Source organism: Diabrotica virgifera, chromosome 5, assembly GCF_917563875.1.
Source record: "Diabrotica virgifera virgifera chromosome 5, PGI_DIABVI_V3a".
In the NCBI taxonomy this organism is placed as follows: Eukaryota; Metazoa; Arthropoda; class Insecta; order Coleoptera; family Chrysomelidae; genus Diabrotica; species Diabrotica virgifera.
Genome location: NC_065447.1, coordinates 61,925,505 through 62,367,658, shown reverse-complemented (window position 1 = coordinate 62,367,658; position 442,154 = coordinate 61,925,505). Strand labels below are relative to the sequence as shown.

At 32.8% G+C, this 442,154-nt stretch overlaps 3 protein-coding genes across 3 annotated transcripts; 1 reads left to right on the top strand and 2 right to left on the bottom strand.

The window, feature by feature from the left end:
- Positions 1 to 35,115: 35,115 nt before the first annotated feature.
- On the bottom strand, positions 35,116 to 97,695 carry LOC126884187 (iduronate 2-sulfatase). Its single transcript, XM_050650045.1, has 5 exons — positions 97,330 to 97,695; positions 86,397 to 86,880; positions 52,972 to 53,244; positions 49,659 to 49,927; positions 35,116 to 35,464 (listed from the first exon to the last, which is right to left on the bottom strand). The coding sequence occupies exons 1-5, from the start codon at positions 97,519 to 97,521 to the stop codon at positions 35,144 to 35,146; spliced, it is 1,539 nt and encodes a 512-aa protein (XP_050506002.1). The 5' UTR covers positions 97,522 to 97,695; the 3' UTR covers positions 35,116 to 35,143.
- On the bottom strand, positions 74,473 to 79,697 carry LOC126884191 (protein NATD1-like). The gene is made up of 2 exons (XM_050650055.1): positions 79,357 to 79,697; positions 74,473 to 74,788 (listed from the first exon to the last, which is right to left on the bottom strand). Exons 1-2 carry the CDS (start codon positions 79,567 to 79,569, stop codon positions 74,672 to 74,674), a joined length of 330 nt encoding a protein of 109 aa, XP_050506012.1. The 5' UTR covers positions 79,570 to 79,697; the 3' UTR covers positions 74,473 to 74,671.
- Positions 97,696 to 97,888: 193 nt separating the features above from the next.
- On the top strand, positions 97,889 to 401,845 carry LOC114340598 (DNA topoisomerase 3-beta-1). The gene is made up of 11 exons (XM_050650036.1): positions 97,889 to 98,102; positions 100,073 to 100,480; positions 113,132 to 113,480; positions 114,507 to 114,707; positions 123,901 to 124,001; positions 353,204 to 353,427; positions 356,715 to 356,987; positions 360,804 to 361,021; positions 377,000 to 377,224; positions 384,452 to 384,607; positions 401,418 to 401,845. Exons 1-11 carry the CDS (start codon positions 98,012 to 98,014, stop codon positions 401,737 to 401,739), a joined length of 2,568 nt encoding a protein of 855 aa, XP_050505993.1. The 5' UTR covers positions 97,889 to 98,011; the 3' UTR covers positions 401,740 to 401,845.
- Positions 401,846 to 442,154: the final 40,309 nt, after the last annotated feature.

Below are 442,154 nucleotides of genomic sequence, written 5' to 3'. Positions count from 1 at the left end.
GAAACTACAAAGAACCATCAGCATTGATTAAAATATTAATATTAATAATAAATAACCCCCAATATATCAATCAACGCCATCAGTGAATTGAGACAAAAATAAATACCTATGCATGCACAGCTACAGTTGAGTCCGCGAGTCTTTACCCGTTATTACCTACTACGCGAGTAGTTAGCAAAGTCATGGAAGCCATTATTTCCGAGGAGATGACTAAATTCCTTCTCCAAGAAAATGTTATTCCAACACAACAACATGGATTTGTTTCTGGTCGCTCTACTCTAACCAATCTCCTACATTGTGTTAACGACTGGACGTCATCTATTAACAGTTCACAGCCGGTCGACGTTGTTTATCTAGATTTCTCTAAAGCCTTCGACCGTGTTCCTAAGCGCAGACTTCTACATAAGCTAGAACATTTCGGAGTTCGCGGTACTTTATTATGTTGGATTGATGATTTCCTGACAGATCGACATTACAAAGTTAGAGTTGGCGAATCTTTCTCACAGGACAGGTTAGTGGAAAGTGGAGTGCCGCAGGGTTCTGTCCTTGGACCTCTGCTTTTTACGGTTTATACCAGCGATGTTCCTTCCTATGTTTCAAGTAAAATATCGTTATATGCTGATGACACAAAAATATATGCCAATCCTATCACAAACCAGTTAGCCCTCCAAAGAGACTTGGACTCTATTTTTACTTGGTGTTCCCAGTGGTTACTACCCTTAAACACAGAAAAATGTGTAGTGCTTAGAATTGGTAAAAACAATCCACTTGTGCCGTACTTCGTTAACGGACAACCATTAGATTCAGTGTTCTCGTATAACGACCTCGGTGTTATTGTAAACAGCAGCCTAACGTGGTCCGACCATATTCAGTCTATTTGTAAACGTGCGAACTCCAGACTATATCTTATTCGGAGGTGTTTTTCGAGAGCTTCAATGCAGTCATTCTGTAAACTTTACACTATTTACATAAGACCGATTCTTGAATATGCTGGCCCAACGTGGTATCCTGATTTGGTTCGAGACAAAATTTTGTTGGAAAACGTCCAAAGAAAAGCCACTCGAATTCCATTGGGACTGAGAAGACCTTCCTATGAAGAAAGGCTCAGTATGGCCCACCTAACTTCTTTTGGACTTCGCCGACAACGCGGCGACTTAATAACCACATTTAAAATATTAAAATTTAATTTCGGAAATCTCGACGAAATTTTTACAATCAATCAAGATGAACGCCTTAGAGGTCACCAATTTAAACTGAAAAAAGAGAACTTTTGTACGAGACCAAGACAGAATTTTTTAACAAATAGAGTTTTCGATATTTGGAATAACCTGGATGATAACATTGTCTCAGCCCCCTCTACCAACACATTTAAAAACAGACTTGACAGTTTTCTATTATAGTTAAAATATTTTTTTATGTAAACCCAAATTGTATCTTTTTTTTTTGTTATTGTAGTTTTTTTTTATTGTATTTACTAGTAGGTTACTTATGTAATTTCTTTGTTTTTGGGCATAATAGGGACTTGTCCCTCTGCCCTTGTTTATGTATAATAATAATAATAATAATAATAACAACTGTAAATGTAATTAATAGAGCTTTGGACAATAAACAGTATTGCACAGCAGCCTTTCTGGACATCAGCCAAGCATTTGATAAGGTATGGCACCCAGGATTACTTTATAAAATCAAAAAATCCCTACCCAACAAATACTTTGACTTATTAAAATCATATCTAAATCACAGAGAATTTGAAACTAAAGTGGAAGATGAACTATCAAACCGTAACAAAATTCAATCAGGAGTCCCACAAGGTAGTATATTGGGTCCACTTCTTTATGTACTGTACACATCCGATTTACCAACCTCTCCACAAACCACCATTGGAACTTTCGCTGATGACACAGCAATATTTGCAACTGAAGAGGATCCAAGAGCTGCAGTATTAAAACTTCAAGAACACCTAGACCAAATTGGACAGTGGTTAAAGAAATGGAAGATAAAAGCTAACGAAACTAAGTCAACACATATAACTTTCACACTAAGGAAAGACCAATGCCCAAATATTAGCCTTAATCAAGTCAACATACCACAACAGAACATCGTCAAATACCTGGGGCTTCATCTTGATTCTAAATTAAACTGGAAACAACACATTTTAAAGAAGAAGAAACAAATTGAGTTGAGAGTGAAAGAAATTAATTGGCTTATAGGTAGAAAATCTCGACTCTCAATTGAGAACAAACTGCTGATTTATAAAACAGTCATCAAACCTATATGGACGTACGGTATAGAACTATGGAGTTGTGCCAGCAAATCAAACACAAAAATTATCCAAAGAACTCAATCAAAAATTCTACGCACCATCGCAAATGCCCCGTGGTACATTTCCAACCAAACCCTTCATACAGACCTAAACATCCCGTTAGTCAGCACAGTAATTCAAGAAAGAGCCAACAGACATCACGAGAAATTGGAAGACCACCCCAACCAATTAATATTACCATTACTACAGCCACTAAACAACAGAAGATTGCGAAGATTATGGCCCATAGATCTTCGCTGAAACTGAGGTGAAACCGCTGGGTGATGTACCTCATAACGCCATTTTAGTGTACAATAATACATTGATATATGTTATTGTACTTGTTATCAAATTAGCTTATAGAATATGTAATTCTGATTGTTTAAATGCTTACAAAAAAAAAACAACAACAACTGACAGAAAGTGGCTACTGTTCCGATTACGGGTTTTATTATAAAATTTGACGTTATCAAATATATAGAATGTCAAATGTAAAGTTTTGCTTCAAAGTTTTTGCGCAGAATTACAGCTACATTTGAAGTAGCTTAATAAATTCTTTTATTATTATTGATTAATAAATAAATAAACAATTTATAAAAAAATCCAATAACATATTTTATTTTTGTTATTTTATTCACTTTGACGGAAATCTAAACACAGTCATTTCTTTACTGTGTGAATGACGTTAGCTTTGTATGTTTTAAATATTAATTGCCTAAATATAATTATTTACCTTAAAATTTCAAAGCCCAATATAAAATTAGTTGTGAAAACAACTGTTTGTGTAATATAAAGAAACTTCAAAACGCAAAATTCGACAAAAACCGCAAAAAGTTCAACTGACTGACAGCCACAAAATTAAACAAATCAGAAACGTCAAACAAATTGTGTTTAAAATATGAAAACATACCGAATCGTATTTTTTTTGTACCTATCTCTTTTCAATGCACTGAGTCTAGATGGTTCATAAAAATAACATGTGTTGTTACTTAATAACAAACGGCAGCTGGTTTGTCATGAGTTTCATGCATGGAAGAGAATGATGCTAGATAAAAAGTATGTGTTTTATCTCGCCAGGTATTAATGACGCACGGGTAAAGACTCGCGGACTCAACTGTATACCTAGACATATTGGAACTCAGTTATGGTATAAAATTACTTCTGTCCTTATTTTAAAACATAAAATACACCGAGACCCGTCAATATAGTCGCCTCGTAAATCGGTTGGAAAATTTAAACCGAATAGAACCAAATTCAGTTTGGCAACATTGTGTGAGGACCAAGTTCAATAGAATCCTAATTTAGTCCAGACCAATTAATATATTTTTTTACCAACAAAACTGAGATATTTTACACAAATAGCGTTTCAAAAATGATGTGCAGAATAATTTTGAATTCGGTTACGTTAATGAAATTGCTTTTTTGTCCTTAAAAGTAGAAAAAGTCTAATTATTCCAGCTTAAGAGCACACAGTAGCGATCAACAGGTAGCAACAAACGCGGTCCAAGATTGCGAAAGTTCTGCGAACTTTCAAAAGTGAGTCGGTAATAGGGCTTTTCATCGATTGTCATTTGTTTCGAGCTTCTGTCGTATGTTGTATAATCTGTGTATAATATTAATATACACGGATTATACGACATCTGACAGAAGCTCGAAACAAATGACTGTGAATGAAAAGCCCTATTCGACACTGACAATGACGTTTATACTATCAAAAACCACGGTTATTAGACTTTATTACGGTTGCCTTGACCGACGCGACGGTGGTGGGGAGACTTATATTTTTGACTTTACGTTACAAGAGTACACATTCCCATATTTTTAAATGATTTTTGATCATTGAATATGTGTTATTGTGTATATATGTGTATTATTTGTGTTATTATGAAATAATAAGACAAATAGTACACATTTTATCTTACACCGGGTGGTGAATCGTAAAAAGGGCCATAGGAAACTCAATGTAAAATTCTAAATTGTTGAATTCCTGCTTCCCTAATTATTTTACATCAAAATAGACTGTGCTCACACCATTGACTGAATAAAAAATCTTTATTATTAATACTTTCTCCGCAACTGAGGGTATCTTATCAACTGTATTGTTTTTAAACAATAGATGATAAAATAAAAATATTGACAGTTTAAAAATGTGAACATTATTGCATTGTGTGTGGCCTAAGTTTGGGCTGAAAACTAAAATGTATTACATTTTTACAAAATCTTGGAATATGTTTAATTACGGAGACCAATTTTAACAGTTGTTTTCAATACAGATTTCAATCCTCTACAAATAGTTTCTAATGTCTTTTGATGTTTAGAATTTTACATTGAGTTAGTGCAAATTTTTGACGCATGTCAAAATTCTCAATGTGTTTTAATTGTATTCATTTTTTTCGAATCCTGAGAAAACTAATAAATATTTTTGAAAAATTTAAACTCAGAATGAAGGACTACATTATTACCGCGGGCCGAAAGTCCCTTTTTTACTTCTATAATGTTTATTTTAATAAGTTACAGGGCTGAAAATAAAAGAGAAGTGTGATATTTAATTTCAAATATTTCATTCAATAGGAACTGCTTGTTTATTCTAAGGGGCTTTCTGCCCTCGGTAATAATGTAATCTTTCATCCTGCGTTTAATTTTTTCTAAAATACTTGGTTTTCTCAGGATTCGAAAAAAATCATATTACGATTCAAATGACAGTACACTCTCGTGGCGTAATCGCACCCTTAATGTTCATTGGTTAGTCGATCTAGGCAACCGTAGTAATGTCTCACGGTAATGTCTACGAACCGTGATCAAAAACAATAATTTTTATACACATAAGCGCGAAATGTTGTCAAGTCAGTGACGTTCGATTTCTTCTTATAAAAAAATCGATTTTTAGTAGTAGTCTGGGCTGATTATCGGAGATTAGGACATTTTTGGGAAAAGTTATTTACCAGCAATTTTATTGCTGGAATCGAATCTTATGATTGTATATATTAATAACATAGATATGCAAAGTCCGCAGATAGTGTGCTACTTTTTTTATAAACAAAATGGCGCCCGAAAATCGTGTTTTTTTCAATTTTTGCTCTATAACTCCAAAGATTTTAACGTTAGACCAAAAACACCCAAATAAAAATTCACCGTAATTAAATTCTGCATAGAGACGTGTTTTTTCCGATTTACTTCGACAAAAACTTTCCCCGGAAAAAGCGAGTTTTTCCAACAAAATCTTTAATTTTCAACTAAACTTTTAGATAAGTAGTTGTTAATCAATAATTAAATAACTTGGTAACGTAAAAGCCCTTTCTGTATATATTAAAATTCCAGAAGCCGATGACAATTGAATGAACAGTTTAGCAACAATTGAAATGTTAATTAAAAATTTACGGTCGCTATAATAACGACAATAATTGTGATGTATAAGAATAACTATGATTTTTTCATAAAAAGATACTATACATATCTAATGTACTTTACAGAATTGAAATTTTACTATTTAAGCGGCCTCAGGAATATTTTAAAATTATAAACAATTTTTAGGCTTATAAACAAATAGAATATCTCGGGAAATATTAAACTAAATTAAATTATGAAAACGGTATTCGAAGGGCAGCGGCAGGACGCTTCTTTTAAAAGAAAAAACGTTTAATTATGACGATTGGTTCCTAAGATACAACCGGTCAAATTTGACCGAAATTTACAGCAAAGATATAAACAATAGGATCATAATTTTTAAACCATCACCTTTTTATTTTTGTCCTCTTTCTCCACACCAATTTTCATATCTTTAAAATCCTCATAACATATATTATTATAATAAAAACTATCGATAATACGTGTGAAAATTGCCAAAAATAGCAAAATTCCAATCAAAAATTAGGTTGGAGAAAATGTAACCCTTAAAGTTCAAAATCGGTATACGTTAAAAAAATGCATTTTCTCGGCTTTCCATGGAGCAATTTCCTTCATTCTTTTTTTGTTCCCAAGTAACTCGAGTAGAGCCATCGAACTAACGCATTATTAAATGTCAAACTTGCTTTTTTTTGTTATAATAAATTAATTGATTTATTATAACACAATATTTTAATTTGTTTAAATAAAAATTGTTTAAATAATTATACAGCTTTCAAATGAGAATATTTATGTTTTTAACTTTAAAAGGTACACTTGTAGTAAGTTTATCTAAAAAAAGCCTACAACTGGAAAAAATATGTAATTTTCTGTTCTTATAAATAAATTAATCTATTGTAGCAAAACAAAAGCAAGTTTGACATTTAATAATGCGTTAGTTCGATGGCTCTACTCGAGTTATTAGGGAACAAAAAAAGAATGAAGGAAATTGCTCCATGGAAAGCCGAGAAAATGCATTTTGTTAACGTATACCGATTTTGAACTTTGAGGGTTACATTTTCTCCAACCTAATTTTTGATTGGAATTTTGCTATTTTTGGCAATTTTCACACGTATTATCGATAGTTTTTATTATATTTTTAAGATATTTTTAAAAGCTCCTTAAACACCTGGTCACAACGAACTATATCATCTAGAATCTATTATAAATATTATAGGCTTAAATTTTGAAATTATACAGGGTGACAACGACAACTTGTGGAATAAAATTGTCTGCGGCCTTATTTTAGAAATTTACAAAATACACTAAATAAGACCTGCCGATTTATAAATTCAAATGTGCCTTTTATATAGGTAACATAAATTTATATATACCGGATGATTCACGCAGGTCCAGCATAGTCCATCATCTTTATTTTTAATGGAATACCCTGTACATGTTTTTGTTTTTACAAGTTACTTAACAACCTTGTCTCAAAAAAGATTGTAGGTGGCCCTATTATGTAGGGACTATTGTGAATAATACAATGTGAAACTTTAAGATTATATATGTAATTTTGATCCAGAAATTAAATACAAAATCCAAAAATCCATTATTTAAAATGTGATGAATAATTAATTTCAAAATTTTATGCATTTAATGTTTTGACGAAAATTATACGTAGTTTCAAATTTCACCTTGTATTATTCATAATAGACCCCACCTAATATACTTTTTTGGGATAAGGTTGTTTGGGTAAGGAAATACCTTCTAAAAACAGAAACATACAGGGTGTTCCATTAAAAATAAAGATGATGGACTATGCTAGACTTGCGTGAATCACCGTGTACCTTTAAATTTATGTTTAAAAAGCGAACGTTTGAATTTAAAAGTTGACATATCACAGCGTTTTTTATAATTCTCCAAAATAAGAACAAAAACCAAACAATTTTATTCCATAAGTGGTTTCCACAATGTAATTAAGAAATTTCACCGTGTATTATTTATAATACATGACATAGTTCGGTGAGATCCAGTTGTTAAGCAGGTTTTAAAAATATAAAAATATACTGAGTGTTTTATTAAAAATTAAGCTTATGGACTATGCTAGGCTTGCGATAATCACCATGCACATTCAAATTTATGTTTAAAAAGCGCACATTTATAATATAAAAATCAAAGGGTCTCGGCGTTTTTTATCATTTTTTAAAACAAAAACAGAATTAATTTAATTCCATAAGTGGAATTCCACCCTATATAATTCATGTACCAAAGTAAAAGGAAAACTACTTTAATAGATTTCAATTTTCGAAAGTACTGTAACTATTTCAAAACAAAATGTTTTTTAAGTGTTCGGTCAGTAAATACCTATTGGCACAAGGCGGTAAAACGTCGAACGCCGCGTATAGCGTTACGCCGTACGAGCGTTTGTATGCTTTCACCAACAGCAACTGCTGTACGCGGCTTCCGATGTTCGACGCGAGGTCTTTAGTAATTTTCTAGCATTTTATACCAGTTTTATACGTTTAACCTGGTGCAATGAGTCAATTCATTAATAAAAGAGAAAAAGACAAAATGAGTCTTAGACTAAAAAAAAAAAAGATAAAATGAGGTTTAGAAGTAAAAGGGTTTAAGTGCTCTTTTCTAAAAATATGATCGAAGTACATATTTGCATAATTAAATGGTATTATAACTTGGTGGTAAAAGGATTCAAGCATATTTCGCCCTACAGTCCCCATTACATTTACTTTCATAAAAACAATTGCATTTTGCATTGGTAGTAAATGGATTTCGCTGCGCTTGAACCGTTTTACCACAAAACTGTTTTTAGTATTCTGTAAAAACCTTATTTTAATACAGGATTAATTTCAAGTAAATAAATATTTTATTTATACCGAATTTTGAAGACTAATTCTACAAAAGTATTATGCAACGTGCCAGTTGTAGTTACACTCTGGATAACAGCTGGGATAAAAATGATTAGTAATAGTTAAAATCTGCACTTGAACCGTTTTATAAGTAACATTTATCAACTCCATGAACCGATTCAAATACATTTTTTTAATAATTAAAAAAATAAGGATATAGTAAGAGTATTAATATACCCTTATTCCTTATATTTTTATCATTTTATAGAACATTGTACACTAGACATATTTTAGTTTAATGACTCTTAGAATTTATAAAACTCAAACAACTTTGAAGCTGTTTATCTCAGCTGACCCCCTCAATTCATTAATAAAAGAAAAAAGACAAAAATTGAATTGGTCAAAAGCAATAGGTCAATATATGATGCCATTGACAAGAATTATAAAAACAATACTGAAAAACACAAACACCATATTTTTATCAATTAACTAAATAATAATACTCGTAATAATGAATACATAAATACCTATAGTCCAGGCTGTATGCTCGCCCCCGTTAGGTAAATTATTCCGATTCGTTCTTTTGCACAAACTTACTCAAAAAGAGGTCCTTATAACAAATCGACAGGGTGCCAGGCGGTACCGCGGTCGGAAAATTGTTTAAACAATTCTTTTAAACAAATTTTAAAAAAGCAATTTTTTTACTTAGAACAATTTTTTTAGATTCTTGGGGTCATTATGAGCAAAACACGTTTCTTGTGATTTTTCTCTAAAATTTATTGTTGTCGAGTTATACGCGATTTAAAATTTGAAAAACGCGGAAATGGCCATTTTCAAGGCTTAATAACTCGGTTAAAAATTATTGTAAAAGTCAGAAAACGACTAATCAAAATTTAAAGCCCCCTCCCCCTACAATATCCTGAAGAAATTTTTGTCATTATTTTATTACAAAGCTGTTATTTTTAATTATTAACAATGAGCCTTAAGCGCGTATTGATCCGGCCGGCCAATGGTGCATCTCTGTCGCACTCAGGCGTGTATCATAAATTACTTTAACTGATAAATTACTTTCTGAATGTTATTCATTTTTTCATCAACCATAGTCAGTCAACTAATATAATTAAGAATGTTTCCAGTTTTTTTATATGATATCAACATGTTACATATTATAACAAACACAGAAACATTAAGAAAGATGAAAAAAGAAAAATAAATACTTAAAACTATGAAGGAAAGAAAAATGAGCTTTGGTCAAGGAGTTATACAAGGGAAAGTGGAAGTAAAAAGAGGACCAGAAAGACGACGCACGTTCTGGTTGAAAAATTTAAAGTAGTGGAGTGGCAAAACAATAATACATAGTACTCTTCAGAACCGCTGCAGATAGAGAAACATGGGCCGTGATGATCGCCAATATCCTTAAAGAATGAGGCACAAGAAGAATAAGATCAACATATTGTGTTGACGACAGCAGGATGTCATAATAAGATTCTGTGTAGTATCGGGTTCCATATGCATAGGTGTATAAAAAATTCTAAATGCGTTTGCCAACTCCGAGCATTCTGCGGGCTCTGTTCAGACAATAATTAAATTACCTTTTCTCAACATCTTTCGAATTCCTAAATGAAAGAGAAAAATGATCTGCACAAAGTCCAGAGAGTGCTCAACTACTGTAAAAAATATAGATAATCTACATACATCAGGAGTATAAATGTTAGTGTACAAACCGTTAAAAAATAGTTCAATACTGCTAATCTGAGTTCTCTTATTGTTAATTTCGATGCAGGACCTGACATTTCCACGAAATATTGAGTAGTCAGATTTCAAAGGTGACTTAAAATTGGAATGCGGACTCTGCAGTTATGTGTTGCTTACAAATGAATCCAGATTTTGCCTATAATCCCCAGATGGTCTGAAGAAGAGAACTTCACATCGCCTAGGTATGCTTGATATTAGTAGGCTATTTTATTTTGGTCTGTGGAGTTTCATATAGCAGTTACAATAGTTTATATCCCTTGCAGGGAAACATGAAGGGGCTGATGAAGTCTTAATTGTCTACCGATAATATCCCATAAGTAATCAATATGATTGGGGTGTAGCGATGGATCGCCTCCACGTGGTGCACCCTGGGTAACGCCAAATGATCCATCCTCCCAATCCTAAGGTGTAACACCATCGTGCCGACGGGATGCATGGTACAGGGAGTAAAGTGTATCTAAAGCGATGCCCTAGAGAGATGGCGAACTCTGGGGGATTATAGCCTTAGCACGGTAAGGGCGCACTGCCGTGCCCGACAGCATTTCGTCCCAACTCGTGGGAACAAATATGGAGAACGAGATTGAAAAAACAAACACAAAAACGGGAACGGACACAGAGGCGACTTCAGTCGTGGATTCTGTATCTGTCCCAAATACTGAGCCAGAAGTTGTTCCAAGCGGAACAGACTCTGCACAAAGTAACAAAAAACGCCTTTCTGGAGCTCAAAAAAGAAAGATGACGAAAAAGGCAAAAATGGCTGCTGGAACATGGACCACAGCAAATCCCCATAAAAACAAAACGGGAGTACTGGTAAAACCCGAGGGTAAAAAGAGACCGCGGGAGAATACCATTACCCCCCCGCAACAAAGGGTTGCTAAGAGACCAAGGAGCTCTCATGAGCAGACTAGGTCATACAGCAATGTCACAAAAGTATTCAGGATAGCGGTGGCACACAGGCACCATCCGGATACTCAACTAGATCAGGCTCACGCAGACCTGATCATCAACAAACTAAAGCTAGCAGTGGATGAGGCTCCTGTTGGAAGTCAAAATCAACTGCTACAGTTCCATAAAACATCGTTTAGCGCAGGTACAGTGTGGGTAAACTGTGCTAACGAACATACCAAAAAATGGACTACTGAGGTGGTAAGGACTATGGAGGGCCTATGGGAAGGAGTCGACTTAAATGTGGTCGATCCCAGCCACATGCCCAAACGCCCTATGGTCCTCGCCCGCATCCCCGAGAAAGAGGCTGAAGAATCAACAGTCAGAACCCGTTTAGAGAGGCAAAATAAAGACCTTAAGACGGAAGACTGGTTGTTGAAAAATCGGAAGGTCGGAGAGGACATGCAAATCCTCGTATACACGATCGACGAGGTCTCCTATAAAACATTGAAGGCTGCTAATTTCAAGGCGTATTACAGACTTGAAAAGATATCCTTCAAAACTATCAGAGGCATTGATGGCTCCAATCAGAATCCTGCAAGCGAATCTCCAGCATAGTAAGTCAGCTTCGGCAGAACTTACTGTCGCCATGAGAAGGTTTGATGTAGCCTTGATACAAGAACCCTGGGTTTACAAGGGCAAAATAAGAGGTCTATCGGATATTGGTGAAGAGCTTATATATAGCCGATCTGCCGATGTCCCGAGAACTTGCATAATAGTCAAACGAAACATCAAAACACTGCCGTTGATAAATCACTGTTCCAGGGATTTAACCACGGTAAAGATGAAGATCATAGATGGAGGAGGGGTGAAGCAGATAGTTTTCGGATCAGCATACCTCCCATATGATGATCCCGAACAACCACCATCAAGGGAATTGGAGCAGCTAGTGAGAGATTGCAGGAAAAATGGATTGCAATTGATCATTGGCTGTGATGCGAATGCGCACCATCTGACTTGGGGCAGTACAAACACCAATGCAAGAGGTGAGTCAGTACTACAGTTTATAATGCAACAAAATTTAGACATATTAAACGTAGGAAACAAACCAACCTTCGTGACTTCACGACGGAAAGAGGTGATTGATATAACAGTTGCCACGACTAACGTGGCTAGAACTGTGAAAAACTGGCATGTGTCAGATGAGGTGTCCTTTTCAGACCATCGACACATTTGTTTTGAAATGACAGGCAATGAGCTTATCAAGGAAACTTATCGTAATCCTCGTAAAACAAACTGGGAAGCATATCAAGCAGACATAGAATATAGCTTAGGCAGGATTAACGGGAAGATAAGGCATACATTGGACCTAGACATGGCTGCCGAACAATTTCAAGAGATTGTCACGTCAGCGTTCGAAGACAACTGTCCGGAGATAGTGAGGAATTCCAACAGGAAAGTTCCCTGGTGGAATCATAATCTTGCAAATCAAAGGACAGAGGTTAGACGAAAATTTAATTTCGCCAAAAGGTCAGGCGAGTGGGGCGATTATCGCAAAGCTCTGACTGACTACAATAAGGAATTGAGAAGGGCAAAAAGAGAATCGTGGAGAAGGCATTGTGAAGAGATAGAAGGGACTTCAGAAATGGCAAGGCTCCATAAAGTTCTCTCAAAGGACCCTCAGATAAGTATTCCCTCGCTCCAAAAAGAGTCAGGTGAATACACTCAGAATGGTGAAGACACCCTGAAAGAGCTTTTCAGGGTGCACTTTCCTGAGTCTGAGACAAAACTGATACCACTAGACACATGGCAAACCGGACTGGATATCATGAATTATGGTTCTAGGAAAACTGGCATGTGGCAAAAGAAGTTATAAACCAGGACAAAATCAAATGGGCAATAAACTCATTCGAGCCATATAAATCACCGGGTCCGGACGGGATTTATCCAATACTTCTACAGAAGGGAAACGACCTTCTTTTCAAAAAATTGTGTAAGATACTGCAGGCTAGTTTAGGGCTGGGGTACATACCAAAAGCATGGAGGCTGATAAGGGTGGCTTTTATACCCAAACCTGGCAAAATCGGACAGGAAAGGGCCAAGTCTCTGCGGCCATTAAGTCTGATGTCATTCGTACTGAAGACCTTAGAAAAACTGCTCGATAGGCATATCAGGGATGGTGTATTGGTTGAAAGTCCGATACATCGGGGACAATATGCATATCGAGCGGGAGTCTCCACAGAAACGGCACTGCACCATCTTGTACAGAGAGTGGAGTACGTTCTAGAAAACCAAGAGGTGATGTTGGGTGCATTTCTCGATATTGAGGGAGCATTTGACAACACCTCCTACGAAGCGATCACAAGGGCGATCCGTCTAAAAGGAATAGACGAAACAAGCTGTAGATGGATAGACTGCATGCTGAGAAGCCGTGTGATATATGCTACGTTGCTAGGGGATACAGTGTCAGCTCAGGTAGCCAGAGGCTGCCCACAGGGGGGAGTCTTATCTCCTCTATTGTGGAATCTGGTCATGGATGGCCTGATAGCTAGACTCGACAACGATAGGCATCACGTCCTGGGCTATGCGGATGACCTAGTCATCTTAGCCCACGGAAAATTTAATGGTACAGTCAGAGATCGAATGCAACAGGCTCTGACCGTAGTTACAGAATGGACTTCAAATGTAGGGCTTAACATCAGTCCTCTAAAGTCCAAAATCATGAAATTTACTAAAAGAAGGAATTCAGAGGAATTGGGTCCTCTAAGTCTAAATGGTATACATTTAAATCTGGTGAGTGAAGTAAAGTATCTCGGGATAATATTAGACTCAAGACTTACTTGGAATCAGCAGATAGAAAGAATAACGAAGAGAGCGGTATCTACGTTAATGGTAGCCAGACGTACTCATGGAAAAATGTGGGGTTTGAGACCAGACATGGTATATTGGACTTATAACATGGTAGTAAAACCCACAATTACATATGCATCAGTGGTATGGTGGCCAAAAGTGCAGCAAAAAAGTGCCATCATCAAATTAAGCAAGGTGCAAAGACTTGCTTGTCTCGGGATCACGGGGGCTATGAGGGGCACACATACGGCAGCTATGGAGGCACTACTGGATCTCCCTCCTTTACATATAACAATAAGAGGTGAGGCGAGAATGGGCTATTATAGACTGCGAGAAAACCTGAGCAACGTACCAGTTAAATCAGGACATAGTAAAATAACGAATGAAATTAATGATGCCGAATGGATGATGATTTCTGACCATATGACATCAAGATATATGCCTGAATTACCTTTTCAAGTGGACATTTGCCCACGAGACGAATGGGACAGAGGAAACTCTCGACCCAGACTGCAGGGTTGCACCTGGTATACGGACGGGTCTAAAACTGCAGACGGTTCGGGCGCAGGAATATTCTATAGTGGTGGAAATTTTAACATTTCTATTCCACTGGGAGAATGTACCTCCGTATTTCAGACAGAGATTTTTGCAATCTTGCAGTGTGCAAGAGAAAACAACCTGAGGGCATTCGAACTGCAGCGGGTTAACATATGCACAGATAGCCAAGCAGCCATTGGGGCTCTTATAAGCCCTAAGGTGAACTCTAGGCTGGTGTGGGAATGTCGACAAGAACTTGATAGACTGGCACAACATAACAGTGTTATACTGGTATGGGTTCCAGGTCATCGGGGCATATACGGCAATGAAAGAGCTGATGCACTTGCCAAGAGAGCATCAGCTACAAAATACCTGGGTCCAGAGCCGGCCGTGGGAGTGCCAAAAAGCACCGTCCGCGAACGAAAAAAAGCCTGGATCCGAAGCCAACACAACTCACACTGGGAGAGTGTACCCGGTCAAACACATGGCAAGATGTATATCGGACGGACATGTGCTAGTAGAGCTGAGTTACTGCTGAAAACAAGCAGGAATCAGCTCAGAGTCATAACAGGTTTCCTCACTGGACATGCGCCAGTTAAGGGTCACCTGCATACAATGGGACTGTTTCATGGAGACTTGAGCTGCAGACTCTGTAACAGAGAACCTGAAACAGTCAACCATATTTTACATGACTGTGAGGCATTGGATCGGAGGCGGCAAACACTTTTCGGAGACATCGAAATGACTCCAAAATTATACGGCACCCACCCACTAGACCTGTACAAGCTGGTACAGGGTTCCAGAATTCTGGAATGGGTTTCATAAACAGTGGAAGATGTACAATAAGCCAAGTGGCTGCAGTACAACCGGTTCACAACAGACGGCTTCCAGGAAAAAAAAAAAAGAAAAGAATCAATATGATTCATGTCGGGACTATGAGAGGGCCAATTCTATTTACATTGACACGCGATACGTAAGGATTGCCGTATCATGCATTAAGATGAAATTATTTCCTATATAACGTGCGAAAGGAACACAGTGTTCAAAGAAAGAAAATCTCTGTAATATACCTTTTGCTATTTAAAGCGTGTCCACGTAATGACACCAAATCTGTCTCTCGTATGTTACGTGTGCAGTGTGCATACCGCTCACCTTGTCGACAAATAACTCTTATAAGTGTCGATCAGAACTCTTTACATTACGTGTCTTTCTGTTATTAAAGTTTTTTTAACTGTCATCTTTTTTTTTGTTAATTTAGTATTGTTTCAGTAAAAACACATGTTAAAGAATAAAACCCTCTATTTTCTTTGTTTTTAAAGATATCAGGGGAATTCACAAAACAAAATGTTAACAAAACATTAAGACATGATCACGATTTATACACTTTTGTAGCTTGTCCTCTTTACAGTGTAGTTCAAACTTAACATAAGAAAAACATTCCTTTTCTTCCACCCCGTATCAGATCAAAAATGAAAATGTTGGTGGTGCAAAACTTTTGCGGTTAAGTTTATATACAGTGAGGACGTTTAGGTTGGAATAAATTCATTTTCTCGAGAATGAGCGATTTTGGAGATAAATCCCAAAACAGGTCGATTTTAATTTTTAAATTAAGATTTTTGGCATATATATCATACTAGTCATCCATCTGAGCGTAATGACGTAGCCGATGATTTTTTAAATGAGAATAGGGGTCGTGTGATAGCTCATTTGAAAGGTTATTTAATTCTCTATTCAGTAATATAAACATTAACATAATTATATATACAGGGTATCCAAAAAAAATTGAATTTATTTTTTATACAAAAAGAAGAATGTATGTAATTTATTTAATTTAAAATACATTTTACTGCTGCCAGAAAACAGATAAAAATGTTTATTTGACAAATAAATATTGTCTTTGCTTAAACTCAAGTTAAAGCAGTCACTCAGCTGCCTCTTGGCAGTTTGAACATTTATTTTAAGCCAAAAGCAATGTTTATTTTTCAAATAAACATTTTTTCTGTTTTATGACAGCAGTAAAATATATTTCGAATTAAATAAATTACATACATTCTTCTTTTTGTATCAATTAATTTAATTCAAAAAAAAATTTTTTTGGACATCATATACATAATATAAAGAAATATGTTAATGTTTATATTACTGAATAGGGAATTGAATAACCTTTCAAATGAGCTATCACACGACCCCTATTCTTATTTTAAAAAAATCATCGAATACGTCATCACGCTCAGACGGATGACGTCACGAGTATTAATATATGCAAAAGAATCATAATTTAAAAATAAAAATCGACCTGTTTCGGGATTTATATCCAAAATCGCCCATTCTCTAGAAAATGAATTTATTCCAACCTAAACGTCCTCACTGTATAAATGTTCCTATAAGGAAACATATTTTACTATCAAATAAGGAAACTAGGTTTAATAACTAATATAATAATTATAATAATAATTACTGATCGTTATCTTAATGATTAACAGTTTGATAATAATAATTTCTCGCCGCCTCTCTGACTATTGAAGAGCAAGGACGCGAGGATACAATGAATTGGAGACAGCTGTTTTCTGTTTACTTTATTGCATGGTACGATACAATTACGAAGGCGCGTTTGAATTAATATAATAATAGATAATTTTACAGTGCTTTTAATTCACGTTTCAACGTTTATAAACGTCTTATTTAAACAAAATTCGACTCTTATAATTTAATGATAGGAATGTAGCATCTATTAAAACTTGAAACGACGTTTTGACCTGATTTCATGTTATTTGTAGTGACACCGTTTGTCGTTTGTGTTTTTGTTATCTTTCGTAAAATCGGTAAATATAGTAGTGCCATAAATATATTATAATTTATAATGTTAGAACTATCTTAAGTATCATTTAACATTTAACCAATTGTTAATTAAACAAGTGATTATAAGGAAAGCGAATATTTGAGGTTAATTACATCCCTAGTCTTTATAGAACCGGAACCTTAGTAGGCATAGCAAAAAGCACTGCACAGAGCACAGCCAATAGGACTGGGTGGAGCAGATGAAACTTAGCCACTGCCACTGGTACGAACATATGGATCTCAAACATTCAAAGGCTTTTTTACATGAAACTTGATGAATAGTGCCATTGCCTAAAAAAGGAGATGTAACAGAAATTGGAAACTATAGACCGATCAGCTTGTTACCTCATTTATATAAGCACTCAAAGAGAATAATTACTAACAGACTGGAACCTAAGCTGGATTTTCACCAACCATTACCTAGAGCAAGCCGGATTTAGTAGTGGCTTTTTTTTTCCTGGAAGCCGTCTGTTGTGAACCGGTTGTAATGCAGCCACTTGGCTTATTGTACATCTTCCATTCGTTTATGAAACCCATTCCAGAATTCTGGAACCCTATACCAGCTTGTACAGGTCTAGTGGGTGGGTGCCATATATATATTTGGAGTCACTTCGATGTCTCCGAAAAGTGTTTGCCGCCTCCGATCCAATGCCTCACAGTCATGCAAAATATGGTTGACTGTTTCAGGTTCACTATTGCAGAGTCGACAGCTCAAGTCTCCATGAAACAGCCCCATTGTATGCAAGTGACCCTTAACTGGCGCATGTCCAGTGAGGAAACCTGTTATGACTCTGAGCTGATTCCTGCTTGTTTTCAGCAGTAACTCAGCCTTACTAGCACATGTCCGTATGATATACATCTTGCCATGTATTTGACCGGGTACACTCTCCCAGTGTGAGTTGTGTTGGCTTCGGATCCAGGCTTTTTTTCGTTCGCGGACGGTGCTTTTTGGCACTACCACGGCCGGCTCTGGACCCAGGTATTTTGTAGCTGATGCTCTCTTGGCAAGTGTATCAGCTCTTTTATTGCCGTATATGTTCCGATGACCTGGAACCCATACCAGTATAACACTGTTATGTTGTGCCAGTCTGTCAAGTTCTTGTCGACATTCCCACACCATCCTAGAGTTCACCTTAGGGTTTATAAGAGCCCCAATGGCTGCTTGGCTATCTGTGCATATGTTAACCCGTTGCAGTTCGAATGACCTCAGGTTGTTTTCTCTTGCACATTGCAAGATTGCAAAAATCTCTGCCTGAAATACGGAGGTATATTCGGCCAGTGGAATAGAAATGTTGAAATTTCTACCACTACAGAATATTCCTGCGCCCGAACCGTGTGCAGTTTTAGACCCGTCCGTATACCAGGTGCAACCCTGCAGTCTGGGTCGAGAGTTTCCTCTGTCCCATTCGTCTCGTGGGCAAATGTCCACTTGAAAAGGTACTTCAGGCTTGTATCTTGATGTCATATGATCAGAAATCATCATCCATTCGGCATCATTAGTTTCATTCGTTATTCTACTATGTCCTGATTTAACTGGTACGTTGCTCAGGTTTTCTCGCAGTCTATAATATCCCATTCTCGCCCCACCTCTTATTGTTATATGTAAAGGAGGGATATCCAGTAGTGCCTCCATAGCTGCCGTAGGTGTGCCCCTCAGCCCCCGTGATCCCGAGACAAGCAAGTCTTTGCACCTTGCTTAATTTGATGATGGCACTTTTTTGTTGCACTTTTGGCCACCATACCACTGATGCATAATATGTAATTGTGGGTTTTAACACCATGTTATACCAATATACCATGTCTGGTCTCAAACCCCACATTTTTCCATGAGTACGTCTGGCTACCATTAACGTAGTTACCGCTCTCTTCGTTATTCTTTCTATCTGCTGATTCCCAGTAAGTCTTGAGTCTAATATTATCCAGAGATACTTTACTTCACTCACCAGATTTAAATGTAGACCATTTAGACTTAAAGGACCCAATTCCTCTGAATTCCTCCTTTTACTAAATATGATGTTAAGCCCTACATTTGAAGTCCATTCTGTAACTACGGTTAGAGCCTGTTGCATTCGATCTCTGACTGTACCATTAAATTTTCCGTGGGCTAAGATGACTAGGACATCCGCATATCACAGAACATGATGCCTATCGTTGTCGAGTCTAACTATCAGGCCATCCATGACCAGATTCCACAAAAGAGGAGATAAGACTCCCCCCTGTAGGCAGCCTCTGGCTACCTGAGCTGACACTGTATCCCCTAGCAACGTAGCGTATATCACACGGCTCCTCAGCATGCAGTCTATCCATCTGCAGCTTGTTTCGTCTAATCCTTTTAGACGGATCGCCCTTGTGATCGCTTCGTAGGGGGTGTTGTCAAATGCTCCCTCAATATCTAGAAATGCACCCAACATCACCTCTTGGTTTTCTAGAACGTACTCCACCCTCTGTACGAGATGGTGCAGTGCCGTTTCTGTGGAGACTCCCGCTCGATACGCATATTGTCCCTGATGTATCGGACTTTCAACCAATACACCATCTCTGATGTGCCTATCGAGCAGTTTTTCTAAGGTCTTCAGTACGAATGACATCAGACTTATTGGCCGCAGAGACTTTCCTGTCCGATTTTGCCAGGTTTGTAGTAGTGGCTTTGGAACGAATGATTACCTACAAGCAGAGCTGGGTAGTATCCGGATACTTCTGTATCCGGATACAATATCCGGGATACTTTTTAAATTTTGTATCCGGTATCCGTATCCGTGATCAAATTTTAAGTATCCGGCATCCGGATACTTTTTTTGATATTCGGATACTTTTAAATATTTATTGCCCGCCGATAATGCACCTAACGTAGGCACAACACTGCCATTCCTTCAATCCAGATGGAATTGGAAAGTTGCAATGAATCAGATGAAAGTGGAGATCAAAATTTGGATGACTTTTTTGATTTTAGCAATTTTCGAGACCAGCAAGTGGACAACAGCTGTACTATTAATTATACACAGAATGAACAGGGTTCCAGGGCATCAATAATAAAACTTTAAAAGTACAGTTGGAGTTGCTAAGATATTTGGAGGACAAAAGAACAAATTTGAACATCTTAAATGAATACCCAATCTTAAAAAGGGTGTCAACATGCTTACCTTCGTCAGCACCAGTTGAAAGACTTTTCTCTTTTGCAACTATGATTGATACGCCTACCTAAAAGAAACGCTTTAAGCGATGAACACTTTGAGGTATTGGTACTTACAAAGGCAAATTCAAAGCCACTTCACTTCTGACTTCGTCAGCAATTGGAATACTTTCTGTATTAGTACGTTTTTATTTTAATCTAATGTTTCCTCATAAGTTTATGTTCTAGTTTTATTATTCATAAGCAATAAACAATTTTTTGAGTACTTTCTGATTTCTTTCTCCATCATTTAATGTATTTTTATTATTATATATTACATTAAAAATACATGCACATCACATAATTCTAATACTAATAATTTATGTCCTTCTTAAAAAAAAGTATCCTTAAAAGTATCCTAGGAAGTATCCGAAAAAAATATCCGAATACATTTTTAAATGAAAGTATTCGTACTTTTTTAAAAAGTATCCGGATACATTTTGAGCCGTATCCGGTATCCGGATACTTTTTTTCAGTATCCGACCCAACTCTGCCTACAAGTAATAAAATCCTTAATAGAGAAAGTTATAGAATACAACAAGCCATTGATATTAATATTTGTAGACTTTGAGAAAGCGTTTGACTCAGTTCAGCATAACTTCATGTTAAGAGCTCTTACAGAGTGCAGTGTTGATCATAGGTACACAACTCTTCTTCAGAATATAGCTCAACAGCTGCAGTGAGAATGTATTATGGCAACACAAATACCTACATTTCCCTTGAAGAAGGATATTAGGCAAGGAGACACCATCTCCCAGTCTCGGAGCTAGGGTATAAGGTGCCCGCCTGCAATATTATAATAGGCGCCCTTCAGTTTTTTAAAATTAGTATTGTGTATACTATCAGCAGAAAAAAAGTTCATTTTGGCGCCCCCCAAACAAGGGCACCCGCCCGCACTGCATCCCTTGCAGGCCCGTTATCGCCGGCCCTGCCAGCTCCCCTAAACTATTCACCGCTTTATTACAGACTGCTATGAGAAGCAATAATTGGGGTAATATTGGAGTCAACGTAAATCGGGAGTTTCTGAACAACTAATATTTGCAGACGACATAGTCCTTATTGCAGACCAGGTAGATCATGCCTGCCAGCTTCTTCAAGACCTTCAGCGCTCTTATACACGAGTTGGACTTACGCAATACCTACATGACCAACCTTCTACTGGCGAAAAACATTTCAACTAATGGCAGGCAAATTGAACAGGTGTATAGCTATAAATATCTGGTCACGAGATTAAATTAGGAAGAGATAATCAAACCACAGAGCTAAACAGGAGAATAGGACTGGCATAGGCGGTTTACGGAAAACTGAGAGAAGTCTTTAGATCAGATATTCCCATGTGTTTGAAAAGAAAGGTCTTTGATCAATGTGTACTCACTGGCGTATCCGGTGTTCTCGAATTGAGGGCCGCTACCTGTGAACAGCCAAAATAAGTGCACCGAATTTCGGACCGTACGAGAGATAGGTAGGTAGGTAGATTAAGGTAGGTAATTAGGGTTAATGAGGGTCCGATTCTTTAAGGAGATTTTAATGAGTAAGGAAATATTTCATAATAAAATATTATTTTAGATTTAGTTTATTTGGAGCTGTCTTGAAAGGCAGTCAAAATGAGTGAAATTAAAATGATCTTAAGTGAAAAGGGAAACTCGTTACTTGTGTTGGATGATTATAAGTATCGTGAAAAAAAGTGCTTAAAAGTGGTGGTAAGACTAAAAGTGACCTTGTATCAGAGAAAAGTATTCACTATCACGATCAAGACATCCCCTCAAAAAATTTTTGGATCCGCCAGTGTGTATAGTCCCAGTTCTAACTTATGAAGCAGAAACATTACCCTTACCAGAAAAGTAATCAATAAAATACGCGTATCACAGAGAGCTATGGAGACGTCAATGCTGAATATATCTCTCAGACACAGAGTTTCAATTACAATAGTTAGGAGAAAAACTGGTGTTACGGACGCAGTTCAAAGGATTACAGCACTGAAATGGAACTGGACGGGACATGTTGCTAGTTTCAAAGATGGAAGATGGACAAAGAAAACTCTAGAACGGAGATCTAGACACGATGCTTATCGTAATCGAGGACGTCCTCAGACAAGGGGGTTGGACATCAAGCGCATCCAGCACAACTGGGTTCAGGGTGTTCAAGATAGGATGCAATGGAATTATTTCGTAAAACAGTATTGCTAGCAGGGAATGATTATAAATAAGCAGTGCAGCAATGCACCTACAGGAAATAAAGTGCCGCATAGGAAAGACAAAAAAGTTCTTTAACAAAATGAGCGCCATCTTCAAAAGCCACAACATATCCCTAGATACAAAAAGAGACATTTGAGATGTTATGTTTTCTCTACATTATTGTACGGAGCGGAGGCATGGACGCTTACAGACACCACTATTAAAAAACTTGAACTATTTGAGATGTGGCTTCATAGAAGAATGCTACGAATATCATGGACAGCAAGGATCACGAACAAGGAAGTTCTAGGAAGAATGAAGAAGGAACCGGAGCTTGTGTTTACCATCAAACGCATAAAACTGCAGTATCTGGGACACGTTATGAGAAATCAGCACCGTTACTCCCTGGTGCAGTCCATATTGCAAGGTAAAGTCAAAGGTAAGCGCAGACCCGGTAGAAGGAGAATATCATGGCTGCGGAATTTGAGAATATGGTTTAAGAAAACCTCAACAGAACTGTTTGGAGCCTCAGCGAGCAAGGTTTTGATTGCCAATATAATTTCTAACATCCGAAACAAATAGGAACCAGAAGAAGGAATTATTTACTGGGGGTCTATGTCCAGCGGTGGACTCAAAACTGCTGATGATGATGATGATGATACATGAAACTTCAAAGAAGAGATCCAAAGATCTACTAAATATGAATAGGAGCGATCTGCGTATTATCGTCGGTTTCATAACGGCACACTGTCGCCTCAAAGGGCATGTGAACAAAGTCGAACTGGCAGAAAGTGCGAATTGCAGATTCTGTCAGGCTGATGACGAGATGACGGAACACGTTATGTGCAACTGCCCAGAGCTGGTAGAATAAGGCTCAATACGTTTGAGCATTGTTAACTTACGCCCTACGGCTCCGTAGAAGTGTCATCTAAGGCCATAATAGAGTTTATTAAGAAGGCTGGGCTAAAGGGATGCGCCACAATAGACCTCTTAGCTCTAGTGGAAGGGAGGTTAAGCACCCACTCATATTGAACTAAGTGGATAATGCAAATGCTTCTTTCAGTGCAGAATCATATCTGCGAAAGCCAAGCCCACGAACCAGCTATCCAATCAAGAGAAAGAAGAATGTCCCCCAGGAGGGGTACTATCACAAATGCTACGGAATTATGGAAAATAGTTGTTGGTAATCTTATCTACGGGCTCAGCAACCCGTATGGACCATATGGACACAAGTTTTGGCAGGCGATTTCATGATACAACTGAAAATTGCGAGAAAAAGGAATACGATTTGAGGGTTGCGACATGGAATACTCGAACCTTGTATAGATTGGGAGCTCTCCAAAATCTCTTAAATGAACTAAATAGATACAAAATAGACATAACTGCCATACAAGAAATGAGGTGAATTGGAAACAATATAATGGAAAAAAGAAGCCATACGATTTTCTAAATCTGCGATCCTAAAGATCACGTCTTGGGCACTGGAATCATAGTAAACAAGAGAGTAAAACATACTATAAGAGATTTCAGAGCCATTAGTCCCAGAATGTGCATTTTAAGAGTTAAAGGACGTTTCTTTAACTACAGTCTAATTAATGCGCATGCCCCGACAGAAGAAAAAGAAGATAAAATTAAAGAAGAGTTTTATGATGAACTAGAGTCCGCATATCAGTCATGCCCAAAAAATGATATAAAAATAATCTATGGAGACCTAAACGCCAAAGTTGGAAGAGAACAGCAATTACAACCCACAATAGGTAGGCACAGTCTCCATGAGCAATCAAATGACAATGGCAATAGGTTAATAAACCTAGCAAGATCACTTAACATGGTGATTGCTAGCACATACTTCGCTCGCAAAGATACAGTCGAACCCGCTTATTGGAATAGCCTTCGTGCCAAGCAAAAGTATTCTTATAACAGGGATATTCTAATAACCCATCATTGGTGGCAAGTAGAAACGTTCCGGGACCGTAAATTTCTATTCCTTAAAGCGGGATATTCCTTTAACAGGTATTCTAATAAGCGGGTTTGACTGTATACACAAAGGTACCTGGAAATCCCCAGATGGACTGACAGTAAATATGATACGAGTAGATCATGTTATTGTAGACTCGAGACACCAATCGAATATAATAAACGTCCGCACCAGAAGAGGGGCAAATGCGGATTCTGATCACTACCTGGTCGAAAGTAAAGTAAGGGCTAGAATTTCAAACATCAAAAAGGAGAGAGGCTCTAAACATGAACGATACAAGGTAGAAAGACTCAAAGAAACAAACAAAAATAAAGAGTATAAATAAAAGATAAGCATCAAACTAGAAAACAGACTTAAACATGAAAACCCAAATAAGGAGTGGGAAGAGTGCAGAGAAATCATAAAAGAGACAGCTAAAGAAGTATTAGGCATAGAAGGTAAAGAAAGAAGAACAAGAACCAATGACTGGTTTGACGAAGAATGTCAGATTATAACAGACAGAAAAAACAGAGCATATTTACTGATGCAACAGGGGCACAGAACCCGACAAGCAGAGGAAGAATATAAACAATTACGCAAAGAAGAAAAGAAAACTCACCGAAGAAAAAAGAGAGAATATATGAACAAAGAACTTCAAGAATTGCAAGAACTAAGTAGATCAACAGAGACAAGAAAATTTTATCAGAAACTGAACAAAAGCAGAAAAGATTTCAAACCGAGAACAACGATGTGTAGAGATAAGGAAGGTAATATATTGACAGAACAGCAAGAGATACTAAGAAGATGGACAGAATATTTTACGGAAAAGCTTGAAGGAGTTGGGAGTGAGACGAACCCTGATATACCATTAGACCAAGCAGACAACAGAGAAAAGAGTCCACCAACAATAGCCGAGATTAGAATAGCAATAGACAAATTAAAGAACAATAAATCACCGGGATCGGATCAAGTAGCATCGGAATTACTGAAGGAAGGAGGAGACGCACTACAGAAAACAATACATGAATTGATAACAAAGATATGGTCAAATAAACAGCTACCAGCGGAGTGGAATAGCGGTATTATTGTACCATTACATAAAAAAGGAAATCAGTTAGAATGTGAAAACTACCGTGGAATCACGCTGCTGAATGCAGCATACAAAATAATGTCCAACGTCATGAAAGACTTAGACCACACGCTGAAAAAATAGTTGGCCAATACCAAAGTGGCTTCTGTAGACAGAAGTCAACAATAGACCAGATATTTGTTCTGCGACAGATCCTCGAAAAAACAAGTGAACATAACATCGACACACATCATCTCTTCATAGACTTCGAAAGCGCATATGACAATATAAACCAAGAATTCTTAATAAAAGCAATGAAAGAATTAAATATACCAACACAACTAATAGAACTGATTAAATAATCTCTAAAAGTAGAAAGTAAAATCCGGATACAAAACGAAATAACGGAAACAATAGATGTGAAAAAGGGACTACGCCAGGGAGACGCTCTATCATCCATCTTGTTCAATATCGTACTCGAGAAAATAATGAGGGACACAACAGTCAATACTCGAGGAACAATCATTAATAAAAGCGTGCAAATACTAGCATTTGCAGATGATGTTGACATAATCACAAGATCAAGAAGAGAAGTGATAGAGGCATTCAATCAGATAGAACGAGCTGCACAAAATAGTGGCCTTAAAATCAACCAGAACAAAACAAAATATATGCAGGTAAGTAAAAACGCAGAAATAAGGCAGCCACAAAATATAACAATAGGAGAATACAACATTGAGGGGGTAAAAAACTTTACATACTTGGGATCCCTAGTCACGTCTGATAATAACGTAGCGGAGGAAGTGAAGAGGCGAATATTTATTGCCAATAAAAGTTACCATGGCTTAATTCGGCAACTAAGATCAGATAACGTCGCAAGAAAAACAAAATGCCAAATATACAAAACCTTAATAAGACCGGTACTCACATACGGCTCAGAAACCTGGACACTCACTAAAAGAGAGGAAACATTGTTTGCCACCTTTGAAAGAAAAATCTTGCGACACATATATAAGGGCACAAAAGAAAACGGAATTTGGCGAAGAAGGTACAACTTTGAACTATACAAAATATACCAGGATCAGGATATCATAACATTCATTAAAATAGGACGGCTGCGTTGGATGGGACATGTAGAAAGAATGGAAGAAGGCGAAATACCAAACAAAATATTCAAACAGATGCCAGTAGGAAAAAGAACAAGAGGAAGACCGAAGCTGAGATATTTAGAACAAATAGAAAATGATATAATAACCTTAAAAATAAAAAAATGGAGAAGAATCCTGGAACAGGCCAAGACCCAGAAAGGGTTGTCGAGCCAGTGATGATGATGATATGATAACCAACTGAAAATTTTATACTGCCTTGAGTCAGATTCGCTTTGCACTAAACTATGTGGAAAATTGGTGTCTCACGGTTGAGCGCCCGAAGGTGTAGCCATCGAGCCCACGCTCACGTCTGTCGGTACATGACCTCGATCACCTCTGGAAACGTTGAGAACTAAGTTAGCGCGCGTGAGTTCCTCTCCTGGCAGTTGGTTTTCACCTCTGCATACGTTAACTAATTGAGTTTTCGTCACCAACAGCATTGATAATAATTCTTACTCTGGTTGTATATTATAAACCTACGTTTTCGTTTATTAAACGGAGTTTTACTTTGTTTGGAGTAGTAGTTCCTCCCTAATACAACCCAACTGAATTGTCTTCTTGTTGTAGTGCCTATCCATTTTGGATGTTGGCGACCATTATGGCAATCTTTACTTTACACACTGCTGCTCTTAAGAGATTTGTGGTTGTTGTGTTAAACCACGGACTGGTCCTTGTTTTCTTTTTTACTTTTCCCTGTAAAATTAGTTGCAGCAGTCCATATCTCTCGCTGTTCCTTATGATTATGATGTGACCGAGGTATTCGATTTTGGCTGTTTTTATTGTGGTTAATAGCTCTTCTTCTTTTTGTATTCTCAATAAAACATCCTAATTGTTAACGAGGTCGGTATAAAATATTTTCAGGATTCGACGATATTATAGCCACATTTCGAAAGCCTCAATTTTCTTGCAGGTGGCGTCTGTGAGAGTCCACGACTCAACTCCGTATAATAGTATAGGAAATATAACATCGTGTATCGTTGATTGATGAATATACTAAACTAAACCGGCGTTTATGTACGACATCACTGGTTTTAGAAATAGATGGCGCTACCAGTATTTTAGGTGAGAGATTGAATTTACCTGAACCGTATTCAGGTAGATTTGGTGTTGATCTTTATTCACTGATAGCCGGTGAGTTTGAGATTGAGATTGGAATTCGGATATGCGCACAGATCCAAGTGTATTTACAGACTTTATTATTACGTTCGTTTTTATGAACACATAGTAGGTAACGATATTATAATGTCCTTATTCTTTCAGTATAGATAATAATAAAACTTATCTAAGAACTATTTTTAAGTTCATATAATTATTATTTATAGATTTGATTCTATAAATAAATACAAATATTTATAAGTAGTAATTATAACAAAAAATATTTATTTCTGTTCATGCATTTAAAGGTCATGTTTCTCATAAATCAAATAGCCCGATCAGGGAACACAAAATTTTACGAAAACCTCCAAAAAAATAAAGGAAGGATGAAAATTTGGGAATGGGTAGTTTAATTGTCTATTATTATATAAGAGAAAGTTTACAATTCTACATCCCCTCCATTTTACAAAAATTGGGAAATACGACATGAAAAATATTTTCTCGGGGGTGAAAAAGTATAAGTTCAAAATAAGTCCGAAATGGGATAAAATGACTAATTCTAAGTACCTTTTCTTCTATAGAGTTTTTTCACTAAGTTGATACTTTTCGAGTTATTTGCGAGTGAATACGTTCATCTTTAACAAAAAAAAACCATGTTTTTGGACGGTTTTTGCAGATAAGTCAAAAAGTAAGTATTTTAGGGAAAAAATATTCTTAGCAAAAATATAGCTTATAAAAAATTGAAAAAAATGGTTTATGCATGAGGTTTGTAGACCCAGTAGAAGCAGAGTTGTAACTAATGAAAAGTAGGTTTTTCTTCGACAAATTCCAAATCGAATATTTCAATTTGAAATAACCCAAAAACGGAGCACTTTACGGGGAAAATACATTACTAACTTTTCTAAAGTGTTTAAAAAAAGGTTTATTTTAAACTCGCTCCGTTGTCGCTCGTGCTCTAAACATAGCGTGCGTTCTGACATGAATTTTCCCCGAAAAGTGCTCCGTTTTTGAGTTACCTATTTCACATTGAAATATTCGATTTGTAATTTGACGAAGAAGAACCTATTTTCATTAGCTACAACTCTGCTTCTACTGGGTCTACAGACCTCATGCATAACAATTTTTTTTCAATTTTTTATAAGCTATATTTTTGCTAAGAAAATTTTTTTCGATAAAATACTTAGATACTTTTTGAGTTATCTCTGAAAAACAGTCCAAAAAATAAAGTTTTTTTTTTGTTAAAAATGAACATATTCACTCGAAAATAATTTTTCTTATATAATAATAGACAATTTCAACTACCTATTCCCAAATTTTCATCCTTCCTTTATTTTTTTAGGGTCAGATTGTTCTTTGATCGGGCTAAAATACAGCAGTTATAATGAAATCTCCTTTTTTGATAATTTTTATTATTTAGAATTTACCCCCTATATTCGTCAATCGTAGTATAGTATCGTAGTAACCTGATTTTTCTGGGTATTGATAAATCATGACATTTGAATATCTTGGCCATTTTTTGAAATGCAGATCTTGCTTTTTCTATCCTACATTTGATTTCTAGGAAATGGTTCCAATTTTCATTGACGTTCGTACCAAGGCAGGTGTCCATTTTTACTCTTTCTATTTGTTGACCGTTCACACTGATTCGTCCAAATTGCTGTTCCTTCTTAGAGAGCATCATACATTTTGTTTTTAATATTTAATGAAAGTCAATATCTCCTTACTTCTGCGATTCTATTCATTAACTCCTGAAGGGCTTCAGAACTGTTAGCTAATACCACCGTGTCGTCGACATTACAGGGGCGTCATTTGAAATTTTGATTGGGGGAGGGCAAGCATTATATATACATTATATATGATGTAATGATGAAAATTGATGTATTTTTTGTAAATTTCAATTAGTCGGGGGGGGGGGGGGCGGGGGCAAATGCCCCCTGACCCTATCAAATGACGCCCCTGTCTACTTATCTTATGTTATTGATACATTCTCCTGTAATTCAAATTCCGGTGCTTCAATATCATCTACTGCTTCTTGAAAGATTTCGTCAGAGGATATGTTGAACAGCAGTGGTGATAGTATATATCCCTGTTTTATCCCACATTTGATTTTGATATCGCCGGATTCTGCTGCCTCTGTCCGGATAGACGATGTTTAATTCCAGTAAAGATTGCCAATAAATCTTAAATCACAGGTGTTTATTCTAATATTGGTTAATAACTCCATGAATTATATCTGTAGAAAATACTTTGTAGAAATAAGAATACATACTAGGTACAATATACAATACGTATATTTACGTATATCTTTAAAATCACCTACAAAAGACGTGTTTATACGACGCGTGACGTAATGTTCAAACACGTGTATATATTCAACCAAAAACTGACGTTTCCTCGACGTTATTGACGTCACTTGGTTGCCTGGGATACTAGGTACAATATACAATATATCACAATATATTATTTTATCTTAAAAATAACATTGTCAAATGAATTGTTGTCGAAACCTTGAAGTTATATAACTAAAAAGAGTATTATGGTAATTATACATGCTTTATGTTAATTAAGATAACAATAAAACCGAGGAGTAATCAGTATACGGTAAGTCGTAGTAATAACTATTATTTTCAATTATCACTCTAGTTGCCAAGCAGTGTAAAACAGTGTAAATTAAAATACCTACAATTTGTTATGTACTTACATATCTAGAGTATTATATTTAAAGGTTTTTTTTAAATCGTTCATTGTACATTAGACAGCCTTGTGTCTTATAATTATTGTTCATTGTTCATTAGCAAATCACATAAGAAAATAATTTCAACAAGGGGTACTTACTATAAGAGTAATATCTCTGGATATTCTTTCTCTCTTTAAACCTTGAGACATCTAATGTTAGATACAGGCCTCTCATTTCTTTCTTTCCATAGCCATACCTACGCATTAATATCGAATCCCCGTGGTTTTATAGGTTATCTATTCATCTCATCTGTGGTCTCTCTTTCGGGTTTATTTCCATCCATGTCTCTAATGTTGTAACGATGGCACCACGGCCAGCGCTTGTCACCAGGTTGCCATCTCTCTGCATGCCTGCACTCCCACCGATCACCTATCACTACTATCGATGCGCGCTGAAGATAGAACCTTGACAGAGGTATAAAACGACGACCATCACAACAGAGAACTAAGTTCAAACTGGAAAACTGATCTGGTAAGAACTCCTTCTTCTTCTTATAGTGTCGTACATTTTGGCGTAGGCGTCCACCGTACATTGCATTGTCTCGTGAGATGTTAGATCCTCCTTTATCTGTTCTCCTTCGTAAGGATGTAGTGGCGCCATGTAAGTCGTTTGTCCAAAATATCTCAGTATATTTTGGTTGATAGTTGTGCCGAGTCTAGTTTTTATGTTAAGTTCGGCTAATATTGAATTATTTGTGCGATGTGCGGTCCATGGTATGCGCCACATTCTCCAGTAGACCCACATTTCAAATGCCATTATACGTATAGAATCTGCTTTTTTGATGGTCCAAGTCTCTGAAGCGTAGGTGGCGATAGGAAATATTAACGCTCGAACAAGGCGTAATTTTGTGTTTTTTGTAATGTCAGTATTCTTCCATATTTTTGTGAGTTTGGCTGTTGCCGATATGGCCATTATGATGCGTCTACGGATCTCGTCTTCGCATCCTCCACTGTTAGTAATAACGGAGCCTAAGTAATTAAATTGTCTGGCCACTTCGTAACTTGCCAAGTCTCTTATCTCCGGTTGGTTGTTTCTGATTCTATCGATGATCATTACTTTGGTTTTCTGTATATTTATTTTCCATATTCAGTACTCACCATTTGTAGCCTATTCATAATTTGTTCCAGTTCTTCTGGTGAAGACGCCAATATAACAGTGTCATCAGCATAACGTAGGTTTTTTTATTTTTCTTCCTCGTATCGTTGCTCCACCTTGCCATTTTGCCATTCCTCAAAAACTTGACGCATAATGTGTTCACTATATATATATATATTGAATAGAATGGGGGATATTATACATCCCCATATATACATTTGAAGTTTTTCGAAACCACATTATTAACTCTTACATTAGCGGTGTTATTTACATAAAGTGCTTGTAATAGATTAGATGTTCTGGCGTACCCATTTCTCTAAGTATATGCCACATTTTATCCCATTTTACGTTATCGAAGGCCTTGGAGTAGTCAACAAAGCACAAATATGTTTCTATGTTAAACTCTCGAGATTTTTCGATAATTTGACGAATATTAAGAATGTGTTCTCTTGTTCCCCTACCTGGGACGAATCCGCATTGTTCTTGGGGAATTTGCGGTAAGAGAATGGATTTTAATCTTTTATTGATTATTGTTGTTAGAAGTACTTTGCTCGCGTGAGATATCAACGCTACTGTACGGTAATTACTGCAATCTGTCGGAGAACCTTTTTTGTATATGGGAATAAACGTGAGTTTACCCCAGTCATTTGGCCACTTTCCGGTATTCCAGATCTCATTGCAAATTCTAAGCATTACTTCCGTCCCTAATTCTCTAATTGATGATCTGTGTCTGTGGTTTGAATTCTCTCGCTAGATATTTGACTTTTGAGAAAAGGTCTCTAGATTCTTGGCGGTCAGCATGTTCCTCTAGTTGTTCACAAATGCTTTTTATACAATTATTTTTGTCCCTTCTGCACAAGTGTTTTATATTTGTATTTATGGTGCTTATCTCTATTTCCTTTTGTATTGAATTCGACGTGCCGTTTCTAAGTTTTCGTCTTTATTCTACAAGGTTGAGAGTTTCTTCAGTCATCCAATGTTTTTTCCTATCTATTTTTTCTTTGGAGTTTGTGTTGTTGATGGCTTCGGTGATCAACTTCTTTGTGTATTCCCACGTTTTGTCAGGGTCTCCGGTAGTCACTGGTAGGTCAGCTTTTGCTAGTGCCTCTCTAAACTTTTCCGGGTGTTTTGGAACCAATTTTTGTCTTTTGTTTGCGATTGTTTTACTGTGCAACTTAATGCGAAATTCTGCTTGTAGCATTTTATGGTCCGAATCACAGTCTGCAGCTGGTTAACATCTGCAGATGTTAGATATTCAGGATTAAATAATTCTGTTTTAGCAGCATTGCGAAGTATTTAATAGCTGTGGATATAGCCATGACATATTTTTACGTCCCAGACCCCTCTTACCCTCTATCAACCCTTCGAGTATCAGTTGCTGAAAAGTGTATCGTTCTTCACGTAATGTATGCCCCAAGTATGCAGTCTTCTTACTTTTAACATAATTAAAAAGCTCCCTATCCTGTAACCCCGCTCTCCTTAGTACTTCCTCATTTCTGACTCTGTCCGTCCATGATGTTCTAAGCATTCGACGCAGGCACCACATTAAAAACACTTCAAAGTTTGTTAATGGAACTGGCCTTTAACGTCCATGCTTCCATTCCGTACAAGAGCATAGGTCAGACGTAACACTTTAACATCTTATACCGGAGGTTGAAATCCAACTTGCGATCAGTCAGAAATTTACGAAGCCTCAAAAAAGCATTTCTGGCTTGTTCTAGCCTGTTATTTATTTCATTCTCAGGGTCCCAACCCTCGTTCATTGATCAAAGGCAGATATAGAAAAATGTAAGGCTAAGAGCGCGAGCGGGAGAGAGATAGATTCATAGGCCGTGGTCCGGATTTATTTCTTCCTGACGTTTCGCCCGCAACTGTAGTAGACATTATCAACCACTATGCGGCAACAATTGTAACTGTAATGATGATCAGTAGGTAAATGGAAGATAGTTATGACTATGGCCGTTATCGTATCACGTTACAGTTTCAAATGAAACGTCAGTAAAAAATAATTGTTGACTACGGTCACGGTCTATATGTTTACGTATCAGAATTATGGGTGGCGCCCAAAATCCCGACGGCCAAAACACCGACACGCCAGAATCCCGACAGGCAACAATCCTCGCATAAGTAAAAATTCCGACCACTACGTTTTGTATATGTATTGTTTCCTTTTCAAATGCAATACCAAATCATATTATAGAGTACCTACCCGTACTTACTAATAAGTACGGGTACTAATTATTATGTATTCTAAAAGAAAATTTTTTAAACACTTCATTTTATAATATAAAAGCTATATATATGCTTACTGAAAGGGAAGGTTGGAAATGACATGATAATATCTATTATATGAAAGTAAACTTGAATTCAGGATTTGATTATACATATATTATTGGACTATATATTGACAAAAAAATAATTATTAATTCATATACCCATGTTAGAAATTTTATTTAGAAAAGTAGTTCATATTAAATGGTAAATACTTTTGTTTAGTAACAAAAAATAAAAAACAGATGACCATAAACAAAAAACAAGAATTCGTCACAAAATAAGTAATGAAAAATTCCGTGCTCCTTTCAATCGTTCCGAATTGTAGTTGCGATAAAAATATAAAATGGTTCAAATATTTACAAAATCTTTTTATTATTTATTGTTACATTTTGCCGCCCCCGCAAAAGTGCCGCCCGCGGCGGGCCGCCCCCACTACGCTACGCCACTGCATGTTGTCAATACCATCCATTATTTCCAGTATTGTGGTGGCCAGTGGATGGGTATTAGGTACTGCAGGGGCTATGTTTGTTTGTGCTTGCTTTGTTAGCAGACCCTGGAAATAATTTTCCATCCTGCTTTTATTGCTGCATCGTCACTGATAATAATTTGTCATTCACACTTTCTAAAAAGATTAGTGCTTGGCTTATATAACTCTTGCGAGTTGTTTCAGGAATTTAAATACACCGCTAGTGACACCCTGATTGAAATCTTTCTCCATTCGCAGTATTTTGTCGTTTTCGCATCTCCTATTCATTCTTCTGCTTTTCTTAGTTTTCTTCAAATTTTTGCGCCTTTCTCGAGTTCTTCTTTGAGTATGCTGCACGTATAGTTCATTTCTTTTGTCTATTACTTTACATTCCTTATCAAATCAATACTCTTTTCTTTGATGTTTTTCTATTCCTATCATCCTTTGAGCCTTTGAGCACGTTGTCCTTTTAATTTTATAGTATTCTTCTCGTATTATTTCCTCTCTCTGTTCTAGGAGTTCTCTAAAAAATTTTTTATAGAAAATTCTGTAAGTGCATTAAAATGAAATAATAAAAACATCTAAAACTATATTTAACATAATATTATACATGTCTCCAACCTAATATTAACTTATCTCTTAGACACTTTGAAACATTTTTAAGTTCATCTCTATCTACCAGATTATTATTTTCAAAAGGGTCGATAGCATGATCATACAACTCACTACCATAGACAGTATTCCAGTCCGGCTTGAATGTGTCTTTGGAAAAATCTACCCATTCGGTATATCTATATTGCTCGGTCCTAAGCGAATATCCCATTATTTTGATATCTTTAAGTTTTGGTTGGTCACTATTTGGAACACTCGTTGGAAAAGGGCCTGGTCTAGGATACTGACTAAACGAAGATAACGATGACAGTTGCTAAAATAAAAAAAAAACTTTATTTTTAACGTATAAAAGTTTTATATCGCCATAAATCTAAATGAGCCATAAAATCTTGAAGAATTGGAGATAGAGGTAACGAAAGAGTTGAAGCTACAATTTTATCTTAGAAAAAAAGGCTAAAACGTTCGATATCTTTTGAGTTCAAGCTGGTATATATAGCTTCCGTCAGCCTCTTCATTTGATGCCATTATCTGCTTCTTGTTGTCTTGTTTATTTATGTAGTCCCATGCTAAATCGTTATTTTCCTAACTAGTGCGGAAAGACCCTTTCCGCATGAGCTGGAACAATATTTTTTCTAGGGCCGTACGTTTGGAAAAAGCCACAAAAAATAGAGTTAATTCAATTTTTTTAAGAGTGAAAATACACAAATTAATGTTTTGAAAAAGTTGTCAAAACCAAACTTTCAATATAATGGGTTACCACGACGACGATATTGGTTTCCATGGCGACAATTCAAAACCATTGTGATTGTCTACTGATCTGACTTTTAAATATTATGTCAAAATAATTTTATTTCATCGAATTATTGCGTTAATTTCATTAAAACATGAAAACAATAAGATACATTTGAAATAAATTAGTAAATAATGTCTTTTGCATATAATTGCGTAAAATGCGCTGGATCATACAACACAAAGGATTGCAAGAAACTAAAAAAACACGCGAGCAATTTGCACTCATTGCAACGGAGACCATCTTTCTAATGGATGTTCTGTTTATCGTGAACTACTACATGCCAGATACAATGACAATGACAAATCAAAACAAATCACCACTCAAAATCCTGTCAATACTACCAATGTAAATATACCTACAGTCGGAAAAATAAAAGAATACCCATGAACGAACATATAAAACACGCTGTATTTTCCTGTCACCGTGTCACACAAAAAATTGGCCAGCGCAAGTACATGTAATAATTATATTTACATGTACTTGCACTGGACAATTTTCTTTGTGACACGGTGACAGGGAAATACAGCGTGTTTTATATGTTCGTTCATGGGTATTCTTTTATTTTTCCGACTGTACCCAACATCATAGCAAGACAACAAAAATAACAATGAATTAGCAGATCAACTATCAAATTTCCTAAACGAATTCAGAAACATGTTCTCTCAACTCTTAAACCAAAATAGCGTGATTTTAACCATATTAACCACAGTCATTAACAAAGTAACAAAATAATGACAAAGTCGTTACGAATTGCGTCGTGGAATGCTAATGGCATTTCAAACCATATACTAGAAAAATCATTATTTTTAAAAATGGATAATATAGACATTCTCTTAATATCTGAAAGCCATGCCACAGAAAGAACGATTACTAAGATACTTTACTATACTGTGTACAATGCAAACCATCTAGACGGAGGAGCACATGCAGGTTCTGCCGTTATTATTAAATCAAAAATTAAACACTATGCAGTCCAACCTTACATCACGGAAAAAATCCAAGCAGCAATCATTAAACTTGAAACAAATATCTCTCTCAGTGTAGCATCTATCTACAGCCCACCTAGACATCCCATTTCAAGCGAAGAGTATCATGATTTTATACAAACTCTTGGATCCAAATTCATAGTAGCAGGAGACTGGAACGCCAAACACACCACATGGGGTTCCAGATTAATCACGCCTAAAGGTCGAGCATTAATGAATACTATTCAACAAAATAACTTAAGATATTTATCAACAGGAGAACCCACATACTGGCCTACGGACCCCAACAAAATCCCAGATTTGGTAGATTTTGTTGTAACAAAAGGGATATCTGACATCCATAGTGCAATAGAGTCAAACTTCGCTTTAACATCAGACCACAGCACAATAATAATAGGGAGTTTTTGTTGCTACGTAACGTACGCATCTCCGTGTACGTAAAGCAACTAACGTGTCGTAGAGGATGAATGTTAAAATAGGTAGTTTTTGTAACTGCCTTAACGTAACGTAAAGCAAATCGTAAAGTCATTTTTAAATTCCGTTGACATTCAAAAAAATAAAACAATGTTCACACAATATACAATTAATATACAAATGTAAAAAAAGATAAATGAATGATGAAATTGTATGGTTTTAATTGCTTCTATTTAAATATAAAAATATTATTTTTCTTTAGGTTAAATTTTTTTTATTTTTGTTTATACCTACTTTTTAGTTGTAAATTATTGTATACCTACATCAGAATTCCAGTAGGTATAATGTAACTAGTGTGGTAATATTTATTTGAAAATTTTACTGAAACTAGGTCATTTGTTTATCTAGTTATTAATTGTGGTGATCACTGTATTTCTTAAATTAATACAAGATTTGTTTGTTTTGCTTTATTAATAGACAACTTAAAAACAATAAAATTTTAAATCTATTATGAAGTTCCAATTTCCAATTACAAACACAGAATAATTTTACTCAAATAGAGTAAACCAATAACCAATATAACCTTAAAATGTTTATAAACGGGTAGTACGCTGATGACATGTTCATTTGGTAGGTAATCGGGCAAGATCCTCGTGTGCATTCGGTGACTTTCGGCTCGATAGGGATGCGTATGAACCTAACGTACCAGCCCGTAACCTTAGGTAATACGTATCGCGATACGGGAGTTCAACCATTAATGCGCAAGCGTGTATGTCAAAAAGATGCGTTACGTTTACGTATTTGTGTGTACAAAAACTCCCTAATAACTTTAGGCACACACATAATATGGAGAAGATTACCACCCAAACTGTCAACTACAAATTACACCTAACAGACCAACTATACTTTATTCTAAAATCATATCTTACTGACCGATATTTCCAAGTCAAAATAGGGAACTTGCACTAAAAAATTTTTTTGCATAAAATTGTTAATTTATGTTTTAAAATGTTATATTCAAAATATTACGTCTTAACAATGAATAGTGTACGTACAACATCTAATCAAAGTTTCGCGCCTAAAATTTCCGTTTTAAACAACTTCAAAAGCGAGACCTGGGGTCTGACGTCACAGGCCACTCGTATCGTTTGCCCGTTCGGGGTGGGCTATTGCATTTAATGCAGTTTGCCCATAGATAAATACTATAATTGAAATATCTTGTTTTGCTCTGTGGCAAAACTGATTTTTTCTGTGACAGGCAACATATTAACATTTTATCTCTGTTGACATTTATCAAAAAGTTCTTTTTTATGAAATTACTTTTGTCGTTTCTTGTGTTGAAGAACAAAGAAGAAACAAGTAACTTAAAAATAAACAAAACTTTTAGTAATAAAAGTAGAAGTAACTAAAAAGTATTGGTGCTACTATAGTAGGCGGTCTACAGTCGGGTTTCTACTATAGCTTGCGGTCTACCGAGGGATGCGGTGTAAGTATAAGCTGAGATGATAAAGATATTAACTTGTAAAATTACAATAATGATTCTTCTTATTTATGCGTATTATTAACTTTGTAAGGAAGGATTTTATTGGCTATGTACAGGTTCTATCGGTACGTCTGCTAATCACCATAATCTTTTCTCAGAAGGCTTTGAACACAATAATGAAAGGCTCCAGTAGGTACTAATAAACATTACAATAAAAAATAATCTTTATTATAATGCAAGTTACACCGTAATCTTTTCCAGGATATACGAAATCCTTCGATTAGAGGTAGGTAGATCAAACCCACGGGGTAAACCGTATACTATAATATAATGGTACCAAACTATTGTTATAAACGGTTTAAACATGCTTATTAATAACTCTTACTTATTTGCCTTGACACTTCGCATTTCTCCAATAGGATAGCTTTCACTACTTTTTATAAGTAGTTTTTTTACTACTTATAACTACTTTTTTTACTGTAGTGAAATTACTTTTTTTTCACTACTTTTTATAAGAGTATAAGTTGCCACGATGAAGACATCAACGGTAGGTAAGTTAGTCAGATTGACCTTTTGAAAAACCCTCGTCCGTCATATTATGCGTTTTAAACTTTTTACAAAGTAGCACTCAACTTTATCAATTTCAGTTTAAAACTAAGCTGATTGGGGAACTACTTATTACAATATATAAGATGAACATAAATAATACCTAGGAATTTTCCATTAAAGACGATTAAAATGTAATATACCCGTGATACCTACCCTAATCGCGTTGTTTCCGACTAGCTAGCCCGGTTGACCGACCGTGGCCCGTGACGTCGAACCAATAGAAGGACGTTCAAGAGCCTCCTAAGATATTTGAATTTTATAGCATTGTCAAAGCGTCGTAATTAGCGTACGGGTTAAAAATATTTGTTCTTTTCGCATGCAAGCGTTTTAAGATCATGTTACCTTATGTTTTTTAATATCATTTTAATATTTAAAAATTTATGCAAGTTCCCTATTGAAGACAACTTCTCAAATTACCACATCATCCAATCTGGCGTACCACAGGGTAGCGTTCTGGGCCCATTTCTATATCTGATATTTACAGACGACGTTCCAACCAGAAATAATACCTTCTTAGCTACTTTTGCCGATGATACGGGAATCTTAGCAGTGGATGTAGACCCTAATGTAGCATCACAAAAAGTTCAAAATCATTTAGACCAATTACAAAACTGGCTCAAGCGATGGAAAATTAATGTTAATGCCAGCAAATCAGTACAAATTACTTTTACAACCAGAAAATCTACATGTCCTCAAGTTTCTATAAATAATACTCCGATTCCAATCAAGCCAGTTGTCAAATACTTGGGATTGCATCTGGATGAAAAACTCATATGGAAAACACACATTAAAATTAAACGTAAACAATTAGATCTTAAACTAAAAAATATGAACTGGCTATTTAACAAGAAGTCTCAGTTATCTCTTGAAAATAAACATCTTCTGTAGAAAACTATACTTATACCAGTTTGGTCTTACGGAATAGAACTATGGGGCTGCAGTAAACCTTCAAATACGAAGATACTCCAAACATTTCAATCCAAAATTCTCCGTATGATAGTAAAGCTCCATGGTATGTATCCAACCAGACACTTCACAATGATCTGGACATCCCACTAATCAAGGACTTAATAAAAAATCGTTCAATAAAATATAAAAATCGCACCACTGACCACACCAACGAATTGATAAATAATTTATTCACCCAACCACTTGCTGACAGAAGACTAAAGAGAATATGGCCAGACCACCTACCACAATAAACAATAATACTTAGAGAACCGTCACTGGATGGTACCTAACTCACCTTAATTTACTTTCAGACTATTTACTTATTACTTTGTGTTTAGAGTAGATTGTAAAAATGCAGTGTATCAAAAAAAATAATGTCTAAATATTAGTTGAATGCATTATTATAGTATATTATAATGACATATAAAAAGGTATTCTACTTTCCCGCACGCCGTGCGGGAAAGTGCAACTTTCGGAAACGAAATGTGTGCGCGAAAGTGGTTGTTTTAGCACGGCCGCAGAAAAAGACCTTATCGACTTTCATCCAGTCTACAAACATGTCGTTTTTATTTTTACTGTAGATTCTGTTTGTTGAGAACACTCCACCATATTGAAATAGGAATAGTAGACGGTGAGTTCAAGTATTTTTATTTTATTTGAAGCACAAACACATTTACTTTACAATTTGTGTTACAACAAATTACTAACATTAATTTTGACCACTTTGCTGTATCGTAACACGATAATGCATGGTGAAAACGAGATAATTTTACGTGGCACAAATTGTCCCGACTTATGATAGGAGTGTGTAGATGCGTCGAGTTACTATTATCCGAACTTCGGACTTGGGAATGACTTGTTACAGCTCAGAAGCCGCAATTTAATAGAGGATTGTGTCTTTTCTAACGGTTTTCAACGTACTTTTTAGCTAACTTCATTTATTACATTCGAACAATAATAGTATATTGTACAACAAGAGAGAAAAAATACATATTTCTCACGAGCGCAGAAGTTTGTTGGCACGAGCCGAGGTACGAGGCGAGTGCCGCAAATCAAGCGAGGGAGAAATATGTCGTTTTCTCACGTGTTGTACACTGTATTTTTTCTATGGATGCGTTTTTGTCAAGAGTTCAATCTTCAAAATTAAATAATTGATGTGCTATTATGTAGGTATTTAATATTCTTAATATTTATATACTTTTATTTATTTAAAATTATAGTTACCAGTTATATTTGAACAGTTTTGAAAGATAATTCCTAGTAAGTTTTGACTTGACACATTTTATTTGACAAAAATATTTGTGTTTGTATTGTGCATGTTACCATGGAAACCGCGATTCTACGTATGGAACCCGTGAGAAAAAATATTTCTCACTGCAATGGCCGACTTTTCTCACACCCTGAGAAATTGTTCGTTTTGAATGTATGTAAGTAGTGAGAGAAGTTGCACATTGTATAGCATCCATAGAAAAAACATTTTTTATAATCGACTTTTAGTAAAAATATAACGATGAAAAGATACAGGTGTGTAATTTATGGCTTACGGTTATATATTCAAAAGAAATGAAGATATTTAAACACCGGATATTAAACCTATTACCGAGGAATAAAAACATGCAGCTGCCGGATCAGACATTGAAAGATAGTTAATTTGATTACATGAAATCAACTTTAATTTGGGAATACCTGTCAGAAAAATCACCACCGCTGATTTATTTGCAGTAAGGTCAAATCCTTGTTTAAAAAAATACTCTCTTGCATCACCCAGTACCATCTTAGTTGAATTAATACTTTGTTGGTACAACTTATTCACATTGTAAAAGCAGAAATCATCTGCATATTGTAATATACTGCATCTAATTCCTATACTGTGGAGATCTAGAGTGTATAAGCCCCAGAAATATCAAGAAAAATGGCAGATAGATAATTATTATTTGAATATGATAATTGAATATCAGTTGTTAATTGAGAAACACAATCAATAGTTCCCTTGTTCCTACGGAAGCCATACTGAGACACTGGAAATATATTTTTGTTCTCACACCACCATTCTAATCTGCTTTTCATAACTCGTTCAAATGTTTTAAGCAAACAGGACATGAGATCGGTACGCTGGTTTAGTTTGGGTATAGGAATAACCAGGCATTGTTTGAGGGCGTCACAATGATCTCCTTTAAGTAGAATATTGTTGTATATTTTGCACAAATAATATATAGCAATTGCAGGTAGGTTTAATAGCATACTATAGTTAATGCCGTCAATACCAGGGGCTGTATTTTTAGAACTCTTGATATTTGCTTTAAGTTCGTCAGCTGAAATGGGGGTTAGTAAAAAGTGGTCATTAGTAGAGATGCTCGGCATAAATAGTGGTAAATGGACATAATCCGGAGAGATTTTTGTAAAGAGCCTTTCTACCATACATTCATCATTAGCGGTGTACTATTTGTTACCTTGAATTTTGTTTACCCTTTTCCAAAGCTCTGAAGGTGAAGTTTGCCTAGTAAGTGAGGAACAAAACCGAGCCCAACTAGATTTAGCTTTTCAGCGGAAAGTTCGTTTACATATAGCTTCATTCTTCTTATATTCCATGAAGTTTGAAAGGGTAAGATTAGATTTATAAATTTTAAAGGAATTTTTTCTAGCGTTAGAAGCAGTGAGGCATTCATCATCCCACCATGGTGGCGATTTGAAAGATTTGACTGACGGTTTGATAATTTTGAAAGATTTGTTGGCTGCATCAGTAATAGAATCTAATAAAAAGAAAATCATTTCGTTTGTTTGGTTTTTATTTGGTTCGTGTCTGAAGGCACTTTCTACGTTGTTTCTAAAATTATCCCAGTTTGCATTAGACATCGACCATTTAGCCGAAGATATAAAAGTTCTCTTTTCAATTTTCATATTCTGCACAGAAAGTCTAATTGGAAAATGATCTGATCCATAGGTATCTGGAAGAACAGTCCAGTCAAAGGATGGACATAAACTAGAGGATATAATAGTAAGATCTACAACAGATTTCATATTCCCTGGAGGAGTAGCTCTAGTAGCCGACCCGTCATTAACAACAATTAAATTAGGAAAGAAATCTAATGCTTCTACTAGTATATTACCATCGACGCAACATGAATTTGATCCCCATAATCCATGATGTGCATTAAAATCTCCGGTAATAATACAATCATTGCTAATTTGAGAAAAAAGACTAACGTAATCTTGCACTGTTACTCTAACATTTGATGGACGGTACACACTCAGGATAGTATACATTTTTTGGTCAATTTTAATATCTACACCACAAACTTCTAAATTAGGATTGAAATTGTTAACAAATGAAATGGGATTATAAATAATGTTATTTGCTAAAATTATGGCAACTCCTCCATATCCTCTAATTCTACTTTTATTAACTACATTGAAATTATTGAAGCAAACAGTATCAGATGGTTTTGACCAAGTTTCTGATAAAAGACCTATGTCAAAACGTTCTTCAAACAGTAATTGCTGTAAAGAATATCGGTTCGCATTTAGCGAACGAATATTCCATTGAATAATTTTAATACTTTTGTCAGCCATTAAAATTATGTAAAAATATTACCTATAATATCTTTAATTTTATTTTCTAATTCAATTTCGTAATTTTTAAAATTAGTTTCTACATTTGATGAAGAATTACAATAGTCAAGGATACTCTGTTTGATTAAATTTTTGAGTGAAGCACTGAGCTGGCCTATAAATATATCAAATTCATTACGGGGCTCATGGTTTCCAAATTGAAATACAGATCCCGAACAGAAACTGGTCGGGTATTCCCTACGCACAGGAGGAAAATTAGGAGTTGTATCAGTAGTCTTCCTTTTTGGGGGGGGGGGGTTATCGTTAGGGGGGGCTATATTCAGATGATTATTATTTTTATAAGTAGTGGTGGAATTCGAGGGTTTAGGGGAGGAGCTTTTTAATGGAGGAAAGTCTGTGTCACAGGTCATTAAAGGTGCAAATTTATTTTTTTGGACTAAGGAATAACATGGATTTTCAAGAGCTTTTTCGGCTTCTTTAAATGAAATATTTAAGTTAGCCATAGCTTCTTTAGTCTTTTTTTGTTTTAAATATTCGGGACATTCTTTAAAAACTGACTCGTGGCTACTATTTTTACAATAAACGCAAAATGTAGTACATTTATCGGGACAATCAGTGTTACCTTCATTACCGCACTTCTTACATCTTTTTTTGACTTGCATTGAGTCGTTGAATGGCCATAACGACGACAGTTGAAACATTGCATAACAGGACTAACATATATTTCAACTGGACACCTAACTTTGTTGATGTAAATATATTGGGGAATTAATTTACCTTCAAAGCTAATAATAACCATTTGTCTAGGAACTCTTTCTGATACACCGTCACTTTGAACTATTCTAGTCATTCTATGAACTTTTTTTATTGGAATATTAGATTTAATAGTATTAAGTAGTGCACTCTCAGTTAGAGTAGTGTCCACTCCGCGAACGAGACCCTTTTTTTCCGTTAAATAATTTGGAATATATGCAATTAGGTTATTTTTTCCGAAAAAATCTTCAACTACTAATTTATTCGCAACAGCACCTGAATTGACTTGAATTTTAATGCGATTTTTACCTACACTAACAATTTCAATAATATGTTTATCATAACTAGATAGCGAAAGTAGTTTTCTCCAAGTTTCATTGGATGCAAACGACTGATACTCAAATTTATGTGTTGAACAAATATAAAAAACGGACCAGTATCATTTAAACTAAATCGATTACAGTCGAACCCGCTTATTGGAATAGCCGTTGTGCCAAGAAAAAGTATTCCTATAACAGGGATATTCTAATAACCGATCATATAAGCCTAGTGAAAACGTTTTGGGACCTCAAATTTCTATTCCTTAAACCGGGATATTCCTTTAACCGGTATTCTAATAAGCGGGTTCGACTGTAGATGAATTAAATTCCTGACTTTTTTGAATAGTATTTGTTTTATTTGAATCTGTTTATGGTATCATTAGTACTTTTACTAGTATCATTTAAACATTCACTATGAGAATTATTCTGATTTAAATCATTTGTCTGCATAATTATATCGCTCTCATCTGTGAACCCAATATTTTCTACACCAGGATCTGGTGGATCCTTTCCATTTTTGCCCACGGATTTCCCGGGGCACGAGCGACGTTCAAATATAAGTATATAAAAAAATTTCTACTTACAGTACAGTTGTCAAATAACAAAACTTAAAATATACGGAAAAACAAACAAAATCGGCTAAACACTCTGTAGAATCTCTTGAAACACACTTTAATGCTTCACAATCGATTTGAGTTGAATGAAAAAAGACTTTAGAACTAACTAAATCTACAAATTTTCCGGAGGAACTCTTAAATTTGTCTAAACACTTTGACAGTTTTTTTGACGTTGAAAGGAACAGTATATTATATTATATTATAATCATATCGATGGACAAAAAGAACACTATGACGTTTAATTGAAATAGAAGTAATATTTGTTTTTTGAGAAAGAGGATCCTGCCAAGATCGCCTCGATCCTGGCAGGATCGCCATATGGTAAATGTTGTGGTGGTATTTACCCTCGGTATGGGGTTGGTGAGCATAAATACACTTGGTTAGCTTAGAGTTGGAAACAATTATTGTAATCACTCAACTGACCTTTTGCAAGGTTAGTTATGTTTGTAAACGTCACGTTGGCGTTTTGTGTTAACAATCCGTCCAAACATGATCAGAGTGCGGTTATTCAATTTTTGTTAACATTTTTTTTTTCGATCGTATATTACCCTTGATCATATAGTTTTCACTACCTAGAGTGGACATCAACCCAAACCTGTATAATGAAACTTTGAACAAGCTCCATCAAGCAGTATGAAGAAAACGTCCAGGGAAGCTCTGACGTGGTGTCATATTCTGCTCGACAATGCTTGGCCTCCAATTGCCAAAGTAGTGAAAGAAAATGCATAACGAAAGAACTGGAGGAGATTAGAGCATCTATTTATAGTCCTGAATTATCTCCATGTAATTTTCACAATTTTGGGCTACGAAAAAAGACGTTATGGTAGGAGGTAATCGTTTTCAGTCGGACGAAGAAGTACAAAATGCAGTAACAGAATTCTTCGAGCAACAGTCATAAGAGTTTTTTAAGCAGCGTATACATCGGTAGTGAAACAACAGGATATGTGTCTTAAGGTCGGTTTTTCAGTGCTGGGTTAACCTATTTATTCTTCGGTCACCGAAATATTCATGGTTATTCAGTTTTTCAGTAATAGGTTAGAGTTTAAACTCGTTTAAGTTAACCAAGATTTTAACCGATCCTCGTTACATGGTTTAACTCAGAATTTTGCGGTTACGCTTGCGCATGGGTGAAGTGAATGTATCACGAATGCATCAGATGTTTATTTAGAGTACCTACCTGCCTGACAGAAGAGATTAGTTGGGTTATGTTATATTGTTTTTATCGCGGGAAGTATTCTGCCTCCATATTATTATAAGGAAATTATTATATATTATTATCGAAATTATAAAATATTATCGTTATTATATAGGAAGGAATTATAAGGACATATATTTAAATATATTATAATTATAACCTATGTTTACACATCTGTAACATGATTTAATGCATGATTCCTAGTAGTATTTTAAAAATGTCTATGTCATAATTGTTATGAAACCGAGGTAGATGTTATGAATGAACTAAATAAAGATTGTCAGAATTGACATTAGAAATGACGAGATAAAACGAAGAATCGCAGTAAAACAAGACATACATCAGCTACATCGAAGAAAAACGTTTAATTTGGTATGGACATGTGAGAAGAGCAGATCGAACAAGGTGGATATCAAAGATTTCGGATTGGAGCCCAATAGGAAAGAGAAGAAGAGGTAGACCCCAAAGATCATGGAGGTATAAAATGGACGAAGCCATGATATACGAACAAGCTTCGTATATCATCGTGTATATAAAAAACATAATTTTATAAATCCCAGTATCACGTAGGCCAGTCTTCGACCTGCCTAAATAGTGCCACCGAATCTTCGAGAGACGGACGGAACGAGCGGAGAAACAAGTTTCAATCCCTTTTTAGACACAAGAGGTCATATTGTCTAGTTCCATTTCTTGGGCATAATTCTTGTTGTTCCAGGCGCGGCCTAGAATGGTGGAGAACATAGGCTCTTAGTATATAAGTAGACAAATTTTAAATCAGCGGTCAGTCCTAATTATGTCGTGTCTTAAACTTGTTAAATATATTGTAAAAATTAGATTAAATATATTAGTCCAAGTAATGAAGCTTAAAATAGGACAAAACCTCGCAATTTTTACAGAATGGATCGATTTGCTTGAAAATTTGAGAATAAGTAGTGGATAGTCCAAGGATCAAAATCTATATGATGCCGAAAGGCGCTTTTACCATGGGGGTGGTTGCCACCCCATCTGAGGGGTGGAAATTTTTTATTATATTTTGACCACAAAAGTTGGTAAAAACATTCATTCTAAGCAAAAAACGTTCTATATATTTTTGTGATGAAATTAATAGTTTTCGATTTATTCGCTATCGAAAGTGTTAGTTTTATATCGAAAAAATCAATGTTTTAAATAAGTTTTCTGCTAATAACTCCAAAAGTTTTCGTTTTATCAAAATTACTTTACTTAACAAAAATGTAGCTTTTGAAAAAATAAACAAAATCGTTTTTTTAAATTTTCTTTAAAACCAATAGTAATCGAGCTATACTTTATTATATGTTAGCTCTTCTTCGTCAAATACTAAATATTGTAGTTTTAAAGTCAAAAGACGGGAAAACTATGCATTCTTCGAGGATAACTTGTTGAAACTAATTTAAAGTATTTAAAAAATCTATCTCCAGAAATAGAAAAAAGTCTCTAGCTCAAAAATTAAGTGACTTATAATGAAAAGAATGTCAGTCCCTATTTTTTGGAAGTGATCGGAAGCAACCGCCCTAATCCCCACACTAATTCAAATTAGTGATTGACCTTATTTGGTCTTCTTTATTTATGTATTATTAATAGGTTCTAGAAGTTTGACCGGCCTAGAATGATTGGTTTTAAAAAAATGGAGTTAAAAGCGAAAAACGAATTTTTATAGTTTGGAAAAAATGGATTTTTCTTCAGAATAGAAAGATTAGCATCAGAGATACGAAAAAATGTTTAATAATAAAATTGTAGCTTATTTCATTTCCGTGAGCCGAGTTTGCAAAAATTCAGTGAACTATTGAAAATTTATACTTGTAATAACATGCAAAAACCATCTTTACCAACCCTTTCAAAGTCACCTCTTTTTGCGACTGAGGACTTTTAAAAGATTTAATAATAATACCCTTATAGATCTTGTAAAAACCTACAAAATTCTTTTTTGCCAAACTTTCTAAGATAAAAAATAAAAAAGTTACGGTTAAAAAATCAATATATTTTTTTGAAAAAAAAAAAAAGGAAAAATCCAATTGGAAGCACAATAATGTAAGTTAGCGGTGTTTTTAGTCATTGGTCTTATTCATTCTTCTTTATTTATGTATTATTAATAGATTCTAGAAGTTTGAGTAGCTTAAGATTAGTTTTTAAAAAACTGGAGTTAAAAGCGAATAACGAATTTTTGTAGTTTGGTAAAAAATGCCAATTTCTTCAGAATAGAAAGATTAGCATCAGAGATACGAAAAAATGTTTAAATATGAAATTGTAGGTTATCTAATTCCCAAGAACTTGGTTTGAAAAAATTTTTCTACGGCAAAATTTGAGTGAATCGTAAATGAGTACACTTGGTAAAACATTGATTTTTTCGATATAAAACTAAAACTTTTGATAGCGAATAAATCGAAAACTATTAATTTTATAAAAAAAATGTATAGAACATTTTTTCTTAGAATGAACGTTTTTATCAAGTTTTCTACCTAGCCAAAATATAATAAAAAATTTCCACCCCCAAATGGGGTGGCAACCACCCCCATGGTAAAAGCGCCTTTTGGCATCATATTAGATTTTGATCCTTGGACTATCCACTACTTATTCTCAAATTTTCAAGCAAGCCGATTCATTCTGTAAAAATTGCGAGGTGAAAAGCTTCGGTTCCTGGGCTATATGTGTTAGTTTTTGTTTGTCTTATAAAAGAATATAAATTAAGTGGTTTTATTTAAATATAAGTGTCAAAATAATAATAAAAATATAAATCAGTAATAAACATTGCAATTGACTTACATTTAAAGCATAATAATATAAATTATTAAACGACGTACCTTATGTCCTTTTTTCTTGACCATGAAGGGTACTAAACTCTTGCCTTCCGTACATAACATTTCGGATGCTTTTTCTGGACATGTCTTTAGTGGACTAGATACTTGAGTTAGGTCCACAAGTGTAGGAAATAGATCTACTAACTCAACAGGCTTTTCAACTATTACCTTAGTTGTCGAGAGTCCGGGAACACGAATTAATAGAGGAACTCTGGTTGCTATATCGAAGTTGCTGTATTTAGCAAACTCTCCGTGTTCTCCAATTGACCAACCTAAAAGTGAAACTCAAATTGTAGAGAAGCTGACAGAACAAGTTTAGGCGTTATATGAAACTGTAAACGTATGGAAATAAACTTAAAGAAAACTGATTAAGTATCTAACAACGAAGAATACAAAAATAAAACAGCTTTTACTGGTTTACGAAGGTAAATAAATCAAAGGAACAGACAAGTTCAAGTATTTAGGTTTCGTAATATCAAACAAAGGAACAACTGAAGAAGATAAAAAATAGACTAGGACAAATAAAAGACACTGCCTAGAGACTGCATACGAAAATTGAACTGGGTACTGCGAGATAAAATCATAAAGAAGAATAAAAATATAACACCATGATAAGAAGTGTCCTCACTTATGGGTGTGAAAATTGGACAATAAATAAGAAAACCAAAGAGCAACCGAGATGGAATTCCTGCAACTAATTTTATAAGAAAAAGTAGAAGGCAAACGTTGACCAGAATGGCGAAGGATTTCCTGGCTGAAAAATTTACGTAGCTACGTGGTTCACCACAACAACCACTAGTCCAGGGTAATAAGGATTTTCTCGGGACACTCAAAGATTCAGGTAGCTGACTACTTTTTTAGTTATTGTAGACCTATAGGAAGAAAACCTACCTGTTTCCTGCCTAGAATTCGGGTCCGTTTTTTAGTTATTAACAATTTAGTGCAAAAATCGCGATTTTTTCAATTTTTTGCACTCCATTCAAAAGCTAAATAGTTGACATAAAATTACAAAATTCAGTTTTTTAGAACATTGAAAAACCTTCAAAATGCCGATTTTTGAAAGTTAAAAAGTTAATGTGTTGCTACGCAAACTGCAAAAAAGTGAAAATCGTTATTTGTTAATAACTTTTACTAAAACTACCTTAGAACTTTAGTGTTTCACCCAAAGTTGGGTATTGGCGTACTTAACAAACCTTCAAAATTTGAGACCGATCCATTAATTAGTTTAAGAGTTATTCTATTTGTTTATCCCAGATACCTTTATTTTGCAATAAGACAGAAAATAACGACGATAGGGCAATTCTTAGTATGCCAAATGAAAGTAGAAGAGTGATAGTATCAAAATGTATTAAAAAAAGATAAAAAATAATTAATATACATAGTCAAAAATCCTAAAGCCAAATTTTTGAAATTTTGTAGTTTATAAACATTTAGATAACTTTAAAAATGTTGTCCGTAGAAACAATCGTTTTATATATTCGAAAAGATAGTATTTTAACACGAATTTTCAAATAAAAAAATTTAGCCTGGGTTCATTTGGGACAAAGTTAGCCATATGATTTTTTTTAATTCACAGCTAATTTGTTTATAATAATTAAGGAATCTCATTAATGCCATTGTAACGAATGGGACTTATATTTTTTTCTTAAAAAATTTGCACAAGCATTGTAGCTGCACAGCACCCTCTACGATTTTTCAAAAATGTAGTTCAAACGATTACTAAGGGGAACCTACAAATCCACCGAGTTAAAATACCGAAAAAGCAATTTCAAACGAATATAATTTTCTGTATCTCCGGATCAACTCAATGGATTTTGATATTTATTTTTTAATTTATATGTAATTTCTACGTACATTACAAATATGCAATTTGTTTATAAATTTATTAATTAATAAACAGTCTAATTTGTTTAAACAATTCTTGAAAAACTATTAGTATCATTAATGATCATAGAAAAAGTTACAGTAAACTTAAATAAATGATTTTTATTAGATAATTATTTATTGAAGATAATTTATTTATTAAAGTATACCTCAACTTTTTCTATGATTAATAACGATAGTATGATTAAAATCATGGATTTTTGGGAAAAATTATTTTTCAAAAATTGTTTAAACAAATTAGACTGTTTATTAATTAATAAATATCTAGACAAATTGCATATTTGTAATGTACAGAAAAATTACATATCAATTAAAAAAGAACGATCAAAATATATTCAGTAGATCCCGAGATATAGAAAATTATAGTAGTTTTAAGTTGCCATTTTTAGTTTTTGAACTCGTGAATTTGTCGGCTCCCAGCTCCCCCTTCACTTACCACGACTAGTCACCTTAACTACATTTTTAAAAATTCGTGTAAAATACCAGATTTTCTAATATGTAAAATGATTTTTTCTACGGACAATATTTTTAAAGTTATTCTAAATGTTTATAAACTACAAAATTTCACAAATTTGTCATTAGGATTTTTGACTATATTAGATAATTTTTTTATCTTTTTTTAGTATAATATTTTGATAGCATAAATTTTCTACTTTTATTTGGCATACGCAGAATTGCCCTATCTTCATTATTTTCTGTCTTATGTTATTGCAAAATAAAGGTCTCTGGGATAAACAATTAGAATAACTCTTAAACTAATTAATGGATCGGTCTCAAATTTTGAGGGTGTGTTAAGTACCCCAATACCCAACTTTGGGTGAAACACTAAAGTTCTAAGGTAGTTTTAGTAAAAGTTATTAACAAATAACGATTTTCACTTATTTTGCAGTTTGCGTAGCCACAAATTAACTTTTTAACTTTCAAAAATCGGCATTTTGAAGGTTTTTTAATGTTACAAAAATTTAAATTTTGTAATTTTATGTCAACTATTTAGTTTTTGAAGTGCAAAAAGTTGCATTTTGGAGTGCAAAAAATCGAAAAAATCGCGATTTTTGCACTAAATTATTAATAATTAAAAACGGACGCGAACTCTAGGCAGGAAACAGGTAGGTTTTCTTCATATAGGTCTACAATAACTAAAAAAGTAGTCAGCTACCTGGATCTTTGAGTGTTCCGAACATGGTCTATTTCTAGCTTATTACCCTGGAGTACACAAATCTCTTCAGAACAGCAATGTGCAAAGTACAGGTTCACATGACGGTCGCCAACATCCGAAATGGATAGACATTACAAGAAGAAGTTTCAGGATTAATGATATGTTCTTGAAAATCTATTATTGTTGGAAATTAATTAGATGATACTCAACAATTCACACGAAAAACTACCCACTACAAAACTACTTAACATAAGAAAAATATAGATTTAAAAATACCATGGTCCGAAGTAAACACCACGATGGTGTCTTTATCTACATATGACACTAAGTTTCCAATTAAATCATCAATATATGTCACTGAAGCATAATAGGCTTGCTTAATTGCTTTTATAGTATCATCGGGCATGGGTCCAAAAGGGAATGATACGTTCAGTTGTATTATATCATCTCTTCTTCTTATATCTGTCCATGGGTTCCAAGCCACAGTAGGTAAAGATGTCGGTCGCCATCTGTTGGTCGGAAGTGATACATTCTCGATCGGATGGTATTCTGCAATAAATATTTTAGGTTACTTCTGGAAAAATGTTTGTGTTATTTCGGAACGCAAAAAAAAAGAAATTTTTGAATCAGATTTATCAAGAATATTGCTTTTCATTTCATCATCGCCAGTGGTGCTACAGCCCTAATTATTGAGATGCGACCTTCCCAAATCTATTTCACCAGTCGTTTCTGTCCATCGCCAACCGTTGACGGTTTGCTTCGTCCATCTTCCTCGCATCCTCGTTCACACCGTCCCTCCATCTCAGTCTTGGTCTACCTTTAATAGGCCAAGAAATGAAGAATTTTGGCTCGCAAGTTTTTCGTCCAGCATGGATTTACTTGAAATTTCCACAGAAGGTAGGGAATAGCTCAAGGATCATTTTCTATATCATGCCGCTGTACGCTAAAACCTTGGGGGGTGGTTGCCACCCCATCTCGGTGGTGGGAATTTTTCGTTACATTTTAACCATGGAAATCGATGAAAAAAGTGATTCTAAGAAAAAAATGTTTACGTTTTAGTGGGAATTTTTCGTTACATTTTAACCATGGAAATCGATGAAAAAAGTGATTCTAAGAAAAAAATGTTTACGTTGTCTTGGTAAAACTAATATTTTTCGAGTTATTCGCGCTTGAAAGTAACAGTCTTTCAACGAAAAAATCGACTTTTTTAGTGGGTTTTTTGAGAATAACTCGAAAAATATGCATTTAATAAAAAAACTGTATCTTTCAGATACATCAATCAGATACAAAAATTGTATATTTCAGAAACACAAGCAAAATCCTTTTTATATAATTTTTCTCCGAATAATACAAACCGAGATACGGCATGTTAAAGGTTCGCTTTTTTTGTCAAATGCATAATTTAAAATATTCAAAGCCAAATAACGGGAAAACTTTGCATTTCTCAAGGAAAGCTTACACAATCTTTTTTCAAGTATAAAATTAGACGTTTAAAAAAAAAAAGAATAGAAGTTTCTAGCATAAAAATTAGGCGACTTATGATCAAAATAACGTCGGTGCCTACTTTTTTCTACGAAAAAATCAGTGAAAACAAGTCCCTAACTATTCTCTTAATTAAAACTGATCTTTACCCTTCTGTAATTCTTTTTATATACATATTTTCAATACACCCAAGAAGTTTGACCCATTTAAAAGGCTTAATTTTAGAAAAATTGGAGTTTAAAGAAAAATTGAATTTTTGCCGTTTCGTATTTTTTACCCTTTTCTTCAAAATATCTTTGAGAATACTGGAGATACGAAAAAAATTATACAGTACTAAATTGTAGCTTTTTTAATAACTAAAATCTCCCTGTGCACAGATTTTCTCTACAGTGAATATTTAGCGAGGTATCGCTGTTTAAAATATCTATTTACGAGCAAACATGCCCTTATTCGAGCCCTTTAAACTCACCTCACTTAAAAACTAAGGGATCTTCGATTTTCAGCCTCACAAGACCTGAAACACCATCTGGACATACTCAGTGAATGGTACACTAAATGGCGAACAAAAGTAAATATCATCTCAAATAACGTTTACAAACCGCCACAACACATGCCCACCTGTAAGAATGGAAAATATACGAATACCAACAGTAACAGACGCTAAATACCTTGGCCTCCATCTTGACCAACGTCTTACTTGGAAAAAACATATACAAACCAAAAGAAGACAACTAGACTTGAAATTTCGGCAAATGTATTGGCTCCTTGGACGCAGATCAAAACTCAACATCCAAAACAAAATTCTTCTGTACAAAGCAATATTCAAACCTATTTGGTACTACGGACTACACCTCTGGGGCTGTGCAAAGTGAACATCACTGAATATCATCCAAAGATTTCAGTCTAAAGTTCTAAGATCAATAGTAGATGCACCAAGGTATGTAACTAATCAAACACTTCACGAAGACTTAAATATACCTTTCATCAGAGAAGAAATCCATCGAGCCTCGGAATCACAAAACGAGCGTACCATTCACCATGACAATGAGTTAGTAAGGGAATTATTCCATAATGGCCCTGCCACAAGGAGACTAAATACAACCTGGCCTCAGGACCTATTTTAAAACTTAAACATAAATAGTATAAGATGAGACATCATTGGAAGTCTCTTCTTCATGCCCAAAAACATGGAACAAATTTACTTAATACCCTTTTAATGATGTAGATTGTAAATAAACATAATTACATAAAAAAAAATTACACTGTTATTAAGGGTTGAAATATGATATTATTGTTCGTCCGCTATAACTTTTCCCATGCGTCACGATTAATTTTCAAACAAATTAAGTCAAAACATAAAGTAAAACGTACGACGTGTGTAGTATACAGGGTGAGGCAGATAACTGGCCTATTAGAAATATCTCGAGAACTAAAGGCAACAGAATCATGAAAATTGGAATACAGGGGTTTTGAAGGATGATCTATTAAATGAAAATATTTTCATCTCTTTGCAACTTCCGGTTATACCGGAAGTTGCTTATAACTTCGTTTTTTAATTGGGACACCCTGTATATTTTTACATTTTTGGATTCTCTTCGATGTCTTCTTTCTTAAAATATGAGGATTTGTAATGTTATACAGGGTATTTTAAAAGATAATTACGTTTTTTTATTAATTTCGTAGCAATATTCACACCCTGTAGAATTGTAACAGTTTGACAACTAAAACTCTACTTACGTTCAAATGATTTTTAATATAGTCTACTATTGTTAAGAATCATTAGTATAGCTAAATTTTTAATTTTAGTATACAGGGTTGGTCGAAACTCGGAATGAGTATTTTCTGAGTTTTCTTAAATGGAACACCCTGTATTTTAGTATTGTAATGAAATGATATTTTATGGTACTTTTTTATTTCTTAAGCATTCCCTATACCTAACTGCTTTAAATTGTGCTTAATTGTTAGTCGCACCAACAATCTTAACTACGTAGGTATTTTGATAGCTAAACCATTATTGGTAATTTTAAGGATCAGTCTGGATTAATATGTATTTATTTCTGAAAAATGATTTGTGATTGAATATTTTCAAGGCCAACCTAATAAAATTTTACGTATTTTTTTGTTGCAATTAATGTTTAGCTTGAATCACCAATAACTCACAAATTAAAGCAATTAGGTATAGGGAATACTTATAAAATAAAAAAGTACTATGAAATTATCATTTCATTACAATACTAAAATACAGGGTGTTCTATTTAAGAAAACTCAGAAAATATTCATTTTGAGTTTTGACCAACCCTGTATACTAAAATTTCAAAATTAGCTATACTAATGATTCTTAACAATAATAGACTATATTAAAAATCACTTGAACGTAAGTAGAGTTTTTAATGTCAAACTATTACAATTCTACAGGGTGTGAATGTTACTACGAAATTAATAAAAAACGTAAATATCTTTTAAAATACCCTGTATAATATTACAAAATCTCATATTTTAAGAAAGAAGATATTGAGGAGAATCCAAAAATGTAAAAATATACAGGGTGTCCCATTAAAAAAAACCAAGTTATAAGCAACTTCCGGTATAACCGGAAGTTGCAAAGAGATGAAAATATTTTCATTTAATAGATCATCCCTCAAAACCCCTTTATTCCCATTTTCATGATTCTGTTGCCTTTAGTTCTCGAGTTTAGTTCTCGTTTAGGTATACAGTCTACATATACACATCGACATTCGTTTCACTTTATGTTTTGACTTAATTTGTTTGAAAATGAATCGCGACGCATGGGAAAAGTTATACGCTGTGAGTTTGTACGTAGAGGGGATATTTATAAATTCGGGAGCGCCAGTAGTGACAAGTCTGTAAACGTTTACTGGAAATTTGACATAAATGTCAAAGTGATTAATTTAAAATTAAAATTAAAAACGTTAATTATAAAAAATATTAGTTGGTCAAAGCTGTGGTATATATTTTTACCTTAAATATACTTACGTTTTAAATACTCAATTTACGTTTTTTAATGTTCCGTAATATGTAATTATAAATTAATCTTAGCGCCATCTACACGATAATTGTGAAAGTATCCGAAGTAAGAAATTAATATTTCATCAATAGAACGTCAAAATGATTAGCAAAATCTTTAAAAAATCTTTTACAATTTAATTACTTTTTAGCGTTGTAAATATTAAGCGATATCAATTTAATAATAAATTTAAAAATTACCGGTAAAAGTTGAATTATAATCCACTAGGAGCGACACCAGCGAAGCTCAGAGCGTATAGCGGACGAACATATATCCTAAAGCATATAACAATCATTATTTAATAAATCAAAACCAAAATTAAGGTTTACAATTTTTATTTAATTTTTGACAATAAGGGGTAGCTGAAGGCCGCGTCTCACCATCAAATAATTTGATCAAACAGTTTGAGCAAACTCCGGAAGTACGTCAAAGTGACGTCACAATTGCAGTTTTTTTTAAATTCTAAAAATCTGTGTTCTCACTATCAGTCTAGTTTGATCAAATTTTTTGTATTGAGTTGTCTAACTTGTTTGTACTTTATTTAAAATTAAAATTTTTCATTATTATCCACAATGAACACTCAGGATGTGACGTCACTAACTATCACTTTCAGTTTGCTCAAACCAGTTTGATCAAATTATTTGATGGTGAGACGCGGCCTTTACACCCCTAAAAATAATCAACGCCCTTGAGCATGATATATAATATTATGAAGTACAGGGTGAGATGATCCTAATCCCAAATTTTTATGCAAATCTATGCAAGCCGAGATCATTCTTTTGGCCGCACATCAAAGGAACATGAAACGTAAATCACGTTTCATGGAAATAAAACACTGCTAAACAAATAGACGTCCGGCCATTTATGAAACTCTCCGAAAATAAAAATGTTTTATGAACATGAATCACACTCGTTTCATTGGTAGGCGGACTTCAATATGAAACGTGTTTCACGTTTCATGTTTTACGTTTCATGTTTCTTTGGTGTGCGGCTTGCCTTAGGATAAATAAATTCTTTATATATAGCTTCAACAAGGGTGGTTTTAAGGGTTGAAATATTATGATCTTCTTCTTCTTGTGCCACTCCTAACGGAGATTGGAAATCATCAAGGCTACCCTGACCTTGTTTACAGCTGACCTAAAAAGTTTATTAGTGGTGCAGCCAAACCACTCTCTCAAATTCCGCAACCATGACATTCTTCTACGGCCTGGATTTCGTTTTCCTTCTATTTTTTCTTGCATTATATTTTGAAGTAATGCGTATTTATGACCTCTCATCAGGTGACCCAAATGCTCGAGTTTTCTTCGTTTTATCGTTAACAAAATTTCTGGGTCTCTTCCTATCCTTCGTATTACTTCAAGGTTTTTAAGAATTCTTTCAACCCAACTTATCTTCAGCATTCGACGGTAGCACCACATCTCGAAACTTTCAATATTTTTTTATGTTGTTCTGTTTGAGAGTTCAGGCCTCTACACCGTACAATAGCGTGTTAAATACGTAGCCTCTTAGCATTCTTAATCGTAGAGAGATGCTTATATCTCTGTTGCAGAAGAATTTTCTCATCTTTATGAAGGTGGCCCTGGCAATTTCAATACTATGGTATTATATCCTAAAGAATAAAACAATCATGATTTAACTAATAAAAACCAAATGTTGAACATACTAAAGTTTAAAATGTTATTTTATAATTTTTTACAATTAGGGGTAGTTTTCACGCTTAAAAAACCAAAAACGTACAACGGCTCAATATAGAAAATGAACTAGACGGTGAAATGAGCCTAATCCCAAATTTTTGTACAAATAGATGCTGGACGAAAAAATTGCGAGGTATTGCCATTTTTTCAGCTTCATTTTCTGGCCTATAATCCTATTTCCTACTGGTATCGCTAGTAGGGTTCGTCTTGGTGGGTAATTTTCATTTGCTTTTCATTTAGTTTGATTAAACGTTATTTTGAAATTTAGTTTTTAACTTTCCAGAGGGCGCGCCCTTTAATATTACATTAGCGGGCGCATGTTGCAAATTTTACGTATTTTTTTAAATGTTTTTTAATAAGTGTTGGGAAATTGTTATAAGGATATAAAAAAAATTAAATTTTACGATATTTTAAAATGTTTTTTTATTTTTGTTTACAAAAAATCAAGTAACACTTTAAAAATATAATATTTTAAAAGGATCTGACTGTTGGCCACAATCAACATTCTCATCCTTACAATAATTGCAAACCACCTCAATGACATCCTGTTTCTTGTACGTAAATGACTGACAACAGCAACACTTCACTGAAGCTGAGGATCTTTTTTCTTCTCCAGCATACATTGCCGGCGCACACACCGCGCTTTAGAGTGTTTCTATTTTGTTCTTCTTCGGTAGCAGGCGCGGATCCAAGGGGGGTCAATGGAGTAAATTGCCCCCTCCTTGGGACTTCGCCTGGTGTCTACTTACACTGTTTTTAAGAAAGAGATTACGATTGAACATAAATAGTGAATTTTGTGTCCTGTTGACAACTGAGTAACTGAAACATAAATATGGCAAAAATGAAAAAGTCCCACATTAATCTATTTATTGCCATCTATTCAATTCAATGCCAGAGACCAAATGAAAATAGTAATTGCCGGTGCTATGTTATGGTAATTTGATCATTTAATAAAACCCCCTGAATAAGAGCCGCTTTTAGAAGGATGTAAAATTGGCATTAAGGATCCGACTACTTCGCTGCTACGTATTCTCGGTCTTACTGTATGTTGTCGAGTTTTGGACTGTGAATAAAATCGATCTAAATCGCCTTGAGGCTCTCGAAATGTGGTGCAATAGAAGAATTTTAAGAGTTCATTGGATGGAGAAGATTCGAAGCTCCACAAAACTAGAACGTCTCAGCAAGACTACTGCGATTATAAAAAGCATTAAGAAGAGATAGCTGTATTATTTCTGACATTTAATGGGAGGTCCCAAATATAGGTTGCTACAAAATATCATTCAAGTGAAAATAGCAGGCAAACGCAGTCCAGGACGAAGAAGAACTTCATGGTTGATTTAGGGTGGCAATAAATAAAATTAAGATACCTATGATGGTAACCAACGTTCTGAAAGGACATGGTACATGAAGAATAGGAAAATAACAGCCCATCTTGAAAAAGAATCCTGCGTACGCCAGTCACGAGAACATTTTTATTTCATTGCCCCCACCTTGCAAGGTTGCTGGATCCGCCGTTGTTCGGTAGGTTCAACCTACCGACCATAACTCTCCTTAAGGCAATCACTCATATCTTGAGTAAAATGTTGAGGGTTGATTTGTAGATAAGATGCTCTTTCATTAGATTCAACGTCAAATTTGTCAGGAAAACTCTTCGATATTTAGGAGCCACGGCCGAACAGGCCAATTTGTGTAAGATTTGAGCATTTCTGCCGCAAATATTTAGCAGGGTAGGAAACTACACACGGCCATCTCTTTGTTATCCTAGACCCCCTAGTAAGCGCCACATATCTTGTCTACAGTGTTCCCTCCACCTTTGATTTCATTGTAATCTAGTAGGTATAACCTGAGGCTTTTAGTGTCAGGATCCAGTTTCCCGTAGCCCAGTCGGGATAGCATTTGTAGTCCAGAAAAATAAGATTTTTCCCGTGATACATCCCCCTCCAGGCCGAAACCAAATTTTTAGAGTAGTATGAACATCTAAACTGCGCGTCATAGAAAACGGGCACCCTAAAAAATGGGTCATTTTTGATGTCGCGTATCTCCTAAACCTGTTGTCCGATTTAAGTGATTTTTTGATTATGTTATAGCCCTATTCTTTGTCAATATCCCTGTATTAATATTTTTGCAAAACAGGTAAATTTTCATTGTATACCGGGTGTACGAATCAAACTGTGTTTTTTTCTCAAAGTTCGCAACACCCTGTGGCGTATTCTAGCATTTATAAAATACTGAAATTAAAACCCAACTATAGCCTCAGGTTTTCTTAACATTCTGTTTTTTGATTCATTCGTTTATGATGGATAATACAAAAGTTATGTACTTTAACAACTAGGCATGCTCTTTATCAGTACAGGGTGTTTCTAAAGAAGTACGACAAACTTTAAGGGGTAATTCTGCATGAAAACATAATGACCGGTTGCTTTATAAACATATGTCCGCAAATACTTCGTTTCCGACATACAGGATGTTGAATTTTTTCTTAAAAACTGACGATTTATTTATTGCCCTAAAACCGGTTGAGATATGCAAATGAAATTTGGTGGGTTTTAAGACGTAATTTTTGAACATTTTTTGATATACAATTAAGAATTTTTTATTCACCATTGGCGTACATACGAATAATATGATCGGTCATATTACCCGTATGCGCTCCAATAGTGAATATAAAATTCTTAGTTGAATGTCAAAAAATGCGCAATAACCATCTCTTAAAACCTACCAAATTCCATTCGCATATCTCAACCGGTTTTAAAGCAATAAATAAATCATCAGTTTGTAAGAAAAAATTTAACATCCCGTATCTCGGAAACGAAGCTTTTGCGGATATATGATTATAAAGCAAACTGTCATTATTTTTAATGCAGAATTACCCTTTAAAGTTTGTAGAACTTATTTAGTCCCTAAAACACTTTAGACTTATAACACCCTGTACTGACAAAGAACATGGCTAGTTGTTAAAGTACATAACTTTTGTATTATGCAACATAAGCGAATGAATCAAAAAACAGAATGTTAAGAAAACCTGAGGCTATAGTTGAATTTTAATTTCAGTATTTTATAAATGCTAGAATAATCCACAGGGTGTTGCGAACTTTGAGAAAAAACACAGTTTGATTCGTACACCCGGTATACAATGAAAATTTACCTGTTTTGCAAAAATATTATTACAGAGATATTGACAAAGAATAGGGCTATAACATATTCAAAAAATCATTTAAATCGGACAACAGGTTTAGGAGATACGCGACATAAAAAATGACCCATTTTTTAGGGTGCCCGTTTTCTATGACGCGCAGTTTGTTTCCTGCAACCGATTTTGATGATATACGTACATAGTTATAAACAAATGAAAATCAAAAAACGGTAAATTTTCGCTTTTTTCGTCTATTATTAAAAAGTGAAGCAGTGCAAACATATTTCAGAATAAGAAACTCATGTCATAAATCATATAAAAAAACTTCAATATGGCGTTCGCTGAATATGTCTATCCTTATTTGTTGCTTAGAAAATTGCAAAATAGGTCATAAATTTTGAGATTTTATAAATGTTCATAATTTATGTAAAAATTAAGTTAAAACCTTCTTATTACACGGAATGCTGAGACTTCATGTGCTTAGATTATATTTTAAATTTCAAAGCTATTGGTCAAATAGTTTAAAAGTTATTTAATTTGTTTATTCCAAATTATTTTTTTGCAACACTGTAAGTCAGAAAATTATGAGGTTACAGTAATACTTCGGACAGTTTATGAAAGAAGAATATTTATACTATTAACTTATTTAAAAAAATGACAAAAAGTAATTTTAAACAGTGTAAAATTATTTTGCAAAAACATGTCGATTTTTTGCTTACTTATAAACAATTAGAATAACTTTTTAACCGTTACCCGTAGAAAAATTATTTTTTTATATTTAGAAAGACTGAATTTTTATACACATTTAGAAAGAAAAACAATTGTCCTAGGACAATTAGGGACGAATATAGCCCCCCTCCTTTTTTTAATTCACATGTTCTTGCAAAATAATTTTGCAATATTTAGAATTATTTTTTGTCATTTTTTTTAATTAAATTATTAGTGTAAATCTTCTTCTTTCATAAACTATCCAAAGTATTACTGCAACTTCATCATTTTCTGACTTATAGTGTTGCAAAAAAAAATTAATTTGGGAAAAACAAATTAAATAACTTTTAAAGTATTTGACCAATTGCTTTGAAATTTAGGGTATGATTTAAGCACCAGAAGTCTCAGCATTTCGTGTAATAAGAAGCTTCTAAGTTAATTTTTACATAAGTTATGAATATTTATAAAAACTCAAAATTTATTATTTATTTTGTAATTTTCTAAGCAAGCAATAAGGATAGACATATTCAGCGAACGCCATATTAGAGTTTTTTATACGGTTTATGAGTTTCTCACGCTCAAAGGCTATAGCGGGATAAGATGGTCAAAAATGCCCCCGCACCGATCAGCTCCGCTACTTATTTTTTTCGATAAAGGATATAAAATTATGCCCTCATGCAAATTTTTAGCTTCCCAGAGGTCCTAAAACGTCTTAAATCAAGAAAAGAAGAATTTTTAGGTTTTATTTTTTTGTGAGCGCAATTTTAATTTAAAAAATCTGAAAAAATTCAAGAAGTTGTCTCTTTCGAATACAAAACAACCTAATTTTTTTCAGATTTTTGTAATGAAAAATTAGCCCAGGAAAAATTTTTGAAATTTTCAAACAATTTTTAGGTTATGATAATATGATTTGGCCAACTTTTAAATGGCAGAGGCAGAATTTTTAATATCTGAGCGGAAAGAACGAAAAAATCGAAAAAACCGTTTTTGGCTGTCTCGAGATGCGTCTCGGGACAGCCAATTTTAGGATTTAGGATCCTGACCACAACACCTGAAATAAAACTAAAATTGTGAATTTTGTCATAAAATTTGGTATGTGGGGTTATAATAATATTTGGAACAACTTTTCCAAATAACTTTTATCGATATCTGTAACGCGAAGCAAATCGAATCGCATATCGAAAATTCACCCTGTTTGTAGTAGGTCGCGTTTAAAATTTAAAGTTCAGTTGACTATTTTAAAAATTGTGAACCATCACCCTGTATGACTGTGCAAAATTTCAAATCTGTATATATTTTTATAGCCGAAACATAGAGGTGTCTTCATCTTAAATGCGACACACTGTATCTTATCAATTTGATAATTTATTGCAACTAATATAGTCGTATTATTTATATATTCAAAATATACAATCAAAGTACTGACTAATTCACTAATTTTATCATAAAAAATTCAAATTGATTGCATTGAAGTATTGAACCAATTATTAATGTGTATTAATAAAAAATAATGTTTATATAATTGTGTGTAATAATATAATATAATATACTAAGTGAGTTTTATGTATGGAAACCCTCAATTATCTCGGAAATGGCTTGCACGATTTTTATGGATTTTGGTGGGTTGGGGTTTTCTAATGTGGCCGATATTATAGTAATACTTACATTGTTGTCAGATCTTCCGTTTTTCTGAAAATCTAATTAACTTTCTTATTTCAAATAGAACACCCTGTATATTTTTTGCGTTTTGAAGTCCTTAAGAAATACTGATTATTTTCCATGTTATATTCCCTATACCTAAAGGCCATAATTTCGGAGTTATTGCTACATTTATTTTAAAAAACTTTTTAAACAAATTATAAAAATCAATCTTTTCGGCCTGCGTAGACATTATTTACGTTCTTTGGACCATTGGGAACAAAAAAGTTCTCTTGTAATTTTTCTATAAAGTTTTCGTTTTCGAGTTATAAATAATTTAAAACTGAAAAGAAATCGAATAATTACGATTTTCAAGGTTAAATAACACAAATCAAAAATATTATTTTTGAAACTGCCAAGTATAGAAATTCAAGCTAAAGCCTTATTTTATCAGTTACCAATAAGTAATTATTTAAGCTAGTTTTATTCTAAAATATTGTTTTTTAGTTGTTAATGCATCCCGATCGCCCGTCCTCTCATATGCGCTTCATTAACATTTAAAAATCAATGTTTTAGAATAAAACGTGCCAAAAAATTTTATAGCGAATAAAATTTATAACCCTGGAAGAAGGGTTTTGGGTACTCCGCAGTTTCAAAAATAATGTTTTTTATTTTTGTTTTTAAAACTTGAAAATCGTCATTATTCGATTTTTTTCAGTTTTAAATTGTTTGTAACTCGAAAACGATTAACTTTAGAGAAAAATTACAAAAGACCTTTTTTTGTTCCCAATGATCCAAAGAACGTAAAATAATGTCTACACGGGCCAAAAAAAATTGATTTTTATAATTTCTTTAATTTTTTTTTTAATAAATGTAGCAATAACTCCGAAACTATGGCATTTAGGTATAGAGAATATAACATAAAAAATAATCAGTATATCTTAAGGACTTTGAAACGCAAAAAATATACAGGGTGCTCTATTTGAAATAAGAAATTTCATTAGATTTCCAGAAAAACCGAAAATCTGACAACAATGTAATTATCACTGTAATATCGGCTGCATTAAAAAACCCCTACCCACCAAAACCTACGAAAAACGTGCAAGTCGTTTCCGAGATACTTGAGGATTTTTATACATAAAACTCACTTTATTATAAATATTATAATAATTATTATAATAATATTATATTAATAAGTATTAATGGGTTCAATATTTCAATGCAATCAATTTGAACTTTTTATGATAAAATTAGTGAATTAGTCAGTATTCTCATTGTATATTTTGAATCTATAAAAAATACGACTATATTAGTTGCAATAAATTATCGAATTGATAAGATACAGTGTGTCGCATTTAAGATGAAGACACCCCTAAGTTTCGGCTATGAAAATATATACAGATTTGAAATTTTGCACAGTCATACAGGTTGATGGTTCACAATTTTTAAAATAGTCCACTGAACTCTAAATTTTAAACGCGGCCTACTGCGAATCCACAAACAGGGTGAATTTTCGATATGCGATTCGATTTGCTTCGCGTTACAGATATCGATAAAAGTTATTTGGAAAAGTTGTTCCAAATATTATTATAACCCCACATACCAAATTTTATGATAAAATTCACAATTTTAGTTTTTCTTTCAGTTGTTGTAGTCAGGATCCTAAAATTGGCTGTCCCGAGATGCATCGCGAGACAGCCAAAAACGGTTTTCTCGATTTTTTCGTTCTTTCCGCTCAGATATTAAAAATTTCGCCTCTGCTATTTAAAAGAACGGCAAAAAGTACATAAAAAAATACTATTTAAAAGTTGACCAAATCATATTATCATAACCTAAAAATTCTTTGAAAATTTCAATAATTTTTCCTGGGCTCATTTTTCATTACAAAAATCTGAAAAAAATTAGGTTGTTTTGTATTCAAAAGATACAACCTCTTGAATTTTTTCAGATTTTTTAAAGTAAAATTGAGCTCACAAAAAAATAAAACCTAAAAATTCTTCTTTTCTGGAATTGAGACGTTTTAGGACCTCTGGGAAGCTAAAAATTTGCATGAGGGCATAATTTTATATGCTTTATCGAAAACATAAGTAGCGGATCTGATCGGTGCGGGGGCATTTTTGACCATCTTATCCCGCTATAGCCTTTGTTTAAAATGCTTAACTTTTTGGTAATAGACGAAAAAAGCGAAAATTTACCGTTTTTTGATCTTCATTGGTTTATAACTATGTATATCATCAAAATCGGCTGCAGGAAACATATAGGTTATTATTATATTATATGCCCATACTACTCAAAAAATTTGGTTTCAGCCTGGAGGGGGTTGTGTCACCAACAGGATATATTTTTTTCTTATTTCTCTGAACTATTGACCTTGCATGCCGAGCTGCCCAAATTTTATTTTTCTAATCTTTAGGGATAATCAATAGTAGTGTAAATTTTCTCTTTTCAATATTTTCTTTAACTTATTGCTTTCCTGGTATAAATACAGTTAAAATTCACATTAAATAAAGTAACTAACCCACCACATGCAACAGTGAATACAAATATATAAGTACTATAAAGTTTTCAATTTTTCAAGTTTTGTCCTTGTTGTAACTTCCTGTGATCTGGTCAATCCATCTCGTATAAGATCTTCCATGTGGTCTTCGGCTTTCTACTTTCCCTTGAATGATGAGTCTCTCCATAGGCCTGGATCCCGCGTACTAAAAAAAGTTTATTAATAGCAAGCTGAAAATTTGTTAATAGCTTATAACGGTGTCTAGTCGGACAAACTTCGATGTACGGGAACACTGGAACAGGGAAAGTTTTAATTGTGGAACAGGTTACAGGTTTCGAACGTCAGACTACGAAACCGTCCCATGTATTTTGTCGGACAGAACTTCCAATTGATTTGTTACCCTTTCATTAAACTCTCATATATTTTTTCATATATTATAAAGTTATAAAGTTTGCTATTGAATTAACTTAAAAACAACCTGCTAGTTTTCACAATCACAAAGTTGTCAGGATGACAAGTTCCATAATTAAAATAACATTCCACAATTAAAACTTCCCCTGTTCCAGTGTTCCCATACATCAAAGTTTGTCCGACTAGAAACCGTTAAGCTATTAACAAATTTTTAGCTTGCTATTAATAAACTTTTTTTGGTACGCGGGATCCAGGTCTAATACAGTCTATGTCTGACACCAGACATGTCCAAAATATTGTTTTCACCAATTTTGAAAAAATGTGAAAACACTAAAGGTGAGAAACTTGACCTGTGGCTTCCAGTTTTAGAAATACACCCGGAAATAATATTTTAAAGTCACCGGAATAGTACAAGTGATATATTATTCGACGTGCCTTCGCAAGACGAGAACAAATATATAATTCCGATTTCATGACTGTCTGTCCGTCCGTTCGCGAATATAACTGCTCCGTCACTATACCAGGTAGAATGACAAATGAGGTCTCGAATGAAAGCTTATTATCCAAGGATTGTACTAAAGGTAAAGATGAGAAATTTCTAGAACTTCCGGTTTTAGAAATGCGACCAGAAATACTATTTTAAAGTCACCGGAATAGTACAAGTGATATATTATTCGACGCACCTTCGCAAGACGAGAACAAATATATACTTTCGGTTTCATGAATGTCTGTCTGTCCGTCCGCGAATACAACTCCTCCGTTATTAATACAGATAGAATGACAAATGAGGCGTCGAATGAAAGCTTATAACCCTAGGATAGTATTAAAGATGAGAACTATACTCTTTTAAAGTCACCGAAATAGTATAAGCGATATGTCATTCAACGTGCCTTAACAAGATGAGGACAAATGTATACTTTTGGTTTTTATATCATTTCCGGTTAAAACGTTATAACCGGAAGTGCCATATTATAGTCGCAGAAATAGTACAAGTAACACGTCAATCGAAGCGTATTGAAAAGTCGAGTTTGAATCGTTAGTTCCGGTTTTGAAATCATTTCTGTTTAAACAATTATTATTACCCAAAGTTTAGTAAAAATGAATCAAAATTAGTAAAATCGTATATCAATCGACGCAAAGTTACACGAAGAGTTCAAATATCGACTTCCAATTCTACATTCGATTGCTTTAGGTGAAAACCTAGGACTTACGAAGTCCAATTACTTGTTTTAATTGTTATAGTTGGATTTAGCCGGAGTCTCTTACAGATCTTTAATTCTTTTAGAATAGAATTATTTGTTCTACGGTTGGTCAATGAAATTCGCAACATTCTTCTCCAGTAGAACATTTCAGTGGCATCTACCTTTTTCATTTTTGATTGCCTTAATGTCCAAGATTGGCATCTCTATGTCAGTACTGGAAATATTAATGAGTTGACCAGAGGCGTAGCTACCGCCGCGCCCCGACATTCAGGGGCCCCAACGCGGCATGTAGAAACAAAATTCTATTTACAAAAATTAAACAAAGTATTCTACAATTATTTCACTATTAAAACGCTTTGAAACAGTGTATGTTGTTTGGATATCAAAATTTTGGTGTAGTGGATTCTTTATCTATAGGTTTGTTCCAACACGACTGAGAACCGTCATGTAACGATCACATTACTATATAATTAAGGTTCTATGGGTTCCATGGGAACGAAATAATACGTTCCTTGGTACTGCGCAGAACGGTGATCGTTACATGGACGTGTCAGTCGTGTTGAAACAAACCTTATATCTACCTATCATCATCATCATCTTGGTGCTACAGCCCTTAGAGGGCCTCGACCTTCTCAAGCTTTCTACGCCATTATGTTCTGTCCCTTGCTTGCATTTTCCAGTTGCCGACTCCGATCTTCTCGGCATCCTGTGTTACCCCGTCCATCCACCTCAGCTTTGGTCTACCCCGTCTTCTAATTCCCACGGGTTGCGCTGTTAGAATCTTTTTTATCATGTTCGATTCAGGGGCCCGGGCTACATGTCCTGCCCACTGCAGGTGGTTTCGCTTAATTATAGTGATGTCTTTTCCACCAAACGTATGCTTGTAGATATTCTGCAGTTCAAAGTTATTAATATAAAATAAATAAATAAAAATAATAATTCAATACATAATTCATGAAATTAAAAAAAAAAAACTACCAACTCTCTTCTGAAAATAGAGGGACTGTCTTTATAACTTAGAAGGGAGTTGATAGTACCAAAAATATTTTAAATTGTTTATTTAAATTTGTTTGTTAAACGTAATTAATAGATTATGGCAAATTGTTAATTGTAAAAATAGATTTAATAGTTGAGTAAAAAATGTAAAAATATAAAAAAAAATATCTGTAATCCCATCAGGAAAAAACGACCTGGATTAGTCACTAGAGGCCAGGTCATATGTATAAATAAATAAATAAAAAAAAAAAGTTCAAAGTTATATCTACGCCTCCATATTCTGTTCTCACAGACCGCTCCGAATATCTTACGTAGCACCTTTCTTTCAAAAATCGACAGAGCGGATTCATCTGTTTTAGTTAGCGTCCATGCCTCTGATCCATATGTGAGAACGGGGACTATCAATGTTCTATACAGCCTTATACGAGTTTTTTGAGACAGACGTTTGTTAGCTAAGTACTTTGATAGACTATGATAACACCTGTTTGCAATTATTATTCGTCTTTTTATTTCCTCTGATGTGTTATTATTGGGGTTAACCGATGTCCCTAGATATATGAACTCTTTGACCGCTTCGAAGTTTTGGTCATTGATGATTAGATCTGCGTCAACCTTTCCAGCTCTTGTGTTTGTGTTAGTCGCCATGAATTTTGTTTTATTTCGATTTATATGTAACCCCATTCGTTCTGCTGCTGCTACTAGCTCGGTTAGGATTTCCGCAGTTCTCGCTCTGGTTCTTGTTATAATGTCCACGTCGTCTGCATATGCTAGAATTTTGACAGATCTATTGAATATTGTTCCCCTGCTATCTATATTAGCGTCTCGTACGACTTTTTCTAATGCTACATTAAAAAGTTGACACGCCAGCGCATCTCCCTGCCTTAACCCCCTATGTATTTCAAATGGGGTTGACGAGTCGTTTTGAATTTTTACTGCTGATATCATCTTCGCCATTGTCACTTTTATCATACATATGAGTTTTTTTGGAATTCCTAACTCATTCATAGCGTTGTAGACACTTGGTCTTAATACACTGTCATAACCAGCTTTAAAATCGACAAAAATATGGTACATATCTATGTTACAACTCTTGCGCTTTTTCCAGGATCTGTCGTAGTGTAAAGATCTGGTTAATGGTTGAACGTCCACGCCTGAATCCTGCCTGATATTCTTCTAGAAACGTTTCGGTATAAGGCTTCAATCTCTCGTGCAAAATGTTTGACAATATCTTGTATGCTGTATTTAGGAGAGTTATTCCGCGGTAATTATTGCATTCCAGTTGGTTTCCCTTTTTGTGTAACGGGCATATTAAGCCTAAGCTCCATTCTTCAGACATTTGCTCTTCAGACCAAATTTTACAAACAATTTCTCGCATCACCTTGGTGAGCTGCTCTCCACCGTGCTTAAATAACTCTGCTGGGATGCCATCGCTGCCTGGGGATTCGTGGTTTCTTAGTTATTCTATAGATATTTTCACTTCTTCTACCGAGGGGGGTTCCACGAGTTCCTCATTTCGGTATTCCAGCTCTATATTGTTAGTAGGTTCCCCTTCCAGTAACTCTCGAAAGTGCTCTACCCATCGTAACAGGATATCCTCTTTGTTGGTAAGTAAGTTACTTTCCTTATCATTAGAGTAGTTGATTCTCGGTTTGAATTCTTTTCTAATAATATTTATTTGATGATAGAACTTTCTTGTTTCTCCGTCACTCATATGGCTTTCGAGCCGTTCTAATATGTCATTTTCCGACTCTCGTTTCTTTTTTCGGTGTATGCGTTTTTCCTCTCTCCTTAAGTTTTTGTATCTATCTATTGTTGTCCTAGTTTTCCGTTGTTGCATGGTCCTAAATGCCTCGTTCTTCTCATCTGTTATTTTTTTGCAGTCTTGGTCGAACCAGTCGTTTCTTTCTTGGGTTCCTTGGGATATTCCTAATGTGCTTTCGGCTGCTAATTTCAGAGCCTCCTTGCAGTTGTTCCACATTTCCGTGCTTGACTGGTCGACTGCCCAGGTGTGTTCTAGTGTTTCTTTTATATGTGACTGGAACTGTTTCTCTAGGTTTTCATTTTTTAGCATATGTAAATTATATTTTACTTGTCTAGTGCCCCTTTCTTTCTTGGCATTGGAAATTCTTTGTCGTAACTTGGCCCCTACCATGAAATGGTCTGAGTCAATATTTGCGCCTCTGTAACTTCTGACGTCCATTAGGTTTGTAAAATCTTCTTCTTTAAGTACCGTGCCCAAATTTTTAGGCGTGGGTAGCTTCCATAACAATTCGCCGATATCGTTCTCGATCTTGTGCGGCATGTAACAATTGATCTGCCGATAAGCCAGTCCATTGACGAAGGTTTCGGAGCCATAATATTTCTTTCGACCAATTCCTCTTTTTCCGTCGATCTTTCCATTGAGTATTAACTGCAGCATCCTGTATCTGCTACCTCTCATTATATGCCCCAGATATTCAAGTTTTCTCTTTTTTATCATCTTCATTAAGTCACCTTCGCCTTGACCTACTCTGTTTAAGACTTCTCTGTTAGAAATGCGTTGAACCCAAGATATTCTGAGCATTCTAAAATGCCTTCTGTCAATTATAACATGGTCAATTTGATTTGTGGTGTACCTATCTATTTACCATCTATCTACGACCAGGTCAGTTGGCCATTGAAATCCAATATGTGAGGTTTTCTCCAAAAAAATTCTAACCACGTGGGAAGAGTCCTGTGTTGCCCTGGGTAACATCCAGGCATATCTTTAACATCAGATGATCTTTATATAAATATGTAAAACAACCATATCATTTACATTTAAAGGGTTTTTACCCAATACATTTTGGTGACTCAGGCATGCAATTTTTTCTTTTTAAACACTGATGATGGATTCCTTACGAAAACGTTTTGTATTGTGACCCTTATTTAGGGTATTTTAATATATACCTTTTACAAAAAACTTGGTATTTTTTTTAAATTTATTTATTAAATGTTCTATACAGTAATCCCTCGTTATCCGCGGACTCATCAACCGCGGTTTCACTTATCCGCGGTTGCGATATCTGTTGAATCTTTAATGAGAATATTTTATTATTTTTATATATTTTTTATAATTTGACCAGTCGCGTTAAATTACTCATGATACGCCACTGGCGCTTGTTCTTAGTAGTAATACTACGGCAATTAGTTTATAGTTCGGAAGGTTTAAAATACCGGCGAATGTAGATGTTGATCTCAGCGTCTTTATTTTTGTTGATATGATCATACTATTTCACAGATATGCAATTTTATCATATTTCTTTCTATGTACATACTAATATACGTATCCAAATTGGGATTATATGTCATATTCTTCTTTGGATCGTGGATCCCTCGCCAACCACGGTTTCACCAACCGCACCTTTCTCTTCGGAACGTAACCCCCGTGGTTGAAGAGGGATTACTGTATTTTCAATTGCAAAAACGCGGTTGGTGCCAAAACAATATACACCTGTGTAAGATTTTTTTTTAAGTTTATGTATATTTCCCATAAATGTACCTATCGATAAATTCAAATTTGAACGAAACTCCCCTCTAAAATGGCATTTGAAAATTATTCTATTTTGTTTATAACTTGTTTTTTTTTAATAACATCGCCGGGATTAAATATTTTGAATTGCCGTTTCGATAATCGGGTTCCTGGGAATATTTCACTAATTAACAATTTTTTTGTCGTTTGTTCTTCTTATTTTTTTCCTTGGAGTTATATTATCACGAGCCCTTTAAGGCTCATTCGCCGAAACACCTTTTTACAATATATTTTCCTATACTTAATATTCCCTATCGTACTTATCCTACTTAATTTATTTACGGATTGTGTAACAACGAATGAGCCTTAAAGAGCCCCTCTAGTAATATAATTCCAAGAAAAAAAAAAGAAGAAAAAACGACAAAAAAATTAGTGAAAAATTCCCAGAAACCCGATTATCAACAAATTAGAACAATTTTCAAATGCCATTTTAGAGGGGTAATTAAAATTTGAATTTATGAATACATTTATTAAAAATATACATAATAAAAATAAAAATAATGAGACCTTATACAGGTGCATATTCTTTTGACAACAACCGCGTTTTTGCAATTGAAAATATGGTAACATTTAATAAACAAATTCAATATCTCATAAATTATTAAACATTTTTCAACCAATTTTTTTTCGCTTAATACTGGTAAAATAGCGCAAATTCTCCTATAAAACAAAATATTTTATAGTGCTTATTTAAATCGAATTACCCCTTAAAGTTTGTCGCACTTATTTAGAAACACCGTGTATTGATCAAGAACATGGCTAGTTGTTAAAGTACCTAACTTTTTTATTATCCAACATAAGCAAATGAATCAAAAAACAGAATGTTAAGAAAACCTGAGGCTATATTTGGATTTTAATTTCAGTATTTTATAAATGCTAGAATATTCGACAGGTTGTGGTGAACTTTAAGAAAAAAACACAATTTGATTGGTACGTCCAGTATACAATGACAATTTACCTGTCATTAGATATATTGTTATATTGTATGATATTGTTCAAGAATAAGGCTATAACATAATAAAAAAATTAATTAAATCGGACAACAGGTTTAGGAAATTCGAGACATCAAAAATGACCCCCATTTTGTGGCTGGCCCGTTTTCTCTGACGCGTAGTGTATCTGCCTGGGCCGAAAATTTCTTTTAATTTATAAAAAAGTCATTTTTTAATTATTTATTAATTATAATCAAAACAATATTAGATCGGGCACTCCTTGTTTATTATAATTGTCAACATACTAAATTAAATCTCCAATCATTTTTATCCATTAAACAGATCGGTGCAGATCGACCTATCGTATCCTATGTCCTAGACTATAATAATATATTCTGGAAAAACTGGGTCATTTTTTCCTTGGAGTGTTAATATATGAGATATTATAGGATTATTCCTTTCAAATTTTCACTTAAACACCATTGAAATATGAAATAAAATAAAAAATATTGAATGGAATATACAATTTTAATTGAGATTTAAATATAAAAAATATATAAATATTTTTATGAGTATTATAAATAAATATAAAAAGTGTTCAAACAATATTACATAAAATACCTAAAACGATAGCTAACTTTGATCTACGAAAATCTATTACACCTATTACTTGCTTTGTTTCATTTCTCTCGTGTACTATTAAAAATACTATTTAGGAATCAGGTAATCTTGATATTTTTTACCACTTTTATTGAACACATTTTCCAAAAATTCACATGTCAGCTTAAATTTGATATTTTTACTTGCCAAATGCTCAAAGATTTTCTAAAAACAATAATATGGTTATCCTTAAAGTTTGGTATAGATGATCCCAAACCCTTCTTTCAGTGCGTCATTAATTTTGATGACATATAGGATTTTAAGAATGTCGCAAATCATTACATGACTTTTTAGTTAAATCTGACATTTGTCAGTATATTTATATTTATACAAAAATATTTTAATGTAAAATTAAATAAAAATATAAAATCAAATTTCACTTTACAATGTCCGAATATATCAATGACATAAAATATTTATATTTACGTCCCTGAAAAATACTAACCTAGAAATTACAACTGTCGTTTTACCATAGGATCTTGTGATACTACTTTCACAATCGATTACTTTTGTGTCAAATTATTTTTATTAGTATCATTGATTGGTTAACTATTTAGAGTATTGTAATCGCCAAACAATTATACATCTATAAGTATGTCGTTTTAATATGCAAATACCCGTCAAGAAATACACAATTTTCCAAGTTCAGTGTATAATAATCAAAGAGGTATGTTTTTTTCTGTCACTTCCAATTGTAATGCATTAGAGAGAATTCGATAATCTGTGACGCACTGAAAAAAGGGTCTGGGATGCTCTATATAAGTATATAAGGATTCAAATACATACACAATATTGTTTCAATTTAATGATATATGTATTCAATTCTATTTGAATATAGATACAAATTAAAACATATCATTTATGTCTTAACCTAGGGAGCGTTCAAGTATTACGTAACGCAGTTTGGGGGGAGGGGAGTCTTGTAAAACGTTACGGCGCGTTAAATGGGGGGAGGGGGGTTCGAACAGCGCGTTACGTAAAAACTACATAATTTCTTTTATGTTTTACATAGACCCCTGAATTGTATTATGTTGCACCCTCACGCAGGGTGACCTAGGTCTACTGATTTTTCAGTAGACCTACTGATTTGAACTCCGATCTACTAAAAACTGTATAAAATGTACCGAAAAATATAAAAAAAGATCATTGCTCAAATATAAACCATTTTTCATTCATATTATACAACCCAAAGCCCAACATCCAACAGCGCATTCTTCTTTCGTTTCACTTCACCTAAATTATATTTGATGGTAAAGTTAGCGGCATAGGATTTTCAGGGTAAAAATGATGTCAAGTGACTCTTTAAGGGACTCTTTCGTTGAGAATTGTTTTGTTTTGAATAGACCATGTGTCACATTATGTTTCCAATATCCGGAACTGTTCCCTCGGAGTTATTTATGAGCTTAGGGTGTATCTGATGAATAGATAGGTAGGTACTTTATACTTTGGTAAAAATGAAATGGGTAATTTTTGTCTTTTCTTTAGTTTAGTACTTATTCTGTTTCCAATTTCCAATAACTGCAGAGCGTGTTTTGTTAAGTTGTAGTATTTAGACTTTGCGGTGCCGATTTTAATAATTAAATATCAGATAAGCAGTACTTTGTTTTTAATTTATTAATTAGAAATGAATAATAATTAATTTCTATAATTTATATTTTTGTTGGACATAAGCACTGAAGCACATAAGATGAGTTTATTTTGAAGTAAAATAAATAATAAAATGTCAAAATAAACTTATTTTATAGTAAAGTTGTAGCTTTTTTTGTAGTATTTTAGTATTTTATAACTAAAGCATTATGAAGGTTTTAAAAATATGAGATTATTTGGCCGCATGCGTAATATAAAGGTGGTAGGACATGTGACTGACAATATTGGTTTGGACAATTTTTAAACTGGCCGTTAGTTAGAAACTGGGCGTTAGTAAAGGTGGCCGATTTTAACAGGTGGCCGTTAACACAGGTTAACACAGGGTATTATACATGGTTTAAAAAAATCTACTGATTGCTACTGATATTTTGAAAGCAAAACTACTGAAGAAATCAAAACTGACCTGGTAACCCTGCCCTCACGCTCCGCTCATGTTTCGACAACAGGACAATGGTATTCAAGTGAAAAAATCTTAAAATTTGTGAAGCACTGTAACATGTGTTTGCAATAATTAGCTGGACCTTTCTCCACAACAAAAGATGAAAAGACACATATGGGATTAAGAGGTTGCAGAGGGAACTACATGCTCATAAATCATGTATGTTTTCTGAAGTCCATAACATACAGTATCGTTTTCAGCAGTAGGTATTCATTAATGTTTTAAATACGTAAATTTTCAAATTATTTAAAAATGTTTTTAAATAAAAAGCATTAAATACAAAACCCACTATATTGATACTTAGTTTAGAAAATTGGGAAAACAGGGTGTTTAATTAAAATTAAAGATAAAAGCACACATTTTTATGTATAAAAATCTACGGGTCTCAGCGTTTTTTAAAATTATTTAAAATAAGGACAGAAATAATTTTATTCCATAAGTGCCTTCTTATATATTATATATATACAGGGTGTTTCAGAAAAGGTAACACGATCTCTAGGATAGGTGAAAAATTAAAAAATAATTGGGGTTTGCTTACTAAATAATTTTTGTAACGGCATGCGTTTTCACGATACAGGGCGTCGAAGAACAACAAATTTTACACATATTTTTCACTATTTTTTCGAAACTACTGGTAAAAACACATCTTAACACACATTTTAACATCGTATATTATTCTTAATACAAAAATTTTTATTAAGCAAAATAAAATGTTGAAATAATAAATACATATGTTATTTTATTTTAAGCTTTTATTAAAAAAGATAAAATAGAAGAATGCATGAGAAGAACAATAAAGAATGAAGCCAAAAATGTATTTAAGGATGGGGCCAAGTAGGGAAAATGTAAATTTAAATGTAAAATTAATAATAAAAGAATATTTTTGTAAGTTTTGAACATATTTCATGTCATGGGACATGAAATTGGCAGGGATAACCAGACACATGAACTGAATCGAAGAATTGTTCTTGGGTGGGCAGCATTTGGAAAACTGAGAGAAACTTTTAAAAGTGAGTTGCCCACATGCCTTAAGAGAAAGGTATTTGATCAGTGCATCCTCCCAGTCTTGACGCACGGATCAGAAACACTTACCTTAACTAAAGCCTCGGCTACCAAACTAAGAGTAATGCAGAGAAGAATGGAGCGGTCAATGTTAGGAATAACTCTGCAAGACAAAATCAGAAACGAAGAAATCAGGAGAACAAAGGTGACTGACGTCATCGAAAGGCTAGCCAGGTTGAAGTGGAGATGGGCAGGACACATTGCCAGAATGACAGATGGGCGATGGACAAAAAGTTTATTGGAATGGAGGTCAAGAGAAGACAAGAGAAACGTCGGTCGACCACCTACAAGATGGACTGACAACTTAAGAAAGCTAAATAAAAACTGGATGAGAGCGGCCCAGGATAGACGTGGTTAGAAACGAGGGGAGGAGGCCTATGTTCAGCAGTGGAGATTTAAGGCTGAATGATGATTGTAAGTTTCTATTATTACCTCAAATGCGATTAAAATAATAACAAAGTTCTTTTACCGAGTTTCCGGTACTTTTCGCAATCTCATTTTCCATTTAGGTTCAAATGGCCACTTGGGTGTTACGTAACGTTTAGGTAGGGGGAGGGGGTACAGAAAAACGTTACGGTGCGTTACATGGGGGGAGGGGGGTCAAAATCTTCAAAAATTGCGTTACGTAATACTTGAACACTCCCCTACAGTGTAAAGTAGTCTAAAATTATTTTTTTTGCTAGATGCTAAATCTGGCAAATAGGGCGGGTACTCCTTGACTACGAACTGTTTTTGGACAAACAGTTCTTCAAGAAGTGTACATTGTTAGTCAGTGTTTTGTCGTAATAAAGGATTCAAAAGTTCTGTTTCTTTTTGTGTATTTTTTCTTGGTCTCTTCATAAAACCTTTAACACTTTCACCACTGCAGTGCAATATGGTGTCTTACTTATGAAGCTTCTCCATGGAGGTCATGTTTGACCACCCTTCATTACATATATTGACAGAGGAGGTGAATGAAGCAGGGCAGAAGGACACTGGGATTAAATGTGGATAGATAATTAAAAATCACCTAGAGTTGGAAATGGTTTCAAATCTAATTTAACCTAAATATAATTTCAAAAACCCGTTTACCACTCTTTTTGAACAAAGAGTCACATAAATCATAAGCCCATAAAGTCCAGAAGTCTCATAATGGCAGATCAATGCTGGTATACTGATGGCTCTAAAATCCGTGAAGGAGTTGCAGCTGGGATATACGGGGGAAACCCAAGATTAGGCAATATTTGTAGTATATTAGTGTATTATACTACAAAGGTTGTACTGACAGTGTACGGACAATAGGGCCACTGCAAACTAAATGAGAATTTTGTTGACAATGTTGCCGCTCTCAACGGCAGCGCTATGAAAGGTAGTATTAGGCAGGTACTTGTAGAGGATTATCGCTGTTAACTGCTGTGAAATATTAAAGGAGGATTTATTTATGATAATTCACAGAATGGCAATCCCGCTTGCGATATACAACCATACTAATTCTAAAGTTTGAAACTAAGAATAGGTAAGTATATTTTTATCATCAACAATATGTAAATAATTTGAAAAATATACATAAATATAAATAAACATATCTAAATCAGCTTATACTCACATGAGCAAAAACTGTTCCTAGTCCTTGTCCATGGTATTCTTCAGGTATGTTTGTGTGGATTAAATCATAAGAATTTGCGCCTATTTTTTCATATTCTAGTGTTGCAAAATCACCATTCAAAGATGTTTTCAATATTTTTTCTGATGTATTATCTTCAACAGGATTCGAGATCAATTTAGATCTAACAGCAGATAAATTTCTAATGCCTTTCATAATGTTTATTGAGCAAAAGTTATTTTAATCAATGTATTTTGTGTACAAAACTCAGGAAATCAGAAATAAATTAATATAATAATAGAAAACTGTAGAAAAAACAAAACATCATAACATAACCTATAAAATATATTTGAAATTGAAATGAAAGAAAATGCATAGCCGTAGGGAAAGGATGGGATTAATTTTTATTTTTTTTTTTCAAATGGACGTATTTTTTCAACGTACCTTTTTGTTTTTATCCATTCAGTCCCGGCGAAATTAAATAAAACTAAATAAAATTATACAAAACAAAATTAAATTAAATTTATTAAAATTATAAGTACCTACATAATACCATGTAAATACCTATAAAATTAAATAAAATCGAATGGAATCCAAAAAATAATAAAAAAAAAATGTGTGGGAAAAATAAAGGATGGTATTACGAGTATTATAAATCTATGGGTATTACTCGTAGAAAGGTGTAAATTAAAAGTTGTATGTGTTTTCTAATGCCACATCATAAAAAACAAAAATAAAAAACAATTTTGTTATAAACATAAAGAAAAAATATTTGGGGTAGACCACCCTTATAAATTAGGGGTATGAAAAGCCGAATAGCATTGACTCTGGTAGGGGAGCCCAAGCGGGAATTTTTACAGTTACTCGAGCGCGTCAGATTATTAGATGGGGAGAAACCTTGTACCCTGAAAATGTACCTCTACCATACATTGGCTCTTAATGCAGGGGAGTTCGTTAAGGGGGGTCCGAAAAAAATCTATCCTTAGAAAAACTCGAAATCGTCAGATTAAGATAAGGAAGTTAAGTACATGAAAAACAGTGTATATTTCAAAAATCTGACGATTTGAGCGGGGCGTAAGGAAATGGGTGAGTCCCAAAGTTTCAGAAGAAAAAAGCGAATATTTCACGAAATGAATGACAGATCGAAAAACTAAAAAATACGTACTCAATATTTTTCAAAAATCTGTCGAATGATACCAAACACGACTTCTCACGGAAAGGGGTGGGGGTTAAATTTAATATTTTAAATACGAATCCCGCGGTATTTTGCGAAATGAACATCAGATCGAAAAACTGAAAAATACACTTATTCACTATTTTTGAAAAATTTATCGAATGGCACCAAACACGACGCCCCACGGAGGTGGGGTGGGGGGTTAGTTTAAAATCTTAAATGGGAGCCCCATTTTTATTGCAGATTTGGATTCCTTGCGTAAAAATAAGTAACTTTTATTCGAAACATTTTTTCGAATTATGGATAGATGGCCCTATATCTAAAAAAACCGATTGTTGGAAATGGAAAATTAAATTAAAAATGGACAATTCCCCACTAAAATGGAAAATATACTTAACTTTTTTGGTTTTAGGACCTAATAATCACAACCCATTAGGTCCCCAAAGCGCTCGAGTGACTGCACATTTAGCATACTTTGCTCCCCTACCACTACTTTCCCAGCGCATATCTGATGGTTGCTTTAGAGTTAAAGTTGATATACATTTGTAATAAAATATTCCAACTGTGAAAAATATACTCTACACTTAAAACCAATCTCGGGAGCTATATTGAATAACTTAGAATAAATCTGTATTTAGCTTAGATATTGATATAATATACTAATATACAATATACATACATATATTTCTCAATATACTTAATTACTCGTTGTAGTAGATTTACTACACTTAACAAAAATAAAATAATATACTCAGTGACATTAGAAGTATTACACCCAAAAGGAATAATTTCTTGAACGTTTATTTTTTGACAACATCGTAGATTTACATCAAGAATGAAAGATATCGTTGGCAAGAATTTTTATTAACATGTAATCAAAAAAAAATAATGTGTTTGGCAACCCCACAGGTCCTGTACTCCTGTACACGTCTAGGCATTGACAAAATAAGATGATCGATGTCTGCTGGAGACACCTGGCTCCAAGCAACTTAAACTTCATGGATTGACTATGCTAGAGTCTGTGGAGTATAGTGCAAAATGGACAATCTCCTTACCATCATATCCCACACATATTCGATAGGATTTAAATCCGGTGAACCCACGGATCCCACGGCAAAACATTAACGTCAGCTTCTTGGAGAAACTCCATAGTTCGACAAGCAATATGGGGACGCGCATTGTCTTGCTGTAAAAGAACGTGTCTACGGCAGTCTCGATCAGGCAGTAAAGGGATTTGTAAGATGTCATCAACATAACGCGCAGCTGTCATAATGCCTCGAATAAAAACAAGTGCGATGATCTGCTACCATAGACAATAGCCCCCCAAACCATTACTCCAACTGTCCTGTGTATATGCCTCCCAACAGCAACGGTACTAGTTCGAACACGAACACATACCTATGGTCAAACTATCTAGCCCATTAATTTAAAAAGGTACTAAAATTTATAGGATGTATGTGTGTCTAATTAGACGTTTGCGAAGTTACCTCCTGCAGTTTTAAAGGATGGACTTTTCTCTAGTGCTTACCCTGCACGGAAAACATGTTTTCGTTTTTGACGAAAAAAAGATTTCAAAGCGACATGGGAAACTCAGTAGCGCCGTATGTTTAAGAATTACATTTTTATAAAAAAGTAAAAAAGAATTAGATAAATATTTTAGATAAACATGGAAATACTATGATAACGACTGACGAAAAGCTAAAACGATGGAAAGAATATATGGAAGAGCTCTTCGACGACGAACGAGGAAATTTACAAGACATATCTTTCGAAGTGTAGAAATTACAAAGGAAGAAATATTGTATACACTAAAGAACACCAGAAACGGAAAAATCCCAGGGCCAGATCAACTGCTTATTGATATCCTTAAAATAATGGTAAAAGAGTACATGGATGTCCAAAGCTCTTTATTGACATTTATTAGTCGGGTGACATATCCAATGAATGGTTGACCTCAACATTTATTTCTCCCAATAAAGAAAAATGCTAGAGAATGTACCGACCACCGCACCATAAGCCTGCTGTCTCACACTTAAAATGTTTTTAAAGATCATTCATAAACGCATTTACCAAACACTTGATATGGATATTGAAAAAACCCAATTTGGATTCCGTAGAGGCGTAGGTACCCGTGAAGCTCTCTTTGCATTCAACGTACTAATCCAGAGATGCTTGGATGTGAACCAAGATATGTACGTCTGTTTCAAAGATTACAACAAGGTTGTTCTGAAGCTATTTCCTTGTGGCATTTTTATGAATAACTATTTAGTGGGAAATAAGCCACAATTAAATTGAAAAAAAATTTTTTTTTAAATGATCTAACATACTATCAAAGAAAATTAATGACACCTCACTACAGTAAGACACCACATTTTTATGGAGTGCCCAAAATTCATAAAGCGAACATACCACTTAGACCCATTTGTAGTACCATCAATTCTCCTTGTAGTCAACTATCAAAATTTTTATTAAACATTATAAAACCATTTGCTAATAATGATGATACATTTATAAAAAATACAAAACATTTTTTAAACAAATTATCAACTATTGAATTTAATCCAAATAATATTTTAGTAAGTTTTAACATAAACAGTTTATTTACAAATGTGCCATTAGATAAAACTTTAAACATAATCAAAACGAAATTAGAGAATGATAATACATTGACAACTAGGACAAGACTAAATGTATCAGCTATAATGGAGTTATTGGCATTATGTACTAATAATACCTATTTTCAACTAAATAATGAATTCTATAAACAAAATTTTGGTCTAGCAATGGGCTCTTCTTTATCTCCATTATTGGCTAATATATTTATGGAGGATTTCGAAACTAATATCATTTCTAAACAAAATTTAAAACCCATAGTATGGTGGAGATCTGTAGATGATGTGTTTTCAATATGGCCTCATAGATCAGAATTGATGGATACATTCCTGAATATTATAAACGATCAAGAATAGACAATAAAATTTACAATATGGAAAAGGAATACAATAACACTTTGCCTTTCCTCGATGTTTTAGTCTCAAAGAAGGATACTGGATATGAGACTCAAGTGTATAGAAAACCAACACACACCAACAGATATCGCAATTACAAATCAAATCACAACATCAACGTTAAAAAGGGAATCATTAAATCCTTATATGATAGAGCCAAAATTACTTGTTCTAACGAAAATTCATTTTTAGAAGAAAAACAATTGTTAACATCTGTTTTATTAAAAAATGATTACCTATCCTTTATCGTTTATAAATAAGGAATTGTCAAGATTGGATCGAATGAAACAGAACAAATTAGAACGGGATCCTACAACATTCACAAGAAATAATACGAGGAAAATATCAATACCATATATAAAAGGACTATCCGAGAAACTTAAAACAATAGGAAATAAATTCAACATTTCAACAACATTCAAAACAACAAACACATTGAGATCTATTCTATCTAAAACTAAACCTAACAATGAACAAGAAAGAACAAAGAATTGCATTTATAAAATACCTTGTGAATGCGAACAATTTTATTTAGGTGAAACATCAAGACCATTAAACGTTAGAATAAGTGAACATCAGTCTTATATTAAAAATAGAGAATTTGATAGATCTCAAATATGTCAACACGCATGGGATAATGAACATAGAGTTCAGTGGAGAGATTCAAGTATAGTCCTGAAAGAATCAGATAGTAAAAAGAGAAAAATCAAAGAAGCGGCTCTAATTATGCTAAATGAAACCAATTGTGTCACAAATTCCTCGGTAGAATGCAGTAGGATGTAGTTACCCATACTGAAAAAGGAAGTCAGTAGAAAGAAAATACCACGATTAGTAAGTCAATAACATATCGAGTTAGTACAAATTTTATATTTTAGTATTACTTATTGTATATCTATGTATTATTAATATTATTTATAATTTAAACATATTAAAGTCAGAATTTGGTATTAGTTTTTTGAAAGTAAATTAAATGTAAGACCAAATACTTACGATGTCGGGATAGTATCACGAGGTTTTTTCCTGGTTTTCCCTCGTGATTTACTATGAAATCTCTAACGCGAGAATTTTACTGTCATCGTTGCATTTGTCTTTTTAAAGACAGATCACATGCTATGATTTTTTTGTGACGGATATTCTTGAGTTATGATTGATTTCATGTAATCGAATGAACTATCTGTTAGTAAATCTTCTACTTTAAAATGTATAATATACGTCTAAATTGCCAATATAAATGAGTCAGATTAAATAAATTATTAGAAGAATTTTTGTTACTTAGCAACAACATTTTTGTTTATTTTAGTAGTATTTTGTATTTTGACAACGAAACTCGATTTGGGCTTCGAAACGTTAATAACAATTTTTTCAATTTAATTGTGGCTTATTTCCCACTAAATAGTTAATTACAACAAGGCTTTCGATAAAGTCCGCCACAAAGAGCTAATGGACGTCCTCAAAGCAAAACAATTACAATACAATGACCTTCGAATTATAACAAATCTGTATTATAAACAGCAGGCACACATACGCATTAACGAACACACATCAGAAGAGTTCGAAATTAAAAGAGGAGTGCGACAGGGGTGTGTATTGTCACCACTATTATTCAGTGCATACTCTGAAGAAATTATGAAAAGAGCTCTTGAGGGAGAAACAGTAGGAATAAATGTCAATGGAACGCCAATTAACAACATTAGATATGCGGAAGATATACTATCATAATAGCCGACAACCTCCAAGATCTTCAAAAGCTAATAAACAAGATAGTTGAGTGTGGAGAAGAATATGGATTATCAATAAACATCAAGAAAACCAAATTTATGAGGGTATCAAAAACCCAAAATAACCGTACAACTTTAGAACAAGTTGAAAACTACAACTATCTTGGCACAATAATTAATCACACAAACGATTACTCCAAAGAAATCAAAGTTCGAATAAAGAAAGCACGAATAAACTTCAATAAAATGAGATAGGTACTTTGTGCAAGAGAACTGAAATTAGACTTGAGAGTTAAGCTGACAAGGTGTTATATTTTCTCGACTCTGCTTTACGGGATAGAAGCATGGACACTTAACGCGTCGACTACTAAAAAGTTGGAAGCATTTGAACTGTGGGTGTATAGAAGAATTCTGAGGATATCATGGACCGAGCATTTAACAAACAACGAAATCATGAGAAGAGTCAACAAAAGAATGGAAATATTGGAAACCATCAAGACACGAAAGCTGCAATACCTGGAGCATGTTATGCGTACTGAGAGATACAACATACTTCAATTAATTATACAAGGGAAAATCCAGGGCAAGAGAAGTGTAGGAAGGAGAAGAATCTCATGGTTGCGTAACTTGAGGGAATGGTACGGATGCACATCAACCGAACTATTCAGAGCAGCAGCATCTAAGATCAGAATAGCCATGATGATTGCCAACCTCCGTCGCGGAGATGGCACGTAAAGAAGAATTGTTTTTTTAAATGTTATAACAGGATAAAGAATAAGGTGTGAAAGTGGGATTAGTTCTGTAATGTTTGTAAAGTTTTTCTGGGTTATAAATTTAACTATAACGGATATATTTTTGCCGAACAATACGTTTTATTTGTGGGTTAAGTTCTTTTATTAAATTAAAATAATGAATAATTTTTATCAATAAATTATGTATATAATTAGGTAACTATGCTAAATGGGAAATAAGGCATAATTTACCAAAAAAAATTATTTTACTAACGTTTCGACGTCCACATCGGACGTCGTTGTCAAAATACAAAATATTAATGTATATAATCATTAATACTTTAACGAGTGCGTCATCTCAGTTAAAAAACAAAATTGAGTTTTGTAAGTTAGTGTAAATAAAAATACTTACTAAGATACCAACGTGGAAACTTTAATGGAATATGCGGCTTATGAAATCCAACAGCTAGAAAATAAGGTCTGTTGCCAGTAATCTGATCTTTATATTTTAGAAATCGAACGGCCTCCGCAAATGATTCCATGTCTGGTAGAGTCCCACCTGGTTGGTACATTGGTATTACTGGGCAAATTAGATTCATGTGACGCTGTCCATCTTTACCAATACATACTTTGGCGTTGATATAAGCCTCGGTTTTGGGATGGAATGTTTTTGTACTCCAGCTGTATGGAAAATCGTCCGTAAAGTTGGATGATTTGCCTGGATGAAAAATTTTTCCGACTGAATACGTATAATATCCATTTTCTTTAAAATGCTGAGGAAGTGTAGTAAAATTTCCAACTGTATGTCTCCAGTAACTATAGAAATCGTATAGATGAAGGCTGTCCGGCCTTCTACTGGTTAAAAAAGAATTTCTGCTTGGTGCACAGAGGGCTTGCTAAAATCATAATAAAACTCATTAAGAAAAAAAAACAACCACAGCACATCAAATAATATGCAAAGACGTCCTCAGGTAAAAAAACGTAGATAAGAAACAACATTCAGTATCTGATTGAAAAAAGACGCTTGGTAAAAACAAAAAACTGTTATGATATAAGGTGTTTAAGAGGAAAATTGGAAAATAAATAATATCTGCCGAGGAAGAATTGATGTAAGAAAAATGTAAAGAGGGGGAAGTTTTCAAATGAAACATAAAGACAGAGTAGGTATTACATGAAGTTGAACGTGGCTGGTCTATGGAAACTAACTCTTGACTATCTTTCACGTTCTCATTTATATATTAATTCCCAGATAAGCGAATTTTCCTACTTATACCGGGTATCCGCTTATATTTACCCCCATTTTAACTGCCTAGATAACTTCTAAACGGCTCAAGATAGAAATATGCGGTTTTCTCTGAAATGTTTTATTTTAGTAAAAGTTTTGTTTGAATGGATTAAATTTTTTATATGGCTTTTGAAAAAAAGCGTATTTTTGAAAAAAAACGTTGTTGACTTTTTTTTAATGAAACACCCAGTATATTTTTTTGTAAATTGAAAGAACGGTTACACCAATCTAGCGATATAAAGTTTTTGAAGTTATACTTCTTTTCGCGCGATATGAGGGTTAATTTTTATATGTTAAAACCTACGATCCGGGCGCATGCGCATTATAACTTTGTTCTGATTGGATGTTCAAATGACATGTCAAAAATTATTCAATATGTCGGCTGTGGCAAAGCTGTGGTTTGATTATTTATGGTTGTTGCGTTTTGAAATTTGTGTGAAAAGAAACAACAAACAAAAGTTAGTTAATAGTTATACTGCCTTTTTAAATAGTTTTCATATATATTTTTGGACTTTTGGACTATTTTGGACAAGGACTCATTCTAATTTGGTAAGTAGTTTTTATTATAATCATATTGTAATTATACATTTGGATTAGGTTGGAATAAATTTATTTTCTCAAGAATGGGGATTTTAGAGAGAAATCCGAAATTAGGTCCGATTTTTATTTTTAAGTTATGATTTTTTGGCGTAGATTTATTTATCTAGTAGGTATGTAATGCTTTGATTTACATGCTTAATTTGATTACCAACAAAAGTTCTACCAATCTTCATCTAATATATTGTTTTCTTACTGATTTGTTATATTTTAATATTTTCTTCCTCAAAAATCAAACTACATAATTTGATTTAAATTCAGAATAACTGTCAAACAGTAAAACGTTCAGTTGCCCTATTTTTCCACATGACAAATAATGAGTAATTGGATGAGTGAGTCTAGGCTTCGATTACGAATCAAAGCGTCCCCAAATTCGCGGGTTCGAATCCCGATGCAAGTTTTTATTTTTTTATTTTTTATGCATTTTATGATTGTAAGTATATTTATTATATAATTTTTTTTCAGAAAATGCGTATTTAAAATTTTTGCCAACAATTATTATCGTTCAGAAATCATTTTTCCTTTGTGGCATTTTTCAATGTGTTTGTGTGCGTTTTATTCTTTTATTTTTTAAAATTTTTGGTATTGTCTTAATAAAAATTTTTGGAAAGTAGTAAGTATTAAAATTAGTTTAATATTTAAATAAAATATAAATAAACTGTTTAAAGTACATTATATCAATTTCGTTAAAATCACATAATATATAATAGAAGTATAACTTCTTACGTGCGTACAAAGTACACACACATTCTTTTTTTAAATAGTCCAAGTAATGAAGCTTAAAATAGGACAAAACCTCGCAATTTTTACAGAATGGATCGATTTGCTTGAAAATTTGAAAATAAGTAGTGGATAGTCCAAGGATCAAAATCTATATCATACCAAAAGGCGCTTTTACCATGGGGGTGGTTGCCACCCCATCTCAGGGGTAGAAATTTTTATTATATTTTGACCGCAAAAGTTGGTAAAAACATTAATTATAAGCAAAAAACGTTCTATACATTTTTTGATAAAATTAATAATTTTCGATTTATTCGCTATCGAAAGTGTTAGTTTTATGTGGAAAAAATCAATGTTTTTAATCAGTTTTCTGCTAATAACTCAAGAAGTTTTCGTTTTATCAAAACAACTTTACTTAACAAAAATGTACCTTTTAAAAAAATAATCAAAACCGTTCTTTTAATTTTCTTTTAGACCAATAGTAATCGAGCTATACTTTATTATATGTTGGCTCTTCTTCGTCAAATGCTAAATATTGTAGTTTCAAAGTGAAAGGACGGGAAAGCTATGCATTTTTCGAGGATAGCATGTTGAAACTAATTTAAAGTATTTAAAAATATATATCTCCAGAAATAAAAAAATCTCTAGCTAAAAAAATTAAGTGACTTATAATGAAAAGAATGTCAGTCCCTATTTTTTTTCAGCAAAAAAGTGATGGTAAACAACCCCCTCCTAATCACCACTCTAATTAAAATTTGTCATTAACTTGATTTAGTTTTTTTGAATTATGTATTGTTAATAGGTTCTAGAAGTTTGATCGGCTTAGAATGATTAGTTTGGAAAAAAAATGGAGTTAAAAGCGAATAACGAGTTTTTGTAGTTTGGTAAAAAAGGCCCTTTTCTTCAGAATAGAAAGATTAGCATCAGAGATACGAAAAAATATTTAAATATGAAATTGTAGCTTATTTAATTCCCAAGAACTTGGTTTGCAAAAATTTTTTTAGGGCAAAAATTGAGTGAGCTATTAACAATTAAAACTTGTATTATCATGCAAAAACCACCTTTACCAACCCTTTCAATGCCACCTCTTTTTGTGACTGAGAACTTTAAAATGATTTAATATTACCCACATAACAATGATGTTCGCATCATGTTCTAAGCATATCCTACCAACATTCGTCGAAGTATATCCTTTTTAGTATATGCGTAGTACAACCATAGCATGTACTATAAAAAACATTCTAAATTTCATGTTCTTTGCATGTGCCTCAAAGAATATTCTTGCACCGAATATACTGAGCACATTCGGGTACGTAGTATCTCGGAACGTTCGTAAAAGTTTATTCTTAGAATATACCTTAATCGAATAGTCTTAGTATATGCGTAAGTATATGCAAAAGTATATACTTAACACATACCTACTTGTATATACTTTTAAAATATCTAAAAAATAATATACTGTATGTACCTACCTATAGGAAGAAGAATAATGTGAGCCTATAGATTATCAACTTCGAATAATTAATAAAATTTATGTATTTTAGTAGGTACTACTGAACTATCTAATTCATTTTTTTAAACCGTTTTAATTGTATGGTAAAAAGTTTAAAACTTAATTCTATTGTGAAAAAAAATGAGAAATTCTCGTTTCGTTTTCAGTTGAAATGAATATACCATTTTGATTTGAGTAGTTTATACCATAAGTAAAATAATTTTCGGGAATCCGGAAACGGCCATTCATTGTCATTCTCACCCTTGCATTGCATTTTATACCTGCACAAGGGAAGGGGGTAGGTAACAAAAGAGCAAAATATGAAAATAGTTTCCAGTCAGTTATGCATTTATGTCTACGCTGTTAGGTAGGACCAAGTATTTCTAGCTACAAGGACTAAAACATTTTTAAGAACATAAAAAGCAGTTTGAAAATAATAAATTTATATTGGTACTTCAATATTTCCTAAATACCTAGTAAGTAAAAGTATGTATAATGTATATAGATACCTATAAATTTTAGTAATTTACATACATATTATAATATATTTGGCTATTATATAATTATATAAGCAGCATTTTTATTTTGATGTGCACATAATAACTAAATATATTACTTATATTTTATATATAGGCTACTTACCCATATAATATTTATTATACATAGGTACCTATATAACTAACTAAAGTTTATATATTTTATACTTACTTTTTACGTAATATTGTAGAATGTAATATCTACATTCTCATATGCAATTAGAATATGTAAATATAATATATTAGTAGAACCAAAGAATACTAACACACCCTGTGGGTGTGTTAGTATTCTTTGGTAGAACCTATAGGATGAGATTGGGTGATGTTGAAAACATACTTCTGAGAAATACAGCACATCCTTGGAATATTCTTCCCATATACTAAAAATATGTGCGATAGTACATTCTAAGTATATACATAGAAGGTATATAGCACTTCCTTGGAATATTCTTCCCATATACTAAAAATATGTGCGATAGTACATTCTAAGTATATAACTAGAAGGTATATAGCACTTCCTTGGAATATTCTTCCCATATACTAAAATATGTGCGATAGTACATTCTAAGTATATAAATAGAAGGTTTATAGCACCTCCTTAGAATCTTCTAAAAAGTATGTTCTTGGTATATACTGAAAAGAAGTGCGGTAGTACATTCTAAGTATATACATAGAACGTTTAAGTACTGTAATGTAGTATATACTCAGTATATGCTCTGCACATTCGCAATGGTAATTACGCATATTCTAAGTATATACTTTTTCTGAAAAGTATGTTCTATGAATCTACTAAGAACATGAAATTGTTATGTGGGTAATAGCCTTATAATAGATCTTGTAAAAACCTACAAAATTCTTTTTTAACGAACTTTCTAAGATAAAAAATAAAAAAGTTACGGTTAAAAAATCAATATATTAAAAAAAAGGAAAAATTCAATAATTGGAAGCATAATAATGTAAGTTAGCGATGTTAGCGATGTTTTTAGTCATTGGCCTTATTTACTTACTTACATAGTCCTAAGCCTTTCTACCTTTAGGTGTAAGGCTTGGCCTTATTTATTCTTCTTTATTTATATATTATAAATAGATTCTAGAAGTTTGACTGACTTAGAATTATTAGTTTTTAAAAAACTGAAGTTTAAAGCGAATAACGAAAATTTGTTTTGCAATTTTTGCAATTTGATAAAAAATGCCATTTTCTTCAGAGTAGAAAGATTATTAGCATCAGAGATACGAAAAAATGTTTAAATATGAAATTGTAGGTAATTTAATTCCCAAGAGCTTGGCTTGATAAAATTTGTTCTACGGTAAAAATTGAGTGAATTGTAAATGAGTATACCATCGAAAAACATTGATTTTTTAGATATAAAACGAACACTTTCGATAGCGAATAAATCAAAAACTGTTAATTTTATCAAAAAAATGTATAGAACATTTTTTCTTAGAATGAATGTTTTATTAACTTTCCACCCCCGACATGGGGTGGCAACCACCCCCATGGTAAAAGCGCCTGTCGGAATCATATAGATTTTGAACCATGGACTGTTCACTACTTATTCTCAAATTTTCAAGCAAATTGATCCATTCTGTAAAAATTTCGAGGTGAAAAGCTTTGGTTCCTGGACTAAAAATCGGTTGTCAAATGACTGGGTAATTAATTTTTAAAATGGGAGATGCAATGTAAAAATCACAAAATAGAATATCAATTTACTTAGTTATTATAATCATGTTATTTAGTTATGTGATTTCCACGTTGCATCTCTCATTTTAAAAATTAATTACTCAGTCATTTGACAACCGATTTTAAAAACTTTATATCGCTGGATAGGTGAATGAGGTTCTTTCAAATTCAAATTACAAAAAATATACTGGGTGTTCCATTAAAAAAAGTCAACAACGTTTTTTAAAAAATCCGCCATTTTATTTTTCGTAATTGAAAGCGATATAAAAAAATCCAATCCATTCAAACAAAACTTTTACTAAAATAAAACATTTTAGCGAAAACCGCATATTTCTATCTTGAGCCGTTTAGAAGTTATAGGCAGTTAAAATGGGGGAACATATAAGTGGACACTCGTATTATATACAGTCGGAAAAATGAAAGAATACCCATGAACGAACATATAAAAACACGCTGTATTTTCCTGTCACCGTGTCACACAAAAAATTGGCCAGCGCAAGTACATGTAATAATTACTGTTACATGTACTTGCACTGGACAATTTTCTTTATGACACGGAGACAGGAAAATACAGCGTGTTTAATATGTTCGTTCATGGGTATTCTTTCATTTTTCCGACTGTAGTGTGTCAAAGCCAAATGGAATAAATTCATTGTTTCGTGAATGAGCGATTTTAGAAATAAATCCCAAAACAGGTCGATTTTTATTTTTAAAATTTTTTGGTATATTATAGTCATACTAGTAATGTCATCCGCCTGGGCGTGATAACGTAATCTATTATTTTTTAAATGAGAATAGGGGTCGTGTGCTAGCTGCAGGACGAAGAAAAATATCCTGGCTGCATAACCTGCGAAAATGGTTTAACTTAATCACTACCGGACTTTTCAGGGCAGCAGTCAACAAAGTCAGAATAGCCATGTTAGTGTCCAACATCCGTAACGGATAGGCACCATAAGAAGAAGAAGCTAGCTCATTAACATTAACATAATTATTTATACAGGTTGTTTAAACTACCAAGAGGCAGGTGGGTGGCAGCTTGAAGATTTAATTTAAGGAGGTAGGCGTAAAATTTCGGCTCCAATGCTTTTTAAAAGCATTCATTTTTTTCGAATCCTGAGGAAACTAATACCTAAGTTATTTTTGAACAATTTGAACGCAGAATGAAAGCTTACGTTATTACTGTGGGCAGAAAGTCCCTGAAAATTCTCTAATGTTTATTTTAATAAGTTACAGGAATGAAAAAACGAGAAAATTTAGTGTGATTTTTAATTTCAAATATCTCATTCAAATGAGATTTTTTATTAATTCTAAGGCACTTCGGCCCTCGGTAATAATGTAGTCTTTAATTCTGCGTTTAAATTTTTCAAAAATATTTATTAGTTTTTTCAGGATTCGAAAAAAATAATTAACACTATGTCCAAGGTGATATTTTCCAAATCGAACATTAGCTATCTTTGTCATACAACGCACTCAGTCGAATAGAATGCGGTGGCAATGTGGTGATAAGACAGTGACAAACAAAGCTACTAAATATTTGACACAGCTTCAGGAATATTTGGAATTGTTTATTAAATAATATTGATAGTGTATTTGATAAATAATTGATTTAAGACGTGAAATTAATAAAAAGTTATTATTTATTGTTTATTATTTATGGAAGATCCAAGCTTAGATTACACCAGGATATATGCTGCGATCCAAGTATTTTGTTGTTAAAGCGATGTTCAAAATTTATCTAATCGTTCCCTAGTAACATTATATTAAAAAATAATCACTTTATCACTTTTTCTCTTTTCTCGATTATTAGTCTTTATTGTATAGTATATAAATTATTGTAATCACTGAATACATAGTTACTGAAAAAATGATCATATTAATTAAGAATTAATAATTTAAGCGATTATACAAGTAACGGTTATCCTAGAACATTCAAAAGCCATCTCTAAGCAGTGGCGTGCTGGAACTTTTCAAGCGGCCCGGTGATCTTATAGAAAAGCGGCCTCCCATCCTCATTTTACCTTCTATTATCAGGATGTTTTATTTGGTATTAAAAAAACAAAAACAAACAACAAAAATTAAAATTTTTTTTAATCAAACATAAAACTTTGAATTCAATGATTTTTTTCTTAATTTGCTATATTTTTTCATTTAAGAATAATAAATCTCACAAATAATTATTGACATGTATGACAATATCGTACCTATGCAGTAAGGCAGAAACCATAATTGCCTAAATAAATATAATATGAATTTGATGTAATTAAGGTACCTACAAGTAAAATAAAATTGAGAATTTTTCAATTATGTATTAAGTTGCATTTTAGTAAATCAATTATACAAGAGAGTACAAATACAAGTACAGTGCAAATACTTTAATTTAACAATATTTAAAATGTTAATACAACGCAATAATCTAAATATTCTTTTGCAATTATTTTATAAAATAATTACTTAACTCTCGATCAATAATTTCCGCATTAAAATAGATTTTTGAACAAATTCGTTGATTATTTCATCATTTTTAAGCTCATACAAAGCTTCTTTTTCTATAGCCATTAGCATAACAGTGATCCTGCGTTAAAATACTTTTTAAACGATTTTTTATGTATTTTAATGTTGAAAAGCTTTTTTCGCAAGATACTTGGGTCACTGAAAGTGTTAATAAATGTTCTACATTATACTATTTAAATTTGGATAAGCACACTGATATAATAAGTTATACTTCTGCAAAACAGCGTAACAGCAAGCTTTACATTTTTTAGTACCACACGGAGGTGAGGTTTTCACGATATCAACATTGTCATTTGTTACGTCATGTTCATTATCACTTGGATTAATAATATCATCCTTCATATTTTCTGTAGGCTGAACATATTCATCATTAACTCCATCTTCTATAATCTCAGTATTTTGCAAAATCCTATTTTTAATACCATCCATTTATCAGCAAAATCCATGAGTTCTTCTCTAATTGCAGTCGCAGATATGGTAGGATAAAACTTAAATCTTAATTTTTCATAAATGATTTAAATGGCATCAAAGGTATACCATTTTTTATTGTATCAAAATTTCTAGGATGTAGAGTGCTTATATCATCATAAAACGATTTGATTTGTCTTGATCAAATCGTTTTTAGATACTTTCAATAATTCAGTCAAAAATGAGCAAGACTTTTTTCCATTTTTTAATTCTGCAGAGTACATATACATGTTTGAAGGAAATTGGAAAACTATAAATATACTTGTATGTATGAAAATAAATAATATTATCTGTAGCAATCTATTTATGTATATAGACTATAGAGTCTTACTCATTTACTTAAACTGAATTGCACAATTAAAAAAATTTTGATTTTTTAAAATGTTTTATTAATATTATTAGCAAAATAAACATCCGATTAGAAATTAAAAAAATATTTTTTTGTTACATCTAAAAATTTTTGGGAAAACCTATTTGACCGGCCTCAAGAGGCCGCGGCCTCTCGGTGATTGCACCGATTCATTTATATGGCCAGCACGCCACTGTTTCTAAGTTAATGATGACAATGTCATTGTCAACTAATGTTTACGTTTTTACGTCTCAATACCAGTGAGAACTTTACTACACGTAATTTGCCGTGTAGGTAAAGAAAGAAAAAGTAGGGATAGCCGTAAAATATTTGGGCCTACACTCTTAATATCAAAACAAACAACAAATAATATTTATTCGTTCATGTTTTATGTAAATTAAAAAATAACAGAATCCATAAAATAACATAATATTAAAAAAACGCTGTGTCTAGGTACAAGCTAACGTGTACGCAAATAAAAAAGTTAGGTACACGCTTAAACGTCATCAAGTCAGTGACGTCATTATTTAGCGTGTACTATGACTGGGTTTTTTGGTACACGCTAATTTGAGCAGCGTGTATGCTGTGGTATTAAGTATCTGTAAGTATCGCGAGTGTTAGAGGTTAGAGTGTGGTTAGAATTTGTCTAATCACTTTATGTTTACACTTTAGTATTGATTTGTAAAGAGTTTCCTTATTTTTTTCTTGTTTAGTGTTTTTTTTTTTAAATTAACTATGGAGCGTGGACAATTATTTAGTTCTTTTAATGAGTTTAACAACATTCTAAAACAGTATGAAAAAGATAAGAGACAAAAATTCGTGATTAGGTAGCAGAAGTAATAAGATAAAATATACGGGGCGATTGATTAGTGTGATAAAGCTCAGTAGATCCGCTATAGTAATAGATAGCAATAAAAGTTAGTAACAAACATTTTAGCAAACTTTGAGCTTCATATTACAAAATTACTAAAATTAGTTAGAATGTTACAGGGCGTTCGATAAGTGGCAGACCAAACTTATGTTTTTTAAATGGAACACCCTATATTTTATTTTATGTTCAAAATCTTCTTATCTTCCATATCACAAAAATATAAAGGTTTATATGTTATACAGGGTATTTACAAAGTTATAACCAATTTTCTATAAAAATCGTAACAAGTTCAACTCCCTGTATAAATAAAAATAAACACCACAGCAAAAATTAACACCAATATACACTGGTATAATTAAATTACGTATAAAAATTATTTTAGAAGTATTTTGTATATATCATGTTAACTAATATTTATTTTGCTAACCTGAATATATGTATACTTTTATATACATATTGTTTTATTACAATTAAGTTTGCTTCCCTTCCCCTTCCCTTAATAAAAATATGTTCTATCAAACAAACAACAAACACTAAACATATCAAAATAGCGTGTACAAAAATATAAAGTCACTGCGCACGCTAAATAATGACGTCACTGGCTTGATGAAGGTTAATTCGCGTGTACCTAACTTTTTTATTTGCGTACACGTTAGCGTGTACCTAGACACAACGTTAAAAAATGCACTTTTCATCATGAAGCATACAACATATACATTATAAGGACATGGCAACACTGCCAGCCAAACGTTTCGTTTAATTTATTGCTAACTTCACAGATCCTGAATCTAAATGTTGCATGTTGCTATAAATTAATATTTTTATAAAAACTTACCTGGGCAAATGCGTTTTTAAATATAAAACTATTGGACGCAAGCTTATCAATATGTGGCGTATAAGCTTCTTTATCCCCATAAGATTTCAAACTAGGTCTTAAATCGTCCGCAATAATAAATAATACACTGGGCCTCTTTGAAAATGCGATACTTAGAACAAAAGTAAAAAATAGGAGTGATTGTCTTAACATTTTGTTTTGAATTAAATATCGTAATAATAAATTTAGGCAATCAATTACCTGTTAATTTAAATCAATTACAGTTTTATGTATCTCCGAATTATCATCCTGAAGACCGAAACCGAAGACTAAAGTACATATATAGGGTGATATTAGTGTTGCCTATTTTTAGAATATTAATTTAATAGCTATGTTTCACAAAGTTTGGAGTTTACTTAGTATTTATAGCTTATTCAGATAAAAAGTTTGTATAAATTTTGATAAAACTTTATCGCTTTAAGGTTTATACACTCACTAATTTCAATGTTTTCAAAATCAAAATTTAATTTAACGTATTTTGATTTTCTATACAGTCCCATTTTAAATGACAATGACGTTTAAAGTGTTTTGAGGATTTTGAGGTTATATTTATAATTTTTAAATTTAGATTTGATATAATCAACTTGTTTGGTAAAAAATGTGTTTATAAAATTATATTGATATAAAACAATAAACCTTCAAAATGAAAGTTGTATTTATGGTAGCAGAGAAGCCCTCACTAGCGGCTTCATTGGCAACTATCCTAAGCAATGGCAAAAACACAACACGCAAAGGTAAATAGGGAGAAAATCCGGAGATGTTTATATTAAACTTAAATTGGTATTTATTTAGTGTTGACTCACCGCTCCCACAAGTCTGACAACTGTATATATGGTATCTGCCTTACCTTCTTATCATTTTAAAATTAACAATTAACTGCGCTCGGCTTTAATTTTTGTGTTTATCTCATTTAAAAATGTGAAATTTTCACATCAATTTCAAATTATGGCCGCCATTACAGTATGCGCAGATCGCTTACGTATGGATTGATGACAGTTTATTTCTGCAATGTTGCCTAATTTAAAATTTTTTATAATTTCTTGTGCAAAGACGGAAGGTGCTTTATTTTTTATTCAAACATAAACATAATGCTCGTTTCAATCTTTCTTTGTCTTTTTCTTCTTCTTTTATTCGATTTGCTTGGCCTTGACTGCCGTAGCTCGTCTCATTTATTGTTTATTTGAATGGTTTGAATGACCCCAGGAGCGGTCAAATACCTCCTGGGGTACTGAAATTTACCTGAAGAGGGTTGCTGTGATTGCGCGCAACGGAAGGATTAAGGCAGGTAAACAAAACACTCTACACTCTAATACCCGAAAGTTAGGTTTGGACCGAAGGGTTAGGTCTTCCTCCTTTGAAAATTGTACTGTATAATATATAATATATATAATATATTAATTTTTTAATTTTATTAATAATTAACAAAACACTCTACACTCTAATACCCGAAAGTTAGGTTTGGACCGAAGGGTTAGGTCTTCCTCCTTTGAAAATTGTACTGTATAATATATAATATATATAATATTATTAATTTTTTAATTTTATTAATAATTAATATTATATTAATAATAATTTATTTATTTAATACAATAAATATTAATTATAAAAGAAACACTATGTAGTTTTTTGTAGTTGGTTTTAACATCTTTCTGCATTTGCATTTATAATATGGGGTATACAAAAATAATATGGTATGGAAATAATTCTGCGAAAATTTTAAACTTGGCAACGATGCTTTCATCCCTTAACTAAGGAGGTAGAAGGGGGTTGGCTTAGCGTTACCGACGCTAACCAGCGCGTCCTTTTCGTTCTTTCTTGTTCATACCGTGTTTGTGTTAGGACTAAGCATCAAAAATGGCGTGAGATGAACCATGTAGCATCGGCGTGTTAGAAGCTGGCTACATGGCGAAAACCAAGGACGAGGTGCTAAAGTTTTTTGTTAATCACGGGGTGTTGAAGGACGTGATAGTGTGTCTGTGCGGAAATACCCTTAAAATGGACGGAAAGATGACTTTCAGGTACACCAACTCAACTACTGGGCATAACTGTAATTTTCCGATGTGCACCTTAAATGCATTTAAATAATTAACATCAAAAACCTATTGATAATTACAATTTTGATTACATTTGATATTAATCTGATAATTTACTATTTTATTTGTTGTTTGTACTGTCATTTTATGGTAATTTTTTGGACTTAGCCTAAAAACCCAAAAAGAGGCCAAATTTTAATGATTTTGATGTGGCAAATTATATAAAGTGCATAAAAAGTATGAAAAAGACACCAAAAATATGCGATTACATCTTTGTTCCGTAAAAATAAATTTTAAATGTGGCAACAGTGCGCATATCTACAACAACTTGAGTATTGCGCATAACTGTAATTTTGGTAATTTTCTGATGTGCAACTTAATGAATATAAATAAATAACATAAAAACCTGTTGATAATTACAATATTTCGATTACATTAAATATTATTCAAATAATTTACTATATTATTAGTTGTTTGTATTCTCGTTTTATGATAATTTACAGTTTTTAATTTTTTTGTGTCTTTTTCATACTTTTTATGCATTTTTTATAATTTGCCACATCAAAAACATTAAAATTTGTCCTTTTTTTGGGTTTTTAGGCTAAGTCCAAAAAAATAGGCCATTTTAGGCAAATCCGTTTATATCAAATTTTTACCCTTAAATTTTTCAGGTTTTAACGGAGCTTGTTCTGTTCACGAATGGGTAGGGGTTTTCATGAATGCCCCCGCAAAATTTAAAATGACTTCTGTGTGTGGCCATGTCTTAGGAGTAGATTTTACAAGTAAATACAATAGTTGGGATAGAGTAGATCCTGTGGAGTTGTTTTCTTGTCCTATAGAAAAGAAGGAAGCAATGCCAAAGTTAAAAATGCCGGCGTTTTTAGCACAGGAATCAAAAGGATCAGACAATGTTGTTTTATGGCTCGATTGTGACAAAGAGGGGGAGAATATTTGCTTCGAAGTTATGGGAGCTATATCGAACAGTGTTATGGGAAATGTATATTCCTCCACTGTTACTTATAGAGCCAGATTTTCTGCAATTACTGAGAAAGACATTAAAGCTGCATTCAATAATTTAGGTGAGCTAGTTATTATTTGTATATTAAGGTTAAATTTGTACAGTTTGTCAAAATTAGGGATGACTTTGAAATCTCCATGCCTACTTGATGCACAGTAAATTAACAGAAATATATTAGTAGAATTAAACAATTCGACCTGTAAACTTCACTCGGTACAGTCTGTGACAGAGTTTTCTTAACCATTATTAGTAAATGTACTAGTAGTTGACATTATAAGAAGAAAAAAAACCATTATTTAGCCTCAAACCGATGTGGTTGAACTTTACTAAAAAATATATGTATATTCAGGTAATCTAATCCTTCCTGAATATTTAACAAATACATTTTTAGACAATTGTGCTTTCTAAATATTTTTTATAAATTTTACAAAAATTGTTGTAAAAGTGTCAGTAGTTGACACAACAAAATGAAAAAAAATTAGTAGTTGACACATCGAAGGTTTAGTAATTGACACTCAAATATGTATTGAGAACTTTATTAAGAATATGTAATTATAAGAGATGAACTTTATTAATGTTATGTAATTATAGTATAATAAAATATTTAAATTCAGAAATTCAACCATCTACATCTACTGAATCTGGAAACTGATACTTTATTCTTTCTCCTGAAATGAGTATCTGAGGTTGGGGCAGCCTTTTTATGATTTGGTGAAATGTTACTACACTCACATCTTTATCATTAATTCGAAATGAAGTTTTGCTGTCATCACAATAATTCATACCCACAACTTCAGCTTCACAATTATTGAAATTTTTTTGTATTACACATACAAACTTATAGTCTCTTTTCTTTCCAGGGAATTTTGCAAGTACATAATCCCCCTCCATATAATTTACATGATCACTATTATCTTTATCACTGCAATCACCTGTTTCAAAAGATATATCATCAAGACTGCTGCCAGATTCAACCCATGATTCATTATCATCACTTGATGATGATTCTTTCTTTTTGTTAGTAACTTTATTTTTTTCTTAATCAATTTCGGTTTCTGATTTTTAGCAAAGTTTTTTTCTTCTCTTTTCTTTTGCCTCTCTTCTGCTCTTTTCTTTTTTTCTTCAAGTAGCTTGATCTTCTTATTTCCTTTATTTTCGTGATAAGTTTGCCATTCTTTTGAACTAGCCACTGAAGGCACTTTTTCCAGTCTTCTTTTTTTTTGCTGAGGATACTCTGGGTTTAGGCCAAAACAGTATTCGTTTAAAAGGAGAGGGTATAATTTCATTTGATGTAGAAGGAGTAGGTAATTCTTCCATTGCTGAAGACGGAACTTGTGATTGTGTTGATGAAGAAGCACAAGTTGGACTAGTGTGACCTTCCAAAATATCCGAAATATTTATATCTCTTTCAGCCTCAGATTGGTTTAATAACTCCCCTATTTCATACTGTTCTTCGGCTGGTTTATCACCTTCAACATTAGGGTTGTCTTCATCATTTGGTATGTCCTCAATATAAGTGGCATCGTCCATAATGTTGTCTTCATCATCTGGTTCTTTGGCACCTTGTTTCGCTTTCAAATTGTTTATTTCTTCTTCTAAAAGACTGTATTTTATGCAAATGTTTTTGTAAAAGTGAAAAAGAGATAAATTTTCATTGTCATTGTTCCATTCTAGGCTTGTTTTGAAAAGAGCTAGTTTTTCTTTATCAATATGTTTCTCTATAAAGTTTTTCCCTTGTTCCATTTCCTGTAGTTCCTGTATTTTCTTTGAAATGTCTATTTTCTCATTGTGAAACCTAATCGCACCAACATCCCAGGGAACCAAGCCACATTTTCGGAAACCATTTTTTAAAATTGATGGCATTAATCTTTCCTCTAGAACTTTTTTCAAAAGAGGACAGAAGTGAATTTTCCTTAAAACTGGGAAAGCCTGATTCTCAATCCGCCACTGGTGTACTGCATTTTTCCAACCCCCTTTCAAAGAACGAAATACAGCAACATCCATTGGTTGAAGCAACTGTGTTGCATTTGGATGAAGGGCTACCAATATAATACCATGTTCAGCGCAAAATCTACTAGTGTGTAATGTTAAATGGGATGAATGTCCATCAATGAATAGAAATACAGGGCGAGAGATTTTGCTTAGTGTCAACCACTTATCAAAAATATTTGTAATGAACTCATAAAAAGTAGCTCCTGTCATCCATCCACTTTCTGACCTACCAAGACCCCATTCTTCAGGAACACTAAGTGCCAGTTCTTTTGGAATTCTCTCATATTTAAATATGACCATTGGTGGTGCTAGTTTACCAGCAGCATTACCTGTTATAAGTACTGTTAGGCATTCTTTCTCATCGGGATTAACTTGTTGGTAAACAGTTTTGTCACCCTTTCTTGCCAATACTTTGTTTCCTTTGGGGTTAAGGAAAAATGCACTTTCATCTGCATTAAATACTCGATTTGGGTCATTAAGAATCTCTTCATAGTTTTTCTCTCTAAAATAATTATAAACTTCTCTGAACCATTTTTGAATGTCTTCTTTTGTTACCGCTGACCTTGTGGATGTTAGATTTTGAGCAACTCTGTTACTTATTTCGGGATTTCTTTTTAAGAATCCAGTAAACCATGTTCTTCCTGGCTTGTCATCTTTAAAGGGATTCTGTTTATTCAGTTCCTTCATAAGCACCTGAAACAAGAAGAAAATTAAAAATTTTTTTCTTTGAAATAATATTAAAACTTTTAGTACCTGAACACTGCTCATAAGCTGCTGTTGTTGTATAGGAAAACCGGCTCTGGATACATGAGTAATCCACTTCACTAAAATCTTCTCCTGATCTTCCTTCAGGTATGGTTCTGGGCCCATTTTTCTTTTGCGTGGAGTTTTGCCTTTTGACTTATACAACAAAGTCACTCTGGGTATACCATACTTCTTTGCTGTTGTTGAAACTGGCTTTCCACATAGTACTTCCTCGATAGCTTTCTCCATAGCTTCTTCTGTATATCGGAACATTTGTCCTTTTATAGGAGGCATGTTTTTAACTGAAAATTTTTGTTTTAGTAGTTGACATCCAAAGTGTTCCAGTAGTTGACATAGTGTCAACTACTAGATAGGGTGGATACATTTACGTGATATTTAAAATATAAGTATACACATTATATACAATGAAAATCACAATAAAATATTATGTTTTTACAGTCTCAGTATAAAATGGTTAGTAGTTGACACCTATGTCAACTACTAGTATTGTTGTGTATTTGTGTGTTAGTAATTGACACCAAGCCTAAATTTTGTTTTGAGAATAAAACACACTTAAAACATTAGCAAGGTGTTACCTTAATATTCATATAACATAGTGATATAACTAAAACTACAGTCATTCATAATTTAATCAATAAATAGATTTTTTTTAAACTTACCTTCTTAATACTTTTGTTTAGAAAACTTGTTGCCACTTGAAGTTCACACAACACTCTGAAAAAAATTTGGTGGGAATTTTCTGTTTCAAGGTTAAATAATTCTATAGTTACAGAGAAGGTGTATAGATGTCACTAGTTAACTATGATGTAAGTAATTATATTAAAAATAATAATTGGAAAAGCTTATTATTTATGTTTAAAATGGAAAATGTCAACTACTGGTACAGTGTCAAGTACTAATGCATTTACCTTATTATTATTATTACATTATTATTATTACACAGGAAGGTATTTTAAAAATGAGAAACTTTTTATCAGAGTTGGACTGGAACATTTTTGATAGTGATTTTGATGTAGATTGCTTAGCAACGTTTTTAATAGATAATTATAATTATGCAGTATCTCATTATTTTCCACTAAAAACATTGTTTATTAAAAATAAAAAATGTCCTGTAAATTGGTTTAATGACAACTTAAAAAATATGAGAAATTATCTGCATTCTTATAAAATACGTGCTGATTCTAGTAAAAATCCAATACATTACAACAAATATAAAAAATACAAAAATCATTATGAAAAGATGGCTTATGAGAAATTAATATTAACATCAAAGAATAGATCCAAGACGTGTTGGAAGATAATTAACTATGAGCGTAACAAAACAAATAGTTCAGATAATATAACAACCAATTTATCTTGTGACACTTTCAAAAACTTTTTTGTTGAAATTGCTGAGAACATTATAAAAACCCTTCCTAATACATCAGACGACATAATCTTGAACTATCAAAACTTCCCAGCTCCATCGAGTTCATTCTTTCTATCTCCAACTACTCAACAAGAAGTATTGGAGGTTATAAATTCACTAAAAAATTCAAATTGTTTGGATACAAATAAGCTAAAAGCTTCTTTTATAAAAAATACTTGTGAAATAATTACTGATCCTTTAACACATCTCATTAATAACATTTTTTCAATCGGGATATTTCCAACTGGATTTAAATACTCCAAAATTGTTCCTGTATTTAAGAAGGGCGATCGTGATCTTGTAGACAATTATAGACCAATTTCTATCGTTTCCATATTCAGTAAAATAATAGAAAAAATTCTGAAGCAACGCATAATATCGTACTTTGAAACCAATAACTTTCTTACCAGTTTACAATATGGGTTTAGAAAGGATCGTTCCACAACTTATGCACTCTTAGATGTGATGAGTGGCATAGTGGATGGCCTGGAGAAGCATAACCAAACTGCTGTAACGTTGTGTGATCTTTCAAAGGCCTTCGACTGTGTTTCTCATGAAATTTTACTAAAAAAACTGCACTTTTACGGCATCAGAGGTACTCCTCTAGAACTAATTAAATCTTATCTAAGTGATAGATACCAAGCAGTCAGATACGGAAATTGTCTCTCTGAATTTAAGCATGTTAAGCATGGACTTCCACAAGGTTCTGTTTTGGGCCCTCTATTATTTATTATATATGTTAATGACTTGCCCAATTTTATGGCTCCATGTAAAACAGTACTATTTGCAGATGACACTACTTTTATTTTTTCTGACAGAAATCGTTCTCTTTTAGAAACCAATTCTAGGAACATAAATTCAAATGCTCAATCATGGTTCGCAGCAAATAAACTTAGACTAAATGACACCAAAACTCAAAATTTATTCATTTCAACTAATCCATTCGATGCTCATGTGGAAAAAATACTGTAAAATTGCTGGGCATGACAATTGACAACACACTGACTTGGTATAACCATATTGACCATCTCAAAGGCAAACTTTCCAGTACTTTATTTTTACTTAGACAACTAAAACTTGTGACAAGTGTTGATACCTTAAGAACAATTTATTTTTCTCTCTTCCATTCGTTTTTAAGCTATGGCGTTATTTTGTGGGGAAACTCTTGCAATGCACTAACAATATTTAAATTGCAAAAAAAAGCAATTAGAATAATTGCAAAAGTTGGTTACTTGGAATCTTGTAAACCATTATTTATTAAATATAAAATAATGCCCTTGCCAACACTATGGCTATACAATGTTCTCGTGGAAACACACAAAACTGCAGATACTTTATAGGTCTGGATCCCGCGTATGAAAAAAAAGTTGATTAATAGCAAGCTGAAAATTTGTTAATGACTTAAGGGTGTCTAGTCGGATAAACTTTGATATATGGGAACACTGGAACAGGGGCAGTTTTAATTGTGAAACAGGTTAAAAATTTGGAACGGTCAGACCACGAAAACGGCACATTTATTTTGTCCGACAAAATAGACTTAAACTCTCAGAACGGATATTAAACTCTCATGCAAAAATCAGACTGCTATTTATCACCAAATGGGCGTTTTAATGAGTGGAACATGTAGAATATGTCAAATGACAGGAATTATGACAGGTGATAAATAGGAGTCTGATTTTTGCATGAGAGTTTAATCTCTGTCTGTAAGTCTATTCTGTCGGACAAAATAAATGTGTCGTTTTCGTGGTCTGACCGTTCCAAATTTTTAACCTGTTCCACAATTAAAACTGCTCCTGTTCCAGCGTTCCCATATATCAAAGTTTATCCGACTAGACACTCTTAAGCTATTAACAAATTTTCAGCTTGCTATTAATCAACTTTTTTTTCATACGCGGGATCCAGACCTATTAGTTAAACAGTCTGACTTGCATAATTACAGCACAAGAGGTGCAAATAATATCAGAACAGTCAAATATCGTTTGAGTAAATCACAAAAAAACTCAATTGATTTTAACATATTAATGTCCTACCTATAGATTTTAAAAACCTTACAATCAATAAATTTAAAGTCATTCTGAAAAAATATCTACTGAGATTTGCTTTTTACTCTGTTAATGAATATTTCGATCATTTTAAAGCAGTATCATGGACATGAATATTACTCACTATGTTTTCTGATGTCATATTTTGTAAATGTGCGTGAATGTATTTATATTTCTATATGTTATATTGTAAATATGTACACATTATCTCATGTATTTTATATAGGTATATCAAATTGACTTGCTACAATTCAAAATTTTTTTTTTGTAAACGTAGTCAATAAATTTTTGAATCTTTGAATCATAGTTTACCAGACATTCGTAAATTTTACGACCTGCATACAGGCCCAGGCTTCACTGCCATAGCATGTTATTGGTCGAATTAAAGCTTTATAGATTCTCATCTTTGTATTTCGGTGGACACTTTTAGACCGAAATATATGGGAGAGGGCAAAATAAGCTCTGTTTGCTTGCGTTATTCTCTTCCGTATTTCTCTATCTTCTGATCCGTCGGCATATATTTTTTCTACTCCCAGGTATGTAAACTTTCCAACCGTTTCAATGTCATCTTCATGTAGAATGCTTTGTGGGACTATATTTCTTCTCGTCTGAGTCATTATTTTTGTTTTTTTTGTGTTAATTTCCATGCCTAGCATTTTTGTTTGTATTTTTAACTCTGCGTATGTTTCCTGTGCTCCTGTTGATGTTCTACTCATAATATTAATATCATCGGCATAAGCAGCCAGTTGAACCGTTCGGTTGGTCAGTAGGTTTCCTCGTCCAGTTTGCATTTGCCTAACCGCATACTCCAGTGCCAGGTTAAACAATGTTGGAGCCAGCCCAGCTCCCTGCTTTAGTCCCTGCGAAATTTTGAAAAAGTCTGTCTGGTGGTTTTGTATTCGTACACATGCCTGAGTTTCATCCATTGTGGCTTTAATGAGTCTTATTAGCTTGTGTGTAATTGCCAATTCAGCCAATATATAGTATAGTTTGTTCCTTTTGGCTGAGTCGTATGCCTGTTTGAAGTCTACAAACACGTTGTGAACATCAATATCGTGTTCCGATGATTTGCTCAAGATCCGTTTGACTGTAAATATTTGATCCAGTGTCGATCTTCCCCGTTGGAAACCTGTCTGATACTCTCCAATAATATTTTCTGCTAGTGGTTGGAGCCGCTGGTTTATAATATACGTGAGAACTTTATATGCTGTACATTTTAGTGCAGTAATGCAGACTCTGCAGGCATAATATAGGGTATATAGAAATACTGAATAAATTTTGATATTTTTAATCATCCCATGAAATAAACATTTTGTGGAAGTTTTTGAAATGATAGAAATAATAATAGGATTAATAGGCCTATAATAATAGGCCTATAGACCTACTGAATTTTGAAAATATGATGATGTATGTTTTATTAAACTTGGGACAATGAAACAGTTTTAAAACTAAATGGAAGATAAGTTTCAAATTTTTAAGAAATATTTTTCAAAATTTTCGTAAGAAAATGTTAAATCTAAAATGTTGAATAATCTCTGAACTAAAATATTTGAAAGTTTGACAAGCTACTACATATTAAGAAATAGCATCCTGGTCTCCAAGGGACATCTGTGGTGACTATACAAGCAAAGTTTTTATAGAATATAATTTAAATTAGATAATAATTCTACTCTTCTGTTTCTTACCCAGTTGTTAATGATTTTCGCTTTGCATCTCCATCATATACCTGTACTTCTAGCTCTGTCCGATAGTGTCTTACCATCGATTTTTCGAAGGATTTTCATCTCTGCTGTTTCTTGCACTATTTTTGTCCTCTCTATGTCAATTCGTGTTTCCGCCGCTTATCTCATTATCGGTCTGACACTGTTTTGTAAATTCTGCCTTTAATTTCTTTTCCGATCTTTTTATTTCTTCATATTGTTTAATTCACTCCACCTGCGGCTCTGTTTGCTCTATTCACTTGATCTTCCACTTCTATTTCGAACTAACTTTCTGTAGCTAGATAATGTAATGCCTATACAAGAATTAAAAACTGCTAAACGCTGTAAAAATGAGTGGCGCATACAATATTCCAGCTACAAAAGATCTGATATGAATATTACGTGGCGTGAAAATGTATTTTCATTTTGATGCAAAATAAAATTCTAGTTTTATTTTAAAAGATTTTTTCATAATATTTGCTAAATTTGAAGTAAAACGTGCCACAAAAGAGTAACTTCGATACAGTTTGAAATTTGAAGCTCTTCAAAGCTTTACTTCAAATTTAGCAAATATTATGAAAAAATATTTTAAAATAAAACTAGAATTTTATTTTGCATCAAAATGGAAATACATTTTCACGCCACGTAATATTCATATCAGATCTTTTGTAGCTGGAATATTGTTTGCGCCACTCATTTTTACGGCGTTTAGCGGTTTTTTATTCTTGTATCAGGAGTTTTTCAAAGTTATTTATAAATTAAATGTATGAAGTTGAATGTAATGTTTGTCGATTACACGTTAAGCTTTATAAATGGTCGCCTTTGTCGCATTATCTCCCAAAAATGATCTAGTGTACATCGAATGTACACTAGATTTTTTTTCTATTCGAAGTAGATTTAAAAAAATATTGGGATGGCCGGTAAATGAACTCGGATTGCCCGTTGCCCGATCAAATTTAGCGTCGTAACCACTACAACTACATAAACCATTTCGGGGATAGGGTTCATTGGATTATACTTTTGTAACTTAATAACGCTTTTATATATAAAAGCGTTTCTTATAGAGTAGCTTATATTATAGTAGACCTAGATAATAAAACTAAGATAAAGGTAATACAAGTGTATGCTCCACACAACATCACATAAGGAAGAGGAAGTTGAAATGTTCTACGAAGATCTGATAACAGCATTAGATGAAAATGATACAAGATATACTATAATTATGGGAGATTTCAACGCAAAATTAGGTAAAAAAGAAGAAAATACTGAAACTAAAATAGGAATGCATGGTTATGACACACGAAATGCAAGAGGAGAAAAATTATATAACTTCTTAGAACAACAAAATTTATATGCCATTAACACATATTTCAAAAAACAAGCAAACGGAAAATGTACGTGGATATCTCCCGATAAAAAGACGAAAAACGAGATCGATTACTTCTTATGTGGGAACAAAGACATTTTTGAAGACATAACTGCTCTCAATCAATTCACAACTGGCAGCGATCATCGTCTTTTAAGAGCAAGGATTGTTTTTAAACAGATCAAAACCCGTAGAAACAGGCCACATAATTGTAATCAGATAGATCAAACTAAAATCCGATAGAAGGGAGATGAGTACAGAGTAGTCTTTAGAGAAGAATTTGTAGGATATTATCAACAAGAAAATACCGACATGAACACAATTAATAGAGAAATGCAACGAAAGCTCTTGAAAGCAGGCCTGACTGGTGCAAAGAAAACGAAAAGTAAAGAAGACAAAATAAGCGTTGGAACAAAACGGTTGATGGAAAAGAGACGCCTATTTCTAAGCGAAGGAAAGCGAAACACCGACGGTTTCAAAGAATTGAATAAACAAATAAAGAAGGGAGTAAAGTAAGACTTAAGGATCTACAATGAAAACAAGGTAGAAAAAATTATAGAAAAGAGCCGAGGCCTAAAATGCTTACGACCAAACATAGGAAAGCCTCTAATAATCTCATTAAAAGATAAAGATGGAAAAGAAACAAGAGAAAAGAACAAAATCCTAAAAGTTACACAAACATTTTACCGTGATTTATATTCCTCAAACAAAGACCCAGATAACACTGCAAAGGAAAATCTTAAGAAAAAGATAATAAATGTCAACTCAGAAGTACTCCCTAATATAGAATCCTTCGAAATAAAACAAGCTATGGCACAACTAAAGAACAATAAGGCTCCAGGCCCAGATGGAATACTTGCCGAAATGTTAAAGGAGGGGAGTGAAATTATTCTCGAAGAATTGAAAAATCTTTTCAACGAATGCCTTCACAAAGGAGAAGTCCCAGATGATTGGAAAGAAAGCTTGACAATAATTCTCTTCAAAAAAGGAGACAGGGGAGATCTGAAGAACTATAGGCCAATTTCCCTGTTGTCCCAAATGTACAAACTGTTTATGAGAGTAATAACTAATAGGCTATCGTCGAAGCTTGATAGCTATCAACCGGTAGAGCAGGCAGGATTCCGAAAGGGTTACAGTACAGCGGATCATCTTCTTACAGTCAGAACGCTAATAGAGAAAGCCAATGAATATTACTTGAACTTATACATTGGCTTCGTTGATTATGAAAAGGCATTCGACTCCATAGAACTTTGGGCAATAGGAAGAGCTATGAACAACTGCAGGATAGATTCTCGATACAGAATGCTCATACATAATATTTATAAGAAAGCTACAATGAAAATACAAATAGATGAGAAAACCAAAGCTATACCAATCAACAGAGCAGTTCACCAGGGAGACGTTATTTCACCAAAGCTGTTCACTCTGGGACTTGAAGATGTGTTCAAAGACATTAACGGGGTAGATAAAGGAATAAATGTTAATGAAAGAAAACTGAGTCATTTGAGATATGCTGACGACATTGTAATATTCGCTACAAGTTTCGAAGAATTACAGACCATGATGACGCAACTATTTCAAGCTTCGGAAAAAGTAGGTCTTAAGATGAACTTGGAAAAATCAAAAGTAATGACGAATACACCGAACATTACAAAAATATCGTTGAATGACACAGATTTAGAAACAGCAAGCGAATACATCTACCTGGGACAGATAGTGAAAGTTAACAAAGAAAATCAAACTGCCGAAATTACTAGAAGAATAAGGTTAGCGTGGGCAGGATTTGGAAAACTGAGTTGGATCTTGAAAAACACTAAAATGGAACAATATTTGAGAACCAGAGTTTACGATCAGTGTATCCTCCCTATACTTACGTATGGTGCACAGACGTGGACACTCACCAAGGCCAATATGGATAAAATAGTAAAGGTACAGAGAGCGATGGAAAGATCAATGCTCGGGGTGAGGCTCATAGACAAAAAAACAAATACATGGATTAGAAGCAAAACCAAAGTAAGAGACGCAGGAGAACATGCTGCCAAATTAAAATGGAGCTTCGCAGGACACAACGCCCGACTGAAGGATAAAAGATGGAATCACGAAATACAACAATGGAGACCGTGGTTAGGAAGAAGAAGTAGAGGAAGGTCACAAATGAGATGGGCCGATGACATAAAGAAGTTTGGAGAACACAACTGGACACAGGTGGCGCAAAATAGACAACACTGGATTGAATTGGGGAGGCCTATGTCCAAAGTTGGATTACTGAAGGCTGAAGAAGAAGAAGCTTAATAACTTCTAAACGGCTTAACCGATTTTGATCACTAAACTTGAGTTTGAAACGCGTTGACAAGTAGTATCTGAAGCATCTAAGGTCAAGTATGATAACTGAAGGTATTAGAGGAATTATTGAGCTTGAAAAACTGCTTTTTCCCATAGGAAATAGATTTGGTCATACTTATGAAGCCTATAACTTAAAAATTCGAATTTTCCCGGATATGAGGTATACACCGTTAGATGCGCCTAGAGCCCTTCTACAAACACTCAGTTATTGGCGCAATTCGTACGTTGAAATTTTGAATTGTCGACAAACCAAAATTTTCAAAGTTTAGTTTTTCAGTTTTTCAGCTATACTGAGCGGCGTGTATGTCTGATCCTGACAGCTTAGACACCATTTGAAAGCTTAACTCAACAATATTGATTTGGTGTACTTGCGGTTCTCCTGTCTCTTCTTGAACCGAAGATATACACCCCCAAAAATATGCTGTTTTGTACCTACCAAGTCCTTTAACAGGCTTATGGGTGGTCAAAACTCACAGACTACACCGGTTCTGAATCGACCCTGACGCCCTCTTCAAACAGAAAAAAAATTCAGATCGGTTTATCTTTTCCACATACATACATACATACATATCCACAAACATTTTCCCTTTTTTAAATAGAAATTGAGTCATATTTCTGAGCTCGGTAACTTTTGAATGGTATAACCGATTTTCAAAATTAGACATGCGTTGGAAAGGTAATGATCAGTACTATCACAAGCCTCAAATGTTGGACTTAAATTTTCGAAATTTTTGTGAGTTTTGGGTACGAGAACGAAAAACAGACCTTAAATAGGAAGGCCGTAAAATCCACACCCTTGGACCAAAATGGATGGTTGACATATGGATGGGTGAGTCTTTTCCTGCATTTTAAGGTGGAATTTGGCCCAAATTTCAATTGAGTCAGATTTAGAAAATCGAAAATTTCTTGTATATATAGTATCGCTTGTAGGGAGGTTGTGCGCCACTGGCTAGAACTGCCGTTCTCTTGGGATAATATTTAAATTCTATGACTTGTTCTATTCTCTGACCTATTTTAATTGAATACTCTAATTTCATACTAAAACTTCATGTCGACATCAAGGATCTTATACTATTATTCTCGCTGTTAATTTTAGGTCATCCAAATGAAAATGAAGCGAGAAGTGTAGATGCAAGACAAGAACTAGATTTGAGAATTGGTTGTGCCTTCACAAGGTTCCAAACAAAATTTTTCCAAGGGCGTTATGGTGATTTGGATTCTACTTTAATATCATATGGTCCTTGTCAAACACCCACCCTTGGATTTTGTGTACAGCGCCATGATGCAATTCAAACTTTCAAACCAGAGACATATTGGTGTTTGCAGGTCACAGCAATAAGTAAAGATGGACAAGAGATGTATCTGGATTGGCATAGAGTTCGAAGCTTTGACAAAGAAGTTGCCAATTTATTCTTGCAGTTGGTGAAGGATCAAAGAGAGGCAAAGTAAGAATTAATTTGTGTTTTATTATTTAATGAAATCCATAAGATACATTATCATCATATCAATGGCGTTACAACTCTTCGTGAGTCTTTTCCGTGTTTACTAATGCCTTCCATGTTTGTCGGTCATGTGCCACTATTTCCCATTGTCTCACTCCCATTTTCTCCAAATCTTATCTGACTGCATCTTTCCACCTTTTTCTAGACCATCCTACAGACCTTCTCATATCTGGCCTTTCCCAGAACATATTGTTTATATTTGTTTTATTTTTTTTTCTCTATAATTTTTAGATTCTAGAAAACTCTTCTTATTAAGCTACTCGTATTTCAAATAATATTGTTTTATTACAATAAAATCTGCAGTAACCTCTCTACCTTCCGCATTATGCAATCATACCAATCATATATCATTTATATTTACCAGATATGTTTATTATATCATAATCATCATCATCTTTGACTCTTACTCTTTTTGGATTTTTGTATTTTCCAGGATTAGTTTCCTTTCATTTTTTCTTCTATCTGGCTTCATTTCTGCATGCATTAATCATCTTAATTCTCTTTCTAGCCATTGCAGTCTGTTTATTACTATGTATTGCTTAATACATATTATTAGGTTTACTGGAGAGTAACTGGAGAGGCAGTAGAATTCAACATTATAGTGCCTGCACAAGATATGCACCCTTTCAATCACCTTTGGGGTCATGTGTCAATCTAGTGTTAATAGGTACCACAGTTAAAAACATTTGCGTTCTTTTACCTTTGTTCTGTTTGAGCTGCACTAAATTTGGACATTATCAATTGTTGATGTGCACATCATGTTTCTTTCAAATCATACCCTCTTATTTTCATGCTTTTCACTTATGTCTTCACACAACAGACAAATGTAACAAATATGTTATACTGTTTATGGTATTTATGGTATAAGTTATAACATTCTGCTAAATCAGATACAAGTAAACATAATTGATTTCTGATTTAACTTTTTGGATGATGTTTTGATGATATAGGTACGGTTCCTTGTTTTAGAGTAATAAGTGTAACATCAAAGGAAAAGGTGAAGGCTCGTCCACAAGCATTAAATACCGTTGAATTAATGAGGGTAGCTAGTTCTGGATTGGGTATGGGACCCCATCACGCTATGCAGATTGCAGAGAAGTTATACACTCAAGGGTATATAAGTTACCCTAGAACAGAAACTACAAAATATCCAGATAACTTTGATTTGCAGTAAGTATTTGTTCATTCATATTATAATAGTAGAGGTACTTTTATTGGTGAAGATTTGATGGGAGATCGTGCATAAATTGTGTCACCTGACGTTGCATTTTTGTTCAGTATTTTTTTGTTTGACATTTCATCATGGAAAGACTTAGCCCGGCACAGCGTCTATTAGAAGTTATTCTACGAGGAATATGTTTCGTGAACTTAGAGCAACTTATGGTAAACATAATCGGCCTTTGCTCAAAATCTCTTTGCGACCAAATATACCACATTCAACACATACTGAAGAAAGTGTAGCTGCGGTAGCAGTGCGCTTATTCTTGAATCGAGAGAAAATTTTACTCCCCACTAAGCTAACTCACTTTTCTACTCCTTCATAATTTCTCTCGATTTTAAAAAGCTGTATTCTTGAACAGATGGAGTAGAAAGGGAGGAGAGAAACTGCGAACAGTGTTGCCAGATTGTTGTTGAAAATTTCAACCAATCACAAAAGTTAATTATTGGCAAATGGCATGATACCGTCAACTGTCAACCTGATTATTTGTTTTTGTTTACAATTACATTTTACATTGTTTTTCAACAAATAAAACAGACATAGTTTTTCTGTAGAGTGTAGTCTCTGAGTATTTTCCTAAATAGATCTCTTGGCTAGTTGTTTTGATTGTGGCTTTCAATTTCTTTGCATATACATGTTGTGATAGTAGTATTGTTTATCAGCTTTGCACCTTTGTTTTATTTCTTTGTTGAAGTTTCTTAAACTCAACATTAAACCAAAGAATACTCCATCTAACGGATGGAGTATTCTTTGATTAAACTGTGCTTAAACTAGCCTTTATTTTCTCTTTCTGTTACACAACGTTGACAATGAGCTCTTGTGTTCTCACTAACTTTACATGTTTTGTTTGTTATTCAGTGTCAAAAATACAATTATTTTTGTGAAATACAATTATTTTTATACTGACAGCTTTTGACATAGTTCCTCATCGTTCCACGAATATATTAAACCAAAATATTTTTCATACCGTTGAAAAGTTATCATGAAAGTAATACCTTTGGAATGAGGTAGAATGGGACTCGTTAATGAGTGTGATACATTTTCTGCATGCCTTTAGACCTGGTGTATATCCTTTTTAGTTTGAACATTGATCTTAAATTTAGTTTTTTTTACTTGTAAAGCACCCTTTATATTCTGTGTAAAGTCATATATCAGGTAGCTGTTATATTGTTTAATATAGATACATAAACGAAGTGTTGTAAGGAACACCCAAATTCATAGAAAATATAGAGACAAGGGGACATGTATTTTGTCAAATAGAAAATTTATAAACCATATTGGCCATTTTGTAGTAGAATATTTCAAAAAATATTTTAGCAAACAACCACCTATTTTGTTAATACCCATATGAGCTACCCTTCGTGTATCCTATATCGTAAATTGTGTAATTGTAACAGACAAGCCCTCTTTTATAAAATAAAAATCACTTCTGTCTCCGTTTGGAACAACCTGAACTGCTAGCAAAATAAAACAACATACTACAATTGATGAAGAAGACAGTTTTAAATCGTTTTCTTTTTCTAATTGACTTCGGTTCTTTTTATTAATGTGAGGATCAAAGCTTTCCTGTTTTTTCAACTTCTCTTCATTGGATAGATTTTTAAAATATTCTTAGAAAAAACATGCATCTTTTTTGGCTGAAAAAAATTTAAATATTGTACTCAGTATTGAAAGAAAATATTTCCATATAAATGCTTTTTAATAGACTGATAATTATTTTCTGTGCACTGCTTTAGACACAACTAATACATTTCAGATATGTTCAAGTGCCCCTTTAAATATATTCTCTGTGTGCAAGCTCAGCAGTAATAAGATTCCATTACAGGAAAAGAATCTATATGCCTTCTTGCGAAAATATTTCTTTCATCATCTATCCTTGGACATTGTCTTTGAAAATTTTTTTAACGTTCAAAGCCAACTCATGAATTGTACAATTTAGAAATCTAACTGTTTTCAACTGAGAAAATAAAACGCTTAGGAAAAAAATCAGTTACAAAATGAAACAACTCGAACTGTTACACTTTGGAACTAAAATAATTACCATTTTATGACAAAATACATGTGTGACATCTTCATTGAACGTTATTATAGAGTTCTGAAGCTATTTATTTGTGGCATTTTTGTAATTAACTATTATAATTGGGAAATAAGCCACAATTTAATTGAAAAAATAATTTTGTTAACGTTTCAACTTCCAATTCGGACGTCGTTGTCAAAATACAAAATATTAATATTTAATATTATTAATCCGAATTGGAAGTCGAAACGTTAATAAAATTATTTTTTCAATTAAATTGTGGCTTATTTCCCAATTATAATAGTTAATTATAGAGTTGTTACCATTTGTAATTCGTAAATATTGGTTATTGAAGCACTTCCCAATATTTAGCACGAAACCCCTATAATTCAAACTTTTTTACTTATTGGAATATCTATGTATAGATATGTAATAGACATTATTCTATAGATATGTAGATAAAAACTTATCCATAAACCTGCATATAGAAGTTTGTGGATTGAAGGATAAGTTTCTGTGTAAAACAGCAAGATTTAGCTATAACATTAGGAACACTCTCGATAAAAAACATCTCTAAATTGTAATTAAAAACCAGAGGCTTAAGAGTTAGATACAATCTGATCAGCTAAAATATTTCAGACAGAAAAGATTATATTATGTGACATACATACTGTTATGCTCTACTTTTATCTATTTATTTAGATTGATTAGCAAATTCTTAATTAATTGATTATTCAATTATTTTATTTACTGCCTATGTAAAAACACAACTAAATTCAAATTAAATTTTCCAATCAATTTTATTCTCAGGGCTAATTTTGTGTTTGATACAATACCTGTGATCAGTGGCTTCTAGTATTTCTAGTTGCTTACTTCTTCCAGGGTAGAAACAGGGGAATTGAAAACACTCAAAATCATATAAATGTAATCTATTGTTTTTATCAAATAAACCGTGTACATATGATTCAAAAAATACTAAAATTCAACTTTGTTGCAACAATCTCTAACTTAATAAATTAAACTCTAACTCTGATATCTCCTTGTTTTGACAAACATATTTATTTAATTAATTTCTTATTTGCTCATACTAAATTGAATGAATTTTACTTTTCTTCTTTTGAATTGATTTCTCAAATTTGAAATGACTAACTGCGTAAAAAAAATTGTTCAATAAACAAATAAACAAATATGGTTTTGATATAAATAAATTTTCTCCATTCCGACAAATGATTAGACTAACCTTTTGTTTCTTCACTCCCTCGTTTTCTGGATTGCGCCGTCCTTGATTCTCCCAACACGTACTCTCTGGATGTTGCGAAAAAGTCCCTCTCGTCAAAACTGCTTCCAAGAAAAACACACAGGACTTGCTCGAATATCTTGTGCACAAACGGATAATAATCAGCTACTCGTTCTAGACAAAACAAAGGAATCTCCCTCGGACCAGGAAAATTAACTCTTCAACCGGTCGACAATTTGGTTTCAACTTTTCTGCTCATTTTCATTCTGCTCACAAAGGCTGATCACACCACTCTACATTGATTACACACTTTTAAAACTCGACTGCCTTCTATCGATCTTCATTACACAGTACCTTATTTCTCTCCCAAATTCAGACTCCAACATTCATTATCCCTTCTCTCGATATTTTCCATCCAATAAACAACAACCTCTCTCAAACCATTTATTTCTTAAGAAACCAAATATTCTTCCACATAACTTTTCCAATTTGTCAAATTTCAAGAAATATCAATTAGTGATTTTCTACTTTCTACTTTTACAACTAAAAACTAATACAATTTGTTTACCAAATTAAAAACCTTCCCGGAAAGATCTTAAAAACGTTATTTTTCCCGTCAACGCTCTGTCCACTTTCTAATCACCCACTTGTTTGTTAATGGCCCGTCCATTTCGTCGAATCATTATCACTAATCGTTTTCATTTTTCCGAAACACTTGTTTAATAGCAAAATTAAATTCTATACAATTTTGGTCATATACAGGGTGATGAAAAACTATGGTCTTATGGTCTTTGATATAAATTTTTTTTTGAATTTCTTAAAAAAAAATAATTCTACAACAAAATCCTCGCCTATTGAATTCTATAAAATTCTTTGCACCGATTTTCTCGAGGCAAAACAATTTTCCGGTATACCTACTTCATTTCCTAATTTGTCCTATTTCCTACCTTAACTATTTACTATGTGTCATTCCTTCCTTTACTCATGATGTTTGTACACATCGTGAATATTATAAATTCCTTTGATCTTTTCCGAATCAACATGCCTCAACACTAGATAGTTTTCACTATTACGATTATATTGATACACGGTGAGTCACATCTCTCTACGATTTGATCTTTCAATATTTTACGTTTTCACGGTACCCTTTTCACCTGTTGTCGATATTCATACGGACTCGGGTACGTTTTTCATCGACCGTTTCCTAGGTTTTTTACCTCAAATACATTTTCAAATTTTTTTTGGGGCGTTCTATGTTCTTCATTTATGAAATTTTTATAGTCTCTTAAATTCAAGTGCATCCTTTCTTTTCCTTCTAATTCTTTACCCATGTTTATCGTGTATTCTGCATTCTCGTTTTCACATACTTTTTCTTCTCCTAACACTGTTTCAATTGTACTCTGCTCGTTTTCTTTTTGTTATCTCATTTCTTCTTCTTTCCCCTGGTTTATCTCTTCTTTTGTGGAATGTTTCATGTTTCATTTTCCTTTGTCACTATCCTTTTTTCTTCTTCTTCTGGGCTCAACTCTTCCTTTGAGGAATCACAGGTCTCGTTTTCTTTTGTAACTGTCACTTTTTCCTTGTCTTCGGGGCTCAACTCTTCTTTTGAGGAATCCCGGGTTTCATTTTCCTTTGTCCTATTTTTCCGCCTTCTCTGCTTTTTGCTTTGTCCTTGTTTCGTTGCCAAATTCATCTCCACTGTTTGTTCTTTATCTGATTCGTCCATGTTCTGTTTCTCATGTTCCTTGTCATTTTTGAGATCCATTGCAACGTATTTTTCTGTCAAATCGTCGACTCCTACTATCATGTCATGTGACAGATTTGGCATTATCACACATTGTAGTGCATAAAATCTCTTACCCACTCGTATCTTTATTCGTATGCCTTCATTTATTTTTGCCAATGTCCGTTTATTTGCACCCACTAAGTTCACCCTAGGTATTTTGTAAATTAAATTTGTTAAATTGATTTCTTCTATTAATTTTCTGTTGACCAGTGTTATTTCCGAGCCAGTATCTATCAAAATTTTAATTGGTTTCTCGTTGATAAAACCATTCATAAATTTTAAATTTATTCCATTTCTTTTTTCATTGTTTCCTGCCAGTTTTATAAATTCCTTCGGGTGACAAAAAATTCATGTTTGTGTTTTTGTTTCTAGTGAGCGCCTTCGTGAAAAAGACGCCGGTTCCTTTTCGTTGTTTATATTTTCGTCGTAATGTCTCTCTTCGTGATATTCTTCTGTCTGGGTATTATTTACCTCTCTTCTATTTTCTCTGAAATTCTGTTTTCGTCTTGTTTTCGGTGACTTGTTTTTCTATTTTCCTGTTGTCTTTTTCTATTGCTTGTTTTGTTTCCTTCTGATTTTCTTGCATTACTCGTTTTGTTTCACGTTGATTTTCATCCATTTTGTCCATCTTCTTTGATGTTTCTTCCTGATTTTTATCCATTTTATTTAATATTTCATCCATTTTTTGTGATTATATTTGCATCAGTTGTAATAATTTTTTTAAAACTGACGATTTCTTTTTTCTATTTTCATGATTGTTGTGTCTAAACTGTCTTCTTGATCTGAATGTTCTCCTTGTTTTTTGTTTTCTTTGCTTTTGTTTCTTGTCTCTGACATTTCTTTTCAAGGAATATTATCCCCGCCAAATAGGAAACTTTAAAACACCCTATCTGTTGCAGACACGAAAAATTTTCCCTTACCCAATGTAATACGAATATTTCAAAAAATCATCAAATGCAAATATCAAATAAATAAAATCAATTATTAAAATTGTACCTAAAGGAAATTTATATGTCGTAATTCAAATATATGAATTTTGACAACTCAATATAGATTTTCAATCACCTGCTTTTCCTCTGTCTTCCCTTTCAAAGTTGCAACCAGAAATACTCTCTAATGCATCATCAGTTGGGACGCGGTTTGTTATGCTCTACTTTTATCTATTTATTTAGATTGATTAGCAAATTCTTAATTTAATTGATTATTCAATTATTTTATTTACTGCCTATGTAATAAATTCAAATTAAATTTTCCAATCAATTTTATTCTCAGGGCTAATTTTGTATTTGATACAATACCTGTGATCTGTGGCTTCTAGTATTTCTAGTTGCTTACTTCTTCCAGGGTAGAAACAGGGGAATTGAAAACACTCAAAATCATATAAATGTAATCTATTGTTTTTATCAAATAGGCCGTGTACATATGATTCAAAAAATACTAAAATTCAACTTTGTTGCAACAATCTCTAACTTAATAAATTAAACTCTAACTCTGATATCTCCTTGTTTTGACAAACATATTTATTTACTTAATTTCTTATTTACTCATACTAAATTGAATGAATTTTACTTTTCTTCTTTTGAATTGATTTCTCAAATTTAAAATGACTAACTGCATAAAAAAATTGTTCAATAAACAAATAAACAAATATGGTTGTGATATAAATAAATTTTCTCCATTCCGACAAATGATTGTCGGAACTACCACAAAAATCAAACTAATTTGATTAAATTCAGAACTGTCAAACAGTAAAACGTTCAGTTGGCCTATCTTCGCACATGACAGGTACGTGTAAGTGGCCAAATGAGTGGAGGCCTCGATCTCAAATCCAAAGCACCCGAACAAACGCGGGTTCGAATCCCATTGCACGTTTTTATTTTTTTATTTTTTTGTAAGTATATTTGTTATATAATTTTTTTCAGAAAATGCGTATTTAGTTAAAATTTTTGCCAACAATAATTATTGTTCAGAAATCATTTCTTTGTGGCATTTTTCAATGTGTTTGTGTGTGTTTTATTCTTTTATTTTTTTAATTTTTGGTATTGTTTTAATAAAAATTTTTGGAAAGTAGTAAGTATTAAAATTAGTTTAATATTCAAATAAAATGTAAATAAACTGTTTAAAGTACATATTAATTTCGTTGGAATCATATAATAGAAGTATAACTTCTTACGTGCGTATAAAGTACACACACACATTCTTTTTTAAGTTTAATGAATGATGCACATGCTATTTCAATACGTATCTTAATTTCTTTGGTTTGGTCTACATTTGATGTTATCATTTGTATCATTGGTATATACCAATACCGTATGACGTAGAGATGTTAATATTATATGACACATAACAGAAGCTAATATTATATGACACATAACAGAAGCTCGAAACAAATGACTGTTGTTGAAAAGCCCTATGGTTTGAGAAGAACTTGCAATTGAATCGTTTATTTCAGAAAGGGGTCAAGTCACAAAAACCTGCTGTTGAGAAAAACAAAAAAAACGTGTTTACATTCAACAAAAATTTTATTTATATAAAATAAAAATTCTCACTAATAACCTGTAGTGTTTGTCAAAAAGTATTGTATTTTTCAAAAATTTATCTTGTTAATTTGTTTAAGAAAAAAATAAATAATTTTTTGCACTTGGCCTCTTTCTGAAATAAAGTTAGTGTTAACATTCAACAAAAATTTTATTTATATAAAATAAAAATTCTCACTAATAACCTGTAGTGTTTGTTAAAAAGAATTGTATTTTTCAAAAATTTGTCTTGTTAATTTGTTTAAAAAAAAATAAATAATTTTTTGCACTTGGCCCCTTTCTGAAATAAAGTTGGTGGTTACACAATTTTTAAGCAAGGGGTCATGCGTTGTTGCATGGCCCCTTTCTGCACTAAACGCTAATTCCTCTGCGCTGCCAAGGCAACACCTATGGCAGCAATTGATTCCTTTCTGCAACAAAAGCTGTATTTAGGTTTAAATTAAAAAATTCCACCAAAAACTCATTTTGTCAAAATTAGTCACTTAACCCCTTTCTGAAATAAACGATTCAATTGACAATTCATGCCAAATGGAAAATCGAAATAGCAATGGCAATGTAGTCCATGTGGTGAGACCGCTCCCGTCTGAAAAAATTTCTGATTCGATTTCTTTGTGGATTCCTATTCAAAAATGTCCCGTTTAAACAAATCTGAAGGGAGCCGGGCGGAATTTTTGGGCAGAATTGTTTAAACAATTTTTTTAAACAAATACAAAAGATTACGTTTTTTTGCTCTGGAACATATATTTATAGGTTTTTTGGGTTATTTTAAACAAGAAAGTTTTTTCTTAAAAATTGATAGTTTTCGAGTTATAGGCGATTTAAAATCTGAAAAATTCGAAAATACGCATTTTTGAGGGTTAAAAACTCATATTTAAATTAGTATTTTTGAGGATGCCAGATACTTAAATTGAAGATTAAACATTCAACTTCAAGATTCTGAAGAGTGATTGCGTCTAACCTTAATTTATACCGTTGTTTTTTAATTGTTAAATATGCGTGTTTATCCGATTTTTTTGCCGGTGCGGCGAGCTCTATTTAAAAAATCTCCTATTTTCCCCCGAAAAATATTTTTTCTAGATTCTTTGGAATATTCTAAATAAAATAAGTTTCTTGACATCAAAAGTTAATAATTTTAAAGTTATAAGCGATTTAAAATCCGAAAAATGCCAAAAAATCGCATTTTTGGATTTTAAATCACACGTATATTCGCATTTTTCAGATTTAAAATCGCTTATAACTCGAAAACTGTCAATTTTTGAGAAAATTTACAAGATACCTTTCTTGTTTAGAATGACCCACAAAACTTAAAAATATATGTTCCGGAGCAAAAAACGTGATCTTTTGTATTTGTTTAAAAAAATTATTTAAACAATTTCTGCCCAAAAATTCCGCCCGGCACCCTTCAGGTTTGTTTAAAGGGGACATTTTTGAATAGGAATCCACAAAGGAACCGAATCAGGAATTTTTCCAGACGGGAGCGGTCTCACCACATGGACTATTAGTACACATTGACTTTTATTTATTGTTTGTTGTATTCTCCTTTAATTGGTTTTATCTATATTTTTAGTGGTACTTTACAACAGCAACAGAACAGCAGTGAGTGGGGAGAAGAAGTAAAAGAAATTCTGAAAAGTGGAGTCAATAGACCTAAATCAGGACATGACGCAGGTAAGTGGAAATTATATAAATTTAACGGATATACAGGGTGTTAGTAAATAAGTATGAAAATCTTTAAGGGCTCATTCTACATAAAAAATAATGACAGTTTGCTCTATAACAGTATGTCCGCAAATGCTTCGTTTCCGAGATACGGGGTGTTGAAATTTTTATTTCAAAATGCCAATTTATTTATCGCTCTAAGACCGGTTGAGCTATGAAAATGAAATTTGGTGTGTTTTAAGAGATAGTTATTGTGCATTTTTTGACATACAATTAAGAATTTTGTATGCATCATTAGCGCGCCTACGGGTAATAGTCCTGATTTTTTTTAAAGAAAAAATAGTACGCCACTGAGATATTTCAAATTAAAAATGATTTTTAAATTCCACGTCTAATTTATGATAAAAACTTTTGTGGCCTTTTTTTATATGGTGCGCCGTTTTTATGCAGAAAAATAAAACATCTTGATGCGTATTTTTCATTTCTTAATAGTGTAGGAAACAGAGGTTGAACCTTGCAAAATGGACACAAGTCCGGTTTTATTTTTTTTCTGGCATATCAAGGGGTGCTTATTATCAGACTAACTTTTTCTGAAAAAATTTCGCCCCGGAACCCCCCTTTTCACCCCTTTAAAGGGGGTAATTTATGGTTTTTGCAGAACGTAGCCCTTCCTGTACCTTTTACAAAAAATTTCTTTTATAGAAATATGAAGAGGACTATATTTTCTACGATTTATTTCCAACAGCATCTCTCTATCATCCACCGTTTAGCAAGGGTGGCGCCCCAAAGTTGACAAGTTTTTAAAAAAGATGTTTTTAGAAAAAATATATTTTTCGCTAACTGTAACGGAAATTAAAAAGAAATGCTACGGAGATTATTCACAAATATATGATTGATTTTTTCGTATAGGTTTCACTTAAGGGTAATTGCCCTTTTTTTAATTACAGGGTGTTACATTTTAAAAAACCCCTTTTTATACCATCTGAACCGTTTATGCTAGAGTAAAAAGACTTTCATCGATTACCCATGTACTGGTGTTATTTACAAATTTGTATAATGTATCCCCATTTTTTCCCCGGAACCACCCAAAAAAGAAGAAGAATTAATAAATAAAGTGATTTTCTTGGAATCCTTCACACACAATGCCCTTCATTAATATGCTTCATATATCATTTTGTGCAAGTTATTATTACCCATGCATGGACACTAAACGCGATTTCCTAGTGCAACCCTTGTAGCCAAAAACAATAAATAAAATGGGGGTTTAAAATTTTTTTTTTGTTTTTTGCTTTTTGATCCATATGGGCATATGCTTCATCAATAGTGCTTTTCAAAAATATATATGATTATTGCAACATCCCTGCGCAAACCACCCCTATCCTTGAAAATATACTGCAGAAACTACCCCTATACCTTATCCAGCATGTTTTTACGATTTTCTCATTACCTATTCATTTTTTTTAAACAAAACTTATACAAGGTTAAAGACCACTATTTACTCTAAAAATTAGGTCCTATTCATTTTTTTCGTTTAAGCAACCGTTACGGCACAGTGGCGCCGTAAACCTCATATATGCTTTGACGGGCTCCAGTTTTTGTTTATTTTTTCGTCATCTGTTTGTTTTATTGATAAAGTACTTATGTAAAATAAAACAACACAGTGTAACCTACAAATCATGACCTATGCACATTTTACATTCTTTGCTCCCCAAAGCTACAGTGGTGGCCCAAAATAAATTTTTTCATATTTTCGCCACCTACACGCATTTTATTGCGTTAATGCTACCTTAATAGCACAATATTCACCCCTAAGTGGTCGCTAAGCAGTGGCGGATCCAGGGAGGGGTGATGGGGGCGATCACCCCCACCCCTCTCAAACCAAGTGATATTATATTTGAAGATTATAAAAATATTCATTTTTTTTTATAGAAATACTTATATAATATTAATATTATTTTTATAAAAATGACTTTTTATGCTTTAGCGACAGTAGCGGATCCAGCATCGTTAAGAGGGGGGTGCCAATTGGTTAAATTTCTATAAAAATAAATGAATATTTTTATAATCTTTGAATATAATATGACTTGGTTTGAGAGGGGGGGGGAGGTGTTCACCCCCATCACCCCTTTCTGGATCCGCCACTGCGTAGCGACCACCTAAGGGTAAATATTGTGCTATTAAGGTAGCATTTATGCAATAAAATGCGTGTAGGTGGCGAAAATATGCAAAAATTGATTTTGGGCAACCACTGTGGCTTTGGGGCGCAAAGATTGTAAAATGTGCATAAGTCATAATTTGTAGGTTACACTGTGTTGTTTTATTTTGCATAAGTACTTTATCAATAAAACGAACAGATGACGAAAAAAAAAACAAAAACTGGAGCCCGCCAAAGCATATATGAGGTTTACGGCGCCACTGTGCCGTAACCGTTGCTTATACGAAAAAATGAATAGGACATAATTTTTAGAGTAAATAGTGGTCTTTAACCTTGTATAAGTTTTGTTTAAAAATAATACATAGGTAATGAGAAAATCGTAAAAACATGCTCGCCAAGGGATAGGGGTAGTTTCTGCAGTACATTTTCAAGGATAGGGGTGGTTTTCGCAGAGATGTTGCAATAACCATATATATTTTTGAAAAGCACTATTGATGAAGCATATGCCCATATGGATCAAAAAGCAAAAAACAAAAAAAAAATTTCAACCCCCCATTTTATTTATTTTTTTTTGCTTAAGGGGTTGCACTAGGAAATTGCTTTTGGTGCCCATGCACGGGTAATAATAACGTCCATAAAATGATGTATGAAGCATATTAATAAAGGGCATTGTGTGTGAAGGATTCCAAGAAAATCAATTTATTTATTAATTCTTCTTTTTTTTGGGGTGGTTCCGGGGAAAAAATGGGGGTGAATTATACAAATTTGTAAATAGCACCAGTACATGGGTAATCGCTGAAAGTCTTTTTACTCTAGCATAAACGGTTCAGATGGTATAAAAAGAGGTTTTTTAAAATGTAACACCCTGTAATTAAAAAAAGGGCAATTATCCTTAAGTAAAACCTATACCAAAAAATCAGTCAATTATTTGTGAATAATTGCCGCAGGATTTCTTCTTAATTTCCGTTACAGTTAGGGAAAAATATATTTTTTTTAAAAACATCTTTTTTAAAAACTTGTCAAATTTAGGGCGCCACCCCCGCTAAACGGTGGATGATAGAGAGATGGTGTTGGAAATAAATCGTAGAAAATATAGTCCTCTTCACATTTCTATAAAAGAAATTTTTTGTAAAAGTTACAGGAAGGGCTACGTTCCGCAAAAACCACAAATTACCCCCTTTAAAGGGGTGAAAAGGGAGGTTCCGGGGCGAAATTTTTTCAGAAAAAGTTAGTCTTATAATAAGCACCCCTTGATATACCAGAAAAAAAATAAAACCGGACTTGTGTCCATTTTGCAAGGTTCAACCTTTGTTTCCTACACTATAATACATTATCAAGAACTATCCATATAATAATTCTAAACTAGAACAACAACAGAAAATATTACTAATAAGATTTTAACTAGGTGCAAAGCTACAAGAAATGTTCAAAATGGCCTCCTTTAGAGGTAACATAAGAATTTTATATTCTTCATTGGCGCGCGTACGGGTAATTGTCTGATTTAAAAAAAAAATAGTACCCAGTGAGATATGTCAAATTCAAAATCATTTTTGAATTCCTTGTATAATTTTTGGCAAAAAATATATCATGCCTTTTTTTCATATGAGGCGCCGTTTTTATACAAAAAAATAAAACATCTTAACAATTACAAAGTAGTCGAGGTAGTTTCCGCATGCATATAAACTTATTTCAAATACTCTGTAAACGTTAAGATGTTTTATTTTTTTTTGCATAAAAACGGCGCCTCGTATGAAAAAAATGCAATAAAGATTATTTGTCGTAAATTGAACGAGGAATTCAAAAATGATTTTGAATTTGACATATCTCAGTGGTGTACTATTTTTTTCTTTAAAAAAATTCAGACAATGATGAATATAAAATTCTTCTGTCACCTCTAAAGAAGGTCATTTTGAACATTTGTTGTAGCTTTGCACCTAGTTAAAATCTTATTAGTAATATTCTCTATGATTGTTCTAGTTTAGTATTATTATACTGGATAGTTCTTCGTAATGTATCAAGAAATGAATAATACACGTCAAGATGTTTTATTTTTCTGCATAAAAATGGTGCACCATATGAAGAAAAGACAATAAAGGTTTTTTATCATAAATAAGACGTGGTAAATAAAAATAATTTTTAATTTGAAATATCTCAGTGGCATACTATTTTTTTAATTCAGACCATTACCCGTAGGCGCGCCAATGATGAATACAAAATTCTTAATTGTATGTCAAAAAATGCACAATAACTATCTCTTAAAACACACCAAATTTCATTTTCATAGCTCAACCGGTCTTAGAGCAATAAATAAATTGGCATTTTGAAATAAAAATTTCAACACCCCGTATCTCGGAAACGAAGCATTTGCGGACATACGTTTATAGAGCAAACTCTCATTATTTTTTCATGTAGAATTACCCCTTAAAGTGTGTCATACTTATTTACTAACACCCTGTATATAGTAAGTGTCAGGCTAGTAGACACACGAGTACCCAATTTCTAGGCGTGGGCTAATCCGGCCCGTTCTCACCTGCGATTTTCATGGCTGTCATGTCATGTGACTGTCATAAAACTAGTCAAAATAGTTGTTTTTCCATACAAAAATTCATTAATTAAAACTATTATTACTCTGCTTTAAAAAAACTTTATTCAAACATCAACAATATTACAATACCCACTTTATTACTTTTATAACTGTGTATGGTACGTTTAGCAGTAAATGGTTGACATTCAATGGTCAATACTTGTACTGGTACTTCAATGATATAAAAGGCCCGGTTTCAGGTAAAATTTAAATATGTTTGAATGTTTGTTTTTCTATAATCTTAGCAATTAAAATAGATTTAATTTATTTTAAAACTCATTTGAAAACATTAATTTCGGGTATATAAGGCAAAGCAAAATATTTTACATCCGTTTTTTTGTTTTTGTCGTCGTAATTATTGTAAATTTTGTGGATTCTTTACTTTATTATATTAGTACCGTCTAGTCAGTGTTAATTGTCAAAAGACCAACTCTGTCTACCTCGGTTGCTTATCGCTCCGGATGGGTCTTAACAATGGGCCAGGTCAGATAAATTTAATAATATGTACGACCGCACTAATTGAAGTCAACCATTTACTGCTAAACAAACCATATAATAGAATGACAACTATAAACTTCAAATAGAGCTGTTCTATAAACTGTCAACTTTCTATATTTATGTTGGTTTCCATAAATTTTCTAACGTTCTAGACGTCATAGACTAGGAACCGGTATAGGTGAAATTTGCTAATCATTTTAGGTACGATGTAAAACCTAAAAGAAAACGTATGAACACTGTGCCGTCACTTTTTAGTGGCACATGCGTCGACAGTGGCGCATCAAACTTTCCACAAATGGACGGGATAAATAAATTAATAAAGTACCCTCTCTTACTCCCAGAATTAAATTTTTTTCATTTTTTTAAGTTATATGTGATTAAATAATAGTAATAATAGTAATAAATGTGATTAAGACATAGCGTAATTTTAACCCACCACCTTCCCCCTTCCCTCAGCATCAAAAACTTCATTTTTCGTTTTTATTTTTTTTTAGGTGGGATGAAATCAATTTTAAAATTTTAAAAAATTCATAGGCATAGTTGAGGCTTTTATAAAACAAGTCTATTTTTTTATTGGGACCGTGCAAGTTCGGCAAAGCGACCTCTATTTCTACGCTCTGTACTTTTATTCGCACTTTTAATTATATTGGCCAATTATATTAGTCCTGGTTGCTGGATAATTGTCAAGACCATAGTCCAAAAAAATAATAAGAAGAAAAAATAAGATGCAGGTTATGTTTAGCAAACGTAAACAATTGTATGTAGTAAATAAAATCAGTTATTAAAATGCAGTACTGCAAGCAAAATACAATTAATTAAATTTACCTTTATATAATAATTGCATATCATATCAATATTGTGGAGCAATATATAATTTTTCTGCGTCAATGACAGAAGGTATGAAATATACGTCAATTTGACAATTTCAATTGACAATATGAATTATTTAAGATAGTTGCAATATTTCTCCGCGACTCGCGCACGGTCGTTTCTCGTTTCCCTTTCCAAGTACTTGCACACCGCGAATAGATCCGTAGGTTGAATGTACATAACCTCAAAAAATTAAAGAAAAAATTTTTTGGAAAAAAGCGTATAACTTTTTTTTGGAGGAGGCTGGAGGTCTAATTTTTTCTATTTTATGTATTTTATCAAACAGTATGTTTTAATTTTTTTTTTGATCTTTCCGTAAGGTTCGCCACCTTAAAAAAATCCAAAAATTGAATTTTATGGGGTTTTTGGGGGTTGAACGTGTTTCTCCCAAAATATTCCAAAGGACTCAGTTACTTCAATTTACATATAGCCTATACAAAAACATTATTTGATCTGTTTTGAAGTCCATAAACTAGGGAAAATCCCCAAAAACAAAAAAAAACAGTTTTTTGGATTTTTGAAGGTGACGAACCTTATGGAAAAATCTTAAAAAATTTAAAAACATAGTGTTTGATAAAATACACAAAATAGAAAAAAAATTAGACCTCCATCCATCTCCAAAAAAAAGTTTAAGTTTTTTTCCAAAAAAAAAAATTAAAAAATATGTTTGAGGTTATGTACACTCAACCTACGGATTTATAAAAAAATAGCCATTTTTTGTAAAAGCCTCAACTATGCCAGAATTTTTAAAATGTGAAAATTGATTCCATTTCACCTAAAAAAAATAAAAACGAAAAATGAAGTTTTTGATGGTGGGGGAAGGGGGTGGCGGGTTAAAATTACGCTGAGTCTAATTGTTTAAACACATAGAACTTAAAAAGTAAAAAGATTGCATTCTGGGGGTGAGGGAGGGTACCTTTTAATTTATTTATCCCTTCCATATGTGGAAAGTTTGATGTGCCACTGTCGACGTATGTGCCACTAAAAAGTGACGGCACAGTGTTCATGTTTTCTTTTAGATTCTACTACTTAAGTTATAGGGTCTTATCGTGCCTAAAATGATTAGCAAATTTCACCTATAGCGGCTCTTAGTCTATAAAACTAGCGTTCACAAAATTGATACTTTGATTTTAGTTAAGACTTTGAAATATCATAATTCGCAAATATTTTCCGGCTATCCCTACTTTTTCTGTCTTTACACGGCAAATTACGTGTAGTAAAATTCTCACTGGTATGTATAAATTAGTGTTGCCCAAATGCAAGACCAGTACACCTGGTCTTGGTCTTGGTCTTGGTCTTGGTATTGCACTCCCAGTCTTGGTCTTGGTCTTGGTCTTGGTCTTGCAGCAAGAGTCTTGCAAATCTCGCAGTTACCCACTAGCATATTGCTATTTATTAATTAACAACTCACATTAGGTGGGTTTGAACCCACGATCTACACTATCCCTGCCTCTACTCTAACTAACTGGACTATCTACCATGTCCCACGGGAGTCAGTCTGTTTCTTAATAAACGTTTGCATTTAATAACCTGACATGTGCTAAAACATGGTGAAACACACAAAAAAAAAAACAAACAAATGACATAAACTTGACTGTATTTTAAAGAACATTATCTGTCTAGAAAGGGATTGATGGACTCTCACATTAGGTATATGAAATGAAATGGAATAAAAGAGTTCTACAATTTGCTATTTATTCAAATAAAAAATAAAAAAAAATACAAATTAAATTACAGCACAGTACGCAATAGCTTTGACACTATTATTAGTTGATAATTTTTGTTTGCTATTAGTTGAAAATTTTAAGATTGACTTTTTTTAACAAAAATTAATACAAAGTAATACACGCAGTTTAATTAAATAACATTTATACAGAGTGAGTTTTATGTATGGAACGCCACAAATATCTCGGAAACGACTTAAACGATTTTTATAGAATTTGGTGGGTAAAGGTCTTCTAATGCGGCCGATATTATAGTGGTAATTACAGATTGTTGCCAGATCTTGCGTTTTTTTTTAATATAATGAACTTTCGTATTTCGAATAGAACACCCTGTATATTTTTGCATTTTGAACCATAATAACTACTAATTAATTTTCATGTAATATTTCCTATACCGAAATGCCGTAATTTCTGCGTCATTAAATTATTTTAAAAAAAATTAAAAAATTATAAAAATCAATTGTTTCAGCCCTGGCAGACTTATTTTAGCGTTCTTTGAATCATATGGAACAAAAAAGGTCTTTTGTAGATTTTGTCTAAAGTTATTCGTTTCCGAGTTATAAACAATTTAAAACTGAAAAAAATCGAAAAATGACGATTTTCAAGGCTCAAAAACACAAGTAAAAAATATTATTTTCGAAATCTCGAAGTGCCTAAACTGAAGCTTAAACTTTATTTATCAGTTGTCGATAAGTAATTTGTTTATTTCATTTTAAAAAACATTGTTTTTTAGTTTTTAATGCAGCCCGATCGCCCATCCTCTCATAAGTTCTTCATTAACAATAAAAAACAATGGCAAAATCACACATCGGCCAATATCTCTTTTTATATAATAATAAATATCTCTTTTTTGAAATTTGAAGGATTTGTAACATTTTACCGTGCGCGAATGGACTATACAGGGTAACCAGGCATTATCTTATCTAGTGCTTTTTCAGCAAAAAATTTTGTTTGGCCGATTGATCTAATATCTAATTGCACACCCTGCAAACAGTTTATAAGTAGGACGTTTAGTCTTTACGATATGGATAAGGAAAAACAATTGAGTGGTTGTCCGTACAGTGGATATAGTATTCGTATTTTATTTTTATCACCTTATAGGCGACATACTTCTTTAAAAGTTTCAATGCGATATTATTATACTGTCGGCGTATCGTGTCACACAACACAAAAAGATTATTTTATGAAAGGTTGCTATTCTCAAAATCTAGACAATTGCTCAATTGTAATTAATTTCGGAGCGAAGGCGTCGTCTGATATTAGGAAAGAATGAAATATTTTATTTTTACATTGTATAATAATTTATTATAACCTCTGAGTACGTATCCAATAAATAAGTGTTCATATTTTTAATTCGGTATGTATGTTCATCGTATTGTTCATAATGCGGATAAATCCAATTTTCCAAATTTTTGTTACATATTTTTTTTGTATCTCATAGTCTCTAAGCATATAACCGAACTAATATACAGGGTGTAACAAAAATACAGGTCATAAATCACCTATTCTAGGACCAAAAATAGTTCGAATGAACCTAACTTACCTTAGTACAAATATGCACATAAAAAAGTTACAGCCCTTTGAAGTTACAAAATGAAAATCGATTTTTTCCAATATATCGAAAACTATTAGAGATTTTTTATTGAAAATGGACATGTGGCATTTTTATGGCAGGAATATCTTAAAAAAAATTATAGTGAAATTTGTGCACCCCATAAAAATGATATGGGGGTTTTATTCCCTTAAACCCACCCAAACTTTTGTGTACGTTCCAATTAAATTATTATTGTGATACTATTAGTTAAATTCAATATTTTTAAAACTTTTTTGGTTCTTAGTATTTTTTCGACAAGGAAGTTTTTATCGAGTGGCGGCTTCTTTTCTAATATGTTTACGTAGAGATTTTATGGGGGTTTTGTTCCTTTAAACCTCCCAAATGGTTGTGTACGTTCCAATTAAATTATTATTGTTGTACCATTAGTTAAACACAATGTTTTAAAAACTTTTTTGCTTCTTTGTATTTTTTCGATAAGGCACATTTTATCGAGATGTGACTTCTTTTTTAATATGGTTCAAAATATACCTAAAAATGTAAATCATAAATAAATTTTCCTATTATTATCAACTCTCCATAATCGTACTTAGCCATATCACAGATGAACATAGCATATATCTGGCCATATACATACAAATATGTGGTGGATTTGACAAATAATATGCAAAATATCTCGACAAATACTGACTTTTCGAAAAAGTACCAAGAGACAAAGAAGTTTTTAAAGCATTGTGTTAAACTAATGGTACTACAATTATAATCAAATTGAAACGTACACAAAAGTTTGGGGGGGTTTAAAGGAACCAAACCCCCATAAAATTTTTATGGGATGTCTAAATTTCACTATAATTTTTTCTTAAGATACTACTGCCATAAGAATGCCACATGTTCATTTTCAATAAAAAATCTCCAATAGTTTTCGATATATTGGAAAATATCGATTTTCATTTTGTAACTTCAAAGGGCTGTAACTTTTTTTATGTGCACATTTGTACTAACGTAAGTTAGGTTCAATCGAACTATTTTTGGTTCCAGAATATGTGATTAAATTTATGACCTGTATTTTTGTTACACCCTGCATTATTCCATAAAACGGCACTCAAGACGCAAGAGTCTCGCAGGCTTAGTCTTGTTCTTGCTCAAGTCTTGCACGGTCAGTCTTGGTTTTGGTCTTGCTAAAATAAGGCGGTCTTGGTCTTGGTCTTGATCTTGATAAAACGCAAGAACAAGACCAAGACTGCAAGACCAAGACCGATTTTGGGCAACACTAGTATAAATATGTAAACTTTACTTGACAATGTCATCATTAACTTTAAAGATGGCTTTTGAATGTTCTTGGATAACTGTAACTTGTATAATTAATTGCCTTAATTATTAATTAAGTTATTTAATATGATAATTTTTTCACTAACTATGTATTCAGTGATTGTAATAATTTATCTGCTGTACAACAAAAACTAATAATCAATCGAGAAAAGAGGAAAAGTGATAAAGTGATTTTTTAATAATATATTGTTACTATGAAACGCTTACAATTTTGAACATCTTTAATAACAAAATACTTGGATCACTGAATATATCCTGGTGTATTCTCTGCTTTGGATCTTCCATAATAATAAACAATAAATAACTTTTTATTAAGTTCACATCTTAAATCAATTATTTATCAAATACACTATCAATATTATTTAATCAACAACTCAAAATATTCCCGATGCCATGTCAAATATTTAAAATTGTCACTGATTGTCACTGTCTGACTGACAATATGCTGACAATATTCTATTCGACTGAGTGCGTTGTATGACAAAGATAGATTAGGAAAATTTTACCATGGACATTGTGTTCATTTTTTTCGAATCCTGAAAAAAACCAATAAATATTTTAGAAAAATTTAAACGCATATATTTGAAATTAAAAATCACACTAAATTCTCTCTTAGACTTTCACCCCTGTAACTTGTTAAAATAAACATTATAGAAGTTCTCAGGGACTTTCGACCCTCGCTAATAACGTAATCTTTCATTCTGCGTTTAAATTTTTCAAAAATACTTATTAGTTTTCTCAGGATTCGAAAAAAATGAATCCCATTTGAATAGCATTGGAGCAGAAACTACGTACCCATCCCCTTAAAAGCGTATATTGTTTATACCCTTCGGAATTACTTTCGTTCTCAAGGGTTTTTGGCGTCGCTGATTACGAATTTGACATTCTTTTTTCTGAAAAACAAAATGTCGGATCCAACATGGCGGAAAGAAATTAAAAATATCAATCAAAACGCAAATTTTTTGTTAAATTTTGTAGTTTAAGGTTGCTGATTACAAATATTTATTTGTGAATATAAATTACTTTTTATTAAAATAAAATGGCAGATCCAATATGGCCGAAATAAATTCGAAATTTTTATTTTAAACGCATATTTGTTTCAAATTTTATACTATAGCAACTTTTGAAATTGCTGATTAACATTTTGCATTGCTTTTTCTTTATGAAGTACAATATTCAGAACCTATTACTTATGTACAACCGCCCATACATACTCAACAATCGCCAAAATCATGTAATATGCGTCATTTCCCACTTTTGTATTCAAACGACTGCCAGCAATGTATAGGCAGTTTTAGGCACCTAAACATAATTGATTATATATCTTCTTACTATTGTTCGTCCTCTATAACTTTTCTCATGCGTCACGATTCATTTTCAAACAAATTAAGTCAAAACATAAAATGAAACGTACGCCAATGTGTGTAGTATTAGTATACAGTAAACAAAATGTATATGTATACACATCGACGTTCGTTTCACTTTAAGTTTTGACTTAATTTGTTTGAAAATGAATCATGACGCATGGGAAAAGTTATAGCGGACGAACTATATATATTTTAAGATTAATAAACATTAGTCGCAGAACTTAACAGAATTTTGTACTTTTTGAATGTATCTTTACAAAATTTGGATTATTTCAAGTATATTTTCACTATTTATGCAGTAACAAATTTAGTTACGGCCCTTAGTTCAACTCACTGTATAAATAAAAATAAGCACAAAAGCAATGGATTATTGATGCCATATTTTTTTATTTATTGTCAAAATTTTCATAAGTGATTGCCATTGCTCATTTTCTTTATATTGAATACAGGTTGAGTCAAAACGCAAGTACATTATATTCTCAGTAATTTTAAATGGAAAACCACGTATTTTTTATCACTATGAAAAAGTACCATTACAATTTTTGTTATTAACTATTAATTCTATATATTACTATAACGGATCTACGGAGCTTTACCCCACTAATCACTCACCCTGTATACAGCCGAATAGGGTTGTGCTTGAATATATTAGACTGACGGGAAGGTTTACAAATACTGAAGAAGGTACCGCTTGCGAATTTTAAATGCAATCATACGTGTAAGTAAAAACTAGCAAAATGTTTTCAATAATATGTTAGTATTCCTCATGGTAGGTGATAAGTAGCGGGCAGTATCTCATAGCCGGGCATTTTTCCCATTTTTATAGTTGATCTTCTATTTCGCAGTGGGTTTTCGGTACAACAGTTTAGTCCGCTATCATTTTTTAAACGTTTTGATAGGAATTGGTTTTTATGATGGCTTGTAACCAATTCGAACTACCTATAGGTCCGAATTTCCAAGGATATCCTTATTTTGTATGTCATTGTTTTTCTAGAAGGCGTCAAAGACTGTTAAATTTTTAATGTAATAACAAGATCATTAGACTCTCTAATTGCTAGTATAGGGTGGCAGGAAAGTCCCTTTACATTATTTAACTGTTTTGTTATACTACAAAGGGAACAAACAATAACACAATTTTGTTTATCTACTCTATGTCATATTATGTATAAGTTTTTAGTTTGTGAAAACTGTCATTATAGATAGAAGTGCGTGAAGGGTTTAAAGTGTGCGTGAAGTAACAATGTATTTTAAATGGGATTTTCTTTTTCGCACTGTTTTTGACACACTTTCATATTATCAAATATCCTTAACGTTCGCGTTGTCATGGTGATGACTTAATGAGCAATAAATTACAACAAAAGTTTTGACAGTTTTGTGGTTTGAAAGAAGTTAGAATTTTTAAATGTCAAAGTTATAAAAATTGTATAATAGAAATGAATTCCAGTGACGAAGTGTTACAGTTTTTTTATTTGTTTATCGTAGACAAAATATTGTATGAAACTGTGCGTGAAGTACTTTTTGCGAACTTACGCGATGTATAGCACTCGCTCCGCTGTCGCTCGTGCTCTAAACATCGCGTCCGTTCGCAAAAAGCATACTTCACGAACTGTTTCATAAATAACTATTGTTAGTTATTTATTAATTATTTATTTATCCAAAATATCGGTATGCATACCTCTATTGTCGCAACATAACTTGATACAACGCCATGTTCGTTTATTCATCCGTCTCATAGTCCAGAGAAATAAGATTTTTCTCGTGACACATCCCCCCTAAAGGCCCAAACCAAATTTTTTTAGTAGTATGGACATCTATATTAATAACCTATACGTTTCCTGCAGCCGATTTTGATGATATACATAGTTATAAACAAATGAAGATAAAAACGGTAAATTTTCGCTTTTTTCGTGTATTAATAAAAAGTGAAGCATTCTAAACAAATTTGAGAATAAGAAACTCATAAATCATATGAAAAACTTCAATTTGGCGTTCCCTGAATATGTACAGCGTGTCTACTTAAGTTGGAAACATATGGGAAACTTTTTTGTTATTCATTTTACGAAAAAAAGTTATTCTTTATAAAAAGTTCTGCATGCTCTAAAACCTAAGATTCAATCATCAGATATTAAATTTTGTAAATATTATACGAGGTATGTCAAAAAATATGAACTTCGTTCAAGAGTAAAGTACCTTTATTCCTCTCAATATCGAAAATTCTTATTATGAAAAGTTGTTTGAAAATAAAAACTAAGATCAAATATGCAATAACATGCTTCTAATTGAAACAAAAATATTTTTCAAATTTTTCTCAATTTATTGATACTTAACTTCGTTTTTATTTATTACACATACGATAACTCTTTTATTATTACTTTTACGAAAAAAAAGGTATTCTTTATAAAAAGCTCTGAATGTCCTAAGACCGAAGATCCAATCATCAGATATCACATTTTATTAATTTTATACGAGGTATTTCAAAAAATATGAATGTCACTCAAGAGTAAAGTACCTTTATTTTTCACAATATTGAAAATAGTTATTAAAAAAAGTTGTTTAGAGTTAAAAACTATGTTTCAATATGCAATTACATCCTTCTAATTGAAATATTGTGAAATATAAAGGTACTATAATCTTAGCGAATTTACCCTTAGAAAAATTATTTTTTCATATTTAGAAAGACTGAATTTTTATACACATTAAGAAAGAAAAACAATTGTCCTAGGACAATTAGGGACGAAGTTAGCCCCTCCCCCCTTTTTTAATTCACATGTTCTTGCAAAATAATTTTGCAATATTTAGAATTATTATGATATTACAAAGTATTACTGTAACTTCTTCATTGTCTGACTTATAGTGTTGCAAACAAAATTAATTTGGGATAAACAAATTAAATAACTTTTAAACTATTTGACCGATTGCTTTGAAATTTAGGGTATAATTTAAGCACCAGAAGTCTCAGCATTTCGTGTAATAAGAAGGTTTTAAGTTAATTTTTACATAAGTTATGAATATTTATAAAAACTCAAAATTTATTATTTATTTTGCAATTTTATAATCAACCAATAAGGAATAGACATATTCAGCAAACGTCATATTGAAGTTTTTTATACGGTTTATGAGTTTCTTACTCTCAAATTTGTTTAAAATGCTTAACTTTTTGGTAATAGACGAAAAAAGCGAAAATTTACCGTTTTTTGATCTTGATTTGTTTATAACTATGTATATCATCAAAATCGGCTGCAGGAAACATATAGGTTATTATTATAGATGTCCATACTACTCAAAAAATTTGGTTTCGGCCTGGAGGGGGTTGTGTCACCAACAGGATATTTTTTTCCTTATTTCTCTGAACTATCAGGCCGGAGTAACTGATGCAAAAGCTTGGCGAACTCCGTTTCGCAAGTCCTCATTCGAAACATATCTGCGTTTTCTAACCTCCTCTCTTGAATGAAAAACTTCAGTGCATTTACCGGCGTTGTCAAATCTGGACTTCTTGGAGACCAAGGGATTGATACATGACATTTTGGAGAACCTCGTCCAATTTCATTCACGCGGTTGCGGACAGTGAGAAATAAACAGTGTTAGAAACAGTGTTCTTGTTAGAAATAAACAGTGTCAGCCAGCAGTTCCCTGAGCTTTCAATTGCGATACGCGTGGACGCCAACAAACATTGACGCGGTGTTGAAACATTATTATCATAACTGTAAAGGGACTTTCCGGCTACCCTGTATGTAGCAGTTCTAAGCGTTACTAGGATGTAGGTATTCTACTACGGGCGCACAATAATTTTTCTGATCCTTTACACTAGTTCTTGTTGCAGTCATTAAGATTCTTAACCCGGCAGTGGTCGCTATATGAGATTCTCTCACGGTTTCAGAAAATTGCGCACAACTTTTTTTCTGGGAAATTATACGCGCTGTGGTTCCTTCTAGTTTCCTAACTATCCTCCCTTGACAAAATAATAGACTCGTCCGCTCAGATAGTTACTCAGTTGACTTCACAGCACACCCCCACATAGCAATGCAAGTTCCGTGTTAACGAGTGAAACGACGATTGTCGCATAAGCCAGTGGTAGGGCGCGTAACTATACGCCATATGGCGGTAAATTCAAACGGGCTGTAAAATTAACTTGGATTGAGAACTCATTTTAATGTAAAGGAAAATCAATATAACCTTAAAATAACAAAAGAAAACAAAATCCTTATCCTATACGATAATACTTATTATATCGTTGATTGATAAAAGTATATCTGTATGTATTTATCAATCAACGTTTATAATAATTCGTATACTATTTGGATTTTCTTGAGTTATTTTGAGGTTATATTAGAGAGTTATCAAGTACTTCTAGGAGAATACGGTAACGTTATTTTAGAAATGGAGCATGCGCAGTATGAGGATTGAATAACGGAAATGATTTTAACGTTTACGGGCTCCGTTACGGTACGTCGAATAGCGGGCTTGAAATACGGTAACGTTAGAAGCGAATCGCACTAATTCGGCAAGACTCGGACATTTAAGTTCTGTTATGTGTGGTTATGTCATCTGTTCTTTGTTATGAAATTTTATTTCTGTACATTAATAAGGTTTTTGTCTTTGTTTTCTTGGTTGATTGACCATCTGCTAACATTGGAGTTGGTGGAAAATATTTTATTTTCAAATTTTTTTTCTAAATCTTCGTCATTGGCCTCAAGTACCTTATTGCTTGTTCTAAGATCTCTTCCATATTTCTTTAGAAAAATTTTGAAACCCAAATTGTACAAAACCAGGCAAAATTACAAAATATTATGTATCTTGGGTGAAAGAAACCCAAAATAGAAAAAAATTTAAACAAATTTAATTATATTTATATTGCTGTCAAATACAACATTTGACTGACAGCTACCAACTTTTAACGTGAAGCACTTGATAACTCTAAAATTACATATACGTTAAAACTTATACCGTAAAAAAATAGCGTTTACGTGTCAAAATAACGGATGGATAGAATTTTACTTGATAACTCTCTATTTGTATGACATTAAAATGCCAAAGTGGTTAAAAAATTAAAGAATAAAACATAAAATACAATCTTTATTTATAAAAATGTTTATATGTATGTTTATAAAATATGTTTGTTATCAATTATCAATGTAAAAATTTAAACAACTACTTTATTACACATATTTATATTTACACAATCATCATTATTCTCTTTGCCTTATCCCTATGCGGGGTCGGCTTCCCTAATTGCATTTCTCCACACAATTCTATCTTGGGCCATATCAATGTTAATCCCCTTTACCAACATGTCCTGCCTTATCGTCTCCCCCCAGGTCTTCTTTGGTCTTCCTCTCCTACTCCTTCCAGGAATCTGCACTTCAGCTATTCTTCGTATTGGGTGGTTAACGTCTCGACGTTGAACATGACCAAACCATCTTAACCTATGCTCTCTCATTTTGGCATCAATTGGTGCCACACCTAGACTTCCCCTAATATACTCATTTCTAATTTTATCCTTCTTTGTCACTCCACTCATCCATCTAAGCATTCTCATTTCCGCCACATGCATTCGCTGTTCCTCTTTCTTTTTCACTGCCCAACATTCAGTTCCGTACATCATAGCTGGTCTTATGGCTGTTTTATAGAATTTTCCCTTCAGCTTCATTGGAATTTTTCTGTCACACAACACACCACTCGCTTCTTTCCACTTCATCCATCCAGCCCTAATTCTACTGCATGCATCTCCATCTATTTCTCCATTACTCTGTAATACCGATCCTAGGTACTTAAAACTATTGCTTTTTACAATCATTTCACCATCCAAAGATACCATTTTATTTGTAGTAGCTCCATCTTTAAATGAACATTCCAAATACTCTGTTTTTGTCCTACTAAGTTTTAAACCTTTTTCCTCCAGAGCTTGTCTCCACTGTTCCAGTTTTTGTTCTAAGTCTCTTTCACTATTTCCTACTAACACGACATCATCAGCATACATTAAGCACCATGGAATGTTACCCTGTATTTTCGCTGTTATCTGGTCCAAAACTAATGAGAATAAATACGGACTAAGCACAGAACCTTGATGCAATCCTACTTTCACATGAAATTTATCAGTCTCTCCCACACCTGTCCTAACACTAGTCGTTACTCCCTCATACATATCCCTCACAATCTTTACATATTCACTAGGGACTCCTTTCTTATTGAGTGCCCACCACAGAATCTCTCGAGGAACTCTATCATATGCTTTCTCAAGATCAATGAATACCATATGAGCGTTTGTTTCTTTACTCCTGTATTTTTCCATCAACTGCCTTATAGTGAAAATTGCATCTGTTGTTGATCTACCCTGCATAAAGCCAAATTGATTCTCGGATATTTCGGTCTCTTCACGTATCCGTCTATCAATTACTCTTTCCCATATTTTCATGGTGTGGCTAAGCAGTTTTATAGCCCTGTAGTTTGTACATTGTTGTATATCTCCCTTGTTTTTGTAAACAGGTACCAGTATACTGCTTCTCCATTCGTCTGGCATTTGTCCAACTTCCATAATTCTATTAAATAGACCTGCTAGCCACCTTGTTCCTGTCTCTCCCAATGCTCTCCATACTTCCCCAGGAATATCATCTGGTCCTACCGCTTTTCCTTTCTTTATTTTTTGAAGCGCTTGAGCCACTTCCTCATTGGTTATTTTGGTGACCATTGCTGCTACTGTCTCCGTTGACTCTACAGGCTGTCTGTCAAATTCTTCATTTAATAAGCTGTCAAAGTACTTTCTCCATCTCTTTTTGACATCCCTTTCGTGAACTAGTATTTTATTATTTTCATCTCGGATACATCTAATCTGATTAAAATCTTTTGCTTTCTTTGCTCTCTGTTTGGCTATTTTATATATCTTCGTTTCGCCTTCCCTGGTATCAAGTTGATCGTATAGGTTTGAATACGCTTCTGCTTTAGCTTTTGCTACTGCTACTTTCGCTTCCTTTTTGGCGACCATATAGTTTTGAAGATCTATGTCCGATCTGGTTTCTTGCCACTTTTTATATAATTTTCTCTTCTCTTTTATTTTTCCTTGTACTTCATTTGACCACCACCAAGTCTCTTTATCTTCAAACTTCTTTCCTGACGTTTTCCCAAGTATTTCAATAGCCGTCTCTCTAATAATATTGGCCATTTTTCTCCAAATTGTGTTAGGGCTTCCTTTCATGTTCCAACATATTTTTTCTACTATTCTTTCCCTGAATAGACCTTCCTTCTCATCTTTTAGCATCCACCACTTGATTTTTTGTGGTCCTCTCCGATATTTTTGTTTAGTTTCGCTTTTTACTTCGATGTCCAGAACAAGCAGCTTATGTTGTTGGCTTACTGTCTCACTAACTATTACCTTGCAGTCCTTGCATTCACGTATGTCTTCTTTCCTTATCATGAAGTAGTCTATTTGGGATTGATGTTGTCCACTTTTGTAGGTAATAAGTTGAGTTTCTCTCTTTTTAAAGAATGTGTTAACAATCGCCATATTCAATGCTGTTGCTAATTCTAGCATGTCATCTCCAGCTTCATTTCTAGTTCCAAAGCCTAATCCCCCATGTATTGTTTCATATCCTGTCTTGGCTTGGCCCACATGTGCATTGAAATCACCTCCTATTATAACTTTCTCCTCCGCTGGAATATCACTCAGTATGTCTCCCAATTGATCATAGAAAGCTCTTCTTTCATTCTCACCCAGACCTGTTTGAGGAGCATACACACACACAACATTCAATACCTCTTTATCAATTACAAATTTCACTGACATCATTCTATCACTCGTTCTTACAACTTCTACTACGTTATCTTTCATTTCACTATCAGCAATTATACCAACTCCATTTCTAGTGTTACTACTCCCTACATACCACAATTTATATCCATCACCTAGTTCTTTCGCCCTTTGTCCTTTCCACCTAGTTTCTTGAATACAAGCAATTTGAACTCTTCTTCGTTTGAGCGCATCCACTAACTCCAGACTCTTACCTGTAAGACTACCAAGATTCCAAGACCCTATCCTGATTTTTCTAACCTGTAATGGTGTTCCCCCTGAGATAGTCCTCACCCGGAGATCCGAATGGAGGCTCATTTTACTTCCGGAACATTTTACCTCAGGAGATGCCATCATTTCAGTATAAGTTTTTATTTCGTTTGGAGAAGGTCTTTTCATTATTATGGCCTGAAAAGATTTTTGGATATTTGATGCCTGAATGCCTTTTCTATCAGCACCATACCCTGCCCTGTCCTGCACGTTTAGCCAATACACCACCAATGCAACCAAAGTGCAGTATTACCCCACACCCGCCTGCATTTTTCTGTATAGGCCAGGATCCCTACTGTAAGGACTGCCCTATAAGCCAATGTATTGTTGCCCGTATCCCGCCACTAGGAGGCACGTACTTCATTCGGGATACGCTTTATATTTACACAATATTATTATTTATTCATCAGTTTAAACCACACCAAAATTGTATACATTTGGAATAAAACACAACTCCTGTAATTCACTTTACACTTTTTGTTGCTGGATGCACTATTTTGCACTATTTAAACGCTATTTATGAAAAAATAAAACAAATAAATATGGCGTCGTATTTTTCTCAAGGAAATGAAAACTGACAAAGAAAGTGACAGAATACAGAACGAACTGAACGAACGACGTGCAGAAACCTGCAGAAATGAGACTAGTGGTGCCATCCCGTGCAAGGGCGCAAACTAGCAAACGTGCGTTGACCTTGAATATCCCTGTTGCATTGCTATGTGGGGGTCTGCTGTGATTGACTTAGCATCACCAGATTGCTGAGTCAGTGCGCTTCTTGTGAGAGATTCTCTCATCGCGCGACCACCGGCGCCACCAACTGTGTATAAAAATTAATTTTATTTTGGCACTTAAAACCTGAAATAATATCCTTTTATAATGTAACAAAAGGCGCCGTGAATATGGTCGATGAAATAAAAACCCTATATTCTAAAAAAAAAGACTAAGTTTTCACTCTAATGGCATATAAAACAACATAATGCTATTCTACATCCCACCAGAATGAAAACAATGGGAACCTTCTCTGGTTACACCTCCGAGGCTTCTACAATTTGCAAGCCATACGGATGCTGAGACTAAGGAAGATGAGGGAATTCTACAATTTACAATTCACGTCCCATCTGCTCAGCGCGGTAAAGTTCCAACGAGAATGGTTCCCTTCATACTCCACACAGAGTATTTGATTTACAGTTACTCTGTGTGGAGTATGAAGGGAACCATTCTCGTTGGAACTTTACCGCGCTGAGCAGATGGGACGTGAATTGTAAATTGTAGAATTCCCTCATCTTCCTTAGTCTCAGCATCCGTATGGCTTGCAAATTGTAGAAGCCTCGCAGGTGTAACCAGAGAAGGTTCCCATTGTTTTCATTCTGGTGGGATGTAGAATAGCATTATGTTGTTTTATATGCCATTAGAGTGAAAACTTAGTCTTTTTGCTAGCAGTTGCCGCTAGGTCATCTATGCCATTTCGTTCGTTGCCATCCGGGACTGCACGCTGGGGTTTGTTTTGGTTGGATCAGGGAGAGCAGCATATGTGCCTCCTGATGAGAGACTAATAAGTTTCGAAACCGGTAGAGGTGCTTGCAGCACTCTCTGATTGGACTAGAATATGGTTCGGCTGTATTTTCGTTTTGCAACGAAGTTGAAAATGGTTATTCATTTTTCCTATATTCTATTTCACGGGTTAGTTGTAGATGGCCACTTACCATATATTTTTCAATATTAAATATTGGCGGCATCAACAGTCACATTGTATAATATAGAGATAATAATAATAGAACAAAAGAACGTCGTGTCTTTTTAAAGGAATTGGCTTTATCGTTGATGAAACCTCATCTTATAAATCGTTCGGCAATTCCAAACTTAACTTTAAGCCTTCGGAATTCTATTGCAAGAATTGCCAAATTAACATTACCGAACTCATCACAACCTGCAACCTGAACCGTCGGATATTCAGTTTTGTTCATTTTGCCCTCGCCGCAAAAATAGAAAAGTAAAAAAAATGCAATTCTTGTCATCAACCAATTTGTCCATTGTTCAGAGCATTTTTGTTTTACTTGTGTAAAGTTCGGTGCCGTAAATTAAAAAGATACGGAGATTGATTAATAGTGGTTTAATTCCGATCATTTTTTGTATCTTATCATAATATTATTATCCATATTATGTTATATTATTATGTTCTTATTATTAGTTAAAAAAAAAAAGTTTAAAATCTGTTTTAAAAATTTTGTTTCGTAAAAAAGGCAAAAGTTGGATATGTGAGAGAAAATCTCACGCGTCACCACTCGCGTACTAACCTACCTAGCGACCAATGCCGGGTTAAAAAGTAAAAAAAAAACGCACAAAATATTGGAAAAACATATATTACAAAAATCTCAGCTATTAATTTTTATCACATTTTAAAGCTACCAAAGGAAGTTGTTATTTTTAAACCAGCCAATAGGATCCATTGGGTGTGCCTCTAAAACTTCCTTTGGAACTAGACTCTTGTCAAATTTTGGACCCTTTTGAAATGGATTTAGTAGTGGGTTACCTTCGCTGTATTGTAAATAACCTAAAATAAATTACAAACTATTTTCCTAAACGATTTTTAACAAACTAAAGTATATTCAGAGTTAATCTACAAAATTTATCAGTACGTTTTTTCCAAAAAAATGTCAGAAAATGACTTATCTTGAAGCCAACGAATTAGATTATGAACTGTATATTCGAGGTATTAAAGCTAGGAAGAGATTTGCCGATAAGAAGTCCATTCTAAAAATTATTAATAAAGAATACGGGAGTTAGTAAAGAATAAGGAGGTTTGTTAGATAATAATAAATGTCTATGTGATGAAATTGCCGATTTACAACATGTTCTTTTAGAATGTCCTTTAAAAAAGTTATAAATTGACAAGCTTTATCAAAATTTAATATCTTACAACATGAAATTTCCAATAAATGTTTCAAATCTAGTGACATTAGAGGATAATAGTATTTATAATATTATATATCAGTATGTAAAATCTATTAACATTACTTTGTAAGCAGTATTGCGACAGATTAAAAAAATTCATTGTAAGCCTAAAACGAAAAAATAATTAAAAAAATAAATAAAAAAGGAAGCAAACAATGACAAAAAAATATGTACCTACTAAAAAATAAAAAATAATAAGAATAATAAACAAAACAAATAAAACAATCAACAAACAAAAATAAAAATAGAAATATATACATAAATCATAATAAAACGAAGATAAATAAAAAAAATTAAAAAATATACATATAAAAAAATATTAATAAAAATACGTTAACAAAATCCTTAGGCATTTACTAACACACTATTATTGTATTGTATACAAATTATTGTGACTCAATGTACCATGTATATAAATGTAAGTAAGCAATGGTTGATAAAACTATAAGAAAACATGACTGGCCTTTTGGATATGCCAGTGCCATTAACTTAGGAAAAAAAAAAGAATTTGAAGGATAAAGCTATAGAAGCATCTCACATATCTCACATATGGAATAGGCAGAATTACTGTGAACACGTAGAAGGATGAATAGCTAGATTTCAAGAACGAGGTTAGTTCGTCTTGTATTTTATTAGAGAGCCAACTGGATGATAAGATCACTGAACCGTCACCACAAATTTCGCCTCCCTTATAAAACAGCAAATAAAACCAAATTCATGATGACTCACACAAACACATGAACTGGAAATGTTGATGCATATCTAATTGTCAAGAACCAAAACTTCGAAGTGGTCAACGAGTTTATATATCTAGAGACATTGGTTAACCCCAATAATAACACATCAGGGGAAATAAAAAGGCAAATCATAATTACTAATATGTAGGTGTTACGGTGGTCTAAAGTACTTAGCTAACAAATGTCTGTGCCAAAAAACTCGTATAAGACTGTATAGAACACTGATGGCACCCGCTTTCACATATAGATCAGAGGCATGGACCCTAACCAAAACAGACGAATCCTCTCTATTGATTCTAAAAAAAAATGTACTACGCAAGATTTCAGAACGGTCTGTGGAAACGGAATCTGTAACTTAGAAACTGCATAATATCCACAAGCATAAGTTTGTTGGAAAAGATAATACCACTTTTATTAAGTGAAACCATCTGCAGTGGACATGACATGTATCCCGGGCCCCGGAATCGAACATGATAAAAAAGTTTCTTTCAACGCAACCTGTGGGAATGAGAAGACGGGGTATACCAGAGCTGATGTGAATAGACGGAATAAAACAGGATGCTGAGAAGTTGGGGTTGCCAACTTTTAAAATCCAAACAAGGAACAGAACAGAATGGCACTGTAGCAGCGTGATGATAAATAGCCTTGATTATTTCATTCATAGAGATTCTGACCAATAGAAACCTACAAGGATAAAAATTACAGCGATTATTTTTTAACGGTTTTAACTTCCAATCGTGTAGTAAGATTTTTCATCACGTGTTTAATTTTGTCCAATCAGATTATTATTACAGCGGTGATTTTCTACTGTACATTATTACAGTGGGGATAATTTTAAGTAGATTATTTCTGTTTAATTGCAACCAGTTTCCTAGTTTTGACAACTGTCACATTTAAGAAAATATCCATAAGAGGAAACAGTAGCGATCAACAGGTAGCGAAAACGCGTTCCAAGATTGCGGCTGTAATTTTGAATATTTTTTCGAGATATTTGGCACACGTATTCGTAATATAATAAACAATGGCGGTATAGAGCCCAATTTGAATATATATTAATATGTGGAAATTACTCTGTAATTAAATACAATATTAAAAAAACGAGCCTGTACCGCCATTAAGAAGAACAAAAAAATACACTTTCTTCAAATAAACTTTTTTATCCGATGATTAGATTTTGTGTCATTTTGGAACTACTAGAATTTTTTATTTCATTAGTAGTTCCAAAATGACACAAAATCTAGGCATCGGATAAAAAAGTTTATTTGAAGAAAGTGTATTTTTTGTTCTTCTTAATGGCGGTACAGGCTCGTTTTTTTAATATTGTATTTAATTACAGAGTAATTTCCACATATTAACATATTTTTCAAATTCGGCTCTGTACCGCCATTCTTTATTATATTACGAATACGTGTGCCAAATATCTCGAAAAAATATTCAAAATTACAGTCGCAATCTTGGAACGCGTTTTTGCTACCTGTTGATCGCTACTGTATCACCATAATAAACTTTTAGTTCTACGTCTAATTTCAAATTGTCACGAGGAGAACACAAACCGGCAATTTTAAGGGCTCGAGTTTACTTCGGTAAGATTATTTCATGAATAAAATTGTATTTATAAATAATTTTAACTAATATTTTATTAATATCTTCGTCTCAATATGTGCTAAACTGTGCTGTTCACTTTGACAAGTTGAAAAATGTGTGTCACATTAATTGGGATCAATGTCCCCGAATGTTTTTATACAAAGACTTAAAATGTATATGTAAGTATTAAAAAATAATCTGTCAAATATCACACGATAGTAAGAATAAAAAAAAGAAAATAATGCTCCAATTTTCTTTCTTAAACTTGTTTCCAATCGGCAATAGTCGCTCTCGCCCTCCGAGCTCTCGTGTCTATTGCCAGGAAACAAGTTTTCGAAAAATTGTCGCATTATTGTCAATTTATACTCACTCTCTTGTGATATTAATCTTTATAATTTTTTTCGATAATTTCCCGTCGTCAAGTATTACGTCAGATGCTCCTCGTTGCTACGCAAAAATGAACATTCAGTGACATTAATGACAATTGATGTTTTACAACTTGTCAAAGAGAAAAACCATGGACAGGTTTAGTAAATATTCAGGCGATGATATCAATAAAATATTAGTTAAATTGATTTAAAAAACAGTTTTATTCATGAAATAATCTTACCGAATTAGTCGACCACAAACCTTAGACCAAAGCGGTCGCATTTCGTCCAGCAAATTTTAAAATAAAAAATTAAAATATTTTATACTGTAACCGTTAATGTGATTTTAATTATTTTAATGTGTTTTTAATATCATATATTCGAATGACCCGGTACTTGTTTTAAAAATAATAAACTCAGTTTTTATTATTGATAAATTGAAAGTGATTCCAATGACAAAACGGAAAAAACTCTCAGCGAAATGGATTACAATATTACTTCGCCGTTTCAACCGATGCAGCCACAGCCACAGCAGAATTTATACGGAGTTCCAACACCAGCGATGATTCAGCCAGGCCAATTTACAACTCAGCCAGTGGCGTACGCTCCGCAAGTTCAGATCAACAACGACCAACTAGTACAAGGTAACGTTTCATTTCCTCAGGTTTTACCCACACCATATTACCAAACAACACAACAACCCCTATACTTTAGCAATATCCCAGCCTTGCCAAACAAAAATAGCCAAGAAATTAGCCAAGACGAAGAATGGAAAACTGTAGAAAACACTAGGAAAAGAGTCAGACTTAGCCCTGAACACAGAGTAACTAAACAGACCAAAATTAATGACTACTGGCTAAATTCACCTGTTCATACATCAAATCGATTTGAGGAGTTGTCTAACGACGCAGATAACGAAGCAAAAAATGAAGAAGTTCAAACTGAAAGAACTGAGATTCAAACTGAAAAAACCTCAAAACCACCTCCCATATTTGTAAATGGAGTGAAAAATGTGACCCCACTCACCACACTATTAAATAATATAGCCAAAAATGGATACGAAATCAAAGTTTTAAATCACGATCAAGTTAAAATACAACCTAAAGAAAAAGAAAATTATAGTACAATAACTAAAGCTTTAACTGAGAAAAAAACAGAATTCCATACATTTAGGCCTCGTGACGAACGCAGCTTCAGAGTAGTATTAAAAAACATGCATTACTCAGCCAATCTGACAGAATTAAAAGAAGAAATCGAAAAGCTGGGGCACTCGGTAGTAAATATGTGGAACATTAAAAATTACAAAACTAAGCAACCTTTATCAATGTTCTTCATTGACTTAAAATCAGCAGAAAATAATAAAACAATTTACGACGTTGAACACTTGCTAAACTACAAAATTAAATTTGAACCACCATACACAAGGAGGGAAATTCCACAGTGCAGTAGATGTCAAAGATATGCGCATACAAAAAAATACTGTCAACATAGGCCCAGATGTGTAAAATGCACCGGAGATCATGCTACTGAACACTGTACAAGAAAAGAAAGATCTGACGATGTTCAGTGCATTCTTTGCGAAGGAAACCACCCGGCAAATTATAAAGGATGTACTATATATAAGGAACTGCAGAAAAAAACATATCCAACCCTACGGCAAAAACAACCTACAACCCCACTAACGAGTAATATTGGAAGAACCATCAATCCAGGCATTAGCTACTCACAAGCAGTAACAAACCAACTACCTCAAGCAAGCACATCTCAGAATACTTTGCAAGCACCAAATTTAACGCATCCTACTCCTGCTAACGACCTGTCTGAACTAAAATCGATGTTTAAAGGATTTGCGGAACAACTGTCCACACTGCTAAACCTCCTAACGATAGTCGTCAATAATTTAACAAAATGAATAAGTTACTAAAAATTGCACTTTGGAACGCCAACGGGCTTGCCAAACATTGTCTTGAGGTAAAAACTTTCATCATTAGTCACGAAATTGATATAATGTTAATATCAGAAACTCACTTCACAAGTAGAAGCTACTTTAAAATACCTAACTACACAACTTACAATACTAGACACCCAGATGGTACAGCCCATGGTGGAACTGCTATTATAATCAAAAACAATATCAAACACTATGAGACTAATGACTTTAAAAAAGACTACTTGCAGGCTACTAACATAGTTATTGAAGATTGGCATGGCTCACTAACAATCTCTGCAGTCTATTGCCCACCAATACACAAGATAAAAAAAGAACAATTTGAAGAATTTTTTAAAACATTGGGTAACAGATTCCTGGCTGGAGGAGATTACAACTCTAAACATACACATTGGGGATCAAGATTAATCACCCCAAAAGGACGACAGCTTCTAGCGGCTATGAATAGTAACAACTACTCGTATATTTCCAGTGGTGAACCTACTTATTGGCCAACCGACGTGAACAAAATACCCGATCTACTTGACTTCTGCATAACAAAGGGAATTCCAAAAAGATCGCAAAGAATTGAATCTTGCTTTGACCTTTCCTCGGATCACTCGCCTGTATTAATCACGATAAGTACTGAACTTGTTGAGGTACAGCTACCACCGAAACTGGACAACAAATATACGGATTGGGAAAGGTTTCGGCGGGTGATTGAGGACAACCTAAACCTAAACATACCTTTAAAAACAAACTATGAAATAGATGAAGCCATACAAAATTTTAACGTAATTATACAGGAAGCAATCTGGCAAACAACACCCCTAAAAAACACGACGCTCATGAAACAAGAGCTACCAAACATAATCAGACAAAAAATCAAAGAAAAACGATATTTAAGAAAAACATGGCAAAGAACGCACGCGCCTCAGGACAAAACCAGACTCAACCAGGCTACACTTCAACTTAAAACTCTCCTAAATAACTACAAAAACGATGGGATTAAAGAATATCTTAGCAACCTATCAGCAACAGAAATTACAGACTATTCTCTATGGAAGGCTACGAAAAAATTTAAACGACCTCAATCAAGCAACCCTCCTATTCGCGCAGAAAACGGCGAATGGGCCAAAAGCAATAAAGAAAAATCAGAAGTGTTTGCAAAATATCTCACAGACGTCTTTCAACCTTTCCCTGCTGAGAATAATCAAAACTTTGAAGCATCCATCCAACAATTTTTAGAATTTCCATACCAGTTAGAACTTCCACCGGAAAAGTTTAAGGTAAATGAAGTGATCAAAATAATACAAAATCTTAAATCGAAAAAGTCCCCAGGCTTCGATCTTATATCCAGTAAAATTATTAAACAACTACCCAGGAAAGGAATTGTGTACCTCACTCAATTATTCAATGCAGTATTAAGAACCGCATATTTCCCTCTCCTCTGGAAAGTCGCAAAAATTATACTAATTCCCAAACCAGGAAAGCCGCTGGAAAATGTCAAATCATATCGACCCATAAGCTTACTGCCGATAGTGTCAAAGATCCTAGAAAAACTGATACTCTCAAGAATTCAACCACTCCTATCAGATCGAGAACTAATCCCTGCACACCAGTTTGGATTCAGATCCCAACACGCAACCATAGAACAGGTTCATCGGATATGCAGAACTGTTAATCAAGCATTGGAAGACAAAATGTACTGCACTGCCGCTTTTCTAGACATCTCGCAAGCATTCGATAAAGTCTGGCACACAGGCCTTCTATACAAATTAAAAAATATGCTTCCTCTCACTCACTTCCTAATTTTAAAATCCTACCTCCATAACCGTTACTTTTTTGTACAACATAGAGATGAGTGCACGTCTCTATTTCCAGTTGGATCTGGAGTTCCACAGGGCAGTGTTCTGGGGCCAGTGTTATACCTATTGTACACAGCAGACTTACCAACAAACTTTCAAACCACTACAGCTACATATGCAGACGACACAGCAGTGATGTCAGTACATCAGGACCCACGGATAGCTTCTCAACTTCTGCAAACCAGCCTCAACAAAATGCAAACTTGGTTAAAACGGTGGCGTTTTCAAACAAATGAAACAAAGTCGGTTCATATTACCTTCACAAACCGTAAAGGTCACTGCCCGCCTGTATATATCAACAACCACCAACTAAAACAGCAAGCAACAGTCAAATACCTTGGAATGCATCTAGACCAAAGATTAAACTGGAGAACACACATTTTTATGAAGCGTAAACAACTTGGTCTCAAATTACACAATCTTTACTGGCTGATTGGTCACAAATCATCACTTTCGATGAAAAATAAAGTACTTGTCTACAAAGCAATTTTGAAGCCAATATGGACTTACGGGATCCAACTTTGGGGTACTGCATCAAACTCCAATATCGAAATCTTGGAGAGGTTCCAGTCGAAGGTTCTTCGAATAATCACAAATGCCCCATGGTATGTTGCAAATATTATTATTAGACGCGATCTAGAAATTTCAACAGTAAAAGAAGAAATTACCAACTTTGCACAGAAATACGAAGACAGACTGGCACAACATCCAAATGTACTAGCCAGAAACCTGATGAGCCAACCAGTCAGACGGAGACTTAGACGAAATACACCTAGTGATTTACCATCGCGATTTTAGTTATATGTGCCGTAATTCCCAGAGACAAACAATTTTATATCTATGTAAAATATTTGTAAAGAAAATGATTATTGAATCATTTTCTCCAAGTCACCTACACTAGTGGTCACAACATTTACTTATTGTAACTTGTTTTACAGATTGTAAATAAATTAGGACGTTAAATAAAAAAAAAAAAAAATTGCAACCAGTTTCCTAGTTTTGACAACTGTCACATTTAAGAAAATATCCATAAGAGGAAACAGTAGCGATCAACAGGTAGCGAAAACGCGTTCCAAGATTGCGGCTGTAATTTTGAATATTTTTTCGAGATATTTGGCACACGTATTCGTAATATAATAAACAATGGCGGTATAGAGCCCAATTTGAATATATATTAATATGTGGAAATTACTCTGTAATTAAATACAATATTAAAAAAACGAGCCTGTACCGCCATTAAGAAGAACAAAAAAATACACTTTCTTCAAATAAACTTTTTTATCCGATGATTAGATTTTGTGTCATTTTGGAACTACTAGAATTTTTTATTTCATTAGTAGTTCCAAAATGACACAAAATCTAGGCATCGGATAAAAAAGTTTATTTGAAGAAAGTGTATTTTTTGTTCTTCTTAATGGCGGTACAGGCTCGTTTTTTTAATATTGTATTTAATTACAGAGTAATTTCCACATATTAACATATTTTTCAAATTCGGCTCTGTACCGCCATTCTTTATTATATTACGAATACGTGTGCCAAATATCTCGAAAAAATATTCAAAATTACAGTCGCAATCTTGGAACGCGTTTTTGCTACCTGTTGATCGCTACTGTATCACCATAATAAACTTTTAGTTCTACGTCTAATTTCAAATTGTCACGAGGAGAACACAAACCGGCAATTTTAAGGGCTCGAGTTTACTTCGGTAAGATTATTTCATGAATAAAATTGTATTTATAAATAATTTTAACTAATATTTTATTAATATCTTCGTCTCAATATGTGCTAAACTGTGCTGTTCACTTTGACAAGTTGAAAAATGTGTGTCACATTAATTGGGATCAATGTCCCCGAATGTTTTTATACAAAGACTTAAAATGTATATGTAAGTATTAAAAAATAATCTGTCAAATATCACACGATAGTAAGAATAAAAAAAAGAAAATAATGCTCCAATTTTCTTTCTTAAACTTGTTTCCAATCGGCAATAGTCGCTCTCGCCCTCCGAGCTCTCGTGTCTATTGCCAGGAAACAAGTTTTCGAAAAATTGTCGCATTATTGTCAATTTATACTCACTCTCTTGTGATATTAATCTTTATAATTTTTTTCGATAATTTCCCGTCGTCAAGTATTACGTCAGATGCTCCTCGTTGCTACGCAAAAATGAACATTCAGTGACATTAATGACAATTGATGTTTTACAACTTGTCAAAGAGAAAAACCATGGACAGGTTTAGTAAATATTCAGGCGATGATATCAATAAAATATTAGTTAAATTGATTTAAAAAACAGTTTTATTCATGAAATAATCTTACCGAATTACTCTCGAGCTCCTAAAAATTACCGATTTGTTTTGCCCTCGTGACACTTTGACATAATTTCACTCCCCTTAGGGTCGTGAAATTAAAACTGTCAAAGTGTCACTCGGGATAAAATCGATTATTCTAGAGCTCTCGTGTAATTACTATTAATTATTTAATTGTATAAACTTGTGTACACAGAAAAACTTGTGCTGAAAAAAATAGGCGATTATAGTATCTAGAACTGGTTCAAAGAACTAATAACACCGGAAACTACGTTTTATATTTTAGCTTTATCTGATTATATATTTAAGTACGGTTAACCCTCGTAAGGCGGTGCGGGGTGCAGCTGCACCCCAGACCTCATTTTTCTCACCTATCTTTTTTAATTTTTTTTTTGATTTTTGTCCATTTTTTTATTCGCATTAAATTAAATTCTAAACGCATTCCACCCATTACAGCATTTAAAACTCTTTGCGTTTACGTGTTTTTTTTTGAAAAATGATTATAAGGTTCAAATGATGAAAATGTCATCCTGAATTAGACGTTTCTGCTGTTCCACTTGGAACTAACGGAGCTATGGGACAATGTCGGTGTTATTTATGTCAGAAAAAACGACCGAAAGTCCCGACATAACTGTATTGTGTGTAAAAACTTTGTGTTGCTCACACTGTGAAAAATTTCATGTGTTTGTCTTGCAGCGATAATAATATTGTTTTTAAGAAGAAATGAGTGCTTTGTTTGTAAAATTATGTTTCATAATATGAAAAACAAGTCCTAATTATTATCTTTCAAACCAATTTCCTCAACGTTCACATATAAAAAAAGGATATACGGAAGGGGTGCAAATGCACCCCGCACCGTTGTTTACGTAATAATCTAAGCACCGCCTTACGAGGGTTAAGTACAGTAAAGTTATCTATAAAAGCCAAATTCCGCCATACTACAATGAAATGACAAAAACATTATTTTCTAACAAGGTTAAAACATATTATTTAAACTCACATTTACCGCCAAATATGTTTGATATACTTACTAAAGAAAAATGGTCAAATTTTCAGTACATATTTACCGATGGGTCAAAAGACGCAAATGGAACGAGCTGTGCAGTATTCCACGAAAATAAAAATTACCATCATCAATATAGCCTACCTATTGAATGCTCAATATACACAGCAGAAATGATAGCAGTAATGTTTGCTGTTCAGTATGTACTACTGAATCCAACTAGTAATTATGTTATATTTACTGACAGTAAATGCGTGGTGGACAGATTGAGTAACAGTCAAACATATAAATCACATTGAATTGAATATTCTTAAAACTCTGTTTGAAACTACACAATTGGGATTAAATGTAATAATTGCTGGGATTAAAGGCCATTCTGGAATAAAAGGCAATGAAATAGTTGACAATTTTGCTTAATCAGCTTATATTATCGGAGAAAGAATAAACAAAAATTTAATTCCAGCTTCAGATATCGATACTTTTAGCAGACAAAAACTTAAAAATAATTGGCAATTGCATTACAGAGAATGTAATACTGGCTCAAATTTTGCTCATTGTAACCCTAGGATATTCTCAAGAAGATGGTTTTACACAGAATATAATAGACATTTTATAAAGACCATTAATCGGCTGAGAGCCAATCATGCTCTTACGCCATCTTACATGTATAGAATCGGCTTGTCATATACTCCTAATTGTACTTGTGGCAAAATCGGAGATCTAACACATGTCATATTAGAATGTCATTTGCAAATAAATAATATAAACGACCTTTATAAGGAATTAAAAGATTTAAAATGTTTTTTCCCAATAAACCTTAATACTTCAATATTTACAAATGATATGGAAATTCTTCATCTCATTTATAAACATGTTAAATTATGTAAATACAAGTTACAAATAGTAACAAGTAAATACAAATAAACATGTTAAATTATGTAAATACAAGTTGTAAATGTAATATGTACCTACGAACTAGGCATAATTTGTTAATGTGGTTTGAAAAAATTAAAAAGAAAAAAAAAAAAAAGAAAATAAAGTAATATATAAAAAACATATAGTAAAATAATAACAACAAAAAAATAATAAAAAATGAAACAAAAATAAAAAAGAAAAGAAACATAAAAAAAAGAAAGTAAAAAAGTGTTTAGCACAAATTAAAATATATATTAAAAAACACAGTAAAATAATTAAAAAAAAAACAAAATAAAAAAGCAACACAATGTACCTATGTATCTAAAAATAATATTGTTGTATGTACTTATGTTATGAAATAAGAAATTTATGACTATGAATCTGCAATCAATCACAAACAAGTCTAGCTAATTGGCTCTGCCAAAGCCATTTTTCAAAAAAAAAATAATGATATATTTTGTTTTGAAAACCAAAATTATTACCAAAAACAAAGAACGTGTCTTTTTTTTTGTTATTCATATTTAGTATTTAAATACACTAATTAACTAAAAATACAGTATTTTCATTAAAGTAAAGCAATTACCTCAAGATAAATATTTATGAGATAATATAGCACTAACAATAATAATAGGATACATTTAAAATTATTGTTGTAAATGTATTCAAATACTATCTAGAAAACATGTATTTTTCCGTATAGTATGGAATATATATTTTGAAGAAATCAGTCACTAGCTCTACCTTGTTTAAGATATATTTATTTGTTGTTTTATTCCTCCATTATATGTTTCGTATTTTTCCATAAAATTTATGAACTAATATTAAAAATGCTGTAAGAAAAAAAAAGAGAAAGAAAAGGGCAGACATAAATCTTAGGAAGAATCTTTATTTATTGTATTTTAAGATAGTAGAAATTATGAGGGACATCATTGTAGGTATACAGGATGTTTGGTAACGAATGGGCCATAGCTTAACCTTAGATTCCTGAGGTTAAAATAGGTCGATCTAAGGTAACTTACCTTAGTACGAAAGTTGATAATAAACGAAACACAGGGTGTTGAAGTTAAACATTCATTTTATTTATTTTTGAATATTTCCTGACAGGCATGAGATAACAACACAAAATTCTGTTAAGTGGAGGTTTTGTGGGACGAGAAATCTTAATTCCCTACTAAAAATTGTATATCTATTACCCAGAGGGCAGCACATACGTCTTTCATTGCTCATTTAATACGTTCAATTTTTTTTATCCCCCACTTTACATAATTTTGAGATCAAAACTTTTATTCCCCTAATATTTTTAATTAAAAAAGGTATACTATATTCGTTTCACTAAACTCAACCGTTTTCGAGATAAACGCATTTTAAATCTACGATGCAAAATTAAATTTTTTGCATTTTATTGTAGTTACTAAAAACCATTTGACATATCCTTGTCATACTTGGCAGCAAGTGTAGGTACTGTACACCCTACTAAATTATGTTAAACAAACGTTTCTGGCTAGTACAGTGGTGTACGACGGGGGAAAGTGAATGGTTGACCCTTTCCAAATTCTACTCCACTGGCGGAATTGCTATGTTAGTACAATTATTCGATTCTCCAATACTTTCTATATAAATAATATACTCTTCATTCGTAACGATAAAGTCATTAGTTTTCGAGATATTTGAAGTTAAAAACGAATCGGCATAATACATTAATCAAAAAACTGTGCCGTTTCATTTTTAACTTCAGATATCTCGAAAACTAATGACTTCATCGTTACGAATGAAGGGTACATTATTTACATACAAAGTATTGGAGAATACAAAAATTATGCTAGTTTGAGCAGCTTCAGGTAATATTAGAAGACAAGAAGGTAAAAAGGGTATAGGAAGAAAGAAAACTTCTTGGCTATGAAAGATCAGAGATTGGACCCACACAACAGGAAATGACTTAATTCATCAAGGAGGAGGAGGAGGATGAAATTACTTCAAGTGATTAATGTATTACTCTACTACTCTTTTACAGACTTAAGTAATTCTAAAGATGAAACCGGAAATGATATTATTTATCCAAGACTAATCTATAACTACTTCATTATACATGAGTTAACTAAATAATAATAATAATATATATTATTCACTATAGTGAATACATATCTACAACTAAAATCAAAATATTAATGCAGATTTAAATTCAATTCCTACATTTAACTTGGCACACTGTGTGAATATAAACATTACAATTAATGTTAATAAATAAAACTGTTTTTTTTAATTTACGTAGTTATAGAGAAATTCATTATTTTGTTTCGTTGTTACTTAGTTTATTATTTATTTAAAAATAAAGATTTATATAAATTTTAGCCAAAATTATTTGATAGTCTTGGATAAAGTATAGTATTCTACTCGCAAATAATGACTGTTATTCACTTGTATGATTTATGATACTCTTGGCCAAGGCTCGTGTCATAAACTTTATACGCGTGAATAGCAGTCACCATTATATGCTTGTTGAATGATATACTATTAATACAGTAGATGGTAGTTAAAAGACTAATAAATTTCTTACCAAAAAATAGGAACACACCAAATAAGTAAACCAATGCCTTCATTTTGATAATTTTGAAATAGTAAGTGATAATTTTGAAGTCAATTCAGTTATATACTGTTCGTTGAATATAATTAGTGATTAGGTGTTTACATTAATAATTATTAGGGTTTATGTAAATATTCCTAATATTTTTCATATTTATCAACTATTTGGTTCGAGTTTTGACGTAAATTGACTTTATGATGTCCTATAAATAATATCATTAATCTATGGTGGACTAAAATAGTATTTAAAAACTATTTGAATCCTGTTTTTTGTTTCCAAATTATTTATCCTTTATTTCCTTGTCGTTCTCTGATAGTATGTCATCCTAAACGAGGATAAGGAACATAAAGAACGAGTTTGTATCTGCTTTCTTCTTCCGGTTTTTCGGTAGGGATCTATGGAGGAGTAATATCGAGCCGCAAGCCCTCATTGCATGTCTTTCAGTCTAAAGGTACGTTTTTACTGGAGCGGCTGTTGCGCTCATTGCTGAGCGGTGAATGCGTTGTACTGCTTGTGTAGTTTGATAAGGAACCGTTTTGACTGAAACGTCTACAGCCGTTGTACACAGTCACAGACTCTGAGTGGTTATAGTGGCGTGTGAACGTGATTTTGAAAGTTTTTTTATTTTACTTCCAGCCAATGTCTCCAACATGTCATCGATCCGAAGCAGAGAATAACTAACTATCTTTCTTGGTAACATTGTTCAACAAACGGTAGCCCACACAGAACCTCGTAGTTCCGTCTTTCTTCTTGAACAGGACCACCGGAGAGACCCATAGGCTCGCGATAGGTTCTATCACTCCTTCTTTTTTCATTTCTTGAACAATCCTTTCGGCTTCCTCTCTCTTCGCCTGTGGTAATCGTCGAGCTGTTTGTGTGAGCAAATTTGTTTAATATTTAAATAAAAATACAATTGAACTGTTTAAAATATATGTATTTCGTTGAAATAATAATAATATAACTATAATTTCTTATGTGCTTACAAAGTAGACACACTTTTTTTCATTAGAAGAAGGATGTAATTAAGTAAGTTTTTTATGATTGGCGATAAAATTTTGTGTGCACCACGTCAGTAAAGACTCTTTATCGAACTTGTCTGTTACTCGCCTCGGTCGCTTCGCTCCCTCTGTTCATAAATCAGACTCGTTCGATAAAGAGTCACTACTTTATTGACTTGGTACATAAATAACTATTTCTATTAGATATCACTGGTTAACAACGTTTTAATTTATTAGCCTTGCTGCAAAATAGCAATGAATAAAAAAGGGGAATGGTGAATGGGTGGGGAAGGTGCGAATTGCCGTGATGGTTGCCAACCTTCTTAGAGGAGATGGTACATGAAGAAGAAGAAGAAGAAAAAAGGGGAAACAAGCTTTTATTTTGTTAAATAAATTAATATAACAACTAAAGCCCCTTTGAGATTTGGTAATGCCTTATTTAGGTGTCTCTATTCGAGTTACATCGGATTAAAAGAAAATTGCTATTGCGACCGTGCAAGGTCGGAAAAGCGACACCTGGTTTCATAGCTCAGCAACATTTTTATCACTTTTAATTATATTGGCCAATTATATTAGTCCTGGTTGCTAAAGAATTGTCAAGGCCATAACCCAAAAAAATTATAATAAGAAAAAGTAATATTAAGGTTATGTTATTAAAAGGTAAACAATTGTATGTAGTAAATAAAATTAATTAAGTAAAATTAAGTATTTAAGGAAAATTCAAACCTTAATTTACTTTTATATAATAATTGCATATCATATCAATATTGTGGAGCAACATATAATTTTTCTTCTTCATTGACAATAGATATGAAATATACATCAATTTGACGATTTCAATTGATAATGAATTATTTAAGAAAGTTGCAAGATTTCTCCGCTATTCGCGCACGATCGTTTCTCGTATCCCGTCCAAGTACTTGCAACCGGCGAATATTGGAAGCCGAGAAAATATTTTTTTTAGAAATAGTTTAATATTTTTTAAGAAATACATTTTTTTAAGAAAAAAGTAATGGTTCAGAGACTACCATCCTATTGTTTATAACTTCGTCGCAAATGCCGGTTAACTTTGACCCATTATATTAAGCCGGATCCACATCAATAAAAATTTGTGTGTGTTGTATTTTAAAATACAGAAAAATATTTGTGGTACGAATTTAAATCTGGTGTTTGTTTACTAGCAGGTATTGAACGAAACAAGTAATAAAATCAAAACAAGCAATAAAAATACTAATTACAACGCCTGCTAATGCCTTGTGACAGCTAATATGGGAAGAAAGTGGGCCGTCTCAATAGGCGCAAAATACACACATTCAAATTAATCTGATTGGTAAATATTTCAAAAAGCGAAACAAAGGAGATATATAGGTAACAACAAAAATACAAGGTAAAAATACAAAGTACTTACAATCAGGACGTCATCGATGAAGCCAACACTATTTCGTGTCTGGCTGGAGACACAACGATCGAAAAAAACAAAACGAACGAATTCACGTGTATACCCTCGAGTGGTCGGGATGCATCTCATCTTATCTCGTAGGGGGTGGAATTTTTGGATTTCAAGTGGTAAGCGTCAGATCTTCTTCTTTCGCGACACATGTGAACTTCGATAACATGCGAACAAGGAACAACACAGGCTTCGACAAGGGAAAAAAAGGGATATGATTTCGAACTATTTAAGCAACCAAATCAATTCTATGGGATTTCCAACATCTGGTCAAGTATTTTTACGACGTAAATATTTATTTTGTGTGTTGTACTGCCGAATCAACTTAGAGACAAGTGGATAATCAAGTCCACTCTAACATCGCTGTGCGGCGAAAATTTCTTTGAAGTCGACTGAAAGACCGACATCACGACCGATAGCGTGTGTTGTTCGTCACGAAAATATTTTTGCATAAATCCTTGCGGCGCACAGTCCACATCAACAAAAATTTCAACGCACACGAGCTTCATAAATACGATACAACGTACAACATAAATTTTTATTGATGTTGATCCGGCTTAAGGAACCATTCCTCGTAATTCTTTTTTTTTTCTTTTAAAAGAAGCGTCTTGCCGAGTCGTTTTCAACGCCCTTTTCTGAATTTCATTTAAACTAATAACTACCGAGATATTCTATTTGAAAATAAGCCACAAAATTGTTTATAACTTTAAATCATTCCGAGGGCGCCCAAATAATTCGATTTTAATTCTATGAACTACGTTAGACAGGTGGAGTGCTTTTTTATATGTTAAAAAATTGACAAACTTAAATGACAAGCAGGGTTGTTTCGTTTTAAACATTTTAATCAACTGTTTTATAAAACAATTTTTGTTTAAAACAGTTTTTTATTTAAAACAGTTTAAAACACTCAAGGTGAACAAGTGTTTTTTCATTTTCTTTATTAATATAACAAACGTCAAAAAAATTGTCAAATACATTATAGGTATATAAACTTTTTACGTATAAATTATTTATTTGGAACTCAAAAAAAATTGGAAAACTTAAAACATTTTGCATACAAGAGTTAATCAATTTCTCAAAACTGTTTCAGTCTCATAGTGATCTTGTAATCTAAATCATATTCTGATCAGTCACGTCATCACTGATGGAATTACGCTCTTTAAAAATTGAAACCAACTTAGCAGCTTTGATATTGCGTAGCCGATTACGTAGTTTGGAATGGTAATCCGTATGATGAGAAGAGTCTTTCTATGTTGGCTGACGATGCAATAGCTGTGTGAAGCTGTTGAGCAAGTTTCAATGCTGTAGTATTTATGTTTTTCTTAGAACGCCCCCATGCCAATGGTTTTACATTCTCAATTAGATAATATTTAGAAAACATATGGTTTAAAGGGTATACACTTTGACTGGTAATAATAATTGAAAATGTTCTGGATGATAATTTATAATGGATAGATGATAAGTTTATTTCCACTAAAGCGATGATCAAGCAAATTTGTCAAAAAATGAGCTGGGGTCACCAAATTATTTGCATGTTAAAAAAAACACTAAGCACCACAAGAAACATCACAAAATAACTGACAGTAGACGTTATTGCAATAGTTAACTTGCAATGCGAATTTATAAATAATAAATAGTCTGGAATTGCCCAGGCAATAGCTCCTAATTTTGCAATTGGTTTTCGTATGTATTATTTAGTAGTATAATAGATCAAACACTTTCAATTAATATTATGTTTAAGAAAATATGATTTAAACAATGTTTTATTCTAAGTTTTATTTGTTTAAAACATACAATTTAGAAAAACAAAAAACGTTTAAAACAAAAAGAAAACATGTGTTTTGTTTAAAATTAAAAAAAAACATGTTTTTTGCAACCCTGTTGACAAGAAGATTTGAATGAATTTGATAAAGTCGACATTTCTGATAGGACGGAGCAGGACAGTTTTGATTTAGAATAAAATAAAATGCCTGAAATTCCTACTACCTACATTTATTGGTAAAGACAACATTATCGGCCAAACATCCTATTCCCAGGCACCATAGAACTAGGGCAGATAACTTAATAAAACATCTGCCAGGTGTAAAAATGTCACTACAGAATTTGAAAACGGAGATAGAAACTTGAAACTACTTTTTTTCTGATACCATGTTGAATACAATAATTGTCGAGTGCACAAATAAACACATTTAAGTAAACCGGAACACTATCAACGTGATAGAGATGCCAAAACCACATAAAAATCAAGGCATTGATAAGGTTATTATACCTAGCAGGAGTTCTCAAATCTATCTTATTAAACTGTGAGGAAATATGGGACAAACAAACAGACACTTTGTACGTGCGGACTCTCAGTCCGCACGCGAGCAATTATGTTTGAAAACTGGACACGAACACCGAAAGATTAAGAGTGTAGGCGCAAATATTATCGCTATCTTTATCTTTTTCCTTCTTTACAGGGCAAATTATGTGTAGTAAAATTCTCACTGGTATGGAGATTAGTTGACAATGACATTGTCATCATTAACTTAGAGATACCTTTTGAATGTTCTTGTTTGTATATTATTAATTCAGTTAATTAATATTATTATTTTTCACTAACTGTGTACCTATTCAGTGATTACAATAATTTATATACTATACAATAAAAACTGGGTATCCCGAAATAACCAAAGTACGTGCCTCCTAGCGGCGGGATACGGGCAACAATACATTGGCTTATAGGGCAGTCCTTACAGTAGGGATCCTGGCCTATACAGAAAAATGCAGGCGGGTGTGGGGTAATACTGCACTTTGGTTGCATTGGTGGTGTATTGGCTAAACGTGCAGGGCAGGGTATGGTGCTGATAGAAAAGGCATTCAGGCATCAAATATCCAAAAATCTTTTCAGGCCATAATAATGAAAAGACCTTCTCCAAACGCAGTAAAAACTTATACTGAAATGATGGCATCTCCTGAGGTAAAATGTTCCGGAAGTAAAATGAGCCTCCGTTCGGATCTCCGGGTGAGGACTATCTCAGGGGGAACACCATTGCAGGTTAGAAAAATCAGGATAGGGTCTTGGAATCTTGGTAGTCTTACAGGTAAGAGTCTGGAGTTAGTGGATGCGCTCAAACGAAGAAGAGTTCAAATTGCTTGTATTCAAGAAACTAGGTGGAAAGGACAAAGGGCGAAAGAACTAGGTGAAGGATACAAATTGTGGTATGTAGGGAGTAGTAACACTAGAAATGGAGTTGGTATAATTGCTGATAGTGAAATGAAAGATAACGTAGTAGAAGTTGTAAGAACGAGTGATAGAATGATGTCAGTGAAATTTGTAATTGATAAAGAGGTATTGAATGTTGTTTGTGTGTATGCTCCCCAAACAGGTCTGGGTGAGAATGAAAGAAGAGCTTTCTATGATCAATTAGGAGACGTACTGAGTGATATTCCAGCAGAGGAGAAAGTTATAATAGGAGGTGATTTCAATGCACATGTGGGCCAAACCAAGACAGGATATGAAACAATACATGGGGGATTAGGCTTTGGAACTAGAAATGAAGCTGGAGATGACATGCTTGAATTAGCAACAGCATTGGATATGGCGATTGTTAACACATTCTTTAAAAAGAGAGAAACTCAACTTATTACCTACAAAAGTGGACAACATCAATCCCAAATAGACTACTTCATGATAAGGAAAGAAGACATACGTGAATGCAAGGACTGCAAGGTAATAGTGAGTGAGACAGTAAGCCAACAACATAAGCTGCTTGTTCTGGACATCGAAGTAAAAAGCGAAACTAAAAAAAAAATATCGGAGAGGACCACAAAAAATCAAATGGTGGCTGCTGAAAGATGAGAAAGAAGGTCTATTCAGGAGAAGAATAGTAGAAAAAATATGTTGGAACATGAAAGGAAGCCCTAATACAATTTGGAGAAAAATGGCCAGTAGTATAAGAGAGACTGCTATTGACATACTTGGGAAAACGTCAGGAAAAAAGTTTGAGGATAAAGAGACTTGGTGGTGGTCAAACGAAGTACAAGGAAAAATAAAAGAGAAGAGAAAATTATATAAAAAGTGGCAAGAAACCAGATCCGACACAGATCTTCAAAACTATATGGTGGCGAAAAAGGAAGCGAAAGGAGCAGTAGCAAAAGCCAAAGCAGAAGCGTATTCAAACCTATATGATCAACTTGATACCAGGGAAGGCGAAACGAAGATATATAAAATAGCCAAACAGAGAGCAAGGAAAGCAAAAGATTTTAATCAGATTAGATGTATCCGAGATGAAAATAATAAAATACTAGTTCACGAAAGGGAAGTCAAAAAGAGATGGAGAAAGTACTTTGACAGCTTATTAAATGAAGAATTTGACAGACAGCCTGTAGAGTCAACGGAGACAGTAGCAGCAATGGTCACCAAAATAACCAACGAGGAAGTGGCTCAAGCGCTTCAAAAAAATAAAGAAAGGAAAAGCGGTAGGACCAGATGATATTCCTGGGGAAGTATGGAGAGCATTGGGAGAGACAGGAACAAGGTGGCTAGCAGGTCTATTTAATAGAATTATGGAAGTCGGACAAATGCCAGACGAATGGAGAAGCAGTATACTGGTACCTGTTTACAAAAACAAGGGAGATATACAACAATGTACAAACTACAGGGCTATAAAACTGCTTAGCCACACCATGAAAATATGGGAAAGAGTAATTGACAGACGGATACGTGAAGAGACCGAAATATCCGAGAATCAATTTGGCTTTATGCAGGGTAGATCAACAACAGATGCAATTTTCATTATAAGGCAGTTGATGGAAAAATACAGGAGTAAAGAAACAAACGCTCATATGGTATTCATTGATCTTGAGAAAGCATATGATAGAGTTCCTCGAGAGATTCTGTGGTGGGCACTCAATAAGAAAGGAGTCCCTGGTGAATATGTAAAGATTGTGAGGGATATGTATGAGGGAGTAACGACTAGTGTTAGGACAGGTGTGGGAGAGACTGATAAATTTCATGTGAAAGTAGGATTGCACCAAGGCTCTGTGCTTAGTCCGTATTTATTCTCATTAGTTTTGGACCAGATAACAGCGAAACTACAGGGTAACATTCCATGGTGCTTAATGTATGCTGATGATGTCGTGTTAGTAGGAAATAGTGAAAGAGACTTAGAACAAAAACTGGAACAGTGGAGACAAGCTCTGGAGGAAAAAGGTTTAAAACTTAGTAGGACAAAAACAGAGTATTTGGAATGTTCATTTAAAGATGGAGCTACTACAAATAAAATGGTATCTTTGGATGGTGAAATGATTGTGAAAAGCAATAGTTTTAAGTACCTAGGATCGGTATTACAGAGTAATGGAGAAATAGATGGAGATGCATGCAGTAGAATTAGGGCTGGATGGATGAAGTGGAAAGAAGCGAGTGGTGTGTTGTGTGACAGAAAAATTCCAATGAAGCTGAAGGGAAAATTCTATAAAACAGCCATAAGACCGGCTATGATGTACGGGACTGAATGTTGGGCAGTGAAAAAGAAAGAGGAACAACGAATGCATGTGGCGGAAATGAGAATGCTTAGATGGATGAGTGGAGTGACAAACAAGGATAAAATTAGAAATGAGTATATTAGGGGAAGTCTAGGTGTGGCACCAATTGATGCCAAAATGAGAGAGCATAGGTTAAGATGGTTCGGTCATGTTCAACGTCGAGACGTTAATCACCCAATACGAAGAATAGCTGAAGTGCAGATTCCTGGAAGGAGTAGGAGAGGAAGACCAAAGAAGACCTGGGGGGAGGCGATAAGGCAGGACATGTTGGTAAAGGGGATTAACATTGATATGACCCAAGACAGAATTGTGTGGAGAAATGCAATTAGGGAAGCCGACCCCGCATAGGGATAAGGCAAAGAGAATGATGATGACAATAAAAACTAATACTCGGGAAAAGAGAAAAAGTTATTTTTGAAGTTATACTTCTTTACGATCGAGGGTGAAATTTTATACTTCCCTGGCGCATGCGCAGACAGACAGTATGTATTTCGTTGCTAATCTTTCAAATTATGTATGTATCAGCGCAAATAAATCATTAAAATAATATATTAGTGTTTTTAGTAAATGTGTTATTTATTATAATTTTTGTGTCTTTGGATTTGTCTTCCTCGGGAATAAAATATTTTATAATAATTGTAAGTATATTTACTTTAAATTTTAAAATATTTTTTACCTCACTTGGTCTATTAAATTTGTCAGTATGTATGAGAAATCTTGTAAGCTGTCGAAGCAAAGGGAGTTTAGCTTGGTGGTAGCACGTTCGACCGGAGATCGAGAGATCCCTGGTTCCAATCCGTGTGTTATCTAACTTTTTTTAATTTTAGTATTGTTTTAATAAAAATTTTTGGAAAGTAGTAAGTAAAAATTAGTTTAATCTTTAAATACAAATAACCTGTTGAAAGTATATTTATTTCATTGAAATCATATAAATAGAAGTATAACTTCTTACGTGCGTACAAAGTACACACACATTCTTTTTTTTAACGGCATAGGCGCAAAATCTCGCGTGTCAGAATGTTCAATGTCTTTTAAATTTATTCATTTTTTAAAATTTTTCAAAAGTACTTACTTGTTTTCAGGATTCGAAAAAAATGAATAGCTACATTTAAAACACTTTGATAATTTTGACAGGCGACATTTAGCGCCTTTCCCCTTAATAATATATTGTTACTATGGAACGCATAGGTAAATTTTGAGAATATCTTTAACAACAAAGTACTTGGACAAAAAATCTTTGGCTAACGGACCCGCATCCAAGCCATTTTTTCACACACACACACACACACACACACACACACACACACACACACACACACACACACACACACACACACACACACACACACACACACACACACACACACACACACACACACACACACACACACACACACACACACACACACACACACACACACACACACACACACACACACACACACACACACACACACACACACACACACACACACACACACACACACACACACACACACACACACACACACACACACACACACACACACACACACACACACACACACACACACACACACACACACACACACACACACACACACACACACACACACACACACACACACACACACACACACACACACACACACACACACACACACACACACACACACACACACACACACACACACACACACACACACACACACACACACACACACACACACACACACACACACACACACACACACACACACACACACACACACACACACACACACACACACACACACACACACACACACACACACACACACACACACACACACACACACACACACACACACACACACACACACACACACACACACACACACACACACACACACACACACACACACACACACACACACACACACACACACACACACACACACACACACACACACACACACACACACACACACACACACACACACACACACACACACACACACACACACACACACACACACACACACACACACACACACACACACACACACACACACACACACACACACACACACACACACACACACACACACACACACACACACACACACACACACACACACACACACACACACACACACACACACACACACACACACACACACACACACACACACACACACACACACACACACACACACACACACACACACACACACACACACACACACACACACACACACACACACACACACACACACACACACACACACACACACACACACACACACACACACACACACACACACACACACACACACACACACACACACACACACACACACACACACACACACACACACACACACACACACACACACACACACACACACACACACACACACACACACACACACACACACACACACACACACACACACACACACACACACACACACACACACACACACACACACACACACACACACACACACACACACACACACACACACACACACACACACACACACACACACACACACACACACACACACACACACACACACACACACACACACACACACACACACACACACACACACACACACACACACACACACACACACACACACACACACACACACACACACACACACACACACACACACACACACACACACACACACACACACACACACACACACACACACACACACACACACACACACACACACACACACACACACACACACACACACACACACACACACACACACACACACACACACACACACACACACACACACACACACACACACACACACACACACACACACACACACACACACACACACACACACACACACACACACACACACACACACACACACACACACACACACACACACACACACACACACACACACACACACACACACACACACACACACACACACACACACACACACACACACACACACACACACACACACACACACACACACACACACACACACACACACACACACACACACACACACACACACACACACACACACACACACACACACACACACACACACACACACACACACACACACACACACACACACACACACACACACACACACACACACACACACACACACACACACACACACACACACACACACACACACACACACACACACACACACACACACACACACACACACACACACACACACACACACACACACACACACACACACACACACACACACACACACACACACACACACACACACACACACACACACACACACACACACACACACACAAGTACTTGGATCACAGAATATATTCTGGTGTATTCTCTGCTTGGATCTTCCATAAATAGTAAACAATAAATAATTTTTTATTAAATTCATATCTTAAATCAATTGTTAATTAATTATGATACCTACTGGAGAAAAGGGAGAAAGTTACTTTTTTAATAATATATTGTTACTATGCAACGCTTAGATATATTTTGAGAACATCAAAATACTTGGATCACAAAATAATATCCTGGTGTGCTCTCTGCTTGGATCTTCCATAAATAATAAACAATAAAATAACTTTTTATTAATGTCATGTCTTAAATAAATTATTCATCAAATACACTATCAACATTATTTAATAAACAACTCAAAATATTCCTAAAGCCGTGCCAAATATTTAGTAGCCTTGTTTGCCACTGTCTTGTCACCACATTCTGTTCGACTGAGTGCATTGTATGACAAAGATAGCAAATGTTCGATTTGGAAAATATCACCACGGAAATGGTGTTAATTTTTTTCAAATCCTGAAAAAAGTAATAAATATTTTTGAAAAATTTAAACGCAGAATGAATGACTACATTATTACTGAGAGCAGAATAAACAAAGGTAGTCCCTTAGAATAAACAAAAAACTAAAAAAAAAGTTTCTTTTGAATGCGATATTTGAAATTAAAAATCGCACATTCTGCGATTAAATGTTTCAAAAATACTTATTAGTTTTCTCAGGATTCGAAAAAAATTAATGCGTTTAAATAGCATTGGAGCCGAAACTTTTGCGCCTATCCCTTTAAAGGTTTAAGCAACTGACAGGGCACAACAAAGTAACTTTTATGTAGGTGCCAGGACATACAGAACATGTCTTGCTAAAGAAGGAACTTAGTGCATCTTTCGGGGACAATATTCCAGGCCAAAGTCAAGCAAAACAACACGAAGAAGAAAAATAGGAAGACCCCTGGAAATAATAAAATATCATCAGAAATGCTGTTGAAATGTGAAACCATGGGAGGAAGGAAAGGTAACAAGACACTGGAAATAAGGTTTAGTGGTGTCGATTTACAATAAAGGAGATAACAAGGACTGTGAAAATTAACGACTAACTAGGTTACTCTATTTAGCACTAAGTATAGCTTTATGAAAAAATACTGGAAAACAGATTGAGAATTATTGTTGCACCAGAACTAATATACTCACAGAGTGGCTATCGAAAGGGAAGAATGCATCATATATTCACTACAAACGAAATTCTTACCAGAGTACAAAACGGAGGTGAAGAATTTTACCTGGAGTTTGTTGATATGGAAAACGCTTTTGACAGTACCTTAAGCTAACATTTTGAAATGTTTATCTAATATGATTATTAACCATAAATTTGCAAGAAGAGATAGAAAACATGCAAAGCCTGTAAAGAATCGGTAAACTGTGCCATAAGGCAAAACTATGTGATCAAAACTTTTTACAACTCACCGGGGAAAGATAAGATAAGCATAGTTTAAGTTCCTTGCTGTGCTGTGCATAATATTTATGAAGAAAATAATCAAGACAGTCAAGCAGCGAACGAAGCATGAATATATGGTTATTATTTATTTATTTATTATTTTATTATTGCATTAGATATGCACTAAAAATAAACAAGAAAAAAACTAAATTTATGATTGTCTCAAAAACACAACATGGAAATATAAGGTTAATGATAGAGCAAACCCAAATAGAAAAAGTAGAGACATAAAAATATCTGGGAACCTGGGTTGATGACAAGAATGACCAAAGCAAAGAAATTAAAGTCCAAATTGAAACTGCAGGGCAAGCATTTATAAAAATGAAGACAATACTTACAAACAAAGACCTTCAGTTGACTGTCAGATTGAGGGCTCTAAGATGCTACATATTTTCTATAATACTATACCTAATGGAAGCTTGGACATTGAAGAGACAACACATAAGAAAAATAGAAGCGTTCGAAATGTGGTGTTACAGAAGAATATTGAAAATTCAGTGGGTTCAAAGGACTACCAATGTTGAAATGCTACGACGTTTAAATAAGGAGTTAGAAATTATGAACAGGAAGAAGAAGCATAGGAAAACGACGTATCTCCTGGTTGAGGAACCTTAGAGAATGGTTTAACTGTAGTTCATTACAACCATTCAGAGCAGCAGCCAACAAAATGACCATAGCCATTATGATATCCAACCTTCGACAGGAGATGGAACTTTAAGAAGAAGAATAATTTTTAACAGCAAATGGAATGACGCTGAACAAAAAGAAGATATCAATATACAGTATGGTGCAAATGAAAGGAATAAATTCATTATTTCGTAAACCGGCGACTTTGGAAAAATCCCGAGACAGGTCGATTTTTATTTTTAAATTATGATATTCTGGCATATATGGCATACTAGTGACGTCATACGTCATCCATCTGGGCATGATGACGTAATCGATGATTTTTCATTTGAGAATAGGGGTCGTGTGCTAGCTTATTTGAAAGGTTATTCAATTCTCTATTAAGAAATACAAACATTTATATAATTATTTACACAAGGTGTAAAAAAAGTTAATAAAATAAAATATTTGACAAAAAAAAAGAATATATGTAATTTATTTAATTCAAAATACATTTCAGTGCTGTCACGAATCAGAAAAAAAATGTTTATTTCACAAATAAACATTGATTTTTTCTTAAATTAAATGTTCAAACTTCTAATAGGCAGGTGGCTGGCGGGAGCTGGCTTGAACATTGAATTTTATCGAAAAGCAATGTTTATTTGTGAAATTTTTTTCTGTTTTCAGGTAACAGTAAAATGTATTTTGAATTAAATAAATTACATGCATTTTTCTTTTTTTTTGTCAAATGATTTAATTAATTTTTGTTGGACATTCTATATAAATATTTATGTATATGTTTATATTACTGAATAGAGAATTAAATAACCTTTCAAATGAGCTAGCACACGGCCCCTATTTCCATTTAAAAAAATCACCGATTACGTCATCACGCTCAGATGGATGACGTCACTAGTATGACATATATACCAAAATATCATAATTTAAAAATAAAAATCGACCTGTGTCGGGATTTTTCGATAAAGTCGCTGGTTTACGAAATACCCTATTTATTCCTTTTATTTGCACCATACTGTATAATAAACAAGCTGAAAATGTGAGCATTATCATAACGAAAACTTTGTTTATTTACGTATTTATTCGTAATAAGGAATATTGCTATTATGAAAAGTAGTTTAGAATTAATAATTATGTTTTAATGTGCAATTATATCATTCTAATTTAAATGTTATGAACTATAAAGGTAGTTTACTCTTGATCTAAATTTATATTTTTATATACCTCGTATAAAATTAATAAAACTTTATATAATATGTTGGTTGCATCATAAATCTTAGAACATGAATAGCTTTTTATGAAGAATAACTTTTCTTCGTCAAATTAAAAATAAAAGAGTTATAAATGAAAATGTTGGTATCCATAATTTGAGAAAAATCTACAAAAATATTTTTTCCATTAGAATTGCACATATCAGACCATAATTTTTTATACCAAACAATATTATTTCATATACTGTCGGTTCGCTAAACTCAGACACAACTGGCAAGTGATTTTAGTCAATAATTTTGCAAATTTGGCAAAAAAATAATTACTAATTACCTAGTTAATAATTACTAAATAATTAGTAATTTTGCCAATTTTGGCAAAATTCGCAAAAAACAAAAAAATTACCTACTAAAATCACTGGCCAGTTGTGTCGAGTTTAGCGAACCGACTATACAGGGTGTCCAGAAACTCTACCGACAAACGAAGACAGGAGATTCCTCAGATAATTTTAAGAGAATTTAACCACATTCACCTAGTCCGAAAATGCTTCCTAAGGGAGTTAGAGCTCTTTGAAGATGGCGTCTTGTAATTAGTTTTTCTTAAATACCTCCAGAACGCTTTTAGTTAGAAAAACCGAAAATTGGTACACATATTTATCTTCCAGAGATAAATCGATTCCATCTATGGTGACTTTGGGTGGTGGTTTTGGGTGGGGCAACGGTTATTTTATCGCATAACTTTTTTGTCTTTAACTTTTAAGCACTTTTGATACTTTTTTTTTATTGTTTGTTTACTGTGCAATCAGTCTAAAAAAACAGACCATAAACACATTTGTTGAAATTTACAATGGCCTGAAGAGAAATATTTCAATAAATATTTACTCTACATGAGTATTACAATTACGTTTACAATTAGTGTTTCTTAAATTAAGAATGGTAAATCTAATGGAAATTTTTGCTTAAGGCGTCTTATTTGTTGACTATTGTCTAATAAATTTAGCGCTAACACATTTGGGTGGTTTTCTAGTCGCTGTAAATATTTATCACTGTGTGACACTATCACTTCACAAAAGCTTGATTTAAGTCGGTAGGACACACCGTTTTCTAAAAAAATCGATTTGAAAATTTTTCGTTTCCTGAATTTGAAAAAATTTTTGAAAATTAAAAAAAAAAACGGTGTATTTTACCAACTTCAAGCAAGAGTAACTTTTAATACTAGAATACCTTATAATTTAATAATATAGTGTCAAAAATACTTAAAAATTAAAGTCCCAAAACGGACGCATATGACCGGTACTAGAAATTCACAATTAATAAAATCGATTCATCTCTGGAATATAAATAAATGTACCAATTTTGGTTTTTCTAAATATTTTTTTATTGAATTTTTTTTTTGATATTCAAACAACGAAAAATTTTCAAATCGATTTTTCTAGAAAACGATGTATCTTATCGACTTAAAGTAAGAGTACCTTTTAGTACTATAATACCTTACATTTTAATAATCCAGACTCAAAAGTGCTTAAAAATTGAAAACAAAAAAGTTATGCGATAATATAACCCTGATGCCCTGCCCAAACGGACGCCTATGACCGGTACTAGAAATTTGCAATTAATGAAATCGATTTATCCCTGGAAGATAAATATGTGTACCAATTTTCGTTCTTTTAAATAGAAGAGTTCTGGAGATATTTAAGATAAACTAATTACCAGACGCCATCTTCAAATAGCTCTAGATTATTTAGGAAGCATTTTCAGACTAGATGAATTTGGTTAAATTGTCTTAAAATTATCTGAGGAACCTCCGTTTGTCGGTAGAGTTTCTGAACACCGTGTATTTTAAATTCATAACAAATGGAACAGTCCATTTATTATAAAGGGTAGGCCGTATACTCGTAAATATATACCTACTTAATAAATTATTGCTTTTAAAATATACTCAAATTGTATTTTTGAACATCTTATTTATTTTATATAATAATTAAATTCACTATCAAATGTCATTGATGTTTTATTAATACTTAATTTAAAGTTTAGTTTGACATTCACGAAGTGTCAAACTCAAATGTAAATAAACTATGCTTTTACTGAACAAATTGAGATTAAAAAAGTAGCCTACACTTCCTAATCAACCATTTGAGCTGACGTTTAGTGCGTCGGTAGGAAATAACCGGATTGTGACGTCACATTTTAGACTTTGAGGTCGATTATCTCGAAGACGGTTAGATATATCGAAATGCCGTTTTCAGATTTGGATTCAGAAGGCAAAACTACATAAGAATCCATCGATACACCTGCTCTAAGTATTGCAGGAGCGGCAACGCAAAACACACAGACTTTTGCAAATTTATAAACGAAAAGTTTTCGTTGAAAATAAATCTTAAAATAAAAACTGTTAAAATAACTCTGAAACTTTCTTGTTTTATCGGTGGAAAAAACTATAAGCAAACATGACTGGCCTTTCTTGTGACGTCTTAATACAATTTATTATTTTTTTTTGCGAATATGTCACAATTTTTGATTAAATTAAATTTATTTTGACGTTTTGATTTCCATTTCGAAAATCGTTCTCAACGGTAGATGCATAGTTTTTAAGGTATTGATTATAAAAACCGTCCGAAAAGGTGTCATTTTTCAATGAAAATGGCCAGTTTTGAACCAAGAATAACTCAAAAAATATTGAGTTTTCGAAAAAAATTATAGGGTTAAGGATCCTATTATGAGACCCGTTCCTAATATGAGACCCCTGTCTCTAGAGTCTTATAAGTGCAGCAGCCTGGTGAGTGGGGTAAAAACTTAGTTCTGGTAGTGTTTCGAGTAGACTGTGAACAAATCGAGTGTCTGTGATTTACTATTACCAGTCAGTGAAGTTTTTGCGAGTCAAAAGTTTTTTAATCGGTGTAGCTCAAACTAAATTTTTATTTTTAAGGTGAGAGAAAAAAAATCACCTTAGTAATTAGTTGATAGCTACTTAAATTGGTTACAGAAACACGCAATTATAGTGGCGTAAAAACCAATCCTAAACTCAAAATACGGACTAAAAAGTTCACACGTGGTTGCTCCTAATATGAGACCCTCAAGTGTGCCTAATATGAGATAGGGTACTGTAATGTTTTGAGTACAGCATCATGTCTTTTTACCATTTTATTGGGAAATAAGCCACAGTTTAAGTTAAAAATCAAATTTATTGACGTTTATACTTCCAATTTTTATTTTTAACTTAAATGGTGGCTAAAGGCTGTATGACACTATACATTTTCTTGTATCATTTCTAATATCGTTTCTGATATGTCAAAAAAATGCATAGTGTCATACACAGATACAAGAAACGATATCAGAAACGATACAAGAATTTGAGTCAGACACAGATTCTTGTACAAGAACTGCGCCAATTTCTGCGCAAAGAGCAAAAACGTAAAACCTGCTGGTAAAACATCTAAAATGTCATAATTACTACTCATAATGGCGGCTGAAATGAAAATGGGATCATGTATTGATGAATTTATTTGTGTTTTTGTATGTATTATTTATAAATCTTATATTGATACTTAATATACCGTTTGGTATGGACTACTGTTCTACTAATAACCATATATTTAGGTCCTAGTAAAGTTCAAACTATAAATTTAGGTTTCATGGTGCATCATTTTTTACAAAATACAATAGCTCCTAATTTAGATCAAACTGAAGATAATTCTAATGCAAATATTTTAGCACAAATATCAAAACAAAATAAAAACACAAATAATCAACCTCAAACAGTCAACGTAAAATTCTGGTTAACATTAAAATGTTAATTAAAAGTTTATAAATTTTATAAAATTCTTAAAATCAGCTGTAGATCTAGATGCAGTACTACCATAACGTGACACGGGGTGACAAACAAAATATCGACCAATCACAAGCCGAATTTCATACAATTTTCGATACAAGAACTTGCATAGTGTCATACAGGGCACAAATGTACGTACAAGAAATGATACAAGAAAATGTATACAAGAAACGATATCAGAAACGATATTAGAAATGATACAAGAAAATGCATAGTGTCATACAGCCTTTATTTCCCAATAAAATAGTAAATTGCATAATATGCCACAAAGAAACAGCTTCAGAACAATAAAATAAAGTCTACAACATGTAATACAGTTTCTATCCAGAACAATGTGTTAAAATAATTTGTATCACCTTTTTAATCTGTATAACGTCGTGTCTCATATTAGGATACCACATTGTCTCATATTAAGACACCTTTTTTAAGTTGGGAATTTTTACATTTAAATATTTTATTTAAATAATTTATTGGTAAAAAAATGTTAGTTTAAAATTAATTTTGAACCTGTTGCAATATAATAGCTTAAGGTGATACAGTAGCGATCAACAGGTAGCAAAAACGCGTTCCAAGATTGCGGCTTTAATTTTGAATATTTTTTCGAGATATTTGGCACACGTATTCGTAATATAATAAAGAATGGCGGTACAGAGCCCAATTTAAAAAATATATTAATATGTGGAAATTACTCTGTAATTAAATACAATATTAAAAAAACGAGCCTGTACCGCCATTAAGAAGAACAAAAAAATACACTTTCTTCAAATAAACTTTTTTATCCGATGCCTAGATTTTGTGTCATTTTGGAACTACTAAATTTTTTATTTCATTAGTAGGTCCAAAATGACACAAAATCTAGACATCGGATAAAAAAGTTTATTTGAAGGGAGTGTATTTTTTTGTTCTTCTTAATGGCGGTACAGGCTCGTTTTTTTAATATTGTATTTAATTACAGAGTAATTTCCACATATTAATATATTTTTTAAATTGGGCCAAATATTACACGTATTACGAATACGTGTGCCAAATATCTCAAAAAAATATTCACAATTACAGCCGCAATCTTGGAACGCGTTTTCGCAACCTGTTGATTGCTACTGTTTCCTCTTAATTATCTGACATGTATCTAATTTAAGACTTCTTGAATCCATAAAATTTACAATTACCAAGAGTTTCAAAAAAAGGGTCTCATATTTGGATCCATTACCCTACAACAGTTTTTGCTTAGAATTAGGTTCTGTAGCCACTTCCGTGGTTATTTTGACCACACAATTTTGCACCCCCTTGAAAGGGTGGAAACCGCCCCCAAGATAAAAGCGCACATCGGCATAGGGTAGACTTTGAATTAGGAGATAAGTAGAGGCTATTCCCAAAATTTCATTAAAATCCATGCAGCAGGATAGAATTCGGAGGTAATATCCTCTTCTTGCTCTCATTTACTGGCGTATAATAAAAACAAATTTTGTTTTTGTCACTTATAGGCTATTGATTATGTATTTTAGAAAGGAACTACAACGTTAACGGGGTTTTATTATTTCATATAGTCATTGGACCTCTAAATATGAAAAAACCGCGGAGTGCTACCATTTACAGGGGTGCGTTTTTAAAAAAGGGGTGAATTAGTCCCTAGGCACAGGGCGAATTAGGGTGAGTTCTATGCACGTTTGGTACAAACACGTCTACAGGAAAGATTTTCCAGGTTAAATTTACTATCGAAATATCACATTTTAAAGTCAAAATAATTTTTTTTACAAAATTATATTCAAAAGAAAAGCAAGAAAAAAACGCGAAAGGTAGCATTTTTGTTTCTTGCCCTATAACTTGTTTCCACAGGGATATAGGTATAGGCATTGCTTCACAGAAAAAAAACTTCCATCCTTCCTCTTTAAAATGACGTTTGGTGTAAGCCTGTATGATCTATAGTTTCCAAAATATGATTTTTCAAATTTCGCCACTCACAACAATTTTGGGCCATTTTCCTTGTTACTTCGCAAACATTGTTGTGTAATTTTTTTACGCAGCTTTAGGTATATACAATGTTACATTAAGTAGGAAGAAAAGTCAATTACCTTTAAAACGATCTACCATAGAAGGCTGTATGACTATTTTTAAGTAAGATATGGATTTTCAAAATTTTATACCTTTAATGATTTTTTATATATTTTACGATTATTTTTAAATTTCTCATTATAAATTTTTTATTGTGTATTTAGGTATATATATTGTGCAATAAAAAGGAAAGCTTATTTTCTTTACTTTAAAATGGTGTATTGCAATCACCTCTAGATCTATTTTTAAACAAGATATGCTTTTTCAAAGTTTGACATATACACATGCAATAGGTCCCACTAAGTTGGAACCATATGGAAAACTTTTTATTATTAACTTTATGAAAAAAATTATTCTTTATAAAATGCTCTGCATAGTCTTAAACCTAAGATGTAATCATCAAATATAAAATTTTATCAATAGTGTACGAGGTATGTTAAAAAATATGAATTTCGCTCAAGAGTAAAGTACCTTTATATTTCACAATATCGAAAAGTATTATTAAGAAAAGTTATTTGGAATTAAAAATTATGTTATAATATGTAATTATATTCTTCTAATTGAAAAAAATTAAAAATTTTAACATTTTTCTCAAATTTCGGATACCCTTGGATATCCTACGGATATCTTTTTTAAAAATAGTCCTAGAGGTCATTTCAATACACCATTTTAAAGTAAAGAAAATAAGCTTTTTTATTCCAGAATATATATACCTAAATGTATAAGAAAAAAAGTCATAATGAGAAATTAAAAAAATAATCATAAAAAATATCAAAAATCATTAAAAGTATAAAATCTTGAAAAAGCATAACTTGTTTAAAAATAGTCCATTTAAAAATAGTCACAGTAGACCATTTTATACATAATTGACTTCTCTTTCTACTAAATGTACCATTACATATACCTAGAAATTGCGTAGAAAAAAGTTACAGAACAATGTTTGCGAAATAATGGGGAAAATGGCTCAAAAAGTCTGTGAGCGGCATACTTTGAAAAATCCTAATTCGGAAAATATAAATCCTAGAGACTTCTACCAGACGCCATTTTAAAGAGGAAGGATGGAAGTTATTTTTCGCTAAAGCAATGCCTATACCTATATCGCTGTGGAAAAAAATTATGGGGCAAAAAACAAAATTTCGTTCTTTCGTGTTTTTTTCTTGCTTTTCTTTTGAATGTATTTTTGTAAAAAAAAATACTTTTGACTTTAAAATATGATATTTCGATAGTAAATTTATCCTGGAACAATTTTCCTGCAGAAGTGTTTGTACCAAAAGTGAATGGAACTCACCTTAATTCACCGTGTGCCTAGGGACTAATTCACCCCTTTCTCAAAAACGCACCCATTTAAAAGGTAGCACTCCGCGGTTTTTTCAAATATAGAGGTCCATTGACCATATGAGACAATAAAATCCCGTTAACGTTGTAGTTCCTTTTAGCTCTCTTATTTTGAACATAATCAATAGCCTATTAAATTCTTCTAATAAATTAATTAAACAAAAAAAAATATTTCATTTATTAATGTTTTGGATTTTGGAAACGATTTTCGAAGTTGAAATCGAAATATCTAAATAAGCTTATTTTAAAATAAAAATAGGGTTTATTCCCCAGTTCATTCATTTCATATATTATCTTTATTGTCAGTTTGAATATTTTGTCTAGAAACTTCTAATAGCTGTTAATAAAAAAATAAAAAAAGTCATATATTTATTATCTATATATATAAAAAAATGTATATTACATTTTTATCTGGTAAATTAAATAGTAATCGGAGGTATAATTCCCTTAAATGTGCTAAGTATGTAATCAGGATATTCTGCCAACTCTGTCAAATTGAAACTCCCAAGAGATAATGGAAGCGCTGAGCTTTCAATTTGTTTGAAGAAACCTGCAAATAACAAAAATAATTAGTATTTACTTTTTTTTATATTACCTTTAAAAACTTTACCATGGCCTATAAAGAACCCATGTTGTATCGAAATAACACTGTAATAGCACTGTTCTAGAAGTACTAACAACCAAAATTTACCATGGCCTAGGAAGGGGATGAACTTACTGAGGAATGCAATACGAACACGAATGAAAACATTTTTTCCACCTACCTCTACCGAAAGTATACTTTTCCGGACCTGATTGTAGGGAGCAAAGTTGTACTTTTCCTCCCTAGGGAGGAAAATATTTTTCCTCCCTAGGGAGGAAAAGTAAAAGTGACGTCATGGTATTTCATTCATGAAATATAACTTATTGACGCCCTGTATAATATCTATTTTCTATTACGAAGTATCTATACATTTTAACGTTTATTTATAAAACATCCTGTATTTTGCAGAATGGTAAAAAACAGTAAATTGTTATTTTGATTTAACAATGTTTACATTAATAATTTGACTTATATTTGACAGTTGACAGTTATATTGTACCTACTTGTTGTTTTAGTTCTAATAAATTTTGTTGGTTAGTTACATAAATAAATTAAGTAAAAATGAAAAAATTACTTGTTATTTGAGGAAGGTGGAAAACCCATATGTATAACATGGGAGTAAAGTGCCTTTTCCTCCCTTGAATGATTACTGCCCTCCGCTACGCGTCGGGCAGTAAACTTCATTCTCGGGAGGAAAAGTTACACTTTCCTCCCTTGTTATACAAATAGCTATAATAACACTTTAAAAATGGTAAACCCTGTAGTTGGCTGTAAACCTTCGATAAGACAACTTGTATGGAGTAAACACTTCTGTTGTATGTAGATGTAGCTATATGAAATACAAGTACTATACCTACATACACAGAAGTGTTTACTTCATACTACGTTATTTTAATAACAGTAGAAGAGTTACAGTAGTAGAGTAGTTACAAGACAATGAAAAATGGTAAATCACCAGGACGGGCAGTAATCTTAGATTTACCCTTTACCACCAGGACCGGTAGAATCGATTAAAAATGGATGACCACAACCACATGAATATCAGGCGAGATGAATGAATAAATGATTACTCAAAAGAAAATAACAGAACAATGAAAAACGCCCAATAGCATATCCATATATAAAAGGAGATGAAAAAGGCCCAATCACAGAGATCTAAGTATTAGTAGCGCAATTAGTAGACTCAATTATAGAGCATAATCATTAAAAGAAAACTGGAAAGCATGACAAAAAATATATGTAGAGTTTGTGTGTTTTAAAAGAAATTGACTTCAAAAAACTTTAAAAATATGTGTCTAAAAACCATGGAAAATGTACAGGATGTACATGTCCATTGTAAGAGCAAACATCCACAAACTAAGAAATGAATAGGGACAATCATTGAAAATCGAGGTATTTTATGAACACTTGGAGATTTTTTGAAGTTATACTTTTTTAGGCGCGATTATGACTGAATTTTTATTTTACTGGGCGCATGCGCACACCGACATTGTGGTATTAGTTGTTATACGTTCTCTGATTGGGTGTTGAAATGATCTGTCAATAATTGTTCAATATGGAGGTTATCGGTAAACAAAAATGTTGTATATTATATTAGTTTTTATTGTTGTGAGGACAGAAATAAAATCAAATTTATAATTGTAGTGACTTTTTAAATAGTTTTGAAAAGCCACAGGTACGTAATTCTAAATGTTTCAGTTGTATTGCAATAAAAAATTATCTTCATACCTATTTGAAAATGTAAAAAATAATGTACTTTTACCTATTAGTAGGCAATGCTTTAATTTACATAATCTGATTACGAACAAACTTTCTACAAATCTTCATCTAATATATCGTTTTCTTACTTTATATTTTATTGTATTTTAATTCGACAAAAATCAAACTAATAATTTGATTAAATTCATATAAATAAACAAAATGTCAAAAAGTTTATGGTGTAAACGTTCAGTTTGTGTATATTCCCACATGACGTATACGCGAAGGTGGCGTAGTGGGAATTCGCTTTGACTTTCGATCGGCGGAATAGACGGGAAGCGGGTTCGAGCCCCATTGCAAGTTATTATTATTTTAGTTTTTTTATACATTTTATGATTGTAAGTATATTATTATATGTTTTTCAGAAAATACGTATTTAATTAAAATTTTTGGCAACAATTATTGTTCAGAAATCATTTGTGGCATTTTTCAATGTGTTTGTGTGTGTTTTATTCTTTTATTTTTTTAATTTTTGGTATTGTTTTAATAAAAATGTTTGGAAAGTAGTAGAGAAACTGTTTAATAGTATATTGTGCAACAAGTGCAGAAAGATACTAATTTCTCACGAGTTTGAAAAGTTGCGGTACGAGCGCAAGCGAGTGCCGCAATTCAAACGAGTGAGAAATTATCTTTCTGCACGTGTTTCACACTATACTTTTTCTACAAGCACAGTTTTTCCTAAAAATAAAAATCACAATTTCCAAACGACGATTAATTATAATAGGTACCTATGTGATAAATTTTAAACTGTGTTTAATTAATACCTACTAATCAATTTAAATTCCTTATACCTAAATAAATTACACAGAAATCAGTTAAAAAATTAATGCACTGCCTTAATTTGTTTAAATTTAAACAATTATTACACATTATTGACATTATATTTATGCAGTCACGGATTTACACAAAACCTACTTCATTCGATGTCTCTTGCACAGGTTGCTAAATCCTTATTGGTTATTTGATAATTATAAAATGTTTCATAAGAATAAAATTGTAAAATAAAACAGTTGTAACATCCATAATTTAGTTTCTATGCTATAGTTAAATATAATAATTGTCTTGTAGGTTATATATTTGTCTAAAGTTTAACCACGGATGTAAACAGAATATAACGTTACTCAGAATGCGGTAGTCCACGGATGTAAACAGAATATAATGTTACTCAGAATGAGGTAGTCAACTGTGCAGAAAAGAACTTTGCGGCACAGAAACGTCACTTTGCGGCACAGAAACGTCACTTTTCTGCACACTAATGTCAAATATCTTATACTGTGAGAAAATATCAAATTTGCTAACATAAAACCGTGCAGAAAAGTGCACTTTGAATAGTGGTTGTAGAAAAAGTATATTTATTGATTTCGTTGAAATCATATAATAGAAGTATAACTTCTTACGTGCGTACAAAGTACACACATTCTTTTTTATTGTTAACTACACAAAGAACAGCAATATATCCAGAGCTGACCATTATCACAATGATTAATTAGGGATCTGAAGTTACAATTGATGTTACAGGAAGCAGTAACACCAACTTTTAGTCCTGGATCCCGCGTACCAAAAAAAGTTGATTAATAGCAAGCTGAAATTTTGTTAGGGGGATGGGTACGAACTTTCGGCTTCAATGCTATTTAAATGGAATTCATTTTATTCAAATCCTGAGAAAACTAATAAGTATTTTTGAAAAATTTAAACGCAGAATCAAAGATTACGTTATTACCGAGGACCGAATGTTCCTGAAAACTTCTATAATGTTTATTTTAATAAGTTACGGGGCTGAACAACTAAGAGAAAATTTAGTGTGATTTTGAATTTCAAATATCTCATTCAAAAGAAACTTTTTATTCATTCTAAGGGACTTTCGGCCCTCGGTAATAAAGTAATCTTTCATTTTGCGTTTAAATTTTTCAAAAATACTTATAGTTTTCTCAGGATTCGAAAAAAATGATTACATTTAAAATACATTCAAAATTTTGACAGGCGTCAAAATGTTCCTTTCCTCTTAATAGCTTAACGGTGTCTACTCGGACAAACTTTGATGTACGGGAACACTGGAACAGGGGAAATTTTAGTTTGGAACAGGTTAAAAATTTGGAACGTCAGACTACGAAAACGTCCCATGTATTTCATCGGACAGGACTTCCAATTGATTTGTTACCCTTTCATTAAAGTCTCATGCAAAAATCAGACTGCTGCATATCACCAACATAATTCCTGTCATTTGAAACGTTCCACGTGTCGGACTTATTAAAATGCCCACCCTTGTTGAGCTGCCCCCCCCCCCCACTTGCAAAAATTAAAAAACAAATAGCCCTGATTTATGAGCTATTTATGAGCTCTCATATTCCGCAAACTAAAAATTTTGAGCTCGTTCCACTGAGCAGGAATTTAATACCCTAGTGGGGGGGGCTGAGTCAGCCCCCCCCACTACTTAAAAATAGGAATATTGAATCGGTTTTTGCGGCATAATTACGAGCTATTTATGAGCTCTTGAAATTATATAGTTTCGATTTTTGAGCTCATCCCCTTCACCCCCAAACAACCCTTTAATTGATTTAACTTAAGAGAAAGATGCTGAGAAAACTTAAAATATATCGTATTGCGGATATAATTCATATAGCTTATATACTCTAAGAATAAACTATTAAATCAAGAGCATTTCGATTATTGAGCTACAACCCCTTCGCAAGAAAACCACCCTATCTTCCCGGCTTAAGAGAAAGTTGTATTTAAAATGCATTAAACTAATTATTTGGCGACTACATATCATTGAATAATTTATAAGCTTCCAAATTACGCGCATTTAGATCAGTAAATTGCAATTTATTTTGTATAGTGCAGTCACTGAAGGTAAAAATCAACGATTACCTTCAATTTCGGTGAACCTTCATCGATTTTCCCGAAAATTGGTCAGTAGTTAGAGGATACGTCAAGAAACAAAGGTGACATGGTACCACCTTGCGCCTTTACCCTGAGGGTGGATACCGCCCCTTCTCGGGGGTGAAAATTATTTTATAAAAAATAAATGCACAAATCAATAAAAGAACAAATTAAAAGCAAAATTTATTATATAAAGTTAATAAAATAAGTCAATACTTTTTAAGTTATTAAAGATCAAAGATTCTAATTATTTGTGAAAAAAATGCATGTTTTGAAAAGGTTTTTTGTAAATCACTGAAAAACTTTAAGTTTTTACAAAAAAGTTAATAGTAGTTTAATTCGTATATCTTATATTCTAAGAATAAACTCTTAAATCACGCGTCTTTCGATTATAGAGCTACAACCCCTTCGCAAGAAAACGACCCCATATTCCCGGCTTAAGAGAGAGTTGTTCTTAAAATAATTTAAATTAATTATTTGGCGACTACATATCGTTTAATAATTTATGAGCTTGCAAAATATACGCATCTCAATTATTGAATTGCCATTTTCTTTCTATAGTGCAGTCACTGAAGGTAAAAATCAACTAGTACTTTCGATTTCGGTAAATCTCCATTTATTTTCACGAATTGACAATAACAACTTGGGGTTTTAGCCTGGGGTATATGTCACCCCTTCTCGGGAGTGAAAATTACTTTATTAAAAATAACCCCACAAATCGAGAGAGGGACAAATTGTAAGCAAAATTTGTTATATAATGTGATTAAAATAAATCAATACTTTTTGAGTTATTAAAGATCAAATATTTTAATTTTTGGAAAGAAAATGCATGCTTTAGAGCGATTTTTCATAAATGACTCAAAAACTGTAAGTTTTTACAAAAAAGTTTTCATCACTAAAATTGAAGCTAATAAAAAATATAATAAATTGCTTACTTGAAAAACCCTTTAATGTTAATTTAAAGTAAATTATTGGTAATTAAATGTATATTTTCTTCCGCGACTGTTAAAATCTAAGGGTTTAAGCTTAAATAACGGGAAAGAGATGCATTTTATAACACTTAGGTACTAAATACTTGTCAAAGTACTTAGAAATACCTATGAAAAATAAGATGCAGAAAAAGTTGATAGTATCAAAATCCGCTCACCAATTTTCGTGAAAATGAATGGAGATTTACCGAAATCGAAGGTACTAGTTGATTTTTACCTTCAGTGACTGCACTATAGAAAGAAAATGGCAATTCAATAATTGAGATGCGTATATTTTGCAAGCTCATAAATTATTAAACGATATGTAGTCGCCAAATAATTAATTTAAATTATTTTAAGAACAACTCTCTCTTAAGCCGGGAATATGGGGTCGTTTTCTTGCGAAGGGGTTGTAGCTCTATAATCGAAAGACGCGTGATGATTTAAGAGTTTATTCTTAGAATATAAGCTATACGAATTAAACTACTATTAACTTTTTTGTAAAAACTTACAAGTTTTTCAGTGATTTACAAAAAACCTTTTCAAAACATGCATTTTTTTCACAAATAATTAAAATCTTTGATCTTTAATAACTTAAAAAGTATTGACTTATTTTATTAACTTTATATAATAAATTTTGCTTTTAATTTGTTCTTTTATTGATTTGTGCATTTATTTTTTATAAAATAATTTTCACCCCCGAGAAGGGGCGGTATCCACCCTCAGGGTAAAGACGCAAGGTGGTACCATGTCACCTTTGTTTCTTGACGTATCCTCTAACCACTGACCAATTTTCGTGAAAATCGATGAAGGTTCACCGAAATTGAAGGTAATCGTTGATTTTTACCTTCAGTGACTGCACTATACAAAATAAATTGCAATTTACTGATCTAAATGCGCGTAATTTGGAAGCTTATAAATTATTAAATGATATGTAGTCGCCAAATAATTAGTTTAACGCATTTTAAATACAACTTTCTCTTAAGCCGGGAAGATAGGGTGGTTTTCTGGCGAAGGGATTGTAGCTCAATAATCGAAATGCTCTTGATTTAATAGTTTATTCTTAGAGTATATAAGCTATAGGAATTATATCAGCCCCCCCCCCCCCCCACTAGGGTATTAAATTCCTGCTCAGTGGAACGAGCTCAAAATTTTTAGTTTGCGGAATATGAGAGCTCATAAATAGCTCATAAATCAGGGCTATTTGTTTTTTAATTTTTGCAAGTGGGGGGGGGGGGGCCAGCTCAACACGGGTAAAATGCCCAGTTGGTGATAAATACCAGTCTGATATTTGCATGAGAGTTTAATAAAAGGGTAACAAATCAATTGGAAGTTCTGTCCGGCAAAATACATGGGACGTTTTCGCAGTCTAACGTTCCAAATTTTTAACCTGTTCCACAATTAAAACTTCCCCTGTTCCAGTGTTTCCATACATCAAAGTTTGTCCATTCGTCAAAAGTTATCCAGCTGTAACAAGACGAAACTCCTATTAATTATGACTCGGTTTCGCAAATTTTAAGTGAAAAAGAAAAGCTACCGTCTCTTTCTCAAAGGCTTGATATAAAAAACTTTAAAGAAACCGAGTTGCTGTACTTAGAGAAGTACTGTAAGGTATTGAAACCTCTCGCTACAACCTTCGATGTGCTGCAAGAAGATTGTGTTTATTATGGGTACTTCCAAGTCTGCTATCTTTGAGGAATAAATGGGAGAAGTTAAAACTTCAAACGCTGAGTTCTGGCGGTGAATTTTTGCTAAAAAATATATGCAGAGCTTGGAGAAAATATTCTCTGAAATACTTAATTTGTCATCGGAAGAGGACATTATATCCGCCATTGTCCATCGCTAAGTATACATTGCGTTGGTATAATGTCTTAAAAAATGCAGAATTTTCTTGGACCCTTTGAAAAAGATAGTGATGAATGCTGCTGAAAAACTAACTTATTTTGATTATTGCGGAGAACTAGATACGGGAGATTCAAGTGATACCACCCCAGATGGCTTTTGTTCGATTTCAATGAACCAGAGTATTCACCTAAACAAGACACAAGAAACCAATCTCATCATGCAGTCTCAATCGTCTGAAAATAAAACAATCAAAACATCCAAAATACAACTAGAACTTGTTAAATTTCTAGAAGGCAAAAAAGTTTTTCTAAGATATAATTACAGCCAGGATAATATACAAAATGCATGTGTATAAACATGGGATTAAGGGAATAGTGCGGCATGTTTTGATGTATTAGAAATATCGCATAAATAAAATAGTTTCCTATATATATTTAGATAATACGTTCTTGAAATTTTTCAGAGCAGGTATACAGGGTGTAACAAAAATACAGGTCATAAATTAAATCACATATTCTGGGACCAAAAATAGTTCGAATGAACCTAACTTACCTTAGTACAAATATGCACATAAAAAAGTTATAGCCCTTTGAAGTTACAAAATGAAAATCGATTTTTTCGAATATATCGAAAACTATTAGAGATTTTTTATTGAAAATGGATATGTGGCATTCTTATGGTAGGAGAATCTTAAAGAAAAATTATAGTGAAATTTGTGCACCCCATAAATATTTTATGGGGCTTTTGTTCCATTAAACCCCCCCAAACTTTTGTGTACGTCTCAATTAAATTATTATTGTGGTACCATTAGTTAAACTTAATATTCATAAAACTTTTTCGCCTCTTAGTATTTTTTCGATTAGGCAGTTTTTATCGAGTTGAGGCTTATTTTTTAATATGTTTACATACAAATTTTATGGGGGTTTTGTTCTTTTAAACCCCCCAAAGCTTTGTCTATGTTCCAATTAAAATATTGCTGCGGTACCATTAGTTAAACACAATGTTTTTAAAACGTTTTTGCCTCTTTGTATTTTTTCGAGAAGGCACCTTTTATCGAGATACGGCTTCTTTTTTAATACGGTTCAAAATATACCTAAAAATGTAAATCATACATAAATTTTCATATTATGATCAAGTCTCCATAATCGTACTCAACCATATACAAATATGTGGTGGATTTGTCAAATATTCAAAATATCTCGATAAAAACGGACTTTTCGAAAAAGTACTAAGAGCCAAAAAAGTTTTAAAAATATTGTGTTTAAGTAATGGTACTACAATAATAATTTAATTGGAACGTACACAAAAGTTTGGGGGGTTTAAGGGAACAAAACCCCCATAAAATATTTATGGGGTGAACAAATTTCACTATAATTTTTCTTTAAGATTCTCCTGCCATAAGAATGCCACGTATTCATTTTCAATAAAAAATCTTTAATAGTTTTCGATATATTGGAAAAAATCGATTTTCATTTTGTAACTTCAAAGGGTTGTAACTTTTTTTATATGCACATTTGTACTAAGGTAAGTTAGGTTCAATCAAACTATTTTTGGTCCCAGAATATGTGATTAAAATTATGACCTGTATTTTCGTTACACCCTGTATACTTGTGTATCTACTAAATAACTTTATTAAAGTATGTATCTACTAAATGGCTTTATTACAAGTTTTATTGTTTGAGAAAACCCATCTGGAACTGCTTATCAGTAGAATAGGATCAACAGGTAGCTAGGTAAATTCGTTTTTAAATCCGATTTACGGCAAAACGCCCTTTAAATCCCAAAAAATTTTAGTGCGAATTCTGTTCAGAATGAACTGTTCTATATAAAATGGAATTTTGACATAATATGTAATTATAAACTCTATTACAAAACTAGTGAGACAAAGATAGAAAAAGAACCTCAGAGATAGCATTTGAAAATAATAATATCAAAGATACCAAAGAAAGAATAATAAATAATAAATCTTTCAGCGACAATAATTGGAAAAACAATTAAAGATAAATTTAGTGACGTTTTAAACAGACATGAAGGCTTTTGTTTATTGCGATCAATAAATAACATAATCAATGGAAGTTTTGACGAAGTTGTTAATATGGATCACTTGTTAATTGTCAAACTTTAGATTTGCGCCCATTACATCTTGTGATGTTGAAAGATCGTTTTCCTCATATAAACACTTATTAACTGACAGAAGGCATATCATTAGAGTAGCAGTCTGGAAAATATTGAATATTTTATGATTATATATTGTAACAGCAGGAACGAGGACATTTTCTTGTGAATTTTCATTTATATTTTATTATTAAATGTAGTAATAAATAAAAACTCTCTCTAAGTTATACAATAATTTTATTTCTCGCCAAATCTTAAGCCTTGGAAATTGCAAAATATTTTTTCTAAAGTGCACATATAAATGCATATTGAACCAGGCTCTATATACAGTATGTCCCTGTAAGTTGTATCCATATGGAAAACTTTTTTATTATTAACTTTACGAAAAAAAGTTATTCTTCATAAAAAGCTCTGCATGGTCCAAAACCTAAGATTTAACCATCAAATATCAAATTTTTTGAATATTATACGAGGTATGTCAAAAAGTTTGAAATTCACTCAAGAGTAAAGTAGCTTTATTTTTCAGAATATTGAGAATTGCTATTATGAAAAGTTGTTTGGAATTAAAAACTATATTCTAATATACAATTACATCTTTCTAATTGAAAAAAATTTTTTTTTGAAAAATTATGGATAACTAATATTATTTTCAGATATTTCAATTTTGATAACTCTTTTATTATTAATTTTACGAAAAAAAGTGATTCTTAATAAAAAGTTCTGGATGGTCTAAAACCTAAAATACAACCATCTTATATCAAATTGTATCAATTTTATATGAGGTATGTCAAAAAAGAATGTGTGTGTACTTTGTACGCACGTAAGAAGATATTCTTCTATTATATAATAGGTAATTTAAACGAAGTAAATATACTTAAAAGGTTATTCGTACTTATTTTATTTAAAAATCAAACTAACTTTCTTATCTACCACTTTCAAAAAAGAAGAATATCTTCAAAAATTATATAATAATATACTTACAATCATAAAATCTATAAAAAAAAATAAAAAAATAATAACTTGCTTGGGGCTCGAACCCACTTCACGTCTACCGCGCCGTACGAAAGTTGACGACATTTCAAACTGCACCAAATTCGCGTGTACGTCATGTGGGAATATACACAAACTAAACGTTTACACCATAAATTCATATGAATTTAATAAAATTATTAGTTTGATTTTTGTCGAAATAAAATACAACAAAATATAGAGTAAGAAAACGATATATGAGATGAAGATTTGTAGAAAGTTTGTTCGTAATCAGATTATGTAAATTAAAGCATTGCCTACTAATAGGTAACTACATTATTTTGTTTACATTTTCCAAATAGATAGGTATTGAAACTATTAGGTATTTCCAACTGAAACATTTAGAATTACGTACCTGCGGCTTTTCAAAACTATTTAAAAAGTCACTATAATTATAAATTTGATTTTATTTCTGTCCACACATCAATAAAAACTAATATTATACAATATTTTTGTTTACCGATAACCTCCATATTGAACAATTATTGACAGATCATTTCAAAATTTCAACACCCAATCAGAGCCCGTATAACCAGTAATACCATACTGTCGGTGTGCGCATGCGCGGGGATCAATCAAATTTTACCCTCAATCGATTCGCCGCTAAAGAAGAATATCTTCAAAAAGATAAATTTAGATCAAAAGTAAAGTATACTTGTAGTTCTGAATATTTCAATTAGAAGGATGTAATTACATACTGAAACATAGTTTTTATTTCTAAATAACTTTTCATAATAGCAATTTTCGATATTGTGAAACATAAACGTATTTTACTCTTGAGCGAAATTCATATTTTTGACATACCTCGTATAAAATTGATAAAATTTGATATAAGATGGTTGTATTTTAGGTTTTAGATCATGCAGAACTTTTTATTAAGAATCACTTTTTTTCGTAAAATTAATTATAAAAGAGTTATCTGAATTGAAATAACAGAAAATAATGTTAATCCATAATTTTCAAAAAAAAAAAATTTTCAATTAGAAGGATGTAATTGCATACTAGAATATAGTTTTTAATTCCAAACATCTTTTCATAATAGGGATTTTCAATATTGTGAAAAATAAAGCTACTTTACTCTTGAGTGAAATTCAAACTTTTTGACATACCTCGTATAATATTCAAAAAATTTGATATTTGATGGTTAAATCTTAGGTTTTGGACCATGCAGAGCTTTTTATGAAGAATAACTTTTTTTCGTAGAGTTAATAATAAAAAAGTTTTCCATATGGATACAACTTACAGGGACATACTGTATAATACATGCTTGCCTTCTTCTGCGCCTACAGTACGCCTATTCTCTTATGCTACAATAATTAGTAACCCTTGAAGAAATGCTCTAACTGATGAAAACTGAGTAATCTTAAAAGCCAATAAACTTAATCAGTGAGTATGAGTGGTGTTATACTGATTATTAATTGAGGATTAATTTTTAAAATTCTTATTTTTTATGTGTTGGAATTGTACGTTATTTTATGTTTTCATGACTCATAAATATGTTTAGAGATGCAGAGATAATTACAGTAGACTCCCTCTATAACGAGGACTGAAATGGCGGATTAATTACCTCGTTATAGCGGATCTCGTTATATCAGACAACAATAATATTGTGCATACATATGAATAAATATAGTTTTGTAAGACATTAACTTCCTATAGTTAAGCCATTCGGAGCAATATAAAATGCTAAATATTGTTTCCTCAACAATAAGGCTTTGGCCATCATAAATTGTAAATTTCCTATAATATTCAATATCTGTCGAAAAATAAACAGATTAGGAAGAAGTTTATTATAGGCAGTGGATTTTGTTATAGCACTGGCCTCGATAACCACACAGATGTTGGGGATTTCTGTATACAGGCAGTTTATTTATAGCAATTACTGCGCTAAAAATAGGTAAAGAAACATATTCTTCGATTTCATTTTTCCTCGTTATAACCAAATATGATTCGTTATACAGGTGTTACAGTTTAATAGGAATTTCATGGGACATCTAGCGTACCTCGTTATAAGCGAAACTTCGTAATAACCGTGTTCGTTATAGGGAGAGTCTACTGTATTACCTTCTTACCTTTTTTCGGGTTTTACATTCGAATGTACTCGAAATAAGTACCCGAGAAATTCGGGTAATTGTACTTTAAGTACTTTTCTGGAGCAATGTACTCGGTACTCTGTACTCGTTCCTTTAATATGAAAAGATCCCGGTGCTCTGTACCCGAGTACATTTTATCAGTACCCGGCCCAGCTCTGCCAGATAGTATAAATACCTAGGTTTCAAGATTCGAAAAGGAAGAGATAATCAAACCGTTGAGCTTCTCCGTCATATAAGACTAAGGCAAACAGTAGAAACGTGGACCATGACAAAGAGAACATTGCACAAGATCCGTGTGGCTTAAAGGGCGATAATTCGCGCTATGTTGGGCATTTCTCTGCGAGACAAGATGCTGTAGATAGAGAGAATAGCATCACTTAAATGACACTGGGTAGTCACGTAGACCAAATGGCAGATAAGAGATGGGCAAAGCGAATACTGGAATGCAAACCGAGATATGCTTGCCGATGTAGATGTCAATCAACATGATGGACTGATGATCTAAAATGTTGCCTGAAAAACAGAATGCAAGAAGTACAAAATCGAAACATATGGAAACTTATGGAAATGGACAATGGAAGATTAAATGATGATTCGTTTTGCTATTAAATTATTTTTGACTTTCCTTCTTTAAAAAATGTAATATTAATAGTCCTGAATCCCGCGTACCAAGTAAAAGATTATTAACAGCAAGCTGAAAATTTGTTAATAGCTTAATGGTGTCGAGTCAGACAAACTTTGATGTATGGGAACACTAGAACAGGGGAATCTTTAATTGTGGAACGTGATAAACGTGTCATCCTCACAAGTTTATGATTGTGAAAAATAGCAGGCTATTTCTAAGTTTATTCAATAGACAACGTTATATAATAAATGAAAAAATATTTGTCCGGCAAAAATGTTGGGCATTTTAACCAGTCCGACACGTAGAACATGTCAAATGAAATGACAGGAATTATGTTGGTAATAAATAGCAGTCTGATTTTTGCATGAGAATTTAAGGGGATGGGTAAGTACGTATTTTCAGCTGCAATGCCATTCAAATGGGGATTCATTTTTTTTCGAATCCTGAAAAAACTAATAAGTATTTTTTAAACATTTAAACGCAGAATGAAAGATTACGTTATTAGCGAGGGCCGAAAGTTCCTGAGAACTTCTATAATGTTTATTTTAATAAGTTACAGGGGTGAAAAACTAAGAGAAAATTTAGTGTGATTTTCAATTTCAAATATCTCATTAAAAATAAACTTTTTATTTACTCTAAGGGACTTTCGGCCCTCGGTAATAATTTAGTCTTTCATTCTGCGTTTAAATTTTTCAAAAATATTTATTGGTTTTTTAAGGATTCGAAAAAAATGAACACAATGTCCGTGGTAATATTTTCCAAATCTATCTTTGTCTTACAACGCACTCAGTCGAATAGAATATTGTCAGCATATTGTCAGTCAGACAGTGACAATCAGTGACAATTTTAAATATTTGGCATGGCATCGTTAATATTTTGAGTTGTTGATTAAATAATATTGATATATAGTGTATTTGATAAATATTTGATTTAAGACGTGAACTTAATAAAAAGTTATTTTCCGCAAATCGCCAGGAAATTTTGACATTCCTGTCAAAATTTCTTGAAGAAAAAGTCAGGACTTCCTTACTGTAAGGAAATGTCATTTCCTTACTGTAAGGAAATTATATTTCCGTACAGTTGTTAGTGTTCTACATAAATCCATAAAACGTCTGTATGCATTTTCGTACTTTTCTCTTGTTTTCTTTGGCAATAATTCTAATGAAGCAGTATTCACTGCCTCAACCAGCTCTGGAGGAGTCCCAGGAATGGAAATTTCATCATCACTTATCATTTTACTTTCGAGAACACCAGCAATTAAATTTATAAGCGTCAAGTTTGACAATTCAACCTCAATACGTTTCCATAGTAACCCAAGTAATTTTATTAGAAATTTCAAAGCACCATTTATTTGGGAATAAAATTATCGCGTTTTTTTTAAATCAATCAATATCTGTCGAATTTTAAACGATTTGGGGAAAAATAGTATGTTTACCTCGTAGGAAAAGCCACATTCCTGGACTCTGTGTTGCTAAGTCTCGGCTTGCGCCTCGACTTAGCAATCTTCACAGTCGTCCAGGAATGTTAAGCTTTTCCTACCCGGTAAACAATGTACTATTATTGTGTATTATTTGTGGAAGATCCAAGTAGAGAATACATCAGGATAATATTATATTCTGTGATCCAAGTATTTTGTTAAAAATGTTCAAAATTGTAAGCGTTCCATAGTAACAATATATTATTAAAAAATCACTTAAACACTTTTTCTCTTTTCTCGATTGAGTATTAATTTTTGTTGTAAGTACATATAAATTATTACAATCACTGAATACATAGTTAGTGAAAAAATTATCAGTAGTAATTGCACAAGAGCTCTAAAATTATTGAATTTTTCCCGAGTGACACTTTGACAGTTTTAATTTCACGAGCCGAAGACGAGTGAGATTATGTCAAAGTGTCACGAGGGCAAAAATTCTATATTAATTTTAGAGATCGAGTGTAATTTGTTGCGATTATTTCATGAATAAAACTGCTCAAAACCAAAATTTTATTGTAATTTATTTATGTAAGTACAAATTAGTACAATTAAACACACAGTTGTTATAAATATTTGACGGTTGAAAGTCATCACTTTTATAATTTTTAAAACATTAATTGTCATTAATGTCACTGAATGTATTTTTTCGTAGCAACGAAGGGCATCTGACGTAATATACTTGACGACGGGACATTATCAAAAATTATCAGTTTAATTTTTATTTCTGTAGCTTTCTATTGGTCAGAATCTCTTATGAATGAAATAATCAGTAGTAATTGCACAAGAGCTCTAAAATTATTGAATTTTTCCCGAGTGACACTTTGACAGTTTTAATTTCACGAGCCGAAGACGAGTGAAATTATGTCAAAGTGTCACGAGGGCAAAAATTCTATATTAATTTTAGAGATCGAGTGTAATTTGTTGCGATTATTTCATGAATAAAACTGCTCAAAACCAAAATTTTATTGTAATTTATTTATGTAAGTACAAATTAGTACAATTAAACACACAGTTGTTATAAATATTTGACGGTTGAAAGTCATCACTTTTATAATTTTTAAAACATTAATTGTCATTAATGTCACTGAATGTATTTTTTCGTAGCAACGAAGGGCATCTGACGTAATATACTTGACGACGGGACATTATCAAAAATTATCAGTTTAATTTTTATTTCTGTAGCTTTCTATTGGTCAGAATCTCTTATGAATGAAATAATCAGTAGTAATTGCACAAGAGCTCTAAAATTATTGAATTTTTCCCGAGTGACACTTTGACAGTTTTAATTTCACGAGCCGAAGACGAGTGAAATTATGTCAAAGTGTCACTAGGGCAAAAATTCTATATTAATTTTAGAGATCGAGTGTAATTTGTTGCGATTATTTCATGAATAAAACTGCTCAAAACCAAAATTTTATTGTAATTTATTTATATAAGTACAAATTAGTACAATTAAACCCACAGTTGTTATAAATATTTGACGGTTGAAAGTCATCACTTTTATAATTTTTAAAACATTAATTGTCATTAATGTCACTGAATGTATTTTTTCGTAGCAACGAAGAGCATCTGACGTAATATACTTGACGACGGGACATTATCAAAAATTATCAGTTTAATTTTTATTTCTGTAGCTTTCTATTGGTCAGAATCTCTTATGAATGAAATAATCAGTAGTAATTGCACAAGAGCTCTAAAATTATTAAATTTTTCCCGAGTGACACTTTGACAGTTTTAATTTCACGAGCCGAAGACGAGTGAAATTATGTCAAAGTGTCACGAGGGCAAAAATTCTATATTAATTTTAGAGATCGAGTGCAATTTGTTGCGATTATTTCATGAATAAAACTGTTCAAAACATATGTTCAAAATATATGTAAGTACAAATTAGTACAATTAAACACACAGTTGTTATAAATATTTAACGGTTGAAAGTCATCCGTGTCGGACTGGTTAAAATGCCCAACATTTTTGTGGGACAAATATTTTTTCGTATATTGTAAAACGTTGGCTATTGAATAAACATAAAAACAGCTTGCTGTTTTTCACAATCATAAACTTGTCAGGATGACACGTTTATCACGATCCACAATTAAACATTCCCCTGTCCCAGTGTTCCCATACATCAAAGTTTGTCCGACTAGACACCGTCAAGCTATGAACAAATTTTCAGCTTGCTATTAATAATCTTTTATTTGGTACGCGGGATCCAGGATAAATGGAATATGCAAAAATAAACTTACCCAAGAATAGAAAAATAGCGAGCAAACTGATTAAGTACTGCATTGTAAATAATTGCCTACTCAGAAACTAATCGTGTTTATAATTCTGACGTTGTGGTACTTATACATTTTGAAGACATACTTGACTAGATATTTTTATTAATATGTAACAGATTCAAATTATTAGTATGCATATTGGTATATTTGCTAGATAAAGTTCGTTATTAATGCTGTATTTATTTTTCAGTATTATCACGTTCTTTAAAAAATATTCTTTCAAATCTTACTTGGAAACAACTTACGGTCTAATCTAATGTAAAACAAAATTAAATTTTCATGACATATTCTTAAAATCTCAACTATTTTTAATGGGAAATAAGCCACAATTTTACCAAAAAAATGATTTTATTAACGTTTCGAAGCCCAAATCGGGTTTCGTTGTCAAAATACAAAATACTACTAAAATAAACAAAAATGTTGTTGCTAAGTAAAAAAATTCTTCTAATAATTTATTTAATCTGACTCATTTATATTGGCAATTCAGACGTATATTATACATTTTAAAGTAGAAGACTTTAAAATGATATCGCCAATATTTATGAGTTGCATTCCTGGGACGACTTTACTAAAAGATAGTTCATTCGATTACATGAAATCAATCCCAAATCAAGAATATCCGTCACAAAAAAAAATCATAGCATGTGATCTGTCTTTAAAAAGACAACCAAATGCAACGATGACAGTAAAATTCTCGTGTTAGAGATTCCATAGTAAATCACGAGGGAAAACCAGGAAAACACCTCGTGATACTATCCCGACATCGTAAGTATTTGGTCTTACATTTAATTTACTTTCAAAAAACTAATACCAAATTCTGACTTTAATATGTTTAAATTATAAATAATATTAATAATACATAGATATATAATAAGTAATACTAAAATATAAAATTTGTACTAACTCGATATGCTATTGACTTACTAATCGTGGTATTTTCTTTCTATTGACTTCCTCTTTCAGTATGGGTAACCACATCCTACTGCATTCTACCGAGGAATTTGCGACACAATTGGTTTCATTTAGCATAATTAGAGCCGCTTCTTTGATTTTTTCTCTTTTTACTATCTGATTCTTTCAGGACTAATGTTCATTATCCCATGCGTGTTGACATATTTGAGATCTATCAAATTCTCTATTTTTAATATAAGACTGATGTTCACTTATTCTAACGTTTAATGGTCTTGATGTTTCACCTTCATTCACAAGGTATTTTATAAATGCAATTCTTTGTCCTTTCTTGTTCATTGTTAGGTTTAGTTTTAGATAGAATAGATCTCAATGTGTTTGTTGTTTTGGATGTTGTTGAAATGTTGAATTTATTTCCTATTGTTTTAAGTTTCTCGGATAGTCCTTTTATATGTGGTATTGATATTTTCCTCGTATTATTTCTTGTGAATGTTGTAGAATTTGATAGATCTCAAATATGTCAACACGCATGGGATAATGAACATAGAGTTCAGTGGAGAGATTCACGTATAGTCCTGAAAGAATCAGATAGTAAAAAGAGAAAAATCAAAAAAGCGGCTCTAATTATGCTAAATGAAACCAATTGTGTCGCAAATTACTCGGTAGAATGCAGTAGGATGTGGTTACCCATACTGAAAGAGGAAGTCAATAGAAAGAAAATACCACGATTAGTAAGTCAATAACATATCGAGTTAGTACAAATTTTATATTTTAGTATTACTTATTGTATATCTATGTATTATTAATATTATTTATAATTTAAACATATTAAAGACAGAATTTGGTATTAGTTTTTTTGAAAGTAAATTAAATGTAAGACTAAATATTTACGATGTCGGGATAGTATCACGAGGTTTTTTCCTGATTTTCCCTCGTGATTTACTATGGAATCTCTAACACGAGAATTTTACTGTCATCGTTGCATTTGGTTGTCTTTTTAAAGACAGATCACATGCTATGATTTTTTTTTGACGGATATTCTTGAGTTGGGATTGATTTCATGTAATCGAATAAACTATCTTTTAGTAAAATCGTCCCAGGAACGCAACTCAGAAATATTGGCGATATCATTTTAAAGTCTTCTACTTTGAAATGTATAATATATGTCTGAATTGCCAATATAAATGAGTCAGATTAAATAAATTATTAGAAGAATTTTTTTACTCAGCAACAACATTTTTGTTTATTTTAGTAGTATTTTGTATTTCGACAACGAAACCCGATTTGGGCTTCGAAACGTTAATAAAATCATTTTTTTGGTAAAATTGTGGCTGATTTCCCATTAAAAATAGTTGATTATAAAAATGCCACAAGGAAATAGGTTCAGAACAACATTGACATATTCTTCTTTTTAACGTGCCCTATCAAGTCCCCTTGACGTTGGCGATTAACATGGCGAAAGAAACTGTCTCTGTCTCGAGCTATTCTACATAGTTGTTCTGCTTTCTTTATTCCTGCCCACTCCCTGATATTCTTCAACCAAGAGGCCTGCTTTCTACCAATTTCTCTCCGTCCTTCGATTTTACCCATCATAATAAGTTGAAGAATATTATATAGCGGTCTCTCCTTACTACGTGTCCAAAATAGGCCATCTTTCTATATTTGATGTTATCAAGCAGCTCGCGGGCACCATTTGCTCTCTTAAGGACTGCCACATTTGTCAGCATAGCCGTCCATGGTAAACTGCTCGTCAAAAGTTATGGATATAGAAAATTATGCTTGTTTTCATAGTTGAATTTTTCTTGAACAGATTAACGGATTCCGCTAATTTTTTTTTATTATTTTAGATTTTTCTTTAGTATTTACACAGTTGTGCAAAGGTTTACTCAAACTTCTTTTTTGAACTTATACCGGGTGAAAAAAAGAAATGTTTTTCTTATATTAAGTTTGAGACGCTCTATCGAGAAGACGAGGTAACAAATGTGAGTATACATGAGAACCGTATTGTAGTCTTATGCTTTGTAAACATTTTGTTTTTTGAATATCCCTGATATCTTTAGAAACAAAGAAAATATACGGTTTTGTAGTTAACATGTGTTTTAACCGAAACAAAAGTTTGAGACACCTTGTAGGGAGGAAAAGGCACAAAGGTGGGTATACATCGATATGATGTTGTAGTCTCATATTTTGCCAATATTTTGTTTTTTAATTTCTCTGATATGTCTAATAACAAAAAACTAGTCGGTTTTACTCTTTAATATGTGTTTTAACCGATGACATGCAATACGTGAGAATACCATGTCCTATCATACCACTAAGATGAAATTATTTCCTACATATAATACGAAAGGAACAGAGTGTTTAAAGAAAAAAAAATCTGTTTAATATACCTCTCGCTATTTAAAGAGCCTCCACGTAGATACCAAATCCGTACTTATTTTTAAGGGAATTCTACCCAAAACATCACAGAGCCTCCATTAAACAATCTCGTCTCTCTTATGTAGCTCTGTGCATACCGCTTACCTGGTCGACAAATAACTCTTATAGGTGTCGAAAAGAACTGTTTACCTTATGTGCTTTTCTGTTTTTAAAGTTTTTTGACTGTTAATTTTTATTATTTTAGTTTTGGTTCAGTTAAAACACACGTAAAAGAGTAAAACCGCATGAAGTCCTTTTCATGAGCATTTTTCAGTGCGTCACAAATGATAAAAAAAAAGGTATAGTTTATCCACCAATAATTTTCCAACATAATCAGCACTCATATTGATATCAAAGAGACCGGCTTTCGAATCAAGGGTGTCAGGTATATTTCCTAAAATTCCCAAGTTTATATATTCTGAAAATGTTTTCTCTATTTTAGTATTCAATTTTTAGTCAATGACACTGTTAGAAAGATAATATGAAAATATTCTTAAAAAATATATAAATTAATTAACTAGGTACTTAAAATTTCAATGGGCCTTCAGTAATAAATTGAAGCAACTTTGTATATATTATACTTAAAGGAAATTTTGGAGTATCGGCAACACTGTAGTCTGGGCAGAATTAAGTACTTTGTAGCGGGTTTTAAATTGTCGTTGCCATATTGATGATTTTAACACGATATTAAGAATTTTTTTAATGTTAAAGCAAGTTTAAACATTTAAAGTATCAAATTTTAAGTAATAAAAAACCAAATTGTGATGGTCACATCCAGTACTTCTAGTCCGTTTCAATTCAACCACAAAAGAACACTATTAGTTAGTTCTTCCCTCTCTGCCTAAATTGGCATCGCCTAAATTGGCATTCCCCTAAATTGGCATCGTATTTCATCAGCGGCAACACCGCGTTCATAATTGTACAGCTGCGTGTCACCAAACAAAATTCTTTCTGATTCGTTTATTTGAACAGTGGCGGAGTTACTGGAGAGTTATATATATTTTTGCTAAAAAATAATTAATCGAATTAAAAATCAAAGATTTGCATGTTCAATGTGAACGCGTTGTTTCAAAAATGAATGTACTTGAATGACATAATGCAATTGTTTCGAGAATTCATGAATTAACAAAAATCGCGTATAAGACGATATAATATATTTACAATTATTGTTTAATTAGGTACTGTTACATAATCATTCCTTAAAACGAAAGCGAAGAAATAAAAAATTGGGTAGGAGGATTGACACTGTTACAAAGGACGTTTATCAATAAACAGTTTATATAAAATAGATAGTCCATATTGTGAGGACGCTCCAGTCTGAAAAAATTTATGATTCGCTTTCTTTGCAGATTCCTATTCAAAAATATCCCCCTTAAACAAATCTGAAGAGTGAAGATGTATTTTTTTGTCAGAAATTGTTAAAACAATTTTTTTAAACAAATTCAAAACATCCCCTTTTTTGCACCAACATATATATTTTTAGGTTTTTTGGATCATTCTAGACATGAAAGGTATCTTGTAATTTTTCTCAAAAGTTGATAGTCTTCGAGTTATAGGCGATTTAATATCTGAAGAATGTGAAAATACGCATTTTCGAGGCTTAAAAACTCATATTTAAATTGTTATTTTTGAGGTTTACAAGAGCTTAAATTGAAGCCTAAGCATTCATCTTTAGGATTCTGAAGAGTAATAGGGTCTAGCTTCAATTTATACCCGTGTTTTTTAATTGTTAATTATGCGCGTCCATCTCATTTTTATGCCTTAGGCTATTTCAAAATCTCCGATTTTGCCTAGAAAAACATTTTTTTAGGTTTTTTGGGCAATTATAAACAAAAATGGTTTTCTCATTTTTCTAAGAAGATAATAGTTTTCCAGTTATAACCGATTTAAAATCTGAAAAATGCGAAAATACGCTATACGTATTTTCACATTTTGCATATTTAACTCGAAAACTATTACCCTCTCAGAAAAATGACTAGAAACCGTTTTTGTTTAGAATGAGCGAGAAAATCTAAAAAAAATGTTTTTCGCAGCAAAAGAAGCTTTTTCTGAAATAGTATACCTACATACGGCATAAAAATCGGATGGACTCGTGTAATTAACAATTAAAGAATTACAGACTAAATGGAAGTTAGACCCGATTACTCTTCAGAATCCTAAAGATGAATGCTTAAGCTTCAATTTAAACTCATGAAAAGCTCAAAAATAATAATTTAAATATAAGTTTTTAAGTCCCAAAAATGCGTATTTTTGCATTTTTCATATTTTAAATCGCTTATAACTCGAAAACTATTATTTTTTCAGAAAAATGACAAGACACCTTTTTTGTTTAGAATCACCCAAAAACCCGAAAAAAAGATTTTCAGGGGCAACATAGTGAGATTGTTGAAATAGAGCGCCACCGCACCGGCGTAAAAATCGGATGGACGTGCATTATTAGCAATTAAAAAACAAAGGTCTAAATTGAAGTTAGACCAGACTACTCTTCAGAATTTTGAAAATGAATGTTAAAACTTTAATTTAAGAACTTGGCAACCTTAAAAATAATAATGTAGTATGAGTTTTTAACCTTCTAAAACAGCGATTTTTGCATTTTTCCGATTTTAAATCGCCTTTAACTCAAAAACTATCAACTTTTGAGAAAAATGACAAAATAACTTTCTTGTTTACAATGACCCAAAAATTTTTCCGGAACACAAAAGATAATCTTTTGAATTTGTTTAAAAATTTATTTAAAAATTGATATAAAAAAAATATACATATACAAAAACCGTGTGTTTCTTTTTAAAGTTAAAACAGAAATTAAATATGATTTTTCTCGAAATATGCGTTTGATGAACTGACCGACCCTTTTTCTTCATTTCCACGCCAATGGTCGGCACTGTCATCAAAGAGACTAAAGAGCCGACAGTTGGCAAATTCCCGATGGAAACACTATAAGTCCGTGATAATACACATTTATAACATTTATTCTAACGTGACATTTTAGTTAAATCTGACAGTTGTCACATTTTATTTGCAATTTCGCATAAAAACAAATCAATTGTGTTTATTGCATTTATAAATTGGTATTTTCTTTGATTTGTATAGTCTTATAAATTGTGCAGCTTATATTCGTAAATATATTATATAATTCGTAAATAATTTTTTTTCGATTATAGCGCCATCTATCGACAACTAGAATAAATGTTATAAATGTCTCTCATCATAGACGTGAAATCGAAAAACTGTGACGCACTGAAAGATGCTTATGAGAATATCTTCTTTATTTCTAAAGATATCAGTGACATTCAAAAAACAAAATGTTCACAAAACATAAGACTACACTACGATTCCGATGTATACTAACATTTGTACCTCGTCCTTCCTACAGGGTGTCACAAACTTAACATAAGAAAAACATTTCTTTGAACATTTCTTTGAAACATGAATTTGCACTAAATATATAGTCCCATCTGGTTTCATTGACACTTTGTCTCTATTCTCTGATATTTATGGCTTGGGTCGAGGTATTTATAGTCGAAACGGTATAGTCAGAATGCGCAACAAAGTACCGATATCAATGTTTGGTATATGAAATTCGATATGTTTAAGAAATTGTGGAAGTCGCTTGAAGATACGATATTTTAACATCCCATTAATAACTGTAAATTAGTCGATGGATATTAGTACAGTTAAAATAATTAGACAATAAAGATTACGCAAGAGAAATTAAACGTTACTTCTACTTTTAATGGCCAAAAAGCAAGTTCATTTGTTTGTAATCAACACAAAGAGAAAACAGTTTGTTGTAAAATTTATGATCCATAAATAAAATAAATAAACAAAACTTTAAAACACCTTTATTTTTAGCGAAATGTTCAGTTTTTCATGTAAACTATTTTTTTTTCTAAGAAAATAATAACTTTTAACGTTGAATTTTGCACATGTTATTTATTGGGACTCCGCTTGGTAAACAACGTCGCAAAAGAGCTTGGTGCTCTGATGGTTCAAAAATACTAATCACTTTATTCAGAGCGCCTTTAAAATAGCTATCATCAATAACTCATAAAAATACAGGGTGTAACAAAAATACAGGCCATAAATTAAATCACATACTCTGGGACTAAAAATATTTCGATTGAACCTAACTTACTTTAGTACAAATATTCACACAAAAAAAGTTGCAACCCTTTGAAGTTATAAAATGAGAATCGATTTTTTCCGATATATCGAAAACTATTAGAGATTTTTTAATGAAAATGGACATGTGACATTCTTATGGCAGGGTCATCTTAAAAAGAAATTATAGTGAAATTTGTGCACCCCATAAAAATTTTGTGGGGGTTTTGTTCCCTTAAACCCCCCCAAACTTTTATGTACGTTCCAATTAAATTATTATTGTGGTACCATTAGTTAAACCGTTGATTGAAATATTGTACTAAACCGTATAGTATTAATATTTCAATCAACGGTTAAACACAATGCTTTTAAAACTTTTTTGCCTCTTAGTATTTTTTCGATAATCCAGTTGTTATCGAGATAAGGTTTCTTTTTTAATATGTTTACATAAAAATTTTATGGGGGTTTTGTTCCCTTGAACCCCCAAATGTTTGTGTGCGTTCCAATTAAACTATTATTGCGGTACCATTAGTTAAACACAGTGTTTTTAAAACTTTTTTGCCTCTTATTATTTTTCCGATAAGGCACCTTTTATCGAGATGTGGCTTTTTTAATATGGTTCAAAATATACCTCAAACTGTAATTTATAAATAATTAGTAAATCATATTATTATCAGCTCTTGTAAACAGTATACAAAAATATGTGGTGGATTTGACAAACATTCAAAATATCTCGATAAAAACTAGCTTTTCGAAAAAGTACTAAAAGGCAAAAAAGTTTTGGAAACAATGTGTTTAACTAATGGTGCCACAATGATAATTTAATTGGAACGTTCACAAAAGTTTGGGGGGTTTAAGGGAACAAAACCCCCATAAAATATTTATGGGGTGCACAAATTTCACTATATATTTTTTTAAGATGTTCCTGTTATAATAATGCCACATGTCCGTTTTCAGTAAAACACCTCAAATAGTTTGCAATATAATGGAAAAAATTTATTTTTATTTTGTAATTTCAAAGGGCTATACTTTTTTTTATGTGCACATTTGTACTAAGGTAAGTTATTTTCAATCGAACTATTTTTGGTCCCAGAATATGTGATTTAATTTATGACCTCTATTTTTGCTACATACTGTATATTAGCTAATTAGCAAATATGTTTGGATGTGAATGGTGGCATTGGGATTTTTGCAAAAAAGTTATATAGGTTAAAACTTCAGTAATAATAATTGACTTATCATCCCTTTGAAATAGGTCCGGAACATTAATAAAAAAATTAAAATATTTAAAACTTTCGAAAAGCATCGTTTTTTTCTACTTTCCTTGGCCTTGCTTATAACTTTAAAACGATTCATTTTGGAGCAAAGTCGTAAAGAAATAAAATAAAGATAATTGAGTTTTCTATGAGATATGACTGGTTAAAAAAGTTTTAATCTATTACACTTGCTGCAAAATAGCAATAAATACAAAAAAGACGAGGAAACAGGCCTTTTCTTACTCAATGTTTTTTAACTGCTTTGCATTTATCACGTTCATAATTCGCCTAGAATAATTTTTTTTAGAAAATAACACAAAGGTGATTAGCGGGGTAACAGTACACATTAGTACACTAGGTGTACGAAGTATGAAGTTATGTACACAATATCTTACTAAGATACATTTGTTAAGGAATTGGAAAAGAGGTTTACAGTCGGTTTGAAGGTTAAGAATGTCTTTCATATTGTTTAATATTAGATATCGATTGTTTGTAAGCGTCAAATTTATCACATTCTGTTAGGCTAAGGCCAGACGGGCGATAATTTACGGCGCCGTAAGACCAGTAAACCCATTGGTTGACTAACTCCTCCACCAATTTTAGATGAAATAGGAGTTAGTCAACCAATGCCTCGTCAGGTTTACTGCTCTTACGGCGCCGTAAGTTATCGCCCGTGTGGCCTTAGCCTTAGAACATACAGGGTGAGTTTTTAGTGCGGGATCGGTCGATAACTCCATTATGGTATAAAATATAGAGAAAAGTTATAAAAAAAAAATGTAGGCAATGGTATTCTCCACGCTTGGAAAATATGTCCATTTCTACAGAGTGATCAGTAACTGCGTGGTATATCAAACATATAATTTTTTAAATGGGACACCCTATATATTTTTTCATATTTATATATATATATATATATATATATATATATATATATATTTATATATATATATATACATATATATATATATATATATATATATATATATATATATATATATATATGTTGTTTTTTGATTGGAATGTGTCTAAAGATATTCAACCTCTCATCTTTATTGATAAGCCCAGAGAGGTTGAAGAGGGCGAAACACATTTCTAAGAACTGGTGTTTGGATCTTTGATTCTATTCAAAAAATTTTTCCCAACCCGAAATGGTGGATGTGTGAATTGTTCGTAAGGGGATTTTTCCACATTCTCTATTTCATCTGTTTGATTTCGTACGAGTGGTCGTCAAACCATTAACCTTGGATCTTTTGATCACTGAGTGTGTTTCAAGGATCTACATCTCATGTTTTTAAACATATATTTTACTTACTTTAAGTAATTAGGGAATTAAAACTTGAGACTGTCATTGTCGGACTTGCCGTAGATTTACGCACCTTCTATGTCTAGGTCTCGAATGTTGTTTTTTGATTGGAATGTGTCTAAAGATATTCAACCTCTCATCTTTATTGATAAGCCCAGAGAGGTTGAAGAGGGCGAAACACATTTCTAAGAACTGGTGTTTGGATCTTTGATTCTATTCAAAAAATTTTTCCCAACCCGAAATGGTGGATGTGTGAATTGTTCGTAAGGGGATTTTTCCACATTCTCTATTTCATCTGTTTTATATATATATATATATATATATATATATATATATATATATATATATATATATATATATATATATATATATATATATATATATATATATATATATATATATAATGGATTTCTACGGCTGTCGCCGCCTCTCCATACCCAGCTTCCAATTTTTTCTATCGTAACACGTATCTTCATCTAATTGCCTCGAATCCATTGCGTCCTGAATATTGTCCCTCCAGCTTCTCCGTGGTCGTCCCCTTCTTCTTCTCTCCGGTGGGACCCACTCTAATATTTTTCTCGGCCAGCGAGTCTCATTCATTCTTTTAACGTGCCCGAACCATGTCAGCTGTCTCTTTTCAATATCGTCCATTATAGTTTTTTCCACCTTCATACGTTCTCTAATTGTTTCATTTCTTACATGTTCTAATCTGGAAACCTGACAACTTCTCCTCAAGAAGTCCATTTCTGTACTAAGTAGCTTCTTTTTATTTCTTGCACTTATGTCCCAAACTTCTGCACCGTAGATTGTAGCGCTCTTCATTATACTTTCATATATTCTTTTCTTTGTTTCCTTCCTGATATCTTTGTCCCATAAAATTGAATTGAGGGATCTAGTGATGCTTCTACCTTTATTGATCCTGTGTTGTATTTCATCTTCACTATTTCCTCGTTTGTTAAATATAGCTCCCAAATATTTGCATTTGCATTCATATTTATATTCCCCTCATAATTCTTGTTCATATAATATATGGTTTTGCATTACTATACAGAGTATTTAACAAGTTATGACCATTTTTATTTAGAAATCACTATGAGATTATTATGTATATGTTATAGTCAAAGCCCGAATTTCAGGCACTCCTAGGTTTGACTAGGCAATCCTCAGGTCTGACTGACGGTCTTAGTCAAAGCCCGAAATAAATTACAGTTTCGGCCTTTGACTAGTCAAACCCAGGAGAGACTAAGTTGGTCAGGCAAAGGTCGAAATTTAATTTTATGAAATCGGGGTTTGACTAGTCAATCCCCGATCTGCTATCAAAATGTCGTAATTAGTTAGATTAAGTTTAATAAAACGCCATTTTTTAATTTTAATGTTTATTATTTTTATATTGTCGTAATTAAAATAAAAAAAAATTAGTGCTGATTCTCACATATTGAGGCATTATGACATTTAGTTTTTCTCAAGTACCTCCAGAACACTTCTATTTAGAAAAACGAAAACTGGTACGCTTATTCTCCCAGAGATAAATCGATTCCATTAATTACGAATTTTTAGTACCGGTCATAGGCGTCTGTTTTGGGTAGGGCAACGGATATTTTATCGCATAACTTTTTTGTCATTGACTTCCTAAGCACTTTTGTCACTGGATTATTAAATTGTGAGGTATTAAAATGTACTTTTGCTCTAAGTCGGTAGGATACACCGTTTCTAGAAAAATCGATTTGAAAATTTTTCATTTTTTTTTTTAATTTGAAAAAACATTAAAAAAACTATTTGGAAAAACGAAAACTGGTACGTTTTTTGCGAAATTCTAGTACAGGTCATATGCGTCAGTTTTGGGTAGGTCGACGTTATTTTATCGCATAACTTTTTGTCTCTAATTTTTAAGCATTTTTGATACCTGATGATTAAATTATGAGGTATTCTAGCACTAATAGCTACTTTTGCTTTAAGTCGGTAAAATACACCGTGTTTTTCTGATTATTTCATTCATAGGAGATTCTGACCAAGAGAAAGCTACAGAAATAAAAATTAAAGTGATAATTTTTGATAATATCCCGTCGTCAAGCATTACGTCAGATGCCCTTCGTTACTTCGTTAATGAACATTCAGTGACATTAATGACAATTAATGTTTTACAACTTGTCACAGAGAACACCAAGAAACACGCTTAGCAAATATTCGGGTGAAGATATCAATAAAATATTAGTTAAAGTTATTTACAATGACAGTTTTAACATGAAATAATCTCAGCGAATTCCCCTCGATCTCTAAAATTAATATAGAATTTTTGCCCTCGTGACACTGACATAATTTCACTCCCCTTCGGGTCGTGAAATTAAAACTGTCAAAGTGTCACTCGGGAAACAAATTGATAATTTTAGAGGTTTCGTGCAATTACTACTGAATTTTTTTTTCAAGTTCAAAAAACTAAAAATTTTCAAATCGATTTTCCTAGAAAACGGTGCATTTATAGACTTAAAATAAGAGTACGTTTTAGTATTAGAATGGTTCATAATTTAATAATCCAGTGTCAAAAATGCTTAGAAGTTAAAGACAAAAACGTTATGCCATAAAATAAACGTTGCCCTACTCAAAACGCACGCCTATGAACGGTACTAGAAATTCGTAATTATTGATGTAATCGATTTATCTCTGGAAGATAAATAAGCGTACCAGTTTTCGTTTTTCTAAATAGAAGTGTTCTAAGGATATTTAAGAAAAACTAAATGTCATAATGCCTCAACATGTGAGAATAAACACTAGTTTAATTATTTTAATTACGACAATATAAAAGTAATAAGCAATAAAATTAAAAAATGACGTTTCATTAAACCTAATCTAACAAATTACGACATTTTAATAGCTGATCGGGGTTTGACTAGTCAAACCCCGATTTCATAAAATTTAATTTCGACCTTTGCCTGACCAACTTAGTCTCTCCTAGGTTTGACTAGTCAAAGGCCGAAACTGTAATTTATTTCGGGCTTTGACTAAGACCGTCAGTCAGACCTGAGGATTGCCTAGTCAAACCTAGGAGTGCCTGAAATTCGGGCTTTGACTATAACATATATAAAGAAGTAATTCGTATACAATAATTTGTTTTATGTAATAAGATAAACAATATACTGTAGTTTTTAAATTAAGTCCAATTCACATCATTGACGAATATTTGTATACAGGGTGAACTACAAAACCAAATTACGATTTTCTCTATTTTTTTAAATGGATCACCCTATATTTTATTTTTCAACATTATTGTATTTAATATACTCTTTTATTTTTATATAGCATTCCCTATATCTAAACTGATTACTTTCCGAGATATTTTTAGTTTTCTTCAAATTTCGGGAATACATTCAATTTTTCTAGTAGAAATAAGTTAGTATTGAGTGATAATTAAACAAAATTATTTTTATTAGGTAAATAACTAACACAAAATATAAACTATAGCAATATGCAGTGAATATACCAATAAATGTGATATTAAGAAATTATCATATTTCCCTAATATACAAGAATCGTAAAATTCCTACAAAAAAAACTTTGTATTGTATATAATAATATAACAAGATTATTTTTATTCAATAAATAACTTACATGAAACATAAATCAAAACAATATACAACTGATGTAACAGTTTTTAGATTGGTATATCAACAGCATTCTAAGCCAATAATTTTTTAGTAGAACATTCATTTGTATAAGCACTTTAAACAAAATTACGATTTTCTCAATTTTTTTTAATGGATCACCCTATTTTTTATTTTTTTTTTGAAATATTGTATTTATGATACTCTTTCATTTTTATATAGCATCTCCTATACCTAAACTTATTAGTTTCTGAGATATTTTTAGTTTTCTTCATTTGCCGGGAATACATTCAATTCTTAAAAATATAAATAACTTAACAAATAAGTATTATGTAATAATATAACAAATATTTTCATTCAATAAATAACTAACAAAAAAATAATAAACCATAACAAAATTTAATGAATGTACCAGTTAATGTGATGTTAAGGATATAAGTCTAAAGTAAATGTTGAAAATGACCACTTTCAACGTCTATGCAATTTTGTAACCGATATTCAAATGACCGAGCCACATTTCTAACATTTTTGTAAGTCAATATTATTAAAAGCTTCTTTTATTCTATTTTTCATATCATCAAGCGTTGTTGGATGCTTCTGGTATACCAAGGTTTTTTATATAGCCCCACTTGAAAAAAATCAATTTTTGAAGAACTGGAGCACCGTCGCGTCGTATAAAAACCTCAACTGTCAAAAAATGTGGACCAGTCACATAATCTCTAACAATATCACCTTAAACATTTATAGATCACCTAGTTTGAGTGTTAACAAAGTAGGGATTTCTTGATGCATATTAATGAAATGTAATATGAAAATTATATTATTAATAACTGCGGGTCACAATCTGCAATTAGGAATGTGTTACTAAAAACTTCTTGGCTTAGAATGCTGTTGATATATTAATCTAAAAACTATTAAATTAGTTGTATATTGTTTTGATTTATGTTTTGTATGAGTTGTTTATTAAATAAAAATAATCTTGTAATTTTATTATACACAAGATACCTATATTTTTTTTGTAGGAATTTTATGATTCTTGTATATTAGGGAAATATGATAATTCCTTAATATCACATTTATTGATACATTCATTGCATATTGCTATGGTTTATATTTTGTGTTAGTTATTTATTGAATAAAAATAATTTTGTTTAATTATCATTCAATACCAACTTATTTCTACTAGAAAAATTGAATGTATTCCTGAAAGTTGAAGAAAACTAAAAATATCTCCGAAAGTAATAAGTTTAGGTATAATATAAAAATGAAAGAGTATAATAAATACAATATTTTTGAAAAATAAAATATAGGGTGATCCATTTAAAAAAATAGAGAAAATCGTAATTTGGTTTTGTAGTTCACCCTGTATACAAACATTCGTCAATGATTTCAATTGGACTTCATTTAAAAACTACAGTATATTGTTTATCTTACTACATAAAACAAATTATTGTTTATAAATTACTTCTTTATATACAGGGTGTTAATCTCATAGGGATTTCGAAATAAAAATGGTCATAACTTGTTAAATACTCTGTATAGTAATGCAAAACCCTATACTATATAAACAAGAATTATGAGTGGAATATAAATATGAAAAAATATATAGGGTGTTCCATTTAAAAACTTATATGTTTGATATACCACGCTGTTATTGATCACCCTGTAGAAATGGACATATTTTCCAAGCGTGGAGAATATCATTGTCTACATTTTTTTCTGAATAACTTTTTTCGATATTCTATACCGTAATCCCGCACTAAAAACTCACCCTGTATACATACAAAGTGTGAATTTAGGGCTGATTAATGTTAGGACGGGGCGTGCACGATAGGTGCCGTAGAACAATAGAAAGCGCACGTCCCGTGCAAGAGGAAGGTAATATGTTATTCCCTCTTTATCTAGATTATTTCAAATCATAATTTTAGTTTATCTGACTTTTTAACATCTTTTAGGTCATTATCATTAAATACATACTATTCTTTCAGTAATTCAATTAAAATTATATTTTCTCAAACTATCATATCAGGCAACCACCTTTACTTGTTTTCAACCTGCTTCTGCCAATCACTCTTCTCTCGTTAAAACTTTTACAGTAATATATATTTCATCCATTTCAATCTGTTTACTCCATTACGTTCTACAGATTTCAAATTATCAGTTCACTAATTCAGACATCAAATTAAATTATAATATTTTTCAATTTGTTAATAACCATTATTACCACAATAATATGCAACCAACATTAGTCTTTTTATTTTTACAATATTACTATGTATCTTATCTTTGTACGTCTATAAGTTGTTCACATTTAATTATTTTTCTTTCTCTTTTTATTTAAAAAAAAATTAAACTTTCGTCTTTTTTCATAACTGTCATCAATGACGTCATTGACTCTACTATGATTAATTTTTTTATCAACTTAACATTAACAACAGTTATTTCTGTAACAGATAGTTGACTTTTAGACTTTTTCAATACAATCTAATTTATTATAATTTAAATTTCACTCTAATACAGTTATTAACATACATTCAGCTTAACTAATTCACTTTACATTTCTGATATTAACATTCATGTTATTCTCTATTTACCTAGATTCTTTCAAATCATAATTTTATTTTATCTGACATTTTAACATCTTTTAGGTCATTATCATTAAATACATACTATTCAGTAATTCAATTAAAATTATATTTTCTCAAACTATCATATCAGGCAACCACCTTTACTTGTTTTCAACCTGCTTCTGCCAATCACTCTTCTCTCGTTAAAACTTTTACAGTAATATATATTTCATCCATTTTAATCTGTTTACTCCATTACCTTCTACAGATTTCAAATTATCAGTTCACTAATTCAGACAATAAATTAAATTATAATATTTTTCAATTTGTTAATAACCATTATTACCACAATAATAGGCAACCAACATTACTCTTTTTATTTTTACAATATTACTATGTAACTTATCTTTGTACGTCTATAAGTTGTTCACATTTAATTATTTTTCTTTCTCTTTCTATTTCAAAATAAATTAAACTTTCGTCTTTTTTCATAACTGTCATCCATGACGTCATTGACTTTACTATGATTAATTTTTTTTTATCAACTTAACATTAACAACAGTTATTTCTGTAACAGATAGTTGACTTTTTGGTAGTTTTTAGTAGACTTTTTCAATAAAATCTAATTTATTATAATTTAAATTTCACTCTAATACAGTTATTAACATACATTCAGCTTGACTATTCACTTTACATTTCTGATATTAACATTCATGTTATTCTCTATTTACCTAGATTCTTTCAAATCATAATTTTATTTTATCTGACATTTTAACATCTTTTAGGTCATTATCATGAAATACATGCTATTCTTTCAGTAATTTAATTAAAATTTATATTTTTTCAACCTATCATATCAGGCAACCACTATAGGTACTTGTTTTCAACTTGCTTCTGCTAAACACTCTTTTCTACTTAAAAACTTTTACAGTAATATATTTTATATTTCTTCCATTTCAGTCTGTTTACTCCATTACCTTCTATAGATTTAAAATTATCAGTTCACTAATTCAGACAATAAATTAAATTAAAATATTTTTTTCAATTTGTTAACAACCATTACAACCACAATAATAGGCAACCAACATTACTCTTTTTATTTTTACAACATCACTATGTATCTTACCTTTGTACGTCTATAAGTTGTTCACATTTAATTATTTTTCTTTCTCTTTCTATTTCAAACTAAATTAAACTTTCGTCTTCTTTTCATAACTGTTATCAATGACGTCGTTGACTCTAACTATGAGTAATATTTTATCAATTTAACATTAAAAACAGTTCTTTCTGTAATAGAGTTGCTTTTTAAACTTTTTCATTAAAATCTAATTTATTATAATTTAAATTTCACTTTAATACAGTTATTAATATACATTCAGCTTAACTAATAATCTAAATTCTAAACAACACTATTTTTAAATTCATAACCAAAAATTGACTACCTGTCTTGTCATGTCGCTTCTGTCTAATAATTAGATTGTCATCTCCTTCACTTTTGTTGGTCTGTGTCCATTGAACTGGCAAGAATCACAAGTTTTTATCGAGCAGGGAACCATGTTGCCCTTTGAGCACTCCTATCATGTAAACCATATTTCTCGATGTTACCAATTTCATAAGGTTGCTAGTTTCATGTACTAAGCAGAACGTAAGTATTACCACATTTTTTTTCTTCAACTAGTCACAATTTTAACCTTTTGCATTCATTCTAACGTGGAAATACTTCGTTCTAGGCACTAAAGATGATCTGATCTAGATCGAAAACGTTTTTCGAATCCTTTTGGATGACTTTTTTAATGGTTTTTAATAAACTTTTTTATACCATTGTACAAACGAAGTTTTTTACTTCTGTATGAAGGTAATATTGTTCCACATGTGATTAAAAATGTCGAGCGAGCTTTGTTTCGCCGTTTCTGGAAGATTTTTTTAACAGTTAAACAGTTTAGAAGTTATCGAGCTCCAAAGTATAATCCATTTAACAATTATCACCGAAATGGTCTATAAGGTTATAGTGGTTACAACGCTAAACTTGATCGGGCAATCCGAGTTTATTTTCCAGCCATCTCAATATTTTTTCATCTATTCCGAATAAAAAAAAATCTAGTGTACCAGGATGGCTGAGATGTGAACTTGGATTGCCCTATTACAAGTTTAGTGTCGTAACCACTAGCCCATTTGGGCGATAACATTCCATTCAAGTTTATACATTATAAAAAAACTTTGAAAACCCCTGATGCAAGAATAAAAATCCGCTAAACGCCATAAAAATGAGTGGATCACACAATATCGTGGCGCAAAAATGTATTTTTATTTTCATGGAAAATAAAATTATAGTTTTATTTTGAAATTTTTTTCCACAATATTTGCTATATTTGAAGTAAAACGCGCCACAAAAGAGTACTTTTGATAAAGTTTGCTGTTGGAGGCTCTTTTGTGGAGCGTCTTACTTCAAATATAGCAAAAATACTATAGACAAATTTTTCAAAATAAAACTATAATTTTATTTTCTATCAAAATGAAAATACATTTTGACGCCACGTAATATTCATATCAGCACTTTTGTACCTGGAATATTGTTTGCGCCACTCATTTTTACGGCGTTTAGCGGTTTTCTTATTCTTGTAAATACACGTTTATTCCTCTTGTCTATTCCTAATTGTCAGTTTAAAGATTTTGTGTATAAACTTCTAATAGCTGTTAAATAAAAAAATATAAAATTTGTTTTCACATATATTTAATATATCTGTACTTTTGATATTACATTTTTTTGTTTTTTTTTGGTATTACATTACAAACTTTTAATATTATATTTTTTTTCGTTTTTTGCTGGTATTATATTACAACTTCTGATATTACATTTTATACGGAAGGGATGCCATTGCTAGCAAAAGCAGCAGCAATTTTACTAATTAGGCCTAATACAAATGGTCCAGCAGCATCGCCCTCGCCAAAACCCAAAGCTGCGTTTTCAATTTGGCCAATGAAACCTGGAAAAAACAAAAGTATTTTAATAAAAGTATTTTGTATTTAGTTTTTATTTTTTTAGGCATTCAAAATGGTAGGTTCACTAATTGTCCATATTGTGAGGCCGCTCTCATATGAAAACTTTTCTAATTCGAGTTCTTTGCGGATTCTTCTTCTTTATGTGCCGTCTTCTACCGAAGGTTGGCGACCATCAAACGATAGGTTTCTCTGTTTTGTGCCGCATGTATTATGTTCGCAGCTTCTGGTATTTGAAATCATTCTCTCAAGTTTCTCAGCCACGATTTCTTCTTTCTGCCCAAACCTCTTCTACCTTCAATCTTGCCTTCCACGATAAGCCGTAGCAGACTGTACTTATCATTACGGAACACATGGCCCAGGTATGACGCTTTCCTCCTTTTAACAATTCCACCTCTTTACCCATTCGTCTCAATACCTCTGTGTTGGTCACTCTGTCTGTCCAAGGTATTCTCAGTATGCGTCGATACAGCCACATTTCTAGAGCCGCTAACTTCTTTATAGTTGCTGCTGTTAACGTCCACCCTTCTACTCCGTAAAGTAGCGTAGAGAGTACGTAGCATTTCGTGGCGCGCCATCGGAGGTTAACGCTTAGGTTGCGGTTGCTTAAGAGCTTTCTCATTTTTATGAATTTGGATCTTGCTATTTCAATTCGGATCCTAATCTCTACGTCTGGGTCCCACTTATCATTTACTGTATATCCCAGATATTTAAATCGGTGTACTCTTTCAATACGTTCGGCTTCAATATTCAGGTCGATATGTTGAATGTTCTTTTTACTGATTACCATAAATTTAGTTTTCTTTCTTTGCGGATTAATGTTCAAAAATGTCCTCTTTAAACAAATCTGAAGGATGCCGTGCAAAATTTTTGGACAGAAATTGTTAAAACAATTTTTAAAACAGATTTCAAAGATCACCTTTTTTGCTCCTGAAATATATACAGAGCTGGAAGATCTTGTATTTATAGTATTTTTACCTTGAAAAAAAGTAGTAGAGAAAAGATTGGAATACAAGTAAATTTAATGAAAAATTTTTTCTTGGTAAAAGTTATATTTACTTAAATACTCTTAAAAGGGCCACAAATATCACAACGAAACGTTTTCGCTCTGTAAAAAGAGCATCTTCAGTGTTACAAGAAAATGCTAAGCCAGCCAAAAATACAATGGTTAAAACCTTGTAGAAAAAGACTAAATGTCTTACAGAAGTAAATACCTTATTAAATCCAAAGGATGGATATAATCCCTATGGATATGGCCTTAGGGCAACATATGATTCCCACACGTGGTACCTGGGTTGCTAGGTATTAATTAATTAGGTCATTACCCTGAAAGAGATGAAAGTCAACATATATCTCAGGGTAATGACCTAATTACCACCTAGCAACCCACGTACCATGTGTGGGAGGCATATGTTGCCCTAAGGCAACATCTATTGGATCCATCCATCCATCCTTTGGATTTAATAATATATTTATTTATGTAACACATTTAGTCTTTTTCTACAAGGTTTTAACCTTTGTATTTTTATGTGGCTTAGCATATTCTTGTAACACTGATGATGCTCTTTTTACAGAGCGAAAACGTTTTGTTGTGATATTTGTGGCCCTTAGGGGTTTTTAAATAAATATGTATACCTTTTACCAAGAAAAAATTTTTCTTTAAGAGTAAACAGTAGCGCGTCATCAATATTTTTGTTTTTCGAAAGTTTTGCGAACTTTCAACAGTGCGTCGGTAATTCGACACTGACAGTCAAGGTTAATAGATTGGGCGTAGGTTGTCTCGTAACTATAGACCAATCAAATGCTCGCTTTTTAAAGGCGGGAATACGTCACCCGTACGACACTTTTGAAATTGTCATAAGTTTCAATGCTAATAAAAGGTTCAAAAACTTAGGTTTTGCAATATATTTTGGGATTTTTTTGGGTATAGATATATTAAGTCGTTCATTATAATTATATCAATTTTTCCCTTAAAAATCAATAGTCTGCTGACACAAAAATAGAATTGATTTGAAGAAGAGTTAACATTTTATTGTGTGTTTTAAATAGAGATAACAGTTCAATTCTCACAGAAACCCAAAACAAAAAGTAGAAAAGGTTTAGCAAAATTACATACTTATTATGGTTTTTCTGGAATGTGCAGCATTTTTATCATGTAGTCATAGAAAAAAAAAGTAATATTATAAATAATTTATTTTTAGATTAAATTACAAAAAATTATTTGTCCTTCAAGCACTAATCCATTAAAAATGTACCATGTTCGGAAACGCAACAACAACATAAAAAAGAGGTTTAGGTTTGAACCACAAACAAAAACTCTCAAGTGTCAACCTTAACTTTGTCGTACGAATGACGTAGTCCTTCCCCTCCCCCTCGCTTCCGCCCACATAGTTACGAGACAACCTACCTCCTATCTATGAACCTTGACTGGCAGTGACATTATACTATCAAAAACAATAATTTTTATACTCATAGGCGCGCTAAATGTTGCCGTTCGATTTCTTGTTATAGAAAATCGATTTTTAGTAGATCCAATGTGACACAATATCTAGGCATGGGATAAAAAAGTTGATTTGAAGAAAGTGTATTTTTTTTGTTCTTCTTAATGGCGGTACAGGCTCCTTTTTGCAATATTTTATTTAGTTATAGAGTAATTTCCACATACTAACATATTTCTCAAATTGGGCTCTGTACCGCCATTCTTTATTATATTACGAATATGTGTGCCAAATATCTCGACAAAATATTCAAAATTATAGCCGCAATCTTCTCGATGAGCTTGAATACGACACAAAATATACAACTAAGAGTAAGAGAAGGAATTATAGAAGAAATAGACGAGTTTAACTACCTAGGAAGTACTATGTCGAAAAAGAATGGAGTACTCAGAGACGTCGACAAACGAATAAATAAGGCCAGGAGCACTTTCGCAAGATTAAACAAGATATGGCGTACAAGTACCCTAACAACCCATACAAAAATAAAAGTTTTTAAATCAATGGTTAAACCAGTCTTACTCTATGGCGCAGAATCGTGGACCATTACTAAAACAATAGAAAATAAACTCCAGGTTTTCATAAATAGATGTTTAAGAAGAATATTGAAGATATGGTGGCCCGAAGTCATAAGCAATCGAGAGCTATGGGCCCGAGCAGAAGAAGAGGAAATTGGAAAACAAATACGCAAACGGAAGTTTGGATGGCTGGGACATACTTTAAGAAAAAGCGAAAACGAAATTCCAAAGAAAGTCTTACATTGGAACCCACAAGGAAGAAGAAAACAAGGACGGTCAAAGGAAACTTGGATTAGAAGTACCCAAGCAGAAGCCAATATGACCTTTAGACAGATGAGTTACATCGCGAAAAACAGACAGGAATGGAAAAATTTTTCGACTACATGATTATGCCCACAAGAGGGATAATGGTTTACATACATACATACATACATAGCCGCAATCTTGGACCGCGTTTGTTGCTACCTGTTGATCGCTATTGTTGCCTCTTAAATTTACTTATAATTAATGGTATACAGCCAGCTACAGGAAATTCTTCCTTGTGGATATTGGAATACGATCTCCAGACGCACTTGGTATTTATAGACCTAACTATGGCTTATGATAGCGTATCGCTTTCTAAATTATGAACCACCATGTAAAATCAATGCATAAGCCCCAAAAATATAAACGTTGCAAAGAAGTTGTACAGAGGTATGACGGCATACATTAAAGTTGGAGGCAAATTAAGCGACAAACTTGATATCATACACAAAAGTCTAAAACAAGGCTGCTTCTACTTTTCTTAAAATTTACCCCAACGAAGCTTTGATCACATGGCGATAAACGTGCTATTATATGGGTATTCCCATGGTACAAAGACGACAGGTACGATATTGCGCATGCGAATATCAGCTGACCACGTTCTGTCGACGTCACAATGAGAGTAGCGGCTGTTGGAATACATACGTTCAAATGGGAGTTTTATCGATTTTTTAGCTTTTGGGGAGATTTTTGTGAGATTTAAGTTTATTAGTAGTCTTGTTAGTGTAAACGAATTATTATTTACCCCTTAATGTATTGTCTACCAAATTAGTTTATTTAAAAAACAACTAAAGGGTATCTTAAAATAAGTTTGTTGTAGTTTATTATTCTGAGATGTTTACCTGAGATACCGTTAATAAATAAATAAATAAATAATGTACAAATTAGTTTCGAAATTTTATTGGGTCGACAAATTATTGAATTTTACAGAAATTATTGAAATTTAAAGATGGATAAAGATATATATTATGTATATATTGGTGATTTGATGATTTAATATACTCTATAAATTATATCCAATGTTCTTAATTACAATTTACGCTATATATGTCGGTATATACCTACTTAATATTTTTCCTATGCTAAGTAGTTCAAATTTCAAAATTGCTGTGGTAAGTATTGTATAATATGATTTATATTGAAGACCAAAGTAATAATTATTATTCATCAAATTTTGCCCTATCGCAAAACAAAATTCTGACATAAATTCATATCAGTTATCAATAGTTCCGACTGGACGTTATTAGATAAAAAATAAATATCGTCTTATAGTGACTCAACACCGGCTGGGCATTGGGCAATAAAAAAAAGTAAAAATAAAATTATTGATAAGATGACAGAAGCTATGAAAACTTTAAAAGGAAAAGATCATTGTTGCCTTTTCAGAAAGGTAAGTTGTTTTGCTTTTAACTTATTCTAATTAAAACTATTTTTTGGAGCTAATAATCAATATAAATGTTATCTCCCTTTTGACTAAATTTAATTCCGTTGGTACTTTTAGGAGTAATTCAAACCAACAACGCATTAAAAAAGGTTTATTTGGGGATATAAAATCCAAAGTCGATATAAAATATATATTCTATACGTACAATCTAAACCAAGATGTAGGTACTTGAGAATTTTTTGGCAACATGAGGAGGGCTGGTGGCTTACATGACCATCCCGATGCGGTGGAATTTCGCTACCGCGTTAAAAACTATATTTTGGGAAGGAATGAAGGGAATTTATCCGAAGCTGGCAACACAGAAGCTGATGAGGTCAGAGATGGTCCGATCGATAATTTAGGTGAAGTTTTTTATGCAAAACATACTTCTCAGATTTATCTGACGAAGCAGAAAAAGAAGAAGTGGATGCAGACGTCGAAGAATTAAACCAATTACAATATGATGTATTGGAATATGTCAGTGGGTATATCTGCAAGAAATTAGATTTGCCTGAAAGTACGGATACTTCCACTTACACGTGGATTGATCAAGTATCCGAAGGGGGCCTAAAGAAACCTCCAGAAGAATTGGTGGAAAAATGCATCAACTGGATACTATATTTAATAATTTCAATGGGTCTGGACTTCAGTTAAAGTCAGGGAAATAGCTATTTGTATAACAAGGGAGGAAAGTGTAACTTTTCCTCCCGAGAATGAAGTTTACTGCCCGACGCGTAGCGGAGGGCAGTAATCATTCAAGGGAGGAAAAGGCACTTTACTCCCATGTTATACATATGGGTTTTCCACCTTCCTCAAATAACAAGTCATTTTTTCATTTTTACTTAATTTATTTATGTAACTAACCAACAAAATCTATTAGAACTAAAACAACAAATAGGTACAATATAACTGTCAACTGTCAAATATAAGTCAAATTAATAATGTAAACATTGTTAAATGAAAATAACAATTTACTGTTTTTTACCATTCTGCAAAATACAGGATGTTTTATAAATAAACTTTAAAATGTATAGATACTTCGTAATAGAAAATAGATATTATACAGGGCGTCAATAAGTTATATTTCATGAATGAAATACCATGACGTCACTTTTACTTTTCCTCCCTAGGGAGGAAAAATATTTTCCTCCCTAGGGAGGAAAAGTACAACTTTGCTCCCTACAATCAGGTCCGGAAAGGTATACTTTCGGTAGAGGTAGGTGGAAAAATTATTTACAAAGACTGATTAATTTGTCTGAAAAGATTGAATGTGATTACAAAACCAAACACCTGTTCTTTCGGTCTCGCATGTATTTTAGAATTAAGAAATTAAACTTAACACTTAAAGAAAATATGAGAAATAAGAGAAAATTAAAGAAAATTGTAACTTAAAATCTTGTGTTTTATTCGTTTTGTGATTTTGTTTCAGACCATTAATAATCAATTATTTTCATCTGTTTACGTGCAACTAAATGAAGGCTCGATTCATAGGCACCCTTACATATGGGTAGGGGGGGCCGTGGCCTCCCATGGCTTTTTGGGTGCTTTAAACTATATATTGTCATCCAAAGTATACAAAATGTAATGTGCAACATCTTCACGTCTAGCCCCCCTACAAATTTTTATATGTACGCCCATGGCTCGATCCCCTCCTTAACACTGGTGCCCAATAAGAAAAGCCAATCAAAATCAAGCTCGTAAAATTTATTTAAAAAGCGACGAATACAAAGAAATTTTTAAATATAACTCACAAATTTATTTTAGAAATTTATTTTTGTTCATTGTATTGTTAATTAGTTTTTTAAATCAAAATAATACGACACCTACATTTCAATAAATCCGAAATAGTTAAACAGAAATTATATTTATCTATTAAAATGACTCTTTATGACCAATTTAAAACTAATTGTGTTCCGAGCGCTAATGTTTTAAATGGGGAATATTTAAAATCACTCTCATTGTGACGTCATGCGCGAACTCATCCGAATTTCGGATATTCCGGCTATCGTACCTGGCGTCTTTGTACCATGGGGTATTCCTATTGGAGATCAGGGGCAATTTACACTGCACTTTGAGGACAACTAGGTATTTCTCGCAGAATATGAAGTAGACATTGATTATGGGGCCTCACAATAAACACTTCAAAAGCTGAACATCTAGTAGTGGGTAAATAAAATGATCTTGTCAAATGGGGCACACATAATAAAAGGAACGTAAACTTCTAAATGCCTGGGAGTAAAATGGACATCTGCTGGGGAAAGCAGTAATTAAATAGTATTGAGTTGACAGTGATATAATGAGAAATGCGGATATCTTAGCAGAGATGGGGATCGACATAGATATTATTGAGACAATTGAAGCTGTGACTAAATTGGTTCGGACATTTACAGCGAATGAATGACTAGAGAGAGATAGCCAAAGAGAATTTAGAAATTAACGCCACCTAAAAGAAAAAAATGTTTAAAACTAAATCGCTTTTTGGAGGCTGGGACGTGGTACCTATCAAATTTGGACTGATTCTGGCTGTAGAAGGGTTACTTTGCAAATAGATGACCGTTTTATTTTGGCGGAAATTCTAGAAAATCACCATTTTGTTGCAATTCGAAACCGTCCTCAGAATGTTTGAAACATGGATTTAAATGAACAAACTCTTAAAAGATGTCTCATTAAAACTTGAGTAATCCTAAGAAGGCTAGGCAAATTTCCTAGGTGGCTAGGAAATTTGTTTCACCAGAACCTAGGTGAATGTTCACCGGTATGTGTACAGGAGATGTGGACATGTGTGGAAAGTTGTCAAAACTAAACGTGTTTTTCTAACCACTGCTTTATTTAAAGGCGGTGGACATTGTAACTCAAAAGCTACTTGACAGATCCACCTGAAATTTTTCATATATTTTCTTTAGACATTTCGTGAGCTAACCTCCTCGAGATATTTTTTGTTTTATGCATATTTTTTGTAACAACAACAAGTATGTTGATTTTCACTCTTTTTTACCAAAAATTTCGGTATTTGAATTCTGACTGATATCAAAAACTCAAAAATCGTCAAAAATTCGACAGCGATACCTCGAGAGATTGACTCATAAAAGCTAATAAAATATTTTTGAATTTTTTGTTTCACATGATCTAATGACGAGTTGTGATGTCTACTGGAAATTCCATTTTTTTTTTTGAGGTGTCGGTAAAAATTTGCCACCGTTGGCTTATTTTTCAATATTTGGTCTTGATAATTTTTTTTTAATATTCTTTGAATTGTAGTGGATATGATTATTTAACTTAACAATAAAATAATTCTACCATATTCTGAAACAGAATTCAAAAAAGGTGCTTGAAATGATGATTTCATATTCTACTCCCCCCTTAAACATTAGTAAACAGTTAAAAATTCGAAAGGTAACAAATATTGCGCCCCTCGGTAATAGACCAAAAACATTTTGTGGCCCTTACTAAAAAAAGTTTGCCTAGAGCTAAGGTAAATAGTTTGGGTGAGATAGAATCTCCTTGTCTAATCCCCTTTTGCAGTTTTATCTTTTCTGTTTTTCCTTCTGTTTTTATTTGCGATGTTGCATTGCCATATATATATACTTACGCTCGGTTTCATAATCAGTTAATGTGGACTTTAAATTTTAAGTTGGTACCTTTGTCAATGCAATTCTTATGGGTAAATGTCAACGTTAAAGTGAACTTTAGTTAATGTTCACTTTAAGTTGATTATGAAACCGAGCGTTATTGATTTTTGAATATCGGTGATCAACTCTATTGTTGCTTAAGGGGTTACATAGGTCTTGCGTTTAAAAAAAGTGACTTTTTTAAAAAATTATATCTCGAAAACTAAAAATTATTTTTATTTATAGTTGGAGCATGTAAAAGTATAGTACTGAAGGTACTCTCAAAAAAATTTTCAGCCAAAAATATTCATTTTTGTAGAGTTGACTGCAATTTTTCGACAACAGCCCTTTTTTGCGGTGGGCAGCATAACTAAATCCAGTCTCATCTGAAATCAAAAAATCAAAAAGTTTCTTGTAGTTTATACCTCTGGCTAGTGAATGAACGAAGGAATTTTTATGACGTGAAGTTGTTTTTGTTTTATAAAAAAACTACTTTAAAAATGGTCATTTTTGAAAAAATGAGAAAAATTGGGGTCGAAAATGTGTTTGAACTTATGTAAAATCTTCAAATTTCATTTTTTTTAATTCCGTCGTTCACTCACTAGCCAAAGGTATAAACTACAAGAAACTTTTTTATTTTTTGATTTCAGATGAGACTGGACTTAGTTATGCTGTCCACCGCAATAAAAAGGGCTGTTGCCGAAAAATTGCAGTCAACTATACAAAAATGAATATTTTTGGCTGAAATTTTTTTGAGAGTACCTTAAGTACTATATTTTTACATGTTCCAATTATAAATAAAAATAATTTTTAGTTTTCGAGATATAATTTTTTTAAAAAGTCACTTTTTTACCCGCAAGACCTATGTAACCCCTTAAGGCATTAAGGATTGCCCAAATTTCTATTGAGTCAAATGCCTTTTCGTAATCTACCATAGCTATCCAGAGTGATATGTTGTATTCGTTTAATTTTTCGATCAGTGTTCTTATCACCTGTAAATGGTGTATGGTGCTGTAACCTTTTCTGAATCCTGCCTGTTCCCGAGGCTGATAACTGATAACTATCCAGTTTAGTTGTTAGACGCAATAGAATTATCTTTGCAAAAAGCTTTTACAAGACTGACAGGAGGCTAATGGGTCCGTAGTTTTCTAATTTATATTTATTTCCCTTTTTAAATATGAATATTATAAGAGCGTTTAACCAAGCTGTGGGTGCTTCACATATTTCTATACATTTGTTAAATATAATTTTTAGCAGTTTTACGATGTGTTGTCCTCCATACTTTATCATCTCAAATACTATTCCGTCTTCACCTGGAGCTCTTTTATTCTGCTTATTCTCTTAGTGATGATCACTCTTTAGCAATAGATAAATGAGGAATAAAATAAACTAAATAAATGAGGAAAAAACGTGAAGATAGTCTATAACCAAAATTTATAAAACAATAGTAAAACTTACCCAAAAATAGGAAGACTACAAGAATGTATTGGAAATTTTCCATTGTAAATCGTTGACCAATCAGACTGAATATGGTTTCTGTGATGTTGTCACATATTTTTATACTCATCGCAGATTCGGTTGAGTTGGTATGGGTAACTAATAAAATATAATGTATTGATTTATGCAAACCAAAGGTATGAAATAATTACAGTGTTAAAAATTATCGTTAGTTTTTTGTAATAAATTCAAATGTTCAAGAGTTCAATGTTAACGTTAATTTAATATACATACATAAATAATGGTATGAATATTATATAAATAATACAATGTTTTAACTTGATTGATCTGTCTTATATCTTCCGATTTTCAATATTGATCTACCAGCCCAGATGCATATGGATTGGAGCAATACCAATATGCAGCACAATTTTATTTTTCTGAATTAGAATTTACTTAATTTATTATCAGTTAACCCAAATATAGTATATTTTGAGGAATTTTGAGAATATAACCCAGTTATATTTTGAGGATTTCCTGGATAGACAGAGTTACCAACGAAGAAGTTCTACATAGAATGGGTAAAGAGCGCGAACTAGTCGTAACCATAAAACGTCGCAAACTGGAATACCTGGGCCACGTAATGCGCAATGAACAACGATATGACCTACTTCGGACCATACTTCAAGGTAAAGTGCATGGGAAAAGAGGTCCAGGACGAAGAAGAATATCCTGGCTGCATAACCTGCGAAAATGGTTTAACTTAACCACTGCCGGACTTTTCAGGGCAGCAGTCAACAAAGTCAGAATAGCCATGTTAGTGTCCAACATCCGTAACGGATAGGCACCATAAGAAGAAGAAGAACCCAAATATGCCCATTTTTTCTACTTGTAACTTTAATTATTTTTTTTCTTATAGTGGTTTAATTTAGGGTAAACTAAAATATATTAGACGAAAATAAAATTTATTTTTTTGATAAATATACAAAATTTTGGGCGTCGTATAAGTAGGACGATGGGCACTTAAGGGTAGGGGAGATGTGCCTGAGACGGCATACTGGCTGAGATGGCGTATCACGCGTTTTTCGTAAACTATTTCAAATTTGGTGCCTAGTGTGACAGTTTTCAATTCCTCAAGTTAGAATTTGTCAACATTGCTGAACTTTGCATGTTAGTTTTATTTTGACAGCAGTAGCCTTTGGAATGTTTAATAAGTAGGACAAAATATTTATTGGCTTTTGTTGTATCACATTATAATTCGCGTGTCTTTACACCTAAGATAAGTTTTTAAATTTTGTGATGTTGTTTTATCTTATGCCTATCACGCCTGTATCGATTCATATCTTAAAAATGTGCTTAAGAAAAATTAGGTTAAAAAACGGTCTGATTGCAATGCTGCCTGAGATGGCATAGTAAGTAGGTGGATTAGATGGCATAGGTATGCCATCTCACCATTATGCGTTTTTACACTGCATTAATTTTGCTATATGATTGAAGTTTATCGTTACAGTTATGGGTCGTTTTAAGAGGAATTCGAACCGACAAAATCGATTCCGTCGATGTTGAGACAAGTGACGAGGAAGATGCTGCTTGTATTTTTTGTAATGGCCTCTTTTCATTATCTCGTTCTCGAGAAACCTGACTAAGATGCCAAATTTGTGACAAGTGGTCATATTCCGAATGTGCAGGTGTACCCAAGACTGCAAAAAATTTATTCGTGACTTATGTCAAGATCAGTGCCTTTATTTCAAGGGTATGCCATCTTACCCACATGTATGTGGGTGAGAGGCACATGTAATATTTAAAAATTTATTTTTTCAGAAAAAAACTATATGTACCTTGTTAAAAAATAATGTTATATTTATGTAAATGTTCCTAGCACTGACTTTGATTTTTATTACATGTCTATGATCTGTTCACAATTTCTTGAGAGCTTACTACAAGTTTGACCCTCATTAGAGAAGATCAGTAATATGAAATACAGAGAGGATAAGTAATATGATATAATAACAAAAGCCAACCTAAAACTCGCAGTTTAAGATGTTTTCGACTAACCCATCTTGTATCTGAAGGAATACAATATTGTAAAGCTGATAATCCGATTTTGGGTAAAAATTACCAACCAGTGTCGTAGAGTATATAGGTTTGTTCCAACTAGCGGTCAAACCAGTTAGAAAATATCAGAGAATAGTTGACCAGCGCGAGTAGAGGAGATAGCACTGATGACTGTAGTATGTTCTTGCACTGACCAACTGTTTGCTGACGATTTCTGACTAGTTTGACTGTTGGTTGGAACAGACCTTATGATTAAGACATTTATTTGAACTAAATAAATAATATATTAATGTAAATTGTATTCTTGTTTCAATAAAATTTCTTTATTTTATTCAAAAATAAAAAGTTACTTGCAATTTGTAAAAGAAACATTTATTTAATTATTACCATAGAGGTAGGTATATATTAACATAGAGTGAGCCTACGCTCCGCGCTTCCTGACAAGATCTCATGGACTGTTTGGTGCTATCTCTTTCGAACACATTGTATCGAGAAACTAAGATGACATTAGGTGTGAGTATAGGCACGGAAAGGGAGGCCTACCATCGCAGCTTTACTATCCGTAAAAGTGAAACAGGACTGAGCCAATTAAAAAGATGGTATCGTCACTTCGCTCTAAATGACAATATGTCTATGATAATATATATGTCTATGATTAATACCTATTTTTAAATTATACAAATTACGATTACAAAACTAGTCAAATTCAAAATAAACAAAATCATCTTCGGAATCCGAGTCGTCTTGCAGGTTAATAATTAGCGGGTGTGTCTCTACCGTCGTGTAAATTACGTTATCCAAATCCCACATTATTTTTGGTTCTTCTTCTATTACATGTCTTCTGCATCTCACTAGTTTTGTTCTGTAATATGTTGAAAAGACTCAACAATTCACGTACAGCTTGTATTTTATATAACGTATTTTTTCTAGCCACAGAACTTTTCCTTTGTTCCCAAATGAGTTCAATTGGATTTAATTCGCAGTGGTAGGGTGGAAGTCTAAGAACTATGATGTTTCGCCATTTTGTCAACTACGTATTTCTTGAACTAAGATTTGTGGTGCCAGGCAATTTTTAAAGTTCTACTTTAACCATTCCATCTTCGTAAGGCAGAGACTTATACCGCAGCCAGTCAAGGATATCCTGTTCCTTCCACGCACTCGTTAGAAGTCTTTCTAGTAGTCGTGAATGATAAGGTGCATTATCTAATACTATAATTGAATTTGGTGCTATATGTTCAATCATCTGCTCAAAATACTCTTCGGAAACATCAGTTGTCATTTCCTCGCGATAGTCTTTTGTGCTTTTGGATTGAAATTCCAACAAACCATGCTTAACATATCCTTTTTCACTGCTAATGTGAGAAACTATTAATCTATTATCTTTACCAGAAGGCGGGGAAATACCAGTAGACCAACCTTCCATAAAGGCTTGCCTGGAGCTTGATATATTTTTATATGACCACATTTTTGTAAGACTATGACCTGAGTTTACCCACGTTTCTTCCTGATAGTAGATTGACTTTCCTTTATCCCGGAATTTTCGTATGAATCTTAGAGATAATTTCTTGTCCAACATATTATCTCTTCCAGGTCGATCAAAAATGATTTTTGGTCTGATTTCTCCCGCCAGAAATTTAATTCTTTTAAAACTTGCCACAATTTGGTTCGTCCGATATGAGGCAAATCCGGGATGTCTATAACATCTTGTTTAAGTTGTTAATTTTGTTTAAGTTGGGTAAGTATTTCTTAAAAAAAAACCGTGAATTTTCCTTCGAATACCCTTTTTGACAAATTCATCAATATTAATAGGCTTTTTCCCCTCTTTAATTGTTCGTTTGTATTTGGGTTAGCTATACCTTGCTTTTTTCTTTCTGATAGGAACCTGTAGCTACATTGTTGTTGACTCCCCTACGCCCATCATGTTGGCGCAACTCTCGATTATGTTCCGAGCAGTGTTTCTGGGATTCTGAGAAACTAGAGCATGGTGAACGTTCAGGATAATAGTCTTCTCTCTTGGTGAATATACAGACTTACTGACTGTACGCAACAGTACCGGTGTAAAAATTGATGATGATGTGCGTATATGTTCGTAGGAATATGGAAAAAAATCTACTCCCGCACTGCACAAAATTCGCAAAACATATATTCGAGACGCTAATTACTGCCGTATTTTATTCAAAATAGAATATCAATAAACGTTTTGGAAAAGAAGATAAAATGTAAATCTCCATTAATTTTAATGAATAAACACTTCCGGAACCTCCGCCTATGATTTTACTACTTTTACGACCGTTTTATGACTTTGAAGCAAATTTTGTGCTCTCAAGAATATATGAACAGACCATAACTCTATCGATTATCGATTACAAAACATTCAAAAAAAAGAATGTGTGTGTACTTTGTACGCACGTAAGAAGTTATACTTCTATTATATGATTTCAACGAAATTAATATACTTTAAACAGTTTATTTATATTTTATTTAAATATTAAACTAATTTTAATAATTACTACTTTTCAAAAAAATTTTATTAAAACAGTACCAAAAATTAAAAAAAAATAAAAGAATACACACACAAACACATTGAAAAATGCCACAAATGATTTCTGAACAATAATTGTCGGAAAAAATTTTAACTAAATACGTATTTTCTGAAAAAAAAATTATATAATAAATATACTTACAATCATAAAATGTATAAAAAAAATTAAAAAATAAAAGTTTCTATTGGGGTTTGAACCCGCTTATGTTTGCGCAGTTAGTATTGGAATTCATTCATCTTACACTTTTACCCACGGAGGCACATGCATCATGTGGGAAGATCGACGAACTAAACGGTTTAAACTTTTGACAGTTCTGAATTTAACCAAATTATTTTGATTTTTGTAGAATATTAAAATACAACAAAACATAGAGTAATAAAACAATATATTAGGTGAATATTGACAAATTTTGATGGTAATCAAATTATGTAAATCAAAGCATTACATACTATTTTGGTATGTTCATTTTAAATTTTCCAAATAGGTAGGTATGGTCGAAGCAAAGATCGGTGGGATATGTGCATTTTATCAATGAAATTCGATATTTTTAAGATAGTCCAGAAGCCGCTACAGATAAAATGTTTTAATAACCTATTAATCATTCAGAATTACTCGACGGATATTAGTGCAGTTAAAATAATTAAGACGATAACCGGACAATAATGATTTAATGTGTGAAATTTATTTTTTTTTTACTTTAATGACAACAAAAAGCAAGCCGATTAGCAGAACCCAATTAAAAATTATTTTGCACATCATATTTGAAACATTATTTTTTTGAAAAATCTCATTTTTGTTGGCAAAAAAATATATTAATTTGTTTGGACTAAATTACAGTTGTGCTTATCTTAAAAAGGATATGTTACTATCAACTTTCACACAGTGTTGCCAAACTGAATTTTGTTATTTTGGGTGTAAATTTTTTCCACGGATCTCCTAGGGTACAATACCTATCTAATTTTTTATTAGGATACTGAAACATTTACAATTATTACGTACCTGTCGCTTTTAAAAACTATTTAAAAAGTCACTACAATTATAAACTTGCTTTTTTCTCTGCCATCACAACAATAAAAACTAATATACGAGTACATAACATTTTTTTATCCATAATATCCAACAATTATTGACAGATGATTTTAACACCCAATAAGATCCCGTATAACGTTTGAGCGACGAATAAGATAGCGTCGGTGTGCGCATGCGCCAGGGAATGTAAAAATTCACCCTCGTGTCTAAAGAAGTACCTATAACTTCAAAAAGTATGCCGTCTTAGGCATATCTTCCCTATCTACATTAACTATACACTTTTTATAAAATATGGTATACCAAAAAACATTTGACGTGGAGTCGTCGCATTTTGAACATCTGGTGGTTGTTTTTTCATGGCAATGTGCACAGCGTGTTTGCTTATTTTGAGGAATTACCAAATGATCCATATGATCAAACCTAATGTCTAAACCTTCGGTAGATGACTTATGACCTTTCGAATGTGTTTATTTTTTTTTTATTTTGTAATAATAGCGTAGTAGCTACTCGTCTTCGGAACTTTAACTGATCAAGGTTCCCACTTCTTTGTCTATGCAACTGCCAAGCATTTTGCAGAGCTACATCAATACAGTGGGCCACCAACGGGAAATACCATTTCTTGCCCCTCAATGAAATTCTATAAAGGCTCAAATTTTGGTCGCATCTGTCTACTCCGCCCATGTTTGCATTGTACAAGTTTATCATGGTAGGGGAGCAAAGTATGCTAAATGTGCAGTCACTTTAGGGACCTATTGAGTTATGAAGAGTAGGTCCTAAAACCAAAAAAAGTTAAGTTTTCCATTTTAGTGGGGACTTTCTATCTTTAATTTAATTTTCCATTTCCAACAATCGTTTTTTTTTTAGATTATAGCGCCATCTATCCACAATTCGAAAAATGTCTCGAATAAAAGTTACTTATTTTTACGTAAGGAATCCAAATCTGCAATAAAAAATGGGGGCTCCCATTTAAGATTTTAAAGTAACCCCCCACCCCTCCTCAGTGGCGGGTCGTGTTTGGTGCCATCGATATTTTTCCAAAATATTGAATAAGTGTATTTTTCAGTTTTTCGATCTGATGTTTATTTCGCGAAATATCGCGGGATTCGTATTTAAAATACTAAATTTACCCCCACCCCTCTCCGTGGGAAGTCGTGTTTAGTATCATTCGATAGATTTTTGAAAAATATTGAGTACGTATTTTTTAGTTTTTAGATCTGTCATTCATTTCGCGAAATATTCGCTTTTTTCTTGTGAAACTTTATGACTCACCCATTTCTTTACAAATGCTCAAATCGTCAGATTTTTGAAATATACACTGTTTTGCATGTACTTAACACGTTAATCGCCATGACACTTAACAGTTGGGTTTCACATCCTATGGTTGTACACGCTCTGACACCCATACGGCAACCTTCACTACTAGTATGAACATTAAGGTCTGTCTTAATTGGGCCTGGGGGCAAGATATTTTTCGCATCATTTGGGCGATTAACGTGTTAACTTACCTTATCTTAATCTGAAGATTTCGAATTTTTCTAAGGATAGATTTTTTTTCGGCCTCCCCTTAACGAACTCCCCTGCATTAAGAGCCAATATATGGTAGAGGTACATTTTCAGGGTACAAGGTTTCTCCCCATGTAATAATCTGACGCTCTGGAGTAACTGCAAAAATCCGCGCTTGGGCTCCCCTACCATCAGATGTGGCTGCGACACCTAAAATATTGTAAAATGTCATGAAACTAAGCATGTTGTTTAAAATAAAAACTAAATGCGTTTGTAATAATAATCTAATACTATAACTTACCTGAATTATATTTGTCCGTTTTTTTTTCGTGAAAATCTTTTCACCCAATGCAGGCAGGTTACACCTACTGAATTTGAGCACAGGGTGACAATGCTGTTGTCTGTTGTCATGCCACTTCACGACCATAATGTTCTGGTTTTCTGTTTTTTTTTAATCGAAAACGTCTCGAGCTTGTTTTTTCATTTCTTTTGAGTTTGTTAGTGGCTCATTAGGTATGCGACTTTCACATATTGTTCCGGTAGCGTTGAAAGTTTTCTCCGATAGAAATTATAACAAAGATAACGTGGAAAAGAAATTATCAAAACATAGGTGCATCCGTTTATTAGTCCACCTAGTTCTTAAAAAACGTCGGCATACTCCAATACATCAGATGGCCCTACTCCATAATCAATATACTTTTCGCTAATATTTGTGGTAGCACCTTGGTAAGGTTCCACCCAATTTACGTAGCCTAATCTACTTGCTCCTACCCAAAGTTTATAGCCATAGCGAATTGGCTTATTGTGAATAAATTGTTTGCAGCCATGGCGGCCGAAATATGGTACTATGGCTTCGTCAACACATTGCATTTCCTCACATTTACCAAATTTCAAAAATGCAGCATTGAGGTGATCGAACAATGGCCTAACTTTAGCTTTGTCGGATGTATTTATAGTGACGTTGTCAGTTAGGTGAAAGTGAGATAAAATATATTCAAATTTATTTCTTGACAAAGCTTCAGAAACCAGTACATTTTTACTGTCTCTTTCGTTTTCCCAGAACATTCTCCGCCTCGGAACTGGCAAATATCCACTGAGTAATAACATTCCAATGAATGCTTTTATCTCACGTTTTTCTATTTTCAGGCAATGGTTTTGTTGCCCTGCATATCGATTTGATTCGACAACTATTAGGGCCAATATTTTGTCATTAAAAATAAAGAAAACATATCTAAAGGGGTTTGCAGAGGTATTTCTTCTTCATCGTTACTAAATTCTTCACCATCATACACCAAATCTTCGGTTTCCCATTTATAAATCTTTTTCTCTTTATTGTTTTTGTTCTCTTTGATGGCGTTTCATATTCTTCCACTGATGGGACATCTGTGTCATCTTCTGTATCAGAGAAAATGTGTTGCCTTGTATTATATTTATGAAAATTTATTTCAGCAGACGCTCTAAGCTGTTTAGCAGGTAGATTGTTTATTGTAAGCGTGTCTTCGTCACCAGAATCTTCATCAGTTTGAGAATCCGTGGCATTTTCTGGTGGAAAAATAGTCAATGACTCAACATTCTCTATCATATCTTCCTCGTCCTCCAGCATAGCCAGTGCATCATTTAGAGAAAAACCCCTGGAAGTGTAAATTAATATACATGACATATGCTAAATTATTGATATATTTTGTATAAAAGCATGTAATTTACGCAAAAATAAAGTTATGTATGTAGTACTGTTATGTGCCAACGTCCTACATGTAGGACGCTGTGGAAAAGAGGTTCAAAAATATTTCATAACATATGTGTACATTAGTATTACCTATCCTATATTGCTAAATATACTTCTTTTTACGTTAAAATGCACTTATCAAAATATTATTTATATAGTATAAAGGTTATTAGGTGATTAAACTCAGGTTTTAGGGTTGATTACAATGAAAATCACGATAAACGATCGAATGGTGTTTTTTCGTGTTTACGATACAAACTCTGAAAGCTAACTAATAGCCTAAGAGCTGTGAGACATTTTTGAGTAGGTATTTTAGGCAACCTGAAATTTTTTTAGGTGACTCTTCCATGATAACCTAATACAAAAATGCCGGTCTGGCTGGAGGGTAGCGGTTATTTTCCCCAAAAATCCCCCCAAAGTTAAAAAAAGGGTAAATATTGTTATTACAAAAAATATCATTGACGTGACTTTAAAGTAAATTTAAATATTCAAATATAAAGAAAATTAACAGGCCAGGCGATTTGAGGACGATTTTATTTAACTCTGCAAGATACTTGCATGGGCGCAACAGGATTATTTTCAGGGGGTGCATCTGAACTTCAGAAGATTTCATCTGAATCTGTACATACTATTAACGAGTATAAAATATACAACTATACATACATAGCTATGATGTACATTCCTTCCGGACAGGGAGGTGCAATTGTTATTTTGACAGGGTATTTTTTAATATTAAAAATATATATTCTAAAAAGACAGGTTTTTTTGGTGAAATTTTTCAACTGCCAGGTGATTAAACAAATTACGCCAGCATGTATATGAAAAGCGCTATAGGTAAGCAGCAGTGTGAGAAAGAGCGTATACCGATAGCTGTTTGCGTCCTATATTGTAGCTGAGAGAGTCCGTTCGCTCGAGAAAAATCACGCGACCTGGCGATACCCATGTTGTTGTGCCTCGAAACGTTTGAGTAATTATATATTATAGTTTCTTAAGTAACTTTTTATTAATTAAAGGAAAATAATACGTACTATACAATAGATTTCGCAAATATGACAGAAAAAGACAAATTTATTATTATAAATATATAGGTAGAGAAGCATAAAACTATAAACTAAATTAATTATGTGTCCGAATCTTGTACTACTTCTTCAAACTCCTCATCTAAGCTTAAATATTCATTCTCTTCTTCTTCGTCAGACTCCACTCGAGACTCAGATTCCTCTTCTACATGATCTGTAATATATATTTAGAATTAATTAAAAATTAATTAGTGATTAATTAATTGAGTTGTTACGTATTCTCTCTCCTTTTATACGGAGTCGAAGCCTGGACAATCACGGGCGCATCTGAAAAAAGACTTGCCATTGTTGAGATACGGTGTTATCGAATAATATAAAAAATATCATGGACACAACACATAACAAACACGGAAACATTAAGAAAGATGATAAAGGAAAAATTAATACTCAACACTATGAAGGAAAGAAAAATGAGCTACTTTGGTCATATACTAAGAAATAAAAAACGTGATGTGATTGGTTATATAAGGAAAAGTGCTAGAAAAAAGAGAACCGGGAAGACGATGCCTATCCTGGTTGAAAATTTTAAAGTAGTGGAGTGTTAAAAACAATAATAGAACTCTTCAGAATCGCTGCAGAGAGAATAAAATGGGCCGTGATGATCGCCATTGTTATGAAAGGATGAGGCACACGAAGAAGCAGAAAATTGAGTTAACTAAAAAAAAGATTTCAGTTATATAAAAAAACATGTATGTAAGCTTACCCTCAGCAATATATCTGAAATTCTCTTTGGTTCGCTGATGAACTATAGCGATCATAAACTGATTGAGGCAAACAATCTCGTACATAAAGATGGCTCTAATTCCGTATGTAGCTTCGTTATATTTATGTATATTTTAAAATTTCCAGTACCATACTCCATAAAAATCTCTAGATCGTCACTTTGGAGATGATCCATATTTCCAAGCATGATTATCAAAACATCTGTATCAGAAGTTTTAATAAGAACATATTGGTCTTTGCTAATGTATTAAGCTTACATACGTGATGAACTATCTTCGTGTCGGCTTCTTCGTGATTTTCGCAGGTTATGTTGTCACCGATCGACATTTCTATAATCAGTATTTACAACATACGAATCACATAAATCATAATTTAAATTTATTAATAAATTACCAATAAAAGGCACCATCTCCTCTGTAGACCAATGTTCAATTAAAAATTTAACTACCTAAATTTAATATTTTTTAATTCCTTGGCAAAATCTGTTAGTATCCATCCATTTCCGTTAGATGTTGAAGAATTACCCCTTATAGCCCTTTTCATTCACATGCACGCGTTATTTGTTTCACCTGGCAGTTGAAAAGTTACACAAAAAAAACCTGTCTTTTTTAGAATATTTATTTTTAATATTAAAAAATACCCTGTCAAAATAACAATTGCACCCCCCTGTCCGGAAGAAATGTACATAGCTATGCATGTATAGTTGTATATTTTATACTCGTTAATAGTATGTACAGATCCAGATGAAATCTTCTGAAGTTCAGTTTAGATGCATCCCCTGAAAATAATCCTGGGGCGCCCATGCAAGTATCTTGCAGAGTTAAAATCGCCCTCAAATCGCCTGGCCTGTTTATTTTCTTTATATTTAAATATTTAAATTTAGTTTAAAGTCACGCCAATGATATTTTTTGTAATATCAATGCTTACCCTTTTTTTTTTTAAATTTGGGGGGTGATTTTTGGGGAAAATAACCGCTACCCTCCAGCCAGACCGGCATTTTTGTATTAGACTATCATGGAAGAGTCACCTGAAAAAATTTCAGGTTGCCTAATATACCTACTCAAAAATGTCTCACAGCTCTCGGACCAAAACTATTAGCATCTGCTAAATATTAAAGATAAAAACTACGGTCAGAGTAGACCACACACACGCTATTTAGGTCACTTCCCAAAACACAGAACTTTTGCAAAAGCATGTGTCGTTTGACGATCATAATTACAGTCACCCTCCAGGGGCGTATCGTAAGGAATTAGTTTGTTACAATAGTTTTAAAATAAAAATTTTGCTTTGTCCATTAATCACGTGAGGTTCTAAAGGGGGAGGGGATCATAAAAAATCAGGAAATGTCACAATAGGTGGTCTTAAACCTCGCCATGTCTCACCAAGGGGGAGGGGTGTTAAAAAAATGCCAAAAAAAAATCACGTGATTAATGGATGACCCCTTTACTTTACGAACGAAACACCATACTCGGTCATTTTCAAATTTACACAATTTTTGATGTTAACTACACAAATATTATGGTGTAACTAATAGTCGTTTTATATTAGTCGTGGACCGGCGTAACTAAGCGGTAGTGTGCTTGGCTCCCGTGCCGGTGGTCCGGAGTTCAAATCCTACCACCGCGCCGGCAAGAACAACTAGACATTTTTAAAATGTTTATAGGCCCCAGATCGACTCAGCCTGAATAAAATGAGTACCTTGGGTAAAACCAGGGGTAATAATAGGCGATTGAAGCGTAGCACTGGCCCTGTTACCTTCCTTGTATACCGTAGGCCCTAGATATAGCAGACTACCCTGCTATACTCCCAAAGCCACGTGAGCGGTATAAAACGGGAGACTATTATATGTAATATTTTACTACATCGGGTGGTTCCTAGAGATCGATTACATACCTGTAGTCAGCATTTAGCTACTGGGCAAGAATGAGACAGGATCGGACTTGCTTCAGGCGTTCTATATGTAGGACGTTGGGCATATCTGGTCAGTTAAACGAATACGATTAAGACTATTTGATACTGGGTGGTTTTGGCACCAAAATACACTTCATTTATGTCCTATTAATCATGTCATATTAATCAATTATGTCATATTAATCATATTAATGTCCGACTGGTCTATTATTTGACAAATAATGACATTATTTCGAAGTCTATTAAGTACGATATAACGCCCAAGGGCGTGTTATTGAAAAATAACGCCCTAGGGCCTATTAAATTTAAATAACGAGTTAAATAAAGTCAAGTTGAAAAATAAAACTCTAAGTAAAACTATGGTTACCACAATTACGTTACGACTATTTCTGGTAAATGTACTTATTTGAAAACTAATTAATTCAAAATTCATTCAAATTTTTTGTATATAAAGAAGAATTTAGTCGGACATTAAACGTTGAAGTCACCACGGGTATTATAATAATAACGCTTTCGGTCAACGTATATACCTCGGGCCGAAGGCCCTCGGTCTATACACCATTGACCTCAACCGTTATTATCCTTATACCCTTGGTACCTTAATAACTATTATGTTATTTAGGTATGTGATATCCAAGTTGCACCTCTCATTTTAAAACTTAATTACTCAGTCATTTGAAACTGATTTTAAAAATTTTTATATCGCTGGATAGGTGAATGATTGTTCTTTCAATTTACAAAATAATATACTGTGTGTTCCATTAAAAAAAAGTCAACAACGTTTTTTTCAAAAATGCGGCATTTTTTTTTTTTCGTAATTGAAAGCGATATAAAAATTTCAATCCATTCAAACAAAACTTACTAAAATAAAACATTTCAGCGAAACATATTTCTATCTTGAGCCGTTTAGAAGTTATAGTAGGGGAGCAAAGTATGCTAAATTTGCAGTCACTGGAGTGCTTTGGGGACCTATTGGGTTGTGAAGAGTAGGTCCTAAAACCAAAAAAAGTTAGGTAACGTTTTCCATTTTAGTGGACGCTTGCCATTTTTTAATTTAATTTTCCATTTCCAACAATCGTTTTTTTCCGATTATAACGCCATCTATGCATAATTCGAAAAAATGTTTCGAATAAAAGTTACTTATTTTTTGGTAAGGAATCCAAATCTGCAATAAAAAATGGGAGCTCCGATTTAAGATTTTAAAGTAACCCCCCACCCCACCTCCGTGGGGATCGTGTTTGGTGCCATTCGATAGATTTTTCAAAAATATTAAATAAGTATATTTTACAGTTTTTCGATCTGATGTTCATTTCGCGAAATATCGCGGGATTCGTATTTAAAATATTAAAAAAACTCTAACATGAAGTAAAACGCTTCTATGTACCTAATTGGTATATTTATTAAAATTTAAAAAATCCCAATGGATTGAGTAAAATATGTCCAATTCAGAACGTTTTCAGACCTATCGGTCCATCATCAGTGAATCTACAATAAAATAAGTAATCCCACTATTAAAATTGAAAGATGGTTGAAATTTTGAAACCTAGAAAAGTGTGGTTAGATTACTTACGTGCATACTTGCTAAATAGCCCCAGAACCAAACAATGGTTGAATTTTTAATTCGATTTACATTATTTAAAAATAATATCAAACGGGCTAAACGCCGATGTTACAGAATGTAACCTAAGGGAACATGGTGAAACCCTACCAAAAACTCACCATGTTCCCTTAGGTTATATCCTGTAACATCGGCGTTTAGCCCGTTTGATATTATTTTTAAATAATGTAAATCGAATTAAAAATTCAACCATTGTTTGGTTGTGGGGCTATTTAGCAAGTATGCACGTAAGTAATCTAACCACACTTTTCTAGCTTTCAAAATTTCAACCATCTTTCAATTTTAATAGTGGGATTACTTATTTTATTGTAGATTCACTGATGATGGGCCGATAGGTCTTAAAACGTTCTGAATTGGACATATTTTACTCAATCCATTGGGATTTTTTAAATTTTAATAAATATACCAATAGAAGTGTTTTACTTCGTGTTAGAGTTTTTTAACTATATGGTATACAGCCAATCTAGGGAACTTCCCTTTTAGTTTAAAATATTAAATTTAACCCCCCCCCCCCCTCTCCGTGGGAAGTCGTGTTTGGTATCATTCGATAAATTTTTAAAAAATATTGAGCACATATTTTTTAGTTTTTCCCTTTTTCCGAAATATTCCCTTTTTTCTTGTGAAACTTTATGACTCGCCCATTTCCTTACGCCCCGCTCAAATCGTCAGATTTTTTAAATATACACTGTTTTGCATGTACTTAACTTACCTTATCTTAATGTGACATTTTCGAGTTTTTTAAGGATAGATTTTTTTTTCGGGCCCCCCTTAACGAACTCTTCTGTGTTAAGAGCCAATATATGGTAGAGGTACATCTGCAGGGTGCCAGGTTTCTCCCCATATGATAATCTGACGCGCTCAAGTAACTGCAAAAATCCCCTCTTGGGCTCCCCTACCATTACAGGCAGTTAAAATGGGGAAAATATAAGTAGACACCCGGTATTATGCTTGAACGAGGCGTAATTTTGTACTTTTTGTAATGTCACTGTTCTTCCATTTTTTTATGAGTTGACTGTTGCCTATTATTTGGCCACTGTAACGCATTGATGGATCTCGTCTTCGCACCCTCCACTGTTAGTGATGACGGAGCTTAAGTAATTAAATTCGTACTCTGCCATGTTGCTTGTCTCTGTTCTGTTGTTTTTGTTTGTATCGATTATCGATGATCATTACTTTGGTTTTTTGTGTATTATTATGATCTGATTTTCTTCTTGTTATTTAATCTTATTTCTTTGTTATGATTGATTATTAAAAGTTTAGTTTTATTATCTCCTTTGTGAATCAAATTTATTCAATTGAGAGAAAAGGTAGTTTTTGTTTTTATTTAATTCAGAGTTTGACCACCATCTCCAGACAGCTATTTCTGCCTCTCAGGCGTTATCAATGGAGCTATGTAGTCAGAACTCTGAATCAAACACTAACAGGCTGCCTTATTTAAGGGAAATTACCGCGAATGTACCGCGAATGCAATAATTCACCTTTGAGACGCAAATCAACATCTCTCGTAAATAAATAAAAGTAAAATAAAATACACTTCATATGTGACACAAAAATGATATACGTTACGGTCAACTTATTTTCTCTTATTTACTTATTTCCCTTACTTGTTTGTTTCTCTAATTATTATGAGATAGTAACTTATCTTATCTATAAGAAGATATCTCTTTTCTTTATAGAAGAATAGTAAATTAACGCACCACCTTAAAAATGGGACATTTTTGATGTCTCGTATTTCCTAAATCTGTTGACCGATTTAACTTATTTTTTGAACATGTTATAGCCTGATTCTTTAACAATACCACTGTAATAATATTGTTGCTAAACAGGTAAATTTTCATTGTATACCGGGTGTACCAATCAAACTGTGTTTTTTTTCTCAAAGATCGCATCACGCTGTGGAATATTCTAGCGTTTATAAAATACTGAAATTAAAACCCAACTATAGCCTCAGGCTTTCTTATCATTCTGTTTTTTTGATTCATTCGTTTATGTTGGATAATAAAAAAGTTAGGTACTTTAACAACTAGCCATGTTATTCATCAATACAGGGTGTTTCTAAATAAGTGCGACTAACTTTAAGGGGTAATTCTGCATGAAAAAATAATGACCATTTGCTTTATAAACATATGTCCGCAAATGCTTCGTTTCCGAGATACGGGTTGTTGAACTTTTTCTTACAAACTGACGATTTATTTATTGTTTTAAAACCGGTTGAGATATGCAAATAAAATTTAGTAGGTTTTAAGAGGTAGGTATTGCGCATTTTTTGACATACAATTAAGAATTTTATATTCACCATTGGCGTGTATACGGTTCATATTACCCGGTCATATTACCCGTATGCACGCCAATGGTGAATATTAAATTCTTAATTGTACGCCAAAAATGCGCAATAACTACCTCTTAAAACCTACCAAATTTCATTTGCATATTTTATCTCAACCGGTTTTAGAGCAATAAATAAATTATCAGTTTTTAAGAAAAAATTCAACATCCCGTATCTCGGAAACGAAGCATTTGCAGACATATGTTTATAAAACAAACGGTCATTATTATTTCATGCAGAATTACTCCTTAAAGTTTGTCGCACTTATTTAGAAACACCCTGTATTGATGAAGAACGTTGCTTGTTGTTAAAGTACTAGTCCGTTCTTTAACGGTAAAATATCGCAAAACCTCTAGATTTTAAACAACCTCTTAGATTGACATGGAATTTTAGCACACACATAGCTAACATGTCAAAGAAAAAAAGTGATATTGTGCCGATATGTGCTTTTGCCCTGGGGGTGGTTTTTACCCCCTCTTGTGGGTGAAAAAATATTCGTCCAAAGTAAGTCAGGAAATGGATAAACTGGCTAATTTTAAGTAACTTTTGTTCTATAGAGTTTTTTCACTAAGTCAATACTTTTCGAGTTATTTGGCAGTGAATATGTTCATTTTTTTAACAAAATAACCACGCTTTTAAACGGTTTTTCGCAAATAACTCAAATAGTAAGTATTTTGTCGAAAAAACATTCTTAACAAAAATATAGCCTGTAAAAAATTTAAAAAAAGTGGTGTATATATCACGTCTCTATACCTAGTAGAAGCAGAGTTATAGCTAATGAAAAATAGATTCATATTCGTCAAATTCCAAATGGAATACTGTAACGTGAAATAACCAAAAATGAAGCACATTTCGGGGAAAACTCATTACAACTTATTTAAAGTGTTTAAAAAAAGCTTAATTTTTGTTTTATAAAAAAAATTTCTAGCATCAAAAGTAAACAAGTTACGCTCAAAATAAAGTTAGTCCCTTTTTGTTTTGGTAAAAAAATCGAGAAAGTTACCTCCTAATTAGTATCTTAAATGAACTTAATCGTTACGACTTCACAAGTTTCTTGACTCGTGTATGTATTGTTTATATGATCTGTAAGTTTCATCGGTTCAAAGTCCTTATTAATGAAAAGGCTGTAGTTAAAAGGGGTTGAACGAGTCACTGATCACGAATGTATGCAAATTTAGAAACACCAAATCTGAATCAATTTTTGTCCAACAGAAAAACAAAAAAATACATGATATTCAGAAAAGCAATGCTGACTTTTTTTGTTTTTCGAGATTTTTGGTATCTCTAACAATTTTTAAGTTATTTTGAAAAAAATCATATTTTTCAAAATTAAAATTTTTAAAAATTTTACTTTGAAACCAAATTTTTTCAAAAATAAGCACTTTGAATCAATGAAACTTACAGATCATATAAACACAACATAAGTAAAATAGTTTGTGGAGCGGTAACGATTAATTTCATTTAAGTTGCTAATTAGGGGGTGCTCTTCCCGATTTTTTTTGCTAAAACAAAAGGGACCAACTTTATTTTGAGCGTAACTTGCTTAAATTTAATGCTAGAAACTTTTTGTAACAACAAAAATAAAGCTCTTTTTAAACACTTTAAAAAAGTTATAAGGGATTTTTCCCAAAAAGTGCTTAATTTTTTAAATATTTCACGTCGAAATATTCTATTTGAAATTTGGTGAATATGAATCTATTTTCATTGGCTATAACTCTGGTTCTACGAGATCTAGAGACCTAATGCGTACACCATTTTTTTACTTTTTTATAGGCTATATTTTTGCTAAGAACGTTTTTTTCGACAAAATACTTACTTTTTGAGTTATTTGCGAAAAACCGTCTAAAAATGTGGTTATTTTGTTGAAAAATGAACATATTCACTCGCAAATAACTCGAAAAGTGTTGACTTGGCGAAAAAGCTCTATAGAACAAAAGTTACTTAAAATTAGTCAGTTTACCCATTTCCGGAATTACTTTGGACATATTTTTTTTCACCCCCAAGAGGGGGTGAAAGTCACCCCCAGGGCAAAAGCACACATCGGCACAATATCATTTTTTTTCTTTGACATGTAAGCTATACGTATGCCAAATTTCATGTCAATCCAAGCGGTTCTTTAAAATTTAGAGCAAAAACCGTGAAAGAATGTACTATACCTAACTTTTTTATTATCCAACATAAGCGAATGAATCAAAAAGCATAATGTTAAAAAAGCCTAAGGCTACGGTTGAGTTTTAATTTCAATATTATTATTAAACTATCAAAAACACACTATCGTTACACCCGGTATTCAATGACACTTGTCTGTTTAGCAACAATATTATTACATCGATATTCTTGAAGAATAAAGCTATAACATTTTAAAAAAATCACTAAAATCGGACAACAGGTTTAGGAAATACAAGACATCAAAATTGTCCCTTTTTAAGGTGGTGCGGTAATTTTGATGCTTAGTGTATATTGTTTCGTGACCTTGTTCTATCATAATTAACTATTTAGATGGGAAATAAGCCACAATTAAATTGAAAAAAATTATTTTATTAACGTTTCGATGCCCAAATCGGGTGTCGTTGTCAAAATACAAAATACAACGACACCCGATTTGGGAGTCGAAACGTTAATAAAATTATTTTTTTCAATTTAATTGTGGCTTATTTCCCATCTAAATAGTTACTTAGAAAAATGCCACAAGGAAATAGCTTCAGAACAACATTGTTCTATCATAACTATAACTTATACAAGTTTGTTCCTCTTATCTATTTCGAATTGTCAGTTTGAAGATTTTGTGTATTAACTTCTAATAGCCGTTATATAAAAAATATAAAATTTGCTTTCACATATTTAATATACAGTGTGTCAATTTTAAAACTTACAATGGCTATATCTCACGAACAAAAGCTGAAAACGAAAAATGCTTGGAACCGTTTCTAGGATAGTAAGGGGGAACTAAAATGACATGAAAGAGAACGCACCCCCATCAACCCCCTAGGCCCCACCCACCACAACCAAAAAAGTTTAAATTGCAAACCCCTACTTGTGATATATCATTGAAAAGGCTATAAAAAATGCTATCCAATGGTATAAACAATAATTATACAGGGTGAAGCAATAATTGTGAAACTTTGGCTTAAATGAAAAATTTCATGAGGTTTTGTTGAATTGCAAATTTGATAAAAATGTCAATTAAGTAAATGTGCAAAGTGGGTTCCGTTGTTTTGTAAACAATAATACAGTCTATTTTCAAATTCTGCACGAAATTTGGCAAATGTTTTTCTAGTAATAGGGCGACATGCTTGAGTAATTATTTCTCGCAATTTCCCAAGTGACAAAAGTTAAGTTTTATAAACAACTGATTTAAGGCAAAAATAGCAAATTAAGTTTTAATTCAACAAAAAAAAGTTCGAGCGGACATTTACCATTTAAAATAATAGTCCGGGAGATAGCATTACAAATACAAAAGTCATAGTAAGCCAGCTGATATTAACACCCTGTATAATTATTATTTATACCATTGGATGGTACTTTTTATAGTAGGATAGTATATTACTTTTTTCTATGGGGTTACCTTAAATCAGTTGTTTATAAAACTCAACTTGCATCACTTGGGGAATTGCGAGAAAGAATTACTCAAGCATGTCGCCCTATTACTAGAACATTTGCCAAATTTCGTGCAGAATTTGAAAATAGGCTGTATTATTGTTTACCAAACAACGGAATTCACATTAAATATTTACTTAATTGACATTTTTAATCAATTTGTAATTCAACAAAACCTTAGTAAATTTTTCATTTAAGCAAAAGTTTCACCATTATTGCTTCACCCTGTATAATTATTATTTATACCATTGGATAGCATTTTTTATAGCCTTTTCAATGATGCATCACAAGTAGGGGTTTGCAATTTAAACTTTTTTGGTTGTGATGGGTGGGGCCTAGGGGGTTGATGGGGGTGAGTTCTCTTTCATGTCATTTTAGTTCCCCCTTACTATCCTAGAAACGGTTTCAAGCATTTTTTGATATCAGCTTTTGTTCGTGAGATATAGCCATTGTAAGTTTTTAAATTGACACACTGTATACTTTTTATATTGCATTTTTTTGTTTTTTGCTGGTATTATGTTACAAACTTCTGATATTACATTTTATATGGTGGTGCTGCCACTGGCAGCGAATGCAGCAGCAATTTGACTAAGTAAGCCTAATCCAAATGCTCCAGCATTATCGCCCAAACCCAAAGCTGCGTTTTCAATTTGGCCAATGAAACCTGGAAAAAACAAAAGTATTTTAATAAAAGTATTTTGTATTTAGTTTTTTTAGGCATTCAAAATGGTAGGCTCACTAATTGTCCATTAGGGTGGAACGAAAGGATAGGAAAAACATTTTTTCTTTCATGGAACTTTCTAATAGCACTCGAAAGTTACCTTGTTATGTCTACAATAAAACTACTAAATATTTTTGTTCTAGGTTTACATCTTGAGGTGTCGCAAGAGCTTTGAAAAGATAGGTTTTTAACAAAAAATACAGAAAATTTCAAATATTTTTTATATTTAACCTGGTGATGTAACTAACATTTATTAGTCAAATATTGTTTCTAATAACAGTTAACATTGCTATAATTGCTATATGTACACATTGCTATAAGATTTCTTTAGTTACAATATTCATCTTGATACTTAAATAAAATGGTTTTTTGTCTCAAACTTGGGCATGATCTTTTGGGAAGAAATCTTTGCTCTAACAAGACCACATACACTACGAGATGACACAGTCACGAGATTTATGGCTCTTTTCACTGCCTGTGTATGACAGGGAAAACACGGAAAATCCATACACTGTACCTGACAGCTAGGGTCTCTTGCTTCACTTATATATTTTTTAAGTCCTCATCAGTTCTATGTTTTGTCATAAGAGGCCAAGTAATTTTATTCTACCGTCCAGTTAATTATATCTATATCAATGTAAGTCATTGGCATTAAAGTTAAGCTTCGGGACAACAAACTTCCTTACACCATTTATGAGTTCCGATCTTGCCTTCAAAAGTCGCAGCAGACCTAGCTCCCTTATATGTTTTTCTTGTCCGATTCCTTTGAATTACTGGATCAATTATTTAGAGATGTTCCTCACAAAGATAACGTGAAGATTTGATGAGTCTCCATAGATGTTTTGATCCATTTACACAAAATGGTTTCAGTTTGATATGAAACCAGACTGGGACATAAACCTTCATCACATACATACATAGTTACAGTTTTCGGATTATTTGGAGCATTCTCTGTTGCAACATATAACCGAAGAAGGCGATTGGCCAACGTAAGCCATCGTGAATTAGCTAATTTCCCATGGGTTTTTAAAGAAAGATCACAAGGATATACACCACTGGAGATTGCTTTGCTCATTTCAAGTAAATATTTTTGATCTGTGCTTAGATCATCCTTAATCTCTAGAGTAGGGAGGTTGTTTTGTATGGGATAGAAATTAACCACATGAAGCTGGTTACAGATTTCAAGTTCTTTGCCTAAAAGCCCTCCAACTTCATTAAGGTCTTTAGTTTTTCCATTCAATGTGCAAAACAAATGATGCAAAGGCAATTATTCATTGGTATAGAACAAACAAATTGGCCACTTCAGCGGCTTATTTAGGTTTTTTTCTATAAAAGCAATTACACCATTGTTAATGCCGGTGTTAGTGGCAGTTCCATCAAATCCGACAGCTGTTATATTGGAAATGTTCAAAAGATTGTCCTCTTGAAAATGCTCCATTATCTTTTATAGCTTCACCTGTTCCGGAAGCAGAAGTTATATACCCTAGCAAGGTTGATCCAGGTTCCTCTACTATTGAAATGTGCTCTTCTGCTATAGTCAGAATGTAAAATTTTATTAAGGAATGAAATAAATATTTCCTATTAATATTTCTTTAAATGTGGAATTCGAGTTCAAACTTTGCCAGTTTTAGTAAAAATAAACAATGTATTGTTGTAAGTTAAAACTAAAATTGTCTTGAAAGAGTAGTTTTAGAGTGTGTATTTATCACTTAAAATGGAATTAAAACATTAAAATAGCTATTTTTTACCAAACCAAAATCATCAAAATTTGCAAAATTTAACTAAATATTCTAACTTTCAACACTTTTGCGGCACCTCGAAAAATATTTTGTTTGGAAAAATATTTTATTTGTGGCTTCACAATGGCTATAGGCAACTTTCTATCACTATTACACATTGAAATTATAAGATCATTTTTTTCGTTCCACCCTATTGTCCATATTGTGAGGCCGCTCTCGTATGAAAACTTTTCTAATTCGAGTTTTTTGCGGATTAATGTTCGAAAATATCCCCTTTAAACAAATCAAAAGGATGTCGGGCGAAATTTTTAAACAGAAATTGTTTAAAAAAAAACCTTTTAAATAAATTTTTTACCATTTTTTTGCTCTTGAAAATATTTTTTAATGTGTTTTTGGTCCATTGGACAAAAAAGGTCTGTTTTTTTCTCAAAGATCTCTTGATGTATTTTCTCTTTTAGTATGGTCCAGGGAACGGGAGGCGAGTGACCTACATGTTCTCCCTATATATGTAGCATCACAGTTGCTACATATATAGGGAGAACATGTAGGTCACTCGCCTCCCGTTCCCTTGAACATACTAAAAGAGAAAATACATCAACCTTCTCTCAACATCTTAAACAAAATAACCATACTCTTAATATCCCGGACAACGTATCTCTATTACATAACATCCCCGAGAAGAACTTTTTGAGATTGGACCTATACGAGGACCTTAAAATAGTCAAAGAGAAACAGACAAGTCCGAATTGTGTTAATCGCCATTTGTCTTTCAATCGTGACTTTCAACCTGGTTGTCGTAGTATCATGCTCTTCAACCCTTACATCGTCAACTCTTTTCATAAATTACATTATAATTCTGTTTCTCATATTATCTTTGCTTCCCCTAATTATTCTCATCTACAGTAATATTATTCCCATTTCTTTATTTATTTCTTTCTTATCTACATTTACACTTTCAGACATTCCACTCAATTTTCGATAATCATCTAATTCTTTCTTCAAAAAAAAAAATTTTCTCCCAAATAATTCATTAACGATTTTTACAACATCTATTTGTCACAACTTTTGCACAACTATATCTAGTCAATATCTCCCATTCTCTTCACATCATCTTTGTCAACCTTGTCTTCGTTTATTGTCCAATCATAACCATTCCATTTTCTCAACTCATTCATCCAACAATACATACAATAATTCAATCAAATTTCTCACATCAAGTTATTCCATCAGCCCACCTTCTCTACTCACATCATCAGGTTTGTTTGGTTGTTGGGTCTCTTGAGTTCCCAGTCTCTCAATAATTATTATCATTAATTGTCATAATTGTGATATTAAAATTTTTTGATTTCACAACTTTATTTATCTATCCACCGTTCTTTTATTCTGTTTTACCTTTTAATTTTATTAAATAAACACATTAAAAAAAATTTTCCCCATTTACTCAATAATTTTACTCAACACTTAACTTCATCTGACCTCACTTTAGACATAGCTTAGATACTTTTATCCAATTTTATTAATTTTTCTTTGCCCTAGATGTTATTTTACATAAAAGGACAGAATAAAGAAATTTGGACTAAGCTTTAAAACAACATTTTCGGTCATTTAAATTGTTGTTGATGAATCCATCTATATTCTATTAACTTTAAGCAAGTTTTTTTTGCACTACAACATTCCTCAGCATTCGATATCACAACCCTTATTCACTTGTCTCATTTTCATGCAGCCTTTTTTTATCAACCATCATTTGTGTTGGTTCACAAATATTAATTATCTAATATCTCAAAAAGTAAGTATTTTGTCGAAAAAAACGTTCTTAGCAAAAATATAGCGTGTGAAAAAAATAAAAAAACGGTGTACGCTTGAGGTCTCTAGACCTCGTAGAACCAGAGTCACAGCCAATGAAAAATAGGTTCATATTCGCCAAATTTAAAATAGGCTATTTCAACGTGAAATATCCATAAAATAAAGCACTTTTTGGGAAAAACCTATTATGTATAACTTTTTTAAAGTGTTTAAAAAAAGCTTTATTTCCGTTTTTATAAAAAGTTAGCAAAGTTGCTCCCTTTTGTTTTGGCAAAAAAATCGGGAAAATCACCCCCTAATTGGCATCTTAAATGAAATTAATCGTAACCGCTCCACAAATTATTTTATTTATGTTGTTGTGTTTATATGATATGTAAGATTCATTGACTCAAAGTGCTTATTTTTGAAAAAATTTGGTTTTAAAACAAAATTTTTAATTTTGAACAAATTATAATTTGTTCAAAATAACTTAAAAATTGTTAGAGATACCAAAAATCTCAAAAAACAAAAAAGTCAGTATTATTGCTTTTCTGAATATCTTGTATTTTTTGTTTTTCTGTAAGACAAAAATTGATTAAGATTTGGTGTTTCTAAATTTGCATACACTCGTGATCAGTTACTCGTTCAAGCCCTTTTAACTACAGCTCTTGCAAAAATAAGGACTTTGAACCGATGAAACTTACAGATCATATAAACAATACATACACGAGTAAAGAAACTTGTGAAGTGGTAACGATTAAGTTCATCTGAGATATTAATTACGAGGTGATTTTCCCGATTTTTTACAAAAAAAAGGACTAACTTTATTTTGAGCGTAACTTGTTTACTTTTGATGCTAGAAATTTTTTTATCAAACAAAAATGAAACCTTTTTTAAATTCAATAATTTGTAATGAGTTTTCCCCAAAAAGTGATTCATTTTTTGGTTATTTCACGTTAAAGTATTCCATTTGGAATTGAACGAATATGAACCTATTTTTCATTAGATATAACTCTGCTTTTACCAGGTATAGAGACCTAAAATATACACAGTTTTTTTTTTCAGTTTTCTTACGGCCTATATTTTTGCTAAGAATGTTTTTTTCGACAAAATATTTACTTTTTGAGTTATTTGCGAAAAACCGTCTAAAAGCGCGCTTATTTTGTTGAAAAATGAACATATTCACTCACAAATAACTCGAAAAGTATTGACTTAATGAAAAAACTCTATAAAACAAAAGTTACTGAAAATTAGTCAATTTATCCATTTCCGGACTTTCTTTGGACGTATATTTTTTCACCCTCCAGAAGGGGTGAAAGCCACCCCCAGGGCAAAAGCACACATCGGCACAATATCACTTTTTTCCTTTGACTTGTTAGCTATGTGTATGCCAAATTTCATGTCAATCCAAGCGGTTCTTTAAAATTTAGAGGTTTTGCAATATTTTACCGTTAAAGAACGTACCTACTACTATGCTAATAAAAGATTGATGACATTGAAATTATTTAACAAAAGAATCAAAACGACTATCTACAGAACATTGATTAGACTCGTAGTAACCTATGGTAAAACCTGGAAAATGACGAAAAAAGATGAACCCCATACTAATTGAACATCCTTTCAGATGGCACACGACCCCTATTTCCATTTAAAAAAATCATCGATTACGTCATCACGCCCAGATGGATGACGTCACTAGTATGAAATATATACCTATATCAAAAAATTGTACTTTAAAAATAAAAATCGACCTGTTTCGGCATTTCCTTAAAATCTAATAACTACTGCCAAATATCGAGGTGGACTGTTTCTTTGGCCCACCCTGTATAGGAGATATTTTGCCAGAAATAATTGTTCCATTTGGCCCAATCATAGAAAATAATTTCGTCTTGATGCGTGACAGAGTGACAGTGTAACGAATGTATTGACTACTTACACTGTTTGATGATGATCAATCACTCTTTAGCAATAGATAAACTAAATACATGAGGGAAAATACGTGAAGATGGTCTATAACTAAATGCTAAAATTTATGAAACAACAGTAAAGCTTACCCAAAAATAAAAAGACTACAAGAATGTATTGGAAATGTTCCATTGTAAATCGTTGACAAATCAGAATGAATATGGTTTCTATGGTGTTGTCACATATTTATACTCATCGCAGATTCGGCTGAGTTGGTATGGGCAACTAATATAATATAATGTATTAATATTATGCAAGCCAATAGTATGAAATAATTACAGTGTTAAAATTATCGTTAATTTTTATGTAATCAATTTAAATGTTCAAGAGTTCAATGTTAACGTACATAATATATACCTACATACATAAATAATTATTGTCCAATGTTTTAACTGGATTGATCTGTCTTATACACTCGGGTGCAAAAAAATCGATCCACTTAAAAATTTGGTCATTTTTGATACTTGAATTTACTAAACCTGTTGTCCGATTTAAGCGATTTTTTTACCGTGTTATAGCCTTATTCATTAGCAATATCACTGTAATAATATTGTTGTTAGACAGGTAAACTGCCATTGTATACTGGGTGTACGAATCAAACTGTGTTTTTTTCTCAAAGTTCGCATCACCCTGTGGACTATTCTAGCATTTATAAAATACTGAAATTCAAACCCAACTATAGCCACAGGTCTTCTTAACATTCTGTTTTTAGATTCATTCGCTTATGTTGGATAATAAAAAAGTTAGGTCCTTTAACAACTAGCCATGTTCGTCATCAGTACAGGGTGTTTCTAAATAAGTGCGACAAACTTTAAGGGGTAATTTTACATGAGAAAATAAGGACAGTTTCTTTATAATCATATGTCCGCAAACGCTTGGTTTCCGAGATACGGGATGTTCAATTTTTTTTACAAACTGACGATTTATTTATTGCTTTAAAACCAGTTGAGATATTCAAATCAAATTTGGTGGGTTTTAAGACGTAGTTATTGCACATTTTTTTACATAGGTATAATTAAGAATTTAATATTCACCATTGGCGTGCATACGGGTAATATGATCGGTCATAATACCCGTTTGCGCGCCAATGGTGAATATTAAATTATTAATTGTATGTCAAAAAATGTGCAATAACTACGTATTAAAACCCACCAAATTTGATTTGCATATCTCAATTGGTTTTAAAGCAATAAATAAATCGTCAGTTTGTAAAAAAAATTGAACATCCCGTATCTCGAAAACGAAGCTTTTGCGGACATATGATTATATAGCAAACGGTCCTTATTTTCTCATGTAAAATTACCCCTTAAAGTTTGTCGCACTAATTTAGAAACACCCTGTACTGATGACGAACATGGCCAGTTGTTAAAGTACCTAACTTTTTATTATCCAACATAAGCGAATGAATCTAAAAACATGATGTTAAGAAGACCTGAGGCTGTAGTTGGGTTTTAATTTCAGTATTTTATAAATGCTAGAATAGTCAACAGGGTGATGCGAACTTTGAGAAAAAAACACAGTTTGATTCGTACACCCAGTATACAACGACAGTTTACCTGTCTAGCAACAATATTATTACAGCGATATTGTTAATGAATAAGGCTATAGCATGGTAAAAAAATCACTTAAATCGGACAACGGGTTTAGGAAATTCGTGACATCAAATTGACCAAATTTTTAAGTGGATCGATTTTTTTGCACGTGAGTGTAATCTTCCGATTTTCATTATTGATCTACGAGCCCAAACGCATATGAATTGGAGCAAAACCAATAATGCAATACAATTTTATTTGTCTGAATTAGAATTTATTTATTATCAATAACGAATTAGGCCTAGATCCCGCGTACCAAAATAAGTTGATTAATAGCAAGCTGAAAATTTGTTAATAGCTTAACGGTGTCTAGGCGGACAAACTTTGATGTATGGGAACACTGGAACAGGGGATGTTTTAACTGTGGAACAGGTTACAGATTTCGAACGTCAGACTACGAAATGACTAAAAATTGACTTTTTGACTAAATTTACAACGAATGACCAGAGACAGATGCCCAAAAAATAGATGGAATTAGGAATGGATAATAGAAAAAAAGATACTTCATAAGAAGTTCTGCATAATAATAATTTAGTCCAGAAAGCCACTGCGCATCCGCTAGGAAAAATATTCCGATTCGGATTTTTTGCACAATCTTACTCAAAAAGGACCCCTTTTAACAAATTTGCATGTTGCCAGGACCAAAAGTGGGTCAAAAATATTTTAAACGTTTTTTTTTTGTTTTTTCCTAAAATTATATTTTTCGCATGGAACAAAGTTTTTTTAGGTTTTTTGGATCATTGCAAACAGAAATAGTTATTTATTAAACAGTTCGTGAAGTATGCTTTTTGCGAACGCACGCGATTTTTAGAACACGAGCGACAACGGAGCGAGTGCTATACATCGCGTAAGTTCGCAAACGAACTACGATAAACAAATAAAAAAACTGTAGGTAACTGTACTTTTAAAACCACAAAACTGTCAAAAATTTTGTTGTAAGTCATTGCTCATATTGTCATCACCATGACAACGCGAAAGTTAAGGATATTTGATTATATGAAAGTGTGCCAAAAAACCCATTGAAAGTGTGCGAAAAAGTAAATCCCATTTAAAATACATTGTTACTTCACGCACACTTTAAACCCTTCACGCACTGCTATCTATAATGACAGTTTTCACAAACTAAAAACTTATACATAATATGACATAGAGTAGATAAAGCTCTTTAGTGACTTTTCTCTAAAGTTGATAGTCTTTGACATATAAGCGATTAAAAATTGAAAAATCGCGAAATCGGCCATTTTTAACCCTCAAAAACTATGTGAAAAACTAAAAGTTTGAATGTTGCCAAGGTAGGTAGATATTCTTTCAACATCGATTGATGAAATCCCGAAGAGTTTTTTGCAATACAATATTCAAAACTCCTTTGTTTTTTAATTGCTAATCAAGCGTGTGTGACACTTTTTTCCTCCGTTGCGTGTGTTTATACAGTATGGTGCAAATGAAAGGAATAAATTTGTTATTTCGTAAACCGGCGACTTTAAGGAAAAATCCCAAAAGAGGTCGATTTTTATTTTTAAGTTATGATATTGTGGCATATATGGTATACTAGTGACGTCATCCATCTGGGCGTGATGACGTAATCGATGATTTTTTTAAATGCGAATAGGGGTCGTGTGCTAGCTCATTTGAAAGGTTCTTCAATTCTCTATTCAGTAATATAAACATTTACATAATTATTTATACAGGGTGTCCAAAAAAAGTTTTTAATTAAATTATTTGAAAAAAAAAAGAAGAATGTATGTAATTTATTTAATTCAAAATACATTTTACTGTTACCCGAAAACTAAAAAATGTTTATTTCACAAATAAACATTGATTTTCGATTAATTCAATGTTCAAGCCAGCTCCCGCCAGCCACCTGCCTCTTGGAAGTTTAAACATTTAATTTAAGCGAAAAGCAATGTTTATTTGTGAAATAAACTTTGTTTTCTGATATGTGAAAGCAGTAATAGTTATTTTCCTAACTAGTGCGGAAAGTGATACTTTCACGCACGAGACTGCCGTTGACCCGAACGACGCGATAGCGGAGTTCGGGCAAGCAGTCGAGTGCGGGAAAGACACTTTCCGCATGAGTTAGGAACAATATTTTTTCTAAGGCCGTACGTTTGGAAAAAAGCCACAAAAAATAGAGTTATATCAATTTTTATTTAGAAGTGAAAGTACACAAATTAATTCTTTGACAAGGTTGTAAAAACGAAACTTTCAATATAATGGGTTACCACGACGACGATATTGGTTTCCATGACGACGATTCAAAACTATTGAAATTGTCTACTGATCTGATTTTTAAATATTATGTCAAAATAATTTTATTTCATCGAATTATCAGTAATAATTGCACAAGAGCTCTAAAATTATCGAATTTTTCCCGAGTGACACTTTGACAGTTTTAATTTCATGACCCGAAGGGGAGTGAAATTATGTCAAAGTGTCACGAGGGATAATAATTTTAGAGATCGAGTGCAATTTGTTGTGATTATTTCATAAATAAAACTGTTCAAAACCAAAATTTTATTGTAATTTATTTATGTAAGTACAAATTAGTACAATTAAACACACAGTTGTTATAAATATTTGACGGTTGAAAGTCATCACTTTTATAATTGAATGGTGGGCTGCAACAATGTTGTACGCGACATATTGGGTCAAAGTGAGGTTTTAATGCAATATTATTGTATATCCAAAGACCAATACGAGCATCTTTCAATCTGGCTAAAAACATTTTGCCTTCCCTGAGTTTTTTGTACCGCAAAGTTGGTATCCGTATGTTCATAAATAGCTTGTCAATATGTTTTTTTATCTCCTGCATAATCTCAATTCTGTTGCTTACAACATTGTTGCAGCCCACCATTCAATTTTTAAAACATTAATTGCCATTAATATCACTGAATGTATTTTTTCGTAGCAACGAAGGGCATCTGACGTAATATACTTGACGACGGGATATTATCAAAAATTATCAGTTTAATTTTTATTTCTGTAGGTTTCTATTGGTCAGAATCTCCTATGAATGAAATAATCGCGCTTATTTCATTAAAACATGAACACAATAAGATAAATTTGAAATAAATTAGTAGATAATATCTAAATATTAGTTTATTGTATGTATTATAATATAATGCCATATTACAAGGTATTTTACTTTCCCGCACGCCGTGCGGGAAAATTTACTTTCACGCACGCCGTATTGGAAAGTGCAACTTTCGGAAATGAAATGAGTGCTGGAAAGTGGCTTTTAGCACGGCCGTAAAAAAATCACTTTAACACTTTTCCTCTTTTCTCGATTGAGTATTAGTTTTTGTTGTACATATAAATTATTACAATCACTGAATACATAATTAGTCAAAAAATTATCACATTTATTAACTGAATTAATAATTTGCAATTATACAAATAACAGTTATCCAAAAACATTCAAAAGCCATCTCGTTAAGTCAATGATGACATTTTCAAGTAGAATGACATTCTAGTAATGTTTACATATCCATACCAGTGTGAATTTTACTACACGTAATTTGCCGTGTAAAGACAGAAAAAGTAGGGATAGCCGTAAAATATTTGCGAATTATGTACCGATGGCCTTAAACAAATTTTATGTTATTTAGGTATGTGATATCCACGTTGCACCTCTCATTTTAAAACTTAATTACTCAGTCATTTGACAACTGATTTAAAAAAAATGTATATCGCTGGATAGATGAATGATTGTTCTTTCAATTTACAGAAAAATATACTGTGTGTTCCATTAGAAAAAAAGTCAACAACGTTTTTTTTCAAAAATGCGGCATTTTTTTTTCGTAATTGAAAGCGATATAAAACATTTCATCTCGAGCCGTTTAGAAGTTATAGGCAGTTAAAATAGGGGAAATATAAGTGGTATTATGCTTGAATGAGGCGTAATTTTGTACTTTTTGTAATGTCGCTGTTCTTCCATTTTTGTATGAGTTTGACTGTTGCCTATTATTTGGCCACTGTAACGCGTCGATGGATCTCGTCTTCGCACCCTTAGACCAGAGCATTTAGCACTAAAAACACCCGAATAAATAAATATTTAAATACAGCACCTAGAAACTTGCAGTTTTTTGCATTATGTTCAGGATGACGTCAGGAAAAAAGTCTCCTATTCAAAAATGGGTGGAAATGCATAATAGAGAACTTGCATAAATTTTTAAATTCGAAAAAAATGTTATAAATCACAACAGAACATAATTTAAAACATGTATCAAAGATAAAAAAGTTTTGTTTGTCTTTCTTTTGGCCCCTAAAGACGATTAAAAATTCAAATTCAAACAGGTGGTCCAAAACGCATCGTGACGTCACTTGGTTTTACATTTACATTTTTCCAATAAAGTAAACAGAATTTTAAATTAGACGTTATAAACGTCAGTAGAAAATACATTTATGTGACGTTACAAGTGTTTTTGATCGTTTGACCTATTCATAGAAAATTTGTACTTTTACAAAATGGTTTTATTTTCAATAGTAAACCTTCGTTCCTTTCCTTCAAAAACAGTATAAAACTACAATTTTAACAAACTGGTATATATTATTACAATGACATACGATAAATGTCATTAGAATATAAATATTTTTGACTTATTTCACGACGATGAGCTTGCCAAATACCCAAGTAGGTGGAGGCCAATAAACTAAAGAATGAGAAGAAGAATATACCTAAATATAAGGTTGTGTCTAGGTATACGCTAACGTGTACGCAAATAAAAAAGTTAGAGTGTCAGTGATTTCTTATTTTTTATTTGTTTAGTGTTTGTTTTTAAATTAACTACGGAGTGCGGACAATTATTTAGTTCTTTTAATGGGTTTAAGAACATTTTAAAGCAGTACGCAAAAGATAAGAGACTATAAATTATTATACTATATTAGACTATATATTGTTATAAATGAAATAGTATTACCGTAAAAGATTAAAATAAAAGGAAGACCTAAAGCTTTCACAATAATAATTAACTTGTTTTGAAGCTATTATCCTTGTGGCATTTTTGTAATCAATTATTCTAAATGGGAACTAAGCCACAATTTAACTAAAAAATTGATTTTATTAACGTTTCGACTTCTAAACCGGATGTCGTTGTCAAAATACAAAATATTATTAAATTAAACAAAAATGTTGTTGCTTAGTAAAAAATTTTTTCCAATAATTTATTTAATCTGACTAATTTTTTTATTTTGACAATGACATCCGATTTGGACGTCTAAACGTTAATAAAATAATTTTTTTAGTTAAATTGTGGCTTATTTTGCATTTAGAATAGTTGATTATAATAATTCACTTATGTATAAAAATTATTTTAACAATATTTTGTACCTACATGTCATGTCAACTAAATACATATAATTATTTTGCTAACCTAAATATATACTTTTATATATACACATTGATTTATTACAATTAAGTTTGAAACATCTGAATAGTTCTGCTTCCCTTCCCTTAACAAATATGTTTCCATCAAACAAACACTAAACATATCAAAATAGCATGTACCAAAATATATAGTAACTGCGCAAGCTAAATAATGACGTCACTGGCTTGATGAAGTTTAATTCGCGTCTACCTAACTTTTTTATTTGCGTACACGTTAGCGTGTACCTAGACACAGCGAAATATAACCATAATAAAAACTAATGCAAAAAACTATTTCATATACAGGGAAGATAGATATGATGGATATGGTGGCATTATGATCCTAATTAAAGATAGTTTTGAACACACTAGTATACGAGTGAGCAACTCTGACAGAACATCAAATATGCAGGTGATAGGTATAAACTTACCAAAATTTGACCTAAATATAATTAATATATACAACCCTTCAGGTCAGCAAATAAAACAGTCGACATGGAATAATATTAAAAAAGATTTTCACAAACCTTATATAATCATGGGAGACTTAAATGCACATGATCAGGTATGGGGATGTGCTGGTAACAACCATAATGGGAAAATAATAATGGAATTCGTTGATGAAGAACAATTAGTTATAATGAATGATGGTACCTCCACCAGAATGGTACAACCAGGGCAGAATCCATCAGCAGTTGATCTTACCATAGTAACTCAAGATTTAGCATCTAAGTGTCATTGGTGGGTACACCCAGATAGTGGACAAAGTGACCATTTCCCAACTATATGTGAAATTATCCAAACACAATCCTCAAATGGAGGCAGCATATTAGGTACCAGAAGAAATTTCAAAAAAGCAAATTGGCCAAAATACATGGGCACTATAGAAACTAAGCTGTCTGATCGACATGACGTGGATTATAATGAATGGCATAATATTGTCAATTCTAGTGCAGAAGATAATATCCCTTACATAACAGTTAGAGATAAAACTAAGGGGGCACCATGGTGGGACAACGAATGCGATGAGTTAATAAACAATAGACGAAAAGCAATCAAAACCTATGTAGATAACCAAACCGTGGAAAATTACATAAACTGTAATAGAATTAAAGCTTTCGTTAAAAAACAATTACAAATTAAAAAAAAATCTAGTTTTAGACGATTTTGTGGATCACTTACGAGGGAAACTCCAGTTAAAAAAATTTGGAGCACAATTAAAAAATTTAAAACTCATTTTTCTAATAGCCATGTAACTTTTCCCAATAACGAAACCTCGATAAAAATTCTAAATAATTTAACTTCATGCAATGTAGATCCCTGGTTTAAACTTCTGAGCCCTAGCAATGAAACTGTTGAGGAAATAACCTACACTGAGTACACTAATATAATATACTCAAAAAAAGATAAGGCCACTGGTATGGATAAGGTATCATATTCGATGTTAAAAAACATACCCACAATAGCAGAATCCCATTTGATAAAAATTTTCAATAATATATTAAAAACAAGTAAGATACCATGGCAGTGGAAACAAACACTAATATTACCTTTCCTAAAACCTACTAAATGTCCAAACAGTCCAGAAAGTTACCGACCAATCGCCTTAACGTCATGTGTAGGTAAAATTCTAGAAAACATAATTAAAAATAGAATAGAATGGTTCGTAGAGCATAATAGTATTTTGCCCAGCTATCAGCTGGGCTTTTGCAAAGAAAGTGGATGTAGTAATGCGCATGTAGCGCTTTCCCACATAGTACTTAATGCTTTTACTGAGAGAAAAGCGGTTTTAACGGTCTTCCTTGATCTAAAAGCTGCTTATGATAATATAGATATCTACCTTTTATATAGAAAAATGGCGGATTTAAAAATACCATATACATATAATAACCTAATTTTTGAATTCTTAAATAACAGAAATATTTATATCCGAGATAGGGAATACCAAATAATTGGACCCAACATCACTGATAAAGGGCTGGCTCAGGGATCGCCCCTGAGCCCACTACTATTCAACATATATACCAAAGCGCTACATGACATTATTCCATCTAATTTCAGGCTAATTCAATATGCAGATGATCTAGCCCTCATAACAGTTGGTGAAGATATAAATAATCTTATAAGATTAACTAATATATGTCTTACTCACATAACTCAATGGTTAACAGAAAATAAACTACCCTTGTCCCATGGTAAATCCTCTGCAGTAATCTTTAACAAAAAGAAAAACATCACCAATAATATTCCGTTAAAAATAGAGGGAGAGATAATTCCTATTAGAGAATCAATTAAATATTTAGGGACAATATTCAATAATCGACTTAACTGGATTGAAAATATTAAACGTATCGAAACACAAGCTCAAAAAGGTTTGAATATAATGAGGGCAATATGTGGAACCTGGTGGGGAGCAAACCCCCATACAGTCTCATTAATTTATAAAGGAATCGTAAGACCCCATTTGGATTATTCATGTGCAATATTAAAACCCTGTAGTAAGTCCCCACTCTTAATATTAGATAAAATTCAGTTTAAAGCTTTACGAATCATCACGGGCTGTATGAGATCTACCCCCACTAATGCTTTGCTAGCAGAAAGTGGAGAAATTTCATTAGATGCAAGAAGGAAAATACTGTGCGCTAAGTTCTATCTGAAAATCCTAGCTGATCTGAAAAATCCACTGAACGAAATCCTGTCAGAGTTGGGAACCAAAGTAAATTATAAAATAGGATTTTGGAAATCACAAGAGCCACCATATTTGATTGAAATCAAAAATAATTTTGACAAATACCTCATTAATCTATATAAAGAGAATATTAAATCCTGCTTTCAGATCGAACTGAATTATCTTACGGGAACATTTCAGACAATTTTCTCAACCCACAAAAAAATGGAAATCTATACTCATCAGGAATTTCTTAATGAATTTTCAGCTTCATATGGAAATTATACATGGGTATTTACAGATGGTTCTTTAGATCCCGAGTCGAGGACAGTAGGTTTTGGGGTACACATACCTTCAATCAATTATAACTATGCATCCAGATTACATGAGCACACTCAAATATGCACTGCAGAAATTATTGCAATTAACAAGGCAGTATCTGTTTGTATTGAAAAAAATATTAAAGAAGCAATAATTTTTTCAGATGCTAAAAGTGCTATCCAAAAATTACATAACACCACCTGGGGGACAAACAACCATATTGTAAACCTAACTAAAAGACTTATTATTGAGTCGATGGAAGCAGGATTTAATATAATCTTAGCTTGGATTCCAGGCCATACTGGAGTAAAGGGGAATACAGAGGCTGATAAATTGGCAAATATAGGCAAGACTTTAAATGTTCCTGCAGACATTAAAATAGATAAATTTGACTTTTTGCCTTTTATTAAACAAAAAATTGTAAACGAGTTTAAAGTTGAATGGACAAAGCAGTTTAAAACTAAAGGGAAATGGTATCAACAATGCCAAAGTGATTTTTCTATAAACCCTTGGTTCCACAAATTCACATTTGTGGATCGAAGGCACTTAACATCTATTATTAGAATGCGAACGGGCCATTGTCACACACCAGACCATTTGTTTAAAATTAATTGTAGTGATACTCCTTTTTGTGAATGTGGACAGATAGGAAGTATAACTCATATGTTACTTGAATGCCCAATTAACAAAACAAATCAATTTGACCTGTATCAGGAACTAGTTAATATAGGAAGTCCAACCCCTATTTCAATACAAAATCTCTTACATAATATTAATGACCAAACCTTAAGAAAGATCAATCAATTTTTAACAATATTTCAAATTAAAATATAAAATAAAAATAGTTATTTGAAAATCATATCACAATGAATTTAAAGAAGGGAATATGGAAAAATCCAGACCCTTTGAAAAGAGGATTCCCTTCCAGTTAGTCTAAATACGAGGACTGGCCAAGTACCTAAGAGGTGGAGGCCATGAAACTACAAGAAGAAGAAGAAAACTAATGCAAAACTATGTGACGTCACGTGCCGTTTTAACTATTTTATACCGCTGAAGACTTTAAATATGTATTTCTAAGTTATTACGAGTTTTTGAAGCGTGAAATTTTGGAAATTTCATTTTTAAACAAAACTGAACATTATTATCTAATAAAAAAAATGTGCAAGTTCCCTATTGCACTGTAAAGTGCATAAAGTGCATCCAAAATTGCATAAATATAAAAATAAAGTCAAAGTGAGTATAGTAAAGAACAAAATTTATTATTTGGTGAGTTTTTGGGGTCACTGAATACGATTACGCCATCAGAACTGATCCCCGGATCACCTGGTGCCAAAGTCACGGCAAGAGACGTCATCTTCTGGAGTTTCGATGGTTTTCGGCATTAAATCGATATGCAAACGGATTACTCAAGCGTTTTAGGGGTCGGGTCGCTAAATACGAATATGATATTAGAATTGACCTCCGGAGTACCTGGTGCCCATGGTCGCTGCTAATGCACGTCGTCTTCTGGAGTTTCGAGGGTTTCCGGCATTTAATTGATGCAAATGGATTACTGGAGGGTTTTTGAGGTGGTTAAACACAAAGATGCCATCAGGATAGACCTTAGGATCACCTGGTGCCCAAGGCCACTGTAAGGGACGTCATCTTCTGGGGTTTCGAGGGCTTTTGATATTAAATTGATGCAAACGGATTACTTACGGGTTTTTGAGGTCGACTCCTTGTGCACCTGGAGCCCAAGCTGACTGCAAGGGGCGTCCTCTTCTGAAGTTTGAGAGATTTCGGCATTAAATTGATGAAAATGAATTACTCGGCGGTTTTTGAGTCGTTAAACACGAATATGCCATCAGAACAGACCTCTCGATCACCTGGTGTCCAAGGTCACTGCAAGGGACGCCATCTTGTGGAGTTTTGAGGGCTTTCGGTATTAAATTGATGCAAATGGAATATTTACGTGTTTTTGGGGTTGCTAAACACGAATATGATATCAGAATTGAACACCGGAGTTTGATGCAAACAGATTACTTATAGGTTTTTGGGTTTTCTGAACGCGAATACGCCATCAGATCTCACCCTCGGAGCACCTGGTGCCTAATGTAGGTCATCTTCTCTAGTTCCGAGGATTTTCGGCATTCAATTGATGGAAACGGATTACTTACTAATCGGATTTTGGCATTGTTGAACACGATTGCGTCATCAGAACAGACACCGGAGCACCTGGTGCCTAAGGCACGTTATCTTCTGTAGTTTCGATAGTTTTCGGTATTAAATTAGTGCAAACGGATTACTCTTAAGTTTTTGGTGTTGCTGAATATGAATGTGCCATCAGACCCAATCCAAGCAGCATCTGGTGCTCAAGGCAGGTCATCTTCTGGAGTTTCCAGTGTTTTCGCTACTAAATTGATGAAAACGGATTACTCATGGGTTTCTCAGGTACCTGAACACGAAAACGCCATCAGAACAGACACCGAAGCACCTGGTGCCTAATGCACGTTATCTTTTGGAGTTTCGAGAGTTTTCGGTACTAAATTGATGAAAAATGGATTAATTTTTGGTTTTGGGGTTGTTGAACACTAATATGGCTTACATGAGGAATTCTGGAGTATCTAGTGATTACGGTAATCACTAATAATGTCAACGTATAACAAAACGCATGTAAAAAAATTAAATAGATCAACATAGTAGAGTTCATATGCCGTAAACCCAAAAACCCATGAGCAATTCGTTTACATCAATTTAGTACCAAATTTTTCCAAACTCCATAAGATGATATACTTTAGGCACCAGGTGCTCCGGTGTTTGTTCTGACGGCGTATTTGTCTTCAACTTCAGTAACCCCAAAAAGTGAGTAATCCGTTTGAATCTATTTAATGCCGAAAACCCTCGAAACTCCAGAGGATAACGTGCCTTAGGTCCAGATGCTCCGGTGTCTCTTCTGATGGCGTATTTGTGTTTAGCAACCCCAAAAACCCGTGAGTTATCTGTTTGCATCAATTGAGTGTAACATCGACACTAGTTACTTGAAACAGGGTTAAATATGTAAATGAAGCCGGAACCTGTCCGAAAGGATCTACCCGGCAAAATGCCATACGATATTATTATTATTATCAACTGAGTACCTAAAACTTTCGAAACTCCAGAAGATGACGTGCCTTAGGCACCAAGTCCTCCGGTGTTTGTTCTGATGGGGTATTCGTGTTCAGCATCCCCCAAAACCTATAAGTAATCTGTTTGCATTAATATAGTACCGAAAACCTCGCCTAGCGGATGACGCCCCTTGCAGTGACCCTGGGAACCAGTTTCTACGGTGGTCTGTTTTGATGGCATGTTAGTGTTTACCGACCTCAAAAACCCCCGAGTAATTTATTTTCATTAATTTACTTCTGAAATTCCTTAAAACTGCAGAAGATGACGTCCCTTGTAGTCACCTTGGGCTCCAGGTGCACAGGTGGTCGGTTCTGATGGCATATTCGTGTTTAGCAACCTCAAAAACCCTCCATTAATCCATTTGCATTAATTAAAGGCCGAAAACCCTCGAAACCCTAGAAGATGACGTACCCTAGTAGCAACCCTAGGCACCAGGTACTCCAGAGTTCAGTTCTGATATCATATTCGTGTTTACCGACCCCAAAAAATCTGTGAGTAATCCGTTTACATCAATTTAATGCCGAAAACACTCGAAACTACAGAAGATTACGTGCCTTAGTAGCGATCCTGGGCACCAGGTACTCCGGAATTCAATTCTGATGCCATATTCGTGTTTAGCGACCCCAGAAACCCGTAAGTAATCCGTTTGCATCAATTTAATACCGAAAGCACTCGAAACTCCAGAAGATGACGTCCCTTGCTGTGACCTTGGGCACCAGGTAATCCGGTGGTCTATTCTGATGGCATATTCGTGTTTGGCGACCTTAAAAACCCCCGAGTAATCCATTTGCACCAATTTAATACCGAAAGCCCTCGAAAGTCCAGAAGATGACGTCCCTTGCAGTGACCTTAGGCCCAGGTGATCCAGAGGTCTGTTCTGATGGCATATTCGTGTTTAACAACCTCAAAAACCCCCCGAATAGTCCAGTTGCATCAATTTAGTGCCGAAATCCCTCGAAACTCCAGAAGATGACGTGTCTTAGTAGCGACCCTGGGCACCAGGTACTCCGGAGGTCAATTCTGATAGCATATTAGTACTTAGTGACCCCTAAAATCCGTGAGTAATCCGTTTGCATCGATTTAATGCCGAAAACCATCGAAACTCCAGAAGATGACGTCTTTTGCACTGACCTTGGGCACCAGGTGATCCGGGTGTCAGTTTTGATTGCGTAATCGTATTCAGTGACCCCAAAAACCCCCCAAATAATAAATTTTGTTCCTTAGTATACTGATTTTGACTTTATTTTTATATTTATGCAATTTTGGATGCATTTTATGCACTTAACAGTGCGATTATGCATTTCCACCCATTTTTGAATAGTAGATTTTTTCCTGACGTCATCCTGAACATAATGCAAAAAACTGCAAGTTTCTATGTGCTGTATTTAAAAATTTATTTATTTTGTGCTAAATGCCCTCGTCTACCTCCACTGTTAGTGATGACGGAGTTTAAGTAATTAAATTCGTACTCTACCATGTTGCTTATCTCTGTTCGGTTGTTTTTGTTTGTATCGATGATCATTACTTTGGTTTTTTGTGTATTATTATGATCTGATTTTCTTCTTCTTATTTAATCTTATTTCTTTGTTATGATTGATTATTAAAAGTTTAATTTTATTATCTCCTTTGTGAATCAAATTTATTCAATTGAGAGAAAAGGTAGTTTCTGTTTTTATTTAATTCAGAGTTGGACCACCATCTCCCGATAGCTATTTCTGCCTCTCAGGTGTTATCAATGGAGCTATGTAGTTAGAACTCTGAATCAAACACTTACACCAGGGAAATAAGGCAAAAATATACCATGTTCGGGACACTTGAGCAGCCAGGTTGCAAATGGGTTTTTTGGGTACTATATACCTAATACATTATAAATACAAGAATGCCCGTCACAGTTTGGACGAGAAATTTAGTTATTAACAAATAAGTGTCAAAAATGAGAGTTTTTTTCGTTTAAATCTCTACAGGTAAAAATAGGGTAATTAAATGTTTTATTTATAATATTTTTCTTTTAGTAGATGAGCCAAGGTTTAAAATAGCGTTTTTTCAATTGTGGTCCGATTATTGGTTGCTTCGGATATTGCAAAATAAAACTAAAATTTCGAAAATAAAAAATTTGCTATAACTTTTGCAAAAATGAATTTAGGACTTTCATATTGCATGAAAAGTTGAGTTAAACAGTCCATACAATGCACAAAAATTTTTAAGACGATGCGTCAATGAGTTTAAATTTTATTCAATTTGTTTATCCCAAAGCTTTTTTCGCAATGTTATTGTTCAGAAAATAATAATGAGACAGCAATTCTGTGAAAACAACATAAAAGAAGAATAGTTATATTTTCAACGCATTTAAAAAAATCATTAAAAAGTCATTTTTATTACTCAGAAAACATTTTATCATTTTTGGCTTATAAACAATTTGAATAACTTTGTTAATATTGACTGTAGGCTAAAACTACAATGGAATTTGAAAAACTGGTATTTTTATACGAATTTTTAAAGAAAAACTATTCGCCCAGGTTAATTACGGTCAAAGTTAGCCGCTTTTTTTATTTAATTGACGGCTACTTTGTTTATAACAATTAAGCAACCTAACTAGAGCCATTTTGAAGTTGAAGATATATAGGTTAAGTGTAAAAGTTTGAGTAAACTTTGAACCTCAACAGAGTGGTTAATAAAGCTTTGAAAATGGCGTCCGAACGGAATTAATTCGTGGTCGATGGAGGGGAATTACTAAAATACGTGCACTCAAAAAATGAAACTGATTCTGCAAACATATGCTACGCGCTGGAACTTGTTGATGGCATAATTTTTTTAATTTGTATGTACTCGTAGTCTTATAGAGTACGTTATGTACAGACAACCCCACCTAACATTACAAAATGTTAGGGGGAACTCCCCTTATCATTCAGGGATATGAAAAATAAATTACGACCGATTCTAAGACCTACCTAATATACACATATAATTTCATAAAAATCTGTCAAGCGGTTTCGGAGGAGTATGGAAACTAACACTGTGACAGGAGAATTTTATAGGTGTAAATATATAGATGGCTATTAACAAATAGGGATTGGTGATAGAAGAGTGAAAATTAAGAGTTGTATGTATTTTTTAATTCTACATCATATAAAATTAAGTTAGATAATTTTGTCCAAAAAAATAAAAAAAATGTCAGGGGGCAACCCCTCTTATAACTTATGGATATAAAAAATAGATTAAAACCTCTTCAACGTCCTACAGGATAAACGTGTAAAATTTTATAAAAATCGGCCAAGCCGTTTCGGAGTAGTATGGTAACTAACGCTGTTACAGGAGAATTTGATGTATATAGAAGTAACTGCGAATTAAATAATAAAAGTGGCTAACTTTGAACCTAATTAACCTAGGCAAAAAGTTTTTTTCTGAAAATTCGTATAAAAATACCAGCTTTTGAAATCCTAAAGTAGATTTACTCTATAGTAAATATTAATAAGAGTTATCCAAATTGTTTAGAAGCCAAAAATGACTCTATTTTACTAAACTTTTTTCGGGGTGATAAAAACGACTTTCTAATGATTTTTTTCAACTTTTTAAAAATATAACTATTATTCTTGCATGTGGTTTCCACAGACTTGCTATGTCATTATTATTTTCTGAACAATAACATTGCGAAGAAAAAGCTCTTTGCGATAAACAAATTGAATAAAATTTAAACTAATTGACGAATCGTCTTAAAAATTTTTGTGCATTTTATCGAATATATGACTCAACTTTTCGTGCAATATGAAAGTCTTAAGGCCATTTTCGCAAAAGTTATAGTACATTTTTTATTTTTGAAATTTTAGTCTTATTTTGCCTTCTTTCCGAAAAAAAAAAGGATCGGACCAAAATTCAATAAGTGCCAATTTAAACCTTGGCTCATCTACGAAAAGAAGAGTATTATAAATAAGATATTTAATTACCCTCTTTTTACCTGTAGCGATTTAAACGAAAAAACTGCCATTTTTGACCCTTATTTGTTAATAACTAAGTTTCTCGTCCGAACTGTGACGGGCATTTTTGTATTTATAATGTATTAGGTATATACTACCCAAAAAATCCATTTGCAACCTGGCTGCTCAAGTGTCCCGACAAAAACCTTATTTCTCTGGACTAACTAACAGGCTGCCTTATTTAAGGGAAATTACCGCGAATGCAATAATTCACCTTTGAGACGCAAATCAACGACATCTCTAGTAAATAAATAAAAGTAAAATAAAATAAACTTCGTATGTGACACAAAAATGATATACGTTACGGTCAACTTATTTTCTCTTATTTACTTATTTCTCTTATTTGTTTGTTTCTCTAATTCTTATGAGATAGTAACTTATCTTCTATAAGAAGATATCTCTTTTCTTTAAAGAAGAATAGTAATATGAGTTACTCCCAGCCGCCCCAGCTTTGCAAATTATATTGTTTCGTGACCTTGTTCTATCATAACTATAACTTATACAAGTTTGTTCCTCTTATCTATTTCGAATTGTCAGTTTGAAGATTTTGTGTATTAATTTCCAATAGCCGTTATCATAGTCCAAGAGGCAGCGCTGAAAAATTTCTCTGAATTTACTAAAGCTAGTTATTTTACAGTTGATTACTGTGATTGTGTAGAGAAACATACTGCGGTCGGTCAAGCGAAACGTATGTAGAACAGGTGGTACTGACAGCTGGTCAAAGTTGCTTACCTGCTGAGGTAATTAAATCCATTTACTAAGGCTGAAAATCAGTACACACATTCTAAATTGAATATAAATAAAAGTTATTATAGTCGGTCAGCTGTATGACGGGACAGAGCCGGTCGGTCGGCCCCAATGAATGTACAGGGTTATTCACTATATTTTGGCCCCCCTCTAAACTGCTTTATTTACAGAATTAGAAAAAAAATGTAAAATACAAAACTTATTCAATTTTGAAATTATGATTTTTTGACATATATATCGTACTAGTGACGTCATCCATCTGGGCGTGATGACGCAATCGACTATTTTTTTAAATGAGAAAAGGGGTCGTGTGCTAACTCATTTGAAAGGTTATTCAATTCCCTATTCAGTAATATAAACATTAACATGATTGTTTATACAGGGTGTCCAAAAAAAAATTAATTAAATTAATTGTTTAATTAATAATTCAAAAAAAATTTGGACACCCTGTATAAATAATGATCTTAATGTTTATATTACTGCATAGAGAATTGAATAACCTTTCAAGCACACGACCCCTATTCTCATTTAAAAAAATAGTCGATTACGTCATCACGGCCAGATGGATGACGTCACTAGTACAATATATATGTCAAACAATCATAATTAAAAAATCGGATAACTTTTGTATTTTACATTTTTTTCTAATTTTGTAAATAAAATAGTTTACAAGGGGGTTAAAATATAGTGAATAACCCTGTACATTCACTGGGGCCGACCGACTGGCTCTGTCCCGTCATACAGCTGACCGACTATAATAACTTTTATTTATATTCAATTTAGAATGTGTGTACCTACTGATTTTCAGCCTTAGTAAATGGATTTAATTACCTCCGCAGGTAAGCAACTTTGACAAGCTGTCAGTACCACCTGTTCTACATACGTTTCGCTTGACCGACCGCAGTATGTTTCTCTACACAATCACGGTAATCAACTGTGAAAAAACTAGCTTTAGTAAATTCAGAGAGATTTTTCGGCGCTGCCGTCTATCACGTTGACGGACAGTGCGTCAAATTTATAAGCAAGTGTTGTGACACTATATGTATTTTGCAAAGTGGAATAGGGAAACGTGCAACGTCTATAGACGTTGTGTCACGATACATCAATGGAAATTAGACGTCTATTATAGACGTTCTGTCCGTCAACGTGTTATATAAAAAATATAAAATTTGCTTTCACATATTTAATATATACTTTTGATATTACATTTTTTTGTTTTTTGCTGGTAATATATTACAAACTTCTGATATTACATTTTATACGGTGGTGCTGCCACTGCCAGTGAGTGCAGCAGCAATTTGACCAAGTATGTCTAATCCAAATGATCCAGAAGCTTCGCCCAAACCCAAAGCTGCGTTTTCAATTTGGCCAATGAAACCTGGAAAAAACAAAAGTATTTTAATAAAAGTATTTTGTATTTAGTTTTTATTTTTTTTTTAGACATTCAAAATGGTAGGTTCACTAATTGTCCATATTGTGAGGCCGCTCTCATATGAAAACTTTTCTAATTCGAGTTCTTTTCTGATTAATTTTCAAAAATGTCCCCTTTAAACAAATCAGAAGGATGTCGGGCGAAATTTTTAGACAGAAATTGTTAAAAAAAAAATTAAAGCACTCATGGGAGTGCCGACAGAAGTGAAAACTTCTTATAGTATATAAATTACAAGCTCAATGCTTTTCCACATCCAAAAAGAAGTGCTATACCTATATTATATATAGCGAGCGTTGCGTACGTTCTATGCTATTTATGTATACATACACATACACATATATATTATGTACGTACGAAATTTATTTCGGCAAAGTGACGACGGTCGCAAACTCAATACTTTGTCCTATCTAAAAAGTGAACAACGTCCCTACACAAGTTTTCACTTTAAAAATGTATTTCGTCCAAGCGATGACGGTCGCTAATTCAACACTTTTTCTCCATCTAAAAAGTGTATAACGTCCCTAAAAATGTTTCGCTTCAAAAATGTATTTCGTCTAAGCAATGACGGTCGCGATGGCGGTCGATAATTTAATAATTTTTTCCCATCGAAAAAGTGCAAAACGTCCCTATTTTCACTTTAAAAATTTATTTCGCCGAAGCGATGACGGTCGCTAATTCAACACTTTTTCCCCATCTTAAAAGTGCACAACGTTCCTAAAAAAGTTTTCAGTTTAAAAATTTATTTCGTCGAACAAATACCGGTCGCTAATTTAATACTTTTTCCCCATCTAAAAACTTCACAACGTCCCTAAAAAACTTTTCACTTTAAAAATTTATTTCGCTGAAGTGATGACGGTCGATAATTCAATACTTTTTCCCCATCTGAAAAGTGGACAACGTCGTTAAAGAAGTGTTAATTTCAAAAATGTATTTCGTCGAAGCAATGACGGTCGCTAATTAAATATTTTTTCCTATCTAAAAAGTGCACAACGTCGCTAAAGAAGTTTTCACTTCAAAAATTTATTTCGCAGAAGCAATGGCGGTCGCTAATTCAACACTTTTTCCCCATCTAAAAAGTGCACAACGTCCCTAAAAAAGTTTTCAGTTTAAAAATTTATTTCGTCTAACAAATACCGGTCGCTAATTTAATACTTTTTCCCCATCTAAAAACTTCACAACATCCCTAAAGAACTTTTCACTTTAAAAATTTATTTCGCTGAAGTGATAACGGTCGATAATTCAATACTTTTTCCCCATCTAAAAAGACCAAAACGTCCCTAAAGAAATTTTCACTTCACAACATTATTTCGTCGAAACAATGACGGTCGCTAATTAAATATTTTTTCCTATCTAAAAAGTGCATAACGTCGCTAAAGAAGTTTTCACTTCAAAAATTTATTTCGCAGAAGCAATGGCGGTCGCTAATTCAACACTTTTTCCCCATCTAAAAAGTGCACAACGTCCCTAAAAAAGTTTTCACTTCAAAAATTTATTTCGCCAATGCGATGACGGTCGCTAATTCAATACTTTTTCCCCATCTAAAAAGTGCACAACGTCCTCAAAGAAGTTTTCACTTCAATAATATTAGTATTATTATACGTACATTATAATAATACACGTACAAAATTTATTTCGTCGAAGCGATGACGTTCGTAAAATCAATCTTTTTTCCGCATCCCAAAATAGATTTTACATTTATTTTAAATTTAAATACTTTTATACAGTGTATGTATACATACTCATAATATAGATACGTACAAAATTTATTTCGCCGAAGAGATGACGATCGCGAAATAAATCATTTTTCCCCATCCTAAAATAGGTTTTACATTTATTTTAAATTTAAATATTTCTATACAATTTATATATATTATATAAAGATACACATCATATACCTATATATGTACAAAATTTATTTCGCCGACGCGATGACGGTCGCGATGATGGTCGCGAAATCAATCCTTTTTCCCCATCCAAAAATATGCTTAAATGCCTCTACACAATTTATATATATATACATACACATACTATATAGCATAAGCGATGACGGTCGCAATGACGGTCGCCAGTTCAATGCTTTTTCCCCTATCCAAAAATCGCACTACGTCCCTAAATATGAAGGCCGCGATGATGGTCGCGAATTCAATGCTTTTTCCCCTATCCAAAAATCGCACAACGTCCCTAAAGAAGTTTTCACTTCAAAAACCTTTTAAATAAATTCAGAAGATCACCATTTTTTTGCTCCTGAAAATATTTTTTAATGTATTTTTGGGCCATTGGACCAAAAAGGTCTGTTTTTTCTAACGCCATTTTTCTCAAAAATTGATAGTTTTCGAGTTATAAGCGATTTAAAATCTAAAAAATACGAAAATACGCATTTTCGAGGCTTCAAAACTCATATTTAAATTATTATTTTTAAGGTTGCCAAGTGACTAAATTAAAGTGTAAACACTTAATTATTTCAATATTTAAAACAGTAATCGGGACTTATTTCAATTTAGAACGTTGTTTTTTAATTGTTAATTATGCGCGTCCACTCAACTTTTAAGCCACCGTGGGCCGCAATATATGCGTCTCTGTTGCACTTATACATATTTTCGTACTTATGCAAAAAATGCGAAAAGTGGTAAGCCCCCCGGTCCTGATGAAATTCCCATAGAACTGCTTAAACTTATGGACGATGGATCTATTAAAATACTCTTAGATCTATTTAACACAATATTATAGAACTGGAATAATACCTAAGGAATGGCTCCGTTCGACCTTTATACTACTTCCAAAAAAGGCAAATACAAAGGAATGCAACGAATATCGTACGATAGCTTTGATGAGTCATCAAAGCTAATGTACGATATATGAAATTAGACGTAGACATCAGTAACACTCAGATGGGATTCAGAAGAAAAGGGCTGGGTACAAGGGAAGGTCTGTTTGCAATGAACGTTCTCTCACAAAGATGCTTAGACATGAACCAAGAAATTTACAAATTTTTATTGATTTCGAAAAGGCCTTTGACAAAGTACAGCATGAACCACTAAGGCAAGTTCTACTAAACAAAAATATAGATAGCCGAGATATTAGAGTTATATGCAACCTATATTGCAATCAAACAGCAAATGTGAAGGTTGAGGGTAGGCTAACAGAAGAAATTCAAATCCGTCGAAGCCCTCTGTCAACAAGCACTCGCGGAAGAAGATGTTGACGAAGAGACGATCAACAATATAAGGATAAGGTATGCTGACGATACGGTTCTCCTATCGGGAACGCTAGTAGAATTACAACATCTCGTTCAAAGTCTGTAACAGTTACGGCTTGAAAATTAATTTGAAAAAAACTAAATTTATGGTAATCGCGAAATCAAAGAACATCAGAGCTAATCTTGTAATAGACAATACAGCGATTTAGCGTGTGTCCTGTTAAAACGTCCTGTCAAACAAAAAAGATTAAAAATAATAAATGATGGTTTTGCTTGTTTTCGATTCAGAGGGTTGCACACCAGCTAGACAGGCTCTGTTTCTACCATTTCAGGCGTCCTCAGTAGCTTTCGTTAGTGTGCCTACCTCTGGACCGAAAAACAGCTCTACCATCATTTTAAAGGGAATCTGAAAAATAATTCAAATTTCCCATCAGACGCGATACAGCGACATCTACTAACAAATTGAAGAATCTCGGATGCAGAATCCACCAATTTAATAAGAATTAAAATGGTAAATAGTATTTTAAAACAGATTTTTCGTGTTGAAAGTTCTTACTGGTACATCCTTAATCTGCGACTTTTTCAATTAATAAGACAGCAGACGACGAATATAGAAAACGAAAGGGAAACGATCACATTGCGCTTTCATTCGTCTAGGAAACACGGACAGCAGAGAAACTTTCAGTACTCAAATCCGAGTAAAGGAAATAAAAATAATAAATGATGGTTTTGCTTGTTTTCGATTCAGAGGGTTGCACACCAGCTAGACAGGCTCTGTTTCTACCATTTCAGGCGTCCTCAGTAGCTTTCGTTAGTGTGCCTACCTCTGGACCGAAAAACAGCTCTACCATCCTTTTAAAGGGAATCTGAAAAATAATTCAAATTTCCCATCAGACGCGATACAGCGACATCTACTAACAATTTGAGATTCTTCAATTTGTTAGTAGATGTCGCTGTATCGCGTCTGATGGGAAATTTGAATTATTTTTCAGATTCCCTTTAAAATGATGGTAGAGCTGTTTTTCGGTCCAGAGGTAGGCACACTAACGAAAGCTACTGAGGACGCCTGAAATGGTAGAAACAGAGCCCGTCTAGCTGGTGTGCAACCCTCTGAATCTAAAACAAGCAAAACCATCATTTATTATTTTTATTTCCTTTACTCGGATTTGAGTACTGAAAGTTCCTCTGCTGTCCGTTTTTCCTAGACGAATGAAAGCGCAATGTGATCGTTTCCCTTTCGTTTTCTATATTCGTCGTCTGCTGTCTTATTAATTGAAAAAGTCGCAGATTAAGGATGTACCAGTAAGAACTTTCAACACGAAAAATCTCAGTTTTAAAATACTATTTACCATTTTAATTCTTATTAAATTGGTGGATTCTGCATCTGAGATTCTTCAATTTGTTAAAAGAGATTAAATGCTGAATAGAAATTGCTAGATCAGTATTTAATAGAATGCGCAAACTCTTTTGCAATCGTGATATCAACATAAAGTTACGAATACAAATGCTGCGGTGTTATGTTTTTTCCACCATGTTATATGAAGTTGAGACTTGGACACTAAAACAGTCGACCATAAAAAACATCGAAGCATTCGAGATGTGGTGCTGTAGACGCATTCTCAAAATATCATGGATGGACCGCGTCACTAACACTGAGATAAAAACTAGAAAAATATAACACTTAAGGTACATTGTGAAGGGTGAGAAGTACGAACTATTAAGAAATATCATGCAGGGCAAAATTAAGGGCAAAGAAGTGTGGGAAGAAAAAAAATATCGTGGCCTCGTAATCTACGTGAATGGTTCGGGTGTAGTTCGATTGAACTTTTTAGGTGCGCTGCTAACAAAGTCGCAGTGGTCATGATGATCTCCAATGTCCGCTAGGAGTGGCACGTGAAGAAGAAGAAGAAGATGCAAAATATTCCTAACAAATATTTAACATTTATTAAAATTTTATAATTTATTATTAACATATTTTTTTTAATAATGTATTTATTATTGATGATAATTGAAAGCAATACACAACCTGGACTATGAAGATGATGACTAGACAAGATTTGAGGAAGTTGAAGAGGTGGTTAAACGACTTAAAAAAGAAAAAAAAAAGGTGTGAAACACAAGACATTTCCAACGAGGTAGTAAAACATGCACCAAAAATTTTTTGGAATCTCCTTGCCTACGTTTTTACACTTCGTCACAATTCTTTCGAGACCATGACGTTCCTCCAGAATGGACAGAAGCTTATGAGATAAAAGAAAGAAGGACAAAATGGACGATCTTGTATTTATAGTATTTTTACCTTCAAAAATGTAGTAGAGAAAAAATTGGAATACGATATTCAGACTCACTTGGTAATAGACCTAACTAATGGGCCGGCTACACACAACGTCTTGCCTGTGCAGTCCAAAACTGTGCAGGCATGACGGAACAAAAAGACGGTACACCGTACGTTGTTCACACGTGCAGACTACGTAAAAACTGGACTGCGCAAACTTCAGTCTTTCGAGAACTCAACACGATGAGCAGCACGGAAGAGGTTTTTTTAATGGAAGCGTTATTGTATTGTTTATTAATAAAAAAGCAACAAAAAAACAAGCAACGACGCTGTAGAAGTAAGTGGAGTAAAAAGTGGCTCCTGCGGAGAATTTCTTAATTAATTACTGTTTGACGTGTCGATTTGCACTCTGGAATTCGTCCGCAGAAAAAATTAGGTTTGAAAATTGTAGGAAAATTTCTCATATTTAATTCTCTTTTAATTTTTTCTGAGGACGATTTCCAGAGTGGAAATCGAAACGTCAAACAGTAGTTAATTAAGAAATGTAATTTTCATTACACCTACAATTATTATGGCTCAATCCCATAGAAACATAATACAATTGTATAACTAGACAGTTAAACAATGATAATTCTACATTAAACATGCCACAAGAAAACAGATTCAGTATATTTATAAGTATATAGAAGTATATATATTTCATCCAGAACGGGGTGTCAGACAGGGATGTATACTATCTCCACAATTATTCAATATATATGGAGAGCATATTATGAGAAGATCACTTGAAGGATGGGAAAAAGGCATCTCAATAAATGGTCATAAAATAAACAACCTACGTTTCGCAGATGACACAGCCCTTCTTGCAAATAGTCAAGCAGAGCTGATTGATCTTATACGACTGGTTGAAAACGAAAGTCAAATATTTGGTCTGCAATTAAACATATCAAAGACAAAGATCATGATAGTGGATAGACTACATAACAGTCATCCACATATAACCACAATTGATTGGTTTGAGGTTGTGAGCTCATACTTATATCTGGGATCATTAATCACAAACACAGGGTCACTACAGGAAGAAATAAAACGTAGATGTGATCTAGCAAAAGTCGCCACAGCAAAAATGACCACAATATGGAAGGACTGTCAAATTTCAAGAGCGTTAAAGATGAGGTTGATCAACTGCTTAATATTCCCAATACTGACTTACGGATGTGAATCTTGGACCCTGAGAAATTCGGAAAGAAGAAAGATAGACGCCACTGAAATGTTCTGTTGGAGACGAATGCTACGAATTCCTTGGACCGACCATAGAACAAATAATTCGATTTTAAGAGAGCTAAAAGTTAGCCAACGGCTCTCCAGTAAAGTCCATCTCCAAACAATTAAAATACTTTGGACATGTTATGAGAGCCAACACAGAAAACATGGAAAGACTCATTATACAAGGAAAGGTGGAAGGCCGAAGATCACGAGGAAGATCCCCAACAAGATGGATCGATCAGATAACAGAAATATGCAAAAGACCTATGCCACAGTATAAAGAGGGACAGTAGAACCACTCTCCGAAAAATTGGAAGTAAAATCTGTAGTCGCGCATGGCGACCGCGCAATGTTGGCATACGCTTTTGTCCCACTCTCTCATTGCTATTCGCATAGAAACGTACGGCTTTTAACAGGGAAAACCCGCATCCACCACTGGTGAATTACCAATTGCGTACTGCCGGTATTACTTCCTGAGATCAAAGCGCCGACAGAAGAGTGATTTTACTGTGGAACCTCTATATACTGTGCCTATGCATGAGTTAAAAGAAATGACCAGAGACAGATATCTTTGGAGACGGACAATACACGACATCACATCGACCACTACACTCCCTCCGGGGGTTCAGGATTGAAGAGAGAGATAAGTATATAAACTTTTTTCAATGGTAGTATACCAATATTGGAAAAAATAATAGGTAATCTTTAAAAAACGGTACAAAAATTATATGATTTTAAAGAAAAGCGTATGCTTCATTTTTCTTATTCCTGTCGGAATATTCTCTACTCTTCACCTTCCATAATGCCGGCAAAAATTTGTATAAGTCTATAAATTCGGTTAAGAATTGTTTTGAAACACTTCTTATGCCGCTCATTTCGTCTGATCTTGGTCTATCCACCTCGAAAACTTTTGAGGAACTGAAGAACGGACTGAACTGCCGGCCATACGTTTAAGTAAAACTGTAGAACTTAAAACTGCACAGGTAAAATCTTAAGCATGTCGACGGGAGGCCTGCGCGCGATACAGTCTTGCCGTCCATATACTTGCTCTTACCTGCACAAACGAGTCTGCAGGCATGCTCCCAGACAAGACGTTGTGTGTAGCCGGCCCATAAGGCTTATGAAAGCGCATCGTTTTCTAAACTATGAACCACCATTACATGGAAAATCAATGCATAAGCCCCAAAAATATACCCGTTGTAAAGAAGTTGTACAGAGGTATGACGGCATACATTCAAGTCGGAGGCAAATTAAGCGACAAAATTAATATCAAACCAACAAGGGCCTAAAGTGACAAGCAAGGCTGCTGCATAGTTTCTGCTTTGTTCAAAATTTACATCAACGAAGCTTTGACCACATGGCGATAAAAGTGCTATAGTATGGGTGATATTCCTATTTGAGATCACGGGCAATTTACACTGCACTTTGCGGACAACTAGGTATTTCTCGCAGAATATGAAGTAGACATTGATTATGGGGCCTCACTATAAACACTGCAAAAAGCTGAGCATCTAGTAGTAGGCGAAGAAACTGATGTTGGAAAATGAAACACACATAATAAAAGGAACATAAACTTTTAAATACCTGGGAGTAAAATGTACATCTGTTGGGGGAAGTAATAATGAAATAGGATCGAGTCGATAATGATAATGATAGATTAGCAGATGTGAAATACTCAACACTATAAAGGAAAAAAGAGAAAAAGAAATACTCAACACGATGAAGGAAAGAAAAATGAGTTGATGTGATTAGTTATACAAGGAAAGTAAAAGAAAAAAAGCAGTGAAGTAGAAAAACAACAATAGAACTATTTAGAACCGCTGCAGATAGAGTAAAATGGTTAGAGATTGCAATTGCTGGATCCAGCATCCAGCTGGATCCAGCGCTTTTTTTACATGCTGGATCCAGCAAACCGTGCAGCAGCGCGGATCCGCAAACGTGTCAAATTCGAAATAAGTTACTTGTCTTCATTAGCCTCTTTATTCATAGCCGTGAGTCGGCAACTTGCCATTCTATCGCGGTGGCAGTAGCTCAATATGCTGGAAAGTTTCTATAGCTTAAAAGTTTGCATCGATAAACCGTTGATATACATTGATTCTGCGATAAAATTCTCTGCTGGCGAGTGATCAATAATCAATAAGTTAATCGCCACTTTTAACCGGCTGTAGAAGCGCTTTGCAGAATAAAGTCCACTTTGATAACGGCCGACACAACCACGAAATTTGTCTTAGACAAACTAAATAGCCAGGACTCTCGCCTTAATGACGATCTATCGGAAGCACTACACAACAGAATCAGGGAACGGCGCCTCCATGAGATTACAGGTACATTAGTGTATTTACAAAATCAAAAAAAGTATGAGGAAGGACTAAACAATCCTGGTTACTTCCCCATGCCGAAAAAGAATGCAATGCGATAAGAGATGAAACATTTGTTGATTCGTATAAATATAAATAAACAAGTAACTGTGGAACCAGTGCAAGAGATAATGGAAGAAGATGGGCTAACTAATCCGGAGCCCGTGAATTTTACTTTGGAACAAGAACTTGAGATTAAATTGAAACGAGAAAGACAAAACATTTAAAGCCAAAAAAAACTGGTTCTCAAAAAGATTACGAAAAGATTTTGGAAAAGAAAATGGCGGTTTATGAGACCGAAGGAGTGAAATGCGATCGTTTGTCAGTGGTCTATGACTATTTGATGACCTTAAAACCGACTAGCACAGAGGCCGGAAGGGCTTTCTCCGCAACCGGCTATATGTGCAGTTCTGTGCGAAGTAGGTAAGGCCTATGTCTTTAAGGTATCACTTTCAAAAAACTAAATAATTAATGTTTCTGTTGTTTAGAAATTTAGCATACAGACAAAAAATCATTAAAATCGTGTTATTTTGATTCCACATTTTGGTGGATCCGCGCTGGATTCAGGCCAATCTTGCAAAAATCCAGCTGGATTGAAAATGCTGCTGGATTGCAATCCCTAAAAATGGGCCATGATTATCGCCAATGTCCTTAAAGGATGGGCACATGAAGAAGAAGGAGATGTGGGGATCGACATAGATATTATTGAGACAATTGAAGCTAAGTGACTAAATTGGTTCGGACATTTACAACGAATGACCGGAGAGAAATAACCAAACGAAGTTTGTAAATAAACACCACCCAAAAGAAAAAAAGTTAAAAACTACCTACATCACTTTTTGGAGGCTGGGACCTATTAAATTTGGTCTGATTCTGACTGTAGAAGAGTTAGCTTGCAAAGGGATGATCGTTTTATTTTGACGGAATTTCTAGAAAATCACCATTTTGGTGCAATTCGAAACCGCCCTGAGGATATTCGAAACATGGATGTAAATGTTGTTCTGAAGCTATTTATTTGTGGCATTTTTGAAATTAACTATTCTAAATGGGAAATAAGCCACAATTTAACTAAAAAATTATTTTATTAACGTTAATAAATAAGCCACAATTTAACTAAAAAATGATTTTATTAACGTTAATAAAATCATTTTTTTAGTTAAATTGTGGCTTATTTCCCATTTACAATCGTTAATGAATGTAAATGAGCCAACTCTCAGTAAAAAGATGTCTCAGTAAAACTGGAGTAATCTCAAGAAGGCCAGCAAATTTCGTTTTACACTCTAATTTCTGTTTGACATCAATATGGGGGTGAGACAGGGAGACGCCTTTCAACTATGCTGTTCAACCTAGTTCTTGAGGCAGTCATCAGAAAAACCAATGTAACCGGCCTTATAAATACCAAAACAGTACAAATTACTGCATATGCAGAAGATGTCGCCATTATTAGTAGAAGCAAGACACGACTAATGGAAACGTTCAAGGAAATTGATCCTGAAGCACAAAAAATAGGGCTTAAAATAAACGAAACAAAAACTAAGTACATGACCATCAACAGAACACCTGAGAATGAAAATAATATAGCAATAGACAACTATACTATTGAACATGTGGAATGCCTTCACGTATCTGGGCACAGAAATCAATCACAATAATTCCGTAAGTAGCGAAATTAATGCACGTATTTCCAGTGGAAATCGTACATACTTACTATAGTACATTCTTTCACGGTTTTTGCGGTAAATTTTAAAGAACCGCTTGGATTGAGATGAAATTTGGCATACGCATAGCTAACATGTCAAAGAAAAAAAGTGATATTGTGCCGATGTGTGCTTTTGCCCTGAGGGTGACTTTTACCTCCTTTTGGGGGTGAAAAAATTAAGTCAAAAATAAGTCCGGAAATAGATAAACTGACTAATTTTAGTAACTTTTGCTCTATAGTGTTTTTTCGCCGTCAACACTTTTCGAGTTATTTGCGAGTGAATATGTTCATTTTTCAACAATATAACCATGTTTTTAGACGGTTTTTCGCAAATAACTCAAAAAGTAAGTATTTTGTCGCAAAAAACGTTCTTAGCAAAAATATAGCCTGTGAAAAAATAAAAAATGGTGTACGCTTGAGGTCTCTAGACCTCGTAGTACCAGAGTTACAGCCAATGAAAAATCGGTTCATATTCGCCAAATTTAAAATAGGCTATTTCAACGTGAAATATCCATAAAATAAAGCACTTTTTGGGAAAAACCTATTATAACTTTTTTAAAGTGTTTAAAAAAGCTTTATTTCCGTTTTTATAAAAAGTTTCTAGCATCAAATTTAAGCAAGTTACGCTCAAAATAAAGTTGCTCCCTTTTGTTTTGGCAAAAAAATCGGGAAAATCACCCCCTAATTGGCATCTTAAATGAAATTAATCGTTACCGCTCCACAAATTATTTTATTTATGTTGTTGTGTTTATATGATATGTAAGATTCATTGACTCAAAGTGCTTATTTTTGAAAAAATTTGGTTTTAAAATAAAATTTTTAATTTTGAAAAATATGCTTTTCTTTTCAAAATAACTTAAAAATTGTTAGAGATACCAAAAATCTGAAAAAACAAAAAAGTCAGTATTATTGCTTTTCTGAATATCTTGTATTTTTTGTTTTTCTGTAAGACAAAAATTGATTAAGATTCTCTCTTAAGCATACACTCGTGATCAGTTACTCGTTCAAGCCCTTTTAACTACAGCTCTTGCAAAAATAAGGACTTTGAACCGATGAAACTTACAGATCATATAAACAATACATACACGAGTAAAGAAACTTGTGAAGTGGTAACGATTAAGTTCATCTGAGATACTAATTACGAGGTGATTTTCCCGATTTTTTACCAAAAAAAGGACTAACTTTATTTTGAGCGTAACTTGTTTACTTTTGATGCTAGAAATTTTGTATTAAACAAAAATGAAACCTTTTTTAAATTAAATAATTTGTAATGAGTTTTCCCCAAAAAGTGATTCATTTTTTGGTTATTTCACGTTAAAGTATTCCATTTGGAATTGAACGAATATGAACCTATTTTTCATTAGCTATAACTCTGCTTTTACCAGGTATAGAGACCTAAAATATACACAATTTTTTTTCAGTTTTTTTACGGCCTATATTTTTGCTAAGAATGTTTTTTTCGACAAAATATTTACTTTTTGAGTTAATTTGCGAAAAACCGTCTAAAAGCGCGGTTATTTTGTTGAAAAATGAACATATTCACTCGCAAATAACTCGAAAAGTATTGACTTAATGAAAAAACTCTATAAAACAAAAGTTACTTAAAATTAGTCAATTTATCCATTCCCGGACTTTCTTTGGACGTATATTTTTTTCACCCTCCAGAAGGGGTGAAAGCCACCCCCACGGCAAAAGCACACATCGGCACAATATCACTTTTTTTCTTTGACTTGTTGGCTATGTGTATGCCAAATTTCATGTCAATCCAAGCGGTTCTTTAAAATTTAGAGGTTTTGCAATATTTTACCGTTAAAGAACGTACCTACTACTATGCTAATAAAAGATTGATGACATTGAAATTATTTGACAAAAGAATCAAAACGACTATCTACAGAACATTGATTAGACTCGTAGTAACCTATGGTAAAACCTGGAAAATGACGAAAAAAGATGAAGCCCATACTAATTGAACATCCTTTCAGATGAGCACACGACCCCTATTTCCATTTAAAAAATCATCGATTACGTCATCACGCCCAGATGGATGACGTCACTAGTATGAAATATATACCTATATCAAAAAATTGTACTTTAAAAATAAAAATCGACCTGTTTCGGCATTTCCTTAAAATCTAATAACTACTGCCAAATATCGAGGTGGACTGTTTCTTTGGCCCACCCTGTATAGGAGATATTTTGCCAGAAATAATTGTTCCATTTGGCCCAATCATAGAAAATAATTTCGTCTTGATGCGTGACAGAGTGACAGTGTAACGAATGTATTGACTACTTACACTGTTTGATGATGATCAATCACTCTTTAGCAATAGATAAACTAAATACATGAGGGAAAATACGTGAAGATGGTCTATAACTAAATGCTAAAATTTATGAAACAACAGTAAAGCTTACCCAAAAATAAGAAGACTACAAGAATGTATTGGAAATGTTCCATTGTAAATCGTTGACAAATCAGAATGAATATGGTTTCTGTGGTGTTGTCACATATTTATACTCATCGCAGATTCGGCTGAGTTGGTATGGGCAACTAATATAATATAATGTATTAATATTATGCAAGCCAATAGTATGAAATAATTACAGTGTTAAAATTATCGTTAATTTTTTTGTAACAAATTCAAATGTTCAAGAGTGCAATGTTAACGTACATAATATATAGGGTGAGGCAGATAAAGGGCCTATTAGAAATATCTCGAGAACTAAAGGTAACTGAATTATGAAAATTGGAATAATGGGGTTTTGAAGACTGATCTATTTAATGAAAATATTTTCATCTACTTGGTACTTCCGGTTATACCGGAAGTTGCTTATAACTTCGTTTTTTTAAATGGGACACCCTGTATATTTTGACATTTTTGGATTCTTCTCGATTTCTTCTTTCTTAAAATATAATATTTTGTAACATTATACAGGGTAGGTTAAAAGATAATTACGTTTTCTTATTAATTTCGTAGCAATATTCACACCCTGTAGGATTGTAGTAGTTTGACATAGTAAACTCTATTTATGTTCAAATGATTTTCAATATAGTCTACTATTGTTAGCAATTATTAGTATAGCTAAATTTTTAATTTTAGTATACAGGGTGGGTCTAAACTCGGAATGAGTATTTTCTGAGTTTTCTTAAATGGAACACCCTCTATTTTAGTATTGAAATGATATTTCATGGTACTTTTTTATTTCTTAAGCATTCCCTATACCTAACTGCTTTAATTTGTGCTTAATTGTTAATCGCACCAACAATCTTAACTTCGATGGTATTTTGACAGTTCAACCATTATTGGCAATTTTAAGTATCAGTCTAGATTAATATGTATTTATTTCCAAAAAATTATTTGTGATTGAATATTTTCACGGCCAACCTAATACAATTTCACATATTTTGTGTTGCAATTAATGTTTTGCTTGAATCACCAAGAACTCACAAATTAAAGCAGTTAGGTATAGGGAGTGCTTAAGTAATTAAAATGTACCATAAAACAACATTTCATTACAATACTAAAATACAGGGTGTTCCATTTAAGAAAACTCAGAAAATACTCATTCCGTGTTTCGACCAACCCTGTACACTAAAACGAAAAATTTAGCTATACTAATAATTGTTAACAATAGAAGACTATATTAAAAATCATTTGAAGATAAATAGAGTTTATTATGTCAAACTACTACAAGCCTACAGGGTGTGAATATTGCTACGAAATTAATAAGAAAACGTAATTATCTTTTAATCTACCCTGTATAATATTACAAAACCTTATATTTAAATAAAGAAGAAATCGGGGAGAATCCAAAAATGTAAAAATATACAGGATGTCCCATTTAAAAAAACGAAGTTACAATCAACTTCCGGTATAACCGGAAGTAGCAAAGAGACCAAAATATTTTCATTAAATAGCTCACACCTCAAAACCCCTGTATAACAATTTTCATGATTTTCTTTCCTTTAGTTCTCGAGATATTTCTAATAGGCCCTTTATCTGCCTCACCCTGTATACCTACATACATAAATAATTATTGTACAATGTTTTAACTGGATTGATCTGTCTTATACACTCGGGTGCAAAAAAATCAATCCACTTAAAAATTTGGTCATTTTTGATACTTGAATTTACTAAACCTGTTGTCCGATTTAAGTGATTTTTTTACCATGTTATAGCCTTATTCATTAACAATATCACTGTAATAATATTGTTGTCTAACAACTTCTCAAAGTTCGCATCACCCTGTGGACTCTAGCATTTATAAAATACTGAAATTAAAACCCAACTATAGCCACAGGTCTTCTTAACATTCTGTTTTTAGATTCATTCGGTTATGTTGGATAATAAAAAAGTTAGGTCCTTTAACAACTGGCCATGTTCGTCATCAGTACAGGGTGTTTTTAAATAAGTGCGACAAACTTTAAGGAGTAATTTTACATCAGAAAATAAGGACAGTTTCTTTATAATCATATGTCCGCAAATGCTTCGTTTCCGAGATACGGGATGTTCAATTTTTTTTACAAACTGACGATTTATTTATTGCTTTAAAACCAGTTGAGATATTCAAATCAAATTTGGTGGATTTTAGACGTAGTTATTGCACATTTTTTGACATACAATTAATAATTTAATATTCACTGTTATCGCGCAAACCGGTATTATGACCGTGGTTTTAAAGCAATAAATAAATCGTCAGTTTGTAAAAAAAAATTGAACATCCCGTATCTCGGAAACGAAGCGTTTGCGGACATATGATTATATAGCAAACTGTCCTTATTTTCTCATGTAAAATTACCCCTTAAAGTTTGTTGCACTTATTTAGAAACACCCTGTACTGATGACGAACATGGCCAGTTGTTAAAGTACCTAACTTTTTATTATCCAACATAAGCGAATGAACCTAAAAACATGATGTTAAGAAGACCTGAGGCTGTAGTTGGGTTTTAATTTCAGTATTTTATAAATGCTAGAATAGTCCACAGGGTGATGCGAACTTTGAGAAAAAAAAACACAGTTTGATTCGTACACCCAGTATACAACGACAGTTTACCTGTCTAGCAACAATATTATTACAGCGATATTGTTAATGAATAAGGCTATAACATGGTAAAAAATCACTTAAATCGGACAACGGGTTTAGGAAATTCGTGACATCAAATTGACCAAATTTTTAAGTGGATCGATTTTTTTGCACGTGAGTTATCTTCCGATTTTCATTATTGATCTACGAGCCTAAATGCATATGAATTGGAGCAAAACCAATAATGCAATTTTATTTGTCTGAATTAGAATTTATTTATTATCAATAACGAATTAGGCCTAGATCCCGCGTACCAAAAAAAGTTGATTAATAGCAAGTTGAAAATTTGTTAATAGCTTAACGGTGTCTAGTCGGACAAACTTTGATGTATAGGAGCACTGGAACAGGGGATGTTTTAACTGTGGAACAGGTTACAGATTTCGAACGTCAGACTACGAAATGACTAAAAATGGACTTTTTGACTAAATTTACAACGAATGACCAGAGAGAAATGCTAAAAAAACAGACGGAATTAGGAATGGATAATAGAAAAAAAAGATACTTCATAAGAAGTTCTGCATAATAATAATTTAGTCCAGAAAGCCACTGCGCATTCTCTAGGAAAAATATTCCGATTCGGATTTTTTGCACAATCTTACTCAAAAAGGACCCCTTTTAACAAATTTGCATGTTGCCAGGACCAAAAGTGGGTCAAAAATTTTGTAAACGTTTTTTTTTGTTTTTCCTAAAATTATATTTTTTGCATGGAACAAAGTTTTTTTTAGGTTTTTTGGATCATTGCAAACAGAAATAGTTATTTATGAAACAGTTCGTGAAGTATGCTTTTTGCGAACGCACGCGATTTTTAGAGCACGAGCGACAACGGAGCGAGTGCTATACATCGCGTAAGTTCGCAAAAAGTACTTCACGCACAGTTTCATACAATATTTTATCTACGATAAACAAATAAAAAAACTGTAACTCTTCGTCACTGGAATTCATTTCTATTCTACAATTTTTAGAACTTTGACATTTAAAAATCCTAACTACTTTCAAAACCACAAAACCACAAAATTTTGTTGTAAGTCATTGCTCATATTGTCATCACCATGACAACGCGAAAGTTAAGGATATTTGATTATATGAAAGTGTGCCAAAAAACCCATTGAAAGTGTGCGAAAAATTAAATCCCATTTAAAATACATTGTTACTTCACGCACACTTTAAACCCTTCACGCACTGCTATCTATAATGACAGTTTTCACAAACTAAAAACTTATACATAATATGACATAGAAGTAGATAAAGCTCTTTAGTGACTTTTCTCTAAAGTTGATAGTCTTTGACATATAAGCGATTAAAAATTGAAAAATTGCGAAATCGGCCATTTTTAACCCTCAAAAACTATGTGAAAAACTAAAAGTTTGAATGTTGCCAAGGTAGGTAGATATTCTTTCAACATCGATTGATGAAATCCCGAAGAGTTTTTTGCAATACAATATTCAAAACTCCTTTGTTTTTTACTTGCTAATCAAGCGTGCGTGACACTATTTTCCTCCGTTGCGTGTGTTTATACAGTATGGTGCAAATGGAAGGAATAAATTTGTTATTTCGTAAACCGGCGACTTTAAGGAAAAATCCCAAAAAAGGTTGATTTTTATTTTTAAGTTGTTATGATATTGTGGCATATATGGTATACTAGTGACGTCATCCATCTGGGCGTGATGACGTAATCGATGATTTTTTTAAGTGCGAATAGGGGTCGTGTGCTAGCTCATTTGAAAGGTTCTTCAATTCTCTATTCAGTAATATAAACATTTACATAATTATTTATACAGGGTGTCCAAAAAAGTTTTTAATTAAATTATTTGAAAAAAAAAGAAGAATGTATGTAATTTATTTAATTCAAAATACATTTTACTGATACCCGAAAACTAAAAAATGTTTATTTCACAAATAAACATTGATTTTCGATTAAATTCAATGTTCAAGCCAGCTCCCGCCAGCCACCTGCCTCTTGGAAGTTTGAACATTTAATTGAAGCGAAAAGCAATGTTTATTTGTGAAATAAACTTTGTTTTCTGATATGTGAAAGCAGTAATAGTTATTTTCCTAACTAGTGCGGAAAGTGATACTTTCACGCACGAGACTGCCGTTGACCCGAACGACGCGATAGCGGAGTTCGGGCAAGCAGTCGAGTGCGGGGAAGACACTTTCCGCATGAGTTAGGAACAATATTTTTTCTAAGGCCGTACGTTTGGAAAAAAGCCACAAAAAATAGAGTTATATCAATTTTTATTTAGAAGTGAAAGTACACAAATTAATTCTTTGACAAGGTTGTAAAAACGAAACTTTCAATATAATGGGTTACCACGACGACGATAGTGGTTTCCATGACGACGATTCAAAACTATTGAAACTGTCTACTGATCTGACTTTTAAATATTATGTCAAAGTAATTTTATTTCATCGAATTATCAGTAGTAATTGCACAACAGCTCTAAAATTATCGAATTTTTCCCGAGTGACACTTTGACAGTTTTAATTTCACGACCCGAAGGGGAGTGAAATTATGTCAAAGTGTCACGAGGGATAATAATTTTAGAGATCGAGTGCAATTTGTTGCGATTATTTCATAAATAAAACTGTTCAAAACCAAAATTTTATTGTAATTTATTTATGTAAGTACAAATTAGTACAATTAAACACACAGTTGTTATAAATATTTAACGGTTGAAAGTCATCACTTTTATAATTGAATGGTGGGCTGCAACAATGTTGTACGCGACATATTGGGTCAAAGTGAGGTTTTAATGCAATATTATTGTATATCCAAAGACCAATGCGAGCATCTTTCAATCTGGCTAAAAACATTTTGCCTTCCCTGAGTTTTTTGTACCGCAAAGTTGGTATCCGTATGTTCATAAATAGCTTGTCAATATGTTTTTTTTATCTCCTGCATAATCTCAATTATGTTGCTTACAACATTGTTGCAGCCCACCATTCAATTTTTAAAACATTAATTGCCATTAATATCACTGAATGTATTTTTTCGTAGCAACGAAGGGCATCTGACGTAATATACTTGACGACGGGATATTATCAAAAATTATCAGTTTAATTTTTATTTCTGTAGCTTTCTATTGGTCAGAATCTCCTATGAATGAAATAATCGCGCTTATTTCATTAAAACATGAACACAATAAGATAAATTTGAAATAAATTAGTAGATAATATCTAAATATTAGTTTATTGTATGTATTATAATATATTATAATGCCATATTACAAGGTATTTTACTTTCCCGCACGCCGTGCGGGAAAATTTACTTTCACGCACGCCATGAAATGCGTGCGGGAAAGTGGCTTTTAGCACGGCCGTAAAAAAATCACTTTAACACTTTTCCTCTTTTCTCGATTGAGTATTAGTTTTTGTTGTACATATAAATTATTACAATCACTGAATACATAATTAGTGAAAAAATTATCACATTTATTAACTGAATTAATAATTTGCAATTATACAAATAACAGTTATCCAAAAACATTCAAAAGCCATCTCGTTAAGTCAATGATGACATTTTCAAGTAGAATGACATTCTAGTAATGTTTACATATCCATACCAGTGTGAATTTTACTACACGTAATTTGCCATGTAAAGACAGAAAAAGTAGGGATAGCCGTAAAATATTTGCGAATTATGTACCGATGGCCTTAAACATATTTTATGTTATTTAGGTATGTGATATCCACGTTGCACCTCTCATTTTAAAACTTAATTACTCAGTCATTTGACAACTGATTTAAAAAAAATGTATATCGCTGGATAGATGAATGATTGTTCTTTCAATTTACAAAAAAATATACTGTGTGTTCCATTAGAACAAAAGTCAACAACGTTTTTTTTCAAAAATGCGGCATTTTTTTTCGTAATTAAAAGCGATATAAAACATTTCATCTTGAGCCGTTTAGAAGTTATAGGCAGTTAAAATAGGGGAAATATAAGTGGTATTATGCTTGAATGAGGCGTAATTTTGTACTTTTTGTAATGTCGCTGTTCTTCCATTTTTGTATGAGTTTGACTGTTGCCTATTATTTGGCCACTGTAACGCGTCGATGGATCTCGTCTTCGCACCCTTAGACCAGAGCATTTAGCACTAAAAACACCCGAATAAATAAATATTTAAATACAGCACCTAGAAACTTGCAGTTTTTTGCATTATGTTCAGGATGACGTCAGGAAAAAAGTCTCCTATTCAAAAATGGGTGGAAATGCATAATAGAGAACTTGCATAAATTTTTAAATTCGAAAAAAATGTTATAAATCACAACAGAACATAATTTAAAACATGTATCAAAGATAAAAAAGTTTTGTTTGTCTTTCGTTTGGCCCCTAAAGACGATTAAAAATTCAAATTCAAACAGGTGGTCCAAAACGCATCGTGACGTCACTTGGTTTTACATTTACATTTTTCCAATAAAGTAAACAGAATTTTAAATTAGACGTTATAAACGTCAGTAGAAAATACATTTATGTGACGTTACAAGTGTTTTTGATCGTTTGACCTATTCATAGAAAATTTGTACTTTTACAAAATGGTTTTATTTTCAATAGTAAACCTTCGTTCCTTTCCTTCAAAAACAGTATAAAACTACAATTTTAACAAACTGGTATATATTATTACAATGACATACGATAAATGTCATTAGAATATAAATATTTTTGACTTATTTCACGACGATGAGCTTGCCAAATACCCAAGTAGGTGGAGGCCAATAAACTAAAGAATGAGAAGAAGAATATACCTAAATATAAGGTTGTGTCTAGGTATACGCTAACGTGTACGCAAATAAAAAAGTTAGAGTGTCAGTGATTTCTTATTTTTTATTTGTTTAGTGTTTGTTTTTAAATTAACTACGGAGTGCGGACAATTATTTAGTTCTTTTAATGGGTTTAAGAACATTTTAAAACAGTACGCAAAAGATAAGAGACTATAAATTATTATACTATATTAGACTATATATTGTTATAAATGAAATAGTATTACCGTAAAAGATTAAAATAAAAGGAAGACCTAAAGCTTTCACAATAATAATTAACTTGTTTTGAAGCTATTATCCTTGTGGCATTTTTGTAATCAATTATTCTAAATGGGAACTAAGCCACAATTTAACTAAAAAATTGATTTTATTAACGTTTCGACTTCTAAACCGGATGTCGTTGTCAAAATACAAAATATTATTAAATTAAACAAAAATGTTGTTGCTTAGTAAAAAATTTTTTCCAATAATTTATTTAATCTGACTAATTTTTGTATTTTGACAATGACATCCGATTTGGACGTCTAAACGTTAATAAAATAATTTTTTTAGTTAAATTGTGGCTTATTTTGCATTTAGAATAGTTGATTATAATAATTCACTTATGTATAAAAATTATTTTAACAATATTTTGTACCTACATTTCATGTCAACTAAATACATATAATTATTTTGCTAACCTAAATATATACTTTTATATATACACATTGATTTATTACAATTAAGTTTGAAACATCTGAATAGTTCTGCTTCCCTTCCCTTAACAAATATGTTTCCATCAAACAAACACTAAACATATCAAAATAGCATGTACCAAAATATATAGTAACTGCGCAAGCTAAATAATGACGTCACTGGCTTGATGAAGTTTAATTCGCGTCTACCTAACTTTTTTATTTGCGTACACGTTAGCGTGTACCTAGACACAGCGAAATATAACCATAATAAAAACTAATGCAAAACTATGTGACGTCACGTGCCGTTTTAACTATTTTATACCGCTGAAGACTTTAAATATGTATTTCTAAGTTATTACGAGTTTTTGAAGCGTGAAATTTTGGAAATTTCATTTTTAAACAAAACTGAACATTATTATCTAATAAAAAAAAATGTGCAAGTTCCCTATTGCACTGTAAAGTGCATAAAGTGCATCCAAAATTGCATAAATATAAAAATAAAGTCAAAGTGAGTATAGTAAAGAACAAAATTTATTATTTGGTGAGTTTTTAGGGTCACTGAATACGATTACGCCATCAGAACTGATCCCCGGATCACCTGGTGCCAAAGCCACGGCAAGAGACGTCATCTTCTGGAGTTTCGATGGTTTTCGGCATTAAATCGATATGCAAACGGATTACTCAAGCGTTTTAGGGGTCGGGTCGCTAAATACGAATATGATATTAGAATTGACCTCCGGAGTACCTGGTGCCCATGGTCGCTGCTAATGCACGTCGTCTTCTGGAGTTTCGAGGGTTTCCGGCATTTAATTGATGCAAATGGATTACTGGAGGGTTTTTGAGGTGGTTAAACACAAAGATGCCATCAGGATAGACCTTAGGATCACCTGGTGCCCAAGGCCACTGTAAGGGACGTCATCTTCTGGGGTTTCGAGGGCTTTTGATATTAAATTGATGCAAACGGATTACTTACGGGTTTTTGAGGTCGACTCCTTGTGCACCTGGAGCCCAAGCTGACTGCAAGGGGCGTCCTCTTCTGAAGTTTGAGAGATTTCGGCATTAAATTGATAAAAATGAATTACTCGGCGGTTTTTGAGTCGTTAAACACGAATATGCCATCAGAACAGACTTCTCGATCACCTGGTGTCCAAGGTCACTGCAAGGGACGCCATCTTGTGGAGTTTTGAGGGCTTTCGGTATTAAATTGATGCAAATGGAATATTTACGTGTTTTTGGGGTTGCTAAACACGAATATGATATCAGAATTGAACACCGGAGTTTGATGCAAACAGATTACTCATAGGTTTTTGGGTTTTCTGAACGCGAATACGCCATCAGATCTCACCCTCGGAGCACCTGGTGCCTAATGTAGGTCATCTTCTCTAGTTCCGAGGATTTTCGGCATTCAATTGATGGAAACGGATTACTTACTAATCGGATTTTGGCATTGTTGAACACGATTGCGTCATCAGAACAGACACCGGAGCACCTGGTGCCTAAGGCACGTTATCTTCTGTAGTTTCGATAGTTTTCGGTATTAAATTAGTGCAAACGGATTACTCTTAAGTTTTTGGTGTTGCTGAATATGAATGTGCCATCAGACCCAATCCAAGCAGCATCTGGTGCTCAAGGCAGGTCATCTTCTGGAGTTTCCAGTGTTTTCGCTACTAAATTGATAAAAACGGATTATTCATGGGTTTCTCAGGTACCTGAACACGAAAACGCCATCAGAACAGACACCGAAGCACCTGGTGCCTAATGCACGTTATCTTTTGGAGTTTCGAGAGTTTTCGGTACTAAATTGATGAAAAATGGATTAATTTTTGGTTTTGGGGTTGTTGAACACTAATATGGCTTACATGAGGAATTCTGGAGTATCTAGTGATTACGGTAATCACTAATAATGTCAACGTATAACAAAACGCATGTAAAAAAATTAAATAGATCAACATAGTAGAGTTCATATGCCGTAAACCCAAAAACCCATGAGCAATTCGTTTACATCAATTTAGTACCAAATTTTTCCAAACTCCATAAGATGATATACTTTAGGCACCAGGTGCTCCGGTGTTTGTTCTGACGGCGTATTTGTCTTCAACTTCAGTAACCCCAAAAAGTGAGTAATCCGTTTGAATCTATTTAATGCCGAAAACCCTCGAAACTCCAGAGGATAACGTGCCTTAGGTCCAGATGCTCCGGTGTCTCTTCTGATGGCGTATTTGTGTTTAGCAACCCCAAAAACCCGTGAGTTATCTGCTTGCATCAATTGAGTGTAACATCGACACTAGTTACTTGAAACAGGGTTAAATATGTAAATGAAGCCGGAACCTGTCCGAAAGGATCTACCCGGCAAAATGCCATACGATATTATTATTATTATCAACTGAGTACCTAAAACTTTCGAAACTCCAGAAGATGACGTGCCTTAGGCACCAAGTCCTCCGGTGTTTGTTCTGATGGGGTATTCGTGTTCAGCATCCCCCAAAACCTATAAGTAATCTGTTTGCATTAATATAGTACCGAAAACCTCGCCTAGCGGATGACGCCCCTTGCAGTGACCCTGGGAACCAGTTTCTACGGTGGTCTGCTTTGATGGCATGTTAGTGTTTACCGACCTCAAAAACCCCCGAGTAATTTATTTTCATTAATTTACTTCTGAAATTCCTTAAAACTGCAGAAGATGACGTCCCTTGTAGTCACCTTGGGCTCCAGGTGCACAGGGGGTCGGTTCTGATGGCATATTCGTGTTTAGCAACCTCAAAAACCCTCCATTAATCCATTTGCATTAATTAAAGGCCGAAAACCCTCGAAACCCTAGAAGATGACGTACCCTAGTAGCAACCCTAGGCACCAGGTACTCCAGAGTTCAGTTCTGATATCATATTCGTGTTTACCGACCCCAAAAAATCCGTGAGTAATCCGTTTACATCAATTTAATGCCGAAAACACTCGAAACTACAGAAGATTACGTGCCTTAGTAGCGATCCTGGGCACCAGGTACTCCGGAATTCAATTCTGATGCCATATTCGTGTTTAGCGACCCCAGAAACCCGTAAGTAATCCGTTTGCATCAATTTAATACCGAAAGCACTCGAAACTCCAGAAGATGACGTCCCTTGCTGTGACCTTGGACACCAGGTAATCCGGTGGTCTATTCTGATGGCATATTCGTGTTTGGCGACCTTAAAAACCCCCGAGTAATCCATTTGCACCAATTTAATACCGAAAGCCCTCGAAAGTCCAGAAGATGACGTCCCTTGCAGTGACCTTGGGCCCAGGTGATCCAGAGGTCTGTTCTGATGGCATATTCGTGTTTAACAACCTCAAAAACCCCCCGAATAGTCCAGTTGCATCAATTTAGTGCCGAAATCCCTCGAAACTCCAGAAGATGACGTGTCTTAGTAGCGACCCTGGGCACCAGGTACTCCGGAGGTCAATTCTGATAGCATATTAGTACTTAGTGACCCCTAAAATCCGTGAGTAATCCGTTTGCATCGATTTAATGCCGAAAACCATCGAAACTCCAGAAGATGACGTCTTTTGCACTGACCTTGGGCACCAGGTGATCCGGGTGTCAGTTTTGATTGCGTAATCGTATTCAGTGACCCCAAAAATCCCCCAAATAATAAATTTTGTTCCTTAGTATACTGATTTTGACTTTATTTTTATATTTATGCAATTTTGGATGCATTTTATGCACTTAGTGCGATTATGCATTTCCACCCATTTTTGAATAGTAGATTTTTTTCCTGACGTCATCCTGAACATAATGCAAAAAACTGCAAGTTTCTATGTGCTGTATTTAAAAATTTATTTATTTTGTGCTAAATGCCCTCGTCTACCTCCACTGTTAGTGATGACGGAGTTTAAGTAATTAAATTCGTACTCTACCATGTTGCTTATCTCTGTTCGGTTGTTTTTGTTTGTATCGATGATCATTACTTTGGTTTTTTGTGTATTATTATGATCTGATTTTCTTCTTCTTATTTAATCTTATTTCTTTGTTATGATTGATTATTAAAAGTTTAATTTTATTATCTCCTTTGTGAATCAAATTTATTCAATTGAGAGAAAAGGTAGTTTCTGTTTTTATTTAATTCAGAGTTGGACCACCATCTCCCGATAGCTATTTCTGCCTCTCAGGCGTTATCAATGGAGCTATGTAGTTAGAACTCTGAATCAAACACTTACACCAGGGAAATAAGGCAAAAATATAGCATGTTCGGGACACTTGAGCAGCCAGGTTGCAAATGGGTTTTTTGGGTACTATATACCTAATACATTATAAATACAAAAATGCCCGTCACAGTTTGGACGAGAAATTTAGTTATTAACAAATAAGGGTCAAAAATGAGAGTTTTTTTCGTTTAAATCTCTACAGGTAAAAATAGGGTAATTAAATGTTTTATTTATAATATTTTTCTTTTAGTAGATGAGCCAAGGTTTAAAATAACGTTTTTTCAATTGTGGTCCGATTATTGGTTGCTTCGGATATTGCAAAATAAAACTAAAATTTCGAAAATAAAAAATTTGCTATAACTTTTGCAAAAATGAATTTAGGACTTTCATATTGCATGAAAAGTTGAGTTAAACAGTCCATACAATGCACAAAAATTTTTAAGACGATGCGTCAATGAGTTTAAATTTTATTCAATTTGTTTATCCCAAAGCTTTTTTCGCAATGTTATTGTTCAGAAAATAATAATGAGACAGCAATTCTGTGAAAACAACATAAAAGAAGAATAGTTATATTTTCAACGCATTTAAAAAAATCATTAAAAAGTCATTTTTATTACTCAGAAAACATTTTTATCATTTTTGGCTTATAAACAATTTGAATAACTTTGTTAATATTACGTATTTTTTATGGGAAATAAGCCACAATTTTACTAAAAAATGAATTTATTAACGTTTCGAAGCCCAAATCGTGTTTCGTTGTCAAAATACAAAATACTATTAAAATAAAACAAACATGTTGCTAAGTAAAAAAATTCTTCTAATAATTTATTTAATCTGACTCATTTATATTGGCAATTCAGACGTATATTATACATTTTAAAGTAGAAGACTTTAAAATGATATCGCCAATATTTATGAGTTGCGTTCCTGGGACGACTTTACTAAAAGATAGTTCATTCGATTACATGAAATCAATCCCAACTCAAGAATATCCGTCGCAAAAAAATCATAGCATGTGATCTGTCTTTAAAAAGACAACCAAATGCAACGATGACAGTAAAATTCTTGCGTTAGAGATTCCATAGTAAATCACGAGGGAAAACCAGGAAAAAACCTCGTGATACTATCCCGACATCGTAAGTATTTGGTCTTACATTTAATCTACCTTCAAAAAACTAATACCAAATTCTGACTTTAATATGTTTAAATTATAAATAATATTAATATTACATAGATATACGTAATATTAATACGTATATCTATGTAATATTAATATTATTTATAATTTAAACATATTAAAGTCAGAATTTGGTATTAGTTTTTTGAAGGTAGATTAAATGTAAGACCAAATACTTACGATGTCGGGATAGTATCACGAGGTTTTTTCCTGGTTTTCCCTCGTGATTTACTATGGAATCTCTAACGCAAGAATTTTACTGTCATCGTTGCATTTGGTTGTCTTTTTAAAGACAGATCACATGCTATGATTTTTTTGCGACGGATATTCTTGAGTTGGGATTGATTTCATGTAATCGAATGAACTATCTTTTAGTAAAGTCGTCCCAGGAACGCAACTCATAAATATTGGCGATATCATTTTAAAGTCTTCTACTTTAAAATGTATAATATACGTCTGAATTGCCAATATAAATGAGTCAGATTAAATAAATTATTAGAAGAATTTTTTTACTTAGCAACATGTTTGTTTTATTTTAATAGTATTTTGTATTTTGACAACGAAACCCGATTTGGGCTTCGAAACGTTAATAAATTCATTTTTTAGTAAAATTGTGGCTTATTTCCCATAAAAAATACGTAATTATAAAAATGCCACAAGGAAATAGCTTCAGAACAACATTTGTTAATATTGACTGTAGGCTAAAACTACAATGGAATTTGAAAAACTGGTATTTTTATACGAATTTTTAAAGAAAAACTATTCGCCCAGGTGAATTACGGTCAAAGTTAGCCGCTTTTTTTATTTAATTGACGGCTACTTTGTTTATAACAATTAAGCAACCTAACTAGAGCCATTTTGAAGTTGAAGATATATAGGTTAAGTGTAAAAGTTTGAGTAAACTTTGAACCTCAACAGAGTGGTTAATAAAGCTTTGAAAATGGCGTCCGAACGGAATTAATTCGTGGTCGATGGAGGGGAATTACTAAAATACGTGCACTCAAAAAATGAAACTGATTCTGCAAACATATGCTACGCGCTGGAACTTGTTGATGGATTTTGATCATAATTTTTTTAATTTGTATGTACTCGTAGTCTTATAGAGTACGTTATGTACACACAACCCCACCTAACATTACAAAATGTTAAAGGGAACTCCCCTTATCATTCAGGGATATGAAAAATAGATTACGACCGATTCTAAGACCTACCTAATATACACATATAATTTCATAAAAATCTGTCAAGCGGTCCCGGAGGAGTATGGAAACTAACACTGTGACAGGAGAATTTTATAGCTGTAAATATATAGATGGCTATTAACAAATAGGGATTGGTGATAGAAGAGTGAAAATTAAGAGTTGTATGTATTTTTTAATTCTACATCATATAAAATTAAGTTAGATAATTTTGTCCAAAAAAATAAAAAAAAAATGTCATGGGGGCAACCCCTCTTATAACTTATGGATATAAAAAATAGATTAAAACCTGTTCCACGTCCTACAGGATAAACGTGTAAAATTTTATAAAAATCGGCCGAGCCGTTTCGGAGTAGTATGGTAACTAACACTGTTACAGGAGAATTTGATGTATATAGAAGTAACTGCGAATTAAATAATAAAAGTGGCTAACTTTGAACCTAATTAACCTAGGCAAAAAGTTTTTTTCTGAAAATTCGTATAAAAATACCAGCTTTTGAAATCCTAAAGTAGATTTACTCTATAGTAAATATTAATGAAAGTTATTCAAATTGTTTAGAAGCCAAAAATGACTCTATTTTACTAAACTTTTTTCGGGGTGATAAAAACGACTTTCTAATGATTTTTTTCAACTTTTTAAAAATATAACTATTATTCTTGCATGTGGTTTCCACAGAATTGCTATGTCATTATTATTTTCTGAACAATAACATTGCGAAAAAAAAGCTCTTTGCGATAAACAAATTGAATAAAATTTAAACTAATTGACGAATCGTCTTAAAATTTTTTGTGCATTTTATCGAATATATGACTCAACTTTTCGTGCAATATGAAAGTCTTAAGGCCATTTTCGCAAAAGTTATAGTACATTTTTTATTTTTGAAATTTTAGTCTTATTTTGCCTTCTTTCCGAAAAAAAAGGATCGGACCAAAATTCAATAAGTGCCAATTTAAACCTTGGCTCATCTACGAAAAGAAGAGTATTATAAATAAGATATTTAATTACCCTCTTTTTACCTGTAGCGATTTAAACGAAAAAACTGCCATTTTTGTCCCTTATTTGTTAATAACTAAGTTTCTCGTCCGAACTGTGACGGGCATTTTTGTATTTATAATGTATTAGGTATATAGTACCCAAAAAATCCATTTGCAACCTGGCTGCTCAAGTGTCCCGAACATGGTATATTTTTGCCTTATTTATTCAATTGAGAGAAAAGGTAGTTTTTGTTTTTATTTAATTCAGAGTTGGACCACCATCTCCCGATAGCTATTTCTCTCAGGCTAGCCTCTCAGGCGTTATCAATGGAGCTACGTAGTTAGAACTCTGAATCAAACACTAACATGCTGCCTTATTTAAGGGAAATTACCGCGAATGCAATAATTCACCTTTGAGACGCAAATCAACGACATCTCTAGTAAATAAATAAAAATAAAATAAAATAAACTTCGTATGTGACACAAAAATGATATACGTTACGGTCAACTTATTTTCTCTTATTTACTTATTTCTCTTATTTGTTTGTTTCTCTAATTCTTATGAGATAGTAACTTATCTTCTATAAGAAGATATCTCTTTTCTTTAAAGAAGAATAGTAATATGAGTTACTCCCAGCCGCCCCAGCTTTGCAAATTATATTGTTTCGTGACCTTGTTCTATCATAACTATAACTTATACAAGTTTGTTCCTCTTATCTATTTCGAATTGTCAGTTTGAAGATTTTGTGTATTAATTTCCAATAGCCGTTATCATAGTCCAAGAGGCAGCGCTGAAAAATTTCTCTGAATTTACTAAAGCTAGTTATTTTACAGTTGATTACTGTGATTGTGTAGAGAAACATACTGCGGTCGGTCAAGCGAAACGTATGTAGAACAGGTGGTACTGACAGCTGGTCAAAGTTGCTTACCTGCTGAGGTAATTAAATCCATTTACTAAGGTTGAAAATCAGTACACACATTCTAAATTGAATATAAATAAAAGTTATTATAGTCGGTCAGCTGTATGACGGGACAGAGCCGGTCGGTCGGCCCCAATGAATGTACAGGGTTATTCACTATATTTTGGCCCCCCTCTAAACTGCTTTATTTACAGAATTAGAAAAAAAAATGTAAAATACAAAACTTATTCAATTTTTAAATTATGATTTTTTGACATATATATCGTACTAGTGACGTCATCCATCTGGGAGTGATGACGCAATCGACTATTTTTTTAAATGAGAAAAGGGGTCGTGTGCTAACTCATTTGAAAGGTTATTCAATTAACTATTCAGTAATATAAACATTAACATGATTGTTTATACAGGGTGTCCAAAAAAAAATTTAATTAAATTAATTGTTTAATTAATAATTCAAAAAAAAATTTGGACACCCTGTATAAATAATGATCTTAATGTTTATATTACTGCATAGAGAATTGAATAACCTTTCAAGCACACGACCCCTATTCTCATTTAAAAAAATAGTCGATTACGTCATCACGGCCAGATGGATGACGTCACTAGTACAATATATATGTCAAACAATCATAATTAAAAAATCGGATAACTTTTGTATTTTACATTTTTTTCTAATTTTGTAAATAAAATAGTTTACAAGGGGGTTAAAATATAGTGAATAACCCTGTACATTCACTGGGGCCGACCGACTGGCTCTGTCCCGTCATACAGCTGACCGACTATAATAACTTTTATTTATATTCAATTTAGAATGTGTGTACTGATTTTCAGCCTTAGTAAATGGATTTAATTACCTCCGCAGGTAAGCAACTTTGACGAGCTGTCAGTACCACCTGTTCTACATACGTTTCGCTTGACCGACCGCAGTATGTTTCTCTACACAATCACGGTAATCAACTGTGAAAAAACTAGCTTTAGTAAATTCAGAGAGATTTTTCGGCGCTGCCGTCTATCACGTTGACGGACAGTGCGTCAAATTTATAAGCAAGTGTTGTGACACTATATGTATTTTGCAAAGTGGAATAGGGAAACGTGCAACGTCTATAGACATTGTGTCACGATACATCAATGGAAATTAGACGTCTATTATAGACGTTCTGTCCGTCAACGTGTTATATAAAAAATATAAAATTTGCTTTCACATATTTAATATATACTTTTGATATTACATTTTTTTGTTTTTTGCTGGTAATATATTACAAACTTCTGATATTACATTTTATACGGTGGTGCTGCCACTGCCAGTGAGTGCAGCAGCAATTTGACCAAGTATGTCTAATCCAAATGATCCAGAGGCATCGCCCAAACCCAAAGCTGCGTTTTCAATTTGGCCAATGAAACCTGGAAAAAACAAAAGTATTTTAATAAAAGTATTTTGTATTTAGTTTTTATTTTTTTTAGACATTCAAAATGGTAGGTTCACTAATTGTCCATATTGTGAGGCCGCTCTCATATGAAAACTTTTCTAATTCGAGTTCTCTTCGGATTAATGTTCAAAAATGTCCCCTTTAAACAAATCAGAAGGATGTCGGGCGAAATTTTTAGACAGAAATTGTTAAAAAAAAATTAAACACTCATGGGAGTGCCGACAGAAGTGAAAACTTCTTATAGTATATAAATTACAAGCTCAATGCTTTTCCACATCCAAAAAGAAGTGCTTGCTATACCTATATTATATATAGCGAGCGTTGCGTACGTTCTATGCTATTTATGTATACATACACATACACATAATATATATTATGTACGTACGAAATTTATTTCGGCAAAGTGACGACGGTCGCAAACTCAATATTTTGTCCTATCTAAAAAGTGAACAACGTCCCTACACAAGTTTTCACTTTAAAAATGTATTTCGTCCAAGCGATGACGGTCGCTAATTCAACACTTTTTCTCCATCTAAAAAGTGTATAACGTCCCTAAAAATGTTTCGCTTCAAAAATTTATTTCGTCTAAGCAATGACGGTCGCGATGGCGGTCGATAATTTAATAATTTTTTCCCATCGAAAAAGTGCAAAACGTCCCTATTTTCACTTTAAAAATTTATTTCGCCGAAGCGATGACGGTTGCTAATTCAACACTTTTTCCCCATCTTAAAAGTGCACAACGTCCCTAAAAAAGTTTTCAGTTTAAAAATTTATTTCGTCGAACAAATACCGGTCGCTAATTTAATACTTTTTCCCCATCTAAAAACTTCACAACGTCCCTAAAGAACTTTTCACTTTAAAAATTTATTTCGCTGAAGTGATGACGGTCAATAATTCTTTTTCCCCATCTGAAAAGTGGACAACGTCGTTAAAGAAGTTTTCACTTCAAAAATGTATTTCGTCGAAGCAATGACGGTCGCGATGACGGTCGCTAATTAAATATTTTTTCCTATCTAAAAAGTGCACAACGTCGCTAAAGAAGTTTTCACTTCAAAAATTTATTTCGCAGAAGCAATGGCGGTCGCTAATTCAACACTTTTTCCCCATCTAAAAAGTGCACAACGTCCCTAAAAAAGTTTTCAGTTTAAAAATTTATTTCGTCGAACAAATACCGGTCGCTAATTTAATACTTTTTCCCCATCTAAAAACTTCACAACGTCCCTAAAGAACTTTTCACTTTAAAAATTTATTTCGCTGAAGTGATGACGGTCGATAATTCAATACTTTTTCCCCATCTAAAAAGACCAAAACGTCCCTAAAGAAGTTTTCACTTCACAACATTATTTCGTCGAAACAATGACGGTCGCTAATTAAATATTTTTTCCTATCTAAAAAGTGCATAACGTCGCTAAAGAAGTTTTCACTTCAAAAATTTATTTCGCAGAAGCAATGGCGGTCGCTAATTCAACACTTTTTCCCCATCTAAAAAGTGCACAACGTCCCTAAAAAAGTTTTCACTTCAATAATATTAGTATTATTATACGTACATTATAATAATACACGTACAAAATTTATTTCGTCGAAGCGATGACGGTCGTAAAATCAATCTTTTTTCCGCATCCCAAAATAGATTTTACATTTATTTTAAATTTAAATACTTTTATACAATTTATGTATACGTACTCATAATATAGATACGTACAAAATTTATTTCGCCGAAGAGATGACGGTGCGATGACGATCGCGAAATAAATCATTTTTCCCCATCCTAAAATAGGTTTTACATTTATTTTAAATTTAAATATTTCTATACAATTTATATATATTATATATACATACACATCATATACCTATATATGTACAAAATTTATTTCGCCGATGCGATGAAGGTCGCGATGATGGTCGCGAAATCAATCCTTTTTCCCCATCTAAAAATAGGTTTTACATTTATTTTAAATTTAAATGCCTCTACACAATTTATATATACATACACATAATATATAGCATAAGCGATGACGGTCGCGATGACGGTCGCCAGTTCAATGCTTTTTCCCCTATCCAAAAATCGCACTACGTCCCTAAATATGAAGGCCGCGATGATGGTCGTGAATTCAATGCTTTTTCCCCTATCCAAAAATCGCACAACGTCCCTAAAGAAGTTTTCACTTCAAAAACCTTTTAAATAAATTCAAAAAATCACCATTTTTTTGCTCCTGAAAATATTTTTTAATGTATTTTTGGGCCATTGGACAAAAAAGGTCTGTTTTTTCTAACGCCATTTTTCTCAAAAATTGATAGTTTTCGAGTTATAAGCGATTTAAAATCTAAAAAATACGAAAATACGCATTTTCGAGGCTCAAAACTCATACTTAAATTATTATTTTTAAGGTTGCCAAGTGACTAAATTAAAGTGTAAACACTTAATTATTTCAATATTTAAAACAGTAATCGGGACTTATTTCAATTTAGAACGTTGTTTTTTAATTGTTAATTATGCGCGTCCACTCAACTTTTAAGCCACCGTGAGCCGCAATATATGGTGCGTCTCTGTTGCACTTATACATATTTTCGTACTTATGCAAAAAATGCGAAAAGTGGTAAGGCCCCCGGTCCTGATGAAATTCCCATAGAACTGCTTAAACTTATGGACGATGGATCTATTAAAATACTCTTAGATCTATTTAGCACAATATTATAGAACTGGAATAATACCTAAGGAATGGCTCCGTTCGACCTTTATACTACTTCCAAAAAAGGCAAATACAAAGGAATGCAACGAATATCGTACGATAGCTTTGATGAGTCATCAAAGCTATCGTACGATATATGAAATTAGACGTAGACATCAGTAACACTCAGATGGGATTCAGAAGAAAAGGGCTGGGTACAAGGGAAGGTCTGTTTGCAATGAACGTTCTCTCACAAAGATGCTTAGACATGAACCAAGAAATTTACAAATTTTTATTGATTTCGAAAAGGCCTTTGACAAAGTACAGCATGAACCACTAAGGCAAGTTCTACTAAACAAAAATATAGATAGCCGAGATATTAGAGTTATATGCAACCTATATTGGAATCAAACAGCAAATGTGAAGGTTGAGGGTAGGCTAACAGAAGAAATTCAAATCCGTCGAAGCACTCTGTCAACAAGCACTCGCGGAAGAAGATGTTGGCGAAGAGACGATCAACAATATAAGGTATGCTGACGATACGGTTCTCCTATCGGGAACGCTAGTAGAACTACAACATCTCGTTCAAAGTCTGTAACAGTTACGGCTTGAAAATTAATTTGAAAAAAACTAAATTTATGGTAATCGCGAAATCAAAGAACATCAGAGCTAATCTTGTAATAGACAATACAGCGATTTAGCGTGTGTCCTGTTATAAATATCTAGGTGCTTGGATCACAGACGATAATGATCAAACAAAAGAGATTAAATGCTGAATAGAAATTGCTAGATCAGTATTTAATAGAATGCGCAAACTCTTTTGCAATCGTGATATCAACATAAAGTTACGAATACAAATGCTGCGGTGTTATTGTTCAAGCAATCTATATAGTGTAATAGGTAAGATTTGTAGCTTTGAGTAGTTCTTCTTTAAGCTAATTAGGCCGGCAACTGGCTTTTTCTGGTAATTAAATATGTAGTTAAAAATATTTATTTATACTTAGGTAAATACCGTTAAATCAGGACATAACATCGTATGTGCTAAAATTAATTTTATCAATTTTTTAATTACATTTAACCTCACATGGACCCTCCCTCTTACCGCATGCTTGCATTAATAACTGATGTAGAATAGCTTTTATAATTAATCTTGTTATTGTTAGAATTATTGATACTAAAAGATAATAATATATATAATAATATATAAATAATTATAAAAACACAGTTAGATCTAAAATTACTTTAGGTGTACAGTTCAAAACTTTTAAAATTCAGCACAAAATGCAAGCATGTCCCCGTTCTTTTTTTATTTATTAAAAATAGAAAATCTAAAAATATTTTTTTAACCGAGTCTTTTCATTACTACACTTACACTTACTACACTTACTACACTTAGGGCCGGTTGTTCGAACGCTAATCAACAATGATCATTATCAAATAATTAATTACTGTCAATGTCAACTTTGTTTGGGTTATTAAAAAGTCTGTGGAGTCTATAATCAATTAATATAACAATAATTATTACCATAATTAATAATAAATCTCCTAATTGTAATTAATTATGCTTTCAGCAACCCAAACAAAGTTGACATTGACAGTTTTGGTGACAGTAATTAAATATTTGATAATGATCATTGTTGATTAGCGTTCGAACAACCGGCCCTATTGCTTGGAAAATGAATTGCACAACACAATTAAAATACTGATACACTTAACTCATTTTCTCATTCTTCCGTATTTTCTTCGTCACTATCATCGCCCAATTTAATAATAAATTTATTTCCACCATTAATGTGGAAGTGCCCAATCTTCTTATAATATTCTTCCACTTTGATCACTTTGGCGATTCTTTTCTGCCAGTCTACTTTGGTAATATTGGCTACTTCTTTTTTAATTATCTCAATTATCTTTTTGTCAAATTTAGGAAATGTATTTGAACGCCTTATACTTGGTTTGAATTGTCCCCAAATTAACTCAATAGAATTGAAAACACAACAAAAGGGGGGAAGTCTCAATATAGTGTGTCCATGCTTTTCGGCAATACTCTCTAGAGCGTATAATTTTCTAAATTGCTTCGTGTGTAGAACTTCAATAAGTTGTTTTTTTTGTGTAAAAATCTTCGAAATACAAAGCATTTTCCATTAAAAAATTTTGCAGGTCAGCTTTCTTTGAAGATGTATTTGGTATTTTTGTGAGCTGTCGGGAATGATAGGAAGCGTTGTCAAGCACTATTACGCTGTTTTTCTCCAAGTTTGGGATCAGCGAGTTTTCAAACCAATCTTCAAAAATGTCAGCTTCCATATTCTTGTGGTAGTCAACGTTACAATCTTCCATTTTCTTCCCACATAATTTTAAAGCATTCGGAACCCATCCCTCATTTCCTCCGCAATGTACAATAATTAGCCGCGAGCCTTTATTTGCAGGCATTTCTGGTATGCACATGCTTGAACCATCTGTCCATCCTTTCTTTACTGTATCGAGGGTATCATACCAAGTTTCATCTAAATAATAAATTCTCCTATTTTCTTGCCTATATTTAGTAATTTCTTCTAGGTACATATTACGTCTGTTGACGATTCTTTGGCTTTCCATAATTATTGCTTGATGTTTTTTTTTTTGAATTTAAAGCCCATTTTTTGATCCAGTTTTGAAGAGTTTTCTCACAGCAGTTCATATTTCGACCGGTTGTTTCCAATTTCTTGTAGGTATTTCATTGCTTTTGTAGCAGTCGTATATTGTGGTTTTCAATAGTTTTACAAGTGAAGGATTTAAAGGTCTTGAAAATTTGTAGTCACATCGTTTCTTGCGATGATAGGGTTCATTTTTAACTATTTTATATAGAGTAGAAAGTGGAATTTCTGTTAAACCAGAGGTGGCTTGTGCTAATAGTGTTTCATCGAAGCCGAATTTCGTACGTAGATTTTTGTATACATTCAAACATACTTGCTGTGTTTCAGCATTTAAATGCATTCGAATCTTCTTTACGGGCACTTTTTTTAGTAATTACATTCACACTAGCACTGGCAATTTCTACAATATTAGCGTTATCGTACGCGATATTTACATTATCCTACGGGCGCGACATCACTATTCACATTAATTAAATTACAATAATCAACACTTTACACTCTCCAAACAAAATACTAAAACAATATTCAAAATAATGACAGCAAACAAAACACTCGAATCACTACACTGCTACCGAACTAAAACTACTATCGTTTTGCACGAAACTTGTGAATCGATGGGAGGTCTTGGCGTAAAAACACAGATGCGTTCAAAGGGCCGCTTCTTAAACGTTTGACCTGATATCTTTATTTGAAGAATATCATATTTCACCGGCTTAAAGCTATTCCACAATATGTTTTACTTGGACAATATGTTTTTTCCACCCTGTTATATGAAGTTGAGGCTTGGACACTAAAACAGTCGACCATAAAAAACATCGAATCATTCGAGATGTGGTGCTGTAGACGCATTCTCAAAATATCATGGATGGACCGCGTCACTAACACTGAGATAAAAACTAGAAAAATATAACACTTAAGGTACATTGTGAAGGGTGAGAAGTACGAACTATTAAGAAATATCATGCAGGGCAAAATTAAGGGCAAAGAAGTGTGGGAAGAAGAAAAATATCGTGGCCTCGCAATCTACGTGAATGGTTCGGGTGTAGTTCGATTGAACTTTTTAGGTGCGCTGCTAACAAAGTCGCAGTGGTCATGATGATTTCCAATGTCCGCTACGAGTGGCACGTAAAGAAGAAGAAGATGTAAAATATTCCTAACAAATATTTAACATTTATTAAAATTTTATAATTTATTATTAACATATTTTTTTTAATAATTTATTTATTATTGATGATAATTGAAAGCAATACACAACCTGGACTATGAAGATGATGACTAGACAAGATTTTAGGAAGTTGAAGAGGTGGTTAAACGACTTAAAAAAGAAAAAAAAAAGGTGTGGAACACAAGACATTTCCAACGAGGTAGTAAAACGTGCACCAAAAATTTTTTGGAATCTCCTTGCCTACGTTTTTACACTTCGTCACAATTCTTTCGAGACCATGACGTTCCTCCAGAATGGACAGAAGCATACGCTTAAGCGTAATAAACTTATGAGATAAAAGAAAGAAGGACAAAATGGAAGATCTTGTATTTATAGTATTTTTACCTTCAAAAATGTAGTAGAGAAAAAATTGGAATACGATATTCACACTCACTTGGTAATAGACCTAACTAATGGGCCGGCTACACACAACGTCTTGCCTGTGCAGTCCAAAACTGTGCAGGCATGACGGAACAAAAAGACGGTACACCGTACGTTGTCCACACGTGCAGACTACGTAAGAACTGGACTACGCAAACTTCAGTCTTTCGAGAACTCAACACGATGAGCAGCACGGAAGAGGTTTTTTTAATGGAAGCGTTATTGTATTGTTTATTAATAAAAAAGCAACAAAAAAACTAGCAACGGCGCTGTAGAAGTAAGTGGAGTAAAAAGTGGCTTCTGTGGAGAATTTCTTAATTAATTACTGTTTGACGTGTCGATTTGCACTCTGGAAATCGTTTAATTCTCTTTTAATCTCTTTTAATTTTTTCTGAGGACGATTTCCAGAGTGGAAATCGAAACGTCAAACAGTAGTTAATTAAGAAATGTAATTTTCATTACACCTACAATAATTATTATGGCTCAATCCCATAGAAACATAATACAATTGTATAACTAGACAGTTAAACAATGATTATTCTACATTAAACATGCCACAAGAAAACAGTTTCAGTATATTTATAAGTATATAAACTTTTTCAATGGTAGCATACCAATATTGGAAAAAATAATAGGTAATATTTAAAAAACAGTACAAAAATTATATGATTTTAAAGAACTCCCTATTTTAGAATCAATTAAAAATAAAAAAAATATTACGTATTAAATAAAAGCGTATGCTTCATTTTTCTTATTCCTGTCGGAATATTCTCTACTCTTCACCTTCCATAATGCCGGCAAAAATTTGTATAAGTCTATAAATTCGGTTAAGAATTGTTTTGAAACACTTCTTATGCCGCTCATTTTGTCTGATCTTGGTCTATCCACCTCGAAAACTTTTGAGGAACTGAAGAACGGACTGAACTGCCGGCCATACGTTTAAGTAAAACTGTAGAACTTAAAACTGCACAGGTAAAATCTTCAGCATGTCGACGAGAGTACAGTCCGCGCTTGGAGGCCTGCGCGCGATACAGTCTTGCCGTCCATACACTTGCTCTTACATGCACAAACGAGTCTGCAGGCATGCTCTCAGACAAGACGTTGTGTGTAGCCGGCCCATAAGGCTTATGATAGCGCATCGTTTTCTAAACTATGAACCACCATTGAAAATCAATGCATAAGCCCCAAAAATATATACGTTGTAAAGAAGTTGTACAGAGGTATAACGGCATACATTCAAGTCGGAGGCAAATTAAGCGACAAAATTAATATCAAACCAACAAGGGCCTAAAGTGACAAGCAAGGCTGCTGCATAGTTTCTGCTTTGTTCAAAATTTACATCAACGAAGCTTTGACCACATGGCGATAAAAGTGCTATAGTATGGGTGATATTCCTATTTGAGATCACGGGCAATTTACACTGCACTTTGCGGATAACTAGGTATTTCTCGCAGGATATGAAGTAGACATTGATTATGGGGCCTCACTATAAACACTGCAAAAAGCTGAGCATCTAGTAGTAGGCGAAGAAACTGATGTTGGCAAATGAAGCACACATAATAAAAGGAACATAAACTTTTAAATACCTGGGAGTAAATTGTACATCTGTTGGGGGAAGTAATAATGAAATAGGATCTAGTCGATAATGATAATGATAGATTAGCAGATGTGAAATACTCAACACTATAAAGGAAAAAAGAGAAAAAGAAATACTCAACACGATGAAGGAAAGAAAAATGAGTTGATGTGATTAGTTATGCAAGGAAAGTAAAAGGAAAAAAGCAGTGAAGTAGAAAAACAACAATAGAACTATTTAGAACCGCTGCAGACAGAGTAAAATGGTTAGAGATCGCAATTGCTGGATCCAGCGCTTTTTTACATCATGCTGGATCCAGCAGCGCGGATCCGCAAACGTGTCAAATTCGAAATAGGTTACTTAATGTCTTCATTAGCCTCTTTATTCATAGCCGTGAGTCGGCAACTTACCATTCTATCGCGGTGGCATAGCACAATATGCTGGAAAGTTTCCATAGCTTAAAAGTTTGCATCGATAAACCGTTGATATATATTGATTCTGCGATAAAATTCTCTGCTGGCGAGTGATCAATAATCAATGAGTTAATCGCCACTTTTAACCGGCTGTAGAAGCGCTTTGCAGAATAAAGTCCACTTTAATAACGGCCGACACAACCATGAAATTTGTCTTAGACAAACTAAATAGCCAGGACTCTAGCTTTAATGACGATCTATCGGAAGCACTACACAACAGAATCAGGGAACGGCGCCTCCATGAGATTACAGGTACATTAGTGTATTTACAAAATCAAAAAAAGTATGAGGAAGGACTAAACAATCCTGGTTACTTCTCCATGCCGAAAAAGAATGCAATGCGATAAGAGATGAAACATTTGTTGATTCGTATAAATAAACAAGTAACTGTGGAACCAGTGCAAGAGATAATGGAAGAAGATGGGCTAACTAATCAGGAGCCCGTGAATTTTACTTTGGAACAAGAACTTGAGATTAAATTGAAACGAGAAAGACAAAACATTTAAAGCCAAAAAAAACTGGTTCTCAAAAAGATTACGAAAAGATTTTGGAAAAGAAAATGGCGGTTTATGAGACCGAAGGAGTGAAATGCGATCGTTGGTCAGTGGTCTATGACTATTTGATGACCTTAAAACCGACTAGCACAGAGGCCGGAAGGGCTTTCTCCGCAACCGGCTATATGTGCAGTTCTGTGCGAAGTAGGTAAGGCCTATGTCTTTAAGGTATCACTTTCAAAAAACTAAATAATTAATATTTCTGTTGTTTAGAAATTTAGCATACAGACAAAAAAACATTAAAATCGTGTTATTTTGATTCCACATTTTGGTGGATCCGCGCTGGATTCAGGCCAATCTTGCAAAAATCCAGCTGGATTGCAATCCCTAAAAATGGGCCATGATTATCGCCAATGTCCTTAAAGGATGGGCACATGAAGAAGAATGAGATATGGGGATCGACATAGATATTATTGAGACAATTGAAGCTAAGTGACTAAATTGGTTCGGACATTTACAACGAATGACCGGAGAGAAATAACCAAACGAAGTTTGTAAATAAACACCACCCAAAAGAAAAAAAGTTAAAAACTACCTACATCACTTTTTGGAGGCTGGGACCTATTAAATTTGGTCTGATTCTGACTGTAGAAGAGTTAGCTTGCAAAGAGATGATCGTTTTATTTTGACGGAATTTCTAGAAAATCACCATTTTGGTGCAATTAGAAACCGCCCTGAGGATGTTCGAAACATGGATGTAAATGTTGTTCTGAAGCTATTTATTTGTGGCATTTTTGAAATTAACTATTCTAAATCGGGAATAAGCCACAATTTAACTAAAAAATTATTTTATTAACGTTAATAAATAAGCCACAATTTAACTAAAAAATGATTTTTATTAACGTTAATAAAATCATTTTTTTAGTTAAATTGTGGCTTATTTCCCGTTTACAATCGTTAATGAATGTAAATGAGCCAACTCTCAGTAAAAAGATGTCTCAGTAAAATTGGAGTAATCTCAAGAAGGCCAGCAAATTTCGTTTTACACTCGAATTTCTGTTTGACATCAATATGGGGGTGAGACAGGGAGACGCCTTTCAATCATGCTGTTCAACCTAGTTCTTGAGACAGTCATCAGAAAAGCCAATGTAACCGGCCTTATAAATACCAAAACAGTACAAATTACTGCATATGCAGAAGATGTCGCCATTATTAGTAGAAGCAAGGCACGGCTAATGGAAACGTTCAATGAAATTGATCCTGAAGCACAAAAAATAGGGCTTAAAATAAACGAACCAAAAACTAAGTACATGACCATCAACCGAACACCTGAGAATGAAAATAATATAGCAATAGACAACTATGCTATTGAACGTGTGGAATGCCTTCACGTATCTGGGCACAGAAATCAATCACAATAATTCCGTAAGTAGCGAAATTATTGCACGTATTTCCAGTGGAAATCGTACATACTTACTATACTACATTCTTTCACGGTTTTTGCGGTAAATTTTAAAGAACCGCTTGGATTGAGATGAAATTTGGCATACGCATAGCTAACATGTCAAAGAAAAAAAGTGATATTGTGCCGATGTGTGCTTTTGCCCTGGGGGGTGACTTTCACCCCCCAGTGAAAAATTTTAAGTCAAAAATAAGTCCGGAAATAGATAAACTGACTAATTTTAGTAACTTTTGCTCTATAGTGTTTTTTCGCCGTCAACACTTTTCGAGTTATTTGCGAGTGAATATGTTCATTTTTCAACAATATAACCATGTTTTTAGACGGTTTTTCGCAAATAACTCAAAAAGTAAGTATTTTGTCGAAAAAAACGTTCTTAGCAAAAATATAGCCTGTGAAAAAATAAAAAAAAAATGGTGTACGCTTGAGGTCTCTAGACCTCGTAGTACCGGAGTTACAGCCAATGAAAAATCGGTTCATATTCGCCAAATTTAAAATAGGCTATTTCAACGTGAAATATCCATAAAATAAAGCACTTTTTGGGAAAAACCTATTATAACTTTTTTAAAGTGTTTAAAAAAGCTTTATTTCCGTTTTTATAAAAAGTTTCTAGCATCAAATTTAAGCAAGTTACGCTCAAAATAAAGTTGCTCCCTTTTGTTTTGGCAAAAAAATCGGGAAAATCACCCCCTAATTGGCATCTTAAATGAAATTAATCGTTACCGCTCCACAAATTATTTTATTTATGTTGTTGTGTTTATATGATATGTAAGATTCATTGACTCAAAGTGCTTATTTTTGAAAAAATTTGGTTTTAAAATAAAATTTTTAATTTTGAAAAATATGCTTTTCTTTTCAAAATAACTTAAAAATTGTTAGAGATACCAAAAATCTGAAAAAACAAAAAAGTCAGTATTATTGCTTTTCTGAATATCTTGTATTTTTTGTTTTTCTGTAAGACAAAAATTGATTAAGATTCTCTCTTAAGCATACACTCGTGATCAGTTACTCGTTCAAGCCCTTTTAACTACAGCTCTTGCAAAAATAAGGACTTTGAACCGATGAAACTTATAGATCATATAAACAATACATACACGAGTAAAGAAACTTGTGAAGTGGTAACGATTAAGTTCATCTGAGATACTAATTACGAGGTGATTTTCCCGATTTTTTACCAAAAAAAGGACTAACTTTATTTTGAGCGTAACTTGTTTACTTTTGATGCTAGAAATTTTTTATTAAACAAAAATGAAACCTTTTTTAAATTAAATAATTTGTAATGAGTTTTCCCCAAAAAGTGATTCATTTTTTGGTTATTTCACGTTAAAGTATTCCATTTGGAATTGAACGAATATGAACCTATTTTTCATTAGCTATAACTCTGCTTTTACCAGGTATAGAGACCTAAAATATACACAATTTTTTTTTCAGTTTTTTTACGGCCTATATTTTTGCTAAGAATGTTTTTTTCGACAAAATATTTACTTTTTGAGTTAATTTGCGAAAAACCGTCTAAAAGCGCGGTTATTTTGTTGAAAAATGAACATATTCACTCGCAAATAACTCGAAAAGTATTGACTTAATGAAAAAACTCTATAAAACAAAAGTTACTTAAAATTAGTCAATTTATCCATTTCCGGACTTTCTTTGGACGTATATTTTTTTCACCCTCCAGAAGGGGTGAAAGCCACCCCCAGGGCAAAAGCACACATCGGCACAATATCACTTTTTTCCTTTGACTTGTTAGCTATGTGTATGCCAAATTTCATGTCAATCCAAGCGGTTCTTTAAAATTTAGAGGTTTTGCAATATTTTACCGTTAAAGAACGTACTACTATGCTAATAAAAGATTGATAACATTGAAATTATTAGACAAAAGAATCAAAACGACTATCTACAGAACATTGATTAGACTCGTAGTAACCTATGGTACAACCTGGAAAATGACGAAAAAATATGAAGCCCATACTAATTGAACATCCTTTCAGATGAGCACACGACCCCTATTCCCATTAAAAAAATCGTCGATTACGTCATCACGCCCAGATGGATGACGTCACTAGTATGAAATATATACCTATATCAAAAATTGTACTTTAAAAATAAAAATCGACCTGTTTCGGCATTTCCTTAAAATCTAATAACTACTGCCAAATATCGAGGTGGACTGTTTTCTTTGGCCCACCCTGTATAGGAGATATTTTGCCAGAAATAATTGTTCCATTTGGCCCAATCACAGAAAATAATTTCGTCTTGATGCGTGACAGAGTGACAGTGTAACGAATGTATTGACTACTTACACTGTTTGATGATGATCAATCACTCTTTAGCAATAGATAAACTAAATACATGAGGGAAAATACGTGAAGATGGTCTATAACTAAATGCTAAAATTTATGAAACAACAGTAAAGCTTACCCAAAAATAAGAAGACTACAAGAATGTATTGGAAATGTTCCATTGTAAATCGTTGACAAATCAGAATGAATATGGTTTCTGTGGTGTTGTCACATATTTATACTCATCGCAGATTCGGCTGAGTTGGTATGGACAACTAATATAATATAATGTATTAATATTATGCAAGCCAATAGTATGAAATAATTACAGTGTTAAAATTATCGTTCAATTTTTTTGTAACAAATTCAAATGTTCAAGAGTGCAATGTTAACGTACATAATATATAGGGTGAGGCAGATAAAGGGCCTATTAGAAATATCTCGAGAACTAAAGGTAACTGAATTATGAAAATTGGAATAATGGGGTTTTGAAGACTGATCTATTTAATGAAAATATTTTCATCTACTTGGTACTTCCGGTTATACCGGAAGTTGCTTATAACTTCGTTTTTTTAAATGGGACACCCTGTATATTTTGACATTTTTGGATTCTTCTCGATTTCTTCTTTCTTAAAATATAATATTTTGTAACATTATACAGGGTAGGTTAAAAGATAATTACGTTTTCTTATTAATTTCGTAGCAATATTCACACCCTGTAGGATTGTAGTAGTTTGACATAGTAAACTCTATTTATGTTCAAATGATTTTCAATATAGTCTACTATTGTTAGCAATTATTAGTATAGCTAAATTTTTAATTTTAGTATACAGGGTGGGTCTAAACTCGGAATGAGTATTTTCTGAGTTTTCTTAAATGGAACACCCTATATTTTAGTATTGTAATGAAATGATATTTCATGGTACTTTTTTATTTCTTAAGCATTCCCTATACCTAACTGCTTTAATTTGTGCTTAATTGTTAATCGCACCAACAATCTTAACTTCGATGGTATTTTGACAGTTCAACCATTATTGGCAATTTTAAGTATCAGTCTAGATTAATATGTATTTATTTCCAAAAAATTATTTGTGATTGAATATTTTCACGGCCAACCTAATACAATTTCACATATTATTTTGTGTTGCAATTAATGTTTTGCTTGAATCACCAATAACTCACAAATTAAAGCAGTTAGGTATAGGGAGTGCTTAAGTAATTAAAATGTACCATAAAACAACATTTCATTACAATACTAAAATACAGGGTGTTCCATTTAAGAAAACTCAGAAAATACTCATTCCGTGTTTCGACCAACCCTGTACACTAAAACGAAAAATTTAGCTATACTAATAATTGTTAACAATAGAAGACTATATTAAAAATCATTTGAAGATAAATAGAGTTTATTATGTCAAACTACTACAAGCCTACAGGGTGTGAATATTGCTACGAAATTAATAAGAAAACGTAATTATCTTTTAATCTACCCTGTATAATATTACAAAACCTTTTATTTAAATAAAGAAGAAATCGAGGAGAATCCAAAAATGTAAAAATATACAGGGTGTCCCATTTGAAAAAACGAAGTTACAATCAACTTCCGGTATAACCGGAAGTAGCAAAGAGACCAAAATATTTTCATTAAATAGCTCACACCTCAAAACCCCTGTATAACAATTTTCATGATTTTCTTTTCTTTAGTTCTCGAGATATTTCTAATAGGCCCTTTATCTGCCTCACCCTGTATACCTACATACATAAATAATTATTGTACAATGTTTTAACTGGATTGATCTGTTTTATACACTCGGGTGCAAAAAAATCGATCCACTTAAAAATTTGGTCATTTTTGATACTTGAATTTACTAAACCTGTGGTCCGATTTAAGCGATTTTTTTACCATGTTATAGCCTTATTCATTAACAATATCACTGTAATAATATTGTTGTTAGACAACAATAAACTTCTCAAAGTTCGCATCACCCTATGGACTCTAGCATTTATTAAATACTGAAATTAAAACCCAACTATAGCCACAGGTCTTCTTAACATTCTGTTTTTAGATTCATTCGGTTATGTTGGATAATAAAAAAGTTAGGTCCTTTAACAACTGGCCATGTTCGTCATCAGTACAGGGTGTTTTTAAATAAGTGCGACAAACTTTAAGGAGTAATTTTACATGAGAAAATAAGGACAGTTTCTTTATAATCATATGTCCGCAAACGCTTCGTTTCCGAGATACGGGATGTTCAATTTTTTTTACAAACTGACGATTTATTTATTGCTTTAAAACCAGTTGAGATATTCAAATCAAATTTGGTGAGTTTTAGACGTAGTTATTGCACATTTTTTGACATACAATTAATAATTTAATATTCACCGTTATCGCGCAAACGGGTATTATGACCGTGGTTTTAAAGCAATAAATAAATCGTCAGTTTGTAAAAAAAAATTGAACATCCCGTATCTCGGAAACGAAGCGTTTGCGGACATATGATTATATAGCAAACTGTCCTTATTTTCTCATGTAAAATTACCCCTTAAAGTTTGTTGCACTTATTTAGAAACACCCTGTACTGATGACGAACATGGCCAGTTGTTAAAGTACCTAACTTTTTATTATCCAACATAAGCGAATGAACCTAAAAACATGATGTTAAGAAGACCTGAGGCTGTAGTTGGGTTTTAATTTCAGTATTTTATAAATGCTAGAATAGTCCACAGGGTGATGCGAACTTTGAGAAAAAAACACAGTTTGATTCGTACACCCAGTATACAACGACAGTTTACCTGTCTAGCAACAATATTATTACAGCGATATTGTTAATGAATAAGGCTATAACATGGTAAAAAATCACTTAAATCGGACAACGGGTTTAGGAAATTCGTGACATCAAATTGACCAAATTTTTAAGTGGATCGATTTTTTTGCACGTGAGTTATCTTCGGATTTTCATTATTGATCTACGAGCCCAAACGCAAATGAATTGGAGCAAAACCAATAATGCAATACAATTTTATTTGTCTGAATTAGAATTTATTTATTATCAATAACGAATTAGGCCTAGATCCCGCGTACCAAAGAAAGTTGATTAATTGCAAAGCTGAAAATTTGTTAATAGCTTAACGGTGTCTAGTCGGACAAACTTTGATGTATCGGAACACTGGAACAGGGGATGTTTTAACTGTGAAACAGGTTACAGATTTCGAACGTCAGACTACGAAATGACTTAAAATGGACTTTTTGACTAAATTTACAACGAATGACCAGAGAGAAATGCTAAAAAAACAGACGGAATTAGGAATGGATAATAGAAAAAAAAGATACTTCATAAGAAGTTCTGAATAATAATAATTTAGTCCAGAAAGCCACTGCGCATTCTCTAGGAAAAATATTCCAATTCGGATTTTTTGCACAATCTTACTCAAAAAGGACCCCTTTTAACAAATTTTCATGTTGCCAGGACCAAAAGTGGGTCAAAAATTTTGTAAACGTTTTTTTTTGTTTTTCCTAAAATTATATTTTTTGCATGGAACAAAGTTTTTTTTAGGTTTTTTGGATCATTGCAGACAGAAATAGTTATTTATGAAACAGTTCGTGAAGTATGCTTTTTGCGAACGCACGCGATTTTTAGAGCACGAGCGACAACGGAGCGAGTGCTATACATCGCGTAAGTTCGCAAAAAGTACTTCACGCACAGTTTCATACAATATTTTATCTACGATAAACAAATAAAAAAACTGTAACTCTTCGTCACTGGAATTCATTTCTATTCTACAATTTTTAGAACTTTGACATTTAAAAATCCTAACTACTTTCAAAACCACAAAACCACAAAATTTTGTTGTAAGTCATTGCTCATATTGTCATCACCATGACTACGCGAAAGTTAAGGATATTTGATTATATGAAAGTGTGCCAAGAAACCCATTGAAAGTGTGCGAAAAAGTAAATCCCATTTAAAATACATTGTTACTTCACGCACACTTTAAACCCTTCACGCACTGCTATCTATAATGACAGTTTTCACAAACTAAAAACTTATACATAATATGACATAGAGTAGATAAAAGTCTTTAGTGACTTTTCTCTAAAGTTGATAGTCTTTGACGTATAAGCGATTAGAAATTTAAAAATTGCGAAATTGGCCATTTTTAACCCTCAAAAACTATTAGCCAGGGAGGTAGTGTCAAATTTGACCGGAGCATTTTAGCATGGCTGGTTTCTTATTATTTAGGTAGGTGCTCCAAAGCTTATTAACAAATGATGTGTCAGCTGGCCCAAAACCGGGGATTTTAGTCAAGAAAAGGTAAACATGAAAGTTGATGGACCAACGCTACAGCTTAAATGTCAAATATTTATATACGTTACTCAGAACATTTAATGGACTTGCTTACTTGGCGCCTACCTTTCACTCAAGAGATCGGGGTTCAAATCCTGGCGCGAAAAATTCTTTTTGTTTTTTAAATTGACATTTTATTTTGAAAAATATTTATTTTTATAATACCACGTTTTTATTATTTATACGAGACAATATAAAAAAATCTGTATGTCTTTTATAGAATTATGCATAGAACTTATGAAATAGCATAATATATACATTTGATCATAAATATTATGATTCACCTTAATAAGCAAAATTACTGTACATACATGAACCCCTGAAGCTTCCTGAGTTAGTACGACCAATCTAAGTGAAAAGGGGGGTTGGCCTCCCCACCCCACCCCCCTCCTGACATTTTTTATCTTTTTAGACAAACTGTTTTTTGTATATTATATTTTATATATATATATATTATAGAGAATAGGGAAATATTTAGATTGCTATTAAAACATGGGGGTTGGTGATAGAAAAGTGAAAATTTAGGGTTGTATCTTTCGGTTCTACAACATATAAAATTAAGAAAAAACAGTTTGTCCAAAAAAATAACAAATAATATCTCCCTTTTCACTTAGATTGTTGGTCTTACCAACTCAGGAACCTTCAGGGGTTCATGTACAACACATTTGCTTATTAAGATCAATCATAATATGACCAAAAATGCATAGTTTGCGATTCTATAAAAGACTTACACATTTTTTTATATTGTCTCGTATAAATAATAAAAACGTGGTATTAGAAAAATAAATATTTTTCAAAATAAAATGTCATTTTAAAAAACAAAAAGAATTTTCCGCGCCAGGATTTGAACCCCGATCTCCTGAGTGAAAGGTAGGCGCCAAGTAAGCAAGTCCATTAAATGTTCTGAGTAACCTATATAATTACTTGACATTTAAGCTGTAGCGTTGGTCCATCAACTTTCATGTTTTACCTTTTCTTGACTAAAATCCCCGGTTTTGGGCCAGCTGACACATCATTTGTTAATAAGCTTTGGAGCACCTACCTAAATAATAAGAAACCAGCCATGCTAAAATGCTCCGGTCAAATTTGACACTACCTCCCTGGCTATATGTGAAAAACTAAAAATTTGAACGTTGCCAAGGTAGGTAGATATTCTTTCAACATCGATTGATGAAATCCCGAAGAGTTTTTTGCAATACAATATTCAAAACTCCTTTGTTTTTTAATTGCTAATCAAGCGTGCGTGACACTATTTTCCACCGTTGCGTGTGTTTATACAGTATGGTGCAAATGAAAGGAATAAATTTGTTATTTCGTAAACCGGCGACATTAAGGAAAAATCCCAAAAGAGGTCGATTTTTATTTTTAAGTTATGATATTGTGGCATATATGGTATACTAGTGACGTCATCCATCTGGGCGTGATGACGTAATCGATGATTTTTTAAATGTGAATAGGGGTCGTGTGCTAGCTCATTTGAAAGGTTCTTCAATTCTCTATTCAGTAATATAAACATTTACATAATTATTTATACAGGGTGTCCAAAAAAAGTTTTTAATTAAATTATTTGAAAAAAAAAGAAGAATGTATGTAATTTATTTAATTCAAAATACATTTTACTGTTACCCGAAAACTAAAAAATGTTTATTTCACAAATAAACATTGATTTTCGATTAAATTCAATGTTCAAGCCAGCTCCCGCCAGCCACCTGCCTCTTGGAAGTTTAAACATTTAATTTAAGCGAAAAGCAATGTTTATTTGTGAAATAAACTTTGTTTTCTGATTTGTGAAAGCAGTAATAGTTATTTTCCTAACTAGTGCGGAAAATGATACTTTCACGCACGAGACTGCCGTTGACCCGAACGACGCGACAGCGAAGTTCGGGCAAGCAGTCGAGTGCGGGGAAGACACTTTCCGCATGAGTTAGGAACAATATTTTTTCTAAGGCCGTACGTTTGGAAAAAGCCACAAAAAATAGAGTTATATCAATTTTTATTTAGAAGTGAAAGTACACAAATTAATTCTTTGACAAGGTTGTCAAAACGAAATTTTCAATATAATGGGTTACCACGACGACGATATTGGTTTCCATGACGACGATTCAAAACCGTTGTAATTGTCTACTGATCTGACTTTTAAATATTATGTCAAAATAATTTTATATCATCGAATTATCAGTAGTAATTGCCCAAGAGCTCTCAAATTATCGAATTTTTCCCGAGTGACACTTTGACAGTTTTAATTTCACGACCCGAAGGGGAGTGAAATTATGTCAAAGTGTCACGAGGGTAAAAATTCGATAATAATTTTAGAGATCGAGTGCAATTTGTTGCGATTATTTCATGAATAAAACTGTTCAAAACCAAAATTTTATTGTAATTTATTTATGTAAGTACAAATTAGTACAATTAAACACACAGTTGTTATAAATATTTGACGGTTGAAAGTCATCACTTTTATAATTTTTAAAACATTAATTGCCATTAATGTCACTGAATGTATTTTTTCGTAGCAACGAAGGGCATCTGTTAATTTTTTATTTCTGTAGCTTTCTATTGGTCAGAATCTCCTATGAATGAAATAATCGCGCTTATTTCATTAAAACATGAACACAATAAGGTAAATTTGAAATAAATTAGTAGATAATATCTAAATATTAGTTTATTGAATGTATTATAATATATTATAATGCCATATTACAAGGTATTTTACTTTCCCGTACGCCGTGCGGGAAAATTTACTTTCACGCACGCCGTACGGGAAAGTGCAACTTTCGGAAACGAAATGCGTGCGGGAAAGTGGCTCTTAGCACGGCCGTAAAAAAATCACTTTAACACTTTTCCTCTTTTCTCGATTGGGTATTAGTTTTTATTGTACATATAAATTATTACAATCACTGAATACATAATTAGTGAAAAAATTATCACATTTATTAACTGAATTAATAATTTGCAATTATACAAATAACAGTTATCCAAGAACATTCAAAAGCCATCTCTTTAAGTCAATGGTGACATTTTCAAGTAGAATGACATTCTAGTAATGTTTACATATCCATACCAGTGTGAATTTTACTACACGTAATTTGCCGTGTAAAGACAGAAAAAGTAGGGATAGCCGTAAAATATTTGCGAATTATGTACCGATGGCCTTAATCATATTTTATGTTATTTAGGTATGTGATATCCACGTTGCACCTCTCATTTTAAAACTTAATTACTCAGTCATTTGACAACCGATTTAAAAAAAATGTATATCGCTGGATAGATGAATGATTGTTCTTTCAATTTACAAAAAAATATACTGTGTGTTCCGTTAAAAAAAAGTCAACAACGTTTTTTTTTTCAAAAATGTGGCATTTTTTTTCGTAATTGAAAGCGATATAAAACATTTCATCTTGAGCCGTTTAGAAGTTATAGGCAGTTAAAATAGGGGAAAATATAAGTGGACAGCCGGTATTATGCTTGAACGAGGCGTAATTTTGTACTTTTTGTAATGTCACTGTTCTTCCATTTTTTATGAGTTTGACTGTTGCCTATTATTTGGCCATTAAGTAATTAAATTCGTACTTTGCCAGGTTGCTTATCTCTGTTCGGTTGTTTTTGTTTGTATCTATGATCATTACTTTGGTTTTTTGTGTATTATTATGATCTGATTTTCTTCTTGTTATTTAATCTTATTTCTTCGTTATGATTGATTATTAAAAGTTTAATTTTATTATCTCCTTTGCAAATCAAATTTATTCAATTGAGAGAAAAGGTAGTTTTTGTTTTTATTTAATTCAGAGTTGGACCACCATCTCCCGATAGCTATTTCTCTCAGGCTAGCCTCTCAGGCGTTATCAATGGAGCTATGTAGTTAGAACTCTGAATCAAACACTAACAGGCTGCCTTATTTAAGGGAAATTACCGCGAATGCAATAATTCACCTTTGAGACGCAAATCAACGTTATCTCTCGTAAATAAAGAGAAATAAAATAGAATAAACTTCGTATGTGACACAAAAATGATATACGTTACGGTCAACTTATTTTCTCTTATTTACTTATTTCCCTTATTTGTTTGTTTCTCTAATTCTTATGAGATAGTAACTTATCTTCTATAAGAAGATATCTCTTTTCTTTATAGAAGAATAGTAATATGAGTTACTCCCAGCCGTCGCAGCTTTGCAAATTATATTGCTTCGTGACCTTGTTCTATCATAACTATAACTTATACAAGTTTGTTCCTCTTATCTATTTCGAATTGTCAGTTTGAAGATTTTGTGTATTAATTTCTAATAGCCGTTATCATAGTTCAAGAGGCAGCGCTGAAAAATTTCTCTGAATTTACTAAAGCTAGTTATTTTACAGTTGATTACTGTGATTGTGTAGAGAAACATACTGCGGTCGGTCAAGCGAAACGTATGTAGAACAGGTGGTATGACAACTGGTCATACTGACAGCTGGTCAAAGTTGCTTACCTGCGGAGGTAATTAAATCCATTTACTAAGGCTGAAAATCAGTACACACATTCTGAATTGAATATAAATAAAAGTTATTATAAAAAGTGGAACCCCGATAAGTCGGCTCCCGATAACCCGGAAGTCCCGCTAACCCGGACCGATTTTCATCAGACAAACAATTCAAATTTGATATACAGAGAAGTTGTAGAATAGGCACATGGAATGTGCGGAGTTTATATGAACCAGGAAAAACACACAATGCCATAAATGAGATGAGAAGGCTGCAAATATCAATTCTGGGTATCAGTGAAATGCGATGGCCCGGATCTGGCCAATGCCATGTGGATGATCATGAAGTATATTATGCAGGAGAAGAGAGTAATTACCATCGTCATGGTGTAGGATTCATAGTCTCAAACGAGGTTAGCAAATGTGTTAGAGCGGTATGCCAGGTATCTGAACGAGTCATAATGATTCAGTTGAACGCGAAACCCAGAAACATAAATTTAATACAAGTGTATGCACCGACAGCGGAAAGTGAACTGGAAGAACTTGACAAGTTCTACGCCGATGTAAAAACTGTTACCGACCAACTCAAGACTAGAGATCTCACCATTCTGATGGGTGACCTTAATGCTAAGATAGGAAAAGGCAGACAAAGTAATATTATTGGCTGTTATGGACTGGGCGATAGAAATGAAAGGGGAGACTATTTCGCAGATTTTTGCAAAGAACATAATCTATGTATAATGAATACCTTTTTCAAATTACCTAAAAGGAGATTATATACGTGGAAATCTCCAGCAGATACCCCCAATAATATCGTAAGAAACCAAATTGACTATTTAACCATCAGTGAGCGTTACAGAAATGCAGTAAAGTCTGTAAAAACCTATCCTGGCGCCGATGTGCCATCTGATCACAATCTATTGTTAGCCGAAATAAAATTAAAACTTAAACGGATAAAACAACCACGATGCTCTAACAAACTGGATACCGATTTTATTAGAAACAACAGTCAGGGGATTTCAAACAATTTAGAGAGCAATTTTGAGAATAGCGAACAACAAGAATCCATCGAGGATCATTGGAACCAAATCAAAACGATTATAAGCAACTCAACTCCAAACTTCAAAGAGAAAAATCAAAAGAAGCAACAGTGGATGAACGATGAGATTTTGAATTTGATGGAAAAAAGACGCAAATTTAAGAATCAAAACATCGAAATGTATAAACGCATTAATAAAGAGATAAGGACTAAAATACGAGCGGCAAAAGAAACATACTTTGAAAAAAAATGTTTAGAAATTGAAGAGTTGCAGAGAAAACATGATTCATTTAATATGTATAAAAAAATAAAAGAACTCACCGGTCAGAACAAAAAACATGCAAATAACATCGTTGATAGAGACGGAAAACTGATTCTCACTGATTTGGATAAAATGGACAGATGGAAAGAATACATTGAGGAACTGTTTAATGATGAAAGGCCCGAGCTTGAAATTAACGAAGTAGTTACAGGACCTGACATAACTATGGACGAAATTGAACAAGCAATAAGATTAGCAAAGACCAGAAAAGCGACGGGACCAGACGAAATACCGAATGAAATAATAAAGCTCTTCGAAAATTCAGGTAAAAGATCTCTCCTTCATCTTTTTAATAAAGTTTATCAAACTGGCTATATACCAACGGATTGGCTGCTGTCGACTTTTGTGACGATACCTAAAAAAGCAAACGCGAAAAGATGTAGTGACTACCGAACCATTAGCTTGATGAGTCATGCTTTAAAGATATTTCTACGAATTTTGCACTCTAGGATGTACCAAAAAATAGAAGAACAGCTTGGTGATACACAGTTTGGATTCCGCAATAACCTTGGGACCAGAGAAGCACTGTTTAGTATTCAGGTTATGGTACAGAGATGCAGAGATGTCGGACATCCGGTTTATATGTGTTTCATTGACTTTGAGAAGGCCTTTGATCGGGTAAAACATACGGAAATGATTGCTATTCTTCAGAAAGTGGGTATTGATGATAAAGACCTACGCATTATCAAAAATCTTTACTGGCATCAACGTGCAAACATCAGGATTGGCTGGGACACGTCTGAAGAACTTCAAATACGAAGAGGAGTAAGGCAGGGCTGCATTTTGTCCCCACTAATATTTAACATCTATTCTGAGTTTGTTTTCAATAAAGCAGTGGATAATGCTCAATGTGGTATCAAAATGAATGGCGTCAATATTAATAATTTGAGATATGCGGATGACACGGTGTTAATTGCGAGCAATTATGAAGAACTTCAACATCTGATTAATATGGACACAACGTGTGATGAATATGGACTCAAGCTAAACACCGCAAAGACCAAGGTGATGGTTGTCAGTAAGACGCCAATACAACCGGAAGTAGTAACAGCTTATGGTGAACAATTAGAAATAACTAACAGTATCACCTACCTTGGTTGTAATCTAAATGAGAACTGGGACATGAGCAAAGAAATTAGAATACGTATAGAGAAGGCCAGAGCTGCATTCTTTAAGATAAAGAAACTTTTATGTGGAAACAACATTACTTTGAATCTTAAAATTAGATTAGTGAGATGTTATGTGTTCTCTACTCTTTTGTACGGTGTCGAAGGTTGGACTTTAACAGATACTCTTCTCAAGAAATTGGAAGCCTTTGAAATTTGGGTATACCGAAGAATCCTACGAATAAGTTGGGTGGATAGAGTTCGTAACGAAGTTGTTTTGCACCGGATGGGAAAAGTCACAGAAGTCGTCAGAACAGTTAAAAATCGAAAACTTGAATATTTTGGCCATGTTATGCGACACCCAGAGAGATATAATATACTCCATTTAATAATACAAGGCAAGGTAGACGGAAGAAGAGGGCCAGGTCGAAGAAGAACGTCATGGCTTAAAAACCTGAGAGAATGGTATAACAGATCCTCTGCATTCCTTTTCCGAGCTGCCGTTAACAAAATTACTATAGCCAATTTGATAGCCAACGTTCGATAATCGAGCACGGCACATGAAGAAGAAAAAAAAACAATTCAACAATAAAAATGTATGTAATATAATATTTGAGAGATAATGTGTATTTGTGTAATTTGAACTATCATCATCCAGCCTTCTGCATCCAAAGTTGAACATAGGCCTCCCCTAATTTCTTCCAATTTTGTCGGTCTTGGGCTTTCTGCAACCAATTCCCAGCAATCCTTTTGACGTCGCCTGTCCATCGTGTAGGTGGTCTACCTCTACTTCTTCTGTCTTCTCTTGGTCTCCACACTGTAATTTTTTGGGTCCACCTCCCGTCCTTCATTCTGGCTACATGGCCCGCCCAATTCCACTTCAGCCATGCTACTCGCTCTATGACATCTGTGACGCCTGTCCTTCTTCTGATTTCTTCGTTTCTGACCCTGTCTCTGAGAGTCAGTCCAAGTAGTGACCGTTCCATTTTTCTTTGGGCCACTCTAAGTTTCGTTGCTGTGGCCTGGGTTAACGATAATGTTTCAGCGCCGTAAGTCATGACTGGAAGCACACATTGGTTGAACGTCTTACTTTTCAAATAACTTGGCAAGTTGCTCTTGAAGATGTCTGATAGAGCTCCATATGCGGCCCATGCTAAGGTAATCCTTCTCTGTAATTCAGCAGTTTGATTGTCCCTGGCAATTTGGATTTCATGCCCTAAGTATTTATATTTATGGACCAATGCTATTTCGTTGACGTCGACTTTTGGATTTTCGCTTGTTACCAGGTTTGTCATGTATTGTGTCTTTCCAAAATTTACGTTTAAACCAACTTTTTTACAGGCGGCATCTAACTCAGTAAGCATAGTTCTAATCTCTTTTAAGTTGTGTGTTATAAGAACTATGTCGTCTGCGAATCGTAGGTGGGAGAGCCTTTCACCGTCGACATTTATTCCTTTGGCGTCCCACTCCAATTGTTTGAAAGCATGTTCAAGGACTGCCGTAAAGAGTTTGGGAGATAACGTATCTCCCTGTCTAATTCCTCTTTTGATTTTTATAGATTTGGTATCTTTGTGTAGTCGGACGGCCATGGTTGCATTATTGTATATGTTCGCTATCAGTTTGGAGTACCGATAATTTATACGACTTTCCTCCAATGCTCTCATTATGCTGTTAATTTCAATCGTATCAAATGCTTTGCGAAAGTCTACGAAAGTCAGGACCAATGGTCGGTTGTATTCGATAGATTTTTCTATAATTCCTTTTATGCAGTGTAGGTGGTCGTTAGTGCCAAAGTTTTTCCTAAAACCCGCCTGTTCTCTAGGTTGGTAAAAATCCAATTTTGTTTCCAGTCTATTTGTTATTATTCTTGTGAATAACTTGTAGAGGTGGTCTAATAGGCTTATGGGCCGGTAATTTTCGAGGTCCGTTGGATCGCCCTTTTTGTGTAATAAGATGGTAAGTGCACTGTGCAATCTTGTAGGTGTTTCACTTTGGTGCAGGCATAAGTTGAACAATTCCTTTATGTTGTTTAAAAGTCTGTCTCCTCCAATCTTTACGGCTTCTATAACGATATTGTCTTCTCCCGGAGCTTTATTTCTTTTCATTTTTCTCAATGCGTTCCTGATTTCGTCTGTTGATATATCAGGCATCAATTCCGATCCTTGGTTGACTAACCTTTTTCCTGAATCTTCTAGTGACTCATCATGGTTTTGTTGGCTGTTGTACAGTTCTGTATAGAAGTCTTCTACTACCCTTAATAATTCATCTCTGTTGATGGTGATATTTCCATCTCTATCCTTTAATTTGGTTATTTCTTTTTTGCCATTTGTTAATTTTCTTCTTAGAACTTTGAGGCTCTTGTTATATTCAATTGTTTGTTGAATTTGTTCGTTTTTATATTTTCGGTTGTCCGTCCTAATAGATTTTTGTATTCTTTTACTTATCTCTTTAAGTTCGTGGTGTTCTTTATTTCTATTACTTTGCATTTTTCTCCACTCTTCCATTAATGCTTGTGTTTGGGGGCTTACTCTTTTGTTATGTGATGTCTTTTGGCAGTGTATCTTCTGGCTTTCTTCTATAGCTTGTATTATAATGTCATTAAGAACTATATGTATGTATGATTATAATGTCATATTGAACTATACGATCGTAAAAATGACTCATGGCACACGGCGGTAGAGCGACGTTCATTGGCTCGGATTATCGGAAACAACAGGCACCTGTATACCTTTATTTATCAGTGGCGGCTCGTCAGAGGAGGCAAGGGAGGCTCAGCCTCCCCATAAATTTTTTACACACTCTATACTGTTTTGTTTATCATGAATCGCGAAAACAACAATTACTCTCACTATTATACAACGTGTAAATTCCATATTATCACTAATTATCCATACGTACGGAGCATTAGCATTAGAACGCATGATCATGATCGCGTCTCAGTTTTATTACATATTATTGTAGGCAGGACCCTGGGTTATCCCGAGATGCACGAACGGAGCCGAGAAGCCCGCATTCTCCGTTGCTAATGCTCCGTGCAGCGCAGCAGGCGTTTAAGGAGACCCGGTCTCCTAACAGTGGCATCTACGGCGCCATCACACGCTGCCCGGAGATATACCAAGGGAGGCAGAGTACCTTCTCAGCTCCGTTGGGTGGTTGGGTGCGTCTCGGGACAACGAATTTTAGGGTCCTGGCTAAAAATAATGAAAAATCTAAAAGTGCGAATTTTGTTATGAAATTTGGTATGTGGGGTCATAATAATATTTGGAACAACTTGCTCAAATAACTTTTTTCGATATCAATAACGCAAAGCAAAATATCGGTAATTTATCGTGTTTTTGAATTCGCAGTAGGCCGCGTTTAGAATTAAAAAAATTCAGTTGAGTATCTTAAAAAAGTTGAAGCTTCATTATGTATGGACTGCAAAACTTCAAATCTGTATTTGTTTTGATATGCATAGGTATCTATTTACAAATAGATGGAATTGTTAACAAATAAACGACACAAACTTTGGTATTAAACTTTTACTATTAGACTAACTATTTTTAAAATGATGATATCATGAAATTATGAATTAGGATATTATGAAATGTAAATAAAAAATGGTCAAAAGATGGGGCCTTAAATTACATTTTTTGGTGCATTTTTTTGCTAGTGCAAATTTGTCTAGATATTTTACAGTTAGGTATAGCCTCTGTACAAGAATTCATCTGTACTCAGTAGATATATCTTAAAAACACCCTGTAATTATCTACGATAATTACTTTCAGTTATTTATGTCATCATAACAATATTACAACCTTCATTCGATTATATAAATATTGTTATCCTAGATCACGATTCACTAATAATTGCAGAGTCAATTATAAACACTTTTCATGGTCGATGCTGAATAGGCATTTCTAAATATACAGAGAGAGTCTGTAAAGTGGAATAAATTCAATATCTCAAATACTAATTGTTTTTTTGGAAAATGCTCAGACCCGTCGATTAGTATTTCAAATTGTCCTTTTTGACATTCAATAAAAATGTATACAGGGTGTCCCAATTTAGAGATATGACGTCATCGTCGATTTTCTTAAATGGCAACACTGTCATTTTGATAGCTAATTTGATAGGGTTTGTAAAGTTAGACATAACTGCAAAATATCAAATTTTTATTCTCTACCATTTACAAGATAATAGAAAATAACAAAGTTATATCTGTAATTTGGAATATATTCAATAATTAAAATACTAACTGTTTTTTTGAAAAATGCTCAGCCCCGTCGATTAGTATATCAAATTGTCATTTTTGACATATAATAATAATGTATACAGGGTGTCCCAATTTAGAGATATGACGTCATCGTTGATTTTCTTAAATGGCAATACTATCATTTTGATAGCTATTTTGATAGCGTGTGTAAAGTTATACACATCTGAAAAATTTCAAAATTTTATTCCCTACCATTTACAAGATAATAAAAAATAACAAAGTTATGAAGAACAAGAAGTAATCAAATAATAATTGAATTTATTTATTTCAATTAAGCAAATGCTCATAACGTTGCCCATTGACAATTTGACAATAATTGAGGGCAACATTATGAGTTTTTGCTTAATTTATTGAAATAATTAAATTCAATTATTAGTTGATTACTTCTTTTTCATAACTTTGTTATTTTTTATTATCATCTAAATGGTAGAGAATACAAATTTGAAATTTTGCAGTTGTGTATAACTTTACACACCCTATCAAAATAGATATCAAAATGACAGTGTTGCCATTTAAGAAAATCAACGATGACGTCATATCTCTAAATTGGGACACCCTGTATACATTATTATTATATGTCAAAAATGACAATTTGATATACTAATCGACGGGTCTGAGCATTTTTCAAAAAAACAGTTAGTATTTTAATTATTGAATATATTCCAAATTACAGATATAACTTTGTTATTTTCTATTATCTTGTAAATGGTAGAGAATAAAAATTTGATATTTTGCAGTTATGTATAACTTTACAAACCCTATCAAATTAGCTATCAAAATGACAGTGTTGCCATTTAAGAAAATCGACGATGACGTCATATCTCTAAATTGGGGCACCCTGTATACATTTTTATTGAATGTCAAAAAGGACAATTTGAAATACTAATCGACGGGTCTGAGCATTTTCCAAAAAAACAATTAGTATTTGAGATATTGAATTTATTCCACTTTACAGACTCTCTCTGTATAAACAGCAAAACTATAACAAGGGAATTCTTATTATTATATTAGACATTCGTCATTCTATTTTGGTGATCAGACGTAATATTTCCACATTAAAGATAGTGTCTCTTTCTTCACGAGACGTTCTTTGGGTGCGGTGCTACCAGCTTATGCTCATGCGAGTGTAAATAAAACAACTCAACAAGTAAAAGCGTATCAATTATTCCACCCCTCGGATAAGGGATAACCACCCTCACCGGGAGAAGATAGCCTTAATGCCAGGGCTGTCATATGGCGATCCAGAACCAGGGAAGAACTCAGAACTAGCAGTCTAGAACGAGAAATGGGAAAACACGTCAATGTTCAGGCACCTAGACCACCTTAGACAACAGTGTGGTATGTAAAATGGATGGAGACATCAGGCCGACGCGGAGCTGAAAAGGGAATAGTATGGAGATGGAACATCGTGGGACAATGGAAAATGGACAATGCTATGGAACGTGCAGCGAGGACTTGTGATACGAACAAAGACGTGTAAAAGTGGTAAGTCCATATTAGCTATTTTTATGGTATTTCCTGATTAATATAAAGTATAAAGTATAAACATTATGTGCTACCTTAATTACATTAATATATGTTTCAAGTTTACCTATTTTTACTTAATTATTCTATTCTATTACCAATATTTATCAATATACAAAGATTTTTTTTTACCCTCATATTAAGTTATTATAGGACGCAATGATACAATTTTATATGATTTTTTTACATATTTATCAACGTATACTTTATCCTTGCTGACTTTTATTCATTTATTATTATTTGACTACTGATTTTTAGTACATTTTTGCAATTTTTTATGATTTTAATATTTGCTATCGTAAATATACCTATCAAAATAAATATACGATATATAACAAATATACGCTATATGCATAATACATTTAAATTATTATTCTAACTACTTATTTACAAGGGTTAATATAACGTTATTTATTTTTGAATTTTTTATTACCACTGCAATTTTTACATATTTTTACCATATATTGACGTATTATTTTATCTCCATATTTTTTACTATATATCTATATACTACATATCTATATACACCGTAAGACTATCGAATTTATATTTTCGCTAAGAAGTGCAGGAGCTGAAAAAAATTATGTATAAATGAGTAGCAACAAAGTTACTTGGGAAGATTTTGTCAAAATTGTTGAGGAAATTGCACAAGAAATAGACAGGCAAAGCAGAAGAGTCTTAAAGAAAAAAGTTCCGAAATCTAAGGACATAAAGGAAGAAGTGACGACACAGCTAATTAAAGCTTATAACAAGTTCACGCAATTGACTAGGAAAAACTGGGAAGCACTTTCGGACAAACAAAGGGAATCGTGCAACAAATATTTTGGAAAAATCAGAGACAAAGTTATACGATAATTTCAAGCAGTAAATGTGAGAACAGTGGTTCCAAGTTCAATACATCAACCAATCGACAAGGAAGTTGAAGAGGAACAAAGCGATGAGGAAATAGAAGAAGGAAAAAGCGACGAGGAAGGAAAAGAAGAAATAATTAACGACGGAATAAAAGAGGAAAAAGGTGACATAAAACAAGATACAACAATATTAAACATGGCTTTGACAATCAATGAATTTTTGAATATCGCAAGCAAGATATTGCCCAACGAGTTCGATGGAAGCGCAGGGAAATTACAACCATTTTTAGACGCATTAGAACTACTTGGAAAATTGGCAGAAGGTCATGAAGACACAGCTGTAACGCTAATAAAAACGCGACTCACCAATAAGGCTAGGAACCTAATAACCACAGAAGATACGATTCCACGGATAGCTGAAGCACTAAAGAAAGAATTAAAAGGTGATAATCCGAAGAATTTAATAGCCAAATTAGCCAAAAAAAGGCAAGGGCATAGAGATGCAGCAGTGTACGCATCTGAAGTGGAAGAGTTAGCAGAACAATTAAAAGTAGCATACATAGCGGAAGGAATGCCACTTGACTTAGCAAAGAAATATACGACGGAAGCAGTAGTAACAACAATGAAACGAAACGCTAATGCAGAGAAAGCTAAGCTAATACTGGAAGCAGGTAACTTTACATCACCGCAGGAAGTAGTATCTAAATTTTTGTCGATCGATACGACTGAAGAAAATGCACAAGGAAGAGTCTTAAATTATAGGACAAACTACGAGAATAGGAGAGGACAGCAGCAATACAGAAGAGGATACCATAACAAATATGACAGAGGAAGAAGAAATAACTTCGGACAACGGAACGAAGGAGAAGCAACGGACAATCAACGAAATTATTCGAACAGAGGATACAGACAATTTAACAATCAAACATACAGAGGAAACCAGAGAGGCGGACGTAACAGGAACGTAAGGTTACTAGAAATAGAGGACAGTCAAGAAGAGCAAGAAAACCAAACACAAGCACTTTTATCATAGACACAGGAGCTGACATTTCAATACTAAAATGTTCACAAGATTTTATGAAGGAACAGGTGAAACCAAACACAAAGGCGAAAATAAAAGGAGTCACTAAAGGAGAGTTGCAAACAATGGGAGAAGTTGAGACAACACTCGAAGTAAAAGGAACTCGATTCGAACACATCTTTCAATTGGTAGAACCTAACTTTCCAATTCCAACAGACGGAATCATTGGGAGAGACTTTATTTCTAACTTTCAATGTATACTAGATTACGCAAACCTTAAAATGCACATTAAAGAGGACAACGATTGTTACATTAGTACGAAAATTCTGGATAATATAGACAATGACACCATAATAATACCGCCTAGATGTGAAATTTACAGAATCGTAAAAATTTTTCAAACGTTAAAGAAAGACAGGATAATGGAACAGCAAGAAATACAACCAGGAATATTCATAGCAAGAGCAATTATTTCAAGTAATAATCCATACATCAAAATTTTGAACACAACGTACGAAACAGTAAATGTAGACGCAAGCACAATCAGGACGTTGGATATTAAACTATTCAATATATATAGGCTAGTCAACGACAGCAAGGACAGAAAAAAAGAATTACGAGAATCACTGAAATTAGACATACCAGAATACATACGAGACAACTTAGTATCGTTATGCGAGGAATATTCAGACATATTCGCCCTAAGGCATGATATGTTAACCTGTAACAATTTCTACGAACAAAAACTAAGAGTTAAAGACCAAACTCCGGTATATATCAAGAATTATAGGACACCTCATGCGCAAACAGAGGAATTAAATCGACAAGTACAAAACCTACGGAATGGGACGTTTCGGCGTCGCCGTTTCGGCGTGGCCATTTCGGCGTGGCCGTTTGGGCGTAGAGCCGTTTCGGCGTAGGCCGTTTCGGCGTAGGCCGTTTCGGCGTCGGCCATTTCGGCGTCAGAAATTTTATTTTAGTTGACTAAATACCTACATTGAGGTTTATTGGTCAGGCAATTTTTTGGAAAAAAATCTTTTAATATAGTTATTTAAATACATTGGAGTTCATTGGTCACACAATTTTAACATTAATGGTCAAGTAGAAAAATAAACTAAATATATTTCTTTTATAAACATTTTGTTATATTTTATTCTGCAAATACCTATATTGGATTTTTTATTAATGCATATTAATAATAATTGCTGTTCTCTTAATTGTCCCAGAGCTAATTAGATGATAACTGACATTTTTCAACTTTAATTAGACATACATTATATGGTATATAGACGGAGAATTTTAATATTGTTAAAATATCTTTTTTAAGCAAAAATATTTGCAGAATGTATATTTTTAAAAAAAATTAAATTATACAATATTTTCTTGAAAGGAATCTGCTTTTAAAATATTTACCATTAGTTAGTATAATAATAGTTATCCCTATATTTATTGCAGTTTCTTCGAAAATTTAAATACAAAATTCTATAAATCACATAATAATGTTATTAACATTTCCTCGAAAACTTAGGTAAAACTTCAGGTAAATTATGGCCCTCCCTGCGGTCGGGCCATAAACTTTACCTTCAGGATTAAATGTACTACTTCAGTCCCGCGGTATATAATGTACTATTATTAGGAAATACCTCGAACAGAGATCAGTTTAAGAGTTTATGTAGTGTCTTATAATATTTCATAGTAGTATTTATACGATATACAGACGAAGAATTTTTAAGCTATGGAACGAAAAATTTTATCGACCAGAGGAAGAGAGAAATTTACCACTGATGGTTTCATGTATGTTTTTGACGCTGTTAGTAAAAGCGATGAATCCCTAAAATTTTGGAGGTGTGAGAGGAAACAAACGTGCAAAGCAAGAATACATACAAGAGATGGTGAAGTCATCAAGAAAGTAAATGTTCACACTCACGACTCCTCGGCGATGGACGTGGAAGTAGCACAAGTTGTTACAAAAATGAAAAAGCGTGCTACAGAAACAAACGAAGGGACAATAGTGGTAATCAATGAGTGCCTGAGAAATACAAGTCAAGCTTGTCATGGTCGGCTCCCAAACACTGGCGCGATGAGAAAATTCATCAGACGAAAACGTAACGAAGTTCATGCAGCCCCATCAAATCCGACAACTGTTGAAGAGTTAGTAATTCCCGAGTCTTATCGTGTTTACACGTTACAAGATGGTGTAGAAGAAAATTTTTTATTAGCAGATGATGGAGAAGGATTGCAAAGAATTTTGATTTTCGGGAGAGAATCGTGGCTGCAACATCTACAGACCTCAGATGTGTGGTATGGTGACGGTACATTTGCTATAGCACCATCTCTATTTTTACAAGTATACACAGTTATGGCCACAAAATATAATGGAGTCCATCCAATATTTTATGCCATGCTGCCGAATAAAACAAGATCCACATATACCCGTATGTTTGAATTGATCAGACAAATTGTACCAAATTTGCAACCCAGAGCAATCCATTGCGATTTCGAACAGGCGGCATTTAAGGCAATGGAAGATTGTTTTCCAGGCGTCGACATCAATGGATGTTTTTTCCATTTGGCACAAAATATGAAGAAACAAGTGGCTGCTATGGGATATACGAGAGAGTATAATGCTGATCCACAATTCGCTTTAAATTGCAGAATGTTGACAGCATTAGCATTTGTTCCTATCGAACATTTAGATGATGCCTTTGCCGTTCTAGCGGAAGCTCTACCTGCTGAACACCAACCACTTGTAGACTGGTTTGAAGACTACTATATTGGACGTATGAACAGAAGAGGAAATGGCAGAAGACCAAGTTTATTTCCCCAAAGGATGTGGAACCTCTACCAGAGAACTCTGGATGGAGAAGACCGGACAAATAATCACGCTGAGGCCGCCCATAGAAGACTCAAGATGGAATTGGGAGCAGATCATCCAACCATATGGAAATTTATAGATGGCCTGCGTCAGGTGCAGAAAGGTCGAGATGTCTATTTCGAGCAACTTGTGGCAGGTAATCTCCCACCATTGAAATTAAGAAAATACAGAGACGCAGATGATCGCATTTCACGGCTTGTGGGAAATTTTGATGCAAACGGGGATGTTTTAGAATTTTTAAGAGGACTAGCACATAATTATAATATGTAAGTAGGTACTTTATTTTAATTAATATTTCGTGAATAAGTTTTGTAGGTTAAATATAAATGTCTTGTATGTAAGTATAAATGTTTCAGAATTTTTAATTGGACTAGCACATATCTAATTATAACATGTAAATAATAACTAAAATAAAATATTCATTTTTCCAAAATCTTGTTTATTCATTTATTTATATATAATATCTACAGCTAGAAGCCAATTACAGATATTACATTAACTATGAGCTAAATAACAAGCACACACACATAAGTATAAAATTGACATATACAAATCTACCATTAATATTAAAATTTTGTGATCAATGGACTCCAATGTATCTACTTAAATAACTATATTAAAAGATTTTTTTCAAAATAATGTCTTACTAATAGACTCCAATGTAGGTATTTAGTCAACTAAAATAAAATCTCTGACGCCGAAATGGCCGACGCCGAAACGGCCTACGCCGAAACGGCTCTACGCCCAAACGGCCACGCCGAAATGGCCACGCCGAAACGGCGACGCCGAAATGTCCTAGACCCCAAAACCTAAGAGACCAAGGAATCATAGAACCATCTACATCCGAGTACAACAGCCCAGTAGTACTGGTACCGAAAAAAGCTATAGATGGAGGAAAAGCATGAAGATTATGCATAGATTTTAGACAACTGAACAAGAAGATAGTTACAGACAAATTTCCATTACCAAGAATAGATTCGATATTAGATCAACTAGGAAGAGCAAAATGGTTTTCAGTTATAGACTTAATGTCAGGCTTTCACCAGATACCATTAGAAAAATCATCGAGAAAATACACATCGTTCAGCACAGAAAATGGAGCATTTCAATTTACCAGATTACCTTTTGGATTAAATGTAAGCCCAAATAGCTTTTCAAGAATGATGTCAATAGCATTTTCAGGATTAACACCAGACAAAGCATTTCTTTACATGGACGATATCGTAGTAATTGGAATATCCGAAAAACATCACTTAGACAACCTGAAAAAGACATTCGAGACATGTCGTAAATTCAATTTGAAACTTAACCCAGGAAAATGTCAATTCTTTAGAAGGGAAGTAACATATTTAGGACATGATCTTTCTCAAGAGGGAGTATCACCAGACAAAGCGAAGTATGCAGCAATTGAACAATATCCGACACCTAAGACAGCGGAAGAAACAAAGAGATTTGTAGCATTTTGCAACTATTACAGACGTTTTATTAAAAATTTTGCGGAAATATGCAGACCACTCAACAAATTATCGAGGAAAGGAGTAGAATTTTCGTGGACCGAGGAGTGTGAAAAAGCATTCAAAAAGCTTAAAGCATCTCTGACGAAACCACCAATTTTAAAATATCCTGATTTCAACAAACAGTTTATCTTAACAACAGACGCATCCAATGAGAGTTGTTCAGCAATCCTAAGTCAAGATTACAACGGAATTGACCTACCTATAGCATATGCATCAAGAAGTTTTAGTAAAGGAGAATGTAATAAACCTATAATCGTTAAGGAATTACTAGCGATTCATTGGGGAATTAATTATTTTAAATGTTATCTATATGGAGCACCAACATTCAAAGTAAAAACAGACCATAAACCTTTGACACACCTATTTGCAATGAAAGAACCAACCTCAAAACTCACGAGGATCAGATTAGACCTAGAAGAATATGACTTCGAAATAGAGTATATAACAGGGAAAAGTAACTACGCAGACAGCCTTTCAAGAATAACATTGCATCAACTAAAAAACCTATACATAGACAACGCCCATATACTAGCTATAACAAGAGCTCAAGCAAAAGAAAAGGAGAAAGAAGCAAGACAAACAAAGGCTGAAAGTGAACTCGCACTACAGCCAGAAGCCACCAAGCAGACAGTAAGGAAGGTACTAAATAATTTAGAGGCGCATAGACTACCAATTTTGTCCTTTGGAGCAGAACTAATCTCACCAAGACTGAGCATTAGGGCCAAAAACAAAATAAAATGCAGCAAAAGCATAGCCACAGGATTGAATCGTTTCGATTTAAACCAAGCGTTGGTACAGCTTGATAAGCTGGCGGTAGAGAATGCAGTACGTAAAGTAAAAATATACGTAAATGATATTATTTTTAAAATGTGCACAATTGATGAATTTATTAAAGAAGGAAATAAAAAATTGAAGAATATAGAAATATACATATGTGAAGTACCAGAAACAATAAAAGATGACAAAGAAAAACACAGATTAATAGGAGAATACCATAATCACCCGATGTTCGGAGGACACGTAGGGAATAACAGCCTAATTAAGAAGCTAAAGGCAAGATTCCGATGGAAAAATTTGGAAAAAGACGTAAGAAAATACGTAAAACAATGCCACAAATGTCAAATTAACAAACCGAAAAGAACACATGTCGAAGAGTTCGTGATATCGGACACATCTTCCAAACCATGGGACATAGTATACATAGATACAATAGGTCCATTCACGAGAAGTAATGAAGGTAATAAATACTGTATCACAATGTTGTGTGAACTGACAAAATACGCGGTCAGCATACCAGTGAGCAATAAAGAATCAGAGACAATAGCAAGAGGAATCTTTGATCATTTCATACCAACATACGGACTCATGAAGCAAATAAGAACAGACCAAGGCACAGAGTATAAGAACGAAGTAATGCAGGAATTAACAAAGCTATTAAAAATAGAACACAACTTTTCAACGGCATACCACCCACAGTCCATTGGAAGTTGCGAAAAACTGCACAGAACGTTGAACGAGTACGTAAGAGCATTCATAGACGAAGACAGAGAAAATTGGGATGTGTGTTGCAGAATGTTCACATACTGCTACAATACAACCCCTAACGCGTATCATGGATACACACCGTTCGAACTGTTATATGGCAGGAAGGTTAACCTACCGGAAGACCTTACACATGAGATTCAACCATGTTACAGTATAGATGCCTACTACAATGAGTTACGATACAAACTACAAAGCGCACACGAGAGAGCCAGAACCTTCTTATTAAAACACAAAAAAGAGCGGCAAGAAAAGAATAAGCTCAAAGCAACACCACAACACTTTAAAATAGGAGACCTAGTCCTTGTAAAAAGGGAAGAGAATGGTAAGTTTGATAGTCTTTATGTAGGTCCTTTCACGATAACAGAAGTAAATAACGTTAATTGTAAAATCAGAATAGAAAACAATAAAATCAAGGAAATACATAGGAATAGATTATATGCTTACAATCCGAAAACACAGTGAGTGACAAGTGTTACGAAACAATGTTGTTAAACGAACCTTTTATATTATTTATGTATTTGCGTAGGCTTAGGAAGTTTGTATATAAAATAAATTTTTTGTATTGATTACAACACAGTATGGGTTGGTAGCACGACTTGCAAATTTCCCTCCCCGTAGTCGGAAATTTCCTAAAAAGGGAAGGTGTACAAGAATTCATCTGTACTCAGTAGATATATCTTAAAAACACCCTGTAATTATCTACGATAATTACTTTCAGTTATTTATGTCATCATAACAATATTACAACCTTCATTCGATTATATAAATATTGTTATCCTAGATCACGATTCACTAATAATTGCAGAGTCAATTATAAACACTTTTCATGGTCGATGCTGAATAGGCATTTCTAAATATATAAACAGCAAAACTATAACAAGGGAATTCTTATTATTATATTAGACATTCGTCATTCTATTTTGGTGATCAGACGTAATATTTCCACATTAAAGATAGTGTCTCTTTCTTCACGAGACGTTCTTTGGGTGCGGTGCTACCAGCTTATGCTCATGCGAGTGTAAATAAAACAACTCAACAAGTAAAAGCGTATCAATTATTCCACCCCTCGGATAAGGGATAACCACCCTCACCGGGAGAAGATAGCCTTAATGCCAGGGCTGTCATACCTCCCCTATTGTAAAAATCACGAGCCGCCACTGTTATTTATTTCAAACTGTCTTCGCATTGTTCAAAAAAGACTAAAAGACTATTTAAAAAAATCTTTTTTAAACAATGGTCTTAGTCTCCACTGTTCTTAAATAACATAACATTGTTCCAATTGTGACCTTATTGTGTGTAGTATTACAGTCCTATTTTTCGCTTCCGTTCTGTAATCGTGCTTCAGATAGGTTTGTGTTTGCGTTTTTTTTTTGTCTACCCATGAGTTTTTTACCAAATAAATGAAAAATACTCTATACAAATATACGTAATTTAGATGTATACTGTGCATATATATTTCATGTTATTTCAATTATAACGGAGTTTATCTGTAAGTATACCGTATTTTATTAATTTTTACCATATTATCCGGCTAACCCGGATTTTCGATAACCCGGATCGGCCGCGGTCCCGATTAATCCGAGTTATCGAGGTTCCACTGGACAGTAGTTTACAAGGGGGTTAAAATATAGTGAATAACCCTGTACATTCACTGGGGCCGACCGACCGGCTCTGTCCCGTCATACAGCTGACCGACTATAATAACTTTTATTTATATTCAATTTAGAATGTGTGTACTGATTTTCAGCCTTAGTAAATGGATTTAATTACCTCCGCAGGTAAGCAACTTTGACAAGCTGTCAGTACCACCTGTTCTACATACGTTTCGCTTGACCGACCGCAGTATGTTTCTCTACACAATCACGGTAATCAACTGTGAAAAAACTAGCTTTAGTAAATTCAGAGAGATTTTTCGGCGCTGCCGTCTATCACGTTGACGGACAGTGCGTCAAATTTATAAGCAAGTGTTGTGACACTATGTATTTTGCAAAGTGGAATAGGGAAACGTGCAACGTCTATAGACATTGTGTCACGATACATCAATGGAAATTAGACGTCTATTATAGACGTTCTGTCCGTCAACGGTTATATAAAAACTATAAAATTTTCTTTCACATATTTAATATATACTTTTTATATTACATTTTTTCGTTTTTTGCTGGTAATATATTACAAACTTCTGATATTACATTTTATACGGTGATGCTGCCACTGCCAGTGAGTGCAGCAGCAATTTTACTAAGTACGTCTAATCCAAATGATCCAGAAGCATCGCCCAAACCCAAAGCTGCGTTTTCAATTTGGCCAATGAAACCTGGAAAAAACAAAAGTATTTTAATAAAAGTATTTTGTATTTAGTTTTTATTTTTTTTTTTAGACATTCAAAATGGTAGGTTCACTAATGGTCCACATAGTGAGGCCGCTCTCGTATGAAAACTTTTCTTATTCGAGTTCTTTGCGGATTAATGTTCAAAAATGTCCCCTTTAAACAAATAGAAGGATGTCGGGAGAAATTTTGGGACAGAAATTGTTTAAAAAAAATTTTTATACAAATTCAAAAGATCACCATTCTTTGCTACTGAAATACTTATTTATCTACTCTATGTCATATTATGTATAAGTTTTTAGTTTGTGAAAACTGACATTATAGATAGCAGTGCGTGAAGGGTTTAAAGTGTGCGTGAAGTAACAATGTATTTTAAATGGGATTTACTTTTTCGCACACTTCAATGGGTTTTTTGGCACACTTTCATATAATCAAATATCCTTAACTTTAGCTTTGTCATGGTGATGACAATATGAGCAATGACTTACAACAAAATTTTTGACAGTTTTGTGGTTTGAAAGTAGTTAGGATTTTTAATGTCAAAGTTCTAAAAACTGTAGAATAGAAATGCATTCCAGTGACGTAGAGTTACAGTTTTTATATTTGTTTATCGTAGATAAAATATTGTATGAAACTGTGCGTGAAGTACTTTATGCGAACTTACGCGATGTATAGCACTCGCTCCGTTGTCGCTCGTGCTCTAAAAATCTCGTGCGTTCGCAAAAAGTACTTCACGCACAGTTTCATACAATGTTTTATCTACGATAAACAAATATAAAAACTGTAACTCTACGTCACTGGAATTTATTTCTATTCTACAATTTTTAGAACTTTGACATTTAAATATTCTAACTTCTTTCAAACCACAAAACTCTCAAAACTTTTGTCGTAATTTATTGCTCATTATGTCATCACCATGACAACGCGAAAGTTAAGGATATTTGATTATATGAAAGTGTGTCAAAAACAGTGAGAAAAAGTAAGTCCCATTTAAAATACATTGTTACTTCACGCACACTTTAAACACTTCACGCACTGCTATCTATAATGACAGTTTTCACAGACTAAAAACTTATACATAATATGACATAGAGTAGATAAATATTTTTTTTAGGTTTTTTTTGGGCCATTTTACAGAAAAGGTAGGTTTCCATTTTTCTCAAAAGTTGATAGTTTTCGAGTTATAACCGATCTAAAATTTAAAAAATGCGAAATACGCATTTTCGATGCTTGAAAACTCGTATGTAAATTATTATTTTTGAGGTTGCCAAGTGACTAAATTAAAGGGTTAAAGTGACAGTTAGAGTAGATGGAGAACTGTCTCCCCTGTTTGACATCAACATGGGGGTGAGACAGGGAGACGCCTTTCAACTATGCTGTTCAACCTAGTTCTTGAGGCAGTCATCAGAAAAACCAATGTAACCGGCCATATAAACACTATTATTAGTAGAAGCAAGACACGATTAATGGAAGCGTTCAAGGAAATTGATCCTGAAGCACAAAAAGGAGGGCTTAAAATAAACGAAAAAAAAAATAAGTACATGACCATCAACAGAACACCAGAGAATGAAAATAATATAGCAATAGACAACTATACTATTGAACGTGTGGAATGCCTTCACGTATCTGGGCACAGAAATCAATCACAATAATTCCGTAAGTAGCGAAATTCTTCTTCTTCTTCTTTTTGTATAGACATGACTCTGTCTGTTTTTCAATGTGCCTCTAGTAAGTTGTCGTTCCATCGTTTTCGTGGTCTTCCCACTGATCGTCTTCCTATTGGGGAATCGTCTCTCGCTGTCCTGACTACCCTATTTGTTGTCATTCGGCTTATGTGGTCATTCCATTCTATTCTTCTGTTTCTTACCCAGTTGTTAATGTTATCCACCTTGCATCTCCGTCGTATATCTGTATTTCTAGCACTGTCCCATAGAGTCTTACCATCGATTTTTCGAAGGGTTTTCATCTCCGCTGTTTCGAGCAATATTTTTGTCCTCTCTGTGTCGGGTCTTGTTTCTGCCGCGTATGTCATTATTGGTCTGATGACTGTTTTGTAAATTCTGCCTTTCATTTCTTTTCCGATATTTTTATTTCTCCATATTGTGTCATTCAGGCAACCTGCAGCTCTGTTTGCTCTATTCACTTGATCTTCCACTTCTGTTTCGAGTCTTCCGTAGCTAGATAGTGTGATGCCTAGGTATTTAAACTCCATCACTTGTTCTATTATCTGACCTTCCAGCTCCAATTTACATCTTATTGGAAAGTAGCGAAATTAATGCACGTATTTCCAGTGGAAATCGTACATACTATGCTAATAAAAGATTGATGACATGGAAATTATTAGACAAAAGAATCAAAATGACTATCTATAGAACATTGATTAGACTCATAGTAACCTATGGTTATAAAACCTGGGTAATGACGAAAAAAGATGAAGCCCAACTCAGGACATTCGAGAGAAAGATACTGAGAGAAGTATATGGCCCGGTACAAGAGGAAGACGGCACATGGAGAATCAGGAGAAACGACGAGGTTAATGAACTGAATGAAGGGTATGATATTGTAAGATTTGTGAAAAGTCAAAGACTGTCATGGCTGGGACATGTTCAGCGACAAGAAGATACTAAGACAACTGTGGAAGCCGGTAGGAAGGCCCAGGACGAGATGGTTTGATGACGTGGAAGACAACCTGAAAACCATGAATATAAGATAATGGAGGAGAAGGGCACAAGAGAGATCTAAATGGAAGGACATAGTCAGACAGGCAAAGACCCATCCAGGGTTATGATGCCAAAAGAAGAAGAAGAATAGAATGTATTTTGAGTTAAATAAATTACATACATTCTTATTTTTGCGTCAATTAATTTAATTAAAAAAAATTTTTTTTTGGTCACCCTGTATAAATAATAATATTGTTGTTTATATTACTGAATAGAGAATTGAACATCCTTTCAGATGAGCACACGACCCCTATTCCCATTTAAAAAATCATCGATTACGTCATCACGCCCAGATGGATGACGTCACTAGTATGAAATATATACCTATATAAAAAAATTGTAATTTAAAAATAAAAATCGACCTGTTTAGTTAATGAGGGAAAATACGTGAAGATGGTCTATAACTAAAATTTATGAAACAACAGTAAAGCTTACCCAAAAATAAGAAGACTACAAGAATGTATTGGAAATGTTCCATTGTAAATCGTTGACAAATCAGACTGAATATGGTTTCTGTGATGTTGTCACATATTTATACTCATCGCAGATTCGGCTGAGTTGGTATGGGCAACTAATATAATATAATGTATTAATATTATGCAAGCCAATAAATAGTATGAAATAATTATAGTGTTAAAATTATCGCTAATTTTTTTGTAACAAATTCAAATGTTCAAGAGCTCAATGTTAACGTACATAATATATACCTACATACATAAATAATTATTGTACAATGTTTTAACTGGATTGATCTGTCTTATATCTTCCGATTTTCAATATTGATCTACCAGCTCAGACTCATATGAATTGGAGCAAAACCAATAATGCAATACAATTTTATTTGTCTGAAATATAATTTATTTATTATCAATAACGAATTAGGCCTAGATCCCACGTACCAAAAACAAGTTTATTAATAGCAAGCTAAAAATTTGTTAATAGCTTAACGGTGTCTAGTCGGACAAACTTTGATGTATGGGAACAACGGAACAGGGGATGTTTTAACTGTGGAACAGATTACAGATTTCGAATGTCAGACTACGAAATGACTAAAAATTGACTTTTTGACTAAATTTACAACGAATGACCAGAGAGAGATGCCTAAAAACAGACGGAATTAGGAATGGATAATAGAAAAAAAGATACTTCATAAGAAGTTCTGCATAATAATAATTTATACGGTCCAAAATCTAAGAAGCAACCAAGTGCCATATAAATTTTTAAAGCAAGAATCAACATCAACTATGATTATGCAAATGAAACCACATATCTAGCAGTAAATAACCACACATATACACACATTTATTTTTCCTTAATCTGCAAAATCAACTCCACAACTAAATATAAAATATCTAAAAAATATATGTGTACAACAAATAGTCCTAAAGAGATATAACAATTTATTGAATTTATCCTAATAAAACCCATAAAATAGTTCATAAAATATGCTGATAAATTCTCCATAAAAATATTATTGTTGGTGATCATTGTCCATTAATTCCCTACCAACATAAGAAAAATAAAACCAAACTTATGGTCAACTGACCATAACTGAATCTGTGGTTGTGGAACAACAACTGTCACTACTGTCAGTTAGACTATGGGTAAAGGTATAGATATAATAACAATAGATTAAGCCAGGTCCGAAAAATAGCGTAACGCGGAGAGTTCGGGTCGGTGGTCTATCTATCTCTCTCTACCGGCGCTTAGCTTTCTCTCTCTAGCATATGATGGCCGCCGCCTCTGTGTCTGTGTCGTTCCATTACTCCCACCTCTTGGTAGATACGCTCACACTCGTACGACAGACAAAGATAGCTAGACCACCGTACTTGATATTGGCGTTCCACCCCAATGCATTGAGTGGCATATCCCTAGCCTTGTCTATTGTTAACATGTCCCTGGGTAAAGGTCAGTTGACCGATAGGGTTAACCACTGATTGTGAAACTGGCCGTAAGCAGTATAGTCTCTGGGCTGATTATCGGAGAATAGGCCATTTTTGGGAAAAGTTATTTATGTACCAGCAATTTTATTGCTGCAATCGAAGCTTATGATTATATATATTAATAATATAGGTATGCAAAGTCCGCAGATAGTGTGCTACTTTTTTATAAACAAAATGGCGCCCGAAAATCGTGTTTTTTCAATTATTGCTCTATAACTCCGAAGATTTTAACTTTACAACAAAAACACTCAAATAAAAATTCACCGCAATTAAATTATGCATAGAGATATGTTTTTTCCGATCTGCTCCGACGAAAATTTTCCTCGGAAAATCCGGGTTTTCCCAAAAAAATCTTTAATTTTCAAATAAAGTTTTAGTTAAGTAATTATCTACCAATAATTAAATAATTTGGTGACTTAAAAGCCTTCTTGGTTTGGATTATAGTTTCAGAAGCTGGTGAAAATTGAACGAATATTTTAGCAACAATTCAATTGTTAATTAATAATTTACGGTCGCAATAATAACCAAAATAATTATGATACACTGATCAAACTTTGAAATCTTATAAAGATGAGATGCCTATTTAACATTTTGTTGACAAAATATAAATTTTTTATTTTTTTGCATAATATTTAAATGTTTTAAAAAAATAGTTATAAACAAATTAACGTTTATCAGAAAGTTTTTATTATATTCTAATTTTAAAAAATAGTTAAAATGCGTATTTCAAATATCTTGAAAATGAATGTTTTAAAACTTTTTTGCAACCATTTGCAAAAAAGTTTTGAAACAGCAAAGTAAACATACGATTATTGCGTTGTTTATATTTTTTTAAATTCTTTCAAAGCGTAAAAGTGAGTTTAAAGTACAAGCTAATTATTATAAATATAAATATTTATAAATAAGCTAAAGATTATAAATATTTTTTTGTAACTTATACGCGCGAAAGTAGACTAATACAATACCGTAGCTATGTATTTTGTATTATACCCGTCCACCCACATACACTACTCGCGCGAGTTTAAAGCGTGTCAGTCGCTTCGATTGAACATCTCCGGCTCTGTATCAAGCTTACTTTCGCGCTAAAAATTACAAAAAAAAGTATTTTTAATATTTGATTAAAATAGAACCATTGAACTAATATTTGATATTCTTTGTGAATAATTAGATTGTACCACAGACTCCCTTTTAAGCTTTGAAACAACTAAAACAAATTATAAACAACGGAGCAATCGTATATTTACTTTGCTGTTTCATAACTTTTTTGCAAATGGTTGGAAACATTTTTTAAAGCATTCATTTTCAAGAGCTTTGAAATACGCATTTTAAGTATTTTTAAAATTAGAATATAATAAACAATTTCTGACAAATGTTAATTTGTTTATAACTATTTTTTTAAACATTTAAAGATTATGCAAAAAAAATAAAAAATTTATATTTTGTCGACAAAATATTAAATAGGCATAACATCTTTATAACCTTTCTAAGTTTGATCAATGTCTCATGATTATTTTGGTTTTTACTGTGACTGTAAATTGTTAATTAACAATTGAATTGTTGCTAAAATATTCGTTTAATTTTCACCGGCTTCTGCAGTTATAATCTATACCAAGAAAGCTTTTATTTCACCAAGTTATTTAATTATTGATAAATAATTACTTGCCCAAAAAAATTATTTGAAAATTCGAGATTTTGTTGGGAAAACCCACATTTTCCGAGCAAAATTTTCGTCGGAGCAAATCGGGAAAAACATGCCTATATGTAGAATTAAATTAAGGTGAATTTTTATTTGAGTTTTTTTGGTGTAAGGTTAAAATCTTATTTTAAGTTGGAGTCGGAGTTATAGACCAATAATTGAAAAAAACCCGATTTGGGGGCGCCATTTTGTTAATGAAAAAAGTAGTACACTGTCTGCGGACTTTGCATACCTATATTATTAATATATAGGATAATAATATTCGATTCCAGCAATAAAATTGCTGGTAAATAACCTTTCTTTGTACTTTACTAATTAGACCAGCGTATTATAACTATTATTTTTTTCAAAATTTAATAATTATGCAAAAAAACGAAAAATTTACATTTTGTCGATAAAATATTAAATAAGCATCTCATCTTTATAATCTTTATAAGTTTGATCAATGTATCATGATTATTTTGGTTATTATTGCGATCGTAAATTGTTAATTAACAATTGAATTGTTCCTAAAGTATTCGTTTAATTTTCACCGGCTTCTGGAATTACAATCAATACCAAGAAAGCTTTGATGTCACTAAGTTATTTAATTATTGATTAATAATTACTTACCTAAAACTTTATTTGAAAATTAGAGTTTTTGTTGGGAAAACCCGCATTTTCCGAGGAAAATTTTCGTCGGAGCAAATCGGGAAAAACATATCTCTATGTAGAATTTAATTGCGGTGAATTTTTATTTAGGTGTTTTTGTTGTAGTGCTAAAATCTTCGGAGTTATAGAGCAATAATTGAAAAAAATACGATTTGTCGGCGCCATTTTGTTTATAAAAAAAGTAGCACACTATCTGCGGACTTTGCATACCTATATTATTAATACATACAATAATAAGATTCGATTCCAGCAATAAAATTGCTGGTAAATAACTTTTCCATGAATTTTGCTAATTAGCCCAGAATAGTATGTATTCGCCAATATTTAACCTTGCCACATTAACTGTATTTTTTCTTTTTAAGGTGACCATCCTCCTATAACTCCAATGAAAGCAGCTTCGAGGAATGAATTGGACGGAGATTCCTGGAAACTGTACGATTATATCACTAGGCATTTTATCGGAACTCTAGCCAAAGATTGTCGGTATCTCACAACTACAGCAATTATGACAATAAATAATGAAGAATTTTCCGTAACTGGAAAAGCTCTTACAGAACCAGGGTTCACGACGGTGATGCCTTGGCAGGTACGTTAGTTTAAGTATTTTGTAAATTATGTTAAACTCTAGAATGTCAATACTTATCTTCTTCTTCTTCATGTGCCTTGCCCGTTGCGGACGTTGGCTATCATGATAGCAATTTTAATTTTGTTTGCGACGTTTCTGAATAACTCGATCGATGTTAGTCCAAACCATTGGCGTAAGTTTTGAAGCCATGAGTATCTTCTTCTTCCGGGTCCGCGTTTGCTCTCTATTTTACCCTGTATTATCAGTTCGAGTCTATATCATGTCTCATAATATGACCGAGGTATTCAAGTTTCCGTTTCTTAATAATTGTGAAAGAGATTTCTTTTTGTTTTCCCATTCGGCGCAATACCTCTACGTTGGTGGTGTGAGTCGTTCAGGATATGTTGAGGATACGTCGGTACACCCACATTTCGAATACCTCCAGCTTCCTTATTAATGTTTCCGTTAGTGTCCATGCCTCTACACCATACAGCAAGATTGGAAATACATAGCATTTTAGCAGCCGTATTTTTAGTGGGAGAGATATGTCGCAATGGGTGAATATGTTTCTCATGTTGTTAAATGTTGCTCTGGCCTTTTCAATTCTAAATCGTATTTCGGTTGTTTGATACCATTTCAAGTTGACGACTGATCCAAGGTATATAATATACGAGTCAACGTGTTGAATTTTGCAGGTTTTTGAGTTTTGCTGACCAGCATCTATTTTGTTTTATTTATGTTGTTATCTTTTTTCTTCACCCATCCTGTCCATAAGAGGTTGAAGTTCATCGATACTACTGGCAAGTACGACTGTATCGTCCGCATATCGGATGTTATTTGTCAACACATCCCTGTCGCACACCTTCTTTGATATCAATGCTCTCTGTGGACGCATTGCCAACTTTTACCCTGGCTGTCAGTGATGCCAGTAGAGACTTGTCACAATTTGGATGTCCTTATCATCAATTCCTATGTTTTGTAGAATTTCAATTAGTTGGTCATGTCTTACATTGTCAAAGGCCTTCGGGTAATCTACAAAGCAGATGTATACATCCTTGTTCATATCTCTACACCTCTGTGCTAATACTTGCAGGCAAAACACTGCCTCCCTTGAGCCCAAAACGTTCCTAAAACCAAATTGTGACTCGTTGATTTCCGCTGCACACTTGTTGTAGATTTTGTTATATATGATTTTGGTGAAGACTTTGGTGATATGAATAATTAGGCTTATCAGTCTATGTTGGCCACACAATTTAGTGTTTGGGTTTTTAGGTATGGCCACGAAGGTTAATTGTAACCAATTTTCGGGAATTCTGTCTCTCATATATTATTAAAAATAGTGGTTAGGGTTTCTAGGAATGAATTGTCCGTTTCGCATAAGAGTTTTAGCACTTCAGCATGAATATTGTCAGGTCCTGGAGATTTTTGTTATTTTTGAGGGACCATACTGCTTTTTCTACCTCTGAATTGAGAATGGAAGGACTGTTTTCGGTAATTTCAATTGAGTAATTATTAGGGCGCGGCGGTCTGAATCAAAGAGGTTTTCAACATATTGCTTCCATGTTTCTAGAACCTTTATACAGTTAATACTTATGACGAAGTGAATCAGCTTTTGTTGGATGTATGTTCCTTGTAGCCAAGTGTATAAAAACGACAGGTGTAAATATTCGTTAGCGACCTCAGTGTAATGGAAAACGCAAATAGAAGTTAAACTTTATTTAAAAACTGGCGAGGATTCAAAATCATTTAAATGCGTATTCACCTTATTTATAAATTTGGAAATGTTGAAACGCTTGGAAACTTTAAAAAACTTAATTTACATTAAGCTATTAAAACTCACTTTTTCCTCTCGAATTACTGCACTGATCAGTTAACTTTTTAACTTGGCACTCTCGCCCGGACAAATGCAAACTTATGTTAACAGTTACAACCTCTAAAAGCTAATAATAATTATGAATAATGATTTTATTGAAGTTACATCTTGAATGTATGAAGTGAATCCAAAGAATGAATATGAATGTACGTTTTTCTTAGTGTCAATATATTTCCGAGTCAGCCCCACGCGCCGTGACGCTATTACCAAATATTAAGAGCACACAGTAGCGATCAACAGGTAGCAACAAACGCGGTCCAAATTGCGAAAGTTCTGCGAACTTTCAAAAGTGAGCCAACAGTGCGTCGGTAATTCGACACTGACAGTGACGTTTATACTATCAAAAACAATCATTTTTAGACACATTTGCGCGAGATGTCGCCAAGTCAGAGACGTTCGATTTCGTTTTATAAAAATATCGATTTTTAGTAGTTCCAATGTGACAAAAAATCTAGGCAAGGGATAAAAAAGTTTATTTGAAGAAAGTGTATTTTTTGTTCTTCTTAATGGCGGTACAAGCTCCTTTTTGCAATATTTTATTTAGTTATAGAGTCATTTCCACATACTAACATATTTCTCAAATTGGGCTCTGTACTGCCATTCTTTATTATATTACGAATATGTGTGCCAAATACCTCTACAAAATATTCAAAATTAGAGCCTCAATCTTGAAACGCGTTTGTTGCTACCTGTTGATCGCTACTGTTTGCTCTTAAAGAAAAAAGGATTTATTAATCGTCAGCATTTATGTGCAATCTCCACGATATTGTTTATGATTTGTTCGGCGATAATAATGCAATTATACAATAGCAATTTAACTAAAATTAGGCAACATGACAACATGATTTCGTTAGTTCCCTATACAGGGCGTTTAATAGATTGTTTAATTCTCGGATATCTGTATGAATATTTGAGATTAATCAAATATATTTCTCATACTTTGACACCAAGAGTGTAAGAATAGCTCCTTTGAGGAATTTAAGTAGATTGCAGAAGAATGTTATGCAGTCACACACTATATTCTAGGGCTAGACCTAAGAGCTATAACCAGTTTAATATTTCTTTGCTTACCTATTTCAAGGAGGCAATTTGAGATTTGAGGCAAAGTTGTTTGCTCATTTTTTCACTAAGATTGTAGTTAGATTATGTTTCCAGGCAACAGCAAAGTTATGTTCCTATAAAAGACACGCAACTTTTCTTGCTCCTTCGTCATTTCTCCCACTCCCACTACGACTTGATCACAATCACGTTGCCTGAAGTGATGCTGCTTTCTTAAGAGATTCTGGCTAAATCTCCTTTTCGTGGTGAACGTTATTAAAATTTGTTTTGCCTCTGTTGGCTTTAAAGTGCTCCTAATATACATTGCATTAAACTAAATAGTAATTACCTTATTTGCTGATTCTAAATAATGATGGCTACACCTATATCATTTTAGGCACTTGGTAAAAACGAAATACTTCCAGATTTGACAGCAAACGAATTAGTGCCAATCACTGAGGCCAAAATTACAGAACACCAAACTCAACCTCCTGATTACTTAACTGAAGCTGAACTTATTACGTTGATGGAAAAACATGGTATTGGTACCGATGCTTCCATTCCAGTTCACATTAATAACATATGTCAAAGAAATTACGTTACAGTCATAAGTGGCAGAAAGCTAAAACCGACATCCCTTGGTATTGTGCTAGTTCATGGATATCAAAAGGTAAGTCGATGAAATTGTTTTTTATTATTTCTTCTTCTTCTTTTATATAGGCAGTACTGCCTGTTTTTCTTCAACGGTGCCTTTCATTCTGCCCCTAAGTTGTCATTCCATCTTTTCCTTGGGCGTCCTATACTTCTTCTGCCTAACGGTGACTTGTCCCTGGCTGTTCTTACTATCCTTGATTCAGACATCCTGCTTATGTGTTCATTCCACTCTTCTTTTCTGTTCTTTACTCAGGTATTTATATTGTCTACCCCACATATGCGTCTGATTTCCTCACTTCTTACCCTATCCTGTTGTCCTTTTCCAGCCATCCTTCTTAAGATCTTCATTTCATTGGTCTTCATATGTCTTCGTGTTTTGCTTGTGTCTGGTCTTGTTTCGGCCGTGTAAGTCATAACTGGCCTAATAACTGACTTATATATTCGGGCCTTTGTTTCCAATCTTAGTATTTTTTCTGTTTGTTTTTTCAAAGTATCTCGTTTAGGCATCGCCGTTCTACTGGATTTAATTATTTGGTCTTTTACCTCTTCTTCGATATTGTTGTCGGCTGATAGATTAATTCCCAGGTATTTGAAAGTCATTACTTGTTGTATAATTTGGTTGTCTAACTCCAATAATTTGCATCTTATAGGTTCTTTGGCTATTACTAAGCTTTTTGTTTTTTGGGCTGATATTTTCATATTCATTTATTTTGCGTTAGTATTGAATTCGTGCAGTAATCTTTGTAGGTCGTCTTCGCACTCTGCTACTAACACGGTGTCATCGGCGTAACAGAGTATTTTTATCCCTCTATCGCCCATTTTGTACCCTCTTTTTTTTCTTCACTTGTTTTATTATTGCATCCAACATTATGTTAAACAGTAGAGGGCTTAGTGAATCTCCTTGCGTGATTCCTGTGTTTGTTTCTATGGGTTGTGTTATTATTCCATTGACTTTCATTTCTATTTTATTTCTTACCTATATGTTTTCTATCAGTTTTATGATATCCAGTGGTAAATTTTTGTCATATAGTAGGTGTATCACATCTTTTAGTTGGATTCTATCAAACGCTTCCTCTAGGTCTATGAAACAGAAAAAGGTCTTTTTTATCATTTGAGTATTAATATTCATATAATGGTTTCTATACTACTCTCCTACTGAACTCGAAAAATTACAGCGAATTTCTAAAATATGTAGATTGGAAGCTGAACTGATATCAACAATGAAGCTGTTTAGTATGGTATAACTAGACCCAAACCCAGACATCCAAAGTGAAAGTTATCCTCCAACACCAAATTGTTCTATATGGTCCACATAATGTTCAGAAAAAGGTCACACCATTTTGAGCGTCGGGTTTGGGGGGGGGGGGGGGGGAGGGGGAGGAAATCGGTAAATTCGTAGTTTTTTACGTTTTTCGTCAATATTTCTAAAACTATGCGGTTTAGCATGAACAACCTTGTATACAAAAATGTTCTACATTAAATTTGAAATAAAAAAGGACCTATGCATAATCCTCATGAACGGTTCCAAAGTTACGGAGGTAGTATAGTATAATTGGTGCAAAAAAAGGTCTGCCCCAGACATCCAAAGTAAAAGTTTTCCTCCAACACCAAATTGTTCTACAGTATTTCTCATGGTCATCTTTCAGTGCGTCACAGTTTTTCGATTTCTTTCTAACGCATTAAATTGTATGTGACAGAAAAAAAGGCACGTCGGTGATAACATTTCGTCGGTGACATTTTTATAACATTTCTTCTAGTTATTCTAGTTGTCGATAGATGGCGCCATAATAAAAAAATATTTTTTTTTAATTAGATAATAATATTACAAATATAATCTGTATAATTTATAAGACTATACAAATCAAAGAAAATACCATTTTATAAATGCAAGAAACACATTTGATTTGTTTTTATTCCAAATTGAAAATAAAATGTGACAACTGTCAGATTTAACTAAAATGCCATGTTAGAATACCTAAATGTCATAAATGTGTATTAGCACGGACTTACCCTTTTTCCTATCATTTGTTACGCACTGAAAAATGATCATGAAAAGGACAATATAAGGTCCACATATATTGTTCAGTAAAAAGTTACACCATTTTGAGCGTCCGGTTTGGAGGGGAGATGGCGGAGAAGTCGGCAAATTGTAGTTTTTTACGTTTTTCGTCAATATTTCTAAAACTATGCTTTAGTGTAAACAATGTTCTATACAAAAATGTTCTACATAAAATTTAAAACAAAAAGGTCCTATACATAATTGTTATAAAATCAACGGTTCCAGAGTTACGGAGGGTGAAAAGTGAAGTTTTCGATACTTTTTATATTTTTTGGGCAATTTATAATATTATTACTGATGAAAGAAGCTGTCTTTAAGAGGACTGTATTTTGTAAATAAAATTTGCTATTTCAGTGGCCGATGGTATGTTAGTGATAAGCGCTTGAAGAAACGTCAACCTCACCACCCAAAATCGTCATCAATTGCCCAAAAAATTAAAAGTATCGAAAATCTCCACTTTTCACCCTCCGTAACTCTGGAACAGTTGATTTTATAACAATTATGTATAGAACCTTTTTTGTTTTAAATTTTATGTAGAACATTTTTGTATAGAACATTGTTTATAGGTCTGGATCCCGCGTATAAAAAAAAGTTGATTAATAGCAAGCTGAAAATTTGTTAATAGCTTAAGGGTGTCTAGTCGGACAAACTTTGATATATGGGAACACTGGAACAGGGAAAGTTTTAATTGTGGAACAGGTTAAAAATTTGGAACGGTCATACCACGAAAACGTCACATGTATTTTGTCCGACAGAACTTCAGATTGATTTGTTACCCTTTCATTAAACTCTAATGCAAAAATCAGACTGCTATTTATCACCAAATGGGCATTTTAATGAGTGGAACACGTAGAACTTGTCAAATGACAGGAATTATGACAGGTGATAAATAGCAGTCTGATTTTTGCATGAGAGTTTAATGAAAGGGTAACAAATAAATTGGAAGTTCTGTCGGACAAAATACATGTGACGTTTTCGTGGTCTGACCGTTCCAAATTTTTAACCTGTTCCACAATTAAAACTTCCCCTGTTTCATTGTTCCCATATATCAAAGTTTGTCCGACTAGACACCCTTAAGCTATTAACAAATTTTCAGCTTGCTATTAATCAACTTTTTTTCATACGCGGGATCCAGACCTATTACGCTAAAGCATAGTTTTAGAAATACTGACGAAAAACGTAAAAAAACTACTAATTTACCGACTCCTCCCCCATCTCCCCCCCAAACCGGACGCTCAAAATGGTGTATCTTTTTACTAAACAATATGTGGACCATATAGAACAATTTAGTGTTGGAGGAAAACTTTTACTTTGGATGTCTGGGTCAGGCCTTTTTTGGACCAATTATACTATACTACCTCCGTAACTTTGGAATCGTTCACTTTAGAAGGATTCTGCATAAAGCCTTTTTTATTTTAAATTTAATGCAGAACCTTTTTGGTGTTGTTCATGCTAAACCGCATAGTTTTAGAAATATTGACGAAAAACGTAAAAAACTACGAACTTACCGATTTCTCCCCCCTCTCTCCCCCAAACCCGACGCTCAAAATGGTGTGACTTTTTCTGAACATTATGTGGACCATATAGAACAATTTATAACTTTCACTTTGGATATCTGGGTTATGCCATCTTTTGGATCAATTGTATCATACTAGTTCAACAAAATTTGGTTATATTCGTAGTAAGTATAGACTGTTTCATAAAGCACAGTCTGTTCGAAAGTTTATTGGGGAATAATTTAAGTCAAAGATATTAAGAACTTTATATTTGTAGATAGATGCCGAACTAGTACTTCCCACCATGAGATCAGCCGTAGAAGAACAGCTAAATCTAATAGCTGTAGGTAAAGCAAATTTTCACGATGTTCTTAAACATACTGTGGAAATATTTAAACTCAAATTTCAATATTTTGTCAAAAATATTGATTGTATGGACCAATTATTCGAAGTAACGTTCTCGCCCTTAAGTGCGTCAGGGAAAGCACATTCAAGGTATTGTTTTATATTATTTATGACCTTATTCTCCGTTTGAAAATTATTGATAGCACAGTTTTTACGACGCAGCGCAGGTCATTTGTATTGTATGTGGCATTGTATTCGAAGTTATTAACGTCGAATACAATGCAACATACAATACAAATGACCTGCGTTGTAAAACTGTGCTATCATACTCTGAGCTAATTAGCAAAATACAAGGAAAAGTTATTTACCAGCAATTTTATTGCTGGAATCGAATCTTATGATTGTATAATATTATTAATATAGGTATGCAAAGTCCGCAGATAGTGTGCTACTTTTTTTATAAACAAATTGGCGCCCGAAAATCGTGTTTTTTTCATTTTCTGCTCTATAAACACCCAAATAAAAGACGTGTTACTTCGACGAAAATTTTCCCCGGAAAATGCGGGTTTTTCCAACAAAATCTTTAATTTTCAACTTAAATTTTAGGTAAGTAATTGTTTATCAATAATTAAATAACTTGGTAATATAAAAACTCCTTTCGTATAGATTATAATTCCAGAAGTTGATAGAAATTGAATGAACAGTATAGCAACAATTTAATTGTTAATTAAAAATTTACGGTCGCTATAATAACCACGATAATTATGATACATAAGAATAACTATGATTTTTGTATAAAAAGACACTGTACCTATCTAATATACTTTACCGAATTGAAATTGGACTATTTAAGTGGCCTCAGGAATATTTTAAAATTATAAACAATTTTTTGGCTTATAAACAAATAGAATATTTTGGGGAATATTAAATTAAATTAAATCATGCAAACGGTTTTGGAAAAAAAGCGGTAGGACGCTTCTTTTAAAAGAAAAAACGTTTAATTTTGATGAGTGGTTCCTGAGATACAACCGGTCAAAGTTGACCGGCATTTACGGCAAAGATATAAACAATAGGATCATAATTTTCGAACCATCACCTTTTTATTTTTGTCCTCTTTCTCCACATCAATTTTATTATCTTTAAAATACTCATAACATATATTATTATAATAAAAACTATCGATATTACGAGTGAAAATTGCCAAAAATAGCAAAATTCGAATCAAAAATTAGGTTGAAGAAAATGTAATCTCAAAGTTCAAACTCGATATACGTTAAAAAATGCATTTTCTCGACTTCTCATGGAGCAATTTTCTTCATTATTTTTTTGTTCCTAAGTAACTCGAGTACAGCCATCTAACTAACGTATTAGAGTCCTTTTCATGAGCATTTTTCAGTGCGTCACAAATGATAGAAAAAAAGGTAAGTCCGTGATGATATACATTTATGACATTTATTCTAACATGACATTTTAGTTAAATCTGACAGTTGTCACATTTTATTTGCAATTTGGCATAAAAACAAATAAATTGTGTTTATTGCATTTATAAAATGGTATTTTCTTTGATTTGTATAGTCTTATAAATTGTACAGATTATATTCGTAGATACATTATATAATTCGTAAAAAATTTTTTCTTCGGTTATAGCGCCATCTATCGTCAACTAGAATAACTAGAATAAATGTTATAAATGTCTGTAATGACAGACGTCCCTTTTTTTCTGTCACGTATAATTTAATGCGTTAGAAAGAAATCGAAAAACTGTGACGCACTGAAAAATTCTCACGAAAAGGACTCTACTAAAAGTCAAACTTGCTTTCGTTTTGTTATAATAGATTAAATTTATTTATAAGAAAAGAAAACTACATATTTCTTCCAGTTGTAGACTTTTTTAGATAAACCTACTACAGGTGTACCTTTTAACGTTAAAAATACAAATATTCTTATTTGAAAGCTGTATAATTATTTAAACAATCTTTATTTGAACAAATTAAAAATTTTTGTTATAATAAATAAAATAATTTATTATAACAAAACAAAAGCAACTTTTACATTTAATAATGCGTTAGTTAGATGGCTCTACTCGAGTTACTTGGGAACAAAAAAAGAATGAAGGCTCCATGAGAAGGCGAGAAAATGCATTTTTTTAACGTATACCGATTTTGAACTTTGAGATTACATTTTCTCCAACCTAATTTTTGATTGGAATTTTGTTATTTTTGGCAATTTTTACTCGTAATATCCATAATATTTATTATAATAATAATTGTTATGAGTATTTTAAAGATATGAAAATTGGTGTGGAGAAAGAGGACAAAAATAAAAAGGTGATGGTTCGAAAATTATGATCCTATCGTTTATATCTTTGCCGTAAATGCCGGTCAACTTTGACTGGTTGTCTCAGGAACCACTCATCACAATTAAACGCTTTTTCTTTTGAAAGAAGCGCCCTGTCGCTTTTTTTCCAATACCGTTTTCATGATTTAATTTAATTTAATATTTCCCGAAATATTCTATTTGTTTATACGCCAAAAAATGGTTTATAATTTTAAAATATTCCTGAGGCCGCTTAAATAGTTCAATTTTAATTATGTAAAGTCAATTAGATAGGTACAGTGTCTTCTTATACAAAAATCATAGTTATTCTTATGTATCTTAATTATTATGGTTATTATAGCGACCGTAAATTTTTAATTAACAATTCAATTGCTGCTAAACTGTTCATTCAATTTCCATCGGCTTCTGGAAATATAATCTATACGAAAAGAGCTTTTATATTACCAAGTTATTTAATTATTGATAAACAATTACTTATCTAAAATTTTAGTTGAAAATTAAAGATTTTGTTGGAAAAACCCGAATTTTCCGGGAAAAATTTTCGTCGAAGTAAATCGGGAAAAACACGTCTCTATGCAAAATTTAATTACGGTGAATTTTTATTTGGGTGTTTTTGGTGTAAAGTTAAAATCTTTGGAGTTATACAGCAAAAATTGAAAAAAAAACACGATTTTCTGGCGTCATTTTGTTTATAAAAAAGTAGCACACTATCTGCGGACTTTGCATATAGTATTTTTACTACAAAAGCAAGATTACGTAGGTCAAAATTTCTGACGTAAAAGCACAGTCAAAACATTAGAATGTGACTTTTCATCATGGCCACGTTAATGTCATTACTTGTCAGAAATTTTTATTTGTTTTTGTTTACTATAAAAATAATATCTAGAATTCTTTATTCTAATTAATGATGTCAATCGGATTTCATTCATTTCCGAAATATATTAATCATATGTCAAAATATTTGTTAATGTTAACGAAAATAATGATATTCCATAACATCAACTCTAGAATTGAAATTTGTGTAACACAGCTGAAATACGACACCAACACGGAACTGCCCGATCTTGTATAAGCGTCCACATGGTATTTTAATAGGGCTTTTCATTCACAGTCATTTGTTTCGAGCTTCTGTCATATGTTGTATAATCCGTGTATACTAATATTATACACAGATTATACAACATATGACAGAAGCTCGAAACAAATGACAATCGATGAAAAGCCCTATAAAAAAACGCAATCGCGATTACATTGAGAATTTTAGAATTATATTAATTAAATAACCAAAAACATTTATTATTATCAATAATATAAATTTTCTAAAACAATTATTTAAGTTCAATATTCCAAAAAATAATAAATTTAGTTAAATATTTTAGACATTCGTACACTACTCATACATTCTAACGCAAATGACAGTTCAGTGTTGCTGGTTGCGGTCAATTATGCTGTGAGCCGTGAAATAATCGTATTTTAATGATTATACCTACACTATGATAATATTGTTGCTAATTAATATATTTCGGCAAGTAATGAAAACCAATTGACATCATTAATTAGAATAAATAATTATAGATATTATTTTCATAGTAAACAAAAACAAAGAAAAATATCTCTGACAAGTAATGACATAAACGTGGCCATGATGAAAAGTCATATTCTAATGTTTTGACAGTGCTCATACGTCAAAAATTTTGACCTACGTAATCTTGCTTTTGTAGTAAAAACACTATACCTATATTATTAATATATACAATCATAAGATTCGATTCCAACAATACAATTGCTGGTAAATACCTTTTCCCAAAAATGGCCTATTCTCCGATAATCTGCCAGACTATCAATAATGTTCAAATGGACAGTAATCCTAATATCTTTTTATTAAATATGCAGAATCAATAGGGCTTTTCATCGATTGTCATTTGTTTCGAGCTTCTGTCATGTGTCACATAATATTAATATATCTACGCCATACGTCTTTGGTTTGTATCATTGTAAAATACCAATAACGTATGACGTAGATATATTAATATTATGTGACACATGACAGAAGCTCGAAACAAATGACTGTGAATGAAAAGCTCTATTTTAAAAGTTTATCTACTCAACTTAAAAGTATATTCAGTACAATTTTTGCTGCAAGTCTAGTTAGAATTTGTTGTTATTGTGGTTTTAACTAAGTTAATATGCAAAAAAAATCATCTTGATCGTGAAACACAGCTACGAGCTGTTGGTGTGATACAGGGTAGTATGAACATCCGCGACGTGGCATAAGCTGTGTATTCTACCAAAAGTACTGTAGGACCGTTATGGTAGCATTTTCAAGAAACTGGTGATATAAGGGAAAGACGCACTGTTTTAACAAGAGCAACACAACAGGTAATGACAGGTTTGTTTGCCTTCAGGCATTAAGGAACCCCAATGTTCCTGCTAGCCAGCTAAGAAGTGAGCTAAAACATTCATGGCAATAATGTATCTGCTCAAACTGTCAGGAATAGGTTGCAGGAGATAATCTTCACGCTAGAAGTCCCATTAGAGTTCCAGTTTTGCCCCGTGGGAATCGCAAAGGAGATTAGAATGGGCTGAAGAACATTAAATTTGGCAAGGATAAGAATGGGCAAACATTCTTTTCACCGATGAATCCCGGTTTGGTTTATGACCCGATTCACGAAGATCGAGGATGTGGCGAACACCTGGCAACGCATCTCGCTTGCAAACAGTTCAAGAAGTTAACAGGTATCCAGGAGGAACTTTGATGGTTTGGGCTGGAGTTTCAATAGGTTTGTTACAGCAAAATAAAGCTCGAGAGATGTTACTGAATAAATAAAATGAACATTAATATACTCTATAATATAAAATACAAAGTTCAGTTAATCTCTCTTTATCTTATCTCAGGGATTTACAGTTGGTTCACAGAGGGGGATCCCGGTTAATTCTGAGTATTAAAACAACCTAATAGCTACAAAGATTTATTTAACATAAACTATAAAACAGAAAATGAAGCAACATATTAGAAAAATGTAGTGACTATTGAACTATTCAGACTATTAGATATAAAACACTGTAAAGACTTAAAAGGACCCTAACTTATCACATACAATACACCCTGATGAATTAAATGTACCCACGTTCAGCAAGAATCAGATATGTACAGTAACCATACTATATTAATATTACTATTACCAAATATAATGTAAAAAATTTATACCATGAAGTGTCAAATACCTACTTCTGTAAGTCTACCTGTGAAATTAACTACGTACAATAAATATATACCCTGTAATTACTCTGTTATAGCCATATCCAGGTGTACAATGAGGGTAGGTATAGACACACTATAAGATATAAATATGGTATATATAAAAATAGAGGTTATATTGTTAATATTGGTACCGACTTATCTCTATTCTTGCTTACGGTCTCGTGGTGGGTGTTCCAGTTGTGGTGCCTCTGGTTACTATTAAAGGTGCTAGGACAGCCAGGAGTCCCCAAGTTGTGTCCTCAGGAAGTAGGCCTACCAAGGATAGAAAACAAAACTGTCAGTAGGGACAATGTGAGACAGTAGAAATACGAGAGGCTATAAGCCTAATAATAGCTCTAAAGATATTTACCTGAGGTGTTATGTGGCCACCAGATAGGGGTTATTACCAGGACCTTCCCTTAGCCTCGAGTGATGAAAAACAGCCTAGGAAAGACACAGGGCATTAGTCCAAGCGTACCACAATGACCAAAACTATTGATTATAGTTTAAACGTCTAAAATACTCACGTGTCCCAAGCTGATGTTATGTCACAGTAACTAATTAAAACTTTTCGTCAGCTTACAAAATATTACTAGCTTTAAATCCGTCACTGGCACAAGCCCTTCAAATAACGATGAGTTTTCATAAACTCAGCTGAATTATCGCTGATGAATCGGATTTGCAAAGTTCTTCACTTTACAATGGCCGATGTCGTCCAGCCACAATCAAAGAGACCGGATGTCAACCGCCTTTCCTTAATGTCATTTGAGTCGATGGCTAAAAACGAACATCTGAGCATGGAACCACGGTCGATTTAGTTATGTAACAAGAACCTATACAAGGGCTGTGAGTCAGAATAAAATAGCGGTACACACATTTCTACGTTCTCACGACATTCCTAAAACAACTCAACAGACCCATTTTGCGAACGAACCAACTATTTTATAGGAAGGATTGTTCGTCCATATGCTGCACAATTCGGTGAAAATTTTGTGCTGATGCACGACAATGCGCGTCCGCATTTTGCAAGAATGGTGAGAATTTTTTTAGCACAGAACAATATTCCGGTATTGACCTGGTCTGCTCAATCCCCTGACTTGAATCCCATCGAGCACGGGATATGCCAAAAAGACGTGTACAACAGCAAGGATTCGTGTTCCAGACAAGAGAAGAGCTGTCAAACTGTATGCACGAACAATGGCAACAAATTGAGCAAGACGATATTGACAGTTTGATAAGAAATATGCCAGATCGATGTATAGATGTCATAAATAACAGAGGTTATAGACTCTACTAACAAGAGCTTACGACTTTATTTTTAAATTTTAGTTGAGATTTTTTTGTTTAAGGGGCTAGGGGCAAACTTTCGGCTGCAATGTTTTTTAAATGCTATTTTTTCGAATCCTGAGAAAACTAATAAATATTTTTGAAAAATGTAAAGATTACATTATTACCGAGGACTGAAACTCCCTTAGAATAAACAAAAAGTTTCTTTTGAATGAGATATTCGAAATTAAAAATCACACTAAATTTTCTCTTTTTTTTTCACCCCTGTAACTTATTAAAATAAACGTTATAGAAGTTTTCAAGGACTTTCGGCTCTCGGTAATAACGTAATCTTTCATTCAGCGTTTAAATTTTTCAAAAATACTTACTAGTTTTCTCACGATTCGAAAAAAAATAATGCATTTAAAAAGCATTGGAGCCGAAATTTTGCGCCTACATCTTAAGTATTTTTTCCAATTTTTTAAACCCTCTGTATACAACCACCGGTTGTTGTGTTATTCACAATCGTCAATCAGCGTCCAGATTTGTTAAAATTTCAATAATTCCCAATAGTGCGCAGATTAGTGCAAATATTATAAGAATTGTGCATTTAATGATAGAAGCATATAAGTTAGATCACATATACTACACATATAAAGGTTCAAATTTAGATATGAGGCCATCTCAGATTTTGCCTTTTACAAAAATGGCGGGCATTCAAAATGGCGACGATACATATGTGACTAATAGCACGATAACCTTTAAACGAAAAGTCCGACTTCAACCAAATTTGGTATATTGGTTCTTTTTCTGATGTATAAGATCGAGTTCCCGAACCGGAAGAATCGGTTTACCAGAAGTTGTGTTTTTCCTGATTTTTTATGTAAAAATATGTTGTTTTTTTTTTCAATTCTTTCGCCCTGTATATATTATTTTTTCAAAAAGGTGATACCGGCATTGAAAAAAGAGAAAAAAATTTTTTTAAGAAATATTTTGATCTTTTTAGTCATGTTAATTACCATGTAATAAATGCATAACTTATCTTCACATGTACCTATGTGCGGCAGGTTCGTGCAAATATTATATGAATTATTGTGCATTTAATGGTAGAAGCATATAATTTGGACCACATATATACTACACATACAAAGGTTCAAATTTAGATATGAGGCCATCTCATATTTTACCTTTTACAAAAAAGGCGGCATTCAAAATAGCGACTATACATATGTGACTAATAGCACGATAACTTTTGAACGCAGAGTCCGATTTCAACCAAACTTGGTATTCTTGTTCTCATGATCATTTTTCAGTGCGTCACAGTTTTTCTATTTCTCTCTAATGCATTAAGTTAGATGAGACGGAAAAAGCGGTATTCTTGTTCTCATGATCATTTTTCAGTGCGTCATTAATTATGACGTCATATACTGTATTGGGTGTGTCGAGACTTATTTCATGTAATTATTGACGAATCTGACAGATGCTAGAATCGTACTTAGCCATAGGTGAAAAGCTGGTGGAATTAAACTAATTAGTAATTTAGTATATTTGGTTTTTACACAATATGTTAACATGTAGGTATTTTTTATAAAGGGGAATAAAATTAAAAAGTAAACAATATTGTTAATTAAATTTATAAATATGGAAACATTAAAAAATGACACAAAACTATCCATTAATTGTGTTTTTATCTCCTTCTCTAGGTGCTGTCTCCGCTTCAAAAGTTGGCAGTCATCAGAGCGATCTTTATTTCTGAAACCGCGGCTCTAAATAATTCATTGTTATTACATCCAAACCAGTTCCTAAGGTTCTTCAGCCATGAGTTACGTCTCCTTACTATAGATCTTTTTCTTGCATAATGACCTGGAGTATTAGATATACATCTCTCATCACATGTCCCATATATCTCAGTTTTCTTCTTATTTGTTAGTTCTTCTCGTTCCTTATGCGTAAGTCTCATTACCTCCACCTTGGCTATTCTATCTACTCATGAGATATTTAGCACTCTTCGGTACATCTCAAATGTCTCTAGTCTCCTCACGCCAATGACTAACTTTTAACGAACTAAATTCTAAACCAAAACACAAAAAAATGCACAAAGACGTTGTGAAACACAAGGGAAGTCGAATTCGAAATTTCAAAATGACAGGTACACAAAATACTGACCTGAATAATAACCGTCACTTGACTCTTTGACACTTCTAAAAAATGGCCAAAATGGACGAAGTTTTCGTCAAATGTTCGTAATACGTGTATTTGATTGGCTAGAAAAAACGCGCATTCTAAATATCAACGAATCAAACGTAGGTTAGGAATAGACATCTTATGTATATAACCATTCTAATGCTGCATTATTTTTGTGTTTAATCACGGAGCTACCGCTTTTTCCGTCTCATCTAACTTAATGCATTAGAGAGAAATCGAAAAACTGTGACGCACTGAAAAATGATCATGAGAACAAGAATAGCTCCGTGATTAAACACAAAAATAATGCAGCATTACAATGGTTATATACATAAGATGTCTATTCCTAACCTACCTTTGATTCGTTGATATTTAGAATGCGCGTTTTTTCTAGCCAATCAAATACACGTATTACGAACATTTGACAAAAACTTCGTCCATTTTGGCCATTTTTTAGAAGTGTCAAAGAGTCAAGTGACGGTTATTATTCAGGTCAGTATTTTGTGTACCTGTCATTTTGAAATTTCGAATTCGACTTCACTTGTGTTTCACAACGTCTTTGTGCATTATTTTGTGTTTTGGTTTAGAATTTAGTTCGTTAAAAGTTAGTCTATGGGCGTGAGGAGACTAGAGACATTCGATTTGTACCGAAGAGTGTTAAATATCTCATGAGTAGATAGAATAGCCAACGTGGAGGTAATGAGACTTACGAATAAGGAACGAGAACTAACAAATAAGAAGAAAACTGAGATATATGGGACATGTGATGAGAGATGTATATCTAATACTCCAGGTCATTTTGCAAGAAAAAGATCCATAGTAAGGAGACGTAACTCATGGCTGAAGAACCTTAGGAACTGGTTTGGATGTAATAATAATGAATTATTTAGAGCCGCTGTTTCAGAAATAAAGATCTCTCTGATGATTGCTAACTTTTGAAGCGGAGACAGCACCTAGAGAAGAAGATAAAAACAGAGTTTATGGACAGTTTTGTGTCATTTTTTAATGTTTCCATATTTATAAATTTAATTAACAATATTGTTTACTTGTTAATTTTATTCCCCTTTATAAAAAATACCTACATGTTAACATATTGTGTAAAAATCAAATCTACTAAATTACTAATTAGTTTAATTCCACAAGCTTTTCACCTATGGCTAAGTACGATTGTGGCGTCTGTCAGATTCGTCAATAATTACATGAAATAAGTCTCGACACACCCAATACAGTATATGACGTCATAATTAATGACGCACTGAAAAATGATCATGAGAACAAGAATATAAAGGTTCTTTTTTTGATGTATAAGATCGAACTCTTAACCCGGAAGAATCGGTTTACCAGATGTTGTGTTTTTCATGATTTATTTATAAAAATATGTTGTTTATTTTTTCAATTCTTTCACCCTGTATATATTAATTTTTCAAAAAGGTAATACCGGCGTTGAAAAGAGCGTAAAATTATTTTTTAGGAAATGTTTTTAACTCTAGTTATATTAATTATCATTTAATAAATTCATAACGTGTCTTCACATGTAGGTACCTCTGTGCGGCAGATTCGTGCAAAGAATAATATAAGAATTATTGTGCCTTTAATGGTAGAAGCATATAATTTGGACCACGCATACTACACATACAAAGATTCAAATTTAGATATGAGGCCATCTCAGATTTTGTCTTTTACAAAAATGGCGGCCATTCAAAATGAATCTGCCGCCCATAGGTACATGTGAACATACGTTAAGCATTTATTAAATGATAATTAACATAACTAAAAAGTTCAAAATATTTTCTAAAAAATAGTTTTACACTCTTTTCAACGGCGGTAATACTTTTTTGAAAAATTTATATATACAGGTTGAAAGTATTGAAAAAGAACAACACATTTTTACATAAAAAAAAAACAGTAAAAACACAACTTCTGGTATACCCATTCTTCCCGTTCAAGACCTCGATCTTACTCATCAAAAAAAGAACCTATATACCAAATTTGGTTGAAAGCTGACGTCTCGTTCAAAAGTTATCGTGCTATTAGTCACATATGTATAGTCGCCATTTTGAATGCCCGCCATTTTTGTAAAAGGAACAAAAGCTGAGATGGCCTTATATCTAAATTTGAACCTTCATATGTGTAGTATATGTGGTCCAAATTATATGCTTCTACCATTAAATGCACAATAATTCTTATATTTGCACGAATCTGCCGCACATAGGTTCATGTGAAGATACGTTATGCATTTATTAAATGGTAATTATCATAACTAAAAAGTTCAAAATATTTCCTAAAAAGTATTTTTACGCTCTTTTCAATGGCTGGGTGAAAGAATTGTAAAAAAAAAACAAAATATTTTTACATAAAACCAGGAAAACACAACTTCTGGTAAACCGATTCTTCCGGTTTAAGACCTCGATGTTATACAACAAAAAGAGAACCTATATACCAAATTTGGTTGAAATCTGACGTTTCGTTCAAAAGTTATCGTGCTATTAGTCACATATGTATAGACGCCATTTTCAATGCCCGCCATTTTTGTAAAAGGAACAAAACTGAGATGGCCTTATATCTAAATTTGAACCTTCATATGTGTAGTATATGTGGTCCAAATTATATGCTTCTACCATTAAATGCACAATAATTCTTATAATATTTGCACGAATCTGCCGCACATAGGTTCATGTGAAGATACGTTATGCATTTATTAAATGGTAATTAATATAACTAAAAAGTTCAAAATATTTCCTAAAAAATATTTTTACGCTCTTTTCAATGGCTGTATTAACTTTTTGAAAAATTAATACATACAGGGTGAAAGAATTGAAAAAAAAAACAAAATATTTTTACATAAAAACCAGAAAAAACAACTTCTGGTAAACCGATTCTTCCGGTTTAAGACCTCGTTCTTATACATCAAAAAGAGAACATATATATACCAAATTTGGTTGAAATCTGACGTCTCGTTCAAAAGTTATCGTGCTATTAGTCACATATGTATAGTCGCCATTTTGAATGTTCGCCATTTTTGTAAAAGGCAAAATCTGAGATGGCCTCATATCTAAATTTGAACCTTTATATGTGTGGTATATGTGGTCAAAATTATATACTTCTATCATTAAATTCACAATTGTTTCACATATCGGCTGCACTACAAATAAATTGTCAAATTACCCTTTAATAATTATTCTTTGATTACTTTGTCTCCTAGACCATTTTGATGTGTGTAGATTTACCTAGTGTACGTTATCTAAATCACTCGGACATGAAATGTACAAAAGTATAATATGTCATTTATATACAACATAACACACTTTAGATAACAAAAGCACACGTAAACTTTATTCCTGGAGACTAAAACAAAAATTACATTGGTACAGATAAGAAAAACATATTGTCCACATTTACAATAGAATACGAATACCTACGAATATATTAAAATATCTATAAAACAGAATGAAGGTAATAAATAAACAAGAAATGGGAAGGTAATAAATAAACAAGAATGAAGGTAATAAATAAACAAGAAACGTGACTGTTGGATGAAAACCTAGACTGTTATTATAGCCCGAGGAGGAAATCTTCTTCTTCAAGTGCAATCTCCGCGATGGAGGTCGGCAATCATCATAGCTGTTCGGATTTTAGAGAAGGCTGCTCGAAAAAGTTCATTTGCTTTACATCCGTACCATTCTGTCAGGTTGGGCAGCCATGATATTCTACATCTCTCTATACTTCTTTTTCTTTGGATCTCTCCCTGCATAATGAGTTGAAGCAAGTTGTATCTCTCTCCACCTGTATCTCTGAGATACTCCAATTTTCTGGTTTTAATTGTATGTAAGACTTTCATTTCTTTTTCTCAGAACATCTTTGTTTGTGACGTGTTCTGTCCATGATATTTTCAGAATTCTTCTATACACCCACAACTCGAATGATTCCAGTTTTTTCATTGGTGTCGCATTCAAGGTCCAAGCTTCCATTTCATTAAACAAAGTTGAGAAAACGTAGCATTTAAACTAAATTTATAATCAAGATGCAGTAGACATAAACAAACCAAGGCACGTTAAATGCTACTAGGAGCACTCCCGAATCATAATTTACAATGTATAAACTTTGGAAATCCTGATCTGGGATTTACAATGTATGTACATTGTAAATCATGATTCGGGCAGTAGCATTTAACGTGACTTGGTTTGTTTATTTCTACTGCATCTTGATTGTAAATTTAGTATAGTCAACCTTACCATTAGCTCTAACTTCAAATCTCTGGTGCAGAGCACTGTTTTCATTTTGTTAAAATTTGCTCTAGTTTCAACAAATGACATACACATTATTTTGTTTTATTTAGAAAATTCAGCTGCATCCTCCTTAATGGTGATTAGCTGCGGCTACAGTATACAAAGTTAAATTTTATAAAATATTCCTATGAATTTTAGAAATTTTACAATATTGTCAAATGGTTAACAGTAAATTTTATATCACTCGCGGTATTTCGACACTCATCTTTTTCTATATCGGCACATACGGCAATTTCACTCGCGCACTGGTCAGCTTTTTCGTTGCCTGCAATTCCAATTATATCCACATAAATATTATGTGGAAATATAAGTTTACTGGTTACTCTGAGATGACTCGCCCTCGGATTCAGAGACCTCATTACCCAAGTGCCATAGGATTTTCTTTCTGAGAGTGGTGATAAAACGTTTTGGATGATCTGTCTTTCAATTGTGCATAAATTTCAGTTAACATATCGTGTAATCGCATTAGGTCGGAAGTAAAATCTTGAATAATTATATCAATAGGATTTTGCGCGCCACTAATATTGCTTATAAGAAGATTCAGTTGGTCAAAATTGAGGACAAATGCGGGTGAATGATTTTCGATAAATTTTTTGGCAGGTTCAAGGTTATACGATTTTGATGATTTTGTTGCTACATGCTCCTCGTTGCTTTTAATCTTCTTGGCTTTAGGTTTAGATGAAGGTACAGTAAAGGGTTTTTCTGTATGACTTGTTTCTGGAGAAGTGAGAACCTCATTGATACTACGTTTCGACTGAAGGTCGACATTAATGGCTATAGAGCTGTCCATGTTGCTAACTTTTTGATTTTCTTCTATATTAGGATTATTCAGATTATTTGTTGACTTTCTTCGATAGGAATTTGTTCGTTAGATAGGAATGTAGCTGTAGGTTGAGGCATAGTTTCGGGTAAGGAACAAGAGATAGGTTGACTGTTACCATTTTATCGGGACAATTTGTGGCGATGTGTCCAGACTTTTTGCAGGTATAACAGGCCATAGTATCTTGAGATAAGAAAATTTGTGTTGTATTATCGAAGTCTAAAGTAAATGAGTAGGGTAAGGAGATATTGTGAGGACTAACGTATATTTGTCTTCTGAAGCTCAAAATATGATTGTATTCAGGAAGATTGGAACTGATTTTTAGAAAAGTGACTGGGGAGAGAAGATTTAGTCCTATTTTTTGTAAATAATCAATTAACAAACTGTGTGGTATATTGGGACATACGTTTGATGAAACGATACGTTCGACTGGAGAAATCAGTCTTCTAGCTTGTACAGTATTATTCCCGATTTTTATTTTTCCATGCTTTTGCATAAATTCGTCCACCAGTTGTTTGCTTGAAAGGTACATACATATCCGATTGTTCGATAATCGAGACGAAAATATAATATTTTTTGGTTGAATTAGATTGCCCAACGGAATTAAGTAATCTTACAGCTTCGTATTTTCTAAGGCGCTGAAGACAATCGCTTGAAACTTGGACGGGAAAGGTGTAGAAGTGGCTGATGAATAGGTTTTATTGGTATTGTTGTACATGTTGCGAGTCAGAGAGACTCCGAATATTAGGTTCCATTTTTAATTTTAATACGAGACATGTGTTCAAAACTGATACGGACCTACCCAGTAATTAAGAAGGTATTTAAATCAGTAACAAAAGTGGAATAAATTGTACCTTATATCGAACTTTATTGATGTGATTAAATAAGAATTAGCCAAAACTGGTTTATTACGTTATATTAAACAAAAATAATACGATCAATTCACTTACTGGTATCTACTAAAATTGTCACTTAACTATTTATAAATGAACTATTACTTTTTCTACACAAAATTTGCAATTTTGTCGAGACCAGAAATAAACACGCCATTCGGTAGGTCGCTCAGGGCCGAACTTTTTCTACACATTATTTTGTTATAACTATTTTTTATCAATAAAGCTACTTTGCAATTTTCGAATAATTCCATATGTTTTGATAAAAAAATAATTTTATATGCCAAATTGTTTCTTATTTACATTTAATGTTCCTTCTTAAATATATGCATAATTTATATGTGGCATCTCCAAAAATGGGTCTTCTTCTCTATAAAATAGGCGTATATCGATTTTTTTTGCACCTGAGTGTACATATATTGCATTATTTCTAATTTCAATTGTTATAAACTTTTTTGGAAACTGTTTAAAGTTCTAGTCTTTATCTATATACAGGGTGGCACTCATTTATGGAATGAAATTATTTCTGTCATTGTTTTAAGAAATTATAAAAAACGCCGAGACCCGCCGATTTTTATATGTAGATGTACGCTTTTAAAATATACATTTAAATATACAGGGTGATTCACGTAAGCCTAGAATAGTCCATACGCTTTATTTTTAATGGAACACCCTGTATATTTTTATATTTTTAAAAGCTGCTTAACAACCGGATCTCAACAAACGATATGTACAAATCTAAGTATGTATCAATATATTGGGATTCTTGACGAAAATTATACATACTTTTAAAGTTTCACCTTGTATTATTCGTAACAGACCCAATATGGTTTGTTAAGATCAGGTTGTAAAGGAGATTTTAAAAACTATAAAAATATACAGGGTCTTTTAAAAATAAAGATGATGGCCTATGATATGCTTGCGTGAATGACCCTGTACATTTAAATTTATATTTAAAAAGCGCACACTAACGTATAAAAATCGACGGTTCTCAGCGTTTCTTATAATTTTTTACAGCAAGGGCAGAAATAGATTTATTCCAGTTCCACCCTGTAGTAAGTGGTCTCTATTGGTTAAATTATAAATACAGTACTGTTCTAGATGCGGTAAGTGTCGAAGATATATGAAATACATTCAGGCAAAACCGGCGAGGTTGCACTGTCCACAATGTGATGAAACTTACAGTCTTCCCCAAAATGGAACTATTAAATTATTTAAAGAATTGAAGTGTCCACTGGATGATTTTGAGTTATTATGTTGGACTATGGGGAACAAAGGAAAGAGCTTCGTATTCTGCCCTTACTGTTACAATAATCCTCCGTTTAAGTAAGTATATCAGAATAAATTTTGTATTTAATTAATTTCACAGATGTTTTGGATTCCACTTAAAAAAAAACAAATCAGTAATGAAGAGCATAAAACATTTTATTTTTAAGTATTGAAAAATGAAATAAAGGGATAGACTGACTCAAATTCACTTTTATATTACCACAGGCGATCGGTCTCGCTTTCTATAATATTCAAAGCATCATCAGGTCTTCGGTACAGCAAAATTAGATAATAAAATTACAATAGCCAGAATTAGTATGCTGTCTGATACAAGTCGAAAACAAAATTGATCAAGCTAATATTATACAGTGAGCACGTAAAGGTTGGAATAAATTCATTTTCTCGAGAATGGACGATTTTGGAAAAAATCCCGAAACAGGTCAATTTTTATTTTTAAATTACGACTTTTTGGCATAGATATCATACTATCTAGTGACGTCACCCATCTAGGCGTGATGACGTCGTCGATGATTTTTTTAATGAGAATAGGGGTCGTGTGATAGCTCATTTGAAAGGTATTTCAATTCTCTATTCAGTAATATAAACATTAACATAATTATTTATACAGGTTGTCCAAAAAAAAATTTTTTATTAAATTTATTGACAAAAAGAAGAGTGTATGTAATTTATTTAATTCAAAATACATTTTACTGCTCTCAGAAAACAGAAAAAAATGTTTATTTTAAAATATTCATGGCTTTTCGCTTAAATTAAATGTTCAAACTGTCACCGAGGCTGGTGAGTGGCTGCTTTAATATTGAATTTAAGCAAAAAAGAACATTTATTTGCCAAATAAACATTTTTTCCTGTTTTCTGATAGCCGTAAAATGTATTTCGAATTAAATAAATTACACACATCATTCTTTTTGTCAATAAATTTAATTCAAAAAAATTTTTTTTGGACACCCTGTATAAATAATTATGTTAATGTTTATATTACTGAATAGAGAATTGAATTTCCTTTCAAATGAGCTATCACACGATCCCTAATTTCATTTAAAAAATTATCGATGACGTCATTACGCCCAGATCGGTGACGTCGCTAGTATAATATATATGCCAAAAAGTCGTAATTTAAAAATAAAAATTGACCTGTTTCAGGATTTATTTCCAAAATCGTACATTTTTGAGAAAATGAATTTATTCCAAACTTTACGTGCCCGCTGTATACATTCACCGGCACAAAATTCCGCCACCCAAAATTTTTGATTAAGTTTGACTGTTTATAACTTTATTATTTGTGCTCCGATTTTCAAGATTCTTGCACCAGTGTGTAGGTACATGTATTGATATCGTTTGCTATTATTCCGGTAACAAAAAAATTTTGCTTGCATGGCATTATACAGGGGTGAATGGAAGCGTTGTATTTTCTCCGAACTTTAAAAAATTCTGTGGAAAAATGGAATAGCTGATTTAGTTTCATAGTTCTATCATAAATTATCCCGGATGCATCGCTAAAATTTTGCTTTTTGAATTATCCGAATATCTCTTGTCTTGTAAGAGCTGTACAAGTTTTTGTAAATAAAAACACTGATTGATTCATAAAATAGAGGTTGGATTGATAAGATTAGAATGGCCCGCATGCAGCCCAGATCTCATTCCGATGGAGCATTTTTGAGATGAATTTAAAAAAAGCTATTCGCCGTCATCCTAGGCCTCCAGAAAATTTGGCACAGTTATGGCCCTGGTAGAGGAATATCAGGCTATTCCCCAGGCAAGGATAACACACTTTATGAGATGCAACGGCGGATCCAGCAACCTTGCAAGGAGATGGCAATGAAATAAAAAATTTCTCGTCACTCGCGTACGTAGGATTATTTTTCGGTATGGGCTGTTACTTTATTTTTCTTCATGTACCATGTCCTTGGTACATGGTAACGTTGGTTACTATCATAGCTATCTTAATTTTATTCACTGCCACCCTAAATCAACCACGAAGTGCTTTTTCGTCCTGGACTGCGTTTGCCTTCTATTTTCACTTGCATAATATTTTGTAGCAGCCTATATTTGAAACTTCTCATTACATGTCCAAAATACTCCACTTTTCTCTTCTTGATGCCTACTATAATCTCAGTAGTCTTGCTGAGACGTTCTAGTATTGTGGAGTTTCGAATCTTCTTCACCCAAGATACTTTTAAAATTCTTCTATAGAACCAAATTTTGAAAACCTCAAGGCGATTTAGGTAAGTAGATCGATTTTATTCACAGTCTAAGACTCGACACCATACAGCAAGACCGAGAACACGTACTTTGGAGAAGGAATTCTGTTTTATGTTTCATTCCGGTATTCAGTTGTCAACAGGACACAAAACTCACTATTTATTTTCAATCGTAATTATCTCTTTCTTAAAAAAAAGGCGACACCAGGCGAAGTCTCAAGGAGGGGGCAATTGACCCCATTGATCCTCCTTGGATCCGCGCCTGATTAGATGCTAAACAGATTGCGAGCAGTCGTCGCTGCAAGAGGTGGACATACCCGCTATTTAATTGTTTTGTTTTGTTGTTAATTTTGTTTTGGTTTGTTAATTTTAGTGCGTTTGATATTTTTAATTACATCTCTTATAAAAAAAGAGATATTCGGATAATTCAAAAAACAAAGCCTTAGTGATACCTCCAGGATAATACAAAAGGAGTATGAAACAAAATCGGCCCTCCAATTTTTCCACAGAATTTTTTAAAGTTATGAGAAAAATCAACGTTTTCATTCACCCCCGTATAATGCCATCTAAGCAAAAACATTTTGTTACCGGAATAATAGCAAACGACATTAATACATGTACCTACAAACTGATGCAAGAATCTTGAAAATCGGAGTACAAATAATAAAGTTATAGATTGTCAAACTTAATCAAAAATTTTGGGTAGCGGAATTTTGTGCCGGTGAGTTTATTATGTGAATGTATGTGTAAAGTAGCACTGGTGTACAATATTTATGAGTTATTACTACTTGTATCGGCATGTAAGTAATAACTCATAAATATTTGCAATATAATTTTAAAGTCATCTACTTTAAAATGTATAATATATGTCTGAATTGCCAATATAAATGAGTTAGAGAAAATTAAGTTAGAAGAATTTTTTATCAAGCAGAAAAAACAAAATTTGTTTGCTTTATAAATGTTTTGTATTTTGATAACCATTTCCGAGGTGGAAATCGAAACTTCAAATAAACTTAATTTGAAACTAAAATTGTGGTGTATTCCCATCCAAAATAGTAATATTTATTTGGTAAAGTATGAAGTGGTTGAATGCTCGAATATATGAATTTTACGAAATAAAAGGCAGATATCGAGCACTGAATTTTATTTAATCTTGCCCAAGTATACTTTTGCTCCTAGAGCATCTTCAGGAGCATTTCGTCAAGAAAAGGAAGGTATCCTCGACTGTCATTTATTGTACCTCCGTCTTCAAAAAATGTGGAAGTATACCGGCACTCAAATTTATCTGTTTGTCTTTCGTAAGTGTCCTTATAGTGTATTTGTTAGATATATGTTAATTTAAGTTGCCACCAATCATAGAATAAATGACATTCGAGGATATCTTCCTTTTCTTGATGAAATGCCCCTGAAGATGCTCTAGGAGCGAAAGTATACTTGCGCAAGATTAAATAAAATTCATTGCTCGATATCTGCCTTTTATTTTGGAAAATTAATATTTATTAGTTTTGTTAAAGTAAGTGCTCGTTATAAACTTCTTTTTGAGTTGGTATGATTTTATAAATACCATATTCTTAACCATATTGCTGCTCTTACGAGTTCATCTCCTTGGCTTCTCTTCTCACAATACTATAAAAAAGTATTCGCGATGTTAAGTCACAATGACGACCTCTCGTGGATTTCGGCGGAACTAGTTTCATGTGAGTTTTTCTTCTTTCATTCGTTTGAATGGCCTTAGCTGTCAGGGCTATCCGGCCAGCTTGTGGGTTTTTAACGTCAAATCATTGTCAAATTTTGAATTCAAACGCGCGAAAAAATATTATTTATGTCTACATGTTTTAAATTAATTGTTCGGTACTATAAAATGATTGTCATGGAATCTTTATGTTTGAATAAAAGTTGGCGTCGATGTTGTATAAAAATTTGTAAAAAAATTGCTGATGGAGTACAATTGCATTCTTTTCCACTTAAAAAAAAAGGGAGCAAATATTATGGATGGAAACTTGTGGTTTAAACACATAACAATAATTTTCCTATTTGCAGTGACCACTTTAATAAAGACGATTACATTATTGCAAGTAAGTAATTTATGTTAATGATACTTCGTTAAAAACGTAATCTCTGTTATTTATACTAAGATATGTACACAGTGTACATAATTATATCGCAATTTTTGTAACATTATTAAATTATACACTATACATTTTTTGCTTTACATAAGGGTAAAAGATGTTTGAAAAAGTCAGTAATCCCATCGATTATTCTGATTTTTATAATTTCCCATACAACTTCGATGCCAACTTTTATTCAAACATGAAGATTCCATGCTAATCATTTTATAGTACCTAACAATTAATCTAAAACATGTAAACATAAACAATATTAAAAAAAGACTAAGTTTTCCATCTAATAGCACATATAATCTAATATAATATAATAATATTAAAAATATTACTCTACATCCCACCAGATTGAAAACAATGGGAACCTTCTCTGGTTACACCTCCGAGGCTTCTAAAATTTGCAAGCCATAACGGATGCTAAGACAAAAAAAGATGAGGGAATTTTACAATTTATAATTCACGTCCCATCTGCTCAGCGCGGCAAAGTTCCAACAACGAGAATGGTTCCCTTCGTACTCCAATCAGAGTAAACATGTAAATCAAAAATGAAGAACCATTTTCAATTTCGTTGCAACACGTTCTCAGTTCTTGTTGGAACTTTATCGCGCTGAGCAGATGGGACGTGAATTATAAATTGTAAAATTCCCTCATCTTCTTTAGTCTCAGCATCCGTTATGGCTTACAAATTTTAGAAGCCTCGGAGGTGTAACCAGAGAAGGTTCCCATTGTTTTCAATCTGGTGGGATGTAGAGTATTATTTTTAATATTATTTTATGTGCTATTAGAGCACAAGCCAAAGTAAGAAAGAAGATAACTCAAAAAAAGAACGAATCATGGGAAAAGAACTGTCAAAAAATCAACACTTACATAGGAGGTAGAAGAAGCGCAGAGAGTTGGAGATTAATTAAAAATATGAGAACTAATAAGAAAAAAGACGTTATATCACCAATAACAACGGAAACATTGGAAGAATATTTCAAAAAATTACTAACAGAACAAAGACCAGAATTTATTAACATAGAAGACAACACGATGGGTATACATATAAATTCATCACCATTACAAATACGTAAATCAAAGATGGAAGAAATAACCAAATTCCTGAAAAATGGAAAATTCCCTGGTCCTGGTGACATCCCTGCAGAATTAGTGAAAGCCGGTACAGACAAACTCCAAGAACAGCTAAGAAAACTCTTCCAAGACTGCTTAAGTGGTGCCGAATTACCAAAAGAATGGAAAATATCTATCATGTCAACCATCCACAAAAAGGGCAGCAAGGATCAATATGAAAATTACAGAGGAATTGCGGTAAACAGCACAATAAGTAGGATGTATGGGAAACTTATTAAGAACAAAATAGAAAATGACTATTAAGAGATTACGAAGCAGAGGAGCAAGCTGGCTTTAGAGCTGGGCGGTCCACAGTCGACCACCTGTACTCTATTACGCAAGTTATTGAGAAAAAAAGCCGTCAATAAAGAAGTTCACCTGGTATACGTAGACTTACAAAAAGCATATGGCAGTGTGCCCCTCAGCAAACTATGGTCAATCCTACATCAAACCAACATTAAACATGGTCTTATCAAAGCAGTCCAAAGTCTGTATAATGGAACGACTGCAAAAATTAAAACTGGATCAAGGATGTCTGTGGGATTTAAGGTCACGAAAGAATTAAAGCAGGGTTGTTGTATTTCGCCTACCCTTTTTAAAATTTATCTGGAACAAGCACTCAAGCTGTGGAAAAGAAAATGTAAGGGCATGGGAATTCCTCTCAATGACACAACACTATACACTTTATGTTTCGCTGATGACCAAATTCTGATTGCTCTGGATCATGATGACTTGAGTTACATGACGCGGAAGCTAATAGAAGAATATAACAAATGGGGTCTCGAAGTCAACATTAAAAAAACTGAAGCCATGTGTATTGGAGGAACAAAGCAGTCCATTACATTAGACGATGGGGTAGAAATTAAACACTGTTATGAATACAAGTACCTGGGCAGGAAGATAACTCGATGCTGCTATAAAAGACAGAAACATACAGGGTAGACAAGCCATATCCATGATGAACGGCATTCTGTGGGACCAGACAATATCTAAAGCGAACAAACAGCTCATATACAATATAGCATACTTAAAAGTAGAATCACATATGGCAGTGAAGTTTGGCCACTGAAACAAAGAACGGAGAAAATGTTACTAGTAACAGAAATGCACTTCTGGAGAAGGAGAAGAGCAGCAGGCAAATCAAGAAGAGATCGGATACCAAACGAGAGAATACGAGAAAAGTTGGGAGTCACACATACAATAATTGATGACATAAAAACAAAACAACGAGTATGTTACTGCCATGTACAGAGAATGCCAGATGAGAGGATCCTTAAGCAGATTTTGGCATGGACACCATAAGGGAGAAGAAAAAGAGGAAGGCCAAGAATAAGCGGGAGGGAGGGAATTGAAAAAGAACTAGAGCAAAGAGAAGTCCCTCCAGGTCTATGGTTAAACAGAGAAGAATGGCGGTTAGGAGTCGGAAGGCGTCGCAGAACGCTGTAAACCGATAGTAGCAGTAGTAGTGTCTGCTATTAGATTCAACCTCCTTATGAGAGACTAATAAGTTTCGACACCGGTAGAGGTGCTTGTGAACTCTCTGATTGAACTAGAATATAATGCGGCTGTAGTTTGTGTTGCAACGAAATTGAAAATGGTTATTCATTTTTGATAAACAATATTTTTTCGCGCGTTTGAAATTTCAAAATTTGACAACGATTTGGCATTAAAAACCCACAAGCTGGCCGGATAGCCTTAGGCTAAGGTCAGTCAAACGAATGAAAGAAGAAAAACCCACATGAAACTAGCTCCCGAAGTCCATGAGAGATCGTCATTGTGATAACATCGCAAATATATTATTTTTCTTTTTTATATCTAATGAATAATTTTTTTAGAGACATGAGAAAAGGCAACGGCTGCAATTCTTGTTCACATCCCACATGTGCATACAGTTTAACATCTAATGGAGTATGTAATTGTGCGGAATGTGAATATGGAGTATTAGTTTTAGATCCGTCATCTGGCCCTAAATGGAAATTAGGCTGTAATAGGTAAGACTTTAATGTTCCAATATTTATACAGTGAGGACGTTTAGGTTGGAATAATTTATTTTCTCGAGAATGGGGAATTTTGGCGAAAAATCTCGAACCAGGTCGACTTTTATTTTTAAATTACTTATGATTTTTTAGCATATACATATTGATGACGTGTATATCATAATAATGACGTCATCCATCCATTTTTTAAATGAGAATAGGGGTCATGTGATAGCTCATTTAAAAGGTTATTTAATTTTCTATTTATTAATATTAACATTAACATAATCATTTATACATGGTGGTCAAAAAATATTTTTTGAATTAAATTAATTGACGCAAAGTATGACGCAGAAGTATGTAGGTGATTTATTTAATTCAAAATATATTTTACTACTGTCAGGAAACAAAAAATGTGTTAATTTGACAAATAAACATTGCTTTTCGCTTAAATTAAATGTTCAAACTAGTAAGAGACAGATGGATGGCAGCTTTAACATTGAATTTAAGCAAAAAACAATATTTATTTGTCAAATAAACATATTTTTCTGTTTTCTTATAGCAGTAAAACGTATTTTGAATTAAATAAATTACATACATTCTTCTTTTTGTCTCAATTGATTTAATTAAAAAAAAATTGACACCCTGTATAAATAATTTTACTAAATTATAAAATTAAATTTATGGTAATCCCAAATCAAAGAACATCAGAGCTAATCTTGTAATAGACAATACAGCGATTGAGCGTGTGTCCTTTTATAAATATCTAGGTGCTTGGATCACCGACGATACTGATAAAAAAAAGAGATTAAATGCAGAATAGAAATTGCTAGATCAGTCGTTAATAGAATGCGCAAATTCTTTTGCAATCGTGATATCAACATAAAGATACGAATACGAATGCTGCGGTGTTATGTCTTTTCCACCCTGTTATATAGAGTTGAGGCTTGGACCCCAAAACAGTCGACCACAAAAAATATCGAACCATTCGAGATGTGGTGCTATAGGCGCATTCTCAAAATATAATGGATGGACCGCGTCACTAACACGCAAGTACTCCAAACTTTAGACAAAAGATGCGAAATTATAAATGAGATAAAAACTAGAAAGATGGAATATCATGCAGGACAAAATTAAGGGCAAAAGAAGTGTGAGAAATCTGTGGCTTCGAAATCTACGTGAATGGTTCGGGTGTAGTTCGATTGAACTTTTTAGGCGCGCTGCTAACAAAGTCGCAGTGGCCATGATGATTTCCAATCTCCGCTAGGAGTGGCACGTGAAGAAGAAGATAAATAATTATTTTAATGTTTATATTAATGAATAGAGAATTAAATAACCTTTCAAATGAACTATCACACGATCCCTACTCTCATTTAAAGAAATCATCAATTACGCCATCACGCCCAATGGATGTCGTCACTAGTATGATATTTATATTATGCCAAAAAATCATAATTAAAAAAAAATCAACCTATTTCGGGATTTCTCTTTAAAATCGTCCACTCTCGAGAAAATAAATTTATTTCAACCTAAACGTCCTCACGGTATACAGGGTGTCCATAAGCTCTCCCGGAGATTCCTCAGATAATTTGAGGATAATTTAACCCAATTCGTCTAGTACGAAAATGCTTCCTAAGGGAGCTAGAGCTCTTTAAAAATGGCGCCTTGTAATTAGTTTTTTTTATAGCTCCAGAACGCTTCTATTTAGAAAAACGAAAACTGGTACGCCTATTTATCTTCCAGAGATAAATCGATTCCATCAATTGCGAATTTCTAGTACCGGTCATAGGCGTCCGTTTTGGGTATGGCAACGGTTATTTTATTCCATAATTTGTTTGTCTTTAACTTTTAAGTATTTTTGATACTGGATTATTAAACTATGATGTATTTTCTAGTACTAAAAGGTACTCTTGCTTTAAGTCGGTATGATTCACCGTTTTCTAGAAAAATCGATTTGAAAACATTTCGTTTTTTGAATTTGAAAAAAATTTTCAAAAAAAAACTATTTAGAAAAACGAAAACTGGTACGTTTATTTGTCTTCCAGAGATGAATCAATTTTATCAATTGCGAATTTCTAGTACTGGTCATAGGCGTCCGTTTTGGGTAGGTCAACTGTTATTTTATCGCTTTATCGGTTTCGTCTTTAATTTTTAAGCATTTTGACACTAGCTTATTAAATATAAAATACACCGTTTTATTTTGAAAAATGTTTTCAATTTTTTTTTTTTAATTCAAAAAACGAAAAATTTTCAAATCTATTTTTCTATAAAACGGTGCATCCTATCGACTTAGAATAAGAGTACCTTTTAGTACTAGAATACCTCAGAATTTAATTATTCAGTGTTAAAAATACTTGAAAGTTATGCAATAAAATAACCGTAACCCTAAAACGGACGCCTATGACTGGTGCTAGAAATTAAAAATTGGTAGAGTCGATTTATCTCTGGAAGATAAATAGGCGTACCATTTTTCGTTTTTCTAAATAGAAGCGTTCTGGAGCTATTTTAAAAAACCAATTATACGACGCCATTTTTAAAGAGCTCTAGCTCCCTTAGACTTAGGAAGCATTTTCGGACCAGAAGAATTGGGTTAAATTATCTTAAAATTATCTGAAGAATCTCCGGTTTTCGTTTGTCGGGAGAGTTTCTGGACACCCTGTATACATACAGTATCAGAAATAATTTGGTAGGCATGCGTTTTTTGCGGTAAGAACTGAGAAAAAAATGTTTAAAACGATATAACTATATTAGTAGGCCTGGCCATCATACCAATTCGTTTTTAGGTATGTTTTTATAACAGCAGCATTGCCAGGTCCTTGAAGTCATAAAATCGTATGCTGTTGATCAAATTATCGTATTTTATAGTACGGATTATCGTACTTACTTATATTCTATTGACCAAGAAATTAACAAAGTAGAGAAAATAATATATTTAATTTTTTTTAAAGAAACAAATGAATATAATAAACAATTTATTTAAAAGAAAAGAACTTAAAATCAACAAGCTATTATTTTAAAATTGCGACCATTATGCTCGCATTTTTAAAATTTAAAATGTCTATATAATATACAGTGAGGACGTTTGAGTTGGAATCAATTCATTTTCTCGAGACTGGACGACTCTGGAGATAAATCCTGAAACAGGTCAATTTTTATTTTTAAATTATAATTTTTTGGAATATATTATACTAGTGACGTCATCCATCTGAGCGTGATGACGTAATCGATGATTTTTTTAAATGAAAATAGGGGTCGCGTCATAGTTCATTCGAAAGGTTATTCAATGCTCTATTCACTTATTTAAACATTAACATAATTATTTATACATGATACCCAAAATTTTTTTTAATTAAATTAATTGAGACAAAAAGAAGAATCGATGTAATTTATCTAGACCCTTGCGGCACGGAGACATTCAATTGCAGGTGTAAAATGATCTCACTTTTCAAGAAACAACTGATAACCATTTTCGTTTGGCTTATAACTAAACCATGCTAATTTTACCAATTAATGATTATACTTAATGGGGACAGAGGGAATAAGTCATACAAACCTCTTGCGTAGGTGTAACTTGATAAACAAAGATTAGGAATTGGTTCATTTTGTGGACCACTGTGCAACATGTAGCAAAAATTTGGTGGTTCAAATTTCAATCCAGTGTGTCGAAAAGAGACAAAGGAGCTCTTCAATTCTTGCTTCTTAATAATAGCCAAATCAGTACTGTTGATTCGGTAAAATTTCTTCGTATTTTTTTTAGATAACAATCTTAAATGGTCCCTTCATATCTATTTGTTAAGTAAACAACTATCCTCAGCTTGCTATGAAATCAGATCTGTTTCGAAGGAAATCAATAATTGATTTTGTTTGAATATGTTTTTTGAAAGATACTAAATTATTTAGCATCTTCCAAAAAAACATATTTTTCCTTGTTCCAGTCCCATCTTCGATATGGTCTTCCGTTTTGGGGTTCTAGAACTGCTGCTCAATCCGATGTTATTTCTTTAATTACAAAAAAGAGCAATAAGATATCTGTTTGGCCTCAGAAGAATAACACATTGCAGAAGCTACTTCAAATATCACGGAATTTTAACACTTCCTTCTTTATATATTTTAGAAACTGTTTGCTTAATTTGTAAATACCTACATCTCTTTCCAACACGACCTAATCATGACTACTCCACCAGAAATTCAACCTGTGATGTCTATTTACCGATCCTGTCCACTGAGTTAGTAACGAAATCTATATAATATTCTACAAGAAAACTCTACAACCTTCTCCCTTTACAACTTAAATCTGCAACATCTTTCCTCAAGTTCTGTAAAATGACAAAAGCCTATCTATCTTAAAGACCATATCATTATTCAGTAGATGAGTTTCTTAATGAATAGCTAAGAAATTACAGTACCTTTATGTACAAGTAACTAAAGTATTTTTATCTATATTTGGGTGTCATATGCAGCAGCCTAAACTTATTAGTTCCTAAAACATTAGGCATTATTAGTATTATGCAATTTGCAATTTATTTAAATTTTGCAATATATTGTTTTTGTTTTATTTTCATTATCTTTTATTTTGTAATATTGACAACATCTCATTGACAACATGCTGACAAATAGAGCCTTCCAGGTTATAATGTGAAAGGAGACAAGTAGACAGATGAAACTTAACAATGGCCTTCCACAGGGTTCTGTCCTTGCCCCTTTACTTTTCAGCCTCTATATTGCTGATATGCCTGAAACCGAATCTCGGAAGTTTGGATATGCTGACGACTGGACCCTTGCAACAAGCCACCAATCTTTAGAAACTACAGAAATCTCTCTCACGAATGACCTATCCATCCTCAGCGAATAAATTAAGAAATTTAGACTACAACCAAGCACTACAAAAACTGAAGTATCAGCTTTTAATCTCAACAACAAGCTGGCAAACAGAGAATTGCGAGTGTATTTTAATTACAAGTTGTTGAAATACAATAAATACCCGAAATACCTTGGGGTTACTCTAGACAGAACGCTCACATTCAGAGAACACCTGACTAAAACAGCAACAAAATTGAAAACACGCAACAATATAATACATAAACTATGTGGCACTACATGGGGGTCCACAGCATCAACTTTAAGATCCTCTGCTCTTGGCCTGATATATCCGGTGGCAGAATACTATGCACCAGTGTCGCTAAATAGCCGGCATACCCACCTGGTCGACACTCAACTAAACTGTGCTATGCGTATGATAACAGGCACAATTAAGCCCACCCCTACAATATGGCTACCTACCCTTAGTAATATAGCACCACCCAACCTACGCCGCGAACATGCATTGGTTAAAGAATATAACAAAATAATGGACAGTCGCCTGCTTCTAGTCCACAACGACATCCCCGATATTCTTGGAAACCGTCTCCGATCCAGGTTACCCCCTCTACAATCTGCTCAAGCGCTGCAGCAATCCAATTTTGACTTAAATACCCGATGGAGAGAAGATTGGGAAAGTAAGACAGATCCGCATTACCATAGTCTACCGGACATCATAGAAAAATCTGGCGAATTTGAACGACTCCGTAAGATTTGGGCAGCCCTTAATCGAATTCGAACAAATTGTGGAAGATGCGCCGACTCCCTCTACAGATGGGGTAAACTTCCCTCGCCTTCTTGTGACTGCGGGCGGCGCTGCAAGACAGCCGATCAGTCACATTGTTCAGGACTACCCACGCAGAGCATACACAGGCGACCCTATAGACTTTGTAATGGCAACCGAAGGGTCAATCGAATATATACAAAAAACTGGACATCTGTTTGTGATGCATTGTATAATGCATAAATCGAAATATATTCTGTGATGTACTTAAGCCATACTCTAAATAATTGTAATATTGACGATTTACGTAATTTTAGTAAATTGTATTTGTTATTGTTATCTTCTGACCCTTTGTAAGCGTTGTCCATAAAATTGTAAAATTTTCAGTGACAATAACGCATATTTCTATTCGATTCTGACTTCTCTTTAAATTTATGTTCATGGCTATTGGTGACGTTGGTGTTGTGGGGTTCAAATAGTAAAAAGTATCTGCATAAGTCACCTTGATTGTTTATTTCAATGCGTCAAAAACTATCATAAGTTTTAAAAGATATACATATTACAAATGTCTGTAAAAATTGGAATATTCAATACATTGATAAGACTTACATACATATATGTACTAACATTGAAATTATGAATATAAACGAGGCTGGTATCATCACACACGAATTTCTAATTTAAATGTATTCAATTATATTTCTTATCGTATGAATAAATATTATCCCGTAATCTGTTTTATGCTCAAATAGATCGTCATTATGATTTGCCATAAGATATTATAAGGTTTGGCATCTATTATGATTATTTACACTTTGTTACTACTACCTTAAAATATTTATTTGGTACAACGAGTAAATTGACACTATGTTTGTTAGATTAGGTTAGGTTCAATATTATAGAAAATATAAGACGTAGGTACTAGTTATGTTTGATGTGAAACATGCCTTTAACTATGCCAACTGGGCACACATCATAACTAAATTGTTATTTGTAATCTGCTTAGAAATACATAATAGTACGTCATTTATTTTAAAACGTTTTTATATACTTGGCTTGGTCTGTGTCACTCCGCTGTCTCCGCAAATTTTGTAATCCATTTTAAAAATAGTTCTAGACTACCTAGGCACCTGAAATTTTCAGAATAGCTCTGAACTAGCTAACAATGCAATATTTAACTATTATTATACAGGGTGATTGATTAGTGTGGTAAAGCTCCGTAGATCTGTTATAGTAATAGATAGCAATAAAAGTTAATAAAAATTGTAGCCAATTTTGAGCTTCACATTACAAAATTAGTTGGAATGTTCGATAACATAGTGGCAGACCAAATTTATGTTTTTTTGAAGTGAAAACTTCTTTAGGGACGTTGTGCACTTTTTGGATAGGGAAAAAAGCATTGAATTCGCGACCGTCATCGCGACGGTCATTGCGACCGTCATCGCTTGTGCTACATATTATGTGTATGTATATATAAATTGTGTAGAGGTATTTAAATTTAATATAAATGTAAAACATATTTTAAGATGGGGAAAAAGGATTTATTTCGCGACCGTCATCTCTTCGGCTAAATAAATTTTGTACGTAGATACATTATGTATATGTATACAGGGTGAGTTTTTAGTGCGGGATCGGTCGATAACTCCATTATGGTATAAAATATCGAGAAAAATTATTTAAAAAAAATGTAGGCAATGATATTCTCCACGCTTGGAAAATATGTCCATTTCTACAGGGTGATCAGTAACTGCGTGGTATATCAAACATATAATTTTTTAAATGGGACACCCTATATACTTTTTTATATTTATATTCCCCTCATAATTATTGTTCATATAATATATGGTTTCGCATTACTATACAGAGTATTTAACAAGTTATGACCATTTTTATTTCGAAATCACTATGAGATTAACACCCTGTATATAAAGAAGTAATTCGTAGACAATAATTTGTTTTATGTAATAAGATAAACAATATACTGTAGTTTTTAAATTAAGTCCAATTCACATCATTGACGAATATTTGTATACAGGGTGACCTACAAAGCCAAATTACGATTTTCTCTATTTTTTTAAATGGATCACCCTATATTTTATTTTTCATTATTATTGTATTTAATATACTCTTTCATTTTTATATAGCATTCCCTATATCTAAACTGATTACTTTCCGAGATATTTTTAGTTTTCTTCAAATTTCGGGAGTACATTCAATTTTTCTAGTAGAAATAAGTTAGTATTGAGTGATAATTAAACAAAATTATTTTTATTAGATAAATAACTAACACAAAATATAAACCATAGCAGTATGCAGTGAATATACCAAAAATGTGATATTAAGAAATTATCATATTTCCCTAATATAATAGAATCGTAAAATTCCTACAAAAAAAACTTTGTATTGTATATAATAATATAACAAGATTATTTTTATTCAATAAATAACTTACATGAAACATAAATCAAAACAATATACAACTGATGTAATAGTTTTTAGATTGGTATATCAACAGCATTCTAAGCCAATAATTTTTTAGTAGAACATTCATTTTTATAAGCACTATTAAACTACAAAACAAAATTAAGATTTTCTCAATTTTTTTTTAATAGATCACCCTATATTTTATTTTTTTTTTAATATTGTATTTATGATACTCTTTCATTTTTATATAGCATCTCCTATACCTAAACTTATTAGTTTCTGAGATATTTTTAGTTATCTTCATTTGCCGGGAACACATTCAATTCTTATAAATATAAATAATTTAACAAATAAGTATTATGTAATAATATAACAAATATTTTCATTCAATAAATAACTAACAAAAAAATAATAAACCATAACAAAATTTATTGAATGTACCAATTAATGTGATGTTAAGGATTAAAGTCTAAAGTAAATGTTGAAAATGACCACTTTCAACGTCTATGCCATTTTGTAACCGATATTCAAATGACCGAGCCACATTTCTAACATTTTTGTAAGTCAATATTATTAAAAGCTTCTTTTATTCTATTTTTCATATCATCAAGCGTTGTTGGATGCTTCTGGTATACAAGGTTTTTTATATAGCCCCACTTGAAAAAAATCAATTTTGGAAGAACTGGAGCACCGTCGTATAAAAACCTCAACCGTCAAAAAATGTGGACCAATCACATAATCTCTAACAATATCACCTTAAACATTTATAGATCACCTAGTTTGAGTGTTAACAAAGTAGGGATTTCTTGATGCATATTAATGAAATTTAATATGAAAATTATATTATTAATAACTGCGGGTCACAATCTGCAATTAGGAATGTGTTACTAAAAACTTCTTGGCTTAGACTGCTGTTGATATAATAATCTAAAAGCTATTAAATTAGTTGTATATTGTTTTGATTTATGTTTTGTGTGAGTTGTTTATTAAATAAAAATAATCTTGTAATTTTATTATACACAAGATACCTATATTTTTTTTGTAGGAATTGTATGATTCTTGTATATTAGGGAAATATGATAATTCCTTAATATCACATTTATTGATACATTCATTGCATATTGCTATGGTTTATATTTTGTGTTAGTTATTTATTAAATAAAAATAATTTTGTTTAATTATCATTCAATACCAACTTATTTCTACTAGAAAAATTGAATGTATTCTCGAAAGTTGAAGAAAACTAAAAATATCTCCGAAAGTAATAAGTTTAGATATAGGGAATGCTATATAAATATGAAATAGTATAATAAATACAATATTTTTGAAAAATAAAATATAGGGTGATCATGAACATAGGGTGAACATTCGTCAATGATTTCAATTGGACTTAATATAAAAACTACAGTATATTGTTTATCTTACTACATAAAACAAATTATTGTCTATGAATTACTTCTTTATATACAGGGTGTTAATCTCATAGAGATTTCGAAATAAAAATGGTCATAACTTGTTAAATACTCTGTATAGTAATGCAAAACCCTATATTATATGAACAAGAATTATGAGGGGAATATAAATATGAAAAAATATATAGGGTGTCCCATTTAAAAAATTATATGTTTGGTATACCACGCTGTTATTGATCACCCTGTAAGAATGGACATATTTTCCAAGCGTGGAGAATATCATTGCCTACATTTTTTCTAAACAACTTTTTTCGATATTCTATACCGTAATCGTAATGGAATTATCGACCGATCCCGCACTAAAAACTCACCCTGTATATAAATTGTATAGAAGTATTTAAATTTAAAATAAATGTAAAACCTATTTTTGGATGGGGAAAAAGGATTTATTTGGCGACCGTCATTGCGACCGTCATCTCTTCGGCGAAATAAATTTTGTACGTACCTATATATATTATGTGTATGTATATATAAATTGTATAGAAGTATATAAATTTAAAATAAATATGAAAACTATTTTAAGATGGAGAAAAAGGATTTATTTGGCGACCGTCATCGCGACCGTCATTTCTTCGGCCAGATAAATTTTGTACGTATGTATTTTATAAGTATGCATATATAAATTGTATAGAAGTATTTAAATTTAAAATAAATGTAAAACCTATTTTTGGATGGGGAAAAAGTATTTATTTGGCGACCGTCATCTCTTCGACGAAATAAATTTTGTACGTATGTATATTTATTATGTGTAATGTCGGAAAAATGAAAGAATACGTATGAACGGTCACATCAATCACTTATTTTGTATTTGCTGTCTTTTTCTATAAATAACAAACGTTTGTTATAGAAAAAGACAGCAAATACAAAATAAGTGATTGATGTGTGATCGTTCATGGGTATTCTTTCATTTTTTCGACTGTATGTAAATATAAATTGTGTAGAAGTATTTAAATTTAAAATAAATGTAAAATCTATTTTAGGATGGGGAGAAAGGATTGATTTCGCGACTGTCATCGCTACCGTCATTGCTTCGACGAAATAAATTTTGTACGTATATTATAACGTACCTACGTATAATAATAGTAATATTATTGAAGTGAAAACTTCTTTAAGGATGTTGTGCACTTTTTAGATGGGAAAAAGCATTGAATTCGCGACCGTCATCGCTTGATGGCAATAAATTTTGTACTTATGTATTATTATGTATATTATATGTATATATAAACAGTGTAGAACCCTTGGAGAAAGGCCTCCCCATGAGTTCTCCATTCTTCTCTGTTTTGTGCTATTTGGTGCCAGTTTCTTCCATTTTTGCTTTTATGTCGACTAGCCACCGTTTTTGTGGTCTTCTTTTACTATGACTGTGCTCGCGTCGTCTCCAATGTACAATTTTTCTCGTCCACGTTTCGATGTTTTGTCGTGCCACGTGTCCTACCCAGGTCCATTTCATTTGCATTTCAATTCTTCCAATTACATATTCCACTTACGTCCTGCTTCACACGTCCTCATTTTGTATATATTCGCTCAGAGATACCCCTAACATAGCTCGTCTGATCGCCCTCTGTGTCGTTCTCAATCTATTGGCTGATACCTCTGTAAGTGTCATCGTCTCCATTCTATAGGTCATAATTATTATTGGTAGAATACAACTGCTGAATACCCTTTTCTTTAGATTTATTGGTATCTTTTTGTTCTTCAACACATCACTGAGTCTTGCTACTGCTGGTCAAGTCATTCGAATTCTTCTAGTTATTTCTGCCGTTTGATTCTGTTTTCCTAGATTGATCGTGTGGCCTAGCCAGGTATACTTTTCGACACTTTCGATATCACTTCCATCTAAGTCGATTGTGATAAATTGATTTGTCATCACTTTTGTTTTATTTGTTTTTGTCCTCTGTCTAACATCTCTCCGTTCTTATTTTGGTTGTTGTTAAACCTTCTGATACATTTATTTGCATAGTTGCATTGTCGTATACTTATGTATTTGAGGAGTATTCTATATCTAGAATCAATCCTTGCGTTATTCATTCCTTCTAATACGGCCCAGAGTTCTATGGAATCGAATGCCTTATTGTAATCCACAAATGCCAAATGAAGAGGTTCATTGTATTCGTTGCACTTTTCGATAAGTGTCTGTAGGTGTTCTATGGTACTATGTCAACAGACTGGTAACTATCGAATTTATTTGATAGCCTGTTAGTAATTATTTTGGTAAGCATTCTGTACGGATGTGGCAACAAGCTTATTGGTTTGAAATTTTCGCGTTTGTGGTAGCTACATATTAGGTGTATGTATAAATAAATAGTATAGGACGCACGCTACGCGTGTATAATATAGATATAGAACTTCTTTTTGGATTGAGAAAAAGCATTGAATTCGCAACCGTCATCTATACGGCGAGATATTAGTGATTTATATACTATAGGTTGAATTGCGTATGTATAAGTTCGAACGAAGTTATAATGGTTGGAGGAAGGATAGAGTGTGCACCCGAAGGAGCTTGCGAAGTAAACACATAAGGGGCCACACGGTCCCTACTCCAATCATTATAAGAGATTAGTGTTTAAAGTATTTTTGAAGTGAAAACTTCTGTAGCAATTTTGTGCACTTTCTGGATGGTGAAAAATCATCGAATTCGTAAACGTCATCGCTTCGCCGAAATAAATTCTGTACGTTTATGTATTATGTGTATGTAAATATAAATAGTATAGGATGCACCCAATGGGTATATAATGTAGGTATATCACTTCTCTTTGGATGGGAAAAAAGCATTGAACTCGCGATCGTTATCGACACGGCAGATATTAGTAATTTATATACTATAGGTTGTATTGCGTATAAGTTCGACCGAAGTTATAATGGTTGGAGGAGGGATAGAGTGTGTACCCGAATGGGCTTGCTTCATAAGAAGTTTTCCCTTCTGTCGGCACTCCCACGAGAGCCCTAATTTTTTTTTAATGGAACACCCTGTATTTTATTTTATATTCGAAATCTTCTTAACTTCTCCAATACAAAAATGTAAAGGTTCGGTAAGTTAAAAATAATAATAATAATAATAATAAATGGTGGTTTTGCTTGTTTTCGATTCAGAGGGTTGCACACCAGCTAGACAGGCTGTTTCTACCATTTCAGGCGTCCTCAGTAGCTTTCGTTAGTGTGCCTACCTCTGGACCGAAAAACAGCTCTACCATCATTTTAAAGGGAATCTGAAAAATAATTCAAATTTCCCATTAGACGCGATACAGCGACATCTACTAACAAATTGAAGAATCTCAGATGCAGAATCCACCAATTTAATAAGAATTAAAAATGGTAAATAGTATTTTAAAACTGAGATTTTTCGTGTTGAAAGTTCTTACTGGTACATCCTTAATCTGCGACTTTTTCAATTAATAAGACAGCAGACGACGAATATAGAAAACGAAAGGGAAACGATCACATTTCGCTTTCATTCGTCTAGGAAAAACGGACAGCAGAGGAACTTTCAGTACTCAAATCCGAGTAAAGGAAATAAAAATAATAAATGATGGTTGTGCTTGTTTTCGATTCAGAGGGTTGCACACCAGCTAGACAGGCTGTTTCTACCATTTCAGGCGTCCTCAGTAGCTTTCGTTAGTGTGCCTACCTCTGGACCGAAAAACCTCTACCATCATTTTAAAGGGAATCTGAAAAATAATTCAAATTTCCCATCAGACGCGATACAGCGACATCTACTAACGAATTGAAGAATCTCAGATGCAGAATCCACCAATTTAATAAGAATTAAAAATGGTAAATAGTATTTTAAAACTGAGATTTTTCGTGTTGAAAGTTCTTACTGGTACATCCTTAATCTGCGACTTTTTTAATTAATAAGACAGCAGACGACGAATATAGAAAACGAAAGGGAAACGATCACATTTCGCTTTCATTCGTCTAGGAAAAACGGACAGCAGAGGAACTTTCAGTACTCAAATCCGAGTAAAGGAAATAAAAATAATAAATGATGGTTTTGCTTGTTTTCGATTCAGAGGGTTGCACCAAAATTTGGGTAGCGCGCCAAAATTTGGAAATAAGTAGGTCATGACGTAACTAAGTAAAATCTCCAGGAGTGGAACGCTGCGTGGTCGACAAAGGGGTGGGGCAGGGTGAATATAAGAAAATGTAAGGGGTTTTTTTGCGACGTTCGTGATTGAGATAGTGCACCAAAATTTGGGAATAAGTAGACCATGAAATAACTAAGTAATATCCCCAGAGGCGGAAACCAGAATGGCGGACGGGGGTAGTTATAAGGGGTAAAAGTCGCAGTTTTTATTATTTTTTTTTGTGGCGCTCATGATGGACATAGCGCACCAAAATTTGGGAGTAAGTAGGTTATGATGTAACTAAGTAAAATCTTCAGGGGCGGAACGCTGCTTGGGGTACAAAGGGGTGGTAGGCAGTGATGAGTATAAAAATATATGGGGGTTTTTTGCCGTTCGTGATCGAGATAGTGCACCAAAATTTGGGAATAAGTAGATCATGACATTACTAAGTAAAATCTCCAGGGGCGGAACGCTGCGTGGGAGACAAATGTTGTGCCGGGTCACAAAAAAAAATAATACACACTGCGACTTTGACCCCTTAAAACTACCCTCATCCCCAACTCTGGTTTCCGGCTCTGGGGATTTTACTTAGCTAAGTCATGGTCTACTTATTCCCAAATTTTGGTGCACTCTCTCAATCTAGCACGTCGCAAAAAACCCCTTATATTTTTTATATTCACACCTACCCCCACCCCTTTATCGGCCACGCAGCGTTCCACCCCTAGGGTGGAACTACTTAGTTACCTCATGACCTACTTATTCCCAAATTTTGGTGCACTATCTCGATCATGAGCGTCACAAAAAAAATAATAAAAACGGCGATTTTGACCCCTTATAACTACCCTCATCCCCAACTCTGGTTTCCGGCTCTGCGGATTTTACTTAGTAATCTCATGATCTACTTATTCCCAAATTTTGGTCCACTATCTCAATCACGAACGTCGCAAAAAACCCTTTATATTTTTTATATTCACCCCTACCCCCACCCCTTTGTCGGCCACGCAGCATTCCGCCCCTAGAGATTTTACTTAGTTACGTCATGTCCTACTTATTCCCAAATTTTGGTGCACTATCTCGATCATGAGCGTCATAAAAAAAATAATAAAATCCGCGACTTTGACTCCTTATAACTACCCTCGGCCCCAACTCTGGTTTCCGGCCGTTGGTGAAAGTCATGTACACAACTAATTCAACATATCCCCGTATAGTTTTTCCATATTACTTATCACGCACAAAATCCGCTTCCATCTCTCCGACTAGTAGCTTTCGTTAGTGTGCCTACCTCTGGACCGAAAAAAATGATGGTAGAGCTGTTTTTCGGTCCAGAGGTAGGCACACTAACGAAAGCTACTGAGGACGCCTGAAATGGTAGAAACAGCCTGTCTAGCTGGTGTGCAACCCTCTGAATCGAAAACAAGCAAAACCATCATTTATTATTTTTATTTCCTTTACTCGGATTTGAGTACTGAAAGTTCCTCTGCTGTCCGTTTTTCCTAGACGAATGAAAGCGAAATGTGATCGTTTCCCTTTCGTTTTCTATATTCGTCGTCTGCTGTCTTATTAATTGAAAAAGTCGCAGATTAAGGATGTACCAGTAAGAACTTTCAACACGAAAAATCTCAGTTTTAAAATACTATTTACCATTTTTAATTCTTATTAAATTGGTGGATTCTGCATCTGAGATTCTTCAATTCGTTAGTAGATGTCGCTGTATCGCGTCTGATGGGAAATTTGAATTATTTTTCAGATTCCCTTTAAAATGATGGTAGAGGTTTTTCGGTCCAGAGGTAGGCACACTAACGAAAGCTACTGAGGACGCCTGAAATGGTAGAAACAGCCTGTCTAGCTAGTGTGCAACCCTCTGAATCGAAAACAAACAAAACCATCATTTATTATTTTTATTTCCTTTACTCGGATTTGAGTACTGAAAGTTCCTCTGCTGTCCGTTTTTCCTAGACGAATGAAAGCGAAATGTGATCGTTTCCCTTTCGTTTTCTATATTCGTCGTCTGCTGTCTTATTAATTGAAAAAGTCGCAGATTAAGGATGTACCAGTAAGAACTTTCAACACGAAAAATCTCAGTTTTAAAATACTATTTACCATTTTTAATTCTTATTAAATTGGTGGATTCTGCATCTGAGATTCTTCAATTTGTTCGGTAAGGTATACAGCGTATTAGAAAGTTATAACCAATTTTATATGAAAATCGTAACAAGTTCAATTCCCTGTATAAATAAAAATAAGCACAACGGCAATGGTTTATTGATGCCATATTTTTTATTTATTGTCAAAATTTCCATAAATGATTGATATAATATTGCTAATTTTCTTTATATTGAATACAGGGTGAGTCAAAACGCAAGTACATTATTTTCTTAGTAATTTTAAATGGAACAACCTGTATTTTATATCACTATCGAAAAGTACTATTACCGAACTTTAATTTTTGTATAACATTCTCTATGTCTAAATTTATTAGTTTTCGAGATATTTTCATTTTTCAGAGCAAATTATTAATAACGGGTCTAAATCTTTCCAAATTTTAAGTAAGCCATGACTGAATTGTCAAAAAATTAACAATTTACGATTACTGATTATCAATCTGCAATCAAAGTTGGCTACAATTTTTGTTATTTACTTTTATTACTATAACGAATCTACGGAGGTTTACCCCACTAATCAATCACCCTGTATGGATAAATCGATTTTTTTTTAATTTCAAACTATTTTAAAAATGTGACTAATGCAATGATATTTTGAAGTACGTTAATAAATCTATACCTACAAATTGATGGTGGCTCAGTGGCATTAGACTGCAGATCGAGAAGTTCCGAGTTCGAACCCGGGTGTGGCTGTTGCGTATCTTTTTTTTTAATTTTTTTAATAAATTATTAAAAGTTGATATAATATAATTAAAATTCATATTTTATAAGTTAATTATTATATATAAAAATTATATTTACGATTCTAAACAGCCGTGGTATTATAAAAAGTACTTTTGTCTACTAGTGTCATTTTTGGAATTATAATTATAACAGTTATACACCTACTAAAAATTCATATTATAAAAGTTAATTATTCTTTCGAAACATGTTGTGTCCCATATATGACAAAACCGTGTGTTACTATAAAAAGTACTTTTATATTATAGTGTAATTTTTGTAATTTTAAGCATTTTATGCCGTCAAATTATTTTATATTCTCTCCTATAAATAATAAAAACGTTTTATTATAAAAAAGTTCTTTTTTTATAAAAGTGTAATTATTTTTCTCTTCTATTTTAGGTGTGATACAATTATAAACCTCTTTGACGGAGCTCAAAAAGTAGCAGTCCTTGAAGAGAATTGCGACTGTGGCGCACAATTTGTTCAAGTCGAATATAAACAGGAGAAAAATAAACTGGAAGGCTCCACTGAAGCGAAGGGTTGTGTTTTCTGCAGTCCACAGTTCTCCAAACTAGTTGATCGGCCAAAAACCGCAGTCATTTCACGTCAGCGCGTTTTCCGTGGTGGTAAAACACCAGGAGGAAGAGGAAGAGGAGGTCGAGGGGGTAGAGGCAGAGCTCCTCAAGATAAGATGGCACAGTTAGCAGCGTATTTTGTCTAAAACGAGTTTTTCATAAACTAGCCTATCATAAATACAGGGTGATTGATTAGTAGGGTAAAGCTCAATAGCTCCGCTATAGTAATAGATAGCAATAAAAGTTAATAACAAAAATTTTAGCCACCTTTTAGCTTCACATTACAAAATTAGTTAGAATGTTACAGGGTGTTCGATAACACAGTGGCAGACCTAACTTAGATTTTTTAAATGGAACACCCTATATTTTATTTTATATTCGAAATCCTGTTAACTTCTCCATCACAAAAATATAAAGGTTTGTAATGTTATACAGGGTATTTACAAATAACCAATTTTGTATGAAAATCGTAACAAGTTCAACTCCCTGTATCAATAAAAATAAGCACAACAGCAATGGTTTATTAATGCCATATTTTTTTATTTATTGTCAAAATTTTTAAGAATTATTGATATTGCTAATTTTCTTTATATCAAATACACGGTGAGTCAAAACGCAAGTACATTATTTTCTCAGTAATGTTAAATGGAACACCCTGTATTTTATATCATTATTGAAAAGTAACATTAACGTACTTTAATTTTTATATAACATTCTCTATGCCCAAATTTATTAGTTTTCGAGATATTTTCATTTTTCAGAGCAAATTATTTTAGGTGTTTAAATTTATCTAAATTTTAAGTAAGCCATGACTGAATCGACAATTGAAGATTACCGATTATCAATCCGGTAATCAATGTAACACTGTAGCAAATAATTTATTAGTAATACATTTTACAAACAAAAACACAACCACTACATGCAACATTTTTGAAACAATTAAAAACTTTCTTTTTATGTAAATGCAAAAAATAAACAAAGAAAATTAGTAATAAATTTAAAAAACACACACACAGACACAAAATACAATATTTTGTGAAGACAATTAAACACTACTTTTGTATGTAAATGTAACAATGTAACAAATAAAGAACGAAACATAATTTATCAGTAATACATTTTGCAAAAAAACATGTTTGAAAAAATTAGAAGCTACTTTTAATAAAATATTTTTAATATTTAATTACATAAGGTGTTCAAAATTATCTCCTAATACATTTATGTACGCCTAAAAACGATCATTGAATGAGCTACTTACTCTACGGAGCATTTGTAAATTAACACATCGAAATACACTTTGTATTCTATTTTTCATCTCATCCCTTGTTGTTGGAGGTATTTTATAAACTTCATTATTAACGTAACCCCAAAAAATCAGTCCAGTTTATTAAATTCTGGTGATTTGGGTGGCCACGCTACTGGTCCATTGAAAAATGAAAATATCTCGAAAACTAATAAATTTAGACATAGGGAATGTTATCTAAAAATTAAAGTACGGTAATGGTACTTTTCAATAGTGTTATAAAATACAGGGTGTTCCATTTAAAATTACTGAGAAAATAATGTACTTGCGTTTTGACTCACCCTGTATTTGATATAAAGAAAATTAGCAATATCGACCATTCTTGAAAATTTTGACAATACGTTAAAAAATATGGCATTAATAAACCATTGTTGTTTTGCTTATTTTTATTTATACAGGGAGTTGAACTTGTTACGATTTTCATATAAAATTGGTTATAACTTTGTAAATACCCTGTATAACATTACAAACCTTTATATTTTTGTGATGGAGACAGGATTTCGAATTTAAAATAAAATATAGGGTGTTCCATTTAAAAAAACATAAGTTTGGTCTGCCACTGTGTTATCGAACACCCTGTAACATTCTAACTAATTTTGTAATGTGAAGCTCAAAGTTACCTAAAATTTTTGTTATTAACTTTTATTGCTATCTATTACTATAGCGGAGCTATTGAGCTTTACCCTACTAATCAATCACCCTGTATATAGAGTGGACCAAAGAAAACAGTCCGCCTCGATATTTGGCAGTATTTATTAGATTTTAAGGAAATGACGAAACAGGTCGATTTTTTATCTAAGGGGGACACATTTTTACGGTACATACATTTGTCACTTGTCAACCCCCTCCCTTCCACTTCCCCCACCCCTTATTTTTAAATAGGGAATAGGGGTTGTGTGCTAGCTCATTTAAAAGGTTATTCAATTATCTATTCAGTAACATAAACATTAACATAATTATTTATACAGGGTGTCCAAGAATAAAATATTTTAATTAAATGAATTGACACAAAAAGAAGAATAATTTATGTAATTTATTTAATTCAAAATACATTCTACTGCTGTCACAAAATAGAAAAAAATGTTTTTTGATAAATATACATTGCTTTTCGCTTAATTTCAATGTTCAAGCTGCCACCCATTTGCCTCTTAGTAGGTTGACTATTGAATTTAAGCAAAAAACAATATTTATTTGTCAAATAAACATTTTTCTTTGTTTTTTGTCAGTAGTAGAATGTATTTTGAGTTAAATACATTGCATAAATTCTTCTTTTTGTGTCAATTAATTTAATTCAAAATAATTTTTCTTGGACACCAGGTATAAATAATTATGTCAATGTTAATATTACTGAATAGAGAATTAAATAGAGAATAACCTTTCAAATGAGTTAGCACACCGCCCCTTTTCCCTATTTAAAAATAAGGGGTGGGGGAAGTGGAAGGGAGGGGGTTGACATATGACAGATGTATGTACCGTAAAAATGTGTAACCCTTAGATCGACCTGTTTCTTCATTTCCTTAAAATCTAATAAATACTGCCAAATATCGAGGTGGACTGTTTTCTTTGGCCCACTCTGTCTATTATAGGGCAATTAACATACGGCAAAGGTTAGGTTGATTTTTACGTGGGAGAATTTTATTTTTATCCCTTATACTACAAAACACGCCTACTTCAGTCAAGATTTCTGAGGTCAGAATACTGCTAAAACATTAGAATGTGACTTTTCATCATGGCCATATTTAGTGTATATTGAGAAGCTTGGTATCATTAATCGGCTGAGAGCAAATCATGCTCTTACGTCATCTTACATGCATGGGATCGGCTTATCAGATACTCCCAATTGTACTTGTGGCAAAATCGGAGATCTAACGCATGTCATATTAGAATGTGATTTACAAATAAATAACATAAATGACCTTTATACGGAATTAATAAATTTAAAACGTTGTGTCCCAATAAACCTTAATACTTCAATATTTACAAATGATATGGAAATTCTTCATCTCATTTATAAACATATTAAATTATGTAAATACAAATTGTAAACGTAATATGTACTTACTCGGCATATTCTGTTATGGTTTGAAAAAATTAAAAAGAAAAAAATAATATATAAAAAAAGAACACAAAATAATAATAACAAAAACATAAAAAAATAGAACAAAAAAAGAAAAATAACAGAAAAAAGAAGCAAAAAATTGTTTATCACAAATTAATATAAATAATAAAAAAACACAGTAAAATAATTAAAAAACAAAATAAAAATAAAGCAACACAAAATCTACCTATGTATCTATAAAAATAATATTGTAGTACTAATGTTATGAATAGGCCGCGGATTATATGTAAGTTACATATTTTTACATATATTACATATTTATAGATTTTTTGAAAAAGTGCATATTTACGTGATAAATACATATATTTACATATTTTCGTCACTTTACTCTGCAATGGAAAACCCGAAAACCATTAAGATGTAATTATGCAGCGTCTGTCCGTTTATTTCTAGCATTAGCTGGGTAGTTTTAAATCAATGTTTCTAAGTAGGTACTATTTACCTGAGATCTTAACAATTCTTAATCTCCGCAAATTGAGTTGACCGACTTGGATGTGGGGCCTGGCATTAACCAGAAATAGTCATAAAATGAACTATTATTTATTTTTCATTTATAATTTGAATAGACTTACAGCTCCCGGAACGAAGCAGTATTGCTTTCTTGGACTTCAGTTCAGCACTGCTTCTAGTTGAGTGTAAACGTGTTTAAAAATTGTTGAGAAAATGCCCAAAGTGAAATTTAATGTGCTGTGGATTAAACCGTACGCAGAACTTCAAATTGAAGGTGAAAATGTGTTCTGCACGGCATGTTCAAAAATTGTAAGTAACTTTTAATGAAACAAAAGTTGGCATTTCGTTTATTTTTAATTCGCGTATTTATTAAACATATATCATTCTAAATATTTATTCAATTTCTCCTTGCTTCAGATTAACATCGATACAAAATTTCACGTGCATCAGCATGTCAAAACAGCCAAACATACTGCAAATATAAAAAGGATTAGAAATGGGGAAAAAAGTCAACAATAATTGAAAAAGTGTTTTAATTCGGGTTCATTAAGCAACGATAAAACACAATTTAATGAATATCTGTGCAAGGCAATGGCGTTGCTCTAACATTTCAATAAAAAAAAATTGAATAACCTTAATCTAAGATCATTTTTGGAAAAATATTGCAAGTTTGATATCCCGAATGAATCCACGTTGAGGAAATCAAGTGTCGATTCTATATATAAATCAACAATGATCCAAATACGGTCATACGTGATAATTACTTTTATGTTATTATTGACGAAACTACAGACGCCTGTGGAAGATATATTGTTCATTTGCTAATTGGCTCACTAGAGGAACATAATCCAGGAAACTCATTTTTAATATCTTCAAACCAGCTTAAAAAAGCCAAGAATTTGACCGTTACACGATTTATTCAAGACACTTTGACAAACTTCTTTTTGCCAGATGCCATTCCATTAAATAAATTTGTGATTTTCTTATCATATTCTGCCCCATATATGGTTAAGGTGGGGCAGAATTTAAAAATATTTTATCAGAATCTTTTTCATATTACTTGTTTAGTTCATGGAGTTAACAGAGTTGCAGAGATTATCAGAACCCAGTTTCCTCTTGTGAACGAATTAATTATCAATGTAAAGGTGTTCCTTAAGGCTCCTTTGCGAGTTCAAATATATAAAGAGAGGCTTCGTGACGTACCGCTACCTCCCCAACCTGTATTTATTAACTCGATGGAGGACTTACCTAAGTGCAGCTATTTTTTACGCTGAAAATTATGATAGAATTAAGGACGTAATAAACGACATCTCAGACTCTTCACAGGCTGTCATATCATCAAAAGCAGTTTTCGATAATAAGGAGGTGCATAAAAGTCTGATATTTATTAAGACGAAATAAAGTTTTATCCCGGAAACAATTACGTTAATAGAAAAGAAGTCGCAACTTCTAGTTGATTCTGTGGAACTAATTGAAAATTTTCAGAAGGAATGCCAAAAAGTAAAAGGCGACATTGGTACAAAAGTTTTAAGGAAACTTAAGCAGGTTTTAGAAAATAATGAAGGCTTAAAAATTATTCAGAATGTGTCATGAATTTTTAGAGGCTATTTTGATATAGAAACGTGTATTGATGGAAACCTGTTGCCAAAATTAAAATATGCGCCTATTACCCCAGTAGATGTGGAGAGCAGCTTCTCTTTATATAAACGTATGTTTTCTGATAAAAGACAAACATTTACCCTAGAAAATTTTGAAAAATATTTAGTTGTAAATTCCTTTTTACAATATTAATAATTAAGATATATGGTATATACAATATGTAAAAATAAAGTTGCTGAGTATTAATGTTGTTTGTTTTTAACTCATTATTAGGATAGTTATATCAATTATATAATTATTGCTTTAATTTATTTATTACATATTTTCGACGAATCCTTACATATATTTAAAAAAATCCTTACATATATATGTACATATTTTTATACATTTTCATACATATAATCCGCCCTTTAGTTATGAAATAAGAAATTTATAACTATGAATCTGCAATCAATCACAAACAAGTCTGGGTAGTTGGCTCAGGCAAAGCCATTTTTCAGAAAAAAAAGGTATAATTACTTGTCAGACATATTTTTCTTTGTTTTTGTTTACTGTACAAATAATATCTATAGTTCTTTATTCTAATTAATGATGTCAATCTCTTGTCATTACTGGCCAAAATAACAATACTTTAGTGTTAGTGTATAATCAATAAAATAGATCATTTCGTATTTTAAAGCTAAAAGTGACAGATGCATGAACTGAGTAGTATTGAATACGAGTAATATATTGCAGGTATAGCACGAGATTGTTTATAAAGAAATAAAGACTGAATTTTTTTTTGTCAAAATTATGTGTTCATTCAATGTGGCGTCATTCAAAAATCCTGACGCGAGTGGTAACCTAGCGGTATACCTTAATATACATATCTATACACATATTTTAACTTTCTTAGTAAACTAAAGTACAGATCCCGAATTATCTATCGTTTGACTGGTTTCAGGGTGGTTTCAACACTACAGGGGTTGATTTGTCCAGTTTTTCGAATAAAAAATAGAGCATCACATGTTTTTATACTAGACCTAAATATAGACTCCGAATTTTGAATTCTTGACTGGCTTCGGAGGGTTTTTAACCCTATAAGGGTTTGATTTCTTAAATTATTTATAAAAATATAGTGCGATACATCTATGGTGAAATTACATACAGTATACATGAAATTATATAAAATTAAATATAATTAAAAAGATTACATAAAATTAAATAGCATTAAATAAAACTGAATAAAATTAAATAAAACTGAATAAAACTAAATAAAACTGAACAGGGGCGGTTTCTCCATTGGTTCACTTGTGCAGTGAACACCCAATCAAATTTCATTAAAATACATATTTTTAAAAACTCATAAATATCATTAAAATATTAAAATATAACTGTATTTATTAATCACATAATTTATTTGCACAACACCGCTACGCTAGATGCACGTGGTAAGTGCAGAATTCAAATTGAACCCAGCCACTATACAGTAACCCTATAGAAGAACGAGAGCTCTTAAATCCGTGAACCAGCGATTCTCCTATCTTAAAACATTGAGGATTTGTGCACTGCACACAGAGACCGGGGCGGAGCGTTTCGATTCACAGTTTGGCATTTTCTAGGTAGTTTTTTTAGGATAGCGCCTTATTCAGTGAAGTTTATAAAAGAAAATGCAAATAGTTTTGAAAATCGACTTCTTATAAAAAGAATGGACTAACTTGGCCGGAGATAAACTTGGTACAAGAATGTGCAATAAGAAACAAAAAGTTTAAACATTGTTTTAAAGTTGAACAATACAGAAAAACTTCGTGATTATGCGGGTGTGATAAACTACATTCTTTATTTTGTTTTCCATGTTTAGTGTTTTCAAAGAATAAAACTATAATTTCAATCTCGGTCTTTGGATGCCGTTAAAATAAACGGATTTTTAAACAGTTTTGACAAAGCCATTTCAATATTCGTAACTTCTTATTCCACCTTCACCACCGAAGAAGCGCCATCATTCAGTAGGTATCATATTCTGCACAAAACAAAAAAAGTGTGTGACATCCTGACTAATTGGGTCAAAGATAGGTTTAATTTTACAGAACATCTTTTGGCGAGGCCCCAAAAATTTTTCGCCTGCGGCGCTTATTCACCATTTGTATAATTACATTCTTTAATTGAACACCCTCCGTAAATTACCACGAGCCGCCACTGAAACTGAATAATGTTGTTCTGAAGCTATTTCCTTATGGCATTTTTATAATTAACTATTTAGATGGGAAATAACAATTTCCACAATTAAATTGAAAAAAATTAATTTATCTTTTAACATTGACTTAAGAGTCGCTACTATCATCAGATTATTAACATGTAAATCATATTTCTCGATGTTATCTATTTTATAAGGTTGCTAGTTTCATCTACTAAGCAGAACGTAAGTATTTTCCACATTTTTCTTTAGCTAGTCATAATTTTAACTTTTTGCATTCATTCTAACGTGGAAAACTTCGTTCTAGGCACTGAAGATGATCTGATCTAGATCGAAAACGTTTTGCGAATCCTTTTGGATGACTTTTTAATAGTTTTTCAATAAACTTTTTATACCATTGTACAAACGAAGTTTTTACTTCTGTATGATTTTTAATACTAATTATCCCACCCCAAATCAACCGAACGTTTACTGGTAACACATATTGTAAGTCCAAAAGTACGCTATTTACTAAAAATATCTCAGGATTATGTAATATCTAAGCAAATGTATATTAAAAGATAATAACGTACAGTTCTTTCAACGGATCTTTGCACAGGAATGAAATTATTCACGAAATACTCTTTATACTAGAACGAGGTCTTTTTTTACTTACAGAAACTAGTATCGCAAAATTAAGCCGCTTCTCCATAGAAATTACAATAAGTTAAACAAGGATAAGCGATACGGCATATCTTTGATATATCATTTACTAAGAGTTTTGACGTTTACGATTTTCAGTGACATTGGCCCATTTGTTGTGTTTAAAACTGGTTTTTCCAAAAAAAAAATATTTAAAAATAAAAAAAATTAAAGAAAAAAAATCATTAAGAGGATTTAAACCTCCGAGGTATTGAACCGGGTTGACATCTTATCGTAGTGACAAAAAAATACAAAAAAGAACGCAATTATTGTATCTATTAACATTAATATTTTTATTTGTAAAATGTATATACACTAAGGGTTCTTGATGACCATTAAGTATAATATAGGTATAGTATTTATTAACATAGTATGTACATTAGCTAGAATGAGTAGGTAGAATTATACAAACAACAAATAGTATACAAACAACAAGGTACAAATTTATTATAGTAACTACGTTTCACTTATTGACAAATTCTTTAAGAGCCAACAGTAGCGATCAACAGGTAGCAACAAAATATAACTTCGGGAGATAGTATCATAAACTTTGGCAACAGTGGTAATCTTTGACATTATCTAAGATTAATATTTTGACAATATCATAGTCGCGCTAAATGGAAGTAATAGAGAAAACAATTTTATTATTGGTAAATAAATATTTATAAAAATAAATCAAAATGGGTGAAAATTTTATGTTAAGATATATATTTGCATGAAATATCTAATAATAAAACAATAATAAACAATCACTTTTCGTTGTGAAACGAAACAAATTTCGATTTTCGCATAATTTTGGCACGGTTTTTAATGGATCTTTTCTTGGACGGTTTCACTTTATTTTTCGTTTGATTTACTTTTCCCATTTTGTTAAACTATTGATATTTTTAGATTAAAAAATCCTCCTAAAACATTCTATACTCGCATTATAATTCGAAATATTTTTACGTAAAATATACTTAACTACCTACATATAACTAAAACTCATAATTAACAACAATCTATTCTTTCAAAGAGGCCAACAACTTATACAACAACAAAAATATGCCTAATAAATTAACTACCAATAAACACTACTTTCCTATGAAACAACAAAAACGAATTCTTAAATTAATACACTACTGCACTCAACAGATATCGATAAAGATGACAGAACAGATTAGAGAAAATCTGACGCAGGTTTGTCAAAATGACAGTGATAATTTCTCTATGTTGCCTAATTAGTTATTAGTTATAATATGTTCGATTTCTTGTTAGAAATAAAAAATTTTAGTAGTTCCAAGATTACACAAAATCTAGGCATGGGATAAAAAAGTTTATTTGAAGAAAGTATATTTTTTTGTTCTTCTTAATGGCGGTACAGGCTCGTTTTTTTAATATTGTATTTAATTACAGAGTAATTTCCACATGCTAATATATTTATGAATTTGGGCTCTGTGCCGCCATTCCTTATTATATTACGAATATGTGTGCCAAATATCTCGACAAAATATTCAAAATTACAGCCGCAATCTTGGAACGCGTTTGTTGCTACCTGTTGATCGCTACTGTAGCCTCTTAATATATTTACTGTTAATTGAGACTGGCTGAATGACTATAGTCCAATAGCCCGATCAAGGAACACAAACCTTTACGAAAACCTCCAAAAAAAAATAAAGGAATGATGAAAATTTGGGAATAGGTACTCGGGGGTGAAAAATATACATTCAAAATAAGTCCGGAATTGGATAAAATGACCAATTCTAAGTAACTTTTGTTCTATAGAGATTTTTCACTAAGTCAATACTTTTTGAGTTATTTGGGAGTGAATATGTTCATGTTTAACAAAATAAAACATGTTTTTGGACGGTTTTTCGGGGATAACTCAAAAAGTAAGTATTTTAGCGAAAAAATATTCTTAGCGAAAATATAGCTTATGAAAAAGTGAAATAAATGGTGTATGCATGAAGTCTGTCGACCCAGTTGAAGCGGAGTTGTAGGCTAATGAGAAGTAACCAAAAAACGAAGCACTTTTCGGGGAAAACTCATTACAACGTTTTTAAAATGTTAAAACAAAGGTTTATTTTTGTTTTCTAAAAAAACTTTCAAGCTAACATTAAAAGTAAGTGGGTTACGCTCAAAATATTGTTGGTAGCTTTTATTTTTTTGGTAAAAAAATCGCGATAATCACCCCCTAATTAGCATCCTAAATAAAATTAATCGTTACCGCCTCACAAGTTACGTTGCTTATGTATTCTTTAAATGATCTGTAAGTTTCATCGGTTCAAAGTGCATGTTTTTGAAAGAGTTTGTAGTTAAAATGGATTGAACGAGTCACTAATCACGAGTGTATGCAAATTTTGAACAGTCATAGCATAACCAATTTTTGTCTACCAGAAAAACAAAAAATCCAAAATATTCAGCAAAGCAAAACGTACATTTTATTATTCTTTGGGATTTTTGGTATTACTAATAATTTTTAAGTTAATTTGAAATAAAAATGTAATTCTTTTCAAAATTGGAAATTTTTTTTTATTTTAAAACCAATTTTTTTCAAAAACGAACACTTTGAACCAATGAAACTTCCAGATCATATAAAGAATACATAAGCAAAGTAACTTGTGAAGCGGTAACGATTAATTTTATTTGAGATTCTAATTAGTGGGTGATTTTCGTGATTTTTTTACCAAAAAATAAAAGCTATATTTTGAGCGTAACTCACATACTTTTAATGTTAAAAGTTAAAAAAAAACCTTTTTTAAACACTTAAAAAAGGTATAATGAGTTTTCCCCGGAAATGCTTCGTTTTTTTTTTGTTATTTCACGTTGAAATATTCGATTTGGAATTGGAGAAATAAGAACCTACTTTTTATTAGCTACAACTCCGCTTCTACTGGGTATACAGACTTCATGCATACACCATTTTTTCACTTTTTTATAAGCTATATTTTTACTAAGAATATTTTTTTTCGATAAAATACTTACATTTTGAGTTATTTGTGAAAAACCGTCCAAAAACATGTTTTTTTTTTGTTAAAAATGTTAAAAACATATTCACTCGCAAATAACTCGAAAAGTAGTGACTTAGTGAAAAACCTATATCTATAGAACAAAAGTTGCTTAGAATTAGTCATTTTATTTTATCCAATTCCGGACTTATTTTGAATGTACCTATATTTTTTCACTCTGGAGAAGGTCCATTTTTGTAAAATGGAGGGGATGTAGAATTGTAAACTTTTTCTTATATAATAATAGACAATTTCAACTACCTATTCCCAAATTTTCATCCTTCCTTTTTTTGGGTCAGATTGTTCTTTGATTGGGCTACAACCCAAAAAATAAATTTAAAAAAATATTATTTTAACTTTTTTTTATCATTTCATTGTAATTTTTATTTTCAAAGATAATTGTTAGAACCTTGCTTTCTTATTTGAGTACTTAGGGGAGTGGATATAGATTTTCACTTTGGAAAAAATCAAACAAGATAGAACTTTTTGTAATTGCATATAAATTTTAGAAAAAAACTGACTTGACCATTGAAAAATTCAGAAAATTTTACAAAAAAAACCTATATAAAGAATTAAATCTAAAATAAAATTAAATCTGTATCTTTTATAATTTTTTAATTATAACGCTAAAGTCACCCTTCTCACAAACATTGGAGCACTGTAAACTAACGTACGGCGAAGTGCATGGTTGAGTTATTTTAATGTAATTCTTTAACTAATGGATCAAATGAAATTTTACAAATTGAACATGAAAGAAGAATAATTAAGCTGTCTTATGGTTATAATAGAAACAAATAAAATGTATGGGTATAACTACGGTGTGGGCGGAAAGTGAGCCTTACATGAATTTTGTTTAAAAGTGATTTTAAAATGTGTAACTAATACAGTTTTTCTTATAGAACTCTCAGTTTTGCACAACTTACCTTTCAAGCATCTTGATAAATTATGTTTCATTAAAAAAATCTCAAAAATTCAATTCAAATGATATGACGTCTCAAAAAATGTAATTTTTGAAATCTTCGTAGCTTTATAGAATTACCACCACTTTAAGACGGCATTACTCAAGTTTGAACAGATCTATTACAGTTTTATAAGTGCTTTTTTAAAGCTTAGGATGTAATCTCTAAAATGCACTAAATTATTTTACTTTAGAAATGAAATAAACTACTTCTTTTTAAGAAAATTAAGAAAGATAACAAAAATGTAATACAAAAACCGAAAATTACCAGCTAAAAAAATGTTTGTACAAAGTGATCAAAACTTTTTTCTGTAAAACTTACCTAAAATACATTTAATAATAAGCTTCAACAATATTAAATGTTCAGAAAAAAAATTTTTTTAGCTCTTATACAGTATGTCTGCGTAACTTGGAACCTATTGATAACTTTTTTATTGTCAGTTTTACGAAAAAAGGTATTCTTTATAAAATACTCTGCATCGTATATAATCTAAGATGCAATCATCAAATATCAAATTTAATTAATGTTATGCGAGGTATGTCAAAAAATATGAATTTCACTCAAGAGTAAAGTACCATTACATTTCACAATATCGAAAATTGTTATTAAGAAAAGTTGTTTGGAATTAAAAAAATTGTTTTAGTGTTCAATTACATCCTTCTAATTAAAATATTGTGAATAATAAAGGCACTTAACTCTTAAGAAAAATTCATATTTTTTACATACCTCGTATAAAATTAAAACAGTTTGATATCTGATTGTTGTATCTTAGATTTTAGACCAGGGAGAGCATTTTATGAAAAATAACTTTTTTTCGTAAAAGTGATAATAAAATAGTTATCATAATTGTAATAAAATGATGATGGGTATCCGTAATTTGAGAAAAAATTAAAATTTTTTTTTCGATGAGAATGATGTAATTGCATATTTAGACATAACTTCTAATTTCAAACAACTTTTCATAATAGTATTTTTTGATATGCTGGATATAAAGGTACTTTACTCTTTAACGAAATTCATATTTTTGACATAACTCGTATAAAATTGATAAAATTTGATATCTGATGGTTGAGTTTTAGATTTTTGACTATTCAGAGCATTTCATTGAGAATAACTTTTTTTCGTTAAATTGATAATAAAAAAGTTTTCCATGCGGTTCTTAGCTACGCAGACACACTGTATAAGAGCTTCTGTATAAGAATTTTCAAATTGCAATGCCATATTCGGATTCAGCATAATCAAAAACAAAATAGAAACATATTTGATCAAAGTAAAATGATGAATTTAACGATATTTTTAAAATTATTTATACAAACCAATTGTTATTGTTTAAAGAATTAATAAACAATTAGCGGCCAAATCTGCGAGTAGAACTTTTTACTTTAACATGTATATAAACTAACAAAAAAAATTTTAGAAAAATATAAGCTTGTTTGAACTTTTCCGAAACACTGCATGTTTTCAGTAGTAATTGCACAAGAGCTCTAAAATTATTGAATTTTTCCCGAGTGTCACTTTGGCAGTTTTAATTTCACGAGCTGAAGGCGAGTGAAATTATGTCAAAGTGTCACGAGGGCAAAAATTCTATATTAATTTTAGAGTTCGAGTGCAATTTGTTGCGATTATTTCATGAATAAAACTGCTCAAAAAAAATTTTTTATTGTAATTTATATATGTAAGTACCAATTAGTGAAATTAAACACACAGTTGTTATAAATATGTATTTGACGGTTGAAAGTCATCACTTTTATAATTTTTAAAACATTTGTCATTAATGTCACTGAATGTATTTTTTCGTAGCAACGAAGGGCATCTGACGAAATATACTTAACGACGGGAGATTATCAAAAATTATCACCTTAATTTGCATGTCTGTAGCTTTCTATTGGTCAGAATCTCCTATGAATGAAATAATCGTTCTAATTGCACTCCCCTAACTGTAATTATTTATTTTTAAGCTAATAAGGGCCGGTTTCACCAACGACAAATAGTAGTTTATTCTATGATTAAAGTTATTCGACCATTAAACTGACATTTCTCCATTTTACTAACGTCAAATAAGACTTATTTTATTTATTTATCAAAAAAATACTTACTCTCCGAGTATATTGGCAAGTTAGTATGGCTGTAAATATTTAGAAGAAAGTAAATTCGCTAGTTTAACTTTAAATTAGCAAAATTATATCGAAACAAAATATAAACTTAAACGTCTAATAAATTTTATTCGACGAATAGCTATTCATTGATTTATTTGTTGTTAGTGAAACCGGACCTTATTAAAAAATATTAGAAAAAACTGTGAAATATTAGACAAGTAATATTTTCTAACCTACAAATTGTCATCATCTAATCTTAAATTGTAGTTCTGTCGAACGTAAACTTATTTGTTTATTTTTGAGATTACTTTTTGACTTTTTGTTTTTTTATTTATTACCGTTTTATATTTATCTTTATATTAGTAATAGTCGGTATAATGTTTAAGTTGTTTAATGCTGAGTCAATCAATCTCTTCAATAGTGAAAAAAGGTCAAACACTTAAATAAACTAACTTTATAAAATACGTCCAACCCGGAATGCTGGCCATTTCCTAATAACATTGACAGTACATGCTGACGTACGTTTTACTTAATGTTGCGATGTATCTTGTTTGCAATTCAGTCATTACGTTTGTGCAAAGATTCATTGGAACAACTGTAAGTCCATTGCATGTACGGTAATAAGTTTGCGGTTTATTTATGTCTTTTTTTATGAAAATTTATGAAGAATAAATCAGTAAGCACACGAAAAAATGTCCTTTATTTATGTGTTGAGTAGTACCTATCATAATAGTTATTTTTTCAAGTTGTCACAGATCATCAATAGTCCATTCTTTCACGGTTTTTGCTCTAAATTTTAAAGAACCGCTTGGATTGACATGAAATTTGGCATACGTATAGCTTACATGTCAAAGAAAAAAAGTGATATTGTGCCGATGTGTGCTTTTGCCCTGGGGGTGACTTTCACCCCCTCTTGGGGGTGAAAAAATATATGTCCAAAATAAGTCCGGAAATGGGTAAACTGACTAATTTTAAGTAACTTTTGTTCTATAGAGCTTTTTCGCCAAGTCAACACTTTTCGAGTTATTTGCGAGTGAATATGTTCATTTTTCTACAAAATAACCACTTTTTAGACGGTTTTTTTGCGAATAACTCAAAAAGTAAGTATTTTGTCGAAAAAGACGTTCTTAGCAAAAATATAGCCTATAAAAAAGTAAAAAAATGGTGTACGCGTTAGGTCTGTGGATCTCGTAGAACCAGAGTTATAGCCAATGAAAAATAGATTCATATTCACCAAATTTCAAATAGAATATTTCGACGTGAAATATCCAAAAAATTAAGCACTTTTTGGGGAAAACTAATTATAACTATTTTAAAGTGTTTTAAAAAAGCTTTATTCCTGTTTTTACACAAAGTTTCTAGCATTAAATTTAAGCAAGTTACGCTCAAAATAAGGTTGGTCCCTTTTGTTTTTGCAAAAAAAAATCGGGAAGACCGCCCCCTAATTAGCAACTTAAATGAAATTAATCGTTGCCGCTCCACAAATTATTTTACGTATGTTGTGTTTATATGATCTGTAAGTTTCATCGATTCAAAGTGCTTATTTTTGAGAAAATTTGGTTTCAAAGTAAAATTTTTAAAAATTTAAATTTTGAAAAATATGCTTTTTTTCAAAATAACTTAAAAATTGTTAGAGATACCAAAAATCTCGAAAAACAAAAAAAGTCAGATTTGCTTTTCTGAATATCATGTATTTTTTTGTTTTTCTGTTAGACAAAAATTGATTAAGATTTGGTGTTTCTAAATTTGCATACATTCGTGATCAGTGACTCGTTCAACCCATTTTAACTACAGCCCTTTCAATAATAAGGACTTTCAACCGACGAAACTTACAGATCATATAAACAATATATACACGAGTCAAGAAATTTGTGAAGTCGTAGCGATTAAGTTCATTTAAGATACTAATTAGGGGGTGATTTTCTCGATTTTTTTACCAAAACCAAAAGGGACTAACATTATTTTGAACGCAACTTGTTTAATTGTGATGCTAGAAATTTTTTTTATAAAACAAAAATGAAGCTTTTTTTAAACACTTTAAGTAAGTTGTAATGAGTTTTCCCCGAAATGTGCTTCATTTTTGGTTATTTCACGTTAAAGTATTCCATTTGGAATTTGATGAATATGAACCTATTTTTCATTAGCTATAACTCTGCTTCTGCTAGGTGTAGAGACGTGATATATACACCAGTTTTTAATTTTTTTACAGGCTCTATTTTTGTTAAGAATATTTTTTCGACAAAATTCTTACTATTTGAGTTATTTGCGAAAAACCGTCTAAAATCGTGGTTATTTTGTTGAAAAAATGAACATATCCACGGCCAAATAACTCGAAAAGTATTGACTTAGTGAAAAATCTCTATAGAACAAAAGTTACTTAAAATTAGCCAGTTTATCCATTTCCTGACTTTCTTTGGACGGATATTTTTTCACCCCCAAAAGGGGGTGAAAACCACCCCCAGGGCAAAAGCACATATCGGCACAATATCACTTTTTTTCTTTGACTTGTTAGCTATGTGTATGCCAAATTTCATGTCAATCCAAGCGGTTCTTTAAAATTTAGAGGTTTTGCAATATTTTACCGTTAAAGAACGGACTACAAGGTTCTGAAACTGTTTTCTCGTGGCATGTCTAAGTTAAATATTCCCAAGAGAACGGCAGTTCTCGCCAGTGGCGCACAACCCACCTACACACGACACTATACAGGGTGATTGATTAGTGTGAGGAAGCTCAATAGATCTGTTATAGTAAAAATTACAAAAAAAAGTTATTGACAAAAATTGTAGGCAGCTTTAAACTCCACATTTTAAAATTAGTTACAATCTTACACGGTGTTCCATAAGGTGGTGGCAGACCAAACTTATGTTTTTTTAAACGGAACACCCTGTATTTTATTTTAAATTTGAAATCTGCTTCACTTCCATATCACAACAATGTAAAGTTTTATTATGTTATACCGGGCATTTAAAAAGTTATAATCAATATTACCTGAAAATCGTATCAAGTTTAACTCCCTGTATAATTAAAAAGGAGTACAGGAACATTGATCTATTGCAACCATAATTTTTTAATAATTGTTAAAAATTATAAAACGTATTCGTTTTCATAATATTCGTTAAATCAAATACAGAGTAAGTCAAAATGCAAGTACATTATTTTCTTGGTAATTTTAAATAGAACACCCTGTATTTTATATCACTATCGAAAAGTACTAATATCGTACTTCAAATTTTATGAAGTACTCCCTATACCTAAAGTTATCAGTTTTCTAGATATTTTTTTTTTTCATCAAATTTGGTAGATATTTTAACGTTTACGAAAATTAAAAAAAATAACAACATATAGAAAAATAAAAAACAACAGTAATTTTAACTTATCTTACTTAAGTAATGTTCAAAATCACCTCCCAAAACATCTAAGCATACTTGAAAGCGGTCATTGAAAGAGTTGCTTACATTACTAAGCATTTGTAAAGAAATATTTTGAAATGCAATTCGGATTCTATTTTTCATAGCATCCCTTGTTTTTGTAGGAATTTTTTATACTTCGTTCTTAACGTAACCCCAAAATAATGAGTCCATTTTATTGAAATATGGTGACCTTGGGGGCCACCTTACCGGTCCATCCCTTCCGATCCACCTTCACCAAACTGATCATTAAGTTCACCAGGTACTAATTCGTTGTGGTGCGCAGAAGCACCGTCATTTAGAAACCACATTTGTTCACGTATATTAAGTGGAACCTCTTCTAATAATATCGGTAATTGATTTACGATAAAATCTAAATAAATCTCACCATTTAAGTTTTCTTCCAAAAAATATGGTCCTACTATATGGTTACCGACGATACCTCCCCACACATTTAGAGATCATCTTGTTTGACTATGTGTTACTATGTGGTATGGATTGCTTGTTGAATAGTAGTGAAAGATGCCTATTGACAGAATCGTTTCTATGGAATGTAGCTTCATCACCAAATAGGACATAATAAAAAAATCTCTCTGCTCATTAATTTTTTCTAAAGCCCATTCACAAAATACTATTCGTTTCTAAAAATCATCATTATTTAATTCTTGGTGCTTTTGAATATGATAAGGGTGCATCTTGTTTTTAGATAGAATGGTTTAAACAGAGTAGTAACTAAGTTCTTGTTCATTGGAAATACTCCTTATACTTGTGTGTGGGTTTTCTGTAACTGCCATCAACACACTCATTTCGTTTTCCTCTGTCACACTAGTTTTTGTTCGTTCATGTTTTTCATAATTTACCGAACGAGTGCGGTTAATCGATCTTTCAATTTTTCAAATGTATCTTGTCTAGGTTGCCGCCTATCTGGAAACCGTTCTTGATCAATTTTAGCATTTCCCCAAAATCCAGAATCATATCTACCATTTCATCAGTAGTAAAATTCATTATTGCTAATTTAAATTGAATTAATTACTGAATTACTAAATAATAATTGTTTCTAATTTACGGTGTACCCCAATACTGAATTAATAAACAATAATGTCAAACTGTCAATTTCTGACAAATCAATCATGGCCAACTCACAATAATTATTGGTAAAAGTTAAAATATCTACCAAATTAATACTTTGATGGAAAAATAAAAATATCTAGAAAACTGATAACTTTAGGTATAGGGAGTACTTCATAAAATTTGAAGTACGATAGTAGTACTTTTCGATAGGGATATAAAATACAGGCGTTATATTTAAAATTACCAAGAAAATAATGTACTTGCATTTTGACTTACCCTGTATTTGATTTAACGAATATTATGAAAACGAATATGTTTTATAATTTTTAACAATTATTAAAAAACTATGGTTGCAATAGATCAATGTTTCTATACTTCTTTTTAATTGTACAGGGAGTTAAACTTGATACGATTTTCAAGTAATATTGGTTATAACTTTTTAAATACCCGGTATAACATAATAAAACTTTACATTGTTGTGATGTGGAAGTGAAGTAGATTTCAAATTTAAAATAAAATACAGGGTGTTCCATTTAAAAAAACAAAAGTTTGGTCTGCCACCATCTTATGGAACACCCTGTAAGATTGTAACTAATTTTAAAATGTGGAGTTTAAAGCTGCCTACAATTGTTGTCAATAACTTTTTTTTGTAATTTTTACTATAACAGATCCACTGAGCTTCCTCACACTAATCAATCACCCTGTATATACACGAAATTTTACAGAACGTGTTTTCAAATGAACGTTCTCAGTAATATGCTTAAACAAATTTCACACTTTTAAAGTTTTTTTCCAGTATGCACTATTCGCGGTGTGCAAGTACTTGGAAGGGAAACGAGAAACGACCGTGCGCGAGTCGCGGAGAAATATTGCAACTATCTTAAATAATTCATATTGTCAATTGAAATTGTCAAATTGACGTATATTTCATACCTTCTGTCATTGAAGCAGAAAAATTATATATTGCTCCACAATATTGATATAATATGCAATTATTATATAAAGGTAAATTTAATTAATTGTATTTTGCTTGCAGTACTGCATTTTAATAACTAATTTTATTTAATACATACAATTGTTTACGTTTGCATAACATAACTTGCATCTTATTTTTTCTTCTTATTATTTTTTTGGACTATGGCCTTGACAATTATGCAGCAACCAAGACTAATATAATTGGCCAATATAATTAAAAGTGCGAATAAAAGTACAGAGCGTAGAAATAGAGGTCGCTTTGCCGAACTTGCACGGTCCCAATAAAATATTTTTGAAGTTATACTTCTTTACGCGCGATATGAGGGTGAATTTTTATATGTTAAAACGTACGATCCGGGCGCATGCGCATTATAACTGTGTTCTGATTGGATGTTCAAATAACATGTCAAAAATTATCCAATATGGCAGCTGTAGCGCAGCTGTGGTTTGGACGGTTGACGGTTTGGTTATGTATGGTTGTTGTGTTTTAGAATTTGTGGGAAGAGAAACAACAAAGGTTAGTTAATGGTTATACTGCCTTTTTCAATAGTTTTCATATTATATTTTTGAAGTTATACTTCAAAATGTTTTAATTTATGTATGTATCAGTCCAGAAAAGGTGTGGAAAGAATATATTAGTGTTTTTAAATATATTTTTCTACAAACGTGTTAAAAATGCAATTTTTAGGACTCCATAGGAGCGTTAAAAATGCTACTTTAAGGCACTAGTGCTTTAAAATTTTTAAGGCACTGCAGTTAAAAGTGAATTGTCAAATTGTGAAACGTCAAAATATTTATATTTCATTTATTAACATTAATATTAATAATACAACTTGCGCAATTTGGAAAAGGTGGTTTAAAAGTTTTTTTATTATAATTTTGTGTCTTTGGATTTGTCTTCCTTGGGCGTAAAATAATAAAACATCTATTTTTATATTTCACTTGTCACCGTGATGTATAATTATGTATATCTGAAAGGTAAGTAGCATGCGGCTTGATGGTCTTGTTGGTAGAGCATTGGACCAGAGATCAAAAAATCGCGAGATTGCGAGTTCAAATCCCGGACGATTCATACTTTTTTCTTTTTTTTTTTTTAATATTTGGCATTGTGAAGTTTTGGTTCATTTTTGGTAATTATTGTTAATTATTTGTATTGTAACTGTTAAGTAGGTATATTTATTTCGTTGAAATTATATTATAATAGAAGTATAACTTCTTACGTGCGTACAAAGTACACACACATTCTTTTTTTACCAGTACCTACAGTAAACTGCTTAAAGTAAACATCACACATTTTTCAACATTGTGTGATATTGTGATATCAAATTATTTTTCAAACGACCTGTTCGATAAAATTGCATACAACTAATTTCAGAGGATTAACGATGCTAGACCAGATCCACTTTTAGAAGAGACTGACAAAAATCATGTTATTTTGTCCGTCCAGGATGACGAAGCGGTGATAGAGTCTGAATCAGATGCTTGGTCTGAAAATTCATATTCAGACTCTGATTAAAATATACCACTGAGCCCTTTGGTTAAATAATGTGTGATTTCTACCTTTGAAGTTTCGGTTTGATACTTTCAATTATTAGACAGTAATTATAATTTTTGACCCTATATATATATATATATATATATATATATATATATATATATATATATATATATATATATATACTCCATATAATTTACTTACCGTTGCACGTCATCCGCGTCATAGCCCGTGACGTCACATGATACCAACACGAAATATTTAGGCAGTAAGTGTGTTCTTTTTTAGAATCACTTTGCCCAGTACACTGGCCCAGTACACAGCCACTAGACATATTTCATTATATACGCGTAGAAATAATATTTAAATATTTCTATTAACCTTTAACTACCCGCGCATCCAGTTATAACATAACTACACGAGTGGCGTACTTTATACGCCACAAGAAAATACACTTAAAAACAGCGGATTTGTTTTTTTTTTTGAAAAAATACACTTAGTTGTTTGTTATAATCCTTATTCGGCATCAGTAAATACTTGAAAGTTCCTTCTCAGTAAGCCAATTGGGATTTATAACTGGAATCATGGAATAACTGGTTCCATGGTAAAAAAAAATAATAATAAAAAATTTTTTGAAATGTGATTTTTTACACGGGAAAAAGTATTGTTTATAAAGAAAAATATATTTTGTGCCATAATGACTAAAAAACAATTGAAATATGTACTTATATTATGACTTATATTAATATAATCGTGGCGTATATTGTCCACCACCGAAAACAACAAATAATAAACTGTAAATTACGATCTTCCCAGAACGCCGCGCCGATTATAACGAAACTAAAACCAAATTGTAAAGTACATTCCAGTGATAGGTTAGAGAGGTAAACAAGGTCAAAAATTAAATTTTTAAATATATTTGTAGTAGAATTCTTATACCTGGCGTACAAAATACACCAGCGCGTGTAGTTAAAGGTTAATGTTAACTTAAAGAAATACACAATAATATGTTTAATTTGTATAAATGAGTTATAAAGCGTTTTATGAAGCACATTTAAAACACTATAACTGTAATCGAACGAAGGTGATATTTTGGCATAAATTGGTAACATTTATTTGACAGTTGTATACTTCTTTATGATCGAGAGTGAAATTTTATAATGCCGGGCGCATGCGCACACAGACAGTATGTAGTTCGTTGCTAATCTTTCAAGATATGTATGTATCAGCGCTGTCAGCGCAAATAAGCCATTAAAAGGATATATTAGTGTTTTTAGTAAATGTATTATTTATTATAATTTTTGTGTCTTTGGATTTGTCTTCCTCGAGAATAAGATATTTTATAACAATAGTAAGTATATTTAAAGTATTTTTGTATACTTCACTTGGTCTATTAAATTTGTCAGTATGTATGAGAAATCTTGTAATCTGTCAAAGCAAAGGGAATATAGCTCAGTGGTAGAGCGTGTGATCGGAGATTGAGAGGTCCCGGGTTCAAATGCCGGACGATTCATATTCTTTTTTTTTTTTTAATTTTTGGTATCGTTTTATTAATTTTTTTTAAAGTGGTAGGTAAGAAAGTTAGTTTAATATTTAAATAAAATACAAATAACCTGTTAAGTATATTAATTTCGTTGAAATCATAATAATAGAAGTATAACTTCTTACGTGCGTACAAAAGTACACACACATTTTTTTTTACTATAAGTATTTGTTTCATTATATTTACTGTTTTTATTATGTACTTTAACGTAAGATTATAACTTAATTCTTGTTTTCTATTTCTAAAGTTTCTATTTATTTACATTGAATATTAATTTGTTTCGCTGTATAATCCACTTCCGCAAAAATTATGTGATGTATTTGATTTAAAATGAATTCAAAATTTTTTTGTAATTGGGCTACAATGTCAACTTAGATTTCTAACGTAGATAATGACAAGCAACGGTAAGTAAATTAGACGGACTGTACATGTATGTACTTATATCTTAGATATTAATACTAGAAGTCAAACAATTAGGAATGCACGGCATAGATTTAATGACATCATAACCCACCGGTACAAACTTAACGGCAAACAAATTCAACAAATTTTTCCTCATAATACAGTTGAGTCCGCGAGTCTTTACCCGTGCGTCATTAATTCATGGCGAGATAAAACACATACTTTTTATTTAGCATCGTTCTCTTCCACGCATGAAATTAATGACAAACCAGCTGCCGTCTGTTATTAAGTAAAAACACATGTTATTTTTATGAACGATTTAGACTCAATGCATTGAAAAGAGATAGGTACAAAGAAAGACGATTGGGGATGTCTTCACATAGGTATTTTAAGTACAATTTCTGACGTTTTGGTTTGTTTACTTTTGTGGCTGTCAGTTTGTTGAATTTTTTGCTATTGTTTTGTCGAATTTTTGCATTTTGAAGTTTTTTATAGTATACAAACAGTTGCTTTCACAACTAATTTTATATTGGAGTTAGAAATTTTGTAATAAGTTTATGCTATTTTATGATAAATTTTGACAACGTACAAAGCTAACCTCATTGTTGACACAGTTGAATGCTTGTGTTTAAGGTTCCGCCAAAGTGAATAAAATAACAAAAAGAAAATATGTTATTGAATTCTTTTATAAATTGTTTATTTATTTATTAATCAATGATAATAAAATAATTTATTAAGCTACTTCAAATGTAGCTGTAATTATGCACCAAAATTTTAAAGCAAAACTTAAATTTGACATTCTATTTATTTGATAACGTCAAATTTTATACTAAAACGCGTGATCGGAATAATATCCACTTGCCGTTGCGTTTATATAGTAACTTTCCGACTTATTTCGTATGCTTTAAATGATGACGCACGGGTAAAGACTCGCGGACTCAACTGTATATTAGTTTTTTCGCTACCGTCCAGTTGGACAGGACAGCGCTGTTGCCAAATAAAAAACACATATTTATTTGCCAAAGCTGCTACAGCCTACACTGTTTCTCTTTGTCTTTAAGAGTGTGAAACAAAGATAACTCTCTTTGTCATAAGTGTCAAACTGATATTTTCCGATATAAGGTTATGTAAGATGTTTGTTTATTTTTTCTTCTTCTTTCATGGCCTTTGTGAGCTGTGCCCATTTAGCCAGCAACATTTCTTAACATTAACGCCTAATTAAACCTACCATACAAGAACAATCAAGGATAGGGCAGGGAAAATGAAGTTGGTGAAAAAATAAACTGTTAAAACATAAACTAAATAAATAAAATATAATTTGAAAACAATAATTTGACATTATATTTCACCTACAATATTATGACAGACGTCAGTTACCATCTGACCAAATATAATAATGACGTCATATATAATCGTCACTACTTCTAGCCAATAAAATGCTCGCTGTAATAGGTATGGCATGTCAAAAAAATCTGATTATTCCCTATATACTTTTTCAAATTTAGAATATGGCAACAAGGGGAAAATTACGTGCATTTGTTATTCTTTGACTTCTAGTTTTTTTAGATATTATTTTAAAGTATGTTCCTGTATTTGTTTTTACAAAATATATTTAAAAGAATAAAATTGATATTTTTTCATGTTTTAAGTGTCAATTAAAAAATATTTAAATTTTTCCAATAGTCTGAAAAAAGCCTGTCTTTTTCCCGATATGTTAATTCTTTATGCTTGACTAAAGTGTTTACAAATTTCATACTTTAAGGTTTTTCTTGGGTGTGTATCATCAAATGTCTTTTCAAGCCACATGTTTGGGAAAACATTCTTGAAACAAATTTTACACCTCTAGTATGCACCGCTAAATGCTTTTTCAAATTTCTTATTATAGAAAACTGTTTCAACGATATGTTAGGGAATAAGGAGTCTAATACTCCCTAATACTAATACTCTAATACTCATTCAATCTTATTGAATGTGTTTATTCAAAACAGTTTGGGGCGACCGGTTTCGGCATTCAGAGTTTTATGCCATCGTCAGGCCCTTATAGAAACTGCAGATATCAGTACAAGAACCGTACATTATTAAATGCGATGTTAAATTGAAAGCTAATTGTATCCGTCGATTTCAAACGCACCTAAGCTTGTACCATGTAACTCTGTTGCATTGATGTTAAGATGTGTCTCTTGATGAATTATGGGATCATTTAATTATAAAATGTAATGAAGTATAAAAAATACACTCAGGTGCAAAAAATCGATCCACTAAAAATTTGGTCATTTTTGAAGTTTCGAATTTCCTAAACCTGTTGTCCGATTTAAGTGATTTTTTTACCACGTTATAGCCTTATTCATTGACAATATCGCTGTAATAATATTGTTGCTAGACAGTCAAACTGTCATTGTATACCGGGTGTACGAATCAAACTGTGCCTTTTTCTCAAAGTTCGCATCACCCTGTGGACTATTCTAGCATTTATAAAAGACTGAAATTAAAACTGAAATTAGGCAAGGTTTGGGAACAAGAGAAGCAATAGTAGCAACACAGTCTTGGTCCAAAATTGTTACGATCAGAGGAAGGACGTATTCCTGTGCTTTTTAGACTACGAGAAAGCGTTTGATCGTGTCCAACATCACAAGTTAATGCAGATCCTCAAGAAGCTTGATATATACCAAAAAGACATAAGATGCATTGAAAACTTGTACTGGTATCAGGCAGCACAATTAAAAATAGACAATTCTATATCCAAATCCATAGATATAAGAAGGGGTGTTCGGCAGGGATGTGTGCTTTCCCCTCTTTTATTTAACATTTATTCGGAAGCCATATTTCAAGAGTCTTTGGAAGATGCAGAGATGGGAATCAAAGTGAATGGAGTATTGATCAACAACATACGATATGCTGATGATGCTGTCTTAATTTGCGACAACATAGCAGATCTTCAACAACTTGTCACTATAATCGGAGAATACAGTAAGCGAATGGGATTAGAGATTAATACCAAAAAGACCAAATTCATGATCATCTCCAGAAACTTGGATGCATTTGAAAACTCCACCATAACACTGAATACTAAGTCCATTGAGAGAGTGAGCAAATTCAAATACCTAGGAACGTGGCTTTTTGAAGACTGGGCATCGGACAGGGAAGTAAAATGTCGCATTGAGCAAGCTCGACAAGCTTTCGTAAAATTCAGGAAGGTACTGACCTGCTCAGAGTTCGACCTTACACTGAGACTAAGGTTTACTAAATGCTACGTGTGGTCGGTGCTGCTATATGGCATAGAGGGCTGGACACTCGAAACGAGGGATACAAACAGATTAGAAGCCTTCGAAATGTGGCTTTATCGCCGTATCCTAAAGATACCATGGACGGCGAAAGTCACAAATGTGGATGTCCTTAAAAGAATCAACCAAGAACGTCAGCTTTTCGAAAACATCAAGAAAAGAAAAACTGCGTATTTGGGTCACATCATGCGAAACGAAAAATACCAGTTCCTTCAACTTATAATCCAGGGTAAAATTGAAGGCAAGAGAGGAATAGGACGCAAGAAAATGTCCTGGCTCCGAAACATAAGGCAATGGACAGGGATTAACGACATACAATCTCTGATACACATTGCAAGAAACAGAGAGTTAATGGAAAATGTGATCGCCAACATCCATTAGTGGATTTGCATTTGAAGAAGAGAAATTAAAACCTAACTATAGCCCCAGGTTTTCTTAACATTTTGTCTTTCGATTAATTCGCTTATATTGGATAATGAAAAAGTTAGGTACTTTAACAACTGGCCATGTTCGTCATCAGTACAGGGTTTTTTTGAAATAAGTGCGGCAAACTTTAAGGGGTAATTTTACACATGAAAATAATGACAGTTTGCTTAATAATCATATGTCCGCAAACGCTTCGTTTCCGAGATATGGGATGTTCAATATTTTTTTACAAACTGACAATTTATTTATTGCTTTAAAACCAGTTGAGATATGCAAATCAAATTTGGTGGGTTTTAAGACGTAGTTATTGCACATTTTTTGACATACAATTAAGAATTTTATATTCACCATTGGCGTGCGTACGGGTCATACTACCCGTTTGCGCGACAATGGTGGATATAAAATTCTTAATTGTATGTCAAAAAATGTGCAATAACTACGTCTTAAAATCCAGCAAATTTGATTTGCATATCTCAACTGGTTTTAAAGCAATAAATAAATCGTCAGTTTGTAAAAAAATATTGAACATCCCGTATCTCGGAATCAAAGTGTTTGCGGACATTATGATTATAAAGCAAATTGTGATTATTTTCTCATGTAAAATTACCCCCTAAATTTTGTCACACTTATTTAGAAACACCCTGTACTGATGACGAACATGGCCAGTTGTTAAAGTACCTAACTTTTTCATTATCCAATATAAGCGAATTAATCGAAAGAAAATGTTAAGAAAACCTGGGGCTATAGTTAGGTTTTAATTTCAGTATTTTATAAATGCTAGAATAGTCCACAGGGTGATGCGAACTTTGAGAAAAAGGCACAGTTTGATTCGTACACCCGGTATACAATGACAGTTTGACTGTCTAGCAACAATATTATTACAGCGATATTGTCAATGAATAAGGCTATAACGTGGTAAAAAAATCAGTTAAATCCAACAAAAGGTTTAGAAAATTCAAAACTTCAAAAATGACCAAATTTTTAGTGGACCGATTTTTTTGCACCTGAGTGTATAAGATAAAAACCGAAGTCGGTTTAGGACTGCACAAACGAAAAAGACAAACAAATATGTCACTATGTCTTTCTAATTGCCTTTTGTAACAAAAAATGAATTCCTGACATTACAATAACTTTCCTGGAATTAAAAGGTTTCTTTCCTTTTATAGGACACAGTTAGCACCTCAAATGTAGTTTTTTACATAGTGACATATTTGTTGTTTTTCTTTTTCGTTTGTGCAGTCCTAAATCAACTTCCGGTTTTTGTCTTATATTTTTTATACTTCATTACATTTTATAAATAAATTATCCCTTACAGATAGTACGCATAAAATTCATCAAGAGACACATTTACATGGTACAAACTTATGGGAGTTTGAAATCGATGGAGACACATGAGCTTTCAATTTAACATAACATCACATTTAATACTGTATGGTTCTTGTACAGATATCTTGTTCAGTTTCTATAAGGGCCTGACGATGGCATATAAACTGTGAATGCCAAAACCGGTCGCCCCAAACTGTTTTAAATAAACACCGTATATTCAATAAGATTGTGAGTATTAGACTCCCTACCCTAACATATTAATCATGTGCTCACACCAGCAACAATTTCATCATTTCCTTCAAACAAATTTCACATGTGTACAGTTTTCTCCAGTGTGCACTTTCATAGTATGTCGTTTTAAACTCTTAGCCTAGGTAACTGGTTAAAACAAACTTCACATTTCTACGGGTTCTCTCTAGTGTGCACTCTCAAATGACTTTTCAATTCGCCTGCTTGAATAAACTGCTTACAACAAATTTCACACTTGTAAGTTTTTTTTCCAGTATGATATCTCAAATGTCTTTACAAATTACTTTTTAGAGAACAGTTCTTACAACAAATTTCACTCTTGTATGGTTTTTCTCCAGTATGCATTATCACCAAATGTCTTGTCAAATTACTTTTTACAGAAAATTCCTTAAAACAAATTTCACATTTGTACTGTTTTTCTCCAGTGTGTACTCTCAAATGAGTTTTCAAATCGGGTGCTTGAGTAAACTGCTTAAAACAAATTTCACACTTACATGGTTTTTTGCCAGTGTGTATCATCAAATGTTTTTTCAAATTCCTTTTTACAGAAAAGCTCTTTAAACAAATTTCACAATTGTATGGTTGTTCTCCAGTGTGCACTCTCAAATGACTTTTCAAATCGGGTGCTTGAGTAAACTGCTTAAAACAAATTTCACACTTGTATGGTTTTTCGCCAGTGTGTATAATCAAATGTCTTTTCAAATTCTTTTTCATAGAAAAGTTCTTCAAACAAATTTCACACTTGTATGGTTTTACTCCAGTATGTATAGTCAAATGTACTTTCAAATCACTTGTAGTAACAAACCGCTTTAAACAAGTTTCACACTTGTGAAGTTTTTCTCCAGTATGATATCTCAAATGTCTTTTCAAATTACTTTTTACAGAAAAGTTCTTAAAACAAAATTCACACTGGTATGATTTTTCTCCAGTGTGCACTCTCAAATGTGATTTCAACTCACTCGCTTGAATAAATTGCTTAAAACAAATTTCACACTTGTATGTTTTTTTGTCAGTATGTATCATCAAATGTCTTTTCAAATTCCCTTTTACAGAAAAGCTCTTAAAACAAATTTCACAATTGTATGGTTGTTCTCTAGTGTGCACTCTCAAGTGACTTTTCAAATCGGGTGCTTGAATAAACTGCTTAAAACAAATTTCACATTTGTATGGTTTTTCTCCAGTGTGCCATCTCAAATGTACTTTCAAATGGGGTGCTTGAGTAAATTGCTTAAAACAAATTTCACACTTGTATGGTTTTTCGCCAGTGTGTATCATCAAATGTATTTTTAACGTTTTTTTCACAGAAAAGCTCCTTAAACAAATTTCACACTTGTATGGTTTTTCTCCAGTGTGCACTCTCAAATGAGTTTTCAAGTTGGATGCTTGAGTAAACTGCTTAAAACAAATTTCACAATTGTATGGTTGTTCTCCAGTGTGCACTCTCAAATGACTTTTCAAATCGGGTGCTTGAGTAAACTGCTTACAACAAATTTCACACTTGTATGGTTTTTCGCCAGTGTGTATAATCAAATGTATTTTCAAATTCTTTTTCATAGAAAAGTTCTTCAAACAAATTTCACACTTGTATGGTTTTTCTCCAGTGTGTACTCTCAAATGAGTTTTCAAGCCGGATGCTTGAGTAAACTGCTTAAAACAAATTTCACACTTGTATGGTTTTACTCCAGTGTGTATAGTCCAATGTACTTTCAAATCACTTGTAGAAACAAACTGCTTTAAACAAGTTTCACACTTGTGAAGTTTTTCTCCAGTATGATATCTCAAATGTCTTTCCAAATTCCTTTTTACAGAAAAGTTCTTAAAACAAATTTCACACTTGTATGGTTTCTCTCCAGTGTGTAACTTCAAATGACTTTTCAATTTAGATGGGCAAGAAAACTTCTTGTAACAAATTTCACAATTATTGTAAGGTCCCTGTCTAGTCTGAACTTTTATATTTGTATTTACATTTTTCCCTTCTGCGTGTCGACTCATACAGTGCCCTTCATGGAATGAATCTTCAGAAAAAGTCTCCATACGATTTTTTTTATTCTCCTCCTGAGTAAAACCTAAAATAGAAACCATTTTTTAGAAGAGAGAAATGAATTTAAAGACAAAATAATAAAAACAGTAAAGCAGAATACATAAAATGCTTTTGCAGACAGCAAAATTCTACCCAATAGAATCTCCTAAATATGTTTTAGACACCTGCAATAATTATCTAATCAAATCTAACATATTTTATAATAAATGATGAAATAAGAAATGAAAATAGGGCCGGTCTTTTCGCTTCCAGATAAATATGGTCTTCTATGAAAGATCGTTATGTGGAGGATTCATTGGATAGGATTATTCATTATTCATAGGATAAAATGTAAGTCTTTTCACATCAAATTATGTGGCGCTTAATTATTATTTGTCAGATAAACAAAATTTATGTCGGATCGCACCAAAATTTCATTTAATTGTCAGTAGTAATTGCACAAGAGCTCTAAAATTATTGAATTTTTCCCGAGTGTCACTTTGGCAGTTTTAATTTCACGAGCCGAAGGCGAGTGAAATTATGTCAAAGTGTCACGAGGGCAAAAATTCTATATTAATTTTAGAGTTCGAGTGCAATTTGTTGCGATTATTTCATGAATAAAACTGTTCAAAACCAAAATTTTATTGTAATTTATATACCGGGTGGTGAATTGGAACACGGGCCATAGGAAACTCAATGTAAAATTCTAAACTGTTGAATTCCTACTTCCCTAATTATTTTACATCAAAAGACATTAGAAACTATTTGTAGAGGATTGAAATCTGTATTGAAAACGACTGTTAATATTGTTCTACAAACAATAATTATTCAAAATTTTGTAAAAATATAATACAATTTTCAGAGAAATACGCCAAAGTTACGCCACACACACTGCAATAATGTGTATAAGATTGCATTCGGTGACAATGAATTTATTATATTAACAATTTGAACTGTCAATTTCTTTATTTATTTTATCATTTATTCTTTAAAACACAATAAAGTTGATCAGATACCCTCAGTTAAGGAGAAAGTATTAATAATAAAGATATTTTCTTTAGTCAATAGTGTGCTCACTGTCAGTTAAATAGTAACGTGTGGCCTAACATGCCCACACATACCTACTGCGGTAATTACATTATATTTTTCAAAATTTTGGAATGTGTTTAAATCGTACAACAATTGTAACTTCTGTTTTTAATACAGATTTCAATCCTCTACAAATAACTTCTCATGACTTCTGATGTAAAATAATTAGGGAAGCAGAAATTCAACAGTTTAAAATTCTACATTGAGTTTCCTATGGCCCGTTTTCCGATTCACCACCCTGTACCTATGTAAGTACCAATTAGTGAAATTAAACACACAGTTGTTATAAATATGTATTTGACGGTTGAAAGTCATCACTTTTATAATTTTTAAAACATTTGTCATTAATGTCACTGAATGTATTTTTTCGTAGCAACGAAGGGCATCTGACGTAATATGCTTAACGACGGGAGATTATCAAAAATTATCACCTTAATTTGCATGTCTGTAGCTTTCTATTGGTCAGAATCTCCTATGAATGAAATAATCAAAGAAACCAAATTACCTATAACTAAAATCACATAAGCTATACATAGATGTAAACATAAGTTGACAGCGACGTAGTCATCAGCAACGATCTAGATAGCTATTCCGTTCAGTTTTTGAATATTTTTGGACAAAAGTTAATTGTATAATAGCGTAAATTATTCATTAATTTAATATTTAATTAAAAGTATTATTTTTTCACTGCCCAACACCTTAGGGTAGAAGGGTTATCGATTATATATATATATATATATATATATATATATATATATATATATATATATATATATATATATATATATATATATATAGACATACACACCGGCCATGTGAGTCCCATTTTGCCATATGCTGCGCACCGTCCGAGACCCGTTTTGACCATGCGAGACCCTTCAGCGGGACTCGCATGGTTTTATCGTGTATATCGGTTGCAGAAGGTCCAACTTATCAAAAAAAACTGATCAACAAAAATTTTTTTTTGGACTCGGAAGTCTGTTTGCTATCGCAAAATATATGAAATTTAGTTCATAGAAACGCACCATAGGCGGCGCACAGGTAGACTGTATGTAAGCTGTATGTCCATCCGAGACCCAGATTGATCAAACATTATATGCGAGACCCAAAACCCGGCAACATTGCTTTGTTAAAATTTACTAAAGAAATTTCATTTGAACTTGATTTTAGCCAGGGCCGCGATTCCAAAAGAACGACTGTCCTTCGCCATATTTAAAGACGGCGTAAATCGTGTAGCCGAGAAACAGAATCGCGGGACTGATTATATTTTGCCAGCAGGCTACTTTTCACCAGATTATTGGTTACGTATTGGTTGTATTCTGTGGGATTTTGTATTGGATTAAAGAAGGGCTCCCTCCATTCTTTAATACCGCTAAGTTGAAAAAAAAAACGTTTGTGCGATGAAAAAATTTAAAGTTTTATGTATTTTTTAATCCACATTATAAAAAGATAATAAAATATAAGTCCAAAAAAAGTTTTAGGGGTGGTCAACTCTTATCATCTAGGGGGATAAATATCGGTCGAACCGTTTCAGAGTAGTTTGGGAACGTACTTTATGACACAAGAATTTTATATAATATAAGATACTATTTTATTAACCATAGTTTTGTTAAAAATCTGATTTGCTAGATTAAATAAAATTTTACCGAAAAATATATATCAAACGAAATCGAATTAAATCACAAATGTTTAGAAACACGTTATTTAATAAAAAAAGTTCACAAAAACTACACTCTGTAAGAATTGTAAACAAACGTTTTAATTTTTACCCAATCAATTGATTTAAAGTTTTCTCCAGCTTTATTTTTTTTAAATTCCTGTATGTCTGCTTTTTTCGGAACCCTTTTTTCTTTTATGAATCTTGTAAAGTATTTAAGCATAGTTTGTTTGTCCTTTTCCGTCCATCGGTGCCTTGCAATCGCCAAAAAAAGCTAATACATAAAAAATAATACATAAAAATTAATACAAAAAATATGCCCTAAATTATTTATATAATTTGAAAAGCATTTTTAATTTTAACAAAAACAGGTAATTGTTCTTTTACAAATAAAATTATTATATTAGAGTTTTTTACGAATAAATATTTTTTAAATCTGATTAGGTAATAAATATATTATTAAATTAAAACAATTGTATTACGAGTAGCAGAGTAATAGTTATCTAAAGAAATTACCATTTGAAGTGCTTTCGGTTTTTTCAGTAGTTGGCACCTCCTTTCTTTTTGTAACTAAAAAAATAAAATAATACATGCATTTTTTCGATACATGTACTCTTATTAAAACTTCTTTACCTTTATTATTTTGCATTGGATGCGTCATTTCATCGGTAAATAACTTTCTTTTACCCTTCGGTGAAACTTTTTCTGCAAATTAATAATAATTATTTATTTGTTACTTTTAAGTATAAAACTGCTTTTAAGAGTAAGGAGCTACTCATCTTTTCTTTTTCATTTATAACATTTATTGTAATGATTTTTTAAGACTTCGTTTATAATAATCTTTTACCTACCATTTTTATTAGCTTGTTCAATCTTTTCGTCAGTTACATCGCTAAAATTACTTTTAGGACTCCAAGAATGAGTAGGCTCTGTTAATTCTAAAAAATGGATTACTAAACTTTTAGGCAATTACCAATGCGAGTACACTAATCCTACCTTTTTCATTTATTTCATTTACTTCTGTTTCTATGTTTTCAATTTCCAAGTAGTCATTTTCTTCTATATTGATATCGTCTAAGCTCTTTCCTTTGTAAATATTAACGTCACCTTTATTTAAAGCGATCATTAGTTTGGCTATTTTTGCAGTCTGGTATAGATCTTGAGGAAGTCTAAAAAAATATTACAACTATTAAAATTATGCTAATATAATAATAAACCATTTTAACAAGATTGGCTTACCTATACCATTCTTCATGGGTTTTTTTGTATGACCCATAAAAGTGGCCAATTTTTCCATGTCAGTATTATTAATGTCCATAATCTGTAAAATTGTTGCAGTCTGTTTTCGAAATTTGGTAGAAGTTAGGGAGTTCGGATCCTTTGCCCCACAGTTTTTTGCAAATTGTTTAATTACACTTGTTCCATGAAACCAACCTTTCGACGAATTGGGATTTGCAAATATGTATTTATTATCTCGTGGAATTAATTTTATTTTTTCCCTTATTTTAATCATCAGCTCAATTTTCTCGTTTAAAAAAGGAGAAATTAAAATAGCTACAGGTTTGCTACCTTTCCACCTGTAATAATTCTTCTAAAGTTTTTACACAATAGTTTTTCTGAAACAGTTAAACTTTCAGCAATTTCTTTTTGAACACTGGGGTCCGCAAATGATCTTTTTAAACTTAATTACGTCACTTGTCACCGGCAGTATTTGGGGTTTTTCCCATTGCCGTTCTTTCATTGTTTTAAGGGCTAATGAAGAAATTTCATTGGCCCAACTGGTCTCTAATAATGTTTTTAAATCTCGAATGCTTTTTTTCTCCTCATTAGGGTTTTTAAAGGTAAAGAATGGGGATTTTTTTAAAATCATTCGATTAATTATATCGCATACTTGTTTTAAAGTGGAACCCATATGAAGTGCTAATGAAGAAGACTTAAAGCTTTTATCGGTATTGCTAAATCCCGAAGTTACTTTTGTGACCGTAACTAAATCGTCAAATAATTCTGGTTTCATAGCATCAATTAGGTTCTGAACAGGTGTGAACTCTCTAAGAGCAATCAAAAGTCTTGCTAATTCTCTCATTTTGTTCTCTGTTACAATTCTCTTCTGTTACAATTTGCTTCCTTTTATGTTTTTTAAGATGGGTTTCCCCGAATAAACATATTAAAATATCATTTTTTGCGGTGGCGCTTATTTTATCTGCTTTCATAATGCAAAATACCTCTTTCTTTAATCTTGACTGTGATAAAAAACTGTTTTGGCAGCGAGAAGCCGCTAAAAATGTTTGGGATTGAGTTAAGGCATTTAGTCGCCTACACTTTGTAGCAGTGTATTTTTTTTGGCATTTTTTAGCATGCTTATAGAAAAAAAATTTTTTGTACACCCCAGAACAGTTTTCGCAAACAACAAAATCGTCAAAGTATAATGCTTGGGCTTCCGTGGGCCTTCGAACAGCCACCACTTTTTTTTCTTCTCTAAACAAATGAAAATTTCCTTCCTTGCGTAAATAATCCCATAAGGTTTTCCTTTCATTAGATCCTTTTGGAAAAGATAAAATCTTTTTTACTCGACTTTCGTCAGCATGTTCTCTTTCCAAATGTCTTGCATAAAATCTTTTTTACTCGACTTTCGTCAGCATGTTTTCTTTCCAAATGTCTTGCAAAATGACTCACTTCTACGAAACAAATTGGACAGAAATTGTTTGTATCCCAAACTCTGTTTTTTCTATGTGAAAGGGCAACAATGGAATTATTAGTTTCGATCTGAAAAAATTAAAAGTAAGACTGTAAAAAAGTACATTTTAAAACTAAATTTAAACAATTTAAATTAATTAAAAAATTACAAGGAAGGGATTCCCAATGACTGCTAATTATTAACCTAATAATTCTTTAACTTACGTTAGAAATATGGGGCTTTTCCGAGGGTTCGTCCTTTGTTAAAGTTGATTCAGGGCAAGTTACGTTTATGGTCTAAAATTAATAACAAAAAATCAGTAATGTATATAAATAAATAAATAATTACACTGAGCATTATCTTTTAAAATAAGTATCTACTTGTCATTTTGTATTTTAATTAAAATAAGGATTTATCCAATACTTTTTTGAAGTGATAAAATATGTCGTATTAAAAAATTACCTTAAAACTTGGGGAAATAGTTTCCTCTTCCCCTCCCTCAGACTCTATTTCCGTTTCGGGTACATATGAGGATGTGTCACGTGACTCGCTAAAGTCTTCATTGTCTTCATAGTCTCTATGGTCAGTATTTGGATTCGTGTAAATTTTGGTGAAAATTGGATAGCAAGCAAAATTTACAGCTTTTAATGAAGTGTAAGTTTTTTCTTCCAGCTAAAGCAATATTTAAATAACAATAAATAATTAACACCAAAATAAGACTTTTTTAATATATTGTTTTATAAAATAGAGCAAATAAGTTGTATGAAAATAAACAAGCTTTTGTTAAATATTTTGTTTAAAACAATTTTTACCTTGTTGTATTCAGGAGATTTTGATGCTTTTCCTCTAAATCATTTTCTTGAAATTCATATAAATCCAAGGTTTTGTTTAAAGGTTGTGAGTCGTTATCAATATTATCATTAAGTTTAACATCTGGTTCCAGTAAAATATTTGCTTTGGGCTTTAAATGGTCCTGTTTTTTTTCTTTATCATACTTATTAAATGGAGTCTAAAAATTAAAATAGTTTTCTTGGTGTATACATTAATTTACACTAAATGAGATCAAGACTTACCTCTACGTTATTTTTACTTTCAGATAATGTTGATTCATCTATTTTATTTTCTTGACATTAAAAAAAAGGGAGTTGGTATAGTTTGCAAGTAGTTACCAATTTTTTCTTTAAGGTTAACGTTCGATAAGATCTTTACATTGGGCTCTAAAAGCTCAGTTTTTTTCTTCGCATTTTGTTTCGTTTGGCTAGCCGGCCCAAAATAAGATTTCCCCATCTTATTTGCATTTGAATAATCTTTTTCTAAAAATTTAAGAAATAAATAAGAATAGAATAAAAAATAATTTATTCCACCAACGATTGCCAATAAAAAAACATAATTTATAAAAGCGCTCCGAAGTTTAAAATAAAATGGCATTTTTTAATTTATAATTCATTTATAAAAATATTTTGTAAAAATTTTAAATAATTAGACGTGTGTAAGTAATATTAACTACTTTGCCACATAACTGCTTTTTGCATAAATTAAAAAACACTTGAGGTACTTACTGTTATTATTTTCGTCCAACGCGAGTTCCAAAATTTTTTTCGATCTATTTTCCATAGGTATTTATCCTTGCGCCTAAAATCACTATTTTACGTCCGCCCTTACTATTCAGAAGAATTAAAATAACAACCGCTGAAACAAAACCGTTAAATTCGAGGTGAAATATAAAAACCGGGGAAGTACCTAAAAGATTCGGCAAACAATACGAGACCCAGCGTTGTGGCAACATCGCTGGGTCTCATATTGTTTGCTGAGTGTGCCATGTATAACTGGCGGGACTCGCATGTCCTTTTGACTTGTAAGTGGGACTCGCACGGTATGCTCCGTATAGATTTTTTAAACTAAAAGATTTTTCTTACCCCTCTATGGGGCCCATAAAAGTTCATATTATATTGTTTATTTTTCTATAATAAAAATCTAATTATACACTTTGGTTATGGTGGGTCTCGGGTGGTCTGCTGGATATATCGGGACTCGCATGGTGCGTTGCTCGCGTATATATATATATATATATATATATATATATATATATATATATATATATATATATATATATATATATATATATATATAGACTTTAGTTTTTTATTGAGGTTGCAGTCATTTATTTCTAAGGGGCAGGGTAAGAGAAACTCTGTGTTATAATCAAGCTTTCGCAAAATTTATTTGCTTCGTCAGGATTAGCTAAAATTATTATATAGTTATAAATAAATACAACGAAATGAAAGAACATTGCATAAAAATTAGTACAAAAACTTACAACGTGAGGCTTGTTCCTTAATTTGACATTTCTACAAAACATAAAATATCTAAAAAAATCTTTATCCTAATGGTTTTCAAGTTCCAATGTTTTAATTTTTACAATTCATGATAAAAAATATGATTTATTAATTTAGTTCTAAATTTGACTAATGCCAGAAAGACACTTAAATAATGTCAAAAAGACATTCGTAGGTATTTGTTTATTTGATTTTAAGTTGTTAAGAAATAGATTTTTGATTATTACTTGCTTGTGCATTTTAAAATTTTAGAAGTTATAGATGTATATACACATATATATCGAATACCAAATACCCAATAACCAAAAATATATTAAATACCAAATGAATATGTAAATGAATGAATGAATACCAAATACCCATATATATGGCATTTATAGATTTTGAAAAGGCATTCGACTCTACAGAACACTGGGCAGTGAAACAATCACTACACAATAGCAGAGTAGATTACAGGTATACAGAACTAATCTCTAATATATATAGTAAGGTCACAACTACGATCCAACTTGAAAACAGAATACACATCTCATATCTATCAAAAGGGGCGTTAGATAGGGAGATACGATTTCGCCGAAACTCTTTAACCAAGCACTAGAAGAACATTTTTAAGAGATTACAATGGGAAGAATATGGAATCATTATTAACGGCCAATATTTAAATCACCTAAGGTACGCTGACGACATCGTCCTTATCGCTACAGATACGGGATAAATACAAATAATGATACAACAATTAGACCAAGAAGCCAGTAAAGTTGGATTAAATATGAATTACAGCAAAACAAAAGTAATAACAAATCAAGAAGATGAGTTAAGAATCGTAGTTAAATAAAATCAAATAGAGGAAGTGAATGATATATATACTTGGGACAAATAATAAAATTGAATATAGACAACCAAATAGTAGAAATAAAGAGACGAACGAAGTTAGCGTGGGCCTCGTTTGGTAAGCTCAGCTTCATATTGAAGAATAAAAAATACCCTCAATATCTAAAAACGAAAATCTATGACAAATGTATCCTTCCGGTCTTTACATATGGATATCAAACATGGAAAGTTCATAAAAGCGAATATGGACAGAATTGCGAAAACACAAAGAGCAATGGAAAGACAAATGATCAACGTAAGACTGTCTGATAGAAAAAGGAATTCCTGGGTAAGAAATATCACAAAAGTTAAAGATGCTACTCGTTAAACAGTTAAACTAAAATGGAAATTCGCCGGTATAATGATTATAACACAGAGTTTCTCTTACCCTGCCCCTTAGAAATAAATGACTGCAACCTCAATAAAAAACTAAAGTCTACATATTGTCAGTCAATAATACCAAACTTCTTTATATATATATATATATATATATATATTATTTTTTCACTATGTATTTAGTGATTACAATAATTTATATACTACTATACAATAATTAATAATCAAGAACAGAGAAGAAATGATTTTGATAATATACTGTTATTATGGAACAAGTAGATAAATTTTGAACATCTTTAACAACTTAAATCGTTGTGTACATGCACTGCATCGCTTATTTTGCATAATCATATTCGTGAGATACCCCAGAATAAGGTTCAAGAAGTCGCCCACGCGAAAATTAGTCCAATTTTTTTAACAAGTTTTTTCAACGAGCGTGCAAAAATGTCTACTTTCGCACACGCATTTTAGTTTAGAAAGTTTTACTTTTCCGCACGCGTGTTACTTTTCCGCACGCGTTTTACTTTTCCGCACGCGTTTTACTTTTTCGCACGCGTGTTAATTTAGATATGTTAATATGGCCTTAAAGTAATTATAATACATGCAATAAACTAATATTTAGATATTATTTACTAATTTATTTCAAATATATCTTATTGTGATCATGTTTTAATGAAATTAACGCGATAATTCGATGAAATAAAATAATTTTGACATAATATTCGAAAGTCAAATCAGTAGACAATAACAGTGGTTTTGAATCGTCGTCATGGAAACCAAGATCGTCGTCATGCCAACCAATTATGCTGAAACTTTGGTTTTGACAACCTTGTCAAAAAATTAATTTGTGTATGTATTTTCATATTAATTAAATTAATTGATTAAGATTTGGTCATTTTTTAAAGACTCGTAGAAAAAATATTGTTACTAACGCTTGCAGAAAGTCTCTTTTCCGCACTCGACTGCTTGCCGAACTCCCGCTTCGCGTCGTTCGGCAAACTGCAGTCGCGTGCGGAAAAGTGTGACTTTCTGCACTT

Excerpts from the sequence above, each read along its gene's own strand:
- LOC126884191 (XM_050650055.1), bottom strand. The coding sequence starts at position 79,569 with ATGAAAGGCATTAGAAATTTATCTGCTGTTAGATCTAAATTGATCTCG. Across the intron at positions 74,789-79,356 it reads TAGGAACAGTTTTTGCTCAT|AAAATCTTTGAGCATTTGGC; the intron begins GTGAGTATAAGC and ends TATTGTTTTTAG.
- LOC114340598 (XM_050650036.1), top strand. The coding sequence starts at position 98,012 with ATGAAAGTTGTATTTATGGTAGCAGAGAAGCCCTCACTAGCGGCTTCA. Across the intron at positions 100,481-113,131 it reads AGCTGCATTCAATAATTTAG|GTCATCCAAATGAAAATGAA; the intron begins GTGAGCTAGTTA and ends TGTTAATTTTAG. Across the intron at positions 384,608-401,417 it reads TGGAAATTAGGCTGTAATAG|GTGTGATACAATTATAAACC; the intron begins GTAAGACTTTAA and ends CTTCTATTTTAG.
- LOC126884187 (XM_050650045.1), bottom strand. The coding sequence starts at position 97,521 with ATGTTAAGACAATCACTCCTATTTTTTACTTTTGTTCTAAGTATCGCA. Across the intron at positions 86,881-97,329 it reads TTAAAAACGCATTTGCCCAG|CAAGCCCTCTGTGCACCAAG; the intron begins GTAAGTTTTTAT and ends TTATGATTTTAG. Across the intron at positions 35,465-49,658 it reads TCAAGAAAAAAGGACATAAG|CAACTGTCATCGTTATCTTC; the intron begins GTACGTCGTTTA and ends TTTTTATTTTAG.